Source organism: Monodelphis domestica, chromosome 2 (assembly GCF_027887165.1).
Source record: "Monodelphis domestica isolate mMonDom1 chromosome 2, mMonDom1.pri, whole genome shotgun sequence".
NCBI classification, from domain to species: Eukaryota; Metazoa; Chordata; class Mammalia; order Didelphimorphia; family Didelphidae; genus Monodelphis; species Monodelphis domestica.
In genome coordinates, this window is record NC_077228.1 from 108,275,993 (window position 1) to 108,849,450 (window position 573,458).

At 41.3% G+C, this 573,458-nt stretch overlaps 5 protein-coding genes, 2 long non-coding RNA genes, 3 other non-coding genes and 1 pseudogene across 27 annotated transcripts in view; 5 read left to right on the forward strand and 6 right to left on the reverse strand.

Moving 5' to 3' along the window:
* GOLT1A (golgi transport 1A) overlaps nucleotides 1–13,921 on the reverse strand; it is a 24,333-nt gene extending 10,412 nt beyond the window's left edge. The window contains exons 1-3 of the mRNA XM_007481212.2: nucleotides 13,826–13,921; nucleotides 9,694–9,785; nucleotides 4,093–4,271 (exon numbers count right to left, since the gene is read on the reverse strand). Of these exons, the coding sequence (XP_007481274.2) occupies nucleotides 4,093–4,271; nucleotides 9,694–9,785; nucleotides 13,826–13,850 (296 nt within the window). The 5' untranslated portion in view covers nucleotides 13,851–13,921. The remainder of the gene's footprint in view (nucleotides 1–4,092; nucleotides 4,272–9,693; nucleotides 9,786–13,825) is intronic.
* A 12,342-nt stretch (nucleotides 13,922–26,263) lies between these two features.
* PLEKHA6 (pleckstrin homology domain containing A6) lies at nucleotides 26,264–269,734 on the reverse strand. Of its 11 annotated transcripts, XM_056815776.1 has the most exons (29): nucleotides 269,176–269,734; nucleotides 261,453–261,529; nucleotides 247,068–247,125; nucleotides 85,749–85,829; nucleotides 83,231–83,345; nucleotides 81,282–81,386; nucleotides 80,545–80,617; nucleotides 76,734–76,834; nucleotides 72,268–72,470; nucleotides 70,464–71,003; nucleotides 65,723–66,239; nucleotides 65,114–65,200; nucleotides 63,636–63,689; nucleotides 57,955–58,035; nucleotides 56,836–56,904; nucleotides 53,718–53,798; nucleotides 52,850–52,999; nucleotides 50,789–50,884; nucleotides 48,442–48,553; nucleotides 47,698–47,837; nucleotides 46,339–46,488; nucleotides 44,981–45,110; nucleotides 44,151–44,257; nucleotides 42,932–43,108; nucleotides 41,807–41,974; nucleotides 41,584–41,717; nucleotides 40,256–40,401; nucleotides 30,951–31,074; nucleotides 30,223–30,247 (listed from the first exon to the last, which is right to left on the reverse strand). In XM_056815776.1, the coding sequence occupies exons 1-28, from the start codon at nucleotides 269,256–269,258 to the stop codon at nucleotides 30,959–30,961; spliced, it is 3,951 nt and encodes a 1,316-aa protein (XP_056671754.1). In that variant the 5' UTR covers nucleotides 269,259–269,734; the 3' UTR covers nucleotides 30,223–30,247; nucleotides 30,951–30,958. The 11 variants fall into 11 exon arrangements, with proteins under 11 accessions (XP_056671759.1, XP_056671763.1, XP_056671762.1 ...); XM_056815779.1 differs by lacking the exons at nucleotides 30,223–30,247; nucleotides 30,951–31,074; nucleotides 247,068–247,125; nucleotides 261,453–261,529; nucleotides 269,176–269,734 and adding exons at nucleotides 31,106–37,276; nucleotides 129,604–129,985 and having other exon boundaries at nucleotides 72,268–72,410; XM_056815777.1 differs by lacking the exons at nucleotides 30,223–30,247; nucleotides 30,951–31,074; nucleotides 247,068–247,125; nucleotides 261,453–261,529; nucleotides 269,176–269,734 and adding exons at nucleotides 31,106–37,276; nucleotides 129,604–129,907.
* On the forward strand, nucleotides 139,591–151,079 carry LOC103099402 (uncharacterized). Its single transcript, XR_001627844.2, has 3 exons — nucleotides 139,591–139,635; nucleotides 145,332–145,380; nucleotides 148,901–151,079. It is a non-coding gene; the product is annotated as an uncharacterized LOC103099402 (long non-coding RNA).
* LOC100013555 (thymidine kinase, cytosolic-like) lies at nucleotides 251,816–252,582 on the forward strand (annotated as a pseudogene).
* A 53,417-nt stretch (nucleotides 269,735–323,151) lies between the features above and the next one.
* On the reverse strand, nucleotides 323,152–333,283 carry PPP1R15B (protein phosphatase 1 regulatory subunit 15B). Its single transcript, XM_016430097.2, has 2 exons — nucleotides 330,325–333,283; nucleotides 323,152–325,911 (listed from the first exon to the last, which is right to left on the reverse strand). The coding sequence occupies exons 1-2, from the start codon at nucleotides 332,839–332,841 to the stop codon at nucleotides 325,699–325,701; spliced, it is 2,730 nt and encodes a 909-aa protein (XP_016285583.1). The 5' UTR covers nucleotides 332,842–333,283; the 3' UTR covers nucleotides 323,152–325,698.
* An 8,031-nt stretch (nucleotides 333,284–341,314) lies between these two features.
* On the reverse strand, nucleotides 341,315–396,798 carry PIK3C2B (phosphatidylinositol-4-phosphate 3-kinase catalytic subunit type 2 beta). 2 transcript variants are annotated; one of them, XM_007481223.3, is made up of 32 exons: nucleotides 395,866–396,798; nucleotides 392,354–392,454; nucleotides 390,419–390,573; nucleotides 387,721–387,841; nucleotides 382,270–382,381; nucleotides 382,035–382,114; nucleotides 381,354–381,417; nucleotides 378,734–378,880; nucleotides 377,428–377,461; nucleotides 376,633–376,828; nucleotides 374,782–374,904; nucleotides 370,858–371,025; nucleotides 370,231–370,342; nucleotides 368,362–368,504; nucleotides 366,672–366,860; nucleotides 363,716–363,809; nucleotides 363,089–363,183; nucleotides 361,671–361,851; nucleotides 360,453–360,560; nucleotides 357,760–357,852; nucleotides 355,989–356,118; nucleotides 355,260–355,396; nucleotides 350,949–351,118; nucleotides 350,053–350,209; nucleotides 349,504–349,613; nucleotides 348,386–348,587; nucleotides 347,814–347,938; nucleotides 347,055–347,172; nucleotides 346,263–346,344; nucleotides 345,635–345,741; nucleotides 343,700–343,828; nucleotides 341,315–343,443 (listed from the first exon to the last, which is right to left on the reverse strand). In XM_007481223.3, exons 1-32 carry the CDS (start codon nucleotides 396,796–396,798, stop codon nucleotides 343,255–343,257), a joined length of 4,905 nt encoding a protein of 1,634 aa, XP_007481285.1. In that variant the 3' UTR covers nucleotides 341,315–343,254. The 2 variants fall into 2 exon arrangements, with proteins under 2 accessions (XP_007481285.1, XP_007481286.2); XM_007481224.3 differs by lacking the exon at nucleotides 395,866–396,798 and adding an exon at nucleotides 394,144–394,473.
* On the reverse strand, nucleotides 346,343–346,413 carry MIR12319 (microRNA mir-12319). The gene has a single exon (NR_162852.1). It is a non-coding gene; the product is annotated as a microRNA mir-12319 (primary transcript).
* Nucleotides 370,455–374,016, forward strand: LOC103101720 (uncharacterized). The gene is made up of 3 exons (XR_461560.3): nucleotides 370,455–370,544; nucleotides 371,141–371,354; nucleotides 372,266–374,016. It is a non-coding gene; the product is annotated as an uncharacterized LOC103101720 (long non-coding RNA).
* A 53,043-nt stretch (nucleotides 396,799–449,841) lies between the features above and the next one.
* Nucleotides 449,842–449,914, forward strand: TRNAK-UUU (transfer RNA lysine (anticodon UUU)). The gene has a single exon. It is a non-coding gene; the product is annotated as a tRNA-Lys (tRNA).
* Nucleotides 449,915–450,163: 249 nt separating this feature from the next.
* On the reverse strand, nucleotides 450,164–450,236 carry TRNAK-UUU (transfer RNA lysine (anticodon UUU)). Its single transcript has one exon. It is a non-coding gene; the product is annotated as a tRNA-Lys (tRNA).
* A 25,768-nt stretch (nucleotides 450,237–476,004) lies between these two features.
* Nucleotides 476,005–527,939, forward strand: MDM4 (MDM4 regulator of p53). Of its 7 annotated transcripts, XM_001371138.4 has the most exons (11): nucleotides 476,009–476,188; nucleotides 489,975–490,082; nucleotides 492,993–493,067; nucleotides 504,809–504,942; nucleotides 506,245–506,294; nucleotides 509,687–509,754; nucleotides 510,514–510,613; nucleotides 513,876–514,036; nucleotides 514,894–515,040; nucleotides 519,041–519,121; nucleotides 521,892–527,939. In XM_001371138.4, the coding sequence occupies exons 2-11, from the start codon at nucleotides 490,005–490,007 to the stop codon at nucleotides 522,462–522,464; spliced, it is 1,467 nt and encodes a 488-aa protein (XP_001371175.1). In that variant the 5' UTR covers nucleotides 476,009–476,188; nucleotides 489,975–490,004; the 3' UTR covers nucleotides 522,465–527,939. The 7 variants fall into 7 exon arrangements, 3 of the variants coding, with proteins under 3 accessions (XP_007481288.1, XP_001371175.1, XP_007481287.1); XM_007481225.2 differs by lacking the exon at nucleotides 519,041–519,121; XR_461563.2 differs by lacking the exons at nucleotides 513,876–514,036; nucleotides 514,894–515,040 and having other exon boundaries at nucleotides 476,005–476,188; nucleotides 521,892–521,959.
* The last annotated feature ends 45,519 nt before the right edge of the window (nucleotides 527,940–573,458 follow it).

The window sequence follows — 573,458 nt, forward strand, 5'->3', positions numbered from 1 at the left end:
CTAGGTCCGTTCTTCTCTCACATCATCCTCTGCTACCAGTGGTCTTTGCTATCAATCATCTCTTCTTTCAGTGTTCCATCTTTTCCTTTGCAAACTGCCCTTACACTGTATAGGATATTTATGCTTATCTTTGTTGAAAGGAAGAGTGTAAATCCAGTGATGTGGTGGTGGCTGTGGTGATGCTAGTGGTGATTTGGGTCCCTTTCTACACAAAGAGGATGTGTGGTAGCTTGGGGGCTGGCTTAGGTCTCCAATAGGATTTACAGCTGGAAGAGTTCTTATGAGAGCATAGGATTACTAGATCCAAACTTTAAGGTTCATTAAAGCTGGAGGATACCTTCAAGACCACTTAGCCCCCCTTTTAAAGAAGAAGGAGAATACAGCTTGCTGGTGTTAAATGATTTGCCCAGGGTCACTCGGGTAAAAAGCAGCAGAGGGGAATTAGAGGCCAGGTTCTCTCTTCTGCATTACTCTTCCTCTCACTGTAGACCTAATCTCAAACAGCAACAGACATACTGGTTCCCATGGAAACTTAACCCAGGGGAAAAGGGAAAGAAGGGCATCCATTGCTATAAGCTCCCTAATGTCTATTAGGCTTGGCATAGGAGGTGTTGGGCTTTCATTTTCACATCAGCACTGAGGGATTAGGGCTCTCACAAGGATCTGGGAGTTCATAGTCCCATCTCAGTAGGGATGACTCGGGATTCTAGAGGTGATGACTTTCCCTACCCCTTCTTCCCCTACTTCCTCAAGCAAACCTTCTTTCTGTTCCAGATAGGATATTTTTCTTCCCATCCTACAATCCTTAGAAATCATTCCATCCAATCCACCAATTTTACAGATAAGACAACCGCTGCTTACTGCCTGCAACTGATGGACAAGTCACTTAAACTCTCTAGGCTTCAGTTTCCTTATCTGTAAGATGAAGGGCTGAGGTTAGATGACTTCTAAGATCTCTTACAGCTCAAAAACTTGACCCTCTGAGGGACCAAAGTCCAATTCACTGATATATTTTATGTAAACTCTACATTCTCCTCATTTCAGGAGAAAAATTAGTGTATTTTCCTTTCTTGAGGCCTATAACATCTCTCCTATTCAAGATTTTTCTAAGATCAGTGGCTGTAGATTAGCAACCACATTCTCTCTGTCTGTCTCTATCTCTGTCTCTATCTCTGTGTCTCTATCTCTGTGTCTCTATCTCTGTGTCTCTGTCTCTGTCTCTGTCTCTGTCTCTGTCTCTTTCTCTCTCTCTCTCTCTCTAAAACCCTTACCTTCTATCTTAGTATCAATTCTAATCTAGGCAAAGGGGATTAAGTGTCTTGTCCAGGGTCACACAGCTAGGAAGTGTCTGAGGTTAGATTTAAACCTAGGTTCTCCTAACTCCAGGCCTAGGGCTCTATCCACTGTATCACTTAGCCACCCTTTTGGTGTAGGTTTTTCTTTATTTTTAAACCCTTACCTTCAATCTTAAGAGTTGATACAAAATATTGTTTCCAAGGCAGAAGAGTGGCAAGGGCTAAGCAATTGGTGTTAAGTGACTTACCCAGGGTCACACAACTAGGACATGTCTAAGGCCAGATTTAAACTCAGGTTCTCCTGACTCTAGGCCTGGCACTCTGTGCTACCTAACTGCTGAATCAATTTCTTTGAGCATCTGTGGATATAGTTTGTCTATGCCCAGTGATTGATCTCATTGAGAACAGCTGGATGTTGAGTAGTCATCAACTCACTTATCCTAGGTTTCCATTCCTTACTAGCCATTTTTGTTCTATTCTTACCAGGCCAATGATTATTCTCATTGGCAGGGGATACAGAGAAAGAAATGAAATAAATAAGTCAGTTCTCTTATCATCAGCCATAATTATCAACCATCAACCTCTCTAAGAAGTGGTTCTATCCCTTTTTGTTCCTCTATGCTCCCTTTGACCAATTCTGTTGGTTTTGAATAAGGTCTAAATTCTCACCCCCAGATTCCTACCATGAGTCCCAATCTGCTAACTCTCACTGAAATCCATAGGTTAAAAAGAAGGAAGGAAGGAAGGAAGGAAGGAAGGAAGGAAGGAAGGAAGGAAGGAAGGAAGGAAGGAAGGAAGGAAGGAAGGAAGGAAGGAAGGAAGGAAGGAAGGAAGGAAGGAAGGAAGGAAGGAAGGAAGAGAGAGAGAGAAAGAGAAAAAGAAAGGAAGGAAAAAAATAAAGAAAAAAAGACTTCCCATTTTTTCTCATTTCTCATCTGGGAGAGTAGGGTCTTCTTATGTTGTTAATACAGGACTGGGCTCACATTGGGTGCTTAAATGGCCAGTCCGTTGAATGGAAGCAAGTGTCTAACAGTAGAAAGAGAGCCAAGGACTGGAAGTCAGATGAACTGGCATCTAGTTCTGGCTCTGCCTGTAACTAGCTGTGTGACTCTCAGTAACCCACATCATCTCTCTCAGTTGTAAAATGAACATTCTAATCCCTGCCTTGCCTATCTCACAGAGTATTTAGGTGAAGGGAGGGGCAGAGTCAATACTAGTTATTGTAACAATTCAGAGCTGTTATTTAGAGAACTTTAAAGTTTTCAAAGCAGTGAACATATGTGATCTCATTTCATTCTTTTGAACAATCCCTTAGGGTTGGTTTTAAGTAATAAAAGTTTATTGTCCCTTTTTTACAGTCAAGAAATTGAGGCTCCTGATACACAGCTAGTGTGAGAGATAGAGTTTGAATCTGGAGGTTGTCATGACTCAATTATCATCACCTTTATGCTGATGATCCCCAGATCTATAACCGAGCCCAGGTCTCTCTCCTGAGTTCTAGTCCCATATCCACTGCCATCTCACACCCTACATGACTAAACTGGAACTCAATCTCCCCTCTTCTCAACTTCCCTGTTACTGTTGTGGAACATCCTCCTTCTAGGCATCCAGGCTCACTGTTTCAATATAATTTTTTCATTTACTCCACATGTCAGTCACCAAGCAGCTCAAGAGACAACAAGCAAAAACTTATACACATGAGGCAGTTCAGTAGGACAGTGGATAAAGTGCCAGCCATAAAGTTGGGAGGACCTGGGTTCAAATTTGACCTTAGACACTCCCAAGCTAAGTGACTGTGGGTAAGTCACTTCATCCTGATTGCCTAGCTCTTACCCTTCTGTCTAAGAGTTACTACTAAGACACAAAAGTAGGGTTTAAAAAAAACTTATCCTGGCAACACAAATACAAATACAAAGGAGGCTAATTTCATAGGCTTTCTGTAGAGGGTGGGATTGAATTTTGACTTGAAGAAGATCAAGGAAGCCAGAAAAGATGGAGATGAAGAATGGAAGCATTTTAGGCAAGGGAAACAAGAAGGAAAAATGATCAGAGGTAGAAGACCAAGTGTCTTGTACAAGGAACAGCAAGGAGGCCAGTATTGTTGGATTATGAAAAGTAAAAAGAGGGGCAGCTAGGTGACTGAGTAGATAGAGAATCAGGCTCAGAGACAGGAGGCCTTGGGTTCAAATGTGGCCTCAGATGCTTCCTAGCTATGTGACCCAGGGTAAGTCACTTAATCCTGATTGCCTAGGTCTTACTGTTCTTTTGCCTTAGAACCAATACTCAGTATCAATTCTAAAATAGAAGAGGAGAGGTTGTTTTGTTTTGTTTTTTAAAGAGTAAAATTGGAAAGGTAGGGTTGGGGCAGGTTGTGAAGGACTTTAGAAGCCAGACAGAGGATGTGATATTTGATCCTGGAGGAATAAAGAGCTGCAAGGTACCTGGCATGTTATACTTGGTAAATGTTGACCAACCAACTCTGAGTTCAACACTAGCCTTTGCATTAGACTCTCTGTTTTGGTTTGATACAATGAGATAATTATATTAAATGCTTGCCTATCTCACAGGGCTACTAGGTGAAGGAAGGACAACAACTCTCTCTCTCTCTCTCTCTCTCTCTCTCTCTCTCTCTCTCTCTCTCTCTCTCTCTCTCTCTCTCTCTCTCTCTCTCTCTCTCTCTCTCTCTCTCTCTCTCTCCCCCCCCTCTCTCTCTCTGCTTTTTCCTGCCTGTTTCTCTCTTTCTCTGTCCCTCTGTTATATCTCTGTCTCTCATTCCTGCCAGAGGAAGTCCACTCACCTGAAGAGGGCAAAAGAGCCATAGAACTCCAGGGTCATCCCCAAAATGGGCCAGCGCAAGATGACAATTATTACACCTCCCAGGAAGAAGGTTGAGCCCTTCAGTTTTTGTCGTTGGAAGAAGAACCAAAAAGTCTTTTTCAAGCCAATGATGATGGTGAGGCCACATAGGAACAGTATCTGTGGAGAAGAGAGAAGAGAGTCTGGGAATGGGTCTGTGAGACTGAGGTTTGAGGATAAGGGTCTTGGCTCACAGATTAGACATCAGGGAGGACTTTTTACCTTTTCAGGGGCAAAGGGAAGGAATACTGGAAGGACTGACTCAGGCATATGGCAAAATCCTAAAAATCTTTAGGAAGAGGAAAACTCAGTTGGGCTGGGCCAGGTTGAAGGAAAGACCTTTAAAAAAGGGAAATGCTCTAGATGGCTTCTGAAAAGTCAATACTTAATAATGTATTTTTGGTTTTCTGCAGTGTTATTCTTCCAAAGCAGTTTCCCAGGTAAAATTTAATTGCTCGTCATACTCTCCCTAGGAGACAGAGAGAGGAGTTTCTACTCATTTTGCTGAAGAGATAGTTGAGACTCAGAAAAGTTTAATGGCTTTGCTAAAAATTACACAGGAGGCAAGTAACTGAACTGGGTTGAGAGGAGGCAAGTAACTGAACTGGGTTGAAAAGTCAGGTCAGACTCTTAATCCAAGGATGACTAGCTGGACTTGGATTCAGAAAGACATGATGATTGTCATATTTTACCTTGAATGATTCCAAGGTGTGAGATTGTAGGCAAGTCACTTAATCTCTCTAAGCTATATGACTGAGTCATATAGCTATTTAGAGGCTTGGAGTATGACTGAATAAGGTCTCCAGTTTTCATAATGGAAAATCTGGTGAATTGTTATCTTTTAAGTGAAAAATGAGTCACTGAGTACAAGGAAGCTGTGATTTAACTACTGAAAGATAAAGGAGAGACAATCTAGGAGGATGTAACTAATAAGAAAAGAATCTGGCAAGTGAAAATTAAAGAAAAAGTTAAGAGGGGCACCTAGGTGGTGTGGAGAGTCAGGTTTGAAGTTGGGAGGACCTGGGTTCAGATCTGGTCTTGGACATTTCCTAGCTGTGTGACCCCAGGCAAGCCATTTAACCCCAATTGCCTACCCCTTTCCATCTTAGAGTTGATACAAGACAGAAGATAGAGTTTTTAAAAATAAGAAAAAATGTGGGAAAGCAAAAGTAGCTCTGTCAGAGCTAGGTATGAACAAGAATAGATATAGTAAACAGTTCAGCTACATAATTATCGTTTTCTTGAAAAGAAGCCTTATTGAATAAAGGCTTGATTTTGGAGATTGTTCTTCAACATCCCCTAGAGTTTCAGAAGGCTGACCTTCCCATAAGCCCCTGTTATCATTTGCTGACCCTCTCTGGATTGAGAGAAGCAGAAAGGGTGAAGAAGCTTTGTAGCTGCAAAAATTCCCAGAGATGCTGAAGCTTAATTGAACTATGCAGAATCCCAGTGAGTGAAGAGCCAGCTAGTTTGGTTCGCCTTTCCAAGACAGTCAATTTCAACTATTTGCTGTGAGCTCTTTTCTAGTTAGATTACACATCATTCTGATGAGTGAATGATTAGCTGGGCTGAACTGAATAGTCCACAGATGATGAATTTTGAAGTTCTCTAGCTTAAAGGAAAAACTGTCCAAACTAAGAGATCTACTTTCTTAACATCCTTTCAAAGGTGATTCTAATTTGAAAGAACTTGTTAAGGATACATTAGTTCAAAAGAGGAAATGAGGACCAGCAGACAAGAAGTTAGAGTTAGCAGAGTAGCAGTAATGTGTGATTTAGATGTTCCTAAATGAATTAATGACATCAAAGCTTAAAGTCCAGAGTTTCGAGTTATCTCTAGTACATGGATTTTCCTTCCTCGTGTTCCTCCCTGCCACGTTGCTATAAATGTGTGTCAGTTCTCTCCCACAGATACTGAGTACATTTGTGGAATAACATGAACTGAATTTATGTATGTTATGACATATTTAATTTTTCCTGCATTAGACTTACTCTATGATTACTGGTAGCACCACTATTATTTCTTTCCCTTATTGCTAAGTAAATGGTAATATTTAGGATTTAAGAGTCATTATTGTGAGTGACTTATTTGTGTAAAGGGAAATGACTCAGAAAGGGTTCAAGAAATAAAGTTATGGGTAGGAGAAAAGCATTCTTCCTCAACAGGCTTGCCTCCAAAGAGAATTTGAGAGTAATATAAGTGATGGAACTTCTCTGAGAACCTAGACCTGTCCATTTTAGAGCAGATTGGAATGAGAGAAAGTATCCTTCCATATGACCAGGCCAGAGGTGATAGGCGCTACCGGGTGAATGGAGAGATCTCTCATGAATACCCGTGGGTGAAACACTTTTGAAACGTTAAAGCCTTCTATAAACTTTAGTTATTATTAATAGTGAAACACTATTGTGGGAAAAGCTTAAACTTAGAATCAGGAGACCTGCCTTCTAATCTTGGCTTTCACGTTTATTAGCTGGTGACGTTGGACCAATTACTTTCATCTTTCTGAGTGTCAATTGCTTCATATGTGAAGCAAGAATAAGAAATTTTCCCCTCTCTATATCATACTTTTGTTGTAAGAAGAGTGGTTTGTAAAGTAGTAATCACAATGGAAACCTGAGTCAAAGTATATTTATTAGTGGGGACCATGTTAATAACTATCTCTAAGCTCTCTTGGGAAAGAGGAACCAGACCCTCCAGTGAGTGAAAATTGCAGTGAAGCAGATTCTGACTCTCTTTAAGCTTTTACACAACCCAATAATTAGTACTATCCTGAAAGTAGAATGGGCTGCCTTAAGAGGCATGGGGTTCCCCATCCTGCTCTATCATGAAGTAACTAGATGTCATGCAAGGAATAGAGTGTTGGACCTGGACTCTGAAAGACCCATGTTCAAATATGAACTTGGGCTCTTCCTGGCTTGTGTCCCTGGGCAAGTAATACAATGTCTATCTGCCTCAGTTTCCTAAGTCTGTGAAATAACAGCTCCCACTTCCCAGAGGTGTTGTGAGGATAAAATGTATAACATTCTTAGTAAATATGAAAGCTCTATATAAATACTAGCAATTACTATCATTAGGAATCTTCAAGTGGAAGTTGGATGACCCCTTGTGGAGGATGTTATAGAGATTTCCTGCTCAGGCACAGGTTGAACTAAATCACCTCTGACATCCTTTCCCGTCCGGAGGTTCTAAAATTCTATTATTTGCCTCTACTCCTAGCTGCTCCTGTCCTTACCACCTTCTGGATCCTAACCTCAGCCCTTGCTGCCTAACAAGTTATTTCCTTGGGCAGGCTTAGGGGAAGTCAGGACCTACTGTGCTCAAAATCACTGGGCCTTAGGGTCATATCTATGGACACTGCTCTCCTTGAGAATAGCCCATGGCCACGGGGACAATAATCCCTGAAGACTAATCTTCAGTCTCTCTGCGGCCAGTGAGTCCTGGAAGTCGCCAGAGCCATGAAGAAGTTAAACTGCTTTGCCCAGGATAGCACAACTTGTAGATGTTAGAAGGAGAATGCCAATCCAGGTTTTACTGACTCCATATCCAGCACCATAGCCACTAAGCCAACTGCCTCAGTGAATCAGGATAACCAGCAGTCTGGCATTTGAAAGAATAGTGTGGGGTTTTCAAGTTTCCATATGATCCCCATATCAACCTCGTGAGGTAGGTACTAGAAATATACTTATTTCACAGGCAAGGAAATAATAATAAAATAGTAAATACTGAAACAATAATAAGTAGCATTTATATAGCACTTCAAGGTTTGCAAAGCACATTCCATTTGTGAACTCATTTGATTCTTTCAACAATTCTGTGAGGTAGGTGCTACTATAATCCCCATTTTGCAGATGAGGAAACTAAGGCATGGAGAGGCTAAGTGATACATTCAAGGTCTCATAGCTAATAAGTATCTGAGGTGGGATATGAACCTTGACTACTATTCCATGTTGCCTCAATAAAGAGGAAGACATTTGACCCTGGGCTGGAAGTCTCAGGTTCTGATTCTGTCAAGAGTACCACATGTTGGGTTGTTTTTTAACTTTAGAATTGATACTAAGTATTTGTTCCAAGGCAAAGGAGCATTAAGGGCTATACAGTTAAGGAAATACTTAACTAGGAAGTGTCTGTGGTCAAATTTGAACCCAGGATCTATTGTATCTAGGCTTGGCTCTCTATCTACTGAACCATCTAGCTGCCCCAAGAGTACCACTTTTATTCCAGTCTCCCAGTTGCACAACCTAGACATCATCCAGAAGTGTGCCTGAAACCAATTTTAACCAAACTGATTAGAAGACTTACAGTGAGCATTTACAACTTGTAAATGGGCAAAAGCTACAAATTGGGACTTGATACATTCTCTTATTGATTGTTTAAACTTAAAAAAGTGGTAGAGAAAATATTAATAATGCAGGTTCAATTTAAAAGTGTGTTGTAGGTATTGAGTTGCTTTTTGGAACATCTGGTTGTTAAACATTTACCATCATATCCCTGAAGCACCCTTACTTCCTTCCAGTCTCCCACTCACTACATAATATTAATTCTATTTCCTTATTATCCCTTGGATCCACACCCTTCTCTACATTCACAACACACCTTGAGTCTAGACTATCAACAAACATCTCCATATTGATCTTCCTCTACTCACAGTTTCTGATTTCCAATCCATCTGGCACACAGCTGCCAAATTCATCTCCCTAAATGATCATGTTTTCATCTCTCTTACACCCCCAAATTCTAGTTATTTTCTATTGCTTCTAGAACCAAAATATACTCCCTACCTGGCAAAACTCTTTACATTCTAATTCCAAACTGTATTTCCAGTCTGGTTTCATAGAATTCCCCCTCACGCACTCTACATTTCAGCCAGCCTGGTTTATTTGCTAGGTTTCCTATAGGCAGCATTCTATGCTTTAGATCAGTCTGTTCTCTATTCCTCCTCATTGTAGTTGTTCTGTCCAACTTTTCACAACCCCATTTAGGGTTAAGAAAGATCTTGGAGTGGTTTGCTATTTCCTACTCCACCTCATTTTACAGATGAGGAAAATGAGGCAAACTGAGGATAGATGACTTGCCTAGGACCACACAGCTAGTAAATATATGTCCTTCCTCCCTTCTATCTTATGGAAATCCTTGCTTCCCTTTCAAGGTTCAGCTCAAATGCTACCCTCTTCAAGAGGTCTTTTCTCATTCCCCTAATTGTTAGTGCCCCTATTTACCCAATAGCTTTGTACTTGGTTTGTGTCTATGAAACACTTATCCATGGGACCAAGTTCATTCCCCTAGTAGAATGTGAGATCCCAGGACAGGGTTTGCCTTGATTTTGTAGGTGTAATCCCTCTGCCAGACTCAGAGGCTGAAGCACAGAATATACTGAATATGCACTTGCCCACTGATTAGTTGATAGATATCTCTCAGATAGTAGCAACAGACTAGGAGGATCTCTTTATAGACACTATTTTGGTTCTTGGAAAGGAAATGGGGATAGATGGGAAGGGGTTTTCTTGGGAGGATTGGGCAGGGAGTGTGGGGAAGGGTGACTCACATTTCCAAAGGCCAGGAGCACTGGGTCAAAGTATAAGAGGATCCCAAGGAGGATGAAGAAAATGCCAAAGCCCACGATCCCCAGGCCAAACTCTGCAAACAAGAATGTGACAGATGGAAAGATCTGGTCAGGGCAAGCAAAACACCCAGCTCTAGGAGTCCGGGACCCCAGGTACAGTGCCCAGGGGGTTGAATCACTAGCTAGGCTCCCCCCCCCAGACCCTAACAGGGCAAAAGGTTCAAAGGAGGGCATCCTCTTCCTATTAAAAGATTTGAAAGTTTCATCCCTTCATGCATTACCTTCAAGGAGGCCCTGTGCTTTTGCTTTAACATCTACAAGTTGATTTATCTTAACATTGAAGCTGATTTAGGTGTAACCCAGGTCTCAAAGCCCCCACTTGTTTGGTGGAGAGTGATGAGGGATAAGCTCAGTGTGTGAGGAATAAACCAATGGGCTAGAGTGGGATAAAACCTCAGGATCTTTCTTTTCTCAGGATATGTATATATGTGTGTGTGTGTATGTATGTATGTATATATGCATATATTCATTTATTAAGTCATATTAAGAATTAAGTGTGTTGGGGACAGCTGTGTAGCTCAGTAGATTGAGAGCCAGGTCTAGAGACTTGAGGTCCTGGGTTCAAACCTGACCTCAGACATTTCCTAGCTGTGTGACCCTGAGCAAGTCACTTAACCCTATTGCCTAGCCCTTACCACTATTCTGCCTTGGAACCAATATATAGTATTGATTCTAAAGCAGAAGGTAAGGGTTTAAAAAAATCCCTTGTGGTTCACTCTATGTCTTCTCTTTGATAGCATCCTAGCCTTTATCCTAGCTTTGCAAGATAGGCTCCCCCTGGACAAATGCCTATTATTGCCCTTCTAGGGGATGCCTGATCAAACACTGAATGAAGAGTTAAGATAATGCCAATCATGTCCATTAATGACAGTTCTCATATTCATGAACCTTCCACTGACTGCTGCTCTCCACAAAAAAAAAAAAAAGACTCTGGTGGAGGGTTGGGAGGAATTCTGGGTGGGAGATGAAAGGAGGGTCCTCAGGATGCTCAAGAGGCTCAGAGTTTGCTGGGAGAGAAATGAGAAAGGAAGCAGAAGGACCTCAGGCTCATTTATCTACTTCAGGCTTGGTGGTCATCCTTTCTGTGTCAGAAGTCCTTTAGTTATCAAGAGGCTAAATCCAAACTATAAAGTATCCAAGGGAATGTTGGTATTGAATTCACATTGGCTCCTAATGCCTTCAGCTTCAGATTACATTCATCTACTCCAAGAGTTCTTTTAAAAAGAAAAAAAAAACTTTATCTTCTGTCTTAGAATCAATACTAGAAGTAAGGAATAGGCAAGTGAAATCAAGTGACTTGCCCAGGACCACACAGCAACTAAGTGTCTGAGGTCAGATTTGAACCCAGACCCTCCTACTTCCAGACCTGGTGCTTGATCAGGAGCTGCTACTTATCTGCCCTCCCAAGAGTTCTTAATCTGAGGACCATGAACATTTAGTTTTTAAAACATTTTGATAACCTCATTTCAATAGGATTGGTTTTCTTCATAATCTTTTGTATTAAAAACATTATTCTGAAAAAGGGTTCATTGGCTTCTCCATACAGCCCAAGTGGTTGTTGTTCAAATGTTTTTTTCAGTCATGTCTGATTCTTTGTGACCCCATTTGGGGTTTTCTTGGCAAAGATATTAGAGTAGTTTGCCATTTCCTTCTACTGCTCATTTTACAACTGAGGACATATAAGGCCAATAGGGTTAAATGACTTACCCAAGGTCATGCAGCTAATAAGTATCTGAGGCCAAAAGGGGTCCAGGACACAAAAAAAGGTTAAGGATCCCTGTCTTACTGTCTATATCTTGAATGTATGTAGTTATTGACCTGTTGTCTAACCTCATTTTCAAGTGTGTGCTCCTTATGGGGAAGGACTGGTATTTTCTTTCTCTGTATTCCTTGTGCTTTGCACTGTGCCCAGCATACAGTAAGCATTGAATAAATGTTTACATTTATTTTTAAACTCTTACCTTCTGATGGAGGCCTAGCAGTACCAGATCTTAAACTGTACTATAAATCAGTGGCCAAAACAGTGTGGTATTGGCTAAGATATAGAAGGATGTATCAATGGAATAGACTAGGGATAAATGTCCTCAGCAAGATAGTGTATAATAAACCCAAAGATCCCAGATTTTGGGACAAGAACCCACTATTTGACTAAAATTTCTGGGAAAATTAGAAAACAGTATAGGAGAGACTATGTTTAAATCAATGTCCCACACCCTACACAAAGATAAATTCAGAATGGATAAATGACTTAAATATAAAAGGGGAAATTATAAGTAAATTAAGTAAACAATGGTATACCTGTCAGATCTAGGAGAAATCAAGCTATTCCCCAATTGATAAATGGTCAAGGGACAGAATAGGCAGTTTTCAGATAAAGAAATCAAAACTATCAATAAGTACATGAAAAAGTGTTCTAAATCTCTCATAATTAGAGAAATGCAAGTCAAACAATGCTGAGGTACCACCTTGTACCTAGCAGATTGGCTAATGTGGCAAAAAAGAAAAATAATAAATTTTGAAGGGGTTGTGGCAAAATTGGGAGAATTGAGGCATTGCTGATAGAGCTGTGAATTGATCCAACCATTCTGGAAGGCAATTTGGAACTATGTGCAAAGGACTTTAAAAGAATGTATACCCTTTGATCCAGCAATACTATTGCTGGATTTTTCCCCTAAAGAGGTAATCATGAAAAATGTTTATACAAAAATATCCATAGCTGCTCTCTTAATGGTGGCAAAAACATTGGAAAATGGGGGGGGGGGTATTCCTCAATTGGGGGAATAGCTGAACAAATTGTGGTATCTGGTGGTGATGGAATACTATTGTGCTGTAAGGAATAATGAACTGGAGGATTTCTATATGAACTGGAAGAACCTCAATGAACTGATGCAGAGTGAAATGAGTAGAACCAAGAGAACATTATACACAGAAAGTGAAGCATTTTGGAACAAGACAATGTAATGGACTTTGCTAATAACAAGATAATCCCAAGGGACTGATGAGAAAAAATGCTATCCACATCAAGAGAAAGAACTGTGGGAGTAGAAACACAGAAGAAAAACAAATGACCAATCATTATTTATATATGTGTGTGTGTGTGTGTGTGTGTGTGTGTGTGTGTGTGTGTGTGTGTGTATGACTGAGGGGTTTGGTTTTAAAAGATTGCTCTATTGCAAAAATTAATAATATGGAAATAGATATAAGTGATAATATTTGTATAACCCACTGGAAAGTGCTTATTAGGTCCAGGGGGGGGGGAGAGGGAAGAGGGGAGGGAAAGAAAATGAAATATGTAAACATGGGGGAAAAAATTTAATTTTAAAGAAAAGAAAACATCTTACCTTCTGTCTTAGAGTCAATACTAAATATTGGTTCTAAGGTAAGAGTGGTAAGAGCCAGGCAGTGGGGAGTTAAGTGACTTGTCTAGGGTCACACAACTAGGAAGTGTCTGAAGTCAGATTTGAGCCCAGGACTTCCCATCTCTGGGCTTGACTCTGAATCCACTGAGCCACCTAACTGCCCCACTTAATGAATGTTTATTGACATACTGACTGACTCTACTTCAACATTTTTTCACTGCACTCCGCCATTTCTGTTTTTGTATGATTGAATGGAAGAATGTATTTGAATGTATTGAAGAATCTTTTTCACATCCCTTCCTGCCCCATCCCACACTCTCTCAGGTCCTTCACTGCCAAGCATTCAAGGATGAGCTTTGTTTGTTCTGGCCCCTTGGTACCAGCCCAGGGATTGCTGGGGGTCATAAGTCTAAGCTAAGGGAAGGATGATGAGGACCCTTTTTCCCTCTGAAGGCATAAACACCGCACCCAGCCCAGGTCACTGAAGCCTCCCAAATGCCAACACAGCAGCTTCTTGCCTCCAGCTCCAGAGGTCAGAGTGATAGTTTGCCCCAGATAAAGCAATCCTGGATCCATTGCTTTGGAGATGGAAGGAGTGAGGAAGGGCCTCAGTCTCTGTTCATCAACCCAAAGCTTCTCTCCCTCAGCCCCACCTACCCCTTTCCCCTGCCTCTAGCATCTTGTTCTTTACTCACTCTGCCATTCCGAGATGGAGATCATGGCTACAGCCTATGGGGGAGCCCTTGGAGTCAGTCACCCTGGGAGCCAGTGGGTGGTATGAAGTCTAGAGCAGTTGTTGGAAGAATGAACCTTGGCAATGTTGTGAAATCTCTTCCTGAATAAATCATTAACTTCCCAGGCTGGAGAAGGCTACTTAAAGACACAGTCTCTCTCCTCCAGCCTCTTCCCAAAGAGATCTTTCCATGGATAACCCACTCCTACCCTATCCCCATGGGCCATGCCTCAGGACACATTCTTTGAGAAGGTTTTGCTGGGTCTTCCAATATTTCAGCATGAGAGGAACAACTGAGTTTAGCAAAGAACAGCTAGGTGAGCAGTGGCTAGAGCACAGGGCCTAGAGTAAAAAAAAAAAAAGATCTGAGTTCAAATCTTACTGGCTGTGTGAATCAAGCCCTTTGCCTCAGTTTCCTCATTTGTAAAATGAGCTGAAGAAAGAATTGGCCTAGAGACTGGAGGTCCTAGGTTCAAATCTGGCCTCAGAGACTTCCCAGCTGTGTGACCCTGGGCAAGTCACTTAACCCCCATTGCCTAGCCCTTACCACTCTTCTGCCTTGGAACCAATACACAGTATTGACTCCAAGATGGAAGGGAAGGAAAGAAGGAAAGAAGGAAAGAAAAAGAAAGAAAGAAAGAAAAAGAAAGAAAGAAAAAGAAAGAAAGAAAGAAAGAAAGAAAGAAAGAAAGAAAGAAAGAAAGAAAGAAAGAAAGAAAGAAAGAAAGAAAGAAAGAAAGAAAGAAAGAAAGAAAGAAAGAAAGAAAGAAAGAAAGAAAGAAAGAAAGAAAGAAAGAAAGAAAGAAAGAAAGAAAGAAAGAAAGAAAGAAAGAAAGAAAGAAAGAAAGAAAGAAAGAAGGAAAGAAAGAATTGGCAAACCACTTTTGTATCTCTGTAAAGAAAACCCTAAATGGGAGTAGGGCTAGACTGAAAAGACCGAACAACAACAAAGTAAAGAACAATCAGTTCAAATAAGAAGCAAGCAACCACCTTCTTGGGCCCCCACACGCCCTTGTATCAGCCCCCACAACAGGGATCCAGGGTCTCTGTCCTGCCCTGTTGATAATTTTTCTCAGCTACTAAAATGACTATCGATACCTCTGCCAGGACCTGCTTGGATCAACCAGTGCCCAGCTGACAGAAAACAACATTCAAGCTCCTAGTCCCAGATGAACTTCTCTCTGTTTCTGTCTCTCTTTCTCTCTGTCTCTCCTTAATAATATTCTATTTTTTCCTATTACATATAAAAATAATTTATCATTCATTTTTTAAAGTCTTGAGTTCCAAATTCTCTGTCTTCTTCTCACCCTCCCTCTCTCCTTGTCCCCTACTCAAAGAAGGAGGGAACATCCTTCACTGCCTCTGTCCTCTCCACCTCACTCATATTAACCATTCCTCATTTTCTCCCAAGTCTCATGCACTTGACTCCTTCAAGGGTCTATGACGTCCCTGACGTGGGTGCAGATCCCAACCTCTTCATATGTTGTAAGATGGTGCTCTCAATTTCTTGTGGCCTTAAACATTCATCAGTCTCCTATAGACAAGTATCTCCACATTTCCCTAGACTGATCCTGATCCACTTATAACTAGCCTGTCCACTGACCCACACAGGATGTTTTTCTGGCTAGGCAGGAACCACCAGAGTTTGGGTTTTGCTGACATAGACTTCAAAAGGTCAATATTATCTCTCTGAGCAATCCAGTGCAGGGTAGAAAGCAATCCTTGGCCCATAAACCTAGGAACACTTTGAGGAAGTTCAAAGGGGCATATGTGGTATGATGGAAAATGCTATTTTTAGGGTCAAATAATTAACTTAATGTATAGAAAGCCAGACCTGGAGTTGAAAGGTCCTGGGTTCAAATTTGACTTCAGACACTTTCTACCTTTGTGATCCTGGGCACATCACTTAACCCCATTGTCTAGCCCTTACCTCTCTTCTATCTTGTAACCAATCCATTTTGAGAAAGAAGATAAGGTGGTAGTGGTGATGGTGGTGGTGGTTGATAGTCAGAAGACCTAAGTTCAAATCCTGACTCTGCCATTAAATACCTATTTTAGAGATGTATAATCATGGTCAAGTCTGTCTGAGTCTCAGTTCTATAAAATGAGAGTGTTGGTTTAAATGACCTCTGAGATCCCTTCCAGAAGCTATGTTTCTGGGAATTTGATAAGAGCAGCAGGAGAAAGAGAGAAAAATGAGGTCTTCGAAATTTTTTGGAAGTCTTACATTCCTAGTCCTTCCCCTTATATTCTGACCCTGGGTGTAGCAGAGAGTAGCAGTAGATCCCACTCCCAACCCAGTATTGACCACCCCTTCTCTGGTGGCACTCTCTCAAGCTTGTATGCCATTGCCAAATGTTACCACTACCCTCCATTTCTGCTTTAGCTTTTGTGAAAAGAGGATGATCCCTACAGGACCTGGTGAATGACCTCTGGTAGAAGGTAGATGATAGATAGATAGATAGATAGACAGACAGACAGACAGACAGACAGACAGACAGACAGATAGATAGATAGATGGATAGATAGATAGAGCATTTATTAGATACTTACTACGTGCCAGACACTATGCACAGGGAATACAAATACGAACAATAAAGACAATCTCCATCCTACAGAAGTAAGCATTGGAATAAAGGAAGACAACACATAAAAAAAGAACTGGAAAGGGGGAAATGGAAGAAGGGGGAAAAGGGAGGGAAGGTTGATGGAGAAGAGTTGAGAAAGTCCTGAGAATCAGGAATAGAGCTTGAGGGTAGTAAGCACAGGTACTTCATGAAATGGTGATCCAAACCTATCAGAAGAAAGGGCTCCAGGGGCAGAGACATTCCTAGGGTAAGAAGGTAATAAGAGCCGGAAATATTCAGAGATTCGGGAGTGCAGTCTTTACTCATGGGATAAGCCTGATCAATCACTATATCTATTTCTTAATCATAAATGACATTTATACAGCAATTTGAAGTTTATAAAGTAGTGCATTGCTTATATTTAATCTTATTTGACACTCAGTATAATTCTGTGAGATAGGATAAAAGTATTATTTCCATTTCACAAAAGAAGAAACTGAGGCACCTGGGTTCAAATCTCGTCTCAAATACTTTCTAAGTATATGACTCTGGGCCAGTCACTTAATCTGTTTCCTTAGCCCTTGTCCTGTCTTGGAGTTCCTACTAAGGCAGAAAGAGGAAGAGGAGGAGGAGGAGGAGAGAGAGAGAGAAAGACAGAGACAGAGACAGAGACAGAGAGAGAAGCTAAGGTTACAGAAGGAAGAAGATTAGACAAAATCATAGAACTAGAACTCTGACCCCAAATCAGAAATTTAGTGATCCTTCTCCTCCTACACCATATGATGTTCCCCACAGGCATGGGAAGAGGCACTTAGGGGGTGAGATGGTTTCTAAGTTCTTATATACTTCCTATTTGTCAGTTTTGCGAAGTACAGGTGTCCCTTCCACATGGAGTTAGAGGCATGGTGTCCCCTCACTGTAGAAAATCTACCTAAAATTCTTTGGCCTTCCCTTCATACCAGAGGAGTTCTGAATTTTTTCTTTTTCTTTCAGGGAGTGTTTACAGTAAAAGAAATTGTGTATACAGTATTAAAAGATAAAAATATGTATGTATTACACAATATTTTTGCATTTCTGGGTTTTTTAACTTTTTCTGTGTCATCTGTTGACCTTTGTGTGTCCTCTGGCTTCTGCAAAACTCCCCCCAAATTCCCATTTAATTTCTTATGCTGACCCTCGATATATTGAAACAACAATGGAAGGGACATCTGTGTGATTCCATTCTTTTCTCTGAGGCTTACTAGGAGGGGGGTAGATTTGATAAAGACCGAGGACTGTTTAGTTTGGGGAGTTGGGCTGGAAATATTCAATAACACTGGTTGAATTTGAATTTGAATCCTTCAGGGGCAGACATCTTCCCCAGAGCAGGCTTGGACTGTCCCCAGAAAACCAAGTCCCTCAGCTGAGTGTCTACACTAAGCAGAATTTAGAAGTTAGTGGTCTGCCCCCATCCTGCCCCCACTCCAAAGAGTGAGAGGAGAGTCCAAAGTGGCAAAGATTTTAGGCATCACTTCATCCACCCCTCTCATCTTATAAATGTGAAAAAACCATCACTTTGTAGCCCCCAAAGTGGGACAATCTTAGGAATCCCCAACACTTCCACTAAGAGAATCATCAGTTTCCAATTATAACAGTGGATGAGTCATTTAGCTATTCTAAACCTTCATTCTTCCTCTGCAAATATCAACAAATTAGACCTAGGATCTTCCAAGTCTTCAAACAAGTATTTTACTAATTTTTAACTGAGTATTTTACTAAGTTTCCACTCTGCACTCAGTCCTGTGTGGAGATATAGAATTTAATTGTGAAGCATGGTCCCTGCCCTCTACGAACTCCAATTCCATGGCTGTACGGCATGGGATCCCCCATTCATCTCTCTCCAGAGCAAAACCACCTGCTAGGAATAGTAGAATGTCTCAGAGCTGGATGTGTATTCGTGTATTCTCATTTCTCCTCCCTCCCCCTCCCCCCCAGACATTAGCTGGTCAGGTTGGACCTTGGACACAGTGATATCTAGTGTACAAGAAAACCTTTTCATTCCACATTCCTTCTTTTTCCCTAATCCCCACCTCTTCTTCTTTAAAAAATAAACAATAAAAAACCTCTTACCTTGTCTTAGAATTGAAATTAAATATTAATTCTAAGCCAGGAGAGAGGTAAGGACTGGGCAACTGGGGTTAAGTGACTTGCCCAGGGTCACACAGCTAGAGAATGTCTGAGGTCAGATTTAAACTCAGGACCTCCTGCCTCTGGCCTGTTTCACATTCCATTGAGCCACCTAACTGCCCCTCTTTCCACCTCTTCTTATCTAGGTTCTCATACAGTGACTGACCCTCAGACCTTCTGGAAGGGTCAGAATTCTAGCTGGTAATTCACCTGAAGAAGTTTCTCATGTGATCTTGTATAAATTGATCACTCTTCTGGAAAGCTATCCCTTAGCAAGACACCTCAGTTTATATTTTACTACTCACAACAGCATCTATATATATCCCCACCCCTGCAAAAGGGTTGTTTTCTTTTTTTTAAGTGTTAAATTTTTTTTATTTAAATTTATTTATTTGTTTGTTTGTCATATTACAATACCCAGGTAACCCCCTCTTTCTCCCTCCCTCATTAGAGAAGGCATCACTTGAGAAAAAGATTGCCTGTATATGTAAAACTATATCTTGGGGGCAGCTGTATAGTTAAGGGACTTGTGGGTCAGGTTCAGAGATGGGAGGTCTTGGGTTCAAATGTGACCTCAGACACTTTCTAGCTGTATGATCCTAGGCAAATCACTCAACCCCCATTGCCTAGTCCTTACTACTCTTCTGTCTTAGAATTGGTAGTAAAGCAGAAAGTTAGATGGCTCAATAGATTGAGACCTAGATCTAGAGACAGGAGGTCCTGGGTTCAAATCTAGCCTCAGACATTTCCTAGCTGGGCAAGTCACTTAACCCCCATTGCCTAGCCCTCATTATCATAGATTCTCACCTCTCAGGGATATTTTGGGAGATTTCTTACTTTAAAAAAATAAATTAGGGGCATCTGGGTAGCTCAGTGGATTGAGAGCCAGGCCAAGAGATGGGAGGTCCTGGGCTCAAATCTGGCCTCAGACACTTCCCAGTTGTGTGACCCTGAGCAAGTCATTTAGCCGCCATTGCCTAGTCCTTACTGCTCTTCTGCCTTGGAACCAATACATAGTATTGATTCTAAGATGGAAGGCAAGGGTTTTAATAAACAAACGAATGAATGAATTAATTAATTAATTAATGAACAAATAAATAAATGGCAGCTGAGTGACTCAGTGGACTGAGAGCCAAGCCTAGAGATGAGAGGTTCTGGGTTCAAATGTGACCTCAGACACATCCTAGCTGTGTGACCCTAGACAAGTCACTTAACCCCCATTGCCTAGCCCTTGCCATTCTTCTGCCTTGGAACCAATGCATAAAGAGAAGGGAAGTAGTTTTTTAAAATAATGATAATAATAATCCTTATTTGTCTATTTATTTTTAAAACCTCATACTGCATAGTGATTCCAATGTGCCCAAGGTCACACAGCTAGAAAGTGCCTGAAGGCAGATTTGATTTGGATTTCTTACTTCTTTGACTTGTTGCTACCACCCAAATAACCAAGGAACTTCTGAATCTGACATATTCATCACCTCCATTCTCCCCAATCATTAGTTCTCCTTAGAAGAATATAGGCTCAAAAAGTTCAAACACAAATCAGTATACATAGAAATTAAGAAAAACAAGACTGAAAAGATCAGAGATTAGAGAGGTAAAGCTATCTTATCCAAATCTTTTTTTTTTTACTTTTAGTTTCTATCTTAGAGTGAATACTAAGTATTGGTTCCAAGGCAGAAAAGTGGTGAGGGCAAGACAAGGGAGGTTAAGTGACTTGCCCAAGGTCACATATCTAGGACGTATATTAGATCAGATTTGAACATAGTATCTCTCTCATCTCCAAACCTAGTTTTTATCCACTGAGCCACCTAGCTTCCCCCAATCTCTTATTTTGCAAATGAGGAAACTGAGGCCAGGGACTTAATATTAACCACCAGTGAGGAGCCTACCTATCAAGGGTCTGAACAACCTTGGCCACTTACAGTGCTGGATGTCTTCCACTGGACCTGGAATTGCTCCTCCATGTTGGTGTTTCTTTGTCTCTCTGCTTAGCATGGTTCTTTTTTTCCCCTCTCTCTATTTTTTATTGGCATGTAAAACACACTTTCAAATTGGTCATTGTTTTAAGAGCAAAGTCATATATAACCAAAACCCACAAATAAAACCAAAGATACACTGAAGTGAAAGATGACTCCACAGTTCCTTCTCTGGAGGTGGAGAGCATTCCCTGTCAGTCTTTCAGGATTGTCCCAGATCAGTGCACTGCTGAGAATAGCAGAGTTTTCACAGATAATCATTATCCAATATTGCTGTTAATGTATACAGTGTTCTCCTGGTTCTGCTTTTTTTCTCTGTATCAATTCCTGCAGATCTTTCCAGCTTTTTCTGAAATCATCCTGCTTAGCATTTCTTCCAACACATACCACAATTTGTTCAGCCACTCCCCAACTGAAGGGCATCCCCACGTTTTCCAACTCTTTAAGCAGGACTCTTCTTGAAGCTCACGCCTGCATTATCTCTCAAAAATGCTGCTTTTCTGCTGTTACAGGATGGATTTGGATTTTCTCCCTGCTGCCCTTACCTCCTGCGGTGCCCCTTAACTTCCAGAAGATGGCACCAGTTGTTGCTCCCAGTGACAGTCCTTTCACCAACTGCACTGTCAAGTCTGCAGTTCTCCTGTGCTCCCAGCAGATGGCTGTTATTCCTTTTCTCAGGGTACTGGTTCTCAATTTCCAAAATCCTTGACCAAGGACAGCTCAAAAACACAATTCCATATACCTCTATTTCTAGAGCCTTCTTTCATGCTACGGTTCTTATTGTTCTGAGAATTACACATCCACAAGATCTCCCACTGACTAGTGGAAGCTTCTCCCCTTACAGCCTGTGGAGCCGGTCATTGCTCCATGTTTGTTCAACATGACATCATGGTTTATATCTTCTTTCTCCTAGCTCCTGGGTTGTCTGCCTGCCAAAAACATCAGTAGAAAGAAAATATTTCATAGTTGGGTTGATTAAATCAAAGGATTAGATCATAGATCTAATTTCTTAAATGCTTTTTACTTTATTCTGAATTATGGACTCATTTGCAGCTACTTAAATAGATTCTCCCTATGAAGACTTAGGGAGAATCTATTTAAGTAGCTGAAAATATCTGCTAAGAACACCAATTTGCTTAATGATAAAAGGTCAACTGACAAGTATATGAAATGAACATTGGATTGAAAAAAAGCCCTTACCTCACTTGAAAAGACAAATGGGAACTTTTCCACAAGAGAGCCAATGGAGCGGATGAATGTTCTTGAATTAAAAGGGAGGATCCTAATGAAATTATTAGTTTTCACAGATTTTTCTAGAACAGGCTAGAGCTCAGCAGTCTTCCCCTTTGTTGCCAGTAATTTCCCACTGATGCTATAGCCCACAAATGTGGTACATTTGGTATCTGGTGATAGAGCTTTCACATAAGCCCCAGTGCCAAAATATTGGTTTGGCATTGGCATTTGCTCTGTCAAAGCCAATTCTGATTTATTTTGACCAGTCAGCATTGTTCTCCTTCATAAAATCATTCAAAACTAAAGACAGCATCTAACTTGCTTCCTTATGCAACAATTTGAAAAATATGCCCTCTCCAATTGTATTTCACAAATATCACAGAACATCAAAGATTTATAATCCAAGTTAATCAAACAATCAATAAGCACTTATTAAGTTCCTACTATATGTCAGACACTGTGCTAAGCACTAGGGACACAAAAAGAAACAAAAGACAGTTCTTATCCTCAACTAGCTTACAATGTAACATTAGATAAAGCATGTAAACAAAAAGATACAAAGCAAGCAATATACAGTATAAATAGGAAATAATTAGCAGAGGGAAGATACCAGAATTAAGAGGGGTTGGGGAATGCTTCCTGTAAACAATGGAATTGTAATTGAGACTTAAAAGGAAACAAATGAGATCAAGAGTAAAATAGAGCAGAGGTGTTCCAGGCATGAAAGACCATTGGAACAAATACAATCTTACCTTCAGAAAGAAAGAAAAAATCTTAATTTAACACATCTCTACTTGTTTACACACAGAGTAATTTGTATGTTGTCTCTTTCTTTAAACTGTCTGCTCCTGGAGAGTGGGGATTGCTTTTTGCCTTTCTTATACCCTTAGCACGGTACCTAACATATAGAAAGAGCTAAAAATATACTTTTTGACCAGTTTATTGATTGGATGATTCAAACAGTATTTTTGTTGTCATTTAAAAATATTTTTATCAATGTTTTATTATCTCTTCAGTTTTAAATTCTCTCTTCTCCTTCTTCTTTCCCCTTCACCATTCATTGAGAAGACAAGAAAAAACAAAACTATTACAACCTCATTTTATACAACTCAGGTATACACAATTGTCAATTGAAAAAAATAAAAGCAGAAAAATACATAAAATCAAACATTTTAATTATGTGCTAAAGCCCTGCCATTTCCCCAAGTTGGTAAAGCCTTGAAGCAATTCTCCCTGTAGTGTTCATTCTCACACTGGGACACAGTAGTGTGAGTCTTTACATTATTTTGCTCCATATATTAGCTCCTGGATCAATCTTTGGCTCCAGTTCTTGCTTGTCTATGTCCATCAGCGCAGTGCTTCCCTTTGGTTTCATCAACACTATTGAATTATTAATAATGGTAGAGTAGTGATGCTGGTAGCCTTGACAAGCCTAAGAAAAGTTATAGTGTCTGGGTTGTGTTTATATAAGAAATGCATGTTAAATAATGGAGTTTGCTATTATTCATGATGTCTTGGATCGTATTGGTTAAATAAAATGAAGTCCTACTATATGTATAGTCACAAACAGTATTTATTAAGTGCCTACTATGCAAAGCATTTGTGTTAGGGATATAAAGACCACACACACACACACACACACACACACACACATACACACACACACACACACACACACACACAAGCTCAGTTCTTCCCCTCAGGAAACTTACCTTCTACTAGAAATGTTTAAGTACATATAGAATCAGAGTGAGCAAAGAGTGGATGATATCAGGAGAGATCAGAAAAGACTTCCTGAAAGTGGAGGCACAGAAGCTTGAACCTTAAAAGAAGCTGGGGATTTTTAGAGGCAAAAGCAGCAATGTTTAACTGGATCTCTGGGGGGAAATATATTCATAATATACTTTTTAGTTTAATCTGATTATTAACATTTTCTCTATCACTTTCTTAAGTAAACAATCAATCAACAAAACAATGAATTGAAATCTGATTTATAGCATTAGCCAATTTCCATTGAATCTCTTGAATATTCTTATTATCAGCTATGTTCTTTACAATCTAAGTAATTTCTCCTATTCTGTGCCAGAAAGCAATTGATTCTTTACAAGACTTCTCTCCCCAGTGGCTTCACCATTTATTTCCTTGCTGGAAATACTAACTTTTTTTAACCATTTGAAGCTTCTCTGTCTTGGCTATCAGAGTATTCCAGCCTTAGTATACATTATTTTCCTTCATACACTCTCTGGTCCAGCCAAAATGACCTTTATCGTGCACATGCTGCTTTTGCACAAGAGCATTTATTAAGCACTTCCTATCTGCCAGGTATTGTGCTAAGTTCTAGAGATACAACTGGAAGCAAAAAGAAACACATAATAAATAATAATTGTCAGGCATCTCTTGCCTTTGCATTATCACACTTGCCTTTTCACTCATCATTCTTTCTGATTTCAGTCTTTCTCCAATCCATTGTCCCTGGAGCTGCCAATTTGCCAATTCCCTTCTTTAGGAATTAGCCCTGCCACCCTCTCCTGCTCAAGAAGCAAGCAGTCCACTATTGTCTTTAGGATAAAGCATAAACTCATTTGTTTAGCTTTTGAAACCCTTTGCAATCTGTCTCTAATGTTTTCCCAAAACAATTCATTTCTAGGACACACTCACCATTTCAGACAATCTGTCCTACTTGCTCTTCCCAAAAGATATTCCATTTCCCATTTTTATGCCTTTGCACAGGCTGTGCCCCCTGCCTGGAATACACTCCCTCCATAACTCTGTCACTTGGCATTCTGGGCATTAAGGCTCTGTTTAAATATTATCTTCTGCAGAACTCCTTTCCTGATCTCTGCAGTTAAATACTCAAATTGTCCCCAATTTACTTTATATTTATTTCCTATATATCTTGTTTTTACTTACTTGGTTATGTGTTCTATCAGTTAATTATCATTTGTCAGTCAAATAACATTTATTGTGCCCCTACTATGTGCCAGGTATTGGGCTACATACTGGGGACACAAGGAAAGGCAAAAGAACCCCTGTTCTCAAGGAGTTTATAATCTAAGGGACTGTAAAACATAAGCTCCTTAAAGGAAGGGCAGCATTTCACTTCGGACTTTCTGTTTCCAATACATAGCATAGTGCCTTGTACATAGTACACACATGTGCTTTTTTTAAAACCTTATCTTCTGTCTTAGAATCAATACCATATGTTGATTCTATTTGTTCTGTTGATTGTATCTATTGATTCTAAGGAAGAAGAGCAATAAGGGTTAGGCGATTGCAGTTAAATGACTTGCCCAGGGTCACTCAGGAAGTGTCTGAGGTCATATTTGAACCCAGGACTTCCCATCTCTGGGCCTGGTGTTCTATCCATTGAGTGACCTAGCTGCCCCTGTGTTTGATGACTGATTTCCAAATCTGTATTTCTAGATCCAATCTCTCTGACGAACTCTAGTCTTACATCGTGTACTGCTTGCTAGACATCTGCATTAGTATACACCAGCTGTATCTCAAACTTAATTTACTGTGCCCAAAAAGAGAACTCATCATCTCCCTGGCCCCTAAGTCCACTCCTCCTCCAAATTTCCCTGTTTCAGTGGAAGGCATCATTATCCTTCCAGGAACTCGAGTTTGCTTCATAGTCATTCTTGACTCATCCTTCTCCAACCCTATCTCATCCACTTAGTTGCTTCTGAGTATTCTTTTGTATCTGTCCTCTTCTCTCCAATCACACAGACTTTACCTGAATTAATTATATATAACCTTTTTTAAAAAAAACCCTACCTTCTGTCCTAGTAACAACTCTAAAACAGAAGGGCAAGGGGTAGGCAATTGGGGTTAAGTGACTTGGCCAAGGTCCCCCAGTTAGGAAGTTTTCTGAGGTCATATTTGAACCCAGGACCTCCCATCTCTGGGCCTGACTCTCAATCCACTGAGCCACCCAGTTCAGTTCTATTTCAATGAGCAGATGATACCACTGGTGAAGGGGTCAAAGAATCTGAGTTTGAGTCCCACCTCTGACACTTACTGTGTAACTGAGTAACTCTCCCAACCTCCCTGGCTCTTGGGATCCTCATCTGTTAAATGAGGATGTTGGCCTAGAAGACCTCCTAGGTTCTTTCTGGCTATCATCAAGTAGAAGACTTCCAACTTTCTCTGGGGTTCAAGACTGTCTTGTTTTGACTCACTTCTGAGCCCATCACTACTCTTCTAGTTAGGGAAATCACACCCTCAAAGGCCTTCCTCTTCTCTATCATTCCACCACTTCTGTCTCCAGGTCCAATGAGTTCCCCTACTAGACTGTAAGCTCTTATCTAAACTGTATCTCTCTTCCCCATTGCCTAAGCACTCTGCTCTGGTTACCACAAATGCTTAACAAATAGTTGTTGAAGGAATGAATGTTTGCTGAATGATTGCCCTGGCCCTCTCCCCACCAGCACAGAGTTGGAGACACACCATATGTACAAACCATTCATTTTATTTCCTGTTTTGGTTTTATACAAACTTATATTTATACAAATGCAGCTCTCTTTGAGAGCTGGGGCTGCTCTAGTAGTCGCTATATCTAAAAAGAATGACTGCTGAAAGGAGGAAGCAAATGATCACCCATTTCAGGGAGGCAGGATCTCTCCCTTGCTGGGTAAGAAAGATGCTATGAGGATGCTACAGCTTCTTGGAGGACACTCAACTTCAAATCTTCTCCTAAGGTCACTTTGATATCAAATAAAGACACCAACATCACAGGTTTCCTCGTTAGGTTTATTGTCTAACTCTAGCAAGATTAAATTGTCCCCAGAATGTGCATAAGTAGATATAATTCTCTCCTGTGGGGTTTTCTTGGTTACAAGAGTGACCAGGTGGAAGGTGTTACAGAAAGACAAGGGAATCAATCCCATCTCAACCAACAGTCATTTCTTCTTCCCCTCCCCACCCCCTTCCCCCAACAAGAACAGGGCTCTGAGTAAGCCCTGAGTAAGGAGAGAGAGTCCACATAGCCAAATATTGTTAAAGTGACCTTTGCAATAGGGCAATCCCAGATACAAACCACGGATGGAGGGAATTATTGACTGGGTCAACCTTAGGTTATTATTAATCAGGGATTTCCCCTGCATGGATAACACCATTGGGACTTCCTCCAGCCCATAGCTTTTTGAGATGAGAGTAGGTGGGATCAAGCTGGGCACTAAGCCCCCCATCTCACCTCCTGGGAAATAAAGTTCATGCTGGGATGGGTAAGTAGAGAAGCAAGCACCAAAGCGTCTCTTGAGATGGGAGGTCAAGTTCTAAACCCCTGCTGAGAATCATGTGCCATTCCATCTTATGTGCCTTGACACAAGATTACAGAGACCTCCTGATTGTCTATACCCTCCCCACAAAATTGCTCTTTGCCTGCTTATTTCATTTCATGGCAAGAGAGCAGCTAGGGTTGTTGCATTGTTTTCAGGACAGAGAATACACTTCAATGAATGGGTTGGGTCTGGGTCCTCTTGACAAGGCCATGAATGGGCCACACGGTCCCTTGGAATCTTCCTTGGCACATGACCTTATTTGGCAGCCTGGATACCAGACTGATGGTACTAATTCCAAGGGTGGTTGAAGGGACAAGGGATAGGACCCTGAGAGAGGGAACACAGCTGGAGATGCCTTACATACATATGGGGGGGGGGGGGGGGGAGATAATTGGATTAAAAAAAAAACAAGAAAATCCAAACAGCTCTCAATTCTCTGTGCTAATAGGGGAACAGTTAGCATCAGTGATTCCCAAATCACTTTTGTTTGGTTTTGGAAGACATCACTTCATGGTCCAACAGTAGATTTCTTCTTGCTTCTGTTGAGCAGAGGCTGGTTGGGAAGAATTGGTCAAGATTCACAGATAAACTCATCAGCACTCAGATGAGAGGAAATTAGCCAGGATATCAAGTTGTCTGGGGACCTTCAAGAGAAATTCCATAGCAAATCAAGATTTCCCCAGCAACTTTTTGAACAGGGTTTTGGCCTTTTCTGGATTGGAAAATGGTAGACAATCCATAAGTAGGGAGAGCTTTTGTGTGTGTGTGAATGGCAGTGGCAGTGGCACTGAGCCTCCTACTCCCAGTCACCCCAGGAACTGGCAACTACATCAACCCAGACATTCTACATTTTGAAAATAGATTTGCCTTTAACAAAAGCATAAAATAGATCTATCTTAAAAGTCCTTTTTTTTTCTTCTTCATTTTTGGATAAAAAGAGAACTAGTGGGTTGGGGTAGAGGAATTCACTTGATGGGTTGTGATCTGATACAGTAAAGAGGGTAAGGGAAAGGGAAGAATAGTTAAGGTCAGGGGCTCTGGAAATGGATAAGACATCCAAACAAATATATATTATCTAGAATATGTATAATTTCCATAAAACATATATTAAGGCATGTAGAGCAACATAAAGAACCAGCTTTATGAAATAATAGGTGAGAAAGAGGTGGGAGAGGTGCAAACTTGTTACTTCCTGGTATTTTACATGTATTTCTTTGAAAAAGTCCTTTTTTTTTTAAGAGGGGGTGATGGGGCAGGAAGAGAAGACAGATAAATTCCAGGAAGGGTTGACAGTCCCTGGAAATCAGTTCAAAGTGGGAGGAGATAGGCTTCTTCATTGGGAGCTTAAATGGGACAAGAGGAGAGCAAGACGCTAAAGAGAAGGATCTTTGGGCATCTTCCTCTTTCTCCCAAACAGGAAGGACAGACTAGGGATGCTTCAACTGTGCCTAGAACAGGATGCAGAGGTGAGATTCAAAATACATGATGAAATTTGATACAAGTTGTTGTCATCTTTGAGCAATGAGATGTATATCTGAGGGTGCCTTTTGGAAGGGTGGTAGCTTGTCATTTGAGGAATTATATTTATTTCTATGGGCATAGCAACTATCCTAGCTAGTAAAGAGGAGAAACAGTTGGGGTGAGGATGAGAGGATGCCAAACAATTGCTCTTTTCAGCTTCCCTTAAGCTTAAACTACCAGGGTATTGGGGTGGGTGGGAGTGATCTACTTTGCATTAGAGTGCCTCTTTGACTAGTAGTTATGGCAAAAAAATATGGCATCTAGAGACCAGGCTTACTCTTCTCCTTCTCTAGCTGCATCTATTTTATGTCATTGAGTAGAAGAGAGTAAGATCACTTGATCTCTATACATTCTCCCTCTCTGTGTTGGAGGTGCCAGAAAAGTCCTCCTATTAGAATTCCAGTGTCACCTGACACTGACTGGGAATCCTCTAGAAGAATGGAGTACATGATGGATTAGACCTTTGGATTTTGTACTCTGCTGGAAACTAAGGGATGGGGACCACCAAACTGGCTGAGGTTTCCCCCATTTTATTTTTTTATCAGCTGCCACTCCTAGTGGGGCATATTCAAACCCCAGGACATCCTTCCATCCCTCCATCCATCCATCCATCATCCAGAGGAGCTTCCCAGGTTCTCATCCAAGATCTCCCAATTTGAATCAGAGCTATGAGACTGAAGCAGCCCTGCCCTACTGTGTCTTCCTTAGGCTAGCCTGTGGGAAAGGGGGTGCCCAGAAGAGAACTCTTGGGAGCCATGAGATTTCCAGAAATGCCCCTCTGGCATTGCTCTCATTATTGAATGGTAGTTTCACTTGGAGAAAATAACTTTTGAGCTTCTTTCCTAACCCCCTCCTCCTCCACAAATGAATGTTGCTGGGGAAGCCTCCCCAACCACTCTCCTCTGCCTCCCCATCCCTTCACCCTCCTCGACTTGTCCTTGGACACTACACAGACCAGCTGGTTTCCTAATCACTGCACCCCACCACCTGTACACCACCACTGAGCACTGTGACTAACATTCACATCCTTGCTTGCATCCTTCTCTTGACCCATTACACTTGTCTTTGGCACCGTCAAGATGACCAGTCCTTCTTCTGTCCCCAGAGGGCATCCACGAGCCAAGATTGGTTAAAGCTGAAGGTTTAAATCGAGAGCTAATTGGGGCTAATAGTGGAGGGCGGCTGGGAATTCTGCCCTTGGTGCCAGGGTTAGAGGCTAAGCAGGTCTTCTGAGGGGCTTGGGGAGGAGATATGTCCATCTCTTTCAGCTCCTGGCCCATATTCTCCCCTCCACAGCAGTCACCAGGTGTGGGGCTCCTATCCATTCAAATGCCAGGTGGGGAGGGGCGCCTCATGCCAGTCCCAGGCCCTGGGCCTGTGACCCTCACGGAGCAGAATAACCAGACCATCTCTCCAGAAGGGGCCATGATCCAAGAGGCCGTGGGGGTGCATGTGTCTTGAGGTATCTGTGCTCCTCTCAGCAGCCAAAGCCACCCCAGGCCTGGCTCCCCACAGCAGTCCTGTGGGGAGTGCAGTGGAGGTGAGATAAGGAGCCTGGACCCCAGGTGTGGCAGACGAGGGCTTCAGAAGGTGGCTCTGTGGAACTTCACAGCATTGGCCTCAGCCAGGGCTTGCACTAGAGAGAGAGAGACAGAGAAAGGAAGAGAGAGAGAGAGAGAGAGACAGACAGACAGAGACAGAGAGACAGAGAGAGACAGAGAGAGATGGCATGAGCATGGGTGGCTGGCTATTCTGAATGCAGGGGGCCACTCAGAATAGTTTGCTCTAAAGAATATTAGGACTTTGCTTCTATCTAGGGAGTGAGTCTGCTGGGCAGTGGGAGAGGTGCCCCTAAGATGTCTTGGCAATAAGGATTCCTCCTCACATCAGATGAGTAGTCAGGATGATCATTTTTCCATTTGGCCCACATTAACGCCTAACGGCAGCCCGTGCCAGATTTCTCTCTCGGGGACGGGGTTGGGGTCTGGGAGGGAAACTTTGGAGGGTGATGCCCAGGAAGATGCTACTTCCCCAGTGATTGGCAGATGAAGGTAAGTTCACATCCCCCATCTGCCCCAAGATCCAGGTGCTCTCCAAAGGATCCAAAGGACCCAAAGTCTCGCGGGGCTTTGAGGAGCCCAAGAAGGGGCACCCTGAGATCCAGGCCCAGGCCCAGCCACTGCATTGAGGTGCTTTGGGAAGGCTCAAGCAGATGGATGGACCAGAGCAGAGCAGCGAGGGGAGGGAAGCAATCTCTAAATGGAGGGAAAGAGCCAGCTCCGGGGATGGGGCAGGAAATCTCTCTGGGGCAGATCAAATACAGTAGAAAAGATGCTTACGTCACAGCTCAGACCCGCATAGAATGGCTGTTGTCGGTGCCCCGCGGGGGATCAGACGAGAGGGGGTTGGCTGGTGGAGTCGGGGAAGCAGGGGAGGTGGGAGGGCTTGGGGTGGCACATTGAGCTGGAAACAGAAATGAACAGGCTTGTGAATGGGAGGGAAAGAGGGGATGGGGAGGGGGGATGAGGGCACCAGGAACAAGGCCCCTTCCAAGAAGGGGAGAGGATGAGGGTGTCGAGGCAAGCGGGGAAAGCGGGGCTTGCAGCTGGTGAACCAGCCCAAGCACAGGCAAAGCTCCCCTCACTCGGAAGGGCAAGGCTGGTGTTGCTCAGTGGTTTGGGCAAGTCAATGAGGGCCTGGGAGTCAGGAGACCTGAGGTCCAATCTCGCTGCAGTGGCAGCTTGATGTGTGACCTTGGGTAGGTCATCTGCTCTCTTTGTGCCATCATTCACTCATCTGTGAAATGAGGATGGGCAGTTACAGATAGGTTGTGATCCAAATGAATGGAGGGAATACTCCTTCCCATATTCATGAGATCACAGATCCACTGGACTAATGGAGCAAATCAGGGAGTTCTGTTCCCCCTGCCTTAAAGGGCTTTTCTGGGGATACAATGAGATAGGTAACCTATGTAGAGGCTTTTCAATGATGCATTTTACAAATGAAAAGTCAAACTAATAATGATTGCAATTATATCACATAATATTTGCAATTATTATATTATATCCAAAACAGAGTGAAATTTCACTAATTAGAACCTTTTGTTTCTACCCTCTTCACCCCCAAGAAGAGGGTCTAAGTCAAGTGGACCTCAATTAGTAGAAAAGCTGAATTAGTCTAGATCAATTTTAAAAAACCATTTTCAATTTGAGTACCTTTGGAAGCTGATAATTCAGTGTCATCTTAAAAATTCACTTGAAATATCTCAAGTGAGTTTCTTTTGTGTCTTGGAAATAATTCAAGTATAGACTCATTGTGGAAATTAGTCTATACTTGAATTTTTTTGGGGGGCAGGGGTACAATATGTACCTGCTTGAATGAGCTTTTGAGATCAGAGATTATAAACTATGTTTTATCTAAATTCTGTGTCTCATCGAGTTTATTAACATTCAATAAATATTAGTAGGATGTAATTTGTGCTTATATGCTATTAGTTTACATGAAAAAGACAATGCACTCTTTAAAGAGTTGGACTCAAGACCTTTAAGGGTCTTTCCAACTTTGCCTGCCTTAAAACAACAACAACAACAACAACAAACAACCCTTATCTTCTGTCTTAGAATCAAAGTATCAGTACCAAGGCAGAAGAGAGGGGTAAGGGCTAGGCAACTGGGGTTGTGACTTGCCCAGGGTCACATAGCTAGGAGGTCTCTTGAGGCCAGATATGAACCTAGGACTTCTAGGCTTGGTGCTCTATTCATTGAGTCACCCAGCTTGCCCCCTTTGCCTGACTCTGTAATGGTATATAGCAAATTCTTTGTAAATATATTCCTTATAGTCTTTAGTCAACTAATGAATCTATTTCTGCCTCCTTTTCAGACATTGTATATACCCAGCACAACCTTCTTACTGAATGAAGCCCAAATTAGTGAGGTTTCACTGTATTATTTGGCTAGAGCAGCAAAAAGGACAAAGGGGAGCAGGGTGGAGTTTGAAGCACTTTCCAGGTTCTTATTCAGCCTCAATGAACCAGAGGGATTCAGGAAGAAGTTAAGGACAGGTAGATGCCCCTGGTTCAGAGGGGGTCAGGACTTCTGCAGGATCCCACAGGATATTATTCTCCTGAAGAGGAATTCTGGGTGTCTTGCGTCTTGATCGTAGCTCTTCCCCATTAGACCTCCCTTCCCCTTCTTGCTCTCTGTTTGGCAGTTAGGAAAGGTGGGCTTAAGAAAGGGTGGGTTTTGGTTTTGCTTTATGGCTGTAGCCATAAAGCTACGTATGTAGACATGTGGTTAGCATTTAGCACTGGTGAGTACGTTGGGAGTACTGGGACACTCATCCATCTTGTACTCACATTGCCCTGAGTCCCTGAGCAACAATATAGGCAACCCTCAAATGCACACAGGAATTCACTCCTTCTATCTGCCTTCACATTCCCTACAGCGTGTAGACATATGGTGGTACATCCACCTCTGGACAATCCACAAGCACTGTACATGCTCACACAAACTCTGACACAGGAATACCTCTGAACATTTTCTGTGCTTTCCCTCCCACCCAAACCTCTGTTGTTAGCACTCTCCCTCACAAAAATCAGTTTATGTTGCTTTCTATTTACAGATCATTGTGCATATAGCATCTTCCCACAAAAACATAAGCTTCTTGAGGACAGGAATATTTATCATTTCTTCGTACACCCAAAGGACCTTACAAATGTTGTTCAGTCAGTTCAGTTGTGTCTGCCTCTTTGTGACCCCGTTTGGAGTTTTCTTGGCAAAGATACTAGAATGGTTTTGCCATTTCCTTCTCCCACTCATTTTACAGATGAGAAAACAGAGGCAATCGCCATTAAGTGACTTGTCCAGGGTCACTCAGCTAGTAAGTGTCTGAAGCCAGATTTGAATCCAGATTTTCCTGACTCCAGGCTTGGTGCTTTATCCACTGGACCACTTGGCTGCCCCATCTTGCAAATATTAGGTAATTAATAAATCTTTGCTGAATCAATTTATACCATCCAGGAGTCATTCACCCAGGAAGTTAAACTAGCTGGGATACAACTGAGAATAGGAAAAGCCAGAAAGATCTACATGCAACCAGAACCAGTGCTAGGAAGTCTGTGTTCCCTTTTTTCTTTTTCTCTTTCTTACTTTCTAACCTTTTATCTTACCTTTCTTACGTTTTATCTTACAATATCGGTTCCAAGGCAGAAGAGCTAGAAGAATTAAGTGACTTGCCCAAGGTCACATAGTTAAGTATCTGAGACCAAATTTGAACCCAGGTCCTTCTGATTCTAGGCCTGGTGCCACTTAACTGCCCTAGAAGTCCATGTTCTCAAGCAAATATTAAGTCTCAGCTAGGTGGTTCAATTTTTAGGAGTGTGATCTGCAACTTCTAATAAAAGGTTATGGGGAGCAACCGGGTGGATCAGTGGATTGACAGCCAGAACTAGAGATGGAAGGTTCTAGGTTCAAATCCAGCCTCAGACACTTCCTAGCTATGTGATCCTGGGCAAGTCATTTAACTACAGTTAACTAGCCCTTACCACCCTTCTGCCTAAGAACTGATAATTAATATTGATTCTGATGAAAGGAAAGGGTTTTTAAAAATCATAATAATAAAGTGCATGCCCTCAATGCAAGGACTCATCCAGCATCTTCCATATAGCTGAGGTTCATTAAATGCTTGCTGAATCGGATCAGATTTACTGATAGGGAGCCCTTTCCTCAGAGCCTTATTTACTTACTCTTACTTATTTACTTACTCTTTCTTCCTACACATCTCCAACTCCAACAAGTTTGTTACAATCTTAGAAAGTAGGTGACTACGTGATAGATGCTGAGAATTTAGGAAGGAGGGAGATGGGCCATCAAGGCAGGAATGCAGAGCAGCAAGAAGACACAGCTCACCAAAGAATGAAACAACAAAATTAGCAGCAGGAAAGGGAACTAAAATCATAGCATTAAAAACGTGTTTGCTCCCAGGGGCCTTTTGGGGCAAACATACATACCTCAGGGGCTCATTGGAATATCATTACGAAATAGTGATCCTGGGTTAAGTAAAGGGTAAATAAAGCCTATTGGCATCCCCTGTTTAATGAGGGAAGGAAATTTATATATAAAGCTCAGTAGTTAGAGAGCCAGCCCTGGAGATGGGAGGTCCAGGGTTCAAATCTAGCCTTAGATACTTCCTAGCTGTGTAACCCTGGGCAAGTCACTTAACCCCAATTGCCTAATACTTGCTGCTTTTCTACCTTGGAACTTAGTATGGCTTCTAAGACAGTAGGAATAAAAAGTAAGAAAAGCAACAGCTCTGTATCTCCCTGGCTGCCCACATTGCTGTTAGCTCTTCTGGTCCATAAGAGCATCTCCTCCTACTTCCACTCAAGACACTCAAGGATCCCTACATGCCCTTGGAGGCATGTAGGTGACTCAGTGAATTGATTGCTGGACCTGGAGTCAGAAAGACCTATGTTCCAACATTTGGGAATGACACTCAACCTCTGCCATCAGTTTCTTCAGCTGTAAAATGGGTATCCTTCTTGCACCCACCACCACAGGAAAATGAGATATTTATAAAATTACCTTGACACAGCAATTGGAACAGAGAAGATGCTTAATAAATACATATTTCCTTGCCGTCTCCTCTTAACACAGGCAGGTGAGGAGATTTGTTCTCTGCATTGGCTAGGATGGAGCCTGGCATACAGTAGGCTCACCAAAAATGATTGTTGATTGCTCCATTCAGGGGAGAGGCTTTAGCTGCCTGGAAAACAGGCTTAAGGAGAATCCGTGCTTCTCTGGCGAGGCCAGGTAAAGGGGACCTTGTTGTCCAACGCTGTCACAGTCACCCATGCGCACACACAGCACACAACGCTCTCTCAAGCCATGGGGGTGTCTTATAGTACTATCATGAGGCGTTCTTGTGAAATGAAGCTAGTGGGGACCCCTTTGTGTGAGGGATGCCTTTAAGCATGGCAGTGATGGTGTCTTCAGTCGCCTCCAATTCTTTATGACCCCATTTGGGGCTTTATCCACCAAAAAGCAGTAGTTTGCCATTTCCTTCTCCTGCTCATTTAACAGATAAAGAAACTGAGACAAGCAGGGATAAATGGCTTTCGCAGGGACACGCAGCTAGTAAGTGTCTGAGGCTAGATTTGAACTCAGGAAGATTCTTCCTGACTCCAGGCCTGGTATTCTACCCACTGTGCTTCCCAGCTTGCCCTCATTGAACATCTTTTGTTATTGTTCAGACTTTTCAGTCATGTCTTATTCATGGTGACTCCATTTGGAGTTTTCTTGGCAAAGATACTAAAGTGGTCTGCCATTTCCTTCTCCAACTCATTTGACAGATGAGGAAACTGAGGCTAACAGGATTAAATGACTTGCCCAAGGTCACCCTGTTATTACATGTTTGAGGCTAGATTTGAACTCAAAGAGTGGCATCCAACACTTTATCCACTGAGCCACCTGGCTGCCCAGTGTAAGCTTACTTAGCGCTATTATAGTAATAGTCTGTGCATTCATGCTGGGCAGAAGTTCTGCTCAAAAGGCATGTATTTGGGGGGAAGGAGAATTGGTTTTTTTATGTGATTGTATCTTACTTCCAAAAGAAATTGGGTCATGGGCTCACAGGGTCACAGAACTTTGAGCCAGGGCTTTAGCAATCACCTGGTTCAAGCCCCTCAGTATGACAGATGAGGAAACTGAATCTCAGACAGGAAAGTAACTTGGCCCCAAGGTGAATGAGTAGCAGGGCAGAGCTTCAAACCACCGTCTTCTAATACCAAGTCCAATGTTCTTTCTTGCATAAAGTCTGTCTTTCTGTGTGTCTGTCTCTCTCACACATACACACACGCACACCGAGCACTCACACAGAGACCATGTACTTTCACAAGCTGTGCCTCCACTCTATGCCTCCACCTCTAACACACATGTTGGTGGGTCCTGCCGTGCCTCTGGTGCCGCCGTGTGGGTTTCTGGGCCACAGAGCCGGGGAGCCGAAGCAGCAGGGACAGGGAGCTGAGGTTGGGGTTTGGCAGCGCCATTCTTTAAATATTTGGGGTTTGGGCAGGACCCAGGTGGCCGTTTGCTCCGAGCGCACGGGCGGAAACCTAAGCCTGTGTGTGTATAGGGGGAATCTGATAGGCCGGTTCAGGTTTTGTTTTCATGGAACCTCTGGCTGGAGGCCTATGGCAGAGAAAGCCAGGGCCCTGGGGCCGGGCTGGGGAAAGGTTTTTCAGCAAAGAGTTTTGTTTTTATTCCTTCTGAAACAGGAAGTTGCCTTTTGCCCAGAGCACGGAATTTGACCTTTGGAGGTTCAAGTTCAGTTTGTGAAGGAAATGTTGGCACGTCTTGCTGGGGCTTTCGTGCCCAAACCAGTTTAGCAGTCTCATGCCCTGTAGCCCTGATTCTGGAAGATGCCTTCTCCCCGACACCCCCAACCCCCCAAGTCTTGTTCCATCCTTCCCATCAACCTACCCCCTCCCCAATGTGTCCATAGCCAATGGACAACTCTCCTGTTCTAGGATCTCTTCAGGGAAGATGATTTATCGATAGCAGGAGAAGCACCCTATGGAGGGTCAGAAGACCAGGGTTCAAATTCTGGCTTTCACATAAATGTATGACCTGAACGATGGAGTTGAAGTTCCTGGCCTTATTCTTCTCATCTAACAAATGGAAGAAACTTTAAACTTATTATTGGACTAAAACAAATTTTTTTTTTAAATGAGGGGGGGGGGGGCAGCTGGGTGGCTCAGTGGATTGAGAGCCAGGCCTAGAGACGGGAGGTCCCAGGTTCAAATCCGGCCTCAGACACTTCCCAGCTGTGTGACCCTGGGCAAGTCACTTGACCCCCATTGCCTAGCCCTTGCCACTCTTCTGCCTTGGAGCCAATACACAGTATTGACTCCAAGACGGAAGGTAAGGGTTTAAAAAAAATTTTTTTTTTTAAATGAGAGAGGGGGAAACTGGGTGGCTCAGTGGATGGAGAGCCAGGTCCAGAGATGGGAGGTCCTAGGTTCAAATCTGACCTCAGACCCTTCCTAGCTGTGGGACCCTGGACAAATTGCCTAACTCCCACTGCCTACCCCTTACCACTCTTCTGTCTTGGAACCAACATACAGTATTGATTCTATTGCAAAAGGTTTTTTTTTTAAATGGAAGAAACATTTCTTGTGCTACCCAGCTATTGCAGATAATAGTTGGGAAGTAAGAGCCTTTTCGTCTACTGCAAAGCATGGTATTAATGAACTATCATTATTATTTCATAGCTGGAGCCTATTGTATTCATCGCCTTGAATGCTGAAGTTCTTCTCCTAGGCTAAAATTCCACTTGCTGCAGCCTAAGAGTAGTAATTTTTGAGAAGAACCATGTTTGTGATGATTAGGAATAAGAAAGATTTGTACTTGAGCAGCTAGGTGGGATAGTGGTTAGAGTGCTAGGTCTGGAGTCAGGAAGACTCATCTTTGTGAGTTCGATTCTGGCCTCAGATACTTACTAGCTGGGTGATCTTGGGTAAGTCACTTAGCCCTATCTGTCTCCATTTTTAAAAAATGAATAGTATTTATTTCTAACTATAAGTAATTGTGGCACTTCTTTCTATGGAATGCTGAGCCTTCACCCAAGCCACTTCTGGAGCCAAATACCCAACATTCCATTGGCTGTGCCCCAGCCAAAACATGGATGCCACCAGACACGCTCCATGGAATGGCCAATCCATCATCTATTCCTACTGTCACGGGTTATGTGTTCCTTAAGGGTAACCTGCTTCTTTTTCGTCTCTGTCCAAAAGGTCCCCCAGGCCAAGAACAATGTGGGTGTCACCAGTCTCTAGTCTAAACTGTTATAAACTGCTCTTACAAGTCTCCCCAATTTCTAGGTTCAAACTGCCATCGTCATCTTTTCAGCTCACGTGGACCCTCCTTCCCCTGCATCCATTGAAGAACTCGAAGCTTTCCAGCCCAGTGGTCTCCTCCATCTCATCTCCTGCTACTTCCTATGCTTCACCTCTGGGTAGTCCCTTCACTGACCCTCCTTCCTTCCTTTTAATAAGATCTTCCTTGCTCTTCCCATACCTCTTGTCCCTTCCATCCATTAAGGTTTCGAAAGCCCACCCCCATCTCTCCCCACTCCCTAGACCTTCCAAGCTAGGACAGTTCCCATTCGCTGCTAACTCAATCACAGTCTACTCATCTGTCTCTACCTCCTTGTGTCCGTGTACAATCAATTCCCAATTATCCATATTCTTCCCAGAAAACAGGAAAGCATTAAACTCTCCCCAGTAGCCTGGGCTGGGAGACAAGGCTGCGGTGGCTTTGCTCTCCCTCCTTAGATAATTTTGCCATGCTTTCTGTTTACTCTTGCTGCTGGCCTGTTGCCTGCTGCCCAGCGGAAGCTGGAAGAGAAAGACTTTTGATATTCCCTCCCCACATCCAGGATCAGCTATCAGGAGAGGCCTTTTAAACACAGCCAGCAAATTACTTCCCTTGACCCGAATTATAAGTGGAAAAAAAGATAAGAGGGCCTGCTAGGAGCCGCTGGAGTTCATGTCCAGAATGGAGGGAATCAAGAGGGCAGTTTTGGTGTCCCATGATTTCCCAGATCAGACACTGCCATCAGAAGATGTACTCAGTGAAATACATCCCCCACACAAATCAGGACAGTGTCTGATGATCTGTTTTAGAGTTTGGGCATTATCTGTGCTCGGGGCCTCCCACCTGGTGAACATGAATAACTGGGAGTTAGATGGGTTTGAATATAAGGAGGTCTATACTGGCATATTCAGCAAAAATACAGTCGACAGAGTTATAACCAGGAAGGAAGCAAGTACCCAAAACCATGCCAGGGACACATTCTGCCCTCAGTTTTTTGGTTGTGTTGTCCTTTTTTGACGAGGAATTGGGGGGGGGGGCGCAAGTCAGACGGTGTTTCATGGGGAAATGTCACTATTGGAGAGGCTGATGAAGGAGCTCACTCCATCCCATTATTGGGGAGCTTCCCATTGTAAATATTTATATTTTCTAACTAGTTGCTAAGGTGCTGAAGTGCTAGCTCTTCTGAATTTAGCTGTTGGGCAAAGTAACTCCACTCTAGCTGGGGCTCTCCTTGCATCACCCCTCTGTGTGTATGTGTTCCCTAAGTTTGTCTCTTCCATGAGGCTTAGGAGTTTCCCAAGGACAGAGAACTCCATTAAACTGGATGTTCTCTGAGGGCAAGGCCAAGCTCCACACTTCCTAGGGGGTGAGGCTGGCACTTGCACCAAGTGTACAGGCTGTGTGGCTGTAAGAAAGATGGCAGATGAGCCATGGAGCCCATGGTGGAAGATACCCAAAGAGAACATGGAGCGGCCTCTAGTGCTCTTTGCCCAAACTTGTCTGCCAATGTTACTGCTGGACCTGCTGGCCTCCCCATCCCTCTTTCAGACCTCCAGGGACCTGTGCATGCCACAAGCCTGTGGGGAGGGGGGGCTATATACTTAACCATCCACATGGAGACTGATGCTGATAAGGAGGAAGACCTTCTCCCTTATAGGTTATAGGGGAGATTCTTCCCCTGTGGCCACACCTCTTTGCCCAAGCCCAACCCAAGCTCCAGGCCAGTTTGGATGGACCATCTCATGCCTGAAGCAGTGCCCACCCCTTCTCACCAGATAGCATGCGGCCCCTTCGGGAAGCCTCAGTCGCCAGGGTGCAAGAGATTTCAATCCTCTTCTCCTGCTCCTGAAGTTGACTCTCAGGGTCCTGTGGTGTATCCACTGAGTCACCCTCGCCCACGGGCACCACGTTCTGCATACTGGGGAAGCACAGATACACAGCCGTGGAAGGCCAGGTGATGCAGGGGCCCTTAAGGTAGCTGTGTTTACATTTGTTTAAGCTTGGTTCTATGGGTTTCGGGGAGTGAGGGGTTCTTTTGTTTTTAAACCCTTATCTTCCATCTGAGGATCAATACTAAGTATTAGTTCCAAGGCAGAAAGGTTGGTAAAGGATAGGCAATTGGGATTAAGTGACTTGTCCAGGGTCACACAGCTAGGAAGTAACAGAGGCCACATTTGAATCCAAGACCTATTATCTTGGGCTTTATGGGGTTCATAAAATTATTTTAGAGGCATCTAGGAGGCTCAGTGGATAGACAGCCAGACCTGGAAGTGAGAGGTCCTGGGTTCAAATTTGACCTCAGATACTTCTTAAGTGACCCTAGTCAAGTCACTTAACCCCTAATGCCTAGCCCTTTATGCTCTTCTATTTAGAATTGATTGATTCAAATACAGAAGGTAAATGCTTTAAAAAAATATTAATTTAGGAAGTGTTCCAATATAATTGGTCTCCTTTGCCATCCTATTTCACGTTTTGCATTTAAAAACATTATTTTGAGAAGAGGTTCATAGGCTTCACTTGACTGCTAAAAGGGTCCAAGACACCACAAGGGTCTGGGGTAGAGGTTCCTTTGGTAGGAAAGTCTGGAGGGTAATAATCAGTCAAATGGAACCTTTATTTAGCCCCTACTACTGTGCTGGGAATACTAAACTGAGGCCGACCCTGTCTTCAGGGAGTCTCCATTCTACTGGAGGCAAGCTATCCATCAAGACATACAGACCAGGTGTGTTCCCCCAGCACCACTATCTGTGTGAAACCAGGTTCAAATGAACCATGGCTATCTGAAGGAGAGAAAGAACTCCACCACAGGGTGGTGGGAGGGATATAGGTGTAAGAAGGGGATGTAGGTCAGGCCAGTGGTTTTGTCTTGGAGATGGTGTGGGAAGATTACAGACACAGCCCCCATGTGAGCTCCTAGGTCTCTCTCTGTTGTAGTACCAGCTGGCAGAAACTAGAAACTTCTCTTCTACCAGCTACTACCTAGTCCCAGACCTGGGCAGACACAGAGCCCAAAGGCACTAAGGACACCCAGAACAGGCTGAGGGTGAGGAAGGGGAGACAATAAGGGATGCCGCCTCCCCCCAACCTCAAGCCCAGTCACCTGGATTTGGCAATCAGGGTTTTGATCCTTTCCACCTTTTTCTGTTTCTCCTTCATCTCCTCTGGGCTCAGGGGTGTTTCCGGCTCCAGCTCAATGTACCGTTCAGGGATGAAGACTTTGTCAGGCGTTGAGAGCTGTGGGTATCAGGATGCAGTGATTACAGGCTGCTCCCTGCCCCATGCCATGAGGTGGGAAGGCAGAGTGCCAGGGCTTTGCTCCTCACCTCCTTGGTGATGTCCACATTATAGTGCTGGGGCTCCAGCTCCATTTTTCGCAGTCGGGCAATCTCTTCCTGGGGTGTCTCATAGGCCTGCCCACCGGGCTCCTCTGCCCGAAGTGCTGCCTCCAAGTTGGAGATGTCCACCTCATGGATACTGCGGTGACGGCGCACCTGGGAGCCAGCACAGCCATGGCCACTTGGGGCCTGTGTCCCCCATGCCCTGCCCTTCCCCTGTCATCAACCAGGTATGACTGTCCTTGTCATCCTGGTAAGGACCTTTCCTCTTGGTTACTAGACTCTAAACTCCCCTTTGATGCCCTCTTCCAAAACCTTCCATAATCTGGCCCCATCCTACCTACACCAATCACTTCTCTCACTTTTTCCCACTATCTTCTGAAATAGGCAGGCTGGATTCTCATAGTCCCCAAAAAAAGGCCCTACTAGTGATCTTGGACAAACCACTTAACCACCGTGGGCCTCAGTTTCCTCATCTGGAAAATATCAGAGCTGGACTAGATGCCCTCTAAGGTCCCTTCTAGCTCTGGAATTAGGTTGCTCTGATCCCTTTCTGGCTCTGAAAGTTCCCCTGACTAGGATATAGTCTTCTCCTCTCCTGTCTGTTTGAATCCTATGCATCCTTGGAGACCCAGCTCAAGTCCTCTTGCCTCCAAAAGCCTTCCTTGGTAACTTCAGCCAACACTGGCCTCCCTTCTCCCTTACTGGCCCTAAGACTTACTATATAATTTTGGTCCTTGATTCTATTTTGCCTCATATCAAACTCTAAATGTCTCACATGAGTGGCCTTTCTTCCCAAATAGATTATAAGCTTCCTGAGGGTAGAAGCCATGACTTCTATTTCTTTATTCTCCTTAATTAATGCCCAGTATGGTAGTGGTGCCTTATATCTAGCAGGTCCCTCACAAAGGCATATTGGATTGAATTGAACTACCTTAAAAGTGGTCCTTCCAGGCACCCCAGCAAGGCCTCTCCCAGTCACCCCAGTAAGGAGCTTCCCACCCTTTTCCCAACAATGCCCACTGGCCATGCCCAGGGAACAGAGGAGTCTCACAGCCCCCTGTGCCCCCTGTGCCCGTGCCTGTGCCCATGGGGTGGCTGGGGAAGTTTTACCACTTTGTAGGAGGGTCGGGCAGTGGGGTCAGGGGATGGGCCAGCTGGGAGTTGTAGGCTCCGCCTCTTCTCCTTCATGGAGCTGTTCTGATGCCGCCTCATGCGGTCGATCTGTTCCTCCACACTCATCTTGGCCTTCACCTCGTTGGGAAACACTGCACTCTTGGGACGCTCCTGCTGGGAGGGGGTGGGGTGGGTGTGTGTGTGTGGAGGGGAGGGGGAGGTTCTGGATCACTCCCTTAGTTCCCTCACCCACCCTTGGCTACACCTGGTTCCTGCCTTGACTCAAAAGTCACTTCCTTCAAAGAGCCTTCCTGGATTGATTTCGCCAATCACTGTTTTATTCTGCATCCCTATGTTTGCATCAAGTTCACCGGCACTCTGGAAAAATTCTCCAAAAACTTTTCTACATCTTTTTAGAATGCCAGCGTTGGAAGAGACCTCCAAGACTACCAAGTCTGCCAACAGGAGGAATTGCCTCTATGTGCCCCTAGACAAGAGGTCCATCCAGCCATTACTTGGACAGCTCCAGTGACTAACAGGGAAAGTCTATCACCTCTATCTTTCTTGTCTCCATCTTTAGACTGGGAGCTCCTTGAGGGCAGTGATGGAGAGCCCCATTCCCCAAAGACTGTGAGCTCCCCAAGGATGAGGATAAAGTGCAATAGGTGGAAACAACAGAGGTGGAACTTCCCAAACGTTAGATTTGCCCAAAAGTGAAATGGGTAGCCTCAGGAGGTAGTATGTTCTCTCCTGTCCCCTTCAAGGACAGACTGGCTGTTCATTTGGCAGGAATGAGGCAAAGTGGAGCCTGTGTCAGGCATGACCTCTGAGGTCTCTGCAACTCTGAGAGTCTGTAACTATCTCCTCAATCAGATTGGAAGCTCCTTGAAGGAAGGGACTATGTTTCCTTTCTCTTATTCTCCCCTTCCAGCACCTAACACACTGTAGGAGGAGTTTAATAGGTGACACTGACACACAGCTCTCTGGTGTTAGCTGAGCATGGAACAGTGAAAAGGCAACTGGACTCGCAGTCAGAGGACCAGGGTTCAAATCCTAGCTTGGCCTTCTGGGCTTCAGTTTCCTTTCTGTCAAATGAGGTGGCTGGGCTCCATGATCTCTTAGGCCCCTTCCAGCTCCATATCCTTGGTCCTATGATTCTTGAGTTCTGCTTTCCCTCCTCCTGTCCCACCCTATGTCTGCCAAGTCAGATACTTACCCGGGAGACGGGCCCATTGAGAAGCCCACTGGCACTCCTTCTCACCACCGTTGATGGTGCTACCTCCTCATCAGTGGGTGACTTGGTCCGAGGGGGCACAATGCCAACTGAGAGGAATTAGAAGGGGGGTGTTCAAAGAAGATGGTTAGCTTGATGAGGGAGCTAAGGGGAGATGGATATGATGCAGACTATGATGAAGACAAAAGACGAGGGACTCAACAACATCCTTAGATTTTTTTCATAGCCCCAAGAGCCAGGAGAGGCCAATTGTATCAAACTCAAATAGATACAGCTACATGTTGACTTAGAAAATCACAAATTAGCATTATCTATGTTGTATTTTTACTTGTTTTGTTAAATATTTCCTAATTACATTTTTAAAAAATCCTTACCTTCTGTCTTAGAATCAAAGTATCAATTCTAAAGCAGAAGAGCAATAAGGGCTGGATAACTGGGGTTAAGTGATTTGCTCAGGGTCATATAGCTAGGAAGTATCTGAGGTCACATTTGAACCCATCTCTAAGTTTGGTTCTCTGTCCACTGAACCACCTGGCTGTTCCACCCCATTACATTTTAATCTTATTCTCCTGCAAATGGCTATGATACCTCTAGGATAGACTCTACCATATCATACTTAAAGTCATAGCATACTATACCACACATCACACTACTACCAAAGGAGGACAGAGAGGTCCAAAAGATTCAAATCTGCCAAAGATAAAGATTAAATCCAGGAATCTCAACTCTCAAACAATCCGTCTTAACAAAATGCTTGCTCCTCTTAAAGCAGGGGGAGAGGGGTCCCAGGGAATGATATAGATGGGACATACCTTTATTGAGAGCTGCCTGCTTATCAGCCTCCAGTTCTTGTCTGGTGGGCATGAGGCTGATATCCCTGGAGACATCCAAAGCTGACGTCTGCTGGGTTTCTTTCTTGCCCTGCTCATAGCTTCCCTTTGGCTAAGGAGAGATGACAGAAGAGCTTAGAGGAGAGTGGGTTAGTGCTAGGGCGAAGATCCTACATTTCTCAGTATCTCCTGGCATCCCACCTGGGTCCAAGGAGAGGAACATAGATCACTAGGATATCTTGGGGCATAGTGGGGGACTCTGGCTTTTGGGGAATATCTTAGCCGATAGCAGGCAGGTACCTCAACCTGCCCAGGCACCCTGCCCAGTGCTGTAGAAAGATACAGTTGACACTGTTTATGGTTTTACAGGGAGAGGCTGGCTGAGAAGGGATGTGTACCCAAAGATGACAGGAGGAAGGAATTTTCAGGATTCTCTCTTCACTTGAGTCAACATGGGCCAACGGACATAGTCAACAGGATTCCAGGTGAGCAGGATACTTTCAGCTTATGGATACAGAACACAGACTCACAGAACTCTTTATGGGCTCATAGGACCACAGATTTAGAGCTGGGAAAGGATCTTAGAGGTCACCTAGTTCAATTCCTTTGTTTCACAATGGAAAAAACTGAGACCCAGAGAGATTAGATAATCTGTCTAAGGTGACACGGGTAGTATTTGGCAGAATTGAGACTAGAATTTAGGTGTTTTAATCACAAGCCCATTTTATTATTTTACCTCTCCAAAGCCTTTTCAGATCTCTGAGTGGGATTTAAGGCAAGAAAAAAAGAGTCAGAAGGGGTAAGGATAAAGAAGAATACTTAAGTGTTTATTGCCTGGAAAGAGATTATGCCTGGGGAAGAGGCCAGACAAATCCTCATCAGGAAGAATAAAAAGGAGATTAAGAGAGAGGCAAGGAATGGTAATCAAGGCTGTCTAGTAATGGGATAAAAATAGGATGGGAGCTCTGAAAGGACCTGGTGTCCTTTCTCCACTGGCTGTCTACTCTGGGTTAAAATCCAACATTCTTGGCTACCCTTGAGCTGGGGGTGGGGAGTGGGGTACCCATGTGTCATTCTGTTCAGAAGACAAAGGGGAAAGAGAGCCCTGGGTACTTTTCTGACCTGTTCCTCCCTTACCCCAGGGAGGAATGCACCCAGATCCAGCTGGGCAGGGAGCCCAAAAGAAATGAAGCTGTTGGAAAGTTAGAATTAGAATAAAAAGGAGGGGGAAAGTGATTCCTCTCCCTATTGCCTTGTCCACCCTCACCGTGATTTCTCTCCCCACCATTTGCACCCCCTTCCCTTTCCCTTACCCACCAGGGAGTGCAGAGAGTGGGTACCTGGCCCCTGGCTGTCTCGCCACTTCGGTGCCAGGAGGGAGAGTTGGGGTGCGGCCAGAAGCGGCTCTCACTAGGGAGCGGAGGGACTGTTGGAGGAGACTCCAGGGGGACATACGCTTTGGGGAGGGGAGGCCGAGGAGGGCCAGGTTCCTGAGGCAGAGAGGAAGCCAGAGTGTTATGAGCAAGGGCAGCAGCTGAGAAGAGGACAGAAGAGAATATTAGTGGAACCACGGAACCACAGAATGTTAAATATAAAAGGAACCTTTGACACCAAATAGTTCCACCTCCACGTTTTACCATAAGGAAGCTGAGGCCCAGAGAGGTTAGTCGCTTGTCTAAAGTCACAAAGTAAGTATGTGGAAGAGCTGAGACTAAGACCCAAGTCTCCTGACTCTTGGGTGACTACTCACTTTCCATGACACCACAGTGCCTCTCATTAGATGAGAGAGCTGATGTCCGAGCAGAAGACCAGACCATCATCCCCTTTTGATGAGTCAGTTTCACCTCTGTCCTGGAATACTAACAAAGCATCTAGTCTAAAATTCTCTCTCTGGCATTCAAGACCCTCTTCATCCCATTCAGTCTTTCCTCTCATGACTCCTCTACAAAATAATAATAATAATGGCCAATATTTATATTGCACTTTGCAAGGGTTTCATTTATTTTTTTAAACCCTTACCTTCCATCTTGGAATCAATACTATGTATTGGTTCCAAGGCAGAAGAATGGTAAGGGCTAGGCAATGGGGATTAAATGACTTGCCCAGGGTAGCACAACTAGGAAGTATCTGAGGTCAAATTTGAACCCAGGTCCTCCCTATTAGAGGCCTGATGCTCTAGCCATTGTGCTACCTAGCTGCCACTCTCTAATTGCTTCTTACACTTAAATTTTCACTTTTCAATTACTCTAAGGGGGCTTTAGTTGCATACCTCCATGGTGACTACTAGAGCATCAAGGAAGGAAACAGGAGTTGAATAAATATTTGCTGACTAAGCTCATCACATCCTTCCAGGAGCTCTGGACCTAGGTTCTGGTTTAATGGTACTAGCATGCTTTGCTTCTGCCATGGGTGCTCAGGAGTACTGCAGAGCTCAAAGCCATCAGGAAAATGCTCTTCCAATAGGAAGGGATCTGAGTGATGGATGGAGGGTGAAGAAAGGTGAAGGTGAACTATGGAGGAAAGAATCCAGGACAGCATAGGTGGGGGCAAAGGGAATGTGGGGTGGGTGCAGAGAAACATTAAGGAGATTTAAAGAACTACATCTAAATGCTTATGAGATTGAATGGATAATTTATGCAGTCTGAAGACCTCCTCCCCTCCCCACAATACTGGGAATCCAATCCATGTCTTTTTCTTACCTCATGAGGCCCAGGTTTAGTGGGAGATCCCTGGGAGCCAGACACCATAGAGAATGGGCTTAGGGGGCTGGTGAGGCTGGCTGAGCTGAGAGGGCTTGCAGGGCTATTGGAGCTGAAGGTGGCAGAAGGGCCAAGCCCACCTTGGGAGAAGAGAGAGGAGAGAGGTAAGAATTGGAGTAGGTAAGACTGGCTGCTGTTGCAAAGAGGTATGTGGGCTCAAAGCTAGTGCTTGGAATATTTAAAGGGATAAGATTGCACACCTCTCCTAAAGAATAAATTGAGAATACTAGGGAAGATCAGGACAGTGAGCCAGAATCGCAAAGGGAACACTGCTGTCCTAGGGATGACTTAAAGGAAAAACAAACAAACAAACAAACAAAAAAAAACTAGCCCAGGATTCCATTGGAATGGGGTAAGAAATGAACCAGAAGGGGAAACTTGTTGCATTTTCTCAGGGGGAAGAAAGAGAATTGGAGCCCTCAAGCAGCTTGCTTAGAGATATGGCTATCTGGGAGCATCCTTTGCCTGTTTGGGGGACATTGTTCAACTGTGGATAAAAGAAGGCGGCTCCAGGGCCCTTAGAAAACACTGAACCTGAATGCATCCTGAACAACTAAAGAATCAGGAGGCACCATGAAGACAATGCTCAAGCTGAAGGATGCTAGGGTTAGGGTTACGCTCGTGGTACATGGGTCTGTGGAGGTTTAAGCCCCCAGAGAGGCAGCAGAGGGGATGAGCACCCACCTCGATGCTTGGCCGTGTCAGTGCCCCGGGACGGGTTGTTCTTCCGAAGGCCCTCCATCACATCCTGGATCCTCCAGATCTCCTTTTGGATTTGCCGGTTAAGGACCTCATTCTGCAAGAGGCATGGGCACAAAGACAGAGCAGCTAGCTCTGAGTCTTCCCTTATCCAACATTCCCAGTCCTTCCTGAGCTCTCCAGCCCCATTGTGGTGGAGTCACTCCTCCTTGGTTTCAGATTCCTTTATCATTCCCTTCTCCATTCATTCCCTAGGTCTTAGCAGACAGAAGCCCAGGATCAAATATGACATCCTCTATCTTTAGCTAATATTTCCATTTCTTCATACTTCCCAGTTTTCTTACATTTTACTCCTTTCTCCACACTCCATGGGCCAATTATACTGGCATTCTAGTGTTTCCTTGATCTTCTGACTCCATATCTGGTTATTCCCCAGGCCTAGCTATTCCTATAGTGCCTCATCACTTCCCTGGCTTCAAAACTCTTACTCTTCAAAAAAGCTTTCTTAATATACCACCCCACTCCCCCAAGAGCAAGTGCCTTCTCCCAGAGAGATTTACTCAATTTGTTGTATAATTTTTGTGATCTCATTTGATGTTTTCTGGGTCAGGATACTGGAGTGATTTGCCATTTCTTTCTCCATCTCATTTTACTGATGAGGAAACTGAGGTCAACAAGGTTTAAGTGACTTGCCCAGGGTCACATAGTTTATAAGTGACTGAGGCTGGCTTTGAACTCAGGTCTTCTTGACTCACAGCTGGACTCTCTATTCACTGTGCCACATAGCTGCCTGCCTTGCATTGCAGTAAACTTTAATAAATACTTGGTGACTGACTGACTCTCAAGGTGGAGGAAGCGATGGATGTGACTCTTGGCTGAACAGGACTCCTTCCCGTAGGCAGGCTCCTCCTCCCTTAGCATCTTCTACAAAGGAGCCTCCCTTGGAGCACACTGATGAGTGGGGAGTGAGTCATTTTACAGATGAGAAAACTGAGGGTCAATAGAGGAGAAGCAACTTGCCCAGGATCACATTAATAAGCAACTAAGGCCAAATTTGAACTTAGGTCTTTTTGACTTGAGATTCAACAGCTTGTCCACTGTGCTACCATCTGCTTCCAAACTAATCTAATAATTTATAGCATGCTTTAAGGTTTATACAGGACTTCTTTCACAATAGCCCTATGAAGTAGGTAGTGCCAATATGATTATGCCCAGATGAAGAAACTGACATCAAACAACTCAGTCAAGGTGACGTCGTTCTAAGAGTCCAAAGCAGGAGCATTAAATCGCAAGCCCTCCTCCCTCCCTCTTCCCCCTCTGCCTCACTGCCTTCCTATGGAAGAGTTACAGCTGGACTAAAGGGCTGCTGGCCAAGCCAGCATTTAAATATCTCAATGAATTAAGTAGCTCGCTGAATGTTTCGATGTCTCATGAATTAGATGCAGTGGTGGCTTATAGGTTGTTGGGTTTATTCTTTATTTTTAGTGTTTACAGAGTGCCTCACTGTGGCATTCTGTGCCTGCAGTTCTGGGAAGATCATAGCTCACTGGTGCCATAATTGACCAGCTCCAGAGTCGGGGTGGAGATTAGGACCAGGACAACCAAGGCAAGCAAAGGGAGGTGTGGAGGGACCGAGGCAGGCTGTACACCCGAGAGGCACAGTTTGTTAGAGAGTGAGAGATGTGGTTTGCAAAGCTAGCTAAAGAGAGAGCAGGCCTTTGTGCAAGATAGACAGAGCCTGGCCCACCAAGTGACCCAATCCCAGCGGTCACCATGTTCATCCCCCTGCCTCCAAGCCAGCCAACAAAGAAACCAGATGGATGTCTCTCCTATTCTTAAATTCTTCAAGAATTCCTTCCATTACCTTCCTGAGCTTTAAAAGCCTTGAAGTCAGAAAGTCTTAGTTCTAACCTTAATTCCTAGACCTTCATCCTCTACCTGGTACAGAGATGGAAATCTGGTCATCTTTTCTTAAAAACCCTTACTTTCTGTCTTAATAACAACTCAAAGACAGAAGGGCAAGGGCTAGGCAACTAGGGTTAAGTGACTCGACCAGGGTCACACAATTAGGAAGCATCTGAGGTCACATGTAAACCCAGGTCCTCCCCATTCCTCTATCCACAGTGCCATCTAGCTGCCCTGAATTGGTCACCTTGAAGGACCATCCAGACTGGAAATGTGCTAGCATCCTCCCCCTCAGCCTTCTCTTTTTGTCTCTTCTTTAACCTCCAGGTCTCAAAGGCAAACAGGAAAGCAGACAAAGTCTCTTTCGCCCCCTGGCCAGACATCCCTCCCTCCCAGCATCCCTTGCCTATCCTAGGGCCCTGCTCACCTGGATGTCCAAATTGAGCTGCTCCCACAGGTCATCATGCAGGGCAGAGACCTCCCCCTCTAGAGTTTCGTACTCTATCGTGCTGTTAGTCAAAGCCTGTAGCAAGTGGGGAGGGGAAGATAGCTGAGAAAGCCTTGGTCACCAAGAAGCTCCCCCCACCCTGTCCTGGACAGCAGGAGCCAGAGGCCAAGATGGCGAGCTGCAAGGATTTCCCTGGTTGAGTGCTGAGATGCCTCTGCCAGGCATGGAAAGTCCTTGGAGGTAAGTGGAGAGCAAAAAGGAAAGGAGCCCTGGAACAGAAACCCTAGTGCTGGTTAAATCATAAGAGGCCTTTCTCCTTTCTCTGTGGAGCCCCCCCCCCCCATACAGCCTCCAGCAATAGAACCAGCCCAGAAATCACCCCTCCACCCACAGGATGTTTGTTGGAAATGAGAGCTGAAAAATGAAAATACATTAAAAATCTCCTTCAGCCCAAGTGTGGGGGTGGTCAGGAAAAGGTTAAGTCTGTGCCCTCCCCTACCCCATGCCTGATCATTCCAGCTGGCTAGAAAGCAAAGAAACTTGGGCAGGGAGAAGGCTACGAAGAGGAGGGTCTTTTAGGAAATTGTGCCCCAGCCTGGAAGAGGCTCGATTCCCTGCGGTCATAGAGTCCTCCAAAGTGGGGGGATAGGGGAGGAACCTCAGCACTCATCAATGCCAACCCCTTTATTTAACAGATGAAGACACTGAGGACTGGACAGGGGAAAACAGGAGAATTTGAGGCAAACAGAAAGTCACAGGGCTGAAATCTTACCACTCCAAATTTCATGCTTTCCCCATCATGTCTCTTTTCATAAGTTTGTTATTGTTCAGTTGTTTTTTAGTCATGTCATACTCTTTTTCCCTCTTCTTAAACCCATATCTTTTGTCTTAATATAATTTTTTTAACCCTTACCTTCTATCTTAGAATCAATGCTATGTATTGGTTCCAAGGCAGAAGAGCAGCAAGGGCTAGGCAAAGGTGATTGAGTGACTTGCCCAGAGTCACCCAGCTGGGAAGGGTCTGCATCCAGATTTGAACCCAGGACCTCCTAGCTCTAGGCCTGGCTCTCAGTCCACTGAACTACCCAACTGACCCCCTTAATAGTAATTCTAAGGCAGAAGAGAGGCAAGGGGTAGTGACTTGCCCATGGTTACACAGTTAGGAAGAGTCTGAGGCCAAATTTGAACCCAATTCTTCCCAAATCCAGGCCTGGCACTCTATCCACTTGTCCTCTTGTCCTATTCTTCATTACTCCAATTAGAGTTTTTCTTGGCAGAGATACTGTAGTGGTTTGTCATTTCCTTCTACAGCTCATATTAATAGATGATGAAGCTGACGCAATCAGCATTAAGTGGCTTGCTCAGGGTCACACAGCTAGTATCTAAGGCCAGATTTGAACTCAAGAAATGAGTCTTCCTAACTCCAGGGCCAGCACTCTATCTGCTTTACCATCAAGCTGTCCTTCATAAGATCACAGATGATTAATTTAGAGTGGCGAGGCGCCTCAGAGGCCATCTAGTCTGAGCCCTTCATTTTATGGGTTGTAGAATTGAGGCTGAGGAAGGCCATTTATCCAAGATCCCACAGACCAGTGACAGAGCCAGGGTTCCCATGATTTCTTAGTCCCTGAGTTGTCAGGCTCCTAGATAATTCTTCCTACATCTCTCATTGGAGATGGCCACCTTGCCCATATTGGGCAAGATTGGCGGAGCGGCAGCTTCTCTCCTATGCACTCTGGTCTCCATTGGATAAGGATGGACATTGCCAGTAAGAGTTAAAAGAGCCAGAGAAATAATGTCCTTGTTCCCTTACTCCTCCTCTTCACCTCAGTGGAGTCCCAATGTCCATCTGATTAACTGTCTATAAGAAGGGCTGCCCAGACCAATATGCTTAGTATTTATCTACAAAGCTACCATTTACCACTGGCCAGAAAGTGATGGATGCCCTGTTCATCAGTCCCTGCCAGGGACAGGTAGGTTTCCTAAAAGGCAGATTTTCTGGGGACCAACATGGCCAAATGTTCCCCCTCCCCCAGTTACCGTAGTGGCCTGGGACAACTCTACACGAATGTTGATGAGCTGGTTCTGCAAGGACTCCTTTTTATGCAACAGCTTCTCTGGATAGGTGGGCTGACTCCCAAACATCTCCATCTCCTGGTGGGTGCCCATCAAGGCACTCTCCAGGCTCTCCTGTGGACAGGGCAAGGAAGGATGATGAGAACTGTTTGGATTTCCTCAGAGGACAATGAAGCATGTATGGTCTGGTTTCATGGAAATTTTTTTTAATATGTTTTTCAAAACTCTTACCTTCTACCTTAGTATCATTTCTAAGACAGAAGAGTCGTAATGGCTAGGCAACTGGAGTTAAGTGACTTACCCTGGGTCACAAATTTAGGAAATATCTTGAGTCCAGATTTGAACCCAGAAAAAATAATAAATTAATTTTAAAAATAAAGATTTGAACCCAGATCCTCTCAAATCCAGGCCTGGTAATCTTTCCATTGTGCTACCTAGTTTACCTATTTCATAGGGATCTGACCAGCTTACTCAGGGTAAGTTTTATATCTATATGCTTTTCCCCAGGCAGCAGATGAGGGTTCAATTAAAGGTATAATAGAAACATTCATTCTGCTGTTCTGGAGAGGGAGAGGGAGAGGGAGAGGGAGAGGGAGAGGGAGAGGGAGAGAGAAATGATAGAGAGATAGACAGACAGACAGACAGATAGATAGATAGATAGATAGATAGATAGATAGATAGATAGATAGATAGATAGATAGACAGATAGATAGATAGACAGACAGACAGACAGACAGAGATGGTGTCCCAGATTTCCTTTCATTGGACCTTTGTCCAACAGTCACCTTCCTGAACCATGCCATCTAGCTTGGGACACCTTCAGGATCCTCACCTTCTCTGCCCGGAGCTGCTGTACAAGCCGATCCTGTTCTCTCACCACCTTGTTCTGCTCACAGAGTTTGCCCAGAAGCTTCTGAGGTCCAGAAAAAAAAAAGAGAGGGAGAAAAAAAAGAGGAAGATGAAGAACTGCAATGGGCCTGAGGAGCTGAGTTGACTGGGCTCCTTCACCAGATACTACCACCCTGAGGTGTTCTACCATGTCCTTCAACACCCTTGGATCTTCTAGAACTCTAAGGTAATAGAGAAATAGAGGGATGGGTCCTTCATTTTCCAAGGGACATTGCCCAAGATCCCATCCATATACCACCACCCTAAGGAGCTCTAAGATCCCATGGGAAAGGGAGCATATACATGTTTCTTGAGTGAGTCAACTAACAACCAAGGAACTGAGAATTTACTATGCCCTGCACTTTCTTCTCCTTTTCCTTGTTTCTCAATTTGAAGTGACTGGTATAGTAAAAAGAGACACTGGAACTGAATCAGAAGTCTTGGGTTCAAGACCTACTTTTGCCCTTTACTAGCCTACTTAATTTCTTTGATCCTTGGTTTCTTCATCTGTAAAATGGGAATAACAATACTTGTACCCCTCTGGATAGCATAGTGGAGAAGATACAGAGCTAGCCTGGGAGTCAAGAAGGCTTGGATTCAGATCCTGTCTCATATTAGCTCTCAATGCTGCTGCGCTCCCCCTACCCCAATGCAATTCTCATTACAGATGAGTTGCTAATCTCTATTGGCAAAGAGGGGTTTTCTACACCAGGAATTTCCCTCAACTAATGAAATTAGAGGTCCAGGCTTCTCTCCCTCTGACTGCCTTACTCTCGTGAATGTCATCAAAGTAAACTACAACTAAAAAGTACTTGTAAACATGAGATACTATAATTACTGAGTCCTAAGATCTTTTGGGATCCAAAAAGAGCAAATAGTCCTAAGGCAGAAAAGTGGCTCAGTAGAGAACAGGAGGTCCTGGGTTCAAAACTGACCTCAGACACTTCCTATATGTGTGACCCTGGGCAAGTCACTTATCCCCAATTGCCTTGCCCTTACTGCTCTTCTGCCCTGGAACTGATACTTAGTATTGATTCTAAGACAGAAATAAGGTAAGGGTTTAAAAAAAAAAAGTAAATAGAGCACTGAATTTAGATGGGGCTTTCTCCGTTCCTCCATTCCTTCAACAATAACTCATGTACATTCATTCAGGGATTTAAGGTTTTTAAAGAATTTCCCTCATAATCCTCTATGATCAAAATGATGTGCCTTATTATCTTCATCTTACAAATAAGGAAACTGAGTCTCTGAGCAGTTAAATGCCTTGCTCGGGAATTATACTGCTAGGAAATATCAACAGAACCTAGATCTCCTGATCTGAAGTCTTACCCATGACCCTATATCATGGGATCTGAAGGCTCCGTATCCCAGGTCAACTCCTCTATGGTAGTAGAACATGGTGCTTCTCCTGATTTTGCTAAGTGTAGTCACTGAAAAGTAGGTAGCTTGTGACATGGAGGAACTTACTGAGGCACATTGGGCTAACGGTGGTCCTGTCTCCATCCCTCTTATACTCTTCCCTCTGCTGAAATACCCTACCTGCCTTTTTTTTTTAACCTTCACTTTCTGTCCTCATAACAACTTTGAGACAGAAAAAGTGGTAAGGGATAGGCAAAATGGATTAAGTGACTTGCCAGAATTGCATAGCTCAGAAGTGTCTAAGGCCAAATTTGAAACCAGGTCCTCCCGACTCCAAGCTTTGGTGCTCTATCTACTGAGCCACCCTGTTGCCCCCTCTTTCTTCTTTAAATCCTATTCATCCAGCTCCTTCCACAGGGCTTCTGTTCATTTCAGCTCTTACCTACCTAATCCTTCCTATGATCTTCTACAGCTCTTTTTTTAAACTTCCTATCTTCTGTCTTAGAATTGGTTCTAAAGTATCAGTCCCGAGGCAGAAGCATGGTAAGGGCTAGGTAATTGGGGTTAAATGACCTGCCCATGGCCACACAGCTAGGAAATGTCTGAGGCCACATTTGAACCCAAGACTTCCAAACTCTAGGTATAGCACTTTATTCATTCAGTCACCTAGTTTCCCCTAGAGCTCTTAAAGTGCTGTTCATTTGGCATTTGCTACATATTGAGAAGGGAAAAGAGGGAGAGTAAGCATTTATATAGTACCTACTGTGTGTTGATCACTGTGCTAAATCCTTTTTTTTTACAAATATATAATCAACAACCCTGCAAAGTAGGTGCTGTTATTATCCTCATCTTATATAGGTGAAGAAACTGAGGTAGGCAGAGAGGTTAAGTGACTCATCCATGGTCACACAGTAAGTGCCTAAAGCTGGAATAGAACTCGGGCCTCCCTGATTCCAAGTCTATTGCTCTATCTACTGTATCATTAGCTACTTCTTATATTACAGGCTAATTTATCTTTCCATGGATGTAGATAAATACTAAGCATATAGGTCTTCTCAACTAGGATCAGAAGATATACCTTAGAGACCACCTGGTCCAAAGCCCTCATTTCTATCTGGCCTGACAATCCCAGTTTATAAATAAGGAAACTGAGGTCCTGAGAAATTAACTGACTCATAAGTTAAGTTCCTACAGATAATAAACATCAAAGGTAAGATGTGAACTCAGGTCCTCTGACTCCAGAGTCCATGCTCTTCCCACTGAACCATACTGCCTCCCTTGAAGAATATAATAAGCTCTTTGAAAGCAAGGACTGTAGAATAAGTGACGAACAAATCCTGGCTAATTGATTTCTCCTCTTCCTACTCTCAAACAATACTGAGTCCCATGGTAAGGAAAGAACCATGGACCTCAGGACAACTTATTCTTCCACCCATGTAAGACTCGGTGATGGGGTCCAAGTTTGAGAGGTGTATATACAAACAGAAAAAGGAAGGCAGGAAGAAAAAGTGAGCTATGGGGATGGAGGAGATGAGAGAAGATGGTAGGCTGTCTCTGTGAGAAAAGATGTGAGTCAGATGGATGTAAAACTGATAGGAAGAGAGATGGATGGAGAGAGAACCTCCGTGGAGGAGAGGGCAGATGAGGGACGACAGCAGGAGGAGCCTGGACTGGACAGAGGAAGCAGGGAGAGCTGCTCTTACATCGGTATCTTGCTCGTTTAACTTGTAGGTGTGCAGGCCATCCCGGAACACCTCTGGGTAAGAAGGAACCTGTTGGAGATAAAGCTGGTTACTATGGCAGAGAGAAATAATAAGGCTGGAGGTTGGAGGATGCTGACCTCCCAGCTTTCATCCAGCTGTTGTTCAAGGTCAATTTCCATCAGCATCTTTGGATTCAGTTCCAACATCTGGGCTGGAGCCATACTCTGTTCTATTAGCTAAAGGACTTGGGATATCTCAGCATGTGCCTCAACCCCAACACTGAGATGGAGATACCCCTGCCTCTTGTCTTCTGAAGTCAGGTAGATTGGAGGGATGTCTAGGAGATGCTTGCACCTCTTGGGACCCACCCCGTAATCCCTACACCTTTCCTTTTGAGATCTGCTGCAGTGCTGAGATGGAGAGAATCAGAATGGTGTGACTTTGAATGAATGATTCACTTGAGTGGCAGCAAGAACCTTAAGCTGATTGTTTGGGAAAGGAGGTGCTTCTGTTGAGCTGAGTAATGGCAGCAATGTAGGATGAAAATGTTTGGGAGCCAACTCTACTAGACAGAGAACCATACAGAGCTCAGCCTAGACCCAGAAGTAACAAGGGCTCAGAAGGGATTCTGGGTCCATCAGGTGCCCTATGGCTAGGATATCCCACCTGGTAAGAATACCTTCTCATTCTCCTAGTTTTCCTGGCATTGAGATGGCTCCAAACAGTACCATCCAAACCCTTAGCCCAGTCTACTTCTATGAAGAAGGGGGCAGATTTTTCAAAACAGAAGTTCTGGGCAATGAAAGACAATTTCTGCCCACCCACAGAGGACTGATGATCCCAGGGCAGCATGAAATGTTGACATTGGCCACGTGCTGCATGATTGGGTTTGATGGAGTTGCGAATGGGCTTTGATGTTACCCCATGGAAGTGAAGAGCCCCAGAGACATGATGATATTGAGCAAGGGAAGCTGGACTGAGCACATTTCAATGGAGATGACACTTGGGAAGATGGGAGAGTGGGGCAAATAAAGCCCCTGCTCCTGGATGGGTTGGTTTTACCATGCACAAGCAGCTGAAATGACATTGGCAGTGAGTGCTGCTAGGCAGGGGTCTTACTTGCATGAATAGCTGGGCCCTGGGGGAAGAATTTTCCACCATTCGGTTCACCATACTGATGAGAGTCTCGCTCTCATTCATCTGCAGCAGAGGAAGGAAGGGACAATTCAGACAGACAAGCACACAAGCTCACACACACACATTCTCTCTCTTCCTTCTTGCCAGCTTTTCCAACCTGAGCCACATGATATGACCACAGGCTTAGTTTAGAAAAGGGAAAAGTGGCAAAGCCATCAGCTTTCTCCCTGGGCATCTAAGTAGCCCCTAGTGGGGTTCACCTCAGTTTCTCATCTCTTTGGGTTTTCTCTTCCTGAAACTTGCCTCAGAAGATGATTCACAATTACTATCCAATAAGGACCATAACGAGGAGGTGGGAGGCTACTAGATCTTTGCAGACAAAGTTTAACAAATAGACAAACAACATGACAACAAAAAGCCCAGCCCATTGACATCTTTACCAATCTGACACTCTTCAGGGGCCCCAATTAAATGAACCAAAACCATCTTTCCATTCCTGTTCCTGTTCCCTCAGTTCCCCACTCTGCTCAGTTTGAAGAATCCCAAGAGACACATTCTGCAAGCAAGCAGAGTGGCCAAGGCCTGGTCTTTCTAAATCCCATCAGGTTCACTGCCAAAATGGCTGCCCTCTTGAAATTTTGAACTAAACAAAAAAAAAAGGGAGAGAGAGAGAGAGAGAGAGAGAGAGAGAGAGAGAGAGAGAGAGAGAGAGAGAGAGAGAGAGAGAGAGAGAGAGAGAGAGAGAGAGAGAGAGAGAGAGAGAGAGAGAGAGAGAGAAAGAAAGAGAAAGAGAGAAAGAGTGAAAGAAAGAGAAAAGCCAGAAACCCCAACCCTGTTGGACAGGTAGAACTGCCACAAACAGGTGCCCATAGCTTTCTTTCCCAATCCCACCCCAACCCCCACTGACTGTAGAGTCAAATTAGGTTGCTAAATGCAGTTTCCAGAGCTGGGCTGTTACTGCTACATCCAGGGAAAGCTTGGATGAGGCTGAAGAGCAAACAAGGAGGCTGAACCAAGCAAGCTATGTTAAAGGGACAACAGAGGTTGGATGGAATATGGCTCTGGGCTTTGGAGGGTCATCACATCTGGTCTGCCTTGTCTCAGCCAAGCATGAAGAGACACAAAATAACTCAGAACAGGAGGGAGAATGAGTTTGCAATTAAATGGCATTTAGTTTTTGTTAGGAAGAAGCTGAAGGCAGGCTTCCTTTGATTTTTACCTGCTAGATCTCTAAATTTCAAGGGCCATTGGGGATGTGAAAGGGAAAAACTTGCCAGATTTTTTTTTAACAGCAAGAAAAAAGCATGAGGATGTCCTCTGCACATTTTCAGAGCACAAACATCAGAAAGCAAATAGATTAGGAAATGTCCTTGATTGTGTCCCTTTAACTCAATCATTCCAAGAATAAAAGAGCAAAGACAGAGGAGTTTTATAGGGAGGTTGCGGGGCTGGTGAGGAAAAGGGGAATAGGTCTGGGAGGCAGCTAGGAGGTAAATAGGAGAAGCAGGTTAAGAGACTTTCCCAAGGTCACACAACTGGTTTGTGGAAAAGCTGGCCTTGCAGCCCCAGACCTGACTCCCAATCCAGAGCTTTTTCCATGGAATCATGTAGTCAGGTACTAGTGCTGGAACTGAAATCATAGAGAAATCCTCCGAGAAATTTCTTCCTCTTCTTCACACACACCCTTTGCCTCTAACTCAAAACATGCTTAGTCCCCATTCCAGAGTCCAAAAAAGGCATATCTGCTTTTCAGCTCAGCAGGCAGAAATATGAAGATAATGTTTACATTAGTCTTTTGTTTTGGTTGGTTTTTTACCCTTACTTTCTGTTTTAGTAACAACTCTAAGACAGAAGGGCAAGGACTAAGCAACCAGGGGTTAAATAACTTGCCCAGGATCACACAGCTGGGAAGTGTCCAAGGTCAGATTTGAACCCAGGTTCTCCTGACTCCAGGCCTGGTGTTCTATCCACTTGGCTGCCCTCTGTTTGCACTAGTCTTAAAAACCCTGAAAAAAAGGCTTGAAGCTTTCTTCTCTTCCTACAAGGCCTCTTCCTCAACTCTATCCCTACCCTCTCCTGGCCCAGATGTGTTTTTGGAAATGTGGGGATTGGAAGTGAGGAGCCCTTCTTCAATGCCTCAACCTGGGCAGAATTGAGATTTTCTGACTCTTCTCCCCCAGCAAGATCAAGAAATGAAACAACATGCTTTTATTTAGCACCTACAACATGTCTGATAGTGTATATACACACACATAGATATATGTACAAGGAAAAGATGGAAGGGGGAAGGAACGAAGCTTCCATCTCCTCTCAATGGCAACAAGTACCTTCAGAGAAGGCCATCAATATTTGCTTCTAGGCATCTATCCATCTTACTTCTCCTTCTAACTGATCTCAGTGAGGGAGATGGGTTGGAATAGAAGCAAAAATGCTGGTTTTGGAATGAATGTCAAGAGCCTGAGGAATTCTGGGCTCAGACTCACTATATATGATATTAGACATCTCAGACTCCTTGGATCTCTTTCTCCCTCCTAAAGGGGATCCTCTTTGGCTCTCTCTGTCTTCTAGGGAGGATATAAGGGGCAAATGAAGCAAGAAAAGAGATCATGAGATTTAGACCTGGAAAAAAACATTAGGAATCATCTAGTTCTTTAATTTGGAGTTGAGGAAACTCTGTGGAAGCCATAGAAGTTAAGTGACTTTCACAGTGGCAAAATGTTGATTGAAATCCAGGTCTTCTGACCCGATTCAATATTTCTCTGCAAAAAGATCCTGGCTAACAGTGCCTTGTAAATTAGGTAGATGCTCCAAACACTTTTGTTGATTAATGAAGTTTGGGAAATAACAGTGAATGCAGGCCATTATTCCAAGCAATTATCTCATCTTCAGGGCATGTGAAAAGTCAGTTTTTAAGAAGCATCCAGATTGATGGAATAGCCTTTGTCCTAGCATAGGAAGTGTTACAGGAAGGAGGTGTAACTGATCCTCTCACTGGGTTCCAAAAAGATGGGGCCAAAGGGGAGAAAATTCCAGGTGTCACATTAGAAGGACTTGGGGGTCAGAAGTGGGACTAATGTTCCGTCCTTGCAGAATCTCATGCAGGGTGGGCATCCTGGGCTGGAATCAGAGAATGGAAGCTGGGGGACTCTCTATAAAGGACCCAAAGATTTAGAGCTGGGAAGGTACTAAGCGAAGTCATCTTTCTAAGGATCTACTTTCTTTTTCTTAGGATCAGTAGTTATGACCTGGGATCTTTGGATCCTTTGAGGGAACAAACCTATTTTCATAATACTACTAAGATGTTTCAATTTCTAATACAATAAATACCAAGAGATCTAAACAAAAGCTCTTTGGAGAGAGGTAGAGCACTTGATAACTTTTTTTTTTAAACCCTTACCTTCCATCTTGGAGTCAATACTGTGTATTGGCTCCAAGGCAGAAGAGTGGTAAGGGCTAGGCAATGGGGGTCAAGTGACTTGACCAGGGTCACACAGCTGGGAAGTGTCTGAGGCCAGATTTGAACCTAGGACCTCCCATCTCTAGGCCTGATTCTCAATCCACTGAGCCACCCAGCTGCCCCCTTGATAACTTTTAAGGGCATAAAAAGGCCCCAAGACCAAAAAGTTGGAGCACCACCAATCCCTAGTCTGTAATCCTTATTTTACAAATGAGGAAACAAGCTAGGAAAGAGGAATTCACTTTGCCAAGGCCCAGCTCCCTTTATGAATGTGGAAATAGGAATGTGAGTTCCAAAGGAGCAAGGACTGAGTCTTTTGATTCTCCTTCATCCTCAGAAAGCCTGAAAGACACAGATCAGATCCTCATCTGTGTGTTCTACCATCAACCAGCTCATAACCATTCAAGTCACAGCTGAAGTCCTTTAAATCTCAATGAAAATTCAGCCTTCTTCAAGCAGATTTTCCTGCTCTCCCATAATATTAGTGCCCCAGAGATGATCTCTAATTTATTCTATATCTCATTTGCACATAGTTATTTTCCTGTTTTCTCCCCCATTTGAATGTAAGCTCCTCAAGGGAAGGGATTTGTTTTCATTTTTCTTTACATTTCTGGTACTTGACACAATACTTGGCACATTATAGGCACTTAATGACTTGACAACCCCTTTTAAAAGTTTGTGGGCAATCTTCTTAAGCTGCTATGAGGGAAAATATTCAGCCCCAAATGGCTAGCCTTCTAGGGATGTTCCTCTCTGAATTTAATTAGACCCATCTTTGAAGGACTTTGATGGACTGCTGAGGCCCAGAGAAGTGAAGCAAATGGAAGAACCTCTAGAAGGATCTAACCTGGTTTGCCTGTCCCTGGCATAGCCTTCCAGAAAAGATGGCCATCTCCAAAGACGTCAGAGGAGTGCTTGACTGCATACAAATTGTTTTGTCATTGTGGACCCCCCAAAGGGTCTTGGGATGAGGAGGACCCTAGACCATGGCTTAATAACAACGGGACTAGATAGGTGATTTCTCTAAGTACCTTCCCAGTTCAAAATCTTTGAGTCCTCTAGAGAGAATCCCTTACCCTCCACTCTCTGATCCCAAACACAGGGTTGCCCGCCCTTCATGGGATTCTGCAAGAAGGAAGCATAAGCCCCACTCCTGACCCCAGATCCTTCTAACATATGACACCCCAGCTTTACTGGGCTGGACAAGATGCTCCATGAATACCTGTTAAATTAAGCTGGAGGACAAGAAGAGGTCTTACAACCTTCTTGGCCACAAGAGGCTACAGGGGCACCTTGGGAGGCAGGACCCCTGAGTCTCAAATCTATTTCTGCCAAATTTGGCCTAGAACAAGATGCTTCATTTCACAGGGCCTCAGGGGACATAGTATAGAGTTTTCCCCTCTTGGGATATTTTAAGGACCCGAGATTTAAGTCCATGTGGCCACACCACCCACCAATAGGGACTGAAGCTCCTCTGAATCTTAGGAGATGGCTTTTATGAGTTGCTGCCATCAAAGACATTCATTGTCTAGTGGCTGACATTGTGGCGATGAACTTGGCCAGGCTGGGCTCCTCACTCTGGGTCTTTCCAACTTAGTCAGACCAGCTCTAGCGTGTGCTTTTGGAAAACAGAGATGAGGCACAGCCGAAGGGACATAGCACAGAGATGACCCCCTCTGGCCAACAGAAAAAGGAAATCTTCTGTCACTGTTACTTTGTCTTTGCTGATAGGGCTAGACAGGAAGAAGGAACACCCCAGGGCAGGTTGGGCACATGCCTGGGTCTGAGGTTGTCTCTGCAAGGTCTCAGGCCACAGCTGCTCCCTTCTCTACTTCTGGAAAAATACAAATTACCATCTGCCTTCTGGGGCTGTCTTGGCCTGGGTGTGGTCAAACAGGAGGTGGTGTTCATTATTTATATCATCCTTTATGGCTTTTCTCTCTTGTCCCCACCACCCCCTGCCCTAAAGGGCTGAAGAGGAAGGGCATGGGAACAAGCCAAAAAAAAAAAAAAAGACCAGCCACTTTGTTGTATCCTGGGTATGCCAACAAAGATTATAAAATGGAGGGTGGGGAATGGGGGAAGGGGTGGGGATGGAGTAGGAGGGGACATAGAAGGCAGCAGCTGAGTGAAGGGTGAGGAAGAGCCAGGGGAGGAAGGGGGTGAGGGAAGTAGGATGAAGAGGGACGCACCAGCTCTGGCCTACCTGCTGATCCAAATACTCTAGGTTTCTTTGCAAGTGAAGGTCTAAAAGTTCGTCCTACCAAGAGGCCAAGTGGCCCCCCAACAGCAACACAAACAAACAGGAACAAGACAAAGGAAAACAACAGAAAAGAAGAAGCAAAGCAGTTAGGTGTTAGTTGGGCAAGGGCAATGAATAGCCTCTCTGGGTCCTGAGGGATTCCAGAAGGGGGTTTGCCAAGGGGAAGAAAAAATAAGGATGTTTAAAGGCATTTTTTCAGCAGTTCTCTGTAGGCCACTCCCCACTAGAAGGGAGGCTATCCCTCCCAACAATGCCCTCCTGCCCATCTTCCCAGAGTCAGGACCACCCACGCTGCCCCTTGCCTGATGGATGCCCAGGATGCTCAGACTTGAAGTGAACACACCCTCCCAAGGGCTCCTGGGGTCTTCTGTGAGGGGAAGTGAGCCTGTGAGCCATACAGGAGGAGGAATCTGGGATAATCAAGTAGGTCTGGGGTAGGATGGGATAGGCCCATCCTGGGTAGCCCCTGTTGCCCTCTTGTACAGCCTGTGAGTTCTGCAGATATCATCTTATCTTCCTGGACTCTTCTGAGGAATGTGGGCTCAGAACTGGGTTTCTGGGGGATTTGGGGAAGGAATTCTTTCTGATAGCATAAAGAATGCTGGAGCTTAAAGCTAGGGAAGAAACAAAGAATCCAATCCTATCCTTTCACAGATGGGGACACTCAGATCCACAGGAGTGAAGAGCCCTTACTGAAGGTGACCCTGCTGTCACATAGTGGCAAAGCTGCTCCCCTGGGTAAAACATCTGTTTTATTGGATGGGCAACTGGAAATCTCAGGAGAGAATATTCCAGGGAGGGACAGAACTGGAGTAATGAGAGAGGAACAAAGAGATCCAGATATGAAGAAAGTTCCTCCACCAGCTATGCCCCTAAAGTTCCTCCTTAAGCTAATATTCCCTAAAGTGACATTATACAATAGTGGGCATTTCTGGAGCAGATGTCATAGGGATATAATTCAGAGAGCTGCCATCTTGACAGGGCATGACAGGGATGGCTCATTCCCTTTGTCCAAGGCCAATCTAGCCTTGGCCCTAGGAATGATTTTCTGGGTCTCCCCATCACCAGTGACCCAGGCTATGCCCCCTCTCTTATATCCCAGAGAGCAAATATCAGGGTAAGATGCCTTGGAGTTCAAAATTCCTTCAGGCTTTTTCCCTTACTCATTCACCCAAGGGTCCAAGGAAGGGTAGGTTGTACAGGGGCAGAATGGGACCTCTGTGCCAAGTCATGCTAGGCTCAGATGTGGAGGAGAGCAGAGATGATATCCTGTGGCTGCTTTCTAAGAGACAGATGAGTCCAGGATCAGGCCCAGGCTATGTCTGACCACTGTCCCAACTCATCCTTTAAGGTTAGGGGCAGGTAGGAGGGAAGAAGGGAAAGAGATCTTGGGAAGGGGGTGGTGGCAGGGAGAAACATACCATTTTATCATGGACAGTGGGAGATGGTGGATAGTTGTAAGGAAATATTCCTGCGGGGACAGGCCTCCGGTCACCCAGGTAATCATACTAGAAGACAAAGGAGATGAGGAGGCAAGATCATTATGATGCACACTCCCTCGGCAATATGTCTAATTGAGGACATCCTCCCTACCCTTCTAAGAGCAGAGCCCACGTGGAAGTGGACGCTAGCAATTCTCTCCCTGACAATTGGGGATTAAATCCTGAAAGAATAAGCATCTTCTTCTATCTTTTACCATATAGAGGGCATAACAAAGCATGGTAACTGGACAACCACAAGGGGCAAGGTCCCTGCAGATGAACGTTCAATCGATCAATAAACATTTATTAAGGAGCAGCTAAGTGTCTCAGTGGATTGAGAGCCAGGCCTAGAGACAGAAGGACCTGGGTTCCGATTTGGCCACTGTGCTACCTAGGTGTCCCTCACCAAGCAGTTTCAACATATCCCTGTCCTATCCTATATCTATCTTCACAGATCCCCTCTTTTGTCCCCCCCCCCTTCCTCACGTCTCCCCTATAGGTGTTCTTTAAAGCCCTTAAACAGTTAGGGCTGGAGTCAAAGAGGCTCACCTTGGGGGAGCTGACAGATCTCCTCATCACATAGGCTGCAGGGTCTGTGTAGATGTCCTCACTTCGGGGTGGCAGCCGCTCAAAGCGGGCACTCGGTGACCGAGCAGGGGAGTAGACTCGAGCCCGGCTATAAGATCCTTGACTAGGTGACCGGGGCACGGAGTGGGAACGAGGCTGCAGGGAGAGGCGGCGAAGGGAACCCGAGGCAGCATCCAGTTCATCATAGTAGATGGGTTGACGGGCAGGGCTGGGGATCCAGACTGTGCCATCCTGACGCCCATAGCCAGGGGGTTCCTTCCACTCCCGTAGCTGGTAGGCATTGCTGCCCCCATTTCGGAAGGAATGGCGCTTCTCCTCCAAGGCCCAGGGTGGGCTAATCCGATCATAGGCTGGCATTGAGCAGATACTGTCTGGGCGCACCCCTGGGGGGTAGTACTGGTAATCGTCTGGGTACTGGGGGGAGTAAGGGCCATAATACTCAGGGACTCGTCGGGACACAGGGTAGAATCTAGAAGGGCTGGGGGGAAAAGAGAGGGGATGAAATTAGAAATCCAGTTTCTTGTTGTGGAAAGAGACCTTAGAGATCATCTAATCCAGGAATTCTTGATCTTGAGCCATGGAGCCCCAGGGCTCTGCCTAGTTATTCTAAATAAGGAGTCTTCCAATCCACATGCAAATCCATAAATGTGTTAACAGTGTCTCTACCAAAGGATGCTAAAAGACTGTCTGCCCTTTGATCCAGCCATAGCACTGCTGGATTTGTACCCCAAAGAGATAATAAGGGAAAAGACATGTACAAAAATATTCATAGCTGTGCTCTTTGTGGTGGCCAAAAATTGGAAAATGAGGGGATGCCCTTCAATTGGGGAATGGCTGAACAAATTGTGGTATCTGTTGGTGATGGAATACTATTGTGCTCAAAGGAATAATAAAGTGGAGGAATTCCATGAAGACTGGAACAACCTCCAGGAATTGATGCAGAGTGAGAGGAGAACCAGGAGAACACTGTACACGGAGACGGATACACTGTGGTACAATCGAATGTAATGGACTTATCTACTAGCAGCAATGCAATAATCCAGGACAATCCTGGGGGACTTATGAGAAAAAAACACTATCCACATTCAGAGGAAGAACTGTGGGAGTAGAAACACAGAAGGAAAACAACTGCTTGATTACATGCATCAAGGAGGTTATGATTGGGGATGTAGACTCTAAATGATCACCCTAGTGCAAATATCAATAATAAGGAAATAGGTTTTGATCAAAAACACAAGTAATACCCAGTGAAATTGTGTGTCAGCTATGGGAAGGGGAGGGAGGAATAGAATATGATTCTTGTAACCAAGGAATAATGTTCTAAATTGACTAAATAAATAACTTACAATGAAAAAAAACAGTGTCTCCACATACACATATTATTACATACATGCAGATTAAGGGTAGTAGAATGGAAAGATGGCTGGTCTCAGTTAAGAGAGACCTAGGTTCAAATTCTAGATTTGGCATGAGTTGTGTGACCCAGGGTTAAGCCACTGTCTCCCTGGGTCTCAATTTTCTTGGTTGTAAAATGGAGATAATATCACTTCTACTACCCATCTGCCATACAGAATTGTAAGAAAAAGGACTATGCTAACAGAAAGCACAAAATATATTTCCTTTTGTACTGAACCTATGATTTCATCTGGATGGGGAATTTCCAATGAAAACTCTCTCATTGCCAATACAGCCCAGCTACCTACAGTCAGAGAGTGACCAGGGATCACACAGCTAATACATATCAGAAGTGGGGTTAAAAATATCTGCACCCAGATATTTCTGTCTCCAAGATTAGCTTTCTATCTTCCACACTACAGTTTTCTCCTTATAAAGCCAGTATAAATGAGTTATTCTTCCGTAAATTCCTTAAGAACCTATTTTAGTGTTAATTGATCAACTTCCCTGCTAGAAAATTCTTTCCTGGAACTAACTCAAACTCTCCTTGCTTTGGCAGAAGCCAGTGGCCTTTGAGAAGATCAGCACACTTTAGGAAAGCGACTTTGACCCTATGGAGGAAAGATATTGGAGAGAGGTATATTGGAGGCCCAATTTAGAGACTACCATAATAGTTCAGGTGAGAGATGCTAGACCTCAGTTTGGAAAAAAGGACAACAGATGCTGTGGTTTTAAGGTTGACAAGACATTGATTATTAGATGTGGAGGTGGAAGGATGAGAGAGAGAGAGAAAGAGAAGACTCAAGAAGAGTTCCCAGTTTACAAACTGAGGTAACTAGAAGAATGGTGGTGCTCTCAGCTGAAAGAGGGAAGATTGGAAGAAGGATGAGTTTGGGGCAGGAGAAGATTATGAGCTCATTTAAACTTGACATATTTTTGAAATTGATGATGTGTGACTAGGTTTCCAGAGATTAAGCCTGGGTATAAGGCTTTGGGAATCATCATTGTCCATCTAAAACTCAGAATCACCAGGCCCCAGAGGGTAGTTCTTATTGCCCCAGCCCCAAAATACACCCATCCACATCTGAGAACCCAAGAGAAGAACCAACCAAATTGGCAGGGGGCAGGGGTTGGGGTTGGAGGGAGGAACCTTTTCCCAAAGACCCAGCCTGCCTCTAGTTTAGATCCCACCAAGATCTACTCTTTTTAATGGTGGTGCTCCTAGGCCCACCAGGCTTCTGCTTATGGGGAAGACATGACTACTCACACTGTTTCAATAGCAAGAAGTTACAAACTACCACTCTTCTGATAATATGGGGGATCCCCAGTATCTTTTGCCTGGCTACAGTGTCCTCTAAATCCTTATGGCATTGTCTTTTCCCCTTCTGCTGCTCCCTGAAGACATGGAGTCTCTCTATACACTCTGTGGCTACACTGTCCTTCAATCAGAATGTGAGCTCCTTCAGGAGAGAGATTATCTCAGTTTTCTTTTATATCCCTGGCACAGAGAGTTTGGTCTTTAGCAAGCACATAATGCTTTTGCATTCTGCCATCTTTGAATAGATAATAATTGAACCAGTGAGAACAGCAAGAAGGAGGGTAACTTATCTCTGAAGCATTGGCCAACTCTAAAGTCAGAATCTTATGGACTCTTTGATCCAATCTATTCTCCTCACTTTACAGATGAGGAAATAGAGGATGCAAGAGCTTTGTCACAATTCTCCTATTCCTCCTTCCCTCTACCTACTCCATATCTTCCACAAACAGGAACTAGAGATGAGAAAAAGAAGAATAACTAGCATGAACTAGATCTTAAAAATGTGAAGACGACACTTTATTTGTCTACATCTCATTTGATCCTCATAACAATTCTTGAGGGTGGGGTGCCAAGAAGTATTCTTATTATCCCCATTTTACAGATGGGAACACTAGGGCACACAAAAATTAAGCGACCTGCCTAAGGTCACAGGTCTATTAAGTATCTGAGACTATATTTGAATTCAGGTCTTCCTGACTCCAAGTTGACACTCTGTTTATGATAGTACCTGATTGCCTTTATATCATAACCAACAAAAATATCCAACACCAAGGAGTAATCGCTACCTAGGGCTAGCCTTACATATAGGTGGCATGTAGTATATGACAAAAAGCATGAGATCTACATAAGACTCTGAGTTTAAACTATGGCTCTGCTCTTTGTCATACATGTGTCTCAAATTCATCAACTGTAAAGTTAAAGGGCACACCTAGAAAATCTCTAAGGTTCTTTTTAGCTGTAAATCTCTGATCTTATTTCATGAGCCAGGCAAGGGACTTCTTCCTACTCTTTCCCCAAGCAGAATACCAACACCACACACATCCTCAATTAGCTTGTTACTGCCTAAATTCTGCTGTTCAAACTATACTCCTTTGGCTTCTTTTTAAATGCAAAGATAGCCTCCCCAGAGTATTTCAGACATTCTTCATTTACACCTCAGCATGAATGGAAGCAGATCCCAGGGTTCACACTAGAGTGGAAGTATCTCTAACTGGGGTCTGAGGTCTCCTCTAAGAAGGTCATTCAGATCTACAGGAGGCCAGATCAAGGGCCAAACATGCAGGTGCCTGGGGAGTCACTGATTGGTCTCTCTTTTGCCTGCCCAGAAAAATGGTCCCAAGCAGGGTCAAAGGATCATAGATTTGGAGTTAGAAGGAACTTCTGAAGTCTCTCATTTGACAGATGAGGAAATTAAGGCCAAGAAAAATGTCTTGACTTGTTCAAGGTCATGCAGGTTGCAGCACAAGATCAGAGAATCCTAGGTAAAGAATTGGAAGAATAACTAGTATGATTTAGAGGTTGTATATATAGCATAATCATCCTGCTTTTTTGGAGGTGAAAAAACTGAAGTTCAGGAAAAAAGGTTGTATTGGTAATAAGTTTGGCAGTGCCAGTCCTGGAGAAAAGGGTTTAGAATTAATTTTCCCTTTGGGAGAGACCATCAAGGATAGGAATTGAAATTTTAAAAATAGACTTGAAAAAGTAGAATGGGTCTGGGCTGAGCTGGTGGGGTCCATAAACCTAGTTGACTTAATAACATGGCCCAGTTCCCAAGAAGACACTAGTGAAAGAGTGGGGGGCAACTAGGTGGCTCAGTGTATTGAGGACTATGCCTAGAGATGGGAGGTTCTGGGTTCAAATCCTACTTAGTACTGAGTCTAAATCAGAAGATAAGGGTTTTGTAGTGTTTTTTTTTTGTTTTTTTTTTTTAAGAAAGAAGATACTAGTGGACACCCAGAGGACCCTTTCCCCACTCCATTCAGGCCTTACCTCCTGAGATCCTCAGGTGGAGGCACTCCCCGACGTAGGTTTACCCATTGCTGCAGCTGGTTCATGGAACTTTTGCGTTGAGCAATCTTGTCTGGATTGGTTCGGGGTGGGAAGCTCCGACGGTGCCCAATGCTCTCTCCATCTTGAGGTGGAAAAGCAGTGCTGCCCGGCCTGCTTGGTGAACTATATTGCCAGCCATTAGGTTGGGCCGCTCGCTCCCCACCAGTAGGCACTCGTGGGGCTTCTTGGTAGGGGCTACCTGGCTCCAGTGCTGGTTCTGGTCCAGCCGGGACACCATTGGCTTTCACCAAAGGTTCTTTCTTGACTTCTGGCTGCTCCAGCTTCCGTTCTGTCTTTTCACAGCCTCGGCCATCTCCTTCCCCTCTCGTCTTAGACTCGGGCTCCGGTTTGGGGTTGCTGTTTCGGGGTTGATGGTGATGATGGTGGTGTTTGCTAGGTGGGATATTCTCTGAGTCCGGCTTCTCAAGGCTGCGGGAGGCTGAAGGAGTCCCTGTCAGTAGATCCAGCCCCTTTCCAGTGCTAATATAAGATTAGAAAAGAAAGAGGAAAGATAAGGAAGAAGAGCTCAACAAAAACAGAAAAGACCAAAGAAGTGGGATTTAGACTTTTTAGAGTCTGCCTCACACTTTCATTGTTCCAGCTACATAGGCTAATATAAATAGGAGCCTTTGCCCAGCTCTCTATCCCAGATGTTCTTTACCTTTTTAACATATCTCATGGACCCCTTCAGTAGCCTGGGAGAAGCCTAAGGGCCTCTTCTCAGGTTAACATTTTTAAAATATTTAATATTTTAAAAGAATTAAACATTTTAATTTATTACTTATTGTATTCTGTGTTCTATAATATTTGTTATTAAAATAATTATAATATTTAACATTTTAAACAATTAAAAGAAATGCTAAATATTAAAGATTAGTGGAAATAAAGATGAAGTGTCTTGTTTTCATCCAAGATCCTCTGAAATCTGCCCATGGACCTCAGGTTAAGAACATCTGCTCTAGCATACAGCTTGGTTATTCCCATAGTTCTCCTTCTCCTCTCCTCTCTGCAAACCCACATTCCTCCCATCCTTCAAAACATAGCTAAAAAACCTCTGCCTCCACATTATACCAAATAGCACACCACTGCTTGTCATATTCAACATGGCTCCAGACAGCATTTTTTTCCTTGATAGTGTGTTCCTCTGTAAGTGGCTCAAAGTCTGCTAGTCTCTTAGACTGGAATCTCCCTGAGGGTGATGGCTATGTCTGTCTCCCCCATTAACCCCAGAAGAAACTAGCATTTCCCCATCAGACTAGGAGCTCCTCAAATTGGCAGCTATTTCCTCTATCAGACTGGAATCTCCCTGAGGCTACATAAACAAGTAACATATAGGAAAAATAGGAATAACCGGCAGAGAAAAGGCACCAGAATTAAGAGGTGTTAAGTAGAGTGAGTCAGAAGGACCTGGGTTCAAATGTGACAGACATTTTCTAGCTTTGTCACCCTGAGCAAGTCACTGAACTTCAATTGTCTAGATCTTCTGCCTTAGAACTAATATTGATGTGCTATCCACTGTACTACCTGATGGATCACCTCTCATGAGGCAGGTTTTCCCCTGTCAATGCTAGCTCAAAAGCAGTAGAGGTAGGCAGATGGGTGAAATGACCTCTGCAGACCTCCCTGGCAGTAGTCCTGGGGAGGTCAGGAGGTTGAAAATGAGGACGATCCTGAGGGTCCTTCCTTGACATCTTTCCACCAACCCTCTTTCCTTCCCAATCCAGGGTTTAACAGTGGTACTTACCTGTGGCGAACAGCTTGAGGGGCCGACCTCTGAGCTGGGGGAATCTGTACCCGGGCTGCCTCTCCCATGGCCTGGATCCAGGACTCCTGCTCCTCAGGGCTCTCAGCACTGAAGAAGTAGGTGCGGACCCCGGCATGCTCAGCCTGCAGGGAGAGGCAGTTCGTGGGATCGGCCCTGGCCTCTCCTGCCCAGCACACCGTCACCTGCAAAGAGGAGAGACCACAGCCCACCAAGCAGGCAGGCAAAGGAGTTATTCCCTGGCCATTCTTCTCCTTGGGGTTCAGGACAAATGATGGGGGTCTGAGGTGATGGGAGGAGACACCCACAGCCATCCCAGACACTCTAAGATCCAGGAGCTCACTTTTGGGACATGAACCATCTGCCCACCCCTTCCTAAGGGAACAATAGGAAGTCACGCCACAGGCAGGACAATTAAGCATGCCCACTTCCCCCACTTTCAATTTGATTCCATATTTTACTCTAAGGACCATCACCTTGGGTTTGAGGGAGAGTCTATTGCCTGACAACTGCTAGTCTGTCCCTCACAGACCTAAGAAAATGGCACCATTTCTCCAGTGTCAGGGGGATTAGAGTGAAGGGAAGATGGTCTCTATCACCACAGGCATGCAAGGTGGCATGCACTGTTAAAAGGGTGGGTCATACTACCTAGTCGGTGGCCACAGGCGGGCACAGCGGGCGGGAACCCGGAGGAGAGCTCCTGTCCAAAGGAGGGGGATCCTCACGCGTTGAGAAGGAGGAGAGATAGAGAACAGGTCAACCAACCACCAGAGGGGAGGAGAGGAGAAATAGCAGAAAGGTGGCTTTAGAGAAGGAGCAAGGGGTAGGGAAGGGATGGGCAAAGAAGGGTGGTCAACCAACCACCAGAAAGGAGGAAAAGAGAACTAGTAGTGGAAGTGGAGATAGAGAAAGAGTGAGGAGGGCAGGGAAGGCGGCAGAAGGGCAGAGGAGAGGTAGTTAACCATGACCCTATTTTCTTTTAGGGTGGCACAAATCTCCTAGAGGCTGTGCCCATTAGTGCTCACCAACAGGCCTGCTGGATGGAGGAGTCCGAATCTAGGGTGTCAGAGGCAGAGAGGTGGCACAGTGGATAGAGAGAGCCAAGTCTAGAGACAGGAGGTCCTACATTTAAATCTGGCCTTAGAAATTCCTAGCTGTGTGACCTTGCGCAAGCCAGTGCCTAGACCTTAACAATCTGTAATCTTGGAACCAATATTCAGTATTGATTCTAAGACAGAAGGTAAGGGTTTAAAAATATAGCTAAAGAGGAAAGAGTAGGGAACAGTGAAAAAACACTGGGCTTGGAGTCTGAAGACTTCTCATTTTTTCCTTCTCAAAACATCTCTGAGCTAGGAGGATCATCAGAAACAACTAGTCTAATCCATTTGCTACCTGAGTGACTTTGGACAAGTCACTTCAATTAAATTCAAATTAAATATTGATTAGGCACCTACTACATGTGGGTACTTTTCTCTGGGCCACAGTTTCTTCATCTGCAAAATGAGGAGATTAAACTAGATAATCTCTAAGGTCATTCCTAGCTTTAACATTCTATAAATCGAATTGCTTGCCTTCTCAGTAGGTGGGAGAGGGGTTAGAGAGAAGAGAATTTGGAACATAAAATTTAAAAAAAAAGTTAAAACTAAATATATTTTTAAATTCTATGATTTAGAGTGGGACCTGGGGGTGTGGGGAAAATTAGATCAGAGTTAGAATAAGGGTTCTTTATTTGGGGTTTGTGAACTGGTTTCTACAAAAAACCTTTCAATATCTACATATTAGTTTCCTTTGTAATCTTATATATTTTATTTTACACATTTAAAAATATATTCACTAGCTATGTGATCTGAACAAGTCACTTAACCCCAATTGCCTAGCCCTTATCTCTCTTCTATTATGGATTCTAAAACAAAGGTGAGGATTTTTTTTTTACGCTATTATTCAGAGAAGGATTTCATAAGTTTCACCAGACTACCAAAAGGATCTAGGACCCTCCAAAAAGATAAAGAACTCTTATCTAAAAAGATGCCAAAGACTGTAGGGATTTTGGGGGGGAGGAAACTTAGGGCAGTTGACTGAAAAAAAAAAAAACCTTTCCAAATGTAAAGAGATGCCATCTTTTATAGACTTTTTTTTTTTAATGGACTTTTGTCCAAAGGCCATCTCAGCTCCCAGGGTTTGCTCCATAGGCCTGGAAGAGGTTAACCCACTTGGCATTGGACTGGGCAAGAGCAGACCCTGACTCTGCATTATTAAGGATCCAAGAGTTCCCTTGGTGGCCACTGCTGGACAAGCCTCCTCTCTGTCTCTGTTCTTCTCCCCTCCCTGGGGAAGGGTCACTGAATAGGCATAAACAGGACCCTTTGTGGGCCACTGAGCAGAGCTCTCTCTGCGTTGGGTTTTAAAGAGGCTCTGTGTTGGTCGGGGGGAAGGGAAGAGAAGAGATGAAATCGTCCGGGGCTTATGGAATCAGTCTGTCAGTCACTCAATATTTCTCAAATGCCTGCTGTCTCCAGCTAATTCCACTAGGTCTATATGTGGGTGTGCGTACCCGAACAGGTCTGGTGGGGAGCATAAGACAGTCTGCTTGAGAGTATATACAAGTGTGTATGTGGGTGTGGGTGTCTGTGTGTATCAGGACTGTTTGTTTTGGGTTAAACAGCACGTTCCCATTTCCCCAGCCAGATCCAGGGCTCCCTGGAGTGAGGGTTCTATTAATTGTTCCCTCTATTCACACCTGACACACATATGCACACACGCACACACACACACACACACACACACACACACACACACACACACACTCACTCACCCAGGAGACCAGAAACTAATTATGTGCTATTAGATAATTTTCTCCCTTCCTGCCTAGTGTATGCCTACAGAGCCCCCATTCCTTTCTGCATCCAAATGGTCACTAATTCAAGGACAAGTAGAATCTTGGAGAGCCCAGGCACTGGACATCTCTCCCTGGGACGTGCCACTATCTCCACGGAAGGTTCTGGCTATCAAAACTTAGCACTATAGTTTTGGTTCCTTCACATTCTATGGAGAGTCAATGATCAGAGAAGTCTCCTAGTTGAATCAGGGATACCTGAGAGGCAAGAGAGGAAGCTGTAAAGTAGCTCAGGGGAACAAGGACTGTTCAGCTAAAGTCTCTCTGTTATAATGAATTTCTCCTCCCACTTTCACCCAAAAATGGACCAGAGGAATTGGGGTTGAGAGACCAGGGGACTACTTTGTGAACTTAGGCAAGCCTCCGTTTCCCCAACTGTAGAATGAGGAGGCTGAACTAGCATCAAGACTAAGGTCTCTTCCAGTGCCAATCTGTGAATCTATGAACGAGGGATTGGTCCTGTTCTGCCTGACTTTAAAAGGAGAGTTAGGAGCAGTAGATAGAAGTTACCAAGAAGCAGATTACAATTCATAAAACTTCTACTTGAAGTTATCTAACAGTGGAATGGGGATGCCTCAGAAAGAGAGTGAGTTCCTCATCCCTGGAGGTGTGCAAGTAAAGGCTTGTTCTAGAGAGAGGAGATACCTAGCTAGATATGGGCTGGACTGGTTCTAGCTCTGTGATTCTGGAGGGCCTGAGACTTAGAAGGGGAGTTCAGAACACCATAAGCTTCATGATGTCTCCTAGCAACCCACAACGCAAATGCTAGAAGGGCATCCTCTGGCACTGGAGAGTCAAATGTTGACCCTGGGAGGCTGGGTCCCGACACTGTCCTGGCACAAAAGTATGCTTTAGTTTGGTTGTTCCTCTCCTTGCCTGGTACACAGCTGGAGTCCGAGAGGCTGGGCTTAAGATCGCCCACAAACACCACCAGGAATACTAAGAAGGACTTAAATACATGCCAGGGTAAGAAGACTTCACATAGCTGGGTCAGAAAATCTCCCAGGACCGTCCGTCCCCCAGGTCACTGCACAGGTCCTCCTCTAATGGACCTCTGGGAAATCTGAAGGTTTGTTGATGTATCCCAAGCTGAAAACAGTCCTGAGAGGAGTCCCTCCAAGAGGACAGCCCTCCCTGAGAAGGTGAAACCTCTGCCACAACTTCTCCCGAGCCCTGAAATTCTTCCCCCGTGCTCTGAGTCAGTGCAACAGAGCCTTCCTCGACCATGACTAGGGAAGCAGCGAGAAGCAGCAGCATCTCATTCTAGGATACCCAAAGCAAGGGTCTGGGAGTGGCCAGGACCTGGGTTGAAATCCCAGCTCTGCATGACCTCCGGCTTTCCTTTCCTCCTCAATAAAATGAGGCAGAGGGGCTGGCAGGTCTAAGAGTCTTTCCAGCTGGAGAATCTGTGATCCTGTTTCCAAAAGGAGAGTTTCCTTCTGAGTGTGACCCTCCTCCTCGCCCCACCACCTGGAAGAACACCTGATTGGAAGAGCTAGGAAGAGGGCAGGAGGTCGGAAAGATGGCCTCTGCCCGGCCAGGGTGGCCCACTGACCTTAAAGGTATGTTTTCGGCTGATGTTATCCGAGGGCTGCACCGCCCCTACCCGGAAGCTCAGGAGTGGGATGCTTCCCAGGATGTTCTCCTCCTTCTCATCTGGAAGAGAAAGAAGGGTTGACAGAGGGAAGGTGAGGCAAGGTTGGGGAGGGGAGAGCCCAGGCTGCTCACAGGGGCCGAAGCAGCTCCACTTAGTGTGGCCTCCCACCTCCCAGCTCCCAGCACCGCCTCCTGGCTCTTTCTCTCTTCCCATTGGGGATCCTGTTCACAATGTCCACTGTTGAATTATTCATCCTGGCTCACAGAGAAGCCCTTCGGATTAGCCAGCCTAGACCCCAGCTGCCAGCCAGAGGTAAGGCTGGATAAGCCAACTGGGGGCAGGGCAGGGGAAAGGCAGGGCCAGACCCACTGTGCTAAAGAGGGGCGGCAGCTTAACTCTTTCCCACCGCTGAGATGAGACTCCAGATTCGATTTTTAAAATTGGGGCCCTCTGCGGGTTATTGGCGACTGGTCCAAAGGCTTCAAGGCTTTAATATAGAAGGACTGAGCTATCACAAAATACACACCTTCAGGCTATGGACAGGGGCATTTTCTTAAAACAAAAACACATATATGGATAAAACAGCCCTATTAAAACAAAAGCAATCTCAGTTGTCACCCTCTGTCCACCCAGGCTCACCTGGCCTCTCCCTAGGCCCAGTTGGCCTCTTTCCCATCCTACTACTTTCCCTTTTAATCCTCTGGCTTGGAAACACTTGGAGCCCTTTTCAATTTCAGGCTCCAGGCAAAATAGCACAACTTTGAAGGGTTAGAGTCAGCATTAACCTCTAGCACCAGTTAGCATCCCACTAACCCTTCAAAGCTGTTTTGTTTTTCTGCCCTGGAGCCTTGAACCCCGGGGCTGGTCCTCTTTCCTCTTTTCATGCCTGTCTTTCATCTCACAAAGCAATTGGTCTTAACCTCGGTCTGCACCTCTTCTTTCTCATCTGTGAGAAGAAAGAGTTAAATGAGATGATCTCCAAGTCCCTAGGCTCCAAAGTTGGCTTTCTCAGGAAGTGGCCAGAGGTGTTCACCCTCAAAGCAGGGTTCTCCCAAGAATCTCAGCCCCCTTTTCTCTCTGAAGACTTTTGGGGGGTTCCTCATTGGCCCGGGGAGCCTACTATCTGGTTTTACACACTTGGGAGACTAGTCACATCTTGGCAGACCATTCACACCCTAGACCCTGTTGAAATAAACTTCCTCAGGATAGATTCCACCTACCACCCCTCCCTGAGCTGAGCTGTAGTATTGGGGGGGGGGTAGCTGGAAGAGGGTAGGGGTGTCATGGGGTACAAAGTTTGTTTGCCAAGGTTAAAGATTTACTGGAGAGCACCCAGGAGAACCCAGGAAAAACAGAAAGATGGGTGTCCAGCATCCTTGTGGGAGGAATAATGGCCTTTCTAGTTGCAGAGAGACTTTGCTCTGGGATTGTCCCAAGTCTATGCCTTATTCCTCTGAATTTCATATTCCAGAGGCTACAATTCCTTCATTTTGTTCCCTTCTTTGGAGGGAAGTATATAACGAAAGCAAAAAGCAACCCAGTCGATACTGCCGAGAGACACATGGCAAAACCAGGGTGATCTGGGCAAGGGTGACTTTGATCACTTGGGAACAGTGGTAGGATTCGAGCCAAGTCCTTTAACAAGCTCACTGCCCAAGGTCATTGGACACGGATCCCGTGTAATGCTGGGCTTCTCAAGGGTATGGACCATTACTGAAAATTAAATTATACCTTCTAAAATAAGACAATCCATCTTATATGATTTAATACAAATTTATATGTAATATATTAATAAATTTTACAATATATGGAATAGCATTATTGTATATGTATTTTGTTCTGAATGACCACTTCCTAAGCAAAATATCCAAAAAGTTTACTGAAATGTACCTGATAGTTGATATAAGATCTGATGGAAGGCAAGACTTTAGAGATAATTAACATACTTTTCATTTTCCCTAACTGTCCACCTAAAGGTATATATTTATTCTAGTTTAGGAAAAGAGTCAGAGGTTCATGGGTCCCAGGAAAGAATTACTTCCTATTCTTAATTTTTTATTTATTATTTATTTATTTTATATATTATATATTATTATTTATTTATTTATTAAAAAAATATATTTGTTCTCCCATTTCTCTCCATCTCCACTCCCCCAGCCATTTCCTGCTTGTAAATTTAAAATATGAAAATTTGCCAAGATTGCAATAGTATAATTATCTAAATGCCTTCATATTGGGGGACACAATATCCCTGCTTTAGAAGAAACTAAAAATTAAAGCAAATTATAACTTCTATCATACAGAGTAATTTCCCTCTGAGATAATCTCCCATCCACAATGGAAATAGCTTGGGGCTGAAAGGTGGTAGAGCGGATAGAGCCCTAGGTCTGGAGTTGGGAGGCCTGGGTTCAAAGTTGACCTCATGCTTCCTAGATATGTGACCCTGGGCAGGTCATTTAACCCCAATTGCCTACCAGTGTTGGTGAACCTTTTAGAGAGCACGTGTCCAAACTGCACCTTCAAGCTGCCTGTGAGCCCCCTGTATTATTCCAGAGTGGAGGAAGGAAGGGCTCGAATTGGGCTGCTGGGCAGAGGGGCATGTGAAAATTGTCCCCAAGTACAGTGGACAAGGGGAACAGATCAGCCTCCTCCAGCACGCTAGGGCATATGTGCCATACCTTCACCAACATAGGCCTAGCCCTTACCACTCTTTTGCATTAGTACCAATTCTAAAACAGTAGGTAAGGGTTGAAAAAAAAACCCAAAACAATATAAATATCTTTTATATGCATAGTAATTTACATAAGGTATTCCTTATTAGAATGGGAGCTCCTAGAAGGCAGACAGTTTTTGTTTCTCTTCTGCCTTTCTTTGCATCTTTGCATGTACCTGGCATAAAGCCTGGCACATGCTGTTATTTCTTTCACTAGTCTCCAACTCTTCATGACCCCATTTGGGGTTTTCATAGCAAAGATACAGCTTCTTCAGCTCATTTGACAGATGAGAAAACTGAGGCTGACAGAGGAGGAGTGATTTGCCCAGGTTACCCAGCTAGTAAATGGCTGAGGCCAGATTTGAACTCCTAAAGAGGAGTCTTCTTGACTCCAGCCCCAGGCACATAGTAGATGCTTAATAAATGTTTGTTGACTGATTCTGGGATGGTTAGGGATTCTCATTCCCACTCCAAATTGTATATTCTGATTTGCTTACCAGTGTGGGAGTTATGTGAATCCACACACACACACACACACACTCCAAATGTAAACTCCCATAGGACAAGAATTGCTTCATTTGAGGTTTTATATCCATACCACATGCCCTTCTTAAATAAATGCCAGCTGACTTAGGTTGGAGAGTTGCTGTGGGGAGTTTTGACAATTAACAACCCCAGTCCCCAGAGCTGGTGAGATGCTGTGCTTTCTCTAGAAGGAAGGATACAGCCAGGCAGGACCTTCTGGAAATCTACACCTCAGGTACCCTGAGCTCCTCTCTGAAGCCTTAGCTATGGAACCTTCCAATGGATTCAGTTCCTTTTCTTTCTTTGTTCTTTTGCTCTTTCTCCCTTCCCTCCCCTCCCCTGATCCAGTCAATAAACAGTTTAAGTGCCTACTATGTGTAAGGACCTGTGCTAGTAAGGACTGAACCAGACTGTGTGTGGTGTATGCCTGCACGCTGGCAAGGTGGGGCTGGACAGAAGAAGTGTGGGAGGCTAGTGTGGGGCTGTCCCTTCTCTGGGGGTGGGGATGGTGGGGAAGGGAGGCAAACTCACCTTTGTAATAGAAGAGGCATCGATCCACCAGGACAAACCAACGTTTATTCCACTGTTTCACCCCAGAGCTGGCCTGAAAGACACATGGAGAAACAGATGGCTGTCAACAGGGTATGGGGAGAAAACATGGAGGAAGGGAGATACGAACGAGATCTGGAATCTAGTCTTGTTCTGACACTAACATGCTATGAGACCTTTGGGGGAAACCACTGAACCTCTCAGGGCCTCAGAATACAAGAAACAATATTTCTCAGGTAACTCAGAGGATAAATGAGAAAGCAGATAGCTCAGTCAGTCAATCATCAAAGAAAGGCTCTCAAGGAGCTCATAGTCCAATAGGGGACATAACAGGAAAACAAGAAGGGGAAAACAAATTGCATATATTCCCAACAGAGAGAAGGCACTGGAATTAAGCAAATGGGATCATCTAGTAGAGGGTCACTTACCTATTAGGTGAGACTGGAAAGAAACTAGGGAAGCCAAGAGGCTGAAATGAGAGGGGGAAGAGGGAATTCCAGGCATGGGGGAAGCCAGTGCAAACATGAGGAGACTAGAGAGAGAGTGCCTTATTATTCAATTATATCATTGTCCCTGGGAGCAAACAAGAATGCTATGTGAAACCATGTAGAGGGAGATGAAGATGGGACTCAGAACAGAGCCCTGGGGGGCATCCACAGTTTCTTCATAGATACAAGGAGGATAGAATGGCATTTCAGATAGCATGTGAGGAAAAGTACCTGTTTGAAGAGCCAACCACTTTTTGTGACAGCAGCATTGGGGTTTCGCTTCATGGAATTGGATCGTTTGCCAAAGGCTATAGCTTTGCGGGAAGTACGAGGTGCCTGGGGAAGAAGAATCAGAGAAGGGGTCAATTTTGCTCCCCACACCCCTTACCTCCTTACCAGGTCTTCTAGGATGGCTGCCTCTATTCAGAAATTCAGAAGTACTAGACAGTCTCTCTCTCTGTCTCTCACCCCTCCCCCTCCCTCTCCCTTCTTTCCCTTTTCTCCTCTCTTTCCTTTTCTCCCCCTCTCCCTCACTCTTCCCCCACCTCTCCCACTTTCTTCCTCCCTTCCTCCTTCCCTCCCTTTTCTCATCCTTCCTCCCCTTCTCTCCTCTCCCCTCTCTTTCCTTTTCTCCCCTTCTTCCTTCCCCTATCTCTCTCCTTTCTGCCACTGAACAGCTTTGACTTTGAACAAATCACTTAGCACCTTTCCTTAAAAGCCCAGGAAGGTTCTCTGTCATGTACTTGGGGGGCAAGCTGTGCTTCAGCTTTAATTATTTTGGTTGTTGAAGTGGTAGGAACTGCCTGTACCTGTTTCATAGTTCCTTCTTAGTAGAGAAAGAAAACACCTTAGATAGCAAGTGATTTGCATAGTAATTTGGGCAGAACACTAACCTCCTCCTCACCCCACCTCCCCAGCCATCAGAATGGTTTTCAATTGGTTGAACAAGCCTGGAGAACAAGCTCAATGCAGGGGGCCTTGGGAGAAGAATCCTGCCCTCCACCACCCTCACCTTCCCCTCCAAAGAAGCCTGGGGGCACTGTGTAAGGAAAGATACCATTCTTGTCTCAGGGCCAGGAGAAAGCTGATGCTCCAGGCAGAAGGAATCCTAATGAGCCAGGCTCCCAGGGAACTGAATAAGTAGCTAGACTGAATCACTAAAGAAGTTAAGGGCCACCTAGGCTGGGAGCAGAGAGACTTTTTATATTCATATTTCTAACGATCTTCTCCTAGTAGGCTATTTCTGAATTTAGGGATTTTCTTCTCTGTAAAGAGGCCCTAAAAATGTACTCTTTGTGTGTGTGTGTGTGTGTGTGTGTGTGTGTGTGTGTGTGTGTGTGTGTGTGTGTGTGTGTAGAGTATAACCCCTGGTGTAAGAAAGGAGAGAGTAAGGGCATGCTTGAGCCAGGCATTAAGAGATGAGGGCAATAACAAAAGAAGGGGATGGGGCACAGCAGGTAAACCCCAAGAATTCATGAAGGATTCAGAAAGTTTCAGGAAGTCTGATGTCTAAGGCAGGGATTAGAAATCAAAACCAATTTAAAAAATAGCAAAGGGGAGGATTCTAGGGGAGGAATACAAAGTTCTCTTGGAATGATTTAATAGAGGAAATGCTCTTTCAGTGAAAAGAACACTGAACTTGGGAATGTCAAACCTTAGAGTGACAGGACCTGAATTTGAATCCTAGGTTTGCTACTATGTGGCCTGGATAAGTCATCTAACCTTCCTGAGCCTTAGTTTCTTTATCTGTAAAATGGGAAAGTTTACTAGATGAACTTTAAGGTCCCATCCAGTTATGGATACTCTGATTCTTTAAGATACTGGGATCCCTGGAAAGCCCACTGTAATACAAAGCCCTGGACTGAAAACTTTGTAGGGCCTCAGTTTTATCACCCTTAAAATGGAGACAAGAATAGTTGTGAGGTTATTATCAGGATTAAAGGAACCAATAGAAAGAAGTGCTTAGCAAATTTTGTTTTCTTTTAAAACTACATAAAATCCAGAACTTTTAGGGATTTGGGAACACTGCAAGGAGTTTTCAGTTAAGGGAGGTAGGAGAAGGCCTTCTGGATTCTTCTGATGGCTCAGGGCTGTGGTTAACTGTCTCATTAGATTGATTAGTTTCCTATACTTAACTATGGTCTCCCCAGACTTTGGGATTCTCTGGGGGAAAGACTTACCCTGACATTGGGCCGTTCAGAGGGAACCTCAGACACCATGTTGTTGTTGACTGTGTCACTAGAGGTGGTTGTCGAACGCTTTCCACCAGTTTTACTGGACATGTCCGAGGCAGATCTGAGCCCCAAGTCAGACAGGAAGAGAAGAGGGAAATTTGTCATTATGATTAATCATTTTTTATGATTATGAGCAATCATTTTTTTCCAGCTTCTTCCTTTTCCTATTTCCTTGTCCTCTAATTCCTGACCCTTTACTAGAAAATTGGTACTTTTACTCTCCCCCAACTTCTTCGCAGAGGTAGGGATGGGTATAGAACATCTTACATAAAATCCCTCCAAATTGTATGTGTTGGTTAGTTTTGCCAAACTATCTTTTCCTCTTTTTTTTTTTAATACGTTAGCTTCAATTTACAGGGCACTATACTCAGGGAATGAGAGGGAAAGTTGGGAAATATAGGTGAATAAAAAACAAGATATCAACACAGTCTTATCCTTTAAAAAAAATAAAAGTAATACCTGTCATATCTATGGGAAAGGACAGATTTTAAGACCAAGCAAGAGATAGAAAATATTACAAAACATAAAATGGATAATTGTTATTACATTAAATTAAAAAAGTTTTATATTAACAAAATCAATGCAACCAAAATTACAAGGGAAGCAACAAATTGAGAAAAATCTTTATTAAAAAAAAACTCTGAAAAAGGTCTAATTACTCAAATTTATAAGCAGCTAAATCAATTGTACGAAAAACCAAGCCATTCCCCAATTGATAAATGGGTGAGAATAGCCAATTTTCAGATAAAGAAATCAAAACTATCAATAAGCACATGGAAAGGTGTTCTACATCTCTTATAATTGGGGAAATGCAAATCAAAACAACTCTGAGGTACCATCTCACACCTGCAGATTGACTAATATGTCAGCAAAGGAAAGTAATAACTGTTGGAGGGGATGTGACAAAATTGGGAAAATTGAGGCATTGCTGGTGGAGCTGTGAATTGATCCAACCATTCTGAAAGGCAATTTGGAACTATGCCAAAGGGCTTTAAAAGAGTGCCTGCCCCTTGATCCAGTGATAGCACTGCTGGGGTTGTACCCCCAAAAAGATAATAAGGAAAAAGACTTATACAAAAATATTTATAGCCACACTCTTTGTGGTGGCAAAAAAATTGGAAAATGAGGGGATGCCCTTCGATTGGGGAATGGCTGAACAAATTGTGGTATCTATTGGTGATAGAATACTATTGTGCTAAAAGGAATAATGAGCTGGAGGAATTCCATGTGAACTGGAAGGACCTCCAGGAATTGATGCAAAGTGAAAGGAGCAGAACCAGGAGAACATTATAACATTATACACAGAGACTGATACGTTGTGGCACAATCAAATGTAATGGACTTCTCTACTAGCAGCAATGCAATGATCCAGAACAATTCTGAGAGATTTATGAGAAAGCTATCTGTGTCCAGAGAAAGGACTATAGGAGTAGAAACACAGAAGAAAAACAACTGCTTGATCACATGCGGTGATGGGGATAAGATTGGGGATGTAGACTCTAGATGATCACCCTAGTGCGAATGTTAATAATATGGAAATAGGTCTTGATCAATGACACATGTAAAACCCAGTGGAATTGCTCGTTGGGTATGGGAGGGGGATGAGAGGAGGGGAGGGAAATTAATTAAATAAATAAACTAAAAAAATAAAAGTAAAATCAGTGCTTCCTAGTGATCAAGGGATCACATCATTGGGGGATGACTATTCTGTGGAATTCTGTTCTTTTCTGAAAAACCAGCAGCTGCTTCTATTGGCTCAGGCCCACAAGTTGCTTCAGGGCATGCAAAGAAATTTTAAAAGCTCCCCATACTTTCTCCCCTCTAGTCTAAAAAGTCTGGATAAATAATGAGAAATGTGTCTTTTAATTGTCTATAATTTCTACCTGATTTTCCTGTTTGAGTTCTTAGTTTGGAGAACCATTCAAAAATGGGAAGGAATAATGAGGACTCAGTTCTCATTACTAGGACAACGGAGTTCTGAAAGAGCTCCTCATCCCTGCCAAACTTGATCTTAGCCTGAATTGATCAAGAAATGATCTCTCTCTGATTACATACTGAACCCCTTTCTGGTCCCACAAAACTCCCATCATACTTCCCTCAAGAAGGGCCCAAACTATCAGAGCTAAATCCAAAGGATACGTCCCACAACATTTTACTGAACAAATATTAAATGCTTACTGTCTACTGATCTCTGTGCTGGGCACTGAGGGGGATGCCATAATAAATAAGGCACAGTTCTTGCCCTTATGGGGCTTTCAATCTAGTCAGCTAGCTTGATCTTTAGAAGCCTTGGGAAAAGTGTTGGTGTCAAGCTAGTGATGTTCCCCCAATATTCCTATATTTAGGAGCACCCTAAATACCTCTCTTCCCTTCCCTCTCTGATGCACAGACAATGGACATTAAAGGGAAAAGGCATAGATGTAATCCACAGATTAACAGGCAGCAGAAGAGAGGGCAAGCTTACTTTCTCAAGTCAAATCTTTTGTTTTCTTCCGGGATTTGGCCGGTCACTGGGTGCAGAAATGTGTTCCGTCTTTCATTGTGGCTGTAGGTGTAAGAGAGATAGACATATATGAAGGTGAAAGGGTTCAGGAGAAAGGGTGAATAATATCCAAGCAAATATAGAAGATGGAACACAAGACTGGTGATAGGTTGGCAGGACAAGAGCTTCTCCCCTGTCTCAACTGAAAGGCAGTATGGCATAATGGATAGATCAATCACCAAATCTGCTGTCAGTAAGGCTTAGGTTCAAATCCTCAGATAGTTAACTTGCTTTGTGACCCTGAGCAAGTCATTTAAACTCTCTGTGCCCTAATTTCCTCACCTAAAATAAATGGATTGTACTTAAGAGTTTCTAAGACCCTTTCCAACTCTAAATCTATGATCCTATGACCTCCTGATGGAGTGAGCAGGTAAGCTGGGGTCTAGGTAAAACCCTGAGCACTTCCAGCACTAGCAACAATTCCTGAATCCCCAGAAGTCAAGGGAAGCTTCCCTATGTCAACACTGGCCTTTGGCTGACAGCCCTGATGATGGGGCTAAAACACATACTTGACCTCTACTTAAGAAATATTGGGAGAGAAGGGGTGATGCAGAATTGTTTCTAAAAGCCAATCTAATACAAAGTATATCTAAAGATGATGCTGAATGTCAGGATACCAGACTTCTGTTTCCAGGGACAATCCCTGCCAACATGATGCCTCAAAGTGGGGAGAGGGGAGGGCACTCAATATGCATTTAATGATGAATGAATAAACAAACTTCCTATCTTGTACTCCTCCTCTACTATGCCTCAGTCTCCCCTTCTTTAAGTGGAGTGTGGGATCCTCTAATTCCCTTTTTAGTACTGAGCAGGGACTCATTCATATCCCAAATCCAAAGCTCATTACAAAAAAAAATGGAAATAAAAATCTCCCTGACCAAGGACTGCTCAGTGAGGCCTGAAACTCTGGGAATTGTCAAGCTCTGAGGTAGAATGATGGCATAACAGACAGATCTAATTAAGGGATGCTGTGGATGGGGAGGCAATAGGGATGTTGGAGGGAGAGGCTGCCAGGAAGGAGACAGGAGAGGTGATTAACTAGGCACTGGGTCTTTGCAGAGACAGATGGGATGGCAACATCGCAGTTGCTATTCTGAGAGGCCCCTATCTGGGCTCCCCTGACCAAATAAAAATGTCACAAATGGATCTGCCTGAAAGTGAGGGACTGTTGGGTACCAAGTAAAGGTGGAGGGGAGAGGGGTCAGGAAATTCATCCAGAGATGAGGGCTTGGGCCATCCTGTATAATGTATGCCTCTGAGCAGCCTAGTCAGACAGGGCAGTATCCAAACCATTCTAGAATAGGAAGACAGTCTGACTTGGCTGCTCAGTAGACTCTTGGTCCCATTCCCCTCCTATTATTTCTCTCTACTTGTACCCATTTAAAGGTACCCACCGTTTTTCTTAACAAGCTATGGAACAATCAACTGGAGATAACTGAACAAAATATGGTCCATAGATGTAATGAAAAATTACTTTAATATAAGAAATGACAGATAGGATGCTATAGGTAGAGGATACTGGAAAGAGATATGAGCTCATATAAAGTGAAGTCGGCAGAACCAGGAAAACCATATACACAATAGCTACAACATGTTAATAGAAAGAACAGCAATACAAAAGAAATGTAAAATTATAATGGCCAACCTTGGTCTCAAAGAAAACAGCTGAAATAAGAGGCACCTCCTATGTGATTCTTTGCAAAGGTTGAGGACAATGGGCATGGAACACTGCATTTCACATCAGGCATTTCCCAACATGCTAATTTTACTGAACTATTTTATTCCCTTTATGTTATTGCTTATTATAAGAACAAACTCTCTGAGAGGAGGAAAAGGGTACATTCGGAAATGTTGGTAAAAACAAAAACTACTAATAAAAATTATGGTTTTTAAAAAGCTACATAGCAATTAGTCCCAGAAGAGAACATGATCGTAGGAACATAGATTAACAGCTGGAAGGGACCTCAGAGGCCAAGTACCAAGCAGTTCAACCCCCTCTTTTCACAGATGAGGAAACTGAGAACTAGGTGGGTCAAGACCCAAGGTCACACATGTAGTAAGCATTAGAGGCATTAAACTCAGATCCTCTGATTAAAGCACTTCTTGTACCAGTATCTTCAGGAAAATGATATACACAAAAGTATCGAAGAGTAGTATACTAACTTTGCCAAGATCCAACCCATCCCATCCCAACCTCACAGACCTCAGTTTAGTCCTCAATGGGCTCTGGGTGATCTGTAATTTCTACTTCAATTCACCTATCTTTAAGGAGCCAAAGCTGAGCTCAACTTAAAGATATAGTGGTGAGTAAGTGGAAAGGAGGGTGTTGACATAGATCAAAGAATTTAAAAGAAATATAAGAATTCACTGAGGGGACAACATAACCAGCCTGACCTAACTGGCCAAACTGGGGAACTTGCCAACCAGAAGGCCAGATCTGGTCAACACCTACTGACAAGAAAACGGGGTATAGTCTGGTGGTTCATAATTGATTTTAGGGGTCCCCCATTCCTTGAGCCCTCCATTCTAGTATCCAGCCAGGGGTCTTTCCTAAACTCTATCAACACAGGGTGCCTATAGTCTAAACATCTTTCAGGAACCCTTTGTCTCAAGAACCACCCCACTTCTTGTTTCCCCTCCCCTAAAAAAGGGAGTTCATGAATAGTAGCAGCTCTCTGGAAACCAAGCTTTCTGTCATTTGCAGCACAAAGGAGTACCTTGAAGTCAGTTTCCTTCCTCCCCAAATTATCCCCCAGCCCCTCCAGCTCTGCATATTCCTTGTAGGGACACACACACACACACACACACACACACATCTCCACCTTTTCTGAGCATTTCAGGGAAGGAACATTCTCTTCCTCTCCCTGACTTTCCCACCCTCCAACTTTCCCAAGTAATGTCCTCTCACTTGTCCCAGCTACACCAATTCTAGATGAAGTTTCTCCTTCACAAGCACTGCAATGCAGCAACCATTGACCTAACTGCTGTTCTCTTCCCGTCTTCATCCCATAAAGGCTCCCCCCACCCCCCTTTTCTAGGACCCAAATGGCCTGAGTCAGCCCAGCCTCCTTCAGCTTTACTCCGCAGGCTCGCCCCCACAGAAAGTGCAGGGAGGGGGATAGGGCAAGCCCTACCTGACTCTCCGATCAGCCCGAAACTTCAGCATCTTCCTGGACAGCTCCGTACCCAAGCCGGCAGTGTTAGTTTCACTGGCCCCCTGAGCCTACCATCCCTCCGGGAGGTAAGTCCTCTGGTCACTCTCCCCCGTCCACGGTCGCATCCCAGGACCTCGAGAAGACCACATGGATCCTGCTGACTGTGCCCCACCTTCCCAGCTCCCACCTCTTGTTGGGGAGCAGGGTGGGATGCTTGGCCGGGGTGGAGAAGAGGGGGCGCCCAAGGGTGTTCTACTGGGCCTGCTGCTTTCTCAGCATTCTGTTCGAATGCCTGAAGGTTCTCAGAGGCATGCAGAAGACACACCAAGAGATAAGAGGATATAACCATCCCAGTTCAGGTCCCCAAGGAGAAAATGCTGAAGTAGACACACACACATACACGAGCACACGCACACACACATAGAGCAGGTGTATAACTTCCAGGCGGCTGGACCTCGATGAGCTAATGCCACTGAGAGAGGCAGGAGGGCGGCGGGGATAGAGGCTGCATTCCAGCCTGCATGGCAAAGACTCCTGCCAGCTCTGTAACTGCAGGAAAAAGTCGCCCTCTCCACCTCTTCTACCTTGGCCAGGACCGTGGTGCCCCATTAGGCAGAAAAAAACAAGTGCGCTTCTTTGCTGCCTGGGAGGATCCTGGAGCCACGGGGGTTAAAGGATCTCGAGGTTTATTTGCCACCGCCGCCGCTGCTGCTGCTGCCGCCGCCACTGCTGTTGTTGCCTGTACCCGCCCTGGGAGATGGGATTGATTGAATAAGTCTCCCCCAACCCCCTCTCCCTTCTCCTGCCCAGCCAGTCTATGGCAACAGGGGCTTGCTTAATGAATGAAGACGTAGCTGTAATCATCTCCTCGATGGCACGTTCCCTTTGGAAACTACACCAGGTTGCTCTTCCCAGGAGCTGATGATTATAGAACTAATGGGAGGCCGTACCACCAGGCTTACAGCCCAGGAATAGGGATGGCGAGTGGAGGTTCGGAGTTGTTGGAAAGGAGGGTAAATGGAAATGAAGCTTCCTCCCGGAGCTCCTGGGGGAAGAGGGTAGCCAAAAGGAGAAGCTTGGAGAGGTGGCCTAAAGCTTTTTCTTGAAAATTCTCCCAGATGCAAGTTGTCAATTTCTGTCTGGGACTGAAACCTACATAGAAGCCAGCAAGTTCACTCAAAGTCGTTTATTCCCCCAAATTCTCAGTAGTCTGAGAATGATTCTATTTCCACTGCATTGGCTTGGCATCTCCCAGGTCCTTGGGACCAAATGCCTAAATGTCTTCTCTTCCCCTGCCTCCAGGAAGGGCTGAGCCCAGCTCTACCCAACTAACAAGCATCTCCCTGGTTCTTCATGATCAGGTATGGGCCCATATAAATCTCAGCAAGTTCTTCCTGATACCAAATTTAGATCCATTTTAACTCAATGGCAGTCCCCCCTACTCCTCAGGGGTGATGGACAACAGTAGCTCCTGCTAGATCTTTTTTCAACAACACCAGCATTCTGTTGACATCCCAGGCAGTTGTCAGGGTAGTCTGTGATGTCATGGCAGACACCAAGGGAGAGTTGATAAGGCTTCTTTGAAGATGGAATGAGGTCAGAGAACTTAACAATCCAGCAATAAATGGAAAGCAAAAGCCTGAATTCTCCTTTTGCCATAGAATGAGGTAGCCTGGTCTCATTTCTACAGAGCTCAGCCTTTAAATTTAGCATTTAAATCGCCAAGTTGGATCACTTCCCAAAGCTTGTTGATTCATTCAGCTGTCAGAGGGTGGGAGTTTTACCTTTGATAACTCCTATCTTGAGATGAAACAGTATTATATATGTGTTTTATGTGAGATGTTGACCTAACCCTAATTTCTGCCTGACTTCTTCCAGTTGTTCCAGAAGTTTTTGTCAAATACAGGGTCCTTAACTCAGAAATTTCTGGGTTGGGTTTATTGAACACTATGCTACGGTGTTTGACTATTTCTGTGTATGGGAATTCATAATTAAGCATAATAATATATCTCATTTATATAGGACCTATCATGCACCAGGAACTGTGCTGAGGGTTTTACAAATATCTCATTTGTGGAGCAGTGGTGACTCAGAGGATAGAGAGTCAGACCGAAAGACAGGAGGTGCTGGGTTCAAATATAGCCTTAGATTAATTCCTAGCCATGTGACCCTGGGCAAGTCACATAAGCCCAGTTGTCTAACTCTTAAAGCTTTTTTGCCTTGGAACCAAAAGCTATCATCGATTCTAAGAAAGAAGGTAAGGGTTTAAAAAAAAATTAAACATAATATGTCACTTGATCCTAAAAACAACTCTGTAAAGAGGCTGGATTTGAACTCAGCTCTTCCTTACTCTAGTCCCAACACCCTATCCACTATGCCACTTGGAACTCAAACAGAAAGAATGGATGGGAAGTTCTAACATAGCCTCAGTTTACCATTATTAAATGGACACACAGTCCCTCAGTAAGCTTCTGTCATATACTATCTGTGTGACATTGAGCAAGTACTTAAATTTCCTGGGTCTTAGTTTCCACCTCTATAAAATGAAGGATTTGAGCTTCAGAGGTCCTAACTAGATTTTTGATCCCATGCCAGTTATTTTGTTTTTGCTCTGAGGCCCTCTTATGTTCTTCTTTCACCAAATGCTTGAGAGAGAAGAGAATAGGGTGAGGAAACTCCACTGACTGGTACAAGCACCAGTATGCCCCTTAAGAATCCTCTTTCCTAACTGTGTGATCCTGGGCAAGTCATTTAACCCCCATTGCCTAACCCTTACTGCTCTTCTGCCTTAGAACCAATACATAACAGCACTGATTCTAAGACAGAAGGTAAGGATTTAATTTTTTTTTTCATTAAAAAAAAATCCTCTGTCTTTCCTTTCCACAAATGCTTTATCATCCAGGAAGAGCTGCACAGAGCCTACTTGAAAGCCCTGGGTCTTCCAGCACTGACAACCCCCTGCACTCAGAACTAGGCATCTTCTAACCGAAGATATTCCTTTTCTCTACTCGCCTTGCTTACTCCAAAAATGAATTGCTTGGAGGCAGCTAGGTGGCTCAGTGGATTAAGAGTCAGCTAGAGGAAGATCCTGGGTTCAGGTCTGACCTCATATACTTCTGAGCTGTGTGACCCTGGGCAAATTACTTAACCCCCATTGCCTAAGTCTTCACTGCCATATTACCTTGGAATCAACACACAGTATTGATTCTAAGACAGAAGTAAGGGTATTTTTTAAAAAGTGAATTGCTTCCTTTCTATAAGAGCAACTCTGTTTCTTCTACCTCACCCCAACACAAAGCTTCCTTGCCTGGTTCCTCCCCACCCCGAATATATAGCTTGGCTTTGCTCTATTTTCATTAGGAAGAAAGAAAATTAAACTCATCTGCTCAGAAGGGGGAGGAGCTTGGGGTGGCACATGAGGAAAATTATTTCTCTTCCTCTAGAACAGAAAATATCCTCTTTTCAAGGCAAAGAGGCCTCCCACAGCCTTTGGTTAAGGTATGAAAGTTAAATTACCTCTTTAGTGGCTCAGCACAGGTACAGAGGGGAAGAAGGGGAAAAAATCTCAGGGGTCTTCCTTATTAGCTATCTTTTCTCATTTGGGCCCAGGAGCCCTAGAATTAAATCATCAGTCATGATGGCTTATCCAGAGCTAAATACAATTTAACTCAACTGATATCTATTAAACAATAAATACACTTTATATAACCATAGCTAACATTTATATGGAACTTTAAGGTTTGCAACGAACTTTACAAATATTGCCTTATTTTTAACCTCATAACCACCCTGGGAGCCAGGCGCTAATATTATCCTGATTAGGGCAGAGATCAATCGCCTTGTCCAGGTCTGGTTCCCTATCCATTGTGTTACCTCTAAATGCCTACTATGTTCCTGGCCCTCAAGAGACAAAGATGAAAACTGCATCCCTCCTGCTCAAGAAACTTAAAGAGATGAAATATGTACACAGAGAAGCAGCTGTTGTTCACTGATTAAGAGCACCAGGCCTAGAGTCAGGAAGATATGAATTCAAATTCAGCTTCAGATATTTAAGAGTCTTCAAGGATAGCAAGGTAGCTCAGTGGATAGAGCGCAAGGCCTGGAGACAGAAAGTTCTGGGTTCAAATGTGACTTTGAGTTTAATATGTCTTAAGATGACCATATTGTTCTTTCCAAATATTCCACCTCTCCTAGAAAGGCAGGTTCAATGGATAAGGCACTGGACTTGGAGTTAGGAAGACCTGAGTTCAAATCTAGCCTCAGATACTTATTGTGTGACCCTGAGCAAGTCAATTTTTCTTAGTTTCCTCAACTGTAAAATGGGGATACTCACAATACCTGCCTCACAGAATTATTGTAAGAATCAAATGAGATGATATTTGTAAATCACTTAGCACATAGTAGTTACTAAATAAATGCTATTATTATTGTTGTTATTATTATTATTATGAATTTTTCTCCTATGCAGAAGCAATCCAACATAGTAAAATAAATCTAACCCAGAAACTACTGGGTTTGACTTAAAAAAAAAACCTGCTGGGACAACTAGAAAGAAGTCTGGCAGAAATTTGGTTTAACTCAACATCTCACATATAATAATACATATACACCACTATGAACCAAAAGAAGCTCCAAGTGGAATGGAGTTAAGTCAACGAGTATTAATTAAGCAATACTATGTGACAGGCACTGTGCCAAGCACTGAAGATACAAAGCAAGGCAAGATACAGTCCCTACCCTTGAGGTCACATTCTAATGAAGGAGATAACATGCAAACAATCAAGCACAAACAAAGGTAAATTTTGTAAAATGCAAAATTATAAAGTCTGTTAATACAAAGTAAATCTGGGGTGATCTCAAAGGGCAGGTACCAGCCTTTGGGAATGCTGCCTTTCAGAGGCAGAATTTGAGCTGAACCTTTAAAGAAGTTAGGGTAAGACAGGAATAAAGATGAGGAGGGAGAACATCCCCTCAGATCTGGGAGACAGTCGGTGAAAAGGCAACAAAATCAAGAGATAAGAGGGTCATGTGTATGAAGGATCGTAGAGTGCATGGAGGACAGTAAGTAGTAAGAACATTGAAAGGTTGGAAGGAATCGTAGGTTTGGGTAGGGTTCTAAAAGCCAAAGGATAGGGGTAGCACAATGGAGAGGGAACCAGATCTTGAGTCAGAAAGACCTGGGTTCAGATTTGGTCTCAGATACTTCCTAGCTATATAACCTTGGACAAGTCACTTACCTCCAATTTCCTGGCCCTTACCATTCTTATGTCTTAGAATCAATACTTAGTTTCTATTCTAAAATGAAAGGTAAGATTTGGGGGGGGGGGGTTAAGGCAAAGGATGTTATATTTGATCCTAGAAATAATGGGGAGCCATTGAAGTTCACTGGGCAGGTGAGTGACATGGACAGACCAAATTTTAGGAAAATCCCTTTGGCAGCTGATTAGAGAAGGCATTGGAGTGAGCAAAAATCCAAAGCAGGAGACCAACCAGAAGACTGTTGCAATAGTCCATCACAAGGTGATATGGCTCTGCACTAGGGTGGCAGCTATTTCAGAAGCAAAAAAGGAACATCTACTAGAGATATTGCAAAGGCAGAAATGAGAGAACTTGGCAACAGATTGGATATGTGGAGGAAATAAGAATAAGAAGCTGGAACGTAAGGCTAGATTGCAAGCTAAAGTGCCTAGAAGAATAGTTTTGCCCTTAGCAGAAATGGAAAAAGTTGGAGGGGAGGGAAGATGTTTTATTTTGAACATGTTAAATTTCAGATAGGACTTTTAGTCTGAGATATACAAAAAGCAGTTGGTGATGCAAAACTAGAATTCTGAAGACAGATTAGATCTGGATAGGTAGATATGGGAATCATCTGTGTGAAGATAAGTGGGAACTGATGAGATCACTGATAGAGATAATATAGAGGGAGAAGAAAAGAGGGCTTAACACAGAACCTTGGGGGATGCATCCAGTTAATGAATGTGTCCAGAATGCAGATCCAGCAAAACAATCTAGGCAAGAGCTAGAAGACAGGCAGGAAGAAATCCAGGAGAGAATAATGTCACAAAGCCCAAAGAGGAGATAGTAACAAGAAGAAAAGGGTGACCAATGATGTCAAAAAATCTTAAATATAAGTCCAGAAGGATGAGGACTGAGAAAAGGTCATTAGATTAGACCATTCATGACCTAAATATAAATAGTCATATCATAAATTATAGGAGAAACTTTCAAAACTGTGGATAAGGAAAATATTCTCAACTAAATAAGGGATAAAGATAAAAAATAAAAAGGTAAAACAGTCAATTTTAATTACAGGATTGCCTGGGGAAACAGAATTAGACATCAGGGAGAATTGCCCAATGGTGAGACACAAAACAGGCAAAAGGTGAAGGTGGGATCAACTCAGTTACTGCTTCTCCTTCTACCTCTTTTCAAAGGCTCCAAAGGGTATAAAAGCACATAAAAGATTCTACAGGCATGCATAAATGCATCCTTGAACATCTAAGGATGGCAGAAGGGTGAACTCAAAGTCAAATGGTAAAATAAGTGGAAATCTCTCTTTGAGGCTCCCCACCTGGCCTTCAAGAAGCCTCCTTACCTCTTCTGACTTCTAACACCCCAGCCTTCCAAATCTTAGATTAACCCATTTCCTCTTTCCCAAAGAGCCTGATCATTCACTGACCTAGTAGTAGTTATCCTCTCAGGATACATGCCTTTTTATAAACTCTCTCCTAGTAAGAATGGACAGAGAAGCTACGGAGCTCAAAAAATATCTGACCAGGAGTCCCCTCTACAACATCCGCAATAAGTAGTCAATTTCTTATGTGGGCCAGGTAGGTAATATGGTGAATAGAATCCTGGGCCTGAAGTCAAGGAGACCTGAATTCAAATCTGACCTTAGCTTATTTAGCTGTGTATTCATAAGCATATGATTTAATCTCTTATTTAGCTGTGTATTCATAAGCATATGATTTAATCTCTGTTTGCCTCAGTTTCTTCAGGGTTTTTGGTAAAGACCAAATGGGATAATAATAATAAAGCATTTAGAAGAGTACCTAGCATACTAAATGATATACATATATATATGAACATATATATGTGTTTTTTTAAACTCTAACCTTCTGTCTTAGAATTGATACTGTTTGATTCCAAGACAGAAGAGTGGTAAGGGCTAGGCAATTGGGTTTAAATTATTTGCCCAGGGTCACATAACTAGGAAGAGTCTGAAGTCAGTTTTGAACCCAGGATCTCCCATCTCCAGGCCTGGCTTTCTATCCACTAAATCACTATATATATGTTAGCTACTACTTCCACTACTACTAGGGCAGTTATGTGGTATAGGGAATTGAGTCTTGAACCTGGAGTCAGGAAGCCCTGAATTCAAATGCAGCCTCAGAACGTACTAACTGTATGACTCTGAGCAAGTCATTTAACCCTGTTTGCCTCAGTTTCCTCATCTGTAAAATGAGCTGGAAAAGGAAATGGTAAACTACTCTAGTAATCCTGCCAAGAAAATGTTGAATGGGATCACCTAGAGTCAGACACAACTGAAAAGAGTGAACAACAACACTATCACACCACTGCTGCTACTACCAGTAATACTTATGGATCTCTAACTGTTGGAAAGTTTTTCCTTACATCAAAACAAAATCTTTCTCCTATCAATATCTACATAACCCTTAGTTCTTATTTCTAGGGTCATGACGACTCTCCTCACATGGCATGGCTTCCAATGCTCATTGACCATTTCCGGATGAGATCCAGTAGTCAACACCCTTCTTAAAACATGGAACTTCACTAACAACTCAACACAGATGAGCACAGTGAATGATCAATCTTTTCATTATGAATGTAATAATTTTCTTAAAGCACATATTTTCATATAAAAGCTCTCCAGGAAGGAAAAGCCTTGTTTAAGCTCTGAGGAAATAACTATCTCATTTCAGGAGCCCCGACAAGATTGTCTTTCTCTTTAGCCTGCCTTCTTCTCCCTACTTGTAAGGTTGTCTCTAGATGGCAGCCCAATCCATTTAGGGATACCTGTCATTCTTGGGTTTTTCTGTACACTAAAACCAACCTCTCTGCAACATCTACCTGGTTTTGCCTTCTTGGGTCAAGCAAAGTAAACCTGATCTCTCACAAATACTTAAACCCAGAAATCATATCCCCTCCCTCTTAGTCCCTCCCTCCATTATTTTTTTTCTTCTCCAGGCTAAACACTCTCAATTTCTTCTACTCATCCTTATAGAGCATAGTTTCCATAGTTTCTAACTCCATCCCAGTCACCCTCCCTCTGGATGAGATCCAATTTATCAATATTCTTTTCTTTTTTCCTAGCCTTTACCTTCTGCCTTAAAATCTGTACTAAGTCTTATTTCCAATGTAGAAGAGCAGTAAGGGCTAGACAATTGGAGTCAAGAGACTTGCCCAGGATCACACAGCTAGAAAATGTCTGATGCCATATTTGAACCCAGGACCTCTTGTCTCCAGTCCTGGCTCTTTATGCACTGAGTCATCTAGATATCCCCAATATCCTTCTTAATATATAGTGGCCAAAACTCAGGACAAATCGAAATCATCTTCTACCAGCTGCCAAGGCAGTACAGTCATCCCTCGCTATATCGTGGTTCATTTTTGTAGCTTCACAGTATCTCAGATTTTTTTTTATTTATATCTAATTCTGTATCCGAGTTTTTGCTATACTTTGGAACCAACCACAGCACTGTGTTCCGAATCCTGAGTGCTGATTGGCTCAAGGTTTAAAAGAGTGTGGGAAAGGTTAATAAGAGTGTGGAAAAGGTTTATAGAAGAGTGGGAAGGGTTTATAAAACCTTAAAATATATGTGAATAATAAAATAAAGATAACACCACTACTTTGTGGATTTTCACCTATCACGAGGATCTCTGAAACTCCCGAAATAGGCAAGGGATCACCGTATTCCTAAACTGTAGGTATGGCCATGTCAACTCATCTATTCAATAAACACCAGTAAACAACCCTATTGTCTCTCAAGGCAAGTACAAACTTCTCTGTTTGGCCTTTAAAGCCATTCTTGACCTGGCTCTAATCTTCCTTTTCAGACTTATTCTACATTGCTCACATGTTCCACAGTCTAGCCATTCTCTACTCCAGACCACTTTCTATTCCTTCCACACAACATACCGTTTCCTATAGCTATGCCTTTCCACACTGGGGGGAGGGATAAAGGGAGGGGGGGAGGGAGGGAGGGAGGGAGGGAGACAGAGACAGAGAGGGAGAGAAAGAGAGACAGAGATAAAAAGTTCTGTACAAATAAGCATCTAGGTGGCAGTAAGAGAGAGTTCTGGGACTGAAGTTAAGAAGACCTCAGTTCAAATCTAACCTCAGATCCTTATTAGCTTCATGACTCTGGACAAGCCACTAAATCTCTACTTAGTTTCTTAATTGTAAAACAATACCTACCACCCAAGATCAGTGTGATGATTAAATGAGATGATTTTTGTAAAGCACTTAACACAATGCTTGGAACAGGGTAGGTACTTAATAAATGTTTCCTTCCTTCCTTCCCTCTCTCCCTCTTTCCTTCCTTTCCTCCCTCTTTCCTTTCCTTTCCTTCCTCCCTACCTCTCCCCTTCCTTTCTATATATTTACATGTGCATATCTTATTTCCCCTGAAAAAAACATAAGTTCTTACTGGGCAGGAACTGTTATATTTGGGGCTTTAGAACCCCAGTTCCTAGCACAATGCCTTTCACATAGCAGGTTCTTAATACAGGCCTGCTGATTGATTGAGGGTGGTTCTGGGCAGAGGGAATTTGGACAAGAGTGATCTCCCAAGCTCTTAAAATAGCTAACTCAAAACAGGTCTCCCTTTTTTCTTTTAACTTTCCAAGTTCAGACAAATGTCTCCTTCTCTGGTTTCAACCTCTACAGTTTAAGGTCACAGACACTGGCAGCCCCAAAGTCAGCGACAGTCCTCATTACCAAGATAATAACCATTGAGATAACAGGTGTATATACATGATTAGCCCCTGTCTTTCCAGGAAATTGTCACTGCCTAGGATTTCTGGTGCCAAACACAAGGTCAAAAGTGGCACAGAATAACAGAATTTCAGAGAGAAAAGGGACCTCAATGGTCATCTAGTTTAACTGTTACTTGAAAAAAAAATCTCTACAATATACCCAACAATTGGTCATCTAGCCTTTGCTGGAAACTTCAAGTGAGGAAGAACCCATTATCTACCACCTGAAATATTCTACAGCTCCAATTGTTGGAAACTTTTCTCTCAAATAAAGCCTCAATTTGCCTCTTTGCAATTGGTTCAAATTGCTCATAGTTCTGCTGTCTGGAGCCAAGCAGAGCAATTAACCTCTCTTCCACAGGGTAGCTCTTTCAGTACCTGAAGATAACTAATATTCTCCCCCCACCCGACCCCTTGCAAGTCTCCTAGTTAGACATCCCAAATTCCTTCAATCAATCTTTGTATGACAAGAATAAAAAAAGCTAATCATCATCCTGAGGGTCAACAAGATGATTCAGTGGATAAAACACCAGGTCTGGAGTTGAGGGGTGGGATGGGACCTGGGCTCAAATGTGCCTCAGATAGTTCCTAACTGTGTGACCCTGGGCAAGTCAATTAACCCCAATTGCCTAGACTTAGAAATGACTCTAAGACAGAAGATAAAGGTTTTGGTTTTGGTTTTATTAAGGAGCTATTCACCATTCTCATTATCCTTCTGGAGATGCTCCTCAACTTATCCATATCTCTCCCAAAAGAGGGTGACCAGAATTGAACACAATCCTGCATATGTAGTCTTACCTTCACTTTCTTGGAAATTCCTTTGGGAGGTAATATGATGTGGTGGAGAGTTAGTCTAAGAGTCAAGTCCATCTCTCACACACTGGCTATGTGGCCCTGGGTTAGTCACAACTCTGTTCCTCTATGATTTTTTAAAATTCTTACCTTCAGTCTTAAAGTAATAGTTAGTTCTAAGTCAGAAGAGCAGCAAGGGCTAGTTAAGTGACTTTCCCAGGGTCACACAGCTTAGGAAGAACCTGTGGTCAGATCTGAACAAAGATCATCTCTACTCCAGGCCTGTCACTTTACCTACTTGCCCCCATCTTTTGCTCGTGAAGTTACTTTTCTTTTTTTTTTTTTTAAGTGTAAGCTTTTACATTTTGGGTCCAGAGCAGTGATTTCATGGATATAGTGAACTCCCCAGTAGGGGAATCATCTTCAACAATGTGGCTGCAATGTACTGTTCCTTTAAGGTTTGTTGCTTAGTTAAGTCTTCTCAGACTTCTAAGTTATAGTTACTTTGAGCAGTAGTTACTTTCTAGCCAAGTTCTGAGACATTTGTTAGGTAAGGAAGCTTTTAATGTCAACAAGCACAGTAATCTAGAGAGATACAGACACCAGAACTGTTGTGTGATTTCGGAACAAATACAATTTATCTGATTATAAAGAAAATATGAGGATGTGGTTACTAATTGTAAACTAAGGTGGGGTTGTTTGTGGAGAGGACCTAGAATCTAAACCCAGGAAGATAAGAGAAGTGAAAGGGCAGATTTTAGAACCATGATCATCTAAGTTTGAAACTAAAAGTGATAGACACTACAGTTAATGCTGGTAAGTCTCACGGAGTAGAGGCCATGTTGCCTCTCATTTTACTTTTTTTTTTAAACCCTTACCTTCCATCTTAAAGTCAATACTGAGTATTGGCTCCAAGGCAGAAGAGTGGTAAGAACTAGGCAATGGGGGTTAAGTGACTTGCCCAGGGTCACACAGCTGGGAAGTGTCTGAGTCCAGATTTGAACCCAGGACTTCCCATGTCTACACCTGGCTCTCAATCTACTGAGCCACCTAGCTGCTCATACATTTTACATTTATGCATGTGATATTTCAAATTGTTTCAACTTAATCCTAGAATTCTAGCTCATTAAGGTCTTTTTGAAGTCTAATTTCGTCAATGATATCTTTTACCTATTTTGTGTCATCTGTAAATTTAATAAATGTAAAGTACATACTTTTATCCAAATCATTGATAAAACTGTTAGGAAGCAGAACTTCCTAAGACCCTCTAGAAGAGACTTTTTTCCAAACGGGCATTGAACCATTAAGAACTACTCTTTGGATTCAGCTCTGAACCCACTGAACTGTACTGTTATCAATGGACAATCTCTAAGGGCCCCTGACCCCTAATTCTATGATTCTATGATTTGACTCCAAATGAAACCATATATGTAGACACACACATAGAGGGTCTGACCCGAACAGCTAACAGCAGATACTTTTGTGCTTGGCTTGGTCTAGATCCCATGAAAAGATGATGATGAATGATCCCATGGGGATGGGTACAAAGAAATTAAGTGAACTGAGGAAGAAAAACTTTTCCTCCCCTAACAGCCTGTCCCTCCATTCCATTCCCAACCTTGGGGGTCTAATTTTTCCCCAGCTGTTTTCTTTCTATAGTTACTAAAAAATTTGCTGATGAATTCATTCTCTTTGGGACTTTTGGATCTAAGGATAGTTTTGGCTCTTGAGATCACACAGTTCATTATATCTGGACAGGAGTCAGAGGTGGGTGGTGACCAGAGCTACCCCTGCTTCCTCTTATTTCAGTCACTGGCAAATTCCAATTATCGACCCTATCCATTCCCCAAAAAGGATTTCTGTTGGTGAGGGAGAGGAGTTGTTGGGAGGGGGCGGGGGAATTGGAGACATATATCCTTACTCCTCTCTGCTTGTTTGTTCACATCATTATGTTCCCTTTTTCAGCAGTCTTATCTGTCTCTACATTCCCTCCCAATTAAAACTCAATTCCGTTTACATTTCTACATCCAACATCCTGGGCAGACTGACTCCTAAAACTCCTCCGGTCACTCCAAGCAGAAAACCCAAGCCAACCTCCCACTCTCCAAAAATCCTTCTGTTCTCCCAGATGCTATTTCCACACCCCAGAAGTTGCTACATGAGGGCAATCACTGCATATGTTGTCCCATACACACTGGGTGCTGGATGTTTGAGGGAGGGAGCAAGAATGAGTCCCTTGGGATAAGATGGTCTTCTCTTTCCAATGTGCTACCTAAAAGCCAAAATGAATGGGGGCTAGAAGAGGAGGCCCAGCCCATTTCCTGCCCAAGGCCATTTGTGTGGCTTCCACCCAGTTTTGTTCTTGGCTCTCTCATCTTCTCTCTGCTTCCTTTCCTTTCCTCCCTCACTCCACCCCACTCTATCTCCATCTCCTAAGCCAAGAGTTATTTCTAGCTCAGTTAGGGTGGAATAACTTCTACTAAGAAGGCTGGACATACATCTCCAAGACCAGGTTATATGGCTGAGTTTCCAAAGGTGTCAGGTCACTGCTATCCCCTTATCATACCTCAATGGTGGGGAGAGGGGCAGAGAACTAAAAGGATGTCTTTCCCTACAGACTTCTAGCCATGTGTCCCTGTTGCCTTTAGGGGATAGTACCACCAGAGCTCATCCATTCCTCTGTTGCTTTAAAATAGTAAAACCCTTGCCAGACCATAAAATGATTTAATATAAAGAGAGGTGAGATTCAAAAGATTCTGTTTATATTCTCTGTCTAGTGTCCTACCCCTTCTTCTCCTTGGAGTTCATGACCAAAGTATAAAGATGCTATTTGGAAGGGCTACTGCCTAGGGGGCTCCAAGGAGAATGAAAGCCTAGATTAGCCATGCACTCTCATCATCATCCAACTTCCCTCCCCATTTTTCTCTGCATCTTCTGCCTGAAATGTGCCTCAGATCTGCTTGGTTCCTTATGATGTAAGGTCTCCAGGAATGAATCTTAGAGACCATTTTTCTAGGGATCTTTCTAGCTCAAAATCTATTAATCTGTGTTGTTCAGCCATTTCAGTCATGTCTGACTCTTCATGACCCTATTTGGGGTTTTCTTGGCAAAGATATAATGGAGTAGTTGTCATTTCCTTCTCCAGCTCTTTTTATAGATGAGGAAACTGAGGCAAACAGAGTTAAGTGACTTGTCCAGGGTCATATAGCTAGGAAGTGTCTGAGGTCAGATTTTAACTTCAGAAATATGCCATCTTTCTGACTCCAGGTCCAGGACTCTATCCACTGTACCACCTAGCTACCCCATAAATCTATAATCATGGAGAACCAAGCAGATCTGGGAGGGGATCTCTCTCTTCATATCACAAATTGGTACATGTTCACCCAAATAGGTTTGTCCTATTTACTAGAAAGGACCTGAACCCAATACATGATCTCTTGCAGTCTCCTGCAGCTTCTATGACCTCAGAGGAAGCAGGACAGACAGTTAACATTCTTGACCCTTATACTTCTTATACTGGTATCTCTTACTCTCTTCTTTGCTATGAGGGCAAGTAAATAAACAGTCCCAATCTCTTAGCTTTAGTTTTTCCTGCTTCCAACATCTTCCTGAGCCATCTCCTGCTAAAGAGCTGGTCCCAGTTCCTCTCCATCCTCCATTGCCTCAGTTTCCCTCTCCCAATGGTTATAGACATAGACAGGGTCCGTCAGCTGCAGAGGGCAATGTTTGAGTGACCCACCTTGAATATCCAACTCTGGTTTAAAGCCCAAATCCTTGCTTTCCAAAGAGTGAGGCAACCCAGCTGTCAACTTCCAGATTCTATGAAAGGCCATTAAAACAAACTCTTTCCATTCCTTTAGTCAACAGATTTGATAATCATGTCCTAGAGACAGAAGCAACCCCACCCTATCCAGAGAAAAGGAATTCTGCTGAGTAAGTGTTTGGAACATAACAAAGCTAGCATTGGCTGACCTTCCTTCCATTTTCTTCTTCAACAAGAAAGCAAAACTCTTGATTGCCAAGCCTCCTCCTCACCAGGTACAAGCAGCTCTCTGCCTCAATTTCTTCATATGAACAGATTTCAAATAACACTCTTTTTGCAACTCTCAACTATAATACATAATATGAAACAATGGGTGAGTGCATTGTCTGTGTTGGGGTCTATCCCACCAACTATACTAGAATCTCCTTGAACCAAAGACCAGGTTTTTGCTAAATTCTGTATGTCACCTAGCACCGAGGAGAGTACTCTGCACAGGGTAGGCACCTAATACATTTTTTTGCTTTGCATATGAATGCTGAGACCAACAATACCCATTATAGTTCCAGTAGTAACAATGGCACTAAATAAATGGAGCCTTGCCCATGCAGAGGGCAGAATGCCCTCACCCATCTGTTCAAGCAGCCATGTAGAAAAGGGAAAAGATATGTTCTCAAGAAGCTTAGAGCAAAAGGAAGGGGGTGGGGTGGAATAACATGATAGATTCACATAGCCCTAGTCTAGGGGAAAGAATTCTATATTTAGTTCAAATCCAGACTCTATGTGAACTTGTACACGTCCTCTTTGGGCCTCAATTTCCCCAACTGTACCATGGAAGGAGGGGAGTTAATGATTCAGGATCTTTAAGTTCTTCTTGGGATAGAACATCACACTCATGAGAAAAGCTAACCCCCTTTCTGGAATCCCAGAAAGCTCACTGGGATTCTGTATCTTTATTGTGAGGCTAATCCCAAGGCAATATGATGGGTTAAAGTATATATAAATGTCTTGATGTTCTGAGTTTCCCCTGTAAGCAGTGGGTACATGTGTGCTATGTTGGAGAGGGCTTGAATGTATCATTTTGGGTAGCAACTCGGTTTTTTACTTCCCCATAACACTCATAGCCCACGACCTAGAATCTTTCCCTTAGTGGATGCTTAATACATATTTGTAGATTGATGGCTTATTATAGATAGAAGGGGTGGAGAAGTTCTTGCCATATATGGCACATGTACGCATACACTGGTTCCCTCGGCTTCACAGGCATCTCACTGAGAGATTGGACAGACAGTTTCCATGGCCTCTGAGCCCCTCCTCTCCTGCTCCCCCGCCCAGCCAGGCAGCCAGGACCCTGATAAGACACTACAAAGGGGAGGCTTTGTCTGGGGAAAAGGAGGCCTCGCTTCTCTGCAGCAGCCCAGCAGGTGGGTTTGGGGGAGGGGGAAAATAAGGTGTCAAGACAAAGCTCTCATTCTAGAGCTCCCACCCTCCCTGCTTCTCTCTGCAAAAGGTCTGAGGGGAGGGAGAGGCCTGGATACCTATGACCGTTCCCATTTCTTTTTTTTTTTAAACCCTTACCTTCCATCTTAGAATCAATACTAGGTATTGGTTCCAAGGTTCCCTTACCATAGAATGGTAAGGGCTAGACAATGGGGGTTAAATGACTTGTCCAGGGCCACACAGCTAGGAAATGTTTGAGACCAGATTTGAATTTAGGACTTCTCTCTCTAGGCCTGACACTCAATCCATGTTGCTGTCCCCAACCACCCCCATTTTAATCCCAAAATACAAATCTTGGTTCTTTTACCTACTGACAGTATTTCCTTGAACAAGTCATTTGGCTCAATATCCAGGTCTTAGTTTCTTCCTCTATAAAATGAGAGTTTAGATTAAATGACCCAAATTTCTTTCCAGCTCTGTGTCTACTGTCAACATGGAATGCTCTGATATTTTCCCTATCCCACCTGGAAAAGAGATCTGCTCCAACCTGCCTTATGAGCTAGGAATAGGGGAAACAGGTTAGCCACAGATGGGACAGTGGGAAATTTTAAATCTCTCCTGACAAGAAAGAGGTTGCTGAAGATTCCCAGGTAGTCAAAGAAGCTTCTCTGCCAAGGGCTTGGAAGAGCAGGAACTACCACCCTCCCATTTTATTAGCTAAGAGGCCCCTTTGGGAAGAGATGAAGGGATGGGGCCAGATAATCCCTGCCTGTGGGTAGGTTACAGGCTAAAGAGTCTAATAAAAAGAGTCCCAATTTGCTCTATGACTTTGGGCCTTGGCTCTTCCATCTGTACCATGGGTATACACTCCCTCTAGTCCTATCTAAACTGCCAAGGATGGAAAGTAGGGTCCAAAAGAAACAGGAGTTGTAGCAAGATTCTAATCGTCTTAATAAATATGTCTTTTGGGTGTGCATCACTGTCAGCTGTAACTGATCAAGGATGATGGATTTTTAGAGCTGAGAGGACCCTGGGAGAGCTCAGAAGGCCCCTTCATTGTGCAGAGGGGGTAACAGGTCCAAGGAAAGAAAAGTGACTTGCCTAGGATCACCCAAGTAGTAAGTGTCAGAGGCATTATTCCAGCCTAGATTATTTGATTGCTAAACCAGGACTTCTCTCCTCTTTACCATTCTGGACTGCAGCCTGATTTTCATTATCAGCCCAATAAAAAACAAAGGAGGATGGAAAATTTTCAGCCTCAAAAGGTCTAATTGAAATTATTTTGCATAATCAACAGGTCTGGGATTTATCATTATTACCATTCATTGCACTATCAGGTTGTCACTATCAATGCCCAAAAGAAAGCAGGTCCAGGGCAGACCTGGAGGAAGGTAATAGAGGCAAATGAAATGGGAGCTCAGATAGAAGAGGCAAGGAATCGAGTGGAAGCAGTTGAGAGACACAGGAGACAAGTTTTTCCCTCATTTCCTCCTTGGATTACTATTAAATTCTAAATGTTGGTAGATGGGAGGAATGAGAAAGTGTATTCTTCCCAGCTCTTAAAGGGGATGAGAAGGGAGAAAAATTCAATGAAATGCAACATAACAGGATTTATTAAGTGCTTACCATGTACAAGGCCAGGCAGCTAGGTGGCACAGTGGATAGAGTGCTAGGCCCAGAGGGTATAAATCCAATCTTAGACATTTACTAGCTGTGTGACCCTGAGCAAATCACTTAATCTCTGTTTGCCACTGGAGAAGGAAATGATAGACGTCAGTATCTTTGCCAAGAAAATGCCAAATGGGGTCACAGAGTCAGACACAACTGAACAAGAAGTACAAGCAACCTATTAGATTCTGGGGCTACCAAGACCAAAATTGTCAACAGTCCCTGCCCTCAAGGAATCTACCTTCCACTGGTGCATATGACATGGCAGGATGGGGATCAGTTAAGGCTTCTCATAGGTGTCGCAGTGGATAGAGTCCTGGGCTTGGAGTCAGGAAGACCAGTAATTCAAATACAGCCTCAGAAACTTTCTAGCTGTGTGACCTTGGGCAAGTCACTCAACCTCTATTTGCCTCAGTTTCCTGCCTTCCATAGCTGTTTTGAGAATCAAACAAGATGATAATTTTCAAGTTCTAAGTATAGTGTCCAGCACATAGTAAATGCCAAATAAATATTAGCTGTTATTACTATTAGGGGGAGGCAACTGATATGAGCCTCCAAGGATTTAAAAAAAATTAAACCCTTACTGTCTGTCTTAGAAGTCATATTAAATATCAATTTCAAGGCAGAAAAGTATAATATAGGTTAAACAGTTGGGATTAAATGACTTGCCCAGGGTCACACAGCTAGGAAGTATCTGAAGTCATATTTGAACCCGAAACCTCCCATCTCCAAGTCTGGCACTCTATCCAATGAACTACCTCGCTGCCCCACCTTGAAGATGCTTAAGAGATGGAGCTGAGGCATAGAGGACTGCCCATGGAAGACAGTACAAGAATGTATCAATGCTGCCCCCAGGGGCAACAGGGGTCATTGCTTCCTTCTTCACCAGCCCTTCCTCCCCTGGGCTGATCATGAGAAAACAGCCTGTCCCTAAACAAACAGCATGTGACCCAAGAGGGCACAGGCTGCCCAGAGTGCCCATGGGTGGTTCTGGCCAGTGGGAGGAAGAAATGAAGAAAGAAGAAAAAGGGGGAAAGAAATCTCCCAAGCCGAGCAAAGGACAACGCTTATGCAACAAAAGCAATATATCCTCCCCAGGCACTCGGACAGGAAGGCAGTGGTAGGGTAGCCCCTGCCCCAGCCTGGCAAGACCAAGATGGAGCAGGGGGGGTGTGGCACTCCCACTGTGGCTGGCCAACGAGGCTCTTCCCACAGCCTCCTGCTAGGCAGTTGCCAGGGGGTAAATAGACTTTAAGCCCTGGCCAATGACAGGCTCGCTGACAGGTGAGACAGCCTCCAGCTGCTGCAGCCACTGTCCATCTCAGGGTGGCTGGCTCTTGCCCCAGTGTGTGGAGAAGAATAGACCTCTTGGCAAGGCCTGGGGGAGGTGCCAACCAATCACAATGGGTTTGTGAGCCTGTTCCCACTCCAGGGCCATTCCCCAACCCACCCACCCCCCACCAGCATAAGCTTCTACCCTGACACAATGACCTGTAAAGGGAGTGGGTGAGAAGGGAAGTTAAGCCAGGAGACAGGCCAAACCAGTGAGGAGATAGGATGGGTGATAGCAACCTGTCCCTCCCTCCCCCAAGGTTCCCTGAAAGGCTCATCTCTCCACAGGATCACATATCAATGGCACTTCCTTCCCAGAGGAGGGACAGAGGGGCAAATGGATTCCAGCCAAGAGAAGAACAAGCCTACTCTTCTGCTCCCCCACTGCTCAATGTTGTATCACCGGGACCTTGTGCTGAATGAACCAGCTCTGAATGCTCCCCACAAAGAAAAATAAAGCTGCCCCCATTGTCCCTGGGGCAGCTTAGATCAGTCAATGTGTAAGTCTTATTAGAAGGGTCCTGGAGCTAGGAAGCGGGGGTTCTACACTCTCCCCAGATTCAGGCAAGTCTCTCCATGGCAAATTCCTGGGCTCTTGGGCCACCTGTCCCACAAAGAGAAAGGGCAACCGACAGCAGCTTTCCTAAAGTCACTTGAATTACACACACACACACACAACCTTGCCCTAACCTCAGAGGCTTAACTCCAGCTAAGCCCTTCATATCTGGGGGGCCAATGCCACTGTCACCCATCAAGATGCCCTTCTAGCTACCCCTATCCCAAGCCTATCCTCTTCCTCTCTGGAGACAATGGCTGAGAAGGGGATTAGGAAGACGGCTCCAGTTTCCTATGCAGTGCGACCACACAGACCATTGTCTGTTTTAGGACAGAAGTCTGGGGCTCCAGCCACCCCTCTGCCTACAGTACATGCCAGCAATGGCATCTCTTCTCTTAACTTCATGTTAAAAATAGGGATGATGCCCAAAGCTGAGGATTTGTGTCCCGTTATAATAAAAGAAAAACCTGTCACACATATTAGCATTGTCATGTCTACACCACCCCCTGTACTCCTGAACAGCGAGCATGCATGCATGCACGCGCGCGTGCGAGCACACACACACACACACACACACACACACACACACACACACACACACAAACAACAGTAGACAGGAGATACTCACTCAGTGCCTCTTAGGAGTCCCTTCTCTGCCTCCTCTTACCCTGACTTCACTCCAGAAACAGAGAAAAGGTTTTCCTTTTAATACTCACCAGGTCCCTGGTGGGTAGCAATCATTAACAGCCACACATGCTGGCTGACGGGCCTTAATGCTTTAACCCTTTGAATGCTGTCAGGGTGGCTTAGTTTCAGCCACTGGGCAGCCCTTTGCTCCCAGAACCGCCAGGCATAGGTGGCTCCCTCCTTGATGCCATCGACCTGAGTAATTCTGCTACCTCCCATGTGGAGAGGGAGAGTCTTCTAGTCCCACCCAGGTCTCCCCACAGGATTGGAGAAGAGATGCAACCTAAGGCAGCCAGCCTGGCGCTGTGCCCAATTGGGTGAGCCCACATTATGAAATATTTGCCCAGAGGGCCAATGAAAGAGAAAAGATCTGGGAAGGGGATAGTTTTATTTATGGAAAGGGGAGGCAGACATTGTCACAGCATCACTGAGTCTGACTAGATGGAGGCGCAAAGAAGGAGAGTCCCTGGGGAGATGACCATTCATCTTCCTCTTAACCTTTATCTCCATCCCTACCCTCCTTCCTGGAGTGGCATGATAATCCCTTCCTTCTAGACTTCCTCACTGCCTAACTCAAATGACTTCTGCTAGATTCAGCATCAAAGCTGCCTCATTCTCCACCTCTGGGATCTCCCTGTCCCAGCCAAGAGTCTGACGAACACAGTTGAAGCCATGTAAATCCGGAATGGAGAGACCACTTATACACACACATCATTTGCATAAGTCTGCAGAAGCAATTAGACCCCAAGTAAGCTTCATTATGTGTAAAATATAGGAGACATCACTTTAAACCTTTTTTCAAAGAGACAGATGGAGGGTGGGCAAGGACTGGGCAGAGTCAAACACCCCCACCCTTTAAAAATAGGCAATGAATTTTGGGGAAGTCTAAATGAAGGCAAGAACTATCTACAGGCATGATGAATGCAAATATATTTAGATTTATTCAAATGAATCAAGTATGGTTTTCCCAGAGCAAGTCATTTCCATTAAGATTTGAGGGACAACCAAAGCTCCCATGTTGAATCAGAGCATCTTCCCAGGAGTTAAAGATAGTAATTCCTCTTTCCTCATCTCTGCTACTGTAGTCTATGCTATGCTAAATTACCATTTCTCCCCCTTCAGCACCCCAATGCTGTCACATATATGAGGTATGGAACCCACATCAACCATTCTTTTATGGCCCCTGGTTCCGGTTCATGTATAACAGTTTAACCAGAGGGGCAAGAGCAGAATCAGGTTGTGTGGGATGGCTTTATCTTATCTCTCTGGACTTCTTCCCAGACCTCAAGCTAACTCTCTTTTTCTTTTTTTCCTAAAACCCTTATGTTCCATCTTAGAATCAATACTGTGTATTGGTTCCAAGGCAGAAGAGCTAGGCAATGGGGGTAAGTGACTTGCCCAGGGTCACACAGCTTGGAAGTGTCTGAGGTCAGATTTGAACCTGGGACTTCCTGGCTCTGGGCCTGGCTCCATCCACTGAACCACCCATCTGCCCCTACCTCTGTTCTTTTAAGAGGACTGCACCCAATTCCTACCTGGTCATTTTGACCCCAAAGGTGATCTTTAGGGCATCTTGAAGAACCTGGAGAAGAGGGGACTATTTTTTTTTTTTTAGGACGGAGCAGGGTAGAAGGATCTGAATGAATTCAGTTCTCTTCTGCCTCTCCTCCCCTTACTAATAGCTTACAACTAGAACCTGGTATCAGCCTATTACAAAAAGAGAAGTTAGATTCTACATGCTACTTTGCAATGAGTCCCACTCTGCATGAAAATGCATAGCAGTTCTCTTCACCTCATCTCAGCCCCCAAAGGCTTGTTCCTTTCTTAATGCTTCTAGCACCCATACTGTGTGTTACTTTGAGTTAAAAGACTCTGCTGGGTTCTACCAAGAGGCCCAACTGTCATGCCTCACCCCTGATAGAAGAGTGGAAGGGCTGATGGACCTGTTGGTTTTGCTGGACTTTCCCCAAGTGGCAAACTTGGGGGTAACCATAGTGATGACTCGAATACATACGTTTCAGATACCCTGTTGCTGTTCCATCATTCCGTTGTGTCCCATACTTTGTGACCCCATGAAGCTCAGCAAGCCAGGTCCTTCTCTCTTCTACCATCTCCTAATGCCTGTTCAAGCTTATATTGGTTGTTTCCATGATTTTATCTATCCATCTCATCCTCTTCCATCTCCTTCTCCTTTATCAACTTTAATTTCAGAGATAGGAAGCATTGGACTCCAATGGAAATAACACTTCCTCTGGAATCTGAGGACCTGGATTCAAATCCCATTTCTGGTGCTTATGACCTATGTGACCTTAGAAAGGTCAGCTAACTTCTCTGGGCCTTAATTTCTTCATCTGTAAAATGGCAGGACTGAACTAGCTGGCCTCAGAGATTCCTTCCAGCTCTAAATCTCTGATCCTAAAAGCTGTAGGGGCTATAAGTAAGTTTATATTTAACTCATGAGTTTAGATCAGATAAAGTAACTGCTTTTAAGATGATCCCTCCTTGAAGCTACTTCCTTCCATCTCTCTTCCCCCTCCCCCATGTGTATTCTGGCTACTCTTCTAAGGTCAGAGAATATTCTGCATTAGGCTGAGGCTTCTGGAAAATATCCATTAGCCAAGCCAAGAAAGGGTAGGGGGTGGGAGTAGGGAAAATAGAGAAAGAGATGGTTGAACAAAGGGAAAGATCTAAGGTTAGAGAAATATAACCAAAGGAATGATAGGAAAGATAGTGGCAGAACTATTGAGGAAAAGGGCTTCCAAAAGCCTAATTGGGTCATTCACTTTGATGGAAGCACACATTCAGAAGGAAAAATCCCCCAAAACCCAAATCCCAAAGCAGGAAGTTTGGTGGGTGCGGCAGCAGCTGGATGCTGTTAGTGAGCTCCTGAACATGGACCCAACTCAACGTGACCCGTCTTGCCCTGCCCCCTTCTTTTCTCCCCCAACCCCAGTGTAAGAGTAGTACATGGCTGGGAGCCTGGCCACACTCACCCCTGCCTACAGGACAAGGAAGGGGCAGAAAGGGAACTTGCCCTGGAGCGTGGGGAAGCTCTGGAGATGATCCAAGGAGAGGAAGAGGGAGACACACACAGACACAAACAGACTTGTCAAGCCTGGTCTATCTCCCTCTAGTCTAGCCCTATTCAGCTTCTCTCCACCTCCACTCTCTCCCTGGCAGCCAGAGAACGCATGGTTCTAAAATATTGTTCAGGGAAAAAGTGTTAGCCTACTGGTGATGTTTCCCCCATAAAAGCACAATTTTCCTCACCTTCCTTCAGGACACTTTCTCGGGCTCCAAGGAAGATGGCTGACAATTTTTCCCAATGGACAATTCATCTGATTTGTCTGCCTCTCCCTACAAAGTGCTCTGACTATTCCCGGGATCATGGATGTGGCCCCAGATGAGCACCTCAGAGGTCATCTAGTCCAACCCCCTCATTTTACTGGGGGGCCCAGGGAAGTTAAATGGTTTATCCAAGGTCAACCAGGTAGTTGGGGACAACTAGGTGACTTGGTAGATAGAGCACCACCGTGACTGGAGTGAGGAAGACCCGAGTTCAAATCCAGACTCAATTTCTTACTAACTGTTCGTATGACTGAGAAAATCACTTAATCTACTTTGCCTACCCCTTAAAATTCTTTCTGCCTTGGAACCAATATACAGTACTGGTTCTAAGATGTAAGGTAAGGGTATGCATGTATACATATATACATACTTATATTTGGGAAATAATTAACATGTATTTGGGAAATATCTAACAAAATAAAGTAAAATACAATAGAACATAAATATTGTTAATATATGGTTTTCTGAAGAGAATATGAAGTCCATAGGGATTCTTATGTATGGTTTTAGTGGCCTCCATTTTGATTTAAGTTTGATATCATAGTACAGTGGAAAGGGCCATAGCCTTGAAGGTAGGAAGCCCTGAATTCAAATCCTGATTCTGACACTTAGCCATGTGACCCTGGGCAAGTCACTTAATCTGTGTTTGTCTCAGTTTCCTCATCTGTAAAATGAAGATAATAAATCACCTACTCTCACAAGTTGGTAGTAAAGAGAATATATGCAATGCAATTGTTAGTTCTTTTTAGCTTTAAAGAAGAAACTCTGACTTGGAGAGGAAAGAGTGGAAACAGCAAGCCTTCTTAGGAAGCAACTGCAATAAATCTGCAAGAATTGGTAACAGAGAAAGCCACTATATAAAGTCTGATCTGTCATCTGGAGGTCTCCACCCCGTGTTCTGAGGCTCAGGGAAGGACCACACCCAGGAAAAGGAAAACAAACCAAAGAAGGGAATCCAGAGGGGCCAAGAAGGATCAGGGAGGGTGCCAGGGCAAATAGATACTGGGAGTCAGGGTGATAACCCATTCTTCTTCAGACAACCAGCCACCAGACAGACCACCCTGCCTAGACCTCAGTTCTTCTAAGTTAAGAGCAGGGAGGCAAACCTGCAGGTCTTGTCAGGGCAATTTTATACCTATAAATATACATTCTAAAAGCTAATAGTTCTGTGTATACATGTATTAAAGAATATATAGATAATATACATATATATGTACACAAGTAATGGAGAAATGGAATGTAGTTGCATAGCATGGGGTTAAGGGGGGAGGGAGGGAAAGCAGAGGGACTGTATTTTTTTTAAAAAGTGCTTTTGGATAGAGCCAGGACTTGAGTACGGATGTCCTGGATTCAAATATGACCTCAGATACCTCCAAGCTATGTGACCCTGAGCAAATCACTTAACCCCCAGTGCCTAGCCCTTAACAATCTGCCTTGGAACCAATACCTGTGATCCTAAGTGATCCTAAGACAGAAGATAAGAATTTAAAGAAATGTAATGGGAAAGTATGTATGTTAATATACAAATGTATGTTTCTATGCCTCTTCATGTCAGTAAACTCCTGGATGTATACTGGTATTCACACACACACACACACACAGACTGACCTCAGTATTTCTCCTTCTCTTCTAATTCCTGCCCTCTTGGCTACCAGGCTACTTTCTAGAGCTAGATGGAGGAGAGTTTGATTCTCTTCTCATCTCAGGGCAGTAGGTGCTCTGCCAGGTCCTCTAGGGTCCTGGTGCCCTCCCACTCCTGTCTTAACCCAAAGAGAATTGCTGAGTCTCAGATTCAGCCCTTCAGGCCCATCAAACAGCCAGAAGGGGGTACATGAAACTCGGGCTCCCCCCCACTCCAGACCAGAGTTTGACCTTCTCTAGAGGATAGCTACAGATGTGTGTATGTGCTGTACAGGAATAGACTAAATCTAAGGCCTAGGACTTCTCTTCCTGATACTCCCTGATCCATTTTCTCTTTCTCTCTCTGTCTCTCTCTCTCTGACTCTGTCTCTGTCTCTCTGTCTCTGTCTCTGTCTCTCTGTCTCTCTGTCTCTCTGTCTCTGTCTCTGTCTCTCTCTCTCTCTCCCTGCTTCCCTCCCCACCTACCTAATTACCTAATTCTGGGAGAAAGCAATGGGATTGGAGGGAGGCTCTGGAGATTTGATCTCACCCTCACCTCCCCAACTGCACCTCTACAAATCTTCCCTTCTCTCACCTCCCACCCCTGAGTCAGTACCTCCCTCCTGTCTGCCTCCCACCCCCAGCTGCAGAACTAGCCCTATTCCTCCAAGGGGTACTATTATGGCTCTTCAGGAGAATGGGATGGGAAGGGAATGGTGGGAGAGCAGAAAGAGAGAAGGGTAAGCAGAGATCAGCACTGTGTAAAGAACAAAAGAGATTCTTAAAAGAAAAAGCAAGTCTATAGATGGATAAAAGAAAACCTGAATTATTCTCTGTGCTCCCAAGAATATTAGAGAGGCCAGATGGGGTCCATGCCCTCTAAGGATTGTCAAGTTTTCTTAACCTTTCGATGCCTGGCTGACTTTAGAATAAGGGCATATCTTACTGATGTGAATGCTAAATGTATCTTTCTCCTATCTAAATATTCTTAGTGCTTCGACAAGGGGAAACTTCCTTTACTCAGCAAACATTTAGAGGGTACCTCCTACAAACCGAGTATTGGGCTAGGTACCACGGGGGCTGCAGAAAAGATAGTTGTTCACTTCACTTCCACTTGACTTCTTTTAAGACTCAACTTAAATCCAGAGGAGCTAGGTGGTTCAGCAGGTGGAATTGACAGGGCCTGGGTTCAAACCTGACCTCAGATACTTCTTAGCTGTGTGACCCTGGCAAGTCATGTAATAATCCCAATTGCCTAGACCTTACCACTTTTCTGCCTTAGAGCCAATAGATAATATTAACACTAAGACAGAAGGTAAAGGGTTAAAAAAAAGACAACTCAAATCTTATTTTCTATAAGAGATCTCTCTTAATCATCCTTGTTCTCCTCTCAGCCCACCCCAGGGCCTTCCCTTGGAGAACACCTTCCATCCACTCTATCTATATTTAGAATGTCCAAAGCTGTTTGCATGTTTTCTATTCCATTCAAATAGGAACCCTTGTGAACAGGGACCATGCTGTTGCTTTACTTGTGTCCCCAGAACTTAGAACAATGATTGGCACAGAGTAAGCATTTAATAAATGCCTGTTGACTGACCAATGTCCCCAAGGAGCTAATAGCATAAGGTGGCAATGGGAGGGACAAAGGGTTTTTGCCTATCTCTCTGAGTTCACTTGGGGTAGATTTGTTCTGTTCTTAAACTAAGGCTAGAAGGAAAGCAAAACCATCAAAGTCCCCCTCTTTGGTGCTTAGTTATCCAGTTGTGGTTTATAGACTATGCTGACCCTTTACTTTAGTTCTTCCTCACACTGTCCATGGGTGGGCCAAGATAATAAGAAGCCCCCAAAACCCAAACCCTTCTCTTTTGCCAAGCACAAACCATTCTGGTCAAAGGTTTGCTGCCAAAGGTGATAAAATGAGGTTAGGGGGCTGGTTCTTTATAACTTTCATTTTTCAGGCTTCTCCAAGACCTATCAGCTAGGGCAATAAGGAGATATTGGTACAGTTATAATTGGTACAGTTCAGCCCTACCCAATGGAGATGGAAAGAGGGCATGGAAGGACCAGATCTTCCTCCCAACTCCCCATCCCTAAATCCCCAAGGTTTCTTAAGCCATCTACCTTTGCTCACAGACAGATCATGGTCAAGTGATCTTGGTCTTGTGTCATTTGATTCCAATTGATCTTGGTCAAATGAGGTTTGCTATTGAGAAAGACCAGTCTAGAGAGCTGGACCAGCTAGTATCACCCAAGGTAGTCAAGCACACCTCTCCTCTTTGAAGGTTTACTTGGGAAGAAGGAAAGTTGAGGTCAGTAAATGACCCCAAAGACTCCCAGTTGAAACATCTTTTGAAGCTGATTTAAAATATAATACAAGAGAATGGGAAGGAATCTCTTAGCTATCAAATATTGAACACTAGAACAAGAGAGAAAGAAAGTAAGAGAGACAAGGTCACGGAGAGAGAGACAGAGACAGACAGAGATAAAGAGAGACAGTCAGAGAGAGACAGAGAGAAAGACAGAGATAGACACACAGAGAGAGATTAAAGAATACCTTCTTCTAGAGAGCATTGAGGACAAGAGGAACTTCTGACCTGGATTAGGGGCATTATTTCCTAGAAGCAGAAGGAGGAATGATGACTTCCAGAGATCCCAATCCTATGTTTAATCTTAGGAGAGAAATGGGGGAATTATGGGATGTGGATTCAAATCTTGCCTACTCCATAACTGATCTTGGACAAACCACTTCTCTTAAGAGTCAATTCTTTCAATGTACAGTTCAGGGTTTTTTCCCCTGGGGTCTATGAACCTTAAAAAAAATTGTTTTTACCATTCTATTTGTGTCCCTGGTTTTCTTTGTAATCCTATGAATTTTATGCACTTGAAAACATTATTTTAAGACAGGGTCCATAGGCTCCACCCAATTGCCAAAAGGGACCATGATACAAAAATTGTTAAAATCTATTGATGAAGGATGGTCTCCTAGCCCTAATATTTTAAGATTCTATTTATCAGTTAAATCAGAGATAAGGAAGGCAGCAAAGGATGCTGAATAGAGTTATTCTAGTTTGGACATAGCAAAGGGGTACAAAGAGATAGAGCCCTGGATTGGGAACCAGAAAAAAACCTGAGTTCAGATATGACCTCAGACATTGCCTAGCTGTATGACCTTGGGTAAATCACTTCACCTCTGTCTACCTCAATTTCCTCATCTCTAAAATGGAATTAATAAAAACACCTTCTACCTAGGGTTATTGTGAAGATAAAATCAAATCATATTTGTAAAGCACTCTACAAACTTTAAAGAGCTATATGAATACTAGCTATTATGATGATCAGTTTAGAAACCAGACCCTCAAAGAGGGATACATTTGTATGAACTAGGATCCTCAAGAAAATCAGGAACAAGAGGGAAATTCAGGTACTGATCAGCTTATGAGAAAGCCTGGGATGTCTGAAGCAATGGAGATGAGGGAGGAAACAGGCAGAGAAAGGAAGGAATGGGGAAGACAGTGCAGTATGGGGATGAATTTGCAAATCCTTGGGGGGAAAGCTGGCTGAGAGAAGCTAAAAGTTGACAGGGTTCTGGGAGGCACACCCAGGAGATAGGAATAGCCACATGTCAGAAAAGCTCTTGCCTTCCTTTCCCTGAATTATTCAACGTAAACACTGGTCCCTCAATATCTGAATATCTCACTAAAATCAAGGGATCCCATCCTCTCTTGTTCACTTTAAGAAAACATGTCCAACCACTCTCAGTTCTGAGGGTTAGCAATTCCTTACAAAGGAAGCCATGTTAGCTCCATCTCTTATCTCTCATTGGCCAAAGCAGATGCTTTTTGTTCCTATAACAACAGACCTTCAGCCCAGATCCCTTTTTTGATGGGCAATATCCCCAGTGAAGGATACAGCCCTGACCTGGACCTTTCTCTCTCAATAGAGTTGGCACTAGCCTTAGATAGCACTGCCTGGAAATTTCTTCTCACCCTCAAGGGAATGTCAGAGAAACAGAGATTCTTTTCAGCCTATTGCCTGGAGGTTAGGGTTCAAATCCTGCTTGACCTAGAGATGACCCTATAATGACATCATATGAAAGCCCTGCAAGCTAAAGGAAAGGGGTGGTATCTCTATCACTACCCAAACAATGGACCAGTATCCATCTCCCCTGTGCGCTATTAACAGCACATCACGTGTCTCTGGAAGATTGAATTAACACCTCATTTCCAGGCCATCCAGTGAAGACCAGCAGAGACCCCCTAATAGGATTTCCTTCTATCGGGCTAAACATTTTCATCCTTACACGGGGGCTACAATCCTTCCAGAAAGCACTTACCTCTCTGACATGGTGTGTGCCCACCCCAGCCACTAATGCACCTGACAGCAGAGAGGAGAAGGGGCAAACCAAAATCTCAGAAGATGGGAGAAGCAATCTGCATCATCGGGCCATATTAGACAGTCACTGTTCTGACAGCTGCTGTCAATAAACCCAACTTGACCCACATCATTTCTCAGGCCTCCTGGCCCCACACCAAACCAGCTGGAGGTTTTCTCTTAAACCACAAAATGAACTGCAATAGCTTTCCTATTCCTGAGTCTAGCTTGTTGGGATCACAGAAGTGATTTGGGGAAACATTTCCAAACTAGAATGAGGAATCTCTTTCCAGCTCCATAGTGAGGAGAGAGCAGCTCAGATCCATCTTTCCTAAAAGGATCATTCTACCTCCTCCCTGCTAACATCCTTTTTTCCCCAAAACCCAGAGCAAAAAAGACTGAAGCTAGGAAAAATCAGATGCCTACTATCCTTTGTTTCCCCTTCAATTTGCATCGACTCCCCATGACCCCCATCCCAGGGGGATGAGAGCTCTGAAGCCTGCAAAGTTAATGATGTCATCAGATCTTTCAAGAAGCTTACCTCATCCCTGGGCTGGAGTGAGAGTCCCTGGGGAGATGTAACCCTGAATCAGCTTCCCCAGAGGAAGGCCAGCTTGATGAGGATGAAAATGGTCTGAGCCCAGATCATCATTGTAAATGGTGCCTGCTTTTCTGAGCTTGGCTGTGTGGCCTGAGCCGGCAGCTGGGCTGCAGTGGTTAGCCGGTGGGAAGGGTTCTGGTACAGACATGCCCTCCAGATTCCACACATGCCTCCCTCCCCTTTCCCTTATAGGGCCACTGCCCCAGACCTCCCAACAGTTCTCTACATCTTCCTCCAGCCCAGAATTTTGGTTGAGGCCACTCCAATTCCTGGGGTTTTCTCCTACCTCTGGTCTAATTTCCCACATGCCTGGGGAGGCAGAAAAGAGAGGTAAGGAGAGATGAGGGACAGCTGGTGTGCCCAAGAATGTATGGAGACAGGACATTCTGGGGGAAGAACTCAGCATATCTAGGCTGCACAGGAATGGGTTTGGTATGCTTCTTGTGGTGCTGTTTCATGGCCCCAGGACACTAAAAATATGTAATCTCAGCCCCAGTCCAAATGCCAGTGAGGTCAAATGTTTGTACCTTTCAGATTATCTTTAGACACATCTGGGGTCCTTCCATGATGCCACTGACACCTGAAGCCTTTCCTGACTGACCCTGGGTCTGCTATCTGAGATTACATACCTTCTCCCTGTCATCTTAACCCAAGGACAGTCTTCCAGTGCTTCCATCCATTAGCCTACCCTCTTCCGGAAAGGTTCACCAGACGCGATGTGCTTAACTGAGCTTATCCATTAAAGTATTTGTCTCTGGGAGTCTGGAGTCAGAGTGGCAGCCATGGTTGGAGACCTCCGAGCCACTGCTTTAACTAATAGAATCATAGCTCAAATCTTGTTTTCCAGAATTTAGAGATGGTGATAATGGTGGCATTGTTGAAATTCCCAGTCATGCCCTTAGAGCTATCTCTCTATATTCAGCAACAAGCATGATTAAGCAGCTCATTCTCTTTCTGATTTCTTCAACTCAAGCAACAGCTCCTCAGGGAAGCTGTTCGAAGGAAATGAGATCAAATCAAATAATATTTGTAAAAGTGCCCAGCACAGTGCCGGACACATGGTAGGGACTTTAAAAAATGCTTGTTCCTTTCTGCCTCCAATGACGTCTATAAACCTTACACTGTAGAAACAGAGTGCCCAAGTGGGAAGAACTCTGGATCCGGGCCGTGGAAGTTCAGAAACAGAGTGAACCCATAAGTCAAAGGATCTATCAAATCCTAGCTTTGCTACACTGCAAAGTCATCTGAGTGACCTTAACCAAGTCATTTCATTTCAATGGAACTCATTACTCATCTGGAAGGTGAAGGAACTAGATGAGATGTTCTCCAAGGTCCCTTCCAAATTGAAATCCTGTAGTCCTATAAAATCCCACATCCATCATACATCTGTCACATGACTTTGAAACACAACAACAGAGTTGTACATAAATATGTGAATTAATTGCTAATCTTTTTTATTTAACTCTTACCTTCCATCTTAGAAGCAATACTATGTATTGAATATTCCAAGACAGAAGAGCAGTTAGGGCTAGGCAACTGGGGTTAAGTGATTTATCCAGGGTTACTAGGAAGTGTCTGAGGCCAGATTTGAACACAAGACCTCTAATCTCCAGGCCTGGCTCTCTATCCATTAAGCCAGCTAGCTGTGTCCTTTAATTACTCTTCTTTTGGTAGGGGGCTGGACCTGTAATTTAATTTGTGTGGAGAAATCTCAGGAAAGAAAACTCCATCTACCAAAGCAAATGGGTGACTGCTTCACAATTTGTTATCTCAGAGAGTTGCCTGGATTATTGAAAGGTCAAATAACTTGCCCAGAGTCATGGGCAGAACTTGAACTCAGGTCTTACTGTCTGAAATGCTAGCTTCTGATCCACTATCACCTGTTGCCTCTTATTATTCTTCCCTGATTCCCCATGGTGGCCATGCCTCTCCCATTCCAGGTTCTCCACAAAGCTTTACTCAGACCTTTGAATTTCTCTCACTCTTTTATATCAAAGTCATTTGTATCCAGGTCTCTTCCCTATATTCCTTGAGGCTAGCGGCCATGTCGTATCTGTCTTTGTGGGCTGAGGGCCAAGTGCTGCGCCTCACCCAAGAGAGGGTCTGGACCCCATGATACCATTGATATAGGGGGACTCCCAGACTGGGAAATTGTTCCCCTGTTGTTTGGTGTCTTATCTGGAGGCACTGAATAAATGATTGTTGGATGGAGGACTTCAATGCCTCAGCACAGATATACCCAATGATAAACCATTGTCTGACACCCCCAGGTTCCACCATACTCCTGTCACTTCTTTTTTTCCTAGACCCTTACCTTCCAACTTTGAATCAATATTATAGAATCAATACTCCTATTGGGTCTAAGGCAGAAGAGTGGTAAGGGCCATTGGGGTTAAGGGACTTGCCCTAGATCACACAACCAGGAAGTATCTAAGGTCAGATTTGAACCCAGGACCTCTCATCCACTGAGCCCCCCCCCCATCACTTCTAGTCAGCATCAGAGATGTGGAGGTCCTTCATCATTTCTACATCACAGTAGCTTGGTGATCACAAAAGGGTCATAGATGTTATAGGGAGGACTGGGGACTCTGTCAGGTACTTTGGATGGGGTTCTCATCTCTGACATCACAGGCACTGGAAAGTCAAGGACTAGCTAATGTGAGAAACAACATGGAAGCTTTTAGGGATAGCTGATTCCAGGTCTGGATAGGAAGGGGCTGGGAGGAGGAAGCATGCTTAGAGAAAAGATAGCCTATGCCTGGAAGACTTGGGGAAAGACCTAGTGGTCATAGAGGACCCCCAAACAAATGTGTCTTTTGATCACCTCAGTGTTTTTGGTCTCTAAATCTGTGATCTTAAGACCTATGGAGATTAAATGACTTGCTCAAGGTCATATAGCCAATAGATTTTAGGGCCAGAGATGAACCTAGATCTCTCCTGATGTCTTTCTCCTCCAGCACACACAAACTCATGGAATTACATTTTATCACTGGAAGAGACCTTTTCAACCCTTTCCAAAAAGTAATCTCTACTATAATATACATGACCAGTGGTCATTCCACACATGCTTTAATACTTCCAGTGACAGGAAACTCACTACCTCCTCAGGCAACCTATTCCATTCTCCCTGATAACAAAGCTAACTGTAGGGGCAGCTAGTTGGCTCAGCAGATTGAAAGCCAGACCTGGAGAGGGGAGAATTTTAGTTCAAATCTCAGATACTTCCTAGCTGTATGACCCTGGGAAAGTTACTTAATCCCAACTGTCTAGCCCTTCCCACTCGTCTGCCTTGGAATCAATATATACTATTGAATAAAACAGAAGGTAAGGGTTTAAAAAAAAGAAAAACTAAATATGCTTATTTTTAGCCTCTATTATCATTGGTTATTCCTTTGGAGAATTCTGAGATTACATTTGCATTTATGGCTTCATTTTCAAGTTGCTGATTCACATTGAGTTTACAATCCACTAAAACCCTCAGATCTTCTTCAGACAAATTATTGTCTAGCCATTTTGTACTGAAGTATATTTGTAGAACCATAGCACAACTTTACACCTACTGCTATTAAATTTTATAACATTTGATTCAGTTCAAAGTTCCAATCCGCAAAGACCTTTTTGGATCCTGATTGCCATTCAGGGTGTTAGCTAGTCCTCCCAGCTTTGTCACTTGTAAATTTAAAATGTGTGTTGTCCAGTATCTGCTTTCATCCAGATCACTGATGAGGGTTAAATGACTTGCCCAGGGTCACATAGCTAGGAAGTGTCTGTGGCCAGATTTGAATCTAGGACCTCCCATCTCTAGGTCCGGTTCTCAACCCACTGAGCTACCCAGTTGCCCCCAAAGAAGCTTCTTAAGAGAGAAACATACATGGCTCCAGACTCGCTGTGAAAATTTTCTCTTTGGAAATGACTCTAGGTAAAAGAAAGCCCCTCATGAGATTCTCTCAGGAGAAAGACAGACATGTAGGAGAAGCTGGCTCTTCAACATGTCCCTGATTCCTAACTTGTCTCTATAAAGACTTTGGAGTAGAAGTTGGGAGACAGCTAGGCGACTCAGTGGATAGAGAGCCAGGACTAGAGTTGGGAGGTCCTGAGTTCAACTCTGGTCTAAGACACTTCCTAGCTGTATGGCCCTGGGCAAGTCACTTAACTCCCATTGCCTAGCACTTACCCCTCTTCTTTCTGTCTTGAAACCAACACATAGTATTGGTTCTAAGAGAGAAGGTAAGGAGTTTTATTTTTAAAAGATAAAAAAAATTGGGGGGGGGGGGGTGGAATTTTCCCCTGAATGAGATTGCAGCTTCTCTCAGTTGAGCAAGATCTCACTTTACTTGAATCTAAAGAGCTCTTTTACTCCGTATATTTTCTGTTATATTCTAACCATTATAATTTAGCCATTTTCTTTTTACAATTTGCTTGGATAAATGGATTTACTCACAATTCACTAATTGTGATGGTCTTTTGTGTAACTAGAATTTGATGAAAATGACTCAAAACTGTAGGTATAAGTTTGAGACAACCCACCTCCCCTTAAGAGACAGTGAACAGGAAAATATCCCTAAACTAGTAATATTTAGGGGAGCAAGTAGTATGGTGACCCCTTTTCAAAGAGAACTTAACAGCTAGCCTTATGGTCCTTTCTCTAGATATCTTCAAGGAAAGAATAAGAGTTGCTGTCCTCAGCTTCTTCATCTTTAAAATGAACTGTAGAAGGAAGTAGCAAACCACTCTAGTATCTTTGCCAAGAAAACACCAAATAAGGTCACAAAGTGTTGGGTACAACTGAAATAACTTAACATAATTTAAAATTTTAGAGCACTATGTAAATGATAATAATAATTATTATTATCCTTATCATTGAAAGGGAACATTCTCATTTACAGATGGGAAATCCAAGACCCAGAGTAATAACATGACCCACTCTGCAGTCACGTAGGAAATTACTGATAGAATAAGTATTAACACCCCAAACTTGATCTCCATACCAGGATTCTCCAACAACCTCAACCCCTAGTGATTTGTTTAAAAAATTCCAGGTTTGTGTATGTGTGTATATGTGTTCATTCCACCCAGCTGTCCACATCTACTTCCTAGGGATTTCTAAATATTAATCAATTGACTCGTATTGAAACCTCAATCTGAATTTTCTCTCCCTAGATTCATCTTCTACCCTCTCTCCTCTGGGAGTTGGTATCTATAGACTCAACAAAACACCAGCAGGCTCAGTTTCTATGAGGAGAATTATGTGTATGTCATTTCCCTCCTCCCTTTCCAATCTGATTTGCCTCCTAAGATTGCTGGGAAAGCAGATGGTGTTATAATGAGCTGGTAGAGGTCATCTGCCCCGGAGCAGGAAAGGAAGGGCAAATCCTGCAGAGAGAACAACCAGGATTCCATGTGGCTCTGCTGGTCAGTTGCTTGCTTCTTGCAAGGTCAGTGTGGAATGACCTCTCTATTCATATCACTGGGCCACCCTGTTAGCCAGTCCAGTTTCCTTCTCCCTAGAGAAGGGGAGAGGTCCCAGGTTCCAAGGAGTGATGGGCTAGGGGAGGCTGGAGTGGCAAGGGAAACCATATACAGATCACAGGGTCAGGAAGGAAGATTTAAGCATAGGAAACATCATGCTTAAAAACCATCTTTCATATTTGCCCTTAAGATTAAATACAATGGCATGAAGCAGGAAAGTCTGAAGTTCAACATAAGGATGAATTTCCCCACCTTGAAAGTTGCTTCACATGAGGGACAGTGACTGGGACAAGTTGTAGAAATACCTGAAGGAATACTCTCTAAAGATTCTGAAGCTCTCTGACCTTCTTGGAAATAGCTCTGCCTGATGGCAGGAATACCATTCTATTCTATTATTATAGAAGTACTCTATAACTGTTCTGCACTCTTTATGGCCAAGCTTGGAGATTAGGTAAGAGTCATACATTTAGAAAATGTAGGGGACCTGAGCTGGATCAACTCATCTTTGGATAAAGGTTGAGGAGGGATGAAAATCAGCAAATGCAAAACTTTCTTTGTGGAAGCTGAGCCTAGGACTTGAAGCCACAGCTATGTGGGGCTTCCTCAGCAGAACTAGGTGGAATTATAGACAGTTTACAGACTCCACTTCCCCTAGAGCAGATTTTTCAGAGTGAATCATGGAGTGAGAGCAGCCCAGGCTTCACTATGGCTCATTTGGTCAGCTCTAGGGCATCCTGATATGGTGGAATAAACACTGGCTTTGAAGTCAGAAGACTTGAGCCACATTGCACTTTGGTTTCTACAACTATGTGACTTTGGCCAAGTCATTTCATTTTTTTAAACCTTTACCTTCTGTTTTGGTATCAATTCCAAGGCATAGGAACAGCAAGGGCTAGACAATTGGGGTAAAGTGACTTGCCCAAGGTCACATAGCTAGGAAGCATTTAGTGCCAGATATGAACCCAGGTCCTCCTGACTCCAGCCCTGGTATTTTATCCACTGTGCTACCTAGCTATCCCAAGTCACTTAATCTTGGAGGAACTTCTGTAAAATGAGGTAATTGAACTAGATGGCTTCTATAACCCCATCTAGCTCTAGAGCTATGATCTTAAATTTATCTTGCCAAAATGACAACCAAAGAGAAACTGGGCATACTGGAGATATGACCATGCCCTGAGTGTAGGCAATAGAAACAGTTGGAGATAATCCTGGGGCTGAGGGGCTTTTAATTGTGTTCAAAATTTTCTTCTGAATCTCTGTTTTCATCTGAAAACTATCAGACAGTACTAAAATGAGGACTAAATGGCAAGGATGGACATTAACATGGGATCAGGTCAAGAATATGGTTCTGTGGCAAATTCAGAAATGACTAAAGTCCAATATCTCAAGAAAGTGTTTGTGTGTTAAGGAAGAGGGGAGATCTAGCCTATCTTGACTGGTTTTCAGGAATATGTTGGATGGGAATTTCTTAAGTGGTATTGTCTGTCCAGTCCCCACTGGTCCATCAATACTACCCAGCTCCATCTTTATCACACTTTCCACCCTGAAAAAAATCCTGAGCTCTTGGTCATCCTGTGACAGAAAGACAAAAGAGGGACTTCGTGGGCAACTCTGAACCATCATGGTGGTGTGCAGAGACAGTCAGGGTTATGCTGTGGATAGAGCTATAGGTATGGATTCAAGATAGATCCAAGTTCAAATCTAGCTTCAGACACTAGCTGTGTTGACCCTAGGCAAATCATTTAAATTCTGATTGCCCAAGTTTCTCCATACATAAAATGGGGGTCATAATAGCATCTACCTCTCAGAGTTGTTGTAAGGATAAAAATGAGATATTTGTAAAGTACTTAGCATAGTGCCTGGCACATAGTAGGTGCTAGCTAATAATGTTAGTTATTATTACTAGTGGAAAGAACAAAGAATTTGGCCTTAGAAAGCCTGCATTCATAGTCTAGCTTCGCTTCATATTAGCTATGTGCCTTTGGGTAGGTTATCTGCCCTTTCTGAGACTCAGTTTCTTCATCAGTAAAATGAGAGGGTTGAATTAGATGAATTCTCACATGCCTTCCCTCTCCAACAGCCTGAGTCTAGTTTGTAATCAAGTCAACAAACATTTATTAAGTATCTGGTATAGAAAAGACCCTGTGGTACAGTATCTGGCAAGAAATTAAAAAAAAAAATCTGCCTTCCAGGAGCTTACAATCTAACAAGAGTGGAGAGGAATACAATACTTGATATTTTAATGATTCTCTAATATCATCAATGTGATTAGTCCTCCATAGGTACAGATGGGAACTCCTCATGTGATTCTTGTCCATGCCATCTCCACAAAGGATCTACCCAACATGCCAGGCCTGGGGTTTTCTTTTTCTTTCTTCCTTTTTTTTAACCCTTACTTTCCATCTTAGAACCAATATGTATTGGCTCTAAGGCAGAAAAGTGGTAAGGGCTAGGCAATTAGAGTTAAGGGATTTGCCCAGGGTCTAGGAAGTTCCTGAGGTCAGATTTGAACCCAGATCCTACCTGTCTCCAGCCATGGCTATCTACTGAGCCTCCTAGCTGTTATAGGCTGTGGTGGTTTTTTTTTCTTGTCTTTTTTCCCTTTTTCATTTCATTTCAGTTTTCTTTTTCTTTTTTTCATTTTTTAAAATTCTGTGAGTACCAGTGCAACACTGATCTGATACAACATTAGGTGCCAAAGCAACCTAGTAAAATTTGAGGAGAGATTACTTTCCCCTGGGGAATAAGAGAAGGCTTCATAGAGGAGGCAGAATCTGAGTTTGGCCTTAAAGGAGGGAAAGGATTGCAATAGATCAGAAGGGCAACTATTTAATTTTATTATCTATCAAAGGTCTGTGCAGATGTCTCATAAAAATATGAATCATTCACATAGTAAGCATCCAGACTGCAAAGCCTATGTGGCACAGGGGATAGAGCATTCAGTCTAGAGTCATAAAGACCTGGGTTCAAATCTGCCAGTAAAAGGGGAAATGGGGACTATCCTATTTACCTACTGCCCAAGGTTATTGGTAAGATCAAATAAGATAATATCTTTAAAACACTCACCATAGTACCTGACACACAATAGATGCTTTCATTGCTTTTCAGTCCTTTTGGTCATGTTCCATTCTTTGTGACCCCATTTGGGGTTTTCTTGGCAGATATACTGGAGCGATTTGCCATTTCCTTCTCCATCTCATTTTACAGAGGAGGAAACTGAGGCAGAAAGGGAGCAGTGACTTGCTGGGGGTCACATAGCTAGTAAGTCTCTGAGGCCAGATTTGAAGTTTGGCACTCTATCCACCTAGGCACCCCTATAAATACTTTGTTCCCTTAATCCATTCCTTTCCCCTGCCCCCTTTGAATGCTCACTCTGGTATTAGACCACAACAAGGGATGTGTTGGCAAAGGTTTAATAACTAATTCTCAGAAAATAAAAGCAGGGCGTATTTTAAAAGTTTAATCTGAATCTAGGAAATCAACCAAACAATAAATCAAGACCTAATTTGTAGATTTTGCCAATTTTGGGGATGTAAATGCTCGCCCTGAAAATTTAACTATCAACCCTCAGTTTGTACTGGCCCCAGCATACCTCTACCAGGTATAGCCTGAGGATACTTTTTGAGCTGAATTAATAGTCAGGTTATGTCTAAGGGATCATGGGAAGTACCCTAGAAATCATCTAGTCTAACCCTTTCATTTGAAAGAGGAGGAAACAGTTTAAGTGGCATGCCCATTGATAGCAGGAAGATTCAAACCCAGGTCTTCTGACTTCAAATTCAGTATTCTTCACACCTTATCAAGCAATCTCTTTTTGCTTTCTGCTTTGAGATCACTGGTTGCCAGAGGTTTTGGATAAGTGGGTGGCCTGTATCAAGTTTTAGGGCTCATTCTGCCCCCTCTCTTCCTTCCCCTCGTTGGTCATCACAGGAGACCATGACCACCCCAACTCCAAAAATGTGCTTTTCAAAAGGGCTGGAAAGCCCTTTGCTGAACCCTATCCAAGCCAGTCCACCCACCACCCCCAGTCTGATCCAGTCCACAAAGCCTACCCCTTCCCAATAAGGTCTCCACAGTTAGGCTGGGACATCTACCCACTACCACTGGCATCGATGTACCGCATGGCTCACCTGCAAGGCCTCAGACCCTTGCTCCTTGGCACTGGGTACCACCCACACATGATCCCTGACAGGAACACTCCAAATGCAGCCAGCCCTCCCCACCCACTCCCTCTGCCCAAATCAATCTCTTTTTGATCTTAGAAGAGGCTGACTTTTCTGCCCCCATCACTTTCAACTTGGAGCAGAGGAGCCCCACATACTCTGTCCCTCAGAGTTGCTGTTTCTGTTTATAGACCAGTTCTATGTCCAAACATTAATATGAATAAATGATTGTTGACTGACTCACTGACAGACTGACCCCCCCAAAAATCCTCCATATCACAGCAGCAAAGCCAACACCCCCAAGGCCACCTTTCCACCCCACTCCAAAAAAAAGGGCATCATTCCTAAGCTTCTCACAGAGACCAGGGGAGGTGCTAGGAGCATTTAACCTCTGGATGACTGTCTCTACCCCCAGGACACCTATCTTCAAAGCTTCCTACTTTATGCTCCCCCTCCCAATCTCCCTCTCCAGCATTTTGGTTCATCTGGAGTCAAGACTGCATTAGAAAGGTCAGCTTTCCCCTTTAGTAACCTGGGAGCCAGGAGTAGAAGGGGAGGGAGTGCTGTGCTTAGATTAGTAGAGAATGGGCACGAGGAGGGTGACTGATATGAAAATGGCCCCCCAGAAGGCTGCTTTCCCTTCTTTGGGCCCCCCTCTACCACCACAGGAGGGAGGGAGGAGGCTAGGATGGAATCCCCTAACCCAAATCATGGGCTATCCCCACTGCCCCTTTTTTCTCTCTGCCTAGCCCAAGCGGGCTCCCCCCCATATCCCACCAGTCAGGGGCCCATGGGAGCCAAGCACCTGGATTTTACCTTTTCATCAGCAGAGCCTAGGAGCCAGCAGGGAGAGATGCTAGTGAGGAAAGGGGCAGAGGAAGAGGCAGGGACACCCCATCTGCTGCTGCTGCTGCCACTGCCGCGGTTGGGGGGAGAGAGCCCAGCAGTGTCCATAGAAGGAGAGGAGGAAACGGAGGACCCAGGAATCCACAGCTTCACTGGCTCCTGCCGGGGAAGCACCCAGGAAAGCACTCTCTCTCTCCCTTCACCAGCGCCAGCTGACAGAGCAGAGGAAAGGCTGCTGGAGAAGCTGGGACTGAAATCTGAAACTGCAGGTTAGCGGAGTCCTATATAAACACACTCACACCCCCAGCTCCGCATGGCTCCCCAGCCCAGCCCAGCCAGCCCAGCCCCAGCACACTCGCCTCCTCTCCCCACCCCATCCTGCTCCCTTGGTAACATCCGACAGACAGCCCTCTAGCTGCTGTTTTCACAGGAACTCAATGGATTGAAAGCTTGGAAAGAGACCTGCCAGGAGCCCACCCACCCACCCAACAGTTCCTTTTTAGTGGAGAGGACTGAAGGGGCTGCAAGAAGCCTCACAAAATAAGCTTCTCCAGAACCTCTCCCATACAGAGGAAGGAAGACAACAGTCTCTGCTGGGAAGAAGCTCCCATTCTAAGGAGGATTATTAGATTTCCATGTGGAATGAACCTTTAGAGGCTCTCCTGCCCAACCCACTCATTTTATACATGAAGAAACCATGGCCTAGACAGTTTCATTAAGCCATCTGTCCAAAGACTTGACCAAACAAGACATAGAAAACATTACGAAAAATGAAATAAATATGCTGATTACATTAAATGAAGAAAGTTCTGTACAAACAAAACCAATGCAACCAAAATTAGAAGGGAAATAAAAAACTGGGGAAAAAATGTTATAGAAAGTGTCCCCAACAAAGGCCTTACTTCTCAAATATATATAGAAAACGGAGCCAAATTATAAAAATAGAAAGCATTGCCCAATTGATAAATGGTCAAAAGACAGGCAATTTGCAAATGGAGAAGTTAAAACTTTCTATAGCTGTATAAAGAAATGCTCCCAATCACTAATTGATTAGAGAAATGCAAGTTAAAACAATTCTGAGTTTTATTTTTATTTATAATTTATTATAAATATTATTATTTGTTTATTTAAACATACATCCTTATATTATACACATAATATAAATTAAAACAACAGTTAGGTAGCTTTGTGGATTAAGAACCAGGTCCAGGCATGAAAGGTCCTGGGTTCAAATTTGGTCTCAGATAGTTCCTAACTGTATGATCTTAATTACCATAGTCTAGCCCTAACTGTTCTTCTGTCTTGGAATCAATACACAATATTGATTGTAAAATGGAAGGTAAGGATGTTTCCTAAACAACTCTGAGATACTAAAGTCACACATAGATAAGAAGTGCTAGAGATGACATTTGAACCTAAGCCAATGCACTTTCCTTTCTTTTTTTTTTCTGTTTTAGTAACAATTCTAAGACAGAGGGGCAAGGGCTAGGCAATGGAAGTTAAGTGATTTGCCCAGACTCACACAGCTGGGAAGTGGTCTGAAGTCACATTTGAACCCAAGTCCTCTTGATTCCAGGCCTGGTTCTCCATCCACGGTGCCACCTAGCTGATCCAACCAGTACTTTTCCCATGATACCACACTTTGCTACCCCAGCCTCTGCCCTTATTCCAAAGAACAGGGTTAGTATTAGTCTGGATCCCAGGAAAATGGTGCTATGAATAATATGCCTCCATGAGTAATTGCCCCTCCCCATAACTTTAGAGTCCATTGGCAAATGCATTTGACTGTTGGAGATGGAGTCCAAGTAGGAGTAATCTACAAGTCTTCCTGATAGATGACTTCTTCCCTTTCTGCATTTAGCTACAAAACTCTGGCTATTTTCCTTCCCTTTCCACCCACTGCATAAAAACATGGATTGGTAGAGCTAGAAGTTAACAATGGAAATCATCCAGAAGCAGCTGCAATAAAGTGCTAAGAGCCACTGGTCTTAGCTCCCCAACTTACTAACTGGGTGGCTGTGGGTAAGGGAGGGAGGGGAGGAGGGAGAGAGAAGGAGGAAGAGATGTATATGTGTGTGGATTGATAGCTCGATAGATGTATTTATGTATTCAGGAGGACTTTGTTTTATACAACTAATATGTTCCAAGACGTTCATATAAGCTGAAAATCTCACATAACAGCAAACCCCATTATTTAATAAGTATTTCTTATAGGACCATTCCTAGGCACTTTACGACTTTTCTTGGGCTTATCGGAGCTAGCAGCATCACTACAGTTGGTTGTACTTGGGGCCTTTGTTAATACCTAAATAGCGTTAATGAAACAAAGAAACACTACTCGGACATGGACACAACTTGTTACAAGCAGAACTCTGGACAAAGACTGATGCCAGAGCTAATGTTTGGTGCAAAACAATGTAATGACTCACACTAACACTTCTCAGAGCAAGAATGAGTGTGATTGGGGAAACTACTGAGACTTTTCTTGGGAAAATGGGGCAGATTTAGTGCATAATTAAATTTTTATTTTACATATTTTCTGCCTTTTTTTTTGATTGCTCATTATGTATACCTGAATTTGCATGTACTGAGTTCACATAAAATGAGGCTCTGCCATATGCCATATTTTTGTTTATATTCAGTGGTTTCAGTCAAGTCTGACTCTTTGTGAATTCCTTTGGAGTTTTATTGCTAAGGATATTGGAGTGGTTTACCATTTCCTTCTCCAGCTCATTGTATAGATTAGGACACAGAGACAAATGGGCTTAAATTAAATGACTTGCCTAAGGTCACACAGCTAGTACCTTTTCTGAGGCAGGATGTGAACTCCGGTTAGCTAACTAGGTAGGTAGATAGAAAGCTAGACAGACAGACAGACAGATGGATATATAGGCAGACAGACAGACAGAGATGGATAGATAGGCAGATAGACAGGCAGACAGACAGACAGACAGATGGATATATAGGCAGACACACAGACAGAAATAGATAGATAGGCAGATAGACAGACAGACAGACAAACAGATAGCAGATAGATAGACAGAGACAGATATGTAGATATTGATAAGGAGAAACACGATATGAATGTAAACTATTATTATCTAGTCCAACCCTATCATTTGACAGATAAGAAAAGTGAGGGCCAGAAGAAGAAATGATTTGTTCAAACATCAGCTAGTTAGCAGGAGAGCCCAGTCTAGTTCCCAGGTCAGCCTGCCTCTGGGAGCATTGTTCTTTCCATTACGGCTCATACATTTACTCCTTGAATATAGTATCAGTCTGTTACTGGGCCCTCCCAATTGTAAAGCCATGTTTCTGTCCTGTTACCTTGTTTACATGTCTCAGACGGTCAACGCTAAGGAAGTAGAGACTCTGATTGAGTCAGTCACCTTTAGCATACATGCAACATTCACTCCTGTGCTGAAAAAGCACTTAATGTCATACACTGAGGTCAATAATTAACAAGACTTACTCGTGGCTTCAACTATTACAGGTATGAAGATGGAATCGGAAATCCGTATCTCCAGATGTGTCTTCTTCCCCAAGGTCTAGCTCTCAGTGTCTACTCATCTGGCCTATTTGCTCTTCCTCATACGTAAGAATTCATCTCCTGTCTTGGCATCTTTACACCTATTGTCCCCCGGTGCCTGGAATGCTCTCCCTTCTCACCTCTGACTCAGAATCTCTGACTTCCTTCAAGACTTGCTTCTCAGTCTCTTCCTCCCCCTTATAGATGCTAGTGACTCTCTCTAAGGTTACCTTGTATATACTATATCTTTTTAGGTACATGTTATATCTGTTCCATTAGGATGTAAGTTCCCAGAAGGCAAGGACTGTCTTTTCCTTTTTTTTTTAATCCTCAGTGCTTGACTGATCACTTTAAACTCAGCATATCTAGAACTCAAATCCTTATCTCTCTTTTACTCCCCCACTCCCACCAAGGTAACTGACTCCCCCCTCCCTTTGACTTCTTCATTTCAATGAAAGTACCATCATTCTGCCAGTTACCCAGGCTTGATTCTGAATTCGTTTTAACATTTTCCTCTCTTTTTTTACCCTTGTTGGGGCACTATGTCCCTTCTGGGCTTTCTGCAAAGGAAATCTGTCCATTTCTATTGCCCTGTCTTAGTTAATGCTTTATTACCTTAGATCTGGATCGTTGGTCATTCACCAGTTTGCACCTACCCCAATCAATACCTCCCTCACTCTGGATTCATATTCCTAAAATACTTTTATTATGTCACACACACACAAGCTCCAAAACCTTCAGTGGGTCGATATTACCAACTGGATAGAGATCCAATCTTGTTTTATTGAGAAGGTAGGGTACTACCACACTGCAGAAGACCTGTAATATCAGGCAAAAAAAAAAATCCTCACTCTCCATGACCACTCTCATTCCCAAGGAAGCTGGACTCACTTATTGGTCCTTGCACAATATGTTCTTTGCATCCTCTGTAGCTTTACTTCTGTTACTTCCTGAGCCCTGTAATGCCCTCCTTGATCCTCCCTATCTATATTTTCCTTAAAAGGAATTCTTTAAAAAAAGAATTTAAATTTTTAAAAATTAAAATTAATGAGTCACAAAAAATGTGAATTTAGGCTTCATGTGAGGGAAATTAATAATAAAAAATAATTATGGTAATGTTGTTTATATGGCACTTTAAGGTTTACAAAGAACTTCACAAAACCCCAAAGTCTTAGTGCAATATTAAGCTATTAAAACCTATCTCATTCTAGAAATGCAAATCAAAACAACACTGAGGTACCACCTCATCATACCTAGCAGATCGGCTAATATGACAGCAAAGGAAAGTAATAAATGTTGGAAGGGATGTGGCAAAATGGGGATACTAATATATTGCTGGTAGAGTTGTGAATTGATCCAACCATTCTGGATGGCAATTTAGAACTATGCCCAAGGAACTTTAAAAGACTGCCTGCCCTTTGACCCAGCCATACCACTGCTGGGTTTGTACCTCAAAGAGATAATAAGGAAAAAGACTTGTACAAGAAGATTTATAGCCGCACTCTTTGTGGTGGCAAAAAAAAAAATTTGGAAAATGAAGGGATGCCCTTCAATCAGGGAATGACTGAACAAATTGTGATATATGTTGGTGATAGAATACTATTGTACTCAAAGGAATAATGAACTGGAGGAATTCCATGTGAACTGGAATGACCTCCAGGAATTGATGCAGAGTGAGAGGAGCAGAACCAGGAGAACATTGTACACAGACTGATACACTGTGGCACAATCAAATGTAATGGACTTCTCTACTAGCAGCAATGCAATGATCCAGGACAATTCTGAGGGACGGATGAGAAAGAACACTATCCACATCCAGAGAAAGGACTATGGGAGCAGAAACACAGAAGAAAAACATTTGCTTGATCACATGGGTTGATGGAGATATGATTGGGGATGTAGACTCTAAGGGATCACCCTAGTGCAAATATCAATAATAGGGAAATAGGTCTTGATCAATGACACATGTAAAACCCAGTGAAATTGCTTATTGGCTATAGGAAGGGGGAGGGAGAAGGGGAGGGAAAGAACATGAATCTTGTAACCATAGGAAAATCATCTAAATTAATTAATTAAATAGAAATTTTTAAAAAACTATCTCATTCTAGCCTCAGTACCCTGGGAAGTAGATGCTATTATTATTCCTGTTTTACAGATAAAAAAAAAACTGAGGCAGGCAGAGTAACCTATGACTTTCTCAGGATAACGCAGACAGCTGAAGCTGAATTTGAACTAAGTTCTTCCAAACTCCAGGGTCAATATTTTAACCACTGAACTACCTAGATGCCTGGAGAAAAGTTCCTAACAATTCCAAAAGTAGAATGGGCTGCCCCAGTAGGTAGTAGATGTAGTAGGGTAGTAAGCTGGTCCCTCCTCACTTGAAGTCTTTCAAGAAAAGCTGGATGACCATGAGTGAGGTATGTTGTAGAGCAAATTCATTTTCAAAAATGGGTTGAATTGGCCACAGAGGTCTCTTTCCATTCTAATATTCTATGATCCATTCATAACTCCTTTAGAACTCTTCTTTGTTAGTGTTCATTTGTTTCAGTCATGAATGACACTTCGTGAAACACCATTTGGGGTTTTCTTGACAAAAATATTGGAGTGGTTTGCCAATTCCTTCTCAAGTTCATTTTATAGAAGAAGAAACTGAGGCCAACAGGATTAAGTGATTTGCCCAGGGTCATACAGCTGGAAGTGTCTGAGGTCAGATTTGAACTCAGGAAGAGGAGTCTTCCTGACTTCTACTCTATCCATTGCATCACCTAGCTTTCCTTAGAGCTCTTCTAGTACATTATAAAATATAAAATATAGAAATAACTGCCCCTGGAGTCAGAGGATTTGGATTCAAATCCTCCCTTTGATATTTACTACCTGTATGAGCTTAGAAAAGTCATTTTACTGTCATGGGCTTCAGTTTCATCATCTATAAAATGTGAAAGCTGTACTAGATGATCTCTAAAGTTCCTTCCAGCTTTAGACCTATGGCCTCATGATGTTTTGGCTATACCAGTAATTCACTGAGCATTTAACATGTATTTTCTTAGAAGACTTAGTTAACCTGTCCCTATATTGTCTTCTTAATTGTAGCTAATGTGTTTTGCATTCCTAAGAATTTCCCTTTAAAATAACCCACATTCATATAATACTTTAAAGTTTATCAATTGCTTTTCTTACTTGAAAGTAGGTTGTACAATTACTATTGTGCCCATTTTGCATATGAGGAATCCAGCTCAGAAAAGCAAAGAGATTTGCCTACAGTCCATAGCTAATAAACATCAAGGCTCTTATTTGAACCCAAGCCTCCTTCCATTAAGCCCAGAATTCTTTACATCACATCTTGCTGTATTTTGTACTTAGTACATGGTCTTACAGACAGGACCAATAGCTTCTGGCCACTCACTAAGCATACGTCTGCCCTAGGCAGAGCAAGTAAAACAGACACAGATCCTCATCATAAGGGATCATGCAACTTACAGTGAAGGTGAGCTATGCAAAATAGCAACCAGGTACACTCCACTCACAGTGATGTTCTCCTGCCTGGAGTCCTTTGGAAAGGGTCAGTTAATGCCAGAGGATTGTGAGGAAAGAGGTGAGGGTTAAAGTTGGGCCTTGATCCAAACAAAAGGGGCTAGAGAACTCTAGGGACTCCGACCTCACATTTACTCCCTCTTTCCAGCAAATACTCCATTCTTTGCTGTGGGATGCCATTGGTCCTAGAACAGAAGAATTGGAAGGACCCTTAAAAGTCATTGAGTCTAATTATACAAAGCAGGAGTCCTCAAATCCATCCTTCCCTAGCAGTCCTCCAACCTTGATTTGAACACTTCCCAGTGGTAGCAAACTTATGGCTTCCTAAGACATCCCATTTCATCATGGGCAGCTCTGATTGCTATTGAGCCAAAATCTATTCCTCTCTGGCTTCTACCTGTAGGTCCTAGTTTGGATAAGCAGCAAAGAAGTCATAAGACTAGTCCAACATAAGGAGAAGGTGGCCAAAGTCCTTCTCTGATGTCTTGTCATGATGTAAAGGTGACCTTAGATTCTCCAAAGCTATACCAGAGGACCACACTCTGCCAGGCTATCATGGAAAGACATCAAAGTATGGTCCCTGTGACAAGCTACAAGGACCAGACTAGTTAAGGGTAAAGAGCTACCATATCACTATTATCACCACAACTTGTTTTTAAATCTTTTCTTTGTGAAGACTCTATAGTTCAATTCCTTAATATCTTGGTAGACTGTCTTTATGTGCTCTTGCAGCCAAAAATAAAACATAATTTTATAAATTATAAATTCATAATAAATATGAAATAAAATAATTTGGTTCTGATTTTTAAATTTAAGTTATCATCTTTAATGAAATTGCTTTGGAAACAATATACGTTTCCATGACACCAACAAAACAGTTTTCCGAGCCACAGTTGCTGGCCACCAAGCAATGAATTTTTAAAAATCCAAGGGGTTAAGTGACTTGCCCAAGGGTCATACAGCTGTGCCTGAGGCCAGATTTGAACCAGACTTCCCATCTCCAGGCATGGTTCTCTATCCACTGAGCCACCCAGCTGCTAACTTTTTTTTTTTAGCCATAGTAGCTTATGCTAAAAGACAAGCAGGTTATTAACTGCATTGATGGAAGTTTCAATTTTTAAAAAATTTTATTTGATCAATAATAATAATAATAGTTAACAATTACATAGCACTTACTATGTGCCAGGCACTACTGGCCTCAGTTCCTCTGTTTCCCTCTCAGCTTTTCTATATCTATAACATCTCACACATCTGACCCCTTCTCTCCACCACCTCAGTATAGGTCTTCTATCACTCCTCACCTAAGTTATTACAATAACTTCCTACTTGTTCACTCCTCCTCACACCTCACCCTACCTTCAGTCCATCCTCTGAGTTGTTTCCAAAATGATCTTCTTTAACTGAGGAACTGACCATGTCATTTCCCTTCTCAAGGAATTTCTGTGGCTCCTATTTCCTCTAGGATCAAATATAAACTGGGTTTTAAAGTCCTTTACCATCTGGTTCCAATCTCTCTCTTCAATTTCACATATATTGTTCTTCTTTTCAAATTCTATGAATCAACCAAAGTGACCTCTCTATTCCTTATATACAACACTCCACTCCCCACCCCCATGGTTTTGAACCATCCATTCTCCATGCATTTTCTTCTCACTTCTTCTTCAAAGAATACCTTACTTTCTTCAAGACACAGTTCAAGCATTACCTTCTCTTTGAGGCTTTAAAAAAATCTTCACCTTCTGTCTTAGTATCAGTTCTTCAATAAATACTTATTGATTGACTATCAAAGATCATATAGGAAGTATATAGTAGAACAGGGACTTGAACTAGGCTTCTCTACTCTAAATCCAGCACTCATCCCATGGCTTCCTGTTATAGAGAACTCCCCAAATCCTTAAATTCAGCAGATGCCTAGCAACCTCTGCTTGCCTCTAATAAAACCCAGGCTCTAAAGAGCTCCTTAGAGGGAAGGATTCTGTCCCAATAGAACGAGGGTTGGACCTCCAGGTTGGAGAATTGTTTCCGGTTTAGCTATTAGGTTTGTGTCAAGATACAGAGGTAAGTAAGTATATTCCTCCACCAACTGCCACTTCTTTCTCACACAGTTCCCAGCCCCAGTTAGTTTCTCAACATTGGGGTAGGGTTCTGGTGGGAAGCAGAGAGTTCAGAGACCTAGAAAAAACCCAATTGATTTGGCTCCTCCTAGGAAGCTTTAACACAGCTCTAGAAATAGTTACATTCCTGATCTCATTCACTTCACTGACCCCCTCAGCAGTAGAAATGATTCCCATATGACCACATTTTACAGATGAGGAAACTGAGGCCCAAGAAAGTTAAATGATTTTCTCAAGATGCCCACAGAAATTTGGTAGTGGGGACAGCTAGGTGGCTCAATCTATAGAGAGCCAGGCTTGGAGATGGGAGTTCAGGATTCAAATCTGGCCTCAAATACTTCCTAGCTGTGTTACCTTGGGCAAGTCACTTAACCCTAACTATCTAGCTCTTATGGCCCTTTTGCCTTGGAACAGATACTTAGTATCAATTTTAAGAGAGAAGATAAGGGTTTAAAACAAGAAAAAGAAAGAAAGTTGGGAGTGGAGGTGGAAACAGAACCCAGGCTTCATTGTCTCAAGAGTTCCTGGTCCTTTAAACTCTGATCTGGTGAAATAAGTATGGCTTAATATTTGTGACAAGCACATGCTTCTGGCAGGATCAACCAAGTAGGGTCCCTAGTAGCACTGGGGGGAAGAATCTGCCACATTTTTATTATAGCTTGGGGTGGGGGGTGCAAAACCCTGAGGCAGCTTGGCTCTCATTGGCTAGAGAGTCAGCCTCAAAGCCAAGACCTGAATCCTTATTGGCTGAGTAATGCTCTGCCAATCATTTAAACTCTCAATCTTCTAAGCAACTCAAAACTGCAGAGAAGCTGCTGACCTGCACTGGTAGGAGTTTCCTCATTTGGGAGTTCCCTATACCGCCAAACCACAGGTCCCAACCCTATCGCTATCCCTGGGGAAAGAGGGCAAGGGGAGTCACCTGCGCGCCTCTCCCCCTTCCCCCCACCTCTTAAACCTAATCCAAAAACGTTCTGCTATCCCTCCCCAAAGGAGAGAATGATTTGTTCTTAATGTTTTCTGGGCTTAAGTGAGCCACTGCCCAGAGAGTTGTCCTCCAAGCTATCGTCAGGGAGTGCACGGAAGCTACTCCCCCCCACCCCTTTATCAGCCATCTGGCCAGCTGATGTGGTCATTAGCAGAGAGCACCGTGTAGGTGCCTAATTAATCGGCCACTAGCGACATGGAAACCTGTTCAAGCGCCCGACACACCTCATCCACCCAGGGATCCGCTTACAGGCAGGTCCCTCCCCCCAGCTTCCTGGAAAGGTCTCTATTGTTTGCGGAGGAGCAGAGGGAAGCAGCCGCTTCTGCCCGGCTCCTTATCTCCTGGCACTCATTTTTCCTAGCCTGTCAGTGGGGCATCAGAAAGGTGGGAATGGGAGCCGAGGAGCGCCCAGAAGAGAATGAGCTCTCTTCTAAAGAGGCGGGGGGGGGGGGGGGTCCTCTTACCTGGACTCCCTAGGGAAGCAAGCACTATGGTCTGGTGTCGTGCCATTCTGGGCTCAGTGCATTGGGAGAAAAGTGCCCACCACTGGACTGCCAAGAAGATGACAGAAGTGGGGGGGCCCGCGGCGGCCAAGTGGGCTCATCTGTGTTCTCCCTGCTTCTGCCTATGGTCTCCCATTCCTCTTTCCTACACTGTACACTCCCTCACCTGTTTTGTTTCACCCTTTAAATAGAATGTTCCACTCGCCCTCGGAAGTCGGGGTGGGAGGAATTCACAGCTCTGGAGAAGCAGGCTTCGAGGAGCGGCGGACTCTTTGGGATCTTTCCACGCACTCTTGTCTATGATAGGTGGAAGACAGTGGACCAAAGAGAGTGCCAGGAGGCAGTCTCTGAGGGATAGGGAAGGTGCTCATTCGGGATCGCCCCCCCACACACACCTGAGAGAGAGCCTGCTCAGAGGGGAAGGAGGGGAGGAAGGACTCCAGCCAGTAGCTCACCTGTCAGCCCATGCTCTCCGATGTCAGAGGCTGAGGCCAGGCCAGGACTAGGGTTGAGAAACAGTTGAGGCCCCCTTCGAAAGTTATTCCTTGAGATTCTGTTTTGTTCTTCTTTCTCAGCCTAGTTAGGACCTTTGATCTCACAAGCTTTGAGCTGTTTACCGGTCCAGAACCTGGGAGATGGGAATGGGACCAGACTGAAGAGATAGTGTCCATTTTGCAAAGGGGTAAACCCAGAGGGGAGGGAAGACCGCATTTTAGGGCGAAGACAAGAGTCAGTGCCTGTCGTTGGCACTTCTCAACAATGTGATCCAAACCTTTCCTAAAACACGTATTCATGGGACTGGACTTGGTGATATCAGGCAGCCAGCTGACACTAGTGCTGGACTTTTCGCCATCATGTGCCTGGCAGTCCTGCCAGTCTGGCATGGCACACTGGTATATACTCTTTCTTTCCACCAACATCAATACAGATCTGTGGGTTCTTATGGGTAGGAATAGGAGACTGATCTCTCCCTTCAAAGGTCAAGCATTGTCCAGTCCTTCTGCATCTACTGGGATTCAGATCAGGTGGAAACAGATTGTGATTACAACAGTACACCATTAGGTTAGATCCCAGGAAGTATTTATAATGAATGATCAAGAGAAATTCTGGAATCGACTTTGGATTTGAAAAAAAATTCTATTCCATCAGAGAGAGTAAGGACAGGGATTTGAACTCCCTCAAAAGTACATAGCCAGTAAGTATATAAAGCAGAACTTGAACCTAGGTCCTTCTGTTTCCAGGTCCAATGCCAAATCTACCAGACCACACTGCTTCTTCATGTCCCAGATTCCATTTATGGCTTCCATCAATATATTCAAGCCTTATAGTGTCTCATGGCTAGAATGTTTGAGAAATGCTAGTTTCAGTGTAGTCCTCCTGGATCCTGTTTTCATTATATCACTCTCTATGTCAAAAATCTTCACCAGCTTCCCACAGCCTAATGGATAAAGTTTTCCTTCTTAACCTGGCATTCAAAGCTCTCTAATTTAACCTCACTTCAACTTCCCAACTTTAGCTCCCATTATTTTCAAAAATGAACCCTCTACTTCAACCAGGATCTCTAAAAATAGCATGGTATAAGGAACAGAGTGCAGGGAGACTCAGAGTCAGAGGTCATATTTGAATTCAGGTCTTTCTGATTCTAAAGCGTCACCTCACCTACCTCCCATCTCCTTCAGAAATGTCCAATCATTCTTCTCCCTTTCTTGACTTCCACCTGCCTATCTTCAGGCTTCTTGCCTGTTGCCTACCCCATTCTTAAAAATTCCTCCTCCCTTTCAAAGTTAAACTTCTAGAAACAAAGTCATCTGTACTAATGGCCTCTGTTTCCTTGCCTCCCTCCTACTCACCTCTCAAACCCTGGCAATCTGACTTCCCATGCAATGAAACTCCTCTCTCCAAGGTAGTTGTTCTCTTAGCTTCTAAATCTCATGGCCTAACCTTGGTTCTACAAATAAATTAGGAAGTGCACCTCTCCTTTAGTCAGAGAGATGGGGGACTAGGGGTGTGAAATATTGCATAAACTGTAAGATGTGGCCAACATGTGGGTTGGTTTTGCTTAATTGTTGGGGGGGTTTTTTTTATCACAAGGAAAGGCTCCCTGTGGAGGAGGACAAGGAAGAGAAATACATTCAGAAATGCTGATGTAAAAACAAAAAAGCCTCTTCTTTGTCTTCATCTACTCAGACAGCTTCAGCTTGACACTAGAGAACAACGTCCCCTCTCTTGACTTCCATAGCATTGCTTTCTCCCTGGTTCTCTTCCTACCTCTCTGAACACATTTCTCCTTAGTGTCCTTTGCTCAGTTATCATCCATCATCTAACTTTGAGGGACTGGAAGGGCTTTTTTCCTGGGTCTCCTCTCTTTGTATTTTCTTGGTGACTTCAGCATTCTTCTGGGTTCAATAACCTCAAAGATGGCTCCCAGATCAATATACCCAGTTCTAATCTCTCCTGACCTACCATCCTGCATTATCAACTATGATGATAGCCATTTTCACCTGAGCATCCTATAAGTATCTTCAATATATCCAAAATGGAACTTACTGTTTTTCCCTTTAATTCACCCATCCTTCAAATTTTCCTATTTCTCTTAGTGATACCAACTTCTTCCTGCCACCTGGGTTTAAAGTCTGGAGATTATCATCCTTGACTCTTCTTTCTCTCTCACCTCCTATATCCAAATAATTGCCAACTCTTGCCCATTCTGCCTCCAAAATGTTTCTCAACTCTCCAAAACTCAACTTTATATCAGGCCCTCACAGCTAACTCTTCTGTACTTGTATCAAAATAGCCTCCTAACTCATGCCCCTGCTTCGACTTTGTCTTTTTTTTTAAAGCCCTTACCTTCTTAGTAACAATTCTAAGACAGAAGGGCAAGGACCAAGCAAGCAGGTTAAGTGACTTGCCTAGGGTCACACAGCTAGGAAGTATCTGAGGTCACATTTGAACTCAGAACCTCTGGATTCCAGGCCTGGTATTCTATCTACTAAGCCACCTAGCTGCCCTGAGATAGTTAAAGTAGAAAGAAATCCTTACTTGATCTCCTTCCTTGTGAGTGAGCTCTCCCTCCTCAAATTATCCTCTATTTGCTTATCTGTTTGCATGTTTCATCTCCCAGGAGAATGAAAGCCCCTTGAGGACAAGGTCTGTTTTTCTTTCTGTCTTTGGATCCCTAGTGATTAACACAGTGCCTAGCTGGTAGGATATGCTTAATAAAAGTTGAATTAAGTTTAATTCAAGCAACCTTAAATGGTTAAGAGCTGAATGGACCTTTAAAAATCATTTAGTTCAATTTCATTTTACAGAAAAGGAAAATTAATTTCAAAGAGGTCTCTTCCTTCAAGAAGAATAGGGAAGATAAGGTATACAATTATCTGCAAAGGCAGTACTTGTTTTGTTTTGAAGCCCTTGCTTTATGTCCTAGTAACACTTCTAAGATAGAAGGGCAGGAGCTAGGCAAATGGGGTTAGTTAACTTGCCCAGGGTCATGAAGCTTAGGCACTTTAACTCTATGGTCTACCTCAATAGCACAGAGGGAAGAGAATGTGTTGTTAAAGGAGCACTGAATTCAGATTCTGAAAACTTGAGAATACTGAGTTTCCTACTTACTAGCAGAGTGATCCTGGAAAAGTCATTTTACCTCATCTTAACTCCTTCATCTATAAAATTAAGATAATACTTCTCTCAGCTGCTAGTGCCTCCTCCCCCTTTGAGATTACCTTCCTCTTCTGCATGTAGCTAGTTGTGATTTACCCACTATCTTTCCCATTTTTTACATGTTGTCTTTTCCATTAGAATGTAATCCCCTAGAAGGCAGGGACCGTGTTTTTGCCTTTCTTTGCATTCCTAGTATTTAGCCCAGTGCCTAGCTCATGGTAAGAACTTAAGAAATGATTGTTGGGAGGCAGTTAGGTGGCTCAGTGGATAGAGAGCTAGTCCTAGAGGTCCTGGGTTCAAATCTTACCTCGGGTACTCCCTAGCCATGTGATACTAGGCAAGTCACTTAACCCCAATTACTTAGCTCTTATTTCTCTTCTGCCTTGGGACTGATACTTAGTATTGATTGTAAGACAAAAGGTAAGGGAAAGAGAAAAAAGAAAGACAGAGAGAGAGGAAAGAAGAAAGAAAGGAAGGAGGAAAAGAAGGAGGGAAGGAAGGAAGGAAGGAAGGAAGGAAGGAAGGAAGGAAGGAAGGAAGGAAGGAAGGAAGGAAGGAAGGAAGGAAGGAAGGAAGGAAGGAAGGGAGGAAGAAATGATTGTTGTCTTGAGTTAACTTGATCTAAAGAAATATAAGTTATTATTATTCCTCATAGCATATATCATACTGACTTACATACAGTAGGTGTTCAATAAATATTTGATTGACTTATTGATGGACAAGATGATATTTCAAGTCCTCGCTTCCAGCCCAGAGTCTATGATCCTTTAGGAGTTGCATCTTTGAAGACTATTTTCCTCATTTGTTGGACCATTAAAGAAAATGTTTGCAAGGACTCCAGAGGCAAGGCCTTGTCTGATCCACTAAAAGACTGGCTCGCCTGATCCCAAACATGAAGGGCAACAGTTGCTATGTTCAGAGGCAAGGCAATAATTGTTCTATCCTTGAAAGAAACCTGAGCCAGGTTTGAGGGGGTAGTTGGCCCCACGAGTCTCTGGGACAACACTCATTCACACAGGAGAGGGATCTGGAAAGCTATGTTGTTGATGGATAGGAGCTTAGTTGTACCCAATCCTCCCCAGCCGGCTCCATGCTTCTAAATGCCAGGATAGAAGAGCAGAGGATCAGGAGAAAGTGGATTCCATGTTTGAGGTCATCCCAGCCAAACCCCCACCCTCCAGTCAAAACTGTACCTAACCCAACCCGAGTCAGACAGAGGGGAGCTTCTCCTCTTCTGAGACTCCATAACCTTCCTTAGTCACAGTTCCCCAGTATTTCCCAGTGCTTCCACCTGGCAAATTCTATCAGTTTTGTAAACTCAATCCTTCCCATTGTGATTTTTAACCCACTTTCTTTTGTTCTACCCTTGACAGGGAGTCCAGTATGAAAAGAAAACCCAGAGGAAAAAGAATGAGACATGAGGTAAGTGTAAAAGATATTGGCCTCTTCCTTACTCCTTTCCCCCATTCAATTCAATTCAACAAGAATTTATTAAGTCTCTACTGTTTGTAAGGTGCTGAAGGAAGTTTAGACTTCCAGGTTTCTATCAGTGGGTAAATCAGGTTAAGTCCAGTGATGAACCTTAAATGGTCAAAGTAGCTTTGACACCTAGCTGCCTCAATCAGCTCTGCTGAGACAGAATCACAAAAGTGATCACATGATACTGTGAGAGGAATCCAGGATAGGGAGGTCTGGGTTTTAGTTGTGGCTTGGGGCAAGGTGATTAAACCTCTCTGGACCTCAGTTTTCTCATCTGTATAATGGGGAAAGTAATATTTGACCTGCAGAGAAACACAGGGATTTTTGTTGAATTGTTTACTGTGAATACTTCACTTTCAATGCTTCTCTTCTAACTGGTGTCTCCTTAGTCAAGAAGCTAATTCATAGTAGAAACAGAATAAAAACATATGATTGATCACATGGTTTGATGGAGATATGATTGGGGATGTAGACTCTAAACAATCACTCTAGTGCAAATATCAACAATATAGAAATAGGTCTTGATCAATGACACATGTAAAATCCAGTGGAATTGCTTGTTGGTTATGGGGGAAGGTAGGAGAAGGGGAAAGAACATGAATCATGGAACCATGGGAAAATATTCTAAATTAATTTCTTAAATAAAATTTTTCAATCTAAAAAAATAAAGAAGCGATTTCATGAGTCATCCCAACCATGATCACTTCATTCCTAGTTTAAATCACTCTCTAGACTTTTCTGCTTTTTTATCCTTATCTTTTGTCTTAGAATCAATATCATGTATTGGTTCCAAGGCAGAAGAACAGTAAGGACAAGGAGAAAGGGGTTAAGGGACTTGCCCAGGATCATACAGCTAGGAAGTGTCTGAGGTCACATTTGAATCCAGGACTTCCCATCTGTAGGTCAGACTCTCTATCTACTAAATCACTAAATTGTCCCTACTTTTCCACTTTCTTACAGGGGCTTGGTTTTCCTTTCAACTCCATGCCCTTTATGAATGAACTTCCTCCACAAGAATGTAAGCTCCTTGAGGCCAGGAACTTTCTTTTTGCTTGTATTTATATCCCCAGTATTTGACACAGTAGCTATCATATGCTTAATAACTGATTTAAGTTTAAAAGTTGGGAAGGCATTTTAGAAAAATAAAAAGCACGATATACATAAAATAATAAAAAGTAAAACAAGCAAAACCAAGAGAAGGGTGTATACAGTAATAGAAATATTATTCAAAGAGTAACTGTGAAATGGCCAAGGTATCTGAGTAATATGAACATTCAAATCAACTAAGAAGGACATATGAAGGAAGATGCTATCTATTTCTAGAGAACTAATAGAAGTATGCATAGAATGGTTAGCTCTTACTGCTCTCTCTCTCTCTCTCTCTCTCTAAATATATATATATATATATATATATATATATATATATATCTGGAAATCTCAAATGGATGGAGGGAAGGAAACATCTCAGAACAGAAAATGTAGAAAAAATTTAAGAAAATCAAATTTAGAAAAAGAATTTTTAAAAGCATGATATAAACATAGTAATAATAAAAACATAATGCTAGTAAACAGTAGATCAAAAATGGGGCTTACCTCAGCTCTAAACTGGGTCCCTTATTGAAATATCCTTCACCACAGTTGAGTCTGGGGAGGGATAAGATAAGGTCTAGCAGAGTCTCATAGTTGGGCCTCCTCCTTAGAAGTTATCAGCAGAACCATCCCAAGATCAGAAGCTACTAGTCCAGATCCTAACCTTTGACACCCCCAGTGAAGCCTTTAACCCCCCTCTATAATTCTCTCAGTATTTGAGCAGAGGATTCAAAGAACCCTAGAGCTGGGAAGGACTATGATAATACATCTCATCCATTCCTCATACTCCAGACAAATCCCAACCATTCCTAACAAATGCAACTCTACATTGCTTTGATAGGATAGATCTTCTTCTCTTGGCTCCTTGGAGAAAGGTCTCTCTTTGTCCAGTTTGCACTCCTGCCCTGGAGCTAATCTTTCTTGATCAACAACTGAGTGATTTTAAGCTTTCTTAGTCTATTATATGTAGTCTGTCCCAGACCAGACTACACCAGTCTTCTCTATACCTCTTATCCAATCATCTACATAGGTCACCTTGCCATCTGAACTGCTGTAACTATCTCTTGCTCTGGTCAGAGTAATAAAATCAATAATATTATTACTTTTGGAAAGGTCATATCCATGGGCTGTCCTATAGACAGGGGTTTGCTGGTAAATATTCAAGAATCAGTTCTCTTTAAAAAAATGCACATAGGACCATTTTGGCAAACCTCTGAGGTGCCTGATGGAGTATGCTGGAGGGGACTGCTCCCCTCCTCCTCTCTACAAACCTGAGGACATTTCTCACACAACCCAGCCCTCTGCTCAGTAGTTCAATAGAAGGGCTTCCTCCCTCTCTTGTCTGGAGTAAGGCAAGGTGGGGCTCACATGCGATATGAGGGTTGCAGTTTGGGCACTTGGTCTCTAAAAAGTTCACCAGCACTGACATAGGGCATACTTACACATTTAATCTGCATTGTTAACATTTTCTCTATTGTTTCCTTAAATCCAAATAATCAACAAAACAATAAATTAAACCCTGATTTGGTTTACTGATTTCTGAGATATAAATGCTCCCTCTGAAAATTTTAACAATGAGGTCTTCTCCAGCACCACCCTCCCTTGCTTTCAATCAATCCAATATCCCCTTGATTCCTCAGACTCAGGCAAAATCCTTTCCTTGACCACACCATTCTCCTTTATTCATAATCTCCACCTTTTCAAAAATATGTTCCTTGAGGGTAAGAGCTATCTCCCTTTTAATTTTTGTATTCTCAGTTCTTAGCAGTGAACAGCCCTTAATAAATGCTTTTCTAAATCATTCATTCATTCATTTATTCATCTTAGTTCTGCATCAGTAAGGAATTCTGAGAACAGTTTTCCTTTACAAAGACCATGTGTTGGGTTTCAAATAAACCCATTTTACAGACTATCTGCACATCTAGCTGCAGAAAGAGTGGCACCAGCATGGGTGGGAGACAAATACAAAAGTGGAAGATTAAATCGAGAGTGTTCTGCTCCAGTTCCCCTTCAAAACCTGCCTTCTATGCAGGAGAGTTAAGTTTATGAGTGGGACAGCCTCACCACTAATAATGCTTCAACTTCAAGCTGGGAGTCATTTTCTATCCACCAGCAGGGTATTGTAAGAAATGACAGATTTAGTTTTCTGTCAATGTTAGTTCAGAGGGCAGAACCCCTAGACTATTATAAAAGCTCTAATAGATTTCTATCCCAGTAATAGATTGTTATAATCTATTTTTACGTTTTAACGACAAGATTAATCAGAGCAATTAAAACAGTAATAATGAATAGAGGACAATAGCTTTTTATTACCTTTTCTCCTAAAAGTTCAAAGTCCTTCCATGTCTCTTACCACACTTAATCTTCCCATTAGGCCAGAAGGATCATCAGGAGAATGGGAAAGTCTCTCCAATATCCTACTTGGGGGTTCTGAGGCTCAAAAAGATTTTATGATGTGCCTAATGTTCACAAAGTGATATGAAGACACCAGACCCCACTGGAGAAGGATAAGAAGATCTCAGAGAAGCAGGAGAGAAGGAAGTTTAAAAAATATGTGCCAGAAGTTCCCCATACCCTGACTTTCAGGACTCAGTCTATTCCTACCTCAACAACTGACTGTTTTCCCCCTAAGACAATGCATTTAATTCACACTCAGCACAAGCCAAACCCAGCTGGTGACTGTCTTGACAGGAAGAAAGAGAGAGAAAAATAAACAATGGAATAGACCAGATGTAATTGTTCATTCTTGGAGCCACCCACAGTCCCCATCAAGCTACAGAAGATTTCCCAACAGAAAGCAAGAATAAGATCTAATCAAAAGCATAAATGCTGCTACATACCCAAATAATTCATGTTGGACAAAGTTTTGTTCCTGCTCTTTGACCTCTGATGGGTCTTGAATGAACTCATTTTACAGAATGCTATCGAGAAGTATTCATTGTTTACAAGGCATATCAGAGTGAGAATTTTTAGTCCTTGCTTTCCTGGTCCCATTCTGAGCCTAGTGAGAATTTCCCAAATGGGATGGCCTCAAGGAGAATGAAGTAAAAGAGAGATAAGGAAGATGGCAACCAGAAGGGGACCACATGGGGGTGGGAGTAGGGTATGGCTGGGGTCATCTCTGGAGAACAAATAAGTACCTGCTGACTATGGACCATTTCATAGGAATGTTTTCATTGTTTGAGTTGAGCTAGCCATGGCAAATGACTCTCCCTCTATATTGGCTCTAACTGAGGCAAGTGGAAACAGGCTAGCCCTCCAGGGACTGCCCTGAGGAATAAATAGACTTGTGGCAGGGTGGAGTTACCTCTGACAAACTGGCTGGACAAATCCATAAAATTTTGACTGACTAATTTGGAGGGATTTAAGTCCTTACTCCCTTTCCTTTCCCTTCTTCCCTCAAAAGTACACAAAGAACAATTTCTGCCCTAAATCTCTTGAGATTATGTTCTATTTTCCCTATAGTTATCCAAATTCATAATGTAGGGTTGCTGTGCAAATAATGAAACCCTGAACCAGTGTTTCTACTATAAACAGAAATAAGCAGGAAGACTTCTCCCCTCCACCAATAACCTTTCACCACCAGAGTCAAAAACATCAACCCAAGACAGAATAAGTAAGGCCTGGGTAGAATGAACCAATATAATACAAATGACAATACTGCCTAAATTAATTTTCCTCTTCGTGCCATACCAATCAAACTATCTAAGATTTACTTTGTAGAACTAGAAAAAAAAAACAACCAAATGTATTCAAAGGAACAAAAGGTCAAAGATGTCAAGGGAATCAATGAAACTAAATGGGAAGGAAAGGGACCTAGTAGTTATAGATCTCAAATTATACTACAAAGCTGTAATTGTCAAAAACAGTTTGTTACTGGGTAAGAAATAGAAAAGTTGATCAGTGGAACAGATTAGCTACACGATATACAGAGCAAATGAATATGTAATCTAGTGTTTGACAAACCCAAAGATTCCAGCTATTGGGGCAAGAACTCGCTGCTCAACAAAACTGTTGGGAAAACTGAAGAGAAGTCTGATAGAAACTAGGTATAGACCAATATCTCACACTGTACACTAAGATAAATTCAAATTGGGTATAGAGGGTGACATCATAAACAAATTAGTAGAGCATGAAAGAAATTGCATATCAGATCCATGGATAAGAGAATTCATGAACCAAACAAGAGATAAAGAGATACATAAGAGGTCAAATGAATCATTTTGATTACATAATGTTAAAAAAGAGTTATACAATAAAAATAATGCAGCTAAAAGTAGAAGAAAAGCAAGAAATATGGAGAGGGGAAATATTTGCAGCCAATGTCTCTGATAAAGGTCTCATTTCTAAGATATATAGGGAACTGAGTCAAATTGACAAGAATAAGAGTCACTGGCTAATTGATAAGTTACCAAAGGATAAGAATTTATTTTTTTAGTGGGAAGAATCCAAAAATATTCTAAATTCCTAATAATTGTAGTAATGCAAATTAAAACAACTCTAAGATACCATCTCATACTAATCAGTATATATATAATAACAAAAAAAGAAAATTACGAATATCAGAGGGGTTATGGGAAAATAGGTACACTAATGTACTACTAGTAAAGTTGTGAACTACTCCAAACATTCTGGAAAGTATTTTGGAAATATGTCCAAAAAGCTATTAAGTTAGGCATACCCTTTGACTCAGCAATATCACTCAAGGAGATCAAAGAAAGAAGAAAAGAACCCATATCTACAAAGAAATTTATACCTCTTTTTGTTGTGGCAAAGAACTGTAAATTGAGAGGGTGCCCATCAAGTGGAAAAATGACTGAACAAGTTATAATATATAGGAATGTGATAGAACACTATTGTGCTTTAAGAAATTATGAAGGGGCAACTATAAGAGGATTCAGAACAGAAAATAAAATAAAATTTATACATTTTTTAAATTATAGAATGAGCAAAGAAATAGATGAGCTCCCCAGGATCCCTGTTGTTTGCTCCTCTGATTAGAAATATAACTCTGGAGCAGACCTGAGAGCTATCTCCTGTCTGGGTGGTAGAGGCACATAATCTTTAAGGGGGTAGGAAGTTCAGTGTCTATAGGAAGGAAAGAAGAAATATGGAATCTTTTAAGGAAGTAAGTTCCTTTATGAATTTTATGGAGTTTCTTTCTAGCCCTAGTTTCTCTCTGAGCTTCAGCCCCAATATATCTAACTGGATATCTTTTAATGCTGGTGCCTTCCTTCTGTGATTAGGGCCAATTTATCCTGGTATCTATATTCTTTGTATATAATTATTTGCATGTAGTTTCTTCCATGAGACAGTGAGATCCTTGAGGACAAGGGCTATGTTTGTGATTTTTGTCGTTTTTATCTCTGATGCTTAGCCAAGTGTCTGGTACACTATAGTCACCTATTAAACGCTTTTTGACTTGACTTGTTGATTTGTAGGCATCTCAACTCAACATGCTCAAAATGGAATTCACTATTATCTTCCCAACCAGCCCGTCTTTTGAATCTCCCTATCACTACCATCAAGTCACAGAAGCTCATGACCTCAGTGTCATCCTTGACTCCTTTCTCTCCCCCACCCCACTTATTGTATCCTCACTCCCAGAACCACCACCTGGCTCAGGCTCTCATCACTTTCTGAACTACTGCAGTAGTTTCTCTATCTCAACTCTCTCCTGACTCCAAGTCACCCAACACACAGATACCAGTTACTTTCCCTAAAGCTAGATCTAACCATTTCACCAACTCCTGTACTTGAATGATTCTGTATTGCCTTGAGGAATAGAGGGGGGGCCTACCTGATCCTGATTACATAGGAATCTGTGGACAAAACACAAAAAGATCTGCCATCAGCCAGGAAGCTACTGGATTGACCAGACAGGAGCCTGGGCTTTGTAAAATAATCAAATGAGCTCTGTCCACAGTGATTTGATTTGGGTCCAGGTTAGGTGCAAGGGGAGTGTTCTCAATTTGGGCCCAGGCAGGAACAACACACTGGAATGCCCAGTTCTTGCCCCAGGGAATATGGCAGATGGAGCTTTATCTGGAGAATAAATAGTTTAACTAGTTTAGGGGACACAAAGCCTGGGTCGACAGTTTAATTTTGCATTAGTGATTTTAATTACCTGTAGTCCTATTCATAATATTTCATCAACTATTCTTCTCCTTTATAAATAAGGCAGTTAGAAAAAGATTCTGGGGCCTTGGTGGTATGCAGAGAAGAGATAAGACTGAATTTGGACTCAAGAGAAACCTTAATTCATACATGGTCCTGGCTCTGACACTTACTGGTCCTGTGACCCTCAGCAAGTCACTGATGGTCATTGTCTGAGCTTGAGTTACTTCATCTGTAAAATGGGGGTGGTGGCAATTATATTACCTATATCATGAGGTTGTTGTGAGTAAAACACATGTACCCTAAGGCTCAATATAACTATGAAGTATGGGGGTAACTAAATGGCTCAGTGGATAGAGAGCCAGGCCTGGAAACAGGAGGTCTTGGGTTCAAATTTGTGTGACCCTGGGCAAATATCTTGTAAGACTCTAGTTGTCTAGCTCTTGCCACAATTCTGCCTTGGAACTGATATTTAGTATTGATTCTGAGACAGACAGTGAAGGTGTTGTTTTTTTTTTTAAGTGAATTATGAGTTGACAGAAAAGGAGATGGAGAAGAGGGGATGACTGATAGAGTGATAACAGTCAGGGTTTGTGGCAGCAGCAGAAGACAAGGACAAGGTAGTTATCAATGATAATAGATGTGCAGAAGATTTTATAGTAAGATCTAACTCCCTTATTTTACAGGAAAGGAAACTGAGGTCCTGGGAGGTGATGGGATAAGTCTCAAATGTGTTGGAGGACACTGGCTCAGACATCACGAAGGTCAAGAGCCTGCCTGAATCTAGGTATCAGAGGCATTGTTGTTCAGTTGTTTCAGGTATGTCTGACTCTCGGTGATCCCAGTTGGGGTGTCTTGGCAAAGATATCAGGGTGGTTTACCATTTCATTCTCCAGCTCATTTTAAAGATGAGGAAACTGAGACAAGTAGGGTCAAGTGACTTGCCCAGGGTCACACAACTAATAAGTGTCTGAGGCCAGATTCTTCATTGAGGCATAGAAATTCATAAAGGAAGAAGTCTTAGACCAAAGAGAAGGGGTCTCCTCATTCTCTCTCCCCCATCTCCTTACCATGGAAGTGGAGAAGTGCTTGATAAAGATGAAGGCTTTATAATTGTGTTATTATCACATCATTTTGTTCATCACTTCTAAGAAGGAATTGAAGCCTAGATACAGTCAGCGGGGCCCACAGCCTGCCCTAGAGGTGTTAAAGCACTCTTGGACAGGTTCCGCTTAGAATAGACTCACCATTCACAGAGAAAATGAGGTATCTGAGATACTAGCTATGCACCCCTGGAGAGGTTGGAAGACTCCTTGCCGACTTTCATCCTGGAAACCAATCAGCAACCTCTCAATTTGGCCTTTCCTCTGGAATTTCCTCCAGGCGGGGGCTCTTGATGCTGTACCAAAGATGGAATGACCTCCCCAAAGCAGACTGGGCACTTCCCCAGAAGTCCAGGTCATTCCTTCCCCGGGAAGGTGTGATCAAGGCAGGTCCCCTCCTCCCCTCCACATATACATGGATCACTTCCCATGGAATGAATCAATGAGTACTCATTATGCAAGGCCCTGCCTATGTTGAATGCCCCTTGGAACCTGGGATAATCAAGAGAAACACATTCCATCAAAACTCTGGGGCTAAACTGTTTGCCCAAAGAACCTGGAATGATGACTTTACACTCTGTAAATCCTGTCTGATCTCTTCTGAAAAGAAACACCAGGCTTGGCATATGCCAGGCAGCTGGAGGGGAGGCACTCAGCAATGGGGCTGGAAAATGTTTCCATGGCTCCGGAGGCTCAGAGGAGGAAAGCCCAGAGCCTAGTCACTCTGGGTCCTAAGTGGGTAAGGCCATTGTTGCAATGCTGAGAAAGGACAGTGTTGGTCAGGGGCCAAGGTTAATACTCTGGCTGCTGGAAAGACCAGTAAAGGAAGCAGGAAGAAACCAGGCAATGAATGACAGGGTGGTCTGAGAGCTGGAGCACCAGATCCGATGAGAAGACTTGGGTTCTCATGTTGGGTTATAGGTATGCTGTCTGAACTGCAGAAAGCCACCTAATTACTCTGTGCCTCAGTTTCTTCATGTGCTAACTGATGTTTATAAAGTGATTTAAGGTATGCAGTGCACTCTCCATACATACTCTCCTCTAAATTTCTTTCCCCATTATTCTTCAGCAGCCTTTTTAACCTGGGGGATCCTTCCACATGGGGCCCCTTCTTCTGAGTAGCTATTCCCCCCTACCCCTGAAAATCTCCATTTTAAGGAAGGATCCCCAGACCATATAGGTTTACTCTTTCATCTCTCTCTCTCTAGATCCCCATTCTTGACTCTCCATACTCTTTTTAGCTCCTTTTATGAGTATCTTTTCACATTAAAATGTAAGCTACTTGAGGGCAGGAATTGAATTCTTTTTGCTTCTACATATATTCCCAATGCTTAGGGCAGTACCTGACATATAAGTGCTTAAGAAATACCAGTTAACTTGACATACAGCATCTGTACAATGGGTAGACCTCTTTCTGCCTTGAATGTCTCCATATGAATGGAGGAAAAAAAGGGCAAACACAAGTCAGGAAATGGCTGCTGGAGAGAGGCTCCCAAAAAGAAAGGGAGTGGGGGAGAGGACATCAGAGGAAGGCCTGAACTCCAATGAGATCTGAGTGACTGCAGTCTACCCATCTCTACTCTGCCTCCTCTGGTTCAGAGTTTTGAGTCATCAGGTTGGAAAAACTGAATTAAGCTTCACATTAAAGATGGAAGAGAATTCTGGAAGCTACAGCTGGGAAAAATAAGGTTTTATTGTTTGTTTTCTTTTGCTGTTGTTTTGACTGTAGCAGGACAGACTCCCCTGACATTAGGACATAAGAGACATAGAACCTATTATCCAAACGGCAGCTAGGTGACTCAGTGGATTGAGAGTCAGGTCTAGAGATGAGAAGTCCTGGGTTCAAAACCTAGTCTCAGCCACTTTCTAGCTGTGTGACCCTGGACAAGTCACTTAATCCCAATTGCCTTGCTCTTACAGCTCTTTTACCTTGGCACCAATATACAGTATTTATTCTAAAATGGAAAGTAAGAGTTTAAAAAAAAAAAACCTATTATCCAAGAAGATGATCAAATCTACAGGCATTTCTTGAACACTGGGAGGTTTGCTTTTCTGAACAATTTTTTAAAACAAGGAAAATGTCCTTTCCAAGTAGTTAGGCTGATCTTTATCCTTACCTTCCAGTCTTCTAGCCATCAATTATACAGACCTTGTCATATCTGTCTACCTGTCATCTTCTGAAGCCACACCCTACCTTCTCCCACCAGAATGATGGTTTCCAAAACTTTCGTGAGTTCAGCAGATCAGCCATCTCCTCTCTTCCAGGGAGCAGAACATGGCCTCACAGGCTAGCCCCTGTACCTGCTCTCTCCCAGGAAAACAGTTGGGATTAGGAGTGGGAGAGGGAGGAAGCAACGCCCTTTCTAATAAAGGGATAGGAAGTAATGTAGGCTAGTTATCTGGTCAGTCTAACTGCGCCTTAGTCCCTTAACCAACTCTTTCTTTTTGGTAGCAGCAAAGGATGATAGGATGGAAAGTGTACGTGACTTGGAATCAGGAGCCCACAGTTCCTATCAGATATTGTGCCTGACATTGTGTGACACTGGGCAAATTACTTGGCCTTGATGTAAAATGGGGATAATAATACTTTGACTATCAACTTCATAGGTGGAGAGAAAAGTGCTTTAGAAATCTTAAAGCCTGAAAATATCCAGAAATTGTAAGGGAAAGGAAATGTAGATTAACCCTTCACTGAGTGGCACAATACTGATTTCTTGATCGAGCCCACCCCCAACCCACCCACTCCTCAGCCACTCCCCTCATCTCTTCATGCCACATACTACTGCCAAAACAACAATTAGCCTCTGCCATAAGGTTTTGCTCAATAAATGTTTGTTCTCTTGAATTATACAATATGGAAATACTTAAATTAAGTGGCATCAAGAAAGAAGGAAACAAGCATTTCTTATACACATACTATGTGCCGTGCAACAAATATATTTATATATATAAAGTATTAATATATATTTTTAAACCCTGACCTGTGTTAGAATCAATACTAAATATTGGTTCCAAGACAAAAGAATGAAAAGGTCCAGGCAATTGGAGCAGCTAGGGCATGTTTGAGGTCACATTTGAACTCAAGACCTCCTGTATCCAGGCCTAGCTCCCTATCCACTGAGCTGTATCCTCTGCACTTAACAAATGTTAACTCATTTGAATCTCACAAGAACCCTGGGAGGTAGGGGATATTATTATCCTCATTTTACAGATAAGAAAAATGAGACAAACAGAGGGAAATAACTAGCCCAGAGTCACACAGCTAGTAAATATCAGAGGTTGGATTTGAACTAAGGTCTTGCTCTCTCTAAACCTAGTTCTCTATCCATTGTGCCATCTAGCTGCCTCTAGTCAGAAATATTACAATAGTATACTCCTACTAGAATTATATATATTTATATATATACATGTATACAAGCATACATATATGTTTTTGTTGTTCAGTCATTAAGTTGTGTTCATCTCTTTGTATGGAATTTTCTTAGCAAAGATAGTGGAGTGGTTTGCCATTTCCTAATCTAGTGAATTAAGGCCAAAAAAAAAAGCGCTAAATGGCTTGCCCTGGGTCACAGAGCTAGAAGTATCTGGGGCCAGATTTGAGCCCAGGACCTCCCTTCTCCAGGCCTAACTCTCAATCCACTGAGCCATCTAGTTGCCCTTCTCCACATATTGGTATCTGCTTTCCAGGGTAATGGCTACGAAAATAGTCGTGGTGGTAGAATCAACACTTGAGAAGGAAAGAGTTACCCCACCAGGAAGAAAAGAGCCTACTCGGCACCCATCAGGCTGTATTTAGTTAAAGTAAAGCATAAAAGAGCTAATAAGCAGCCATGCCCCAAATGTCCCAATGAGGCTTGTGCGCTAGCCTCTCAGAACTGATTTGGATCACTTTGTGAGTCTTTCTTGCTTAGCATTCCCCTTCTGTGGGAGATTAAAACTACTAATTCCATTCTTGAATCATTTATGGACTTTGGAAACCTTTTTTTATTTCCCCAAATGTCAACCTTTCCCTTTCCTGCTGAGGAGGACCCCTAAGAATAGAATCCCAAACCAAATTGTGCCTCCAATCTATAAGGGGAGAGGTTTGAAGCCTCTAGTTCCCCCATGGAGAAGGGCAATTTCAGATCAATTAATCCAGGTTAAACCAAGACAGCAGGTAAAAGACAGAAATTGGCTACAGTCACCAGTCCCTTTGGCCTCAATCTGGTGGTGTCTGGCTAGCTAAAGTCATGTGTATATGTACGTGTATACATGCATCTATGTGTACATAAGTGTGTATACACATAAATATACATGTGTATACATGTGTAATGATATAGACATACACACCCACCCATCTGTATGTATGTATATACACACGTATATAAACTCATATATAAATATGTCAGTCTCTACCTCAAACTATATATCTATCCTCAGTCCAAAATATGAGACTCTTTCCTTATGGGTGGAGATAATGGTCCTTGGAGAGGTGGGTGGAACAGAGTTGGGAAGATCAAGAGTGCTCCAGCCTTTTTCAGCTTTCTTTAGTCTTTGAGTCTCTTCAGGTCTCTTTGGACTCTGAGTATTTCTGGCTTCCAGCTTTGAGAGAGGAGATGGAAGATGCCAGCTCTACTTCTGGTTACTGAAGAAAAAGACTCTGGGAAGAAGCCAACATGAGAGAAGCTGACCACCTCCATTGTGCCCCTATCCTCAGCTTGCTACACTAGAGACTTTGGGAGACTTTTCCTTGGGTGAGATAAAAAACATTTTCTTGGTTGAGTCATTACCTTACTCCCAAATGGGAGAGCTCCTTCACTCTTTATTGTTTGGTATATATTCTCCCAAGAACCTTTTCTCTCATTTCTGTTTTGCTACCAGTTTGGATAAATGGGTTTTTTTTTTCCCATTGCTATGTTTGCTCATTATAAAACTGGTATTAGGTAGGAAGAAGCCAAGCCTTGGATATAAAGATTGAAGCCTTGCTTCCCCTTAAAAATGAACAGCGATAAGATATTAGATAGATAGATGGCCTCTGAAATCCCTTCTAACTCAAGATCAATAATCCCATTTAATTTTCAAAAATAACAGAGTAAAGCTCTTAACATGTTCAGAAAACACAAATACAAAAAAGAATTGGGGACTCAAATAGACCAATAACATTGAATTATTTAAATCTTTTTTAATAACACTAGGATAAAAATAAAATAAAATAACACTAGGCTTTATAAAACAATGGTAAGGATTATGGGTCACAGGATCATAGACATAAAGTTGGGAAGGGCATCAGAGATCACCTGGTCCTCTCCCTTATTTTACAAATGGGAAAGTGGAGGTTGCCAAAGTTGTGAAGTCCAGAATCACAAAGCAAGTGGAAGAGTCAAGATTTGAACCCATGTCTAACTCTGTATCCACTACTTTATCTTGCCCATCTGTTCTCTCTGCCTCTTTCTGATTTCTGTACATGCTTTTCTAAAGTTCTATTGCTTTTTTGGAAAAAAGAACCAAGTCTGATTTTAATGGTCCCCATTGTGTGGAGGTATCTCTGGGTGGTCAAAGGCTATGCTACTTGAAATACCAGCTTTGGCAAGTTCTATCAAGAGGCTTCAAGTATGGGCTGGTGACTGACAATTTGACTGCCATTGAAGGACCAGCCCATCTCTGTGAAGAAATTCCTAGATGGTTTGGCTGTCAAATCTTTCAATTACAGCAGCTTCTGAAGACCATCTCCTGAGAAGAGAGACAGAGGGCTGTGGCAATGCAAAGAATTCCCACACTGACAAAATGGCGAGTATGAAGGGTAGTAAAATGCATATGTATGTGTGTCAATGTAAAATATACATTTATGTATACATACATATGCATGTATATATAAATATATCTATACATCTGTATATATACAGACTCTCTATTAACTTGTAAATCTCCAGCCAAATGTTTCTTCTCCCCACACAGACACACATAGACACACACATTTTAGAGTTTAACAAAATGGAGGCCCAGGAATTGAAATTATTTGCCTGAAGTCACACAGCTAACAGGCATCAGAGGTGGGATTTGATCATAGCTTCATAGAATTGAAGATCTAAAACTAGAAAGAAACCCTCAAAAGCCTTGTTGTCAAATCCAGTCTTACAAGTGAGGAAATCAAGGCCAAAAATAGTTAAGTGATTTGCCCAGTCATACAGCTAGAATGTGTGAGAAGTAGGATTTCAGTCCATATCTTTCCATTATGCCACATAGCTTCCAAGTAAAGTGAATTACAATTTCCCCAAATTCTCTCTTTAATATACCTCTATATTCTGCCTCACTTAAATCCAATTCATGTACTAGCCAAGACATTAGCTATGATGTCATTAGTTCCCTTTGAAAACAAAGGACAAACATTGGCTCCCAATTGCCTATCATATCAAATTCAAACTCCTCTGTTGAGCCTTCCTAGCCATTTTACCTTCTTGATGAACATTTTCAATGTTTCACACTCCTCATTCACCTTATTTCTTTTTTATTTCTTTCTCAGTCCCTAATTTCTTAGACAGGCCATTCCTTCTGTATGGAATGTCATCTCTTCATATCCCCTTCCTCCTCACACTTTATCAGTACCTTTAGTTGCTTCTGCCCTTCTTCTTGGAGAGCTAGAGGGTGGGACAAAGAAACCTCCCATAGCCTCATTTTATACAGGGTTCAGAATCCTAACCATCTCTAAATTTCCCACCAACCACTCTGATTGGTTTTGACTCCACCATCCTCATCACCATCGTTCATCCTCACTGGGTACTCTCAGACACTACTTCCTTTTGTGTACCATCTTCTCTGATTGGATTGTAAACTCTTTGCGGGTAGGGGCTCTCTTTCTTTTCCTTATTTGTAACTCCAGCAGGGAGAGTGACACATGATAGGCACTCATTGTATCACATCCCCTCCTATCTGCTATTTCATATCTATTTCTTCCTTCAAAATCCACATCTGAACAATATTACCTCTAAGAAGCTTCCTTGATGAACCCTACCCAGTCAACTTTGCTCAGTACTTTCTTTCTACATCCCCTTTCTACATCTACAGTACTTTCTATATCCCCATTCCTTCTGCTACAATTAAGTTGAACTCATTTAGATGTTTCCTTTTATAAAATAACTTAATTGTTTTCACATGTGTTTATTCTATCTTGTCCATTAGATAGGGAGCTTCTCCAAGGACCATCTCTTCCATCTTCAGTATTAACATCCGCATTAATCATCATAGCACCTGACATTTGGCTAGAGTTCTTAACCTTTAAAAGCATCCATTATTTCATTCAATCTCCATAACATCCCTTTGAGGGAAGCAAGGCAGGTACTGTAATTTCATGTGACTGATCAGAATCCTGGTGCCCACAAAGGTTATTGATCTTGTCCAAAATAATAGATGCCCATATCAAATGGCTCTTGGAACTCAGGACGGCAAAAAAAAAAAAAAACAAGCAAACCATATTGAATTAGAAGTCTGAATCATGACACTGAATACCACACAAATAGACTACAATCAGGATCTAAGTTGGAAGGGATATAAGAGATTATTATCTAAGTCCAAACACTTCTTTCTATGAAGGAGGAAACTGAGGCACACAAATGTTGAATCACAACAAAAATATCATAACTGGTATAATACCTCTTCATCCAATATTATCTATACATACCAGACTAATCAGAATCATAGAATTTTAAAAGGGGAAGGAATCTAGTGATGAGAAGTAATGTAAAATAGTGGGAAAACATAGAACTTTTGAGTCACAAATTCTGGGTTCAAGACCCCGTTTCAAACTACTCAAAAGTTAATGTTCAAAGGCAGCTAGGTGGCTCAGTAGCCTGGAGTCAGGAGGATCTGGGTTCAAATCTGGCTTCAAATACTTTCTAGCTGTGTGACCCTGGACAAATCACTTACCCCCGTCTGTTTGCCTAGCCCTTGCCCTTTTGCCTTAAAGTTATTAAGACAGAAATAAGGATTAAAAAAAAAAAAAGCTGGTATTCAGGCAACATTATGGACTGACAAGATTAGAGGAATCAACTAATTAATGAACAATTAATTAATATGTAATACAGTGCCTGACATGGAGAAGGTATTTCATAAATGCTTTTTGACTGAAGCATTTATTACATGCCTAGCATTTACTAGATACTATGTTAAGGGCTTGGGATACAAAGGAGCTTACAACGTACTGAGGAAGATAACATGTATATTTACAAATATATTGCAAATAAATACAAATGAATCCAGACCCAAGAGTTGAGGGAAAGGAGGCTGAAGAACCAGAAGAGTGTCTTATAAAGCATCTCTGAAGCTTATAGAGGCAATATGGTGCATTGGGGAAAGCATTAGATAGAAAAGACAGAAAACTTGAATTTGCAGCCTGATTTTGTGATTTAGTGGTTTGTTTGTTTTTTTAAACCCTTACCTTCTATCTTAGTATCAATTCTAAGACAAAAGAGCAGCTAGGGTTAGGCAAATGAAATTAAGTGTCTTGTCCAGCGTTACACAGCTAGGAACTGTCTGAGGCCATATTTGAACCCAGGTCCCCCTTACTACAGATCTGATGGCCCCATTATTTACTCCTTATGCAACCTTGGGCAAGTCATTTAATCTCTCTTACGCAAGTAGACAGCAGGCTGGCACGAGGGTTGAACTTGGAGTTAAAAAGACCTGAGTTTGAATCTTTTCTCAGACACTAACTGGCTGTAAGTGCCTAAGTGAGCCATTTGGTCTCTCTGGATCTCAATTTTCCTCACCTATAAAATGGAGATAATAATAGTATTTACCTCACAAGATCGTTGTGACAACCAAATGAGCTAATGTATAAAAAGCACTTTGCAAACCTTAAGGTACTGTATAACTGTTGAGAGATGAGATGAGCTCTAGTTCAAATGAGAGAGCTCTAGTTCAAAGATGTAACAACAGCAGTAATAACTCTCTCATTGAAAAGGCAAGGACAACAATACTTGTACCACTGACATAATGAAAGTAATATAAGGAAGCTCTTTGTGAACTATAACGTGAATATTCTGTGATTTCATTAGCTTGAAGAACTCTCCATTTGGGGACTCATTCCACCGGGACATATCTTAACCAATTTATAGTCAATAAGTCCTAGGAAGGAGGTAGAAGCAGAAAGAGATTCAGTGACTTGCTAGCTAGACTGGATTGAAACCCAGTTCTTCCTGATTCTCAGCCCAAAATTTTATCCATTACACACACCACACTGCAAACTATAGAATACTACACAAATAAATATGAATTATTATTTACAACTTGAAACTTTAATAGCTTTCTACAGGAGAACAGAAATATTCATTGCTCAACCATTTCAGTCATATCTGAATCTTCATGATTCTTGGTAAAGATATTGGGTTGCTCTGCCATTTCCTTCTCCAGCTCATTTTACAGATGAGGAAACTGAGACAAACAGGGTTAACTGACTTGGCCAGGCTCACACAGCTAGTAAGAGTCTGAAGACAGATTTGAACTCAGATCTTCTTAACTACAAGCCCAGCTCTCTATCTACTGTGCCATCTAGCTACCCTTAGGGTAGAATATAGGAGGGCATAATTAGCCAAACCCTGTTCAGATAGCTGTTTCCCTGGGACTCCTGGCTATTCTTATCTAGCCTGTAAACTCCTTTTTGGTCTCACTAACTGAATGTTCTGAAGGCTATTGAATGAGTTATTAAGACACAGACATGACCCAGACATGAAGTTCCCCATGGACTATGGTTTGGATGAGTCAACAGCAGTCATAGCAAGCTTGATAATCTAGGCAATGAGTATATATCCCAGTTATGAAAGGGTTTTATAGCCTCCTATTCCCCCCCCCTCCTATCTCTACCCGGTTGGGGGGGGGGTATGCCTCAAAGGCATCTTGTGCCCTTATTGGTTCTGGTGCCAGAGTAGGGTTCTTTAGAGCAGGATCTGGGGGATATTTCCACCATGCCCTAACCAAAGCCATAGGGAAAGAGGCAGAATAACAAAGAAAATGTTAATGATAAGGGACATAGACAGGATGGAAAGAAACTCTGATGAGGATAAAGGAAGTAAGATTGAGAGGACACAGCCTTTACAGGGTTAGGGTGGGATGGGGAGAGGCCACTAGAATGTTTCTCAATCTCTACTATTTGTTTAAGCCCTATCTCAGCAAGAGAAATCCAGTGAGAAGGGGAAGAAGAAGAAGAGCTAGGCAGGAAGAGAATGGGAACATTCTTCCCTGGGGCTCAGCAAGGGCTATAAGGGGGGACACACCTATTTTACAGTGGAAAGAATATTGGTTCTGAAGTCATAATAGCTAGGTTCAAATCTCCTCAGGTGTTTATTACCTTTATGACCTTGGGTAAGTCACTTTAACTCCCACTGTAAAACAAGAATTAGACTAAATGGCCTCTGAATATAATGAATAAAATTAAATTAGAATAAATGGTCTCTGAGATCCCCTCTAATTTGAGGTCAGTGATCCTGGGACCTACTACTTGGGATTGAAAGGGAGCTAAAGGAAAGCAATGAGGGTTAGTAGATAGTGTCAGAATCACTGAGGCCAGATGTTATATGGCTTAGAGAACTGGATTGCCAGTTAGCTCTGCCCTTGAAATACTGTGTGATCTTGGTTAGTTATTCAGCTCCTATGGTCCTTATTTTCTCCATCTATCAAATGGGGATAAAAGCCTTTCCAACATCTCTCCTCTGGATCTATGTAAAATCAAAGACAAGAAAGTTGCTTTAAGTCAACTAGAAGAAGGTTACAAAATGTAAGGTCTAATTAGTACTTTCTCAGCAGGCAAGTGCCATTATGTCCTTGGTTCTCTTCCAAAAAAGAAGTACAAACCATAACATCTTCACTGACACACACACCCCCTGCCATATTCCTCAGTTGCTCTGACTCCTGATCAGACAACTCCATGTCTCTTATGGGAAGAGAAAAGGAGACTCATCTACTCAAGTCTCTGATCTACTCATTGTTGGGTGGAGAGATGCCCTGGTAGTATTTAACTAGGTGGCATTCTCTGCCCACTGGCTATTCTGATACCTCTGAGACCCTCTCACCCCCCCCCACCCCATAAAGCAGAGAGAAACAGTCACTTTATTTCATGTAACAGAAAAGCAAACTGGGTTTGAAGGGCAGGCAAAGGGAAAACTGCCCCCAGGGACTTAGAGAACACCAGGGCTCTGCTTTGCCAGAGAACGTGACTAGTATAAAATGAGATCTCTGCCCTCCAGAATGCTGAAAACCTTAGAAAGCACAGTCAGAGAAGTAAAATATGGAGATCCAAGTCTCAGGTCAGCCCCTGGCATGCTACAGGACTTTAATCTCATCCCTTGGTCTTTTCAGACTTTGTTTTATAACTCTTCATAGTGAGGATTGATTTCCCTTCTCTACCCTATCAAAGCACTTGTGAATATCAGGAAGAAATGACAAATCCTTAATTCGGTATCTAAATCAACTTAGGACCCTAGTCCACAGCAAAGACCTTGGCTACTCTGGCTTTATTTAAATGATTCCAAATCTACAAGGAGCAAACCAAACAGTCCTCAGGTTCTTGGCTCTCCCAAAAGTCAATTCATTCTGAAGCTGAGTCTCTCTGAAGCAAGGGAATGAGACTGGTCTTTTCCCAAGTCATCCTGCCAACTGGGCCCTGAGCATCTTTCAAAGAGGACTGAGCATAAAAGAAGGCAGAGCCCCCAATCTGATTGAAAAGAGTAAGTCACCTGACCCACCATGCCTCCCCATCTCAGAACCCAGAACAGCTCTCACAATCCAGGGCAGCCAAGCATGCTTCCTTTGGCTTGAATCCACTTAATTTCCCCCTGAGCTGCTTTGCCCAGTAAGCTGCTGAGTTCCCAATGTGCCCAGTCCTGCTGTGGCTGACTTCTTTCAGAGCCCTGGGCAGCATACATTGATAGCCCTCTCAGAATATAGTCTTGACCCATGTCCTTGAGCCTGGGGGGCTTGAGGAGACCTTGTTCTGGCTCTAGACAGAGACCTTCCTCATCTCTGCGCCAGAGGGAAAGAATGGAGCCAACATTTTTGCCTCTTACCTCTGCTGAGGGAAAATTAATGCTCCATTCATTTATACATTCATTCAACAAATATTTATAGACGACTAATGGGCAAAGTACTAAGCTGGCCCTGTGGAGGATACAAAGAGCAGGAGGAGGACATGATCTTTGACCCTGTGGATTAGAGTCTAGTTAACTATAGTGTAAGACTGAAAGGCTAAGGGCCAATGGAGAGGCACCAAGCAAGTGCTCTAGCCTTTCAAGAAAAGAAAGAGCAAATATTTACTGAGTAACCACTAAGTACAAGGTTTTAGGAGGGATACATGGGAAATAAAACCCCTTATATTTCTAAAGTCCTTAAAATTTTCAAAGTGTTATCACAAAGTGTAGGTAGGGAGCAGAGCAGGTACTAGGATTTACAAGAGATAGTCAATGGCCTCTAAGAACTGAAAGACAGGAAACATGGAGGCCTGAAATGTATAGAGAAGTCTCAAATCTAATTTTAACCAAAAATCACATCCTCTCCTGCCTCTCCTCCCAGTCTCTCTTCTTACCTGCCCATGGGAAAGCACAAATGAGTTGTGAGGAAGGGAATCAGGCAAGAAGCCATGGACTTGTATAATCCAGTATAGCAGAAGCTATGGCCACCCACCCTCCCGATAGAGAATTTAGAGTTGGTTCCACCTCACTAAAGTCACAGCAAACCCCCTTTGATGTATCAGTTTTATCCTCAAGATACAAAGATTCTTTAAGGAACATGGCTCAACTGCCAGCAAAAGAGGTAGCTCAGAGGAAGGGAGGATAGGTAGATGATGAATGAATGAAACAGGAACACTCCCTCATACACAGACCTCTCCCTCTGATGGCTTCTCAACATGTAAGGAATCTGAGTCTTCCCAGCTTCCAATGCTTTGCTTTCTTTTCTACTTAAGAACAGCAGACCCTGTCATCACCCTTGTCTCTACTAATTCTGGATACCCCTTATTAGTCAAACAAGATCCCTGCCCTTAAGGAGCTCAGATTCTAGTGAGGAGACAGCATGCAAATAAGTAACCGTACATTCAAGATGAGGCCTGGTTGTGTCTGGTTGTGCAACAATACCCTGTGTGTGTGTGTGTGTGTGTGTGTGTGTGTGTGTGTGTGTGTGTGAGAAATTATAGCAAGAAGGTAAGATTAGAGAGTCACATAAAGCCCCTGCCAACCTTTCCTCTTTCTCCATGGCTTCTCTCCTCTAGGGTAGGAGTTCTTAGCCTGTGATCTGGGAATTTGAATGGGAAAAAAAAAGTCATTTATTTTCCACTAACCTCTAACTGAAATTTAGCATTTCCTCCAATTATTTAATAACATGATTCTGAGAAGGGTTATTATCCTGAATAGGCTTCACCAGACTGCCAGAAGAGTCCATAGCACTTCTCCCTGCCTTAAAAAAATGAATACCTGCTCAAAGACTTCTGATCTGTCCCTTGAAATCCCTGGCTCTGCTTAGCAGACCTAGGATAAAGTATTTCCCAAATAGAAGCACTCAGAGTCCCATGCTTTACTATAGATGCTGAGCAGGCCTCCTCCTCTGCAGAGGCAGGTTGTTGGGCCTAATTGCCTAATTGCTGATTCTCATCTCTGATCTGCAGAAACAGATGGGACCAGCAGCTGGGCCAGGCCCCAAGATACCTCAGGCTCCCAAGGACCAGAGTCCACCTGGCTCTGTGGATCAGAGACTTCATGGAGCCTCCTCAAGGGCACAGGCTGTCTAGAGTATCCAGGATGGAAAAATTGAAGAAAATGAACTCAAAGCCAGTTCTAGCCCCACTCTTAAGAAAGCCAGCACTGGTTTAGGGGAAAGAACAGATGTCAAAAAATGAAGACACTCAGTGCCCTGTCCTATTTCTCTCTTCTTTGCTAAACCTAAAATTCCCCCTACAACCTTAAACAAGTCCTTATCTTTTCTGAACAATATATCACCATCTATAAAATGCCCTTAGACAGGGGTGAGAAGCAAGGAGGTTATGAAGGAGGCTTGCTGGAACCCTATATTGACTAGGGCGCACGGCCTTTTTCCTTGCACCAGCCAACTGGCTCTGTGGTTCCCCAACAACAGTAAAGTAAACCATTCCAGGTTTTCCCTGACTATTCCAGGTCAGGGCCAAGGAAGAAAGGGGATGGGCAAGCCTGGGTGGGAGCCAGTCTGGCTAAATGCAGATGTACTAGGAAGGACACTACTTGTCCTGGCCATATATATTTGGCAGGCCAATCAGATTTAACTGCTCTTTGCCTCCCTAGTGAGTAGTATCATTTCTTGCTTCTAAGTATTTGCAAACACTGTTCCCTATGCCTAGAATGTTCTCCCTCCCTTATTTCACTTTGCCCATTCAATTACTGTTGATTGCTATTGGCGAATTGTTTTTAGTCCTGCCCAGCTCTTTGTGACCCTATTGGGGGTTTTCTTGAATGAGATTGCAGTGGTTGGCCATTTCCTTCTCCAGTTGAATTATTACACATTGTAACACTCATCTAAAATGCCATCTCCTTCATGAAGTCTTCCCTGATCATATTACAGCTCCTGTCTCCTATGCCCTATGGGATTCTTGACTTCCTTCAATGCTCAGCCTAGGTGTCACCTCCTAAAAGGAAACTAACTATCTGGAATCCCCGGGCCAGTTGATAGTAGCCTCCTCCCAGAAATCCCATTGCATCAAATTACTCTAAGGGAGCTCTCAGTCTAATGGGGAAGACAACATGCAATCAGCTAGGAACGATCAAGTTAGATACAAGAGGATTAGTTTATCTGCTGTGTTACTCTGGGCAAGTCACTTAATTAACCCTGTTTGCCTCCATTTCTTCATCTATAAAACAAACTGGAGAAAGAAATGGCAAACTACTGCAGTATTTTAATTTTCTGTGAATATATTACTTTCCTCCAACAAAATGGAAGCTTCTTGATGGGAGATATTTCATTTTTGTGCACCTAGCCCAGGATACTTGTTGAATGAATGAATAGCCCCAATTAGATATCTTTTTATCCCACCAACTTACTATAGTACATCTTCTCTGTCACTCTACTGCACTTATCATGAAATAGATGATTTAGCATATTTTAAGCATTATAATCATGTGGATGTGCCCTCTTCCTGGGCCATGCTAGAAGCTCCCTCCATAAGGTCAAGGACTCAAATCTAACATTTTGTCTACCTCAGGGTTCAACACAGTGTTCTTTACACTTAATACAAATGTGAACTTAACTGATTCTCCAAAAATAAGTAGAAAGACATTATCCATATATCTGGGGGGGATGGCAGGAGAAGAGAGGCAGAACACCTGGATCTGTGATTTCACCAGGGTAAGGAACTCCCCACGTGGAGACTCTCCATTGATGCAGATAAACTTTTTGTTGTTGTTCAGTCATTTCAGTCACCTCGGGCTCTCTGTGACTCCTTTTGGGGGTTTCTTGGCAAAGATACTGGAGTAGTTTACCATTTCCTTCTCCAGCTCATTTTATAGATGAGGAAACTAAAGCAAACAGGGTTAAGTGACTTTCCCAGAGTCACACAGCAGATAAACTAATCATCTTTATATAGCTTGACTGGACCTAGTTCATTATATGTTGTCTTCCCCATTAGACTGTGAGCAAGGCCAATCTTTTTATCTTTCTTTATCTCCCTCAGCACAATACATGGTACATAGCAAGCACTTAAGGTTTATTGACTGATTGATCATTTACTCCATCTTGTAGTGTTTGCCTCCCATCAACAGGGATAATTAAAAATTGACTAGACTGATATTCCAGGAGGCAGCTCAAGGTTAGGTCCAGAAAGGAACAGAACTGGACTAGAAGTGCCCCATTCCCTGGTGGGCTTAGAAGCCCCTACCAATATGCATGAGAGAGAGGAGGGGGCACCCACCTGGAAAAAACAGCTCCTCCAGAATAATAAGGCTCTTTGACTCCAGGATGAAAGGAATAAGTCCCAATTATATCAAGTTGTAATTGGACAATTAGATCCTGGTAATTATCACTATGTAGACATAAGGAGGAGGGGAAGAGGGAAATGATTTCACCAGGGCAGGTGAGGCAAATAGTCAGAAACTTGTCCTCTCTCTTCCCACTGAAAGATTTTACGCACACACACACACACACACACACACACACACACACACACACACACACACACAAGTGCAGGGTCCCCCTAAAGCCATTGAGTATGAATGAGCTCAACTGAGAGTTTGGTTCTCAGGAGAAGCTGGGATGAAAATCAGAAATATTTGTAACCTGTGAACAGAGGCCTATTAGACCTTTGGTGTAATGTATCCAGGTAGACTAGAGATAGCTGGTAGTGAAGAGGATAGAGCACTTGACCTAGAGTCAGAAAGATCTGACTTCTAATCCAGCCTCAGACACTTAGTACCTGTGTGACCCTGGGCAAAGCATGTAACTGCTATCAGCCTCAGTTTCTTCAGCTGCAAAATGGGGATTATAATAGCATCTATTTCACAGGGATGTTGGGAAGAATCAAATGAATGGCATTAAACTTAGGAGGTAGCTGGGTGGATCAATGAGTAGAGAGTCAGGCCTAGAGGCAAGTGGTCTTGGGTCCAAATCTGGCCTCAGATGTGTCCTGCTTGTGTGACCCTGCACAAGTCACTTAACCCCCATTGCCTAGCCCTTACCACTCTTTTGTCTTGGAACCAGTATTTATTCTAAGATGAAAGGTAAGGGTTAAAAAAAATCAGCACTTCTGTTTGTACAAAAATATTTATAGCTGTGCTTTTTATGGTGGCAAAAAATTGGAAAATGGGAGGGGGTCCCTCAATTGGGGCATGGCTGAACAAATTGTGGTATCTGTTGGTGATAGAATACTATTGTGCTATAAGGAATGATGAACTGCTTGATTTCTATATGAACTGGAAAGACTTCCATGAACTGATGCAGAATGAATGGAACAGAACCAGGAGAACATTATATACAGAGACAGATACACTATGGCACAATAGAATATAATGGACTTCTTTACTAGCAGCAATGCAATGATCCAGGACAATTCCAAAGGACTTATGAGAAAGAATGCTATCCACATCCAGAGAAAGGAGTAGAAACGCAGAAGAAAACATATGATTTATCACTTGTTTATATGGATATGTGATTTGGGGTTTGGGTTTTAAAAGATTACTCTATTACAAAAATGAATAATATAGAAATGGGTTCTGAATGATCATACATGTATAACCCAGTGAAATTGCTTGTCAACTCTGGGAGCAGGAGGGAAGAAGGGAAGGAAACAAGAATCATGTAACCATGGAGAAAAGTTTTTAAAAGCTTAATTTTTTTAAATTAAAAAAGCAATAAATTCAGTGCCTGACCCATAATAGGTACCATTTTTATAAGTACGTATCCCTTCCATTTCCCATAGCATCTGTACCTACAATGAAAGAACCTTGGAAATTAAGTCAAGGGGACCCTAGTTCTTCTACTTAATAAGGATGGGACTTGAGGCAAGTCACTTCTCCTGTCTAGGTCTCAGACTTCTCATCTGTAAAATGGAAGGGGAAAAAGATTATACAAAATTAGAGATTTTTAACCTTTTTTTGTATCAAAGCCCCTTTGGCAGCTAGATAAAGGCTATGGAATCATCCTCAGAAAACTATTAAAAAAAATAATACTGTGTATTGGTTCCAAGGCTGAAGACTGGTAAGGCTATTGGGGGTTAAGTGACTTGCCCGGGGTCACACAGCTAGGAAATAGCTGAGATCAGATTTTATCCCAGGACCTCCCACCTCTCTATTCACAGATCCATTTTGTTGTCCCAGGACACTATTTTTCAATACATAAAATAAAATAGATGAAGCTAAAAAAGAAATCAAAAGTTAGTGAAAATAAAGATACAATTTTTAACTTTCCTATCCAATTCCACAGACCTCCTGAAATGAATCCCGGGTTTAAAAAAAAAAAACAACAGTCTAGATAGATGTCTCAGATCTCTGCCAACTCTAAATCCTCTGTTCCTTTACTATGACAAATATCAATTTGCCCCATGCTTATATGAGAGTAAGTAGGCAGTTATTTCGGCGGTGATTAAGTTGGAAGGGATGGTAAGAATAGCCCACATTGACCAGGAAGCTTCCTGATTGACTGAGAGTGAGCCTTTAATTTTTCATTCTAAGGCCCAATTGGTGGTGAGTATTCTGGGGAGAAAATTGCCATTTTCTGGGGATCAAACATGGAAAGATGTTCAGGAGCTCTGATAGGCAGCTTTCCTCCTGTTTAAAAAAAAAATCCCCAGGAGGCTTAAACACATTTGTGGTCTAGAGTATGTTGTAAAGGGCAAAGGAGGAAAAGAGCAATTGGATATCTCGGTATGGCGGCAGCAGGACCTGGGAGGGATCTGACAGCACCATCATTATGCTAGCAGAATTTGGGGTTTAGGTGCATCAAACCAGAGAAGGCAGTTTTTATTGGCTTGATTGAAAGATTTCAGGGTAAAGAAATCTCCAAGCCTAAGGCAAGGTTTCTCTGGGTCAGTTCAGAGAAGGAGCTGTTCCTTCCCTCTTCCAAGCCTCTGGCTAAAGCAGTCCTTTATAAGACCACATGGAGTTTCTAGTGTCTAACTCTCTCAGAGGTTCTCAAGCTCTCAATTTGTAGCAATGAGAATACATAATGCATATCAGGCATTTACATTCCGAATCATAACTGTAGCAAAATTATAGTTTTGAAGTAGCCACCAAAATCATTTTTTGGTTTGGGGTCCCTGCAACATGAGGAACTGTATTGTGGGGTCATGGCATTAGAAAGGTTGAGAACCACTGCATGAAGAGTAATGGGGATAAAGTGTATTAAATTTACCTGGAATAAAAATAGAGAGAATTTATATATTGCTTTAAGATTTGCAAAGTAAGAGGACAGCTTGGTGGCACCAAGTCTGGAGTAAGGAGGTCCTGGGTTCAATTGTGGCCTCATATACTTCCTAGCTGGGTGACCTTGGGCAAGTCACTTAACCCCCATTGCCCAGCTCTTACCATTCTTCTGCCTTAGAACCAGTACACAGTCTTGATTCTAAAACAGAAGGGAAGGGTTTAAAAAAAAATCTGCAAAGTAACATGTGTATATCTAATATGTATATATATATGAATCCATGTATATGTATCCATATGCCAACATGTATATACACATGTGTATATACACATATATTAGACATGTATACATATTGAATATATACACATATATAAAATCTCACTTAATCGTCACAATAAACCTCCATTTTTCAGATGAGAAACTGAGTCTGAGAGTGACCAAATGACTTGCCTGAGGTCACACATTAAATGTGTATGAAGCAGAAACTAAATTCAAGTTTTCCTGCCTCCAGGTCCATCACTCTATCCACCATCAAATATTCATACTGTGGGGATCTGAGTCAGAATAGAGGGAGTTAAGGTCTTGGTGGCAACGGTGACTTGTTTCTTTATTGAGAGACCACAACAAGGCTACCTAGCCCCTTCCCCTGGAACAATAAACTGACAGACTCATATGTCCTATCTTATATGTTGATCTCTAGATTACCAAGGGGTGGTAGGCAAAATAAACATTATAGTATCCTCATTTGACAGATAAGAAAACTGAGGCAAAGAGAGATCAAATAGTTTGGCACAGTAGAAAGAGCACTGAGCATGAAGCTGGGAGGATCTGAATTCAAATTTGACCTCAGACACTAGCTGTGTAACCTCTGCCTCTGTTTCCTCATTTGTAAAATGGGAATAATAACAGCATCTCCCTCCCAGGGTTGTTGTGAGGATCCAATGAGATAATCATTGTAAAGCACTTAGCACAGTCCTCATCACACAGTAAGTCTTATATAAATGTTAGCTATTATCATTAGTATTACTATTATCATGCAGATAACAATAGGCAGGTCTAGTCTAGAACCCAAATCCTAAACTTCACTGTTCATCTTTCCTTCCTTCCTTCCCACTTCCTTCTTTCCTTCCTTCCCTCCTTCCTTCTTTCTTTTTTTCCTTCCTTCCTCCCTCCTTCTTCCTTCCACCCTCTCTTTTTTCTTTCTCCCTTACCTTCTGTCTTGGAATCAATATTGTAAGGGCTAGGCAATTAAGGTTAACTGACTTGCCTGGGATCATATAACTAGGAAGTCTCAGGTCACATTTGAACCAGGGACCTCCCAGCTCTAAGTTGGGTGGGCTCTACTGAGCCCCATCATCTTTCTTTCCAACATCCTGCTTCCCAGTAAAGGCTGCCCCCCCAGGCAGACAGATATCGGATCTGGCATTTGACATATCAGGGATATGGAAAAGAGCAGCTAATTTCTAAGAAGCTGTTTCCAGATCTAGGAACCCTGTGGCTCTTCTGCCTCAATAGGCAAAGAGAGATGGAAGCAAGACTACCAAAGGTGTTAGAACATCTAGTAGAAACGCCTCAGTTCCCTGCCGAGGGACTCACACAGAATCCAGCTCCACCCTGGGCAAACAGCTCCAGTCACTCTGGCACCTCACCCCATTGCTTCCTGGTGCTCCTGTTCATGGAGCCTTATGGGAGAGGAGAGTAGCCCAGGCAGAGTGCCAGGGGGAAGAAAGGGCTCAGAAGGAGGGGACAATGCAGTGGGGTAAGAAAGAAAGAGCTAGAGAGACTTGGGAAAGGTTAATGGGGAAGGGGAGAAAAATGTGCAGGTTTGAAGAGACAGTAGAAGAGAACAAAGAGAGGAGAATGATGTGGTGAAAGAAGAGGGGGGGAAAGGGAGAGGAAGAAATCAAAGAGATAGTAGAAATTAAGGAGAAAGAGACAAAAAATCAAGGAGGAAAAGAGAAATCAAGAAGGAAGAAAGAAAATCAAGTAGGAAAAGATAAATCAAGGAAAATGAGAAATCAAGGAGGAAGAGAAAGAAATCAAAGAGGAAAAGACAGAAATCAAGGAAGAAAAGGCAGAAGTTAAGGAAGAAAAGAGAAATCCGGGAGGAAGAGTCTGTCCAAGGGAAGGGAAGAAGTTGGGATTATCTAGAGAGGAAGCGTGCCCACAAGCTTGATGGCATTGCAAGGCCAGCAACACATGAGTGTCATCAACTCATAAGGCAATAAGGTCCCCTTTCTTTCATTCTTCCCCCTACAACTGTTTCCAAGCCTCCAGGGATCCCCAGACCCTCAGACTGAGTGGGCTTTTGAGAGTACATCCTTACCTGGCAGGATGGAGTAGAGACACCACTGGTAGCTTTACAAATACACTTCACTCTCACCTTAATCCCTTCCCTCAGCCCTGTAGCCTGCCTGCTTCAGGAAAAGAAACAAGTGTAATAATCCACCTGCCTGCCCAGGGATGGTGTGCCCAGGAGCTGCCAGGGTGGGGCTTGACTTTGGCACCAAACAACCAATGAGAGAAGCCAAGAATATTTGAGCCCAAGGCCAGCCCTCTTGGGAGTCTGATGTTGGAGAAGGAGGGTTAATGCTCTGTTTAAAAGTCCCAAGAGCTTTTTTTTTTTTTTGCTTTTTATGCCCATGCCAGGCAGGCCCTTTTGCCCCAGAAACTCTAATCTGCTTCTGCTTCCTAGGACCAATAGTACTCAAGGTTATTCCTGAGCCAGCTATCTATCTATACGTTGGGGGCAACAATAGAAGGAAAATGCCTTGAAATTTTTTAAGTGCTACAAAAATGTGAGTTATTATGGAATGGTACAATGGATAAATTGTTGCATCTGGAGTCTGAGGATCTGGGTTCAAAGCCCAGTTCTATTACTTGCTACATGTATCACCTTAGACAAGTAACTTAGTCTCCCTGGGCTTCAATTCCCTAATCTGTAAAATGGGGCAGGGGGCTACTTTCAACAGCCCTTCTGCCTCTAAATCTATCCTTCTATTGAGAGAAGAGTTAGACTGGCTGCCATGAGATCCCATCTAGCTCTCAGAGACAAAGAAAATGGGAGCTGAGTTGAAATATGAAATGGGGGCTTGCTGAGAACAAGATAAAGGGAGGTGCTGTGTAACAAGATCTTAAAACCTGAGTACTAGTCTCTATCCCAAAGTAAGGCATAAGGGGCAATTAGGCAGCACAATGGATAGAAAGCCAGATCTGGAGATGGAAGGTCCTAGGTTCAAATCTGACCTCAGACACTTCCTAGCTGTGTGACCCTGGAAAAGTCACTTAACACCCATTACCTCGCCCTTACTGCTCTTCTGCCTTACAATTGATACTTAGAATTAATTCTATGATGATAAGGGTTTAAAAAAAAAAGCTTAAAAAATAAAGAACCCTGACTTAGAAGCCAGAAGACTTGGGTTCAAATCCACCACCACCACCGTGAAGTTTACAATCTTTCTGGTCTTTGGGCCAGGTGTTTAATCTCTCTTGGCCTCATCTTATCTATAAAATGAAAAGGTTGACAAGAATAGTTTCTGATGGGAATGACTTCTGGGACCTATGAATAAATAGAATCAATTCAACTATCCCTCTCTGCCTCACTAGCAGGATGGGCCCATCTGTGGAAGTAGAAAAGCTTTGAGTTCTCTGGGAGAAAAAAAAAAAGAAAGCACCACCCCCATAAACCCAGAGAGGTCATTACAGTAAATAGGGGCTATGGGCCACACCTAGGAGAGGTTTCTGTTAAGCTCTGAAGTGCAAGGATATGTGAGCCACACACCAACTCAAAGAATGAACCGCACCAGCCCCCAGGACCTGGGCACCAGGCCCAGGACAGCCAGAGGTCTCCCCAACTTCCTCCCCCTCAATCATCTAACACGAGAGGAAAATTCAAACCGGCTGCATAAACAGAAGCAGGCTCAGGGTCAGAGTGGGGCCTGTGGGGAAGGAAGGTCTGGCTCTGGGACCAGCCATTTGTGGATCCACTCTAGTTTCTCTAACCCCCCAGGCTCAGCCAGTCTAAGAGAGACAAGGGCTGCCATGCCACATTCCCTACCTCCCACCCAGCCTTGCAGGCCCCAACTCCCCCACTCCTTTTCCTTCCCTTCCCTGTCTCCCAGAAGAAACTGGCACGAAAGAAGTCCCAGGAATCTGAGCTGGAAGTCAGCTTGGAAACCACTGAGCCTGGCCTTTTCATGTTATAGAAGAGGAAGCTGAGGCCCCAAGATGCGAAACATGTTTGTACGAGGTCCCAAAGGTAGTAAGGAGCCGGGATGAGTGTTGGACTCAAGTCCTCTGGAGTATTCATTTCTTGGGTTTCATTTTTTTTTTTATGATTTCTCCATGGAAATGGAGATTTGATACCTGACCAACCTCTAAGCACTCCACAGCACCTGCTTCACCCTCCTCCTTGACCTTTGGAAAGACTGATTCTCATTTTCTATTCTCCAGGGAAAATCTTCACATGCTCATCTTCACATTTGCTGAGATGATTTTACCAGGGTCCGGCCATTGTGGATGCTACAGCCTCTTGGAGACACAGCTGAGAGTTGGGTGAAAGATGGATACCAAAAGTGGCTGGGAATCCCTTATAAAAGCTTAGCCAGTCCTCACTCCGGAGGTGCCAGCCCTCTCTGAGAAGCCAGGTGGCACCATAGTGCACAGAACACTCACACCAGAGGTGCCAGTCTTCCCTAAATGCCCCATAGGCTCTGCTAGAATTGCTGCTCCCTCCAGGTCCCAAGACCATGTCCTGGGTGATGTAATCCACTCGGTTTGGAGCCACCCCCCCAAGGCTCTGGACATGCCTTCTGGATCTTTGAGTTGGTCAATGCAAATGCACAGCACTCCCTAGATCCAGCTGGTCCCATTTCCCAGACCATGCTTCACATCCCACCCAGTTGGCCATCTCCTCATCATCCAACATGCCACCACAGCAGTGCCTTCTATCGCAGGTTCTACATCATGCTTTAGAAATAGTCATCAAAATTAATACAATGCAGGGGCATCTGGGCAGCTCAGTGGGCTGAGAGCAAAGCCTAGAGATGGAAGGTCCTGGGTTCAAATATGACCTCCAATACGTCCTAATTGTGTGACCCTGGGCAAGTCACTTAAACCCCATTGCCTAGCCCTTACCACTCTTCTGCCTTGGAACCAATCATAGTATTGATTCTAAAGCAGGAGGTAAGGGTGCTTCCAGAAAAGAGTATTATCACATGACAAATGCCTGACCTTCCCAAACCAAAACATCCTTCCTTGGCTTTTTATATTTGTACCTGTAATGCTTGAAGGTGCATAGGGGTAGGAACTGGTCCTGAGATTTCATTTACTAAAGGGAACTCCCAGATGAGGAAACTTCCTCTAACAAAAATCAGGTTGGCACCTTCCTCTGCAACTTATCATTCTAGATAACTTTCTAGGGCACTGAGACAGCCAGGTTGGGTCAAAAGTGAGATCTGAACCAACTCCTTCTTGGGTTCAAGACCACTAAACCACTCTGTCTCTTCTGGTACATGACTGGTGTCTAATAAATGCTTTTCATTAGTCATCTCCATTTTATAGATGAGGAAATTGAGATTCAGTTAATTAAAAAGGCTTTGTATTGATTAGATATTGGAATGGGAAAGAGTAAGTTTAAGAGAGAAAGAAAACTCAAAGAGAGCCCTGAGAATTCTAACCTGGACAAGTAGTAGCATTGTGATGCCACCAACAGAAACAGAGAAATTGGGAGGAATGGTAAATGAAGGGGAGAATTTCAGTTTGAAATTCCATTTGAAGGGTTAGTGAGACATCTTGGAAAGATGTCCAGCAAACAAGGAAAGCTGGGACTTTAAACTCAAGGGAGAAATTGAACTAAATGTATTGGATTGGGTGGCAGCTAGGTGGCACATTGGATAGAGTGCCAGGTCTGGAGTCAGGAAGACTCATCTTCCTGAATTCAAATCTGGCCTCAGGTGTTTGACCCTGAGCAAGTCACTTAACCCTGTTTGCCTCAGTTCCTTATCTGTAAAGTGAGCTAGGTAAGGAAATAGTAAACTATTCCAGTGTCTTTACCAAGAAAACTCCAAATGAATCACAAAGAATCAGACTTGACTGAAAAACAACTGAACAACAAAAATACTGGATTGATGGTGTAAAGACCCCACGAGAGTCAGCAGGATATATTCAAAAAACTTGGAATTTAGAAAACTTTGGTTCAAGTCCCAATTTTAGTACTTACTAACTGGGAAAAACAGCCTGAATCTCAGTTTCACTGTCTGTACAATGGTGCTGATCATTAGACTTTAGAGCAGTTTAAATTGAAATGGGAGTTGAAACCATGAGAGTGGATAAGGTTACAAGAAAGAAAAGACACAGAAAGTTTGGTTTTGAATCCATGGGCCTTGCACATGCTTAAAATGCTTTAAAGTTTCTTTTAAAATGAACATAGAATAAAAAAGCGTCATTGGAATAAACATTTTTTTCTTCTTTTTGTCTTTGTATCCCCCACTACCTGCCATAGTATCTGGTATAGAATAAATACTAATAAGTAATATAATACAGGAAAAGTACTAATGATACAATAATATAGTAAATATGAATAAATCATATAATGCATATTAACATATAATAAATACTAATAATTAATACAATATATACTAATATAATTCATTCTCAAATATAGCAATTATAATAAATAATATCATATGGAATATATACTAATAATATCATACAGTAAAAAGGAATTATTAATTCCTTTTCTAGTTTAATGGGGGGCCTGGAGGCCCTCTTACCATAGAGATGTTTAGGGATTTACCAGCCCACAGTGACAGGAAGGAGAAACCATGGAGAAAGGAAGGTGGAACCATAGAGACAGGAAGTAAGGTAAGGAGAAGGTTATAAAAGGGGCCAAGCATGAGTTGGTTGGCCTGCCAGTTGCTGACAATTAGGTCTGGCAGTTGCAGGGAACTTGGCTGCTGGGTGTGAATTGGTCCTTGGGGGTTGGTTGCTGGTGGTGTGAATTGGTGATTAGTTGGTGTTTAGTTGCTGGAATATAAAGGCAGGCCTGGCCTTATTGAGAGGGCTTTTGGCTTTAGCCTTTAGAGGGTTTTTTGCTTTTTGGGGTTTTGGGCTTTTGGTGTGAGCTATTAGGTGTTTTCCCTTCCTTGAACTTTTTGGAAGGTAGCTGGTTTTTGTTGACAGACCTAATTGGGGTTGGATTAAACACTGATTGGGTTGGTTTTGATTGGGGGGGGGGGATTGGAACTTTGTGGGGTGGTTGTTATTAGCAGTAGTTATAGGCAGTTTTAGGTAGTAATTATAAGTAGTTATAGACTAGTTAGGTATTAGGTAATTTCTTTCTTTACCTCTTTCCTATATTTTCCTCCTTTACTATATTAATTTTAGTATATTCTTTTACTATCTCTAATTTAATTAAACTAAATTATTAATTATTAAAAGTTGCTAGAAGTTTTCTTTTCTCTGGCTTAAAGGGATAATATTAATTTACAACTCTACTATATTCTCATTAAAACCTTAAGTTATTAAAAGCTACTCTCTTACTTTGTCAAAATCCCTATTTTAACCCTTACAATACTAATTATACACAATTATATACAATTATATACATTAGATATACTAATACTATATATAAGATATTCTAATAATAAAATACTCATAATATATACTAAGATACAATAAATGCTAATGATATGATAATATAATAAATGCTAACAAATAATATAATACATACTAATAAATTAAATACTTCTAATTTAAAACAATAATACACATAAATAATATAATACAATAAAAGCTAACAGTATAATATATGAACATAATACATACAAATAAATAATACATATGAATGCAATAAATGTTAATATATAATCAATACTAATAAATAATATGGCATTCATATATAATAAACTGATGGTATAATAATACAATGAATACTTATAAATAATAAATTATCTAATAAATACTAAGCTAGAAGGAATCTTATAAGTCATCTAGATTAAACTTAATCTTAGAGATAAGGAATCGTGAGTCCCAGAGATGTAAAATCAGTACCCAGGGTCACACAGGCAGTAAGTGTCATAGCTGGGATTTGAACCTGGGTCCTTTGACTCCAAATCTAATAATAATACTTTCATTACACAATATTTTGTTGTTTTGTTGACTAGAGTCATTCAGTCGTTCCCAACTCTTCATGATTCATTGGACCACACTGTTTGTGGGATTTTCTTAGCAGAGATACTGCAGAAAGGCAGGTAGAGGTTAAGTGACTTGTCCAGAGTCATATACTGCTAATAAGTGGCTGAGGCTTGATTTGAACTCAGGCCTTCCTAATTCCAGGTCCAGTGTTCTATCCCCTAAACCACCTACTTGCCATCATCATCATCATAACTTTTATATAGGTTTTCAAAGTCTGTGTAATATATATAAAAGTGCAGAGCACTTGGCATATATTCTTTCATTTGAGTCTCACAACAAATCTCTGTCTGGGATATCTTATTATTATTCCCACATTACAGATGAGAAAACTGAGGCAGAGAAGAGTTAAGTGACTTGCCCTGAGTCACACAGCTAGTAAGTGTCTGAGGTCAGATTTGAACTCACTTGTCTTCCAAGGGCAGTGTTCTCTGCAGAGATTGCTGGCTTCTTGAAAGGCTGAAGACAAAGATGTTTGGAAAACACCCACCACCTTGAAGGCAGGAGGAAGAATCAGAATTAGTATCCTGAACCTAGCTATGGTTAAGGAGCCTGAGGACTTGGGTTTGCATTACACTTCTTTAAAACACTGCCTCAGTGACCTTGAGCAAATCACTGACCCTTCTGGCCTTCGTTTTCTGATCTGTAAGAAACCAAGAAAATTCAGAATAAGGATTCTAGATTAAATGACATCTGGCTACCTTCCAAACTCTGCTTGCCTCAGTTTCCTCAACTGTAAAATGAGGATTATAATAATACTTCCTTCACAGGGTTGCTCCAAGAATCAAATGAGATATTAGCACAATACCTGACATTTAGAAGTCACTTAATTAATACTCATTTTTTAAAAATCTATGCTCAAAATAAAGAAATAAAAACTCTCTCAGTGGCCCTCTGGGGAAAAAAATGTCAGAATCCCTGATAATGGAGGGAGGGGGAGGAAAATGAAAACAACCTAGAGGTAACAAAAGTAAAAGCATTGAAGACTGTAACAGATAAGAAAATTCACTGTTAAGAGGAGAGATGGGAAGACAGACATACTAATTCAGTGCAGGTGGAGCAGTGAATTGGTTCAATTCTTCTGGAAAACAATTAAGAATTATGCAAGAAAAGTTACTAAACTTTGACCCAGAAATTCCATTATTGGGGCTCCATCCCAAGGAAGTTATTGACAGAAAAAGTCCCATAGAGACAAAAATGTTCATAGCAACATTATTTATAACAAAAGAACTGGAAACAAACCCTACACCCAATGACTGGGGAGGTGGTTTAAGAAATTATGGCATATGCATGCAGTGGAATATTACTGCTCCTTCAGGAATGACAAATATGAAGAATTCAGAAAAACATGGAGAGGCGACTTGGGTGAAATGCTACAGATGAAGAGAATAGAACCAAAGAACCATACACATAGCGACAAGGCAATGTAAACAGGGGCAACAAAACTCTTCAAATGCCAAGGTCAGTGTTAGGAGCATCTGTCTGTCTATGTTAAAGGAGACATCCCTTCTTGCTGTTTACAATGGACTAGCTATTTTGTTTTATTTTTTCCTTCAGGGAATGCTTTGTAAGGGGGTTTGTTTGAAAGTGTTTGTTATGTCCTAACAAAATCCAATTTTTTTCCTTTAAATTATCAGTCCTATATTCTTCTGATCCTTTGAACTGGTAAAGGTATGGGAGAAATATCAAAAAGGTGAGAAGTAAGAGCAGTGCTTCTCTAGGCAAAAAAGAAGATTATTCAGACACTCCAAGGCAGTGACCAACAATTTCAAATGCTGTAGGAAGGAATGGAGCATGGTGGGAATCAAGAAGACTCATCTTACTAGCTGTGTGACCCTGGACAAGTCACATAACCCTGTTTACATCAGTTTCCTCATCTGTCAAATGAGCTGGAAAAGGTAATGACAAGCCACTCCAGTATCTTTGCCAGGAAAACCCCAATGGGGTCATCAGGAACTGGAAACTCCTGAACAATAAAAAGGTCAAAGAGGATGAGAACTGAGGAGAAGTCATAGCCCTAATTAATATCACCTATTTGTTTGAAAAATGTAACATGGTAGAAAGAGTCAGGAAGATCTGGGTTCAAATCTTGCCTCACACACATATTGGCCACAATAGGCCAAGTCATTTAACTTCCCTTGTTTTCAGTCAGTAAAATGAGGAAGGTTGGTCTATGTGGCCTGTGAGATCCCTTTTGACTCTTTGTCTATGCTTCTATGTGCCTAGACTTAACCTCTCAGTGCCTGAGATAATTCTCTAAGATTGTAAGTTGCAGGACAGTGAGGTGGTTCAGTAAATAGAGCTCCACATCTGAAGTTGGGAGGACCTGGGTTCAAATATGACCTCAAACACTTAGATGTGTGACAATGGGCAAATCACTTAGCCCCCACTGCCCATCCTTTATGCTCTTCTGCCTTGGAACCAATACTTAGTATCAATTCTAGGATAGAAGGTAAGAGTTAAAAAAAAACACAATATCTTTGTCAGGTAGGTCATACAAAGATTTTTTTCATTTTTTATTTTTATTTAGAATATTTTCCACATGATTCATAATTCCCCCCATTCTCTCCTCCCCCCCCCCCCAAAGCCAACAAGCAATTCCACTGGGTTATACGTGTATCATTGTTCAAAACATATTTCTATGTTATTCATATTTGCAGTAGAGTGATCCTTTAACCTCAAAACCCTAATCATATCCCTATTGTACTATGTGATCAAGCATATATTTTTCTAATGCATTTCTGGCTCCATAGTTCCTTTCTCTGGATGTGGATAGTATTCTTTCTCATAAGCCCTTCAGAATTGTCCTGGATCATTGCATTGCTGCTAGTAGAGAAGTTCATTACATTCGATGGTGCCACAGTATATAAGTCTCTATGTATAATGTTCTCCTGGTTTTGCTCCTTTCACTCTGCATCAGTTACTGGAGATTGTTCCAGTTCACATGGAATTCCTCTAGCGCATTATTCCTTTGAGCCCAATAGTATTCCATCACCATCATATGCCACAATTTATTCAGCCATTCCCCAATTGATGGACACCTCCTTATTTTCCAATTTTTTATCACCACAAAGAGTGTGGCTATAAATATTTTTGTAGAAGTTTTTTTCTTATTATCTCTTTGGGATACAAACCCAGTAGTGTTCTGGCTGGGTCAAAGGGTAGGCTGTCTTTTGGTGTCCTTTGGCCATAGTTCCAAATTGCCCTCCATGGTTGGACCAATTCATGACTCCATCTGCAGTGTATTAGAGTCCCAATTTTGTCACATCCCCTCCAACATTTATCACTTTCCTTTGCTATCATATTGGCCAATCTGCTAGGCATGAGGTGGTATCTCAGAGTTGTTTTAATTTACATTTCTATAATCAGGAGGGATTTAGAACATTTTTATGTGCTTATTGATAGTTTTGATTCCATCATGTGAAAACTCACTATTCATGTCCCTTGACCATTTGTCGATTGGGGAAGGGTTTGATTTTTTGTAAATTTGACTTAGTTCCTTATATATTTGGGAAAATTAAAATGTTCTCCCAGTTTGTTGCTTTCCTTCTAATTTTGGTTGCATTGGTTTTGTTTGTACAAAAACTTTTTAAATTGATATAATCAGTCATTTATTTTACATTATGCAGTGTTCTCTATCTCTTGCTTGGTCTTAAATTCCTTTCTTTCTCACAGACATACTAATCTATGTTCACCTAATTTATTTATGATTTCACTCTTTATATTTAATTCATTTACTCATTTTGAATTTATCTTGGTATAGGGTGTAAGATGTTGATCTAAACCTAAATTTCCCCATACTGTTCTCCAATTTTCCCTGCAGTTTTTGTCAAATAGTGAGTTCTTTTCCCAAAAGCTGGGGTCTTTGGGTTTATCAAATACTAGCTTACTGAGGTGATTTACCCCTAGTCTATTCCATTGATTTACCCTTCTGTCTCTTAGTCAGTACCATATTGTTTTGGATCATACAATTATTTTTAAATTTTTTTTTATTATTAAAACCCTTACCTTCCATCTTTGAGTCAATACTGTGTATTGGCTCCAAGGCAGAAGAGTGGTAAGGGCTAGGCAATGGGGGTCAAGTGACTTGCCCAGGGTCACACAGCTGGGAAGTGTCTGAGGTCAGATTTGAACCTAGGACCTCCCGTCTCTATTTTTAAATTTTTTTAAATATTTTTCCATGTTTCCATATTTTGTTTTCCTTCCCTCCCCTTTTCCCTTCCTCCTCCTGGTTCCAATAAGCACTTCTAGTGGATTATACAAATGTTATAACTTATACCTATTTTCATAGTATTCATTTTTGCATTAAAGCAATCTTTTAAAACCAAAACCCCAAATCACATATCCATATAAAAGAATGATAAATGATTTGTTTTCCTTCAGTGTTTCTACTCCCACAGTTCTTTCTCTCAATATGGATAGCATTCTTTCTCATCAATCCCTTGGGATTGTCTTGTAATGGCAAAGTCCATTACATTGTATTGCTCGACAATGTTTCACTTTTGGTGTATAATGTTCTCTTGGTTCTGCTCATTTAACTTTGCATCAGTTCCTGGAGGTTCTTCCAGTTCATATAGAAATTCCTTACAGCACAGTAGTCATACAAATATTATTATCCCAGTTTTACAGATGGAGAAATTGAAGCATGGCAAGTTTTTCTTGCTCAAATTTATAAAGCTAGCATATGCATCTCAGAACTGAGTCAAACAGTCATAGATTCAAGCTGAAAGTAATCCTTTAGAGTTTCAATATTGTCTAATCCTACCCATGAGGAAACTGAAATCCAGTAAAATTTTGAGTTGCCCAAGGTCACACAGGCAGGATAGATATGAGGCAGAATCTGAACCCAGGTCTTCCCAATTCTTCCTGCTACACCACAGAAACCTAGAAGATCCCAGATGTGCCACAACAGATCTTGAATTCCAACTCAAGTCTTTTGACTCCAAATCCAGAGTCATTTTCCATATGACATGCTAATTCAAGATAAGATCTCTTGACTGAAAGAGCTTTATTATTTCCAACTGTAAGAAAATTGAAGGAATTGAGGGGATAAGGGCAACAAGTAGTTAATTGTGGGAATTGAATCAGTCATGCTGACTCCATCTTGTGACTCAACCCTGGAGTTAGTGTAGTTCCTTTTCTATTCAATTAATGACCTGGTCCAAATTCTGTCTTGTGAGAAAAGTTTATTTAATTGTTGGAATTGGGAGAAAACCTTATTGCATATTTGAACCTAGTCCTGGGTGGCTGGGAAACTGGACCACATGTACTACATAGATATCTGTAGTTCAGAGACCCTTAACCAAGGAACTAGGTTATATTGAACAGAAACACAGTCAGATCCAAATATATATATATATATATATATATAAGGAGTTTTCTCATAATTGTTCATTTCCAGCAACCCATATGTCTTATCTGAAAATTGGCCTCAAATTGATCAATCAGTTACTGTGTCCATGTTTCCTTTGATTGTTTACAGAGACTTGGAGAGGAGTGGGATAGCTTGTTTCTTGAATTCAGGGAATTATTCCTGTTCATTCTCCCCCTCCCAACTTAGAAAGTCCTTAAACTTTTATCCAGTTAGAAATCAGATTGCCAAATCTCATAATGTTTCCTTTTAATTAACTAGTCTTTTTTATTCAGTTTTTTACTATATAAAAATCTGTCTCCCCCTGTATTCAGGGTCCATCCCTAAGTTGAGCCTGGTCCTGATTTGTTAGGCAATTGGTATGCATTGCTTAATAAATCTATATGCTCAGGAGATCAAATCTTTGTTTCCTCAGCCATTTCACCTTTTGCTTGTTAAATAATGTGCCTCTCTCAGGGTTAATTGGGACCTGTGGTTGTAAGCAGGGGGTTGGTGCAATCAGAACTAAAGACTTAGAAATCAAAGGCCTCTAAGGATAAGCCTTGAATTACTAGATCACCAGGAGTTGCCAAGGACTTGGACCGCTGCTGCTCTATTGTCCTCCTGCTTTGTTGCTCATCCAAAATGTGGCTAAATGCACAGGCTTCCCTATTGATCACTAGGGAAAACTTCTAAGCTGGGTTAGGTCATTTCTCTATAGAGTTTGTATAGACCAGACTCTGGGAAGAGAGAGACAGAATAAAATACAACCCAGTAGTTGGACAAGTGCTTTACACTCCATTTTGTCCAGAGTGATTATATATGGGAAGCCAAACTAAGGGTGAACCATTCCTTCCCCAAAGGCAAATAAAAGTATTGTTATTCAGTTGTTTTTTGGTCTCATCCAACTTGTCATTACCCCATTTAGGGTTTTCTTGGCAAAAGTACTGGAGTGTTTTGCCATTTTCTTCTCCATTTTATAGATGAGGAAACTGAGGCAATACAGGGTGAAGTGGCTTGTCCAGGGTCACACAGGTAGTAAATATCTGAGGCCAGATTTGAACTCAGGAAGAAGAGTCTTCCTGACTCCACGCACTGTGCTTTATACAATATACTACCTAGCTGCCCAAATAGATATAATTCAGCCAACTGATGGCAAGTCCAGGTATCTAGAACCAATACCCAGAAGAACCCAACAACTAAACTCCCTAATCAGTTGAGAATTATAGGTTTTAGGTGTTGGAAGAGACCTTTGAAATCACCTAATTCAACCTATTCATATTACAGGAGAAGCTGAGTCACAGAGGGAGGCAGTTACTTGTTTAGGGACAAACAGAGATCAAAAGATATTATAGTTTGGTGCTAGAAGGACCCTTAGAAGTCATCTAGTCCAACCCTCTCGTTTTATAGAAATGATGTGGAAACTGAGACTCAACAAGATTAAGGAATTTGCCCATGATTATATAGGTAGTTAGGGGCAAAGTTGGGATTTGAACCCAAGTCCTATAAATCTAATTCTGCCACTCTTTCCATTGTAACATAAGACATAGAACCCAGAAGTGCTCCAGAACCTTTAGCCAAAGATTTTAAGTGTAGAAAAGGAGGAAATTCATGATGGATAACAGACTCTCAGTCTTACCCCAGTATAGATTCTTATCTCTTTTCTAACCTGCATGCCTTTCCTACTTTCTAAAGAAATTAATTGAAAAACCTGGCTTCGTAATCAATCAGTTAATCAATGTACATTTATTAAGCTCCTGTGTGTTAGGAACTGAAGATGCTAAGACAAAAGTCCTCAAAGATATTAATCTTTTTAATCATTTCACATTCTTTAATTAAAATGTTTTCAATGAACAGAAATTGATCTCTCTCCTACCTGCTCCATCATTGAAAAACAAAAATAAAAACAAAATCTTTGCAACAAATGTTGTCAAGCAAAACAAATTCCAATACTTTTTGTAACATCCAAAAAAATTTTTTAAGATTACAGTCCATCAAATAATATATATTTATAAGTTTATATAAAATAAATATAAAGTAATTGGGGTGAAGGATCTAGCACTTTAGATCAGGAAATGTTTCATGTAGAAGGTAGTTCTTCTGCTTTGGAGCCAACTCTTAGTATTGCTTCTAAGATGGAAGATAAGGGTTTAAAAAAAGAAAGAAAAGTATATAGAGAGTGATGCTTTGAAAAGAGGGGATGGATAAATATGTCAATCTAGGTGAAATGGATGAATATTTACAAAAATATAAATTGCCTAGATTAACAGAAGAGGAAATAGAATACTTAAATAATCCCATATCAGAAAAATAAATTGAACAAGCCATCAAGGAACTCCCTAAGAAAAAAACCCCAGGACCAGGTGGATTCACCAGTGAATTCTATCAAACATTAAAAAAAAATGAATCCCAATACTATACAAATTATTTGACAAAATAAGCAAAGAAGGAGTTCTACGAAATTCCTTTTGTGATCCAAATACTGTACTGATTCCAAAGCCAGGCAGGTCAAAAACAGAGAAAGCAAACTATAGTCCAATCTCCTTAATGAACACAGATGCAAAAATTTTAAATAAAATACTGGCAAAAAAATTTTCAGCAAGTTATCACAAGGATTATCCACTATGCCTACATGGGATTTATGCCAGGAATGCAAGGATGGTTCAATATCAGGAAAACCACCCACATTAATTGACCATATCAATAAGCAAACCAACAAAAATCACATGATTATCTCAATCAATGCAGAAAAAACCTTTAACAAAATACAACACTGATTCCTATTGAAAACACTAGGAAGTATAGGAATAGAAGGGCCTTTCCTGAAAATAATAAACAGTATCTATCTTAAACCATCAGCAAGCATCATTTGCAATGGGGGCAAGTTAGAAGCTTTCCCAATAAGATCAGAATTGGAGCATAGATGCCCATTATCACCACTACTATTTAATATTGTACGAGAAATGCTAGCAGTAGCAATTAGAGAAGAAAAAAGAAATTGAAGAGATTCAAGTAGGAGGTGAGGGAGCTAAACTATTTCTTTGCAGATGATATGATGGTCTACTTAAATAACCCAAGAAAATAAACTAAAAGGCTAGTGGAAATAATTAACAACTTTAGTAAAGTTGCAGGGCACAAGATAAACCCACACAAATCATCAGTATTTCTATATATTTCCAACAAAACTCCATGGCAGGAATTAGAAAGAGAAATTCCAATTAAAATCACTCTAGACAACATAAAATATTTAGGAATCTATCAGCCAAGACAAACATGGGAATTATATGATCATAACTACAAAACACATGTCATGCAAAGAAAGAGGGAATGGGAGCTGTGAGGTAGCACAGTGGCTAGAGCACCAGGCATGGAGTCCAGACAGCTTAGATTTAAATCTGGCCTCAGACACTTCCTAGCTGTGTGACCCTGGGCAATTCATATAACTAGGATTGCCTAGCCCTGGCCACTCTTCTGTCTCAGAATTGATACTAAGATAGGGGGTAAGGGTTTAAATAAGAGTGAACAAAGCATGTGGTTCCATCTGACCCTTGGTACTGTATGCAAAAGGGTTGAATCTAAAAGGTTGGACTAAATATATTAGTCAAAACCCTTTAACACAGACATTCTAGGGAGGGAGCAATGCAAGCTGGGAGCCAGGGCTCTAATATATCACTTCTGGGAATGGACCATAAGAGACAGCCTTGACAAGATCAGAACCTCTTGGAAACAGACTCTTTTCTCAGCTTTCCTGAGGTTAATCATCTGTCCCTGTAATACTCGTTCCAACCATGGCTAAGAGAGAATAGGAGTCAGGGAGGCCCAGGAAGAGAATGTTTAGCTTGGGACTCAGCCCATCTGGATGGTCAAACTCAATAAATCTTCAGCCACCCAGACAGGTCCCTTGAACCTAGTGCCCTGTTTTCTTTCCCAAAAGAGGGTGGATCTAGAGAAAACCCCTCTTAAAAGGGCTCAGTGTCAGGGGAACGGACATCAGGGAGAACCTGAAGAAGCACCCCTCTCACTTCACCCAAAGCCAGATGAGTGAGGTCACATCAGGTAACTGGTTCCCTGCCTTGGGCTTCCTGCTTTTTTACAAAGCAACTGGACTAAGTGAACTGGAGATGTTTGGGGAAAGCCAGGCAGCCCCCCACTCTGGGGCTTGCGGTGCCAGAGACAGGACATCAGGCTTTCCTAGCAGAGACAAAGGTGACCCCAGCAGAAGCAGATGCACAAAGAGACATGTCATTTCCACCTCCCCTTCTCATTTCATGATGATGGACTCAGTTCCCTGGAATGCAGAAAGAATGCCAAGTGATCAAGGGCAGGACAAAGAATGGGGTAGGAACTGGAGAGGGACAGAAATAACTTCTCTGGCTTTAAAATCACAGAAAATCAGAATTTGAAGGAGTGTTGGAGATCATTTAGTCCCACTCTCTCATTTTCCAGATGAGATCAACTGAGGTTCAGAGAAGTAAATCAACTAAGGCAAAGTCACACAGCTAATTAGTGGCAGTAACCAACTCTCAACTCCCCATCACATGGCTTTTTCCTCCTCTATTGTATCCTGGATTTGTTGTTTTTCTTCAGTCATTTCAGTTGTGTCCAACTCTTCATGACCTATTTTGAGATTTTCCCAGCAGAGACACTGGATCAGGTTGCCATTCCCTTCTCTATATTATTCAACAGATAAGGAAACTGAGGCAAATACTTGGTCAGAGTTACCCAGCTAGCAGAGTCTGAAGCATATTTGAGCTCAGAAAGACAAGTCTTTCTGACTCTAGTGCCACATAGTTGTCCTATCCTAGGTCTCACTACCATATTAACCTTTCTTTAAAAATAAAGTAAAAAACACTTTCATCATAGAGCTCCCCCTTCCCCTTCTTCCCTACTCCCCTTCCATTGCTTAAAAACTTTGAATGGCTACTCACAGGATAAAATCCAAATATCTTGGTCTGGCTCTTGGGCATCTTCACATTGACCAAACCCCAGTTAGTCAGTCAATTCTCTCTCTCACTACCCCCAACACTAACTTTGTGTTCTGCTACTGATTTAACAACATATGGAAATATGAGACCACTGATGGGGAGCTGGAGGAGACCTCAAGGGCCATCAAGCCTCCAGTAGTGGAACAAATAATAGCTATGAGAACTCAGGGAAAGCAAAGATTCATTACATTGGCAAGGTAATCCTGGAAGGTTTCATGGAAGAGGTGGGGATGGATATGGACAATGGAAATCTATGATAGAGGTTCATGCTTTGGGAAGGCATATCCAGGTCCTGGCTGTGTGTTCTCAGAAAAGGAAGAGCAAAGGAAATAAGAGTAGGAAGGAACCTTAGAAGTCATCTATCTACATGATGACAATGAGTTATATTAATGAGATCAAAGGTGTGATGGATGGTAGGTATATTATATAACCTTAAGGCCTATGTAAATATCCTTTTTTAATCCTTACTTTCTCTCCTATTAAAAACACTGAGACTGATGGGCAAGGGCTGGGTTACGTGACTTATCCAGGGTCACATAGCTAGGAAGTGTCTGAAGATAGATTTAAACTCAGGTCCTTCCAATTCCAGGAATAGCTCTCTATCCACTGAGTCATCTACCTACTCCTAAATGTCCATTTGTTTTTAAACCTTTACCTTCCATCTTAGAATCAATACTGTGTATTGGTTCCAAGGCAGAAGAGTAGAAAGGGCTAGGCAATGGAAGTTAAAGTGACTTGCCCAAGTTCACACATCTAGGAAGTGTCTGAATCCAGATTTAAACCCAGGACCTCCTGTCCTGGGCCTGGATCTCAGACCACTGAGCCACCCAGTTGACCCCAATGTCCATTCTTAATAGAGCTAAGAGGTAGCCAGATGCAATAGAGATCTGACATCAGATCCAGGAAGCCCTGAATTCAAGACCTACCTCTTACACACTGGCACTATGAACCTTCCAGAACTTAGAAAGACCTGAGTTCAATTTTGGACTTAGACATTTGCCAGCTGTGTGACTCGGCATAAGTCAATTAACCTCTATCTGCCTTTTCTTTCTTTGAAAAAAAAAATTTTAAATGAGAAGTAATTTAACTTCTCAGAGCTCTAGACCAATGATATCCAACTGAAATAGAAAAGGGTATCAGTAATAATCCATGAGAATCCCTGATGGGCCACATATTGACTTAGTTTTAAAATGCAACATTATCTTTTAAAAAGTCATTGTTATATTTGATTGCTTTATTATCTTTTTATTTATATCTTTTTATATTTTTATTTATTTTGCTAAATATTTCCCAATTACATTTTAATCTGTTTCAAGCATATGGCTGGTGTGTTTGACACCTTTGCTCAAGACAAGTTTCTAAAACTATATAAGTTTCAGAGGAGGTGCTAACCTGCACTGGAAGAAAGAATTTCCTCACCTTGGAGTTCCTGAGTTCCAACCACGTCTAGTCTCCTCTCATTTTATTAAATGTCCAACAAACTCAATGCAGTTAATAATAGTCAAGACTAGAATCCAGGTGTCTCTCTCGGGTATGTGGATTTGTATGTTGGGGTGCATGCAATGGGTTGCCACATATGTGCATCAATCCACACAGTTGCCTAATGTTACTTTCTCCCTATTGTAGAGAACTTAACAAAGGACAAACATCCCAGGCTCTGCCCAGGAACAAGATGACAAATGCTAGCCATCATGAGGAAAAAACCAAACCCAATCCTTATCTCAGCAGGCGCCATGCTGGCGGTGACAGATGAGAGCTGGGGCTAGACTGAGCTCCCTGTAAGACCCTTTGACAAAGCAAGCCTGGTGGGAGGCTTTCTGTTTTACATGCCAGTGATCCACAGGCCTCTTCTGCAGGGCCAGAAAAGTGAGGAGAAACTGGGAGGATTCAGAAGCAGCTCATCTCTTTTGGGCCTCCCAAGCTTCTCAGGCTGGAGAAATTAATGAGAATTCTTCCCCTCTTCCTCTCTTTGAAGTGGGCAACTCAGCACCATAGTTCAGTAGCCAGGCAAAGAATGGGGGAACTGGAGAGAACTTCATACAAAACCAATCTTAGGGGGATATTAGAAGGAAGGGGACAGGAGACGCAGGGACTTTGGGCTTGGCCAAACCCTTCCTTTCCCAGCCAGATGTGTTGAGATAGGAAAGGTTCAGGAAGGAAAAGGAGGAGGAGGAGGAGCAGGGAAGAAATAAAGCCAATTGGCCATCAGAATTAATTTACAAAGAAATACCCAAAAGTGGTTTTGTGGGAGGCAAATAGGGTTAAGTGACTTGGCCAGGGTCACAGAACTAATGAGTGTATGAGTCCTCATTTGAACTCAGGTCTTCCTGACTCCTGGCCTGGTGTTTTTTCCACTGCACTACCTACCTGCCCTAGGGCTCTATATAAATGTCTGTTATTATTGTTATTATTTCAAACATTTATTAAGTATATTAGATGTACCAGAAATCCTGCTAAGCCTTGGAGAGATGTAGAATGATAAAATCTCAGCTGAAAAGAACTGCAAAAATCATAAAATCAAATATCTTATGTAAATCATGAATCCCTCCTCTAGTAAACCCAAAAGGTATATATCTATGCTCTATCTAGGGGCCAGCTATGTGGTGCAGTAGAGTACTGAACTGGAATTAGGAGAATTTGAGTTCAAATCTAGCCTCAGATCCTTACTAACTGTATGCCCTTGAGTAAGTCTCTTAACCCTGTTTGCCTCCACTGCCTCATCTATAAAATAAGCTGGAGAAGGAAACGGCCAACCATTCCAGTATCTTTGCCAAGAAAACCCCAAACAGGGTCACCAAGAGTCGAACATAATTGTACAGCAAAAGGCTCTATCCAAAATACTCCCAGGATGAGGGAACTGGCTATGTTGAGAGGCAGAAGCAGCCCATCCCACCCTGAGATCACATCTTTTGGGAGAAAATTCTTACTATCAGTCAAGCTAAAATGGGCTTCTCTGTGGTTTCCATCTATGAGTCCTAATTCTACTCTCTGGAAGTAAAATAGATTAGGTCTAATCCCTCTTCTCTATAATAGCTGTTCCATACTGGAAGGTAGAACTCACAGAGATCCCCAGTATCCCATCCAAATCTTCTCTCCTTGGGGTTCAACATCCCCACTTCCTTCGATTATTCCTCCTATGACAGATTTCAGGTTTCTTCACCATCTCCCTGCCTTACTCTAAACAGTCTCTGGCTGGTCAATATCCCTCCTACGAGGCAATCCCCAGAATTGGACACAACAGTACTAATGTGTTCATCCCAAGACAAAGCGCAGCAGGCCCTCCTTTGTTCTGCACCCTGGGCTTCTAATGAATGCAGTCTAAGACTGGATTCCTATTTTACACAAAGAGTAAGAGCGGAGCACTGCCTTTTGAGTTCCTTTAAAGCCTAGAAGGGAAGATAAGACAAATACCCAAATAACTATAAGACAAAAAGATATATCAGAGTATTAAAATTTAGTATTATCAAAGAACAGTGCTAAAATATTGTGTGCTTCTTTGTAAATTTAGAGAATGGAGCTCACTTTTGCTTTAAGAGGATCAAAGAAGGCTTCCAGGAGATAGTAGCTCCTGAACTGCGCTTCAGAGACAAAGATGGATATGTTAGGAGCTAAGATCCCTGCCATGGAGGCTGGGCTAGCTTTTCCCTAAAAAGGCAAGACTTAACTAATACTAAGGACTAAGAATCAAGCTGTGGACAGGGGATTCAAGATATAAGAGGCCAGCCCACAAGGAGTGGGTACCTTTAAACTTTCTAGCTGTTCCCATATTGAGTGGTCAATATGCCCTTCTGACCACTTTCCAGCTAGAGCCAAGGAAGATCTTATCCACCTTAACTGGGCTGTGTCCTTGATGAAAATCGTTTCCATGCTATTGGTCAGTAAACGTTCTTTTTTATTCAATGTAGAATGGTCTTTGGATGTTTCATTTTGTTCCAGTCCCTTGCCTGACCCTAAAATATTGGATGTTAACAAGATTTTTCTTTTTCAATTTTTTAAAAACCTTACCTTCTGTCTTAGAATGAATACTCAAGTATTGGTTCCAAGGCCAGAAGAGCAGTAAGGACTGGGCAACTGGGTTTAAGTGACTCTCCCAGGATCACACAACTAGAAAGTATCTGAGCTCAAATTTTGAACCCAGGACCTCCCATTTATAGGCCTGGGTCTCAATCCACTGAGCCATCTAGCTGCCCCTAATAACAGAATTTTGTTTTGTTTTCTTTTGTTTTCTGACAGAGGAGAAAGAAGGAAGGAAAATTAGCTAAGACTAGCTCTGATAATACTCAAAAGATACCAGCCTGTTGGCAATTTTATTTTATTTGTGATTGACTTCTTAAAAATATTTCTTTTTTTTTTAATCCATTGGCAATTTTGATCTGTGAATCTCCTCCCTGACCTGGAGAGTGCTAAAGGTATGTGCAGGAGCCTGGATGGGGTGGAATGATGGGGGAGGGAGGAGACAGGAGACCAAAATGATCAAGTCCCCCAATCTTCCAGCCCCAATCTGTGTCCTCAGCACTCAACAAGACATAGGGTCAAAGTAGCCTACCCTGGATTGTTAGCACAAGGAAAAAGCCAACCAAAGGAAGAAGGAGGCTATTTACCGAAAGGTGCCTATAATCGCCAGCCCTGTGACTCAGAAGATTGAAAAGCTGGAAATGGCCCAAATGCCCAGAATTAGATTAACAGCTAAACAAAACACAGCAGATGAACAATTTTCCCTACAAGATACCTATGAAAAATAACAACAACATGAACTCTGCTCAGCAAATGTTCATCCTATTGCATTGCTGGGCAGGATGGCAGAAGGCACTAGAAACAAAACGGTGCAAAAAGCAGCAGATCAGACAACATAGGCACATCTATTTAAAAACATCTCTAACTGCTGGAGCAAAAAGATGGTGAGAATTATGGAGTCATAAAAATAACAGAGTCTCCTTTTAATTGACTTCTTCGGAGGTAAAGATGATTAAGCATGAAATGAAAACAATAATGACCCAGACACCCCCTTGAACCCACAAGAGTCCTGAACTCAAGCAACTGCAGGGAGGCAGCATCCCCCAGGATCCTAATATAATCTGTCATGCCCTGGGGAATGCAGGCGAGATCCCCAGGGAGGGCAAAAAGAATGAAGGGGTTCCCTGCTGGGGGTAAAGGGACCCAGATGAAGATGGTGGGGAGTGGGGAAAGAGGGGGGAACAACATCCACCCAGCAGGGAGAAGGATGTTAGGAAACAAACCCACAGTGTTTGCTGACATGGTAGAGGGGGGAGATAGAGTAACACAAAAGCCACCCATTATCCTGTAATTATTGTCTCTCTTCTGCCTGCAATTAACGCCTGTCTGAGAGGCGGCTGTTGGGGTAAATAATGTTCGCAGGCATTAGAGTCAATCAGCCAGCTGAAGCACCAATAAATGTGCCCACTGCAGAGAGGCTCTTTGGGTCCCAGCTGGCAGCTAAGAGTCAGGGCCAGGACAGACAAATCCCTGGAATTTCCAGAAGACACTGGCCCTCCAAGGACCACTGAGCTCCCTCCTTTATCAGACCAACAGTCTTGCCCAGAATAAGGGGAACTGGGAAATGGGTGAGGATGCAGGATGGAAAATAGCGGTTTCTCTTTTCGATGCCAAAGGACAGTGGGTAAATATGTGTGAACATATATACACAGAGATATATACATATACACATATAAATGTCTATATACACAGACACACATACATATATGCCAATATCTCTATGGAGAAAAAAGGGGGAAATCCTTTGGGATCGTGGGCAAGGGCAGCCCCTTGTGTTGAGGGAGGATTAAGAGAAGAGAATTGAGTGGGAGGAGTGATGATGCCCTGAGAGTCCTGCCAGCCTTAGCAATGTGGGAAAGAAAGAAACTGCAGGATCCAGGAGGGTAGGAGGTGAACCCCAGCAAGAGGCACATCCAGGAGAAATAGAAACAGCAAGTGCAGGGGCTGGTCAGGCTCTGGGATTGATTGTTTTTCTCCAGCAGCAGATCCCAGTTTTGAGAGAGGAGCCAGTGCCAGAGATAGCAAAAATAACTGTTTCCCCCCTGCCCCAACAAGAGGAAGAAAGGCTGGTAAACAGCCAGTAGGAAACATCCAAACCCCTTTCCCCACGAAAGGGGGAAAAGAGAAAGTGTATGACAGTCTGTAAATCCAAATTCACCCTTGGTGATTGGCATGGAAGCCAATCAGACCCTGTCAGTCCTGAGTGCAGACTATAGGAAGTAGAATCCAGCTTGCATATCAAGTGATTCTGGAATACTCTAGGACAGAAGGGAACCAAAGAGACTTTCAGATCAGGGACATCAAATAATATTTTAAAGCTAGAAAATATTTTAGAGAGATTGCATTTGTGTTGGGGGTTTTTTTAATTTTATAAATGAGAAAAATATGATCTACCTAGATAAAGTGACTTGTCCCAAGATCACCTTTGGATATTATTCATCACCAGTCAGGACTACAACCCAGATCTCCTGGCTCCCCAATCTGCTGTTCTTCCCACTTTATCACACTATTGTTATTTGTAATTTTATTGGCGTATTTTGTTTTGTTTGATTGGTTTTTAAAACCTTACCACCCATTCTGAGGCTTGGCTTTCTATCCACTGCCCCTATATTTTGTTTTTATTCCTGAATATAGCTGTCCCTTCTCCCCTACCTCACAAGTCAAACCATTTACCAAAGGAAAAAAGAAAAAAAAGTAGAAAAGAAAGCAGTCCTGTCAACTTTCCCAGCTTCCTTTATATTCCTTCTTTTATATAAAGCTTTCCTTTCCCCAATTGCTCTTAATTCTAATGCCTTTCCTCTGTTAATTCTTTTCCATTTTTCCTGTAAGTAACTCACTTCCAATATATTTGTTTGCATGTTGTCTCCTTCATTAGAGTGTCAGCTTCATGAGGGCAGGAACTGTCTTTTGCCTTTTTTTTTCAAAATTCTCAGCATTTGAGTATAGTCCTGGCACCCAATAGTTGCTCAATAAATGTTTTTTGATTGAATTATTATATACTCTGCATATATGTATATATTCATCCTATATGTAGCATGTGTTACATATATGTGTGTATATATTCAATGAAACCAAGAAAATAAATTTTAAAAAAAGAAAGAAAGCAATTTCACAAAAGTAACCAACACATTAAACAAATCTGATGGTGCATAGCCCTCCACCTCTGCAAAGAAGTGGGGTAGGTTTGGGGCAGCCAGACAGCACAGTAGATAGAGCACCATGCCTAGAGTCAGATGAACCTGGGTTCAAATCTGGCCTCAGACACTTCCTAGTTATGTGACCCCGAGCAAGTCACCTGACTCTTGTGACTCAGAGTTGTTACTAAGATAAAGTAAGGGTTTAAAAATAAAAACAATTTTTAAAACAAATACATTTGGTTTCATTTTTTGTTCTTTCTATTCACAACACACTCTTCTTACTAGGTTGCCCTGATATGGAACAATTGACCAGGGTCAGATTGAACCCCTCCATAAAAGGAACAGAGCCTGTGAACAGAGGCTGGAGTTCTGTTCCTAGATTCAGTGTGGCTTATCCTTAAAGGTCAGGAGCAATTTTCTTTTTTGTCTTTCTGACCCTAGCAGTTAGCATAGCACCTGGCACATAGTAGGTACTGAATAATGCTTATTGATTGATGGGTCAGAGAAAAATCTCTAATGTAGGATTCTAGAAGGGTTCTTAAAGGGCCACCAGTTAAACTCTCTCATTATATACATGAGACTCAGAGAAATTTAATTGACTTCATCAAGGTCATATAGGTATGAAATGTCAGCCTGGATTCAAGTCACAGGTCCTTTGGCTATAAATCTAGTTTTCTTTCCATGAAGCATGTTTATAAAATTTGTAGATGACACAAAACTGGGAGGAATGCGAGATAACAAAATCAAGATCAGAAGAGATCTCAGCAAGTTGAGGTAGAACCAACAAGCTGAAGTTTAATAGGGGGTGGGGATCTAAAGTCTCGTATTTATGTAAGCAAATAAACTGAAAGGCCTGGTAGCATTGGTTCTGGTGGGTCAGGCTTGGATTTTGGAAAACCTGGGATCAAGTTCTGCCTCTGACAAATACTATGTAACAGTGGGCAAGCTTCTTAATTTCTATGGGCCTTGAGCAACTCTCTAAGCTTCTAAGAAGAGAATTTCCATAGCAAGAGTCCAAGACACAGTAAAATCACAGGTTAGAATAGATAGGTAAATAGGTGGATGGATGGATGGATGGATGGATGGATGGATGGATGGATGGATGGATGGATGGATGGATGGTTGGATGGATGGATGGTTGGATGGATGGATGGATGGATGGATGGATGGATAGAAAGATGGATGGATAGATATAGACAAGTAAAACAAATGAAAGTTTCAGATCTCAAAGGGACCTAAGAGGTAATTTAGTTCAACTTCTTTGTTTGATTAAGGAAGAAAACAAGGCCTGAGGTATTTAAGTGATTTACCCAAGGACAGAGAGGTAATAAGTAATAGTAGCTCAAGTGAGAAAGAGCTAGAAGATTTTAGTTGGCCTCAACTAAATATGACCTTGGGGCAGCTAGATGACACAGGGGATAGATCACAGGGCCTGGAGTCAGGAAGATGAGTCTTTCTGAGTTCAAATCCAGCATTAGACACTTACTCATTGTGTGACCTGGTTTGCCTCAGCTTCCATCTATAAAATGAGCTGGAAAAGGAAATGGCAAACCACTCCAGCATCTTTCCCAAGGAAACTCCAAAAGAGACCACAAAGAGTCAGATATGACTTAAAAATAACTCTACAACAAAATATGAGCTTATGATGTGGGATGGCAACTAAAAAAAGACAATGAAAAAAAATTTTAATCCATATCTTCTGTCTTGGAATCAATACTGTATATTGATTCCAAGGCAGAAGAGTGGTAAGGGCTAGGCAATGAGGGTTAAGTAACTTGCCCAAGATAACATAACTAGGAAGTGACTAAGTTCAGATTTGAACCCAGGACTTGTCTCCAGGCCTGGCTCTCGATCTGCTGAGCCACTCCCCCAAAATTTTAGTGTCATAATGTCCAGACAGACCAAGGAAAGTGGTAGTCTCACTAGAATGTAGACTAATCCAATCACATCTGAAATGCAGTGCTCAATTTTGAGCATCATATTTTAACATTTTATCCTGGACTAACTGAAGTGTATCCAGAGAAGGGAGACCAGGATGAGAAAACCATGGCATGTATGGAAAACGTGCAGAAACTGAAGATATTTGTTTAGCTTGGGGAAGAGAAGAGTTAAGCAGGGGCCAGGAAGCTGCCTTTAAATATCTGCAGGGTTGAGCCATGTAAAAAGGGAGCCCACTCATTCTGTATTGCTCCAGAAAGCAGACATCAGTGAAACCTTACAGTGAATCAGCTCAGTTATGAAAGAACTGTTGGTTGGACTATGACAGATTAATACCTCACAGATTTATGAGCTCCGACTGACCACTTGGCAGTAGATTTGGACAAGCCAAGTCAACAACTTGCCAACATGGGGCTAAGAGTCAGGGCTATAAGGGAAGAGAAAAAGAGCCCCTGCCTTCAAGAAGCTCCCAAGCTAATGATTCGCTAGAGAGGAGATTCGGTTTTATTGGGATGGGGGAGGTCCTTTTGACTTTGATGTCTTCTAGGGTTCCACCCAAGCCTTTCAAGTCCCTTCTGTCTCATTCTCTTTGGAAAACACATGGAGCAGAATGTTTCCAGAGAGCCAAGTTTGGCCTAGACTTGCCTGCTGATCTGGGCGTGGGTGATCAGGAGAAAGTGACATCGATGCCCAGACCAAAACTTGGCTGTCATGCCTCTAAACTGAGCCAAAAAAGGAATTGTGGGGAATATGGAAATAAGCTTCTATCACCATCTTCCCCCTCCCCTCCCCACCTCCATTGACCCAGTACTTTCCCAAAACCTTAACCAGTTTCTGAGAGAGTCAAAGTAGAACCTCCCCTGCTTTCTTTAGATTGATATCTCTGCCTGTCAAAGATATATTAAAAATATATAGGAGAGAACCACAGAAAAGTTGCAGAACCATGTGGAGGATCAGGTCCATTCTCCTGCTCCAGGGAAGACTGGCAAGCAAGTCCTCTCCATGTTCATTCAAAGGGAAAAGCCTGAGCCCTAGAAGGGTAGCTCTCACCCACAGCAGAGCCCCAGATGGGTGGATTACCCCACTTTCAGGGGGTTGTGCTTGGGAAACAGCCTTAGACCAATCCACCAGGCAAGGAGCAAACCTCTGTGAAGTCCCTGTGCCAGACATTGAGAGAGACAAAGGCCCAGAAGGTGTAGACCCTCTTCCTAAGAGGCTGATCATCCAGATGGAAAGGCATACAGAAATGAAAATATGGCAGGGCTTCTTCTCTTTCTAGCTCCTCACCTGCAGCCTCAGCTTACACAGGAAGGAGCAAAAGAAGCTTGGTTCAGATACCTTCCAATGGATTCTGGCAGTATCAGGTGAGATTTACTCTAACCTGGTGCCAATTCTCCAGAGGTCCTAGCCAATGGCCAGAGGAGACATTCCCAGCATTAAGCATGGTGTTCCAGATGTGATCTGAACAGGATCACAGATTTAAAGCTGAAAGGAATCTTGGAGTCCAACCCATGCTGAGGTCTACAGCAGCAAAGGGAACTGCTGAAGGTCACACAAGTAGATAATAGCAGAGCCAAAACTGAGCCAGGATGGATCCTCCAATTCCAAAACCAGTTTTCCTTCCACTCCAAGACAGACTGTGATGACCACCCTCCTGGTCTGGTACCCAATGCTCTATGAATACAGCCTAAGATTACATTATCTTCTTTAATAACCACATCATTTTATTGGGCCAATTATATCTTCTTCCACAGTTCTTTTTTTAAATATTTTATAGATGACTTTTATCTTTATAAAAGTCATTTCTTTGGGGATGGTTGTAAAAATCCAACCCCAACCTATAGATTGAACTCTTCCTATTTACTAAGAAAAAATCCCTAATATCATTTTCTACACATGATATATACATATATAGACTTATTCACACATATACATATATTCAACACTGCCCAGTTAAGACCTTCTTCTGTTAGAAAAGGGCACTTTATTATCTGTACTCTAGAACATCACTGGTTTTTCAGTTAATCTGATTTTGGCTACCTTTGGAGTAATCTGTTCATTTATATTCTTACTACCCATTGTGTATTGGAAAGTATCACTGCGTATATATTGCTCCTTTGGTTCTGTTAATTTAGTTCCACATCAGTTCATACACTTCTTCCCATGTTTTTCTGAACTTTTTATATTCATCATCTCATCTTACACAATAATATTCTATTACATCCATATGCTACTGTTTCTTCATTCATTCAACAATTTTGGGGCACCCACTCTGTTTCCAATTCTTTGTTATCTCAAAGAGTGCTTCTCTCCAAGTCCCCCACACCTGGCTCCCTTCAGTTTGGCCTCCCAGATTATCTGATAAAAGATCTTTGATTGGTTTTAAGACTTGAAAAAGAATAGTCAGTCTCTGACATCTTCATCTCATCTTGGGCCACCTTTCTTGGTTCCAATTCTCCTCCAAACCACTGAGGACCATCCCAATAGAGTCCTGAACAGATCATAGAAATCTATCTGTGCCAATACACCCTCTCCTACCAAAGATTTATAGATTTCTGGGTTCCCAAATGTTTTCTGTGTCATCTGCTGACCTTCGCATGTCATCTGTGGCTTCCAAGAAACTCCCAAAAAAAAAATCCCAATTAATTTCTCATGTCCCATGAAGCATAAAGTCCTACCCTGGCAACACACAGAGGATTCAGGACACCAACTCTCTTGAGGGGCAATAGTAATCCATCAATGGGCATTTATTTAAGTGCCTACTATGATCCTGACACTGTGCTAGGTCACAGAGATACAAATACTAAGAGGATAAAACAAGAAGCAATGGAGAAAGTGGTCTCACTGTCATCTTCACTCTAGCTTCCTCCCCGTGTGCATACACAAATCACAGACATAAGCAAGTGCCAGCAATTTCTTGGAAGAGAACAGAAAGAAATGGATGACCAGGACAGCAAAGTGGCTTAATAGATAGAGTGCCAGGTGTAGAGATGGGAGATCCTGGGTTCAAATCTGGCCTCAGACACTAGCTGTGTGAGCCTGGACAAGTAACTTAATTCTATTTCCCTCAGTTTCTTCATCTGTAAAATGAGCTTGAAAAGGAAATAGCAAACTACATCAACATCTCTGCCAATAAAATCCCTAGTGGGGTCATGAAGAGTTGGACACAACTGAAAAATGCCTGAACAATAATCTCTGTTAAAAATAATAGTCTTGGGGGCATTAAAGTGGCTTCAATGCAAAGAAAGCCAGGCCTAGCAACAAGAGGTTCTGGGTTCAAATGTGACCCTGGGCAAGTCACTTAACCCCCATTGCCTAATCCTCACCTCTCTTTTGCCTTAGAACCAATACTCAGTGCTGATTCTAAGATGGAAGGTAAAGGTTTAAAAAAAGAAAAAGAAAAAGAAAAAGAACAGAACAGAAATGGATGATCATGAGTCAGTTATATTGTAGATGGTATTTCTGTTGAGGACCAGATGGCCTCTGAGTTTTCTTTTCTACTCTGAAATTTCTGAGATTTTGAGTTGAGGAATTAGAGAAGAGACAGAATAGGGTTAATCTCACTCTCTTGACTGTCTCCAAAGGAAGGCCTAGGTTTGAATGTATAAATGAAAAAAACTTTTTTTTTTAATTTTTTGTTTTTGAAAAGAAACCAAACATTTACTAAGCATTCACTCGGTGCCAGGTTGGGTCCTGAATGTTGAAGATACAAATCTAAAAGCAAGCAAGCAAGCTCCTGTCCCTCTGGAGCCTACATTCTAATAGGAGACAGTGGATTGATTTTTCTGTACCAACAAAAAAAAATTTTTTTTAACTCAGAGTTAGGTGCTGAGTCCTGCAGAGGTTTCTTGACCTTCTCCCATCCCTACACACATCCAAACCCTTGTAGATCATTTATGAGCCTGTGAGTCCAAACATCGATGTTCTTCACACCCCTATTTTCTCCTCCTCCTCCCCCCTTTGGCAGTCCTCATCCAAGAGACCTCTCTCTGCACTGTCTGGAGCTCTCTCGGTTGGTCCTGGAAGCAGCTGGCAGTCCCTCCTCTAACCCCACTCCCCACCAGATCCTCCAGGGGAAAAGAGACATTTACCACCTGCCTAGAACCTAGAATCTAGTGACCTGGGAATAGGGGGCCAGCTGGGCAACACTGAGCCCCTTTGAATGAGCCATAATTATGTGGAGTCACTTTCACAAAGGAAGAATCAAATGAGTCATATCTTCCCCTCTCACCCCCCCTTCTCTCTCTGTCTGTCTGTCTGTCTGTCTGTCTCTCCCTCCCTCCCTCCCTCTCTCTGTCTGTCTGTCTGTCTGTCTGTCTGTCTCTGTCTCTCTCTCACACACACACACATACACACAGTCTCTTTCTCTCTCTGTCTCTCTGTCTCTTTCTCTTTGTGTCTCTCTCTGTCTCTATTTCTCTATATCCCTCTGTCTCTGTCTCCCTCTCTCTGTCTATGTATCTCTCTCTGTCTCTCTCTCTCACTTCCTCTCTTTCTCTTCCTCTGTCTCTCTCTCTGTCTATCTCTCTCCATTCTGCCCCCTCCTCAGCTGAAATCTACTACCTATATATCCCAACAAGGTGGGAGTGGGTTGAGGGGATTGAGGAGGGGGGAATAAAAGGATTATAGACAGAAAAAAGGGAATTCAATGTGTTCATGAGATCATGTCTTACTGTGTGACCTTATGCAAACAGATCAGCCTCTCTGGGTCTGGGTTTCTTCATCTGTTTAAAAAAAAAAAAAGCACCCTAGACAAAGTAGTGTAAATTGGTTAGGGTGATATGATAGAGACAAGAGACGTGGATCCTAGTCCTAACATTTAACTAGTTGTGTGGCCATGGACAGGTTCCTTTACTTTTTGAGCCTCAGTTTCTTCATAGATAAAATAAGGATAATAAGTTGCACCTCACAGAGTTGTGGGAAAAGACCTTTGTAAACCTTGGCTGAATGGAATGGGTCTGAACCTATGGATTCTTTAGTAAAGACAACTCTCAGTGAGGAAACTCCCTCTCCCAACACAGAATGGCAAAAGTTCTGTAATATTTGGTCTGAAAGAGTTGCTTCTCAGGTGACTAACTCAGTCATACAACTGGCATGTGTTAGAGGCAGTACTTAAAGTCAAGTCTTCCAAACTCAAAGGCCAGCTTCCCAGAGTGTTGTTGTTCCTCCTTCATTTTTCAGTGAGGACCAGTGACATCATGGGGTGATGTCTTGACTTGTGCATGAATTGGACTGAAGTGAGGCAGAGATACTCTAAGTCTTCAGCCTCACTCTCTCTTCCAGTGCCATCCAAGTCCAGTGGCAAGACACAAGTCAAGATGCCTGGTGATGGCCCAAGGTGCATTGGATGCCTGTGGCAACTTCGATATCTGACCAAGCTCTAAGTACTCCACAGCACTGCTTCAGTTGCTTTCCTGGCCACTGGAATGAATTGTTCTCATGTACCCATTCCCCAAGGAGTCTTCAGATGCTTGGGATAGACATCCTTGCTAACTGACCTATGGATTTGAGACCTGTTGGTTATCCTCAACCTGGTTTGGCCCATATGCTGAGATGGTTATTCCAGGGTGCAGCCACTGTGAATGCCACAGGTAAGAGTTGAGTTACAAGGAGACACCTGAAAAAAGGTTCAATGGGCCCTCACGCCAGAGGTGCTAGTCTTCCCGGAACCTCCTATATAGCTTATATACTATTATGATGATGATGATGATGATGATGATGGAGGTGATGTTATGGATCAAAGCTCACCCGCTTCCTCACTTCTAAACTGACCTCATCTGTCCTCACTTCTCACTCATCATTTCCCTTTTTCCTAACATTAACCTTCCCTAAAAGAAAAACACCATCTTCCATGCCTCTGCTCTCCTGGAAAGACTTTGTGATATAGTAGAGCACTGGATTAATAATTAGAGGTCCTTAGTTCAAATCCCAGCTCTGCTTCTCATTAGATGTGTGACCCTGGTAAAGTCATTTAATTCTTTATACCTCATCTATTAAAATGAGGAACTGGAGCTGAAGTCCCTTCCAGCCCTAAATCTATGGCTCTATCCCATCACTATAAAAATATAGTCAATAATTCTTTGATCAGATTGCTGGCTCAATACATCCAGATATACTATACAATTAAATTATCTTTCTCTTGTTATTAGGTGGGAGCTTTATACATGTTTATATATAATATATAACTTACATATATGGAAAAATCTATATTATTATGTTGTAAGATGGTTATTGCCTTTTTTAGTTCTTTAGATGGGCTTTTCATTAAGCACTTCCCGGAGGGAAACAGAGTCATTTCCTTGTAGCTAGGAAATATTTAATTGGACCCCAGGGGTTTTGATTCACCCAGCTCTACCAATGGGCAAAGAGCCAGAGGCACCCTGAAGCTAAAAGCTGGGGACAAGTCAGCAAAGATGTCAGTTCTGAAGGAGAACAGGAGAAGAAATGGTGGGTTGGAGGCACAGACAGGGAAGGGTGGTCTTGGATCCTCTCAAGTCAACAGTTTAGCTCCCCAAGCAGAGAGTAGAAAAGGGGATAAAGAGCCACCCTCAGAGTCAGGAAGGCTTGGACTCACATCCCACCTCTACTGCATCCTGGCTGGGGAAGCTGAGGCCATTAACTTAACCTCTCAGTGTCCCCAGTCAACTCTCTAAGGAAGGGAAGAAGCAAACAAGCTACATTCCAAATGTGTCCAACAGGGTGCTAAGTACCTGGAGGAGATGCACATATAAGCAAAATGAACCTGAAATACTTCCTAGCTATGTGACCCTGGGTAAGTCACTTAACCCCCATTTTAAAAAACCATTTGAATAAATATTTTATTAAGTACCTACTATAAATAAAACATTATTCTGGATATCTACGTTTTCCAAAGTATTATGCTGTTTCTTTTTTAACCCTTACTTTCTGTCCTAGAGACAATTCAAAGATAGAACAAGGGCTAGGCAAACAGAGTTAAGTCACTTGCCCGCTATCACACAGCTAGGAAGTATCTGAAGTCACACTTGAACCCAAGTTCTCCCAAATCCAGGCTTTCCCACTATTCTGTGGCAGGTAGTTTGAGATTACAAACTTAAGAGTGTAAGCTCCTTGAGGGCAGGGTCTGATTCATTTTTATCATATTATCCTCATTGCCTGGTATATAGTAGGCACTTCAAACAAAAATATAAATATTTTTAAAATGGAGGCTCCAAGAAGAATTCTCCAATGGAATAAAGATGGACAAGCCCCAAAGAAAGCTATTCCAGGGTAAATAACCACAGAAATGGTAGACTATTCCAGCAAGGAAGTCCCAGGCACTGAGGGAAGCTTCAGGATAAGTCAGCAGTAAAGACAGCATGATTTTGAAGTCCAGAAAATAAGGAATGGGTCCAAGAAGAGAATAACCACACACACAAGACTGTAAATTCCAGAACTGGTGGCAATCTGCACTGGGAGAAGGAATTTCCCATCACAGGTCTAGGCCAAATAAATAAGCAAAGCTTCACATTCCCAAGACTTATCATGACACAGGTTGCTGCAGCTTAGATGGAAATGAGCCACTTTAGCCCCAGAAAGTTGGTATCTATGATCAGATTAGGAACATCTTGGAGAGAGATTCTGTGCTCTCTGCCTTATTCTAGTTTATCTTTTCCCCTATTTGAGGAAGAAAAACTAGATTAACTTTAGCTGACACTTTTCCAGTGCTATGAGATTGGTCGGTACAGTATTTTCATTTGATTCTCATTATTGACCACATTAGACTGTAAGCTCCTTGAGGGCAGGGAATGACTATCTTCTGCTTCTCTCTGTATCCCCTGAATTTAGTACAGGGCCTGGCATATAGTATTAACTTAATAAATATTTATTGATATATTAACTGATTGATTACCATTCTGTGAGGTAGGTAATGCAAATATTATAGTCCTATTTTATATCTAAAGAAACTGAGGCTTAGGTTTTCACAGAGTCATAGATTTAGAGCTGGAAGGATCCTTAGAGACCATTAAGTCCATCTGTCCTCAATTTATAGAAAAGGGCATTGAAGCCCACAGAGATTAAGTAATTTGTCCTGAGTCACACAGCTATTCCTGAAGTTACACAATTTGCCCAAAGGCACACACCCAAGAAGTGCTGGGACTAGCATCTAAATTTAGATTTTTAAGAATTTAAGTCTGGGATAGTTTTATTTTGGGGCAGCTAGGTAGCACAGTGGATAGAGCACTGAGTCTGAAGTTAGGAAGACTCATCTCCCTGAGTTCAAATCTGACCTCAGATACTTACTAGTTGTGTGACCCTGGACAAGTCATTTAACCCTGTTTGCCTCAGTTTCCTCATCTGTAAAATGAGCTGGAGAAGGAAATGGCCAACCAGTCCAGGATCTTTGCCAAGAAAACCCCAAATAGGGTTGCAAGACACAACTGAAATGACTCAACAACAACAACAATGTGCACAGCATTGTATTATTACTTGGCTGAGATGCATTATCATCAGTGAAGCAATCTTTCATGGTGCAATAACAAGAGCCATTATGTAGCAGCAGGTTTTCAAGCCCCATATTGGAATAATAAATCTGTGAATAGGCAGCAACCCCCCCCATCTGAAGGGAAGCATCTATTGGCTATAAAATACTGCACCCAACTCTTCCCAGTGCAAAGGACAAAATCTATGGCAAGTTTTGGAAAGGGAAGGAGCCACTTGAGATGCCTACTGGTCAGAGATAGGGAAGCAGGCATAGGGAGGTTAAAAATCAGAGGACAAGACTTTGATAATAGAATATGAGACAAAAGTGATCTTAAAAAAAATGTCGAGAGAGCTAGGTGGCTCAGTGGATAGAGAGCCAGGCCTAGAGGTTCTGTGTTCAAATCTAGCTTCATACACTTCCTAGATGTGTGACCCTGGGCAAGTCACTTGACCCATATTGCCTAGCCTGTCTTGGGAGCAATAACAGTATTGATTCTAGAAATGTAAGGGCTTTAAAAAAAAAGACAATCTAGTCAAACTCTTTTCATTTTACAGGTAAGGAAACTGAGGCACAGAAAAATGGGATGTACTCAAGGTCACACATGGAATAAGAAGCAAAATGAGATTCTTCAACTACAAACCCAATGTCATCCTCTGCTTTTGTCCTTTGTTCCCCATCTAGGGAACATCTTCAGTTTTATTCATCTCTACAATGGGGTTTTATTCTAATGCAGACTTTAGTACTACCTACCTCACCAGTTTATTATGAAGGAATTGCTTTACAAACCTTATAGAACTATCTGGCTCTCAGATTCTAGTATTAATTTATTCATCCTTCCAACTCACTGTGTGTCTCAAGAGAAATACCTTAAAGGCCCATGATGTACTGGGGTGGAAGATAATAATAGGGGCTTTTTATCTGATCATAGCCTTTCATCTTTATCTTTCCCTAAGCCTTTTGACCCTTAACCCTGGCATGACTGAACAACAACAAAGTCTCCCAGGCCCACCATCTCAGTGTCTTCCCTGACGCTGTTCCCACACGCCTCTCACATATCCAATCTGTTGTCAAGCCTAGCTCTCTCTTCCTTCTCTCCACATTATACTGCCTCCACCCTAAATGCAAGCCCTCAGCACCTCGTGCCTCAACTATTGCAATTGCTTTTTGGGTACTCTTCCTGTCTTCAGCCTCTCTCCACTCCAATTTATTCTTCACTCAACAGCCAAAATGATTTCCTAAAGCATAAATTCTTAGTGGCTCCCTAATACCAAAGATCAAATAGCAAACCCTCTTTGTGAGATACTTGGATACAAATTCTATTAACAAAAAAAATGTTTAAAAACATTTTCAATCCAATTTGAATCTATTTTAAAGATTTGGCCACAAACTGGCCCCTTCCTACCCTTCTAGTCTTCTTACACTTGATTCTCACCCACGGATGCCAACTACACTGAGCCCATTTGGGGTTCTCCAACCTGGCACTCACTCCATCTCCTATAACCTTTTCACCGCTTTCCTTCTGTGACTGGAATTTTCTCCTTCCTCTGTCTTCTTCAAACCCCAGCTCAAATGTCACCTTCTACAAGAGGCCTTTCCTGGCCCCAGTGGCCAAGAGCCATTTCTACTCTCCTCTCTTCCTCCAAAGGGAATGGCCATGACCATACTTCCCAGTGCCCCTCCCCATGATAATATTCATATATAATTAAGCATCGGTTGCTTAGGGGACTAAGATTTAAGGTTTCTAAAACAGGAGCTTCTCCCAAGGGCCTGATGCCTTCAGGCAAAGCCCTAGGATCTCTATACATAATCTACAGTGTGCCAATTCCTGCTCTTCTTCCTCTACCATCCCCCCAAACAACCAGAAAAACCTGTTCTGATGGGTGAGCCTCAAGACACACACACACACACACACACACACACACACACACACACACACACACACACGATGTGAATACACTTAATGCTTAGTTTCTATTCCAGAAAATTCCCTTCTCACTCACACCTGCTGATTATTTTTAGAGCTAAGTTGGGCACCCAGGTCTGTCCCCAACACATGGCTTTAGGTGGCTTTGGACAAGTCATTCAGCATCTCAGATCTCAATGTAGAGACAATGCTCTGCTCTTCCCTCTGATGAATACATTAACTCATCTTTTACTCAACCTGCAATTATTTGGAGTTTATCCTTTGCATAATATAATTGGATGATGTTCAGACACAAAGTCCGTGTAGTGAGGTGTGAAGAAGGCAGGTTAGTATCATGGGGGAAAAAAAGGCAGATTTGATAGGAAAGCCCTGGGTTTGAATCTCAGTTGATTTGCTAGCTGATTTATGGACTTTAGCTGAGACATTTCTCTACTCCTTCTACCTGCTTCCACATTCAGTTTCCTCGTCTGCAAAACTGAAGAGGTGAGGCCACATGATCTCTAAAGTCCCTTTCAGATCTCAATTAATAAGCATTTATTAAATATCTATTATGTGGAGAAGTTAGGTGGCTCAATGGATAGAGTACTAGGCTTGGAATGAGAAGACCTGGGTTCAAATCTGATCTCAGGTACTTTCTAGCTGTGTGACCCTGGGTAAGTCACTTGGTCCCAGTTGCCTAGAGCCCTTGCCTCTCTTCTGTCTTATCAATTCTAAGATGAAGAAGCAGTAAGGGTTTAAAAAGAAAAAAATCTACTACTGTATGTACTAACCACTATACTAGGCCCTGAGGATACAAAGGCAAAAGTGAAGATATCTCTGCCCTTGGGGAGTTTTCATTCCATGACTGTCATCCTTGACTTTAAGGAGTTAGAAGGGGCTTTAGTGGTCATCAACTTTGACTCTTCATTTTACAGATGAAGAAAATGAGACCCAATGAGGTTGTGACTTGTCTAAAGTAATACAGCTGGTGAGGTATGAGGTGTGTGGGATTTGAACCCAGGTCTTCTTGCTTTCATGTCTGCTGCCCTATCCACCACCCATGCTGGGTATTACTTTATAAGCACCTTCCCAACTGAACTGAAATGGCAAACTCTCAGAAGGCAGTGAGTGGGCAGCTTTCTCCTTCTCTTGAATATCTCTTCCATCTGTCCCATTTGCCTTCTACTACCTAGCACTGGGTACAACGTGGGCCAGGGCTTCCGTTGTCTGAAAATAAAACGCCCAAAGATTGGTCAACAAAGTGTTGTCATTTTTATTAAGTCTGAAATGCTCCATCCTGGACCATGCACTCAAACCCCAGCCAATCCCCTTTGACCACAAATGGAATGAGATAGAATTAGAAGAAGCCCAAATGAATTCTTCTCTACCTGTCTCCCTGGCTCTCCAAGTCCCTGAAGAAGGAAGGGAAAGGAGGGGAGGCAGGGGGTGCTCAGAACATCAGGGCTTGCTTCTCTGTCCTCCCCCTCCTTTCAATGCTCTCCTTCCCCTCCCTAATCCCTCCATCGTTCTTCTAATTCTAAAGCTGATTCCCCTAGCTGACCCCCCCAACATCTTCTCTTTGGTTACCATAGCAACCCAGCTGGGTGGCTGCCAGTTACTATGGCAACCCAGCACGGGCCGCCAGGCTGCCTTGCTTAAGGAAGGTCAGGGGACCAGGCCCGCTACTGAGCAGCTGGGAAGTTGCCGGCAGGGTTGGCCCAGCCTGGGGGTCTACATGAATAAGAGAACCAAATTCCCTGCTGTCAGCAGACCACCTCTTCAGACACTAGTTTCCTGTGAGACAGATCCTCCAAGTCTGGTCCAGAGAAAAGAGAAGCAAGCAGCCGACTCTCCCCACTTCTCTCTGCCCATCCTGCTCTCTCGGTGCTGCTCATGAACATCTGTCCTCTAGGAAACCTTTCTGGACAAAGGAACAACCAATCTGTACCATCTCTAATCCTTGTGGACCTCTTCACTCTCCTGTTTCCTCCTAAGCATCTATGCTTTCTTGTGCTTTAAAAAAAAATACAATTCATACTGGACTTGTAGTTTCAAAGATCTGGATTCAAATCCCACCTCTGATGCTTCACACTAGTTGGGTGACCACCCTAACTCTCAGTTTCCGCATCTGGAAAATGGGGATAATAGTACCTATAGTTTTTTGTCATTGAGTTGCTTCAGTCATTTCTGATTCTTCATGACTCCATCTCAGAGTTTTCTTGGCACAGATACTGGAGTGGTTTTCCATTCCTTCTCCAGTTCATTTTACAGATAAGGAAACTAAGGTTAAGTGACTTATCCAGCATTACCCAGTTAGGAAATGCCTGAGTCCAGGTTTGAACTCCTGAAGATGAGTCTTCCTGATTGCAAGGCCAGTGCTCTATCCCACTGTGCCACCTAGCTGTCTAGTACCTACAGTACCATACCTCAAAGGGCTGTTAGGAGGACCATAGGGTCACAGACATAGAGTCTTAGAGGTAAAGAAACAGATTTTGACCCAATGTAGGGAAAATTAAACTTTTAACAATTAGGGTCGTCCACAAGTGAAAAGGAATGCCTCTAGAGACTCAGTCAGAGACAGAAACATCGCTGCAGGCTGCATGATCATTGGTCAGGGATATTAGAGAGGGGATTCTTAGTCAAGGCAGTGAGAGAGCACAGTGGATAGACTTCCTGACCTGGAGGCAAGAGGACTTGAGTTCAAATTTGGATTCACACACCAGCTGTATCGCCCTAGAAAGGTCACTTCACCCTATTTGCCTCTGTTTCCTTAGCCATAAAATGAACTAGAGAAGGAAATGGCAAACCACTCCAGTTTCTTTGCCAAGAAAACCACAAACTGGACACAACTGAAACAATGGACCAAGTTTGGATAAGAGGACCTTTGAGGTCCCTGCCAATTCTATGATCCCCTAATCCCCTTAAGCCCCCCAAACCAAATTCTCCATCTCTTTCACCCTACAATGCATAGCACCCCATCTTTGGTTGTCCCCATGCCTGGAAAACACATTCTCTTTACCTCCAGCTTTTGGAATTCCTTGTTTCCTTCCAAGCTCATCCCAAGCAACACCTAAATAGGCTTTTTCAGATCTCCCAGGAGTTGCTGCCTTCCTCAAAAAATAACCCGTCTTATATTTATTTCTTGCATATCTGTGTGTGCAGTCTCCCCTATAGAACATAAGTCCTATGGGGGCTTTATTTGGTCTTGCTATCCCCCAGCACCTGGCCTGGTGCCTATATGCCTACTATACAGTCAATACTTAATCTGTTAATATCAACATCAATGGCTTGGTTGCTTGATTGATTGCCCCTAGTTAGAGCCTCATAAACCAAGAGTGAGATTGAAGCAGAGGAAGACAATCCCCTGAGGCTTCCTTTGTCCACCTCCATCACTTGGCAGAGTTGCCTGGTCCCCAGAGGCCCCAGGTTACCCCTTCCCAGCTGGCTTCCCTTGGACCCTGCCTCCAGGACTCTCCAGCTCTTGTCCCTCATTCCCTCCCACCCGCACCCCCTACCCCATTTTAGCCCCTATTAAGAATATGTTCTCAGGGGGCAGAGGGAAGGAAGGCGAACATTTTAAGCCAGGGAGGCCAGCCAGTGAAAAGGCAGAGTCTGACAATGGTGTGTGGTGCAGAAGGAGCAATTAGATGGCCAGGGCTGCTGAATTGTGGAGTGTGGGGAGAGAAGGAAAGCATAAAAAAGACTGGAAAGGTAGAAAGGGGTCAGGTGGGGAAGGCTCTTTAAAGGCCAAACAGGAATTTATATTTGTTCTTGGAGGTAATAGTGAGCTATTGGAGTTTACTGCATTGACTTAGCACTCAATGTGTTTTTTTTAACTTTTACCTTCTGTTTTAGTATCACTTCTTTTTTTTTTTAACCTTTACCTTCTGTCTCAGAATCAATACTGTGCACTGGTTTCAAGGCGGAAGAGCAGTAAGGGCTAGGCAATGGAGGTTAAGTGACTTTCCCAGGGTCACACAGCTTGGAAGTGTCTGAGGCCAGATTTGAATCCAGGACCTCCCAACTCCAGGCCTAGTTCTTTATCCACCTAGCTGCCCCTATTCTAAACTTTTCCATTTTCATCTATGGGTGAAAATTGATCAACTCATCGACAAGTATTTATAGCCCCTAGGGAACTAAGTGGTGAAGTGAATAGAGCACTAGCCCTGTAGCCTGAAAAACCTTCCTTCAAATCCAGCTCCAATACCTGGGGCAAGCCACTTAATCTATACTTGCCTCTGTTTCTCCATCTGTGAAATGGGGATAATAATAGCACCTACCTCTCCAGATTGTTGTGAGGATAAAATAAAATATCTTTAAAGCATCTATCTAAATTAGAGTTATTATTATCATGATCATAATTATCATTAGAATCACTGTGGTAGGCACTGGGCATAAAAATACAAAGAACAAAATAATTGCTACTTGAGAGGAGCACACGTTTCATTGGGAGAGAAAGCAAATACCTAGATAATAATCTACAGAAGAAATAAAAAGAGAATGCTCCATATGAGGTCGTTCGGGAGGAAGCATGCTGCCAACTGATGGAGATGAGGGAAGGCTGTATGTGACTCTTGAGTTGCATCCTAAAGGAAGAGAGAGATTCAATAATGGAGAGGCAAAGAGGAGCCATATATCAGGCAGGGGGCACAACCAGAGAAAAGGGACAGACTTGGGAGACAAGGAGTCACAGAGATGGGCCAGAAGGAGGTCTGGTTTGATTGGATCACACAGGGCAGCAGTTGGATTCATAGACCATGAAAACGAAGATAATTTGCCACCAGGTTATATGAGGGCTGAAAAGCTAAGCTTGAGAGTTTCTATTTGGTTTTAGAGGCATAGGGAAGTCACTGTAGTTTATTGAGTATGGGAGTATCATTGTCAGCTCTGTACTTCAGCAGCAGAATAGAATCACAGCTAAGTGACCCAATAGATAGACTGCTGGGACTGGAGTCAGGAAGATGTGAGTTCAAATCTGACTCAAATACTTAGTAGCTGGGTAACCCTGGGCAAGTCACTTAATCCTGTTAGCCTCAGTTTCCTCATCTGCCAAATGAGACAGAAAAACAGCAAACCTCTCCAGCATCTTTGCCAAGAAAACCCCAAATGGGGTTGCCAAGAATCAGACACAACTGAAAATAACTAAGCAACATCTTTAAGCAGCATGGTAGCACAGTGAATAGAGTACCAGGCCTAAAGTCAGGAAGACTCACTTTTCTGAATTCAAACCAACCTCAGACACTTCCTAGCTGCATGACCCTGGGTGAGTCACTTCACCCTGTTTGCTTCAGTTTCCTCATCTATAAGACAAGCCCAAGAAGGAAAGGGCAAAGCATCCAGGCATCTTTGCCAAGAAAATGCCAAATGGAGTCAGGAAAAGTCAAACACAACTGAACACCAGAGCAGTTTACATAGAATGAACTGGAGGAAAGGAAAGGAGGCTGTTACAGTAAAGTAGGTGAGAGACAATGAGGACCTGAACTAAGGAAAGGAGGCTGTTACAGTAAACTGGTGAGAGATGATGAGGACCTGAACTATGGGGATACCTGCATAATTGAAGAGGAATTAGACAGGAGAGATGTGAGGGAAAGTAGAAACAAGATTTGGGAACTCACTGGATATGTGCCAGCACCGGGGCTCAAAGCCAAGTCTTCTGAATCAGAAATCAGTGCTGTCCCACCACACCTTCTGTAGGTGCTTCCCTTAGTGGAGCTAATCTGGAATTCAAACTGACCCTGGACAAGCTCTCCAACCCTAGCCAAGGGTCTGCCGATACCAAGTAAAATCAGAAAATCAACCCCGCTGCCATAAAGTTAGGAAATACTAAGCTAACTGCAAAGCAAATTAAGAAGAAGAATTAATAATAATGGCTATATATATGTACCTAAAAATATATAGATATGAATGTATATATAGCACGTTAAGATGTACATTCAGTCATTTTTCAGTCATGTCCAACCCTTCAGACCCCATTTGGGGTTTTCTTGGCAAATAAACTAGATTGGTTTGCCATTTCCTTCTCCAGCTCCATGAGGAAAAATGAGGCAAAAAGGATTAAGGGACTTGCTCAGGATCACACAGCTGGTAAGTGTCTGAGGCTAGATTTGAACTCAGAAGCATAAGTCTTCCTGACTCTGGGCTATCTTAAGTAAAGCTAACACCTGTACTAAGGCTTTTGGGACACCCTGGGTTATAATCAGAGCTGCCTGGGACACTGATAGAAAAGAAAGTTGCCTGCTCAAAAATATAACTTCTTCACTCCCATCATTAGTCACTCCTTTAAAAATTGACCCTCATATTCAGAGACTGTTTTACAGTTTTCAATTCACTTTCAAGTACATTATTTCAGGGGTTCCTCACATCTACCTTGGGAGGCAGACAGGACAGGTATTATAGGAAAGTTTAAATAATGCAGATTCAACTAAAAAAAAACTTTACCTTCTTTCTTAGAATTGGTTCTAAGGCAAAAGAGCAGTTAAGTGACTTGCCCAAGGTCACACACCTAGGCAGTATATGAGCTCAGATTTGAACAAACCACTGAACCACCTAACCAGGAAGATTAAACTTTAAAGTATGCCCTCTATTCATCTCCCATACCCGCCTCCCAAAAAGCCAATTGTTAAACTTTTACCAGTCCTCTGATGGTTACAAAGAAGTTAAATGACTTGCTACAGTCATATGGCAAGTAGGTAGCAGAGGTAGGACTCAATCTTTCTGACCATGGTTTCTTTCCATGTTACCACATTGCTTCTCAGTACATTAACCCAGATTAATGTATAAGATCAGCAGCCACCTTGGAATAAGGAGAGTAAAACCACAAAGGAATGGAACATGGGACTGAGTCTTGAAAGGGGGTGGAGGGGGGAGTTCTAGAGAATATTTAATTTTGCCAGGGATGAGCAGACTAGGGTGTAGCAATCATGGTGGGGAGCTCTGAATGGTGGAAGGATAACATGCCCTACTGGGCTCTGTGGTAGTAAAAACAACAACAACAACAACAGCAACAACAACAACAGCAACAACTCAAACGTTTATACTTAATATGCTCTAAGTATTGCACTAAGCACTTCACAATCATTTGATTCTCACAACAACTTTGGGAGGTAGGTGCTCTTATCCCTATTTTACAATGAGGAAACTGAGGCAGAGAAAGGCTAAGGCTTGGTCAGAGTCACACAGCTAGCAAATATCTAAAGGTTGGAAACCTAAGTGATCAGGTAAGAACTGGGAAATGGAACAAGAACTGCTGAGCAGTTTTGTGGAACACTTTTTAGTTATTCCTGTTTAGTTGGTACTTTTCCATAGAAGACCCCTTTGTTTAAAAAAAAAAAACAGTTTTAATTTATTGAGACAGTCAAGTGGCACAATGGATAGAGCACTGAATCAGGAGTCAGGAAGACTCTTCTTTCTGAGTTCAAATCTGCCCTCAGATACTTACCAACTGAATGGCCCTGGGCAAGTCACTTAATCCTATTTGCCTCAATTTCCTTATCTATAAAATGAGCTGGAGAAGGAAATGGAAAACTATTCTGCTATCTTTGCCAAGGAAACCCCAAGTGGGGTCACAGAGTCAGACAACAATAAACAAGGTTGACCCTATTCATAAGCTTTCCCCTGTATTCTTTTCTCTTTAGATTTCTATTAAATATTTTTAAATCTTTTTCAGAAGATTTTTATAAAGATCATTTCATCCATCTCCCTAATTCAAGGCAGAATCACCCCAATACTCAATCTTGGAAAACCTCTAGAGAGAAAAATTCTACAACCTTCTTTTTTTTTTTAAACCCTTACCTTCTGTCTTAGAATCAATACTGTGCATTGGTTCCAAGGCAGAAGAGTGTTAAGGGTTAGGCAATGGAGGTTAAGTGACTTGCCCAAGGTCACACAGCTAGGAAGAGTATGAGGCTAGATTTGAACCTAGGACCGCCCATCTCTAAGCCTGACTCTCAATCCCCTGAGCCACTCAGCTGCCCCCCACAACAGTCTTTTATTAGAAGTTTCAGAGCTTCACACCCCTAAAAATTGAGGAGTGTTTCTTATCATCTAACCTCAGTCTCTCCTGCTGCAGCCTCAACTAGTTTCCTGTTTTGTTTCCCCAAAGAGAAGGGCCAGGATAAATTTTTAATAGATTTCCACCTCCTCCCCGTTCTCACTCTCCTCCAGGCGCCAAAGCTGAATGGTTCACCTGGAACAGTCAATCAGAGGGATGGGCTCTCTCCCTTGAAGGAAAAGGAGCCATACTATGGGGAACAGAGAGGCTGGCTTCTCAGCTGGCAGCCTCACTTTCACACATGAGCATCTTTTGTAATTATTTCATTCACACTGAGAGGGATGGATCCAACTCAATAAGCCAGACAGACTCACAGAGAAAACCAGAGCTCGCTCCATCGTCTTACAATTGGAGAGAAGAGAAAGCAGAACCTGGCAGCAAAGCCCCTATTGTCTTGCACTCGAGTAATAACCAGCCAGGATTAATTACACCTCAGTAATAACTCGCTTATCACATCTCTGCTGACTGGAAAGCCCGGGACTTTTAGTAATTCATGTTCACAGTTGAGCATTACGTGCTATTGGGATGAGACAGAGAAATCAGCTCAAGACACACATTTAGCTCAGAGATACTGGCTGGAGGGATTGAAGTGCCCTGCCCTTCCCCCCATGCCCAATTGGCTATAATCTGGCAGGGCTTGTGCCAAGGGCCTTCCACTGTATTTCAGTGGTACCTCCTCATTTGCTCTCCAATGGTATCAGCTCTTCTGTGGTTACTGAAATGCTCTTGCCTCTGGGATGGCACACAGCAGCTCTAATGATTATGTAACACAAAGTAGAAATTCTCCTCTTTCTTCCCTCCTCCCTTTACCTATCTGAGATGTCTCAAAGCCTCTAGGAACAGAAGCTCTGCCACCAAACCTTATAGCCTTGGGATTTCTATAACATGTACCAATCCCAAATTTTATACAGCGTATCTGTCATACATGCATGGTGGCCCACAAGGGAAAGGCTCCTTAAAGCTGCCAATGACCCCCAGAGTCTTGCCTGCTAGCCACATGTCAGTCAAATTCCCCACCCCCACATCAACCAGACCATTCCCTCCCTAGCATCACCCCTTCCATTGACAATGAGGGTAAAGAGAGTCACTGGGGATTTAGGAAGACCTGGCAAGCCCTATGACCATGTCCCTCTTATGGCATGGAATCTAGACCTTCCTTGCCTTCTCCCTTTTGTTCTACCAAAGCTCACCTTGCTATCCTTTAATCCTGTGGGAGGGGGGTTCCTTTCCCCCTACTTCTATAAGCTTTTTTCTTGCTTTCTCCAGGTCTCCTGATCCCTGGATAGAAAGCCCCTAGCAGCCTCTCCTCCCCACTATCCCCACTCTCTTTTTTCCCTTTTCTTTCCCTATTTGGCTCCTATTTCTTCCAAATGCCTTCTATCACCTTATAACCCTCCTTCACCTCCAGCCTTCCCACCCAGTGTCCCCCAAAGGCTCCAGCCAGAACATCCATGACTTCATCATCTCCTTACTCAGTTCCCCAGGCGTGAGGTGTCAGTTGTCCAGGGCCTTCAAGGGCCACCTCCAGCCCCCAAGGCTCAGGACAGATCGGAAGGGATTCAAGAGACCTGGGTCCTAGCATTAACAACTCTGGGGAAAGATATCCCTCCCTCCAATGCTGGAGAGGATCACCTCAGGCTATTCCTGAGATGGTCTCTGGGCAATGGGCCCAGCCCAAATAAGATGGGCACCTGAGTCAATTGAGGACCCAGGAATCTCACAGCCTGATAGCCGCCTCCACCTCAGAGCTTTCTATATTTATCTTTTCTTCCCCCAGGGGGCTATAATTAGCATCTCCAGCCTCCATGATCCCCAAGAAAAGCTGCCAGGGATGAGAGCCCAGCAAAGTGGCAAGTACTGCAGTGCAAACAGTCCAGCTTTCTATGCCAGAGAGCTGCCAACCCAACTCTGAGAGCACCCTCGCTCGCCCCCCTCCCCTCCACACCACCTCTTCCTTGATGCATCAAAACAGCCTGGAACTCACCGGTTTCTGAGGTGGAAGCCCGCGCTGAATGAATCTCTCGAGCTCTCCAAGCATCCCAGTCTCCCCTCCCCCAAGCTCGCTCCAGCTCCAGCCGGGGTCCTCCCCACCCCCACCCGCCGCCCTTAGGGTCCCCCCCTCCCCCGACGAGCAGAGCTTAGCCTCAGAGGGCTGCCCAATCAGTCATCTCGGGATCCCGGCGGGGCCCTGGCGCGGGGAGAGGATGCTGTTGTGGCTGCTGCAGGCTCCAGCATCTTTCCCAGGCTGAGGCAGCTGGGCATGCTCCTGGGCCCCCAGCGGGGATTTCAGAGCCACGTGATTCTCCCTCCCAGAGCTGTCACTTAGGATCAGGAGTAAATAGTCCCCCGAAAATGGTTAACTCTGTCCAACCCGGCCTCCAGCCGATTACCCACCCGCGCTGTCCACGGCGACAATGGGGTGGATCAGCTCAGTTTCCCCAGCAGCCCCCATCAGAGGAAATTCTGCCCTCTGACTGGCACTGAGGTCAAGAAAATAAAAATAATAATGTTGCCAAGCATTTACATAGGCCCTACTATGTACGTGCCCTGCACTGTGAGAAGCACTTCTCTCTTCCCAGGGTGAGAAGGCTGCAGGAAGGGCCCTCACCACCCACAGGCACCTAAGGGCTCTAAAGTTGAAGGGAGGTGTCATTGTCTCCATTTTACAGATGAGGAAACTGAAGCAGATAGAAATGAAATTATTTGCCCAGGGTGAGAGGGAATGGTGGAATACCCTGCATTTTTGCATTTTCTCATGAGAGAGGGCAGGAATCTAAAAGCTGCCTCATTGTCTAGCATCATGGTAATGGACCCAGCCTTATCTAGCGTAGTCATACATCCCTGCCACTGCCCACCTCAAATAAGGTCAACTCATCAGAAGCCAGCCAAGCTCAGTACCACACATCAGAATCCCTAGTGAATATCCCCAAGGGCTCTACTGCCCCCATATTCAGAAGGCAGCAAGGTACAATGGAAAGACTGGTTCTGCCATTTTCTCTCTGTGAAATCTGAAGAGAGTTAACTCTTCAGGCCCCAGTTTCTTGTGTATAAAAAGGCAGGGTTGGATTAGATGATCTCTAAAGTCCATTCAGCTCCAAGTCTATAGTCCTGTGTTTCCTAAATCCTTACAAGACTTAATCATCTAAAGGAAAATGTTGGCTTCACTTCATGACTCAGTTTATCAGAAATATAAGAGTTCCTGATAAAACTTCTAGGTAAACTGATTAAGCTTGTCTCAATCAGAGTTGTCAAACATGCAGTTCACAACACTTCTGTATACAGCCCAACCAGTATAAAATATGCGGGAAATATTTAACAAAATAAATTAAAATGCAATCGAACACAGATAACATTACATTTTTAAGCAGTCGATGTGCACCCTCAGGGATATGGATTGAATGTTTCTCTTGAGTTTAACACTCCTTGGTCCCCAGCAGGGATTTCAGAGCCACATGATTCTTCCTCCCTAGGCTTTAAACAAATTGAATTGGAGATGGGGGATGGACCAGAAGATCTCTTGGGTTCACTTCTGAGTCTGGGAGCTGCAAATTGTGAAAGCACCTTCAAAATTATAATTATAATATAACTTGTATTTATGCAATGCTTTATATCTATTTTCTCATTTGATCTATAAGATAGCCCTATGAAAGAGACAGGGTAAATATTATTATCTCCATTTTATAGATGAAGAAACTGAGGAAGCTGAGATTTTTTTTTCCAAAAATCATACAGGAAGCCCCAGGGTTCAACTCACATCTCCTGTCTCTAATTACAGAGCTCTTCCCAGGAATATGAAGGGCCCTCATCACCTATAGGCACCTAAAGATTATTTAAACTTTTACTTAAAGTCAAAATCTCCAAAACTTCACTACCAAGATCTAGCTATGGCACAAAGAAGGGCTCTGGTTAGCCTTGGTGCAGGAGATGCACAATGAGGAGAGGAGGCAGGGAGAAAAAAAGAACAGAATTTGGAACCTAAGGATCTAGGTGAAAATCTCTGCCCTGCTATGTCTATCCAAATGACTTTGAATGATTTATTTAACTTTTCAGGACCTGTTTCTTCATCTGCAAGATGAAGGAGATGGACTCAGTGATTTCTCAGGTCCTTTCCCATTCTAAATCCTATGATTCCTTTTCCTTACAAAGAACAATTCCAGGAGTAAGGAACTATAGAGAGGATCCTTAAAAAGGAAAAGAATAGCTAGGTGGTACAGTAGATAGAGCACTGGGCTTGGAATCTGGAAGACTCTTCTCCATGAGTTCATATCCAGCCTCAGACACTTTCTGACTGGGTGATTCCTGGGCAAGTCATTTAACCCTGTTTGCCTCAGTTCCTCATCTGTAAAATGAGCTGAAGAAAATGGCGACCCACTCCATTATCTTTGCCAAGAAAACTCCAAATGGGGTCATGAAGAGGTGGACAGGACTGAAAAACAACTGAGCTGAACCCTCCTGGCACTATAGCAGGCTTGATGCTGGTGGGCCTTGGATAGAGGGCAGCATATGCTGGAAACCCCACCGAATTGCAGGCATGCAGTGAGATGGCCCTCCAAGTCCAGCCCTCAGTCCTTAGTCCAGTGGAGATTCCAGCCTGGAGTCTCCCCAGCCTGCCCCAGAAGGGCACTACACTGAAGGAAAAGAGGAATCCCAGACACCAGAGAGAACCAATTAAACACAACCTGCCTGCCCTGTGTCCTCCAGGAGCTGGCGAGTACATCTTAGGCAAGCTCTCCAGAGAGTGCCGGTGGAGCATCCGCAAAGTCACATCCACAAAGATGGGCATCTACAGAGGAATAAAGTGAGGACAAGTCCGAAACCAAATCACCCTCTAGGGATAGTGCTAGAGGTACAGGAGCAGATCCAAAGTCCCAGAATCTCCCAGACTTGAACACAAGCAGCTTAAGAAGACCTGACAGATGGCCCTGCTGAGAGGGTTTCCTCTCTGGCAGACAAGGGATAAGGATTCTGAACAAGTTGCTGAGCTCTACAGGAGAAAGCACAGCCATACTTGTTCATACTTCTGGGGAATTTGGTTTATATCTGAAGCATGAGAAGGAAGCCAGAGTGCAGAGTAGGGGTAGGAGGTCTTAGGCCTTCATTGGGAGACAAAGAGGTCATGAAAGTTGCTGGGGAACAATAAAGCCATGCAGCTGGAGCTCTAGACAAGAAGGTGTATGGCTTAATAGAAAAAAAAGCAGATTTGGGATACAAGGTTGTCCTTCTGACTGCTTCTTTGTGACCTCATCTGGGATTTTCTTGGCAGAGATACTAGAGCAGTCTGCCATTTTCTTTTCTACTCATTTTACAGATAAGGAAACTGAGGCAAACAGGGTTAAGTGACTTGCCAGATTGGAATTCAGGAAAAGTGCAATTCCAAATGCAGTGTTCTATCTATTTCACCACCTAGTTGCCCTGGATATGAGGACTTAGGCACAAATCCTGAGTTTGTTTCTTATTCCCTGTGTAAATTTAGATAAGTCATTTCCCCTCAGTTTTGTCATCTGTAAAAAATGAAGACCATGAGACCAGATAATGCTTAAAGGTTTTTGTAGCCCAAGCAAAATGAACTGACCACATTCTTTTTCTATTACAGACTCCCATACGACTAAAGATGATCTATACAGCCAGTCCAGGCAGGGAAATCTTGGAAAGAAAGAGGCTGGTAAGTGAATTGGTGACCCAACATTGCTTTAATCATATCACACCCACTACAAACATTTCTTTAGCACCCCCAGTGCCCACAGCACAAAGATCAAGCTCCTAAACTTGATATACAAGCGTCAGGTTCATCTTGAATCCAACCTAACTTTCAGACTTAATTTCCACTCTCCCCACCTCCAATGATTCCTTTCTGCACTATCCTCCCAAGTCCATGCTGAATTCCAAACTCCATATTGTTAGCCATATTCTTTCTGTTCCCACCATCCTCACACCTGAAATATCTTCCATCCATTTATCTTTCTTGCTTGTTTTCATTCCTCCCTCCCTCCCTCATCCCTCCTTCTTTCCTTTCCTTCTTCCTTCTTTCCCTCCTTCCTTCCTTTTTTCTTTCTTTCTTTCTTTCTTTCCTTTCCTTTCTTTTTGTTTTTTTCTTCCTTCCATCCTTTCTTTTCTCTCTCTTAAATAAAAACCTCTTACCTTCTGTTTTAGAATTGATACTAAGTATAAGTTCCAAGGCAGAAAAGCAATAAGGGCTGGGCAATTGGGGTTAAGTGACTTTCCCAGAGTCACATAGCTAGGAAGTATTTGGACCAGATTTGAACTCAGGACTTTTCATTTCTAGGCCTAGCTCTCTATTCACTGAGCCACCTAGCTGTCCCTCACCCTTCTTCTATCCATACAAATTTTGCCCATCCTTAAAGCTTCAGCCCAAGTCCCATGTTCTCCAGCAAGACCTCCTGATCACCCAAAATGGCTTAATTCTTAGAACAGAAAAAAAAATTAAGATAGGGTTTCCCTGTGTCACCCAGGCTTCAAACTCATTATTAATCACAGGCCTGACTGGCACAGAATCTTTTGACCTGGTCCATTTTAGACCTGGGCATGTTCACCCCTCCTTATACAGTATGGTAGCCCCCTCCATCCTGAGGGTTACCATACTGGTGCTGTACTTGGTATGGGCGATGGATTGGCTTATCCTGCAACAAATCAGAATTTGAAGCTCAAGAGACCACCTGTGACAGTCTACTCAATAGCAGAGGGGACAAGATGTGGTACACCACCACACTAAGCTCAGAACTCGAAGTTTTGGGTGACAGGAAGCTAGAAGTAATAATAACTAACCTTTTGTATGACAGGATCGAGTCATAAAAGATGCCTGAAATGATAAACCAAATCTAATACCTTGAAATTGAATAGGTAATAATAATAACTAATATTTATATAGTGTCTACTATATGCCAGGAATTGTGCTAAGTGCTTTACAATCATTTGAGTCTAACAACAAACCTGAGAAGTAGGTATTATTACTATCTTCATTTTACAGATAAGGAAACTGAGGCAAATAAAGGCTAAGTACCTTGCCCAAGGTTACACAATAATAAGTGTCTGAAGCCATTTTGACCTCAGACCTTCCTGATTCGCCAACCACCTAATTGCCTTTGATTTTTTAAACCCTTACTTTCCCTCTTAGAATTAATACTGTATATTTGTTTCAAGGTAGAAGAGTGGTAAGAGCTAAGTAATGGGGGTTATGTGACTTGCCCAGGGTCACACAGCAAGTGTCTGAGGCCATATTTAAACCCAGGACTTCTCATTTCTAGGCCTGGCTCTCAATTCACTGAACCACTTAACTACCCCCTGCCTTTGATTTTTAAAAGGAAATTTTCATAGGAAAGAAACCAATATACAAGTATTTACTAAGGACCTACTATGTTCTAGGCACTGTACTAGTCACTGGGCATACAAGTACAATGAATGAAAATGAATCCCTATACCCATGGAACTAAAATCCAACAACATTCCAAAAGGCCAGTTGTCTATTTGAAAAAGGCAGGGGCATTTTAGTGGACTGCACTGGGTTGACAAGGCTGCCACTGAAATAGCTATATATATAGTCCTTTTTTTTTTTTAACACCCTTCCCTTCTGTCTTCAAACTGATATCATTTCTAAGGTAGAAGAGTGTTAAGGGTTAGGCAATGGGGGTTAAGTGACTTGCACAAGGTCACACAGCTAAGAAGTGTCTGAGGTCAAATTTGAACCCAAGACACCCTGTCTCTTAACCTGGCTCTCAATCCATTGAGTCACCTAACTGCCTCCTAATCAGTCTTGAACTGCATTAATAGAGGCACAGATTCCAGGAAAAATGAATGTGAGTCCTGCTCATCCCTGATCCTTGTTGGACCACATCTGGTATATCCCATTTAGTTCTAGGTGCTATCTTTGGGGAACATATTGACAAGTTAGAAGATGCCCATTAAAAGGCCACCAAGATGGCTGAAGGATAGAGTACACCGAAGGAAAATTGGCTGAAGGAACTGAGGATAAAGAAAACGAGATTATAGCTCTCTTCAAATATTTTGAAGACTTGAAGCATTTAGATACTTCAAGTATTTAGAGTCATCTATAAGAGGAATGAGATTTCTTAGAATGAGGAACAATGGGTAGAATTTGAAAGAAGGCAGATATTCAGATCAATGAGAAAACAATTTAGAGCTGTCCAGTAGCAGAGTACTACCTTCAGCAGGGAGTAAGTTATTCATCTCTGGAAGTGTTCCATGGAAGATGACCAGTTGTCAGGGACATTGTAGAGGGGAAAGTGTTTAATAAAACATAAAGAACTATATGAACATGTTAATGTTATTGTCTTCATAATTAATCTTTCTCAATAGGATTCAGATAAGAATGGTACTGGAATGAGTTACTATAACTCATAATTATTTTTTTTTTAAACCCTAACCTTCCATCTTGGAATCAATATTGTGTATTGGTTCCAAGGCAGAAGAGTGGTAAGGGCTAGGCAATGGGGGTTGTGACTTGCCCAGGGTCACACAGCTGGTAAGTGTCTGAGGCCAGATTTGAACCCAGGGCCTCCCATCTCTAGGCCTGGCTCTCAATCCACTGAGCTACTCAGCTGCCCCCTATAACTCATAATTATAACTGGCACTTACTATGGATCAAATATTATGTAAGCTCTTTACAGATATTATCTAATTTGATCCTCACAACAATCCTGGTAGGCAGGAACAATTATTATTCCCATTTTAGAGTTTGAGGGAACTGAGGCAAGAGGAGTTTAAATTATTTGCCACAGCTAAAAAGTATCAGACTAGATTTGATCAGGAAAACTCTGGGTTCATCCTGATCTTATTCTTTTATATTTAATATTCTGTACAGGTTAATAAAATAATTGCTTTTTGTAATTAAATAAAAGTATTGAGATGCCAGCTCACCTTCTGTAAGCTCAGCTGAAGCATCCTTATGATATCTCTGGTTAGAAGCAAGATGATGGGGGTGGCTGGTGAACTACATACTGTCACCACACGATTTTGATTTTTTTTTCTGCTAAGTCTTTATATTTTGAAACCATTTTATTCCATGTGACTTGGAAATTATGAGAATTTGGCATAGTGACATCTGTTCATCATGTCAGCCTTATTTGTTTACTGATCAATGTTATATCTGAGCAACAGTGGACAATACTCGTGTCTACAATAATGGTCTCAATCCCAAATAGTTTATTTGTTGAATAGCCAATGGTATTTTGAAGTCTATATTTATGGATTTATGAATTTGTCCTCTGTTTATTTATGAAAGAGGGTGCATTTCTGCTGGATAATCATAGGTACCAGGTTGTACCTTGGCAGGTATTTGCAAGGCCCTTTATTTGTGTAGCTTGAAGTGATATGTTGCTTAGCAGCCACCATTTCTTTGCCTCATCTACATCGATCAATAAGTCAGGGCTCCTTAAAGATAATCTGTCTATAATGTCTAGTGGTAATGCTCTAGTTATTGTTATTATTTCAGGGATGGATTGGGCTAAGTGGCCTCTGAGGTCTCTTCTCTTCCTGAGATACTAAATCTGTCTCTGATTCTGTGAGCTGGAGGTGTTTATCCTGGATAAAAGATGAGTGAGAGAAGACTTACTGTCTTCAGGTATCTTAATGGGTTGTCATATGGAAGAATTAGATTGGTTTCACTTGGCCTCAGAGGGCAGAACTGGGATGAGCAGGTGAAAGTCTCAAAGAAATAGACTTTGATTTGATGTAAAGAAAAACTTCTTTATCGACAGTTAGGTAGTGCAATGGATAGGGCACTGGGCCAAGAGTCAGGAAAACTGATCTTCCTAAATTCAAATCTGGCCTCAAACATATTCTTGTTGGCCTCAGTTTCTTCATCTATAAAATGAGCTGGAGAAGAAAATGGCAAACCACTCTAGTATCCTTGCCAGGAAAACTCCAAATGAGTTCACAAAAAGTTGGACATGATGGAAAACAACTGAACAAAAAAAGGAAAAATTTCCTGAAAAATAGATCTATCCAAAAAATAAAGTGGCTTCTCAGGGAAGGAATGTGTTTTCCCTCACTAGACAAGAAAGTCTAGGTGTCACTGGTCAGGCATGTTAGAGAGGGGATTTTTGTTCAGGTATGGACATGATGGCCATGTCCAGATTAGACCAGATGCCCACCTAAGAGAGCCTATAAATTTATTGGGCACATATTTTCGTATTTTTTAATTAATTTATTTATTTTTACATGGTTACATGACTCGTATTCTTTTCCCTCCCCCTTTCCCACCCTTCTCCTGTAACCAACAAGCAATTCCACTGGGTTTTACATGTGTCATTGATCAAGACCCATTTCCATATTATTGATATTTGCACTAGGGTTATCGTTTCGGTTCTGCATCCCCAATCATATCCCCATTGAATCAAGTGATCAAACAGTTCTTTTTCTTCTGTGTTTCTGTTCCCACAGTTCTTCCTCTGGATGTGGATAGTGTTCTTTCTCATAAGTCCCTCAGAATTGTCCTGGGTCATTGCATTGCTGCTAATAAAGAAGCCTTTTGATTGTGCCACAGTGTATCAGTCTGTGTACAATGTTCTCCTGGATCTGCATCACTTCCTGGAGGTCTTTCCAGTTCACATGGAGTTCCTCTAGTTCATTATTCCTTTGAGCACAATAATATTCCATCACCAACAGATACCAGAATTTGCTCGGTCATTCCCCAATTGATGGACATCCTCTCAATTTCCAGTTTTTTGCCACCACAAAGAGCACAGCTATGAATATTTTTGTACACATATTTTCCTTAGTATCTCTTTGGAGTGCAAACACTGCAGGGGTGTGGCTGGATCAAAGCACAGTCATTTAAAGCCCTTTGGGCATAATTCCAAATGGGCATATATTTTCTGTACCCCTAACTTCATAATATTTGGAATACTTGGACATCTTTTCATGAATGTACGTCTATACACTTCTGGAGTTTTAAGGTGGGAGAGTACCTTCAAGGTCTTTTTTTTTATCCCCATTTCACAGTAATCTCCTCAAAATTTGTTGTAAGCAGCTTGAGTAAAGGGAAAGTATCTTGTTTATCTTTGTATTCCCCTAGAAACTATACTCTGCAATTAGCTTATGCCTAATAAATACATAATTATTGACTAAAGACAGAGAGCAGACATATATGAAGAAGCCACAATGATGAATCCTTTAAACATAGTTTGGTTTCTTTAGTTCTAGCTGCACTGAGAAAGGTAGGGGTATAACTATCAAGTCTGATCTTTAGGCTAAGTATCACAGAAGATATCCCAAATCAATTATTTTTAAAGTCCTTACTTTCCATCTTAGAATCAATACTATATATTGATTCCAAGGCAGAAGGGCAGTAATGACTAGGCATTGAGTGATTAAGTGACCTAATTAGGATCACACAGCTAGGAAGTATCTGAGGGCAGATCTGAACCCAGGACATCCCATTTCTAGACCTGGCTCGCAATTCACTGAGCCACCCAGCTGCCTCCTCAAATCAATTTTTTAAGGCAAATTTAGTCAAGGGAGGAAACTCAAGGAGAAGCCTTAGACCTTAGGACACAAAGTAAAGTGGAGACAGGGACACTAGAGTCAGGGAGACAGAAACTCAAATACAGGAATACAAGAGGTCACTACTAAGGAGACTACTACTAAGAGAAGAGAGCTGGGCAGAACCCAGGAGGAAGGAGTAATCTAGAATGGGAGTATGGCGGGAGGGGGAAGGAAAGAGGACATTTGGTAGTGCTGCCAATGTCATCTATATTTTGGCATCCTGGGGCAAAGTCTTGACTACTCCACCCTAGTTATGCCTCTTAGAAAAGGAAACAAGTCAGGCAGTAAAATAATTCAGGTCATCTTCACTGCCAATACCAACCCTATCCCTGGGAGTTAGGAGCTGGAAAGAGCACAAGGAAAAAAAAAAGAAGAAGAAACATTAGAGATACATTCCATGATCACAGAATAAAAAAAAAGCAGAGCGGGGAACCTGCTTTACCATTGAACAGAGGGATAATCTCTTTCAAGGGACTCTCCTCTAGAACTCTTGGACCTGAGAGAGAGGCCAGCAAGCATCCTCCAAGCCAAGCCATGCATTGGGAACTGTATCAATATAATGCAATTCAACAGATGTTAATTAAGTATTTACTACCTGCAGAATGTATGCTCCCTGAAGGCAGAAATTGTTTTTGACATTCTTTGTACTCTTAGAGTTGAATCCATGTCCATAACAAGAGCTTTAAAAAAAATGCTGAACTGAACTAACCCTAATCTAAATTCACTGTGTGCAAGGGACAAGGGGAGGGGCAAAGTTTAGATAAGACAAAGGTTCTGGCCTTGAAGAGCTTACAGTCTAGCAGGAAGGGGGCAGCTAGGTGGCCTGGAGTTTAATGAGCTGGAGAAGGAAATGGCAAACCCCTCCAGGATCTTTGCCAAGAAAAGCCCAAATGCAGTCACAAAGATTCTAATAATACTGAAACTCAACAACGGAGGAGGAGAAGACACAAACATCAGTAGACAGAATATGACATGATAAGTATATTAGAGAAACAATGGGTAATGAAACATTTTTTTTCCTTCTAGTAAGTAAAATCTATATATGTAATTAGTATGTTTGCTAAAGTAGGTGAGATCAGGAAGATGCAAGACCGATGGTGGGAAAAAAAGGCAGAAGAAATCCAGCGCTTTGCTGATATGAAAAACTACAAACAATTTTTCAGTGCCCTCAAAACTGTCTATGGGCCATTAAAACCCACCACCACTCCCTTGCTATCCTCTGACAGTGACACTCTCATAAAAGATAAACAAGGCATCAGCAACAGGTGGAAAGAACACTTCAGTCAGCTTCTCAACCGACCCTCTTCAGTCGACCAAAGCGCCCTTGACCAGATCCTCCAAAACCGCACCATTGAACAACTTGACGTCCCTCCTTCAATAGAGGAAGTCCAAAAAGCCATTAAACAAATGAGTGCAGGCAAGGCACCCAGTAAAGATGGGATCCCAACCAAGGTGTACAGGGCCTTAAATGGAAAGGCACTCCAGGCATTCCACATAGTGCTGACCAGCATATGGGAAGAGGAAGACATGTCCCCAGAACTCAGAGATGCCTCCATCGTAGCCCTATACAAGAACAAAGGCTCACGAGCAGCCTGTGACAACTACAGAGGCATCTCACTACTCTCCACTGCTGGAAAGATCCTTGCCCGTGTTATACTCAACAGACTCCTGTCATCTGTTTCAGAGCAGAACCTGCCTGAATCACAATGTGGCTTCAGACCAGAGCGCAGCACTATGGACATGGTCTTCACAGTGAGGCAAATGCAGGAAAAATACCTTGAGCAGAACCAGAGTCTCTACATTGTCTTCATAGACCTGACAAAGGCGTTCGACACAGTGAACAGGGATGCATTGTGGGTGATCCTCAGCAAGCTCGGTTGCCCAGCAAAATTCGTCAAACTGATCCAGCTCTTTCATGTCGACATGACAGTGGAAGTCCTATCTGGTGGAGAGACTTCTGATCGCTTCAACATCTCCAATGGTGTGAAACAAGGCTGTGTCCTCGCTCCGGTACTATTCAATCTATACTTCACCCAAGTATTACGACATGCTGTGATGGATCTAGACCTGGGTGTCTACATCAAATACCGACTGGATGGCTCACTATTCGACCTTCGCCTCCTGACTGCAAAAACAAAGACAACAGAGAGACTCATCCTGGAAGCTCTCTTCGCAGATGACTGTGCTCTCATGGCCCACCAAGAAAATCATCTCCAAGCCATTGTGGACAGGTTCTCCACCGCAACAAAACTGTTTGGCCTATCAGCCTCAGCAAAACAGAAGTGCTGTTTCAACCCGCACCAGGGAGGCCAACAAACCAGCCGTGCATTACAATCGATGGCACGCAGCTTTCTAACATCAACACTTTCAAGTACCTGGGCAGCACCATCGCCAACAACGGGTCCCTAGACCACGAGATCAATGCCAGGATCCAAAAGGCCAGCCAGGCACTCGGGCGGCTGCACTGCAAAGTCCTCCAACACAGCGGTGTAAGCACTGCGACGAAGCTCAAAGTGTACAACGCAGTGGTCCTCAGCTCGCTCCTGTACGGTTGTGAGACATGGACACTGTACTGGAAGCACATGAAACAGCTGGAGCAATTCCACCAATGCTCTCTCTGGTCAATCATGAGGATCCGATGGCAGGACCGAATCACCAACCAGGAAGTCCTCGACAGAGCCAACTCCACCAGCATCAAAGTCATAGTCTGTAACCCAGCTACGATGGTCTGGACACGTCATCTGCATGGACCCACAGTGAATACCAAGGCAGGTATTCTATGGTGAACTGTCAGCTGGACTCAGGAAACAAGGCCGACCAAAGAAAAGATTCAAGGATCAGCTAAAGTCAAACTTGAAGTGGGCTGGCATTGCACCAAAGTAACTAGAACTCGCTGCCTCTGTCAGAAGCAGCTGGCGAGCCCACATTCACCAGGCTGCCACCACCTTTGAAGATGAGTGACGTCGATGTCTTGCCGCTGCGCGTGAACACCGACACAGGCCACAGCTGCACCTCCTGTAACAACTGGCGTCCCAGGCCCCATGTGCCACAGACTCTGCGCCTCAGCCTTTGGACTCCAAAGCCACATGAGGGTACACCGTAGATGAAACTGCACAAAGACAATAGTCATTCTCGATCACCGAGAGACTACCACTAGTACTATTCTGGAGGGATCCCTCTCTGGAAGTATAGCAGAATATTCATCACATGCCAAGAGTCAGAGTCTTAGAGATAGAGCCCACATCATGCTTGAATCTCTTCTATAACTTCACTGATGTGAAGTCATCAAATTTCTACTTGAATACTTACAGAAACAAGGAACTCAGTCTCTCTCAAGACAGTCCATTTTATACATGTACAAAAATATTCATAGCTGCACTCTTTATGGTGGCAAAAAATTGGAAAATGAGAGGATATCCTTCAATTGGGGAATGGCTGAACAAATTGTGGTATATGAGGGTTATGGAATACTATTGTGCTCAAAGGAATAATAAACGGGGGGAATTCCATGTGAACTGGAATGACCTCCAGGAAGTGATGCAGCGTGAAAGGAGCAGAACCAGGAGAACATTGTCAATGTGGTATCTAGAAGTCGCCAGTTTATTTAGTTGGGAGGTAGGAACCCCAGGTTTTGACCTTGTCACAGGAGAGTTTTCTCCCTGAGGGAAGGTCCTACTTCACTGGTCTCAGGCTAACAATATACCTTGAGTTATAGCGCAGTACGTAGCATGTCAGTCTCATAAGCTGAAGGTCCCGAGTTCAATCCTTGAAAGGGGGATGTGGTACAATGGTATGACAAGGTCAAAACCTGGGGTTTCTACCTCCCAACTAAATAAACTGGACACTTCTAAATTCCACATTGACAACATTGTACACAGAGACAGATACACTGTGGTACAATGGAATATAAAGGACTTCTCTACTAGCAGCCATGCAATGATCCAGGACAATGCAGAAGAATTTATGAAAAAGAGCACTATCCACATCCAGAGAAAGAACTGAGGGAACAGAAACATAAAAGAAAAACATATGATCGATCACATGGTATAATGGGGATATGATTAGGAATTTGGACTTTAAATGATCACTCTATTGCAAATATTAATAATATGGAAATAGGTTTTGAACAATGATACATGTATAACCCAGTGCAATTGCTTGTCAGATCAGGGAGGGAGGAAGGAAGAGGGGAGGGAGCGAACATGGATCATGTAACCATGGAAAAATATTCTAAACTAATAAATTAATTTGAAAAATTATTAATTAAAGTTTTTTTAAAAGTCCATTTCATTGATGACTCTAATTGTTAGAAAATTCTCTTTATCAGATTAAACTACCCCAAAAATTATTTCAAAGAATTAGAAAAAATAATAATGAAATTCATCCAGAAGAACAAAAGGCCAAGAATATCAAGGGAATTAATGGGGCAAAAAATTTGAAGGAAGGAGGCCTAGATCTCAAATTATACTACAAAATGGTAATCATCAAAATAATCTGGTGCTGGGGGCAGCAAGGTGACTCAGTGGATTGAGAGCCAGGCCTAGAGACAAAAGGTCCTGGGTTCAAATCTAGATTCAGACATTTTCCAGCTGTGTGACCCTGGACAAGTCACTTAACCCCACCTTGCCTAGCCCTTACCACTTTTCTGCCTTAAAACCAATACACAGTATTGATTCTAAAATGGAAGGTAAGGGTTTAAAAATAATAATAATAATCTGGTGCTGGTTAAGAAATAGAACAGTGGATCAATGGAATAGATTATGTCATATTTAATAAATACAAAGATCCAAACTTTTGAGGAAAGAACTCAGTATTGACAAAAACTGCTGGGAAAACTGGAAACAGTATGGCAGAAACTAGGCATAGACCAACATCTCACATCATACACCAGGGGAAAGTAAAAATGGATACTTGATCTAGAAATAAAGGGTGACACTATAAACAAATTAGGGGAACAGGAAAACCTGTCAGACTTATAGAAAAGGGAAGAATTTATTACTAACAGATTAGAATGAAGGGAAATCTGTCTCATTGTAATGTCCATCCACTGACTTCTGGTTCTGACTTTGAAGCCAAGTGGAATAAATCCAGTCCATCATTCCTAAAATATAACTTCATATATTTAAAGTCATTAGTCCTGAAGGCAAGATCTCAGAAAGGATAGGAATTACACAGTGCCAGCAGCTAGAATGGGAAGTAAAAGAAGCCCAACAAAGTAAAAACTGAAGGTTCAAATCCTATCTTTGACAATATGTGTGTGTGACCTCAGGAAACTTTCCTACTTAACCTACCTGGGCCTCGGTTTCCTCATCTTATAAAATGTGGGAAATTGAACTAGGCAACCTCTGAGATCTCTTCCAGATTTCAATGTGTGATCCTATGTATAACTCCCATGTTATGGGACAACCTGACCTTCTCCTTCAACCCTATTTCTAATTAGGCTTAGTAGAATCCAAGACAGATAATGAACAGAAATATATAATTACAAAAGCCATCCATAAACAAATAAGTGTCCAGAGGATATTAATAATTTTCAAAAGAAAAATTATAAACTGTTAATCCTGTGGGAAAATGTGCCAGATCCCTAGTAGCAAGGAAAATGCAAATCAAAACATTAGAAATTTCATCTCACATTCAGCAATTGGACAAAGATGGGGTTGCAGAAAGCACATTAATGCACTATTGTTGGTAGAGCTGTGGGTTGGTACAATCATTCTGGAAAGTAATTTAGAATTATGCAAAGAAAATTACTAAAATGTCCATCCCATTTGAAACAGATTCCACCACTAGCTCTGTGTCCCAAGGAAGTCAATGACAACAAGGCCCCATCAAACCAAAATATTCATTGTGGTTGTCTTTCAATCATTTCCAACTTGGTGACCCTATTTGGGATTTTCTCAGCAAAGACACTGGAATGATTTGCCATTTCCCTCTCCAGCTCATTTTATAGATGAGAAAACTGAGACAAACAGGATTAAGTGATTTGGTCAAGTTCACACAATTATTAAGTGTCTGAGACTGGGTTTGAAATTAGGTCTTCCTGACTCCAAACCTGGTATTCTATCCACTGTGCCACCTGGCTGAACCCCACCACCAATGAAAAAATACAGCAAATAAGCAATATTTAACAAAACAAACAAAAAGTGATAGGAAGTATCATATTCAAAATATTCATAGCAGTATATTTTAGAGTAACAAAGAACTGAAAACAAAGTATAAATTCATCTGTTGGGGAATAAATGACTAACCCTAAATATAAGAGAATATTATAGTGCTGTAGGAAAATGATAAGCATGATGAATACAGAGAAGCATGGAAAGACTTATATGAACTAATAAAAAAGGAAGTAACCCAAACCAAGAAGCAATATATATAATGACCACAATGATATAAATGGAAAAAACAACAAAGTGGTTGAAACTGAATGCTGCAGGGGCAGCTAGGTGGTGCAGTAGATAGTACAGTAGATAGAGAGCCAGATCTGGAGTAGGGAGGACTTAGATTCAAATATAGCCACAGATACTTCTAAGCTGTGTAACCGTGGGCAAGTCATTTAACCTCATTTGCCTAACCCTTACCCTTCTATCTTAGAGCTATTACCAAGACAAAAAGTAAGATTTTTTTTTTAAAGAAAGAAGAAAATGAATGTTGCAAAATTATACCAACCATGTTTGATCTCAAAGAAGAAGGCACTCTTCTCCTGCCCCAGAGCCTCCCCAGCCCCTTATTTGAAGAGTATAGGTATGGAAGGCTGCATATAATATTAGACTTTGGGTATATGATGGTTAGTTTTTCTGACCTGATTCTTTTCTCCTTTTTGAGTCTCTGTTATAAACACTATCATGCAAGTGGGTTTAGGGAATAGGAAGGAATATATTGGGAAGTGGATGTAAAAACAGATTGTTTTTTTTTTAATTTCCTATGCCTTCCAGTGTTTTTTTTTATATTTTCTTTTTTCCAATTACATGCAAAAACAAATTTTGACATTTGTCTTCTAAAAGGTTGAGTTCCAAATTCTCTTCCTCCTTCTTATTCTTTCCTCTCCTTGAGGATACAAAAAGAGGGAAAAGACAGCCCCTGCCCTCAAGAGGCTCATAATCTAATAGGAGAGACAATGAGCAAATAAATATATACAAAGCAATCTATATTCAGGATAAATAGGAAATAATTAAAAGAGGGAAGGCACTGGAATTAAGAGGAGTAGGGGAAGGCTTCTTCGGTGGGACTTAAAAGAAGCTGAAGAGGTCATCAGTTGGAGCAGAAGTGGGAGGCAGCCTGAGAAAATGCCCAGAGTGGAAATATGGAGTCTCTTTTATTGAAAAGTCAAGAGGCCAGAGTCATTGGAACCATTTTTCAACATAGTCTATGTTCCAAAAGAATCTAAGCTTGGGGCAGCATTTGTCTTAGAATCTATCACCTAGTATAATGGTCTATATACAGTTGATGCTTTATTAAGCACTAATTAATGCTTGTTGAATTGAATTCTGTTTTACCCTTACCCTAAGTCTTCCTACAGTAACTCCTCCCTCTGAATTCCTATGACCTTTAACATATGCTGCTTTGAATCTTTTTTATATGTACTAATATTTTTTCCCTAGCTTAATCAAAAGCTCACTAAGACAAGAACTAGCACTTTTTTAAAAACCCTTATCTCCTGTCTTAGAATCAATACTAAGTTTTGATTCCAAGGCAAAAGAGAGGTAAGGACTAGGCAACTGAGATTAAGTGACTTGCCCAGGGTCACACATTTAGGAAGTGTCAGAGGTTAGATATGAACCCAGGATTTCCCATCTCTAGGTCTGGCTTTCTAGCCACTAAACTACTGAGCTGCTCCTATTTAACACTTTTTTGTCGATCCAATACCAGTGTTGGCCATAGAATACATCATTTAGTTACCCATTTAGGCAGAGGTCGGGTTCTTCCTGGGTCTAGCTGAAACCAATTCAATATTCTTTTTTATTCTGAACTTCACTAATATACACATGTAAACAAACAAAAGAACATTTCCACAAACAAAGAGAAAAAGAGAATTACTAGTGAAACCATAAATCTCTATTACATAGAGCTTGTTTTCAAATGTATATAATAAATAGAACATGCTACTTTCAAAGCTGTCCTGCTTGTCTGTGCCTCCTCTTGAAATTCTTTCTCTTCTGTGCATTTAAAAAAGTTTCAATGACCCTCTTTTTTTCCTTTCCTCCTTTTTTCTGTCATCATTCTCCCTAGCTTGCCTCTTCCTTCTAAATGAAAAAAAGAAAAACATAGCAAATAAGCAAAGTCTAACAAAACAAACCTACACAAATGTCATATCCCAAAATGGCCCTCTCATTCTGCACCATCTGTCAGGAGGCATGTAGCATTCTATATCACTGATCCTCAGAAAGCCTCAGGTTGGTAATTGCCTGAATGGGAATTAAGCCTTTAAAGTTGTTTTTCTTTACAGTTGCCATAGTCATTGTATAACTTGTTCTCCTACTCCTGCTAACTTCACTCTGTATCAGGTCGTAAAAGTTTTCCCAGGTTTCTCTGTTACTGAGTCCTTTATATACCCTAACCTTATTCATTATTTGAATGTACCATAATTTATTCATTCATTCCCTAATTGATGAGTACCCCTTTGTTTCCAATTCTTTGCTACAACCTGTTATGAATATTTATAGGCATATAGATCCTTTCCCTCTTTCTTTGATCTCTTTGGGATGTAGGCCTGATTGTGGTGTTGACTGATAAAAGGATATGCATAGTTTAGTAATATTTTGGGCATGGTTCCAAATTGCTTCCCAGAATGGTTGGATCAATTCTCAGCTCCATCAACAATGCATGAGCATACCTGATTTCTGAAGACTCTCCAATATTTGTCTTTTTCTTTTTTTTAGCTTTGTCAATCTAATAGATATAAGGTAAACATTCAGAGCTGCTTTAATTTCACTTCTTTAATAGTATGCATCAGTCCCAAGACAGAAGAATGGCAAGGGCTAGGTAATGGAGGTTAAGTGATTTGTCCATGGTCACACAGCTAGGAAGTGTCTGAACCTAGATTTGAACACAACATTTATTCTAAGATGGAAGGTAAGAGTTAAAAACAAAAAAGCTATGTAAGTGATAGCCATTTCCCAATAGATAAATAACCAAAGTTATGAACAGGCAGTTTTCAAAGGAAGATATTTAAATTTTCAACAGCTATTTTTAAAAAGTTCCAAACATTCACAATCTAAGACAGAAGGTAAGGGTTTAAAAAAAAAAAGACAAACCTTATACTTAGAACAGTAGTAGACGCTATATAAAAGTTTATTCCCTCCTTTTCCTTTTCCCTTTACTCAAACAGTTAAGATATTTTCAACTATATCCTCAACAAACATTTATTAAAGACACTCCAACGTGCTAAGGGGAGACACAAAGATTAAAAAAGATCCTGATCCCAGCCCTTGGTGATCTTATTAATCTAACAGAAAAATCTGCAAATATTTATAATACAAGTTATACTATGATAAGTGCATTGGAGAAGACAAAGGGAACCATTTGAGAAGTCTAAGAAGGGAGAGCTCACTTCTATATCAGAGGGATCTGGGAAGGTTCCAGAAAGAAGAAGCACCTAATCTGAGCATCTAAGAGAAGACTAAGCCCTTCCCTTCCCAGAGGGGTGGATGGCACACCCATTCTAGTGCACACCCTACTGGCATTGCTGCTCAGGGTCAAAGGGAAGGCAATAAAGATGGGCAACACTAAGGAACAGACAGAGAGAGGAGAGGACTAGGAAGAGAGACTGTTCTTGAGAAAGTTGAGTTACTTCTGGAAGCCCTCGAAGCAGGGCGGTGATCAGGAAGCTGGGTGGGACTACATTGGAGATAGAAGAGGCACCCAGGGCCAAGTTGGCATGGAAGACAGATGGCACCTGGCAAAGAGCCTCCACTTCTAGCTCTGGGAAGGGTAGCAATGGTCCCAAACTCAGAACCCTAGGTTTCAGGGGTATGAATCTTTGGGGAGTAGTCCTGTTGCCCTTCTTCTATCTCTGATAAGTGTAAAGAACTAGGAGAGAACAGGGCACTCCCTGGGTACAGAGCAGACCAGCTCCCTTGGTAAAGCCCTTGCTTAAATAAAGCTGGAAGGATACAGGTTAGACCAAAGAGAGAATTTTGTGTCTCTCAGGAGGGGCAGATATCAGATCAGGCAAAGGACAGAACTGGTGGCATCTCCTTCCCCAGAGATCTTTAGACACTGAAGAGAATGCCATTATGTTAAGAAGTACTTAGCACATAGTAAACACTACATAAAAGCTTTTCTCTCCTTTTTCTTTTCCCTTTACCCAAACAATTGGGAGATTCTCAACTATGTCCTCAACAAACATTTATTAAAAACACTACAATGGGCTAGGGAGAGACTCAAGGATAAAAAAGATCTGATCCCAGCCTTTGAGAAGTTTATTATTCTAAAATTTACATGCAAATATCATATATATATGAATAATATATAAATGAATACATGAATAATATGTATATAATATAATATTTATAATACAAGTTGCACTATGATAAGTGAATTAGAAAAGACAAAGGGAGTAGCATGTTAAAAATGACCCTGGGGACAAATGGTTAAAGGACATGAATAGGTAGTTTTCATACATTGAAATAAAAACTATCAATAAGCACATGAAAAAGTGTTCTAAATCCCTCCTGATTAGAGAAATGCAAATTAAAGCAACTCTGATATACCACCTTACACCTAGCAGACTGGCAGAAAAGGAAAATGATAAATGTTGAAAGGGATGTGGCAAAATTGGGATACTAATGCATTGCTGGTGGAGTTGTGAATTGGTCTAACCATTCTGGAGGGCAATTTGGAATCATGCCTAAAGGGCTTTAAAAGACTGTCTGCCCTTTGATCCAGCCATACCACTGCTGAGTTTGCACCCCAAAGAGATAAGGAAAAAGATTTAAACAAAAATATTCATTGCTGTGCTCTTTGTGGTAGCAAAAAAAAAATTGGAAAATGAGGGGATGTCTCTCGATTGGGGAATTACTGAATAAAAAAATTGTGGTATCTGATGGTGATGGAATACTATTGTACTGAATGTAATAATAGAGGAATTCTATATGAACTGAAAAGACCCCCAGGAATTGATGCAGAGTGAGAGGAAGAGAACATTGTACACAGAGACTGATACACTGTGGCACAATTGAATAGAACAGACTTTTCTACTAACAGCAATACAATGAACCCAGGACAATTCTGAGGGCTTTGTGAGAAAGAACGCTATCCACATCCAGAGAAAGAACCATGGGAGTAGAAACACATAAGAAAAACATGATCAATTACATAGTTCAATAGGGATATGATTGTTTTGATATTAACAGATCACTCTATTGCAAATATGAATAACATGTAAATAGGTTTTGAACAATGATACATATATAATATAACCCAGTTGAACTGCTTGTCAACTGTGGGAGGGGATGGAGGGAAGAGAGCGGGAATCATGAATCATGTAGCCATAGAAAAATATTCAAAATTTAAAAATAAAATAAAAGAATGACTCTGGGGGACAGCTGGATAACTCAGTGGATTGAGAGCCAGGCCTAGAGACAGGAGGTCCTAGGTTCAAATCTGACCTCAGGCACTTCCCTGACCTTGGACAAGTCACTTAACCCCCATTGCCTAGCCCTTACCACTCTTCTGCCTTGGAGCCAATACACAGTACTAATTCTAAGATGGAAGGTAAGGAAGAAAGAGGAGGAGGAGGAGGAGGAGAAAGAAAGAAGAATGACTCTGATAGGGGGCTAGGCAGCTCAATGGATAGAGAGCCAGACCTGGAGATGGAAGGTCCTGGATTCAGATTTGACCTCAGACACTTCCTAGCTATGTGTCCCTGGGTAAGTCACTGGACCCCTATTGCCTATCCTTTACTGAACTTTCCTGCCTTGGAACTGATACTTAATATTGATTCCAAGACAGAAAGGAAGGGTTTGTTAATTTTTTAAAAGAGTAATCCCCCTAAAAAGTGGACCAAGAATGACTCTGACCACCTAGACTTAAGAGGGGACCAGCCAACCTAGAAGCAACTAAGAATGGGTAAAGACTTCCCAATTTCAGCGTGTCCTTTTGGTGCCCTCCTGTGGTGAATACTTATAAATACAGTGTGGAGATCACAACCCTTTAATCCTTTCAACTAACATCTGGGATTTCAAGCCAGAAGGCCCTTTAATGGCCATCTAGCTAAACTTCTTGCCTTGCAGACAAAGAAATCATAGCCCAGAGAGGCTAATTGGGCCCAGGTTATATGGTCCCTTTATATCAAATCCCTTTTCCTTTCTGCTATAGCAAACTGCTTCTCACCAGAGATCCTAAAATGCTAGGGCTCATAGGGACCTTAGAGCTCATCTCATCACATTCTTTCGTTTCACACTGAAGAAATGGAGGAGACAAAGAAGAAATTCCTTGCCCAAGGTCCCCTAAATAGTGAGTGGCAGAGCTAGGACTCAAGTCTCCAGTATCCTAAAGAAATTGCATTCCAGGCATAAGGTGGAAAGGTGAGAATGGGAAGTACAAGCAGAAGTGGGCTGGAGCCAATTCAAAGCAGTTGTCCAGAGGGGCAAAGTCAAGATGACAGCTTAGAAGCAGCAAAAGTCAATTCCTTTGTGAAAACTCTTCCAGCCAATCAAAAACAAAGTGCCTCAAGGGGGACAGAAAACCAAATCCAACAATAGAACACAGCTACCCTCCTGCTCGATTCAACTCCATTCAAAGATAGGAAGAGAAGGCTGAATTCTTGGGTTTAAGGAAAAGAAAGAAGGAAGGTCCCAGGGTCTCTCCCCCCCTATGGCCCTGAGCCTGGGGGGTGGGGGGAGGGGGGAGAGATCTTAGGTTGAGGGCTCCAACCCAGTCTGAATGCCTTGCTACCATAGCTACAGGAGAAAGCTGGAGGAGAGAAGCAGAGAGGAGGGCAGCCTGGTCATGGCCTTCAGCCACCACTCCTCCATCTTGGGCCTCTGCCTCTGGAAGTTTGGGACTCAGGACACATTCAGCAATACAGATCAGTTCGACTGGCTTAATCCACTCTATCAATAGGGCAGAGAAGAAGCTTCCAGAGGGCAGAAAGGCTCAATCTCAAAATAGAAAGGCAAACTCAACAAGACTGAGCCACAGATCTCTCCTACTCCATCCAACCTGAAAGGTAATGAGATAAAGTTGAATTCTCCCTTATAAGGGAAAGATCCAATACCCCTCCCCCACCTATTTCACTGAGATCCAAGGTAGGAATCTGGCTGCTGGCAGAGAAGAGTAGAGAGGAGGCCCAGGAGACCTTCAGCCTCCACACCTTCACTTTTACCTTCAGTCTCTGCTGGCTGTGGGGAAAGATATGGCTTCAGGGCACATTAATACTATTGATCAACTCCATCAGCCTAATCCAATTAATCAGCAGAGCACCAAAGAAGCCCCTTCAGGGTAGAAAAACCCAAACTCACAGATCCAGCAAATAAACAGAGGAACAAGAATATAGCCAATAAGGAGGGGGATAGAAGGAAAAATTATGAGTAAACAATAGAAAAAGAAATTACAATAGACAGCCTCTATCCAGGTAATGAGCAAAGAGCAAATGAACAGAGGAAGATCAAGGAACACCAAGCAAAAACTCAGGAACTCAAAACACAATTCAAAAAACAATTAAGAGAGGCTGAAGAAAATTGGGGAAAAAAATTAAAAAGCAAAATAGGTCATCTGGAAACATAGACACATGAACTAAAACAAGAAAATAGTGTTTTAAAGGCCAGAATTGACCAGCTCAAAAATGAGGCAAAGAAAGCAAAAGATAAAAATAATGACCTACAAAGAAAAATAGATCAAAAGGAAAAGGAGGATCAAAAAGTCAGTGATTAAATTCAGTCTTTAAAAATGAGAATGGAACAAAGCAGTTGTCCAGACCATTATTAAATTTGTGTGGTGGGGGAAAGGGGACCCAGGTGGCTCAGTGGATTTAGACAGTGGCTCAGGCCTGTGGATGGAAAGTCTTGGCTTCAAATTTGGTCTCAGACACTTCCTAGCTATGTGACCCTGGACAAGTCACTTAACCCCCACTGCCTAGTCCTTATTGCTCTTCTGCCTTGGAAGGAATAAACAATATTGATTCTAAGACAAGAAAATCCTAGAAAAGAGAACACAAAGTCAGATGCAACTGTAACAAGCGAATAACAACAATATTGATAGTGTTTAGGACATGCAATAGTCCAGCAAAAAGTGGTAACACTCCACTGTGTTTCATCATATTTTAGAATATTTCATCATCAAAGCTATCACCAGTTTCTAGTTGACAACAGAGTGAAATTCAAATTCCTCTGACTAATGGCCAAGGCGCTCCACTACTTTGCCCTAACCTCTCTTTACGTTCTTATCTCTCACCATGCCCCAACAATGCACCTGCTGCATGCATCAACTAAGCTAGTCTGCCTTACTGTTCCCTAAATGTTCCAGGAAGCCTCCCAACTCTACATCTTAGTTCAAACTTCTCCTTTTGACAGAAATGCTCCTCCCTTGAATTCAATTCGAGTGGGTAGAACATTGGGCTTGGAATTAGGAAGACTCATCTTCCTGAGGTCAAATGTTGCCTCAGGCACTTACTAGCTATGTGACCCTGGGCAAGTCACTTAACCTGTTTACCTCAGTTTCCTCATCTGTAAAATGAGCTGGAGAAGGAAATGGTAACCACTCTGGTATTTCTGCCAAAAAAAAAAAAAGTATTCCAGTTGGGGTCACAAAGAGTCTGACATGACTGAAATGACTGAATAACAACAATTATTAAGTGCCTACTGTGTGCCAGGCACTCTGTGAGATGCTGAGGATATAATCAGGACCAGAAAAGCCCTGCTATTAAGGAGCTCACAAAGGAAATACAACATGAACACAGATTAACCATGCCAGCATCTGAACAAATGAAAGCAAAGTAACTTCCAGATAGCCAAAAGGACCCATGACCATGTATCTGGGATGAGAGATCACATCCCACTTGTTCTGCCCTCTCTAATATCCAAGTATTTGCATAATCTTCCACTAGGCCCAGCCTCCCCATCTATCTTCCCTTGTCCAAATCTCTGCCATCCTTCTGGAACCAGCTAAGGTGCTCCCTCTTCCAAGAAGGCCTTCCTTCCTCTTTCTCACTTCCTTGCCCCTCCTCTCCCTCCCTCCCTCTGTCTCTCTCCCTCTCCCTCTCTTCCTCCCTCCCTCCCTCTCTCTTTCTCTTTCTCTCTCTCTCTCTCTCTCCCTCTCCCCCCCTCCTCCTCTCCTCTCCTCTCTGTCTCTCTCTCTCTCTCTGTCTCTCTCTGTCTCTCTCTCTCTCTGTCTCTCTCTCTGTCTCTCTCTCACTTTCCTAGAGACCTTTGGTCCTTTCTTTGGCTCCCAAAATGCTCTACTTTGCATTATATTTATCTGTGCACGTGTCTTATTCTCCTTACATTCTGTAAGCTTCTTGAGAGCAGGGAATATGCTTTTTTTTTTTTAATTTTTGTAGAAGGTCATTCTTGGGCTGTGCTTCCAAAGAAACCAGAGCTTCCAAGAGACAAAGGTAAAAAGAAGATACTTGCAGACAAGGGGACAACTTATTAAAAAAAAAAAACCTGGAGGAGAGAAATGGAAACATAGAGGGAAAGCTAACAAGCAAACTCTCTCCAAACCTCAGTCATCCTTGCAGTCCAGCTCGAATCCTTTCCGATATCCTATAACATTTATTGTCTAAACCTCTCGAAATCACAGAATGTCAGAGCTTGAAAGAACCTTGGGGATTATCTAGTACAAACTTCTCATTTTACAAAGGAGGAAACTGAGGCCTAGGAAATTCAGCTTTCTGTCCTCCCATTTAGCTTTATCCAGCACTTAAAATATTTATAAATGTATATGTGCATGAATATACTTGTATATTTACATATACATAGGTGCATATTCAGCATAACAATATATTGTTGTTTAACCCTTTCAATCCTGTCTGACTCTTGGGGTTTTCTTGACAAAGATACTGGAGTGATTTGCCATTTCCTTCTCCAGCTCATTTCACAGATGAAGAAACTGAAGACAGCAGGGGAAGTGACTTGCCCAAGGTCACATGCCAGATTTGATGTCAGAAAGATGAATCTTTCTGATTCAGATCTGCACTCTATCTACTTTGTCACCTAGTTGCATAATGATACATACCCCATGTGTAAACACATATGTGCATACTATGTAGATATTACATGTATGTCCATATGTTATACATATCTGTACATGGGCCTGTATATATGCAGTATGGGTGTGGGTGTGTATTTCTCTCTCTCCCTCTCTCTCTTTCTCATTTTCCTAGAGACCTTTAGTCCTTTCTTTGGCTCCCAAAATATGTATATATTTCTATGTTTTTTTGTTTTAAACAGTACCTTCTCTAATCCCAAGGAATTCTACCTTTTATTTCCAGAGCCTCACTGTAGGGCCAGTCTATAAGCCTCATTCTCAGCTCCTGGAGAGGAAACAAGGACTAGCTTGGCCCCAGAATAGCCCCAGAATCCCTGAGGGCCTCATCCTGGAAAGGAGCCAAGTACCCACAGTAGAGGGGCTGGGCATTTGGCCCTTCTCCAGCTAACCCCACCCAACCTACTGGTTCTTTGGCTGCCCGTCCTCTTCCTCTCTTGCACTGAATTTCCAGTTGTCTATTTCCGCCCTCTGGACCTTTGGTCAGGTCATGCATCTGAGGCACCTTCCCTCTTCCCACCTTTCACACCTGCCTGCCTCCTCCACAGAATAGGATCTGATGATGACAAACCATTTTCCTTCCCAGCCTTCCAAATACACCAATACATCGGAAGTCCAGTTGTAGGCATCCTGCTCATTCCTATTCCCCAGGCCCTTTGTGCTTGAAAGATCTTGGGCCCTCCATCATTTCTGTACGTCAGGAAACCTTAGAGGCACGAGATGGTAAAATGAGGAAGGAAATCATTGGACTTACTTGATGAAGAATATTGCTCCTTCCGGGGTGAAACCCATCTCCCAGCCCTTAGGCAAATCTGAAAGGATAAAAAGCCACACAGTCAGAATGATACAGTGTCAACATCACTAACATTCATGTAATAACACTTCAAAGTTTGCAAAGCACTTTTAAAATCTTATTTCATTTCATCCTCGACAACTCTAGAAGATAGGTGCTATTACTATTCCCATTTTACAGTTGAGGAAACTGAGGCATAGGTTAATAATAACAGCTAACATTTATATAGAGCTTACTATGTGCCAGGAACTATACTAAGTGCATCACAATTATTATCTCATGTGATCCTCACAGCAACCCTGGGAAATAGGTGCTGTCACTATCCCCATTTTACAGATGAGGAAACTGAGGCAAACAGAGGTTAAATGACTTGTCCAGAGTCACACAGTTAGTAAGTATCTGAGGCTGGATTTTAATTCCAGGTCTGATACAGAATTTATGTCTCCTGACCTAAACCCAATTACACATGGTCTAATTCAACCCAGGCAAACACAAGTTAGTTCTCTGTGGTTTGAGGCAGTATCATGTATGTGGGGGTGGGGGTTAGGGTGAGTGGGGGGGGTGTGGGTGAGTGTGTAGGAGGGTACCGGGGAGAAGGAAGATGAGGAAGAGTTCCTGGAAAACTGAAACCAATGGATAGCCTCAAACTAAACAATTTATTTCAACAATCTCTCTCATCCAACATGCTAACTAGAGTCAAGAATAAGTAGCAACCCAGATCACCATGAAGGGTGTAGGGGTTTAAATAATGGTTATTGATTGACTGATTGACCCTTTCCCTTCTGGCTAAAGAGACAATCAAATATGAGGGACCTGAGACACTAAAGAAATCTATGGGACTGAGTGAGGGTAGGGGCCTTCAGGAAGTCAGAATGGCTCCCAAGAGTAGGATGGTCAGCTTGGACACCCTAGGCCAGCTCCATGGTCCATGAGGAGTATTGTGGTATGGCAGGAGGGCAATAGCATTTGGAATCCAAAAACCTGAGTGCAGAATGACTGGGTGGCTCAGTAGATAGAGAGACAGGCATGGAGATGAGAAGTCCTAGGTTCAAATTTGACCTCAGACACTTCCTAGCTGTGTGACCCTGGGAAAGTTACTTAACCCCCATTTCTAGCCCTTATTGTTTTTCTGCCTTGGAACCAATTAATCATGATTCTAAAATAGAAAATTAAAAAGATCTATCTGTGAGTCTCAGATGACTTTTACCAGGTATTCAATTAAATCAATTATTTTATTTAAACCCTTACCTTCCATCTTAGAATTAATGCTATGCATTGACTCCAAGGCAAAAGAGTGATATGGGCTAGGCAATAACGATTAAGTGACTTGCCCAGGGTCACACAGTTAGGTAGTCTCTGAGGCCAGATTTGAACCAGAACTTCCTGTCTCTAGATCTGGCTCTATCCACTGAGCCTCAGCCTTCTTTCCCAGACAAGGCAGTGGGGGCAGCAATAAGGGAACTGAATTGCAGCCAGTCAGACCTTGAGTTCAAATCCTTTGCAGTCTTGGGCAAGCTCCTTCATCTTTCTGGGACTCAGTCTCCTCCTTTGTAAAAGGCAAGAGGATTGGAAAGATGATCTCTCAAAGGCTCCTTCTACCTCTGAGTCCTATGAGATGGCCTTGATGCCCTCTAAATCAAACAATAATTAATCACATCTCCTATGTGTGAGGCATGGTACTAGGTACTGGGATATAAATGAAAAATAACCCATTGCCTGCACTCAAGGAGCTTACATTTTACTCAAGTGGGATGTGTTGTACACACAGACATGTGTGATCCAAGGTAGAGGATGATGGAGGCAAAGGAAAGATTCAGACAAAATGCTTCTGGTAAATATGAGGGGAAAGTAGGTTATGGGGTAGAAGGTTGAGAGAAAGCTTTGTGGAAGAGACAAAATGAATAAACATTTATTGAGCATCTTCTGTGTTCCTGCAAAATGCTTTACAAATATTTTCTCACCTGGTCTTTGAAGGATGGAAAGGATTTTGACAAGAGTAAAGTATGGGGAGAGCTTTCCAGGCCTGATGGCCAGCTTTTACAAATACAGGAAAGTCAGAGAGCATAGAATGAGATCAGGAAGTATAAGTAGTCTATAGAGCAAGGTCAGCAAACTTTTTCCATAAAGAGACATATAGTAAATATTTTGGGCTACATGGGCCAAAAGACGAAGTTGAAGCTAGTACCAAGGTACTTACAAAACAAGAGAGAAACCAAATTTCCACAAAATTTTTATTGACAAAAATCAAAATATAATAATGATTAGTACAACATGTTTGTAATATAGGTCTACTAATGAGAAGAATAAAATTCCTTTTGGTTGATAATATTTCTTTTAATTGGGGTTCAAAGTTAGTATTTCCTATCATCAAAACCTATTTCAAATGTTCATGATGATCTAAGATGAGTTTTTACATATTTTCTCCTTGAAAATGTCTTTTTACTCAGATAATAATGAGCATGTTTTTTGTTTGTTTCTGCATTTTAAAACATGTTTGTTAAAGTTCACATTGAAGCAAAAGCATTTTGTCTTTTAATAACTTGTTTCAAACTAAGATTTATTTCTCTCAATTTTATCTATTTTAATTGAACATATTCATCACTTGGAAGATATTCATAAATTCTATTAGATTCTTCTGTTGATATTTTTAACTGGTCACCACATTGCAGATTAATCACACCCAAAGGTTAGGTAGAAGCTCCTCAATTGCACAGTTAAATGAATTATGAAATGTAGATATTTCCTTTTCACTTCTATCAAGGTCTAAAAAATGCTGGTGGAACTGTAGTTTGAGCTCAGAAAATATATCTGCTACAATTTTGTGTGGGAATGGAGATTATGCTTCATGTTTTAACTTTTGATATCACAGGAAGAGTAAGCCTGATATTTCTTGTGATTCTAAGTTAGTTGTGATTAAAATGATTTTTATCACATCATAAGTTTTGCCTTGGAATAGGCAATTCATTCTTTAGTTTGTTCATTAAGAAACAGTAACAAGAGGGCAGCTAGGTGATTTAGTGAATTGAGAGCCAGGCCTAGTGACAGGAGGTCCTGGGTTCAAATTTGGACTCAGACACTTCCTAGCTGTATGACCCTGGGCAAGTCACTAAAACTATTATCTGCTTCAACTATAAAATAGGGATCATAACAGTGATGGAGGTGGGCAGTGGGTGGTAATGGGCAGTGATAGAAACAGAACCCTCATATTCTGAAAGCTTGTATTCTTTACCAGTTAACACTAACTAAACATATATATACCTGCTGCTCAGGCTTTATTTTCCTCCCTTTCCTATCATAATATTAAAGTTAATCATTTCTCTGAATTTCACTGTTTGTGATAAGGTGACACACTACTACTTTTCCAGGCTCCCATCCAGTTAGTCCCAACTCACACTCTATTGTCCCATATATTTAATCAGTTGCAAAATCTTGAGATTTTTATCTTTATATTTTTAATTCATCCCCTTCTCTGCTCTCATGGCCACCACCATAATTCCTAGGACCATAGAGTCAGAGCTAGATAGGACCTCAGAGTCTATCCAGATCAAACTTCTTATTTTATTGCCACAAAAGTAACAGGTTTTGGAGCTGGGACTTGAAACTTAGATTCTCTTACACACTCAAGAACTAGTGGTCATTCCATTGTACTACATTACTTCTCCATTCAGAGGAGATTTCAATTTATTTATTTATAAATAAAAATAAAATAAAATGGCACAATTTGGTAACAGATTTGGACATGTGAGAAGAATAAAAGTGATTACAGGGGGATGGTACTGTTATAAGCCTGGGTGACTAAGAAGACACTGGTGCCCTTGACAATAATAGGAAAAAACAGGAGGGTTTCAGGAAAAAAGACAATAAGTTCTATTTTGAACAAGATAAGTTTAAATTATCCCAATGGGTAATGGACTTCTCTACTAGCAGCAATGAAATGATCCAGGATAATTCTGAGGGACTTATGAGAAAGGATGCTATCCACCTCCAGAGAAAGAACTGTGGGAGCAGAAATACAAAAGAAAAACATATGATTGGTCACATGTGTTAATGGGGATATGATTGGGGTTATAAACCCTAAATGATCACCCTAGTGCAAATATCAATAATATGGAAATAGGTCTTGACCAAAGACACATGTAAAACCCAGTGAAATTGTGTGTCAGATATGGGAGGGGATTGGTGGAAGGGAAGGGAAAGAACATGATTTTTGTATTCCTGGGAAAATGCTCTAAATTAAGCAATTAAATAAAATTTAAAAAATAATGAACAAAATAAATAAATTAGCCCAATGGTCTCCTCCCAATTAATTCTTCAGTGTCTATAGATCTCTAATACCTGGTTCTGCCTTATGAGTGACAAAGGTTCATGGCACCAAATACTTGGAAAGGGAAGGGAAGGAAATAAAGAAATATTCTTTATCCACCTGCAAAATTACTTCTATTAAGAGGGATTTTTTTTTAATCCTTGCCTTCTGCCTCAGAATTGATGGATTCTGAGACAGAAGAACAGCAAGGGCTAGGCAATTACAATTAAGTGACTTGCCTATACCTGAGGCTAGATTTGTACCCAGGGCATCTTGGCTACAAGCCTGGCTTTACTCTTGTACCTTGCTACCTCTCAAAAGGTCTTTTTCTAAAATATCAGAATCCGACGCAAGAGCAGCTGAACTGACTTAGGTGCACTACTTCTCTACATGCTCCAGACTTAGGATGAGCTGCATTAACCTGCCCACCATGCTACCCGGCTCCTCCAGCAAATTCCGAGGGCAAATCCAGGTGATCCTGGGGCCTATGTTCTCCGGGGAAAGCACAGAGCTCATGCGTAGAGTCCAACAATTCCAGATTGCCCAGTACAAGTGCCTCGTGATCAAGTATGCCAAAGATACTCGATAGAGCAAAAATTTCTCCACACATGATTGGAACACTATGGAAATACTGTCAGCCTGCTTGCTTCGGGATGTGGTACACAATGCCCTGGCTGTGACTGTCATTGGTATTGATGAGGGACAGTTTTTCCCAGATATTATGGAATTCAGTGAGACCATGGCAAATGCTGGGAAGACAATAATTGTAGCTGCCCTGGATGGGACCTTTCAGAGGAAGGCATTTGGGAATATCCTAAACTTGGTGCCACTGGCAGAGAGTGTGTTGAAACTAACAACAGTGTGCATGGAGTGCTTCTGGGAAGTTGCTTATACCAAGAGACTAGGAACTGAGAAAGAGGTTGAGGAAATGGAGTGCTTCTGGGAAGTTGCTTATACCAAGAGACTAGGAACTGAGAAAGAGGTTGAGGAAATTGGTGGGGCTGACAAATATCACTCTGTGTGTTGACTCTGCTATTTCAAGAAAGTCTCAGGACATTCTACTGGGCTGGAGAACAAAGAGAACTGCCCCAGAGTAGGAAGCCAGGAGATGCCACAAGCTATCAGAAACCCTTTCCTACTCAACAGATTCTACAGTGTAGTTCAAGCAACTGAGGCAATAGGGTTGTTCCTGGGACTGGCTTTGACCTAGGGAGATAAATTCAAGCAGAGAGAGAAAGAGAGAGAGAGAGAGTGTGTGTGTGTCACTTGGACCTTGTTATTATCTCCCCGATAACCCTCAGAAAGACCTCAGGAATTGGGGAATAGGAAAGAATAGTGCTTTATATCTTGGAGGAAAAAAAAAACCTTTTGAACCCAAGTCTTATACAACTTGATTCCATCCTTCCCATTCTTGCCAGTCTATCTCCTCTGCCCCTAAATTTTCTGCTTGGTCTACAAGAATTGCCAGTAAAATCCCTCACCTTCCTTTATTCAGCCTGTGTTTCCAAGTAAAGTCTTTGTTATTCCCCTGAGTTGCCTCAGCACAGTCAGAGTTATGCTTAGGCAGGCAGCTAAGTCAGAGCATTATGGGTTTTTCTGATTCCTCTGGCTTGAGTGATGACATAACTCTAGGACAGAGGACATTAACTTCTCCATCTGTGGTATCTATCTCGACTTTCTGTTCTTGTTAGAAAACTCATATATGATAAAAAAAATTTTTTTTTGCTTTTTCTTAATTCTACCAAACCAAAAACTTTTTTTCTTGCCCTGCCTTTGCAAGGGGGGTGGGGTGGAGGTGGGGGGCTATAAAAGCACCAACTGGCTTCCAGCAGCTCCTCCAAACTTAGGAGCTTTAGTTTCCTAAGAATATGAGTCAGAAGGCAGACCCTGGCCTTTGCCTAGGCTCTGGTTAGCTTGATATGTCTCAACTTAAAATGATGGCCTTTTTGGATGGGGGTGGGGAAGGGGAGTAATGGAGGGGATTGGAAAATTGTACTATAAAAGATGAGGGAAACTGAAACTGGCCTTTAGATTCTGTTCTATCTAGCCTTCTGGGTTTTCCCCTTTGTATGAGGGAGTCCTGGCCTTCCCCTCACACACTGAGACAAAATTGGTTTCTAGAATGAGCTGGGGGTGGGGGATTTCTTCTCCCAACCATTCTCACTTCTAATTAATACTACAGCACCTCCTTCTGAGAGACTTACTGACTTATTTTGTTGAGAGAATTCCTCAGCACTGGTCATTTAAGAGCCTAATAGGACCAAGATCTATGAAGCCAGATTCTGTTTGTGGAACATATTTGCTATTTATCAGGAAGAGACCACAACAGCCTGCTTACCCTAAGAAAACAGTGTTAGCACTATTGACCTATTAAAGCAGAGCAAAGAATGGACTTCATTTGGGTGAGAAGTAAATATTGGGCTATTTGGGCTTTGAATCTATCACAGCCATCCATTCATTCAACAGAAATTAAGATATGGTCTTCATCTTCAATGAATTTATACTCCATTGAGATAAAACATGGATACAAATAAATGAAGAAGCAGAATGTGGTAAGTGGATAAAGTGTAAAGGAGAAAAAAGCCTTTCCTTTGTATAAATGAAACTCTGTTACCCTAAAAAAGAACTACATTTCCTGGGAGCCCACTGACTTCCTGTTGTTATGTACTTCCTGAAGACAGGGGATATTAGGCAAGGATGTGGAGGGTCCCTCCTCTTTACTTCCTGTCCTGAGCTTGGTGGTGGTAAGACAGGCATTTGAACTGGATAATCAGCCATGGGCACATGGTCTTAATTTTGTATCCTTTTTATTCCTTGATTTGTAATGAGCATTAATAAATCTCCTAAAATATATTTTATATTTGAGATCTAATTTTTATTTTTATACCTTTTTTGAATGGGCCACTAGGCTAAGAATTTTGGACTTTAGTTTTCAATGTGAAACCACTGAAAGTGTTTGACAGGGAGTGACAAAACCAAAACCACACAAGGAAAATTAATGTGGCAGTCAGGATGAATTTGAGAAAGTAAAAATTCAGGAGCAATTAAAAGTATTAAGTTAGTACAGGTGAAGTAATGAGGGACTGAAATGGGATGGCAGAAGTTAGAAATGTGAGTGAAAAAATTCTGAGGTAGAATAAGCAACATTTAGTAACTAGTGAGGAGGAAGAATCAGATTGGTGGTGAACTGGACTGAAGGGGAAAATTGGTACCATTAATAGTGAAAAGGCAGAAGTGAACGTGGGCAGAAACATCCCAAGAAATACACAAAGGACATTCAGAGCCTGGGCCTTGAAGTTAAGCAATAGTGATTTTGGAATTGTTTGAGGATTGTTTATAATTGATTTGAGGTGGGTGAAGTTGGCAAATGAATGTAAAGAAAAGACTTGGGGAAACAAATTTAAAGGGCAACAGGGAAAAGAAACAAATCAGAAAGCAGAACTTTAAGAGTCAAGCACAAACTATACCTCTATGTCACAAAGAGGTGATGGAAAGCAAATGTGGAGCTTCAGACAAGTCAAGGGGTTCTATGTTCTTGGAACATCGAAGAGGTATGGTAATGAGCGAGGAAGGGTCACTGGGGTTCTTCCAACTTTAATTCAAGTTCCTCATTTCTGTCTAAGTACTCTGATCCAGTAATCTTCCTGTTCCTTGCACACAAAACTGCCCTCCTATCTCTGGGTATTTTCATTAGTTGTCCCTAATGTCTAAGAATTCTTTCCCCATTTCTGCCTCCTAACTCCACTAGCTTCCTTTAAGTCCTAGTTAAAGTCTCCCTTTTTGAAAAAAGCCTTTTTCAGTCTTCCTTAATCTTAGTGCCTTCCCTCTTGAGACTACTTTCTACTTTATCCTGTATATAATTATGTTTATATAGCAAAAAAAAAGTGAAATAAAATAAAATATCAGAATCCTTTTTTAATTTTAAAAAACCTACTTTCTTTATAGTCTCAAAGAAGAGTTATGAGCAGGGTTCTAAAAGGTATCATTCCTTGGTTTCACATCCCTTCAGCTTTCTTTAATAGGTTTGTACATGTTTAATTTGATAATTTGTTTGTGTGTCTGTTGCCTATCTTTTTTATCTTTATGCAAAGAGATGTCATGCTTATCAAATATGCTGATTACGCAAACCAGGGAGGGAAAGCTAACCATGCTTGATGAAAGAATAAAGATCCAACATGATCTCCACAGATTAGAATAGGCCAAACCTCATACAATAAAGGGGCAGCAAGGTGGAGCAGTGGTGAAAGTGCTGGGCCCGGAGTCAGGAAGATTTTTCCTGGGTTCAAATCTGGCTTCAGACATTTACAAGCTATGTAAGTGACTCTGGGCAAGACACTTCACCCTACTTGCCTCAGTTTCCTCATCTCTAAAAGGAGCTGGAGAAGGAAATAGCCAACTACTCTAGTATCTTAGCTAAGAAAACCCCAAATGAGATCTTGAAGAGTCAGACACCACTGAAACAACTGAACAGTAATAGTGGTAGTCTCTCGGTGACGGAGAATGACGATTGTCTTTGTGCATTATCATCTATTGATGTACCCTCATGTGGCTTTGGAGTCCAAAGACTGAGGTGCGGAGTTTGTGGCACATGGGGCATGGGACGCCAGTTGTTATGGGAGGTGCGGTTGTGGCCTGGTGTCGGCGTTCACGCGCAGCGGCAAGACGTCGACGTCACTCATCTTCAAAGGTGGCGGCGGCATGGTGAATGTGGGTTCGCCAGCTGCTTCTGTCAGAGGCAGCGAGTTCTAGTTGCTTTGGTGTCATGCCAGCCCACTTCAAGTTGGACTTTAGCTGATCCTTGAATCTTCACTTTGGTCGGCCTTGTTTCCTGAGTCCAGCTGACAGTTCACCATAGAATACCTGTCTTGGTATTCACTGTGGGTCCATGCGGATGACGTGTCCAGACCATCGTGGCTGGGTTTGGAGGACCATGACTTTGATGCTGGTGGAGTTGGCTCTGTCGAGGACTTCCTGATTGGTGATTCGGTCCTGCCATCGGATCCTCATGATTGACCGGAGGGAGCATTGGTGGAATTGCTCCAGCTGTTTCATGTGCTTCCGGTACAGTGTCCATGTCTCGCAACCATACAGGAGCGGCTGAGGACCACTGCGTTGTACACTTTAAGCTTCGTTGCAGTGCTTACACCGCTGTGTTGGAGGACTTTGCAGCACAGCCGCCCGAGTGCCTGGCTGGCCTTTTGGATCCTGGCATTAATCTCATGGTCTAGGGACCCATAGTTGGCGATGGTGCTGCCCAGGTACTTGAGAGTGTTGACGTTAGAAAGCTGCGTGCCATCAATTGTAATGCATGGTTGGTTGGTTGGCCTCCCTGGTGCAGGTTGGAACAGCACTTCTGTTTTGCTGAGGCTGATAGTCAGGCCAAACAGTTTTGTTGCAGTGGAGAACCTGTCCACAATGGCTTGGAGATGATTTTCTTGGTGGGCCATGAGAGCACAGTCATCTGCGAAGAGAGCTTCCAGGATGAGTCTCTCTGTTGTCTTTGTTTTTGCAGTCAGGTGGCAAAGGTCGAATAGTGAGCCATCCAGTCGGTATTTGATGTAGAGGCCCAGGTCTAGATCCATCACAGCATGTCATAATACTTGGGTGAAAAATAGGTTGAATAGTACCGGAGCGAGGACACAGCCTTGTTTCATGCCATTGGAGATGTTGAAGCGATCAGAAGTCTCTCCACCAGATAGGACTTCCACTGTCATGTCGACATGAAAGAGCTGGATCAGTTTGACGAATTTTGCTGGGCAACTGAGCTTGCTGAGGATCACCCACAATGCGTCCCTGTTCACTGTGTCGAACACCTTTGTCAGGTCTATGAAGACAATGTGGAGACAGGTTCTGCTCAAGGCATTTTTCCTGCATTTGCCTCACCGTGAAGACCATGTCGATGGTGCTGCGCTCTGGTCTGAAGCCACATTGTGATTCAGGCAGGTTCTGCTCTGAAACAGATGACAGGAGTCTGTTGAGTATAACATGGGCGAGGATCTTTCCAGCAGTGGAGAGTAGTGAGATGCCTCTGTAGTTGTCACAGGCTGCTCGTGAGCCTTTGTTCTTGTATAGGGCTACGATGGAGGCATCTCTGAGTTCTGGGGGCATGTCTTCCTCTTCCCATATGCTGGTCAGCACTATATGGAATGCCTGGAGTGCCTTTCCATTTAAGGCCTTGTACACCTTGGTTGGGATCCCGTCTTTACTGGGTGCCTTGCCTGCACTCATTTGTTTAATGGCTTTTTGGACTTCCTCTATGGAAGGAGGGACATCAAGTTGTTCAATGGAGTGGTTTTGGGGGATCTGGTCAAGGGCGCTTTGGTCGACTGAAGAGGGTCGGTTGAGAAGCTGACTGAAGTGTTCTTTCCACCTGTTGCTGATGACTTGTTTATCTTTTATGAGAGTGTCACTGTCAGAGGATAGCAAGGGAGTGGTGGTGGGTTTTAATGGCCCATAGACAGTCTTGAGGGCATTGAAAAATAGTTTGTAGTTTTTCATATCAGCAAACCGCTGGATTTCTTCTGCCTTTTTTCCCACCATCAGTCTTGCATCTTCCTGATCTCACGCTGTACCGTGGCTTGGAGAGACTTGAATCTGTCCTTTTTAGGAGCAGAGTTTGGGTTATTTTGCCACTCCATAAAGGCTTTGTTCTTCTTGCTCAATAGGTCTTCAATAGCAGTGTTGTTCTCGTCGAACCAGTCCTGGTGGTTGCGTTGTTTTGGGCCTAGGACTGCCTTTGATGTTTCCTTCACTGTGTCTCTGAACTGGTTCCATTTCTCGGTTGAGCTTCCAGTGAGTGGTCCCTTGGCAGACAGCTTGTTGTCCAGGCAGGACTGGAATGTTTGTAAATAAGATGGATCTCTAAGATGACTCACGTTGTAAAATGCACAAACTGTCTGGGCACGTTTTGGATGGCGAGGCGCAATGTACATTTGAAGAGTCGCTCTAACCAATCGGTGGTCTGTCCAGCATTCAGCTCCTCTCATGGCTCTGGTGATCTTTACATCCTGGATGTCTCGCCGGCGTACAATGATGTAGTCAATGAGATGCCACTGTTTTGATCTTGGGTGCATCCACGTTGTTTTATATTTGTTCGCCATTCTGAACACAGTGTTCATGATGGTGAGTTCGAACTCTGAGCATTTGCTGAGTAGCAGTAGGCGGTTGTTGTTCATTTTGCCCACGCTGTGTTTGCTGAGCACTCCTTTCCATCTTTCATGGTCCTGGCCAACGTGGGCATTGAAGTCTCCCAGTAGTATCAGCTTGTCATTTGTGGGCACTGAGTGCAGGATGGCACTCAGGTCAGAGTAGAACTGCTCGATGGTCTCCTCTATGCTGGTCAGTGTTGGGGCATATGCGCTGATGATTGTGGCATACCGGTCTTTGCTGAGAGACAAACGGATCTTCATGAGCCTTTCGCTGATGCCCACAGGCAAGTCTGGCAGCTGTTTGAGCAAACTGGTCTTGATGGCCAGGCCAACACCGTGGATTCTGTCTTCATTTGAGGCTCTACCTTTCCAGAAGAAGGTGTATCCAGTGGTGGGTTCGCTGAGTGATCCCTCTTCTGGTAAGTGTGTTTTGCTTAAGGCTGTGATGTCGATGTTATATCGTGCCAGTTCTTTACCAATTAGAGCTGTTCTCTCAGGTCTTGGGGTATTCTCTCTATCAAGTAATGTCCTGATATTCCATGCTCCTAGTAAGAGTTTCTTTGTATTTTTTTCTTTGATTTCGACCACTTAAAGGGGATGACCCGCCAGCCGCGGTGTGCTGACCGGGTGTTTGTAGGGCAGGCAATGTTTGGGACACCTTTTCTAGTCCACTCCCTTGATTAGGGTGAGCAGTGCTGTCCTAGAGAGGGCTGCTCAGTCTCCCAGGATGCTGCCGAATGTCCATGCTGCCCACAGGGCCAAGTGACCACTGGTCCATGGGCCGCCTACATGCAGGATCTTGACTACACCTGCCAGTGGTCACCTCTACCTGTTGCGTTGTCACTCCCCCATCGCCACAGGTCTTGAAGAGGGTGGACGGGGTTAGGATAGATGAGTGTGCACAAAGATACTTGTGCGTGAATGAGATTTAAGTGGAAAAGCCAATGCACAGAGACAGTCCCACTCGGCGTTGGAAGCCTGGGTCCAGTGGCACGAAAAATTGTTACGTCTGGAGACTTCTTCAGCTGCATTGGATGGCTGTGTTGTCCTTTGTGCTCCAACACGCCCTGAGCACTCCACAGTGCTTTGCTGCGTCGCCCTCTCAGCCGTTGAACCTTCTTATTGGTTTCTTCCATCTGTTCCGCCGAAGCAGTCTTCACATGCTGGGTGAGCAAAGCCCTGGTTCACCAGGGGTCGACGACCCGATGTCAACCCTCACAAGGTTTGGCTGGCCTGTTGAAGCCGTTGCCCGGGGTGTGACCACTGCCACATGCTAGCAGCTATTGGGAGCCACAAGTGAGAGCTGGTGTCAGGTGGGGTCAGAGGCTGGAGAGCTGCCCTAGGAGGGCACAACAAGCCCTCCATACCAGAGATACTACCCCTCCCTGAGCACCCCATACTGTTAATGAACAGTAACAAAAGGTAAAATTTCCTAATGAATAGAGCTATCCCAAATTGGAATTGAAAGGGAATAAATTCATAAGAGCTTAAATCAGGTCTTAAAGACCATGTATATCTATATAGACATATAGAGATATATATCCCACCTCCTCCATTTTACAGATAAACCCTAAACCCAGAGAAGTAATGCAACTTCTCTAAGATCACACTGGTAGTAAGAAAATAGAGTCAGAATTTTAATCTAGTTCCTTGAACACCAAACCTATCACTCTCCCTGCTATTCCATGTATATTAGAGATATTGCAGATTGGATTCTTGTTCTGCTTTGGGTTCAATTGGCCTAGATCAATAGTTCTCAACATATAGTCCTGAAATAAAAATTATTTTCATAATAATATTAATTTTTAATTAACTGATAACATGTTAAAATAGTATAATATATAATATAATATACTATATTATGTATTATAATTAAAATTATATAATAACAAGCTAAGTCTAATTTATTTCTAATAAGGTAAATATCAATAGCTAGAAACCACAAAAACAAAAGCTCTTGGAGGGTAGAGCTATGCTCAATTTTTAAAAAAATCCTTACCTTCTGTCCTAGAATCAACACTAAGTATTGTTCCAAATCAGAAGAGCAGTGAGGGCTAGACAACTGGGGTTGAGTAACTTGCCCAGGGTCACACAGCTAGAAAATGTCTGAGTCTAAATTTGAACACAGGACCTCCTGTCTCAGGCCTGTCTCTCAAGCCAGGTAGCCTTGGTAGCCTTAATTTTTAAAAGGATAAAGAGGTCCCAAGATTAAATAATTGTGAGGTCCCTGCCAACTCCAAATTTCTGTGATTCTTTGCTTCTACTTCCTAATGCACCCCATTCCCCATTTTCCTTTCAGAAAAGGAGCTCCATGATGACAAGGACTTAGTGTCTCCTTTAGACTGGAAACATCCTGAAAATAGGAATTATTTCTTTCTTTGTCTGGATTTTTTATTCCCAGTTCAAAACTGCATAATTCACTCCCTAGGATAAATAGCTGGGGAAGGAAATGAGAATGGATAAAATAACAATAACTAGTATTTTTAGAGAGCTCTACAGTTTTCAAGGTATTTTACATATATTATCACATTTGAGCCTTATCAAGTCATGTAAGGTAAATTCTACAAGTATGATGATCTCCATTTTATAGATGATGAAGCCAGGGCTCAGGAAGACTAAGAGGTTTGTCCAAAGCTGTACAGCGAGTGATAAATACAGGATTTGAACCCAGATCTTTCCCAATTCCTAGTGCAACAATTCTTTTCACTACAAACAGGTGAAATCTCTGTGATTGAAGCATGTTGCTGTGTCCAAGGATGGATGACGTGGAAGATCCTCCAGGGATAAGAGGAGTCCTAGGCAAAATCAGAGTTCCTGTGGTCTTCTTTTAGGCTATTATTACTGATAATGTTAAGGGACAAATGGTGAAGGGGTAAATCCAGACTTGTTCCTTACCTGTGCTCGAGGCTTGCCCGCTCTGGATAGGAGATTCTGTGCCTGGATGCACCCAGCTGGTTGATTGTTTCTCATCACTGCAAAGAATTTAAAAAAATAATAATAATCAGACTTAAAAGATGGGGATCTTTCCAATTCTTCCTTGCACTCTGCTCCCCAATTTCCACTAACCCTCCAGTCATGTCACCATGAACCAAATTATCTGCCATTTAAATCCTCTCACAACCTGGTCTATCCACACTTACTACACATATGTTACTTCCCTACTTGTTTTCTCCCCTCTGCTCAAACTGGCCACCTTGCTATTCCTCACTGGCAAACCCATCTCCTGTCCCCATGCCTGCTGGAAAATACCACTTCCCCTGGAAATCTGAGCATCCTCCATGTCTTTCAAAGCCCCAGCTCAAGCCCTGCTTTCTGAGACCTCTACGTGGGAGCCTCCTACCTGCTAGGACTCCCTCTCTATACCTTGTATTTGTGATACATACATGTGTATAGAGAGCTTATGTTGAGGGGAAGTACACAGCCCATCACTATGAGACACACACACATGTGAGGACACACAAGAGCCAGACAGTACAGTCTCCATCCTATAGAGATGGAGAGACGTCCAGACACAGACCTCACAGCTGTATGTGTCTCCCCATAGAGATATGCAGAAGTCATCCATGTCTATATCACATGTGTGCATTGATAGGAGGGACGGGACATAAACTCCTCAAGGGCAAGGGCTGTTTCTTTTTTTATTGTATCCCCAGGAGCTGGCATAGAAGCGCTTCATGAATGACTGTGCATTAATTGACTGAAAAGTCATGTACCGTTTGGCATATCTTGGTCTCCCCACATGCTTTCCCTCTTGCCTAAAATTAGCATACGATAAAAATACCCAAAAAGGTATACAATAGATTGTATTGTGTGTGCTATAACATATATAATACATATAATAATACCATATTATATACAATATAATACAATATTATCAATGTGTAGATACTTGAATGAGTATATATTATATATACATATTATATACAGAGAGGAGAAATATTGGGTATCTATTAGTGATCTATCAGTTGCTAGATAGACCTGGATTGTATATATGATATATAGTAAGTAACAAAAATAACACATATATGTAGTGTTATATGTGTGTATATATAAATACAGTATATACTTATAACTATTTTATGTGTTTATATTAAGACAGTATATATTTAATCAGTGAATAGAGTTGTGGGCCTGAATTGTGTGTGTATATATGTATATATGTGGAAAGAGAGAGAGAAAGAGGGAGAGAGAGACAGAGAGAGAGAGAGAGACAGAGAGAGAGAGAGAGAGAGAGAGAGAGAGAGAGCACACTCTGGGACTGAAAAGACCAATGTTCTCTCTCTCTCTCTCTCTCTCTCTCTTTCTCTCTCTCTCTCTCAATCTCTCTCTCCCCCCTTCTTTTCTCCCTCTCTCCCACCCTCCCTCTTTCTCTCTTCTCTCTTTCCCTCTTCAAACTGCCTTCCCACTTCTCTCTCCTCTTTTCTTCTCTCTCTCTCTCCTCTCTCTCCTTCCTTTCCTCTATCTCCCTTTCTCTCTCCTCTCTCATTCTCTCTCTCACTATATATACACAAACATATATAATAGAATATACTTATATTTGCTACTTTGCATGTGCAATATTGTTCATATGTGTGTGCATCCATTATCTATGGAGCATATGCTTCTATATGTACATGTGTATATTGAAGGGCAGTTAGGCCATGCGGTGGATGGAGCACTAGGCCTGGTTTATATAAATAATATAGACAGTATCTTCTTTTATCACTGCATTGTCATGGAGGATGGGCTTGTTTAGCTCAATGAAACTGTGAGCAATGTTGTGCAAGATTACCCAAGACAGAGAAGTCTTAGTGGAGAGTTCTGGAGAAGGAAATGACAAATCCCTCCAGTATCTTTGCCAAGAAAACTATGGACAGTCACAAAGAGTGGGCCATGACTGAATGCCTCAACAAAAACAACAACAAAATCTATGGTACTGTATACAAGTATGTATATACAATGTACATAAATAGCATGTACCTGCATATATGTGTGCCTATATTTCTATTGAGGCAGTTAGATCACACAGTGGATAGAACTTTGGGGCAGAAATCAAGAAGCCCCGAGTTCAAATTTGACCTCAAACACTAGCTATGGGCCCCTGAGTAAATAATTTAAACCTATCTACCTTGGTTTCCCCATCTGTGAAAATAATAATAGCATCTACCTCCCACAAATGACATCTACTTGCAAAGCTCTTTGCAAACCTTATGAGTGCTACCAAAAAAGGTTGGCTATTAAGAAGTTGTCTCCCCAGATAGAATGTTAGTTACTGGAGGAAAAGGACTATTATTTCATTTTATCACTGTGTATTCTCAGCACCCAATACAAGACCTGGCATATATCAAGTCTTAAAATTACTAGTCAGTTAATTAATTGACTAATGGAACCAGCCTCGAGTCTTCTGAATGAATGAAGAGGTGGCCACTTTGACGATTCTTCTGAGAGGCTCTGATATCGAGACCCAGAAGCAACTTCCCTCTGACTTACTAAAGCCACCTCCACAACAATGATCCAGATTTCAACCACGTAAAAACATTTTAATCCATCTTGGTGAAGATCCAGTCCCGGTGTGTGGGAAATGCCCAGGTGTTTAGGTCTAAGGAAGGGCCCTTTGAGAGGTCAGATAATCCTCCTTCTCGCCTTAAGACTAACTTAGCCAACTGCTCTCCCACACCCATCACTGGGAAGTCTTCTGTGTTTAAATACCTTCTACAAAAGAAAATATCCCAGCAGATTTGAAATTGTATCTAATGGACAGGATAGCAAGTGGCTGCTCTTCAGCTTCCGGGGCTATTGCAATACACTTCTGCCTTGGAACCAATACATAATATTCATCCTAAGGCAGAAGGTATGGGTTTAAAAAAATTTTTTTTTAATTTTATTAATAAAAATTTAAAAAAAAATTTAAGCCCTTACCTTCTGCCTTAGAATCAATACAAGTATCTGTAGCAGCAAGGGTTAGGCAGATGGGGTTAAGTGATTTGCCCAGGGTCACACAGCTAGGAAGTATCCAGGGTCAGATTTAAACCCAGATCCTCCCAACTCCAGGACTTGTTCTATCCATTTAACCACCTAACTACTCTAAACAGGCCTTTTATTTTTTTAACCCTCATTTTCTGTCCTAGTAACAGCTCTAAGACAGAAGAACAAAAGGTAGGCATATGGGATTAACAGACTTGCCCAGAGTCACACAACTAGGAAATGACTGAGGCCAGATCTGGTGCTCTATCCACTGAGCCACCTAGCTGCCTCTCTGGTTTTTCAAAGCCCTTCATAATCTTTCTTATTCCTTCCTCCCTTAATACACTTTTCAATCCAGTGACTCTGGCCTCCCTGCTGTTCCTTGCACAAGATTCTACATCTCCTTCTTTTAGCATCTTCACTGACTTTCTCCCATGCCTGGGATCTTTCTCCCTCATCTCTGCCTCTGAGCCTTCCTGGCTTCCTTCAGGCTTCAGCTGAAGTCCCTAGAGAAAGCAGCCTTTCCCAGCCCTCCTTAATCTCATTGCCTGGAACCAGCTGTGCCAGGAGCTCTAGAGCTGATCGTTAAATTTTCAGTGTGAGTTTTAACACCTTGGAAATTGGCAAACTCTACACATCAGGGCTTGAAGTAGTGTTTAGTGTCATGGGTGAAGTTTTATTCACTCAGTTGTTAAACATGTGCCAGCACACTGCTAGTACCTTCCACTGAGACTACACCCAATTTATCTTGTATATCAGAGATGTCAAACACAATGCTGTAACACTCCCAAATGCTTCAAACAAGATCAAAATGTAATTGGGAAGGAACAGCTAAGTGGCTCAGTGGATGGAGAGCCAGGTCCACAGATGGGAGGTCCTGGGTTCAAATTTGATCTCAGGCACTTCTGAGCTGGGTGATCATGGCAAGTCACTTCAACCCCATTGCCTAGCCCTTACTGCTCTTCTACCTTGGAACCAATACACAATATGTTATTTTTTTTAATTAATAAATAATTACCACTTGATTGGTTGATCTCTAATGCCTTTGTGAGTTAAAAAAGAAGAGCAGCTCTTCAGACTCCTAAGTGTAAGGAGTGGCAGTGCTTGTGATCAACCAAACAACAGGAACCCAGAGCCCTAAGCCTCCCTGTGTCCACTCCTAAGGCAGAGCCTGTGAGGAGCCTTTTTTTTTTAAACCCTTATCTTCAGTCTTAGAATCAATTCTATGTATTGGTTCCAAGGCAGAAGAGCAGGAAGGGCTAGGCAATGGGAGTTAAGTGTCTTGCCCAGGGTCACACAGCTGGGAAGTGTCTGAGGCCACATTTGAACCCAGGACCTCCCATCTCTAGGCCTGGCTCTCAATCCACTGAGCCCACCAGTTGCTCCCTGTGAGGAGTCTTAAAAAGAGGAGGGCAGGGCTAGGTGAGGAATATACTGATTAGATACCTAAGAACATCTCTGAATCAGTGTGAAGACAACCTTGACCAGTCCACTGGGAAGAAACCTGGAAAGAACCTTTAAATCCCTGGTCTTGGCTATGGTCCCAAGAGGAGGAAAGGGAGAAGAGTCTCAAAAAGCTGGGCATGGGCTCTGAATTGAGATAGTTCAAAAAGATACCCAGAATGGAGGGGTGAAGTATGATTAATTACAAGTTCATTGGTACTTAAAGACTCATCATTCAAGGAGCAACTAGTTGACTCAGTGGACAGAGAAACAGGCCTGGAGACAGAAGGTCCTGGGTTCAAGTCTAACACTTTCTAGCTGTGGGACCCTAGGCAAGTCCTAATTGCCTAGCCCTTGCTACCCTTCTGCCTTGGAACCAGGAGATATGGATTTAAAGAAATAAGAAAACTCGAATTTATAGAATGCTTTAGAAATTTCTTGCCAATCATTTAATTAGTGACCTCAGAAGCTAGCCCAAGGCCAAGGACTTCAATATAATTCATTTCAAAGATGACATAATAATAGGATTAATAGAGATGCTGGTGATAATGATAGCAGTAGAAGAAGTAAAGTTCAAGGCTCAGCCCAGTAGGGCCCCACCCTAACCTTCCTCATCTTATCTCCTTACTATGAGCTCCAGCCTGACTAGGCTACTTCCTGCCTAGTTGAATAGTTTAGCTGAATTGTGCTTCCCTCCCCCTCATTTTTTTTTCATTCTTCTGTTCCTGAGGCCAGACACCGTATCTTCGGAACATTTATTTCCCCGGGTCCAGATCAGTGCTCTGCACAGAGAATTATTTAATGTTTGCTAAAGGAACAAATGAATGAATGAATGAAATGTAGAAACTGAAGAACACTGAGTCAAACCATTCATTACCATGGTGACTGTTGAGAACATTCCTTATAGAGGAAAGAGTGACAGCCTAGGATTTAGAAACCCAGGACTCTAGTCCTGAATTCTTAAGTAGTGAGTGATGTGACCTTGGGTAAGTAACTTTATCTCCATGAAGGTATTCAGATTCGTAGTGTTAGGGCAATCCAGGGGATAGAACACCAAACCGAAACAGTATCTCTCTCTCCTCTCTTATCTCTCTCTGTATCTCTCTCTCCATCTCTGTCTCTGTCTCTGTCTCTGTCTCTCTCTCTCTCTCTCTCTCTCTCTCTCTCTCTCTCTCTCTCTCTCTCTCTCTCTCTCTCGCTCTCATTTTTTTTACTTTCTCTGTCTCACTTTTTCTCTTCCTTTCTTTCTCTTTTCCTCTTACTCTCTTATTTTCTCTCTCCTCCCTCCCTTTATCTTTCTTTTTCTCTCTTACTTTCTCTATTTTTCTCTCACTTTCTTTTTCTCACTCACTTTCTCTCTCACTTTTCTCTCACTCTCAGTTTCTCTTTTTCTCTCATTTTCTCTCCTGTTCTTTCAATCACTTTCTCTCTTTTTCTAATCCTTTTTTCTCTCCTTTTCTCTCTTATTTTCTCTCACTTTCCTCTCTTCTTTCCCTTTGTCTCTTTCTCTCTCTTACTTTTTCTTTTTCTGTCTCTTACTTTCTCTCATTCTCTCTCTTCCTCCCCTCTATCTCTCTCCTTCTGTCTCTTTCTAGTTCTTACTTAAAGTGACATACTGTTTAGATGTCAAGTATATCTCCCTAAGCTACAGTCTCTCCACCTTCACAATGGGAGGCTTGGATTAGATGATCCCTAAAATCACCTCTTGTGATACCAGACACCCAAGATGTTACAAATTCACATGAATTAAAAAAGTAAAATGCTGTGTTGGCAATAATACCTCCACCTTTACTTATTATCAAAAATACTCCCATACATTATAGGGGTATCTTACTCTCCTCCTCACCCTATAAGGACAACAAAGGGAGGAGGGGAGTATTGATTAGCTGCATTTTCTTAGGAGACAGAACTGAAAGGAAAGTGTATTGGCCTGGACTTTGGAGGACCAAGGGCTTTAGGCTAAGTTGTTCCTCCTCTAGGCCTTTAATTCTTCCTCTGTGGACCGAGGGAAAGGGCCCTCTTTGTCATGTCCATCTAAATACCTTTTAGTAGGTGAATGAGTGAATGAATGAGTCTTGACAGGACTTTGAACCATTGGGGAAAAGGCGGGAACACATGCAAACAAATACTGTGATAATCTCTATAATTCTCTGGGAGTCTCTGGGTCACTCCGATATCTTTACCCCTATCTTCCAACTGAAACAATTAAAACTGGGAGGGGAGTTGGGGGGGTGGGGGAGAGCCTTGCTTTCTTAGTACCAGTTCCAAGGCAGAAGAGCAGTAAGGGGTAAGCAATTGGGGTCAAGTGACTTTCTCAGGGTCACACAGCTAGGAAGTATCTAAGGGAAAATTTGAACCCAGGACCTCCCATCTTTAGACCTGGCTTTCCAACCACTAAACTACCCAGCTGCCCCAGGAAGGTGTAGAGAATGGGTTGGGAATGTTTTTTGTTTTTTGTTTTCAATAACCTTACAATCTTTATTCCACACACAATACAATGATAACACTGTACTCTGAAATGTAGAAGTGCTATTTTTGTCCATGAAGAAAGAAAGAAAGGAAGAAAGGAAGAAAGAAAGGAAGAAAGGAAGAAAGGAAGAAAGGAAGAAAGGAAGAAAGGAAGAAAGGAAGAAAGGAAGAAAGGAAGAAAGGAAGAAAGGAAGAAAGGAAGAAAGAAAGAAAGAAAGAAAGAAAGAAAGAAAGAAAGAAAGAAAGAAAGAAAGAAAGAAAGAAAGAAAGAAAGAAAGAAAGAAAGAAAGAAAGAAAGAAAGAAAGGAAGGAAGGAAGGAAGGAAGGAAGGAAGGAAGGAAGGAAGGAAGGAAGGAAGAAAGAAAGAAAGAAAGAAAGAAAGAAAGAAAGAAAGAAAGAAAGAAAGAAAGAAAGAAAGAAAGAAAGAAAGAAAGAAAGAAAGAAAGAAAGAAAGAAAGGAAGGAAGGAAGGAAGGAAGGAAGGAAGGAAGGAAGGAAGGAAGGAAGGAAGGAAGGAAGGAAGGAAGGAAGAAAGAAAGAAAGAAAGAAAGAAAGAAAGAAAGAAAGAAAGAAAGAAAGAAAGAAAGAAAGAAAGAAAGAAAGAAAGAAAGAAAGAAAGAAAGAAAAGAAAGAAAGAAAGAAAGAAAGAAAGAAAGGAAGGAAGGAAGGAAGGAAGGAAGGAAGGAAGGAAGGAAGGAAGGAAGGAAGGAAGGAAGAAAGGAAGGAAGGAAGGAAGGAAGAAAGGAAGAAAGAAAGAAACATACTTGATGAAGAAGATTCTGCCACCACAGTCGACTCCATACGTCCAGCAGCCTGGCAAGTCCAGCCAATCAATCTCATCAGCCATGTCAACCCTCAATAATCCTTTCCTCCTCAGGCAATAAACTTGCTGTGGTCTCCTTTCCTCCTGGGATTCTCTCTATCCAGCAGCCTCGGCTTTCCACCTCCTCCCAGGAAGATGATATAGTGAAGTGAGCCCAGCCTGGCGGTAAGTTCCGATCCACCTCCTGAATCCCCCAGGCCCCAGATGGGTGGGGGTGAGCCTGGTCTCTCACCCTAGGAGTGCTGGCTGCAAGCAGACTAGGAGGCAACAGAGGCCAGCTCAGCATCCAGGCCCCCGAGTCTCAGAAGCCACAGCAGACACCACCTGCCTTCTCCAGGAGTCTGAGTCCATTGCTTTCCTTCAGACTGCCTCCTTAACTTTAATTACCGACAATTAGTTTGGGGTGAGTAATTATGACGTTTATCTCTGCCTATACTGTTACCCGGAGCAGATATCCCTCGGCACACCGATGCTCTCCAGCTTCTCGGGTCTGGCTCATAGGATGAAGGGCAGAAGTCCTCTGAGGATTCCAAACAGAAAGGAACCGTCTGTTGTGTATGGGAGATGGGTGTTGCCTTGTCAAAGTTACCCAGTGGGCCAACCCTTAAATTTACAGGTGCCTCCGAGAAAGGAAGGCGGAGTCAAGTCAACACCTAGAAGCAACAGGCAGACTGAACACCCCAACAGCCTGGCTGATCTCCCGTGTTGGGGTGCAGGGGGAACCAGTTTGACTGAAAGAGACCTGAATCACAGGGTGTGAAAAACATGTCCGGTCAATGACGGAAGTGGGGAATGTGGTCAAAGGCTGGTTCATCTTGGTGGGAGGTCAGGTGAAGATCAAAGATTAAATAAGAGATGGGGACAAAGGGGTCCCCCCACATCCACCCCTTCTCCGTAAGAGATCACTGACCAACCAAGTAAACTCACCACTTTGCTTCCAAACATTCTCTCTGGGAAGTCTGCCATGACTAAGCAGAATCAGAGCAATCATAACTCATAACTCACTCTGATATCCCACTTTAAAGTTTGCAAAGCACATTCCTCACAAAATCCTGTGAGGCAGGTCATGTGGGGATTATGATGGTATTAAATGGATAAGGAAACTGAGGCTCAGGCATGGTAAGTGATTTGTCTTTGCCATGTGAACAGCTATCAGGTTTGGTGTTAGGATTTGCCTGGCCAAGTGTAGTGTTCTTTCCATTCAAATATAGTTAAGAGATTTTACTACATTATGAGATTTTTATTAATTATTATCTGAGATTTTTACCTACATCAATCACCACCAATAGTCCTCTTTCCCCATTTAATACCCTCATTTGACCCAAGGAGGGGAAATAAAGGAGGGAGAGGGAGAGAAAAAGCTAGAAAATCTAGTTTATGAGTGTTATGATGTATATTTAACCATTATTTCTCTTTTTAGTGTCTTTCTCAGAAAATGGGGACTATTCTTCCCGTCTCCTGGCACAATGGACAATTTAGAAGGACAGCGGTCTATGTGCACATGGGGTATCCATACAGAAAATGTGAAAGTGGTCAGAAAAGGAGTTGGGCAGTCAGTGAGCAAGGAGAAGGGATAGTTGAGGGAGAGTCATGGTACTGCCCTAAACCTGTGGATCATAAAAGGGTCTGGAGAAAGTCTTAGCACTTAAAGTAGGTCATCTGTGGTTATCTCTAGGAGAACCCAAACAAGAATTACATGGAACGAGAAGGCTTAGATAGCATATAATCTATACCAATAGAGGGAATGCTTATACCAATAAGATAACAGATCCACAAAAGTAAAACTTTTGACACTGATGTTGTCCTTGTTTTTGAAGATGACCAATGACATCATGGTGTGATGTCTTGGCTTGTGCATGAATTGGATTGAAGTGAGATAGAGCTGTACAAAGTCATCACTCTCACCCTCTCTTCCAGGGTCATCCAAGTCCAGTGGCAAGACAAAAGTCAGGATGACTGGTGATGGCCCAGGATGCAGGGGCTGCCCTTGGTGTCTTCCTTGTCTGACCAAGCTCTAAGTGTTCCACAGCAATTGCTTCATAAACTTTAGAACAAATTGTTCCATTTTGCCAGGGGAAATCTTCACACGCTTGGGGGAGACATCCTTCTAATTCACTAACAAGTTGGAAGCCTGTCATTTCCCCTCAGCCTGGTTTAGCCTTCCTGCCACAGCAGTTTTACCAGAGTGTGGCCACTGCACAGGGTACAGCTTCTTGGGGACCCAAGAGAGAGTGGGATGAAAGGTGGACACTGAAGATGGATGAGAAGTCCTGAAAAGGGCTCAGCAATCCCTGACACCAGAGGTGCTAATCCTCCCTGAACACCCCTCAAACTACAAGTTTTGAAATATGATGATATTCATGGAAACCAGATAGAGTTCTGCTTTGTCTGGGTCTGGGTCAAAGCTAAGGTACTTTAACTGAAAGTGAAGAGCTCTCATTCATTGCTTCTATTTGTTGGACCTAAAAGTAGGATAAGCAGGATTAGATGAAAGGAGAAGAACCCAATGATCATAGACTTGATTTGAACCTAACAATAAGTAACTGAGTTTTGTATTGTTATTGATTAAAGTTCAACATTAAGGTGATACATAAATGTTACACAAGTCAACATATTTTCAATTTTATATACCCAAAATTTTAAAAAATAGTGATTCTAACAGTTTTATGACTAAAAGTACTACGGAGAACTAACCTCAATTCTGATCATAACCCATTTCCTGAATGTCATTTAGGGGTGAGATTTTACAAGTTGATGCCAAACATAACCCAAAAGAAATTTGAGGAAGCATAGGAAGTCGGAATGGCAAGTGTTCTTATTTCATTCACTTAAGAGAATAACTCAATTTCAGTCTCTTTCCATTTTCCTTAGCACAATGGGAGAACTAAACATTCCCCTGTCCCATGGTGCAGAAGAGAAATATGGATCTAATTGAACTCTCTGCCTCCAGTCTCTATTCTTTTGACCTATACTCTACACAGCCATCAAATTGATATTGCTAAAGTACATCTCTAACCAAATCATTCTCTCTCTCTTTTTTTTTAACTCTTACCTTCCATCTTGGAATCAATACTGTGTATTGTGTAAGGGCTAGGCAGTGGGGGTCAAGTGACTTGCCCAGGGTCACACAGCTGGGAAGTGTCTGAGGCCACATTTGAACCCAGGACCTCCCATCTCTAGGCCTGGCTCTCAATCCATTGAGCTACTCAGCTGCCCACCCACCCACCCCAGTCAGTCTCTTGATGCAGAAGCTAGCATGTTTCCCCACTGCTCCTGAGATTAAATGTAAACTTTTTATTGTCATTTAAAATCTTTCACAATCTAGCTCCAACTTATCTTTTTCTATTTTAAAAAAACCTTTACCTTCTGTCTTAGAATCAATACATGCTATCGATTCCAAGACATAAGGGAAGTAAGGGTTAGGCAATCAGAGTTGAGAAGAATCCAATGGTCCTAGACCTGATTTTAACAATAAGCCACTGAGTTATGTATTATTGGAGTTGAAAGTTCAACATGAGCTGATTATGTAAATGTTACATTTGAGTCAACATGTTTTCAATATTATATGCCCAAGATGGGGGGAAAATAGTGATTTTTGCCTTGAGTAGGGCCATATGACTAGAAAGTAAATGAAGTCTGGACCTGAAGTCTGAAATTCTGGAGCACCCATCTCCAGATCTGGCTCTCTAACCATTGAACACCTTTTCAGATTGACTTCATATCCCAGCAACACACTTTATGCTCCATCCAAATTTGTCTATTTGTCTTTGCTTGGACACAACATTCCATCTCTTAGCTTCATGTTTTTCTCTTGCCTAATATGTTCTTCCTTCCCTTATCAACTAGAATCTCTGTTTCCCTTTGAGGCTTAGCTCAGGCACTTACCTTCTACCAGAAGCTTTTTCTGATTTCCTGGTCATAAATGTTCCATACCACCATTCCAGCAATCACTTTGACCTCATTTCATACATAAATCTCATATGTATGACCATATGAGTGCAATAAGTAGAGAAACCCCCTCTAAACTGTAAAGCCTTGAGTTGAATACCTGTCATTGGCACATAGTATTAGTAAGATTCTGAGCAAGTCCTTCAACCTCTCAGGGTTCTAGGCAACTCTTGGAGACTTTCCATTTATGAAAATGCATGCCTGCATTGATAGAGGAAGCTTCCTTCCTCTGCTGGAATGAATTCATGGGTTCAGTCCCTGTTCCTATATTTTGTACCTATCCAGCAGTGTGTGCTGTTTTATTTTGGAGAATCAAAGCTCCTTGCAGGCAGGTGTCCCCAAATTTTCCTTTTTTGGTCTTTTCATCTTTAGGACCTAGCATAATGCCAAGCAAGTGTTTTAATAAATGCTTTCTGAATTGAGGAAAGACTGGATGGATTATAAACTTTTTGATTCTAGGAATGGAGTCATTTTTCCTCATTGTAGCTTTAGCACCCAGCACAGTACCTTCACACAGCAGACTTAATAAATACTTTGTATTAAATTGAACAGAAAAGAGATGTAGTTTCTTTCCTCCTCAGAACTTAAAGAATCCTTTCTGCCTGAGTGTAACCAGAAGCAATACTTGTGGGGGAAAACAAAGGGATCTTTAAGACCTTTTGCTCCACAACTGGGAAAACTTAGAAAGTAAGGGGAATAGATTCCTCTTTTTCCCATCAGGAGGGAGAGAGCACACTTGTGTAACACCTGTGAGACTTGTTCTGCTGATAAGGCATGGAACAAATGGGATAGGCTACACTACTGAGGACCTAAACCATCCTGTGTCTCTGCCAAGATGCCCCTAGGGAAAATACCAGCAGCCAACAAGATCCCAGATTAACCTGAGCAACCAGTAAGGGCTGTCTCTTGGGAAGGAATTGAGAAATGAAATGATTTGTATTTTTAAAAATGTATTTGCTTTTATCTCTAAGAGGTTTTCTTCAGAAGGCCTGCATTGCCTTTTTTTTTAAATCTCAGTTCAATCTCAGCTCTTGATAGACAAAGCACCCTGCCAGGTGTTTATGGCTGCTGGGAAATATTGGGATGAGAGAAGACCAGTTGTTTAGAGACAGAGACAATAGGGCAGAGAAAAGCTTGTTTCAAAATACATTAATAACAATACTCTCGAGCATCTTTTAGATACTTTCTCTCCATTTTCACATTTTCTTAAAAAAAAAGGATGAAAATGGCTTCAAGGTCAGCTACCACACTGACAAGAAATTATTTAACTTGAAGGCCAAGACTAAAAATGGAGAGACAGTTGGTGCTCGACTTTATTTGCAGATGATCATGAACTCAGTGCAGCCTCTGAGGCTGAGATGTCACTGGGTCTGGATCTATTCCTTGCCACTTGTGCTAATGTTAATCCGACAATCAAACATCAAGAAAAGAGGTTCTCCACAAGCCAGTACTGCATCTTCCATCTATGGAACCATTGACCACAGCAAATGGAGAAATTCTGAATGCTGTGGATGAGTTCACTTACCTTGGCAGTGACTTTCCAGGGATGTTCACATAGATGATAAGATTGATTCAGGAATTGCCAGAGTTTGCTCAGTGTTTGAGACGCTCCAAAGGAAAGTGTGGGAGAGAAGACGTATTAGATTGCCTACCAAACTGAAGGTCTACAGAGCCGTTGTGCCGATGCCATTGTTGTATGTCTGTGAAACCTGGGCATTCTACCAGCAGCATGCTGGAAAACTGAATTGAATTGCTTCTTCATTATCAGTCATTATCATCAATAATAATATTAATAAATCTGGGCTGACACTATGTTTCACCTAACCAATGCTTCCTAATTCTTTAACTCTCAAAGGTCTTCTATTAGAGTAACCAGATTTAGTGAAAAGAAACCATGGGCAATTGAAGTATGGAGATTTCTTTCAGCTAAAACCATGTTGTTGCTTACATACAAAATGGTTTCTTTACTTAGCAAAAAGTATTTCTAAAAAAACATTTATTAACTAACTCTCTGATTGATGGACTGGTCGTTGAATTTCTCTAAGAATCAATTCCCTCAGGGATTTGGCCTAGGTGGCTCAGTATATTGAGAACTAGGCCAAGAGACAGGAGGTCCTGGGTTCAAATGTGGCCTCAGACACTTCCTAGCTGGGTGACCCTGGGCAAGCCACTTAACCCCAATTGTCTAGTTCTTATGGATTTTCTGCCTTGGAATCAATATTTGGTATTAATTCTAAGACGGAAGGTAAGTGTTTTTAAAAAATCAAATTTTCCTCATCTATAAGGTAGGAATAACAGGCAATGTAGTACAGGGAATAAACAGCGGGACTAAATATCCCCATAGCATCTCAGATTCAACATATCCAAGAGGATTCATTAAACTGTCCTCCAAACCCAGTCTTCTGCTTTGCTTTCCTAGTTTTCCCTATTGCAATGGAACAATGCTTTGTGAGATTCTCAGAAGAGAAGAAGGACCTCACCTGACTGTTATCTCTGCCTCCATTCTCCACCTTTTGAACCCATCCTTTACACAGCCACAAAATCACTACTCCTAAAACACAATCTTGCTGCTTTAGAGAATACAAAAAGTCCTCAGTCTAATATTTAAAGCTCTTCATAATATGACTCCATTAACCTTTTTGTTTTTAACCATAACCTTCTGTCTTAAAATCAATTCTAAAACATTGATTCTAATGCAGGATTGCAGTTCAGGGCCAGGCAATTAGTGTTAAGTGACTTGCCCAGGGTCACAAAACTAGAAAGTATCTGGGGCCATATTTGACTCCAGGACCTCCTGGCTTCTGACCTGGCTCTCTAGTCACTGAGCCACCTAGCTCCCCCTCCATCACTCTTTACTAATTTTATTTCCTATTATCTCTTGGATACCTTCTCTTCTCTAGGTTTTCACTAAGGAGGAGAACCAGGATAGAGCAGTCATAAAAACCTAGAGAGGAACCTACCTTCATAACATTTCTCATATGTTCCCATCTTTCTACTTTCTACTTTCTACACCCTAATACAGACCTTCATGACCTCTTAGCCTACATCATCGTATTGTCGTTCAGTCATGTCTAATTCTTACATCTTTCTAACCTTATTTCACCTTATATCTTACATTTTACATCTTTACGTGCTGTCTTTTGCCATCACCTGGCCTCCAGGATATTTCCTTTCATGTCTCCATGCCTTTGAAAAAGAGGTCACCTCCTTTCCAGCACTGGGTACTCTTTCTTTCATACCACTGGTCTTGATGAAACGATGAGAATATCCTTGCCCCCTGCTGCCACCTCCAGACTCTTCCTCTCCCATCACATAGCTACCTCTCCTTCTTTGAGGTTCACAAATATATCACTTAGTCTAGAACCTGGTACTTGTTATCTATTGACCCTCAGTCCATTCTCTTTTTTTCTTCAATGAATTAAGTGCTTGGTTTACAGTTTTTCTTTCCAACCCAATATCTGTCTTCATACTAGTTAATATATATTGAAATTTCCTCAAATGCCCTAACTTCCCATTTCCTCTGCCTACTCAGTTCCCACAACCATATTCCACATTTCAGCTACACACAAAGATGGTTACACCCTTTCTACCTCCATGTTTATGAATGCCAAAATTCTTTTATCTATCATAAACTTTTGTCATTCCCTCTGCCTTACCATCCCTAACCCCGATCTTTATCTTCACTGTGATTTTCTATCCTTCTACTCCTCATTTCTTTCCCCAAGTATCACCCCTTTCATTGGCTACACTATTCGTGCTTCCCTATCGCAATTCTTTCATGAAACGGTTCACCTCCATACTATCATCTCCTGGATAACTTCTGTTCTCTAGGCTTTCACAAAAGAGGAAAACCAAGACAGAGCAATGTCATAAAAACCAGAAGAGGAACCTACTTTCATAGCACATCTCATATACATTCCCTTCTCTCTATTGACACAGTCATTACCCTAATATGGACCCTCATGACCTCTTCATCTAGACTATTTGTTATGTTGTTCATTCGTGTCCAATTCTTTGTGACCCCAGTTTGGGTTTTTCTTAGCAAAGATACTGGTACAGTTTGTCATTTCCTTCTCTAGTTCATTTTACATGTGAGGAAACTGAGGCAAACAGGGTTAAGTTTCTTGCCTAGGGTCACCCAGCTAGGAACTGTTTGAGGCCAGATTGGAACCCTGGGAAAATGAGTCTTTCTGACTCCAAGCCATTCACTCTATCCACTGTGTCACCTACTAAGAGTCTTCACTAATCTCTTCCTAATAGTCTCTTCCTATTCCTCCCCATCCTCGTGGAAGGTGGGATTTGAGCTCAGTCTTGAAGGAAGTCAGGAAGTGGGGGCAGAAGGGAGCAGGTGGGGGACAGACAGAGCAAACACTTCCTTCAAGACCCTGCTCAAATCCTACCTACCACTAGAGGCTTCCTGAGATTATCTTCCATTGCACTGCATTTTTCCTGTATGCACACAATCATATTTTTTCACCCCCACTAGTATGTGAGCTCCTGAGAGTAGAGACAGCAATTTTGCCTTTCTTTATATCACCAATGCTTAGAACAGTGTCTAGCCCATCATAAGAACTTAATGCTTGTGTGCTAAGTAATGGTACTTCCTTCTTACTTCCATGCCATCAAATCTCTAAGAGGAGATGCAGCCTCTTCCAGGAAGTCCTTCCTAATCTTTTTTTTTTTAACATTGTCTTCTATTGAAATTAGTTGGTATTGTCTGCTTATGTCAATAATCTGTATTTATTTATGGGCTTATCTTTCATCCTCTCAATAGAATGTAGGAGCCATAAGGTCAAGGATTATTCTGTTTTTATTTGGGTATCTTCAGCATCTAGTAGAGTGTCTTTCACATTATGAGACTTTAATAAATATTAGTAGAGTTTGAGGTGAATTGGAAATTCAACCTACTGATCCAAACCTAGGTCTTGCATTGGATAGAGCAGTGTTCCTAGAGTCAAGGAGATCTGAATTCAAATATGACCTCAGACACTTATTAGCTGGGTGACCCTGGGAAAGTCACTTAACCCTATTTGCCTCAGTTTCCTCATCTGTAAAATGAACTGGAGAAGGAAATGGCAAAGCACTAAAGTGTCTTCCCCCAAAAACCCCAAATGGTGTCACAAAAAGTCAGACAACCAAAATGACTGAACAATAAAAGTGGAGTTGAAGTGATTTCAAAAGATCAACCTAACCATCCACACTTAAAAAACATAGTAGATGAATAGAAAATCCAGAAGTAGATAGGAAGAAGGAAAAGATATTGTGAAGATTGGATTTGGCTATCTCCTGATTATAACAATGAAGGTACTTAGCTCTTCCTTGACAGTGAATATAAAATTCTAATCCCCTGTGTATCTTTGGGTTTTAATTCCCAAAGTGTTAACTCAGTATTTAAAAGTAGATCTACCCATTTTAACTACAAAAAGGTGTTAACTAACCACAAAAAGGTGTTAACTGACTACAAAAGGTGTGACACATTTCATATATTGAATGGGCAGTCAAGGAGAGGAGCATCTGCTGTGATTGGTAGATGTAAATTTTAGGGGAGGTGACACAAGAGAAAAAGGTCTTTAAATGGAGGAAACAGAGACACAGGAAGAATGGATAGATGAATCGATAGATCAATATAGATTCAGTCACTCAGAGTTGGACTGGAATCAAGATCAGTCACTTGGGCTGGAGTGAAGAAGAGTCACTCGGAGGAGAAACTGGAAGACAGACACTCAGACTTGGAGTGAAGACTCTTGGCTGTGGAACTGGACCCCTGGAGGAGTTCCTGCAGGAGACCTCAGATTGCTTTCCTTTTAGATGGTCACCGTGGTGAGTGTAAAGGCTGACTTAGTTTCCTTGCCTTTCTGGAGGTGTGAGCCTCTGAGAAAGGCCTATCATCTTGAGACTCCTTTTCCCTGATTAGGGCCTTAGAATTTCTACCTGGATCAAAGGAAGCTAGAGCTTTCTCTCTCTCTCTCATTCTCTCTCTCTTTCTCCTCCCCCCCTTTTCTCACTTCCTTAATATCTTCCCTCTATTGTAAATAAACTACCATAAATTCCATTTTACTTGAGTAATTCATTTTGGGATTTAGAAATTAAATCCCTGGCGACCACCAATTTTAATGTCCAAACACATAAATTTAACAATATGGATTACATTTGAGAAAGGAGCAGCATTTTCCCCTTTTTTTAAATTATGGATAGCAGGTTCCTTTTTTATTTTTGATTTTTTTTCCAGTTACTTTTAGAAACATTTTTTTGAGGGGGCAGCTAGGTGGCTCAGTCGATTGAGAACCAGGCCCAGAGATGGGAGGTCCTGAGTTCAAAGCTGGCCTCAGACACTTCCTAACTGTGTGACCCTGGGCAAGTCACTTGACCCCCATTGCCTAGCCCTTACCAATCTTCTGCCTTAGAACCAATGCACAGTATTGATTCTAAGATTTATTTTTAAAAAAAGAAAAGAAACATTTTTTGACAATCGTTTTCTGACATTTTAGGAGTCATTTTTCTCCTGCCTCTTTCCCCCACTTCCCCAAGGTAGTTCATAGTCTGATATAGGTTATACCAGTGCTTTCATGCAATACATATTTCCATATTGCTCATGTTGTGACAAAAGACACATATCACATATACAATTAAAACTCATGAAGGAAATGAAGTGAAAGATGGCATGCAATCAGCTTGTAACAGTTCTGTTTTGGGCTATGGATGGCATTTTTCATCATGGGTCCCTTGTGGATATCTTAGGACCTTGCTTTGCTGGTAATAGACCTTCACAGTTGATCATCGCATAATATTTCTGTGACTGTATACATTCTTCTCCTGGTTTAGGAGCAGCATTTTTCAAACAGACCAAGTTACTTGATCCTCAAAAACAGCCATCTTTTCAACATCAATATTCTACTGGTCAATGCTATTCTGTGTGTGTGTGTGTGTGTGTGTGTGTGAGTGAGTGAGTGTGTGTATGAGTGAGTGTGTATATCAGTGAATCATGAAACATCAGGATCGCCAAAGACTGAAAATTATATGTAAGCTAAAGGGCAAGGGAAAATTGTAAAGTGTCTTGTGCATAGTTAGTACCTAATCAAAGTTAGTAAAATTGGGGAGGGAGCAGTTAGGTGGCTCAGTGAATTGAGAGACAGGTCTAGAGACAGGTCCTGGGTTCAAATTTATCCTCAGATACTTCCTAGCTCTTTGCCTCTGGGCAATGCACTTAACTCCTATTGCCTAGTCCTTACGAGTCTCCTACCTTAGAAACTAATACCTAGTATTGGTTTTATGATAGAAAGGAAGAATTTAAAAATATATTTTTTTGAAGTTAGCAGATTTTCACTCAATTGAATCAAATAAATGGGTGTAAGTAGGTAACCAGACTCTGCTGCTTACTATCCATGAACCCTTCAGCATGTGGCTAAATCTCCCTAACTTTGTGTCTTCATCCAAAACAACAGAGATTTTTGGTCACAACAAGGGTTCATTACCTGAGGTCCTCGAACTTAAAAATACATTTTGATAACTATGTTTCAATATAACTGGCATCCTTTGTAATTCTGCATATTTCATTTTATACATTTAAAATTGTACTCTGAGTATTTGTGGGAGGGGTCCAGATCAGTCATCCTTCATTCTCCAGAGTTAGCCTCTATTCCTCAGCTGCCTCCTTATTCCACTACTGCAGGCTATTTTTCTCACTCTTCCTAGAACCTCCATTTTGAGGAAGTGCCCCAAATCAGCTATCCTTCATTCTCAGATTTATATACCATGTCCCTATCAGGGTACCTGCCTCCCCCACTCCCCTTTTTGGGCTTCCCTTTTATGAGTATCTTCCTCCGTTAGAATGTAAGTTCCTTCTTGAGCACATAGTTTGATGGGGATATGATTAGGGATGTAGACTCTAAGCAATCACCCTAGTGCAAATATCAATAATATGGAAATAGGTCTTGATCAATGGCACATGTAAAACCCAGTGAAATTGCTCATTGGCTATGGGAGGGGCCTGGGAGGAGGGGAGGGAAAGAACATGATTCTTGTAACCATGGAAAAATATCCTAAATTAAATAAATAAATAAATAAATAATAACAACAACAAAAATGTAAGCTCCTTGAGGACAGAGACTGTTTCATCAGATATATAGATCCAGTGCTTAAAACAATGCCTGGCACATAACCAAATAAATGCTCATTGATAGACTGAGAAGACAGGCTTCATCAGATTGCCAAAGGATGTCCATGACAACAAAAAAAAGTTAAGAACCCTGGACTGGATACCTTATGTAAAAGTCTCCTAATTTAGGATCTACACATCAAGTCTCATCTTCTGGTCCACTCTCTCCATACGACCACCAAAGTGGTATTCCTGAAGCTCAAGTCTAATCATGTCATTTTCCTCCTTAGTAAACTCCAGTGGTTCCCTGATGACTCCAGGATCGATACAAGCTCCTCTATTTGGCATTTAAACCTTTTCACCACCTTGCTGCCCCCTCACATTACTCCACTTTTGAATCCCAAGTTGCCTTTGGTTTCCAGCTTAAGCATCACCTCCTACATCAGGCTTTTCCAGACTCTCCCAACTGCTAGCCACCTCCTGCCCATCTTGTGTTCCTTTCCTCCATATTTTGTCCATATTTAGATTTTTATATGTTCTTCCCTGACCCACCCACCCAATAGCAAATAAGCTTTTTGAAGCTTATTTGGTCTTCTCCATTTTTATGTTTGTATTTCCATGGCTTACCACAGTACCTGACCCATAGGAAGCACTGAATAAATGTTTATTCACTGATTATTTGATTGATAGGAAAGACTTAATAAATAGTTGTTGAATTGGAGAGAGTACCTAGATGGCTGAGAACAAGGGGCTCATTTCCTTTTATAGTGGTACTTTTAGACACTAGCCAGAGCACAAGAAAACTTGTCTCCACAATCAATGAGGGAGGCTTACTTGACCTTTCCCTCCCATTAGAATATAGGTTCCTTGAAGGCAAAAGACAAGGTCTTACTCATCTTCACATTGCCTAATGCATGGCTGAGTATGTTTTTTTCAGACATGTAGGGCTCTTTCTGATTCTTGGGAAAGATCCTGGAGAGATTTGTCATTTCTTTCTCCAGCTCATTTTACAGATGAGAAAACCCAGCTAGTACATCTGAGTTCAGATTTGAACTCAGGACAGTGAGTCTTCCTGACTTCAGGCCCAGTAGGTCATTCTAGCCACTCTGACCACCTATCTGCCACTACTTAATTCAGTACCTGTCCCTAGTAGACAGCTCAGTAGCTGTTGCTGATTTCAAATGAACAGGCCCATAAAGCCCCTGGTGTTTCATTCCATCAGATTAATCCAAACTAGAGAACGGTTTCAGGAATAATAGTAATGGTCATTGAGTATAGCTGCCTAATATTTGTTCAGCACCTGTGAATCAAGCCACCATGGCTGTTTTTCTAGTAGGTACTAGCTAACAGTAAGAAAGGAGCAAAGGTTAGCTCTGTTAGAGTAGGGATAAATGGTTTGGTTTGGTTTTACTTTGGAGTTTATTTAAAGGATAAGAACTATTAAGAATATTCCTTCTCTTCACTGGCATCCCTTGGCATCCCCTGGTTTTTCATATACTCAGTTTAATTCAAGCACCACTTTCTAAATAAGACTGCCTCCCCCAACTGCTTCTGCCTTCCCACCCACCTACCACCATAACAAGGTGATCTCTGAGTTTCAACTATGACTCATCCATAGCTAAGGAAATCTTCTACAGTACTCACTCATTCAACGTGAAGTTTGATGGAGCTGCTGATAGATCAGTGATAAACTGAGGATCTCTGACAAGGAACTACCAGCTGATTCACTTTTATTTCCACTGGAGTTCCAAAGACAGGCAGAGCTCTTAGCATGCTGTGGATGGAAAATAATATTTTGCCAAGCTTCACTTGATTCACTGGGATATAAAATATGAGTCTTAATGTTGCTGTGACCCAGCCCTTTGGGGAGTTTGTTTGTTTTTTATTTAAACCTTTATCTTCCACCTTAGAATCAATGCTATGATTGGTTCCAAGGTAGGAGAGTAGTAAGGACTAGGCACTAGAGATTAAGGTTAAGTGACTTGCCTAGGATCACATAGCTAGGAAGTATCAGAGGCCAGATTTGAACCCAGGAACTCTTGTTTGTTCGGGGGTCATTTTGTAGAGGTTGGAAGTACTTACTGGACAAGATTTGGAAAGTTATTGATTGCTCTGGATAAAATCCAAACAAAAGTAAAGACTCCTAAAAATTACTGACTTTAAAATGATTGGTTTTATACTTATCCTGCCTAACTGACCATTCCCTTCTTAAAAGATGTAAACTGGATTGTCTTAAAAGAATTCATCAGTGTGAGGCACAATGGCAAAAATCCTTCGAGATGTGGTACTCCTTTTGAGAAGGAGGAAAGAAGGAATAAAAGCACTTATATTGTGCATACTATGTGCCAGGCACTATGCTAAGTGCTTTATGAATATTATTTCATTTGATATCCACAACAACCTTATTATTATCCTTATTTTATAACTGAAGAAATTGAGACAGAGGTAAAGTGACTTGTCCAGAGTCACAAAGCTAGGAAATGAATCTTCTCAATTCTAAGTCCTTACATTCTATTCACTGTGCCACCTAGCAGCCCCTAGTGGCAGGACAATTAAAAGATTCTTCAAATAAGACTACCCCATTGTAAAAAATTGGAAATTAAAGGAATGTCCCTCAGTTGGGGAATGGCTGAACAAATTGTGGTATATGGTGATGGAATAATTTTGTGCTATAAGGAATGATGAACAGGGTGATTTCTGAAAAAGCTGGAAATACTGGCATGAACTGATACAGAGTAAAATAAGCAGATCCAGGAGAACACTGTACACAGTAATATCAATATTGTACTGTGGTCAACTATGAAAGACTTAGCTATTCTCAGCAATACAATGATCCAGGACAATTCTGAGGGACTTATGAAAAAGAATGTTGTCCACCTCTAGAGAAAGAACTGGTGGAATTAGAATGCAGGTGAAAACATGATTTATCACTTCTTTATTTGGTAGGTTTGGTTTTATAAGATTATTCACTTACAAAAATGAAAAACATGGATTTTTTTTAAAAAACAAGACTATCCCAGGCCAAGTATTGATTCCAGAGGGAAATGACTCTCAAGCTAAGCACAAATCAACCCTGATTATCTGACTGTACTGTGAGAGCAGCTTCTCCAGGATTCTGGTCTTTTTGTGAGTATACCCAGTGGAGCATGAAAGGTTGGTGGACTAAGTCAAAGTGTCCTTCATGTGATAAACCAGCAGCCCAAAACACAGACCTGTACTTAATGCTGGAAAAAGTGGCTTTGCCATGGTCTGTGGTGCTTTCTTCTAAGTTGTTGTTTAGTTGTGTCCAAAACTTTGTCACCTGGACTTCCAGGTAAAATGGTTCCAGAGCAGAAGTAAGGCTTTTCCTCTCCTCTCCACCAACTGATATAAAGTATCTCAAAAGGACAAAACCATAATCAGAGGAGCAAAGGGGCTCCACTGTAGGGTGCAGCATTAGAGGTAGGTAGCGTTTGGGCATTTCCATGCTAAAGTGGGACAAAATAACTCCCACCAAAATGCAAGCTCATCACCCCTCCCCCACTCCAGAATCCAAGTGAGACCTGAGCAACCTCTAGGTTCTCAGGCTGTATACAGCAGACACCACTGCCAAGACTCAAAAAATAGCCTCGGCTAAAACCTCTCTGGAGCTCAATACAAAGATTTCCCACCTTCCTCTCTCATACTTCTGACCATGAAGGAACAAAGCAATGCCCACCAACACCCAAGAGTTACAATCCCCAACTACAAAAAAAAAAAAAAACCTTGACCCAAGATCATTTTTAAGCAGAAAAACTCCAGACTACAGAGGAGACAGCAGAAGATAACAAACAAGTAAACATATCCAAATCTTCACCCCAAAATGGAAATTGGTCACAAGCTCTTGAGAAGCTCAGATTTGAGATTATAAACCAAATTAGAAAGCTAGAAGAAACTTGGCAAGAAACGTGGGAAATAGTTCAAAAAGAAAATAACAGTTTAAAAGACAGAAACTCACACTTGGAAAAATAAGCCCAGAAATCAAATGAAATGATAAGCAAATTGGAAGCCAGAATTAAGCAACTGGAAGTCATAAAAATCAGGATAGTCCAAACCAAAAAGGAAAATCAAAAGATAGCTGAAAGCCAGTCTTTAAAGAACAGAATTGGGCAGGTAGAAGCTAATGATCTCACAAGACAGCAAGAATTAATAAATCGAAGTAAAAAAAATGACAAAATAGAAGAAAACATGAAAAATATCACTGAGAAGATGATTGACCTGGAAAACCAGTCTAGAAGAGACAGTCTGAGAATCATAGGTCTACCTAAAAATTTAGAAACAAACAGAAACCTTGACATCATTCTACAAGAAATCATTCAAGAAAATTTCCTTGATGTTCTTCAATAAGAGGGCAAAATAGACATTGAAAGAATTCATAGATCACCCTCTACAGTAAATCCTCAAAAGACAATGCCCAGGAATGTAACTGCTAAATTTAAGAGTTTCCAAGCTAAGGAGAAAATATTACAAGAAGCCAAAAAGAGACAATTCAGATATCAAGGAGCACCAATCAGGATTATACAGGATCTGGCAGCCTCCACACAAAAGGACCACAGGGCTTGGAATACAATATTCAGAAAGGCAAGAGAATTGGGTCTACAACCAAAGATCATCTAGTCATCAAAACCAACTATATACATCCAGGGGAAAGTATGGGCATTTAACAAAATAGAAGATTTCCAAGTATTTGTAAAGAAAAAGACCAGAACTAAATGGAAAAATTGATGTCCAAATACAAAAATCAAGAGAAACATGAAAAGGTAAAGAAGAAAGAGAAGGGGGGATTTTTTCCCTTTTTTTAAGGGCTTCAATAAGGTCAAATTCTTTATATTCCTATATGGAAAAATGTTAATTGTAACTGTTAAAAATTGTATTCACTATTATAGTAGTTAGAAGAATTATTCACAGGTAGAGGTTGGAGTACTAAGTGGTTTAAGATGATATGCAAAAAAAAAAAAGAAAGAAAGAAAAGGGGGAATAGAAGATGGCACCAAGAGAAACTTGAAGGAATAAGAAAAATAGGATAATCTATACCACATGGGAGGGAGAGGGGAAAATATGATTATAACAAGAAAAGGAAGAGAGTGCTAATAGGTAATGCTTAAATCTTACTCTCAGTGGAATTGATTCTGAAAGGGAAGAGCATCTAGATCCATTGGGAATCTATCAAATTCTATCTTACCCTTGTAAACCTTAAAATTTCTTAGACTTATAAATGTTGGAAATTTCACCATTGGGAAATTTCATACTTGAAAAATTTCCTATTGATAGTGGGTCTTGGCTATTGGAATGTGAACCCCATTGGCATGGGAGGTTCCTCCTCCTCCCTTCTTAAGAGTACTTTAGGACAGAAACCTTTTGCTGAACAATGGAAAGGACTTTGACCTATGCTTAAGCACAGAACAGGAATTTCTTTGAGTCATGATTGATTTTAGAATTGATACAATAGAGATACTTTGAATGACAGAATCAGGTCTTGGAAAATACAATTTCCACCCCACTCAGTCCTAACAGGATTTAGGAAGGGCTGCAGCATAGATCAAAATTTAATTATTTGAGAATATGACCTCCAACAGACATGTACAAAGCCACAGACCTCTGGGCGGTCCTGGGTTAAGCTAGAGCCACCATTGGCACAGGGAAAATAATGGACAGTGATTGGTAGATGTGAGAACTGAGGGGAGGGAACTTGGATGGTTTTCTTAAAGATAGAGGGGTCTGAAGCTGGAGGGTTGGGAGAGTTTTGGCTCTGGGTGTTTGGAGAGGTGCTCTGAGAAGCTTGCTCTGAAGGAAGCTGAAGGTGGGGGCCCCGGAGACTGTTTCTCCATTTTGGTCACGTGAGTAATAGGGACTGATCTCTTTTCTTTGCCTCAGCTATCTAAGGGCTTGGGCCTTTTGGCCCAGCCTAAACAGAAGGGGTATTTAAGCCCTATTCCCTTCTCTCCCCTTTCTCTCTCCCTCTCTCTCTCTATCTCTAATTCCTTTCTTCCTCCTGTTTGTAATTAAACTCTATAAAAGGTTGACGGCTGACTTGAGTTTTCATTTAGGAATTACATAGCTGAATTCCTTGGCGACCTTAATTTAATATATATCAGTCTTTTAAAGTGATTTCCTTGTCACACCCTTCAGGAAAGTTGAGAGGGAAAAACCAAGGGGAAGAGTGGGGCAGGGAATACAAAAAAGGAGGGAAAGAAAGGAGAGGAGGAAATTTAATAGACCCTAAAGAAAAATAAGAGGGGAATAAAAATGGAGGAAGTGGAAAGGGAAGTAAAACAAGGGTGGGGATTAAGTGGACTGATTAAAAGCAAAACATTGGTGTAGTAGGAAATAGTGAAAGAAGAAAGGGCAGGACTAGGAGAGGAAATCAAAATGATGGGAAATACACAGAGGGTAATCATAACTCTGAATGTGAATGGGATGAACTCACCCATAAAATGGAAGCAAATAGCAGAGTGGATCAGAAACCAAAACCCCACCATATGTTGTCTACAAGAAACACACATGAGGCGGATAGACACACACAGGGTAAAGGTAAAAGGCTAGAGCAAAATCTATTGGGCATCAACTGAGAAAAAAGAAGGCAGGAGTCTCAATCATGATATCTGAGAAAACCAAAGTAAAAATAGATCTGATTAAAAGAGATAGGAAAGGTAATTGCATCCTGATAAAAGGCAATATAGAAAATGAGGAAATATCAGTACTCAAAACTTTGTCACCTCATTTGATGTCTTCTTGGCAAATAATTGGAGTGGTTTGATATTCCCTTCTCCAGTTCATTTGACAGATGAGAAAATTGAGACAAACAGGGTGAAGTGACTGGCTCAGGGCTACACAGTTCCTAAGTTTGTCCAAGGCTAGATGTGAAATCTCTCCCTGATTCTAGGCCCAGTACTCAATCCTCTGAGCCACCTGGATCTTTATTCTAAAAGGAGAAACCAATGATAGGGAAGGCTTGAATCTCTCCTTCCTCTCTGCAGGAGTTCCTAGAGCTGTAGACCCTAAAGCTGTTTTTCAGATTTAGCTGAGCTGAAGATTTCAAAATGATCCTCCAATAAGTGATTAAACTACTTCATTCTAAAGTGTAAGAAAGCAAATTAATTATAGTGGTTTCAAGAGGTTTTAATGAAGAAATGAAAATATGTTTTGTTAAACAAGTAGTCAAATAATCTTAAAGAGGAATATTGTTTTTGTGAATTTTGAATTACAGAATTCTAAATCATCTGTAAAAATATTTTAATTATGGCTCTAATATATATTATATTTCCATATGAATAACATGCTATAACAACAAAAATATGTTATTTTAGCAATATACTGGCAAATATATCCAGTTATTATTATGCACCATGGTCTGTGCTAAGTTCAAGGAATACAATACAAGTAGAATGAAAGACAGTGTCTGCTCTCAAAGAACTTACATTCTAATGGGAAGACAACATCTTTTTAAAAAGAAACTTGAAAAAAGATTGGGGGTAAGGGACCGGGAAGTTGAGACAAAGATATTGGGCACAGGGGTATGAAAGAGAAAGTCCAAAGGTCAGTCTGAAAAAAATGAGATATGGTTGGTCTTTGCATCTTACTTAAAGGCACATTCTGGGAAGAGTCATCCAATCAAAAGGAAAAGCTACAGAGGCAGAGAGTATTCCCAATAATTTGTGAAATTCCAAGACTGGAGGAAGCTTTCAGGGTAAAGAACTTAGGCATTGTAGAGAGGAAAGGACCAAACATTTACTAACCACTTATTATATTCCAGGCACTGTGCCAAGTGCTTTACAAATATCTTCTTTCATCCTTAAAACAGCATGAGTTATTCTCCCCATTTTCAGAAGAAAAAATTAAAGTAGAGAGGTAAAGTGACTTGCTTAGGGTCACACAACTACTAAGTGTCTAAGTTTAGATTTAAACTCAGATCTTCCTAACTCAAGGTTCAATACGCTATCCTGGCTACTGACAACCTTGTTTTATGAAAATATCAAGTGCCCAATGATCTCACCCTAGATAGGATTAGCAGATATAATCTTAAGTACTCTAAACTCTAAAGTATATATATAAGACCCCAAGTTCTTCAGTTCAATGGAAATTCCCATTTCTGGTGATTTTCCCAGAGACATTATTCCCAGAGACTCAGAGCTTAGCTCAGTTGTGTTACTGGTATGTGCCCAACTCTATGTGGTGGCCATAAGAGCACTGTCTCTCTTATCCTAATGAAAAAGCTTGTTTTTTTGTAACTGCTTCCATCTCTGTTTTTCCAGGTTAACACTACTTAGAGGAGATAGAGAATACAGCCTCTTGAGGAATGAAGCATAGAGTAGGTGCTTAATAAATGCTGTTGGCAGGGGCAGCTGGGTAGCTCAGTGGATTGAGAGCCAGGCCTAGAGATAGGACATCCTAGGGTCAAATTTGAGCTCAGACACTTTCCAGCTGTGTGACTCTGGGCAAGTCACTTGACCCCCATTGCCTAGCCCTTAGGGTTCTTCTGCCTTGGAGCCAATACACAGTATTGATTCTAATATGGAAGGCAAGGGTTTTAAATAAATAGATGCTGGTGGATTGATTAGTTGTTGGGTTTTTTTTTTTAATAAGACTGTAGTGCTAGCAATATCCTCTAAAACAGATGGGAAATCTGTCCAGAAAACTGGGTTTTAAGGAAGTCTGGGGTTTCCTTCTAATGTATGGAATCAAATTTAATCTAAATCCAAGTCAAAGTAAGGCCAGAGCAAGAATGTGAGAAAGGAGCTACTGGTGCTAATAGGAGGGCTGAGGTTGGGATAGGCTCTGTCTGAGCAGGAAACAGCCTGTATTTTTCTGTAACAAAGGGTGGAGACCAAGGTTTGTGAACCGTTGGAGGAGATTACCACCTCAGTTAATGATCCCTTATCACCTGGTAGAAGTTAGCCTAGAAAATGTTTCCTCCTCTTTCTTTTACATATTGCCATACTTTATAATTCCATCTACCCTTAACTTTTCTCGGGAAAAACCAGAGGCTTTTCCTGAGTTTGGACCAAGAAACCAGGATCAGTCATCTTCCCTAAATAGTGATGGGCATCCCGATGATGGAGAAAGAGAAGATAAAGCAGAAGTGGAGAGTGATACTCTGGCCTTCCCAGTTCATGGCTGGCTTTCTCTACCTCTTCAAGCCTTTGGTGTCCTGGCTTAGGAAACATTCTATCTATTAGAACCATAAAAGCTTTCCTTTGCCCCTGGCTTGGGCAGGTGCCCTTCAAAAAGTCCAGGGTTAGGGTCAGCTAAGTGGCTCAGTGGATAAAAAGTCAAGTCTAGAGTTAGGAAGACCTAGGTTTAAATTTGAATCAAGAATGCCCTATTTACAGACTCCTCTAGGAGGTTTGGAGGATTATGAAGAGTATCTGTCCCAAAACTATGATGGAGTTGAAATGTTTTTATATTTGCAACTAGGACAGAGCATCAGACTCAAAAGCCCTCATCCTAATCCAAGCTATTACTAACCCAGTGATCTTGATTTAAATCCTGATTTAACTTTAATATTATCCCACCACCTCAGTGGGCCTCAGTTTCTTTGTCTAAATATAAAGGTGGTTGAGGACAGGTAGAAAGGATAGAGGGTTGGGCCAAGAGTCGGGAAGACTCACCCTTCCTTTCAAATCTGTTCAAATCTGCCCTCAGATATTTACTAGACATGACTGAAAAATGACTGGATGGAACTGAAAGGGAATCTAATCAACTTTAATGGACCTTTGTTTCAAAGACACCAACCAGGGAGGGAGACTTGTTCTCTTAACACCTTGCCAAGATTGGAAACTCTTGATTGGTTTCAAATGAGTGGCTCAGAATCAAGAGCGATGGACTTTGATCTTTTATGGTCCACAAAAATTTGAATTATAAGACAGCTTGTGAAATGCTTTCTCTCAGTTGGGGTTCCAGAATTGAATGTAATAACTGAGAAAGGATGATTGAAGCAGCTTCTTTCCCTTCACTCCCAGAAGTAGAAAACAAGATGTTATGAGAGAATTTATAAGAGATTGTGGTATGTGGTTGCCCAGCTGACCTCAGATTTCTGGACCCTATGTTTTTTGCCACTTTTTGCACCTGCTTTCTTTCTTGAGCATAAAAGACTTGTGTTCATAAGAATAGACTTCCCATTCCTGCCATCAGAGGAGCAGCCATCTGAGTCTGAAGGACTTGTCACATTATGAGTTAACAAAAAATCTGGTCCTTACCAGCTCCAATTTAGCCACAATTGCTCTGACAGGACAAGCCTGCATAAAACCCTCTTAAAGTGCATTTACTTTGGGATAACACGAAGTCTACTTAGTGTAATGGGATATTTGAATTATTTGTTTTTATATTTGTTGATTGGTTTCTGAGTCTTTTGTGTTACTCATTTTCTGCAGTGATTTAAATAAAGTCTGAATGCCTTGTTGGAAACTCTGTTACCTATTTTTGGGAAAATCTAGACACAAGTCATATATATATCAGCTTTATTTGAGCAGTTTCCCTGGAATAAATTCCTGGACTGGGGGCATAAGCCCAAGAGATAATGATCCCTTTGGGTTGGGCTGAAAGGATCAAATCTACTCCACAAGAACCCAAAGTCCTTTTAGGCCCTATAGGGCCAGCAACAGAGTTCATCCTTTGCCATGCTGCACCCTGGCATTAGGACCAGCAGCCCAAAGCAATCAATAGCTTCCTCACTGACCTTCTGTTAGCTATTACTGTATCATGCCATCATTATGTTACTCAAGAGTGTTACAGCTTTAGATAAGTACCTTCACAAGAAGGAATAAGTAAATGAGTGATCTAAGTCTCTCTCTCTCTCTCTCTCTCTCTCTCTCTCTCTCTCTCTCTCTCTCTCTCTCTCTCTCCCCCCCTCTCTTTCTCCCTCTCTCTCTCTCTCTTCTTTCTCTGTCTCTCTCATTCTCTCTCTCTCTCTCTCTCTCTCTCTCTCTCTCTCTCTCTCTCTCTCTCTCTCTCTCTCTTCTTTCTCTGTCTCTCTCTCAGTCTCTGTCTCTGTCTCTCTCTGTCTCTCCTCTCTGTCTCTGTCTCAATGTGTGTGTGTGTGTGTCTCTCTCTCTCTCTTGCCCTTTTCTGTCCCTCTCTCCTCTTTTCCTCTCTCTTTACACACACACACACACACACACACACACACACACACACACACACACACACAATCTCTCTCATTGCCTTACTTGGAGTAGCAGAAAAGTAGAATATCTACTACCCAGGCAAATGGATCCAGGAAGATAGAAAAGTTAAGCAAAGGTAAAATGATAGAGGCTGGACTTGGAATCAAGAAGAACTGAGTTCAAATATGACTTCAGACTTTTACTAGCTGTGAGACCCTAGGCAAGTCACTTAATCTCTATTAGCCTCTTTTTACTCATCTATAAAATGAGATTTTAATAGTGCCTATTTCCTAGGGTTGCTGGGAATATAAAATGAGATAATATTTGTAAAGTGCTTTGTAGACCTTAAAGTGCTATTTATGAATACTAGCTTACTTTGTACTAAGCCCTGGGAATATAAAAAGGAAAAAAACTGAGGCAGTGCCTGCTCCCAAGGAATTTACACTCTAATTATAAGAGATGAGGTACAGTTAGTTAGGTGGCTCAGTGAACAGACTGCGAAGCCTGGAGTCTGAAGATTCTGGGTTCAAATTCTACCTTAAACACTTCCTGTGTCACCCTAGGCAAGTCACTTAACCCCCCTTGCCTATCCCTTCTTCTTCTCTTCTGCCAAAGACAACTCATATAAGAAAATTCTGTTTCATCAAGGATGATAGAACCCAGAAGGTCTGAGGTTATAACAGCATAGGAAATAGCAAGGTCCATGAGTCCTTAAGGGGTGATATAGCATGTCACACACAGTGCTGGAAATCTACAGGATGTGTTTTCTGGGTGGGAGACAGTAAACATTAGGAAAGATAAGAACATTGTTCCACTACAGAAACAGAGTACCCCTATTCCTCACAAAATACACAGTGGCAATGAGAGGTAATATATTGTACAGGAAACAGTATCAGGAGACCAGATTGCTACTACCAGCTGGGTGCCCCTTGGGTAAGTCACTTAACATCAATTCAACAAATTATTAAGCTTTTATTAAATGGAAGCATTGTGTTAGATTCCAGAAGTGACACAAGCATAAGGAATATAAATAATACACAGTCCCTATCTTCAACAAGCTTACATTCTGGGGGTGGGAATGAGATTTGCATACAACATACACAATAATTGTACTTTGTACCCCCTGATAGAATGGAAGCTCCTTGGGAAGAAAGACTTTCATTTTTGTCTTTTTATCTCCAGCATCTGGCACAAAAGTCCTTAATAAATGTTTAATGATTGACAAGAGAAGGAATAAACCAGGTGCTGTAAGACTTTCAAGGAAGGAAAGATCATTTTTTAATTTGGAGAAAGAATTGGGATGGTAATTGGAAAGGGCTTCATGGGGGAGGTTAAGTCATCTGAGTTGGGCTTTGAAGGATCAATAGGATTTTAACAGGAGAATATGGAAGGGATAGCTTCATCCTTCTTGACCTCTAAGTAGCATTCCTACTGGATACCTTCTCCTCCTGAATATACTCTACACTCTGGGTTTTTACAGCATGGTTCTCTTCTAATTCTCCTCTTACATTTGGGAAGACTTTCCTTTGCTAGATTATTATCACATCTCAACCCTACTCTGGGATATTGTGAATCTTAAAACTGCTCAGACTGTACCTTAAAAGATTTGGTTAAGCTATTCCCCATTTTTAACAATGGAGGTAATTGATCAGGAATGTACTGAGAACTTTAAAATTACTCCACCCTGCTCAGACAGTGCCTTAGGGGAAGATAAAGTTGCAAACTCCTGATGGAACAATGAAAAGTCCCCAACTCATACTTATAGTGAAGCAAAAACCCTAAACTAGGTGGCCTATTTTTAGATCTAATACAAAAGGGTGCTAAGTACCTATAAAGGTTAAATTAATCACTAAAAGGTCAAGCAACTTACAAAAGGCAAGCTTAACAAAAGATGTGTGAAGTACTCAGAAGATATAATCTACCCAGAGAAGGTGAGAACTAAAGAGTGGTGAGAACTAAGAATGGGCAGTCGTGGGAAAAATATTTCTACTGTGATTGGTAGATGTGAAAATTTAGGGGAGGTGACATAAGAGAAAATTTCTTTAAAGGGAGAATTCAGTTCAGTTTGGTTTTTAGTTCAGTTTGGAAACTGAATTGGAGGAGTTCAGGAATTCAGAGCTGGGTCTCTGAACTCAGTTCAGGAGTTGAGGATTTCAGTGAAGGACTAGAGCTTGCTTGGGGGACGATCTTGTGGTGAGTGATAAAGACTGACTAGTCTCCCTTAAGGCTCAGGCCTAGGCCCTTTCTACTATTTTCTCTTTTCTCTCTCTCTCTCTCTCTTCCCTTAATTCCTTCATTTGTATTAATTAAAATCTCCATAAAACCCAGCTGACTTGGGTATTTTCATATTTGGGAATTTTCCCATGATGACCACTTATTTTTAATATAAATCAAGACACTAAAAATTATCTTTACAGTTTGGCCAAAACCTTTACAGTTTTGGCAATTCACAGTTTTGAAACCCACATTTTCACAGTTACAATATTTCCCAAGACAATGTGTCAGGCGTACTTCTCTCCAGCACCTTCTCTCTTTAGGATATCATCAGTCTCCAGGGATTCCATTATTATATCAATGCAAATGATTCCTAGATCTATATATCCTGCCCAAGTCTCTCATTTGAGTTTCAGTCATGCATCACCAAATGTATAGTGGACATTGTAAGGGTAATTTTAGGGTTGTGACTTAATCTAAATTAATTTGGTCAACCGAGAAAATCTCAAATAAAATATCCAACTCAGTTTGGAAATTTATGATGATTTTAATTAATATGGAGGGAAGGAATTAAGGAGAAGAGAGAGAGAAAGAGGATATAGGATTTCTCCTGCCTGGCCTTTGCCAGGGGGAATTCAAAGACCTCTGCCACGAGGTCTTTGAAGAAGATTAGAGGCTTTCCTAAGAGGATAGTGTTTGGGAGGTAAAGGATGTAACCACAAAAATGTGGGTTTCCAAGACTGTGAATTGCCAAAACTGTAAAGGTTTTGGCCAAACTGTAAAGATAATTTTTAGTGTCTTGATTTAAATAAAAAATAAGTGGTCACCATGGGAAAATTCCCAAATATGAAAATACCCAAGTCAGATGAGTTTTATGGAGATTTTAATTAATATAAATGAAGGAATTAAAGGAAGAGAGAGAGAGAGAGAGAGAGAGAGAGAGAGAGAGAGAGAGAGAAAGAGAGAGAGAGAGAGAGAGAGAGAGAGAGAGAGAGAGAGAGAGAGAGAGAGAGAGAGAGAGAGAGAGAGAAAGAGAGAGAGAGAGAGAGAGAGAGAGAAAAAGAAAATAGTAGAAAGGGCCTAGGCCATTTGGCCTAGGCCTGAGCCTTAAGGGAGACTAGTCAGTCTTTATCACTCACCACAAGATCGTCCCAAGCAAGCTCTAGTCCTTCTAGTCCTTCTAGCCACCTCTACTCGGAAAAAGCCCGGAGAGAGGAAGTGACGTGAAATATATAGACAGTTTTTACAACACTTTCCTACATCTCACATGTACCAATGGTAGCTTAAGCTTGACTTAGGACAGCCTAGGGGTCTGTCAGTTGTTTCTTATTTGTCATTTGCTAGCACATGTCTGTCATAGGCCATCCTCCTAAATACTTAATCCTTAAGTATGTGTGTAGAAATAATTCCTGTTTTTGTTAGACTAAGTAGGGTGGAGTAATCTAAAGTTGACAACATTTTGACCTGGATGATCCATAGGCATATTGACTTCTATAAACAAAGCAAAACTCATTATCTTTCTCCCAAAATTCAACTCTTTTCTGAACTTCTTTATTGAAGATTGTGTGAAGTAAAATACATCATCCTGTGGCACCCCAATGATAAGATATAGGTGTCTCATAATAACGTCATTTCTAAACACCTGATGCTGAAGTCTCCATGCCAAAACCAACATAATATCACCATGAAAGGGCAGATGGCATGATGTTTGGAAGCCATTGGCCAAGGAAAGGGAGATGGAGCCAACAGGTTTTTTAAGAAAAGGCAGGAAAACCAGTAGCACTCTCTGAACTTCTATACCTGTCATGGGACTGGCATTTTCTATCTGTGCTACAAGCCTTCACAGCATGGCCTTAGCCAGTCAAATGGAGAATCAGATCTAGAAAGGTTTACTTCTTTAGCTTACTCTCTCTCCCTCTCTTCTCTCTTTTTTTTTTACTAATAAATAAAATCCATTTTTATTTATTACAAAGTATCTCTCTCCTTCCAGTCACCTAAGTTCAAAAATCTCAGTGATGCTCATCTCTTTATACCACATATACAATGAGATGACCAATCTTGTCAGTTCTAGCATTTGATTCCTTTTCTCGCACCTTACCCAGCTACTCTCCTTATTTTGGTAACTTTGGAGACATAAGATTCAGTTTCATGAAGAGGTCAGTAGCCAGACTGAAAAGGGTTAAGGAATGAATGGGAAGAAAGGAAATTAGAGGCAACTTTGGAAAGTTTTCCCAAAAAAGTTTGAGAAAGGACAGAGAGAAATAGAACTATAACTTGAGGAGATGGTAGGATCTAATAAGGGTTTTTAGGGATGGAAGAGCCTGGACACATTTGAAGGCAATAGAAAAGTAGCCACTAGCTGAAAAGGCTAAAGATTCCAGAGAGAATGGGAATGACCGAGGATGCAATTTTCTGGAGAAAATAGAGGGGATGAGATCCAGTACACTTACAGAGGAATTGGAATTGGCAAGATGGAACACCTCATTGCTAAAGTCTGGGGTAAAAGAGATAATAGAAGATGAGTTCAAACAATTTGGAGATGAAGATAATGGGGGAATAGGGAGCTCATGTCAAATGTTCATAATTTCCTCAGTAAAATAAAAGGCACTGTCCTTAGCTGAGAGGAGTACAGAAGTGTGGGAAGTTCGAAGAGAAAAGAGCTTTGGAATAGCTTCTGTGGGGAATGGAATGGGGAATCAGTTAGGAAGGAATATTAAACCTGCTACATACAATAAGAGCTCAATTTTAGTTGAATAATATGAATTCGTCATGTATTCAGTAAGCATTTCTTCAAGTTGTGTTCAGAAGTGTCCCAAGTAAGAGCAGAGGAAGCAGATAGTCAAAGTAATTCAGACCTGAGGTTTTGCAAGGGATGAGTGTTGATAGGAAAAGGAAACAAGGGCTTCAAGAACAGAAACAATGTAGAGTTGAAATGGTTGACTATTGAGTTGAGAAGGCAGAATGAGGAAAATGAAGTCTGAGCAAGGGTAATGAATGACTTGAGAAAGTATTGGGGGATAGAAAGATTCAGTGTATGAATGGGGACAAAGAATAGCTGCTTTAAGGAGGGTAAAACGGATTATGGTCACAAGAGAAAATGGCAGAGATTCAAATTAGAGAAATCGAAGATTTGTTAGTAATGATGATTTATCTGCCCATCGGAATAGGTGGCTGAGTTCAAATAAAGGAGTACGATATGGGATTTATAGCATAGTTGAGTGCCCAGCCTAGAATCAAGAAGACTAATTTTTTTTTTAAACCCTTACCTTCCATCTTGGAGTCAATACTGTGTATTACTTCCAAGGCAGAAGAGCCATAAGGGCTAGGTAATGTAAAGTGACTTGCCCAGGGTCACACAGATGGGAAGTATCTGAGGCCAGATTTGAACCTAGGACCTCCCATCTCTAGGCCTGGCTCTCAATCCACTGAGCTACCCAGCTGCCCCCTAAGAAGACTAATCTTTAGTTCAAATCTGGGCTCAGATACTTACTAGCTATGTGACCTTGAGCAGGTCACTTAACCCTGTTGGCCTCAGTATTCTCATCTGCAAAATAAGCTAGAAAAAGAAATAGCAAACTACTCCAGTATCTCTGCCAAGAAAACTCCAAATAAAGTCCCAGAATCAAACACAACTAAAAATGACTGAACAGCAACAACATCATGGGATTTAAAATGTCTGAAGAGTTGAGAGGTTAGAATGGAAGGGAGTATAAAGGTAGGGAAAGAAGATTATAAACTAGGATTCTTCCTTGAGAAAGGAAAAGTTTGGAGGTCAATATACTATAGCTGTCACAATTTGGAATCGATAGAAAGTTTTAAGTCAACTTCAAAGAAAAAAAGATTGATGAGTGATGGAGATCAAGGAGTTTTCTGACTCCCCTCCAAGACCAGAAGAAGTATGGAAACAAAAGATGCAGATAATGCTTAAGAATTGAGGGTTGCCATGTCACAAGAGGGGATAAAGAGGTCCCAAAAAGAGCTAGTAGATGGAAGGAGTATGAGAGAGATCTGGGACAAAAGGGAGTTTGTTCACTGTGGAACAGAATTTGAGAGGAAAGGCAAGCAAAGTTGAAGTGAGACATTGCTGGGAAGATGTTGATGATAATGAGGATTAGAAAACTGAAGGTGAGAATTGGGGTAGTTTGTACCTATAAGGCTGATACTTTTTTTTTTTTGGTAATTGATTAATACAGGGATAGAGAGAAATAGATGCCACAGTGGTAAGTAGTGGGTGGCAGATGAGTGGTAGAGGTCATAGTATCCAAGGTGTATTGTGGAAAGCACTGAGCTAGGCCTGGGTCTAGGTTTGCAATTACTCCTTCTCCAGGGTGGCTGGTAGAGAGGATGGGGCCCAGCCTACAGAGAGCACTGGTTATCCAGGCCTAAATCTGGATTAATTAAGCGATTACTACGTGCAAAGAACTGTGCTAAGGCTGAGGGAGTTACAAAAATGGTAGCAGAGATTGTCTTTGCCCTTATAAAGTCCACAGTCTAGTAGAAAATGAAAGGATTAGATTACGAGGTCTCTTCCTCCTCTAACATGAAGAGGCAGATTGAAAGGCATCATATACTTCTTGTTCCTAAGTGACTTGGAGAATAGATGCAAAAGGGAATGAGTGAGGGAATCTGAGGCTACATAGACTACCCTCTAAGGAAAATATACTTGAGGTAAAGGGACCAGACAGGCTACTTTAGAGTATCACCATATTTGGATTATATTTGTGGCAGCTTAGTATAGTCCAAAGAATACTGAATTTGGAATAAGAGGACCTGGGTTTGCATCACCTAGCATCTCAGGCATGATTTCCTCTCCTCCTTTGTAAAATGAGAGGGTTGGACTTCACTGTCTCTAAGGCCTCTCCCATCTATCTAATCCTATAGGAACCAATCAGAACCAGGAATGGCAACTCTGAGCATGCTCTGTAGGATAGCCCCTGTAGGCCAATTCAACCTCACTGGACTAAAAATCCTCTTAACTTGGGAAATTAACTTTCTAATATGCACCTGCTTCCACCCTGCTAGTTCAATAGAAGAGACTTTCGTCATGTAATTCAATCTTTCTTAAGGGATAAAACTTCCTGACTCCCAGGCAATTTGAGCTATTAACTTTACCACCTCAGCTCCGGAGCTATCCACTAGCCTAGGGACTGGGAGGGGTCCTGGTCTCACTTGGAAGTTCAGAAAATATAATCATAATTAATCAAAAAGAACTTCCTAGTCTGGCAGAACTAAAAAAGGAAGGGTCGCCACTCCCTACTCTGACCTTCAAAGTAAATGTAGAGGGAGCAATGAAGAAATATAGTAATAATACCACAGAAAATTGCCTCCATTCTTGCAGTCCATGCAAATAACATATGAACCCTATGAGGGCCCTCTTTACTTTGCTCACCAAACAGTGGCACCTGGAAGACCCCCTTACTCATAATTATTTCAGTTCATTTCATTTGACCAAAACTTCCATCTCTTCAGTATGCCACCTCTGCTGATAGCTATGTCTGCAATGTAAAAAAGAAGCAAACATCAAAATAAAACTCCAATCCACAGGAATAAAAAAAAATGAAAAAACATAAGATTAATCAAATAAGATAAGGATCCAACTGGAAAGACCAAAGAGCATAAACCAAAAGAAAATCATTGTCATCAACACTTAACATTTCACCCATGGACTCTTAAGTCAAAGTCCTTGGGTCCTTTTCATTTCACCTTTATTTCAACAGAAATCTCTTCCTTTGTTCAAATAAAACCCTAGTTTTCCCATAAGGAACATGGTGCCTCTGGGTGAGTGCCATAAGAAGCAGTCATTAAGGGCGGGGTGGCTTCCTGAACTTGCTCTTGCTCAGTGATAATCATTGGGGAACTGGCTGTACAGAATACCTTCAGAGGTGTTAACACCTGACTACTGTTATCAGCATCCACAGGAACCCAAGCATTGTAAATAGCACTACCTGGTGGAGACAGGGAAATGATGTTACATGATTCAAAATATGACATCCATGGTATTAAAGGACTTGAAATCAGGAGTTTGGTTGGATTTCCATCTCTGACAATTTGCTGCGCCAATAAGTCTCAGCTTCAAGTTCTTCTTCAGGTGTAATAATACTTGCATTATCAACCACCTCATTGGGTTTCTGTGAAGAAAGTACTAATAGGTCAGAGAGTTTCTTTAATTTTTTTTTAATTTAAAGATATTTTATTTTCCCATTTACATGTAATAATAATTTCAACATATGTTTTTCAAAATTATGAGATCTAAACTGCCTCCTTCCTCCCCTTCCCTCTCCCCCACTCAAAGAGGATAAATAATTTTATCTGGGCCACACATGTATTGTCATGCAAAACACACTTCCATATTGGTCATTGTTGTAGAGCACACTCATACAAAACCAAAACCCCCAAATAAAACCACAAATACACTGATGTGAAAGATAGTATGCTTTGATCCTCATTCTTCCAACTCCAATAGTTCAGGATTGTCCCAGATCATTGCATTGCTGAGAGTAGCCAAAGTTTTCACAGTTGATCATAGTACAATATTGCTGTTACTGTGTACAATGTTCTCCCGGTTCTACTTATTTTGCTCTACAATTCATGTAGATATTTCAGCTTTTTCTGAAATCATCCTGCTTATCGATTGTTACAGCACAATAGTATTCCATCACCAACATGTAGCACAAATTGTTCAACCATTCCCTAATTGATGAATATCCCCTCAATTTCTAATTCTTACGCGCCACAAAAAGAACTGTTATAAATATTTTTGTACGAGTAGATCGTTTCCCCTTTTATATTTCTTTGGAATATAGAACCAGTCATGGCATTACAGGATCAAAGAGTATACACAGTTTTATAACCCTTTAGGCATAGTTCCAAATAGCCCTCCAGAATAGTTGGAACAGTTCACAAATCCACCAACAACTTTAGAATCCCAATTCTGCCACATTCCCTGCAACATTATCATTTTCCTTTACTGTCATATTGGTCAATCTGATAGTTGTGAAGTGATATCTCAGCATTGTTTTAATGTTCATTTCTCTAATCAAGAATGATTTAGAACACTTTTTCATATGGTTATTGATAGCTTTGATTTCTTTATCCGAAAATTGCTTATTCATATCCTTTGACTATTTGTCAACTGGGGAATGGCTTATATTCTTATAAATTTGACTTAGTTCTCTAATAGGTTTGAGAAATTAGACCTCTATCAGAGAAGTTTATTATACATTTTCCCCCATTTTGTTGTTTCCCTTCTGGTCTTGGTTACATCGGTTTTGTTGTTTTATATTAATCATTTTACATATTATTTTGTTATCTGTCTCTTGTTTGAACATAAATTCTTCCCTTCTCCATAGATCTGATAGGTAAACTATTCTATATTTCCCCTGATATACTTATGAGATCACTTTTTATAACTAGATCATATGCCCATTTTAATCTTATTTTGGTATAGGGCAGTGAAAGAGATAGAGTGCTCAAACTGCAACCCTCACGCCACATGTGAGCCTCCTACCTTACAAGAGAGAGAAGAAGTGCTCCCATCGGGCTGCTGGGCAGAGGGATGGGTGAAGTGAAAAATGTCCTCAGGTGTAGTGGAGGATGAAGGGGAGCATGTACATTTGTCATAGGTTTACCAACACAGGTATAGGGAGTGAGATATTGGTCTATATCTAGTTTCTGCCATACTGTTTTCCAAATTTCCCAGCAGTTTTTGTTAAATACTGAGTTCTTATCCCAAAAATGGGTTTCTTTGAGTTTATCAAACACTAGGTTGCTAAGATCATTTCTTTTGTGTATATTGGGTATCTATCTATTCCACTGATCTACCATTCTATTTCTTAGCCAGTACCAGATTGTTTTGGTGATTACTGATTTATAGTAAAGTTTGAAATCTGGTACTGCTGGGCCACCTTCCTTCACAGTTTAAGAAATCAACTCCTTGATATTCTTAATCTTTTGTTCTTCCAGATGAATCTTGTTATTGTCTTTTCTAGTTTTATACAATAATTATTTGGTAGTTTGATTGGTATGACTCTGAATAAGTAAATTTAGGTAGGTTGTTTTTATTATTTTTTGTTTTTATTGTTTTTATTATATTAACTTAGCCTACCTATGAGCAATTAATATTTTTCTAATTGTTTAGACTTGACTTTATTTGTGGGAATGGTGTTTTGTAACTGTGTTCATATAATTCCAGGGTTTGCCTTGGTAAGTAGATTCCCAGGAATTTTATATTTTCTAGAGTTATTTCATTTTTTTTAAACTCTTACCTTCTGTCTTGGAATCAATATTGTGTATTAGTTGCAAGGCAGAAGAGTGCTAAGAGCTAAGCAATGGGGGTTAAGTGACTTGCCCAGGGTCACACAGCTGGGAAGTGTCTGAGGCCAGATTTGCACCTAGGACCTCCCATCTCTAGGTCTGGCTCTCAGTCCACTGAACTACCCAGCTGCCCCCTCTAGAGTTATTTTTAATGGAATTTCTCTTTCAATCTTTTGCTGCTGAACTTTGTTGGTAATATATAGAAATGCTAATGATTTCTATGGATTTATTTTGCATCTTGGAACTTTACTAAGGTTACTAATTATTTCAACTAGATTTTTAGTTGATTCTCTAGAATTCTCTAAGTATACCCACATATCATCTGCAAAGAGTGATAGTTTAGTTTCCTCATTGCCTACTTTAATTCTCTCAATTTCTTTTTCTTTTCTTATTTCTACTACAATATTAAACAATAGTGGTGGTAATGGGCATCCTTGCTTCACTCCTGGTTTTATTGGGAAAGCTCTTACTTATCCCCAATGCAAATGATATTTGCTAATGGTTTTAAGTAAATACTACTTATCATTTTAAAGAATGGCCCATTTATTCTGATGCTTTCTAGTGTTTTTAATAGGAATGTTGTATTTAATAGTTCATTAATTTAGTGTATTTAATTGGGTGCTGTGTTTTGTCAAAGGCTTTTTCCATGTTTATTGAGGTAACCATGTGATTTCTGTTAGTTTTTTATTGATATGATCAATTTTTTTCATAAAACCAACTCCTAGTCTTATTTATTAGTTTGATGGTTCTTTTACTTCCAATTTTATTAATTTCTCCTTTAATTTTTAGAAGTTCCAATTTTATTTTTAATTGGGGATTTCTAATTTGTTCTTTTTCCATTTTTTTTGGTTGCTTAACCAATTCATTGACCTGCTTTTCCTCTCTTTTATTTATGTAAGCAATTAGAGATATGCATTTCCCCCAAAGTACTGGCTTGGTTGTATCCTATAAATTTTGATATGTTGTCTCATTGTCGTTCTCATTAATGAAATTATTGTTTCTATATTTTTTCTTTGGCCCATCCCTTTTCCAATTAATTGTTTGTCTTTCCATGGAGCCTTGATTATAATTTTTATTGAGATATGATCTAAAAAGGATGCATTTATTATTTCTGCTTTTCTGCATTTGGTAATGAAGTTTTTATGCCTTACTACATGGTCAATTTTTGTGTATGTGCCATATACTGCTGAAAAGAACACATTACTTTCTATTTTCATTAAATTTTCTTTAGAGACCTATTAGTTCTAACTTTTCTAAAATTTCATTTACTTCCTTTTCTTCTTTCTTCTTTATTTTTTTGGTTTGATTTATCTAGATTTGAAGGGAGAACATTGAAGTCCCTCAGAAAATTTTTCTTTCTTTTCTTTCTGAAATTCATTTAATTTCTCCTTTAAAAATGTTAAGGCTATACCATTAGGTGCATGTGTTGAGTATAGATATTACTTCATTGTCAGTAGTACCTTTTAGCAAGATGTAATATACTTCCTTATTTCTTTAAATAAGATCAATTTTTGCTTTAGCTTTGTCTGAAATCATGATTACTATCCCTGCTTTTTTTTTACTTCAGACAATGTACAATGAATTCTGCTCTAGCCTCTTACCTTTACTCTGTGTGTGTCTCCCTAACACAGGTATGTTCTTTTAAACAACATATCCTAATAGATTCTGTTTTTAAATACATTCTGCTATTCACTTTTATTGGTGAGTTCAAACCATTCACATTCATGGATTACTGTGTATTCCCTTCCATCTTCTTTTCCCCTTTTGATCCTACTCTTTCTCTCATGTCACTCTGTCCCTCTTCACAAATGTTTTGCTTTTAATCACTGCCCCCTATTTCCCTTTTCCTTCTATTAACTACCCTCCCTATCCTATTTCCCTCCCACAGGATTCTATACCAAATGAGTATAGTTGTTTTCCCTCTCTGAGCCAGTTACAATGAGAGTAAGGTTTAAGCATTACCCATCACCAATCCTCCCAGCCTCCCCATCCACTGTAATAGCTTTTCATACCTCTTTAAGTGAGATAATTTGCCCCATTCCACCTCTCGCCTTTCCTCTCAGTGCAACTGTGAGGAACAGGCCTTGACAAGATGGTGGACTATTCTCATAAGCCCATATAATGAAATAAAAAGAAAAGAAAAAAGAAATTGGGTTAAGTTTCATGTTCCTAGCTTAAGCTCCTTTTATCCACATCCACATCAGCAGAATATGATGGGGAAATACATCATAGGTTAGTCCTTTAAAAGACTATCAGGTAAAGTTGCTTTACTTCAGTTGTTTAAAACCCATGTGAATTGGGGCTGTTAATTGCATTCAAATCAGCTGGGTCTCTTGACTAAAATGAGGGGAGGACCGATTCACATTAGGGACTAGGATAGAAGGGAGCCTACTTGTTCCCCCTCCTTGTACTTGCTTGCTGGCTATGACACTGGCTTATGAATGCCCATTCTTGAGAATATGAAATAAAATAACCTTTGCCACATTAATATGAAGTTCAATATTCTTTTTGAGTAGGTGGTCATTCATCTCAGCAATCTTTTGAGAATTACAAATGTCATCTTCCTACATTGGAATACATATGACTTTGTCTTACTGAACCCCTTAAATTTTCTATTCTTTTTAGGCTTCTCTGGGGTCTTCTGTTTGAACATTGAATTTTCTATTTAGCTCTGGTCTTTTCATCAAGAATACTTGGAAACCTATTTTATTTTTTATTTGTTTACATTTTGCTTATTTTTACCCAAAAAAGAATATATTCAGTTTTCCTGAGTAGATGATTCTAGACTAGAAACCTAGATCCTTTGCCTTCCAGAATATCATATTTCAAGACTTCTGATCCTTTAATGTGGAGGCTGCTAAGTCCTTTGTAATCCTAAGTGTAGCTCCATGGTATTTGAATTATTTTGTTTTGGTTGCTTACAGTATTTTCTCCTTGACTGGAGGGGGAGGGGTGAGGGAGGCGGCAAGCTCTAAAATTTAGCTATAATATTCCAGGGAGTTGTGATTTGAAGATTTCTTTCTGGAGATGATCTTTGGATTCTTTTCATTTATATTTTGCTCTCTTTTTCAAGAATATCTGAACATCAACAACATGGAAATATGTTCTAATCAAGGATATATGTAAAACCCAGTGGAATTGTGAGTTGGCTATGGGAAGGGGTTGGGGAGGGGAGGGAAAGAATATTATTCTTGTAACCAAGGAATACTGTTCTAAATTGACTAATTAAATAAAATATTTTTTAAAAGAATATCAGGGCCATTTTCTTTAATAATTTCTTATATTCTGATGTTAAGGTCTTTCTTTTCTTTTTTCTTTTTCTTTCTTTCTTTCTTTTTTTAACCATGGCTTTTGGGTAGTTCAATAATTCTCAAATTGTCTCTCCTGGATCTATTTTCCAAGTTTTGTTTTTGTGTTTTGTTGTTGTTGTTGTTTTTAACCCCTACCTTCTGTCTTGGAGCCAATACACAGTATTGACTCCAAGACAGAAGAGTGGTAAGGTCTAGGCAATGGGGGTCAAGTGACTTGCCCAGGGTCACACAGCTAGGAAGTGTCTGAAGCCAGATTTGAAACTAGGACCTCCTGTCTCTAGGCCTGGCTCTCAATCCACTGAGCTACCCAGCTGCCCCCCAAGTTAGTTGTTTTTTCAATGAGATTATTTCATGGGGTTTTTCCCATTCTTTTAATTTTGTTTTATTGTTTCTTAATATCTCATTAAGTCTTTAGCTTCTAGTTGCTGGATTTAAATTTTTAAGAAATTATTTTCTTCCACTTGCTTTTGAACCTCTTTTATTATTTGGCCAATTCTGCTATTATTTTCTTCTTATATTGCTTTTATTTCTCTTCCCCATTTTCCCTCTGCCTCTCTTAATTGATTTTAAAAATCCTTTTTGAGCTCCTCCAGAGCTTGAAACCAATTCATATGTTTTTTCCAATTCATATTTTTTTCTTTAAAGTTTTGCATGATTTTGCTTTGCTTTCACTGTCCCCTTCTGTGTCTGTACCTTGCTCTTCTTTATTCCATAAAAACTTTCTATAGTTAGGTGTTTTTTTTTCCTTTATGTTTGTGTACAAGTCTAGCAAGACCTAGCAGAACTAAAGCAAGAGTCAAATAAGGAGTTTAAAATGATGTTTCTAAAACCAAATGAGAGGAGTAGAGGAAAGATTGGGGAAAGAGGCAAGAGATGGGGAAGATATTAAAAGAGAAATAACAGTTTGGAAAAAATTACTGAAGAGGTACTATTTACTGATGAAAATAACTCCTTAAAATTTAGAAGTAGTGAAATGAAAGCTGACTCCATGATGCATGGGGAACAGGGAAGGAGGCAAAAAAAATGGAAAAACTGGAAGAAAATGTGAAATCTCATAAGGAAAAAATAACGAAGGAAATTGATTGTAAAAAGAAAACTTAAGAATGATTGGATTACCTGAAATCAATGAAGCAAAAAAGGGGGCTTGATACATTTTTTTTAAGTCATACACCAATCATCTCATTAAGGAAAAATCTAAAATGAAAGCTTCCAGGAATATTATAATAAAAATTCAGAGTTTCTAAATCAAGGATAAAACATCACAAGCTACCAGAAAGAAAGAATTCAAGTACCAAGGAGTCACAAGAAAGCTTCATAGGAAGTAAAACAGTTAATTATGATTACATAAAATTAAAGTTTTTTGTACAACAAAACCAATATAGCTAAAAGTGGGGTGGGGGGGTGAGCAGGAATCTTTGTGGCAAGGCTCTCAGTTAAAATCCTCATTTCTAGAATAAATAGGGAACTGAGTCAAATTTACCCCCAAAAAAAGAGCCATTCCCTCAATTGATAAATGGTCAAAGAATATAAATAGGCAATTTTCACAATAAGAAATCCAAGCACCAATAATCATATAAAAATTCTTCAAAATGTTAATAATTAGAGAAATACAAATTAAAACAACTCTGAGGTACTACTTCATACCTACCAGATTGACTAAAATGATTTTTTTTAAATGCTAGAGAGACTGAGAGGAAAACAAATAGACTAATACTGTTGGTGGAGATGTGAACTAGTACAACCACTCTGGAAAGCAATTTGCAACTACATCCAAAAAACTAATACTATGCATACCCTTTGACCCAGACATACAACTACTTGGACTAAATCTCTAAGAGATCAAATCCACAAGTACAAAAATATATCAGCCCTTTTTGGTGTTGGCAAAGAATTGGAAACTGAGAGATGCTCATTTTTAAAGTTCAAATAAAAACTCCTAGTTCTTAGTTTCCATAGAGTTTATTAATATTTACTTGAAACAGAGGGCATAGAGATAGAAGGGAATTTAAGCCTTTTTCTAATCTAATGCCACATGTCTCTCCACATGGCTATCTCTCTCAGCCACACCTCCACCACCACTGTCCAAGGAAGAGAGCTCAAGTACTTCCTGGAACCCTTCTTTTATTTCTTTCCTGTTATGCCCGATTCTTTTCCAGGATATTATCCCCAGGAAATTTCACCTGTGATCTCTATTTGGGGTGTTCTCAGGGGACATCCAGTCATGTGAAGTAGTGCATGCAGCACAGAAACACAGGTCAGAGGATCCCAGTAGGGGATACTAGGGAGCTACCTGGGAAGATTTGATTGAATGGATGCAAAGTAAAGTGAGTAGAATCCAGAGAATAATTTATATAATATAAACAATATTATGAAGATAATCAACTCTGAAACACTTACTATAACTGATTAATTTTATGACCAACAATTCTAAAGGAATCATGATGAAACACTTCTAGAGAGTTGATGGCCTTCAGAGTAGAAACCCATGCATATTTTCTTATCTTTCCTACTTTTTATTTTGGACATGGTTTTTAGAGAGCCAAGCCTTCGATCTCTCAAGGTTCAGGTTCCTCTGTCTAGGTGTGGCAGTCAGTCAAATAAGTGGTGAGAGACACTGTATGCTCAATCCTGTGTTTAGACATCACACAGTTCTGCCATGCACAGGATTTGTGTTTATTTTATAGGTTCAGTGAGTACATACTTTTCCAGCACACAATCATTTCTCAACATAAATTTTTCCATAGAACCTAACAACAGATGTGAAGCCTGAGGAGATAGTCAATGAAACATTGTTGCTATAACAGAAATAGATGAATGACATAAACAGGGTGATCTGGAGGTTAGTTCCCCCTGACCTATGGTATGACCAGCTAGGAGAATCATTGCTGCTTTTGATCAGCTTTCACAATCAATCACAATTACTTAAGAGATGGGTAACAAAACATTTCATGGCTAGATATGGGGTTAGAGGGTAACTTAAAGCAGACCAGAATTGGAATTTTCCTCAGTTTCCAAGTTGAATTTTTCTTGTGTTTGATTCAAGTACCTGGCAAAGTTGCTTGGTTATGGTAAACATAACAAACCAGTGAAGTGTGTCTGTAACTTGTGTTTCAGAGGAATGATTGATGTATCTGTCATACTTGGCCTGCAATGGGTGTGGGGCCTCTGAATGTACCTCTGCAAAGAGAAAGAAAGGAGGGGTAATGGATTTTAATTCTGTGAATATAATATTTTTGTTGTACTATTCTAAGAGAGTTAAAGTGGGACATATATGTGTTAACCCTATAAGCTCTCATATTATTTCTCCTGTATTGGGGAGAGAGCAATAATCATAACAATTCCATTAGTAAGGGAAGTTAGAGAAGTCATACAGAGGGGGTTCTGTGGGAACATTATTTTCTGGGGGCTGCTTTGCAGTCTCCATTTCCCCAGACTGCGACTGTCAGATAGCAGGAGTAAGATCAATTCCCACAATGGTTAATGGAGGAATTTGTTTTGCATGATTATACATATATGTAATGGATTTTGTTTTTCTTGTCTTTTCACTGAGTGGAGGCATAGAAAGGGGAGAGAGAGAGATTTTGGAAATAAAATGAAATTGGATTTTTAAAAAAACCTTAAAGGGAGGGGGGGGTTGTAAAAGGGACTCTGAGACCCAAAAGTTCTGAGAACCACTATTACAGAAAGAAAAATTATTGTTATCTGACTTTCCTGTTACTAGCACTAGCCCTAGGGTGTGAGGATTAGATTAAATTACATTACACATTTATTAAACTTTTACTACATGACAGGCAATATACTAAATGTCAGATATAAATACAAGAAAACAAGATGGTCTTTACTCCCAAGAAGTTTATAAGGCAACACATAGCACTTTTGGACAGTTCTGGTCATCTGAATGGTCTTTGCTTATAAAGAACTAAAACAAAACTAAAATATCCATCCATTCTGGAATTACACAGAATGTCCGCCCCTCCAACATTCCAATCCTTAAAATATTTGAAGTCAATTAGAGTCTCACACACACACACACACACACACACACACACACACACACACACACACACACACCTTTACCAAACCAAATATTCCCAAATCCTTCAGCAAAAATTCCATCTATAAGATCCAGACAGGTGCAGTTTGTACACACTTAGGAGTTCCACTAAGACTTATGGCAAATGGGCCCTCACTCACTGGATCTCTAGAGTTTCGTTCTCCATTGACTTTTTTACAGACCTGGTTTCCCCCTCTCATCCCAGGTGAGATAAAGTAGTCAGTTGGTGGTAAAACAGTGATGTAATTCCAAATGCTTACTCAGTAATCTCTAAACCCCTCCCTGATGACTCCCATTCATTGTATCAAAGGATTTCTTTCTCAACTAAATAGACAACATTCCTGCCATTGAAACAATTAAGATGACTTCATCCAGTCTTGCTAGATGGAATCTACAAAGTATTTACATAGGGGGAAGAGCAGAGGAGAAATTAGCTTAATTTACTGGGTTATATACTATAGTATCAAGCAGCCCCTGTGTTTATGTCGTAATTGACTCCTGCAATCATTAATCCCCCCTGGATCAAATCCAGAGAGAGAAAAATAAACCATTTGATCTATGTGTTTTGTATTGACCACAAAGCAGTAAGCTAAATTCGTAATGGCAGAATTGTAATTACTAGGTATGATGTAGGAGGAAGAAAGATTCCAGACAACTAATGGAGCAGTGATACATTGTAGGCAGAAGAGAAAGAAAACTCTGATATTAAGAAACAAAGTGTTTAATTTTAAAAATATAGAAAACAAAAAAAAATTCAGAGACTACAAACACATGGCAATTTTGTTACTACTTTGTCATATTAAATATATACTTCTTCAAACCCTGTATAGCTCAATTTTATCTATAATCCTCTTTTTTGTTCTTTGTATAATGAAATATTTTTGCTAACTGATGATTAAGTGTGTAATAAAATAAATATTTGGTCATCTTTGAAAAGAACAATAATAAATGAATAGGTATGTGGTCGTTGGGAGGCCACTCTAAAAGCAATATTCCTTAATAAGAACCTGCTTCATCATATCAGATGGGCAAATAAAAATACCAACTCACATGAGTTTAGTTGACCCAATGAATTAAACTGAGAGGACCTTAGAAACTACAAAATGCAAAAGGTCACACACACACACACACACACACACACACACACACATACACACACACACACAATTTATAGATGAGAAACAAAGGACCAGAAAATCTAAGAGGCTTTGTCCAAGGTCACAGAGTAGCCAGCCACACTCATATAGCACTTTGGTTTATATTTAAGTACTTGATGTATATTATTATCTCATTTGGTTGTAACAACTAACTCTGTGAGAAAGGCTCAATAATGGGATATTGCCTTTGAAAAGAATGTTATCTCCTTGAGTTTCATTTTTATCAGTGTCCCCAGCTCCTGGCACAAGGCACACAGTTTAATAAACACTTATTGATTGGGTGGCAGATCTTACAGATAAGGAAACTAAGGCTCAGAAAAGTTGTAATAAAGGCCCAGACTAGAACCCCACCTCAGCTCTTTCAACTCCACATTTAGTGAATTTTCCACTAATGGAGTCCTTTTAAGGGGAGCCTAAGTGGCTCAATGGATAGAGAACCAGGCTTGAAAACAGGAGGTCTTGGGTTCAAATTTGATCTGATACTTCCTAGCTGCATGACCCTGAGCAAGTCACTTAAATGCCTAGCCCTTAAGGCTTATCTACCTTAGAACCCATACTTACTATCCATTCTAAGACAGAAGATAAGGATGTTTAAAAAAAAATTTTTTTTTGAGCCCTTAATAGGCTTGGAACTGTAGAAGATACCCTGAGTACAGGGTAGCCAAATTTCAGTCAATCAGAAGCTAGCCTAGAACACAAATATGATGTGATCCATTAAAAAAAACTACCTAAATAATAAATGCCTAAATTTGCCACCAGGTGGCAATGGATATTGGAGTACTCCATCCACTCTTTTTTTTTTTTAAACAAAAAGAGAAATTTATTAATTTAGAAAGTAATGTTGAGAATGGCCAGGAGGATAGCAAGGTGGGACAGCAAGATGGGGAGCAGTTCCTAGGAGGACAGTATGAATGGAAAGGCTGTTCCCCATGGGGACAGCATGGGTGGAAAGGCTGTCCCCCAGACAACATCAGTTCTGGGGTTTTTATACTCTTTAGATGCTATGACCTGGAGTGGATGTGACCTTAGTCCCTCAGGCATTCAGTGGGGTGGGGTGGTCATCTGACTGGGGTCTGCCTGGAGGCATAAAGATTCATCTCTTTGTCCATCTTAAATCTAGAGGACTATCAAAGAGGATAAACATCTCAGGACCCTAGGGGGGTCATTGGGTGTTTCTAGGTTTAGTCACAAGGATGCAAGGGAGTAAGGGAGTTTCTCTGATAATAGCTAGCCTGGGTTTCTGGGGGTACAGTGCCCATGTCATCTCCCCCATCTCCTATTATGTAAGGGGAAAGGGACGATGGTCTCAGTCTTCTGTAACTTCTTCACAGCTGAGAAAGGACGTAGGGTTTTCCCTGCCTAACGTTAGGAGAGAGAGGTATTGACTGTAGACCGTGTCCAGAGCATCAGGCTGGGATGGTTATGGTGGCATCTGGCATCTGGGTGACTCCCATGAGTGCTTTTACCCTAGAAGCAACTAGAGAGATGACAAGGTTACAAATACAAGGTCCACATATCCCACAGGGGAGTAGCCAAAACTTGAGTGGTTGCTAATCTCCTTAAAGCCTAAGGTCTTGAATATACCTCAGAGGCACTGAGACCTTGGGCTAGAAGCCTGGGGTTCTCTCCACTTTGGGGGTGCTTCATACAGACCCAACAGTTAGAGGGACCCACTTTGGCTACTGCTTCCCCAAGCTGAATAAGAGAATTATATGTCCAACTGGCTGGGAATGCATGATTTAAAACATAGGAGAAGACCCAAAATTTAAGGAAAGAAATAGTTATGGTCAGGTCGTTAAGAGCTAAAGCAAAAGGGATTGAAGATAACAGGGAAGGAAAGGCTGTGGGCACAGGGTCTTAGGGACATGTCCTCGGTGAATGCCTGGGTCCTAGGTAGCTGGGAATCTGCTTGGAGATGTGAAGGATGTCCAGCGACTTCTTCCCCTGATAGGCAGACAGGTCACAAGGGGGAGAGTCAGCCCCTGAGAAGCTGTGTCTTCGTGGATGATCTGGGGTACAGGAGTAGCTTTCAGGAGAGCCAAAAATGTTGGGCACCAAAAATGTTATGAGGTTCAGATGTGTACCCCTGGGGTTCGAGAAGGATACCTTTTGCAAGAATGCAAGACTCCAAAGCTTAACTTAAAAACAAAAAGAGAAATTTATTAATTTAGAAAGTAATGTTGAGAATAGCCAGGGGGATAGCAAGGTGGGACAGCAAGATGGGGAGCAGTTCCTAGGAGGAAAGTATGAATGGAAAGGCTGTTCCCCATGAGGACAGCATGGGTGGAAAGACTGTCCCCCACTCCATCCACTCTTGAACACACAGAATGTCCATTGCTTTACCACGACAATCCTTAAAATATTTAAAGACAATTCTGACAATTTTACTGCTACCTCTTCTCTCTCTCTCTCTCTCTCTCTCTCTCTCTCTCTCTCTCTCTCTCTCTCTCTTTCTCTGGGACATAGACACAATAGTCATATTATAGCATCCAAGGATATGCATTGTTTTATATAACCCTTTGGGCATAGTTCCAAATTGCCCTTCAGAATGGTTGGACCAGTGCATAGCTCCACCAGCAGGGCACTAGTGTCCCAATTCTGTCATATCCCCTCCAACATTTATCATTTTCCTTTACTGTCATATTTTTTTTGGCCAATCTGATAGGTGCAAGGTTTTAATTTGCATTTCTCTATAATCAAGGGATTTACAACATTTTCTTCCTGTGATTATTGATAACTTTGATTTTGTCATATGAAAACTGCTTATTCACATCCTCTGACTTTGTCAATTGACAATTTGACTTTGTCAAAATAACATAGTCTTATGCATTTGATTTAGTTCTTTATATATATGAAAAATGAGATCTTTATCAGAGAAATGTTATAAAAAAATTTTCCCATTTGTTGTTTCTCTTCTAATCATGACTACATTGGTTTTGTTTAACATTTAAAACCTTTTTAATTTGGGGACTGCCAGGTGGCTCAGTGGATTGAGAGCCAGGCCTAGAGATGGGAGGTCCTCGGTTCAAATTTGACCTCAGACACTTCTAGCTGTGTGACCCTGGGCAAGTTGCTTAACCCCCACTGTCTAGCCCTTACTAGTCTTCTGCCTTAGAACCAATACACAATATTAATACTAAGATGGAAGATAAGGGTTAAAAAAAAAACTTTTTAATTTACTATAATCAAAATTATTCATTTTACATCTTGTAATGTTCTCTATCTCATTTGATCATAAATTCTTTCTTTCTCCATAGATCTGATAGGTAAACTATTCTATATTCCCCTAATTTACTTATGGTATCACTCTTTATAATTACCCATTTTGACTTGGTATAGGATGTGGGATATTGATCTACACCTAATTTTTGCCATACTGTTTTCCAATTTTCCCAGTAATTTTTGTCAAAGTGAATTCTTATTCCAAAATTTGGACTCTTTGGGCTTATCAAACACTAGATTGCTGAGGTCACCTACCCCTAATCTATTCTACTGATCTATTCTTCTATTTCTTAGCCAGTACCAGATCATTTTGATGATTTATTGCTTTTGTAAGAGTAAATTTAGGGTTGAGACTGAATATAAATTTAATTGGTTGCCAAGGATTTAGTTCAAATCCCAAATAAAATAATGAAGTCAGTTTGGAAATTTTATGGTGGTTTAATTAATATAGAGGGAAGGAATTAAGAAGAAGAGAGAGGAAAAAGGGTATAGGATTTCTCCAGCCTAGCCTGAGCCAAGGGGAGTTCAGAGACCTTCCAGCCACAAGGCCTCCTCCAAGATGAGGGGCCTCCTAGGAGGATGGCGTTTTTAGGGAAACTAAGGAAGGAAAAAGAATCAACCTAAACTCCGAGAGAGCTCAGTGAAGATGCTTCAACTAAACTAGGCTACTAAGCTTCTCCCAGTATTGTATCAAGGACGTTCACCACCAAACCCGGACAATGCTGCAGTAACACCAAGATGCCAAGATGCTCAGCACACTGCCACCAGCCACCTCTCTGCCACCAGAGCCAGAGCCACCTCTCCACAAAAAGAGAGCCTGGAGAGAGGAAGTGATGCGAAATATATAGACTGTTTTTTACATCACTTCCTGCATCTCACATGTACCAATGGTAGCTTAAGCTTGACTTAGGACAGCCCAGGGGGCCTGTCAGTTGTTTCTGATTTGTCATTTGCTAGCACATGCCTGTCATAAACCATCCTTATTAACACTTAATCCTTAAGTAGGGGTGTAGACATTCTTGTTAAACTAAGCAAGGTGGAGTAAATCTAAAATTCACACTTTATAGTACAGTTTAAGATCTGGTACTACTAAACCATCATCCTTCACATTTTATTTCATTAGTTCCCTTGAAGTTCTTGACCTTTTGTTTTTCCAGAGGATTTTGTTGTTATATTTTCTAGTTCTACAAAATAATTTTTGGTAGAGTGGTATGCACTGAATAGGTAAATTAATTTAGGTAGGATTGTCATTTGTATTATATTAGCTCAGTCTACCCAGGAGCAACTAATAGTTTTCCAGTTGTTTAGATCTAACTTTATTTGTATGAAGTATTTTGTAATTGTATTCATATAATTCCCACATTTGTCTTGGCAAATAGATTCCCAAGTATTTTATATTGTCTAGAGTGATTTTAAATGAAATTTCTCTAACTCTTGTTGTTGGACTTTGCTGAAAATATATAGAAATGCTCATGATTTGTGTGGGTTTATTTTGTATCCTGCAACTTTGCTGAAATTATTATTTCAACTAGTTTTTTAGTTGATTCTCTAGAATCCCAAGTATACTGTCATATCATCCTCAAAGAGTGATAGTTTAGTTTCCTCTTTGCCTACTTTACTTCAATTTCATTTTCTTCTCATTGCTAAAGCTAACAATTCCAGTACAATATCAAATAGTAGTGATAATGGGCATCCTTGTTTCACTCCTGACCTTATTGGGAAGGCTTCTTACTTATCCCCATTACAGATGATACTTGCTGATGGTTTTAGATAGATACTACTTATTATTTTGAGGAAAGGCCCTTTTATTCCTACGCTATCTCGTGTGTTTAATAGGAATGGGCATCGTGTTTTGTCCAAGGCTTTTTTTCATCTATGAAGATAATCGTAATTTCTGTTCAACTTGGATTTTTAAAAAATTATTTCCATATTTCTTCCATATTTATAATACAATTAACTGGCAGCATAGAAAATTTCTCCCATAATCACAAAATATTAACTTAAAAGTTCCTTTCCAGGAAAAATGGCCTTCTACTTCTGCATTATCCTTCAGCTTTATCTCAACTGCTATTTTTTTGATCTTTCGGGATTCTGATTGCTTCATCCAGTGCTATCCTGTCCAGCTCTGCAGATTATACAGATTATCATTGCATCTATGCCTTTATTCAGGTCACTGGTGAAAATGTTTGATAAATACAGATGCAGGGAGTACTCCACTGGAGACCTGCCAAGTTCACATCAAACCATTAACTCCTACTCTTTGACTCTTTCCCTTGAACCAGTTCTGAATCCATTTAATTGTACTGCTATCTATCTAGTCTAGCTTTCCTTCATTTCCAGAGTAGCCTGATTCTGCCTTAGAATTTTGCTAAAATATAGGTAAACTAAAATGGAGCATTTATTAAGCATCATACAATGCTCACTCTCTATTATTATCCTGACCACTTCAGTCCAGTAACTTTGTTGAAAAAAGGAAATGAGGCTGATCTGGCATTCCTGTTCTTGAAACTGGTTCTTTGTATAAAAGATATATAATGTAAATCCTTTTCTAGATGTACTCTTATCTCTTTAAGGGGCAGCTAGTTGGTGCAGTGCATAGAACACTGGGTCTGGAGTCAGGAAGACCTGAGTTCTAATCTATACATACTCTGACCCACTACCCCAGAACCAAGCCAGCTACCTCAGCCTTCAGGGTTTCCCTGTCCCTCATCTTAAGCCTCAGGATTTCTGATACTCTGCTTATAGAAGCATGGCATACTTTTGTGCTGGTTATTACCTTATTGCCTGCTTTTACATTCATTTTCTGTAAATATCTTTTTAAAAAATCTAAATTAGAGGAACTAGTTGTGGCAGAAATAGATCCCTTAAACTGTACAAGACCTGACTGATTGGTTCAGACACTTCTTTCTCCAGCAGATGCTCAACAAGCTTCAGATCATGTTAGCCCAGATAATTGGCTGAATTGATGATTATGAGCACGTGCACGGATAATCTGGAGAAAAACATCTCTGACCTTATGACTCAAGCAGAGATGGAAGAGATCAAAGGGGAAAACAAAATACCTGTCATACAGAATAGTTTAAAGGTGTTGTTAAGTCATTTAGGGTGAATTCTGGAAAATATTTTTAACATAAGCCAAGAGATGAAAGAACAACTTTCCAATTAACTACTGTGCACAAACATTTTTTTTAAATTATCATAAAGTTTATAATCTTAGCTTATGCAGTTTAATTAGGTTCCAGGGTGTTTTAGTTTTTGATTCCTTATATGTGGGAGCTTCAACTATAAAACATAAAATGTGTAAACATTAGTATACTGAAATTCTGACTACTCTTGGTTAAAATTTTCAAAATTTTTAGTATATTTGTCATTTGTTGTACTTTTTGTACGTACTTTTTTCATTTTAATAATGTATGCCCTTTTTTAGTTTAATGACAAATTGCTATGATTTTTTGGATTGTTTCACAGAAAAACCTGTTAAGACTTATGTGAACTGATACAAAGTAAAATGAGCAGAATTATAAAAACATTGGACACAGTATCAGCAATACTTTAGTGATAAGCAACTATGAAAGACTTTAACTACTCTAATCAATACAGTGTTCCATGACAATTCCAAAGGAGGCATGGGGGAAAATGCACCTCCAGATAGAGATTGAAACACATTTTTTACTTCCTTTTTTCTTCCCTTTTTTTGCAACATGACTTCCACGGAAATGTTTTCATTGTCTCAAGTGTATAATGAGTAACACATTGCTTAACTGCTCAATGGGTAAGAAAGGACTGGAGAGAGAGGGAGACAACTTTTAGCTGAAAGTAAAAAATTTTTAATGATTTAAAGCTAAAGAAAATGCATTGCATTACTGGTTGGATTTTTGTGTGGCATAATACTGCAGTCATTAGTAATAACATCAAAAATCCCCACTGTAAAAACTTGAGGGGTTTTCAACCCAAGAGTATTGAGCTGAATATAAGTACATATAATAGGGACAAACATATTAAAAGGTTGGGGTGGCTAAATGGATTGAGAGCTGGAGATGAGAAGTCCTGAGTTCAAATTTTAATTCAGACACTTACTAGTTGTATGTCCCTAAACAAGTCACTTAACCCCCATTGCCTAGTCTTTACCACTCTTCTGCCTTGAAACCAATTCTTATTATCAATTCTAAGACAGAAAGTAAAGGGGTGTGTGTGTGTGTGTATATATATATACATATATATATATATATATATATATATGTATGTATGTATAGGGTTACACTTGGGTCTAAAACAATGGCCTTACAAGATGGTAGAAATGATTAAACACCAGTTTGGTAGCCAAGCAAGGAAAGATCTTGGGTTCTAGTAAGAAAAGCTTAGCTTCTAGGAATAAGGGAAAGATGACATTGACTCATAAGCCTTTCACCATCACAGTAATCTACTATCATCAGACTACATCCTGCTCTGACTGACTGTTTAGAGAAGGCACTGATAAACTACAGCTTGTCAGCAGGAGGGCAACCAGGATTGTTTGAAGCTTTTGACTCTCTATGTTCTAAAGAACACCTGTTAGCTTGGAGAAGAGAGGAGAAATATGATCACTTTGTTTAAGTATTCATATTTGAAGGGCTATATGAAAGAAGCAGCTAGAAGTACAATAGAAAGGAGTGCTGGGCATCAGCCATTTACTGAATAAACCATTTTAACTGTTTGCCTCAGTTTCTCCAAAACAAAAAAGGAAATAATAGCACCTACCTCATAAGGTTATAATGATCAAGTGAGATATTTGTACAAGTGCCAACAATATAGTTGGAGTGTAGAAATGCTTATTCCCTTCCCTCTATTAATTGTTCTGTTTGGTCTCCAGAGAGCAGAAACCAGGGGCAAATTTCAAAGTTCATTTAAGAGAATGCCCAGAAACCTGGTATCAAAAAAACTCCCTAACAATAAGAAATATCCATTAAATGAAATAGATGGTCTCATAGTTAGAAGGTGGGGGAAGGAAGTGTCCATGCACACTGGTACACTGTGGGTAGAGTTGTGAATTAGCACAACCATTCTGAAAAGAAATTCGGACTTTTGCAAATTGAGTAAAAACCCTTTGTCAAGAGATTCCATTAGTGGGCTTGTACCCCAAGAAGAGGGTCACAAGTTTTTAATATGTTTTCAATGTATTAACTAGATAAGCTTTTATTTTTGTTTTTTTTTTAAATATTATTTCCTATAAAGGATATACAGCTCTCTGGAACAGTAAGAAAGGATACTGGGGGAAATCATATTGATATGAAAATATCAATCAAAACTTTCTTTTAAAAATGTGATCATTTGAAAGTAATGAATGCTGGAGGGGATGTGGCAAAGTTGGGACGTTAATGCATTGCTGATGGAGTTGTGAATTGATCCAACCATTCTGGAGGGCAATTTGGAACTATGCCCAAAGGGCAATAAAAGACTGTCTGCCCTTTGATCCAGCCATAGCACTGCTGGGTTTGTACCCCAAAGAGATAATAAGGAAAGACTTGTACAAGAATATTCATAGCTGCACTCTTTGTGGTGGCAAAAAATTGGAAAATGAGGGGATGCCCTTCAATTGGGGAATGGCTGAACAAATTATGGTATATGTTGGTGATGGAATACTATTGTCTAAAAGGAACAATAAAGTGGAGTGATTCCATGTGAACTGGAATGACCTCCAGGAAGTGATGCAGAGCAAAAGGAGCAGAACCAGGAAAACATTGTAGACTGATACACTGTGGTATAATCGAATGTAATGGACATCTCCATTAGTGGCAATGCAGTGACCCTGAACAACTCGAAGGGATCTACAAGAAAGAACGTTATTCATAGTCAGAGAAAGAACTGTGGGAGTTCCTTGAATACATGGGTCGTGGGGATATGGTTAGGGATGTAGACTCTAAATGAACATCCTAGTGCAAACACCAACATGGAAATAGGTTCTGATCAAGGACACAGTGAAATTGCGCATGGGCTACAGAAAGGCTTAGGGGAGGGGAGGGAGGGGAAAGAATATGATTCTTGTAACCAAGGAATAATGTTCTAAATTGACCAAATACATTTTTTTTTTAAATGTGTTCGTTTGACCTCAACAAGAAATGGGTTCAGGGATAGCCAGGCAGTCAGTCCAGTGTAGAGGGCCAGGCCTGGAAACAAGACAGTCCTAGGTTCAAATTTGACTTCAGACACTTAATAGATATGTGACTCTGGGCAAGTCATGTAACCCCAACTGCCTAACCCTTACCACACTTCTACCTTGGAAGCAAGGTTTAGAATCAATTCTAAGACAGAAGGTAAAAGTTTTTTGTTGTTTTTTTTTTTTAAAGAAAGTAATGGGTTTCCTCACTGGGAGGCTTCAGAGGTTGGATCACCATTTGTCATTTGTGAGGATTCTTTTTGGCCTTAGATGCAACCTAGATCCATTCCAACTGAGATTTTGTGACATACAACCTTGGTACTATTCATAATTTTATAAGGGAATCTATGGAAAGAGAAATGTTTGAAATGGGCACATATTTCCCTTACCCTACTAATTCCAATTCAGGTCTAACCTAACCTCAAGTCAGTTTGCCTAAGATGCCATCTTGATTAAAATAATTTTTTAAAAACAGATTCTATTTATTCAACAATATGAATATGAAACCTTCATTTAAGTCCAATGCTCATTGTAGCCTGGAAGTCCCCTAGGTTCCCAAAGACTATTCCATCGGAGGTCAAGTTTCGTTAAGTTCTACCAAGACAGAAAGACTAATTTTAGACTAATTGAGTCTGATAAATGAATGGGTGACAAGATGTTCAAATGACAAAGCTCAGATATGCTAATCACTAGTAGATTGGCCACTATAAGGTGATTTTTTTTCCCCTTAGATGTACCCAACTAACATGAAGATGCTATGATCTGTGCCTATGAAATTAAGCATCAGGCACTTAGTATGAGACTAACACTGAAAATACAAATACAAGCAAAGTCTTTAATTTTCTCAGCTTTAAAATGATAGAATTAGATTATACAAGCTCCCTGTTAGCTCTAATATCCTCTTTATCTGCTCCTCAAGAAGCCTACATTCTAACAAATTACATGTAAAAGGGTTAGATAAAAAGCAGGGGCAATAGGGAGGGAGAGGTGGAAAAGTCTGTCAAGTCAAGAGCAGAGGCAAATTAGAAATTACATGGTTGGTGAGGATACATCCTCAAATGGAGGTTTCTAGGGTTCTCACAATTGGAAAAAGTCTGGGGTGACAATCTCCTGCTTAAAAAGGTAGCAGAGGTAGAGATGAAAGTCTCAAGTCTAGACATCTGCTTTCCTAAGAATTCTCCCTGATACTCCCTGACACCTGGGGAATATCTCTGCAAATGAGATAAATTCTGGTTTCAAAACTGTAAGCTTCAGCACGATGAGGTAATTCTTGGGTTGTACAGGTCTTCCGATCAGGGTCCCAGTGTGTCTCTTTCTCCCAGGTGAAATTCACATTTCTGAACTGGAGAGTTGATGAACAAGCTACCAATTTGAAATGAGTAGTACCCAAACTGGTAATATAAGATCTTGAAATAAGGATGGAATGATCTTACAGTTGATTCACTATAACCTGATTAACATAGTGAGGATAGATTATAAGCTTTATTAGAAATAATTCTGCAAGTGAGTTCCTGTACAACTTGGCATGTTTTTCTAAGCAAATAGGAGATGGGAAGAGAAAGTTGGGAAGAAATACTTTGAAGCTCAATTTCCCTTAATTTTCATCAGCATTCTACTTTATTTTAATGAGATGTCTATTAATTTGAAGACTTCAAAACTCTCAGATATGAGACTAGATGAATTTTATCACAAGTAAAAGAAAACCTACTACAGAATAGCTAAAATCAGTTACGATAGGCATATAATATATAACATATATATAGGCAGAAGATATAGTCAGAGGATCTAAACTCAGATCCAGCTTTGTGACTTTTAGGGAAGGTATTTAACCTCTAAAGACTTCAATTTCCTAAAAAGATGGAATTGGACCAGATTCTACAAAGCTATAATCTTTCATGATACATTCTTCATTACCTAAAGAGGCCTATCATTTTCTATATATTCTATCTTTTTTTTTATTCTGTCCCTTCCTCTTGGTAGAACTCTATTTTATTAAGCTACATCTCCTAGAAAACATTCTACTAAATAAAAAAAATCCCATAATATATCCAACTTAAATATAAAATTACTTCAATACTCATGTTTTTTTCATTGTGCAATTCCAAATGGAGTTACAAATTTCACATAGACCAAAGAATTCATCACCTATTAATTAACCTCCAGGTAATTAAAACTTTGTTCACTTTATAAGGTTAGTACTTGAATAAGACTTTTTAGTTTGGGAGGAGCTTGAGCTCTACTGGCAGAGCTTAGAGAATTCAGACCACCTCCATATCACAAGGCATCAAGAATATGAAATACATTAAGATTAATTAGAGATGGAACAATCTTAAGAAATTATTACAAACCATTTAATAGATGTAAATATTTTTATTACAATTTACAGATTAGTTTTGAACAGTTTATACACAGAAATATAATTTTAGTTATAAAACCCCAACAAACATTTACATCAGTCTGGGTTTGTAAAAGTAAATCTAGAGGTTTGCCAGTCTCCTCTAACTTTTACTTTGCAAAATTATATAAAAATAAAATCTGATAATTAGTTACACAGTTTTGATTTAAAGTTGAAAATGAAGAGGCGCTCTTTATAGTATTTCAACACTCAGAAACAAGCACATCTCTGTACAAAGTCTCCCACATACTACACTGTCGTTTAAAGCACCATTACAATTTTAAAGTTTTTATAAGCTAGAAAAAGTTCCACCAAATTTACACTATGGCTAGAATGAAATTGACAGGACTCTTGATTTTTTTTCAAACTCAAACTCAGTTCCCTCTCCTCACAAACCTCAAGCCCAATACTTTCTTAAAAGAGAGGTTTGGGGAGGAAATCCTAACAGAAAAGTTTATACACACAATTGTAGTGGATTTCCCTGCCCACTCCTCTAAATCCGGGGCAGAGAGGTTGAACATAAAAAGGGCCCAAATGAATATTGTTCTACAATCCAAGCAAAGTAATGTTCCATAGCCTCCATGTTCACAATAATTACACATTACACAAAGATTTCATTTGTACCAATTAATCCTGTGAAGACATTATGCTTTCAATTCAAAAAGAATTTCTATGTATTAAAAAATGTGAATAGGGCAAATGATGCATATTTTTCTAAGTAATAAAATGCTATTTGTAATTTTAAGATAGCTTATATTTCATAGGTATTATTTTAGCAGATCATACAAGGTATGGTCAGTACTTTAGAAAAAACACTCATCTGTGTTCTGTTCACAAAGTTTACCCTAGTTTATTCTTTCCAAATTTTAATGGAGGCCTATTTTGAAAGAAAAAAAAACTTTCTTCAATACTAAAATTTGAAGTATCTTTATGGTAATGTGCTTGGTGTGGATTTTTAGAGCAAACTAGACATAAATGGAATAGTAACCAGATAGAGGATAAGCTGAGGTAGTAAACCTTTGAGACTTTGTCTAATCCACTAGTTCCTAATCTAAAGAATTCTCTCCCACATGTAATCAAGTTTGATATGGAGATCTTTTCTCCTACCCATGTCTTCCATTAACTATAAGAGGAGTAAAAATTGAGACTGTCCTTTAAATATTCAGTTAACGTTCCCTCGACAAAACAAATGCACACACTCAAAGAACAAACAGAAACAAGCTCAATCACTGCACAAGCATAGAAATACAGATAACCTTTGGACTAAGGTATTACTTACATTGTCTAGTTGTTAGTCTACAGTACTTTCCTTTCTCAAAAGGAATCAGGCCGTACCAATTTATTTGCCACTTCTTTGACACAAACTTGGAGAGTGACTGAAGTCTATATATATTCCAACATTGGGATTTTGGAAATTTCAAAACTGCCAGTTTCCAAATTCACAGTGTTACCCTGACAAGTTTTCAAAGTGACAGTGCTGAGGCATGATATTAATAACACTGGTTTTTTTTCTTTTAAGAAGATAAGCAATCAAACCAAATCGCTCCATGAACTCTTTCACCCTCTGCCCAGCAAAATTCAGCCAGGTTTAAGTTTAAAAAATAAAGCAAGCTTGTGCAATGGTACTTATTATGCTTTTTAGAGATTTTGGAAGTTAAAATTTTATGCCAATCAATTTTTTCCTTTAAAAAAATTAAAATCTAATATAGTGAGGAAACGTATGAAAAATGTAAAGAACCTTCTTTAAAGAGACTGGATTTGCATTGCAGACTCTAATTTTCATATGTGAAAAGTTACAATTCATGGGTAAAGATAGAGCTTTCCAAAAGTAGATTAACAATATTGTCTGTAATAAAATTTCAATTTGCCACTTATATCTCCTTTAACAAAATACAAATCATGAGACAATTTTTTTTTAATTTAGCAGTAGTATAAGCAAGACTGATTTCTTAGCCTTAAGGCAAGAGGGCAATATTTAAGCAGGTAGGAAAAACTATAACAGAATATACAAGAGCCTATTTTCTTTTTGTTGGAGTGAAAAAATAAAGTATAAAGAGCACAAAGACTTTAAACAGGCATATATACTTTAAATTAGAACTGAAAATGGGCTTTGAACCCTTATAAATATTGTTTCCCTTCAAAGTTTAAAAAGTGCAAAATTACAACTTAATAGGTCCCCTCTTCTTCACCCCCCCAAAAAAAATCAAAACACATTCAACTTACATAATATAATTAATTTCAAGAAAGTAAGAATTTTTTAAAAGTCACACACCCCACACGCCTATCCTTCATTAAGAGGTCTTATTTCAACAAAACCAGACACACACTTCAAAGGAGGTTTTTGTTGCACACAGGTAACATTGAGTTGTGGGCACTGCATCCAAATTTCATTCTTTCAGAAATTAAAGAACAGCTGCCAACTTCTACTTTTAAAAGGAAGACACCTCTTATGTTAAGAGGTAGTGTTATTAGTGGGGCAAGAGGACTATCATCTTCCAATCACTAGAAAACATTAAATCTTTTGTAGTATGTTTCCTGGAGTTTGTTAAAAATTTTCTGTCTGTGCTCAAATGTCAAGCAGTATCCAATAGCATCTTCTGTTTCTTGAATTCGTTTCTGGAACCGACATCCATCCCTGGCTAATTCTTCCCAGGGTCCTTTTCGATCTTCATCGCTACTTATGTAATACTCAGTAACTTCTTCAAGAAAGGTTACCTACACAGACAAAATTATTTATTTTAAAATTCAAACTAAACATGTAAGCACTTTTGATACTCTATGAACACAGTTATCAAGTCAATATTGTAGTTAGTCCTATTCTATGCTATGATACTACAATCATCATATTCAAACTGACCTCCCTCACAGGTTTATAAAAGTATGAGGGAATCTCATAGGGTCTCAGCTTACCCACTGGAATAATCTCTACCAAACGCAAATTGGCACATTCTCTGTAATCCTGGTAACTTGCCTTGAAAAGTAAGGGAGTTGAACAACTTGCTCAGGATCACAAAGGCTACCTGGCACAAAAGTGGGCCTTGAACTTAGGTCTTCTTGGCTCTGAGGCCCTCTCTAAAACACTACCAGGCTGGCATGGAAGAAATTAGAAAATCCTGGCTGAACAATATCTAGACAAAGACTGGAATTTTTTTTAAAAATGTGGATGTCTTATGTTTTATTTAGCTTTCATAGATAACATCAGTCCAAATGGGATTCCTAAATTTCCAAACTTAATCTCTGGGGATTTGTTCCCAGTTTTCGTAGGAAACACATAAAATATCTTTTGCCGATGACAATATTTTTCTAAATTATATATTGTAAAAAGTAAGCATTCATTTGCCTGGAATGTTAGGAGTTTTAAGCTGACTCAAAGGTTTTTGTAATTTTTTTTAGTGTATTGATTAAAACTATGTTTTTAAAAAGTAACATACATATGAGAGATCAGAATAAAGTTTTGGAGCAATATGGTTAAATATTAATTAGGTTTAATTTTCCTCAGTTACTTAGGTTCATTAATAATTTTTATAAAATAAAAATAAAATTTTGTGAAAATACTCTTAAAACTTAAAAATATATCAGTGCCTTTTAGTAAAGCTTCATTTACCAATGTAAAACTGACACCTAAAAACAACTTAATAAAAATGTAGAAGAGCATTATTTATGATACAGCAAAAAAAAGAACATGGGAAATGGAGTCAGAAGCCACAGATTTAAATCCTGTCACTGCTACCTAATACTACATGACTGGTTCTGTTTCCTCAACAGTAGAAATGAAGTAAATTGAATCTTCTTAAAGACCCTCCTCCCAACTCTAAATCCTATGAAAACTCCTATGTAAAACAGAACCAATAACAATAACAAAGTAACATCCGTATAGTGCTTTTAAGATAGAAATACAAACAATCCCCATTTTTCTCTAAAATAATTACTTTTCAACTAATTTTTTTGTTGTTCAGTCATGTCCAACTCTGAGACCCATGGCATAATGTCTCTGGGGTTTTCTTCCCAAAGATAACAGTGGTTTGCCATAGGCCTAGGAGGCAACTAAGTGGCTCAGTGGATAGAGTACTGGACAACCCTGGGGGCAAACAACTTAACTTCTGATTGCCTGACAAAAAGGATCCACTGGATCAATTGGAGACAAAGGCAAAACTACTCTAGGATCTTTGCCAAAAAAACCCCAAATGAGGTCAGGAAGAGCTCCACATGATTGAACAACAACAACAATCTCCAGGGGATTACAGAAAACAGAAGTTAAGTGACTTGGCCAGGATCACATGGCTGGAAAGTGTCAGAGGCTGAATTTTAACTCTAACTTTTAGGACTCAAGCTGTAAAATTATAATGACTAAGCCTGGCTCCAAATAAAAGATATTAAAAGACACCTTCCTCTCATTCCTTTGCAGAAAGAGAGGGGTTCACTCCCATGGAATAATGCATAAAGTCATGATTTTTTTAGATGTCAATTGGTTCTTCTTAACCTTTTACTTTAATACTCTTTTTTATTCTTTGTTGTAAAAGATGACTCTTGTAGGAGGTAAGGGAGACATGGGGTGATATAGCTAATGCAAAAAGACAAAAGATATCAACAAAATTCTATTAAAAAGATATGTTGGTACAATGTTCTACTACTTAAAATTCTATTCACTGTATAGGCAAATGAAACTTTGAATAACAGCTAAATTATTTAATGTGCTCAAAGTAGACATATGGGGACAAAATTATAATCAAGCTGAATTTAAAAATAATCACTGAATTTGAAAATAAATACAAAATTATTTGTAAATTTTTTACTTCATAAAGAGTAAAATATTATTGGATAAGCAATAGAATCCCAGGTCCTTTATAAATGCTTTAATATAGTGCTTTTATAGTGCTATATTATATATATTATGTATTATAGTACTATATTATAATATAGCCTTTATACTGCTATAATATAGCACTCTACTTAAGATATCAAACTCCAATATGTAAATATCTGCCTTAAAGCACCTTCAATAGTTACATCAGCCAATCCCATTGTGGCTCACCACTTTCATTCCTTTTACATCAGGCCAAAGAATGCCCCTGAGTATAATTACCAGGTATTGTAATATAATACTAGATATTGCATCCAGGTCATTATTCATTTCTTGGGTCACTGGGAAGAATGTTACAAAGGCCTTTCAAACTAAATCTCTTACTTTTAAGACCTGTGCAACCCTGGGCAAATCACTGGGCTTCAATCTGTTCATCAGTAAAATATAGAGGGGTTCCTTTTCTACAGAATTACAACAGAGAGAGGGTTCAAGATACCTTAATAAATGTGTGTGTGTGTGTGTGTGTGTGTGTGTGTATACAGCATAAGAGTTATAATGACTCAAGCACCTCTCTCCTTATCATTACCCACCCCCTCCACTACCAAAGAGTGACAAAAAACAAATATGGACAATAATTCATTCACTGAACCAAGTGCAAAGTTCACAACTTTTGAAACTAAAGGATTTTTTTTTCTCTATCAAGGAATTTGAGAGTTGAAAGGAATGTTCTTTAAGGATCTCCCAAAACCAATCACTTCAATTTACAAATGAAGAAACCAGAGACTTAGAATTAACTAACTTAATTAAGATCATGCTGCTAATAAGTTATACGACTGGGACAAAAGCAGTTTCTCATCAAATTCTGTGAATTAATTTCACCAGATTAAGTAAATACTTAACATTTTAATATTATTTGTGGTATTTTGAGAAAATGTCTCTCAAATATCCCAGAAAAATGAAGGCCTAATGATAGGGGTTAAATTTCCTGAACCAAGAATTTACTGTACACTCTAGAAACTCCAAGATGGAGTAGAAAGAGACCAAAACCCTTATATGGTCAAAGGAGATCATTGAAGAGCCTCAGGCCCAGTCCCTTCTCTTCCTGGGGAAAAAAAAAGGTGGGGAAATACTGGTTTTAGTGATCAAAGCAATTTGAAAATTTCAGATTAAGGAGGGCGGCTGGGTAGTGGATTGAGAGTCAGGCCTAGAGACAGGAGGTCCTAGGTTCAAATCTAGCCTCAGACACTTCCCAGCTGTGTGACCCTGGGCAAGTCACTTAACCCCCATTGCCTAGCCCTTACCACTCTTCTGCCTTGGAGCCAGTACACAGTATTGACTCCAAGATGGAAGGTAAGGGTTTAAAAAAAAAAATTTTTAAGATAAGCTCACCAAAAACAAAAAAACCAGAGTTTTGTTATTAATTAGCAGAAATCAGAAGTCTTTGCCTTTAGAGATAACAGAATCAAAGAAGGATATCCAGGGAGACAGGACTACTTGTTTTTTTTCTAATGAGGTGGTAAAATAATGTACTTTTAGGAACTAGTTTGGTAGTAAAAGTCTCACCACAGGTCCAGGAGGAAGAAATAATTCAAGATATTTACAAACAAATAACTATAATCGGCTTTTATGTATTGGCTATTATTGGCATGCCACACTATTTCTAACATTTCATATTTAAAGCAACTAATTTAATCAAAACCAAGTTTTTACACATTAGCAACTGTGGTAGGAAAACAATTATTTTTACACTTAAAAATGTCAAATACACACACAATAATCCAGTCTTACACTTTATTACCACCATCCTTAAACTTCTGAAAACAAATGTGAAAATAAAAATTTACAAAAGATGTCCCATATAGTAAAATAGTATACCCATTTCACTAAAACAGCATTTTTCCAAATCAATTTGGTTCACACAATATAAATTCATAATACCTGGAAAAATGATATTTTTGTAAACAAGTGTCATTTAATGCTCTTGTACCCTGCAAACAATGAAAAAATGAAAATCCAGAAAACAGGAAGTGCCTCATGAGTTCAGTAAGGAATTTCCACTTAATTGTACTAAACTGACCTTATTGAACCTGGATTGTGAACTTCGGATAGAAAATATTATTTCTATGTGTAATTATGTTGTAGTTTATAATAATGGGTAAGCCACATACAAAAATGGCACTTTGTTATTAATTTATGTCACATTAGGCTATTTTCTTTGGAATAAAAATAATTACCTAACCATGAGAAAAAACATAAATGGGCCATTAGCTATTTCTTAACCCAAAAGTTAGAAAAACACTCCCTAAGGGAATAATGAGGAAACGTACCTTTTTTCTTCTGGTAGCTGTGTGTTTTTCTCCAGAAAGAATCCCATACTGGACAAAGTCAGTGATTCCAGTCTCTGGACTCCCTAACAGCTGTACCTTACAACTAAGTAAGGCATGACCCCGTGAGATGGCTGAAGACTCAGTTCGTATATTTGAGTCACATTCGTCTTTCCCTTTTTTCCCTGCTGTCTGAAAAGGTGCTTTAAAATTAAAAGGATTGTAGGGGTCATCGGAGTTACTGAAAGAGTTCCAGAGTTTTAAGTTCTCTGCTTCATCTGCACTAGATTCCCAATCATCCTCTTCTCCAGAGCAATGATCAGGAGAACGAGGTGGGCTTTCAGTCCAAGAATCCTCTCCATCAGACTTTTCAGGAGAGTCATCCTCTGAATTGTAATGGTCTCCACTAATAGTTGTAGCAGCAGTTTGAATTGTCGCTGTAAAGTTTTGAGGGTTGTAAGGATCTATACTGTAGAAAGAGTTCCAAAGGAGGAGGCCTTCAGAATGCCGTTTACCAGAGTCTGATTCTGAAAGAGAACCATCACTATCAAAACCATCATCTTCAACCTCTTCATCCCAATCCTCACCCTCAGACTCAGTACTTGTCTCCTGGTCACTAGATGCACCTCCCAAAATATAATCTATCAATTTGTTACTACATGCAGGTCTTGCATAAATAGGAAGGTCATCTTCTGTATCTGAGCTGTCAACCACATTCTGCTGAATACCCACGATGTTTCTCTCTAATGATGGATTACAAGTTGTCCAGTTGTCTGTAGAGTCCTGTTTTGCCAAAAGTGAGGGAATCTCTGTAATCAACAACCCAATCTTTTTCTCAGCAGTTGGATCCTCTGAGCCCTCTACAAGAGCCTCTGAGCCGGGAACACACTGTCCCAAACTCTCACTACAACATCCAGATTTCAAAGCTTGGCTCAGGTCAATGCGAAGCAGGTTGTGCTCCTCTTCCAGGCTGTGATAGCCGTGATCCTGGTCAGGAGTGGGCAGTGCTTGACCCTTGCTGGCCTGCTGCAAAAATTCCAGACGTTTCATTCGAAGGTGGTGGATTTCTGGCAGACCCTCTTTAGAGAGGGGTGACTTGTGTGGAAAGCCCTGCCAGGTAGATCCAGAACTCTCTGCATTCAGTGGCTGGGGCTGGTGACTCTGGTCAGCAGCCAAAAAGCAGCTTTCTAGAGTTAGTGTCTGTAAGTCGCCCCTCTCTGAACTCTCAAAACTTTTTTGACAGGTGAGCTCTACGTGAGACAGGCAGTTCAGCCCGGCAGGGTTCAGCACATAGGAGACCACATTGAAATTGTTGAAAGGCTCAAGGTTTAGAGCCCCATTAGCCGTAGAACAAAGTTCCTTGTCCGGGAACAGATGGGCCTGGAGGCTGCTTTGCACCAGCTCGGCTCCCCACAACTGCTGCTGCAAGAGGAGAGAGTGCGTTGCTGGGTCCAAAGGCCCTCCTTTGCCCTCAAGTTCCAGTCCTAGATCAGAGGAGCCGCACTGCCAATGGATGCCCTCCTCCAACCATTTCAGGGGGGCGGCAGTGGGGTCGTCCGGGGGGCAGTCAAAGCTGGCAGCCTTCTGGGTGACGGGAACAGCGGTGGGGTCATCTCCTCGGCCTCTCAAGACCCTCTTCCCTGAGGCCAGCTCCAGCCAGCGGCTTGGGATCATGCCCCCCAGCAGCTGACCCCACAGCAGCAGCTTCTGCAGCAGGCCGGGCAGAGGCGCCAGGAACTGCGAAAGCAACGCAAGCCAGGCTCTGGCCTGGCGCCCTGGGTCCGCGCTCTTCTCGCCGGCAGAGGGGGCAGAGCACGGGGCACATGCAGCTGACTGCGCCCGGTGAGGACGCACGAAAAAGGGCAGTCGGAACCAGGAGACCGCAGCAGACGCGGGCTGCTCTCGGGGCCCACGCTGGGCTCCAGGCTCCATGGCCTCGACGGGGCGATCACTCAGGGGCGCGGGGAGGGGACAGGGCACGACTTGAGCGACGCTCACACAGCCTCTGCAGGGCTGAGCGGCAGGGCCGCTGCTCCAGGCCGACGATGATGCTCCGCGGCCCGGCAGGGGCGCCATGGGGGAAAGCGGCGGTGACGGCGGCGGTCCGAGGGCCAAAGTCCGGCAGGATGAGCGCAGGCGGCGGCTGGGGAGGCGGAGTCCATGGCGAAGGGGAGAACAGGGAGCCCCTGATGGGCTGGGACAAAGCTGCCTCAGGCAGGCGAAAGACCCGCCACCATAAAGAGGACCCCGCCGGCGGTGGCTTCTTCCAGACAGGCCGAGGAGCCGCCCTAAAGCGGCGGCAACAGAAGGCGGCAGTGACAGAGAACCCGGAAGACGACAGGCGCCCAGGCGGAGAGAGAACCAAAATGGCCGCAGGACCGGCGTCGAGACGGGACAGCCCGCAGCGAACTGGGACTGAGCACGACAGGGCGCGCCAGCCGCACGTCGTCGCCTCTTGGCCGCACGCCGACGAACGTCAGCCGCTAGCACACGGGTGGGAGGGGCTTTTCTCGCCTTCATCCGGGCCTCCTCGCGCTGGTCCCACCCCTTCCCGCCTCCAATCCTCTCCTCTTCCTTCTTCCCAGAGTTAGACCCACCCCCCGGCGTCCATCTGGCTGGTGCGCTGGGGTTGCATCAGCCGGGCTGGGAGCATGCGCGCGTGCGCAGTAGGTGCTCCCCGGTCTCCAAGGAGACCAGCCCTCCCGTCCTCGAGGCTGATGACACGCGGTAGGAGGTGGTGCAATCAGGGAGAAGCCCAAAGCTTTTAGTATACTACAGCAGGAGTGTGAAAGCCACTCAGGGAGGGTTACAGTATCGCTGCAGGGGGCTTGTGACCTTTGACTCGAAAGATGATGCATTTGCTAAACATGCAGGCACTTGGACGAGTAAGCCTCTTCTGGTAATAGAGGAAAAAATTCTGAACCCAGGCATGAGTCACATGCTCCCACAGCTTTGGAAGTCCTGAAATGATGCATGTGTGCCTGGGCTAGCCCTTTTCACAGAAGGGGAAACTGAGGTCACAGTGAAAAGAAAGGTCACAGAGGATGGGGGAAATTTCCTGCCTGTCCCCAGAGCTCTCAATTTTACTCTCCTGTGCCCTCCCCCTTACTCGTGCAGGTACCAGTCATTTCATTTTTGTTTAGCTGCCAAGCCAGGTGTTCTGAGTGCCCAGACAGGTTCCCAGACCTAAAATAAATCCAAAGGGGGAAAGACCTCATTTAAGTTGTTTGGAGCTGATTTTAGCTGCTGAATTAATATTCACCTTATATTCAAGAGGTTTTGTTTTCCCCCTTGTTAACTTTGGGGAAAAAACACAGAACTGTTACACAGTCAAAAAAAAACCAAGTCTTTCATTAGGAGAGGGATAGTGTTCAATATTTAGGCCTCCACACAGAATCAAGCCCCCAAACCCGAAGGCTCTGGCACTGGCAAACAGTATCCATGGGAGAAATCACCTTGCTAGATGGGAGCTCCAGAGCACCATAGAATTTGGGGAACTTCTATACCTCCTGGGGAACTGGGGACTGGGAAGTATGATTGATGGGCTTTACAAGTGGCTACAAAGAAATAAGTACAAGACAGGATATCAGGGAGAGGCTGATGCTTTACAAGGGACACAAAAGGGAAAGATCCAACCAAGGGCTGGGCTACCTTGGTAAAGGACTTTGACATAAAGGGAGAAACTATTAGTACAAAAAGGGTACTTAACGTCTGATTAAATCTGCTAGCCCCACCTAACTGGGACTACCCAACTTTAAATTGTTAGTCAGAAAGTTGAGCCAGGGATCTCCTGGGAGAAACTTCTCATGTGACAAGGTCAAACTTGGGATTTCTAGATTTCAAGTTGACACCCTAAAGTTTAGGATTAAAGAAAGGTGTTGGTTACTGGAAAACAGGGTTGGATGCCAGCTCCCTCTTCTTAATATGATTAATTGAAGAAATAATGATGAATGGTTTCAGAGAAGTAAAGAATAAAGCATGCCTTCCAACTCCTAGCAGCATAGGAGGCCAAAACAAAACTATATATACATATGTATATGTATATATATACACACACACATAGTCACATGACAAATTTGTTCATTTGTTTACCTCTTGTTACAAGGAAGGGTTATTGTGAAAGAGGAGTCATCAGGAAGGACAACTAATGCAAAAAGAATGTTAAAACATTTTTATGTTTAAATATAACTTAAATAATTTTATATTTTAAATAATAAACTTTTTTAAACCCTTACCTTGGAATTATTATTAAGTATCCTGTTCCAAGACAGAAGAATGGTAAGGACCAGGCAGTTGGGGTTAAGTAACTTGCTCAGGGTCACACACCTAGAAAGTATGAATTTACATTTGAACCCAAGATCTCTGGTCTCTAGGCTTAGCTCTCAATCCACTGAGCTGCCTAGTTGCCCCAACTTTTTTTTTTTTTAATGAAAGCTAATGATTGAGCCTCAAAGGTAGAAAGGCTATGGAGCTGGGAGTGGGTTCATATTCTACTCCACTCATTCTCTGGAGAAGAAAATGATGTTAGCAGAGGTAAGTGACTTGGCTGAGGTTCTTATCTAGTCTTAGAAAGAACCACAAGTGGCACCTCTAGAAGCATCTTGTTTATCCCTTGTGATGGTGCCTAAGGGCAAGGAAATTAAATAGAACAAAATAGTAATCTGTTGAGATAATTTGTTGATATCATAGCACCTTCCCAGCAACCAGAACTCAGATTCTTTTTCTGATTGTCATTCAAGCAAAGCCTTTTTTCCACTCATGTAATAATAATCTCATGTGCTGCCATTTCCCCAAACTAATCACTACAGATAATAGTCCACATTAGATAGACTCATTCTGGATGTGATATGGCTATAAATTACTCAGAGGGAGCAGCTGGACAGCTCAGAGGATTGAGAGTCAAGCCTAGAGGTCCTGGGTTCAAATCTAGCCTCAGACCCTTCATAACTGTGTGACCTTGGGCAAGTCGTTTAACTCCCATTATCTAAGACTTTATCGCTCTTCTGCCTTTGAGACCCATACTTACTATCAATTCTAAGACAGGAGGTATAGGTTTCTAAAATAAATAAACTCTGAGGTCAGAGACAACTCATTTGGGATAGAATGAATAATAGATTTGTAGCCAGAGGACTTCAGTTCAATTCTACCTACAATTCATACACAAAACTTTACTGCTTTTGTGCCTCCATTCCCCCATCTGTAAATTGAGAAGTTTGGACTAGTATAGCTCTAAGTTCCTTTCCAAGTCTTAATTTATGATCCTAAAATGGTTATAAGACTTACCTAAATCAGGAAGATGGGCCTCAATGATGTTCAAGGTCCATTTCAACTTAAAAACAAGTACCTTCATGACAACAAACATGAAAGAAAAAGTGTCAACACACCAACAGCATACCTCTTTCAACCTATCAGTTGTAGGGTAGGGGCAGAGTAGCCATGTACGTAATGATAAGGAGGGAGGGGACCACAGATATATCCAGAGAGACGAGAAACTGCCTTTGCCTAGGCAAAATGAGCAACAGAAAGGCATTGGGTCAGAAAGCTGTTAATGACTTAGTGAATTATGATGGTCTTAGTAATTTTGCCGAGACTCTGTGTGAGGTGGAAGAGGGTTAAGGAAAGAAACAGGCAAGATGTTTGCTGCCTAAAGCATTCATAAAAAGGCTATTATATAAAGGAACCTTCCCCAAAACACTTCCTCTCCTACACTACAACTGATAGGTTGAAAAAAGTATGTTGTTGGTGTGCTAACACTTTTTTTGTCATGTTTGTTTTAGTGAAGACACTTGTTTTATAGACTCACACCTACGCACAGTTGATTATCATATGATAATCTTTCCTTCCTTGTATATAAAAATGGCTACTTACAGCTTTGTGTCAGAATGAACATTACCAACCACCACAAATTTTATTCACAAATTTTTTGCATGTCCCTGCAAATGCAGCATCCCTCAGACAAATACAAAGCGAGACAGAGAGGAAAGACAAAAGAGGATCCATTCCTTTGGCTTTCCTTGTCTGACTTCTTTTAGACCCCAGGGAAAGTTTTCACAGATGGTGAGAAGACCAAGTTTTGTGAGGCAGTTTCTACAGGGTAGAAAACAGAAGAGTGATTTTGGTTTCCTTTTTTTTCCTCCGAGCAAAGAAAGGCATCTCCTTAACAAAGTCAGGGAACAAAAAGTACCAAGCACTCCACCACAGAGCAAAACTCATCATTCAAGCGAAGGCACCTTCCCTTGTTCACAATGTACCTTCTCAGTCTAAAAAGAATTATTGATTTTTCAAAGTCAAGCCAATCTTTGCTTCTGACCTCAACAACATAAAAGTTACCTTTAGATTATTCAAGGTCTGGCTTATATGAATCTTAAAAATTCTCACTTACTTCATAAGATTTGGTTAAGACCATTCACCATTTAAACAATGAAGGTACTTGATCAGGAATGTGAGAACTCTACTTCACCCATACTTAAGCATACTTTAGGGGAAGATAAAGTTGTAAACTCCTTACTGAACAATGAAAAGTACTTAACTCATACTTATAGTGAGGCAAAATCCCTTAAGCTAAGTCTATTTTTAGATCTAATACAAAAAGGTGCTAAGTACCTATAAAGGTCAGGCAACTTGCAAACTTGCAAGGGGCAAAGAGGTGTGAACTCAGAAGTTTTAGTCTACCCAGAGAAGTTGAGAACTAAAGAAGGTGTGAATTAAGAATGGTCAGTCCTTTGGAAAAAACATCTACTGTGATTGGTAGATGTGAGAACTTAGGGGAGGTGACATAGGAGAAAATTCTCTTTAAAAGATCAAAAGAGGTCTCTGGGAGATTCAGCTTGCCAGCGCTGCCTTAAAGGGCTTGGTGGCTGAACTTAGTTCAGCTTGCCGAAGCTGAACTGGTGGGTCTCTCTGAACACTAGAATCTTGCTTGGGACAAATCTTGTGGCGAGCGGATAAAAGACTGACTGATCTCTCTCTTAAAGCTTAAAAGCCTAGGCTGGCCTATCTCTTTTCTCATTGTTTCCTCTTACTCTTTCTCTTTCATTAATTCCTTATTTGTATTAATTAAAATCTCCATAAAAACCCAGCTGACTTGGGTATATTTCATATTTGGGAATTTTTCCCTGGTGACCACTATATTTTTGATTTGAAACCATATTTACGCGGTCACAATTTATGAAAGCCACTCTTTTAAATGCTACACTTACAATGATGGTGCTCTTTCCCATGGAGGAGAATAGACATATGTGAAAAATAGTGGGGTTCAAGGTGAAGGAGGATGGGAAGGAAGGTAACTCCTTTATACAGAAGATATGTGTGTATATGTGGTGTGTGCATTCTGTATAAAAAGGAGTTAACCTGTATAACCTCTAGAGGAGTTTTTGTATATGTGTATATATAAGAGAGTTAATATATAACCTATAAAGGAATTATATATATAATATAAATATATGTATAAATGTTATATATAGTAACATAATATGTAATATTGATATATATTTCTGTAATAAAAATATATGTATATAATATAAATATATGTATACATAAATATATGTTTGTAATATAAACATACACCTTCGAAGATTCCTTTTCCAAGCTTGATTGTATCCTGTCAGTATAGTTTGAACACTCCCATTTCCCTGCAGCTATGGTAATGTCAATCATCTATTCCTGCCTTTGGATCTCCCCAAATGGTATATAGGTTCCCAAAATTCTTTCGTTCCTTGTAATTGTCCAATCTAGCCGAGTTGGCGTTCCCAGGGGTCAGTGACCAGAACAACCAGAGTTCACTCCTCAGACTCTGCATAGGTATGTGGCATGCAGCTCTATGTGGAGGCCTAACTTAGCACTGTACCCCTTTCCTTAATTAAAGAGTGGTTTTCTGACTATTTAATAATTCTGTGCTTTTTCTCAGTTAACAAAATCATATAAAGGAATTAATTTATACAACCTATAAAGAAGTTTTATATTCTGTAATACTGTATGTACTTTATAGGCATATTGATAGTGTTAATAAATCATAGATTTAGAGCTAAAACTAGAAGGTAACTTAGACCTTATCTAATCCAACCCCTTCATTTTACAGATAAGGAAACTGAGGCCCAACTAGATTGAGTCACTTAGCAGATAGATGTCAAGAGTAGTTAAAATGTATCCCCACTAGAATGGGAGAGCAAAGATTGCCTTTTCTATTTGTATTACCAGCTTTTAGCACAGTTCTTTGCATGTAGTAAGTGGGTGATCAAGGCTTCATTCATTCATTCTGTGAAGTCACTCTATGGCAGAACTGGAGTTGGAACTCACAAGCTCTAACTTCAAGTCTACCATCTTCTTTCCACCAAATATCCTGCCTTTGTTGTATCCTTGTTAATCCTCTTCTTCATTCTCCTCCACTCCTCATTTGCTTGGTCCATATCTGTCACATTCAATAGAAAGAAGTGGCCTACAAATTCTCTTTACATGGATTATTACCACAGGGATTCATGCACCCTTTTAGGAAGCATGGTTTGCACTTTTGAAGTTCCAAACTCCAGAGCAGTGGTGACACCTTAAGGCCAATGGCACATCCTGCAGCTAGTTAATTTTTGCTATTGATCTCATAGAAAAACCCCAAGGAAACCCCATCAAATCTCCTGCCCTCAACTTGGATTTGATTCACTGCTGGAAAATGTACAAAATTTGTAAATCCCCATCTTGTTTTGGTCATTATCATCATCACAACTAATGTGAGGGAAAGGGATTATTTTTACTCCTTCCTCTTTTTGTTTTTGTCCAATTGTTTTTCAGTTGTGTCTGACTTTGTGACTTCATATAGGGTTTTCTTGGCAGATACTGCAGTGGTTTGCCATTTCTTTTTCCAACTCACTTTACCGATAAGGAAACTGAAGCAGAGTTAAGGAATTTGCCCAGGGAAACAAGCTAGTAAGTGAGGATTGATTTGAACTCAGGTCTTCCTGACTCCAGGTCTGGTACTTGCACCCCCTAGCTTCCTCTTGATATTATCCTTAAAAGGTCTACCACCAGGGGGCAGCTGGGTAGCTCAGTGTGTTGAGAGCTAGGCCTAGAGACGGGAGGTCCTAGGTTCAAATGTGACCTCAGACACTTCCCAGCTGTGTGACCCTGGGCAAGTCACTTGACCCCCATTGCCTAGCCCTTACCACTCTTCTGCCTTGGAGCCAATACACAGTATTGACCAATACACAGTATTGACTCCAAGACGGAAGGTAAGGGTTTAAAAAAAAAAAAGGTCTACCACCATCCTTCTCACCCTCCTCCCAACAATGACTATTTTATTTTTGTTTAAACCCTTACTTAATAACAACTCAAAAGGACAAGGGCTAGGTAATTAAGGTTAAATGACTTGCCCCAGGTCACACAGTTTAGGAAGTATCTGAGGCCAGATTTAAATCTGCCTCCTCTGGACTCTAGGCCTGGTTCTCTATCCACTGTGCTATCTGGCTTCCCCACAATTACTTTCTATTACCTTTGATTATACTTGGTATTTACTTATGTATATGGGTGATAGCTCCCTCCAGAACATTAAGATCCTTGAAAGCAAACTCTACATTTTTGGACTAAATTGTGTACAGATTTGAAATCTGGAGACCTACGATTGAATTTTAGTTCTGCCACTTACTAGCTAAATGACCCTTGACAAGTCACTTACTCCAAGGCATTGTTCTCTCTTTGGAGTTAAAAGGTAGGATCTCTTCAACTCTAAATCCTATCAAGTGTTTTATTCCCAATTGGACCTAACAGTGTTCTCTTTCTCTGCTAGCAGGGGAAGTTTAGGGCAGAGATGATGCCATATTTGGGAAATGGAAAAGAAGAGACATCTTAAGGATCTCTGTCTTTAAATATTTAAAGACCTTTCATGAAAGAGAGGGCAGAACTAGGAAAAATGAATGGGAACTGACATGGGTTAAAGTTTAGGCTTTCATATAAGGAAAGATATCCTAACAATTAGAGATGTTAGTGAGGTGCCTTGGAAGACGGTGAGTCCATTATCACTAAAGATCTTCAAGCAGAAGGTGGTTGACCACTTGGTTGGGATGTGGTAGAGATGATCACGTCCAGATTGGAGTAGATGACCTTGGAGGCTCCTTCTGAAAGGCTGGGGTGTTACTAAACTTCCTTGCAAAGGCAAGGATGTCAATATAGAGACTGACCCAATATTCCACATTACCTTCTATTTAATGCTTCAGTATAGCAAAAGACTAGCAGCTGTTGTAGGGGAACTAACCAAGCCAAGAACATGAGTCTTATTATAAGGCTGGCCTTTTCATGGGGAATTCTTTGGCTATGGTGACCTACAAAAAAGATTACACAGTGGGTAGTAAAAGATTCAATAAGGGTTTAGATAAATTTCTGTTTAATAAGAGCCTGAAATTTTATGGGACCCTAGGATCTGTAGTTTAAGAAGACAATCTCTCAGCATTACAAATTTCAGGATACCAATCATTACTAAAAATGTATAATGGGGTGTATGATAATTGGCTCAGTGAATAGAGAAGAAGGGCCTGGATTCAATTTGGCCTCAGACACTTCCTAGGCATACATGACCCTAGAGCCTAGTTGCCTGGCTCTTACCAGTCTTCTGCCCTAGAACCAATATTTATCAATTCTAGTATCAATTCTAAGACAGAAGGTAAGGTTTTGCTTTTTTTTTTTTTAATGTATAATGGGTTGGATCCATAATGGAAACCAGGATTGCCTCTCAAAACACACTTGCATTTTCCAATTGTCTTCATAAAGGATAACTGCATATTCCCAGAAATCCCTTGATACCAGTATATTTGATGGAATCTTGAGCTGGATAATGCATGGTTCTGAACAAATAGGACAATTTTCATATGCATAACTGAAGCACTATTAGCCAAAGGCTAATAGTGAGTTAGCCCCAAGCTAGAGTGGATTCTCTTAAAACTCTAATGAGATGTTTGGTCTACATCAGATGTTTTGAACCCAAAACTCTCAGCATCTCAGCCTTGAAAACTAGCAATTCTGTTCCTTGAATGTAATTTATTAAAAAATACAGTTTCAAAGAAAGTGAGAAACACATGGGGCCATGGGGAAGTGGGTACAGTACAGAAGCCTCTTTTTACTGAGGCTGGTGGGGATACAAAATAAAATAAGCATCAAACAATGGCCTTAAGACAATCCTGGTCCATTCATCTGTGAAGGCGCCATGTGCAAAAGTTTAACAATAAGAGCCCAGCTTCCTTCTCTGCTCTTTTTAATATAAAAGAAAAATAGAGACTTTGGGGCTAATGTTGTTGTATCCAACGGGAGCCATTCTCTCCAGTCTTTGGGAGAGTACACACACAAGGCATTATGGATCAGGGGGTTTCTGATCCTAGAAGATGGAGCAGTGAAGGTCTTAGTTAGGAAAACGAAGACAACTGGAGGAGTGGCTTCTGATATTTTCTTTTCACTTTCCATCATAGAGCTAAAGGAAGAATCAGTTTGATTTAACTATCCTATTTTAGTTTTTAAGATAAATTTCAAAGTCTCTTCTTTTCCATAGAAGATCCTGAAAAATAAATCCCCAGAGGTAGCCAGAGGTGGAAGGCTAAGGACTACATGAAAACTTTTCCCCCCTTTCAACTCCCAAACTGGATTATAGGGGGATGATCCCACACCTTCCACTCCAATTCCTTCTCAGCTAACCCAAGAAAAGCAGTAGAAGATATAAGCAGCAATTTAAGTCCTTCTAACAGCTCCATCTCATTTCATTCCAGTTAAAGACATCCCTCAAGCTCCAGACTGGTCAGATGGGTAGGATTGTAAAGAGAAAGAAACCATTATATAAAAAGAGTAACAACCAAATAAGAAAGGAAATTAGTTCATGGGAAAGATATGAAAAGTGATGGGGAATGCTTCTCAGAAATTTCCTGAAAGGCAGACAAGCTTATTTATTACCTCTCTGCCCTAGGATCCATCTGGCTTAAGGTCCAGATCGTTCAGGTAAATGCTGCTTGGTTTCAAGATCCAGTACAGCATTTTCTCCCACCAGAAGAACTACAAAGGGGTAGGTGAAAGCAAATCCCTGGTAGCCTCCTGAAGAGGCTCCTGAAGGGTGGTAAGGGGAAAGGGTGGAAGACAAGGGTGATCAGATCAGATCCTACTGAAGTGAAGGAGTGAGGTGAATCACTCCCCCAGAAGAGCATGGTCCCCTGAGCACAGGTCACCCCTGGCAGGACCCCAGAAATGGAAGGCCCTTCCTTACACATGTACAAATTATATAGCTCTCCTTTGGAAGCAAAATCTCTAACAGGCACAGAGGAGCAGGTATCTGTCCTAACACATGCTCCCCTACCTCTCCCTCTCTCCCCTAGCCTGCCCCCAGAGGGGAGGAGGACTCTAAGAGGGGTCGTCTCCCTGTCCCCTCCCTGTCCCCCACAAAAAAAAAATTCCTATGGATAGACAAAAAAAAAAAAACTAGGGAAAAGTCCAATAAGAACCTTATCAATGATACAAAAGAATACCATACATTCTTCCCACCCCCACCCCAATTCTCTGAGGCATATGCCAATTCTCATCATGCCTCCCCCTGTCCAGTTAGGACAAAATTACTATTTCATTTTTTAAAAATAAAAATTAAGATATCCACCTCCCCTCTTAAAAAAGTTTCCCCAAACAATGTCCCCACCCTGCCCCCACCCCACCCCTAACCAGTCATTGTTCCCTTGACACAAGGTAAACTTAAAACTCTGTTGCACCCTTGAAGCCATGATGGAATTGTCCATCACAACTTGAGTTCAATCTGAGGATGGAGGGATGGGGAAAGATTGCTCTCTCTCCCTCCCATCATTAGAGGTTAGATCCACCTGGATAGGAGATAAGATGCCCCTAGGGCCTTGACTTCGCCCATTTTCAAGAAAAGAAAGTGACTTGGTTCCACCATCATCCTGATGGCCCTGGGTCATGGCTCTGCTGGGCTCACACAATGCCATGGCTTCGGGATCCTAGTTCAAACCAGCCCATTTTCTCCTGAGTCAGGTCCAGCTCCCGAAGACGGATGTGAACTTCCCCAAGGAGGATGTTTTCCCAGAATCCTTGCTCACTCAGGACACTCAACTGCAAGTCCCGCTGCTGTAGGTCTCCTTTAGGGATCCCATCATATACCAGCTACAAAGGCAGGAAAGTGAAGAGAAAAAGGTAAAAATAAAACAGTAAAAAAGAGAACTTTGAGAGCTCAGAGGATACTTGGGGGACAAAGTAAGAGAAGAAGACTATGGCTTTTTACCTACAGTACACAAGGATACAGATAAGTTATTTCTTCCAGCTCATCTCCTTCAAAATCCATAGGAGCCTCCTTCAAACAACTTAGGGACAGCCTATCCTCTGCTTTGACAGCACTGTTTCTACTAGATTCCCTACATACCATCTCATTGTAGGTTGGGTTGCAGGTTTTCCGGGCCACTTTAGTTTTCCTCTTGGTGGTTTTCTGGGGGTCAGGGAGAAGATAAATCTTCACATAGGGGTCAGGGTCATTTCCATCCTGGAGCAGTTGCTGCAGATAAGACGCAAAGTGTGATAGATAGCTCTCCTCACTTATCAAATCTTATCTCCCATATACCAACCATCTCCTCTACCCAGACAAGTCTGTTAGCAACATGCTTATTTCCATACTTGTGTTTCTATTTATGCTTTTATGGTTCTCATCATCTGGAATATATCTTTCTATAAATCTTTCCCTAACTATAGTCCTATTTTGATGCCTCTTTGTGGCCCTGGATTCCAAAACTCAGGCTCTGGCAGGTCCTACCAAAGTGGAAGGGTTTTGAATTCAGACCTTGTGACAGGTAATGTATCCGTTGTCCAAGGACCAGTGTAGTGAAGCTTGTAGAAGTCCCTCACCAGAAGGCTGGTCACCAGGTGATTAATTTTTTGGTTGTAGCAACTCATAAAGACCACAGACTAGATCAGTGGTCTTCAAACATTTTTGTTTTCATATTCCTCTGAGTAAAATTTTTGAGCATTTGTCCCCAGCATATGTGTACTTATTTATAAATTATGTCTTCACTACTAAATGAATAATTAATTATATCTTATATAATTTATAATTTGCTATTGTTTAATCATTTCAGTTGTGTCTAATTTTTCATAACCCCAATTTGACTTTTTCTTGGCAAAAATATTGGAGTAGTTTGCCATTTTCTTCTCCAGCTTATTTTACAGATGAGAAAATTGAAACAAATCAAGTTAAGTGACTTGCCCAGGGTCACAATACCAGTAAGTGTCTGAGGCCAGATTTAAAATCAGGAAGAAAAGTCTTCCTGGGGGGCAGCTGGGTGGCTCAGTGGATTGAGAGTGAGGCCTAGAGACAGGAGGTCCTAGGTTCAAATCTGGTCTCAGACACTTCCCAGCTGTGTGACCCTGGGCAAGTCACTTGACCCCCATTGCCTAGCCCTTATGGCTCTTCTGCCTTGGAGTCAATACACGGTATTGACTTCAAGACAGAAGGTAAGGGTTTAAAAAAAGAAAAAGAAAAGTCTTCCTGATTCCAAGCCCACTGTACCACCTACCTGCTCTTATTTAAAATTACACAAAGAGATATTTCAAAGGGATGAGATAAAGATAAAATATTTGATTCCTGGGTCAATAGGGAACCAGTGGAATTTATTGAGTAGAGAAAAGACATAATGAAATCCACATTATGAGAAAATCCCTTTGGTAGCCATGTGGAGGGTAAGTTGGAAAGGAAAAAGACTGGAGACCAATTAAAAGGCTATTTTAAGAGTCTAGGTGAGGGGTGATGAACGACAGGACCCAGGAGAGGAACTGTGTAAATGGAGACAAGAGTAAAGATTTAAAAGATATGGAAGCAAAACTGACAAAATTTGGCAACTGATTAGATATTTATGGTGAAGAAAAATGAGGAGCTGAAGATGACACAGAGGAGAAATAGCTAGACAACTTGGTGGATAGAGAGTCAGGCCAAAAAGTAGGAGGTCCTGACCTCAGACCCTTCCTAGCTGGTCACTTAACCCCCACTGCCCAGGCCTTACTAATCTTCTGCCTTGGAACCAATATACAGTATTGATGCCAAGACAGACAATAAGGGTTTATTAAAAAAAAAAAGACCTAATGCAAGTGATGACTTCCTTCTGGTTTCCTAGCCTAAAATTTGGACATAGCATGGTTTATATTTCTCTCTGGGTTCCCCACATGCCTAGAACTATGGTACTTGGTCAATACTGGACTTGATATAGAGGTCATTGATATAACAAAAGGAAGAAAGAATCGAGGAAAGGGTGAAGCAAGTCAGCGTAAACACCAGAAAAAATAAAGATCATTAGCCCAGATGAGCACTTACCAGGCCCCGGATATGCATCACCATGATGAACAACTTATCATTTTTATAGGAGATGGATAACTTCACCTCTCCCCCTACCTTCCCCACTGGCCGGGCCCACGTGCCATCTACAAAAACCAAAAGGAAAAGAAAAGGTAGTATGAGTTCTAGTTGCTTCCCTGCGATATGATTGATTCTGCCTTCACCACAATTTCTCATGGTCTGATATCAGGGAATGAGAATGCTGGCCCCGATTCCATTAGGAATCTCCTAGCTGAGCGAAGTCTCTGTGCTATCATGGAAGGTAGTACGAAAGAATGGGAAAGGCACCAGACTGGAAGAACAAGAACCTGGGCTACTGAGTGCCTGCATTTCTGGGCCTCAGTTGCCCCCTCTGGCACTAGACGGTCCTAGAAATAGGATGCATAAGGAAATGGAGATGAGCTATCACTGCCCCAAACAGTCATCCGTGGGAAGGGTCTGCCCCAAAGCATTCTGCAGCAGTAGGATAAGGTATAGTGGGCAAGACTATAGAGAACAGGAGACTGAGCATGGGGGCTACAGATAAAGTAGGGACAGAAAAGACCCTGAAAAGCTAGAAGGGAGACTCTGGAGAAGGGGCAGCAGGGGGGTGGAGCAGATACTGTACCTGAGGATTTGGGAGCTGGGCTAATGCCAGCAGCCTTGTCATCCCTGGGCAGGGGGTGGAAGAAGGTGTACACCAGGTCACACTGGGAGGAAAGCAGAAGCCAGAATCATTCAAGTTCAAGGCAGGTTAGTTCTAGCTCTTCCTCTTCCCAGCCCTTTTCTGGCTCTTTTATTCCTCACCTGAAATCTTGAAGTCCTGAAGTCCAGACCCCTCCCACCAACTGCTATCTCCATCCTACCTAATCTGACTCTGGTGTATGACGTTCAGTTTTCTGCCCCAACTGGACAAACCTGCTCACCCACCCTTGTCTCTGCAGCCTCAGACTTAAATTAAGTTATTCTTCCCCCTCCCACAACCCAACACATGCTCATGGAAGGTGGTCTGCTCTTGCTCTCTCCTTCCTTAAACGACCAGCCCCAAACTCTTCTCTCTTCCAGGAAACTTTCCATGACTCTGATCACCCTAAGGAACACATGTTTATTCCTAGAGCTGATTTGGCTTCTGTTTCTATCATATGCATTGATATCTTTGGCCCCTGTTAAGCTGGAAGTTTCCCAGAAAGAAGGCATTTAATATTTATCTTCTCCTTCCTCTTTATCCCTCTACAAAGCAGAGCCAGCTTTACACAGAGTGGGTGTTTATTGCAGGCCACTAATGATTAAAAGGAAAAATCCAAAGATCAAAGAGACTTTCAGGGTGCCTTGACAGAAGTATGGCCACGTCCCTTTAGATCTCTGCCCAAACCATACATCTCCCTCACCCCAGCCCGATCCTACAAATGGGAAGGCCAACCTCTGCCACCTCTGGCGAGAAGTGGATCAGGTGCCAGATATAGCTGTTCAGTAGCTCCTTCCTCCGTTCAGCCACAGCCTCGCCTCTGGAGCGGCCAATCACAAATCTGCTGGGAAAGCTGGGGTGGTAATGAGGGATGTCCATGGGATAGGGAAGGAAGAGATGACAAACAAAGGAAAGAGTTATTCTTCAAGTATCAAAATCTGGCAACATTCCTTTTTATTGGAGCCATACTTCTCTTCCAGGTCTCCCCTTACCCTGAAAACCTTTCCCTTTTCACAGAATCGGACAGCTAGAAGCGATAGACATCCAATAGACATCCACTTCAGGAGGTAAATCCCATCCGAAGTCAAGTAGCTCTTTTGTCTCCAGAAGCTTCTCCCAGCATATCACACCCTCCTTCCAAGGATCGAACTTGGGACCCTTCAGCTTGCGAGACTGATGTGCTACCTACTGTGCCAAATCTGAAGTGGATGTCTATTGTCTGGTGAAGAGGACCTTCCCTCAGGGGGAAACCTCTCCTGTGACAAGGTCAAAAGCTGGGGTTTCTACCCTCAAACTAAATAAACTGGGGATTTCTATATTTCCATGTTGACAGAAGCAATACCTAGTATTGATTCTAAGACAGAAAATAAGAGCTTAAAAAAAATCTAACACCCCTCTTCCAAGGAGTGGTCCTGTGTCTGCTCTAAGCCTCATTCCCTCCACCATCAGCTCCATAGACACAAGGTGCATTAACAAAGGGCAATGACAAGATACCTGGGCAGATGGAAGGAAGGGAAGAGAAGGCGTAGCTTGTTGTGTAGCTCCTGGAACTCCTCAAACGTCCTCTGGATGTAGATGGCTTCATGGGCGTTCTCCCGCATTACCTTCACCACATAAATCTGCAAAGCCCCAGAGGCTTAGTTTGGATCCTCCCCACTTAATGCATCCAAGGGATTTCTGTCTATTTGGGGGAGTAGGGCTAGGAATAGGAGTAGAAGAATTCTCACCCTCCAAGAAAGTTTTAGAGATACTCCTTAAACCGAGACCCAGTGGAAATGGAAAGAAATGGAAAGAAATTCATTCAATGGAAATTCAAATGGAAAGAAAATATCAGGTCACCAAATGGCAAATAATAAGTGATGTTTTCTTGGTCACATAAGATAGATACTTGAGCTAAAAGGAAAGGTCATTGGGTTTCTTACTTCCAGGCAAGTCATGTGTGCATAGAAGAGGAAAGGGTACTGACACTTCTCTAACATTTATCCCATTAAGGTCCCTCTGAGGCCAGGGAGAGGACTATCCCCCAAAACAAGGATCCATAGAGAATGGAGCAGTAGGATACTCACATAGCCCTTATGAGGATGGAAAACCTTCTCATGGCGACAGAGGAAGACATCACTGATGCGGCCAGAGCTTTTGAGGGTGTAAGTACGGGGGGCAAAAGAGAGCGTCAGCCGGTCATCAGAGCCTGTGAACTTCATCTGTGCCAAGTTGTGGATGAAGAAATTGAGCTTTGTGGCTACACTGCCCAGGCTGGACTCTATTAACCTGTAGGATAAAGGCAAGAAAATTAGAGGAGATGACCCTGATGGAGCCCTCCATGTCTACTCTGCATAGATTGCCTTTCCTCATGGCATAGCCCTTCGTTGGCAATTCTCATGTATTTGCAAATAATTTTAGTTTCTGGTCTTAGTTTTGGTCCAGATCTTTGATCTCATTTGGATGAGGAACTCTTGGTGAGGAAATTCCTTCTACCAGCACAGACCATCAACTTAACTGCATCTTAAAGAAATGCTTGGGCCACTGAGAGATTAAGTGATCAACCCAGGGTCATGGAGTCACTATGTGTTAGGCAGGACTTGAATTCAGTCTAGCTTTCTCTACCACGACACAGTGATTTTCATGTTATTTTGTGTTATAGTTATTAGTGAATAACTTTCATAAATTTAATGAGGATAGTGTCTTCACCTACCCCTAGTAGCACATTCTGCATATGGTAAACCCTTGATAAATTCTTATGGAAGAACATGGATCAGTGCAAATTTTGGAATCATAGGCAGCACAAGAAAGGACCTTAGAAATTATCTGATTCAACACCCCTTCCCCTCTCCCATTTTACAAACTGAGACTAAGAGAAGAAATCTATCCCTATGGATTTCAGTGCAAAAAAAAATTCAAAACAAGTCCTATCGATGGTCTATTCTTTTCATATATATTTATATATATTTATGTACATATAAAATTATACCTTCCAACAAATTCAGAAGGGAAAACTGAGACCTATACATGTACTACCTAACTTGTCCCTCATCAATCACATAACAGTTCAAGAGCAGAATTGTGCCTAGAATTACAGCCTGAATCTTTCTGTACACTAGTAATTGGACTGTGTTGTCTTTAGTTCCCAGCTTCTGGCCCTGCTCCATTAAGTACAGCAAACCCCCTGCAGTACCCAGGACGTTACCTAGTGAAGTAGGTGGTGGCATTGGCCTCTGTATCCTGGGGCCTCAAGGCATCATACACATACTTGAGGTCCTCGAGGTCTGAAAGTTCAGGGATCCCACAAGACAGCATCTGGGGAAGAGGAAAGGAAAAATTGTACGTATAACTTTTGTGACTTCCAAGGCAACCTTTTCCTACATAGACCCCTTGACCATCCTGGGGGATAATGGCAGGGGGAATTGAGTGTTTCCCAACCAGCCTGAGGGCCCAAGAGGCTGAGCTAAGACAAGGTGTCCAGAGAACTGAGGATTCAACGAGCATGTACGAATGGCCTATTATATGCCAGGCACTGTCCTAGACTGGGGACGCAAAGATAAAAAGCAAGAGTCCCCGTCTTTAATTTGCTTATATTCTACTGAGGAATAGTAACAGTAACTGATATTTATAAAGCAACTGAAGGCATATTTTAAATTAGATCAGACACCCCACTGAAAATCAGGGAGGGAAAGAGGTAGGAGGGTAATTTCAAGCTGTAGGGAAAGGGGGAGTAGAGGAGAATGAGTCCTCTCACCAGGCCCAGAAGGTTGAGGAAGAGATGGGTATGTTTTCGAATGAGGTTGTAGGCTTGGCAGCAAAGGTCCACAAAGTCATGGAAGCGGCTGGACGGTTTGTCACCCCCATTGATGACATACGCCATATCCGAGGTAAAAACGAAGGGGGCGCGGTCCCTGAGCCAAGAGAAATATACAAATAGAAGCAAAGTTAAAATGTTAGACAAATTCTAGCCTCCTGAACCTATAAATTAATTCATATTGACCTACCTGCTGGCAGAACTGAATTTATTTCAACTAGGCAAATGGAAAATCTCCAAATCTTTTTTTTTTTTGGTCCTATGATGTTATCAGTATAGGGAATCTCTAGGTAGTAACGTCCCCTACTAATGCAGATCAGTACCTAATCCGAAATCTATGGTCCCAGAGATTTATTTGCCGCACCAAAAGAATGAATGTATTTGGATCTCAATTCCTCTTCTTCTTCTTTTTAATAAGTCATGTCCAGGTCTCACTACTGATTGGCATGGGAGATTTTTTTATCCTTACTTTCTGTCTTAGAATTGATACTAAATATTGGTTCCAAAGCAGAAGAAAGGCAATGGGGGTTAAATAACTTGCTTAAATAAATAAATAAAAATAAATAAATAACATCTAGGAAGGGTCTGAGGCCAGATATGAACCCATGTCCTTTTATTTTTTTTTGGAATCAAGATTGTGTATTGGTTCCAAGGCAGAAGAAGTAAAGCTCTTGTGCATCGCAAGGAGCATTATGAAGTGAACCCCATGTCTTCCCTAGTCTAACAGATTTGAGGTCCAGCCATCTGTTTCCCAGCCCTGAAAACCCTTCACCTGATCTTCATGTCCTTCTCACACAGACACAGACATACCCACTTTTCTCTGGAGGCCCCCTTACCGCTTGATGTTGCCAAACATCTGCGCATGGCCCAGGAAGCGACCGAAATCAATGTGGAACATGTGGCCCGTGGTCTTGAGCATGATGTTGTCATTGTGCCGGTCACAGATGCCCAGGACGTAGGTGGCCACACAGCAGCCCGCGCAAGAGTAGATGAAATTCTCCACAGCCTAAGGTGAGAAGGAGAACATGGAACTGGCCAAAGGGGCAACAACAAAGGGTTCCTAGATTTGTCCTGCCTGAGTGGTTTTACACGAGAGGAAGCAACATGATGCTCTATGTCTGACACCACTGATGCTTGATCATGTTTTTACTTTTAAACTCTTACCTTCTGTATTAGAATCAATACCGAGTTCCAAGTTCCAAGGCAGAAGAGCAGGAAAGGCTGGGCAACTGGGGTTAAGTGATTTGCTCAGCATCAAATAACTAGGAAGTGTCTAAGGCCTGATTTGAACCCAGGACCTTCCATCTCTAGGCCTAGCTGCCCGCTGATTGTGTGCTTTCTTACATCCACTTCTGTATCATACTTGTTTGCATGATAGGACCTTAGTACTAAGATGGTGGTTCATGAATGTTCTACCCACCATTGACCCCATGGCAGATCCATGTTCAAAGATCTCATTCATTTGGAGCCTTGAAAAATCCATGGCCATTCAGTAATACAAGTAACTGGAAATCAGGAAGGAGTTTCCTTTTGAGGCCAAAACATCCTTGAGTGCCTTAGCAGGGTGCCTGGCACATAGGAGGAGCTCATATACTTATAGAATTGCAATGAACAGAATTAAATATTCACATGGCATTTAGCTAAGTCTTAAGCTGATTGAAATAATTCAGCTAAGGTATGAACTCATAGAGTGGGTGTTTAAGAAGCTTAACACAAATTTCTGATGGAATTTAATTGGAGCAGGGAAGGGGGAAATCTTTTGAGCAGGAAGCCCTTTGCCCATCTCCAACCCTATTTTCCCCATGGAATGAAATATATATAACTAGCACTGCAACCACATACCCACCATTCACTCCTCCCCTCACTCAGCAAAACCAAGCTATTTGGTTTTGTTTCATTTTGTTTGAGCAGCAGTTGGCACAATAAATCAGGAATGTAAAAAAACCTATTCTTCCAGTTCTCTAACTAAGCACAGTCAGGTCCCCATTTCCAGCCCTCTATTTCTTTTTCTTTTTCTTTTTTTTTTAAACTCTTACCTTCCATCTTGGAATCAATATTGTGTATTGGTTCCAAGGCAGAAGAGTGGTAAGGGTTAGGCCATGGGGGTTCAAGTGACAGCTGAGAAGTATCACAGGCCAGATTTGAACCCAGGACCTCCTTTCTCTAGGCCTGGCTCTCAACCCACTGAGCCACCTAGCTCCCCCCTCTATTTCTTCATCAATAAAAGTAGATGCATCCAAATGATATCAAAGATCTCTTCCAAATAGGCAATCCAGGAAAGAGTACTGAATCTGAGGGTACCTAGATGGTGTAGTGAATATAGAACTGGCCTTAGAATCAGGAGGACTTAACTCCATGTGTTCAAATTTGACCTTAGATGCTTACTAACTGTGTGACCCTGGGCATGTCACTGAACTCTGTGTGCTTCCATTTCCTCTGAGCTGGAGAAGGAAACGGCAAACCACTCCAATGTCTTTGCCACGAAAACTCCAAATGGGGGCCAAACATGAAATAACTCGACAACAACAAAAACAGGGATGATCCTTCTACTTGCCTCACAGTTGTTATGAGGAACACATGAGATAACACATATAAGGTGTTTTGCAAACCTTCAAGTGCTATGTAAATAAGCTCTAAATAATAAATAGTGCCAAAACAATAATGTGCTAAATAATAAAATAGCTAATATTTATAAAGTGGTTTAAGAATTACAAGAAGAAAGAAGGAAATAATTTTTTTTTAATAAAACAGGGAAGGCTTGCTCAGAGTTAGTTTCTACAGGGAGAGAGGTTAGAAGGTAGGAGAACATTTCAGATAAAGGAAACCAAGAGAATAAAGACACAGTGACAGATGAATTCAAAATTTCTAGAATGGCAACTAGCCCAATTTGATTGACCCTTAGAATGGAGGGAATAGGAAATAAGGCCAGAAATGGATACTAGAGTTAGATTGTAGAGAAAAGGCAATGGATAAGCACCAGGGTATGCAATATAATTAAAACTAGAAGGAATTTTAAGGTCATTTAGTCAAACCTTCTCATTTTAGAGATGAGGAAACTGAGGCCCAGAGAGGTAAACAGACAACCAAAGTCATATAGGTAGAGGAGCAGCTGGGTGTCAGTGTATAGAGCATCAGGCCTAGAGTTAGGAGGATCTGGGTTCATTTCCTAGCGGTGTGACCCTGGGCAAGTCAGTTATCTAGTCCTTGCCACTCTTCTGCCTTGGAACCAATGCTTAGTATTTGATTCTAAAATGGAAATTAAGAATTAAAAAAATAGTCACATAAGTAGTATCAGGGGTGACATTTGAATCTGGGCACATGAATCCAAATGTATTATTACTTCCACTGTACCACAGTACTTCCCAGGTTTTATTCTGTTGTAATGCATTGAGTATTTTTTGACTAATTATGTACAAATAAATCTCTTTGTTTATAGACTGTGGAGATGGTTTTTGAGGAAACTAGTAAATGCTATCAGAGTTCTGTTGTAGGAATGTTAATTGGCCAATAGTTTATCAGATGATCTAGAAGAGGGAGACACTGAAGGTAGAGGAACAAATTAAGGGGCAGCTGCAGAAGTCAAGGCCAGTCATAAAAGTCTGGACTAGGGTGGTGACAGCAGAAATAGCAAAGAGAAAGACATTGTGGAGGAAGACAGAACAGGATGACAACTAAATGAACATGGGGATCAGAGGAAAGGGAAGCATAGACCTATACTGTTGCTGCTGCTTCTTTTTTTAAAACCCTTACCTTTCCTCTTAGAATTGATACTCTGTTTTAGCTCTAAGGCAAAAAAAAGGAATAAGAGATAGTCAATAGAGGTTAAGTGACTTGCCCAGGATCATAGAGCTAGGAGTGTCTGAAGCCATATTTGAACCCTGGACCTCTTGTCCTTGGGCCTGATTCTCAATCTATCAAATCATCTAGCTGTCCCTTCTGCTTATTTTTGTATCTAAAACTTGTAGTAACATGGTGACAGATGTGAATCTTAAAATTTCTCAGACTTGTGAATCTTAAAAATTTTCAGACTCTACCTTAGAACATTTTTGGTTAAGGCTGCTATCCCTTTATTTTTCAATGAAGGGACTTTGGTCAGGAAGGTGGGAACTCTAACATTACTCCACCCATACTTAGGCATACTTTAGGGGAAGATAAAGTTGTAAACTCCTTACTGAACAATGAAAAGTACTCAACCCATACTTAAAGTGAAGCAAGAACTCTTAAGCTAGGTCTATTTTTAGATCTAATACAAAGGGGTGCTAAGTACCTATGAAAATCAAATTAATCAGGCAACTTGCAAAGGACAAGATTAGTTTACTCAGGTGTGAATTACTCAAAAGTTTTAGTCTACTCAGGTGTGAATTAAGAATGATGTCAGTCCTTTGGAAAACATCTACTGTGACTGGTAGATATAAAAACTTAGAGGTGACATAGGAGAAAATTCTCTTTAAAAGGAGGTCAGAAGGCCTCTGAAAGTTAATTCAGCTTTGGAGCTGAATTGGAGGCTGGTCTCTCTCTCGGTGGCTGAACTTAGTTCAGCTACCTGAGCTATACTGAAGGGTCTCTCTGAACACTAGAGTTTTGCTTGGAAGGATCTTGTGGCAAGTTGATAAAAGACTGACTGATCTCTCTCTTAAGGCTTAAGCCTAGGCTGGCCTAGCCCTTTTCTCATTATTTCCTCTTATTCTCTCTCCTTTTTCTTTAATTCCTTTATTTGTATTAATTAAACTCTCCATAAAACCCAGCTGACTTGGGTATATTTAATATTTGGGGAATTTTCCCATGGCGACTACTTTATTTTTAATATAAAATCAAGACACTAAAAATTATCTTTACAGTTTTGGCAATTTAAAGTCTTGAAACCATATTTTCGCAGTCACAGTTTATGTCAAATACTCTTTTATCTGTAACACAGATCTCTCAGGAACACCCCTTGTCCCTGTTCATTGTACCGTAGACCTTTGGAGTTGAAGGGACCTCAGAAGCCATCTAATCACACCAGCTCATTTTACGAATGAAGACGCTTAAACCGTAAAGGGTTGAATTGTCTTGGCAAAAAGTTATATCAGTAATCAATAAGAGATGGGATTTGATTCCAAGTCTGGTGCTCTTTTCACTATATCATGCTTTCTCTCCCATGCTCCTACCTTCTCATACTCATCTTCCCCAGGGTTGTGCTTCTGCAGCCAGTCAGCCAAGGGCCGGTCCTTGAAGGAACCCGTCACCCCATGTTCCACTTGGATCTTACGTAAGGTTTCAGCATTGGGGATCATCTCCACCATTCCTGTGACAGAAAGGATCCAGATCATTCATAGAACTGGGGCTCCAGGATTTGTATGGAAAGAGCCAGCCTGATCCCTGTGTCCCTGACTTTTTGGGTTTTTTTAAACCCTTACCTTCTATCTTAGAATCAATTCTATCTATTGTTTCCAAGGCAAAAAAGCAGTAAGGGTTAGGCAATGGGATTTAAATGACTTGCCCAGGGTCACCCAGCTAGGAAGTGTCTGAGCCTAGATTTGAACCCAGGATCTCCCATATATCCAAGCCTGGCACTCAATCCACCAAATTACTAAATGCCCCATCATCGATTTTTCAATTAGAATCCTTTCCTGGCTCAAGGGCACCTGAGGACAGGGCTAGCTACAATGTTAGGAACTGGAGTCAAAGATAATCTTGGAAAGAGTTCAGTCTCCAAGCCCCCACCATATGCCATCTTTTTGTGTCACTCTGAGGGCTCTCCCAGTAGATATCAATCCTTAAAATGGGACTTGGGCACCCTATGAACACTCATTGTTGGAGAAGAGCAGGAGGTACTCAGAGGGGAAGGGTCCTCACTTCCTACTGTTGGCTCATCTATCCCTGGGCACCAGACTGACCTCTGCCTCGGCCGGTAGAGAAACATCGGAAGATGACCATACGCATGTCCAGTCCTTCTTGGATCCAGATCTTGTTCATGATTCGGATCATCTGCAGGGTTAGCATGTCCTGACGCAGATCATCCCCACACTGTGAGAAGGAGAGGGGTGGTGACCCCATGTGGTCAGAGCAGGGCACAATGGAACCTTCCTCATGGACACTGGCACCCCCCTCCACCAGTGGCACCAATCTTAAAGGTCTATTCCCCTAGCTCTCGTCTGACACCTCTCACTTTTGCCTCATTCATCAGACATCAGCTTACAGAGCTAAAAATTATGTATTTTTTTTTCTCTGTGTTATATCCTCCACTCTAGCCCTGCCATCTTCTAAATCCTTCTTTCCCCCCTTTTTGTTCTGGAAGGGGTGGAACTCAATCTGTGATTTCATTATGATAGGGAACTCCCAATGAGGAAACACTCTGCCAACACAAATCAGTTTGTGTTCTGCAACATAAATAACTTGTCCATAGTCACAAAGTCTATAATAGAACAAATAAGAGTCTGAGGCAACATTTGAACTCAGGTCTTCCAGATTCACAGCTAGCTCTCTATCCATTCTACTACACTGCCTCTCAATCCTATTTAGTCTTATTCATTCTTGAATCCACCTCAAGGCCCAGTTCAGTCCACAGTGTATGCCTTTCCTTCGGAAGCCCTATGACTGCAGGCAGCTAAGTGGCCTGATAGGTAGATCTCTGAGCTCAGAATCAGGATGACTTGAATTCAAATCCAGCCTCATATTGGATTTCTAGCTGTGTGACACTGGGCAAGTCTCTTCATCTCTGTCTGTCTCAGTTTCCTCAATTATAATTTGGAAACAATAATAGTACTCACCTCAATGAATTGTGATCAAATGAGAATTTTGTAAAGTGTTTAACATAGTAGCCCTTAATAAATACATATTCCCTTCTCCCTCTTCCCCATGACACTTGTTAGGACCAATCATTTGACATTTAGGGTATTGACTATACTTATATCCTTGGTTATATTTACACACACACACACACACACACACACACACACACACACACACACACACACACACATTGTCTCTCCAATTGGTCTGTAAGTTTTTTGAGGGCAAGAACTGCTGGTCATATTCCTCTCAGAAATAAGGTGCCTGGGAAATGTCTCAATGCATCCAGGTATACATCCCCCAATGACACCTACTGGTTCTGCTTTGTACAGGGGAATAGATGCAAGGGAAATGAGATTAAAGAAAAGGAAATGGATTGAGGATGAAAGTCGTGTACCTTGGCTAGAGGAGCAGAGGGGATTGTGGAATTAGAAAAGGCAGTTTCCCATTTTCCCTATTTACAAAGTCAATCAGGAATATGTCTGGATCCTTGGAGAGCCCCTGGTGTGCCCCACAGCTGGAGGTTGGTTTCTGGAGCTGGTTATTGGGGGCTATGATGTGTCTCACACCAAGGTGAATGCTTTTTTTTTTTTAAACCCTTACCTTCCGTCTTGGAGTCAATACTGTGTATTGGCTCCAAGGCAGAACAGTGGTAAGGGCTAGGCAATGGGGGTCAAGTGACTTGCCCAGGGTCACACAGCTGGGAAGTGGCTGAAGCCAGATTTGAACCTAGGACCTCCCATCTCTAGGACTGGTTCTCAATCCACTGTGCTACCCAGCTGCCCCCCCAAGGTGAATGCTTTTAAGAGGAACCTTGGCCCCTTAACTCCTAATGAACTCTTCTTTCCTGACCCAATCCTAAAATGGTGCTCTCACCTTGAAAATGACTCGGATGTTCTCACCCAATGGATCCACATTCTGGAAAGAGAGCTTGAGGGGGACAGCATTAGAGTTGAAATAGGAACAATCCTGACACAGGGAAGGAAACAGAAAACAGAGTTAGGATTATTTTAGAGGAGAGAATAACTCTCCCTTCCCATTTCTGACAAGAAATATCATCCATCTCTCCTTCTTGAACCCTTCTCTTCTCCTTCCCCAATTCAAATCCTCCTATCAGGGTTGCTTTCAAACTCTTCCTCAAATTCATCCTTCCTTTCCATTCCAACTGCTACCTTCCTGGTTGAAGCCCTCTCACTTCCCACCTGAACTAATGCCTTAGGCTCCTAACTGGCCTCCCTGCCTCCAATGTCCCTACCTTCAGTCAATACCACATGCTACCACCAGATTAATTTTCTTAAAATATAATTTTGCTCTTGTTATCATTCACTTACTCAAAATCTTTTAATGGCATTTCATGTCTTCCAAATAAAGTCCAAGCTCCTTAGCTTGGCGTTCAAAGACAACAACAATCTGCCCTATGCAATCTACTTTTCCAGCCTCTAATGACTAGTCCCCTGATCTGAACCCTTTTCACCTGTTGAACTGGATAACTGCTCTGAGGCAGCTTTGAAGTGTAGTGGCTAGAGTTGCAAATGAACTGGGAGGCAGGAAGATTCTGACATCTAGAAGATATGTGGCCACAGGCAAGATCACAACTTCTTAGGGCCTCAGTTTCCTCACCTTTAAAATGGAGATAATAATAATACCTACCTACAAACTAAGGAACTTGGTCTTTATTTGGAAGACATGAGGTGCCACTGAAAGGTTTTGAGTAAGATCAAAAATTTTGAGGATAGAATGAAATAACATGTATGAAGCACTTTGCAAGCCTTAAAGTGGTATTGTTGTGGGAAAATACACCCAAGTTTGTAGCAGAATCTTGCCCAAGAATGAGAAGCTCAAAACTCTGTACAATCTAGGAGTAAGAACGAATTTTATTTAAAGAGGTTTTTAAAATGGTTTTAATAGCCTACAATGGTGAAATGGCCTAGGGGCTAATAGAATAGCCTCAGGGCTGGTGGAGTAGCCTAAGGGGTAGTTCAACGTTTGCATATTTATTGAAGGTCTGGGGGGCTGGTCACCTCCCATTCCAGGAAAATCTCCACTTAATTCCAGAATAGGCCCCCACCTGGCCTTCTGGGGCATTGCAGGCAGAAAACCCTGGAAGATGTGATAGGGAAGGTGGCTCCAGGTGATGTGCTTTGGGTCTGACCCATCATCAAAGGTGAACTTTGAGGACACCAAAAAGGGAATAAGGAGTGTGTGCAGGTTTGGGGGATTTCCCTGGACTGCCCGAGCCCTTAGTGCACATGTCTCATGTCTCTACCCAATGCCCCAGCTGAGAGGTCTTGCTACCCTCCTGGAATGCCCTCATCAAAGATGGGAACATAGGGAGAAGATAGTACAGTAGACCACTTTAGGCAATTAATACTGCCTGACAGTTTAGAACTAAGGTACATACAGAACAATATAAGTCATTAATAATACACGACAGCACAAAACTGGTGTGTGGGACAGAATAGGACAGAACCACTATAAGTATTAGTAATATAGATTTTCCAATTTATGTTCAATGCCGAAACTACAGATTTTGCAATTCACACTTCACTAGCACTAATTGGTGAAAAATGCAAGATTTCAGAACATGAAGGTCCTGCTTCTATCACTGCTTGTTGCCCGCCTCCATCAGTATATAATTGCTATCATCATCATCATCATCATCATTGTTATGATTCCTCACTACTACCAACACACATTTTATACTTTCCCACTTCCATGACGCCTCTGCTTATCCCATCCCTCCTCCCAGGATGTCTTCTGCCTCTCCTGAAATTCTTCCTCATCCTTCAAAATCTATCTTGAAAGCCATCTCTTTGAGAAAGCTTCCTTTGCTTTCTCTGGCCAGAAGTGATCTTTCCCTTCCCTAAACTCCTATAGCCCTCAGCACTACTTTTCTGGCCCTGAATTAGAACAAAAGCACCGCGCCTGGCATCTGTCTTCCAGGCTGTAAGCTATTTAAGGGCAGGCCCTTAATCTTACATGTGTATATCTTTGAAACACAAACCAGACCCTGGGCAAAGTCAGTGCTCCACATTTGTTTCCTGAATGGCCAGTGAGGAAGCGAAAGCAGAGACCCAGGGCCAGGCATCATCCCTGCCTATTTGCTTTGACTCTGGTCCATCCAACCAGAGTTCCTGGATCCTTTGAGATGCTCAGCTAGCTAGGACCCTAGCCCAGGCCATCTGTCAGGCAGAACCTAGAGCACATGTATGGGGTTGCAAAGGTATAGCAAAGCCACTATTAATCTTTTCTCATTTCTTCCAAGAACTAGGTAAATAAGGAGTCCCGCCCCTGAAATATGGGGCAACTAGGTGGCACAGTGGATATAGTGCTGGGCCTGGAATCAGGAAGACTCACCTTCCTGAGTTCAAATCTGGCCTCAGATACTTACTAGCTATGTGACCCTATTTGCCTCAGTTTCCTCATCTGTAAAATGAACTGGAGGAGGAATAGCAAACCACTCTAATATCTTTGCCAAGAAAACCCCAAATGGAATCATGAAGAGCCAGAAACAACTGAAAACAGATGAACACCCCTGAATCCACTAGTCCCACTGTAACCCTACTCACTCGTGGCACAATGCCCTTCACCAGAAGGCTGGGGCTCAGAGGCAGCCGGCAAGAGCCATTGATTTTAAAAAACTTCCTCACTTCCTCCAGTCCTGTTCGAAGGATCCCCTAGTGGAAAGAGAAAAAGAGAATGAAGGGGCAGCAAGAGAAAATACATCAAACTTCCCAAGGTAAGTTGTGCTTTAGGATAATTAGGGGTGATAATGCTAAACATTCTGATGTGTCTGAGGAAACTGTGGGGATAGCTGGGTGGCTCAGTGGATTGAAAGCCAGAACCAGAAACAGGAGGTCCTGGGTTCAAATCTGACCTCAGATACTTCTCAGCTGTATGACCCTGGAAGTCACTTGACCCCCATTGCCAAGCCCTTACCACTCTTCTGCCTTAGAACCAATGCACAGTAATGATTCTAAGATGAAAGGTAAGGGTTAAAAAAAGAAGAAGAAGAAGAAGGGAGAGAAATATGGAGAAGGAGAAAGACTTTCCACAACTCTCCAGAGATAGTTTATTGGTGCCCACAGAGCACTGGGCAATAAGACCCTAGAGAAAGTGGAACCTCCATCCAAGCAAGTCTGTAAGAACGGAAAACACCTCCCTTCTCATCCCATCCTCCAAATCTGAAAGCCCTCACATGCAAGGATAATTGAAGGAGATATTTAAAAACACAGGAGGTGGGGGGAGGCAGTGACACAAACATGATCTTCCAGTAATTAGAGGGTTGTCACTTGGGTATTCATTTGGTTCCCAGAGGGCAGAACTAGGAGCAGTGGGAAGAATTTGTAGATTTCGGTTTAATATAAGGAAATAATGGCAATTGTCCAAACGTGCAATGAGATATTTTCCATCTCTGGAGGATTTCAGTGGAAGCCAAGAAATCACTTGTGTGTAAAGAGAACCTCTTCCTCCTAGGGTCATGAACCTTCTACTCATCCAAGCAAGCCCTAGAGGGAAGGGGTTCCCTTTACACACTAGACAGAGTCAGAGGTGGAGAAGATGGATTCCTTTTCTGAAACAAGCCCAACCACATGGTCCCTGAGATTCTTGATGGTCCTTCATAAGATGCTATGAGTCTAGGAAATGTAGTTCTAGCCTGAAAGGGGGGCTCGAGAGGCCTACAGTTCATGATCAATGGGAGCACCACTAGGCCCTGGATAGCAGGTGATTGTGGCTAAACTGGGGCAGAGGTGAAAAGGCTAGAGAGGCAGTCTTTACCCACATACCTGCCGAGCTGATGGGGTTGCTTCTCGGACCTGCTGGGCCAGCTTAGCCAGGGTGTTGACAAGCCAGCATTGCCTATTGAATTCCTCCCGAAGCCCCTTCCCACAGCAGCACAGCAGAGCTGCCAGCAGGTACTGGTATCGAATGCTGAACTGGGAGTCTTTCAGACCATCTTTCAGCAACCTGCAGGGGAAAAATGGCAGCACATGAAAAACTTGCCTCTAGCTTCCTTAAGTATCTGCCCCTCATTTACTAACCAATTTAATCCAATAAATATTTATTAAGCACCTACTATGTGCTAGGTATTGTGCTAAGTGCTGGGAACACAATTAATAAAAAAGGAAAGACATTTTATGTCCTCAAAGAGCTTATAATTTAAAAGGGGAAATGTTATTCTAAAGGGAGAGGCATGTTATCTCCACCTTCAACATATATATTATACACACACTTTATTTTCATGATATTTGTGAGGAGGAGAAGGGGCAGACATGCCTTTTCATCACACAGATGGGGAACTTCTGGTGGTGATACAGACAAGCATATCACCTGTAACCTCTTCTTAGAGGATTGACTGGGGCACTAAGAAATGAAATGACTTGCCCATGGTCACCCAGCTAGTCTGTGTCAGAGAAAGGATTTGAACCTGACTCTTAAGGTTGACCCTCTATTCCCTTTGCCAGGCTATAATACAGAGGTATGTGCCCAGGCAAAAAGTTTGCTTCATGATTACCCAGATCTCAAAGCATCCATTCTCTCTTTTGTTGCCATCTACCACCTCTAGAGAGCAAGAATGGTTGTTTTCCCCATGTTACAAGGAGGGGAAACTGATACCAGAGATGGTAAGCGACTTTTCAAGACCTCTAGCCCAGTCAATAAAAAAACTGAGTTCCAGAAGCTACTTCTTCTGACTCTCAGTCTATGCATGCTTAGAACTACACATAGAATGTGTAATTATGTATAGAATTACATACAGAATGAGAATCATAGAATCTTAGAACAGGAAGGAACCCTAGAAATTCTGTATGACTATCCCTTCATTTTCTTCCTTCCTTCCTTCCTTCCTTCCTTCCTTCCTCTCTTTTTCATTCTTTCTTTCTTTCTTTCTTTCTTTCTTTCTTTCTTTCTTTCTTTCTTTCTTTCTCTCTTTCTCTCTTTCCTTAGCAACAACTCTTAAGGCAAAAGGGCAAGGGCTAGTCAATTAGGGTTAAGTGACTTGCCCAGGGACACACAGCTAGGAAGTATCTGAGGTCAAATTTGAACCCAGGACCACCTGACTCCAGGCCTGGCATTCTATCCACCCTGCTACCTAGCTGTCCCTAACCCCCTCATTTTCCTTGGGAAAAACTGAGACCCAAAGAGGTCATGTGTGTGCACACCCAGAGAAACATCTGCCTCCCACCCATCTGCATTGTGCTTTTACCAGAAGAAATAGTGAGTGACTCTCAGGTCACAGACGGCTCGTTTCAGGAGGAAGCGCACCAGAGGGCTATCAAGATAGCACTCATACTTAAGGGCCTGTTCCAGGGAAAGAAAAAGAAAAGAGAGAGGGAGCACTAGAATGAGGTTTTGTTAACTTCCCACCACTGTCTACACCACCCACCCCATTCCCAATGTACTCAGTAGGGTCCAAACCATAGGATATGGGGAAACATAATTTGATTTGTCTCACTTGTCCTTCTTGAAGCACATCCTTCACACTGGGGTCAAAGAGTCCTAGATTCAGGGCTGCAAGGGGCCTTGTAGGTCCCTTTGAGTTCTAACTCCCTTATTTGAACTCCTAACTCATACAATTGGAAAAACTGAAACCCCAAGAGGCTAAGGGATTGCTCAGGGTTACACAGTTAGTAAATGAAAGATACAGAATCCAAACCCAGGTTCTTTCACTCCAGATCCACAGAACCATAATGCTACAGGGCTTAGTCAATATCACTTTCCCCAGTTTCAGGGACTCAACAAGAGATCTGTGTGCCCAGCTTGAGTAAGGATGGGAAGGAAAGAAAGGGCGAAGAGGCCTCCGTTGGCCATCCAAACATTTTCCCCTACTCACCTGCACCAGCTGGGGCAGGTAATCCAGGAGCTCTGCGTCGGAGATTGAGTCTATCCATTGCACAGCCATACGGCGCACTTCTTGATCTGGGAAACTACAAAACAGAGCCCCAATATTTAACTGGGACAGCTCAGTCCTTGGTTTTGCCTTGAAAGACCAGCCATGCCCATGCCCATGCCCAACCTTGGTTGAACTGGGACTATAAACAGTGGAGAGTCCAGGCTTTGGAGAGCAAAAGAACTTGAATATCTCCTCCAGGACACTTCAAGTGGGAAAATGATGTAAAAACCTGCATCCCACCTTCCTACCTTAGAAAGTGAGAGCTAGGAGGAATCTTAGAGGTCATCTAGTCCAGCCCCCGCTTTACAAAGAAGAAACTGAGGCCTAGAAAGATTAAGGGACTTGCCTAATATCATGTGGTAGTTAAACATCAGAGCTGGGACTAGAAATCAGGTCTCCTGACTCTTAACCCAGGTCTCATTTTTACATACACCAAGCTGCCTTCCCCCTAATCAGAGAAGGTCTTGGGTACTGGAGGAACAGGCAGCCACACGCCTGAAAGTCTGCTTAACATGGAAAAGCCCTCTCTCCCCACTTTACCTGAAAATACCCTCCATGTAAGAATGCCTAAATGTTCACTAACCTCTTTAACTCAGTTATAATGAGGCTACGACCAGTGGGGAGCATGCTCCCTCCCCCAAATATGGAGAAGACAATAGTCCCCATACTTCCAAATTCTCCACCAGTCTACATACTTCCAGGCTCCCTTACTGGGCATGCTCTTATCACCACAGCATCTCTCCCAAGGCTACATCCCTGACCCCTAAGGGGGCTTAAACAGATGTCTCTGAAGGACACCTTTCAACACTCTGCCTTCACAATCAGATTGTTCTCCTATTATCTTCAGTCCCCTCCCTCTGCCCCAATCCCATTGTCCTCTGCCCACCCACCCCAGGTGAAAGAATTCTTAGTTCTGACTCCAATTTAGATTGTCATTGCTGGGTCCTAGAATTATCTTTGAAAACATAAATACCCTAAAAGAAACAATTTATATGAATAATTCAGAGAAACATGGGAAGACTGGAGTAGAACCCAGAAAACAACATATACAATGATTATGACAATGAAAATAGACAAAATAAAAACAAAACCAAATGTACAAATAGAGTAACCAAGCTCAGCCCTAAAGATGAGAGGAGAAAATACACCTGCCTCCCTTCTTTGTAGAATGGGAGAACAAATATTTTGCATCTATTCAGAGACTGAGTTGATCTTGTACTTGGCTTTGTTTAAATGTTATTTTTTTTCTTTTTTATTCTTTATTACAAAGAATGGCAAGGAAGTAGAGCTATATCTGGAAATGATAGTGATGTCAAAGCATGATATCAATAAGAACATTTTCAGATACAAATATCTGAGGATATAATTATATGGCATAATCATAACTATACAAATCATTTCACCTCTCTGGGGCAATTCCCTCATCTGTGAGATTCATTCCATGGACTCTCTGATATCTCAGGTCCCTTTCAGATGGATAATCTACTCACCCTGCATTTTAATTTTATGGAGATGATGAGATACAAGAGAACATAAGCTCCTTGAGGGCAGGAACTGGTTCAGTTTTATATCCTCAGGCTCTGACACCTCATAGATATTTAATAAATGCTTATTATATGAATGAAAGAGGGCACAGATGGTCTACTCCAAATCTGCAGCTGGCACATAGCTGAGAGGGAAAACTACCACTCAGGATGACAGATTGCTATGAAATCTGAACAGGCTAGAACACTGAGCTAACGCTAAAATGAAATTTAATAAGGATAGACATCATATCTCACATTTTTGTTAAAAATTTATCTTCACAAATACAAGATGGGGGAACAAGCAGTTTGTCTCAAAAAGATGAGGGTTTGGATGAATTTAAGACCTATAAGTGCTAATAGCATCTCATATTGCAGCCCCAACACAATTTTGAGATGTATTAAGATAGTCATAGTTTCCATGTATGTGAAGATTTTGCACAAAAACAGGGACAAATTCAGGTTTTGTCTTTGTATCCCTAATACCTAGCACAGGAGTGAGCACACAGCAGGCTCACTGGTTGGATAAAGAGGAGATAACCCAGCTGTACTACCCCAGTGAGATCACATTTGGAATATTATGTTCAGTTCTAGCAATCAGATTTTAGCAGACACTGATAGGTGAGAGTGCAACCAAAGGAGGTGAAGGGCCTCCGGGTTATCTCATCTCAAAGTCAAGGTTATCAGAACTGAAGGAACTAGTGATTTTTAGGCTGGAAAATGACTTGGGAGAGATAGGACGTCTATCTCTAAGATTTCATGTGGAAGAAAGATCCCACTTGTTTTGGTTAGTCCTAGAGGGCAGAAGGAGTAGTATTGGGTAGAAGTTAAAAACAAGCAAATTGAGGCTTGCTATAAAGGAAACTTCCTAAGAATTAAAGCTTAAGAGAAATGGACTGCCTTAGAAGAGACAGACTCCTTCCTCATGGTTGGTCTTCAAGCAAAAGCTAGATGTCCATTTGTTGACTATGGGAATTTTTTTTTTTGCATATGGGTTAAACTGGATGGTAACTAAGATCCCTTCCACCACTGAAATTCTGTGATTCTATAGTTATCAGATGTTAGCAAGCCTATAACTTCAAAAGGTTCTGACAACAAAACCAGGAACAGATAAGTTAGAAGAGGAGAGGGATAATTCTATAGTATGGAGTATTTGCTAATGTAGACCAGCTTGGAGGAAGAAATATACAGCATAAAAAGGAGCTGAAAGGCTAAAAGAGGCTCCTAAGATAAAGAAAGAATGAACTTCATCTGCTTTAGAATTGTTCCCAGAACTAGCCTTGCCCCTAACCCAGTCCAGAGAGGCAGCATCCTGGAGGCCCTAGGATCTGGAAGGATATCCAATTGGGGGAGGTAGTGCAGGTCAGACTCACGTGGCATGCAGGAGTCCCAGGGCATCCTGATGGTTCATGTGGGTCCATTGCTTGAGAAGGGCATAGATGTCAGGCAGGCAAGCCCACTCCCAGCTGGGGGCACTGGCGAGCACTAGGGGCAGGGAGCTCACCTCTGAGTGGCAATAGTAGCGCTTCTCCCACACCCTCTTCCGGTCAGCATCCGTGAGCCTATAGTAGGTAGGGCAGGGCAATAAGAGGGCTGAGTACCCTGGAGGGATGAAGATTTATCCAAGAAATTTTTCTCTTATTTTTCATATGATTTCAGAACACATTAACTTTAATCTTATTCCCATTACAACTCAGAGCAATTTGAGAAGTCGGTGCTAAGCTCCAAGCATCAAAGACACAGCCAAAGGAACCAAAGGCCAGATTCCTTCCTCCTTGGGTCGTTCCTTGGAAAACACCCTTTCTCATTAAGGAATATCGCTCCCCTTGCAACCGCCAGAGGGCAGCAGCCACCCCCTCGAGCTGTATGTGTATGGGTATGGATATACAAGGCTATTTATTTAATGGGATGGTCAGCTTCCGGAACCATTTCTCTCTCCCTCTGGATAGGCTGACATCAGGTGTCTAATGGAGGAAATGAAAACTGCCTGAGCTAATGAAGTGAGGACACAGCTGCTTCAGGGCTGAGAAGGAGGGGGAAGGAGTAGGGTCTGCAGCCACCCTCTACTCAAGCTAGGCTGAGAAACCAGGGAGACCAGGCTGGAGCAAGCTTCTCCCAATGATGCTAGGAAAGAAGCATCATTGCTTCTTTCGAGAGGTCCTGGGTTCAAATGTGGTCTCAGACACTTCCCAGCTGTGTGACCCTGGTTAAGTCACTTAATTCCCATTGCCTAGTCCTTGCGGTTCTTCTGCCTTGGAGCCAATACACAGTAAGGATTCTAAAGTGGAAGGTAAGTCTTTAAAAAAAAAAGTAAGACTCTTTTAAATCTTTTTTTTTTTAAGTTAAGTTAAAAAAAAGAAGCAACATCTTTCTGAGAGGAAGATCAAAGACAGTAGAGTCTAGATCTTATTTGTTCCTACAACATGGTCTCTCTTTCCTTCTCCTACCCCATCTCATCCTATAGTGAGAAAAGATGACTGAAACTAGCCTCAATTCTTTTGTTCCAGCCCCAAATCCTTTGGGGATGATATAACCCACAGAAATGTAAGAGTGGTGATGTCTCTGTGTATTTGGAGGAGAGGGGAGCGGAGAGAAACCGCTCTCCTGAGTATAAAGCAAGGGGTGGTAATGCCACATCTCTGATGGGAGTCCACTTTGAAGCCCACCTAATTGACTAGATTCCTTCCTTGAGGAAAGTATACCAGTCTGAGAGAATGATGGGCCAATGGCAAAGGGAGGAGATGGACACTCCTTCAGTCTAACTTTCTCTCCCAGTCTTCTCTGCTCTTCTTAGAGCTATACACAAAGATGAAATTGGAGGAGTCTTTTCTCCTCTGAAACCCCCTCTCCCACTCAAAGTAGTCCCTCCCAGCCCCCACCCCCTCAATTCAATTCCACAGGGGTCTGAGGCACCCTTCTCCATTCTCTCTGGAACATACCTAAGCAGGAAGGCTAGAACCTGGAGCTGGCGTGGAATGTGGGAGGAGGCTGGGTTGGTAACATGGACAAGGCTCAGTGCCTGGCTTGGCAGTGGCAGATGGGGTCAGATGTCAGGGGCCTCACCAGTACAACGACTCCTTCTGCATGATGTCCTTGAGCCTTTGCTGGTCTTCTCCTCCAAGGCTTCTAAACTCGTACTGAGGGCTGAACTCTGCTCCAGGAGGGCTGGTGAACTTAATGTCAAAGGCTGAGGTGGGGAAGTCAATCTGGAGGATTGGGATGATGAAGGGAGGGAAGGGATCAGAGAGATCATAATTAAGAGGAGTGTGAACTAGGGAACAGGGATTTAGCCAGACTTGGGTACCCTGACTTCTCACTTTCCTCTCTGATTCCTACCCCCCCCCCCTTAATCAAACCCTTACCTTCTGTCTCAGTATCATTATTAAGGCAGAAGAGAGGTAAGGGTTAGGTAATCAGGGTTAAGGGACTCCGACTCCCAAGGTTCAAATTTGAACCCAGGTCCTTCTGAATCCAGACACTGTGCTACCCAACTGCTCCCTCTATTATTGCTTGTACTACCTATCTTCCCTGGCTTCCTGTAAGCCCCAGCTAAGATCTTGCCTTCTACACAAAGGCTTTCCTGATCCCCCTTAATTCTAGTGCCTTCCTCCCACTGAATATCTCCAATTTATCTTGTATAGAGCCTCTCTCTCTGTAATTGATTGCATGTTGTCTGGCCCATTAGAGCTCCTTATGACAGGGATTGCCTTTTACCTTTCTCCCCAATGCTCAGCAGAGTGCCTGGCACATAGGAGGTGCTTAATAAATATTTACTATCTATCGTAATGCCTTACAAATAGATAATCAATATTTGGCAAAGGAATGAAGAACTGAATGAATTTATGCTTCAGAGAGGATAGGTGCTCACCTGAGTCTTGGGGACTGAGCCTAGTCCTTCTGCCCTCAAAGAATACCTCGATCCCTCTAAATCATCTGAGTGAATAGGGTGGGAGCAGGAAAATGTTCCCACATTGCTCCTTCGAGGTAGAATGTGGATTTAGGGCAGTTCTTGGAACCAAGCAAGCATTTATTAAGTGCTTGTTACGTGTATCAAAGGCTGTGCTGAATACTGAGAATACCACAAAAGGCAAAACAGTTGTTGATGCCCTTTAGAACTTATATTTTAATGGGAGAAACAACTATGAATAACTATACATGTGCAAATTATATACAATGTCACAATCTATCATGGGTAGCTGGGGTGGCTCAGTGCATTGAGAGCCAGTCTAGAGGCAGGAGATCCTGGGTTCAAATCTGGCCTCAGATACTTCCCAGCTGTGTGACTCTGGGCAAGTCACTTGACACCCATTGCCTAGCCCTTACTACTCAAAGTACAGTATTGATTCTAAGATGGAAAGTAAGAATTAAAAAAAAAAGTAATCTATTGAGTGGGGGAGCAGCTACTAGGTGGCAGTAACTCAGTGGCTAGAAAGCCATGTTTATAGACAGGAAGGTCCTAGGTTCAAATCTGATCTCAGATGCTCCCTGGACAAGTCACTTTAAAAAAAGTTAAAACCCCCACTGACTAGCCTTTACCACTTTTCTGTCTTGGCATCAATATATAGTATTGATTCTAAGATGAAAGATAAGGATTTTTTTTTAAATGTAATCTCTTCATGGGGAGTGGGGGTGGAAGGGTAGTAGGAAAGACTCAACATAAAAAGCCCTAAGAAACTGAGTAGGAATCAGATTGTTTCTAGGGAGTCTTGAACACCAGCTTCTAAAGACCTTCATATCAGAATCAACCTCCAAAAGGATAGAACTGACTCTATCGGCTTCCTTTTCTCCCCACTTTTCCTGCCTGGTTACCTACTGTTCTGCCCCCTATTCCTCCATTACCCTGTCCTGTTTTTCCAAGAATATCAGCTTGATAGGGCAGAAGCAGGACCCCCAATATGAGAGCTGCCTCAGGGAGATCCATGCTAAACTCACCTGAAGGATGACACTATCAGGTTGGTGGAAGTTAGGTGCACTCCAGCGGGCACTGGGATTGTCCTGAGTTGCTGGCCACAAACCCAGAAGCTTCCGGCCACAGGTCAGCACCCTAAGTAGATTTAATGGTGATGGGGTGAGCCAGTGAAAGAGATTGGGCCAGGCAAACCTACGTGTCATATAGACCCTACGCATCATCTCCTTTCTACCCCCTTTGAACTACTACCACCCCACCAGAGACACCTTTCTCTCTGCTCTCCAACAAATCATGGACTTTTCTTCCATCACTCCAGAAAATTAATCTCTCCTATAAGGTCTTTGACTAAATTAACCTAGGTCTGATTACCTGAATAGTTCTAGCATTCCTTCCTTTTCCTCCAAAATATGTATCTAATACTCTACCCACTGTGTTTGTTTAGTGTCTAGCTCCCATTGTCTTGTTTCTCCTCTTAGATCTCCCCCCCCCCAAAAAAAAGTCTTGGGTGATGCTCTACAGAAGCAGGGAGGGAAAGAGAAGGTAAGGTCAGCAAAGAATTTCAGAGGACTCCATAGCTAGTTCCAGCTCCAAACAACCCAAGGCTAGCTAGCCTCAATTCTACTGCCTCTGGTCTAATGGGGCACACGTACTGTCTAAAGTTGAAGAGAGGGGTAGTGACCCAGCCCAAGGCTTCAGGGACCCGTCGTTGCTTATTGGCCTCAGAAGAACTGCCAGGAGGTGGGATGGGCACAGCATAGAGAGTGGCGCTCAGCAATGTCTCCCGGGGCAACCGGTTGATCTGAACAGGGAAGCAGATCCTAGAAAGAGGGAAAATCCAGCTCAGGGAGTGATGCTACACACAGGCTTTATTTTCTCCCGTAAAGCATCCAAAGAATAATTTTGGAAACCTTCTGTTTGTTTCTACTCTTTAAGGATGGAGATAAGAGCTGTCTGGGAGAAACCATCCCCTAGAATTGGCAGAATCCCCAAAATATTAAGAGAAAATGCAGAATTTCCCTCGAACCAAAGTATGTTCTTCTTAAACTCCAAAACAATGGGAGAGATGGGGTGAGAATCCCACCAACTTTTAGAATGCCAGCTATGAACCAATGAGGCTTCAACAATCTGGTCCTCATCAAGTCTTAGGGTGAGCATGCATCTCTTTTGGTAGGACTTCCACCCTTCTTTCAAGATTCCTCGGTAATGCCACCAAGAACCCCAATCAAGTAGTACCACATTCTCCTTCTCCATTTTGGATCGCTTCCTTATTCTCCACTACTAATAGGAACTAGGAAGAAGCACTATGTCCTTTATTCCCAAAGGCTCACAGCTCACCAGAACCTCCCAGTTCCTTGTCCTCATGTCCCCCCAATTCTTTTTAGCCACATCTTCCCATATGCTAAATTCTGAAAGCCAAAGAACCTTTTCTAAGATCCTAGGTTGCTTCTCCAGCCCCACACCTGGGGATGGGAACAAAAGACAGACAGACAGACTGACTTGTGTGTACAGCCATCAGTTGTACCTCCCCCCTCCCCCAGCTCAAGGTGAGGAGTAGGGTGGGGAGAAAGACCTACCTACTTTACTTTCCAAGTGTCTCTGTGCCAAGGCAAAGTCCACACTGTCACAACCTCCCGGCCTTGAGCCAAGCTGATTCATAGCCAGGGGGCATTGGTAGAATCACCCCTTAGCTAACAGTTACATGGCAAATGGCCTTTGCCCAAAGCCAGCACTGTAGGGAAGCCCCACTCCCCTATCTTCTCCCGGGAGACCTCCATGTGGAATAGGGATCCGCTCCCTCCAGGGACGGTGGACAACACCACTGTCCTGGCTCCCTTTACCCAAGGGGGCCTGTAGGCTATAATTAGTCCCCTCTCCACCAGCCAGGGAACATGCCAGCCTGGGGCTTGGCTGGGAGCAGCAATGCCCGGCTGCTGGGACTATTTTGAGAGTTGCTTGATCCCCTATTTTGGCTCCGGAGGCAGGGTCAGGTGATGGAGCATCAAAGGAAACCAAAGACTCATCTGACTCGTCTCCCCCAACTCTCTCTCTCCTCACCAGGGCCCGGTTCCTATGCTTCTTCCGGTGTAATAGAGAAGGGATGTCGATCGAGCCTGGCTCATGCCCAGGGACCCGCCACCAGAAACATCCCATTTCTCTCTTTCTGGTCCCCCAGCCTGGTAGGAGCACCATAGTGATGACCATCGGGGCGGATGGAGCCCCAAACTACCCCCCCTGGGGTCCCCGTCTAATCTGGCCTACTCTATCCTCTGCCTTTTTAGCACAGTACAAAGGCCATCTCTGCAAGGAAGACATCCCTGATGATACCCCACTCCTATCATCCTAGAAAAACCTGGCTATCTCGAAATATCTGTCGTTAGTTCTATTTACAAGTTCCCTGAACGGTGAGGATTGGGTTCAGCCATCTAAAGCCCCAAGTACCTGACTCAGAACTCACACCCATGGAGCACTTCGAGCCTTTAATCAATATTTGTTTAATGAAATAGACTGGGAAGAATGAGGGGGGGACTTGCAGCAAACTAGGGAGGATTAGCCTCATTGTGGTTCTCTTGGAGTGAGGGAGAGCACAGACATCTCACCCAAACCCAGACACCGGAAGCCACTGACTCAGGAACAAATCTTCTCTGTGAATCCTCTTTACCTCAGTGTATTGACCTAAGCAAAGCACTCTGAAACCTTAAAGAACTTCTATAAACAGGAACTATCACCACTAAGAGGGATAACCAGTCCCAGCTAGGTCCTGGCTTAGTGAGTACACCAAGAGCCAGGTCTAGAGATAGGAGGTCCTGGGTTCAATTCTGGCCTCAGGCACTTCCTAGCTGTGTGGCCCTGGGCAAGTCACTTAATTCCCATTGCCTAGCCCTTACCATACTTCTGCCTTGGAACCAATACACAGTATCTATTCTAAAATAGAAGGTAAGGGTTTAAAAAAAAAAACAGGATAACCAGGGGGAAAAAAGCTTACTGCCTAGCTGAAAATCATAATAAATCTACCTTATATTTGCACAATTCTGTTTCAAAGTGATGTCATAAGGAAACAGTGAGGTATCACAGTGAATGAGAGTCAGGCCTGGAATCAGGAGGACCTGGGTTCAAATTTGACCTCAGATACTTCCTAGCTCAGTGACCTTGGGCAAGTCATTTAACTCAACTACCTAACCCTTGCCACTCCTTTTCTTAGAACTGATACTAGGACAGAGGGTAAGTGTTTTAAAAACAAAACAAAGCGATGTCATATATACAATCTCCTTTGATTCTCACAACCACTAGTGAGAGAGGCAGACCAATATTATCCCTGTTTTACAGATGAGGAAACTGAGGCTTGGAAAGTTATAGAGAATTGCCTCACAGTCACAGCCAGTGGAGTGGCAGAGCATGGACTTGAAAGATCTTCTGCATATTAGAAAAATCAAATTCTGAGTCTGATGCTAGTGATATAGCCAGGGGCAGGTCACTTTACCTCTTTTATCCTTAGTTTCCTTATCTATAAAATGGAAATAATAAAACATAGGCTACTAGCCTCATGGCATCAAATCAGATCAAATAAGAAATACAAAGTAGCTTGTAAATCTTCAAGAGCTGAGCAAATATCAGCTGCTATTATTGTTATCAGGGCAGCTGGGTGGCACAGTGGAGAGAGGGGATGGGCCTTGTACAGTCGGAAAACCCCAGGACTATGTTCCCCAGAATTCCTATTGTATCTCCCAGGCTTCCTTTCCCTGAGTCCTCACGTTTGCGTTGTTACATTATTGGTTATAAGTTTCTGTAACTCCCCTCTCTTTCTCTTCTTTATCAAGACCATGTCTCCCTTTTGACTCTAGTTTTTATTTTAATGAATCTTGTAAATATAATACTTGAGTTATTATATATTCATTTTAATTCTCACAGCCTGGAGTTAAGACACTGTGACCTCAGATAAGTCACCCTGTTTGCCTCAGTTTCCTCATCTGTAAAATCAGTCGAAGAAGGAAATGGCAAACCATATGAGTCTCGTTGCCAAGAAATCCCCAAATGGGATCATTGAGAGTCGGTCATGACTGAATGGCAACAAATTATTGTCATTATTCTACCAACCCCAGTGGGTTCTTAAGTTGGAATCTATGGGTTTTTTTCCCTTATATTTTGATTACAGTATGTCAATATAATTGGGCTTCCTTTTCAATTCTATGTATTATGCATTTAGAAATATTATTATATATTATTATTATTACATATATTATTGTGTAGGAAAAGGTTAAGAACCCCCCCAAAACTATCTGGGCAGAACAGTCTTCTCAACACTCCTATCCCTCCCCCAGACCAGCAAGATATTGTTCAAAGGGATGCCCATCCCTGCCCCCTCCTTGAGGGCTATGAGAACGCTGAAAGGCTGGGAGTCCAGCAGAGGTTAGTCCAGAATGAGCCCAGGGGCCCTAGTTTTTAAGGGTGTATCAGAACCGGGGCCCTGAACACTCCTTGGGCCCCCACAATGGACTGACACAATAGATACTGCCTGGCTCAAACCCTGAGCCGGTCCTGTGAGCCTGGGGCCGATGGGGAGGTAGAGGGTGGCTTACTGTTGATCCCAAATGATGAGATGGAAGAGATACTTGTAGAAATGAGCCTTTCGGGTCTGCAGGGGGCTACAGAGCTCCTTGCCACCGTGGCTGAGGGAGCAGGAGAGATAGAAGTCTTCATAGCTACAAAAGGACAGAGAGAACAGATGAGGGCCCCAAGCTCCCGCTCGGTGACTTCCCCACCAGCATCTTCTTTGGCTTCCTGTGGGAATGACTACAAAAACAAAGGCCCCCAGGCCTCCCTGCTATTTCAGAAGTCACTCTCTGGCCTTAAACACCTCTCAGACCCCAAGGGGAAAGGCTGCAAACCCCCAGGGAGCAAGGAGAGAGAATCAGGATGGCCGATCTGGGAGAAGCGCCCGCAGCCTCTGACTTCGCCTCCGCTTCAGGCTGGAGTTCGGGGCCCCCCCAAGTTCTCTTCTTTCATTCTGGCCCAGCAAGCCAGGGCTCAGGCCTCAATTTCTAAGTCTGCTCTTTCTCCATTCCCCCAAACTAAGCAGGCATGCCTGCCGGGGAGGGGGAGGGCCGAGAGGAAGAGCGACATATGCCGCCATGAATGCCAACACATGGGGGTCCCTGTGGCTCATGACAGGTGCCTAGTGACAGGAGAGGTCAGAGAAGGCCCCGATTTCCCAGGCTGCCTCCTTTGTTCCCAGCCAATCGCCCAGAGGAATACATTAAGTATGGAACAAAGGGAAGGGCTAGGGGTGGGGAGGAAGGGGAGGAGTCCCCTGACTACCACACCGCCTAGTACACCCCCCACCCCCATCTCCTCGGGTCCCCCCACTCTGCCACCCTGGCTCCAGAAGAGGAATGGAGGATTACCAACCGTGTAGCCCCCTCCTCCCACCCACCCCCACCGGCCCAGAGACCCCAGACAAAGGGTCATCTCCCACCTCCCCTCCCCCTTGCCCATTGTGTGTCTGCTGGGAAGTAGAGCCATTGGCCATGGGGCATGCACTCTATCTGGGAACCGGCCATCTGTCACCGTCTCCCCCTAGGCCCACAAATGGGAGGGGGCTGGGATGCCTGCACAGACTAGAGAGAAAGGGGATCGCAGGGTCTGGGCTCCTTTTCCTGACTCAGCCGCACCAGTTCCGCTCTGGCCATCTTTTTCCTGTTCCCTTAGGAGTTCCCAGGCCACTCCAGGTGGCCTCCGGGGTCCAAAAGTTCTCCGTAATTCCAACAATTCACACATACGGAGCATTTGGTGATTTATAGAACACTGAATTTGGAGTCAGAGGATCTGAGTTAGAATCCCACCCCTGCTTCTTAACTATGTCAGGTCTCCCTTTCTTCCTATGTAAAATGGGGAGGTTAGATGAGAAGTTTTTCCAGTTCTCCATTTATGATTCTAAGAGATAAAATATCCCGCCTTGTCCTCATTTTACAGAGGAACTGGGGACCCAAAGAGTTAAAAAAAAAAGTTTTAAAAAAAGAGTTTATGTGATTTTCTCCTTGGTGTCTGAGAGTGAGGATGGACACCGGATCCCCAGTTCCTCTGTAAATCTCTTCCCAACGCCCCATGCAGTCTGTGGGAGACCTTTCAGCCCACCTTCAGACAGGAGAAGCTGAGAAGACATGGCTCAGTGGTTCCTTTTCTATGCAGAACAATCCAAGCCACCTCCACAGGACCACAGAACTCAGGTTGGAAGAGACCTCAGAAGCTAGTTATTCAAAGCCCCATGTAAAAACAAATGAAGAAATCGAGGTCTAGGACGGCTTGTCCGAGGACATACAGGGAGGAAGTATTAGAGCTTGGATTTCCTGGGTCCTCTGATTCCAGACTTCCTGTTCTGCTCCTTACACCGCCTGGCCTCCTCTTTGAAGGTGCCCAGCCCCGAGCCTCACCTGGTAGCCCAGGTGATGGGAATCCTGTGAGTGGCATAAACTGTGAAGGCCAGGGGCCCAGAAAGGAGGCAGGCCTCCTGGACCAGCTCATGCTTCTGGTTCCCAGACACTACCGTCTGAAAGTCAGCATTGAACGTATTGCAGTAGAGTTCCACCAGGTCCAAGATGGCAGCAGTCAACGCCTCAACTACCTTCTCTGTGAAAGGGGAGAAAAGAAATTAGTCTGGGCCCCCCCTCCCCCCCTCCACACACATACCCCAGGGGCCTCGTTCCCATGACAGCAGGCAGGATGGGATGTTCTAGGAAACCCAGAGGACCGGGTATGGGTTGGATTTGTGCATGTATAAGTAGGGAGGGGAGAGGTAGTAAATTCTTCCTGAATCCTGCCTAAAGCACATTAGAATGCTGGAGAGGAATGCTAAAATGGAAACTTGGGGTGGGGGCAGGTTCTAAGCCAAGCCATGCTGCCCAGGAAACAGCCATCATCTCCCAAGTGTGAGTTTTCCCATCTGGAACCCAGGCAATAAACGATTCAGCCTCACCATCCTCTACCCCACCCCATCAATACCTCCCAGGAATACCACAAGGAATAATGAGTAAAAATTATGAGGAAAGAGTTTATGGAGAAAAATGTGCTGACCAGCTGTGCTCGGATTTCATACTGGAAAATATGTATACACCAGCATGAACACACACACATGCAATATTGAAATAAACTAGGGGGAAAAGGCAATCTAGGTAAGGGTGATTTCCCCTAAGAGGCAGATGGAAAGAACTGGTAGCCAGCTACATTACCTCGGTTTTCCCTGACAGCCAAGACACTTGGATCCTGTTGGGGAAAGAGAGAAGGCTCATTTTAGGGCCATGGCCTTTTCTGCCACGGCTGAGAGGCAAACCACCCTTCCCCGGCATCCCTAGTTGCCGCCAGATGTGAGCATTTGAAGAGCAGTGCTTGCTCAGGAAGAAGAAAAAAACAGTCTGTCGAGATTTAAGAGATAGACAGGTAACACTTGGTGTTGAGGGGGGAGTCAGGGAGGGGAGTGTATCTTTCAAGAATGACTGTCAAAGCAGCTGGGTAGCTCAGTGGATGGAGAGCCAGGCCTAGAGATGGGAGGTCCTGGGTTCAAATCTGAACTCAGACACTTCCCAGCTGGGTGACCCTGGGCAAGTCACTTAACCGCCATTGCCTAGCCCTTACCACTCTTCTGCTTTGGAGTCAATACACAGTATTGATTCTAAGATGGAAGGTAAGGGTTTAAAAAAAGAAAAAAGAACGATTGTCAACGTTCCAAAAAGAATGGAAGGTATACTCGGGCCCCATGGTCCTCATAGTTTTTGATTCAGACAAAAATGTCTGAAAAGCAAGCTGGCCAAGGCCCACAGAGTGAGAAATATCCCTGTCCCTGACTGAAGGGATCAGAGTTTACTATACAAGGTGGAACATACACAGTAAAAGTATGAGAAGAAGGATAGGAGGGGAAATGAGTAAATAAATCATTGGAAGAGTTGTGGGAGTTTTCCTCTCATTTCTTTTTTTTCTTTTTTTCTTTTTTTTTTAAACCCTTACCTTCCATCTTAGAATCAATACTGTGGATTGGTTCCAAGACAGAAGAGAGGTAAGGGCTAGGCAATGGGGGTTAAGTGACTTGTCCAGGGTCACATAACTAGGAAGTGTCTGAGACTAGATTTGAACCCAGGACCTCCCATCTCTAGGCTTGGCTCTCAATCCACTGAGTCACCCAGCTGTCCCCTCCTCTCTTATTTCTAAAGGGCCAGAGAGTGAGAGGAGTCTTTAAGTATAAGTACAAAACTGTAAAGCATCCCTTTCTTCAAGAACAGGCTTTGCTTCCTGCCCCAACTGCAGGAACCCTACTCAAACGCTGCCAGGCAATGCCCAACTCTCTAGCAAATGAAGGATTTGATAGCAACCCAACAGAGGGTGGGCAGTCCTGTTCTCACCCTCCAACAAGAACAGCAGTTTGCTGCCCCTCAAGAGTTCCTGGGACGTGGAAATGAAGTATTTGAGTGGGAAGAGGTACTTTTGGAGGAAGAGTTTCCCCAGCTCCCAGCAACCCTTCTGCCCCCATTTCTATCCCTTTACCTTCTGAATTTTGGGTTGCATTCGAGAGGGACAAGGAGGCAGCTGGTTGAGGGCATTGGTGATCTCGGGAGACTCCACATCGGCTAGGGCATTGCAGATGGCTTTGACAGACTGGACCACCCTGTCAGCTTTCAGTGGGAAATCCCCCTGCAAGAGGTGACACAGGGAAGCTGGCAGATATGAGGGCCAAACAATTCCCTTTTCTGCCCCACTCTTTGCGCCCCCCCCCCCATTCCTTTGGTTTCAAGGAGAGGCTGACTTGAGAAGGAGGCAGGCAACTTTCAGGACATCAGGAGATGTTAGTGGAACCTGCAAGTCACTTTCACACATCATTCAGCCAAGTAAATCCTCTTCAGCCCAGTGCTTTGGAATTTCCCATGCCTACTTTCCCTAAACCCACTTCAGGGCCACTCTACCCAACATTTCTTAGCTCAGAGAATGCAACTGTCAGGTTATAGCAAGTAAATGCACTGAGGGTCTTCCCCCCGGCTCTTTGAGGTGGCAGATTTCCAGAGAAATCAGACAAGAAGGAATTGGATCAGCTTTCCAAAGCCCTTCAAAGCTTTATAATAATCTCACATTTATGTAAATACCCTTTTAAGCTTTACACAGTGTTTTCAATCAGTCAAACCAAAAGTGTCTACTCAAGGACAAGTATCACACTAAATCCTGAGGATAGAGACAAAAGTGAAATGGTTTCTGCACTCAAGGAGCTTACATTCAAACAGAGAAGATAATAAGTGTACACATCTGTGTGTATTGATGAAGTACATGTGTGAATATATGTGGGGGGCATATAAAATATATGTGTATATGTATGTATCTCCATCAGTAATATGCATGTCTGTAGAGCTATTGCATCTACATATCTATGGGTATGCATATATTATGTATACCCAAGACACATATATATAAAGGAAAGGCAGAAGGAAGGCATACATATATTATTTATTGTTTTTGCTGTTCAATCATTTCAGTTGTATCTGATGCTCCATGGCTCCATTTGGGTTTTCTTGCCAAAATCCCAGAGTGGTTTGCTCATTTCCTTCTCCAGCTCTTTTTACAGATGAGGAAACTGAGGCCAACAGGGTGACGTGACTTTCCCAGGGTCATTCAGCTAGTAAGTTTCTGGAACTCAGGAAGATGAGTCTTTCTGACTCTAGGGTCAGCACTCTTATCTACTGTGGCACCTCACTGCCCCATATATAATCAGTGTATATGTATGTGCATGGATATGGATATGTACACAATACATATATATATATAAGAGAAGGGAAGAGAGGGTCATATGTACATTTATTCATATCTATTCATAAGTATATATGTATAATGCATATAATTTTTAAAATATGTGAAATGCACACAGGACAGTTTTGGAAGGGAGAGCACTAATAGTTATGGGGCTCAGAAAAGACTTTAAGTAGAAGATGGTATGTATTATCCTTTATTTTACATATGCAGAAACTGAGGCACAAAGAAGGTATGTGATTGCCTGATAGGTTCACATATATCATTGAGAATCAGGACTGGGATTGGAAGCCAAGTCTCTTGACAGCAAAAGTAACTCAATTGCTTCTCCAATTTCATCCAACTCTCCCTGTACCAGACACAAGTGAGTTGCTCCTTGAAGTCACTGGCCTCATGGACAAGGCAAACACATTCTGTGGTTAGTTCACAGGTTTCCTTAGTGCTTTCCCCATTGAGATCAGGGGTGCAAATATTATTATCCCATTAATTTTCTGAAAATATGAGGTCAAACTAAATTATGACTAATATAATAGCTGGGGCAGCCATTGTGATACAGTGGGTAGAGTGTTAAACTTGGCATAGTAAAGATCTGGGTTTAAATCCTGCCTCAGTTTCCTCCTGTGTAAAATGGGCATAATAATGGAACCAGCTCACAGGGTTTCTAGGAGGATCACATGAGATAATTAATGCAAATTGCTTTGTAAATCTTAAAGTACTATGTAAATGTAGTTATTATTATTTCTCTGAATGCAAGATAAATGTGCAAATCTTAAAGCACTGTATAAATTCTAGCTATTGATGTTTTTATATGTCTAAGCAACCCTTTCGTTTTTATAGATTAAAAAAATAAGGGATAGGCATGATTGCTTAATGACTAAAAGAGAAAACAATGTCATTTCTTTAAGGCTACTACTGTTACAGAGTGTTACCACTGAGGATTGAAATTCTAGACAGGCCACAGAATTCTGGTTTTGTCCATTCCAAATGTAAAGAAATTCCCCAAATCTGAACTGAGGAGTATCTATCCCATTCTGGTCCCCCCAGAAGGATAACTCCAGATCCTTAGGAATCTGGAACCCTGGAGCATTTAAATGACCTAGGAGCCAGACTGACTGGGAAAGGGAGATGTTCCCCTAGCCCTGTGTCTGTAAACATAGCTGGAGGGGGCTGCTCCCTTTCCCTCTCTACCCTGCCTGAGGACATTTTTCACATCACCACCCCTCTGCCCAGCAGCCCAATGGAAGCACTTCCTCCCTCCTGTGTTTGGGGTAAGAAAGCAGCTCATATGTGGTGTGAGGGTGTGGTTTGGGTACTTGTCCTCTAAAAGGTTCACCATCACTGCCCTAGCCCCATCCAGAATCTACAGACATACCTCAGCCAGCAGGAAAGCATCCACTTCGTTATGGAAGGTGTCAAAGAGAAGACTCAGGGCCTGCCTGGGGAATGGGGGCAGGAAGGAAGGAAAGGAATAATAAACATCAGGGCAGACATGGTCTACGGAAGGATCTATTCCTTCCTAACCCCAATGGAGACCTACAATTCCCAGGACCAAGGAAGGTGGGAGGAGGGTAGGCTGGGAGAGTTTGGATCACACAATTCCCAAATTCTTCTGGCTTTTGAAGTTTCCCCTCACCTCCCCTGGGTGCCATGAAGACAAAAGGAAGACGTACCACCTCTCTACTCTCCAACCCCATTAATCAGCTGGGGAGGGGAATAGCAAAGCAAAAGAAACCAGTGGGTAGAGACACTAGAGAGGAAGAGGTGTGGGAGGAAGAGAAGACATAGGGAGTGAGTGCTAGATGTCATAAATTGGGGGGGGGGGAGATTACTTCCCCCACAATCCAATTCAACACTAAAAGTAGAGCTTACTCCAGTTTGGAGAGAGTTGACCAAAAGACTACATGAGCTACAAGGAGAAGGACCAGTGCATATCTATCTCCTCCTACACCTCCCACGGGGCTTAGTCCGTGTGCTGAGTGGTGAAGCAGAGGATCTTAAGCTGTTCCATCTTCTCCCATATGCCAGCTCTTCTCAGGAGTCCATCCTCTCTCACCTGCTGATGGTCTGTTTGACTGGCCTCTCTTGAAGGTGGATGTAGTGGTTCAAGGTGGAAGGGCTCTGGTCGTCGTTCATCTGAGTAGGACAGACAGGGTCCCCATCTTTAGGCAGTAACCCTACTCCATTCTCCCTCCCCATGAGCCTCCATGAATCCTTCACCCCAACACGCAACTTTGCACTCTCATCCAACGGCTCTCCCAGCCCCAGAGCCCACCCAATTGCCCACTCACAGTCCGTGCCAGGTCGGTCCGAACATCCTTGCGCTTCATCAGCTGTAGGCGGATGTCGGTGTCAAACTTGCGACATTGCTGAATGTACTCATGGCTGCCCAAGGGATGTTTGCTGGTGAGATGCAAGGAAGGAAGGAGAAGGGAACAATAGTAAACTCCTTATAAATATTATCTTATTTGATCCTCATAACAACCCGAGGAAGGGTGGAGTAAGGGCTATGATGATCCCCTCTTTAATTAGGGAAACTGAGGCATACAGCAGTTAAGTGATTTGTCCAAGATCACACACACATTGTCTGTGGCTGTATTTGAAACAGGTCTTCCTAAACTCCAGGCCCAGCATTTTATCTACCCAGCAATCTAACTGTCTCATTACCTTCAATAAAAGCATGGGGCACATTCTCTCAGCAAAGAGACCTCATTGGCATAGGGAACTATATACCCTAGCCTTGGAAAAAGAAAAAAGAGCCCAAGAAAGGGAGCTTCTGGTCCCTGGAAAAATGTCATAGCAGCTGGGGACAAAGGGAAATAGGAATCTTTCCTTCAAAGTTAATTGAGCAAGCAATCATTAAACTCCTACTAAGTACTACCCACCATGATAGGCACTAAGAAAACAAAGATAAAGGATTGAGAGCCAGGCCTGGAGTTGGACCTGGATTCATATCTGAACTTAAATACTTCCTACCTTTCTGGCACTAAGCAAGTCACTTAACCACAATTACTTTGCCCTTGCCTCTCTTCTGGTTCAAATCTGGCCTTAGACACTCCCTAGATGTGTGACCCTGGGAAAATCACTTAAAACCAATTGTCTAACTCTTGCCACTCTTCTGGTTAAAATCTGACTTCAGATACTTCCTTGCTTTATGACCCTGGAAAAGTCACTTAATTCTAACTGCTTACCCCTTACCACTCTTCTGCCTTGGAATTAAAGCTTGTATCAATTCTACGACAGCAGGTAAAGATTGAAAGAAAGAAAAAAAAACCAAAGACCAAAGCAGTTTTGCCTTGGAATTAATGCTTGTATCAATTCTAAGACAGAAGGCAAAGATTTAAAGAAAGAAAACAAAGACCAAAGCAGTTTTTTCTGGAGGAACTTAAATTCTGAGGTAGGAAGAGGGGCACACAAATACACAGAGAAGTCAATAGGAAAATATATAAAAGTAATTTTGGTTAAGGAAGAGGGCTAATCTCTGAGATCCAGGTCTTTCTAGCTAAATATAAACATTCACTTGATTCTCACGGTCCTGCTAAATAGCACTGGCGTCTTGGTTGGTACAACACTGCAGTGCCATTTCCTAGGCGTTTATTATCTGCATTTTTAGCCTTTGTTCATTCATTCATCAGGACAGAAATAGGAAGAGAGCAGAGTGAGTCTGGTGGTTCCCTGAGCCCTATGGTGCTTAGCAGGGCAGAGAGGAGACTGTTAGGGAAGACCAGAGACTGATGGGGGTCTCACTGTTCAGCACAATGCCCCCAAGCTCCACAAAGTCACAGGCTTCACAGTCTAACTACTGCAAACAGCCCCAGAGCTGTGGGGCCAAATAAAGCAAGACCACTAAGTTACTAGCTTGTCCTCTCTGCCCTAAACCATATGCCAGTCAAAAGTATGTTGCTCTCTAGGGGATCCTGACCAATTCATGACTAATGGAGCAAGTACAGCAGACTTCCTCCCAAGCTCCCACCTCCATCTCTTTCCTGCTATGCATACAGTAGCCTCCTCCCTCTCTTAACCCTCCCCTCCAGTGAGGGAGGTGATAGCCCTGGTTTGCTTGAGCAGCTGGGACTCTGAAGGGTGCCAGGGAAATCAGGCTCTGACCCCTCCCTCCTCACCACACCCCTTTCCTGCCTCCCTCCCTTCTGGGAGAAGGAGGTGATAAGTCAATGGCAGACTAGAGAGGAAGATGGAGGGAAGGGGAGGTAGCAAGAAATAACCTTCCCTTCAGCCTAATCCTCAACCCAGCAGATTAGGTCTGGGCTGTATTTCAACAGCTGGATAAACAGAAGGTGGAAAAGGATTTTCTTCCTCAACATATCTGGAAACTGCAACTAAAGGTGGGGGTGGGGAAGGGCCTGGGGAGGTTGGGGGGGAGAGGGTCCTTATATGAGGTAGAGGAACAGCATGGGTAGGTCCAAGCTCAGAAGCCAGCCTAGACCTAGCCAGGACCTTGAAATTCACTCTGTCCAAAACTGATTGAGATCTTGGAAGCTCCTGAGTCCCAGAGGCAGTTACTCCAGGATCCTCCATGATTAACCTAGAGCCAAAGCAAGGTGGGGAGGCAGGCTGTGACCAGCAGGGAGGGAGTGTCCTAGGAGGAAGGAAGGAAGGAAAGGGGGGGAGGAGAGGGAGGTGGGGAGCAGAAAACCCAGCCCTCCTCCCCCACTGCCCTGCTCCAAGTTCTTATCTTGGAGTTCCTTGCATCCCGGAAGGCAGCTGCTAAGGAGGGGGTGAGGCTAAGACTCAGCAGGGCTACTTGAGGACTGGTTCTTTGGTCCACTCCCCATTTTCCCCCATGCCCCATTTTCCCCAGTAGACCAGCCAAACACCCACAATCCCTGGAAGAAATTCTTCTCATAAAGAGGGAACCGAAAAGAACCAGAGGCAGCTCCCTAGGTAATGTTCTGTCCAGTGACCTGGCAGGCATCCTGAACAAATGTTCAACCTACTTGGTAGTCATTGTTTCACTCCAGACCTAATATCTCAGCTAAGAAGACAGAAAAATGGTAGCAGGAGAGGCCACCATGGGGAAGAGAGCTGGGAGCAGCTTAGACGTTGATTCCATTCAATCCAGATCTTCTTGGCAGAAGGTCAAGAACCTGACTACCTTCCTTGTACCTACCCATTCCTTCTTTCTGGGCTGATTCCATCCTCTTGGCCCCTAGGGTTGAAGGAGGGGTAGCTCCTTCCCTTGGGAGTGGCAGCCTCTCTGGTGCCTTCCCAGGAGAGAATGGAAGTACTAATCTCCTTTCAAGTTTCTCCAATTTAAAAACACCTGATACTTCTGACCCCTTTTAATATCCCCTTCACTTTCAGGATAAAAACAAGAGCTCCCGGGGAGGCAAAGTAAGGTGGTAGTCCCATCCTGGTGACCCATCCTGGATGCCAGCCACAAGAACAATCTATGCCGTCTCTAGCTCTTTTAATGAGAATTAGAGAGGAAGGTAAGTGGGGTGACTTCAGGTCCTCAGAAAAGTAGGAGAGGAACTTCATTTTATCTCTCTGAGAATGCTACCTGGTCCCAAATCTTGCTTCTCTTGAAATCTGCCAGTCCTGAATAATAGAATATAAACATGGAACTGCTTACAAGAGAAAGTAGTCCTGGAGGAAAGGGCAGATTTGTATGAACTCCCCAAACTTCTCATCTCCCCTCTCCCCACCATATACTTTCCTCTGTCCTCCTTGCTTTCTTTCCTTTTTTAATTTTAAACTCTTACCTTCCAGCTTAGAATCAATACTGTAGACTGGTTCCAAGGCCAAAGAGTGGTAACTGCTATGCAATGGGGATTGAGTAATTTGCCCAGAGTCACACAACTAGAAAGTGTCTAGGGTCAGATTTGAACCCAGGATCTTTCACCTCTGAAATCACTGAGCCATCTAACTATCCCCTATCCTTGTTTCTTAGTGCCCTTCCTCAACTTATTGTGCATATATCTTGTTTGTACAGAGCTGTTTATATATTGTCTCCCCCAATAGAGTAAGATCTCCTTGAGTCCAATGACTCTTTTTTGCCTTTCTTCCTATCTCCAGCACCTACCACAGTGCCTGCCACATGGTAGATATTTAATAAATGCTAGCTGACAGACTAACTCCCCTCCCCAGCCCCAATCTGCCTCCTTGATCAGTGCCTGGCACAAGGTAAGTATTTAATAAATCATTGCTGAGTGACTGATTGCCCTCCATAGTTTCCCTGCTTCCTGGCCAAGAAAAACCGAAGCCCCTAGAGGAGCAGGGAATGGAATCATTTCATTAGATCCAAATCAGATTTTCTAGGCTAGAGAGGCCGCTTTGGAAAGTATATAAAATTGTCTAATCAATATCAAATTGCTTGTTTTCTAAAGGCATGGGAAAGGGGGATGGAGAGAATTTGGAACTCAAAAACATTTTTAAACCCTTATTTTCTGTCTTAGAATTAATACTAATCATTGATTCCAAGGCAGAAGAGCAATAAAGACTAGGAAAATTGGCCCAGGGACACACCGCTAAGAAGCACCCGAGGCCAGTTTTGAACCCAGGACTTCCCATCTCCAGGCCTGGCTCTCTTTCCACTGAGTCACTTAGCTGCCTCAAAGCCCAAATTCTAAAAAGAAAATGAATTCTAAAAATTGTTTTTCATGTAACTGGGAATTATTTAATGAAAATGAAGTGAATGGTAAACCCCAGTGATGAGATTACCCCCATTTACATCATGATATTTGTTGTTCTGTCATTTTTCAGTCATGTTCTACAATTCATGTCCCATTTTTCTTGGCAAAGATATCAGAGTAAATTATTGCCATTTCCTTCTCCTGCTCATTTTACAGATGAGGAAATGAAGGCAAACAGGTTTAAGAGACTTGCTCAGTTTCACACAGCTAGAAGGTATCTCAGACAGAATTTGAACTCATGAAGATGAGTCTTCATGATTCCAAGCCCAGGGCTCTATCCACTGAACCACATGATGATAATGAGAATAAAAATAACAACCAGCACTTCTATAGAGCGTTAAGGTTCGCAGAGCTCTTTATGTGTTATAGCTAATTCTTAACAATCCTAGGAGGTTGGTGCTATTAATACCCCTGTTTTACAGAGAAAGAAACTGAGGCTCAGAGAGAGAACACTACTTTTCTAGGGTCACACAGCTAATAAGAGTCTGAAGCAAGAGTTGAACACATATCTTTCTGACTCTGAGTCCAACACTTTATCACTTAGCTATAGATGGAAAGAGGAAGTTTTGAGGGGAGTAAACAGGGAGGTATAATAACATAAAAGAAGAGAAGTTTCTCCCCCTTTTCCACATGGATGCTTAGACCCAATCTCCCAGGAGCCCTTGGCCTCAATCCTGGCTGTAAAGACTCCACAGCCAATTCAGGGCAGGGAGTCTCTCATCCCCAAATAAGAGATGTTGCCACACCCATTGCTTCTCTATTTCCATGGGTTTGGGAACATGCAGCCTAATCTTTGCCCAACCCAGGCTTCCAGTTCCTTCAGATTTAGCCAACACATCCAGCCAGCCCTGTCTGAGGCCAGAGATCCTGCAGGCAGTGAGACGTGGCTCAAAGGGCCGATGGAATGGGGAAGCCCTCAATGCAGTGCCTCAACACAGTAGGCACTTAATAAATGCTTATCAGCTAAAGCCAGCTGTCAGTCCTAACTCAACCCAACTACTTTCTGCCACCCAGGTCTCCCCATGCACCCACACCCACATTCCCCAGACCCCTTCCTCAGCCTTGCAGGACTCCAGATAAATCACTCACTTCTGAAGGAATTCCTCCAGTCCACACAGCTTGAGCACAAAGTCACCCACATCCACGCCCCTTAATTCATCGTGTGTATAGCACAGTGTCTGGTAGATGAGTAAGTCCACCGTGGAGGAGCCTACAGAATGGAGGAGGAGAGAAGAGGGTCAGACAGGTCTCCAGATTTCTGCCCTGCCAATTTTATCCACTCCGACCTTCCCAGATGGAATCACCCTCATAGGCCACCACTCCCTTCAATGTACCAGCTTCCACTATTTGAATGTAAGCTTCTTGAGGGCAGGGGTATCTTTCTTTGGGGCTGGTCTGGGAGGATTCTTGGAGAGGTTTCAGCTCTGTCTCCCATATCTTTCTTTTTTGTATTGGTATCCTATGTATCTTGGACAAGTCCCTTAACTTCCCTGGGCCTCAGTTTCTTCATCTGTAAAATGAGGGGGTTGGATTAAATGGCCTCTGGGGTCCCCCATTCCTCTCAGTCTAAGATTCCTTGTTCTAGAGTGAGTCTCCTGGGATTTTTTGGACCCTCTTTTCTTTTTAATTAATAGTAAAGGCTGGCATTTACATTTATTTAGTAAATTAGGCTTACATAGGAAACACTGACGTCAATACTTTTTCATTCATTCCTTCATTCCAACCTAGTTTCCTCCAGGTAACTGTTTATAACCAAGAAAAGAGGAAGCCAAACAGTTTGGTTCTGGAGCTTATAGATTTTTGCCACTAGGAGGGACCTTCGAGATCATCTACACCAACCCCTTGATTAAACAGATGGGAAAACTGCTCACAGTAGTGAATGAGATGCTTTGCCTAAGGTTGAACAGTGAAGATGCCCATCAACTGTGAATGACTGGACCAGTCGTGGTATATGACTGTGAGGGAATACTACTGTGCAATAAGAAATGACAAGTAAAATGGTTTCAGAAAAACCTGGGCACACCTACATGAACTGATTTAAAGTAAAATGAGCAGAACCAAGAGAACACTGTACACAGTGACAGCAACATTGTAACTCAGCTGGGAAAGACTTTGCTACTCTCAGCAATACAATGATACAGGATAGTTCCAAAGGACCCATGATGAAAAATGCAATCCCCTTCCAGAGACAGAACTGATGAGCTAACTCTAAGCGCATACTGCAGCATCATATTTTCACTTGATTTTTTTTCAACATGACTAATATGGAAATATGTTTTGCTTGATTTCATGTGTATGACTGATATCACATTGCTTGCCTTCTCAGTGGGTGAGGGAGGGAATGGAAGTAGGGAGAGAATTTGGAACTCTCGTTTTTTAATGGATATTAAAATACATAAATAATATTTTTAAATTAAATTTGAAGAATGTAAATGCAAAAACAAGCCAATTAATTAATTTGTGGCATTAAAAAAAAGTTTGCATAGCAAAGTTGTGGGAGAGTTGGAACCAGAACCCAGTTGTCCTGATTTAAAGGTCAAAGTTCCTTTCTCTGTAACTGCTGCTTTCCTGATCCTATCAATTCATAGACTTCAGAGCTAGAAGGAATCTTAGAGAACCTTTCAACTCATCGATTCATAGAATTCAGAGCTGGAAGGAATCTTAGAGACTGTCTAGTCCAGCCTGGTTATTTTATAGAAAAAGAAATTGAGGATTGTAGCAAACGAATGATTTGCACAAAGTTACCCAGCTAAGTTAGAAGCTAGGCTCGAACTTGAACTGCTATCCTAATGCTCTAGCTCCCTACTGAGGGACCAGCCTGTACAGACCTATCAGGGAACAACAAAATGAACTCAAATTTGACCCATACTTACTACCTTTGTGGACCTTAGACAAATCCCTTAACTTCCTTGTGCCTCAATTTCTTCATCTGCAAAATGAGGAGGTTGGACTAAAGGGGGCCTTTGAGTTCCATGATGTCTCTTAATCTAAGATTCTTTGTTCTAGAGTGAGTCACCTGGGATTCTTTGGATTCTCTCTTTTTTTTTAATTAAATCTATTTTCGAGAATTTGACTCTTATTCTTTCAATCCCACCCAATTCAGGAAGGAGGGGGGAACCGTCTTACAAACATGCATAACTGTGGGTAGGGAGGTAGGAGTGGGTAGGCTCAAGTAGATTGAGAGCCAGGCCCAGAGACTGGAGGTCCTGGGTTCAAAGCTGACCTCAGATTCTTCTTAGCTATGTGACCCTGGGCAAGTCACTTAACCACCATTGCCCTACCCTTACCACTCCTCCACCTTGGAACCAATCCACAGTATTGATTCCAAAATGGAAGGTGAAGGTTTTAAAAAACAAAACAAAAGCATGCATAGTCAATAAGTCAAAAGAAATTCCCTCATTAGGAAGTTTCAATCTACCTCTCTTTCAGGAAGTGGGCAGCATATTTCATCATGAGTCCTCTGGAATTGTGATTGATTTTTAGAACCTCTTTTTCCACCCAAACAAAATGCCCCAATGAAACAAGACCAAAGCAAAGCCAAGCCAAGGAGAAATAGGTGAGAGGGAAGAGGAGCTTTAGGCATCTGGTCTAGGATCCTCACCCTCCAGTGTCTCGTGTTTCCTTTCTTCTCTCTTCCCTTCCCCTCCTCCTTCCACTAGCCATCTCATCCTAAGTAGCTTCTGGTCCTTGTCCCTATGCCCCCCACTTCGAGGTTCCTAAAATCACTAGGACTTGCCAAAACTGTCTGACACCCTACCTGGAGGTCATAGCCATCTAATTGACTTACAGTCACAGGTAAAGGTGAGTGGCTCTCGTAAGCCTTCACACACCACGGTCACCTTCAGGCTCACCCCAGCACCAAGGTGCTCTGGACTCAGGTTGACAGCACTCCAGACATAGCCAGTGAGAGAATAGTCCTGGATGTCAGAGCCAGACCGAAGGCTGGGGACAAGAGGGAAAAGGAAGTACCTTGCTCTGTAATCATATCTCAGGACATAGAGGGGGGACACAGGAGGAGGGTGTCCCCTCCCCCCCCACACACACACAAAATAACACCCACCAATCCTCAGCATGACTACCAGAACCCTAGATGGGGAGAACCTACTAGGCACTCACATTCTCAGGTTGCCTAAGCCAGAGGGTTTCAAATTGCTTTGCAGGAACTCCCAAAGATTTATGGGGAGAAAAGAAATATATATATATATATATTCATATATATATATATATATATATATATATATGAATACAACCATAAAAAAGGATAAAGACTACCTAAACCCGTGATTTCACTGATACAGGGTGGGGAAACTCCCTCAACATAGGAAAGCACCTTCTCTGAAGCTTACAGTCTTAGAGAGTTGCTTAGAACATTGTGATATGAAGTACTTTGCCCAGGGTCCCACAGTTACTATATGTATCAGAGATAGGATTTGAACTCATATCTTTCTGACTCAGAGGTCAGCACTCAGTCCACTAAACTGATTTTCACAGAAGAGAAGTAAATCTATCTACATATAAGCCATTGTTCTTTGTGAAGTCACTGGCTTTCTTCAAGATTCTATTTCTCTTGGGGCAGCTAGGTGGCTTAGGGGAAAGATGGCTAAGTCTAGAGAAGGAGAACCTGGATTCAAATCTGACTTCAGATACTTCCTAGCTGTGTGACCCTGGGCAAGTCACATTCTTCCACCTTGGAACCAAAATACAGTATGATACACTGTAAATAAGGGTTAAAAGGAAAAAAAAAGATTGTTTCTCCCCAGCTGCTGGTGCTTTCCTGCCTTGTAAGAGCACCTTCCATCTAGCTTTGGTTTATCTTCTCTGCATTAATTTATGGATGTATATGTCAACTCTTTGAAGACAGGGACTAGTTTTTGTCTCTGTTTCCCTCGCACCTGGCACAATGCCTGGCCCATGAGAAGTCCTTGATAAGTGTTTATTGATTGATAGATTATTAGAGGTTTAATTTTTCTATATTACTGGAGGATTTACTGGCTGGCTCCAATGTTATTCTCATCTTCTACTCCATAGTGCTGCATTTGTCCCCTAGTGCCATCAGAGATAATGCCAGAAATCAAGCACACTACTCCAGGGCCTTCATTCAAGGTTCCATTCATGTGTGACTATTGCCTTTTTTTAACTCTTTTTTTTAAACCCTTACCTCCTGTCTGTCTTAGAATCCATATATTCTAAAGCAGAAGAGCAGCAAGGGTTAAGCAACTGGAGTTAAGTGACTTGTCCAGAGTTACATAGCTAGGAAGTATCCAAGGCCAGATTTGAACCCAGGATCTCATGGCTCCAGGATTGACATTCTATCTACTGTGCTACCTAGCTGCCCCTATTACTTTTTTTTTTTAACCTCTATCTTTGTAGAATCAATACTATGTATTGGTTTCATGGCAGAAGAGCTGGAAGGGGTAGGAGTGACTGACTTGCCCAGGGTCACACAGCTAGGAAATATCTGAGACTAGATTTGAACTCATCTCTAGGCCTGGTTCTCAAATCATTGAGCCATCTATCTGCCTCCCCCACCCCAATCCCACCCCCACCATTATCTTTTAATATAAAAGAGTTTCTGCAATCTCAGTCTGAAATACCTATTCAAGAGAAGATTCTGCCTCTATGGACTGGAGTCTCAGAGAAGACCTTGATACAGATGGCCTACCCATCCCCCCCCCCACCCCCACCAAACCTCCCATCCCTGACCCCATCCGTGTGTTCTTACATATCCAGCATGTGGCAAAAGGCAGCTACTTCCTCATCCCTTTCTTCAGAGACTTCAAATAGCTCATAGCCATTGGCAGTAGATCTGGGCCGGGAGCTCACCTGGGGGAAAGATCACCTGGCATTTAATAGGCTTTCATCCTTAGGTTATTTCTCTCCCTTTATTCCCCCTCCACTTCCATTCTGGGGTCTTCTCTCCCATATGGGCCCCAAAAAGTCAAACAGACACAGTGTTGGCCCAGATCATATTACAGAATAAACTAAATCTGAAGATAATGGATATAAGCTCTAGGAAGGTAGAATGAGGCAGGATGTCTGCCCAGTGTGGGTTCAGAAATGGCAAACTTAGATCATAGCATTTATATAGCCTTTTTGGAATCACAAATCATTTTGTGTTTTCTTATTTGATTCCCACAGCAAGCCTGTAAGGTAGTGCTATTATTATTCCCATTTTACAGATGAGGAAACAGGCTGAAAGAGGATAAGTAATTTGCTTAGAGTCACAGAGTGACTCTGAGGCAAAATCTGAATTTAGATCTCCTTAAGTCCTTGTCCAGGCTTTTCTCAACTGTGTTACCTGGCCAGCCTCTGCCTGGATGATTCCCAGGATCCCCCAGATTCCCATGACCCCGGGCTGCCAGGTTGGCTTCCTGAGTGATGTCACTAGGAGGCATTTGCTATGGTTAGGTAGAAGCTGGACAGAGCATTCATTTGACCACTTGGTGATCCCAGGACAAATGAGCCCCAACCCTCAGGCAACTAGATATCCACCCAAACATACTTTGGAGCTGCCTGACCCTAGATAAAAGCCAGCGGTAGGCAGAATAGTCATTTATAAATACAGTGCCCAGACCTAGAGCCCATGGATCACTGACTCAGACACACACATGCTTTTTTTTTTTTTAAGTAGATGCTATTTGGGGAAGAAAGCAAAAAACAGCTGTCCAGGCCTGAAGTGAACCAAGTAGAAACTTCTGGCTCCTCTCCAGCTCCTTCATCTTCTGGTTCCAAAGCTCTCTCACCTCAGCTAGGCTTTTCCCTCCTTCCTGCTTCCACCCCAAGAATTGTGAGGGGGGCAGGGAAAAGAGAAAGGAAGGGGTTAGAGACCTGGAGCCTATCCCCCCACTACATAGCTGTCACTAGACTTGGGGAGAGAGGAGATGCAAGTTGTTTATAGTACAGCCCTAGGACAGAAGATGGGGTGAGGGGAGGAGGCAGTGCTGATTGAGGGTGATGTGTAAGAGGGCACCCTTCCAGAAGGCTGTGCCTTGGGACAAAGGCTTCAGGTCACAGTCACAGTGGAACAAGCCTCCATCGAGGACAGCAGTCTGCTCAAAGGGAGCATTCTTTGATGCCTCATCTTTGTGCCACTTCCCCTGACATCAGACATTCTCACCACCTTTCCCTTCTACTTCCCCTCAGAGAGATGAGTGGTTGTAGAATCAGCAGGAGTTCCTGATTCTAATACCCAGGTCACTTCCTCCAGGAGATCTCATTTCTCTTGTTAGCTCTACTCCCCAAGCAGAGGGAGAAGGGGGAAGCAACAGCAGGAACCCTTGGTGTGCCAGGCCCCAGCTCTGCCAACTTCATGCATGTGTCCTAGTCAAAACAATAGCCCCACTGTCAGCAATTAGCCCACAGAATAGCACCAGAGAGAAAGGAAGGGAGGGAGGGAAGGAGGGAGGGAAGGAGAGAAAGCAAGAGAACAGAACGGCTGCTGAAGGCCATTTTCATGCCCTTTCAGAACCACTCACTGGCACCAAAGCAAAACAACAACAAAAACCCACTTACGTTAGCTAGGCTGCCAGACCCTGGTGGCATCACCCACCGCTGACTGGGGCAGCCTATGAGACGGAGGCTGGTAGCAGGGGCACCCGGCTGACATTTGGAACCAGCCATTCCTACCACTGGCTCTACTGGCCCAGGACAGGAACAGTGCCCCCGGCTGGAAGCCCGATGGAACCTGGGAGGTGGAACTGGCCGAGGGTCTTTAGCAGCCCCATTTCCATCAGGCTTAGCCCCTGAACTGGTTGGAGGCAGGGAAGATGGAGGCTGCATTCCACCCTGCCCCAGGCAAGAGCTGGCAGCTCTACCCTAGGCTCTTCAAGGAGACTAGAGCTCTCCCCTTCAGCTCCGGTGACACTGGAGCCAGGGGCGGAGGGAGAGAGGGAGGGAGGTAGGAGGTAGCTTGCTCTTGCCAGGACGGCCTGAGCCGACAAGCAGACCCGGTTCACCCAGCTGGGGAAGCTGGATCCAGGAGCTGAAATCTCCCAGCCCCTAAAAATAGCGGGAACAGCCACACCTCTCTGATCAGGGGGCTTTAAAAAGCTCCTGGGCCTGGTGCTGAGCAGAGGCACTTTGACTTTTCTGGGGGCGTCCTTTGAAGGAGGGCGGGAGGGTGGTTTCATAATAAGATTTGGTATGGCGCCTGATTGCCCAGATACAGAAGGATAAGTCATCCAGTGTCCCCCAACAAGGAGTACAATTCTTTTCTTAAACAAGGTAAAATTGAGGAAAAGAATAAGAGAGAAAATTAGGTTATTGGCAATTTTGTCATCCATAGGGGTCTCCTAGATTCCCAAGGGGGTCAAAAACTGATAGGTAGGATAGGGGTAATTACCAAAAACATCATATCATGACAGATTTTGTGGCCTAAGTCCTTCTGGTGGACAGATGGGAAGCCCCCAGACTTTGGAATCATAATTTATATGATTGGGTATCAGATCTCTACCTACCTGTAGAGATGCCCCCAGCCACTTTTGTCTGGAATCAGAAACCAGCCTGCTCTGAACACAACAAAAATTTGCTATGCTATTATCTAGAAAAGGGATAATGAAGATGAGGGTGCCTTCTTAGGGGAATTATCTTCATAATCATAGCTAACATTTATATAGAACTTTAGTAGTGACAAAGGGCTTCTGATCTGAATCTCCCCAAAAAATCCTGTGGGGAAATGTCATTACTACCCCATTCTAAAGAAGATAAAACAGAGGCCCAAAGAAGGTAAGTGACTTGCCTAGAGTTACCTACCTAGTAAATGTCTGAGGCCAGATTTAAACCTATCTCTAGACCTGGCTCTCCATCCACTTAGCCACTCAGCTGCCCCCTACGTATTATTTTTATTGATAAGGAAACAGGTGAAATTATTTGCTAAAGTTACACACCTAGTTTGGAACTAGGACCCATGGATGGCTCATCTTTAACTCCATTTTGGTCAAGATGTTCCTAGCTCTGCCCTAGGAAGGGTGTTGAGATTGTATTCTGCTCTTTTCTATCTTTTTCCAGCTATGCCAACATCCCCAACCCCATGTCAACCCACTCATATTTAATCCTTCAATTCATAGAGTCCAGTCTAAACAAGTTAGGATGGAGGAAGAAGAGTGGAATATGAAACCAGAATCTGCAAAAGCTTAAGAACAGGGATATTCTAAGGAAGAGAAGAGAGTAAGGAAGGGAGAAAAGGAGATGGCTAGAAGAGGAAGGAAGAAGGAAAAGTATGGGGGAGATCCTCACCGGATCAACAGAAATCCGACGGTTTTTGCTGGGTGCCACATTCTTTCGGTTGGCATAACGGTAGGCATAAGTGCGGGGGGGAACTTGAGGGGGCATGGTCTTGCTCCGAGCTACAGGCTTCCCAGGGGTGTCCTTGCCAAATCCCAGGAGCCCTTGGCCCTCTTTCCATCCCCTCTTGGGATCTTGAAGCAACTCAGTGTCATAGGTAGACTTCAGGTTGAGGCGAGTTATCGCATCATTGATGCCATCATAGTCCACAGACCCCAGGAGATTTCCCTGGCCCCTGCCTCCAGGTTCTTCCTCCTCTAGGATTCGTCGACCCAGTAGCTTGCTAGGGGGTTGCTGGTTTGAGGAAAAAGTGTTTATGTCATTGGGTTCAGAAGGCTTAGGAGAAAGGGTATAAGTTTTGCTGGGAGGCTGGGGAGGAGCATCCCAGATGGAGACCCGAGGGGGTATTGGGGGTGGGGACAGCTTCTTGGGGGAGCTGTTCCTGTCCTCTTGCCCTGGAGGTGGAGAGACTCCTCCATCTGAACCATCAAAAATATAGAGATAATCTCCAGAGAGGGGGCCCTTCAGCCAAGGATCTGGTCCTGGCTGGGGGCCCTCAGAGGTAGAATGGTTAGGGGCTCCATCCTGTGGGGAGAAGGAGTTGTAGTTGAGGGTGGGATCAGAGCCAGAGAGGCCTCGAAGAAGCTTAAGGTCATTCCTTCCACCTGCTGGCTTGCCATAGAAGTCCAAGACAGGCCCATCCCAGCTGATAAGAGAGGAGTCCGTGTTCTGCTTGACCTTCCGGTTCTCCTCTTTATCATGCCGCAGTCGGGACAGAGCATCATACTCCATCTGGAGAGCCTCAGCCATTGCCAGCTCCTTTCGGCTGATACCCACAGACTCCAGGGATTTCCAATGCTCTCCATCTCCCTGGGTTGAAGACATGGTGGAGCTAGATGGAGAACAGGTAAGTAGGTCTGTTACTTCCTGCCAACGTCAGGGCTTAAGCATTGTGGCATGGTGCCCAGGCACCTGTCAGGAGGGAAACACAAAGACTCTGATCAGTCATAAGGAAGCTTTTTATAATGACTTAGCTTCACATTAATTGCTACATGAAGAGAACTTAATATATCCAATCTCTGTTCTCAGCATTCAAGCCTAAACCAATTGGGGAAAGAGATTTTTGGTTCTCCATTCCAATCATGTAAACACATAGACGCATAGCAGCTAGAAGGCATAATGGACTGGCACTGGATTTCAAGGAAGATCTGAGTTCAAATCCTGCCTGAGATACATGTTAGTTGTATGACCCTGAGTAACTCATTGAACTACTTTCCTTAACTGTAAAATGGAGATAATACTAGTTCCAACCTTCCAGAGATATTGTGGGAATCAAATGAAATTGTTTGTAAAGCACTTTGTAAACCTCAAAGGGATATACAAAGGTTAGTTATTATTATTATTATATACTCAAAGAAGAAATAACTCCTACTCTCTACTCAGAGAGCAGCCTATAAAGATGAGGAATGCTCCCTCCAGAAAAGTTAACTTGGATTCACTCACCAAATCTAAAAATATTAGACCTGGGGAGGAGTTTTATGAAAATTAAAGTGTAATACAATCTTACTTTTTTGGGGGAGCTCCAAATTCTCTCCCTCCTTCCCACCTTCCCTCTATCACTTCTACCCATCCCTCCCTGAGATGGCAAGCAATTAATATAGCAACATTTTAAATTATAGTATGGGGGGGTGTATATATGGGACTGGAAAAAAAATGTTAGTCCTGTCTTCTAGCACTTGTCCTAGAAAGTTATTCTTAGGATTATAGATGCCTTTGGTTGAAATGGACCTCATAGATTATCTAATCACAGTAGAGTTCAGGAAAACACAGGCTCCAACCTGCCACTCACTAGAATTCAGGAGAAAGGAAATTCCCTGAGACCAGGAAAAATTTCCCTAACACCTAAGGCAGTGCCTTGCATACAGTAGGAGCTTAATAAGCACTAATTGCATTTCACTGTAATGCTTTACCCAACAAGTAATAAGCATCCAAAATGTGTTACTCCTCTCACCTCCCACCCATGGACCTGGTATATGTCTGAAACATAGATTCAGGAAGGTTTCGGTAAATCTATGGCTGAGAGCTCTATTGGCTCCATAAGGAGTTACTAGTTGGAAGCTCAGGATACCCAAGACACCCTTAACCTAGGAAAATCCTAGTGTAGTGGAGTAGAAGGAACATAAACAGATTTCAAATCAGAAGAGTTGGATTCAGGTGCCTGCTCTGACACATACTAAAAGTGTGACCTTGGACAAGTCAGCTTGAGCTTTCTCAGTTTCAGTTTCTTAATTGGTAAAATGAGGATAATAATACTCACATTATCTACCTCTCCAAGTTATGAAAGAAGAGCTTTACAAACCTTCAAGTTCTATCTATATAAATGGTACTTAAGGTTGACATGAAGAGCAACCACATCCTCCCACAACCCGTGCCCTGATGCCTCAGTGAAAATAAGCTGCTATTAATGGGTAGCATTTATTTGGTTCTTGTTATATAGAAGCTTCTTGGTAAGGGGCAACAAGGTAGCACAGTGGAGAGATAATTGGGAGGAATTGGGTTTAAATCTGACATCAGACACTTCCCAACTGTGTGACCCTGAGCAAAACCCTAATTGCCAGGCCCTTGTAGTTCTTCAGTCTTAGAACTGATATACAGAAGGCAAGGGAGAAGGAAGAAGGAAGAAGGAAGGAGGAAGAAGAAGAAGAAGAAGAAGAAGAAGAAGAAGAAGAAGAAGAAGAAGAAGAAGAAGAAGAAGAAGAAGAAGAAGAAGAAGAAGAAGAAGAAGAAGAAGAAGAAGAAGAAGAAGAAGAAGAAGAAGAAGAAGAAGAAGAAGAAGAAGAAGAAGAAGAAGAAGAAGAAGAAGAAGAAGAAGAAGAAGAAGAAGAAGAAGAAGAAGAAGAAGAAGAAGAAGAAGAAGAAGAAGAAGAAGAAGAAGAAGAAGAAGAAGAAGAAGAAGAAGAAAGAAGAAGGAGAAGGAGAAGAAGAAAGAGAAGGAGAAGGAGAAGAAGAAGAAGGAGGAGGAGGAGGAGGAGGAGGAGGAGGAGGAGGAGGAAGAGGAAGAAGAAACAGTAGCAGCAGCATGGTATAAGTATATATATGACTTAGAAGAATCAGGATGCTTGAATTTAAACCCCTGCATCAGTGAGATTTTCATCTGTAAAAATGAAAAGATTGGACTAGATGATCTCCATGTCATTTAAATTGTTTCCAGTTTTTTTTTTTATCTATGATGCTATGATATATATTACATATAATATATGCATATAATATAACTTCTTCACTTGAACTCTGAGGTAGAGTGGTTAGGGGATCCACCTCATGGGATAAAATGGGAAGTAGAAATTATGTTATCTATTTTTTAAAAACCCTTATCTTAAGTCTTAGAATCTATATTAAGTCCACCAACTTTAGTCTTACTTTCCACTCTTCAATGTTGACTCTATTTGTCAACCAGTTCAGCAAGATACCACCCTTCATCTTGAATCCACTGTCCCTTGCCCAATATTAATTTACATTCCTTTTTTTTTTAACCCTTCCCTTCCATCATAGAATCAATAATATATATTGATTCTAAGACAGAAGAGCAGTAAGGGCTAGGCCATGGGGGTTAAGTGACTTGCCCAGGATCACACAGTTAGAGAGTGTCTGAGGCCAAATTTCCTGTCTCAATCCAAAGAGCCACGCAGATACTTATTCATTTACATTCTGCTAACCTTTGATCCTGGGCTTATCTCCACTATTTCTCCCAGCATTCTCTACTCCTAAGACTAAGGATTACTAGAAAGATTCATAGAACTGTACAGATCAGGCCTACTACAAATTCAGGTTATTTACCTCATCTGGGACCTCATCAGTTACACAGTAATTATTTAATTCATCTTTGATTAACTCCCTATGATTCCCCACCAAAGCTACCCCAAGGCTTTTCCTCTCTCAAGCACTCAGCTCCACCTTCACCTCACTCTGTCTTACCAGATGACTGCATCTCCTATTTTGCTGAGGAGATTGATGCTGTCCATCATCAGCTCACTCAGCTCCCCCCTGGGATGACCTCAAGGAGAAGGTCCAAACCTTCATGCCCTTAATCCCATTCCCTCTTAGCTCCTTAGGAATCTCCCCTAATAATCGATCCCTCTCCCTGATTTTTACACAATAGACAATAACTTTTTTTTTTTAACCCTTACCTTCCGTCTTGGAGTCAATACTGAGTATTCTGCTTCTCCCAAAGTCTACATTGGGTTCATCCCATCTGAGAACCTTGGAATAAGCTTAGCCACTCTCTAATGTAAGGATTTCCAGGGTAGGAAGTAAAGCCAGGAAAACAGTCTAAATCCCGATGTTCCTCATTCCCATTGAGGAAATGAAAGGGCTTCAGTTAGCACTCGACAACTGTCCGTCATAATTATTAGGCACTGAGATGAGTCAGTCAGTCTACAAGTATTTATATAGCATGTACCCTGTGCCAGGCACTGTGCTAAATAAATACAAAATACATTCTCTTAAAAATAGCTGAGCAAAAGCCTTCAATGGTGTGATGATAGCACAAGTTACTTTAGACATTTGTAGTTTACCGAAAGGAAGGATGTGGGTTCCAACCTCAGTAGAATGGAACCTGTGAAGTCCACTGTATTCAACCTATATTATTGTGTGATTAAAGTTGGGGGGGGGGGATATGCTGGTGTACAGCTAGGTGGTTCCATGGATAGAATGCCAGGCCTAGAGATAGGAGGTCCCAGGTTCAAATCTGTCCTCAGACACTTTCTGGTTGTGTGAACCTGAGCAAGTCCCAACCCCCATTGTCTAGCCCTTATAGTTCTTCTGCTTTGGAACCAATAGAAGTACTGATTCTAAGACAGATGGTAAAGGTTTAAAAAACAAATATTTAAAGTACTGTGAGGATGTCAGTATTTCAAGATGGCCTTTAGATAGGAGCCCGATGGGAGACGCCAAAGGGAAAACAGTTCTGATACCTAGAAATTAATATTGAATACTGAGCCCTGGAAAGAACTCACTCCACAGTCCTAAATGAGCCCAGTCATTTAAAACCAAGTGCCATTAGCTAAGGTTAGGCCAAGATCTTTAGCTAACGAGGAAGCTTCATCTGCTTGATGAACCAGATTTACTTCAAAGACTCCTGCCCCATTCCTTGAAATGATCTTGTAAATGTTTTTACTTATATCAGCAAATCCTGCTTCCTTGGGTAGATTTTAAGTTCTTTGAAGGAAGGGACCATTGTTATTTTTTTACTTTGTCTTCCTAGTTCCTAGTGACAACAGAGGCTGGCCCATAGAAGGCTCCTCAATCAATGCTTTCTTTATTTTTCTTTTAATTAACTCTTACCTTCTGTCTTGGAATCAATACTGTGTATTGGTTCCAAGGTAGAAGAGTGGTGAGGGCTATGCAAAGGGGGTCAAGTGACTTGCCCAGGGTCCCACAGCTGGGAAGTATCTGAGGTCACATTTGAACCCAGGACCTCCCATCTCTAAGCCTAGCTCTTGATCCACTGAGCTATCCAGCTGCCCCAATAAATGCTTTCTTGATTGACTGAGAGAGGATCCGATGGTATTCAGTGGAAGAATTCTCTTCCTCCTATGCCTTGATAAGGGAAGAGTTGTATGCCATTCTTAGTTAGCAAAAAAGACTCCCAATCAAGGGATTTTGCCATTCTCTACTTCAGTTTCCTCACCTAAAGAACAGGACAATAATACTTGTATGACAGTAGAGCTGGATGGGAGGGAAGTGCTTTGCAAACTTTGAGGAACATGTCGCATAAAGACGAAATTCATTAAACTTTCTTAACCTTGATCAGTTCTCAATTAAATTAAGGGAGAGGGGAACTGTTGATACTTGGATAAAGAGATTTGGAGTGGGGAAGGAGAGTAGGAACTTTCAACTTTTTTCTTGAGAATCAGGTATGGTGTGGCAACAAGAAAAAAAATTGTTGGTAAAGGACGTTTAGATCCAGCTGCAGAACCTGCTCCCAGTTCTGCCAGGGCTGTTTGTTTATAATCTCCCTTTTTGTGTGTTGGGGGAGGGGAGAGGGGAAGGTTCTTAAGCACAGGTTAGGGTTTCATCTGGTTGGGATAGTTTTAATTAAATACAGAGAGCTAGAGAAGATAACCTCTTAAGCTCCCTTCCTACATGACTTAGATACAAAAGATCAAATCATAAACAAATTGGAGGAGCAAGGAACAAAGTACCTTTTGAAACTGTAGGAGGAAGGGACATTGGCACAACTAGGTAGTACAATGGATAGAGTACCAGGCCTAGAGTCAGGAAGTCCTAGATTCAAATTTGGTCTCAGAAATTTCCTAGCTGTGTGATCCTGTGTGAACTCTAATTGTCTAGGTTTTTCATTCTTTTGCCTTGGAACTGATATTTAGTATTAATTCTAAGACAGAAGGTAAGGAAAGAAAGGAAAGAAGGAAAGAAGGAAAGAAGGAAGGAAGGAAGGAAGGAAGGAAGGAAGGAAGGAAGGAAGGAAGGAAGGAAGGAAGGAAGGAAGGAAGGAAGGAAGGAAGGAAGGAAGGAAGGAAGGAAGGAAGGAAGAGGAGAGAGGAACGGAAGAAGGGAGGAAGGAAGAAAAGAAGTTGTGGATAGAGGAGTAGTCATGACCCAATAAGGGCTAGAGAGGGTCACAGGAGATAAACTGGATGGTTTGACTAGATATTTTTAAATGGTTTTTGTACAAACAAAATCAATGCAATTGAAGCTAAAAGTGGAAACAATTGACTGGGGGGGGGGGGATCTTTGCAGCAGATTTCTCTGACAAAGGTCTGATATTCAAGTTATAAAAGGAATTAGTTCAAATACATGAGACCATAAAGCATTTCCCAATAGATAAATGACCAAAGATATGAATAGGCAGTTATAAAAGGAAGAAGTCCAGGCTATCAATAACCATAATGGGTTTCAAATCAAGAGTCATTCCTGCTTTGGGATAATAGAATCCCATTCCATCCATCCCCTCCCTATAGAGAATTCTGGAGCAAAGAGTTCAGGAATATCTGGTCTTATTCCAATGCCCACCCTTCTATAGTCACAGAATTAAGAGTAAGCACAGTCAGTACAAACCACATTAACAACTCTGGTCTAAATCTAATCACAGCTTCATCATCAACTCTAGGTCATACTTGGGGGCATGCAGGCGGTGAGGAAAGCCCCAAGAAAACCTCAGATCCACACAAACACTCAGAAACAATCTCAGTCACCACAAATAATAGAAGGAGACTCAGGGCCAATTCTGAAGGTGATAATAATCTCTGAACTGCTTTCTTCTTGTGGACACTCAGACTACTCAGCTTCCCAGCCGGATTCTCTCCTCACCATTTCTAGGCCAGGCTGATCCATATTAGTAATAGTCCTGGGGGCAGCTGGGTAGTTCAGTGGATTGAGAGCCAGGCCTAGAGATGGGAGGTCCTAGGTTCAAATTTGACCTCAGACACTTTCCAGCTGTGTGACCCTGGGCAAGTCACTTGACCCCCATTGCCTAGCCCTTAGGGTTCTTCTGCCTTGGAGCCAATACACAGTATTGATTCTAAGACAGAAGGCAGGGGGAAAAGAAAAGAAGAGAAGAGAAGAGAAGAGAAGAGAAGAGAAGAGAAGAGAAGAGAAGAGAAGAGAAGAGAAGAGAAGAGAAGAGAAGAGAAGAGAAGAGAAGAGAAGAGAAGAGAAGAGAAGAGAAGAGAAGAGAAGAGAAGAGAAGAGAAGAGAAGAGAAGAGAAGAGAAGAGAAGAGAAGAGAAGAGAAGAGAAGAGAAGAGAAGAGAAGAGAAAAGTAGTCCTGATGCTGTGGTCTGGGAATGCTAGTGCTGCCACTTCATTCAGCTGTGACTAAAAATGCCTCCTCCCTCCTTCCCTTCCCCACACAGCATCCCCAAATGCCATAGGAGCATTATTACCAAGAAATCTCCAAATTCTGCCCTTCCAGGTCTCCATTCTCCCTACAATACAGATAAAGGAAGCATATTCTGTGATCTTGTCCCACATACCCTTCCCCAACTCTGCAACCAGGATGAGGTTGAAGGGATATGGGGAGAATCCATGGAGAAGCAAGCAAGCAGAGAAGCAAGAGAACCAGACTCTCTTCCTTGAGCTTCTTCCCAGCCTGGAATCCAAATGGAAGAGAGACAAGTCTATCCCACTCTAACCAATATCCCCCTGACTCTGGGCCAGGCCAACAGAACCACAGCAGCCACAGGGCTCTAAGCCCAACCAAATGACAGATCTCCTGCCCTTGGGCCACACCAGAAGCTGCTCCTCAGCCAAGTCTTCTCTGAGTTGGAGAGAGAAGTGTGGAAAGAAGGTAAATGGAGTGGCTAGACAATGGGGAGGGTTGCATAGACGGCAGAATGGAAACACCAGGAAAACTAACCTGTAAAGTTGGAAAAGGAAAAAATGGCACTGGTCCCTTCCAAGAGCTTAACCCCATAAGTGCGCTCTCTCTGTCTCTCTCTCTCTGTGTTTCTGTCTCTCCCTCTCTCTGTCTGTCTCTTTCCCCTGCCTCTCTTCTCTGTCTCTCTCTTTGTCTCTCTCTCTCTCTCTCTCTCTCTCTCTCTCTCTCTCTCTCTCTCTCTCTCTCTCTCTCTCTCTTCTCTCTCTGTCTCTCTCTCTCTGTCTCTCTCTCTCTCAATGAAATGCTGTAGGAATTAGTCTCATGTTCCTCAGGATACCTCAATGGCCCCTCACCATCCAGGGTTCTCTCTAGACCTTGGATTGGGAGACAAGAGACACATTCCTCTATCCCCCCAGAGGGCAAAGGGTTACACCTGTAGGGAATGGGGAGCCCACAATTAAGTGTCAGAAGGGCAGGGTTTGAGGGCCAGGCCACAGCCAGAGAGGACTGGTCTTCTGTTGTAACATTAACTAGGATGCAGACCTCAGTTAGCAAGTTTCTGTGAAAAAATGGCAGAAGGTGAGGGGAAGACGAGAAAGCATGGTTGGGAACAGAAACTTAAAAAAAAACCTAACACCTTTCCTTCCGTCTTAGAATAAATACTAAATATTGATTGTACTTTGGAATCTTCAGATCAATTAGATACCTAGTATAGATTCTAAAACAGAAGCGTGGCAAGGGCTAGGCAAATAGGGTTAAGTGTCTTGCCCAGGGTCACACAGCTAGGAATGTTGATTTGAACCCAGGACCTTCCATCTCTAGTCCTGGCTATCAATCCACTGAGCCATCTAGCTGCCCCTGGGTATAGAAATCTTGAAGCTATTTTAAATCTTGTCCTTCCAGGTCAGAAAGGCCATGGGGCCCAGCAGCAGTGAGAATGGAGGGCCCAAGTGTGGCTGAAAGCAGAGATCCCAGGAGGACTATTGTTTATCAGATTGATGCCCAATAAAAAGAGGAAAAAAAGAATAAAATGGAGGAAGCCCCCCCCCCAAAAAAATCAGGCTCCACAGTTAGAATACAGCCAGCTCCAATAAGCTGAGGGCAGGTTCATGGCTGAGCAGGCTGATGCCAAGATCTGTATACAACCAGGCACCAATCTCAGCCTACGCAGCAGCTAGCACTTAAGAGTGGAGTGAAAGAAAGGAGGTAGGAGAGGGGAGAGGTACACCATGGTACCGAGTACCGGGTGGTGGAAGGGACAGAGTGGGTACACCCATAGAGTGCTATCTGCTCTGTATGGCTGATATCAGTGCCAACGTCCTTGTGCCAGGGAAAGAAGGAGTCCTCAAATAACCCTCCCAGTATTATGTGATCCTATCAGAGAAACATCATGATGGATAGGAATATTCAAAATCAAAGATCAAACTAATCTGGGTTCAAGTTCTGGTGGTATAATGCTGGGTAAGTCACTGAACTTCTCTGAAACTCAGGATCATCACCAAAAATTGGCACAGTAACACTACAGGTTGTTATAAGGAAAATGCTTTGTAAACCTTAAAATTCTATGGAACATCCTAGATGTGTGACTCTAGGCAAGTCACTTAACCCCATCTGTCCAGTCTTTGCTGCTCTTCTGTCTTAGAACTGATTGTAAGAGGACAGCTGGCAGCTCAGTGGATCAAGAGCCAGGCTTAGAGATGGGAGGTCCTGGGTTTAAATCTGACCTCAGACACGTCCTAGCTGTGTGACCCTGGGCAAGTCACTTAACCCCCTTTGCCTAGCCCTTATCACGCTTCTGCCTTGGAACTACTACTCAGTAAAAATTCTAAGACAGAACTTCAGGAAGGGAGAGAGAAGAGGGGAGGGAGAAAACATGAATCATGTAATCTTGGAAAACTTAGGTGTAATTTTGTCACTGGAATAAAACAAAGGGAAAAAAAGAATGGAAAAAAAATTTTTAATTGTAAGACAGAAGAGAAGAGTTTTTAAAAATGAGAAACAAAAACTCTTTCTGGAACATAGAGTTGTTATTATCATCATCAGGGATGGAAGAGATTGAAGAGGTGCCAAACTTAGAATCATCCTCCTTCCCAGTGCAAGACCCAAGTTTAGTCTGGGTCTTTTCCACCAACCAGCTAAAGACAGAATGGGAATTCCCTCCACACTCAGGGCAAGATGTAGACTGCTGGGGGTTTCAGACTATCTGAAAAGGGATAGAAAAAGGGAAGAAAGGGAAGATCACAGAATGCGGCAAGACCCCTAGGCTTCAGGGATTTTGTCCCTCTGTTGATTTTTCAATTGATTTTTTTCCTTAAACTCCTACTTTCTGTCTTAATACCAACTCAAATTCAGAAGGGCAAGGGCTAGACAATGGAGGTTAAGTGACTTGCCCAGGGTCACACAGCTAGGAAGTATCTGAGGTCAGATTTGAACCCAGGTCCTTCTGACTCCAAACCTGGCTCTTTATCCTTGGTGCCATCTCTTTACCCCATGTCCTAATAAATTTAAAAAATCATTGATGTGAATGAAGTAGTTTCCTAGGCTTGCTTAGGACAGGATGCCCTTCATATTCCTTAAAAACTTTATTCTTCTCAGACTTCATGCAAGCTGAGGGTAATGTCAAGGTCTCAGAGACCATATAAGGACCCTTGAGGAGAATCTGAGATTCTCCTCTCCCTGCTCAGAGCCTGATGGACCCACAAGATCTATAAGTAAGGAACCACTCTCCCCCCTCCACTATAACCTGCATCATCTCTTCCACTTTCCATTCAGCATCTTGTACCTGATCACAACAAACCAGGCACCAACAAGTGCAAGTGCCTGAGCAGAAAATAAAACACCTCTCCCTGGCTACAGATTCCCTCAACTGGAAAAGAACACCAAACATTAGCACCAGACCTGATTAATAAATAATCGCTCGCATTTATATAGTGCTTTAAGCTTTACAAAGCACTTTACATACATTGTCTGTATCATTTGATCTCCATAACAACCCTGGGAGGTAGAGTGTTATTATTGTCCCCATTTTATAGATTAGGAAATTGAGTCTGATGAAGACTAAGTGACTTGCCCAGAACCACACAGCTTGTATCTGAGGCCAAATTTGAACTTAAAGCTTCCTGAATCTGTTATTCATACTCTAACCACTGTATCACCTCACTGCCTTGAAAATCAATACAGATCCATCAATGGTAATTGATTTTAAATTAGAGGTCCCTAGAATTGGGGGTTGTGCAAGTCATGGGGCTAGCTCTCTCAATGTTAATCATGTACTCTATTAAAATGTCTACCTTGGGAGCAGCTGGGTGGCTCAGTAGATTGGGAGTCAGGCCTAGAGATGGGAGGTCCTGGGTTCAAATCTGACCTCAGACACTTCCCAGTTGTGTGACCCTGGGCAAGTCACTTGACCCCCATTGCCTAGCCCTTACCACTCTTCTGCCTTGGAGCCAATACACAGTATTGACTCTAAGACAGAAGGTAAGGGTTTAAACAAAAAAAATGACAGCACCTACCTTGAAGGGTTGTTTTGAGGATCAAATTAGGTATTTGTAAAGTGCTTAGCACAGTGGCTGGAACATGGTATGTGTCTACAGATAACTAAATAGATACACAGACACAGACTCATACAGATAAATGCTTATTCTCTTTATTCCTTCTTTAGGTTTGAGCAAAGCACTGTATCTTCTCTCTTTCCCACTCCGCCCCACCCTCTACCTTTTCTCATCTTTTTCTTCCTCTTTCTTACTTCTCTCTATTACATCTCTGTTTCTCTCCCTTCCTTCCCATGATTCCCCCAAGAAGTCACAGAATGGGGAGAAGGAGGCCAGGCATATCCTCTGTGGGCATGAAAAATAATTGGTCTTTATACTGTCCTCTTCCATATCCATTCAGTGATCCATTTCACACTTCCTCCCCCTTTGCTTCTCTTCCTCATTCTAAAGTAGCCCCTGGACTTTCCTAGTAGGAGCTGCTCTCCATTCCTTTGTCCATGTGTTCTCTTCTTCTCTAATCTCTCCACATCTTATCATGTCCCCTATTCTTCTGAACTAGAACTAAAACTAAATGCAATGACCAATTTTAGCTCCAGAGGACAAGTGAGAAAACACGGGTGTGGGAGACTATGGGGGCAGAGTATCATATACACTATTAAGTATGGTCACCGTGTCTACTGGTTTTACTGAACTTTGTTGTAAGAGGGAGTGTAAGAGCATGGTATATTGGGAAGTGATTGGTGTAAAGAAAAAAATTGTTTAATAAAATAAAATGTACCCTAGTTAGTTTTTACAGTGGTCTAATACGGATCTTCCCAATACTGGTCTTAAAAATCTTGTCCATAAGCATCATCCATGTATACTTTCTTTTCTCAGGTCATCTCTGGATTCTCTTTGTGACCCAGTGGAACCCACCAAAATCTCCCCCAGAGATATAACTGGGGATGCAGACTCTAAACGATCACCTTGGTACAATTATCAATAATATGGAAATAGGTCTTGATCAATGACTCAAGTAAAACCCAGTGGAATTGAATGTCTGCTATTGGGGGTGGGGGTGGGGGGACACGAATCATGTAACCATGGAAAAATACTCTAAATTAACTAATTAAATAAAATTTTTCAATTAAAAAAAATCTCCCCCAGAATTCTCTTTTTCTAAATCCGTTACCATTTGCCAACCTATATAGTTCTGTTATCTGTATGTACAACCTGAATTAGTAAAACCCTGGGTGGTTAGGCCATCCCTGCCTTTTAGACTCTGGAATGTAAAGGACTAGTTAGTTCTCAGGAGCAGGAGGCAAGAGGAGGGGAGTGGGTAGAAATGGAAAGCTTCTCTTCTGGCCAGTGCTTTTGATCTGAGGGCCAGGACCAGATTGCTGAATGGAACCACTGGCAAAGACGAGAAGTCTTGGCAGGAAGTCGAAAGTTATAAACCTGGGCTGTCTCCCAGGACCCAATGCAGCTACGTCAGGTTTTTGTCTGACCCAGCATTCCCCGTGTTCAGAACCCATTCCCTGCTTTGCACTCTCTGGTGTCAAGCCTACAGTTTCTTCCAGAGGCATGGGCCTTGTAACTCAAGACCTGACCTGCTTCCCACATCCCTACCTTCTTGGGCCCTAAGAGGGCAGAAGGAAAGGCAGTCAGAGGAGAGAAACCACCAGTGAGGAAGGTGGTGACCATCATGGTCTGTCAATCTTCGAGCCTGGTGATTTAGTGGCTGTCTTCTCCAAAGGACACCTTTTGAACCACTGTCCTTTCTCCCCTCAAACCCCACCAAAAATATAGAAATTCTAGACTCACAAAGAAGACTGTAAATCACATGAGGGATGAGACCTCTGAATGAAGCTCCTCATGAAGTTCCAAGGCTCAATGGTGAAATGAGCATGAAAAGATAGAAGCCTTTCTCTCCATCTCCATCCAATCCTCTTTGCCTCTAACCTTTCACTGGGCTTGACAATTCCAAGCCTCCAGATTTCCTGCCTCTCCTTTCCTCTACCACTCTTATCATCTTCTCAAATCAAATTTTCCTAGCTCCTGCTCACACTTTTCTCAAAAATCCAGCTCCCCAGGGCCAGGAGTAAGGTGATCTCTCCTTCATGGGTTTCACAAGAATGACGAGATGGTCCTGGTAGCTGCCATGTCTATTCATTCTGCCTAAGGACTCACCAGATGGAAAAATTAAGAGAGGGCATCAAAATCAGTGTGTCAGCTCAAGTCTTATATCTCGGGATTCCTCATAGGGCTGAAATCTCAAGCTAGCCCATTTCTTCCTTCAGGGAGGAGGACACTGACTAAGGAAGACATAAACTCAACATGGTTACCACCCTGTCCCTTGGTAGAATTTGAGAGAGGGAGGAAAGGGGGGAGGAAAGAGAAAGAGAAAAAAAGACAATAGAAAGGAAAGAGCCCTTTAAAGGGGGCTTACTATGTGCTAGGGACTGTGCTAATCACTTTACAATATCTCATCTGGACTTCACAACCACTCATCAAGGCAGATATTATTATTATCCCCTTTTTACCACTGAGGAAACTTTAAGGAGGCAGATGGAGATTAAATCACTTGTCAAGAGTTATACAACTAGTAAATGTGTAAAGTTTGAACCCAAGACTTCCTGATTCTAGAACCAGTATTCTGTTATCATCTAGCTACCTCTGCTGAGGGAAAAAAAAATGAGCTAGACAAGAGGAGAGAAAGAAAGAGAGGGGAAGTAAGGGAGCAAGAGGAGAATAAAGGGAGGGAAGAGGAGAATAAAGGGGGGGGGAGAGGTATGAGAAGAGAAGGAAAGAGAAAGAGAGAGGGGCAAGAAGAAAAAGAGAGGAAATAAAAAAGAAAATAAAGGAATAAGAAGAGAGGCAAGAGAGGAGGAGAGAAAGGACAGAGAGAAAGAAAAGGAGAAAAAGAGAGAATATGGAAATAGAAAACAGAAAGCGGGAAGGAGGGAGAGAAAGGGAGAAAGAAAAAGAGAGAGAGAAACAGAGAGAAGGAGGGAGAAAGAGACACAGAGAGAGAGAGAGAGAGAGAGAGAGAGAGAGAGAGAGAGAGAGAGAGAGAGAGAGAGAGAGAAACAGAGGGAGGGAGAAAGAGACAGAGGGAAAAAGAGAGAGGGGGGAGACAGAGGCATAAAGAAAAAGGAGAGATAGAGGGGGAGAGGGAGAGAGGAAATATAGAACCACCAATATCAATTTTCTGTTGGGTAGAGGACCCTGAAAAGTGTCAATAAAAATATCACCAAGAAACAAGCCAGTATTTTGTCTGGGATCAACTCCTGGCTGCCCACCTCTAACTCACTAAATTCTAATAATCCATTGGATAATTATGCCATGCTTCCTCTCTTTTAAAGACTTGTTCTCCTCACAGAGAAGATATCCTCCCACCATGGATCATGGACAGGCAGAGGGCCAAGGAGATGAATCAAGGAGGCCCTAGTGAGGCTCCTGGTCTCAGCTCTTGCTGCTCAGTTCCAATATGGTGACAGGGCCAGTAGGATCTGGCTCTCTCAGAGCAGGACTGAAGGATAGCACCCTCCCCCCCATCTCTTTCTCTTCTTCCCTCCTCCCCATCTCTCCACCCCCCAGCACAGATGGATAGGAGCCCTGGGGTGAGAAGGGCCTGGGGAATTGGTCCCCAAATGATCCTCTCCCAGCAGGCAGGGCAGCAAGTGAGAGGGAGGGGCCAGCAGTCACCCCATATGGTGGTAATAAAGTAGTGGGAAGGGCGGGGAGGGTCTGGGTGCTCAGGGGGATGGAGCCAGCGGGCCGGGGACAGGCTGTGTGGAAGCCAGGCCACCTGCTCCGCTGTAAGGAGGGGCCAAGGAACCCAAGCAGAAAATGGCTGAGCCATCCATCCGTGGGAACACTCTGTGGGCCAGAGCCCTGCCCCCACTCCCTGCTCCCAGGCTGGGACAGAAGCACCCCGGGACTTTATTCCCTGGGCCTCTCTCTTCCCAAGGCTGGAGAGTCCCCTGGGGAAGCATACGCACACAGTGGCCCAGTCCGACTTTTCACCGACTCTCCCAGGCAGTGCGGAGGCCACATTCCTGGGGACACAGGCAGACACAAGTACAGCACGGAGCCAGGAAGGGCCCCTGCCTCTGTGAGGAGGAAGGCACAAGGGAATGGGCCTCCAACCCTTCCCCCGAGGCGAGCTGGAGAGGGGGCAGCCCCAAAAGGGAAGGCCTGCTCCCTTGGCTCTGTAACTCCTTTGCAGCAGCATCCTGGGAGTCCTGCCAAAGGAAGGGGTAGGGAAGCGAAGATAGAGGCCAGACAGACAGGAGGCTGGCCTCTCTACGCATGGCACAGGCTAGGCAAAACCCTAAAGTCCCAAGAGTTGACTTCCCAAGGCCTTACTCCTGCTCTCTGGGCCCCCTTCCCCTAAAAGACTGTCAGAACTAGAAGGAACTTTACAAGGTTACCATTTTAGCCAACTCCCTTATTTTACAGCTGAGGAAACTAGAGCCCTGGGAACGAGCCTGGTCCAGCATCTAGTCAGTCAGCAAGTCAGTCAATGGACATTTTTTTTTAAATCCTTACCTTCTGTCTTGGTATCCCAAACTAAGGATGGATTCTGAGACAGAAGAGCGGTGAGGGCTAGGCAATCAATCAGGATTAGTGAAGTGATTTGCCTAGGATCACACATCTGAGACAAGATCTGAACTAATACACATCTAATAAGCACCCACACTATGCCAGGCTCTAGGTTAGGCATGGGGCTGCAAAAAGCAGTGTTTGGCACATAGTAGGTGCTAATAAATGTTTGTTAAATTGAAATAATGTACCCTTTGGGATCTCAAGCATTTACAGAGCGATGTCAAGTTTCCGAAGGATTTTACCTGTGAGGAAGCTGAGGCCCAGAAAGAAGAGACTCAACCAAGGCCAAGGGGCAAGTTTGCTGGCAGAAGTAGAAATAATAGTATAGACAACATATTACCTCTTCCAGATGAGGTGTTTCCATTTTAATTCAAATTAACTAACTAATTTAATTTATGCACTTAATTAAATTAATTAAATAATGATTAAAATAAATTAGATTTAGTTAATTAACTAATTAATTTAAAAGAGGGAAATATTTGATCCAAAGGAATCAATCTCTAATGGTGAGAATTTCAGGTGTCATCCAGGGAGGCAGTGAGGAGGGGGCAGCTTCTGGGGGCTGCTTTAAGAGCCATCTTGCCAGTAAATGTTGACCCAGGCTAGCCAGATCTAGGACAGTGCCCAGTATGACAGCTCCAGGGGGCAGAAGAGAGACCCTGTAGTCTCCTCAAGGCCTCGATTTTCCTTCCTAGACCACTCCCTAGCTGCAGGCCAGATCTTGGGTTCAGGGAGCTTCGCAGGAATGTTTGGGGAGGGTGGGGACAAGAGGATTCATGACTCAGGCACTCACAGGCTCCAGAGTCCCTTTGAGTTAAGAGTTCCTGCTGTGATTTGGGGTCCTGGCCTTGGGGCTATTCTTAGCCGGGCTGGCTGCCTTGCTTGCACCCCTGCACCAAATCGCACAGCGGCCCAAGAAGGAGCTTCCACTTTTCCTGCCCCCCTGTCGGAAAGGATATCCTGCCCTCCGGTCAGTTCAGGACAGGCTGCCAAATCCAGGGATGTCCAAAGAATCTGCTCTCATTCCTGGCCGGGGAGCTCAGCATAACTCTAAGCCCTCCACCCTACCTCCAAGGACAGAGAGGATCCGGGCCCTTCCCAAGCCCTCCATGGGGTCACACCAAACTCCGAGTGTTCCCAAACATGGCGGGAGGGCCAGGAGGTGGCAGGCTGAGCAATTCCCCCGAAGGATCTCAGTGGAGGTCGCTGGGATAGAGCAAAGGGCGTTGGGCTTGGACACCCTACCTGGGTTTGATCTGGTTCTGCCATCTCAGGCAAGTCACTTTTCCTTAGTTTTCCATCTGAAAAATGAAAGATTTGGCTAAATGGCCTTTGCTCCAGTTCAACTATTCATGGAGCCTCCATCTTCAAATCCTTTCTCTCAAGGACATCTCTAATTCCATTGTCCTCACCTCCCCTTACAGCTTGCTTCATGCTCAGTTGAAAAACAAGCAAACGGATTCACTGTCCCCTACATGTAAGCTGGCTTTCTCCTAGGCTCCCCATAAATCAGGGCCCACGCAGAGAACACCCTGACCCTTTCCTCCAGCTTCCAGTCTCAAACTAAGCATTGTCTTCTCCAGGAAACCTTCCTTGAGTAACCCCACCTGACCAGTACCTTGATTTTTTTATTGGTGTCTCCTCAATACTTATATGTTGGGGGGGCAGCTAGGAGCTTCAGTGGATTGAGAGTCAGGCTCAGAGACGTGAAGTCCTGGGTTCAAATCACTTCCTAGCTTGTGACACTGGGCAGGTGACTGAACCCCCATTGTCCAGCCCTTACCACTCTTCTTCCTTGGAACAGATACACAGTATTGATCCTAAGACAGAAGGTAAGGAAGAGTTTTTAAAAAATACTTATATGTTTTAAGTTCTTGCTGCAAAAAAATCCGTGCTGATACTGATCTCTGGGAATAAGGATCACAGATTAGGTATTTGGGTTGATCTCTGGTATAATTAAATTCATAAATTCAAATTTAAATTTATTTAATTTATATGATATATAAATTATATATAAATTAATTAATTTAAATTAAATTAAATAAAAATACGAATGAAAAAACATAAAGGATGTTTTTAGGGGCATCTAGGTAGCTCAATGGATATATTGTGACAGGCCTGGAGTCAGGAAGTAAGGAAGACTCCTTTTCCTGAGTTCAAATCTGACGCCAGTTACTGTGTGACCCTGGGTAAGTCACTTTATCCTATTTGTCTCAGTTTCCTCAACTGTAAAATGAACTGGAGAAACAAATGGCAACCCCCTCCAGTTCTTTGCCGAAAAAAAACCCAAACGGGGTCACCAAGAGATAGTCATAGCTGAGCAAGCAGATCAGTTAAAGATTTGAAGCTGAAGGGGATCTGAGAAACCATTTATTCTACTGCCTCCCCCATTTTGATCATGAGGATACTGAGGGTCAGAGTGTTTAATTGAACTCTCCAGGATCACATAGGTAGCAAGTGTCAGATCTGAGCCAAGTCTTCTGGGCTCCAAGGCCCATACACTATTCACTGCTTCAAGTCTGCCTCTACATTTGGTATAATGACTTTCTTTCCTCTGCATGTCAATGTTCAAATGGAAATTCCCATGGCTGCTCCCTCCATTTATCTCCTTCTCCTTCCAAGATAGGGAAGTGTTTTAAAAAATATGGTGGCCAGGGGACTTTGTTTCCCAGCATTCTTTACTCTTCCTGGGGTCCCCTGGTCTTGCATCCCTGTGTTGCGCCCTTGTGTGGGTTTGTTTATAAATTTGCTGAAACCCACGCTGCCGGGGTTTGGGGCTTTTGTCTCTGACTCTGCTCTGCTCACTCAGCTGAAGGAACCCCTTTCTGTCTCCTCTCACTCTGTTGTTATTAAATCCTATAAATTTAAATTCTTGGAGTATTCATTCATTTTTAGTCTTACAGAAGTCTCCGCCCAGGGGATATTCCCTCTTCCTGAGGACAAGAGCATCAAGCTGAGAGAGCCTTCCTATGAGGCAAGACCCAGATTCAGAGAGGCAGTGCAGTGAGTAGAGAGAGCACCGGGCTTCCAATCAGGAAGACTCATCTTTACTATTATTTCTACTTCTGCCACCCAACTTGCTACCTGAGTTCAAATCCAGCTCAGAGACTTACTAGCTGAGTGACTCTGGACAAGTCATTGAACATTACTTGCCTCAGTTTCCTCATCTATAAAATAAGCTGGAGAATGAAATGGCCAGCCACTCTGGGAACTTGGCCGAGAAAACCTCAAATGGGATCAACTCAACCACAAAAAGGTTCTTCTTGGTTTGATTCATAACGTTCTCTCCCCTTTGGGGTTGGCAACCAGTGGGGCATGGACTAGAAATGCCAGTTAGCATGTGTGTGTGAGATAGTTTAAGTGTGGAAGCGTGACTGTGTTTACAGTCACAAACAAGATAACTGGTAGGAACCCCTGGGGAAAAAAAGTAATATTAAACTAGTACCTTCCTAGGAGTGTGCCATCTAGCACAACTCCACCTACAAGATCAAGGACATCTTAGCTCCTCTTTGGGGAAGACCCTGCAGAAAGAGGGAATTACCATTGCCATCATTGCAACTCTTGCTCAAAGTCATACAGTGCTTTGCTCAGGGGTTTTGGTTGTGTTTTGTTTTTTTAAACTCTTACCTTCTGTCTCAATATCAAGTCTAAGGTCTAAGAAGAGTAACAAGGGCTAGGCAACTGGGGGGAAGTGACTTACCCAAGGTTACAAAGCCAGGAAGTATCTGAGATCAGATTTGAACCCAGGTCCTCCTCACTCCAGCCCTGATACTCAATCCACTGTGCTACCTAGCTGCCTTTCTGCTCAGGGTCTACAAAGTGTTTTCCTCATCATGCAGAGAAGTAGGTCAGTCAGTCAATAAACATTTACTAAGCACTTACTAGTTCAAATCTGGTCTCACACTCTTACTAGCTCTATGACCCTGTGGGCAAGTCACTTAACCCCATTTGCCTCACTTTCCTCATCTGTAAAATGAGCTAGAAAAGGAAACATCGAACTACTCCAGTATCTTGGCCAAGAAAACCCTAACTGGAGTCAAGAAGCACTGAACATGACTGAAATGACCTAACCACAAAGCACCTACTATGCACCAGGCACTGGGCTAAACACTAAAGTAGAAAATGAAAGCTTCTCTTCATCTGCACGCCCTTGCCAGTCATCTTCCCACAGTACAACTGGAAATACCTCACTCTCCTCACCATGAGACTAAGGCTTGGAGCCAAGACTTGAGCCTGTCCTCTTTGCTCCAAATCTAGTTTTTCTTTCAAAATACCATTATGTCTCCAGAACTGAAAGGGAGTTCTGGAAAACCTCTTGCTTCACAGTGTTAAAGCTGGAAGGAACGATTCTAGATTCAGAAGCAGAAGGTTCCTCAGATCATCTAGTCCAGCTTTTTAGTGGAGGGCCATGGAATCACACAACTAGTAAAGGGAAAAACCAGAAATAGAACCCAAGGCAACCAACTTCCAGGTCTGTCTCCTTTCCAGGCAGGACTAAAACTAACTCCCCACCCCCTATTTTTTTAAACTCCTATCTTCCATCTTAGAACCAATACTATGTTTTGGTTCCAAGGCAGAAGAGTGGTAAGGGCTAGTCAATGGGGGTTAAGTGACTTATCCAGGGTCACCCACCCAGCTAGGAAGTATCTGAGATCAGATTTGACCCCAGGACCTCCTGTCTCTAGGTCTGGCTCTCAACCCACTGAGCTACCCAGCTGCCTCCCTATTCTCAAAGATCTCCTGAGATCATACTTCAACAACCTTAGTAGTAACTGTGTAGTGAAAATATAGAATTGGTAATCAGAAAACCAGCGTTCTTGTTGATGAACTAAGGCTATATTTTTTAAACCCTTAGTTTCTATTTTAGTATTAATTCTAAAGCAGCAGAACCTCAAGGGCTAGACAATTGGAGTTAAGGGACTTGCCCAGAGTCCTACAGCTAGAAAGTATCTGAGGTACACATTCGAACCCAGGATAGAGCTTGGAGCTCTATCCATTGTGCCACCTAGTTACCTTTGATGTAAGGCTATTTCTGAAATTTAGTAGCTAACTAACTGACCATGGGCCAATCATCTCCTCTCTCTAGGCTTTAGTTTCTTCATCCATGAAACAGGAATAACATCACAAAGATCAGAAGGAGAGGAGACATACAGGCATACGTATAGGTGTAAGTACACACACATAGAGTACCATAATATATGTTTTGTACATTACATATATAATATATATAAATGTCTCCCATATATATGTATATATTTTGTGAACTACAAAGCATGCTTTAAATGTCAGTTATTATTATTCTGCTCTTAATAGTTCTTAAATTAGTCACCTGTTTAACACGCCCACTGCCACTAACCTAATTTAAGCCCTCTCTGACTCTTGCTTAAGCTATGGTAATGGCTTCTTACAGGTCTCCTTGCCCAGCCTACACACCAGGCTGCCAGAAGAGTCTTCCTAAAGCACAGCTTCAAACGCGCCACTCCCTTGCTCAATAACTTTGTTTTAACAAATAAATATGTTTCTTATATATAAATTTGTTTAGAATTTAGTCCCAGTGTCAGTCTGGCATTTAAGCTCCTCTACCACCTGACTGCAATCTACCACTCCAATTTCATCTCCTACCATTCCCCTTATGTTACAACCAAATTGAATTATTTGTCCACCTGAAAAAATACTATTTTACCACCTACTTGCCTTTGTTTATGGGTTCCCTCTACTTGAAATGCCCTTCACTGCTCATCTTCATCTGGGAAAAACCTATTCATCCTCATAGGATTAAGGCCTGAAAAATGACTTTAGTAATCTAATGGTCCATTTCCTTATTTTACAGGTAGGGAAACTGAGACCCAGAAAGATTAAGTCAGCTGGCTGATCCAACCTCCTCACTGCTGCAGAGTCAAGATGAGAACCCAGATCTGATTCTACAACTAGTATGCTTTCTATTACATCATCCTTGAACCTGAGCTCAATGTCACCATCTCCATGAAGCCCTCCCTGATCTCTCTTAGATATGATCTCCCTTATTTAGGGAGCTAGGTGGTATAGCAGGTAGAGTCCAGGGCCAGATCTGGAGCCAGGAAGAACTGAGTTCAAAACTGGATTCAAAAACTTTCTAGTTGTGTTCCTCTAGGCAAGTCATTTAACCTCTATTTGCCTCAGTTTTCTCATCTGTATAATAGAGATGATACTGATACCCACCTTTCAGGGTTGTGAGAACCAAATAAGATAATACTTGTAAAGCTCTTTGCACAGTGCCCAGCACATAGTAAGGTCTATATAAATATTTATTATTATTGTTATTATTTATGAGTCAATAGGATCTTTTGTTTTATTCCTTTCCTGTGGCACTTGGACATTCTGCCCTACAAAAGTGATTGGTTCACATCTCCTTTATATTATAGGCATCTTGAGGGTAGAACTAATCATGCCCCACCACACTTGGCACAAAGAAAGAGTTCAAATATTTAATGGTTCAGTAAATAGTAACCCTTATTATTAGGAAGTCCTTCCCCGTGTCTAGCTCAAATCTTGTAATACTATAATTTATTTTACTTTTAAACTCTTACCTTCTACCTTAGGTGCAGTAATATGTATCAGTTAAGCCAGAACAGTAAAAGCTAGGCAATGGGGGTTAAGTGACTTGCCCAAGGTAACATAGCTAAGAAATATCTAAAGTCACATTTGAAATCAGGACCTCTCCTCTTCAGGCCTGGCTCTCTATCCACTGAACCACCTATCTGCCCCTATAATACAATAATTTAAATGTTGGATAGCTTTCCTGAATTATTTTTTAAAAAATTTTAGACCCTTACCTTCCATCTTAGAATCAATACCATGTATTGGTTCCAAGGCAGAAAAGTGGTAAGGGCTAGACAATGGGGATCAAGTGACTTGCCCAGGGTCACACAGCTAGGAAGTATCTGAGGCCACATTTGAACCCAGGAACCCCTATCTCTGGGCCTGGTTCTCAATCCAGTGAGCCACCCAGCTGCCCCTATTTTTAATATTTTTTTAAAAATTCTTTGTTAAAAGAAATTGCTTTCAGAGAAGAGAATCAGTGGGTAATAGACAAAAGATATCAATAAAATTTATTTTTTTTAATACAAGCCCAAATTGCTGTTTAGGCCAGTTTCCATTTCAAACACGGCCCCTTGAAACTCAGTTGTCTTTAAATGCAACACCAGCCACAGATCAGCCAAAGAAACAGTATAATATGATGGAAAGAACATGGTGCCTTTCATAATCTGCCCTGTAGTTGTGTGACTCTAAGCAAGTTACACCACTTTTTTGGGCCTCAGATCCCTATAAAATGGAAGTGGGGATGAACTGGCTTCTGAGCCACCCAGACATTTAGCACAGTGCCTAACACATAGTAGGCACTTAATAAATATTTATTGGCAGGCTACTGATTGATCGATTCCCCCCATATGGTCTCTGTGTCAGTTAAAGAACCTGGATTACCACCCCTTCCTCTCTAGATCCAGATTCCCTGAAGCCAATGTGGACTATGATGTGGGGTTCACTCCCTTCCCCTGCCAATTTCATCCATGCCTATCCCTCGCTTAGTCCTTGCAGTATCTGGGGTCCCAAACATAGCCAGTATGCAGAGGAATTTACCTTTCTCCTAAGGCTACTACGGTAGGGATAGTAGGATAGAAAAGGAAAAGTCTTGATGAGAGATGACTCCACCAATTAAAGCCCACCATCTTCCCAATCCCAGGAGTCCCAGCTCACTAATCACAGTGAAATACAAAGAAGCCACGTGTGCTGATCTGAGGGGCTCCTGTGGAGAGAGGGTCATAGGAATAACACAGGAGTGGGGAAGCTTGTAGGTGACCTACAACTATCCAACTAGGTCAGGTTCAAAGAGGTCAGGGGTTCGAGAATGGGCAACGAATCAACAAATGCTATAGAATAGAAGACCAACGACAGCCCTATCTATAATTATCAAAGAGGAACAGGAGTTCCTGTTAGTACAAAAAAGACTTTGTTAAGAAGGTGAATTCTGAGCCACGCTATAAGGAAGCAACGGGGCATGGATTCATGGAAGAACAAGGCCATGAGGAGTGACAAAGTTAAAGAATTGTCCCTAAAGTGGTAAATGATCCAGGTCTCCCTTTAAACTAATGAGGGAAGGTGAAGGAGCTGGATCACCATGGACCAGAGGGAGATAACCTTTCTGGGTCTCAGTTATCCCACCTGTAAAATAAGGAGATACACCATTAATTGACTAAGTTCATTTTCAGTTCTTATTCCTATGAGGATGGATAGGTTTTTACCAGGTGAAGATAAGCAGTGAAGGGCATTTCAGGCATTAACGAAGACTTGGAGACAGACAAATGCTTGGAGCCCCCGAACTAGACCTTGCTTCTTCCCCAATATGGTTATTAGATGTGTGATCTCCTCTCCCTGCTTTGCTAATCCCCTATTCGTACAAACATGTTTGCCTCGGTTTTCCCATCTGTAAAATGAGCTGGAGAATGAAATAGTCAACCATTCCAGTATCTCTGCTCAGAAAACCCCATATGGAGTCACAAAGAGTCAGATACAACTGAAATGACTGAACAACAATACACAAGACACCCCTCTAAGATTTATTGCTTTCTCAGTTACCCGAGTCCACTAGACTTGAGATCTGGGTTTCAATCCTGCCTCAGACACTTACTGTATGACCCTGGGCAAGTCATTTAGCTTCTTTTGTCATGAGTTTTCCCATTGATAAAATGGGAATAATAATAGAACCTCAACTCTCACGGGGTTATGAGGATCAGTAACATGTAATAATATATATGTACATATGTATGTCAGCTATTATTTTTATTTGAGGAAAGCAGATCTCCATTTCTAGTTTCTAGAAGGTGAAAACATTTTGCAGGTACTTAGAGACCCAAGTTACCAGGTCCCAGTCCCTGACCTTATCAACCTAGACAGTCCTAAAGATTTGTACCATTCATTAGCCAACACATCGTCCAAGCCACCCTCAATTGCTCAGGCTCCCAGGCAATAGGGGATGTAGAAATAATCCCCAAACCTCATTTTGGGATTCCAATCCACTACTCCCCAATCAAATCTCTTACCCAAGCTGCTCAGAACATGTAAAATGATTTGATTTTAATTTCTCCTCCTCTTCATGTATCTCAGGGTGGGGAAGCCACAGACCTCATTGATTCACCCACAGTCTCATCTGTTCCTGAATAATAGACAATTAGTCATTTTAGGATGTCTACTCAGGACTGTGATGCTGGGTAAAAGATAAATCAACTTTAGGAGGTATAGTTTCTAACCCTGAGTTTACCCCCATTTAATACAAACTACTTCAGAATCCTTACTTTCCTTCCAGGCTTCTTACTGGGGCCACTTCCCCCTTGAGGCATTCCCTGATATCCCCAGTGGTTAGCATTTTCCCCTTCCTCAAATTACTTAATGATTGTTTATCTGGGTACATCATATAAGCATCTTGATAGCAGAAAGCATTTTGATCTTGTTTTCCCAGAATTTAACAAAGACAATACATGTAGTAGGCATTCAATAATCCAAAAGACAACTATTAATTGCCAACTAAATCCCAGGTACTATACTAAGCACTAAGGATTCAATTAATTTCTTTTTTTAAAGTGGGCATACTTAATAAATATTTGTTGAACTGGTTGAGTTCTTGAATCTGAGTGGGTAACAACAGCCCAAGCCCTACATGGTATGGTGGCTATGGTGATAGACTTCAAGTCAGGAAGACTTGACAAATCCTGCTTCAGACCCTGTACTATCTATAAGTTAAGTTTCTCAAACTCTGTTAGCCTCCATATCCTCATCTATAAAATGAGGATGATAATTAAAGCACTTACCTCACAGGGTTATTGGGAGGATGACATGAAATGAAAATTGTTAAGTAATTTCTAAATTCTAAAGCACTAGATAAATGCCATTTATTGGGAAAAAAATTACTATTACCCTGTTCTCTCTGTTTCTTTCGTAGGCTTGCTATCATTCTCATTCTCTGGCTCAATTGTCAACCCAACACTATTCTGTCAGCAGGATCCCTCAGTTGTCCAGAGGACAGTGTCAGTCCTTCTGATGTTTTTTCACTCTCCAGTTATTTGCCTCCAGCTTCCATTAAAAAGTCAATTTTCTCCCAAGACTTCCACTCTGACAGTCCCAGACAATTAGGAAGAGAAATGGCCAAAAGAGTGGCCCTCTGGGTATAGAGTCACCTCTTTCCATTTGCCCACCCTAGCTGTCAGGAAAAGAAGGCACCAGGCTTTTCTACAATATAACATCTACCTCTGTTGCACATTCAATGACCCACTAGCTCTGGATGCCAGCCCCACTCTTCCCCTTTCCCTCCATCTCAAAGTCCTTGCCCCAAGTCCTCCATAGAATTCCTAGAATCTTAGATTCTGATTTGGAAGGAACTTTAGGGGTCACTGGGAATATACTGTAAGACTCAGAATGAGCCATGCCACTGGCAGACCCCAGGCTGGCAAAAACCAAAGGGGCTGAGTAAGGGAGCGAAGGGTAGAAAACAAGGTTCTGATCAGTTCTCTCCTACTCCCTGCTTTCCTTCTGGAATCCATTTTTTCTCAACGGTCCTCTACAGGACCATTGCACTGCAGGTTTCTCGTGGGAGCCCTTGTCTGCATCAGAGATCTGCAAAGCCCTGCCAAAGAGAGGCGACTTCATTGAATAGACCAAAGGTATGTACATGTGGGTGTGTGCCCACCTACACGAAGTTCTCACTTTCTTTCCCGCCAAGGCAAATGGAAGACTCCATCTAGGTCATAGCAAAGACCAGCCACAGCCACAGGTGATGAACTCCCATTCACAGGAGTATGCCAGAGGTATAGCTTTGTCCTGAAAAGCCCTTCTAGACTTCAGTAGAATTAGAAGCTACCCTTGGCTTTTAGAGATTATTCCCAGAAGAGGTATAATATGGACAAATACCCATCTGGAAATGTGTAGAGGTCCTTGGGCAGAGGCTCAATGAGACACATACACTCAGCAGCAGCACCACCACCACCACCACCAGCACCAAGAGTCAGGAAAATCAATCTTAGGCTCACCTAAGGGCCAAAGGAAAACCAATGACAGCTTCAGTTTTAGACTCCAGACCAGAAAGAATCCAGAGCTGCAGTCTCCAGACTTTGGCTGCCCAGCAAAGCTATAAAATTTGCCTTCATTTAATTTTTCCATGAATATTACCAAGAATGGGAAGGCCAGGTTCCAGAGGGGCTAAATATTTGGAAGGTTTGGTACCTCTTCATCTCTACTTTGTGGTCATTGGCTAGAGGTGTGTGTGGTGGGAAAGAAGGGAGAGATCTGGGGCCCAGCTACCATTTTCAGGCCTGTTTCTCCTTCTGTCACCCCAAGATCTGACAGAGCCACAAGGCAAAACCTTGGTCAAGGGCTAGTGCAGGGTGAAAATTCAATGCAGATTCCAAGAGCTAGCTTAGCCACCTCCTAGCTGGTCAGGGAATTTAAGGAGGGCAGGAAACAGGGGGTCTGAGTGGCAGCAGGGCCCCAATTCTGGAGCTCCCACTTGAAAAATCTCCTGACATGAAAGAAATAGCCTTGAGTGCATAACTCCCAGGCAGAGTTGGGGGAAAAGAAAACAGTCCAGTCAGAGACAATAGAGATTCCATCCCAGGCAGGGCTGGTGGGGATGAGGAGGGGAATGAAATGAAAGCCCCAAAGGGGGAGGCGGAAGAAAGGGGGGGGGAGAAGGAATGAAAGGAGGAAGGTTTCCTCCCAGCAATGGAGCTCCCCAACCTGGCACCCCGACTGTGTTTGCACAAACTAACCGTGATGCCTTTGGTAACTAACTCTTCCCACATCCAGGGATCTTGCCAAGCCCCCCGCCTCCCCACCCCACCCCACTTCAGCCACGCTCTTCTACTGCTGGCTCTCCACTGCGGTTCCTCCCAAGCACCCAAACCACTGGGAGAAGCTGGAAGGAAGAAGAGCCCAGCCTGGGCGTGAGCCAAGGGGGCCACTTTCCCATCCAGCCTAGCAACTCAAGCTTATTAGGGCTTTCTGGCTCTCCTTCCACTTGCGCTCTAGCTCTTCTTCCTCTAACTGGAAGGGTGCTGCTGCAGCGCCCTTATAAGGCAGAAGCCAGTTTTCACCCTCCCCACCCCACTAAAAAAAAGTAATAAAAATTCTTGCCCTTTCCAGACTGGACACCGACTTTTCCCCCACTGGGACAGAAAGCAGCCATCCCTTGCGACAGATTTTACTGTTTGTTTCTCATCTTATACGCAAACAAAACCTAAAGGTCTGAGTGAGTTCAGGTCTCCCAGCCGTTTAGAGTCAAGGATGGGGGCTCTGGGGCCAGAGGAGTGCTCTTCCCCCACATCCCCACCCTTCCCCCACCACCTCCTCTAGCAGGACTGGGAGCATGCTCTCCCTACAACCTGCTCGGCCAGCGCAGGTCATCCTCTCCTTTCTCCTCCCCACAGCATCCAAAGCAGGGACTGCAGTCCAGGAACCTTCCTCATTCCTCCCATTGTTACACCTCCATGTTGGGAAGAGCCCCTGACCTGGTCAGTGCTCCCTACGCTCGTCATTCTCAGACTCGGGCAGCTGGCCCAGGCTTACCTGGGTTGACTCCGCTGCCAGATCGCTCAGGTTCCCGACTGCCTGGTGCGTGTGGCTGGTGGTGTCTCGCTGGGGCTCCGCGGCTGTCTCCGCTCTCTCTCCGCAAGCTGTTTCGTGCACAATCCTCAAGGTGTTTCTAGCCCCAAGCCGCCCTCCCCTCTTTCCCTTCTCCACCCCACAGTGCCCATAAAACAACATTCAAAGGCGACGAGTCCCTGATGTAGTGGGAGACGCTGCCAAGGGCGAAGTGCTGGGCTTGCATGCAGAGAGAGAGAGAGAGAGAGAGAGAGAGAGAGAGAGAGAGAGAGAGAGAGAGAGAGAGAGAGAGAAGACGGAGACTGAGAGAGAGAGAGAGAGAGAGAGAGAGAGAGAGAGAGAAAGAAAGAGAGAGACTGAGAGACTGAGAGACTGAGAGACTGAGAGAGAGACAGAAAGAGAGACTGAGAGAGAGAGACAGAGAGAGAAGGGAGGAAGGGAGGGAGGAAGGGAGGGAGACAGACCCAGAGAGGAGCTCAAGCTTGCTTGCTAGCAGAGTACAACAACCATGGGTAGGACAATAGCAAAAGGAGGAAAAAGGGAATGAGCCATCTCCCGGAAACCAGGGGCACTGCACCAGCAAGTCCAGCCTCGATCTCTCGGAGACCCTTGACAGGCTCCCAGTCTCCGGTCCAGAGCCAAGGAGCTGAGCCCAAAGAGAGCTGGGGGGAGGAGCCCGGATCCCACCGCTCTGACCTCTCTCCACCCTCTCCTCCCGGGACTTCCCATCCAGCCAAGGAGAGGAGGAGGGGAGGAGAGGGAGAGAAGAGAACCAGGATGAGATCCTGCTACTGATACGGAGGCAGAAAGCCCAAAATTTCCACCAACTTTTCCCTCCCAGAACTCCACTTGTTTGGGGTCATCCTAAAGCAAAAAATTCTTTAGGCATGGACAGAAAGGTAGTACTGTTGGGGTGTCCCTATTAAGGAGGGGGGGTGATGCTATCGTGCCTCCCCTTCAGGATTTCCAAGCACTTTTCATTGTTCATCTTCTTTCCCTACCTAATACTTCTGCCATAGGAAAGAGAGGTCCAAGGACTGGAAGAGAAGACAAAACATCTGGACAGAGGGGAATTCCCAACAAACACAATGGAAGAAGGAAAGGAGAATCCCCAATAGAAATAAAGTCCAAGGAACCATTGTCTTTTCCTATACTGTATGTCAACATATTTCATCTTATCTATATATTTTTAGTTTTGTCTTTATTTTAATTCACAAATTTACACACGTTTTCCAAATTTGTGATTCATGTTTCTCCCCCTTCTTCCCTCCCCTCTCCCATCACTGACAAGCAATTCAATCTGAGTTGTACTGGTTATCACTCAAAACATATTTCCATATTACTCATTTTTGTAAGTGAATAATCTTATAAAATCAAAACCCCAAATCTTAAACCCAAATAAATAAGTGATAAATCATATGTTTTCATCTGCTTTCTGATTCCACCAGTTCTTTCTCTAGAAGTGGACAGCATTCTTTTTCATAAGTCCCTCAGAATTTTCCTGAATCATTGTATTGCTGTCAGCAGCAAAGTCTATCACATCTGATCGTTCCATGATATTTGTTACTATGTCCAGTGTTCTCCTGGTTCTGCTTGTTTCACTCTGCATCAGTTCATGTAGGTCTTTCCAGCTCTTTCAGAAATCATCCTGTTCATCATTCCTTATAGCACAATAGTATTCCATCACTATCATATACAGAATTTGTTCAGTCATGCCCCAGTTGAGGTACATCTTTTTATTAGCTTTATTAACTATTTTTTGAGGAAAGTAAAGTCTTTAAGGAATGTATTATCTTAGATATTCATGTGCACAGCTATGCAGGTTTGCTATTCTTTCTCATACTATTCTCAGATAGATTTAAAATATCATTTTTATTTCCCCAAAGACCCCACACACACTTTCTCAGTTTTTCCATTTCCCTTATGCTACCTCCAGTGGCCCAAAGAGTTCCATGGCCCTGTGTTCCTGGCCTTCCCCTTCTTCTTGGTTCATCAATTTACCAATTATTTACTGAGTATCTGTTATGTATAAGACATAGGTTCTGGAGAGAAAAAACGTAAATGAAACAGGGTCCCTACTCTCCAAGGGGCCCATGCTTTAATTTGGAGGAGGGACAAACATTGTTAATTATTTAATTATTGTACAGTTGTGTCCAACTCTTCATGACTCCATTTGGGATTTTCTTGGCAAAGAACTAGAGTAATTTGTCATTTCCTTCTCCAGATCATTTTACAGGTGAGGAAACTGAGTCAAACAGTTAAAAGTGACTTGCCTAGGATTACACAGCTAGTAAGTTCTGAGATTTTATTTGAATTCAAGAAGAGTCTTCCTGACTCCAGGTCCTGCATTCTATCCCCTAAGCCATCTAACCACCTTTCATTAATTAGAATATAAGTTTAAAATGAGCTGTGTACATAGGGCCATATTAAGGATAAGTGTGAGAGATTCGAAAGGGAGGAATGGAAAAATCACTGCTTTCTGGAAGATCAGAGAAAAAGGGCTTCATGAAGTAAGTGGCACCTTAACTAGGCCTATAGAGAAAAAGAAAATGTCAGTGGGCAGAGGTGAGGTCAAGGGGAAATCCATTTCTGTCATGACAAAATACATGTACAAATTCCTAGAGTTGGGAGAGGTGGAATGAGATCACAGAACAGAAGGAATTTAAGGAACACAATCTTCATAGAATTAAAATCAAGGGTCAACCAACAGCTAATATCATCTGCAATGGGGATAAACTAGATGCATTCCCAATAAGATCAGGAGTGAAACAAGGATGCCCATTATCACCTCTACTATTTGACATTGTACTAGAAACACTAGCAATAGCAATTAGAGAAGATAAAGAAATTGAAGGTATCAGAATAGGCAAGGAGGAGACCAAGTTATCACTCTTTGCGGATGACATGATGGTCTACTTAAAGAATCCTAGAGATTCAACCAAAAAGCTAATTGAAATAATCAACAACTTTAGCAAAGTTGCAGGATACAAAATAAACCCACATAAATCATCAGCTTTTCTATATATCTCCAACACAGCTCAGCAGCAAGAACTAGAAAGAGAAATCCCATTCAAAATCACCTTAGACAAAATAAAATACCTAGGAATCTATCTCCCAAGACAAACACAGGAACTATATGAACACAACTACAAAACACTCGCCACACAACTAAAACTAGACTTGAACAATTGGAAAAACATTAACTGCTCATGGATAGGACGAGCCAATATAATAAAAATGACCATCCTACCCAAACTTATTTATCTATTTAGTGCCATACCCATTGAACTACCAAAATACTTCTTCACTGATTTAGAAAAAACCATAACAAAGTTCATTTGGAAGAACAAAAGATCAAGGATATCCAGGGAAATAATGAAAAAAAACACATATGATGGGGGCCTTGCAGTCCCAGACCTCAAACTATATTACAAAGCAGCAGTCATCAAAACAATTTGGTACTGGCTAAGAAACAGAAAGGAAGATCAGTGGAATAGACTGGGGGAAAACGACCTCAGCAAGACAGTATACGATAAACCCAAAGATCCCAGCTTTTGGGACAAAAATCCACTATTTGATAAAAACTGCTGGGAAAATTGGAAGACAGTGTGGGAGAGACTAGGAATAGATCAACACCTCACACCCTACACCAAGATAAATTCAAAATGGGTGAGTGACTTAAACATAAAGAAGGAAACCATAAGTAAATTGGGTAAACACAGAATAGTATACATGTCAGACCTTTGGGAGGGGAAAGGCTTTAAAACCAAGCAAGATATAGAAAGAATCACAAAATGTAAAATAAATAATTTTGACTACATCAAACTAAAAAGCTTTTGTACAAACAAAACCAATATAACTAAAATCAGAAGGGAAACAACAAATTGGGAAAAAATCTTCATAGAAACCTCTGACAAAGGTTTAATTACTCATATTTATAATGAGCTAAATCAATTGTACAAAAAATCAAGCCATTCTCCAATTGATAAATGGGCAAGGGAAATGGATAGGCAGTTCTCAGATAAAGAAATCAAAACTATTAACAAGCACATGAAGAAGTGTTCTACATCTCTTATAATCAGAGAGATGCAAATCAAAACAACTCTGAGGTATCACCTCACACCTAGCAGATTGGCTAACATAACAGCAAAGGAAAGTAATGAATGCTGGAGGGGATGTGGCAAAGTAGGGACATTAATTCATTGCTGGTGGAGTTGTGAACTGATCCAACCATTCTGGAGGGCAATTTGGAACTATGCCCAAAGGGCGACAAAAGAATATCTACCCTTTGACCCAGCCATAGCACTGCTGGGTCTATACCCCAAAGAGATAATGGACACAAAGACTTGTACAAAAATATTCATAGCTGCGCTCTTTGTGGTGGCCCAAAACTGGAAAACGAGGGGATGCCCATCAATTGGGGAATGGCTGAACAAACTGTGGTATATGTTGGTGATGGAATACTATTGTGCTCAAAGGAATAATAAAGTGGAGAAGTTCCATGGAGACTGGAACAACCTCCAGGAAGTGATGCAGAGCGAGAGGAGCAGAACCAGGAGAACATTGTACACAGAGACTAATACACTGTGGTATAATCGAACGTAATGGACTTCTCCATTAGGGGCGGTGTAATGTCCCTGAACAACTTTCAGGGATCCAGGAGAAAAAAAAACACCATTCATAAGCAAAGGATAAACTATGGGAGTGGAAACACCGAGAAAAAGCAACTGCCTGAATACAGAGGTTGAGGGGACATGACAGAGGATAGACTTTAAATGAACACTCTAATGCAAATACTATCAACAAAGCAATGGGTTCAAATCAAGAAAACATCTAATGCCCAGTGGACTTACGCGTCGGCTATGGGGGGTGGGGGGGAGGAAAAGAAAATGATCTATGTCTTTAACGAATAATGCTTGGAAATGATCAAATAAAATATATTTAAAAAAAAAAATCAAGGGTCACCCCAAAGGGCAATGGAGAGGAGCCTGGTTTTTGTGCTTCAACATATCACCAACCAACAATCACTCAAGAAAAGCAGTGTAAAGGTCATTGGAGAGTTGTATGACTGGAAAAGAAAATAAGACTGTCGTGTGACAAAAGTGAAAGACAGTCTTTAAAAAAAAAATCTTTACCTTCTGTCTTAGAATCAATACTGTGTCTTGGTTGGAAGACAGAAGAGATAAGGGCTAGGCAATGGGGATGAAGCCACTCACCACCATGCTCTTAAGAAAGATGGTATAATGAATATAATCAAAGTCAAAAATACTTCAGTTCATATCTTGCCTTGGACTCCAAGCAGTGGGACACTGGAATAGCTGTCTCCCTCAGTTTCCTCCTCTGTAACATGGAAACAGTAATTTCACTCTGTAGGATTGTTATAAGGATACATAAGGATAAATGAGATAATGAAATAATAGGTATAAAGAGGTTTATAAACTTAAACCAGTAAACATTAGTTGTTTTCATTATGCATTCTGTTTAGATAGTTGGACCTAGAGTCAGGAAGATCTGAGTTCCAATTTGGCCTCAGACACTTATTATATTATAATATTATTATAAAGTATAATTTTGAGCAAGTCTCTTAATCCCTGCCTCAGTTTCCTCAATTGTAAAATAGGTGTTATAATAGCACCTGCCTCCCAGGGTGGCTGTGAGGATCAACGAAGATAATAATTGTAAAGCTCTTAGCACAATGTCTGGTAATTATTATTATTACTAGCTGTGTTACCCTGGGCAAGTCACTTAATTTCTGCTTCAGTGTCCTCTAATATAAAATAGGGATCATAACAGCACCTACCCCAAACGGTAGCTGCGATGATCAAATGAGATGAGAATTGTAAACATTTTAGCATAGTGGCTAGTGCATAGCAAATCTTTAATAAATACCTTTTGCCTTCCTTCCTTCCTTTTCTTCCTCATTGGTATTCACCCAATGTCAAGAGAACTATAGAAAAGCTGCTAAGATGTTGATTACCATGGGAAGAATTTATAGGAAGACTTGGACACATGTTGCACAATTCAAGAGGATGTTTCTGGGTAGTGATCTGCATCTGGAGAAAGAGTGCCAGCATCAATGACTTCACAGAATACTGAAGAAGTGTGGAAAAGGGCTCGATGGAACCAAACCAGGAGAAGCCCTAAATGCCAGAATAAGGGCACTGGGTTTTATGCTGTAGGCTATGGGGAGCCACAAAGGGTTCTTTCATTCAGATTTCAGTGTTAGGAGATTACTTTGGCCAGGATGGAGTGGAGACGGGAGAGAAAGGAAGAAGGAGGAAGACTAATTAAAATAAATGTATTTTTATTTTATTATTATAAAATTTATTTTATGTTATTTATGCTATTATAATAGTATAGGAGTAAGGAGGGTATGGACTAGGGTGGTAACAGAGGGAGTAGGAGGCAGGTTACTGAGTTGGGGCATATTTCCCACATGCTATTGGCAGGGCTTGACCACTAATTGGATGGGAAGTGGGAAAGAGACTGTGAGGGAAAGTGATGAGTTTAAGATGGCTCTGAGGTTTTAAACCTAAGGAGCTAAGATGGCATAGACAGAAATGGGAGGGGGAGAAGTGATTCAGAAGAGTAGAAGGTTTTAGGAGAGAAGTGATGAATACAGAGTCCAGAGAAGGACTGAACATAATACTACCAGCTGGGAGTCAGGCCTGGCTCTCAAACCCTGGAGCCACCCAGCTGCCCCCAAAATAAGGGTTTAAAAAATAAGAGTGGGTAAACTAGAGGGACTGGGGAAAACGTCATATAAAAGGTAAATTCAAGTCTTGAAGAAAGCCAGAGAATCTAATAGGTAGAAATGAAGATGAGGGGCAGCTGGGTAGCTCAGTGGATTGAGAGGCAGGCCCATAAAGGGGAGGTCCTGGGTTCAAATATGACCTCAGACACTTCCAAGCTGTGTGACCCTGGGCAAGTCACTTAACCCCCTTTGCCTAGCTCTTACCACTCTTCTGCCTTGGAACCGATGTTCAGTATTGATTCCAAGATGGAAGGTAAGGGTTAAAAAAAATGAAGATGGCCAGAATTCCAAGTATGGGGGGATAGCTGGTACAAAGGCATGGAAGTAGGGGATGAGAGAGAGAAGATTTGTTCAAGGAACTACAACTATGGCCAGGTAAAGCCAAGGCCAGTAGCCTTGGAGGGAACAAAGACAGTCTTCTAAGCCCTCTCTGTGAAAAATTAGTCCACAGGGAAGCATCTTTTCAGTAAAGAAATGGTATCGTAGATATAGATAGAGCTATCAAAAAGACCTCAGTTTAAATCCTGCCTAAGATTTGCTTCCTTATCTCTGAAATGAGGACTATAATCTACTTCCCAAGATAGTGGTGAGGATTAAATGAGTCAGCTTCTATAGGTGTTTTGCAAACCTTAAAGCTCTATAGAAATACTGGCTATATAATGATGAATAAGTGCCACTAAAATCAATAATTACTTATTCTTCCTCTATGTGCATAGACATTTTTTTTCACTCTAGATGCTCACTTCACTCCTGGATTTTTCATCCTGGAAGTAGCTTCCACTCCTGAGGTCTGGTTCCTCTGATTGCCTGGTTCCTCAAGAATCTCCATTTTAAAGAGAATACCTTGTTTTCTTTCCTCTCCAGTCTTTACTCCTGAGTCTCCAGTCTTTACCAGGGTCTAGGGGCTCTGCTATGTCCCTACCTTCATCTATTCCCTCTCCTTTTCAGCTTCCATTTAGTTGTTGTCTTGAGGGGAGAGGGCTATCTTTCTTCTTGTATGTTTATTCCCAGCTCTTCCCACAAGGCTAGGCACATAGTAAATGCTTATTGACTTGGCTAAAGGAATACAGTGAGCTAGCATGATACTTTGAAGAGATCACAGAACGAAGGGGAGTTTTGTTTTGTTTCATTTTTAGGGATAAGGAAGAGAGACCTTTTGTGGAAAGAAGGAAGGAACCAAGAGAGAGAGACTGATGATAATAGAGAAATTGGGAGTGACCCCTAAACAAGATAACAGATAAGAGAACCAAAAAGGAACCAAGACACAAATGGAAGGATTAATCATGGCAAGAAGAGGTTTACTTCATCCTATGAGCCTGGAGAAAAAGAGACATGAACATGAGAAGACAGAGAGGTTTGAAAGAAGGAAGTTCACAACTAATGGCTTTACTTGTAAAGAAGGAAAGAAGGTTATCTGCCAAGGGAGATAGATGGGAGATTATTGGGGGGATTTGAGGACAAAGGAGGATTAGAATACCTCCTGAGGGAAATGTCATAGGGAGTGAATCAGAAATTAATAAATGGGGTGACTAGAAATTGGAAGAATCTAATTAAAGCCCAAGAGTCATGAATTCCCAGTGGGCATAGTTAGCATGCTTGTGTGACTTCCTTCAAGGAAGGAAAACTGTAATTTGGGAATAAATAATAGCAAAATAATAATATTAATACCTAGCATTTATATAAACCTTTAAAGATTACAAAGCCCTTTACAAATATTATTTTATTTTGTCCTCACAACAACCCTGTCAGATAGTTGCTATTATTTTTTTTGCACTTTCCAGATGAGAAAACTGAGGCAAACAGAGGTTAGGTGATTTGCCCAGGGAGACACAGATGGGAAGTATCTGACACTGGATTTGAACTGTCTTCCAAACTTTAGGCCCACTGCTCTAATGATTATGTTCCTGAAGACAGAGAATATGTTTGGTGGGGATGATCCAGGACTGTGGATTATTAGCAGGACCAAAGCAAGGGAATTAAGGGAATCAGAGGTGGAGACAGGACTCTTTGAAATAGTTTACCATTTGGTTTTCACTATGAAGAGAGGTAAGAAAAGCTAGATTATGGATGAAGGGCTGGGAGAACAGTGTGGGCCTGAGTGACCAGAGATCATCATGAGGGCAAAGAGCTAATTTTAGGAAGAGTGAGGTTGTGGGAGAGGTGGAAAGACAGGATGTTAACATCCTTCAGGGTCCTAACCCAAAGAAGTAACTAACGTGGGAATTTCAGGCACCCAGGCAGCATTGCAGGAAATATTGTTGGTTAGGTAGATTTTTCCTGGTGTTCCTCAAATCTAATGGCGTAGAAGGCAACCTACTCTGCCTATGTCTCTTGGTAACTGCCCCAAGCCTTTGAATCACAAAGAGGCAGCAAGGAAAAGCATCTAGTCCAGAGAGAGGTATTGGGGAAGAATGGAAGGCCTGAGGCCATGAAGTCCAAGACCCTCATTTTACAAAGGAGAAACTCCAGACAAATGGATTCACCCAACTCCACATAAATAGTAATTAGCAAAGCCAGGGTTCAAATCCAAGTCTTCTGACTCCAAATCTAGAGGTCTTTCCCAATCTCTCTTTATTTTATTTTTATTTTTTTTTAAACCGTATGTTCCATCTTAGAATCAATGTGGTGTATTGGTTCTAAGGAAGAAGACTGATAAAAGCTAGGCAATAGGGATTAAGTGACTTGCCCAGGGTCACCCAGCTAGGAAGTATCTGAGGCCAGATTTGAAGCCAGGTCCTCCACTTTCCAGGCCTGGCTCTCTATCCATTGAGTCCCCAAACTGCTTCCATCCTCCATTAAATTATAAACTCCTTGAAGGCAGTGACAGTCTTTTGCCTGGCACATAGTAGGTGCTTAATAAGCATTTATTAACTGACTTTCTGTTTCTGTTACTTAGGTGACCTTAGACAAGTTACCGACCTCTCTCTCTCTGCCCTTTATTTTTTTCACCTATAAAATTAGTATTTGAAAAAACTATATTACCAACCTCTCAAGAGTTATTGTGAAGAAAATACTGTTCTAAAGAAAGCTCTTTCTACATCTATTTATCTATCTCTATCTGTCTGTCTTTCTATCTATCTATCCGTCTATCTATCTATCTGTCTGTCTATCTATCTATCTATCTATCTATCTATGTCTGAGGCCATGAAGTCCAAGACCCTCATTTTACAAAGGAGAAACTCCAGAAACTCTATGTCTCTCTATCTATTCATCCATCCATCTGTTGGACCATCCATCCATCTGTCCATCTATGCATCCATCCATATATCTACCTATCTATCAATCCATCCACATCTATTTATCTCTCTGTCTTTCTGTTTGTTTGTCTGTCTGTCTATACATTTATCCATCTTTCCCTCTCTCTCTCTCTCTCTCTGTTTCTCTCTCTCTCTCTAGCTGTCTGTCTATCTATCTAAACCCTTATCTTCTGTCTTAGTATCAATTCTAAAAACAGAAGAGAAGCAAGGGCTAGGGAATCAGGGTGAAGGGACTTGCCCAAGGTCACCTATCTAAGGAGTAGCTGGGGTCATATTTGAACCCATGTCCTCCACTATACTACCTAGCTGCCCTGAAAAGAATATTAAAAGCTATTATAAGCCCTCCCAGGAAGAGGGATGAATTGGAAGTCACTGAATCTAGGCTAGAATTCTGGTCTTGATACTTACTACCTATCTAACTTGGAGGAAGTTTCTTAAACCTCTCTTGACCTCAGTTTCCTCATTTGTAAAATGAAGAGGTTCTGCTAGTTATGATTCTGGGAATCTCCATTTTACAGGATTCTGAATCTTTTTTAGTTGAACCTGCCCTCTAGTGGTAAACTGACACGCAGACACCTGTGTGTGTGAAGAGAATCCTGCAGGACCTCATGGGTAGAATTCAGTTTAGTTGAGCTCCACATTTACCAAGTGACTGAGACAAAGCTCCAGCAGACGTGAATTGCAGCTTGGGTCCGTTTTCGTAGAGAACGACACCAATGAAGGTAACTATAACACAAAATGACAAGGGCTGAGTGTTCCTGGGAGACGCACAGCAGAGGGAGGTCTTGAGGGGGATGAAGGGCGCTCCAGAGGGGAAGCCTTCCCTGAAAGAGGGAACGTTGAGATGAGGCCGACTTTGGGTTGGGTGTTAATTCTACATGCCCAAAAAAGTAAGAGAATTGTCCAAGTGCAGAGCCAAGGCAGGGAAGGGAAGGGAAGGAAGGGAAACGCAGAGGAGTTTTTGTTTATTTGTTTGCTTGTTTCTTTTTCTGAAAATAGAGAACATTATTGTTAGTTCATAGAATAAATGGAGAGAAGTCTATGAAATCATTGTTGAGCGGGTAGAGCACTTCCAAACCCTGTAGATCCTTGAGGTTCGGGCAAAGGAATGCAAACTTTCTCTGCAAAGGATAGGATTTGCCTTTATTTTTATATTGAGCATCCCACGCCCAATTGTCTACCATCTAATTGGCAACAAAAATGAGGCTGTCAGATCAAAGATTTTTGGGCTGAAGAATGACATCATCATATATATGGTAAGAAAGATTAGTTTTTATCAGTGATAGAAAGAATCGACTGCTGTTACAGGATTCTTTTTTTAAACCCTTACCTTCTGTCTTAGAATTGAGAATGAGTATCGGTTCCAAGGCAGAAGAATGGTAAGGGATGGGAAATTGGGATTAAGTGATTTTCCCAGGATCACATAGCTAGGAAGTGTCTAAATCCAAATTTGAACCCAGGACCTTCTGTCTTTAGTCCTGGCTTTCTATCCACTGAGTTACCTAGCTGCCTCTACCTATATCATTCTGTCCTCCCTCTCCATATCTTCCTTCCTGAATGCTCTGAGAATCTCTACCTTCCTGAAAATTCGATGGTATCAAGGATATCAGTGCAGAGCTTGGGTAGCTGTGGTTCTTGAGGAGCAGGGCTTTTAGCACCTACAGAGACAGTTGCAAGGTCATGTCTCCCCAAAGGCTATTCCCCTCCTGGATGAGAGGTATAGATAAGACAGGGCTGGTATTCCCTGGGCTTCCCTTATTAAAGTCTAAGGAGAGGTAGTGGTTGGCCCACCTAGTACACATTATCTTTAATCTCCCCTGAAGTTTGGAGAAATGTTTTGTACCATTTCTTCTTAGTATGCCTCAGTAAATAAATACACATTTTTAAAGTTAATTAAGCCTCCCCGGCTAATTGATATAAACCAATGATCAATGGGGGAAAAACACTCTCAATTCACCTCAGCCTAGAACACTGAGGGAATTAGCCTTGTTCTGGGGTTTAATTTATTGGTCATTTGAGTGGAAGTTGAGAACATTTGCTACTTATCTATCACAGTTTTAGGCAAATAATAGTTCTTCAATAAGTATTGGGCTCTTGACTAAGTTCTCTAATTCTATTGCTATTGATTAGCTCTGCATCCCAAGGAATCCTATGATCAAGGAATCCTCTGCCTCTAGGCAGAACTGCATATAAATCTCTTTTCCTTACTTAAATATCTTCAAGTAGGGGGTAGCTGGGTGACTCAGTGGATAGAAAGCCAGGCCTGGAGATGGGAGGTGTTAGGTTCAAATCAGGCCCTAGATAAAGTCAAATAAAATCTAGAATAAATGACTGACTGACTAAGTAATAAGTAAATATTGGGTGGCAAAGAATTTGAAAAAGAAGGGGCCTAGTTGTGTGATCCTGAGCAAGTCACTTGACCCCTTACCACTCTTCTGCCTTGGAATCAATACACAATATTGATTTCTAAGATGAAAGGTAAGGGTTAAAAATTTTTTTTCAATGAAAAACTTTCAAGTTGACATTATCTGTTAAAAATTTCCCACATTGACAATCAAAACATTTTTTCTCATTTCTAACTTAAATATATTCTGTTGCAATATTCCTCCAGTGTGCATTATGTGAAAAAAAATGCCTATAATCTGGTAGTCCAAAAAGCACAATAGTTTAGGGAAAAATAATTCCTCCAACCAAGCCTGATTATTTCATGGTTCATTGTGTACAAGGGCCTCAAATTTCATGCCTGTGACTGTTCCCCTTCCAAATCAAAAGCAAGTCTAAGCTCAATTTTCTTCTTCTCCATGAAGCCTTTCCTGATCCCTACAACACTGGTACTCTCCCTGCCCCAAATATCTTGAATTTGTTTTGCATTTGTTTTGTGTATATTTATATTCTGTAAACACATACAATACAGTGTCTCACAAATAGAAGAGCATAGATTACTTGGAGAATTCCCAATCTGACAACATCTGCTTGGAAAACTAGAAAGCTGTTCAGAAGAATTTTAGACCAATATCTTAACCCATATAATAAGCTCAAAATCAACAAATAATATAAATATAAAAAGGTCATGCCATAAAAAAAATTAGAAGAAAATCAGCTTCAAATACCTTTTAAACCTATAGCCAGAGGGAGAGTTCTTAGCCAACTGAAAAAGAAGCAATCACAGAAGAGAAGATGAACAATTGTGATTTCATGAAGTTGAAAATTTTTCATATTAATAAAATGCAATTAGGAAAAGATGTGAAAAAATATATGCACCAGCTATCTGTGATCAGGATTACTATTCAACTTTCATAAAAGGTTCTAACATAAATATATAAGACAAATATATTCCCCAACGGATAAGCACCAGACCTTCTTCCAACCCAGCCCCCAGCTCCTACCTTAACCACCATAACTGAGAGAAGAAATCCTTGTACAGAGGGGTCCACTTTCCTCACCACCACCACCAAAAAATGTTGACCAAATGCCACCAACTAGCAACTAGGCACGAGGGCCCTTGGGAGTAGCAATTCCCTCTTCCCAGACTGGTCCTACTTCTTTTTCTTTTTAAACCCTTATCTTCCGTCTTGGAGTCAATACTGTGCTTTGGTTCCAAGGCAGAAGAGTGGTAAGGGCTAGGCAATGGAGGTCAAGTGACTTGCCCAGGGTCACACAGCTGGGAAGTGTCTAAGGACAGATTTGAACCCAAGACCTCCCATCTCTAGGCCTGGCTCTCAATCCATGGTCCTACTTCTAACTCAACTCCCAGTCATCTTCTGAGGAACCAGTCAACCTCCTCAATTGCCAACCAACTACCAATCACAGAGCAGGCAGCCCAGTCTATCTGAAGCAGTGGGGAGCCTTTGGGGAATGAGGCAAGTCAAACTACCACCACCATCTTGACCAACTTCTCCCTTCAGACTTTGATGGAGATGACCCAGCTCCTGGAACCTAAGAGCCTTGAAATTGCTTAGTCACACCACTAGGAAATATCTCAGGCCAAATTTGAATCCAGGGACTTCCCATCTCCAGGCTTGGCTCTTTATCCACTAAGCCACCTAGTTGCCCTCTACTTGAAGATTTTTAAGTAAGGAATAGATGGCCCTCAGCCATCCCTGGGAAGTAATCCCTGCGGAATGCAGCCTGGCAATTGTTCTATAGATGATACAGTCACATCTGTTGAAGACCCAGTAAAGAAAACTCATGGCACTATCAAATGGTTCAACAACCAAAACTGATATGATTTTATCAGTGGAAATGATCTTAAAGAAAAGGCATTTATATCTGCTTTGCCATGGATCCTTTCCAACTGACTTGCATCTGAAACCTTCCATTTATGTTGCCTCCTCCACTAAAATAAGAACTCCTTGAAAGCAGCCACTCTTCCTTTCCTACCTGAATCACCAGTGCTAGGCACAGAGCTCTGCACACAGTACATATTAATAAGTATTCATTCATTCATCCATAAATGGTCAAAGGATTTGAACAAAGGTAGCAAAAGAATAAAAAAGTCATATAAAAGATGGTTCTAAATCACTAATAACAAGAAAAATACACATTTTAACCCACACTCAACAACTTGACTAAAATGAGAGAAATGGGGATTATTAGTGTTGAAAGGACTATGGAAAAGACAAGTACATTAATACATCATCCAACTATTTTAGAAAGCAATTTGCAATCGTGCTGGAAAGTGACTAAATTATCTATATCTCTAGCCCCAAAGAAGCTAAAGAAAGAAGGAAAGTTCTGACATACTACAAAATATTCATTGCAGTACAGAATATTATTGTTCCCTAAGAAAGATGAGGTTGGCACAGCTAGGAGGCTCAGTGATAGAGAACCAGACCTACCAATAGAAGCTCCTTTAGTGATACCTTCATTGCTTGGTCCCCCAAAACCAAGATGTCCTTTACCGCCAGGGCTCTTCCCCAAATGAACCCCAACGTGAGCCATGAAAGCATCCATCTGGTTCCTACTACACCAAATGTTAGGAGAGGGTTGGACTCAAGTAGCCTTTAGCTCAGGTTTGAGTCTGGTATGAAATGATGCATTTGCAAATCATCAAATAATTAACAGAAATATTACTTAGATCTAGTGGCAAGATTATGCAACAAGGACTCAGTGGCGTTTAGTTCCTATAGACGTAACCCACTTTGTCTCCATATTAAAATATGTCTGGTCGGCAGGCAGAGTACAGTGGCTTGTATAGTCTTCAGACACCCAAGAAGTTGGAGGGGTTCCAAAGGCACCTTAGTGGGATTTTGTATGCCAGTAGGTGACCAGGAAGCTGCATCAGGGTAGGCAGGAACCAATCCATTCTCAGGGACTGCATTATTGCCTTTTAAGGACATCTAATTCCAGCTGTGAGGAAGTAAGACATTAGAGCTGGGAACCCCAGTCCTACTTCAACATGTAAGGAAAGTATCTTGGTGAAAAAGGCTGGAGTATTCATAGATATTTTTCAATTAAATGGTGTAGTGGATAGAGAGCTGGGCGTGGAGTCTAGAAAATCTGGGTTCAAATTCATCATCAGATATTTATTAGTTGTGTGATCACTTCATTACTGTCTACCTCAGTTTCCTTAACTGTAGAAATGAGGATAAAAAATAACACTTACCTTTCAGAGTTATTGTGAGGATCAAATAAGATAATATTTGTAAAGCACTTAGCACAGTGCCTGGTTCATAGTAGGCCAGTTACATATAAATGTTGTTATTATTATTAAAAGGTTCCAGGCAACTAGCTGCAGATTGAAAAAGAGGCTCTGAAATATTAAAAAATGTCCTTAAAGGACCTTTAAAAAAATTTAAAAGATGGCTCAGTGGATTGAGAGCCAGGCATAGAGATGGCCTTAGACACTTCCTAGCTGTGTGACCTTGGGCAAGTCACTTAATCCCATTGCCTCCTAGCCCTTACCACTCCTCTACCTCAAGACCAATACACAGTATTGGCTCGAAGATGGAAGGTAAGGGTTTTTAAAATAATAAAATAAAATAAAAGTTACCAATAATTAAAAAAATAAAAGATATGAGCAATATCATATAGCACCGAGGCAATTTGAAATGTCATCTCATCTGGAACCTCTTTTCTTCTGATGCTGCTGTTTGCTATTTCCCCAAAGTGCTGCTGATGTCTATGACTGGGCTGTATGTGGTTGAGTAGTTGCTGATGCCTTCTCAGACCTCTGAAGGAGAGGCAGAAGCATAAACTATTTTTTTTCTTTTTTTTTTTAAATAATATATTTTATTTGATCATTTCCAAGCATTATTCGTTAAAGACATAGATCATTTTCTTTTCCTCCCCCCCCCCCCCACCCCCCATAGCCCACGCATAAGTCCACTGGGCATTAGATGTTTTCTTGATTTGAACCCATTGCTTTGTTGATAGTATTTGCATTAGAGTGTTCATTTAGAGTCTATCCTCTGTCATGTCCCCTCAACCTCTGTATTCAGGCAGTTGCTTTTTCTCGGTGTTTCCACTCCCATAGTTTATCCTTTGCTTATGAATGGTGTTTTTTTCTCCTGGATCCCTGTAAGTTGTTCAGGGACATTACACCGCCACTAATGGAGAAGTCCATTACGTTCGATTATACCACAGTGTATTAGTCTCTGTGTACAATGTTCTCCTGGTTCTGCTCCTCTCGCTCTGCATCACTTCCTGGAGGTTGTTCCAGTCTCCATGGAACTTCTCCACTTTATTATTCCTTTTAGCACAATAGTACTCCATCACCAACATATACCACAGTTTGTTCAGCCATTCCCCAATTGATGGGCATCCCCTCGTTTTCCAGTTTTGGGCCACCACAAAGAGCGCAGCTATGAATATTTTTGTACAAGTCTTTGTGTCCATTATCTCTTTGGGGTACAGACCCAGCAGTGCTATGGCTGGGTCAAAGGGTAGATATTCTTTTAGCACCCTTTGGGCATAGTTCCAAATTGCCCTCCAGAATGGTTGGATCAGTTCACAGCTCCACCAGCAATGAATTAATGTCCCTGTTTTGCCACATCCCCTCCAGCATTCATTACTTTCCTTTGCTGTTATGTTAGCCAATCTGCTAGGTGTGAGGTGATACCTTAGAGTTGTTTTGATTTGCATCTCTCTGATTATAAGAGATGTAGAACACTTCTTCATGTGCTTGTTAATAGTTTTGATTTCTTTATCTGAGAACTGCCTATCCATTTCCCTTGCCCATTTATCAATTGGAGAATGGCTTGATTTTTTGTACAATTGATTTAGCTCATTATAAATATGAGTAATTAAACCTTTGTCAGAGGTTTCTATGAAGATTTTTTCCCAATTTGTTGTTTCCCTTCTGATTTTAGTTATATTGGTTTTGTTTGTACAAAAGCTTTTTAGTTTGATGTAGTCAAAATTATTTATTTTACATTTTGTGATTCTTTCTATATCTTGCTTGGTTTTAAAGCCTTTCCCCTCCCAAAGGTCTGACATGTATACTATTCTGTGTTTACCCAATTTACTTATGGTTTCCTTCTTTATGTTTAAGTCACTCACCCATTTTGAATTTATCTTGGTGTAGGGTGTGAGGTGTTGATCTATTCCTAGTCTCTCCCACACTGTCTTCCAATTTTCCCAGCAGTTTTTATCGAATAGTGGATTTTTGTCCCAAAAGCTGGGATCTTTGGGTTTATCGTATACTGTCTTGCTGAGGTCGCTTTCCCCCAGTCTATTCCACTGATCTTCCTTTCTGTTTCTTAGCCAGTACCAGATTGTTTTGATGACTGCTGCTTTGTAATATAGTTTTAGGTCAGGGACTGCAAGGCCCCCATCATATGTGTTTTTTTTCATTATTTCCCTGGATATCCTTGATCTTTTGTTCTTCCAAATGAACTTTGTTATGTTTTTTTCTAAATCAGTGAAGAAGTATTTTGGTAGTTCAATGGGTATGGCACTAAATAGATAAATAAGTTTGGGTAGGATGGTCATTTTTATTATATTGGCTCGTCCTATCCATGAGCAGTTAATGTTTTTCCATTTGTTCAAGTCTAGTTTTAGTTGTGTGGCGAGTGTTTTGTAGTTGTGTTCATATAGTTCCTGTGTTTGTCTTGGGAGGTAGATTCCTAGGTATTTTATTTTGTCTAAGGTGATTTTGAATGGGATTTCTCTTTCTAGTTCTTGCTGCTGAGCTGTGTTGGAGATATATAGAAAAGCTGATGATTTATGTGGGTTTATTTTGTATCCTGCAACTTTGCTAAAGTTGTTGATTATTTCAATTAGCTTTTTGGTTGAATCTCTAGGATTCTTTAAGTAGACCATAGAAGCATAAACTATTATCTTTTCTACTTTTTTAGAAATGTCCCCTCTTTGAAATATTTTAAAAATCTATCCCTCAAAAATAATAGAACTAAAATTATGTCACTTCCAACATGGAATTCTCTTTATGACTTCATCTTTTAAAATGTTTGTGTTATTTCCAAATAGTGTATACTGAGGCAATAGCATCCTGGCATCCTGATACCATGATTGTCACCTACAAAATTGATTACTGTAAAACCCTAGCAGATCTTTGCCATTTCCTGCCCTTGTTCTCTTTCCTGTTTTTTAGATAATCTGATCTGGCTTAATTTTGTAGTTTTGTTTTCTCAGCCTCTTTTTCCTTACTTTTGTGAGTTCATATATAATGATTTTGCATATGTAGATATAGATATAATAAACATAGTAGGCACTTAATATTTCTTGAATTGAATCTTCGGGATGGAAGCCTGTGGTTTCCATGAAACTACCTTCAACTTGTTGGAGTAGAATGTTGATATCAATAAGGATCTGAGTACCAAAATCATTTGTCTGGTAGTATTGCCATGTACGTAAGCATTAGTGACAGGATGTAGAAGATTGCAACTTCAGGCCCTAGAGCAATGAAAATCAAGATCATTGCCCCACTTAAGCACTCTGGCTAAATTGCAGTCTCTTTTCTGGACCTCCTGGCCATATTCTAACAGATGTGGACCAGCAAGCAGAAGTATGATGAATCTTGGTCCTCCATTGTCCACCATAAATGCTTATCGAAAGACTTTTGTTGTTCTCTCTGTCTCTGTCTCTCTTTCTCACTCTCTTTCTCTAATCAAACAGTATTATGTGATAATTACTCACTAAAAGAAATTAGATTACCATGGGTTTGTGTATTTTTATCTTTTGGGGGAAGGGTACTTGATACTTGAGTCATGATTTAAAAACTGGAATGGTGAAGGTAATTAACTATTTAAAGAAATTAAAGGCAAATGCCCTCAAAGTTCTACAGTTCATCTTTAAGACTTTGATTAAATATTTAAAAAATTAATCACTTCAAATATTACATAATGTATTATTATATGGAATTACTCGTATGTGTGAAGGCTACTTTGTTCTATAAAAAGAGCTAATTATATCAATCCAGAAAATGGAGGAGAAGGAGGGGAAATTATAGTATTGCTTACAGGTAAATTATGTAATAGAAAATTTTTTCTGTTTTCATAACTTGCTCCTTTCTTTAAAAATAAAAAAGAGAACTGGAAAAGCCATAAAGGTCCTCTCCTCCCTCTTACTGCCCCCAACATAGAAGTAAATGAAAGCTTTTTATAGTCTCTCCAGGAGTTGAATGAGACTGGTGTTGGTACTTGGGGGAACTTTTACCTGTACACCAACTTAAGACTTATTAAAATAAAAGCATACACATTAAAGAGGGGGAAAGACACATATGTGTGTGTGTGTGTAGAGGGAAAGAGAGAGAGAGAGAGAAAGAGAAAGAGTAGCATGGGGATGGACCAGAGAAAGGCCTCCTGCAGAATATAAGATCTGATATGAACTGGTTTTGTTCTAGACTTTGAGACAGCAATCTTCTGCATCCTGTTAGCAATGCTTAACATGCCAATACCAACAGACAAAATGATCTTGGCACACAGATCCTTACGGATGTCAACATCCTACTCCACCAATGAGTTGAAGGTAGTTTCATGGAAACCACAGGATTCCATATCTAAGTTTCAAATCAATAAACATTTTTTAAGTGTCTACTGTGTTTCAGAGTCTGGAAGGAAACCAGAGCATCCACTAATTATCTCTTTGTTAGTTTTTATTTTTAAATGATACATTTTTAAAAGTATGATGCTTAAGGTACTCTGAAGTCTGTTTTTCACATATTGTTGCAGTTTAATTTCATATTACCCCTCTTTGTGCACCTCTCTACCAGCCCTCCAGCTGTTCACATCACATAGCCTTCCATTGACTCCCTCTGTTCAATGTCTCTGCAAAGATGATCCATCATACCTAGAATTCACTTCCATTTTACCTCCACTTCTTAGAATGGCTAGTTTCATTCAAGGAAGTCTTTCCTGTCTGCTTGTACTGGATCCTTCCTCTAATGAGCATATATTTAGTTCTTGTAAGCGTGTAACAAGGGGCTGGCCATGAGAGCCCATTTCTTATTAGCACATGCAGATTTTGGAGCAATTGCAAGTATTTTATGACTGTTTCCTGTTCATTTACTATGTGAGGAAGAAAAGGACCTCCTCAAATGGCTACAGAGCCAGAATTGAGCATTCATACAAAAGACTCCAATGGGTTAATCAGTGATATAGGAGAGATACTAAATGTAACTGGTGAAAGAACATACCACAATGAAGATTCCATGCAAGAGCATTAGAAAAGAAACCCTTAGGGAAACCCCTACAATCCTGTTCTGAGGGATCTGACTCATCAGTTTGAGAGAGAATTGGGTAAAGGTCAGAGTCTATAAGGCAACATGTAAGGTCTTGTCTTGGATGGATATCAAGCCCTTCATATTTACATAAATCCCTGGAGAGATTTTCCCCCTAGGACTTTCATTACTGATTTCCCTAGTCTTCAGAATCCACTAAAGAAGATTTATCACATTTCTTTTCTTTCTTTCATTTTAGATTGTAATTATAAGATGATTTTTGCATAGTTAAAGTTTAAAGGAAAGGAGAGAGGAAATAAGCATTTTTTAAAAACAAAATTTAATTTTTCCCCAATTACATGTAAAAACAATTTTTAACTTTAAAAAAATCTTGAGTTCCAAATTCTCTTTTCCTATTTTCCCTCCTTCTCTCCATCCCTTCCTCCCCCCTTCCCTGAGACGATAAACAAATGGATATAGATTTTACAGGTACAATCATGTAAATCCTTTTTCTATATTAGTCATTTTGTGAAAGAGATCTCAAACTAAAAAGAACAATAACAACAAGGAAGGAAGGGGAAGGTGAAAGGAAAGGGAGAGAGGGATGAACAAAAGGCGGAATGAACACATGAACAAATGAACTGAAATATAGTATGTTTTGGTCTGACTTCAGACACCATCAGTTCTTTCTCTGGAGGGAGAAGGCATTTTTCATCATGAGTCTCTGGGATTATTTTTTTCTTTCTTTTTTTTAAATAATATTTTATTTGGTCATTTCCAAGCATTATTCATTAAAGACAAAGATCATTTTCTTTTCCTCCCCCCACCCCCCATAGCCGACTCGTGATTCCACTGGGTGTCACATGTGTTCTTGATTCGAACCCATTTCCATGTTGTTAATATTTGCATTAGTTTCGTTTAGAGTCTCTCCTCTGTCATGTCCCCTCAACCGCTGTAGTGTCCCCTCAACCGCTGTAGTCAGGAAGTTGCTTTTCCTCGGTGTTTCTACTCCCACAGTTTGTCCTCTGCTTATGCATAGTGTTTTTTTCTCCTAGATCCCTGCTCTCTGGGATTATCTTGAATCACTGTATTGCTGAGAATAATTGAGTCATTCACAGTTGTTTGTCAAAAAATATTGCTGTCACTATATACAATGTTTTTCTGGTTCTATTTACTTCACTTTGCATCATGCATCAGTTCATGTAGTCTTTCCAATCATCCTTCACCTCATTTCTTATAACCCAATAGTAGGGAATAAGCATTTATTAAACACCTAATATGTGTCAGGCGCAATGCTAAGTGCTTTATAAATATTATCTCATTTGATATTTAAGCAATGATATCTGCTGTATTACTGAATTCTTTACAAATATTGATCTTGAGGCTAATATAAAAATACCCTCTTCAGAATGCTTTCTTTAGGAATAGAACTGAATATACAGCAGAAAACCAGTTCAGAAGGTGATATAAGCAGCTTATTTTTCTTGCTTCCTTGTTAAATTTAACATGCAAATTGATAATACATGTATAACCCAGAACAAATTGCTTATCATCTCTGGGAAGGGGAAGGGAAAGAAGGGAAGGAAACTATCTGGATCTTAAACATTTATGGATAATTGTTATTACATGTAATTAGGAAAATAAAATATCTTCTTAAAAACGAAACATGCAGTTTCAAAAACTACTGCTAGTAGAAGTGCACCATTTCTTATATCACCCTCTCTTTTTGTCATTATTCCTTTGTATAATGAAATATTTATGTTTATTGATTATCATTAAATTCACAATAAAAAAATAATAGTTAGAAGATGCTACACTTAGTGAGCTCTAAGCAACATTATAAAAACGAAATGAGTCATGTCTTAACAGACAGGAAACTGCAGGGCAGCAGCTACAGTCATACAGATCTGAAAGTTTCAGTCATTTCATTATTAGCTGTCTGTGGGCAGTCAGATCATTTCCTGGATAAGACCGAAGTGTAAAAAAAGAGAGAGAGAGAGAGAGAAAGCAAAGAATAAAGATGATAAAATGTGTGGTTATAGCAGTAGATTATAGCATCAGCCTGACTTCTTTAAGAGCCTGAAAAACAATTTGGAACCATGCTATAAAATTTTTGTATTTTATCCTAGAGACAATAGCTGCCATTGAAGATGGGAGTGGGAGTGAAGTATAGATCTGAGTTTAGAAATATCAGTTTGCCAGCTGTGAGAAGATTAGAGAGAGATCTGTAGCCTGGAGACCAATTTTAGAGACCAATGCAATAGTCCAGGCAAGAAATGAAGAAGTTTGGAGGAAATAGAGTGAGTTCCATTTTGAATGAGTTGAGTGTCAGATGCCTACTGGACATCCAGGTGGAAATGTGCAAAAGCAGCTGGTCATGTTAAATTTATATTTTCATATAGTCTAGAGGCTTTGTGATTTTTGGTTCTCTACACTACTCGGCTATAATCACTTTAGAAATGGAAAGGGGTCAGGGTGGAAATGAACACATATAACTGAGGGCCATTTTGTATTTAATTTATGGCTTAAAAAATCATCACCTTATGGTCAGCCTTTAGTAATTAACTAAATTTTTATTATCATGCAAAACTCACTTCCGCACTGGTCACTGATGTATGTTCTCATCTGAAACCCAAACCCAAAATAAAACTGTAAATGCACTGATGTGAAAAATAGTCTGCTTTGATCTGCATTTATCCAGCTCCAACTGTTCTTTTCTCTGAAGGTGGATAGCATTTCCCACCATAAGTCCTTCAGGATGGTCCCAGATCATTGCGTTGCTGAGAGTAGCCAAGATTTCATAGATAATCATCCTCCAATATTGCTGTTATTGTGTACAGTGTTCTCCAGGCTCTGCTTATTTCCCTCTGCATCAGTTCATACAGATCTTTCCAGTTTTTTTCTGAAGTCATCTTGCTGATCATTTCTTAGAGCACAACAGTATTCCATCACCAACATGTACCACCATTTGTTCAGCCATTCCCCAATGGATGGGCATCCTTTCAAGTTCCAATTCTTTGCCAAATATTTAATTAAATTAAATTAAATTTGTAAAGATAAAATTAAAGTAGTAGTTGAAACACCACATCAGATAATAAGTACTCAGTAGTTCATACTAGCCCATCTCTACCTTCTAAAGATCTCTAATCTTCTGGCAGAGCCTCTGAGCATAGGGTTACCTCCATGCCAGCATGAATCATTAAGGTAGGACTTTTCCTCCCTGTCCTACTGTCTATATTCAAATACTCCTTCCATTTGAAGTTTGATAAGTAAGACATCCTCCTGAGTTTAAATATGCCCTCAGTCACTTATTGGCAATGGAGCCCAGGCAAGTTATTTAATCCTTGTTTGCCTCAGTTTCCTCATCTGTCAAATGAGCTGGAGAAGGAAATGGCAAACCACTCCAGTATCTCTGCCAAGAAAACTCCCAAGGAAGTTGAACAAAAACAAGAGCTGAATAAAAACAAAAATGACTTTCCTTGTTGATCCTTCTAATTAGTTCTAAAGCCTGTAAGGTCAATCAGTCAACAAGCATGTATTAAGCACCTCCTATGTGCCAGGCTCTGCACTAAGTATGGGGATTAAAAAAAAAATTTTTTTTAAGTCAAAAGGGACTAAAAAGAAAGACATCATGCAAACTACATACATTGGAGGCAATGCACTAGCATTACAGAACTCGGGCAGCTGCTAAATGACCTCTTTTCCTCACTGTCAGGGGGGTTGGCTAGATACCAACAGGAAATCCTGAAAAATGAAAACTTGTTTTTAGTATATTGGCCCTATTTTGCTTTTTTTTTTTTCCCAGAAAATCCTCTGTGCGTCCACCTCTGAATGATTATTTTTTCGTTTATTCCTTAAATATAGAGGGATTTGCCTTCAAGAGGGTAGAAGGAATTGGGGAGAAAGCAAGATGCAAACCTATGTCTCAGTTCAGCCCTGGGAATGTTCATCTTTGTGCATATTTTTCTTTCATTTTCTGCCATCGCTTTGAAGTCAAGGAGTTTGGTTTCAAATGCATTTATTGGCTGCTGACCAAAAAAATATGAATGGAGAATAAGAATAAGGAGGGAAGGAGAAGCTTAGAGTTCAATTAAATTTTTCTTTAAAAGGATAAAAGAAAAGAGCTCTGTTAGTTCTTGTTCTCTGCTTTATTATAGAAATATATTTTAGAAATGAAGATTTAGAGATAATTCTTAAAGAACCATTTGTCCATTAGGAATATAACAAGTAGGCTCCGGAAGCATAAGCTTTCAGAGCGCCCGGATAGCTCAGTCGGTAGAGCATCAGACTTTTAATCTGAGGGTCCAGGGTTCAAGTCCCTGTTCGGGCGTTGCGTTTTTTGCTTTTCTGGAACTTCTATTGATAATCACACAACTAATAGAAAAGATGTTCCAAATTTTGAGCTACCATGGAAGAAATCCTCTGGGAACTTTAGAGAATTGCCACCGTGTTACACCATCACGAGGAACGGCAGAATTTTGCATGGAGCATCGTAAACATGTACTCAAGTAAGTAGTTCTACTTCTCAAATTGCTTAATTTGAATAAAACGGAGACAGTTTAAAAAAAATAAAATGCAACGCCCGAACAGGGACTTGAACCCTGGACCCTCAGATTAAAAGTCTGATGCTCTACCGACTGAGCTATCCGGGCTCCTTGTGGAGAAGGGAGGCACTACCCTTTCTATAGAAAGCGGGAAGGTCGGTTTTTTTTTTTTTTTGCGTGTGTGTTTATGTATTTTTTCATTCCCCTGGATTTTGCAGCCCTTCCGCAAACAGTACGGAAAGGAATTAAAAGAGTGTAGGGACCCAGACGGAAGACGCTCGCCCCTCTCCCTTCGACCCCAGCCTAGAAGTTCATGCAGATTCCAGTGTTTTTAATTCCTCATTTGCCTACTTGGTCCTAGCATCTGTCAGGCAAACCACGTGTCCCGATTTTTGCTTCAGAAAACAGGGCCGGGCGGAGCTTAGGCTGGGGCCGCCACATAGAACCGCGCACAGCGGTTACGCCTGCGCGAGGTTGAGCCTGTAAGAGGCTGTAGAAGGCGGGGGAGGGGAGGATTGAGAGAGAGAGAGGAATGGGGGAAGGGAGACGGGGAGGAATGGAGAAAAGGCAAGGAAGGAATAAGGGAAGGGGAGAGGAAAGGGAAGAAAGGAGTAGGGAAGGGGAGAAAAGGAGGGAAGAGAGAGAAGGAATGAAGGAAAGGGAGAGGAGGAAGATGGGGAAAAGGAAGGGAAGAAGTGGAGAGAGGAGGAGAGGAGCAAGGAAGAAGAGGAGGAGGAAAAGGAATGAAGGAGAAGAGGGAAGGAGAGGATTGGGAAGGAAATGAAGGGGAGGGGAGGAAGGAGCGGAAGGAAGGGGGAAGGGGAGAGGAGGAAGATGAGGGGGAAAGGAAGGGAAGAGGTGAAGGGATGAGGAGGAATGGGGAAAAAGAAGAGGAAGGAATGGAGGGGGAGAGGGAGGAAGGAGAGGATTGGAAGGTAAAGGGAATGAAGAGGAGGGGAGGAAGGAGGTAAAGAAAAGAAGGGGGAGGAGGAGGAGGAAGATGGGGAAAAGAAGGGAAAGAGTGGGAAGAGAAGAAGGAGAAAAAGAGAAGAAGGAATGGAGGGTGGGAGGAAAAAGAGAAGATGAGGGGGAGGGGAAGAAGGAGGGAAAGAAGAGAGGGAAGAGGAGGAGAAAGGGGAAGGGGAGCAAGGAGAAGAAGGAATGTAAATAGAAGAGAGGAGGAAAAGGGAAGGAGCAAATGAAAGGATTGACTGTAGAGGCTGTCAGCTGGGTTTCAGTAACCCCAAGTTTATCCCATCCCTTGGGTTGAATAACCTTGGGTCCAAAACCAAAAACATACCCCAGTATAAAGGTTGCAGTCAGTTTGAACTGAACCCCATTTTGACCAAAAATTAAAAAATGGTTAGGGTCAGAGTTAGGCAACTTTTGCCAATCATGTGCACATCTATAGTCCCCAAACTCCCAGGTACCTGTTGCTAAGGCCATGAGCCCCTTATTAAAGATTGGTTCATGGTCCCCAAATACACAATTCCCCAGTTCATTGTTCAAGAGTTTTCACTTACCCCAACAACCTTCTAAGCAGAGTCTAGGTTGGAGCTCAATGTGTTCCTGTTGGCACCACACTTCTGGAATCTGCTGGCTGGTGGACATGGGCAGCCATAACTTTGAATCTCCGTGGGACCCCCATTTCTGTCAACTTGGGAAAACACAGAACCACTAAAGTAGTCATCAAATCAAATCTTTAATCAGGAAAATCCTTAATATTCAGCTGCCATACAGAGCCAAGTGCTAAATACCAAAGTCAAAACTCTGAGGCTCTGGGGACAGTGTCTCTGAGAGAATCACCACCAAGCCAGGATTATCAGGGAGAGGCTGATGCTTTACAATGGATGCTAAAGAAAGAGTCCAGCCAAGAATTGGGCTACCTAGGAGAGGCCATTGACACAATGGGAGACACTTCTAAGATGAAAAGGGTACTTAACATTTGATTATATCTAGTAGTCCCACCTAAACAGGGATCTTTAAGTACTTTAAAATTTATTATTTAGTCCAACAACAGGGAAATGGGTTCGAGTCAAGAACACATGTGATAACCAGTGGAATCATGCGTCGGCTATGGGAGAGGGAAAGGGGGGGGGGGGGGGAGGAAAAGAAAATGATCTTTGTTTCCAGTGAATAATGTATGAAAACGACCAAATAAAATAATGTTTAAAAATTTAAAAAATAAAATAAGTATTGCTATTAAAAAAATTATTATTTAGCCAGAGGAGAGGTCAGTCTGAGACTTCCCTCAAGGCAAATTCCCAAGAGATAGGGGTTAACTTGGGGTTCCTGAAACCTAGTTGACAAGGTGAAGGGAGCTACAACTGAAAAAACTAAAAAAAGTATGGTGAGTTGAAGCTCTTCCCAAAACAGGAGGAGGGACCAGTTTGTGTGTCAGCAAATATTGATTAAACACCTACCACATGCTAGGTCCTAAGAGCTGGGGATACCAAGGGAGGTCAAAGAAAGCCCCTACTCAGTCTATTTAGGAGAGCAGCAGCCCCCCCCCCCCCCCCCCCCCCCCAGTATCAACTTTATTTCTGGAAACATCAAGTTTGCTCCATCCCTTGAAAACTTGCCTAAGGGGAAGTCCCAGACTGACCTAGTCTCTGACTAAATAATTTAATTATTATTAAATTAAATTAAATTTATTTTAAAAATAACTAAATAAAAAACTTTTTTTAATTGACTTAATTAGTTAATTTAGAGTATTTTTCCATGGTTACAAGATTAATGTTCTTTCCCTCCCCTCCCCCTAATCCCCTCCTGTAGCTCACACTCAATTCCACTGGTTTTTACTTGTGTCCTTGATCAAGACCTATTTCCATATTTAAATAATAAACTTTAAAATACATAATGATCCCAGTTTAGGTGGAACTAGTAGATATAATCAAATGTTAAGTACCTTTTTTTGTCTTAGAAGTTTCTCCCATTCTATCAGAAACCTCTTCCAGATAGCCCAGTCCCTGGCTAAAACCATCCTTTTGTATCCATTGTAGTTTAGACCACTCCCTGATACCCCAGCCTCTGCTTGTGTAAAGGAAACCCCTTTCTCCCAGGATGTGAACTTTCTGCTCAACCAAGCCAGCTCACTGGCAGCCTAGAACTAGGGGTTACTATCCAGGTCAAAGAGACTTTGATTGGTTTCTGAGATGTGATAGATCAGCACAGAGGAAAAGGAAGTGATGTGGAGAAGGAGGATATAGGGATGAGACTGTAGAGGAGGGGGGTTCTCTCTAGAGGTTGGTGGCTAAGATGGAAGACACTCTTGTGGGCCAGTAAGATTAGGGTGGTAGGCTAGGAAATATTTTTTTTTATTTCCTTCCCTCCTTATTTCTTTCTTAGACTATATTTATATTAAAATTATATTGTTAAAAGCTACTATCATCCTCAAGACTTACAGGTTAATCATTTTATAAATGGTGACCACAATAATCTTTTTTTAAAAACTAATATTTATAAACCAATTTCTAAATATTATATTTAGCATATTACATTTGGTATATTAACTTTTCAGTATTACATGCTACAGCCTCTTTCCAAGCCTGTTTGTAACTAGTCAGTGTATATTCTATCATTCTTTGGAAAATCATCTTTGGCAGTGAGTTTTCCCAGAGACACTGTCTCCAGAACCCCCAGAGTTTTGGCTCTGTGTGGTATCTAGCGTTTGGCTGTGTGGCGGCCGATTATTAAGGACTTGTCCTGATTAGAGATTTTGTTTTTATGACTACTTTAGTGGTTCTGTGTTTTTCCCAGTTGACACCAGCAGGTAGGATCAGCTAGAAGGGAAGGCCATCTGCCCTGCAGAACCGTAACGGCCTCTTACCATCAGGTTTCAGCATGTGGCACAAAACTCTAGAGCTGGCAGCTGGAAGACTAGGGTCCTAGGTCCCCTGCTTCAAGGATGCTCTCAGGTGCCAGCTCCTACAGGGAGCCTTTCCAGATCTCCTATAGCTATTAGTAGTTTCTCTCCTAATTCAAATGGTGTTTTATTTCCGTATCAGCCCCTGTGTCTGCCGGGTCTCAGGCATTGTGCCAAGGGCCTGCCAGGATAGAAAGAGGAAGGACACAAGTTTCGAGCTCAGTCTGATGAAGGAGACACGTAAACAGCTCTGTACAACATCTCTTCTCATCAGCTGCACTTGCTGTGACCAGAGGGTGGTGAGTGAACTTCCCTTTCCTGATTGTCTGACTTTGTGAACCAGCGCTGGGTCTGGGGAGCCTGGGTATCACCCCTACACCCCATTTCTGTGGGGACCCTCTGAGCTCAGGCCTGAGGGCAGGGGTGCTGAGTCTAAGCCTCTCCTGAGAGGTGAGCATCCAGACATTTTTCTGCTTTTTAATCCCCATCCCCACTCCAGTGCCGTGAGGGCAAATTACTACTATATAAGTGTGTGTACGTAGGGATGTGTTTGTGTCTATGGGAATATATATGGGTATATACATACATACACGTGTAAAAGGCTTAGGTTTGGTCTCAAGTGTATATAACCTCTCCAAAAGGGGGTAATAGGTAGGGACAGGCATGTTTTCCCTACACACAAAAGAAATGCTAAGGCAAACTTATAAAGACTCAACGTGCTCTTGGACAGAATAGCTGAAAAAAATGAGACTCAGTCGCTTGATTTACTTTTAGTGTTACATTCTCTTGGCAGGCTGATTTCTGAAATTCATTGGAACATAAAGCAGCTTGGAGGACTACTGATGAGGCAGCCATTCTACGTGTCATCTTGTCTCTGCAACCGTCCAAAAACCGCCCAGCAGTCTGTGTCTTCTGAAAAAAACAGTCTGGCTTGGATCCATACTCGTGTTTGTCGTCATCTACAAGAGCATTGGTTGATCAGTTACCATTAAAATGACCCAAGACCCTCCCAAACCTGTTGAACTCATAGGACGGCCTAGACACATTCATCTCTAGAGACTCATTCACTTTAGATCAGGAAAGAACAAGCACAAGAGAGGGGATCCCAAATCCAGGCTCAGGCTTGCTAGGCAGGGCATGCACTTTCTATGACTAGTGGACTGCAGTGGGGGAAACAGCTGGAAATAATGCTCACATCATCCATAACCAGAAGGAAGAGAGCCTGAGCCTGGAGGTCACTTCTTTTTAAATGTCTACAGTCATCAACTTTTCCTGTTTATTGTTCAATAAAATCCTTGTCATCCTTCCTTGTCATTTCAAAGAGCCACATCTCCACAACACTGAACCAGGTCCCTCTGATTGACAGGAATCAGAAAGGTTGCCTTTGGATTTGGCCTATTAAACCCCATTCCATAGTTGTAAAGCACATTTTCCCCCAATTTATTTTATTTTGCAACTAACAATCATTTATTTTCTCTTCCTTCAACCATCCCCCTATTTTTTTTTAAAACTCTTACTTTTTTTACTTTTTTAAACTTTTTAAAAAAACATCTTGGAACCAATTGGTTCCAAGGTGGAAGAATGGTAAGGGCTAGACAATGGGGGTCAAGTGACTTGTCCAGGGTCACACAGCTGGACAGTGTCTGAGGCCAGATTTGAACCTAGGACCTCCCATCTCTAGGCCTGGCTCTCAATCCACTGAGTCACTCAACTGCCCCCATCATCCCCCCATTTAAAAGAAAACAAAAACAAAGCTTTTATAATTAATATAAAAACCTTTGTAACAAACTAAATATAAAGTAAAGCAAATTCCAACATTGGCTATATCCAAAATATATGTCTTATTCTACAACCTGAATCTATTACCTCTCTGTCAGGAGGTAGGAGATCTGTTTCTTGAGTCTTCTGAAACTGTAGATGATCATTACTCTGCTTGGAGGTCTTGAATTTTTTTTTTAACAACAATAATAAAACTTCTTGTTTCCATACCCCACCCCACCCTCAGTGAAATAGAAGAGGAAAAAAAAACCTCTCCTGTAACAAATATGCATAGTAAAGCAAAATAAATTCTCTCAGTGATTGTACCCAAAAAATATATCCAGATCTGTACCCTAAGTCCATCACCCCTGTCAGGAGGTGGTAAATAATAGATGTTTCATCTTGAGTCCTCTGCATCTCTGCAGATGACTAACCTCACCCATTCTGTTCTGATTCTGATTAATTTCAATTTCAGAGGATAACATGTTGTGATTGTCCTAAAAATATATATTCTCAGTTTTACATTCTTTGACTGTTGCATTGAACTGAACTTATAGGTGACACAAAGTTGGGGATGTGTTTATAATTATAGAATCAGAAATTAAAACTATTCCTATAAACTGAGGCAATGAGGCAAAACCAGTGATTCAACATGCAAGTATTAGATGCGAGCTGTGTGCAAAGCAATGAATTGGGGCTTAGGGCAGACTTAAAGATAAATATCTCTAGTCTTTTATTTTCACTACCTGCTCCTATCCTATGCTTCTGGAATTCTTTCCCTCTTTATCTCAGCCTCCTGGCTTCCTTCAAGTCCCAGGCAAAATCCCACCTTCTGTAAGAAGTCCTTTCTAATTTCCCTTAAGCTAATATCTTCTCCCTATTGATTACCTCCCATTTATCCTGTATATATCTTGTTTGTTCGTGGGTCTGCATGTTGTCTTCCCCATCAGAACTTCTGTAGAGCTGGGATTGTCTTTTGTCTTTCTTTGTCATCTCGATGCTTAGCACAGGGCCTGGGACATAGTAGGGCCTAAAAAAAGTGTTTTGACTGACAGTGTCCCATTTTATATCCTCATAGAGGCTGCGATTTAGGCAAGGGGTCATTTTTGGTCCTTTGCTCTCTATGGTCTCCATCCATTCACACATACACACCATCCCATAAGCCAGCGTCAATTCCTGTCAATTCTATCTCTATAGCATCTCCAATATAAGTTTCAGGTGCTCATCACCTCTCATTTGGATTAGTATAACAACCTCCTACCTGGTTTCTTTCTCTGGTGCTCCCAATCTGTACCCTATCCAGTCCATCTTTCACAAAACTTCTAAAATTATCTTTCCAAAGTACAAGTCGGACCACATCACGCAGCTTTCTACTTCCCATCATATAAAATAAAAACCTTGACCTGATCACCAGAGGACCACTGGAGGACCATTTCAATATCTTCTCAGACTTACTCCTTTTCATGCCTTTTACATTCAAAACTAAACTATCAGACATTTTTCAACCATGTGTTCTGCATGAATTCAGCTGGGCCATCTGTCTTTTCTACCTGAAATGGACTTTCTTCTCATCTCTCCTCCAGAATTCTTTTGTCCTTCAGGGCTCTACACACATGATCCTTATTCCATGAAGCTCCCCTGATGCCCACAGCTCAAAAATTGTTCTCTCCCTCCTCACATTTTCCCAGTGTTTTGTCTGGATCTTGTATTTGCCTCCATCACACACTATCTTGTATCCTACTATGTACTTGTTGTGTCTCCTTTCCAACCCCCATTCCCCCAGGAGAAGGTGGTCTTCTTAAAGGCATGGACTCTGTCATTGAGAGACAATGAATGTTGGCCTTGGATTTAGATGAGTCTTACTCATCACTTATACTATTACTAGCTATGTAACAAAAATAAAGTCACTTCACAGTTCTGGGACCCATAAGTAAGACATGGAAAATAACTGGTCCTTCTGAGGCCCCCCAAAAGATGGACAATTGTTGGTTCTTTTGTTCATACTAAATATTTGCTGAATTGAATTGACTCTACAAATACTGGCAAAGATAATACTAAAGCCAACATGGCAAAATTTATTTTTATAAGTATAAAGGAGAAGGTGGGAAGCTAGGGGCTCATTGGATAGAAAGCCAGGCCTAGAAAAGGGAGGTCCTGGGTTCAAATCTAAACTCTGATACTTCCTAGTTGTGTGCCCCTGGGCAAGTCACTTAACCCCCATGACCTAGCCCTTACTGTTCTTCTACCTTGGAACTCAGAATTAATTCTAAGACAAAAGATAAAGGTGAAAAAAAAAAGTATAATGGAGAATCCTTTTCATGGGAACAAGGAAAATGTCCAAGAGGGGGCAGAAGGAATCATCAGGGTAGATTTATGGAAGAGGGATGATTTGAACTGTCTCTTGAAGGAGGATAGGAATTCAGTACTTAGAGGTGAAGAAACAAACGAGAAGCATCCAGAAGTTAAAGAGGTGAGAGATTGAAGGAAAAAGAAATTCCAAGAGACACAATCCTTTTGCATGAGATACAATCAAATCTGGGCATCAAGAAAATTAATCCAAGAGCTTTGGGAAGGGTGGGAATGATAGAATTAACCCTAGGTAGAAAGAATAAAATAAAAGTACTTTATATGAATAATCTTATTTGAAGTCACTTCTAAAGCTTCCTGAGGGGAGAGAAGCTTTAAGGTAGGAAGATAGAGGAAGGATAGAAGTATTGGATATCATGAGGGGAATGGCAGAGCCAAATTATAGATATGAGGTGGCAGGAATGAGTCAGAAATGCAGGCCTTATTAATTATCAATGAGCCACAGCAATACTCCGATCAGTGGACTACTCAGAAGGCTTGTACCCGTCCAAAGATCCAAACTTAATACCACACAGGTCGGAGGGATGATAGAGAAAAGAAAGTGCATGGCCAAAGGCCAGGTCCCAGGTGAGAGAGATAGATGAGGATTAAAGCTTGGCCTCTGGCCAAGCTCCAGCAAGGACAGACATCAGTGGGAGCTGAGATCCAAGTGAGGAAGAGAGGGAAGAGAGGAAGAGAGAGAGAGGTGGAGCCTGCTGCGGCTTTATTTAATCTCTTTGATATGCAAATATACACAACACATAGGGATGATTATTACTGGTTAATGACAAGGTATAGGTGTGGTTTCTCTTAACCAGGTGAGCACAAAGAAACCTGTTTTCCCTAACCTGGGGGAAGCTGGGCTCAAGGGTCAGAGGCTTTCCCAGTCAAGCACAAGACTGAGCATGCTCAAGACTGAGCATGCTCTCTTCTAAGACAATCTGTACATACTAACTGTTTCCCTTGCCCATAGCTAGGTGTGGACTGCTACAACTTCTTCACAAAGTGCATAGAATCCTGGGTCTGAAGTCAAGAAGAGATGAATTCAAATCTGTACATAGATTTTTATAGCTAAATGATCCTGGGCAAGTCACTTAATCTCTGGGTGTCCCAGTTTCCTCATTTGTAAAATATTTTTTGTGTGATTATTATGAGAAAGAAATGAGATGATATTTGGACAGCGCTTAGCACGGTGACTGGCACATAGTAGGTGCTACATAAGAGCATTCCTTCCTTCTTAGCACGGATGATTAAATGAGATCAGGTTAAAAACAGAGACTGATCCTGTGTAACAAAATTGACAAAATGCAGTTTATGACTACAGTTGACGGTGAATCAAAAGGAATCAGGTATTGATGTGCTGGAGCTCATAGTCCAGCTGGAATGCTGCCTTGATTGGAGCTATCTGTTGTTTCTGCTTCAGGGCATTGAATTTCAAAAGGGATGTTCATGAACCAGCTAGAGATGTGATACAAGGAACAGTTAAAGAGTCAGAATTATTTAGCCTAATTAGGGAGCATTCCCAGGAGGAGGAGAGCTACATAGTCAGGGCAGGAAGATAGCCATGCTCAGATACTTACTAACGTGAGGAAGAGAAGTTAGATTCAGTCTGTATGACTTTATTTTTACTTATTTATTTCAAAACCCTTACCTTCCATCTTAGAATCAATACTGGATTGGTTCCAAGATAAAAGAACAGTAAAGGCTAGGCAATGGGGGGGCAGGGAGCAGGTAAGTGACTTACCAAATCTGGACCAGTGGTTAGAGATGACAGGGAGGTATATTGTGGTTCACTATCAGAAAGAACTTTTGAAAAAGCCAACATGTCCCCAAAAAGGAATGAGCTGTCATAAGCTAATGAACTCTCGGTTACTGCAAATATTCAAGAGACCACATGAGCATTTGTCAGGGCTCAGAGGCTCCTAAGATTTAGAGCTAGAGAGGACCTTAGAAATTATTAGTTTTGGAGGTAGGATTCCTGTGAATGCTTGAACTAAATTAAATGTTTCTTTTTAAGAATTATTCATTTTTTAACCTCCTTTTCTTTTTAAATTGAGTTTCAAATTATCTCCCCTCCCCACTGAGAAGGCAAGCAATGTGATATCAATTATAAATGTGAAATCATGCAAAGCATTTTCATATTAGCCATATTTCAAAAAACAAAAATAAAGAAAGTAAGAAAATTACACTTCGATTTGCACTTAGAGTTAATTAGTTCTCTCTCTGGAGGTAGAGAGCATTTTTTTCATCATGAGTGCTTTGGAATTGTCTTGGATCATTGTTTTAATCAGAGTAACCAAGGCTTCCGCAGTTGATCATCATTACAACATTGTATTCCTGGGCACAATGATCTTCCAGTTCTTCTCACTTCACTTTGTATCAGTAAAATAAATGGTTCTTAAGGTCCTTTCCATATCTAAGATTTTTGTAACCCAGAACTCTAGGCTATTTTCATAAGAGTCTCCTCATTAGTAGAGGATGATTACTCCAAGTCTACCAGGGAGGCCAAGTCAGCTAACCAATCATCATTAATTAAGAGAGTCTTATGCAAAGGAATGAGCCCCAGTTATATTTTTATTATTCAGATCCCATGAGACCTCAATTTTCCCGGTACTCCTTTCTTGTTTGTTTGATGTTGTTTTGCCTTGGTTTTTTCCTTTCTTTTCCAATTCTCTTTTTTTCAGCTAACAAGGATTTAAATTTTCTCCTTCCAACCTCCCAACTATCCCATCGAAAAAAGAAAAAGAAAACCCAAACCCTTTAACAAATATAAATTATTAAACAAAAACAAATTTCTCGCATTGGCCCTGTCTGAAATGTATGTTTCTCTTTGCCACTCTATCAGAGGTAGATAGAATGCTTGTTCACTTTTCCTCCAGAATTGTAGTTGGTCATTGCATTTGATCAGAGTTCATAAGTGCCTGGCACATAATAAATGCTTAATAACTGTTTGTTGATTTGAATTAAATCTTTCAAAGTTAGTTGTCATTACTATGTTGTTATTAAAGGTACAGTAGTAGGAAGCAATGCTGTGAGTTTTCCACAGACTTCTCACAAGTCTAGAAAATGCACCAGATTGAATTTTTTTTTTAATCTTTCCTTCTGTCTTAGAATCAATACTCTACATTGGCTCCAAGACAGAAGAGCAGTAAAGGCTAGGCAATAGGGGTTGTGACTTGCCCAGGATCACACAGCTAGGAAGTATCTGAGGCCAAATTCAAACCCAAGCCTCCCCTCTCTCAATTTACTGAGCTACCTAGCTCTCCTTAGACTAAATCTCTATGGGAAAACCAAGAAAAAGTCACAATGAATCCTTTGTCTTGCCTCACTTGGCACAGAAAGACAAACAAGGATATTGGAGAAACACTAGGGATTGGTATCAGGCCAAAAGTCCAGTGAGCAAGGAATACTTTGGTGCCCAGGGAGAAGTTATAAGCAGGGCAAGAAGAGACCCTCAAAATCAAATTCCAGAGGTAGCGACAGGGGTCAACTGGTAGTGCCAAATCAAGCCAGTGCCATGTTGAGCATCCAGGACAGAATGAGAAGTGGGTTGCTTGGGAGGAAGGCCCTGGATATTGTACTGAGAAAGGAGGAAGCTCAGAAGCCGGCAGTAGCAGCAGTGAAGAGCCACAATCAGACTTTTCCCTGGACCAGACTACATGGGGAGTACTGAAAACCTGCAGGCTCCCCACTCTGTTCCTGAGATCCTGGAATATTCCTAGGCAGTTAGGTGGCATAATTCAATACCTGAAGAAAGTAGTAACAGGATCACCCAGACCTTCAATTCAGAAGTGCCACAAAGACTAACTCTGACGAAGACCAAAGTCAAGAAGTAGGCTAAAAGAATGTGCAAACCCCTCCATAATAAGCCCTTATGGTATCAGGGACACTCAAGACAAATGCTGAAAAGAATGACTCTAAAACAACTACAAACATTGCCTCAGAGAAAAACACAGCTCAGGCACAAACTCAATTAGAATTTTTAGAAGAGATGAAATGAGTTTAAAAAAAAAGTTACATACATTTTTTCAGTTAATTAATTAATTTAGAATATTTTTCCATGGTAACATGATTCATGTTCTTTCTCTCCCCTCTTTCCTCCCCCCTCCCTGAGCTGATGAGCAATTCCACTAAGTTATATATGTATCATTGTAGAACATATTTTTATTGATTTGAAATTTTTTATTTGATTAATGAATTTAGAATATTTTTTCATGGTTATAAGAATCATGTTCTTTTCCTCCCTTCTTCCCACCCCCCTCCCATAGCCAACATGCAATTCCACTGGGTTTTATATGTGTCATAGATCAAGACCCATTTCCATATTATTAATATTTTCAGTAGGATGATTGCTTAGAGTCTACATTCCCAGTCATATCCCCTTGGACCCATGTGATCAAAGAGTTGTTTTTCTACTTCCACAGTTCTTTCTCTGGATTAGAACACATTTTTTAAAAATGGAATGAGAGCAATTTGAAGAAAAATTAGAGGAGGAGACTTATTGCATCAGGGCTCATTCGGCCCAAACCAGGTGGACCTAATCCCATTAGGAGCCCTCAGAGCCCAGGCAAGCCACGACCCCTCCCCCCTTAGAGAGCAGGGTCTTCTGAAAAAACAGAAACCAAGAAGCGAAGTCAAGATGGCAGCCTAGAAGGAGCATAGACGTGGCAGCCTGGCCAGAGCTTTGGAGATCCTCCATATCTGCTCCAGCCGTCCAGGAAGTTTAAAACTCAGAGTAAACCCAGCCCAACTAAGCTGAACTTAATCCCATCAAAAGTCTCCAGAACACAGGGAAACCCAGGCTCCCCATCCATCCATCCTCATCGACTGCTGGACTTTAAGCCAATCAAAAGCCTCCAGAGGACAGGAAAGCTCAAACCCCCAACAACCATCCCCCAGAGATTACACCAAGAGATCCTCTGTTAAAGCTCCAAGAGGGGAGACTGATAGGAGTCCCCAAAAAACAAAAAAAATGAGAGGAACAAGAGCACAGACAAATACGGGGAGGAAAGAAGGGGTGAATTTGAACAAACAACAGAAACAGAAGAAAGAAACTACAATAGACAGCTACTACTCACCAAATGGAACAGAGGGGGAGAGATCAGCAAACGATAAACCAGAAATCCCAGCGAATTGGATACAGGCTGTGGAAGAACTCAAAACACAACTAAGAGAGGCTGAAGACAATTGGGAAAAGAACTTAAAAATTAAGATAAGTCATCTGGAAACAGAGGCACTTGAACTAAAACAAGAAAATAGGGTCCTGAAAGCCAAAATCATCCAGCTGGAAAATGAGGCAAAGGAGATGAAAGATGAGGCAAAGGAGATGAAAGACAAGATGAAGAGGATGAAAAACGATCTTCAAAGAATATCAGACCAGAAGGAAAAAGACGACCAAAAAGCCAAAGATGAAATCCAATCTTTAGGAACCAGAGTAAAACAACTAGAATCAAATGACCTCACAAGGCAGCAGGACACTATAAAACAAAACAAAAAGAATGAAAAAATTGAGGAAAATGTGAAGCATCTCATTCACAAAACAGACGATTTAGAAAATCGTTCAAGAAGAGACAATTTAAGAATAATTGGACTACCAGAAGACCACGACAAAAGAAAAAGCCTGGACATAATACTAGAGGAAATTATCCAGGAAAACTGTCCCGAGATCCTAGAACAAGAGGGGAAAGTGGAGATTGAAAGAATCCACAGATCACCCCCTGTATTTAATCCCCAATTGACAACACCAAGAAATGTTATAGCCAAATTCAAAAACAATCAGATAAAAGAACAGGTATTACAAGCTGCCAAGAAGAAGCCATTCAGATACCTTGGAAACATGGTGAGGATAACACAGGATCTGTCTGCATCCACACTGAAGGACCGAAAGGCATGGAATACGATATTCCGGAAAGCAAGGGAACTAGGCCTACAGCCAAGAATAAAATACCCATCAAAACTGACTATATTCTTACAGGGGAAAGTATGGTCATTTAACACAACAGAAGAGTTCCAAGCATTCATAAATAAAAGACCAGACCTGAACAGAAAATTTGAAGTCCAACCACAGAACTCAAGAGAATCATCAAAAGGTAATTAAAAAAGAGGGGAAAAACAACAACAACAACAACAAAATTTTAAGAGACTCAATAAGTTTAAATGATATGTATCCTTATAAGAAAAGAGGTCTTTGGCAACTCTTAAAAACTGTTGCTATCACTTAAGCAGCTAGAAGAACTACACTCAGAGGGAACAGTGACAAACTGTATAGGATGAAAGGACAAGACATAAATGTATATAGATATATGTATGCATAAATACATATACATGTGTATGTATATATATATATATATATACATGACTAAAGCTAAAAAAGAAAAGAGGTTATGACTAAAAGAAATGGGAAAAGAAACAAATGGGGGTAAATTTATATGTCACAAAGAAGCTCATGGCGGGAGGGGGGAGAACATTGATACACTGGAAGGGTAAAGAGGTTGGAGATAGGAAATACTCAACTCTTACGTACTTTGAAACTGACCCAAAGAGGGAAGAACAATCCAATCCATTGGGGAAGAGAATAGATTTGCGCCCTATAGGGAGTAGAAGGTTAAAAAACAGACTGGTGGGGAGGGAAGCAGTACAAGGGAGGGAGAGGGTGGGGGGGAAATTTTAAAAAGACTACAGGGGAAAATAAGGGAGGGAATAAGAAAGGAGGGGGGTAGAAAGGGAAGTACAAGGGGGACTGATTTAAAGTAAATCACTGGACTAAAAGGTAGAGCTGAAGAAGAAAGGTTAGAATTAGGGAAGGATATCAAAATGCCAGGGAATCCACAAGTGACAGTCATAACGTTGAACATGAATGGGATGAACTCACCCATAAAACATAGACGAATAGAAGAATGGATTAGAATCCAAAACCCTACCATATGTTGTCTCCAAGAAACACACATGAGGCGGGTAGACACCCACAAGGTCAGAATTAAAGGATGGATAAGACCTTCTGGGCCTCAACTAACAGAAAGAAGGCAGGAGTGGTAATCATGATATCTGATAAAGCCAAAGCAAAAATAGACCTGATCAAAAAGGATAGGGAAGGTAATTATATTTTGTTAAAAGGGACTTTAGATAATGAGGAAATATCACTAATCAACATGTATGCACCAAATAATATAGCACCCAAATTTCTAATGGAGAAACTAGGAGAATTGAAGGAAGAAATAGACAGTAAAATCATATTAGTGGGAGACTTGAACCAACTGTTATCAAATTTAGATAAATCAAATAAAAAATAAATAAGAAAGAGGTAAAAGAAGTGAATGAAATCTTAGAAAAATTAGATTTAATAGACATATGGAGAAAAATAAATAGAGATAAAAAGGAATACACCTTCTTCTCAGTACCACATGGCACATTCACAAAGATTGACCATATATTAGATCACAGAAACATGGCACACAAATGCAGAAAAGCAGAAATAATAAATGCAGCCTTTTCAGACCACAAGGCAATAAAAATAATGATCAGTAATGGTACATGGAAAACTAAATCAAAAACTAATTGGAAACTAAACAATATGATACTCCAAAATCATTTAGCTAGAGAAGAAATCATAGAAACAATTAATAATTTCATCGAGGAAAATGACAATGGCGAGACATCCTTTCAAACCTTTTGGGATGCAGCCAAAGCGGTAATCAGAGGTAAATTCATATCCCTGAGTGCATATATTAACAAACCAGGGAGAGCAGAGATCAAACAATTGGAAATGCAAATAAAAAAACTCGAAAGTGATCAAATTAAAACCCCCCAGCAGAAAACCAAACTAGAAATCCTAAAAATTAAGGGAGAAATTAATAAAATCGAAAGCGATAGAACTATTGATTTAATAAATAAGACAAGAAGCTGGTACTTTGAAAAAACAAACAAAATAGACAAAGTACTGGTCAATCTAATTAAAAAAAGGAAGGAAGAAAAGCAAATTAACAGCATCAAAGATGAAAAGGGGGACATCACCTCAGATGAAGAAGAAATTAAGGCAATCATTAAAAATTACTTTGCCCAATTATATGGCAATAAATACACCAATTTAAGTGATATGGATGAATATATACAAAAATACAAACTGCCTAGACTAACAGAAGAAGAAATAGAATTCTTAAATAATCCCATATCAGAAAATTGAAGAAAAATTAGAAAAGAAATGAGAGCTATGGAAGAATTGGAAAGGGAATTAACAGTTTGGTTGAAGAGGTACAAAACCTTGCCCAAGCAAAAAAGTGAAATTTTTAATGAACCAAATGAAAGGAAATGACTCCATGAGGCAACAAGAAATATTTTTAAAAAGTCAAAAGGATGCAAAGAAAAAAAAGAGAAGAAAATATAAGGTATCTTATAGAATAAATATCTGACCTGGAAGACAGAGGAGAGAAAATTTGAGAATTATTATTGAAAATATTGAGAACTACATGTAAGCCACAATTAAAAAAAAGAAAAAGAGAATACACACCACATTTCAAGAAATCCTAAAAGAAAATTGATCAGATTTCTTAGAACCAGAGGGAAAGATAGAAATAGACAGAATCTACTGGTCACTTCTTAAAAATGACACTACAATGAACAATCCCAGGAACATTATAGCCAAAGCTTAAAATTTTCAAATTAAAAAAGAAATACTGCAAGTAGCCCAGAACAAAAAGTCCTGAGGAACCACAGTCAGGAACACATATGATTTAGCAACCACTACTATAAAGAAGCTAAGTCTAGACTTTATGAATTGTGAAAGTCTGGGGTATGGAATACCCTCTAGAGTATTCTACTTAATAGAACTAGACATTGAACTCAAATCCTGTCTCAACCACTTAATAACTCTGTGACCCTGGATAAGTCAATTAATCCTGGTTGCCTCAGTTTCTTCATCAGTAAAAGGTGATGGAAAAGAAAATGGCAAACCACTCTAGTATCTCTCTGCCAAGAAAACCCCAAATGGGGTGATAAAGAGTTGTCACAAGACAATTGAAAAATAAACCCCAAAATGGAGATAATAATAGTACCTGCACCACAGGGATATTATGGGGATCAAATGAAATAATAAATGTGAGACTGCTTTACAAACAAAGTGCTATGTAAATGCTATCTCTTATTAGTGACCCTGAGTTCTGTCTCATGGCAGGGGGCTAGGGATCTAGGTCTAGATGATTAGATCAGTATCTGAAGGAATACAGAGACTCATTAGAGTCATTTGTCCCATCTATGGGCATTACACCAACAAAAATCACAATCTCAGTGCTTAGGAGTTTACATTCTGGGTGGGGGTGGAGACAGGGAACAAAATGTACACAAATAGGTATGTGCCAAAGAAATCTCAAGTGATTTGCAAGAAAGGCACTCACATCTAGAGGAATCAGGCCCCTTCTTGGAGGTGGAACTTAAGAAGCAGTTGTAGATAGGCAAAGGCACAAAATGGCAGAAGGAATGTTGTGTCCTGGAAACAGCTAGGAGGCCAGTTTGGCTGGAATAAAGCTTGCATGAGGAAGAATAATGTGAAAACAATCTGGAAAGAGAGAGTGGAGCACAGATTGTGAAGCATTTTAAATGCCAGAGAGAGTAGCTTGCCTTTTATCCCAGACAATTGGGAGACACCGAAGCTCCTCTGCAAGGGGATGGCATGGTCAGACTTGTGCTTTACAAATAATAATTTTGCAGTTGTGCAGAGGATGGATTAGAGGGGGCGAGACTGGAGGTAATACATCTGAGTGCTTACATACTACCCCCTCCCTGTCTATTTTTTTTTCCTGGGGACAGAAACATGAGCCATATTTTTACATTCTTAGAGGAAAACAAGGGTGATTTGTAAGCATCAAAGGAGGTTTGTAAGCATCAAGGAGCTCCTCAGACTGAACCTGATCTGTGAGTCTAGTGTTTGGGTTCTGAACCTTGCTTTAAAGATATATGTTAAGAACTTCTAAATAGTGCTGATAGATATTGGCATACTTTAAGGAACCAATGCTGCCATTCCCCAAATTTTCTGTCCTTAAAAAAAAAAAAGGACATATTTTGTTTTAATACATTTCCCAATAAATGGCCAATTAATTCCTTTTACAAAGTAATTTCTGGGCACAGCTAGAGCATGAGACCTGGAGCCAGGAGCACCTGGGTTCAATTCTAACCTCAGATATAATACATTCTAGCTGTGTGACCCTAGGCAAGTCAATTAATTCCACTTGTCTAGCCCAGCCCTTTGGATTAAAAAAAAAAAAAAGGAACCCTTGAAAATATTGAATTGAATCAAAACAGCTTACTAGGGTGATTCTTATGTCCCTTAATACTTTTGTAGATCACCGATTGTGAATAGACAGGAGAGGTGAATACTCTGTTTGAATCCCAACATTGTCCATTATATTTGACTGGAGGGTTTTTAACTTTTTGGTGTTGCTTTTAGTTATATGTTATAGTGACTGGTATATTCTTTTGCTCTGTTTTCTCTCCCTATTACCTTATACAAATTATTCTAAGATAATTTTTCTGATTTGGCTCTATTGCTGCCCTTTACTTGAGAGAGTAAGTCATGTCACTAGAGGTTGCAGAATTTAGCTGACATAACAATTTGAATTCAGGTAATTAGTTAATGATAAGGGAATTTCTGGCTAATTCACTTTATTTTTTCATCTTTCAGAATATTTTTATTTTTTTTACTTTTTTTTTGGCTAATTCACTTTAGAAGAACATTTCAATTAATTAGCTCCAGGGTTAATGGTTGTGGTAAGTCTGCAAATTCCAGCTTTATCTCTAGTGTTTACTGATCAGTTTATAATTTTACCTGATATAGACCTTTCCCTCCTGCTATCTGTTCTTGGATGTGTAAATCTTTATCTTCCCCTTCTATTGTCTGTAAAATTCCATTTTATCTTTCCTGATTTATAACTGTAAGGTTGCTGAACCTGCTGCTGAGGGGCCCATTGGTTATCTATACTATGAGTCTATAGTAAACTGCTTATTAAAATTGTGTTAATAATATGATTGGCAGCAGTACCTGTCAATTATTCTATGGACAATTTTTATGTCATAATTTTTCCAAGTTTCTCTGAATCCTTATATTTGTTATTCCTTATATCCCAGTTTTATTCTGTTACATTCATATGATTTAGTTGTTTGGCCATTCCGTAGTCATTACATCTCCATTTTCCAAACAACCAGTCCTAAATTGCTGCCCTTTCCACCTTACATTGACAGTTCTGGTTATAGATAGATAGCTCATCTCCTTCCCCGTACCTTTTCCTCTTTTGACCACATAATAGCTTGTTAAGCTTTGATCTCTTTAGTCACCAAAATGGTCTCCTAAATAGAGCCTTAACACCAGGACAATATCAACAAAGTCTTTTTTCTTACCAGACCTAGTCCATCCAAAAAAAAAAAGTCTTCCTTATACTGATGAACTTTGGCTGTTATAGCAAATTTGAACAGTAACTTTAAGGTCAATGGAAAAACCACATGGTGGGAGTAGGGAGACTACCCCAACAATGACGTGCATGAGAATTAGGGTAAGAGACTACAAACACCCAAGACATGGATGAGCCAGTTATATGTGAAGGATGAGAGACAATAGATGGACATCATGAGTGCTAGATACTATCAAGATATTAAAAGAAACAGAAAGAATGACAGGAATAGCGGGGGAATTTTGCTGATATAAAAACAAAAGTTGTTAGTAAAACTTTATTTAAAAAAAAAGAAGCAAAAAGACACCCATTAATTGGGAAAGACCCTTTAAATAGGAATTACAGAGAGACATGAACAAGAATCACATTACAAGAAGGCCTGGAATGGTTAAGGTCTGCAATGTTGGGGGCATGATTAGTGAGATCAAGAAATTATGGAAGAATTTAAGAAGTGTCATTTGTGAGAAATCATCATTTTTCCTCAGTGGGTTGGTAGTGGGAATGTCAAACTTTGATCAGTTTACTGAAATGCAATAAATTCTATTTTAAAGAGTTTTAATAGGACCTTCCCTTCCTAGATACAGCTTGAGAGAGAGAATGATCCAGTCTGGTAGTTGTAAAGAAGTAGCCTGCTCCATTACAAAAGTCAATGGAAAAGAGACTACTCTCACCCAGGTGGTAGGGAAATACAGAATGACTTTTCCCAGAAGTAGCACCCTATACCTTCCACATAAGTGCCTCCATCTAAAGAGATCTGAGCATTTGCTTGGGCTTGGAGTCAGGACAATCTGAGTTCAAATCCCATCTCTTTTTTAGCTATGAGACCCTAGTCTAAATCTACTATTCTGTGGGCATCCTCTGATCCCTCCCCATGGCATAAAACTGACTCCCAGTTCTCAAAGGCAGAGAGCCATAGGTACAAAGGCCCAGCCCAAAAAGCTAAGTTCAAAGAGTCTGATTCATCCCACTGTTTTTCATCCATAGTAATTCAATTATTCAGGAAAAGCTTGCAAAATTATAGGTCTTTTAAAAGCATATAGTGAATTAACCCTGATTGCCTAGCCCTTGCCCATCTGTCTTAGAGTTGTCACTAGGACAGAAAGTAAGGATTAAATGAAAAAAAAAAGGTGTTAATCATAATAGATTGGAGTCCACAGTTAGGAAAACCCCTAACATTCAGAATTGTGGTTTCCTTTCTTAACTTAAAATTTGTGGTTTTCTATGTAACTCCTGTCATCTATAATTTTATAGTTACAATAATATATTACACACTATAATAATATAATTCAATATAATTGAATAAAAATGGGAATATAGGAAATACTTAGGTAAAAGAGATGAGTAGAGTTTATTATAATGTTGATTACTAGATAAACATGCAGAATGGGAACCTGAGGAAAGACCTTTTGGAAATTCCTCCAGTCTTTGAAAAGGATGAATAAAATCAGTAGCTTCTGTCCAAGACCTTTGCCCAGAGATGTCTACAGGGGCCCAATACCTACTTCAGGCTTTCCCTACTGTCACAATTTTTTTTCAGTTTCTTCTTTTGTTTGTGCCCTATGCTGCAGATTATTTCCAGCATGGTTAATTTAGTCTTGGTAAAACTGGGGATGCTCTCTCTCAAAATTGTTTAGTTCATGCAGTCCCCCATCCTTCCTCTCCATGTGCTCTATTGAAAGCCCTTTAAAAGAATCCTGAGTTAAGACTCAAGTTCACCCTCAAGCTCAGAGATCATGATGGTCTAAATTGCTTTCAGGGCTGAAGAGGGATATTTGTCTCTCTGAATTATAAGATCCAAGATGCCAGTAGGTTTTTATGCAAATTAATGAGCTAGGCTAGCAGAAGGTATGAAGAGTACAGTGCTTCACCTTAGAGGGTATGTACAGAATGGTTGCCTTCCTTTGATGAATTCACAGTCCAGTAAGGTTATAAGAAAAAAACCAGGTGATTTTGACACAAAAATTACATGATAATTGAATTAGAGGACTGCAAAACAAAGTGCTATAGTAAGATCCAATGGGGAATATTGGTGGGATTCTGGGAAGGCAGTTGTAGAGTAATAGGGAAAAAAAAGTTGGAATTGGAGTCCAAAGACTTGGGATTGAATCTCAACTCTCACATGTACTGTTTATTTATTTGCCATGTACTATTTATATAACCTCCCATAAATCATTTATTACTGGACCTCAATTTCTTCCTTGGTAAAATGAGGATAGGTTGTATCAAATTATTCCTGTTTCCTTTTCTCAACAGGAAATTATTAAGCACCAATTTTTTTCTTTCTTTTTCTAAAAACAAAATTGCTTTATATTGGTCTTGTCTGAAGATGTCTGCATTCTGCACTTATGTCTATCACTTCACCAAGAGATAGGCGATAGACTTCATCACAGCCTCCTGGAGTCATGGTTCATCATTGTATTGACCAGAATTCTTAAATCTTTCAAAATTGTTTTTATTTACCATATTATGCTCAGTATGTAAGAAATACATGTGGTTAGACATGTTATAAATATAATTTATTTTCCTACAATTTCTAAAATTCTAAAGAATTAGCTTTGAGTGGTGCAGAGATAGATATGTGTTCTGGGATTTGGCCCACCATTGCTCCAAGGGAGAAAGTGATTTCCATTTTTGTGGGGAAGAGGACAACAGTGGTGGTTGGACATTCTGTCCTTCAAGAGCCTATCCCTAGAGAGGTCTTTCAGAAATAATTACCACCTATAGGACAGATATTCAAGGGTAATTGAAGCATCAAAATACCTTGAGGGAGATACAGGAAGTGACATGTGCCAGGTTTGGGGCATTCTTTCAACCTCTTGGGAGAGGTATACCAATTAGCAAAGAGTGGAGGAAGAGAGAGAGGTACAGAGAAAGGGGATCAGTCAGTTAAAGGAGAAAAGGGGAATATTTGGAATGAAAGTGACAGGATTTATTATCAGAATAAGAAAATGAGGGCAAATTCAAGAGCAGGGAAATAAGAAGAGACCAACTAGCTTTACAATCATAAAAGCAGTACTTTTAGACAAAACAGCATCTCATATCCCAGGTAGAAAAGTGGGTTTTACAATAATGGATGATACTCTTTACCCATTTTTGCATAGTGTTTGGGAATTTTCTAACATTAGGTCCCTCTGGGAAGTTGGGGGATTTCTACATTGAAAATCCTTCAAGATATAATGAAATGATTTGGCTCCTATTTTTTCTCTATGCAGGCAAGTCAAAATACCATTATCTTTTTCATTACCAAGACCTTTCTTCCAAATGGAGGTGACCCTGATGGAGATAACTCAAGGTCCTGAATCCAGAAAGCTTGGGATAGCAGTATATTTCAGATCACTGTTCCTACTTCCAGCTTGGGCCCCATAACCATGAATGTGAGGAGCAATCACTGTGGAAAAAGGGACTACCTTCTTCATCAATATTAATATCAACTTCTAGGAGTGGTAGAGTTCCTCTGCCTACTGATTCTGCTTCTAGCCCATCTCTTAAGATCATCATCCTGGGAGAGGCAACCTGACAAATGGTTGTGGTTCCTACAGCCCTGTCTCCTAAGAAGCCACAGCAACTAAATATGATGATTACTACTAATAACAGCTAACATTTATATAGCATCAGACACTTTATAGTCCTCATCTTGATTTAATCTTCACAACAGCCCTTTAAGGTAGACGTTATTATCTCTGTTTTACAGATGAGAAAAATAAGGCAAATAGAGGTTGTGATTTGCCCAAGATCCCTCAGTTAGTAAGCATCAATCTACTACTCCACTTAAAGACTAAAGAAAGAAAATTTTCATTACCAGAGGCCTTGGGACAGTCAAATAGTTTAACATCATAAACAGGTATCATTTACCAGGGGAAATTGCATTAAAGATCTTTTACTTTTTGCTTTGTCACTATACCTTCCCACATGGGAAACCTTCCCTTGACTTACTTTTGAGACCTCAATTGGTGAAGTGTTCTTTGTTAGAATGAGAATTTCTTAATCTTGTTTTTCTGTTTATATCCCAGGCTTTGGTACATTGCTAAGGAAAACTTAGGTTTTCCTTATTCCCAGTGCTCTATCTACTGTGCAACATGACTACCTTTTATGGTGCAATAATATTCCATTACATTTATTTACCATAATTTGTTCAGTCATTCAGTATTTAATGGTCACCTGCATTGTTTGCAAAAAAAAAAAATTTTTTTTTTACTTATGGGTGCTTTCCTCCTGTCTTTTGGGCACAGTTCCAAAATTCATAGCTCTATCAACAATGCATTAATGAGCCTATCTTCTAGTTTTGGGTTTTTTTTTTTTTGCCACATTCCACTTCCTTTCCCCATATCCAATTTTATTTTATTTTACTTCCAACTTCTCTCCCTCCCTAACCTCCTTTCCAATCTGAGAAGGCATGAAATAAAAAGCCCATTAGGAATATGAAAACATGCAAAACAAGTTTCTTAATTTGTCATCTCAAAAAACAGTACTTCTAATAGCTATTCTTTTCTATTTTTGTTAGTTTTGCTATCTTATAGGTTAAAAGTAGAATCTCAGAGTTGTTTTAATTTGCAACTTTTATTATTGGTGACTTGGAATATCTTTTCACATTGTTGGTAGTTTAGACTTCTTCAGAACTACCTGCTTATATTTGTCAACATGGAAATCTAGAAATCCCCAGTTTATTTATTTTGAGGGTAGAAACCCCAGCTTTTGACCTTGTCACAGCAGAGGTTTCCCTCTGAGGGAAGGTCCCACTTCACCGGACAATAGACATCCACTTCAGCTTTGGCCCAGTAGGTAGTGCGTTGGTAGCAAGCTGAAGGTCTTGAGTTCTATCCTCAGAAGGAGGGTATAATATACTGGGAAAGGCTCCTGGAGACAAAAGAGCTACTTGACTTTGGATGGGGTCTACCTCCCCATCTGTATTGTCTGGTGAAGTGGGACCTTCCCTCAGGAGGAAACCTCTCCTGTGACAAGGTCAAAACCTGGGATTCCTACCTCCCAACTAAATAAACTGGGGATTTCTAGATTTCCATGTTGACATATTCTTTGACAAATTTCTTCTTCAGGAATAGCTTTTTCATTTTCTACATATTGTGGATACCAAGCCTTTATTAAAGAAACTTCCTGCAAATATCTTTTCCTGGGTAACTGTTTCCATTCTAAGCTCAAGGGGTTTTGTTTGTGCAAAGACGATAATTTTAGGCAATAAAAACTCTATTTGATCACCTTTGCCATCTGACTGCTGTTTGGCCAATAATTTTTCTCTATCCATAGCTGTGAAAAAGTATCTCCGTTATAATCTATCTTTTGAAACTATTATTATATCTAGTGTTGACTTGGAAAAACACAGAACCACTAAAATGGTCAGAAAAAACAAATCTTTAATCAGGTAAGAGGCAAGTTCCTAATATTTGACTGCTACACAGACTGAAGCCCTAAAAACCACACAGAACCAAAGCTCCGGGACTTTGGGAACAATGTCTCTGGAAGAATGCATCACCAAATATAATTCTCCAAAGTGCAGAACTTGGGGTCTTATATACCTTTTGGGGAACAAAAGAAGGGAAGTAAGATTGATTATTTTTAAATTAGCAAAAGGAAATGATGAGTATCAGAGCTTAACAGGAAGGGGCTAATGCTTTGAAATGGTTACAAAAAGAGGTTTCCTGCTAGGAGCTGGACTACAGGGGAGGGGTCTCTGAGTGTGGGAGAAACTCCTAAAACTTGATTACATATTAATCTTATCTAAACTGGGATCTTTAAGGTCTTTTACACAGTTGAAGATAAGGTTAGTCTGAGACTTCTCCCAAAGCAAATTCCTAAGGGACAGGGGCAAACTTTGGGGTTTTAAAAACCAATTTGACACTAGATTATATATCCATGTTGAGTTTATATGTGCCAGATATCACATAATTTCTGCAATTTTCCTAAGCAGGTTTTGTTGAATAGAGAAGTTCAATTGTTTCTGGATGTGTAATTAATGTTTCATAGATAGTTATCTTTCATCCTTCCTTTCCTCATTCCATCCTCCTTTCTTCCTTTCTTTTCTCCCTTCTTCTGTTTCTCTTTTTCTCCTTCCCTTTCTTTCCAAATCAGTACCAAATAATTATGACTATTGTTTTGTAGCATATAGTTAGTGATCTGGTCCTGCTGGGGTCCCCATCCCATCTCCTTCCCACTTTTTTCATGATTTCCTTGACCTTCTTGACCAGTTATAATTTTATTTTAGTTATATAAAAGTATTCTCTGTATTTGATCTGCTTTCATGTCTGTATACCCGGCTCCTAGTACAGTGTCTGACGTAAAGTAGACACTTAGTAAATGTTTGACCCATTGAAGTGAATGGAATTGAATTAACTTTGCCCGCTAGGTGAACAGAGGAGGGCCGAGCTCGGAGGACTTTGGCTCTACTCTATGGTAGGGACAGGCAGTAAGACTACAAGAGAGCGGTCATTCTAGCAGCTGCCGCAGATCTACTCTATGACCTCTGACTTCCTCCTGGAGAGGAAGCCCTGCAAAAGCCATGTTTGGAGGGGGAAGAGAGGAAGTGGCGTCCTCTTCCCTCGCCCAGGCAAGATGGGGTGGAGGACACTGGGCCTCTAACTGAGCCCCTGACGCCCAGGTGGGGCAGGGGCTAGTCCTGTTGGGGCAACTGCCCATGGAGCTTCCACTGGGTGAGTGACGCCTTAAGGCTCTCTCGGGTCCCCGCTGGTGAAAACGAAGGGAGGGCAAGGCGGCGGTTGTGGTAGGGCGAAGCGGAGGGGGAGGGGAGGAACGATCTTGGTGGAGCTGGGAGGCGGCGCAGGCGCATTGAGGCCGGAAGGGGGGCGGGAGCACGGGCGGGGCCGGCGCAGGCGCAGGGAGAGGAGGGCGGAAGTATGGGCGGGCTGGCTGGTTTAGGGTAGATCCTTTTGAAGTTGGGCGGAGAAATAGTCCTAGCTGGTTGACTGAGTATTGTAGAATTTAGGTGCTGGTGTGCGAATTGGGAAGGAGGGAAATAAACATTTATTAAGCGCCTTCTATGAGCCAGGCACTGTGCAAAGTGTTTTACAATTATCTCGTTTGATCCTCACAGCAACCCGAGGAGGTAGGTACCATTATCACCCCTATTTTATAATTAAGGAAACTGAGGCAGTGGCTAAGCCCAGAATCACGCAGTAAGTGGCTGACAGGATTTGAACCCGGGTCTTTATGACTCCAGGCCCAGTATTCAGTACCCTACCCACTATGCCATATAGCTGGGAGAAAATATACTATGTACATTTAAATGCTTTGTATTGAGAGGTAATCCTAGAGAACTGGCACAGAGGACAGGAAAGGGTGGGCCTCTTTCAGAAGATGGGGGTTTGATATGAGTTTTGAAGGAAGCCACAAGGTAAAGATGAGGGAGAGAATGTCAGGCTTGGGTTTCAGCCAGTGTAAAGGCACGGAGGTGACAGAAAACTGGGTGGCTGTGGGTATCTTTGGATTTGTGAGTCTGGGTGCAAATGTAAACTCTTGTCACTCATTAGTTATTCAATTCTAAGCTAATTTATTCTGCTATTCAAAGTAAACCACTCCTATCCTCAAAGGAGCTTTCAATCTAGTTATGAAACAAAGTAAGGAACCAGGAACAGCCTTTTCCTGGAAGATGGAAGGGACTTGAGCTGGTTCTCAAAGGAAACCAGGGATCCCAAGAGTTGGAAGTTCAGGAGGGAAAGTATTTAAGGCATGTGGAATATTCATTGCAAAGGAATAGAGATGGAAGATATCTGTCCAAGTCCCCAATCTAGCATTACTCCCATTCTTTAGTCTCCTAAACTTGTACTGCCCAAATTAGCTGGTGGAAGGTGCACAAATGAGCTGATTGGGAACACTGCTGATTTATTTTCTAATCTCATCTGGATCTTCACAGTGGTGAGGCTCTCCTTGTTCTATTTAACCTAATTAATTCCCTTCTCAAGGAAATTTTAGAAATCCTTCTTGTCTCAAACCTCCTTTACTTTTCAGTTCTTTGTTATATGTTTAGTGGAGGATCTCTTTTCTAAGAAAATAAAAACCTGTCCTATCGAACTGCCTATATGTCTTTAGAACAGCTTTACGTCATCTCCAACCTCATTTCCTCTAGTCACTAAGGATGAAGTGACTTGTTTCCTTGCTAAGCCATTCTTCTTGTGACCTTGGATTCCCTTCCCTTTCTTCCTCCCCTTTCTGTAAAACAGAATTGCACTAGAGACTACTATCATTTCAAGCTATTGTATTTTCTCTCCCTCTCTCCTTTCCCCTTCCTTTCTCCCTTTCTTTCCCTTTCTCTCCTTCCTCCTCCCTCTTTTTATATCTATACATACATACATACATATGTATATATAATATACATATATATTATATATACACACATATACACACTTCTTTTTTCAGCTAAACTAGGAGAAATTGCCCTTTTCCCTCCCCTTCAACCCTTTACAACCTTGTTTCCAACCTCATCTCTTAATGGAAGATTGCTTTTTAAGATTTCCAGTGGTTTCTCAGTTGCTAGATTCCCATTCCTCTTTCTCCTGAAACTCTTTACTGCACTTGACACTGTTCAACATATTCTCCCTTGTCTCTGGGTTTTCTTGACACTATTCTCCTTTTTCTCCCTCCTAACTGAACATTCATCAGTTTAATTTTGCTGATAGAATCTGTCCTCTTTCTCTTTCTCTACACTCTCTACATTGGTGATATTTTCAGCTTTCAGGGATTAAATTATCTCTGCAGATAATGCCCAACCCTTTTTTTCTCATCTAAGATGTAGTTTCACATTACCAGTTACCTATTGGACATTTCAAACTGGATTTCTCATAGACATCTCCAATTCAGCATGCCAAAAAGCCTCCCCAAATCTTTCCTCAACAAACTTCACTATTTTTTTTTTAGTAAACCCTTACCTTTTGTCTTAGAATCAATGTTGTATATTGATTCTAAGACAGAAGACCAGTTAAGGGCTAGGCAGTGGGGGTCAAGTGAATTGCCCCGGCTAGGAAGTGTTTGAGGCCATGTTTGAATCTAGGACATCGAATCTCTAGGGCTGGCTCTCAATCCACTGAACTACCCAGCTGCCCCAGTACCCTTATCCTTGCAGTTTCCTGCGTTTATAAGCTTGGGAGTATCTTTTTTAACATTTTTCTGTTTAAAAATTTAAATTTAAAAATTTGAGCATTTTCTATAGTTCTTATCTCTCCCTCTCCAGTTGAACTAAAAAGTATAAACCACCCTCACACAAAACCCTTCATAATTAGTATGTGTAAAGTGAATTCCTGCATTGACTATGTACAAAAATATATCTATCTCCTTCATCTTGACTTCATCATCCCCTTTCTTTCAGGAGAGGGGGAGCATGATCCATCTTTAGTACTCCCTGGATGTGGTTTGTCATTGCATTACTCAAAGTTCTCAAGCCTTTCAGAGTTGTTTTTCTTTATGATGTTTGGTTTTTTTTTTTAAACCCTTATCTTCAGTCTTAGAATCAATACTAAATATTGGTTTCAAGGCAAAAGGGTGGTAAGGGCTAGGCAATTGGGTTTAAATGACTTGTCCAGCATCACACAACTAAGGAAATGTTTGGGTTCATATTTGAACTCAGCACTTCCTGTCTCTAGGCCTGGCTATCTCTCCACTGAACAATGTAGTTGCCCTTGTTTGAATCTTTATAAATTTTTCTTCTGCAGTTCTGCTGCTCACTTTACTTTGCATTAGTTCCTATAGGGCTTCCCAATTTTCTCTGTGAAGTTTTCCATTTCCTTATTTTTTTAAAAATCCTGACTTATCTTAGTGTTAATTCTAAGATAGAAGAGTGGCAAGGGCTAGGCAATTGAGGTTAACTGACTTGCCCAGGTTCACACAGCTAGGAAGTATCTGAAGCTAGATTTGAACCCAGGTCTCTCACTCTAGTGCTCTATCCATTGTGCTACTTAGCTGCTTCCTTTCAATCATTTTCTTATGGTGCAATGGTATTCTCTTACATTCTTATACCATAATGTGTTTTGTCAGTCTCAAAAAAGATGGGCATCTCTTTAGTTTTCAGTTTTTTATTTCTAGAAGAAATACTATTAATATTTTTTCCATGAATCCTTCCCCTTTTTCTTTGACCTCTTCACTTCTAGTCATAATATCAGTAGTTCAAAGTGGAAGTATATAGTTCCAAATTGCTTTTCAAAATGGCTTGACCAATTCATGGCTCCACTAACATTATGACATTAGTGATACTTTTTCCTGAAACTCAGCAATTGTCATTTTTTCATTTTTTTTGTTCTCTTTGCCAATCTGTGAAGTGAAATTTCAGAGTTGTTTTACTTTGTATTTGTCTAATGGTAATTTGTAACATTTTTTCCTATGGTTGGGTATAGCTTTGATTTCTTAACTTTGAAAACTGTCTGTTTCTAGCTTTGTCCATTTATAATTTGAGCAATGGTGTTCTTTTAAAAATGTGGATCTGTTCTTTATATATCTCAGATATAAGACCTTTATGAAAGAAACTTGTTGCAAAGATTTTTTTCCAAGTTAAATTCTTTCCTTTTAATTTTAACTTCATTGATGTTTGTGGAAAATCTTAATTTTATAAAATCAAATTAGCCATTTTGTCTTTGTGATCTTTTTTTATCCCGTTTAGATGGAAACTCCTCCCTGTCCATAAATAGGAGAGAGTAATTTCTTCCTTGCCCCTCAAAAAGGTCTAGGATGATGCTTTTTAGAAGTCATTACATGGCACAGGAGAGCACTAACCAGCGTTCAAATGCGACTTCAGCTCTTTAACCTTAGGCAAGTCACATTATGTCTGTCTGCCTGTTTCCTTTATGGTAAGATAGGAATAACAGAAGGACCTACTTCATGGCATCATTATGAAGATTACATGAGAAAATATGTATAAAATTTAACACAGTGCCTAGCATACAGTAGGTGTATAATAAGTGCTTATTCTATCCATGCTTTTATGTCTAAGTCATGTGTCTATTTAGAGCTTATCTTGGTATGGTCTTGTGAGGTATTGTGCAGACTGATTGTTTTCTTATTTTCCCAGTGGTTTTGTGTGTGTGTGTGTGTGTGTGTGTGTGTTTTTAAGTAAGAGACCCTTGCCTTTGGTAGCAATCTTATATCTCTGTAAAGTAAATCAACTGTGTTCTGAATGAGGTACTTTCTTCGTCTTGTAGTAATAATTTACATTGGTTTTAATTTCCAGATAAAATTATAGTTGACATCAATGCCATTTTTGTTGTGTTTCCCTTTTTGATTCCCAGTATCTTGTTAAAAACAGGTTTACATTTTCTTATATGTCACCACCTTCTTTTTATTAATATTTTGATCTTGGTTCTGATGAGTTGTTAGTCTGTATACAGATTGTTAATTCAAATAACCCCCATTCATCTTCCTTCCTGTGAAAATGTATTCATTGCCATTCTTTGTGTTATTTGATACTTCCCATTATAAAGGTTAAATTTAATGCATGGCTGCAGCTTATTTACCAAAATAGAGGGGAAACAATAAAGTAGAGAAATATGAAAGAGGTTAGAGAAAATACCTATACTAGTCCTCAGCCAGGAGGGCCTGGTAGTAGTGAGTAATCATGTGGCTTCCTCCAAGATGGAAGCTAGTCTATTAGGAAACTAGGAAGAGAGTCAGCCTTTTCACTCACCCAACCAAGTATTCCAGGAGTCAGAGTTTAAGTTGAAGTCAGGAGCCACATTGCAGTCTCCAATAAGGTACCTCGAAGACAATCTCCAGGAGACACTTCTACAAGACACAACTTCACCAGATAACCAGCCCAAGGATTTTTGTGGCTTTTATGGTGGTTTCCTATCCCCGCCCCTCTTCACAGGTGCCAGTCACAGTTTCCAAAATTGGATTCACACGGTTTTTTGATTGTGTGAAATCTTTAAAGAATTAAAAAGTTTCTGGCTGTTTGAGTTAGAAAAAAGAGTGGAGCTCTTCCAAGTATTTTGCTGGCTTCTTACCTCTAAAGGTGTTAACTCTTCCTAGGAGTAAGAGTTTGTGGACTTCCCTTACTTTTAGAGTTAAGTATGGGTGTATTCTTTTTTGTTGTTGATTAATTCAAAAGTAGACAAAGGAAAGTTAATCCTGTCTTCAGTCTAGTGTGTTACCAAGTAAGGGTACTTAAGTTATTGTTTTTCCAAAGTGTTAATTCTAACTAGGGAAAGAGAACCAAGAATTTCCTTTCACACCCATGCCTACTGCCTAGCAAGTCTTTATTTTAAAGAAAGTTTTTATAATATAGAGGCTTAAAACATCAATAAAATCGCCTACAACAAGTCTTTGGCTTTTCTCCTTTCTTTGTTCTGTGCCATATTTTCCCATCTATTTCTATCATCACCATTTCCCACCTTTGCATTGAAGTCATCAAGAATTGATTCTAAGGTGGAAGTTAGGGTTTAAAAAAAAAGATATTACTTATGTTCATTGATCATTTTCTCTACCACTTTATCTTTAGTAATAGATTTTGGTGAATAGGCTGCAGTTATTTTCATGATGATCTGTTTTTTGTAGATGCTTATAATTAATGCTGTAATACACGTTGACCAAATGTCTGATGAATAATACTATATTTCTTGTAATTTTATAAAAGCAATTTTTACCAAATTCTTTTTTGCTACTCCTTTGAGCTTCTCTTCCATTTACCAACTTTTTTTATTCTGATTTCATTTATATGACAGTATTGTCAATATTGATTTGATTTAGCTTCACCTATATTGTGTCCACTTGTTGGTTACTAGGGAAGAATCTCACCAGTAATCAATCAGACTAAAGACTGGTGTCCTAGAAACTGGGTTTTTCTTTGTTCTTTTTCTCATCACTTTGCTACCCTCCCTCTTATTGTCACCATATGTATGTCAAGATCATTCAAGAGGAATGAAGATGTAGCAATAGAAATCACTGTGTTCGGTCACTCACTGATAAATGTCAGGTAAGGCCTAAAATAGATATGTATTAGCTAATATATTCACAGTGATGAAAGAGAAAGTAAGAGTTCGTGTTGAGGAATTCCCTGTAGATGGTGAGGTCTTCCAGATATTCTTATTTATGAGTGACATTGTTGATTGCATCAAGCCCCAGTATATTGAAGAACCTTCTAGAAGAGATTTGTGAATTATCAAAGGAGTTTGACTAGTGTAGACATTCAAGAAAGACCAAATGGATGAAGAATGTCTATTGCCCAGATTTCCGCATGTATCTGAACAGATACCCTATATAGAGCTTGTCCATCTTTGTATTTCTGGAGCAGAAGACAGATGGATGCTGAATGGGGCCCGGAGTTGAAAAGGAGAAAAAGACAGGCCGGGTTGCTTTCCAGATACCACAAAGCACTTTTACAGACTCCTCAGTTTCCAACAACTGCTGGGGCCCTCTTTGCAATCCAAATGTTTTTACCAGTATCCCTGGAACATCATTATCTTTGAAGAATGGAAAGTGAGGGTCACACAGGACAGTGATGGTACATGATGGGTGTGAGGCTGTAAATAAAACAAGAATAGAAATGAAAGATCATCAACAAACTGACTGCAAGGAGATGGGCTAGCCAAATGTTAGAGGACATACACATACAATGTTTGGGAGAGCATTGATAAGAGTTGCCTAGTAGGGGCAGACATGGATGGTTTGCAATTTACACTGTTGAAGAGAATTCCTCCATTTAAGTATTTGAGCACATCTAGCTTGATTAGCTCCACCACTCACTAAACTCATATCTCTATCGCCTCTATATTAAATTTTCTGTTTGGCATTTAATGCTCTTGACACAGCTTTCCTACAGCCTCATTATTATATGTGAACTTCCCTTCTGCACTTCACAGTTCAGCCAAACTGGCCTTTTTTCTGTTTCTTATATATAGCATTTCATCTTCTGTCTTGTGTATTTTATTTATTTATTTTTTTGTATTGGCTTTCTTCAATGCCTGGAACTTACTGTCTCCTGTGCCTCATGGAATCCCTTGCTTTCTTCAAGATTCAGCTAAAGTACATCACATTACTACACAAAGTGTTCCCCATCCCCCTGACGGTGTACAGTAGTCTTTGCTATATCTCGGTTCACTTACTGTGGCTTCACTGTATTGTGGCTTTTAAAAAATATATCTAATTCTGTTATCATGGAGTTTTCGCTATATCACAGGATTTTGCAAATTAATACTATACACAATAGAAATGCAGTGTGCCACTACTGCTTGTGCAAAGATGACCAACCACAGCACTGTGTTCTGTATCCTGGGTGCTGATTGGCTCAGTGACTCTACGTAGCATCAGTCTGTTTGCTCTCTAGCTACTTGAAGGATTTTCACCTATCACAGGAGTCTGTGGAACGGAACTTCCCGGATAGGTGAGGGATCACTGTACTCCTTCCTAACTACCTTGTATTTATTTTCCATATAGTCTTGTGCATACTGTATGTGTTTGTGTTATTTCCCCTAGGAGAATGTAAATTTTCTGAGAGCAGATTATTTTCCTTTTTTGTCCTTGTATTTCTAGTGCTTAACAATGCCTAGACCATGTGAGTGCTTAATAAATACTTGTTGCCTAATTAATAGTTCTAGTTTATTTTTTAAAAATTGAAAATGAAAATCTACAAGATTTAAAAACTGTATCTCTTCCTGTAGCTGCTAGTGGGTATATGGAAAGGTCAGTGTTTGGTACAGATCTGAATGGACAATAGAATGATTGGAAAAGTAGGATGGGGCCAGTTTGTAAAGAGCCAATAAAAAAGATATAAAGAGGATTTTACATTTGGACCTATAAGTAATAAGGTGGTATTAGAGTTTATTGGGGAGGGGATGATTTGGGTCAGAACTGTGCTTTAGGAAAGTTGCTTTGGAGATATCTTTACCACTTATATGTCACCTATGTATTATAAAGATCGCATGATCACATATTTAGAGCTGGAAGGGTTATTAAAATCCAACCTCATTTTATAAATGAGGAAACTGGCTTAGAGAGTTGACTTGATTATGATCTCTTAGCTAGTAAGTGTAATAGGTGGATTTTGAACCCAATTTCCAAATCTAGCATGCTGTTCTATGCCATGCATCTGCTGTATAGGGATCAGGTTTTCCCTCTGGAAGGAAGGCTTGATTTTTTTTTTCTTTTATTGTGTGTTGTAAAAGACTTTTGAAAGCACCAAGAAGGTGGCAACCTGGAGGATTTTGTAAAGTATGTTTAAATTGTATCCCATTGTGTTTAGAATTGTTCAAGAATGTTAATTTCCCAGTTATTTGAGAATTGTGCAACATTTATTTTTCTTAGCGAGAAAGCTGTCTAGAATTTGGGTTTGTAGTCTTGACCAAAATTATTCCAAATGATTTGCAGAGCATAGTAAATATTTTAATTGGAGGGAAAATGTTAGAGGATGGGGGCTCTAACCTCACTTGAATTAGTGTAATCATAGAATGCCTCAGGTAATTATTTGAAATAAAGCATATAAAGGTCATTAACTTTATAATTGGAAGTCATTACTACTTTTGTAGAAAGACAAATTTTAAGAATGCTTTTTTGCATTATGCCCAAAGGGCTTTAAAAGATTTCATGCCCTTTGATCCAGCCATACCACTACTGTGTATTGGTTCCTAGGCAGAAGAGCTTTTTAAGGGGTAGGGCATGGGGGTTAAAATGACTTGCCCAGGGTCACACTAGAAGTGTCTGAGGTCAGATTTGAACCTAGGACCTCCTATCTCTGGCCTGACTCTCAATCCCCTGAGCCACCCAGCTACCCCTGACATTTATTATTAAAACAATTACAAAAAAAATTTTTTTTTTAAATGGATGATGCTTTTACCAAAAGAAAAAAGTAACTGAGAACAACTATGGGTCCAGGTTTGTACTTTCTCAGTTTCTTGGAATCTTTATGAGAAAGGACACATCCAAGGTAGCCTTAAAGAACATATAAGGTAATAGGCTTTTGCAGATGCTTTTTTTTACAGCAAATTATATCTTGTGGAGGTATCTAGAAAATCTAAAATCTAGCTGTTTTGGTTTATTAACTTTTTTTGTATTTTTGAAATTTATATATTTTCCCCTACTTACATGTTAAAACAAATTTTTAATATGTATATTTTTAATTTTGAGCCTCAAATTCTCTCCTTTAATATTTATTCTAAGGAATAGGACCCAAATGTTTTGACTATTTGATGCTTTTTCCTATTAATGAGATGACCCCTGGCACCTTTATATCATTCACCATTCAGATTTTGGGCTTAGCTGGGTGAGACCTCAACTGTGTTTTCTTCCTGTCACTACCATTTTTCTCTTTTTTTCCTCCTTTTTTACCTTGCTCCCTAGAAAATAGCACATGGCTTAAATTTTTCTTTTAAGTATTTATTACTTGATACTCTGGAGACCTATATATAGGTCAAAGAGGGGGTAGGACCATTACTGACCAAAGACTGAGGGGACTTGGGAGTGGTTTACTAGATTCAGGTCAATTCAAGCAATTTTGATACATGCCAGCTATCAATGCTAGGGGCTGGAGTTGCACAGATAAAAAGGAAACAAACCCTGCTCAGCTCAAGCTTCCAGTTGGAGACCTTGCCTCATTCCTCTAGATATTTGTGTTTTACCCACCTTCATCAAAATTACCTTTGTATTTACTTATCTATATGATGGACTAGAATATTCCAATAGAATGCCATTTATTACCCTTTCATTTGGACTTACTGATGAGAGATTTTGAGAATGTAGAAGTGATAAGACTTTGCAACAGATTAGTTATGGAGTAGGTGATTGAGCAAAGTGAGAAGACAAGGATGATAAAACATTTTTTTAGCCTAAATGAATGGGAAGATTAGTGCACTTGATAGAAATAGAAAAGTTAGGAATGAGGGAAAGATGAGTTCATTTTGGGCTTTATTTTGCAGTTAGAGATGTTCAATAGGAAGTTGGAATGGAAGTCAGGAGAAAGAGAAGTTTATTTGAGTATTAACTGCATAAGAGATGATCATTGAATCCCTGATAGCAGCACCAAGTAAAATAGTATAGTAGAGGGGGAAAAAAGGGTCAGTGACAAAGCTGTAGGGGATAAAGATCTAAAGATCAAAGGAGACAGAGAAATGGTCACACAGATAGGAGAAGAACCAGGAGAGAGAATAGCCAGAAGAATGTAATCGGAGTTTTGAAGAAGGATGAGGATTTAGAAAAGGCCCTTGGTTTGGAAATTAAGACATTGCTAGTTATTTTGGAGTTTCTGTTGAATCATGAAGTCAGAAGAAAGATTGTAAAGAGTTAGGAATGTAGGATTTAAATTAATGTCCAATACGCCAAGTATTACATTTTATAAAGTTTATTAATAATCCTTTTATTATTATATATTATATATTAAGATATATAATATATGTTATATATGTATATATATTATATATATATTAATAACAATCTAATTATCTAACAAAATTAAGACCATGTGAGCAATAGTCTTGGCTTTCATCTCACACCACCTCCACCAAACCTATCAGATCAAGAGAGTGAGAGGCAGGGATACACAAAATTTATAATCTTCCTTACGTTAGTAGGTAAGGTGAGGAGAGTGGGGTCCTGGGAATCGTAATTTTTAGGGTAACAGATTCTCATTACACAGGAAGAGGGTGAGAAGAAAGTGGAGACACTTATAGATAGAATGACTTTTCTCAAGAAGTTTAGCCACAAAAAAAGTCCAGAGAGACTTGGGAAGACATCAGGGATGGAAAGATCCTTTGAGATTTTTTTGGGGGGGAGATTTGGGAGATGCAGGCATATCATATTCTTGGGTAATAGGGAAGGAGTCAGTATTTAGGGAGAAATTGAAGATAAGCAAGAGAGTAGGGATGATATATGTGTAGATTATTTCTTAACAAAGATTTTGTAGAGAAAGTAGCAATATTTTTTTGGTAGTAACAAGGTCTATCACTTTTTTCTAGCATTTGGTATATTCTGCTATCTTTCAGATGTCTTTGGACTAGATCCCTAAATATCTTTGATACAAACTGCCTTTGATATGTACCTCCATTGTTAGTTTATCTTAAGCAAAACCCTGTTGGGTCTAGATTTAACCCCACTTTTTGTGATTAAGTTCCTCCTCCCAGGCTTGGACTCTTCACTCTATCACATTACTGAACTCTGAACTCCAGTGAAGTGCCAGATTTTGTAAATTCTTTTCTTGACTGGTCATATTTTCTTCCCTTATGCTGCTACCTCCCTAATTCAGACCCATATAATTTCTTGCCTCCTAATTGTTAATCTTCCTTCTTATCACTTTCTCCATCTGTCCTACTTGATTACCTAAGAGTCTTCAGTGGTTCTCATTTGCCTCTGGTATTCTGGATGCACTGTATTTCACATTAATCTCTCTTCCTAGTTTATGGAAGTATTTCACATTAATTTACCTTTCATGGTCCAGCCATATTGATCCCCAGACTCATATTCTGTGTCTTGCAATCCTTTGCACTAGTGTGATATGATTCTTACTCACCTCTGCTTCAGTTCCCACCTCTTTTGCAAAGTTTTTCCCTACCTCTATTACTTAGTAGTGTTCTCTACGTAATTTATATTTATTTTCTTATTTGTGGCTGTTATAATATTTATGACAATTAATTTGTGTTTCTTATCTGAAGTTAAAAGTGCATTCTTTACATAAAAATCTTTGCTTTCACCATTTTATACAGTACTCCTGAAGAAAATTTTAGTGATCATTATATTTTGCATATAGTTGGTGTTAAGTGTAATTCATAAATAGCTGTTTTCAATACTAGCCAATTTTTTATTTTTCAGTGATAGATTTTCCAGCCTTTTAAAAGATTTTCCCTGTTGACTTAAAATATATCCTTGGATTAGTACCTTTATTGTAACCGCGAAAATATGGGTTTTCAAGACTGTGAATTGCCAAAACTGTAAAGGTTTCGGCCAAACTGTAGATAATTTTTAGTATCTTGATTTAAATTAAAAAAAAAAAAGTGGTCACCATGGGAAAATTCCCAGATATGAAAATACCCAAGTCAGTTGGGTTTTATGGAGATTTTAATTAATATAAATGAAGGAATTAAAGGAAGAGAGAGAAAAAGAAAATAGTAGAAAGGGCCTAGGCCAAATGTCCTTTTTCACTTACCACAAGATGGTCCCAAGCAAGCTCTAGTGCTTCACTGAAGTCCTCAACTCCTGAACTGAGTTCAGAGACCCTCTGAACTCCACCTGACCTCCTTCAATTCAGCTTCCAAACCGAACTAAAAAACTAACTGAACTGAATTCTCCTTTTAAAGAAATTTTCTCTTGTGTCACCTCCCCTAAATTTTCACATCTACCAATCATAGTAGACGCTTTTTCCCAGGACTGCCCATTCTTAGTTCTCACCTTCTCTGGGTAGACTAAAACTTCAAACCTTTTGTTAAGCTTGCCTTTTGTAAGTTGCTTGACCTTTTAGTGATTAATTTAACCTTTATAGGTACTTAGCACCCTTTTAAATTAGATCTAAAACTAGACCACCCAGCTTAGGGTTTTTGCTTCACTATAAGTATGTTGGGGACTTTTCATTGTTCAATCAGGAGTTTACAACTTTATCTTCCCCCAAAGCACTGTCTGAGCAGAGTGGAGTAATTTTAAAGTTCTCAATACATTCCTGATCAAGTACCTCCATTGTTAAAAATGGGGAATAGCTTAATCAAATCTTCTGAAGTAGAGTCTGAGCAGTTTTTAAGATTCACATTGTCAGACAGTGAACCTAAGTTAAACTTATTAAGGTAAAACTTCATATTCCTAAGGTAGAGCATTTTATTTCTATAAAAATAAAAAAAATTGGAATTAGTGAAAATTAGCAAAAATGAAACATCTCTAGATTGGTTCATGCTGTTTTTCTTCATGGAAAACCAAGAACTGACAGTACTTTAGTCTTGGTTGACTCATTTATGTTGTGACCTTTGCTGTGGCTTGATTTAACATTGTTCTTAAAGGTTGACTAAGCTGTTACTAACTATCTTGACTCACATTCCCATGACCTGGTTAAAGAACTTGTCCTAACTTGTCTCAGGAGGTTTCTCTTTAAGTACTACTGAAATGCTAGCTAGCATCTTTAAAACAACTTCCACCAAAAGACTCTGGAGTTTAGAGAGGAAGAGCCCCCAAAAAAGAAAAGGGAGAATTTCAGGGAAGAATGAATGATTTGTGACTTGAACTTGAAGGTAAAATAACTTTGTTTTAAAATGTTTTGTGGAGGTTGGACTATATGAACCTGTTTTTTTTGCTTCAGGTAAAATCATCTGAGGGAGGGCTATCAGTGATTGCTCCTAGGCATTCACTTGTAGACATGTGCTTCTGAAAGTCAGAGAGCATAAAATATACCAAGTACTTATATTGAAATTGAATTTATTTTAGAATGATGGTGGGTGTTAGCCTTTTGTTATATCTTGAAAAACAGATGTAATTAATCTCTTTTTGAATTTATGAAGTCTAAAGTGCTTTACAGAACTTTCTTTCTCTTTTTTATAGTTTAGCCTATAGATTGCAACTTCTGCCAAAATGTCATTGTCTCCTACTTCTACACATTGTTCAGCATCTGAAAATGCTTGCAAGATTTCACCAGGACAAGTCAATCAGGTATTTTTGTTTCTCTCTTTAAAAGAAAACACTCAGCTCAAGTGTGGGAACTGAACTAAGGGCTTATTTAATTTTTAGACATTAGCATTTTCTAAAGATGTGTTTGGTAAATACATCTTTTGGAGGTTGTGACTCATTTTTCTAGGCTCTTAAAATCTCAAATTGGCTATTCAGTGAAAATATCTTAAATACTGAACAAAATAATTTGAAATTTAATGCATTTCTGAGTGTGAGGATTATGTGAATATGGTAAGATAGTCTTTTTCGGATTATTCAGAAATTGGTTGTCCAGCATTTTTTATATCCCTTCTGTAGTTTAGGTTTCAACTCCTTTTTTGTTCATTACTATTTCTATTCAGTAGTCAGATCTTAGTGAAAATTTTAAGTGGTTAGAAGGACATTTAATCATTCTTTTAATTAATTAATTAATTTTAATTTATTTTTTTAAAAAATCCTTACTTTCCGTCTTGGAGTCAATACTGTGTGTATTGGCTCCAAGGCAGAAGAGTGGTAAGGGCTAGGCAATGGGGGTTAAGTGACTTGCCCAGGGTCACACAGCTGGAAAGTGTCTGAGGCCAGATCTGAACCTAGGACCTCCCTTCTCTAGGCCTGACTCTCAATCCACTGAGCTACCCAGCTACCTCCCTTAATCATTCTTTTTAATTTGGTAAAGTTTATTTGAAAACTAATGGATTTTATTATTAGGGCTATGTCTTCATATTCTGCTTCAAGAAATTTAAATTCAAAGGCACAGAAGTACATTTAGGGTTTTATTGATCAGTAATTCCGTCAGACTATTTACCACCTAGCTTGGACCAATTAAACACATGAAAACTTATGGGCGTTTTTTATTTCACAATTTGAATCTGGCATTTAAGGACATTATGGTAGTAATCAAACTTATTTATTTATTTTAAGTGTAGTTACTTTTGCTTTTTCATCTAAGAATACATTTCCCAGTGGCAAAAAGGACTGGAGGAAGAAGAGAAGTAATGTACTCCATGACTTTGTTACAGCTACCAGTAACTATATTTGTTCATCCATTAAAAAAAAAAGATAAGGCAAAGAAAACATGAAGCAAATTGGGGAAAGAGGCCAAATAGGAGATTCTAGGAAAACTCTTAATACTACTGTTGGGAACTAATGGTAGAAACTATACAATTTCTACTTCTTCCTGTCCTGGAGTTTTATAGTGCCTGATCATGGCATACTTAGAAAATTAGTGAGCTCTCAGGGTGTATTGTGCAGATGTGAAAGCTTTTTTAAAAAAGAGAAAAATTTCAAAAGTATTTTGGTTCAATATCTTTTGCTGATCTAATGAAATTATAGGAAATTTGGACATTTTGGATTAGCAAATACTGATGGAAAACACTGGAAAGCGATTCCAACTATGAGCACTCATTGCCCAATCTGAAGTAGTACAATGTAGGTAGTGTAGGCAACTTGGTGTAGTGAAAAGAAGACTGGATTTAGAATCTAAAAGAACATGACTGCAATTGAAGTGATTGTTTTCTCAGCCTTACTTTATTTGTAAATGTCATGTTTTATACTGTCAGTTTCATAGTGTTACTATGAAGATTAAATGATGTCAAGGATATAAATATATGCTATATATACTATGTAATGAACGGTTATACTATGTGTTACTAAACTGTTATTAAACCAGAATTATATTCTGTGGATCAACCAAAATAGCCTGTCTCAGTATTTTTAATATTTAGCTCAGTTTGGAAAATGTTTTGTGTCTAATATAGAAAATTGATTATTTACTTTTCATATCTGTGATTTATTTGTTATTGGAAACTTCTTAAAACTAATTTCAATTATACCTTCTTTGAAATTGAGTCTTAGAGATGTGTCTGAGAAGTTAAGACCTTGCCCATGGTCCCCCAGCTAGTATGTATATATCAGAGGCAGGCCTTGAACCTCTGGTTTCCCAAGTCTGAGATTGGTTTTCTCTCCCTTCATAACTTACTTCTTTCATTCCTTCATTTAAGTCTATAATTGGCAGTTCTTTTCTTCATGGGAAGATTATTTAAGAGACCAATCAAAAAACATTTTAATTGATTAATTTAGAATATTTTTCCATGGTTACATGATTCTTGTTCTTTCCCTCCCCTTCTCCCTTCCCTGTCCCGTAGCCATCAAGCAATTCCACTGGGTTTTACATACATTAATCAAGACCTATTTCCATATTATTGCTATTTGTAATAGAGCAATCATTTAGAGTTTACATTCCCAATCATATCCCCATCGAACCATGTGATCAAGCAAATGTTTTTCTTCTGTTTCTGCTCCCACAGTTCTTTCTCTGGATGTGGGATAGTGTTCTTTAAGAGACCAATTTCTTAGGATTATTAATGCATAAAATGTGCTTAAATGATGAAAGTTATTTTTAATAGATGGATATTAAAACCAAATGTTATATTTTAGAAACATAAATTTCTGAAGGGAAAATATTCAGACTACTGTATTTTGTGCTCCTCAGGGCAATGAATAAATACTATTTTTTGCTAATATAATCTAATATAATCTAGGGGCAATAAGTCTAGGGGCAAGAATTAACCACCAAAGGGCAAAGGGGTGATGCAGTAGATATGTAGCACTAGGCCTGGAGTCAGTAGGATCTGGTTCTTCAACCTGGTGTTGGACATTTTCTAGTTGTGTGACCCTTGGCAAGTCCACTTAACCCTTAATGCCTAGCCCTTGCTACTCTTCTGTCTTAGAATTGATACTAAGCAGGAAGGTAAGGATTTTTAAAAAGAGAGAAAAAACAAAAGCATATTTATAAGAAATATCACCAGTGTTTTGTAGGCATTTAGAGAGCCTCATATTTATGTATGCCTTTCGGAATCTACATGAAATGCCAGTTAAGATGTAAATAGCAGATTATATTTGTGTCTATATTAGGTACGACCAAAACTGCCATTGCTGAAGATTTTGCAGGCTGCAGGTGCACACGGTGAAATGTTCACAATGAAAGAGGTAAGCAGCTAGACGTTTTACATATTAACTTATAGAGAATAATAGAAGTCAGATTATTCTCTTAACACATTTCAAAGATAGTTCAACAGTAGAAGTAAGGAAATAAATTAATGTAAAATTATTTTAGCTCACTGTATGTGCATTTAAATAATCTAGATTACTGTGTAACAGATTTGTAGGATACATCATGGGAAAGGGAGAGGATTTAAATTCAATTCTACTTTTGAGATATTGGAGTAGCAACTTCTGTCTTTTAAACACTTAACTTCAAGTTGTACTTGATTATAAATTTTTTTCTCTAGAGTTCTTTTTGAAGTGTGTTGTCAGCTAAATGTAAGATACAGTGTGAATTCATTTATTTTAAGATTAAAATGCAAAGTGTGTACAAGATTAAAAAATGACACTGCCACTGATTTACAGGGTATCCTGCCAGCCAGGAATTAAATGCAGTAGTTTTTCATTATAAATGTGTCAGATATTCCTGCAGAACCCTGTGACTTATTTTAAACACTTATGCATTTAAATAACTTATTTAGCTTCTAAAATTTCTTTTTTGCAAAAACAAATTGAATACTTTTAAGTGGTTGAGGGCTTAGTGTTAAAATGTTAATCAGTGTTAGCAGCCCACAAATAGCATAGTAAAGATCTTCCATTGAATGGGAAAAAAATTACGTGTCTGTCTAATTTACTGAAACATTTGTTTTGACACAGCAAACAGTGCCAAACAAATACAGAGCACATTCTTGGAGAAAGTTAATTTATTTAGGGTTAATCTAGAGGAGGCATGTGTCATTTAACTTTGACAGGATGCTCTTTAATATTACTGACTTTTATTTGCCCAAAGTTTTGTTGCTTCTTTGTTGTCCTCATTATGTATGCTATCCTTTTCTAGTTTTTTTAGTTGCATATGCAGATGCTCTTTATCTTATTGATGTAAGCATTTAGAGATATCAATTTATCCTTAAGTAACTGCTTTGGCTGCATCCTCAAAATTTTGGTATGTCATCTTCTTGTCATACTCTTTAATGAAATTGTTGATTGTTTCTATGATTTGTTCTTTGACCCATTCATCCTTTAAGATAAGGTGATTTATTTTCAATGAATTTTTAGCCTTTTTTTACAGCTCTTTGTTGAGTATAATTTTTTTGTAGCTTTATGGCCTGAAAAGGATGCATTTACTATTTCTGATTTTCTACATTTAGTTGTGAGGTTTTTATATCCTGTTATATGTTCTATTTTTGTGAAGGTGCCATGTAGTGTTGAGAAAAGGGTCTATTCCTTTCTTTTCCCATTCAATTTTCTCCAGTGCGCTGGTCAAATCTAACTTATCTAAATTTCTATTCACTTCATTAATTTTTCTTTTCTTTTTTTTTCTCTTTTGGTATGGTTAGCTAATTCTGAGGGGGAAGGTTGATGTCCTAATAAAGTTTTATTGTCTATTCTTGTAACTTATTGTGTATACTGTTCTTTTGGTTCTCTTATATTCATTTAATGCAACTTTATGTATGTCTTTCCAGGTTCCTCTGAATTCTTCATTATTTCTCATGATGCAATAATACTTAATTTTGTTCACATTCCTTAGTTTGTAAAGCATTTCTGAGTTTTGGGCCATATACTTTGTTGCTCAATTATAAATTATTTATATATAATAATTAAATTAAATTAAAAATAAATAATTTACTATTGTGATCATATTTGTACATTGGGGTCTTTTTTTCCCCTGTAACTTAACTTCCTTATGATAATCTCCATGGAGAAATCTTTTGAAGAGTATAGTAACTTTTCTTGCATAATTCCAAATTGTTTTGCATAAAGATTGAATCCGTTAAAAGATAGCTCTATGAACTGTCAGATTAGAAACACAAAAGAAAAACAACTGCTTGATCACATGGGTCGAGAGAATATGATTAAGGATATAGACTCTAAACAATCACCTAGTGCAAATATCAATAATATGGAAATAGGTCTTGATCAACAACACATGTAAAACCCAGTGGAATTGAGCGTCAGCTACGGGAGGGGGTGGAGGGAAGGAAGGGGAAGAACATGATTCTTGTAACCATGGAAAAGATATTCTAAATTAACAAATTAACCCCCCCCCCAAAAAAAAAATTATAGGCAGGTCATCAAAATTAAGGCAAATAATAGAAAAAATAAACATCAAGTTTTATATTAGAAAGGTGATCTTCCCTTGAATACTTTAGCACAGTGCCTGACACTTAAGTGTTTAATAAATGTTTATAGAGTGATTGAGCTTGTGAATCTGCTTAAACTATGAAAGTTATTTGTCTACTATGATCCCCAATTTAGCTCCTCACAAAAACCCTGAGATGTAGGTGTAAAATCCCCATTTTACAGATGAGGAGCTAAGGCAGACAGAAATCATGACTCGTCCAGTGCCCTGAATATAAGGACAATACCATTTAAAAAAACAAATGACAATATCAATTAAAAAAAAAAAAGCTCTATGACCAATGAATGAACAAGCATGATTTTTAATATTGAGTTTTCTTGTCTTTTAGCATCTTTGCTAACTTGATAGTTGGGGGAGTGGGATGGGGAATAATGCTGTTTTTGTATATTTATTTTAATAGAGATTTTGAATATTTTTGAGTGATTGTTTTTCAAATGAAATAAAAATTGTTCCCATCTTTGGATGAGGGAGTGACTCTTAGTCATACATTTGTGTTGTACTCTATAGTTTTTAGATATCAGAGTTTTATCGTTTTTTAAATGCAATTTTCCCTAAGTTTGTATCTTTTTTCCTATTCTAGTTGGATTGGTTTTTATTTTTTACAGAACCTTTAAAAATTCATGTAATTAAGAGCATCAGTTTTTTGTTTTTTGATATATTCTAATCTATTAGATTTTTTTTATAAATTTGATTAATTTTTTTCCTAGTGGAAGAATAGAAATAGTGGGGAATCTCCATTCTTAGAAAATAAAAATGAGTAGAGAAAAAGCTTTCTATTTTCCATAGTTTTTTTTTTTAATTTTTATTTGGTCATTTCCAAACATTATTCATTGGAAACAAAGATCATTTTCTTTTCTTTTCCATAGGTTTTAAAAAATATATTTTACATATTTATGCTATCTATCCATTTGGAATTTGTCATGATAGAAGTTATAAAATACTGAACTAAAATTACTTTGATTAGACTACTTTAAAAAATGTTTAATTAATTGATTTAAAATATTTTTCCATGATTCCATGATTCAGGTTCTTTCTCTCCCCTCCTCCCAGCCCCCTCCAGTAGCCAACGGGCAGTTCCACTGGGTTTTTACATGTGTCATTGATCAAGACTTATTTCCATATTATTAATATTTGCACTATGGTGATCGTTTAGAGTCTACATCCCCAATCATATCCCCATCTACCCATGTGATCAAGCAGTTAGTTGTTTTTCTTCTGTGTTTCTACTCCCACAGTTCTTTCTCTGGATGTGGATAGTGTTCTTTCTCATAAGTCCCTCAGAATTGGCTGGATCATTGCTTTGCTGCTAGTAGAGAAGTCCATCACATTTGATTGTACCACAGTGTATCCGTCTCTGTGTACATTGTTCTGGTTCTGTTCCTATCACTCTGCATTAGTTCCTGGAGGTCGTTCTAGTTTACATGGAATTCCTCCAGTTCATTATTTCTTTGAGCACAATAGTATTCCATCACCAATAGATACTACAATTTGTTCAGCCATTCCCCAATTGAAGGGCATCCCCTTATTTTCCAATTTTTTGCTGCCACGAAGAGCATGGCTTTAAATATTTTTGTACAAGTCTTTTTCCTTATCTCTTTGGGGTGCAAACCCAGCAGTGGTATGGCTGGATCAAAGGGCAGGCAGTTTTTTAAAGCCCTTTGGGCATAGTTCCAGATTGGTTAGGCTACTTTTTTACATTAAAAAAATTTTTTTTTTCAGTGAACAAGAGTTTATTTTCTCTCCCACTCCTCATCTCCCAACTCACCTCCACACCATTGAAAAAAAGAAAAACAAAATCTTTGCAATACACAGTCAGATAAAGCACATTTTTGCATTGGCCATGCCTTTTTTTTTACTTTTTAAACATTATTTTATTTGGTTATTTACAAACATTATTCATTGGAAACAATGATCATTATCTTTTCCTCCCCTCCCCCCCCCCCCCACTTCTCCCATAGTCGGCGCACAATTCCACTGGGTTTCACATGTGTTCTTGGTTCGAACCCATTTCCATGTTGTTGGTATTTGCTCTAGAGTGTTCATTTTGAGTCTCTCCTCAGTCATTTCCTCTCAGCCCCTGTAGTCAAGCAGTTGCTTTTCATCATTGTTTTTACTCCCACAGTTTATCCTCTGCTTGTGGATGGTGTTTTTTAGATCCCTGCAGATTGTTCAGAGACATTGCATTGTCCCTAGTGGAGGAGTCCATTACCTTCGATTGTACCACAGTCTATCAGTCTCTGTGTACAATGTTTTCCTGGTTCTGCGCTTTTCACTCTGCATCACTTCCTGGAGGTTGTTTCAGTCTCCGTGGAATTCCTCCACTTTATTATTCCTTTTAGCACAATAGTATTCTATCACCAACATATACCACAATTTGTTCAGCCATTTCCCAATTGAAGGGCATCCCCTCATTTTCCAATTTTTGGCCACCACAAAGAGCGCAGCTATGAATATTCTTGTACAAGTCTTTTTCCTTATTATCTCTTTGGGGTACAGCATTGGCCATGTCTTAAAAAATAGATGTCTTATCTTCACCTTGAGTCAATCACCTTTCGTTAGGAGGTGAATAGTATGCTTTATCATAGGCCCTTTGGAATAATGGTAATTTTCTTGGTCTTTGGAGTTCTTTTTTGGTATAGTATTATTGTTCTCCTTGATTTGTTCACTTTATTCTGTATATGTCTTCCCAAGTTTCATTGAAATATCTGTTTATAATTTCTTAAGGCACAATGGTATTCCATTACATTCATATGCCATCGTTTATATAGTCATTCCTCAAGTTCCTAGTTTGTTTCTATGTCCAAAAAAAAAGCTGCTATAAATATTTTATACATATAGAACCTTTTCTTTCTTTGATATATTTGGGGTAAAGGCCTCATAGTGCTGTTGTTAGGTCCAAGAGAACATATGCTCAGTTTTAATGGCTTTTGGGGCATAGTTCCAAGTTGCTTTCCAAAATGGCTGAACCATTTCCCAGTTCTGCTAAGAGTACATTCATGTACTATGTGTTTAGCTTCTTTATAATTTTCCCAGTAGTTATTATATAGGCATCTAGGTGGTATAATGGAGACCTGAGTTTAAATTTTGCCTCAAACAGCTCTATCATTCTAGGCAAGTAATTTAACCTCTCTGTGCCTCAGTTTCCTCATCTGTACCATGGAGGTAATAATCACTTGCTTCCCAGGGTTATTGTGAGGATCAAATGAGTTTACATATGAAAAGTACTTTTACAAACCTTAAAGTACAATGTTTATATGTGCTAGCTATTATTGTTATTAATCTTTCCTAATAAAGAGCATCTTCTCAAGTAGTTTCTATTCTTGAATTCATCAAAATCTAAGTGCATTTGTTAGTAGGTCTTATTTTATTTAGTCCAATCCATAGATCTACTTTTTAATTTTTTGTCTAATGGCAGATAATTTTGTTAATTGCTGCCTTTGTGAATGTAAGATGAAATCAGGTAGTTTTAGACCTCTTACCTTCCTACTTTTTTCATTATATCTATGGATATTCTTAATTTTTTGTTCTTCCAAATAATTAAAAATTTTTTGGTCTTATTCCTTTGGTAATTTCATTAGCACTAAATTTATAGAGTAATTTGGATGGTGTTGTGATTTTTACTCTGCCAGCATGTCTAATGTGTTTGCATTTTAAAGACTGCTCAGTTCTGGGTTTCTTAAATGAAATACTTGGGAATCATTTCTGTGATAATCTCTCTCCTCCTTCTACCTCCAGACTTAAGCTCAACACTTCAATATAATTTTTCTGTGTACAAGGCATTTTTCCCCTTACATTTCCATTTTTCCTTTCTTGTTCCTAATAGGTAGTTTTACGTATTTTTGACCAGAATTCCTTGATATATGTAGAGTTCTTTTTTATATCACTTGGAATATCTTGCCCTTGGGATTAACACTTAACCTTTCTTTGATGATGGTCTATAGATTATATTGATTATTGATCTCTTTTTCTCCTCTCCTAATATTATAACTCCATGTACCCCCTGTTAGGATAAGAATTTATTTAGGTTATTCTGTCTAGTTAGAAGCAAGGGGATAGCTCAGAAGTGCAAACATCCTTACTTCTGAGATGAAACCCTTGCTTCTAACTAGACAGAATAACCTAAATAAATTCTTATCCTAACACCCCAAAACTGAAGGTATTTATAATTTAATTTAATGTAATATAATAATAATATAATATTTAATATAATTACCTTTCAAAAGGACTAGATAAAATATGCTTTTTTATACCATTTCCCAAATTATAACTTGATTGTGTCTTTGAGAATCTAAACATCATAGTAGCCTTGTTGGTCTATTAAAGTCTCATGTATATTTGAAAGACTTTAGTTGAAAGTTCTTTACCAGATACAACAGTAAGGAGAATCCAAATTCTTTATAATTATAATGATAATGTTTTGACCCAGAGAACAGCTGAGAAAAGATCTCTCCCTTCATTTCAGAAGTGGGGAACTATGGGCATGGATTATTTCAGGAGTGGGGGACTATTGAATATACTGCAGACATTTGTGTTAGCTTGGCTAAGCCATTTTTTTTTAAAATTTTTGTTATTAAGGAATGGTTTAGTTGGAAGAGTTAAGAGGAGCAGCTAGGTGGTTCAGCGCATAGAGAGCCATGCCTAGAGATGAGAAGCCCTGGGTTCAAATGTGGCCTCAGACATTTCCAGGCTATGTGATTCTGGGCAAGTCACTTAACCCATTTGCTTAGCCCTTACCACTCTTCTGCCTTGGAACTAATATAGTTAATTAGAACTGTATTCCAAGAAGAATGTGATTTAAAAATAAAAGATATCAGTTAAAAAAAAAGGAAAGTAAAAAAACACTATATTAGCCCAATTTCTCAACCTTTGGTTTGAGCACAAGTGTTGCTTTAAAGCATATAATTATTCTTTTTTGGGTTAAATGATTTTGTGGGCATCATCCACCCCACATAAGTTATATGCATGAATAAATATTGTAATGGAGTTGAGTAGAAATCAAAGTTAACAGTGTTAAGTGTAAAGAAATCTTTTGATCTTTATTAATAAATTTGTAACTTCTGGGTTGGGACCCACCATCTTTTCCTGTTTGCAGTCTGAGCCTTAATGGGAAAATTTAAAGGGGACAAGTTTGGTTGAAGGTTGCTGAGAAGATCCTGTTATTTTTAATCAGCAAGTTAAGTAGCAAGTATCTATTAAACTCTTGCTGTGGGCCAGGCATTGTGCTAGTCATTGGGTATATGAAATATGCTTTTTTCCAAGGAGAATACATTCTGTTTGGTGAAGAAACACCAAAGAAGTATTACTGATGGCCATACCTGGCCAGATTAATTAATATTAGCATGCCAACACTTACTGGTTTCCAGGAATCGCCTGTTAATGCATGTAAAGGTGACTGTTTTGAGACAAAATAAGATAGTTAAGAGTTCTGGATTATGCCTGTATATTTCTGGTCTAGTTCCAGTTCTATCATCAGCTTAATCTTATTAAAATCATAACTGGCATTTATATGCTGCTTTAAAGTTTGCAAAATGTTTTAGATTGTTGTTTAGTTGTCTTTCAGTCATGTCCGACTCTCTGTGAGCCCATTTGGGGTTTTCTGGGCAAAGGTACTAGGGTAGTTTGACATTTCTTCTTCAGCTCATTTGATAGATAAAGAAATGGAGGAGGCAAACGGGGTGAAGTAACTCAGCTAGGGTCACACAGGTAGGAATTGCTTGAGGCCAGATTTGAACTCGGAAAGATGTCTTCCTGATTTGGGGCCTAGCACTCTTTCCACTGCATCGCTGAGTTTGAGCCTCACAGCAAACAATACTGAGAAATATTACAGGTGGTATTATGGACATTTCTGAATGAGCTGCATACAAGAGATAAAGTAACCTGTTTCTGGTCATATAGCTGGTCTCTGCAATGCTGGATGATCCCTAAGGTGTGTGTGACTCCAGAGGTTCATACTACCTTTTCTGGGGCAAGTGAGTACATTGCTTTGGACCTCAGTACCTCATCTTTGCAATAAGGCCAACACTGCTCTAGGACTGTTATTAGAATTAAGTAAAGCAATTGACAAAATATTTTGAAAAGTATAAATTCTTGTAACAATATTATTAGACAACCCTGCTCTGTATTCTGGGCAGGTTCTCTTCCTCAGAGTTTGGCACGTGTGGTTAGGCTTTGTCATTGGGGCTTCTTCCTTTAGTCATTCCTTTGGTCATTTGGCCTTTTTCCCTTTTCCTTGCCCAGGCTACTTATTAACTGTTTATATTAGTACTGGGGCATGGAAAAAGGCACTTACTAGCATTACTTATCCAATGTAATGAGAATAGCTTTAAGGGAATTGTTTGTGCAGAAGTCCAACATAATAATGAGGTAGTTATTGACAATACCCTTAGGCTCGGCTAAGTAAGTTGGAGAGGTGTGTGGGCATAAATGATTTATAATACCTCGTTTACTTAATTTTATGATTGAACTGTGATAGGAGGACATAAACGGGCTCAATTAATGAAGCAATGCTGGGTTTTGTTTTTTGTTTTTAATTTTTTTGTGTAATAACTGAGCAAATTGCTTAATTTTTGGTTGTTTTAATTTTGTTACTGATTTATCAACTTAATTTATAGAATAAAGCAGCACCAACCTAAAATGAGTAGTGTATAGAATATGTTTCACATTAAAATTTTAAGTATTTTATTTATGCTCTTTTTAAAAAGAATTGCTTTCACTAACCAGTGGCTCTTCTTTGTACCAAAAAAAATTCAGGCAAATAAAATGAATCAATACATTGACCATGTCAGACAATGTAAACCTCATTCAGTAAGAGGCATACTTTGTCATTTCTGTCAAGTCAATATTGTTTTTTAATTGTTTTTTTTATGACTTTTTTTAAGTCTTTACCTTCCATCTCACTATCAATACTGTGTATTAGTTTCAAGGCAGAAGAGCATTAGGGCTAGGCAATTGGGGTTAAGTGATTTGCCCAGGGTCACAAAGCTAGGAAGCGTCTGAGGCCACATTTGAACCTAAGACTTCTTGTTTCTAGGCCTGGTGCTCTATTCATTGAGTCATTTAGCTGCCCTTGTGACAACTTTTTGATGTATGTGTGAATTTTCCTTCCATTTTTTTTTACTAGGTAAAATGCTGCAAAATAGAATTTTTAAGTAATTGGATGCTGAACTCTAGTATGTTCATTTGCTAATGTGTTTTTTTTATTGAAAGGAATGCTGTTTTTTAAGGAAGGTGATTCCTTTATAATAATCTCCATGTGTTTTGAGATACATTTTAGACTGAAGTTGAGAAAACCTTCTGAGTAAGGTTTCCTTGTATATTTTATTTGGAATTTATATACACAATTTCCTTGTATCTATATATTTTGGTTTGACTGAGGTAAATTATAGGCTTATCAGTTCCAAGAAAAAAAGATGTATAAGATTCTAATCCTCAAACTTCTTAAAGACTATAATGTTTCCTTTTTAAAAATTTTATTGCAGCTATTGTATAGTGAGAGTGCTGGATGATCCCTAATATTCTGTCTAGGGTTCTGTGATTCTAGTTTACTAAAATAAGTTGACTTGCCTATAGAAAAAATTCCATGCTAGCCATTTTTGGCATAAGACCACTAGAAACAATTTTTATTCATTTAGACTAAAATTCTAAATATAGAGGATGGAGAGGTTCAAATATGGGCAAAGTTCCCTATGCCTCTGTTAGAAATTTGGAAATTTCTACTACTGGACATTTTGGGGTGTGCAGATGGAAAATTTGCCACACTGGAGCTACATTCTTTTAAATTACATCCTCATTTTAGGATGCTTTAGTAGATGCTTAGTAGATAAATTTGGCTGAGACCCATGCTGTGGGGCTCTTTTTTCAGAGCTTGTGCTTTTGGTAAAAGTGCTTCAAGTGTGAGTCTGTCTTTCTTTGCTCTGTTCACTTGACTGAAAGAACCTTTTTTTTTCCCTTTCCCCTCTCTTAATGATTATTATTATGATTTTATTAATTTTTTGTATTAAAACCCTTACCTTCTGTCTTAGAAGGTACTGATTCCAAGGCAGAAGAGTAGTAAGGGCTAGGCAATGGGTGTTAAGTGACTTACCCAGGGTTACACAGTTAGGAAGTGTCTGAGGTCAGATTTGAATCCAGGACCTCCCATCTCTGGATCTGGCTCTCAATCTATTGAGCTACCCAGCTGCCCCCTCTTTTAATTATCATTATTATAATTTTAAATTATTATAATTTAAAAATAGCAAATAAAATTCCATACTTGGAGGTTAAGCAAAAGTTGAAAATTTGGGCAAAAAGCCCCAGAACTTTAAGTAACTTAATATGTTGGTGAATAGTTTTCCCAAAAATTTTCAACCTCTTTGGCTACTCTTTCTGAGATAGGACTTCTTGGTCTGGGTTTCTTAAAATATTTTGAAAGCTTTATTTCAATGAAATTAGTTTATTTTGTAACCCTCTGCATTTTATACATTTAAGACTGTTATTTTGAGAAGAGGGTCATTGGTTTCACTAGTCTGCCAAAGGGAAATGCAAAAGAAATGTGAAGAACCCTTCTCTGAGGAGTATTCTCATTTATACCTGTTCAGAAAGAGATACTTCCTTCTCTTGACTGAATTGCCATTTTATAAACTCATTTCAGGAAGTGGGGATTAGAAACTAGTTAGGTCTTCGGTAAGATAAAAAAAGACATCAAAAGATTTCACTTTAGGGCTTTGTTTCAGAGGCTTCAGATTAGAATACCCAGAAGAGTGTTTTCTTACTCTTTCTAAAGGAGAGTGTATATCTGGAGGGACCCTTGTGTGTTTCCACTTTTGTTCCTCTGTTATACATAGGGTAGTGATTTGTTTACATTGTATTGTGATAAGTTGGTTTTTGATTTTTTAGCTTTTCATAGTGGAATGATACAGTTCTTAAGTTCAATTTAATTCAACAAGTAAACCAATAAGCAAATGTTTGTCTAGAACCTACTTTGTGCCAGGCCACAAAAGAATCTCTCTCCCAAGGAATTTATGCTGTAATAGAGGAGAAAAGAGGCACATTCATAGGCTATACAGAGCAGGTACCAGATGACCTGGAGGGAGAAGGCACTAGCCACTGACAGGACAGGGAAGGCCCCTTGTAGAAGATGCCAAAGGAGCTTAGGCTTGATTCCAAGACATGGAGGTGAGGAAGAAGAACTTTACAGGCCAGGGGGTCATCATTGTGAAGGCAGAGAGCAGTGTGGAAGAAGCAGCAGAGTACATGGAGAGGAGTTAGGTATGATATGGTTGGAAAGAGAGACTGGTGCCAGCACATGAAGGGACTTAAATATCTCTTAAGCCACCACTGAATGCAAAGTACTATACTATGTACTGGGCATACAAAGACAAAAATGAAACTGGCCTGGTCCTCATGGAGCTCTCCTTACCAACCATGTCCTTAATATATTCATTCATATATATATATATATATATAAATATATATGTGTGCATGTGTACAAAAATATATAGATAAATAAATGAAGGTTGCATTATAGGTAGTAGCTGAACAAATGTTTTACTGTTTTATTCCCATGTAGGTCATGCATTATCTAGGCCAGTATATAATGGTGAAGCAGCTTTATGATCAGCAAGAACAGCACATGGTATATTGTGGTGGAGATCTTCTAGGGGAGCTGCTAGGACTTCAGAGCTTCTCTGTGAAAGATCCAAGGTAAGAAGATTCTAGATTTGAATCTTAGCATTTGCCCACAACTTTATGTGGTATATGGTTCTGTGTCCACAAGTCAAAAGTAGTTCAGAAGTCCACACTCTTCTCACTGTGTAGTAACATCTGTCCCTTATGAATCCATCTTACTTTAAAACTAAAATGGGGATTTGCTTAATTAAAAATTGTTTTAGGGGGCAGCTGGGTAACTCAGTGGATTGAGAGCCAGTCCCACAGATGAGAGGTCCTGGGTTCAAATTTGACCTTAGACACTTCCTAGCTGTGTGACCCTTGGCAGGTCACTTGATCCCCCTCTCCCCCCATTGCCTAGCCCTTACCCCTCTTCTGCCTTGGAACCAATACCCAATATTGATCCTAAGGAAGAAGAGTGATAAGACTTAGGCAATTGGGGTTAAGTGACTGGCCCAGGGTCATACAGCTAGAAAGTGCCAGGACAAATCTGAACCTAGGACCACCTCCTGTCTCCAGGCCTGAGTCACTATCTGCTCTTGTTTAATTACAATTTAAAACTAGAAGGCAAGAACTGATTCTTCCATGAAATTATCTTTTTTTAGGTTGGCAGGCTATAAGAATAGGACCTACTAGTTTTTGTCTTCCTAATTCCTAAGAAAACACCAATTATTGGGAAGTTTCCCCATCACTTAAAAAGGAATAATAAGGCAGTTTTTCCTATTTCTTTATAGGGAGGAAAACAAAGATTTTTTTCCCTTTTTTTAATTAAAAAATTTTTATTTAATTAATTTAGAATATTTTTTCGATGGTTACAAGATTTATGTCCCCTCCCCCCCCCCCCCCCCCCCCCGCCCCCAGCCAACGAGCAATTCCTGGGTTTTACATGTGTCATTGATCAAGACTTATTTCCATATTATTAATATTTGCACTATGGCGATCTTTTAGAGTCTGCATCCCCAATCATATTCCCATTGACCCATATGATCAAGCAGTTGTTTTTCTTCTGTGTTTCTGCTCCCACAGTTCTTTCTCTGGATGTGGATAGTGTTCTTTCTCATAAGTCCCTCAGAATTGTTCTGGATCATCACATTGCTGCTAGTAGAGAAGTTCATTACATTCGATTGTACCACAGTATATCAGTCTCTTTGTATAATGTTCTCCTGGTTCTGTTCCTTTCACTCTGCATCAGTTACTAGAGGTTGTTCCAGAAACAATATTTTAAAATAATTAAAAAAAAAACCAACACAAAACTTTGAGAGTTCTTAGAAGAACTATAGAAATCTGAGTAGTAGGATTTTTTTTCTGTTTTTAATTTTTTCCTTTCTTTCTTACCAGCCCTCTTTATGACATGTTAAGAAAAAACCTGGTTACTGCAACTGTTACAGGTATGTCCACTCTCTTTTGTCAAAAAAGTATATAGTACAATGCTGATTTGATTAGGGCAAGTAATAGAAAAGGAGAATTATGGATGAAATAAAATTCTGTCTTTGGGAATGATTGGAAGGGACATTTTACTTTGGAAAATGTTATTGCCATGTATTCAAGCGCCAGTTTGTTTTGTTTAACCTTTTTTCTTGATTATGCTGTATTTATTCCTGCAATGTAGTTGGTTAAAGTACTTTACAGGAAATTGCTTTTGTGTATATATGTGTGTGTGTTTTGACTACATTTGTCAAGAATATGGCAAGGTCTTAGGGTTGAGTGAGTGAGTCAGATGTAACTAAGAACTGAGTCCATGTATTTTGTCTTTTCTAGGAATATCATATTTATAAGACATTTTGTGCACTCTCTACTCCCACTCTGTCCCAGATTAGGAAAGTCTGAAGTTTTGAAACTTTGTCCTTTTAAGAAATCTAGTACAGATGTATTAATCCCTGAAAATTTGTCTATTTTGATAACTTATATAAATAAGCAAATTGGTGGTCTTCCATTCCTAATAATTGTGTTCTCTTAGGAATAAGGGAAAACACATGGAACTCTTTCAAATCAAAATGTGTGAATTTTAATTCTGATATTCTCTAGATAAACTTTGTCTCACTGAGACATTTCTCGAAGTTCAAGAAGGCCTTATAAATGAAATGGCGCCTTTATTGAAATTTAATTACTTATGCAGTAGTTAAACTTCTCTAGATGCAGAATCTAAATTTCTTTGAGCACTAAAGGAATGAAATACATTAAGAGGGAAACAGCAATAAATTATAGATATTCCAGCAGGAATTCTGGAAATCAATACTTTTTGTCTATTAATTGAATTATAACAACATAGGATTCCTTTATCTGTTTCACTATATTTTTCCATCTCTATTTAAACACTGATGTATGTATGTTTGATTTATACATATATGACATATGTAGAATATCATATATCTGGATATGTATGGCATAAAACGATTTATACATATATCCATATATAATACCTATCTCTGTGTTTAAAGTCTCTATATTTCTTTACTTCATTTGTTATTTCATACTAATTTTGCAGTAGTTAGTCTGAAGCAAATGCTATCAATACATTTTATAATCTTGTCTTCCGGTGGTAGAATTTGTCACCAAATGTTTTTGTGATTGCTCCTCTAATTGCAGTTGCCCTTTTGTGAATGAACATTTCTTTGACTATTTCTGTTGACTTAGATGGAGTGAATATTACATTTCCCATTAGTAAAGAAAATGAAAGGAAACCTTTCTCTTCCTTCCTTTACCTTAACAACTCTTATTAAACAAATTTTATCTCCTGGGATGTGCCTTTTGTTTGATTGAAGGGATTTGTTATTTTTTTTTAAACCCTTACCTTCTGTCTTGGAATCAATACTGTGCATTGGTTCCAAGGCAGAAGAGTGGTAAGGGCTAGGCAACTAGGGTTAAGTGACATGCCCAGGGTCACACAGCTAGGAAGTGGCTAAGGTCATATTTGAACCTAGGACCTCACATCTCTAGTCCTGGGTCTCAGTCCACTGAGCCACCCAACTGCCCCTAGAATGTTATTGTTTAAAGAAGGTTGTTCCATAAAATATCCTCTTTGTGTTTGAGTAGGATAATAAAAGGAAACAAGTATAGATTTTGGCCTTTATTTTATGCCTCTACTTTTTGCATATTAGTTTTCTTAGAGGTGATTTCGACTTTGTTTTGTTCTGTCAATTGCTTCAACAGAAAGAAATATTTTGAGAGGCAGCTATGTAGCACAGTGGATAAAGGCTCTAGGCCTGGATTTGGGAGAACTTGGATTCAAAGTCTGGCCTCAGATACTTTCTAATACTATATATACCCTAGGCAAGTCACTTAACCCTAATTTCCTAGCCCTTGCTGCTACTCTTCTTAGAACTGATACTAAGTCAGAAAGTAAGAGTTTCAGAAGAAAGAAAGAAATATTCTGGACCTCCACATTATAGAATTCTATAACCAGTTCTACACCTGCATGATATCCAAAATTGAATTTTTTGTTAAAGGACAGCATAATTAGCAAAGCTTTTTTCAGAAGTAATAGTCATGTATTTTGACCTCTTCTTCTGTCTTTAAGGAAAGACAAAACATGTCTCCTTATCAAAAAAATTAGATTTATGGCAGGTATTCTGTCAGCTGAGTTAAGATGAAAGGATCTTTAGTTTTTCTTTGGCAGACCTTAAATAAATAAGGTTGTCAATAATTGTTCATGAATGGAAGTATTTGAGAGGATGTATTTGACCAAGCAAGTCAAGAACCATTCTCATTGTAACTCAGGTCCAAATAAATGTGTGTGTGTTTGTGTGTGTGTGTGTGTATGCACACACACAACAAGTAGTGCTGAGTGGTATCTGCTTAGAATCATAAGTAGAGCTGGGAGTGGTCACAGAGACCATTTAGTTCAGCCCCATTTTACAGATGAGGAAACTGAGGACCTGGGAAGTGAAATGACTTGACTATAGCAAAAAAAAGTACTAAGCATTCAAGATGAAATCTCATCCTAGGGCCTTTGACTTCAGAACCATTGTTTACCTTGTTGCTTATTTTGCACAGGTTTTATTTCCTTCTCCTTTTGGGCTTACAAAATTTCTTAGGATTGGAATACATTTCTCCTTTGGAATAATTTAGTCCCCAAACAGTAGTCTCACTAAAGTTATCATCATTTATTTCTTGATAAAATCTTTCCTCTCCTTACTTTACTTTTTCTTGAGCATACATAGTGACCAGGAAAATTAATACTTGTTTTAGGCACCTATAATCTTATATCAAGTCCAGAGGCCCTATCTAATGTAGTTGTCAGATGAGCCATCTGACACTTAGTGTTGTTGATTCTGGATTGGATAAGTATGCTTATTTTTAATGAAGTAGAGAGATTTCTTATTTTCAAATTTCTTGTAGACTTAAAAGTTTTGGCAGTTGGGAAAAAAAAGGTGAAACTACATGTGAAGAAACTAAAGAGTTTTCTATCACATCTGAATGAGTTCTATTTCTGATTTTAACTACATTTTCAAAATTTCTTGGAGAAATTTGGAAACTTATTGTGGAAGAAACTTGTAGCCATCTTGTTTAAGTAAAGGAACTTTTTTCATCTCCTCTTCCTTCCCTTCTCTCCCTTTCCCCAAATGATACCTTGTCACTTTATTTTTAACCAGACCTTTTTTGATATAGCTTCTTTGTCTTTGATTCCTCTCTCTGCTAAGGAGAGCATTTTCCAGTCATGGAGATCTACACTTGTAGGGGCCAAATCTGGCTCCTGGTTTGCTTGCTGAGGCCCTTTTTGTGTGGAAAGAATGGTTATTACCAGGGAAGGTTTTTTCCTTTTGTTTTACTCACCGTCTAGATGCTGCACAGACTCTCGCTCTCGCACAGGATCAGAGTATGGATATTCCAAGCCAAGATCAACTGAAGGTAAACTCACCAGCTGGTGAATTCTTTTGTTGTACAGAGTGGCCCCTTCTCTGTACCTCTGGATCTTGGACTCCCAAAACCTTTCCTACTTGTAGTCAAACTTGACATGAAAAGTTCTTGGGAGTCTGTAGACCAAGGACAGAGTGAACCTTCTCTGTTCTACCCATAACAGAGTTCCAGTCTCTGAGTCTTTCTTGGGATGTAGCACTTCTTATCTTCACTCTTTCCAGTTTACACTTTCTTTGAGTTTGTGTGTGTGTGTGTATGCGCATGTGTTTTGAGCAAACTGCTTTATTGGAATGGAAAGTTTATATGCAAGTAAGTACCAATCAGAAAGTTCCTTGTAGCTTCCCCAAACCTACAGAAACTGTTACCATAATCTTGATTTTATGTTCAGTGAACCAATCTACTGTTACCATAATCTTGATTTTATGTTCAATGAACCAATATCCTAGAGGATGCTTCCTTTATTTTAGTAGTAGGCCAGATGCTGACTGGTTGTTCAAAATGAAACTTCTTGGCCTCTTGTTCAGCTGAGATTTTCCTCAGGTTTGGGACTTCCCAGCTCTGCTCATGGTGGGGTTAGGGAAGATAAACTGACTTTCTGCATTTAATGAGTGTTGTTTACTCCAGTGTTCACTATCTTGTGCATAACCCATTGTGTTGCACTTTTACTGGTGACTCAGAATGGAACTGCTACATCCCCTTGGCCTGATCTAGTCTACCATACTCATGGAGTGATTTTCTCCTTCCATTTAGCAAGGTACAGAGGGAAGTTCTAGCTCCAGGAATGGAACTGAAGAAGGTGATGATCCTGCTTTGTCTACCTCACAGCGCAAATGCAGAAATCCAAAAGAAGGTAAATATTGAACTAAAACAATTGCTATTCTTGTTTTAGGCAATAAAAATGACCCTCCTCCAGTGCTTCTGGTCTGATTCTAGGCTTTGGAAGACTGTGTTAGCAGAACATCAATTCTGGCAGGTACTGCCAAACTAAGAACATTTGGAACATGTGACTTTTGACAGACTGTGTCTTTGGTACAGAGGCTGACATAGATGAGTCTTGAAGAACTTATTACCAGTTTGGCAATAAGGTGGAATTTTTCAACCATAACAATTCCTGAAGACCATCTGCTAAGTCATACAGTGGTTGTAATTTGCTCCCTTCATTGAAGGATTTACCTGTGTTGATGACATCTTGAATTCTTGCATCATTCAAGTAGAAGTACTAAAGTAATTATATTATAGTTATTTACTGTAATGAGTTAATAATAGTTTAGAAGATCTCATCTTTAAATTTCTAAGGGCTTTATTAATTTAGTCTTCCTAGCATACTTGAGAAGAAGGGATATGCCATATTGCTTCCTTGTTATTCTCTGAAACAACTTTCTTTTAAAGTCTAGATCCAGTTGCATTTTTCAAAAGGTTAAAATGTTCCTTAGCAGTCTGTTTTCACATTGATTTTTGTTAAGACTTTGGGATGACAGGAGAAGAAAGTCTCCCACTTATCCATGAGTCACCAAGTGAATTTTCCCTCTCCATGTGGCCCAAGATGCTACAGTCATTTCATTTCTGTTCAGAATTTTCAGTTTGACTTGCCTGATAGAGGGGAAAATTGTTTTTCAGGGAAATTAAAGTTTATAGGGCTTAATAAGAATTAAGACTAAGATTTCCATTTCTCTGATCTTTGGTTACAATCAATTTCTTTACCATAACATTGTATATATGGTTAGAAAAACTCAGATTGAATTAACTAGGATATAGGAAAACAAATAGAATCTCTATTATGTTAAAAAAAATCTTTCAGAGTCATGATTTTATATACAAAGATTTACAGAATCATAAATATACATGGAACATATTTTATAGCATACATGGTTCCTAGTCCAGGTACTTCACCTCATAAATATATTTGGAGGAAATGACAATATAAATTCAAATAGTGCATCTGTCATTAAATAATGTCACCAAAATATTAAAGACCTTTCTGAAGGATATTTTCAATGTTCATCAGGCTCAGAAATTTTTTTTCCCTTTGTACAGATTAGATAGAAATATAAACTGAATTGTGTGTGATCCTTAAAATCTTTAAGCCCTATCAAGAGTTTTTGGAGTTGAGTTTTAAATGAGTAGTCTTAAAACAGTTTTATTTTTTATGTAGCTCCTTTATGATGCAAAAAAAAAAACTTGAACTGCTTATGGTATACAGAAACTTAATTTTTCATCTGCTTACATTCTTCTAAATAGTAGGGGCGAATGGCCTGATAATTGAGACAAGTTTGAAGCTCAAGAGAAAAGAATAGTTTTTGTGAAATTTTGAGTATATTAGGAAGATGGCTAATAAAGTGTAGTCCTAGTGGTTGCCTTTGACGGTATACTTGTCTTTGTTATTAGAAATCTCTTAAGAAGCAATCAAACTCAAAGAGGCATTTCTAGGCCTTATATAATATATTTTACTATAACATATAAACCTCATATAATACCTTAAAATAATACCTTAAATTATTTTTTATAGTACCTTAAAAATGTTTTTAAACCCTTACCTTCCATCTTAGAATCAATATTATATATTGGTTCTAAGGCAGAAGAAGGGCTAGACAGTGGGGGTTAAATGACTTGCCCCTGGCTCTCAATTTACTGAGCTACCTAGCTGCTCCCAACCAATGATGCTTCTTAATTAACATCCAGTGACCAACAGAATTTTCAAATTCTCACATTTATGTAAGTTCACAATACACAAATTGAACTTTATATTCTGAAAGAAATCTTCATTCCAAAAAACCACCTATGTTACCTTTATTGTACAGCACCCGACTCTCTTTCTTCTCCTGCCCTTCAGCTTGGTATTCCATGGCCTACCACCCCACTCCATCCCTCCAAAACAAAAACTGAAAAAGATACCTCCAAATGATAGCAGAATGGAAAAGTGTAGGAATCTCCATCTCACATATGATCAAGGACTTGGCTTGAGACTTTGGGCACTTAGAGAGGAGACCTTTGCCCTACTCGGCCCCCCTCTGTCTGTCTTCTGTCCCTCTGCACTCAGGCACGGTCTGTCTCCAGCCATTACATGTCACCCATCTTCTCCTGTGTCTGTGTCTGGCTCCCCTTCTTTCTCTTGATTCTACCATGGGGCTGGCCTGGCTCCTGCTTGTTCCTCATCTTGCTCTCTCTCTTCTGTCCCCCAGCCCGTGTGCCAGTCTTCTCTCTCTAAGGGCATATGATCCTCTTTCCACCCTTCCTTCCTTCTTCCCTCTCTTTCTCATGTCCATTTCCATTACATAAAAATTACTTTGCAGAGAGGTCTGATTTCTTTGATAAGGACTTATTTAATGGGGTACCAAATGGTTCATTAATAATAGTAATTTATGTTTATGTGGTATTTCAGAATTACAAAGCACTTCCATATATAGAATATATTAATGAATATAACAAATTATTGTATTGTATTGTATTAATATATAATCTTATTTAATCTCACAATAATTATGTCAGGTAGTTTATATAAGTAGTTTTATCCTCAAGAATTTTTATCTTAATTTGTTTAAAAAAATAAAAGATCAGAGAGGTTTGATTTCCCCAACGTCCCTGATTAATAAGTAGAGGCAAGACTTCAATTCAAGTATCCTAACATCTGAATAAGTCAGATATACCCTCTCCTATGCCATGTTTTTTCTCCACAAAGGTAATGCTAGGATTGCAAGTGATAGCTTAAGGCTAGGGCATTGGCATGGGCAAAGAAAAAATGAGCATTGGAAAGAGAATTTTGTTTTATCTTTTTTTTTTTCCTAGGGGAGTACAGCAGGTAGAAGAGGGGGAAAGTGGAGAAAGGAAAAGGGGGTTAGGAACATTGAGTACTGTAAATTACCTACCTCTGACTTGGAGATTAGAACCTTGACCAGAGAGCTGGAAACACAACAATGCATTCTTTGCTGTATTACTAAATTACTGAAGACTTGGAGCAGATTTTTTATGACTATCTCATCTGAATAATCGAAAGAATCATTCCTGTTCTTTACCACCTCATACAGAAGTTGTGGAGATTATAAAAGAATTGTAGGTGCTTTAATTTCATGTAACTAAAAGATATATTCATTGACATTCCCATTTGGCTTCTATAGATGAAGACCTGATAGAAAATTTAGTTCCCAACAAGTCACCTAGGCTGGACCTCATGTTTGAGGAATGGGATGTAGCTGGCTTGCCTTGGTGGTTCTTGGGAAACTTGAGAAACAATTACACACCTAGAAGTAATGGCTCAACCGACTTACAAACAAATCAGGTAAATTGCCTATCAAATTTGAGGGGGGTTGTGATTTTTTTTTGTAATTTCAGAGCAGTTTTTTGTTTAAGTGAGAGAATTAAATTTGTTTCTATCTTGCTTTTGATAGTTTTTGTTTTTGTTTTGAAAGTACAATGGTCTAAATATATTGACACATTAACCTTTTTAGCATGAGTTTAGCATAAAGGGCTTCTCAGAGGAAGACTAAGACATAGATTGATGCAGAAATGACATACTCCACAGAGAAAGCTAGACATCTAATTTGGTTTTGGTAATTAGGTTATTTGTACTCATCTTTGTGTCTTCAAAGAGTCCAGAGAGTGCCAGGGCAAAGGGCTCTGTTAAGCCACCTTCATTATTTTAATTCCTGATATTTCATCAATAAACTTAACATTAATGGGATTAAAGTACCAAAATAAATTAATAGAATGGTTTCCATCTTTTTGCAGTGCCATTTTTTGGGGGGGAATTTTGTTAAGTCAAACAAATCTTTGTGAACCCGCAGCCTTATAAAATCTTCAAAATATTATGGTAGTCTCAGTGGAATAAGCTCAGTGGAATACTTCTAAAGGACACTGAATTACACAAGTGCTCATCAATGTGAAAATTTATTACCACTGTTACTATAGAGAATTTATTGCCCTTATCCTTTGGACATTTCTTTTGGCTAATAGAAAATACCTAGCAAGTGGTTAATAAATATTGGTTGAATTAATAGTCATCAAGGAAAGCCAGGTCTTCCTTAAGCGGGAGAAATTGTATTGTAGTTCTAGTTAGGTGGCATCAACCTCACTGATGGATTTCTGACTTCATACCCCTTCTTATTTTTATCCACTTTCTGCCTTCTTTTTCTTTAGGATATAGATACTGCTATTGTTTCAGACACTACGGATGACTTGTGGTTCTTGAACGAGTCTAATTCAGAGCAGTTAAATGTTGCTGTAAAAGTTGAAGCTACTGATACAGAACAAGCAAGTGAAGGAGGGAAAGAGGGTGACAAAAAGGTTTGTCTTAGAAAACTGTTCAGTTAATCACATGGGTGCACATTTTGTAAATAATATCCCTCAAATTATGGACCATGTCTTTCTTAAGTCACTCTGCATCTCCGGTGCCTAGCAGGTTCCTTTCACATAGTAGATCCTCAGCAAATTGTTATTGAGGTACTCTCACTTTCATTACATAGCTTTCCTTTTTATCATCTTTTAAGAATAAGCTTTTTGAAAACTTCATAAATTACTCATTTTCATTTTACTATATAATCTTCTCAAGCAGGACATTGATTCTGAGAAAGCATCAACTCACTTGCCTTTGCTTACCTATTCTATTCTATAATTTTCCTTCTGGAAACCTTTTCAAATCATACTACAGAACATGGTCAGGAGGCAGAGTAGATTTTATGTAATAATAGGTGTTTTTTGGCACCAGAAAAATTTATTAAACAGCCACAAGGAAATATCCTTGAAAAAAACAAGCTTAGCCCCCAGTTATCTCAGAAGAAAAAGGCCAGCGAAAATCATGCCTCAAATAAATTTAATGTATGTAACTCTTCTTTTATGTATTTCCTTTAAAAAATGATTTTCACAAGAATTCATTTCATGAAGATAGACTTTTGTGTAGATCTTTGTATTCTTAGCCACCTAAAATGGAAAGCTGCAAAAAGACATAGAGGTTGTTAGAGAGAATTAACATTGGTAAATGTGGATCAAATGCAGATTTTGACTGTTTTATGTGTTGTTTAGGAAAAGTATTCCTAACATTGATATTCATAGCTCTGAACTCTGAATTGGATTTATTCTATTTACTGTACTATAAACGAGAACTGTTATTTTTCAGTTTTACTTTATTTTAATTTTTTTTTTTCAGTTTTAGAAGAAATGTTTTTTGGTAGGGTCACATTTTAAGGAGAAAAATATAATTTTGTGCCTGCATGTTTTTTCTTTCATCTTAAAATGACCATCAACAAGAACAATCAAAAGCATAAAAAATAGAAAGTACATTTTTATATGTGTGTATATACTATATGTTTTAACAAAGTAAACTCAAACAAGTTAAACATTTATATCCCCCTTTAAATTTGAAAGTTCATTAGCTTTGATTCTGTTTTGTTTATGTAGTTGGAGAACATGTATGTGATGTTTGGGTTCTGGAGTATAATGAAAAGTTCTGAATTTAGAGTTAAGAAGACTGATTTTTTGTGACCTTGAAATTCCTTTATTCTTTTATAACCTATAATATCTCTCCATATGCCTTTTCTTTCTTAAACCTGCTGAATCTTCACTTCCCTCTCTTTCTAGTCTTAATTAACTAGTTCACCTTCACACTTTGCTTCCTTGAATTCTTGATTTCCTTGTTCCATTGTCACTTATGTCTTGCTAGACCCAATTTGAAATTATTTGTCACCATCTATCACCTTTCATTCCTAATGCACTACTGAATGGACCTAGAGGAAGGCAAACTGTGCTGCCTTGGGTACACTACAAATTGCTTATTTAATTACAACTGGATTGTAAAGTAGTAAGTCAATCCTTTTACTTCTTCCATTGATTCCCTATCCTACTTTCCACAGCAGCTATTTTCCCTTCTGTCATCAAACCAGGCCACCACTCAGTTGAGTGTATTCTTCATACTTTACTGAGAAAATTGAAGTTATTCATCTTGAATTCTTTCCCCCCTTCTTATCTCTAAAATCCTTGATATAATTCTCAATCTCTTTTTAAACTCTAGTCTCTGTTGAAGAGAGATAGCTTTTCTTTTCACCTTTGAGGCAAATAAGTCTATTTACAATGTATTCATGGTCCTCTCTGTTGGTCTTCTCCAACAGATTACTCTCATAATCATCCCCTCTCTTCCTATTCTTTAGTTTTTCCCTTTTGTGATTCTTTCCCTGCTGCCAATAAACATATCAAAGTCCTCCTACATTCTTAAAAAAAAAAAAGCTCAAAACCTCATTAGTTCACTACAACCATCCCTCTCACATGATCATTTTATGGATTTATTTCCTTCTGCAATGTAATTCTTAGAAAAAGCCATGCTCACTTGTTGTATTTGCTACTTTTCTTGCTCACTTAATTTCTCAACTCCTTTCATTCTGCCTTTTTACCTCATTACTTATCTGAAACTGTTTTTTCCAAAGTTACTAATGATCTCTTTTGGATGTGGCAAAGGAATTGCCTTATCTGGTGGTCTGTCCTCAGTCCTCATTCTTGAACTCTTGGCAGCATTTAGTATTTCTGGCTATTGGTCTCCTCCCAGAAACTCTCCCCTTTCTAGGTTTTGTAACATTCTCTCCTGATTCCTCCCTTTTCTCTGCTTCTTCTCCTTGGCCTGCTTGTCATCTCTACCTTATCCTTCTAACTGGATGTTCCTTAAGTCCCTGTCCTGGGTCCCTTCTTTTCTGTCTCTTTATTCTCACTTCATAAACTCTTCTTCACTTTTTCGCTTGCCATGATTTGTCATCATCCCCATACAAATGACTCCCAGGTCTGTATACCCAGTACTTGTTTTTCTCTTGAGTTCTAGATGCCAAAAGGACATTTCAAACTGGATGAAAAATAGTCGTCTCAAACGCAGTATGTCCAAAATAGTCATAACTCCCCCCCCCCCTCCCCCGTGCCCCCAATCTATCTTCTGTATACTGAAGTGATTTTCCTTAATGGTGTTCCTGAGCTGGTTACTTTTCTACTCATTGAACTCTAGTGGCTCCTTTGTATCTCTAAGGTAAAATAGAGGCTCCTTACTTTGTTACTGATAGTCTTGCAACTTTCCTTTCCAACTTTATTACACATTACACCTCTTATTCTCTCGTACAGCCAAACTAATGGTTTTTATTATTCCTCATTCATTACTTTCCCAGCTCTTTTTTTGGTGTCTTTGCATGGGCTGCACTCTGTATGTCTAATATACTCTCTGACTGTGGCCTGTTAGAATCTGAATTTTCTTAAAAACTCCATTTAAGGATTTCCTTTTGCCTGATTTTCTCAGCTCCTGGTGCCTCCTTCCAAATGACTGTGTTTTTATTTTTTACATGTTTATATAGCATATTAATCTACCTTATTGCCCAGTAGAATGCATGTTCCTCAAGGCCACAGATAGTTTCACTTGTATTTTAGCACAATTCTTGGAACTTGGATGCTTATTTGGTACTTGTTGATTGATTGACTGAGTGATTGATGGAGTCCAGGCACAGTTCTGTTATTTACGACTTGTATGATCTTGGGCAGGTCACCCCATTGCTCTTGGTTTCGGTTTCCTAATTTTTGTAAAATAGAAGTTGGACTGGGTAACCCTAGATTGTATCTGGCTCTAAATCTAGATTTGAATGATAATAGTTCAAATTTATAGAATTCTTTAAAATTTGTAAAGCTCTTTACATATGTTATTGCATTTGCTCTTCACAGTAGCCCTGGGATGTAGGTCCTGTTATTATCTCCACTTTACAGATAAGGAAACTGAGCTTGTGGGAGGTTATATAGTTTACCTAGGGTCACAGCTAATTAATATATAAGGCCAGGATTCTGACCACCTTAGCCATCTGCCTCTCCTCTCTCTTCATTCTCCTTGGCTGACTCATCATCCCTATCCTTTCCTACTTGTGGATGTTTCTTAAGACTCTTTTCTGGGTATATCTAAAAAGTGAGCTGCTTTAGTTTTTTGATTCTTTTAATTTCTTGTAAATACTTCCCCAGAAGTTCAAAATAAAGACATTATTGTCCCTTTTTTTGAGAAATTACAGGTCATCTGTTAGTGAACAGTAGGATTCTTCATGTTCTATAAAGGGACAGATTTTTGCTGCCATCCATCTTGGGTGCCAGCAGAATATCTGGGTCCTACTCAAGTGCTGATAATCCAACAGGGTGTTCATATTCTTATCTTAGAATCTTATCCAAACTGTTCCCTTGGTAGTGCTAGTGACAAAAACAGTATGTGTAATTTAGAAGTCGTTCTGTTCTGTGCCACAAGCTAATAACTGCATATTTTGCTAATGAGGTTTTTTTTCATTCCCAGTTGATTGAAGTTAGGATTTTTGATGACCTTGAGGACTCTCAGTGCTTAAGTGATGACACAGATACAGAAATTAACTCTGAGGTAGGACATTTTTTATGAAACCATCGTCTTGTGTAGTCGGTATTATCAAAGGATATTGTTTCAGCAATTGGTTTTGTTTGAAGAATATATACTAGTACTGTCTTTTCTTTCCTGCCTGAATGCTTCTTCAAAGAATTAAGAGGTACTAGTACTTTAAATATTGTCGGAGACTTGTGTTGATCTTTGTGAAATAAGGGAATGCATTTGATTCCATCATTGCTGTACCTAGTTGTGTAAATGGCTCATTGGTGCTACTGTTATTATTTCTTATTTTTCTGAGGTCATCTTAGATATGATACAGTGTCTAAGATATTTCAAGACTAATAGAGAGCCTTTTATCCTATATACTGTCTTTGTGTAACTCTGGGGAAAGACTTGTTTATCATATTGTCACTGGGCCTTAGAACTTGCCTTAGAACAAACATCACTTAAAATATTGTCTTCTAATGAGTAGAAGTAGAAACAATTAGAATGACTAAGAGGATTTTAAAAAATACTAAGTATGTAGATTAATAATGAAAACCATTAATGAAATTTTGGGCTGAAATCCTTGGCATTATATAAATCCTGTGGGTGATTTTCATCATTTCTACATAGCCCAGGATCATATTTAAGTTTCGTATCTCCCTTTTCTAAATCTTGTTTAGATAATTTCTTGCTCTAGATACCTTTTACTTCTGAAGTTGGGGGAGGAGAGCAGGACTGAGGAGAAAGAAAAATTAGATTCCATAGTACAATAAGACCCTATATTCTTTAGGAGGATATGTCCAAGACCTACCATGGATGGCTGAACCTGCATATATAAGCCAATGCTATGTAAGCACTCTCTCTCTCCTTGCTCCTGCCTCTTGGCTAGGCAATACCTTCCCCTCACCCCAAAACAAAACAGGAAATCATGAAAGGTGCTTCATGGTCCACTCTTCATGGTTATCAATGGATCACTGAAATTAAGAAAGCAAAACTCCAAATGGGGGTGGAGAGGAGAGGTCCTATTATACACTCCAGTTTGCTCTTCTATTTTCAGTTTACATGGACAGTGAAAGAGAGTCAGAAGACAAATTAATAAATTCAGGATGTTTGAGATTGCCTGGGAATTTTACTTATCTCATTGGCCCAATGACTGTTAACATACAGCATTAGCAGTTGGCCATATTTAGGGGAGAAATGTGAAATATTTCAGCCTTTTGTTATAAGAGTTGCTGACCGCTTTTTATAAACTTATCATGTCTGTTTGTATCCTAGTTAGACTTCTCTCTTGGGTCCAAATCACTTAAGTTAGTGATTAGAAGAAATGTTTTCTTTGAGCATCTAAAATTTGGCAGATTCTCCCCTTATTGAGGAATTAATGTCTTTGTTTAGAATTTTGTAGCTCACTCTAATTTAAGCATAAAGCTTCTAAAATTTGTGTAGTTTCTTTGAGAGTTACTACAAGATATAGAGTGTCCCAAAAGACACAGTACAGTTTTAAAACTAGTAAGTCTTAACTTTTGGAGATTGTATAATAAAAACTCCTAGAGTCTTATAAACTGGCAGAGCATTCTGATTTAATAAATGGAATTGCTTTTACCTTTAAATAACTCGATTGTGGTTCTTTAGTAATATTTGGTTTTGGCTAGGGAATAATCAAGGTAGCTTCTGTGAAATATTTGACTATGTCAGTGCAAAAAAAAATCACATTATAGTATATTAAATACTTTTTACTTGCTGTAGTTGCTCTTAAGAAAGACATTTTAAATAAGTCAACCAGCATTTCCTGATTGCATTATGAAGGAAAGAGTAGAAATATAAAACTAGCATACAAAGAAACAAGCCTTAAGTGCAAGAATCATTCAATATAGAGACTACCTATCTATCAATGCTATTAAAGGAAACATGCAACATAAATGGATTTTATCATCATCATCATCATAGCTAACATTTATATATTGCTTACTATGTGCCAGGCACTATGCTAAATGCTTCATAATATCTCATTTGTATCTTACAACAGCTCTATTATTATCTCCATTTCATAGATAGGGAAATAGAAGTTAAGTGCTCAGTCACACAGCTAGTAAGTGTCTGAGGGTGGATTTGAACTCAGGCTTTCCTGATTCCTGGCCTAGAACTCTATCTACTACACCACTGGCAAGTATTTGGCAAACCTGGATGTTAGTATCAGCTTTTTTCCTCTCATTGTCTTTTTTAAAGAGATGTTTACTAGGAAAGCAGTTTGAATCCTCTTCTACCTTTGTCTCAGGAAGTGTTGATTGGAGAAGATAATACAAAATGGAAAGAAGGAATGAGTAGTACACTGTTATCTACAATTCATTCGTACTAAATTACTAAGGTAGCTTTCTTAAGAAAAGCCTTAGTATACCTTAATTTGAAGATTGACAATGCTATCAGGCAATGTCCCTTATTCAAGTTCAACTTTGATACATTATCCTGGTAGAAAAGTGATCTCTCTGTGTTCCTGAAGACTGTGCAGAGTGGAAGCTTCAGCAGGTCCTGCCAAGCTAAATCGTTTTTAAATTTGGGCCTGCAGATATTCGTCTCCTTAGGACTGACTTCCTTATGTTGAGAGACTCGTTACCTAAAGGTAGACCACTATGAGGTGATGGATTTTTCTGCCCGTAGTGACCCATGAAAATAATAACTATGAGATCTCTCTTAAATAATGTGGGATATTGCCCAACCAGCCTAGAGAACTTGCATGTTTTCTGCTTGTTTACTTTTACACAGAATTATACTCAAATGGTTATTAACCTGAAATCTGTTGATTCTATAGGATGAATGGCAGTGCACCAAATGCAAGAAGTTTAATTCTCCAAGCAAAAGGTACTGTTTCCGATGTTGGGCATTGAGAAAAGATTGGTATTCAGATTGCCCTAAGCTGTCGCATTCTCTTTCTGTGTCCAATATCACTGCCATGCCAACAAAGAAAGATGATCAAGGAATTGATGTTCCTGATTGCCGAAGAACCATCTCTGATCCACTTGTCCGACCCAAAGAAGCATATAAGATAGAAGAAAAGCCCAAACTAATGGACCCTTGCAGCTCAGTGGAATTTTTGGATTTGGCCCAGAGTTCTGAAAGCCAGGAGACTGTTTCGAGCTTAGGGGAACAGTCAGACAACCTTTATGAACAGAAAACAGATGCAATGGCTATGGAAGATTACAAAAATCTCTTTAAGCCATGCAAACTGTGTGAGAAGAGGCCACGGGATGGGAACATTATACATGGAAGGACTGCTCACTTAGTGGTTTGTTTTCGCTGTGCCAAAAGATTGAAGAAGACTCAGGCTCCATGTCCCATTTGTAAGAAATCAATTCAGATGGTCATCAAAATCTTTGTGGCATAGTTTTTTAGCCCACTGAGTTTTATAGACCTGATAAACAGCTATATCAAGATTCTAACAACAGTTAGTGGCGACTCACCTCTAGTAAGAGTGTGGTTTCAGTGTACCCCTCTTATTTGTGCACCATTTCTGGTAAACTCACCTGGAGTTTGAGCACAAAATCTGTAGGCCTAGATAACTTCTGAAGATTCCCTTTTGAAGACCTATTAAAATGGAATAACAGCTTTTTCAGAAATTACTCACCTGAATGAAAAAAATATAGAATAGCTGCCCTCCTTTCCTTCACAGGTTGAAGTAGATACAGAGGGATTTGAGAGGGAGAAGAGACCATTGATCCACATATGAGTATTTTTTTCTGAATTGTTAGAGATTTCAAGTTCCAGGAAAACTTATTGATGGTAATAGAATCTCTAATATCAAAGATGACTAAGCTGGCAATTTGAAAATAGAAATGTTAATCTTAAGATCATTCCCTCAGCTTATTGCAGTCTGGTGGATCTCTTCACTTTGTAGTCTGATTGCTGGCTTCTAAGAAGGACAAGGCCTCAAGCAAAGCAGAGTAGCCACTGATGTGTCTTTTTGCATTGTTCCTTAGACTGAACTGTTCTGTTTACTGAGCCATCACACGTTAAATGCTAGGCCGCCCAAGAACCCTTGGGTTTAGTACACAAAACTGCATTCCCTGAAGAGACATTGTCAGAGGCATAGAATAAATGATCTCAATCTTGAACAGGACCAACTCTCACTTTTCATATTAAAAAAAAGTGAAGTTCAGAGATATTGTCATTTTTTAAAGTCAAAGAGTTAAGACCAGGATATCCTGGATTCTAAGAAATAGGAATGTTTAAATTGCTTTTGCTCATAAAAACACCAAATTTTATTGAAACATTTTGAAGATTATCACTATTCAAAGGTTGCCATAAGACAAGTGATAAATTTCGGTCTTTAACAATAATTACCTAAACATTTTGCTATTGGACCATATTGTGACTATTCTGAAACTTGAGGAATATTTAACCTCTTTTATTTTCTCTGAAAATGTGCCAGCATTTTAGTCTACTGTTTTTCCTCTTCCATTTTGCTATATGAAAAGATTGCTTTTGAGAGTGGTTAATAAGGTATATGATAGAGATCTACATGATTTGTACTAAGTTCATTATATAACAAATTCAGTTTTGAAGACGTCAACCACCTCTTATATATCAGATACTTTTCTAGGTGCTATGTAAGGACTCAAATTCCTGTTCACAAAGAAAATTTATAATTTTTTACACAGTGCAAATATATATATAGATATAGTTATATAGATATCTGCAAATTTAATATTTCAGTTCTGTACAACTTTCCTAAAGCTTTCCTCAGCTTGTCTTTCTTTTACTTTTGTTTTTCATTTATCCCATCCATGCCAAGTATTTGTCCTTGGAAGATAATAAGGGCTTCATTAGAACCCAGCCTGATTGCCATTCCACAAGAACTTTTGGATCCTTTTTGAGGACCCACCACTAGCCTCTGTTTTGGATTGCTTTCTTCACTGCTAGTATACCAAGTCATGCTGTGGGCCCCATGAGGTGGAACTGAAGCAGTACCTAGGCTCTTCCTGGAGTCTAGAGAGGGAAAGGAAAGTCTGTATCTCTGCCAACCTCTTTCTACCTCCAACTTCCCTTGCTTTGAAAAGCATATGCTCACAGGTTCATAAAACAATAGCTAGAAGAAACAACAGGCTGTGTATTCCAAGCTGATCATTTTACCGATTGGGATCGATTCTACTCGTGTGAAAAGTCTTTAAAAGTATATGTTGGGGTAGTTAAGTGGCTCAGTGTGTAGAGATGGGAGATACTGGGCCCAAATCTGGCCTCAAACACTTTCTAGTTCTGTCTTTGTATGTGTTTGGTGTTTCATAACAACATTTCTGTTTTTGTTTTAAAAAACAGGTGGGTTAAAGTAAAGACTTTGAAAGTTAAACAGCAAATTCCCAGCTTACGTTTGAAGAGGTTTCTTAGCTGTATTAACTTCATACTGTACTTAGTATGTGTAAGAATTTTATATAAGTATTTAAGACTTATTCTAGTCTTTCATACTTTAATAAGCGTCAGATTGCCAAGTATAGGTATTGGTATTACTATTTCTTAGTAAAGTATTTAAAGTTTTTCATAAATTTCTCTTAAGTTTAAAAGACTTGAGAAATTACTCCCTCCCCACCTCATATTTCCTAAGAAATTAACCTTTGACTCCTAGCAGCTAAGACAATGGCCAACTAATAACAGATTTTTGTTTTGGATGCATTTTTTTTCTGTATGTTTGTGTTTCAGCACATTCCTTTGCATTTGTACATAGTTGTTGTGTGTGTCATAGTTTTTTTTTGTGTGTGTGTGTGTGTTTTGAGGGAAGTATTCTGAATTCATAATGATGAATTTTTTATTAGTTTTAGATTGTATCATTATTTTAGTCACTCCTAGTAACTACAATATTGGCTTCTTGGTTAGAGTCATTTATATGAAGCTAGTGCACCTTAGTTCATGGACTATAAGAGCATTTTTGGATGGCATTCATTGTTGCCAGGCTTTGTAGTTCAGAACAAACAACTAGCTGATTTTTCTTCTATTGAGCTCTAGGAAGTTATAGAAAGAGCTCATGGTTTTGATGCTGTGAATTTTTGTTATTTGTTTGTTACCTTTTCAAATTGTTTAGACCCTCTTGTAATACTAAGAGCTGTTCATATAAGTGAGAAACCTTGACTTAGAAATTTACCAAGAGAATAATAATAATATTAAACTATATATGAAGAATTGCAGAACAGGAACTGGTTACATGAACTCTTTGTACCCTATGCCTAGAGAACCTGATGAAATATTATTCCCATTGCCAAAGGGGAAATATGATGTTTCACAAATGTCTTATCATTTCATTGCCTCTAAAGATGCTACCAGCATGTGTTACTGGAATTTTCCAGAAGTACTTTTGATTAGAAGTTTGTTTAATGCAGGTCAGAGAATGAAAGGAAAGCAAGATTTTTGTCTGGAGATTTATGGGCAAGGGGAGTCCAGGAGGGAGGTGGTAGGCATCTTATTGAGGACTCATTTTTCACGAGTGCTTTTTATACTCCTTTCATACTTTGAGCCTACTTGTTTTTTGTAGTCATTACTATGCTCCTTGTATTAGAGCTTCCAGAAAGTGACATACTAATAATATGTTCTTTTGCTCTGAGAGAAGCATTATTGAGATGACTCTCTTTAATTAGGTCTTTTTAAGGAAACCAGCACATTAAGGTCTTACTTGTATATTTATATGTAGAGGTAGGTTTCTTCTGCAAAAGCAAGAGGCTTTTTAAGGGGCTGTAAAATGTCAAACAGTAAAATAATTTTTGAAAGGCATATTAATGTATATTTCAGGGTTATCTGAAGTCCAAAATGCTATCGCCATTGCTGCTTATGTTTTGCCCAGTAATTTCTTGCCTCTTGGGTGTCTAGCTAGGTGTCTAGTCCCATCATTCCAATCCTCATTCTGGGTAGACTACATAAAAGGCAATGCACACAAGTACAACATTTCTACTTTAGAGCAGCTATTTAATTCTTCATAGTCAGCCTTTTCTGGGAAGTGAGCACTACTGGTGTTAGATCAGGATTCCCTTAGTCATTGCATATTTGTTTTTTCATTTTCTGTTTCTAACTAGTTTGAGGCCATTGGATTTTAGGTTAGTGCTTCTATACTTGAAACCAATATGCACATGTCCCTCCTAAACAACCTTACTAGTTAGTATTTAGCAATTAATTTTTGGAATATTGCTGTTAATATCTTGGGGATAAATATGGATGGGGTTTATTGTGAGGATAGGAAAGATTGTGATAGCAAATTTCCAGTGGAGTAATTAGAGGCTCCCTGGGCTTCTGGACTTAAAGAAGACCTCCAGCCAGCCCATGTGACTGAGCACTATGAAACAAGGTTTGTCCTTCTAGGGTGAGCCTCTTGTCCTGTTGTTGGCCACTTAGGTTAGCTTCCTTTTCGGTAAAAACCAAAGTTTCTCCTTTACTTAGTTCCTTTAACATGCCACTGAAAGTTTGGGGGATTTGAAAAATCCCTTCAGATGAAGTGCCTAAACACTAGCATGCTTTCTCTTAGTCTTTGGGATTAGTGAGGACACAAGGCAGGGGGAAGTCGGATACTAAAGGACCGAGCAGGCAGGCAGGGTGGGTCTTAGTAGAGATGAGGACCCTTTGAAGCAACAGATTTTACTTCAGTGTGGAATACTCAGAGCTCTGCCAGAGAGGCATGGGGAAGATTGAGTGTCAAGAGCCCCCTCTGGAAGGTTTAAAAATCCCTATGACTTCAATGCTCTTTTTTTTATGATGAACTTAACACAAAGATTTTAGTACCTATAACAGTAAATAGTGGCTGTATGCAAAGCCGTAAATTTGTTTTGGGTGCGATTTTTATATAGCTTACATTTCACACTGAAGTAACTAACAAAAGTTATAAGTGTTACATTAGGTTGTTTCTGAACCTATTTTTGTTTTCTATTTATTTTGAAATTTTTATTCTCGTATGTATATAAGCCCTTTTGACAAGTAAGTATGGTCAAACAAAGCAGTTTATCATGTTGGTCATATCTGAAAATGTCTCTTTTGTCCTGCACCTTTAGGCCTTTCTGTCAGGATTGAGAAGTCAGAAGGTTCTGTCCTGCCTCCACCACTAAGTTGTTGTTTGACCTTGGGCAAGTCACAACCATTGAACCTCAATTTCCTCATCTGTATATGAGGAGAATAATCCCTATCTTGCCTACCTCAAGGGTTGTTTTGAGGATCAAGTGCTGTAAAGCTGTAAAGCTGTAAAGCTTTTCAGTGATGACATATACAAATACTCTGCTACATAAAGTATAAGTAATTGGTAGTGAAGGTGGTATGACCCTGTTGTCAGACAGATGGAGCTCTTGGGCAGATGTTCCAAGTACTCACCCTCAGACATCAGGTCACTAGACTCGTGAGTCTCCTGTCCAAGCAGCTCTCACCAGTTCTCTGTGTACAGTAGGTACAGAGGACCAAGTTGTTTTGTCAGGTTAATGGCCTTTCTATGTAGCTTTAGGTAGTACTTTCCAGCCTGTAACTGCCATGCCATCAAACGGGAACTCACAAATTCTTGTTCTCTGCACTCGCAAAAGTTCTCGTAGTCTGCATTTGTATAGTTGGTACAAAAGTCACTGCCAGCATGCCAGTAAGCATGCAGTTTAAGTTAAATTTTTGCACAAGTGCTTAAGGGAGTATTTTTATTTTAGGGTTTGGCAGAAAGCATTGCTAGCAATTTCTTGACAAGTATAATGACGTGTTCCTATATTAAAAAAATGTATTTTTGTTCTTAACATAGTTTTCTTAAGAGGCTTTAATTCTACAGCACCTATGTATATTTGGTATTTGCAATATTTAATGCTTTTGAATAAATACTGATGCTGTATTTTGCTTGTCCATAATAAATAGATGTTTAATTTTGTCTGTGATGTCATTATTGGAAAGATAAGTACTTCCACCTGTATGAATGAAATTTCAGTTCCAGGTAATGACAGTTTTGCTTAAGAAAATCATCAATTTTAGCAGAAAAATCCATAAAAGATTGGTAGTAGGAATGTTGTGTTTTGTATCATTTGAGTTTTCTAGTATTATGGAAAGCAAACTCAGGAGTTCAGAGTGGGGCTCTTCTCTACTTTTTTTCTCTTATTTCTTCTCACTCCCCATATCCCTATAATTCAAGACGATTAGAGATCACCAAAATGCAAGTCTTTGCCTCTGGACCATAAAGTTAGAGCTAGAAAGAGACCTTAAAAGCCATTGAGTAGTGCATCCCCTCCCAAAGTGCCATTTTGAAAATTAGGAAGCTGAGGCACAGTGAGGTCTTATGAGTTTACCTGGGATCACTCTACTACTAAATATCTGAGCTAAAATTTAATCCCCCATCATCCTGATTATCTGATCCAGTTCCCTATCCACCACTATACTCTGCTGCCTTTAACCAAGTAACCAAGCTTCAGCTTTGCTCACCAATTTATTTTTCCAAAGGTCATTCACTCTTAGAGCTGATTTTCTTATATACAAACCGTGGGGAGGAGGTTTCACAACTAGTCATCCTTTACACAAACATCATGGACCTCCTTCCTGTGAGGCACCAGACTTCTATTGTAACTTTCACAGTTTCTCATATGTTCGTTTTAACCTGAATTTCTTTTCCCCTTTGAGGATGGAGCTGATCAGTTGTGGTGAGTATCTTCTTGGAGACAGACACTTCTGTAAGCCCTTTAATGACTTCATGCTATTTATCAGCGTTCTCCAAATAGAGTTCACTTAACCTTAGAAATGGCACTGAAGGCCAGAGGACAGACATTCATTGATGGAGTTTCAGAGTGGGAGAAGCTGAAAAGATCTTTGGGCTGTTTACCAGGCTGACTGGATTGAAGAAACTTCCCCCAAGCCAACACTGCCTCTCTGGGGGAATTCACTTTTGTCTCTGGCAAATCCAAATCCTGGCTCAAATCTAAGGAACTCATGTTCTTCCACCAGAGGGCACCAATGGCCCAGTTCATCGAGCCACATCTGGGGAAGAGATAGTTAACCAAATCTGAAGAGGTAGTACATTTAACCAGCCCAGGATTATTTATGTGTAACACTTCTCAGGTTCTTGTCTGCATTTAAATGTTCTTATTCCCTTTGCTTTGAAGAGTCTCATTTGTGTTTGAGAGATTTCCTTATTACTCAAGTCCACTTATTTCTCCATCTCTAGGCAACTTTACAATAGGTTTTAAAAATGAAAAACCTGTGCTATCCCCCCTGGCTTATGCAGATGAGCAATACTGTTCTACAGTTTCTTTTGTTTCCCCTCACACACACATTCTCCTTCCCTCCTTGCCAACACAGTAGGTAGAGGAAAACTATTTCAGTTAGAGTTTGCTGTCACTGCAAACTCTTAAACCTTGTCTCATGAGATTGGTTTTTTGGGGAATCTGTCATACTGATTGGTAGATACCTTCTTATTCTTTGGGAAAGAATCCATTTTCCTATCTGGAAGTGGACAAATGTTCTTAACCTGGCATTTTTGTGAGTGGATTTTCAGGGACTAGAAACTTGTGTTTTTAAAAAGTACTTCACCATTTCAACATCATCTTTGGTAATTTCTTATATTTACTGTTATGCATTTAAAAACGTTTGGAGAGACTTCAGATTACCAAAAGAGTTCACAAAAGAAAAGAACTGATCAGCACAAGTACTTCTAAACGGTCATGTAATACTTTTATGCAAATGTCATTCGTCTTTGTTTTCTCCTATAACTTCTTTCCATAAATATTTTTTAAATGAATGTTAATGCTGCATGGATGGTATGTGTGTATATAGTGCCTTCTGATCATTTCCTCTTACCTTCTGAGGAAAGAAAGGTAGTTCATTCCAATATTTTGTACTCTGCAGTGGTGGTCAAGCCAAGAGAAAAGTGCAAGGAGTTTTAGTTCACTAGCTTGCACCCACAAATGCACATGCCTGTAATAAACACCTTGTAGAAATTAATCCAGAAAAGGGCTTATCCATTGAATTGGTACCATTCCAGCTGTCCTACCAATCCCAAAACTAGACCTTATCACCTTTTTGTCTGGAGTACTGCAGTAGCCTTCTAAAGAGTCTCCCTGACTCCTGGGTCTCCTGTTTCTAATCCATTATCCATACAACTGTCAAATATTTCTAAAGCAGCTGTCTGAGCACTCCCCTGTTTGAAGAGCTTCAGGGGCTCCCAGTTGTCTTTAAGATAAAATACAAATTCCCTTATTTCCAACCTGTCTTCTTAGACATTAGACTACTATTGATCACATATTAAATATTCTTGCCAAATTAGCCTACTTGATCCTTGGATGCAATGTTAAATTCCCTGTTTCTATTCACATAGACTTTCCCCCCTAGTTCCCTGCTATATTTAAGACTACTTAATTGCCCCCTCTCAGAGGCCTTCCATGATTTCACCAGTCATCAATTCTCACACTACCCACATTAATATTTTGTTTGGTATATGTTTTGTATTGGCATATTTCTGTATACTGTTCTTTTAATGCCGAGTTTCGCTCCTTGTGAGCAAGAACTGTTTTCATTTTTGTGTTTCTAGCACCTAGCAGTTCCTGGTACATTTAATTGAATCTCTGGGATAAGCTTTCAAGCGTAGAATAAAAGACAGTAGAATAGGAACTGGTTTCATTGGTATAGAGAATTATAGGTGAGAAAACTCCTGCCAAAACTATTGGTCACCTTTGCAAGTCATGTTTTCCTAGAGCATTGAGAGAAGAGGTTAGATGACACATGGCCACATAGACATTACAGGTCAGAGGTGGCACTTAGACCCAGCTTTCCTGGCTTCGGAGGCAGGGGTTTTTATATTAGGGCATACTACATCTCAAATGAATGTCGCCTTAGGAAAATGAGAGAAGAGTGAGAAATGACCTTCACAAACTTTTACTAGTTTGCTTATTTATATTTTTGGAAAATGAAACATAAAGTATCACTAGATAGACCCATAGATATCTAATAAAAAAAAGGTCATTAAAAAAAATGTAAGCCTCCCCCCCTCTAATCTTCAGTCTCTTCCTATCTGTGGCTTCTTCCCTGAGGTCTGCAAGGATGATTTTATCTCCATCCTTAACCCTCCTATTGTCCCAGGAGGTATCCTCACGTGTCCACCCTTCTCAGCTAAAAAGCTGCCTGCCCTCCTTGTCTCCACTTATCCTCTCACTCTTCTAGCAAACCTCCCCAGTCAATACAGAGCATTCCCCAGGCCATTTGGCAGCCCTAGTTGGCCAGAGCCAGGTCACAGCCCTGAAGGTCAGAAGTTGATTCTTGAATTCAGGCCTCTAGACCAGCTCTATTATGCCTGGCTATAAGAAGCACTTAATATGCACATGATAAACACTTGGTTGCCTTGGGATGCAGTGAGCTACCCATCTCTGAAAGCTCAAAAGGGCAACTAGGTGGTTCATTGGATGGAGTCAGGGGAACCTGGGTTCAAATTTGACCTCAGACACTTCTTCGCTATGACCCTGGACAAGTCACAACCCCAGTGCCTAGCTTTTGAAGCCAAAGTAATGGTTTAAAAGAAAAGAGAATTTAAGGAGTGACTTCTGTGGTGGCTATTGCACAGGTGCTCCCCACACTGGATGGGAATTTGGGTTGGCTCTCTAAGGCCTTGAGAGTCTATGAAGGTAGAATTGGGGAAAGAGCCCTGGCCTCTTTGGCCCTTCCGTAGGACAACCAGAGCAGATCTCTGGTATTCCTTCCCCAACTCAAGGCTTACATTTCAGCCCAGATGCATAGAAATGGGAGAACGAAGATGGCACAACTGCCTTTCCCAGGAGGCCCCTTGCCTTGTTCTGGCTCCTGGCAGTTGACAAAATCTAGCTGAGTTTAGTCTGTTAACAGCCAGTGGGGACGCTGCCTCTAACTCCAGAGCTAAACAACTAATTTTCCAGCCCAGCTGTTCAGCCACACTGATTTAAGTTGAAATGCATTCTTTGGAAACCTTTGAGGAGCTCTCAGGCAATCTCCCACCGAACTCCACCCCTTTCAAAATCCCAGCTGAAGCTGGGCATGCTGGGAGATGGCAGATTAATGGAGAGTGTGCCAGAGACACTCCTCAGATGGCCAGTCCAGCTCACCTTAGCCTTCAGAGCTTTCTGAGAGGCCCCTGCCTGGGCCTGGGGAAGTGGGAATGTATTTGCATCTAATCTACCTGCACCCCATGGGATTTAGTATTTTCAGATCCCTTTAGTTCTCTGGACTGGGAAAGTGCTGCAACTTTAAAAATAGTGCCTTTGATCTCCTGCTTATGGCAGTGGGATTGTCAAATGTGGGGGAGGTGAGCAGGGCTTTGCAAACCAACCCTTTGATGTGGAAGAGCTGAAAAAATTGAGCTGAAAAATTTGCTGCAAATGTTAAACATTAACATGTCTGGAAAGAGGCAAAAGAAAGCAGAGCTGTTCACTGTCCTTCCCTCCTCCGTTGCATATTCAGCCTTTGGCTTCGGTGGCTTTGTACTCCTATTTTGGATGCCAACACGGGGAGCTTGGGAAGAGCTCTGTGCTGGCCTTGGAAACAGTTGGTTCCCCCCCCAAAAGAAAAAATCCTGTTCCTACCCTTTTTAAGCAGTTGTCAGCAATCCCATCAGGCCAACTGGAGGCTGCAGGCTGTGGAGTGGAAAGATGGCCAGCCTGCAAGGCTGCAGATTTGGTTGGTGCTCCAGACCTTAGTGTGACCTTAGAGTGGTCAGCTCACCTCCAAGAGTCTGCTCCTTCCTAAATGAGCAGGGTGGGATCAGTGAGGTCACATGACTGGCTGGGGGCTTGTGCAGGAAGGAAGGGCCTCTCCCTTCCAGGGCAGGTGCCCCACGCCTTCCTGGCCGCTCAGTGAGTGATGGATGGCTAAGTCAGAACAGGGTGCGCATGCTTCAGGCCTGGGTGAGGGAGGACGATGGTGCAGCCTGCCTCTCTCCACGGTGACTGTGGTTTCCTGTTTGTATCTGGGATGGGATCCACTGAGTTCAGATCTTGTGACCATCGAAGGGCCGAGGGTCTCCAGAGGCCAGGCAGTCATGCTAGAGTTGGCCTGGTGTAGGGGGAAGCCAGCCCTGAAGAGGGACCTACTGGACTACCCGAGGCAGCAGACAGGCTGTCCTGCAAGCTCCTGAATGACTCATCCGCCCATTATGCCGACCTGAAGTTAACTTGGCCAGGAGGTGTGCTGGCTCATTGATGTGGAGGAGAGATTGGAGACATATTAACTGGCGATTGATGGGGAGGGCAGTCGATCAGATGGAGGTTTGTGAGCAATAGTGCCAGAAAGACACTTCCCACAAAAAGAAATCTCAGGGACCTTGCTGGGGAGGAGTAGCTGGCCAGCCCCTGGGGAGCCAGGCTGCCATGGTGAGGGCACCAGGAGGGCTTAAAGCCTGTGTCCTACAAAGGGCCTCACTGGATTCTTATCAAACTATAGATCACTGTACGATTCCTGTCCTGACCTTGTCTGGGATTAAATTTGAAGGCTGCCTTGAATAAATAAATAAATGAAAAGGCATTTATTAAATGCTTACCATGTTCTGAGTGCTATACTCACCCACTAGGAAAACAAATGGGAGACATTCTACCAGCCAGCAGCCTACATGCTAGCAGGAGAAGGTGATGAGCGAGGTAGGGTGGGAAATCTCGAGGATGGGGGATGGAGAAATATAGCCAAGGGAGGTGCCTGTAGTTAAACAGGTAGGAATGATCAGGCCTGGATTCAGAGGCTGACTCCCAGGCCCTATCAGGTTAGTCATTAAGCTATTATGAAGCACCGCCTATGTACCTGGCACAGTGCTAAAGCACTGGGATACAAAGAGGGGTAAAGAACACCCCAGACAAAGAATCTGCCTTCCAGGAGGTCCTGTTCTAGGAAGGGAGACAACAGGCAAAAAACTGTGCACTCAAGATAGGTCTAGTGCAATGGGAAGTCATCTTAAACGGAAAGCTACAGGGAAGGGCAAAGGGTTACCAGGGAGAACCAAGGGATGTGAGGAAGCTTGAGGGAATCCAAGAAAGTCAGGAGGCAGAGGTGAGGAGGTGGCGCTTTGCAGGCAGAGGGAAGTCAGTGAAACCCCAAAATGTGTGTATGTGCATACACATATGTGTTTATATGAGTTTTTAAACAAATGGAGGAGGTTGCAACAGCTGGAACTAAACCAGAGAGAGGGACAATGTGTTATTCTCTTTTATGAGGAATTTTCAAGCCTATGGGGGCAACTAGGTGGCTCAGAGAATAGAGCACCAGACCTAGAAACAGGAAGTCTTAGTTTCCAATGTGACCTCAGACACTTCCTAGCTTTGTGACCCTGGGCAAGTCACTCAACTCCAATTGTTTAGCCCTTACTGCTCTTTTGCCACAAATACTTAATAAAGATTTTGACAGAAGATAAGTTAAAAAAACCAAACTGTACTAACAGATGCATGGAGGCAGGGGCCTGGGTAGAATTGCCCTTAAGCTGAAAGCAACTCTTGAAATGTCATTGGAGAAGGCAACTAGGTGGTTCAGTGGATTAAGATCCAGGCCTAGGGACTGAAAGTCTAGGGTTCAAATGTGGTCTCAAACACTTCTTAGCTGTGTGACTTTGGGCAAGTCACTTAGCTCCCATTGCTTAAAGCTCTTCTGCCATGGAACCAATACACAGTATTGAACCCAAGACATGGTAAGAGTATTAAGGGGAAAAAAAGGCATGTCATTGGACAAAGCATGACGCAGGGGGATCCAGGAGTCAGAGAACAAAGACTCTGCTTTGAACGATAGTATTTTCTTCATTGCTACAGATTATTTGTTGGCAACACCTTTCCCACACTCTAATCTTTTCTGACCTTTTTGTTACCATGATTGTTTTTGTTTAATCAACTTTATATTAGAAGAAAAGGGAACCTAACAACTAGAGATGCTCTTATATGCCAAATCTCTTTCCTGGCTGCTGGCTCCCCTGGGCTCCTGTGTTCTATGTGAGTACTCTATAGGGGCTGCTTTGATCTGCCTCAGATGCTCCCAAAGGGCTAGTCACTGGCACAGTTTAAATATTTACCACCAAGCTGGTCCCCACACACCCCTGTAGGCCCATTCCTTTAATTAAAGATTCAATGTGAGGGTGGTGCTTTGCTAGGCAGGGAGGGAGAGGCAGCACTGAGAGCTTGGTCCCTTTAGGGGAACTGGGCTTTGATTTTTCTCTTTTTCTCCCCCTTCTCAAGAGTTTTGAAATCCCTGTTCTTTCAGAGTACACATTGAAAACTGATTTAAAAGAAAAAGGTCTGAGCTCCAAACAAGCTTTGTGACCTTGGGCAAGTCACTTTCCCTCCTCATTCTTACTGTCTTCATTTGCAAAGTGGGGAAATAAGATCAGAAACTAAAAACTAGAAGGGATCTTGAAGGTCATTAAGTCTAACTCTTTCCTTTCATAGATGAGGAAATTGAAGCTCAGAGAAGTTACCTTGCCCAAGGTCACACTATCTTAGACAAAATTTAAACCCAGGTCTTCCTGATGTTATGCCCAGTTCTTTGTCCATTACATGCACTTTTGTGAGAAATCACTTTACAAAGTACAATGTAAGTGTAAGATATTTTTTTTATTCTTTCAAATTAGGAAAGAACCATATGATCACAAGTACTGTTTGGAAGGGACCTCAGAGGCAATCTAGGAAACCTGTCCTTGAATGAAAATCTCTTCTACAATATACTTTACAAATGGTCATCTGCCTTTTGCCTAAGGACCTTCATCTTTTGCCTGAAGACCTCCATCGAAGGAAATTCACACCTTTTAAGGCAACCCATTCTGCTTTTTGGCTCCAATTATTAAGAAGCTTTTCCTTCCATCCCTTCTCCTCAGCTTCAAGGATCATAGATTTAGAGTTAGAAGGGACCTTAAAGACCATCTAGTCCAACTGCCTCATTTTACAAATGAGGAACTGATCTGTAGAAAGAATAGTTGACTAGGGCAGCTGAAGGATTAGATTTACAAGAACATGAAGGCAGTAGGAAGTAGAAGAGCAGATATTTGAAACTCGAACATTAGAACCCATGGTTCTAAATCATGCTATACCTGTGACCTCTGGGCTAATTTCTTAGGATTCCTTTAGTACCTGAGCCTTACAATCAATACTTATTAAATGCCTACTATGTACCATGCACTGTGCTAGGCACTAAAGGAACAGTTTAAGCTTGTTTGGAGTTATGGTGATTGAGTTTTTAGTACAAATTAGTTGTTTCCTTGGCCAAGTCACTTGCTTTTCTGGGCTTCAATTTTTAGCACAGTGCCTGGCACATAGCAGCTGCTGAACTGAAATTTGTTAATTTGTCAGCTTGATTCAGACTTCCATTTCATTTTTTGCAAAATGAGGGTAATAATACCTGCTCTCCTGACCTCCCAGGGCTAATGGGAGAACAAATCAAGACTGTAAATGAGAAATCACATTGAAAATGTTAAATATGCAGACAGTTCTGAGGTATCATTTCACACCTACTAGACTGGCCATTATGACAGTAAAGGAAAATGATAAATGTTAAAGGGGATGTGGCAAAATTGGGACACTAATACATTGTTGGTAGAGTTGTAAACTAATCCAACTATTCTGGAGGACAATTTGGAACCATGGCCAAACAGCTATAAAATTCTACCCTTTGATCTTGTAAGACCTCTGCTGGATCTGTATGCCAGAGAGATCATAAAACAGGGAAAGAACTTACTTGTACAAAAATATTTCTAGTAGTCCTTTTTGTAGTAGCAAAGAATTAGAAATCAAGGGGGAGTTCTTCAGTTGGAGAATAGCTGAACAAATTGTGGTATTTGATGGTGATGGAATACTATGATGCTTTAAGAAATGATAGGCAAGATAATTTCAGAAAAAGCTGGAAAGATCTGTGGGAACTGATGCAGAGTGAAACAAGCAGAACTGGGAGAAGAACACTGTACACAGTAATAGCAATATTGTACGATAATCAGTTGTGATAGACTTGGCTACTCTCAGCAATACAATGATCTGGGGCAATTCTGAAGAACTTATGCCAAGGAATGCTATCCAATGTTGGGAGTCAGAATGCAGATGAAAGCATGCAATTTTTCACATTAGTTTCTCTTTGTTTTTATTTGGGGATTTTGGTTTCATATGAGTATTCTCTTACAACAATGACCAATATGGAAGTTATGTTTTGCCTGATAATACATATATAACCCAGATCAAATTGCTTACCATCTCCAGGAGGAGGGAAGGAATGGAGGGAGGGAGATAATTCGGATCTTATGATTTCAATAAATATATGTTGAAAATTGATGTTATGTGGAATTGGGAAAATAAAATAGCCAAAAGAATTAAATGTCCCTTGCAAAGGTAGTAGACTATTTCATCAATACATGTGTAGGCATTAATATGGGCCTAAAGTTAACAGTGATTACAGCTGATATTTCTATCTTGCTTCATGCTTTATGAAGCTCTTTTCATCTATCATTGCTTTTCTTCCTCATGACAATCCCACAAAGTAGATAATGTGAATCTTATTAGTACATTTTATAGATGAGAAAACAGATCCAGAGAAATTAAGCATTTTGCCTGAGAGTAGTTACCAACTATTAAATGGCAGAACCAAAATTTGAACTCACTTAAAAATCCAGTGCTCTTTCTATTAAACCACAGTGGATAAAGTGCTGGACCTGGAGCCAGGAGGACTCATCTTCCTGAGTTCAAATCTAGCCTCAGATATTTACTAGCTCTGTGACTCTGAGCAAGTCACTTAACCATGTCTGCCTCAGTTTCCTCATATGGAAAAATTAGTTGGAAAATGAAATGGCAAAGTACTCCAGCATCTTTGCCAAATTGGACTCATGAAGAATTGAACACAACTGAACACAACAATAAACCTCTCAAATTGTCTGTATAACTGAGAGCCTCTCATTTCTTCATTGCCTAAGAGACTCCACATGATCCTTAAAGTCTAATTAGAGCAGAGATTCTTAACCTTTTTGTATGTTATTAGACCCCTGTGGAAATCTGGGGAAGCCAATGGGCCCTTTGGAATAATGTTTTTAAGTGTATAAAATAAAATACATAGAATTACAAAGGAAACCCAAAATTAGTGATGTGCAGCTAATAAAAATGTTAATGATAGCTAGGATCCACACAGTTTAATAGCAAGGATGAAAAATAATTAGTGACAATAATCATCAATAATTAAATAATAATTATTAATCAATATAATAGCTAAGATCTACACTACCCAAAAGTTTTCATTCAGTTCAAAGCTATTAAACCTATTGTTGTAGTTTCTAAATTTAAAAATTTTATAGCTTAAGATTGCACTGACTTTTGGGACACTTGTGTTTTCAGGTTTGCAAAGAATTTATATGTTATAAGTAATTTGATTACATATGTTCAGTCATTTAATCCTCACAACAACCCTGTGATTTAAAACAAACAAATTCTTGGTCCTAGCTTAAGACCTATTGCATTGGAGGAAAGATGTGATCAGAGAATGTAATGGTTCAGGGGACCTAGTGAAGCCATGCAGTCAAAATCTTCCCCAGCCGTTTCATGTTGTTGCTTCATTAGCTCACTTTCTGCTGTCCCACCTGGGAGCTCAGGAAACAATCTCCAAACAGGAGTTCTTGGAGTCACAGCTATTTCCCCTTCAATATCTATTAATGTAAACTACCCAGCAGTGCAGTCTGCAGTTGACTGTTTAAGGTGTGTAAACAATAGTGCTACAGCTTGAGGGACTCACAGGTACAAGCTCTTTCCAGAAAAGGTGAATTACAGGTTCAAAACCAGTATTGTGACATTTAAATAGCTTAACTTGGACTTAAAGCATTGATCTGGTCTGGGTCTAGCTTCTCTAGCCCTGATCCTTCTACCAGTCCAAGGCTCTCTTACCTCTTTGCTCCTTGGCAAAATTGGCCTTCAGATCCAACCCCTGAGTTTCAGGTTGAAAATACCCTCACAGCTGCCCAAATCCAACCTTAGTCACTTAGGAGAATGGAGGATCCCTTTGTTCTCCTTCCACCCAGACATTATCATTTACTGGTTCATATCTGTGAGCTCAGGGCCATTCACATTCAGGGAGGAAGTATTTAAAAAGAAGCCCCATGCCAAGCTAGACTCTCTGCCTCAGTGTCAAGCCCATGCACCTCAGAGTCTTCTGATTGCTAATATCTGGTATTGTTGCTCCTGGGCAGGATTCCTTCCTTGGCCTTCCTACCTGCTCTCCCCTCTGATAATTGTTTCCCTTTCAACTTCTGATTTTCTCTATCCAGGCTCTTCTACTGCTATCCATGGTCCTGAAGTGATGTCCTTACAGACTGCACTCAGTACTTAACCATCTTGTCTTTTTGCTTGTTACTCAGCTCCAAAGTAAATGTCTAAAGACCACTTTTACATTACAATTGTTCTGAAGTTGGCCAGAGTTACACTTAGATGCCATGTGTGCACGAATGAACTCTTTCCCCGGTATTATTGCATAACTTGAAATTATGCAAAGAAATCAATTTATACCCTTTGACCCAGACATTCCACTTCAAGGCATATATCCCAAGGATGTAAATGGAAAAAAGACTTCATACACATCAAAATATGTATATAGGTATAGATACATACACACACACATATATAAAATTTATATGTATGCACATACACACCCACATATATATGCATACAAATTTTATTTTATTTATTCATGGCAGTGTTCTAAAACAGAAGCTGGATTACTACTTGGTCCGAGATGATGTTGGGGGAATTAATGCTTTAGTTAGGAAACGAACTAGATGGGGGAAAGGTAGTGGACTTCATGAGCTTTGAGGGCCTTTCTTAGAATGTAATTCTATTTTTTCATCTTCCAAGGACATATTGGTGAACCCATGATGTGTGCTAGAGGGGGCTGCTCCCATCCCCCTCTCCACATTTGCCTAAGGACATCTCCCACATTGTCCACCCCTCTGCCCAGCAGCCCAAAGGGAGCACTTCCTCCCCTTTCTGGGGTAAGGGGGTGTTTCACATATGGCATGAGGGTTGCAGTTTGGGCACTTAGTTTCTAAAAGGTTTGCCATCACTGTTCTATGGGCTTTTATTCAGTGCACTATTGTGGGCTGCCTTATGAAGTAGTCAAGCTTCTTATCTCTGGAGGTAGAACCATAAACCATTATAGTTGGAAGGGACCTTTTTCAGATTCAGTCTTCCCATTTCATAACTCAGATTTAGATAATCAAAGTGGCTTTTTTGCCCACGATCACATATAGTAGCAGAATCCAGGCTATCTCACTCCATGTTCAGCACTCCCATTCAAGGAGACATTGTATAACACTTTTCAGAGATAATGTAGAACGTATTCCTGCTTAGGACAAGAGTTGTCCTGGGGTGATCTCTGAGGTCTCCTGGCAACTGTTAGATTCTGCAATTCCATGTTCAGAGGAAGACAGAGTGAAGGCGACATTCTCTGTGTTTGAATGAGGTAGTCCCAAGCATGTGTGTCAAATTGAGTGAGTGGACTTTAGAGAGTCTGGCCTTTGCAAGTCCATAAAGACTTTTTATGATAGAAATAACTACCTCTCCTCTATCATAAAGCATGCATCAGAGAACCCAGCCACCTAGGTAAGGAAGCTTCTGTTCCTTTTCTCCATTTTGCCAGGTGCTGGAAGAGTTGACCATTTCTAATGACCACAGGGTTATTGATGTCAGCATATAGTTTCCATGGATTAAAAAAGAGAATATTTGTAAATCCCTGTCACAAAGTAGGCAATTAATATCCTTTTCCTTTTACTGTATTCCTGCTTATCCTTCTCTTTTTCCCTTCCTTTCCACAAGTAGAGTGGGTGAGCCAGAGAAGAAACTGTCATAGGATATTAGTGCTGAAAAGGACCTTAGAGATGCCTTAGTCCAAGGGTTAGTAACCTTTTAATGGAGAAGAGCTTTTTGGGATAATATTCTTAGAATTTAAGATTTTGAAAAGCTTCATTATGCTTGATAGGTATGTATGTGATTGGGATTACAATACAAAATGCTGCCACTCCCTTAGTGCAGGCCTTTTTTTCTCTCAGCACAGTCTCTTGCACTGGGAAGCCTTGAATCCATTCCCTCCCCTACTACTTCCTCCTTTTTCAAAGGTGGGAGCTTTAAAGGCAAATAGAGAAAGGAATTATATTTCCTCCCTACACCCCATAAAGATTCAATGAGAATTGCTGGATAGACTTTTCATTGTGACAATTAAAAATTCTGAGAGACTAACTTCTGGGTAAGAGTATCAAATTATTGATTAGTCTAGCAAAAACTAATACATTAATGATCTACAATTGTCTTGATAACCAAATGCCAGGAAGTCCTCTTGTGCAGGTCTGTAAATACAATTTGGGAGCTCATTATTTAGCCCCTCCTTGGGATATCCCAAGATATCTCTAATTGGTAAATAGCCAACAGGGAGGTGGCCCATCAAATTTTTTAACACCTCCCCAACCCCTAGGTGATGGTGGGAAGTCATGGATCAATAACCCCTTGTCTAAAACTGTTCTTATTTAGTCAGCAAGATGAGCTTCATTATCTTCTCAAGTTCTTGGGAGAGACAATCTTTGGAGTTCCTAAAAATGAAGACAAAGGTCAAAGAGCTGATTAGAATCTCTACTTCAAAACCCAGATACAGAAAGAATTCAGTATATATTAAAAAACAAATCCTCTCATCACAGGCTGACCTATAGTTGAAAAGAGAGACTTGTTGGAAGTGACCCCCCAAAAAAGAGATATTCACATAATCAGTTACCTGAATGAATGACCGAAAGAACATCTAAGTGCTTTTGTTGATGCTGTTCAGTTGTTTCAGTTATCACTCTTCATGACTCCATTTGTGGTTTTCTTGGCAAAAGATACTGGGTAACTGAAACTGGGTAACTCCTCCAACTCTTTTTACAGATGAGGAAACAGATGAATAAAGTTATAGGGTCACATAGCTAGTAATTGTCTGAGGCTGGATTTGAACTCAGATCTTCCTGACTCCAGGCCACTATGCCTTCTAGCTGCCCTATCTAAATGCATACAATGTGCACAATGCCAAATACTCAAGATAGAAACAGAAAATCAAGACAGTGCTTACTCTGAAGGAGCTTACATTCAATTTAGGAGATTAAACACATATAAGAAGGTCCAATGATGGGTCAAATGGTAAAGTCTGGTGATCCTCAATATCACTGATTATAGTTGGTAACCATCTGAGTGTCTCAGCACTGTGAGTGGTCATGTCCTGCCTCAAACGGTAAAGTTTGATAAGTTTAGACCACGACCTTTGGAAATGGGAGAATGAATCTATGGGTTATAGCTCTGGGACAGGAGCAGGGGAATATCCAACTGTGAAGAGGACAAAGGAGAGGGACATTGACAAACTATGGGCTCCTTGCATTTCCTAATATTCTGTGTCCAGGCTTGGTGGGGCCTTACCTGACATAGTATTTTTGTGTGAAGAATGATATTGTAAGACCCGAATTTTAAATGATAGAAGGTACGTGTAGTTCAGAAGCTGCATAGTCCTGGAAGTATGAAAGAACCATGGCAATTGAGACACACAAGTATGTGGTTTCATAGGACAACTATTTAAGGAAGCACTAGAGCTAACTGGTACCAATTAACCAAGAAACAAATTGGAGAAGAAGCCAGCAAAATATCAGCTTAGAAATGGAGTTAAGTAGCAACTTTAAAGACCAAAAGCCTTTCCCAAGGCCACAAAACTAGTAGGCCAGGATTTTAACCCATAGCTAATTCCAAATCGAGTGTTCTTTCCACTTTATACATATTGCCAGGCAGCTTCCTCAGGGCCTCGCATCCCATTTCCTAGACCAAACCTGAACATTATAACAAGGCCTTTTTGAGACAAATATATTTGAACTCAGATTGTCTGATTTCAAATCCAGTTCACTTTGAAATGGATCATGCCATCTCCAAAACCTAGTGAGGAGAGAAAAGTATTGGTAATCTTTCTAATCATTTTTTCTCCCTTTCTCTCCCATCTTTGTTCCCCATAAATACAGCTATGAGCCTAAGCTGATACCATAACAAGGTCTTGAAGGAAATTCTTAAAGTTTTGTTTTTCTTTCCTCTTTTCAAAAAGGGAACCAGATGGTGGTGTTAACTGTGAAGAGCAAGAGATCAGGGTTCTTTTGCCTTTGAATAATCTCGCTATATTAAAGTGAGGAAGAGGGAGAGAAGGGATCACTCTAATCTCAAAGTCCTTCCTTCCTTCCTTCCTTCCTTCCTTCCTTCCTTCCTTCCTTCCTTCCTTCCTTCCTTCCTTCCTTCCTTCCTTCCTTCCTTCCTTCGCTCCCTCCCTCCCTCCCTCCCTTCCTCCCTTCCTCCCTTTCTCTCTCCTTCCCTCCCTCCCTCCTTACCTTATAAATTCTAAGACAGAAGAGTGGCAAGGGCTAGGCAATCAGGGTTAAATAGCTTGTTTAGGGTCTTACTGCTAGGGAGTATCTGAGACCAAATTTGAACCCAGATCCTCCTGACTCTAAGCCTGGCTCTCTATCTTTTGTGTTACCTATTTCCCCCCTCCCATTTTTGTTGAGAAAGTTAAATAATGATGGTCACCATAGATTAAGGACCCCAAATCCCCAAATCACTTGTTTCTCCATTGGCCTCATGTTTCCTAGCAGGGTTCTACATGGAAAGTAAGACCCTATAGCCTTTTTGGGAGGTAGAATGGTGTAGTGGGCTGAGCATTGGTTTGGGACCACAGGTCTTTTTTTTTTTTATTATATGTTGATCTTGGGCAAGTCACTTAACAGCTCTAGGTCACAGCTTTGTCATTTGTAAAATGAAAGAACAGGACTAGTTAGCCTTTAAGATGCAATTCTAAGTCTATGACCCTTAATTTCTTCTAGTAGTGAAAAGAAAACTGAACTGGGTAGGTAGAGTCCAGTATGAGCTGAGGACCCAAGTACTTGCCTCACCTCCATCACTAATTTGCTGCATTTCCTTGAGCAAATGATTTTATCTCTCTATCTCTGGGTTTTTTCCTTTGTAAACTAGGGAGATTGGTTCCTGATATGAGTAAGAAAATAAGAGATATATAAGCACTCCAGTCTTTTCTTTTAAACACATCACACAAAACCCCAACATACTTGAAATTGAACCTTGGGAGATATATTATTCCCCAATAATCATAGCCTGGCCAGAGTTTTAATCATAGGCCCTCTGAAAACCCACAGGTTCATGGCATGCTTTCTGTTAGCATATACTAAAAATCTCAGAGTCCCCCACTTATTTATTTTCCTTTTATCAGAACAACCAGAGGACGTTTACTTAAAATACATAACCAACCTAATATAACCAAAAAAGAAAATGATAAATGTTGGAAGGGATGTGGGAAAAGTGGGACACTAATAATACACTGTTATTGGAACTGTGAACTGATAAAACCATTCTGGAGAGCAATATGGAACCACACTCAAAGAGCCATAGAACTATGCATATCCTTTGACCCAGCAATACCACTACTGAGTCTGTATCTGAAAGAAATCAGAGATAAGGGGAAAAGACCTACTTGCACAAAAATATTTTTAACAGCTTTTTTTTTTTTATAGTGGTAAAGAACTGGAAACTGAATGGGGCAGAGACATTAACTGGGGAATGGTTGTAAAAGTTGTGGTATACAGTTATTATGGAATACTACTGTGTCATAAGTAAGGAGGAACAGGATAAATTCAGAAAAGCCTGGAAAGACTTACATGAACTGATGCAAAGTGAAGCGAGTAGAACCAGGAGAACAGTGTATAAAGTGTCAGAAATGTTGTATGCTTCCTTCCTGTGAGAGACTAAACTATTATCAGCAAAACAAGGGCCCAAGATAACCCCCCAAAACTCATAATAAAACATTCTATCTATAACCAAAGAAGCAACTATTGGAGTCTGATTGCAGATCAAAGCATGCCATCTTTCACTCTATTTCCTTCATGAGTTTTTTTTATTATGTTTATGATATGTGTCTTCTCTCACAGCATGAAGAATATGGAAAAATGTATTGCATGAAAGCACTGGTATAACGTATAATAGACTGTTTACTTCTTCAAGGATAGAGGGAGGGAGAGAGAGAATCTGAATTGTAGAATGTCAGAAAACAATTTTTTAAAATTGTTTCTACATGTAATTGAAAAAAAGATAAAAGAAAAATGCATTGGAAAAAAATGAAATGAATAACCCAGGGTTATATTAAAGTAGGAAAATTCCCAGCCCCCCATTTCCCAAATGACTAACTCCTCCCTCTACCATTTTTTCTGTAGGGGAGTACTCGTCTCCTGCTGCTGCCTCTATATCCCAGCAGGAGCAATAGACAAGTCACTCATGGCCGGGTGTTAGGCCCACCCAAGGCTTTTCACAAGAGAGGGATACAAGCAGTTAATTTATGAAGAGTTCTAGAGCTTGGACCCTGGACTGCTCTGCCTGGGTTCATTTCTCTTCATTTTTGGTTGGACAAGAGAAAGAGCACTGTTCACCACTGACCCCCACACCTCCTGTAGGGCTCTGCTCTGGCCCCCCACCTCTGCCCCTCAGGTTCAGTCTGTACCTCTCCACACAGCATTGCAGGACTTCCTACATGTCACTACGGCTGAGGGGATTAGCCCCTTTTCCATCACAATCAGCTTTCTTGCCTCTAACCCCTGTAGACTGTCATCGATGATAAGTGTGTGTGTGTGTGTGTGTGTGTGTGTATGAATGTGTTTTGGGGGTGGATGGAAAAGGAGAACATGGGGAGAGAGGAGGGGGGAAATAGATGAGTTACCACAAAGGCCCATGAGAGATGGAGTTTCCAGAAGGAACGTATCCATGCCCTTACACCATTAAGCCCCAAAGCATAAAGCGGTGATTACCAGTGTTAGAACCTGCATCTTACGCTTTAGTAGTTTTATGCTTTTTAAAAGAAAGGTCAAGTGCGTTTTTGAGAAGTTTGTGTTAATGTTGTCCAATATTTTTGATCTTAGTATTGTTACCATTTAAAATTGCTTCCCTTTATAAAGTTGTAGTCATTATGTTCATTGCTGGTTTGATTCTGCTTTGTTCTCCTCAGTAGGCACAGTGACAGAATATCTGGAAAAGAACATTTGCTCCACCAAAGTCTTCTGCAAGTTCAAACTATTAAACATCAGAAATGGGTATGGTTTTATTAGTGGAAATAGCATTAAAGAAGATTCATTACCATCTGCTTTGCTGCTATATCCCAAGGGCCATGGGGCCTTTCATTTGACTTGCTGCTGAATCTTCATCTGAGTGTTCTCTCCTCTCTTAGAATGTGAGCACCTTGGAAGCAGAGACTAGCTGGTTTTTCTTTTTGGATCACCATTGCTCAGCATGTGCTTTATACATAGGAAATGCTTAATAAAAACTTTCCTTCCTCCCTTCCTTCCTTCCTTCCTTCCTTCCTTCCTTCCTTCCTTCCTTCCTTCCTTCCTTCCTTCCTTCCTTCCTTCCTTCCTTCCTTCCTTCCTTCCTTCCTTCCTTCCTTCCTTCCTTCCTTCCTTCCTTCCTTCCTTCCTTCCTTCCTTCCTTTCTTCCTTCCTTCCTTCCTTCCTTCCTTCCTTCCTTCCTTCCTTCCTTCCTTCCTTCCCTCCCTCCCTCCCTCCCTCCCTCCCTCCCTTTCTTCCTTCCTCCCTCCCTCCCTCCCTCCCTCCCTTCCTTCCTCCCTTCCTTCCTTCCTTCCTTCCTTCCTTCCTTCCTTCCTTCCTTCCTTCCTTCCTTCCTTCCTTCCTTCCTTCCTTCCTTCCTTCCTTCCTTCCTTCCTTCCTTCCTTCCTTCCTTCCTTCCTTCCTTCCTTTCTTCCTTCCTTCCTTCCTTCCTTCCTTCCTTCCTTCCTTCCTTCCTTCCCTCCCTCCCTCCCTCCCTCCCTCCCTCCCTTTCTTCCTTCCTCCCTCCCTCCCTCCCTCCCTCCCTTCCTTCCTCCCTTCCTTCCTTCCTTCCTTCCTTCCTTCCTTCCTTCCTTCCTTCCTTCCTTCCTTCCTTCCTTCCTTCCTTCCTTCCTTCCTTCCTTCCTTCCTTCCTTCCTTCCTTCCTTCCTTCCTTCCTTCCTTCCTTCCTTCCTTCCTTCCTTCCCTTCCTCCCTCCCTCCCTCCCTCCCTCCCTCCCTCCCTCCCTCCCTCCCTCCCTCCCTCCCTCCCTCCCTTCCTCCCTCCCTTTCTTTCTTCCTTCCTTCCTTCCTCCCTCCCTCCCTTTCTTCTTTCCTTCCTTCCTCTTCCATGGTTTTGCTCAAAATGTCCTCTTCACTACATCTCTATCAGTGGAAATCCCATGTCTTCTACAATATGTTTCCATTTCAAATGTCACTTCCCCTGTGAAGTCTTTCTAAGGCCTCCCAGCCAGAAGTGATTTATCTAACCTCTGAACTCTTATAGCTCTTTGTTCCTCACACACACACACACACACACACACCACACACACACACACACACACACACACACACACATATATAATACAAAAAATGTATTATATATAATATACAAATATATATAATAAAAGAATGTATTATATGTAATACATTCTTTGTATCATAATTATTTGTGTTTGTCTTGTTTTTTCCTGTTCTGTTAGCTGCTCAGGAAGGGGCAAGGGTGGAGTCTAATTCATCTTTGTATTTTCCATCACTGCTGTGCAACATAGTAGATGTTCAATAAAGGTTTATTGAATTGAATTGAATTATTCTTGTCTTATTTCCTAGGCTCTAAGAAGCTTACATCAATAAATCAGGCAGGTTTAGCCTTTAAATGCTCAAGAAATGCAGAGAACTTGGCCATGTTTTCTCTTTCCATCTGGGATTAAGGTGTATAAGGGGATAATGTCTAGGTTTTTTATTTATTTTTGGAAAAAGGAAGCTTCCCTCCCTTGTGACAGTAATTTTATTTTTAAAATTTTTATTTCATTTTATACAACTAAAATTAATTTTTTTCTCTCCCTCCTACCTCTTCCTCATCCCACCTGAAAAACAAATAAACAAAAATCCTTGTAAGAAATATTCATAGGCAAGCAAAGCAAATTCTTGCATTGGCCATATTCCAATGTATTTCTCACCCAGCCACTTGAGCCTATCACATTTCTGTCATCAGGTTTCATCCTTGGTTCTCTTGGGGTGGGGTGGGGGGAGGTGTCGTGTTGATCAGAGTTCTCAAGCCTTTCAAAGGTGTTTGTCTTAATAATGTTCTTGTTGTATAAATTGTTTTCCTGGTTCTGCTTACTTACTTCTGTATCGGTTCATATAACTTTTCCCAATCTTCTTTCAAACTGTCCATTTTGTTATTTCTTATGGTGAAATGAGGGCAGCTATGTGGAAATCACAGAGGCAAATGTAGACTTAAATGTTAAGAAAAACTTAATCCCTAGAGTTCTCCAAATGCAACACTCCTTCTCATTTACTGAGAGCCTTCTTGAAGAGACTGTGATCATTTGTCAAATATGAAAATATAGAGGGGATTCTCCTTTAGGTCTTACCATTTACTTCACTGCATTGCCCTCCAAACTCCTGTCCATTAACCTACCAATGCACTCTAAGGAGCAGTAGGCCTTTCCATCCACTCTGCAATGGAGCCCTCCTATATGTGTTATTTTCTCCAATTAGAATATGTAACCCTTGAAAGTAGGAACTGTAAAGGCAACTGGGTGGCTCAATGGATTAAGAGTCAGGCCTGGGGATGGGAGGTCCTGGGTTCAGATCTGATCTCAGACACTTCCTAGCTGTGTGACCCTGGGCAAGTCACTTTACCCCCTTGATTCTAAGATGGAAGATAAGGGTTTAAAAAAAGAAGAAAGTATAGACTGTCTTCTATTTGTACCTTCCAGGGCTCAGCACAGTGCTTGGCACATAAAGAACTTCCAATAAATACTTTTATATTCATTCAGGTTGAATTAGGTGGATTCTGATATCCCTCCCAACTCTAAGATTTCTGGGCTTTTTTGATCCCTGTCTAGGGCTGGCTTCCTAATTTTAACCCAAAGTGCTAATAGCATTGAATGTGAGGCTGCCTGGTTACATAGGCAGCTAGTTACCACCCGCCCTTCTGGCGTGGGTTTGGGATGCTAAAAGTTTGGGAGGTAGAACCAAGTGCTACCTTGAACTCTATGGAAATAGTCATGGCAGCAGGATTTTTAACCTTTAGTCCACTACTAGGAATACCTAAGGTGAATCGAAGCCAATGCTGCTGGAATTCCACTGGACTATGTAGAGAAGAATGTTGGCATAAATGTGGAGCAGCTAAGTGGCTCAATGGAAAGAGTGCCAGGCCTGGAGATGGAACACCTGGGTTCAAATCTGGCCTCAAACACTTCCTAGCAGAGTGACTGTGGGCAAGTCACTTAACCCCAATTGCTTAGCCCTTTCTTGGAACTGACAGTATTGATTTTAAAACAGAAGGTAAGGATTTTTAAAATGAATGAATGAATGAAGAAACAAATAAATAAATAAATGTGGGGTAGCTAGGTGGCTCAGTGGATAGAAGTCTAGAAGTCAGGAAGATCTAAGGTCAAATCTGGCCTCAGACATTTACTAGTTGTGTGACCCTAGATGAGACACTTAGTCTCTTTTTGCATCAATGCCCTGGAGAAGGAGATGGCAAATCACTGTGTTTGCCAAGAAAACCCCGTTGGTGAGCTCCAGTTCACAGGGCTCTGATGAGTCGGACATGACTGAATGACTGAACAATAACAATGATGGGAATCAGTCATGGTGTTGGGACAATGGAAGAAGGGATGAGCAGGAGCCTGGCAGAGGCTAGAAAGCCCCCACATGTTTAGCTTCTGGTCTTCTCGTGTTTGGGTTGATCCGGGTCAAGCCATATCAATGCTAGTTATTTACCACTGAGCCCACGTATGACACTCACCAGTCTGGGGAACTGTCTGGGTGGTGATGAAGCTGGGAAATCAGACACAGTCTGGCACTGCCAACTCAGTGGAGGGACTATTCAGCGCTTACTTTCAGTTCCTGTGCCTAGAGAAGGTCCCTGCAGGGATCCAGGAGAGTACTCGATTTTTATAACTCGGACAACCTCTCTTCACAATCTGGAGCAAGACTGGTCTGATGATTTCATTTTTTTGGACACGTTGGAACTCTCTCTGCCAAAAGCAGAGCAACTAATACTTTCTTGACTTGTTTTCATGATAATCTCATCCCATAAAAAGTGGAGGAAGGGATGAGTAAAATAGCTTTTCTGTGAATGAGTCTAACCAATAAGGGAAGAACTGATTATAGAAGTAAAAATGATGGCAACCTTGGGGAAAGAGACCACATCATGTTATAATTTGTTGTAGGGAAGGAGAAAAACCGAACATAATTTGACATGCACCTAGATTTTTGGAGAGCAGATTTCAAAAAATTAAGAGGCTTGGTAGGAGAATCCTCTGGGCTAAAATTCTACATGGGAGGTCAGCTGTGAAGAGATGCTCTTAAAAGAATGAAATTCCAAAGATACAAAAAGAAAAAAATCTGAAGAAGAAAAGGTGGAGGTCTCTAAAGGGAGCAATGTGGAAACAATGGAGACCCCTTTGACCAACTTGAACATTTAAAATAGTTTTACAGAAGATTAAAGCAAAGGTAGATGATAAAGGATTAAGAGAAAGACCTGGCCAAGTCCTACAACAATAGTATAATGAACATTAAAGCTCAGAAATGAGCTGATACTGATATGAATATTAATGACAACAAAAAGGTATATTTTATAGAGTTGTTGGATAAAAAAGAATAATCCAAGAGAGGACAGAACTATTGCTGGGGTAGGATGGGAAGCTGATAAATTACAGAGAATATAAGACTACTCAATGCTTATTGTGTTTTCTTTTTTGACTCAAAAGAACAGAAGAAAGATGATTCTCAAGATGGGTAGAGAGAAAATAAGAAGGCAACTCATTTTCTTATGATGAATTCAAGTCATCAGGCCAATATGGATTATACCCCCAAATTCCGAAAGAACTGGTAGGCAGGAGATAATTACAGGTCCATAGTAATTTGTGAAAGATTTTGCAGGATGTAGGAAGGATGCACCTTAGACTGGAGAAGGACAACCACATTAGGGAAACCAGAATATGATTTTTCCAGTTGGGAGGATAGTTTTGTTTGGTATAATAATTTCTGACTGTGCTTCAGTGGATGTCTGTCTTCAGGTGGTGTCCTCATGGACTTTATGTCTGGTTCTCAGATTTGTGGTTTAGGAAACTTTGTTTTGCCATTTTCCTCAGCATGGACCAGACTTTCTTAGGGGGCAGAATCCTGTTACCAAAGCTCAGAGGAGACTAAATGATAAACCAGCTGTCAATGTACCGATTTATGTAAGGATAGGACTCTGTTGAGTAAATCAATCAAATTACCCCTACCCCAACTACACTAAGTGATAAATGGCTACCCCTTAAGAACCATAACCAGGTGGGAATGCATCTCAGTTAAATCAAATCCATCAAAAGCTTTCCACCTAAGTGTGATGAGGCCTTGTGATGAGCCATTGGATCAATTTGAAGTGGAAATTGCAGAGGGAGACTGTTTCTTCAGTCAGTCCATTGTTTTGTTTCTACAAAGAGTGGAATAATTAAAATTTGGATAGATATTAGAGCTTTACTTCTATCTTTGATATCTTGGGCACATATGCCTAGTAATAAGACCACTGGATCAAAGATATTGTTAGTTTATATATATTTTCTTTTATAACTCAAATTTTTCTTCCTACAGCCCCTTCAATACCAATGACTTTTTGTCATCTTTTCCAGTTTGCATGATGTGATGTGAAACCTCAGAATTGTTTCTGAAAAAAAATATTAATGTGCTATTTTTCCCCATTACATGTAAAATTTTCTAACATTCTTTATTTGAGATCTTGAGCCTCTCTCTTTCCTCTCTCCCCTCTTCCCTGCCAGAGACAGCAAGCAACAGTTATTTTAGTGAGCATTACTCTTACGATTAGGAATTTGGAGTAAATTTTCATGTGAACATCTATACATTTTCAATTATTCTTCTGAAAACTGCTTTTATTTCTTGATAATTTATCTATTATGGAATGGCTCTTGCTGATTTCTAATTTATGCCAATTCCTTATATATTTTGGACATTAAAGTTTCATGATATTTGATGCAAATTCTTTTTCTACTCTACAGTTATTTTTATTTTATCTTCACTAATTATATTTGTACAAAATCTATTAATAAAATAAGAAACTATTTTAGGCTTGAGAAATTCAGAATTGAGAAAGCATCTGGTGATCAAGAGAAGAGTCATTTATGGGAAGGAATTGCCTGGGTGGAAGGTGAGGGTAAGGGAACTGATAATTTTCCATCTCAGCTTTATCATGACCCATCACTGGGTATCTTTCCCCTCTGCAATATTAGTTTCTTTTTTTATGTTGCCTCCCTATCAGATTATGAGGTCCTTGAGGGCAGGGGTTGTTAGATCTTTCTTTATATCTCCACTGCTTAGCACAGAGCCTGGCACATAGTAGGCACATAGTCAATGTTTATTGGCTAGCAAACTAATCAATGAAATCACATGTGTAAAGGATTTTACAAACTTTAAAGAGCTATATGAATACTACTACTATTGCTGCTCCTGCTATTATTACTAATACTACTACTTCTATTGTGGCCACTACTGTTTCTACTATGACTACTGCTTCTACTACTACTACTACTACTACTACTACTACTACTACTACTACTACTACTACTACTACTACTACTACTACTACTACTACTACTACTAGGTTCTTTCTCTGTAGAGGTCCTGAAGTTTAGGTAGAATAACCATTTATTGATCCGATGTGGATTATCCCAGGGGTCTTTCAAGGCTACTTCTAATTCTCTGATTCTTGATTTTGTGGTATGTTTCTCACTTAACCAGGTTGGTGTTTGGGCAATAGACATACATTGCCAATCTGAAGACTTTTCATCATGATATTACCTGATAGACCTTATACTTTACTGGTACAACCTTGGAGAACCCAGGAGCACCTCCATGCTAGGATAAGGAATTAGAGGAGGATGTAGGAGGTGCCTAGTATACCAAAGTTTCACTGGAGGTTCAAACGAATGGCTTCCATAGACAAATGAATCAATATGCCTATCACAGCTCCTACCTTTCTTTCTTATTCCCCTATTTCTGTTGAGGAAGCCACCATCTTTCTAATCATGCTGGTTTTCTTTTTTTTTAATTGAAAAATTGTGTTTAATTTAGAATATTTATCTATGGTTACATGATTCATGCTCTTCCCCCCCCCCCCCCCATAGCTGACATGCAATTCCATGGGTTTTACATGTGTCTTTGGTCAAGACCTATTTCCATATTATTTATAATCGAACCAGGGTGATCATTTAGAGTCTATATCCCCAATTATATCCCCATTGACCCATGGGATCAAGCAGTTGTTTTTCTTCTGTGTTTCTGCTCCCACAGTTCTTCCTCTGCATGTAGATAGCATTCTTTCTCATAAGTCCCTCAGAATTGTCCTGGATCACTGCATTGCCACTAATGGAGAAGTCTGTTACATTCGATTGTACCACAGTGTATTAGTCTCTGTGTACAATGTTCTCCTGGTTTTGCTCCTTTCACTCTGCCTCAATTCCTGGAGATTGTTTCAGTTCACATGGAATTCCTCCACTTTATTATTCCTTTGAGCACAATAGTATTCCATCACCAACATATACCACAATTTGTTCAGCCATTCCCCAATTGAAGGGCATCCCCTCATTTTCCAATTTTTGGCCACCACAAAGAGTGCATCCATGAATATTTTTGTACATGTCTTTTTCCTTATTATCTCTTTGGGGTACAAACCCAGCAGTACTATGAATGGATCAAAAGGCAGACCTTGGTTTTCAACTTAGGTCTTAGACTTGAATCTACTCTCTCCCCAATCCTCCATATCCATCCAGTTGCAAGTCTTATTATGAATTCTACCTTCACAGAATCTTATTCATTTGTCTTGTCTCCACTCACATGGCCACCACTCTCAGTTTTCTTGGACTACTGCAACACCATCCCAATTAGATTTCATTTCTCTCTTCACTCTGATCCATCCTCCACACACCTTTCAAAATAATATTTCTAAAGCCTATATCTGTTTGACCATGTCACTCCCCTACTCATAAATCTTCATTGGCTCTCTACTGCTTTTTCTTTTTTTTTTTTAACCCTTTACCTTCTGTTTTAGTATCAACTCTAAGATGATATCAGTCTATTTTAGTATCAATTCTAAGACAGAGAAATAGCAAGGGCTGGACAATGGGAGTTGCCCACACAACTAGGAAGTATCTGAGGCCAGTTTTGAACCCAGGACCTCCAGTGTCCAGGCTCAGCACTCTGTCCTCTGCACCACCTAGATATCCATCTAGTGCATATCAGGCGTCTAATAAGCATTTGTTGGTTGGCAGCCCAGGATGAAGGCTGGGATGGAATAATGTGAAGCATATGGTTAGGAGCCAAGGTGAGAGCTCACATCAAAGGGGATCCATTTCTGCCCCCTGCTAGACTAACTCTATTAAAGGAGGATATGTACATCCCCCTAACCTTCTCCCTAATCCCAAGACAGAAGAAAAAACAGATAATTGGTGGGAAGGGCTCCAAACTCCTGGGAAGAAAAGGTTCAGAAAAGAGATTGTTAGACAAGAGCCATGGGGAATATTCATAATCAGGGACTAGGGCAGAGACAGTCTAAGCCTTAGATAATTGCAAGGACATCAGTAAAAAGATAGGATCACTCATCCCTAGCAGCTCTAGCTTGGCTTATATCCTCCCTCTAGGCGGAAAGAGAAGTGTCTTCAGAGTCAATTATTCAAAGTCCTTTGGAGGTCATCTCCTTTCTCCCCCTCATTCAGAGCTGGGGATAGCTTATGGCGCACAAGCTAGGCTGGCCTCTCTGCTGTTTGAAAACCACTGGCCAAGGGGTACTCCCAGACTCTCCCGGACGCCTTGGAAATGAAGCACACTGAATGTTTCCAGGCTCACTCTGTGAAAGGCTATTACGCTCACTCTGCCTGAGAATTTTGAGCTAGATGTGGTTTTTCTGTAGAGTCTGTGGACATCACAGATGGAATGAAGGGACTCTGGGAAGAGTTTCACCATTCCCTTGGAAATACATGGGTAAACATGTGTAAAAGGAAAATATTAGTGCAAGTCAGACCAGGTTTGAGTCATAGATAGCTCTTCTGTTTATTTGCCTCATGACCCATGTTCATAGAATCAAAGGGGTAGAGCTGGAAGGGCTCCTAAAGGTCAGCTTGTCCAACCCTCTCATGGTGCAGAAAAGGAAGCGGAGGCCCAGAGAGATTAAGTGACTTGCCTTTATTTTTTTATATGTAATGGGTGGGAGAGCCTGACTCTGACCCACACCCCCCAACTCTCAATCCAACAGCATCCAGTCCCAGTAACTTCACCTCTTGGCACATCAGTGCATGAATTTGGGCATCAGTAGATATTACATTTACCTGTACAATGAAGAATTTGGACTAAATCATCTCTGAGGGGCCTTCTCGCTCTAATGCTGTTGGGGTGGTATAGAGGACTTGATCACCAGAGGCCTCTGACCAATTTGGTGAGCTTCCCAGGAGAGGAATCTTGGTGTGGGACTTTCACTATTGTGAAACCTCACACATCTTCCTCTGGGTGGGGGGAGATTCTAAGCCCCTATTCATTAGCAGGAAGGTAAAAGAAGGATTCACCAGAATGTTCTAGAGTTCTCTGTTGACCACCCCAAATGGGTTCCTTTTCAAAGGAGAATCCAGACCACGTGGATGGCAATGAGTCTGGTGGGATTTAGTGTCCTGTAGAAGACTTATTAGAGAGGAAGAATTGCAGTGATTGTTTATGGGTTATGATGAGTCCTTTCTCTGTTTTAGGGATTTTAAGGAAATGGAGGCAGACAGAAGTTAAGTGACTTGACCAGGGTCACACAGCTAGCTCGTGTCTGAGGCTGGATTTCCACTCAGGCGTTCCTGACGCTGCGTGCTGTGCCACCTCGCTGCCTCCATGGGGATAATAATGGTAGTATTTACCTCACAGTTTTGTTGTGGAGATCAATTGTAAAGTGCTTTCCAAACCTTTATGTTAGATATAAATGTCAGGTATTATTATTGTGGTCATTGGAGAGATGAAGTTTAGATGCCAGCTCAGAACAGTAGTTGCAAGAGCCGAGTTCACTAACATCTTAATAGCTCTTGTTGCAGAAGGAAACAGATTGGGCTAAGGCTGGGCTGCCTGGAGCCCGGAGCTGGAGGAATGTCCAGGAGGGAAGCAAAGGAATTTTCAAGGTCACTACAGAATGGCATGAAATACAGGGAAGAGATATTTGGGGTGAAGGAAAAGGGACGAGGAGGCTGCTCGGTGGGCCAGTGAATAGAGCAATGGGCCTGGAGGCACGAAGACCTGAGTTCAAATCTGGCCTCAGACACTTTCTAGCTGTCTAATCCTGGACAAGACACTTAACCCTGTTGGCCTCAGTTTCCTCATCTGTAAAATGAGCTGGAGAAGGAAATGGTAAATTATTCCAGTATCTTTGCCAAGAAAACCCCAAATGGGATCACGTAGAGCCAGAGATGACTGAAATCAATGAACAGCAGCATCAACAGAAGGGGATGAGAGACCAAGGCATGGTTTGGAAACCTGGAGCCTACAGTCAAGGATGAGCACGAGAAGCAAGGATTGGGGGAGGCATGGAGATTCCCAACAGACCTGGCTGTGTGCCAACGTAGGTCCACACAAGTGCCATTTTATTTTATTTCTAAAACCTTACCTTCTGCCTTAGAATTGATACTAAACATTGGTTCCAAGGCAGAAGGGCAGTAAGGGCTGATGAGAGCGATGAGGGTTAAGTGACTTGCCCAGGGTCACCTAGCTAGGAAGCATCTGAGGCCAGAATTGAATTCATGACCTCTTGTCTCCAGGCCTGGCTCTCTATCCAAAGAGCCACCCAGCTGCCCTTAAGGACAATTTTAATTTTGTGTTTGTATGCTTAGTGCCAGGTACATAGTAGGCACTAAATAGATGCTTGTCATTTGATTGTTTTTATTATTTATTCCAGACAAGGTTGAAGCAAGAGAAAGGAATAGCCCATGCACTTGCCCACCAAAATGATCTGGTGTTAGATTTGATGTTTGAATAACTATAGGCTTTGAAAAAGTATCTTCTCCCTTTGATCCAAGTTGTCCAAGTTACCGAGCATTATTTAGCACTCGCTAGGTTGGAGAACTGGGAATATAAATACAAGCAAAAAGAAAGACAATTTTTGCCCTCAAAAAGAGTTTACAATCTAATGGAAGAAGACAATACATACAAGTAGCTCAGGAAGCAGCTAGGTAGTGCAGTGGATAGAATACCAGGACTAGAGTCAGGAGGATTTGGGTTTGAATCTGGCCTCAGACTCTTCCCAGCTGTGTGACCCTGGGAAAGTCACTTGACCCCCATTGCCCAGCCCTTCCTGCTCTTCTGCCTTGGAACCAACACACAGTATTGATTCCAAGACAGATGGTAAGTGTTCAAAAAAAGTAGCTCAAAAGTAAGAAGGGACAGGTGGGGCAAGAAGATACTTCCATGATGGAGGAATCTAGAGACTCAGGACCAGCACCAGGAGAGGACTGAGGAGTGAGCATGAATATCCTGGCTGAGGGAAGATCTTATCAATTGAAGGTGAGGCCACAGGGTTGGAGGAATCTCCATCCACCAAATGGTCCAAAGGGCAGCTGGCCCAGGTTGCCTCTTTCAATGGATTGTGTGGATTTGTGTGTGTGTGTGTGTGTGTGTGTGTGTGTGTGTGTGTGTGTGTTGGTTTTTTGTTCTCTTTGTTTCTTTTCTTTTTTTTTTAAACCCTTACCTTCCATCTTGGAGTCAATACTGTATATTGGCTCCAAGGCAGAAGAGTGGTAAGGCCTAGGCAATGGGGGTTAAGTGACTTGCCCAGGGTCACACAGCTGGGAAGTGTCTGAGGCCAGATTTGAACCAAGGACCTCCCGTCTCTAGGCCTGGTTCTCAATCCACTGAGCTACCCAGCTGCCCCCGTTCTCTTTGGAGAACGTTTCTTAGGAAATTTTTATTTTAGAAAATCTCTAACTATGTGGTGACTGAGCTAAGGGAGAAAAGGATTATTTTATTATTTATTATTTTATTTTTTTCTCTATGTCACAGTCAATAGAAGAAAGAGATCTCTGCATCCCTAGGGACCAGGTGTGGTGGTGTCAGCAACCAGAGCCCAGGAAGAAGCTAGGACAGATTGGGAGTAGGAAAATAGGAGGGAGAAGCCTCATCAGAACTACCTGTAAATGCTGGAGCTCCTTCCTAGCTGGGTCAAAAATTCAATTCAATTCATTAAACAGTTCTTTGGTGCCTACTGTATAAGATGAATTGTGCTACGTGCTGAGGATACAAAACTGAAGCCAGATTAACTTACTGCTTTTAAGGAATTTATTTAAGGCAGAGGAGTACAGTGGAAAGAATGCTGAGTTTGGAGTCAGAAGACCTGGATTTGAATCCCATCTCTGATACATACTTCCTGTGTGACATTAGCTAAACAACTTGGTGTCTCTGGGCTTCACTTCCTTACTTGTAAAATAGGGATGTGGTGGATTAAATGGTTTGTATGTCTCTTCTAGCTCCAGATCTCCAATTCCATGATCCAAGAGGTGAACAGGATAAATATGCATGTTTGCTATAAGGGGAAGGAAAGGGAATAAGCATTTATATAGCACTACTAAGTGCTGGCGACTATACTAAGTATCTTTCAATAATTATCCCATTTGATGCTCAAAATCCTGGGAAGTAGGTGCTATTATTATCCCCATGTTACAGAGTGTAAGAGAGGAATATGCAAAAAGAAGAACTGGCAAAAGAGAGAAATTAGATCCAGTGAAGCAAGAAACAGCCCATGCGGGGGTGGGGGGGTTGGGAGTGGTTGGGTGGGGTGGGAGGTGGGGAGGGAAGAAAGGCAGTGACCCAGAATTCCAGGGAAAAAACAGAGGCTGAGGGGAACTCAGAAACTGCCACTTCAACTGGATTCCTTCAGCTGAGAGCCTGACAAGAAGGACTCAAAGACTGGAGGTTCCCCTTTGGACACCAACGACTTTCCTAGGGATCCCTGGAAGTTTTCTGCTTAACTCAGCTCAACATAGTAGATTGGACTTTGAGAAAAGCCATCTACTGAGGAAATTCTCTCCAAGGATTTTCTCCATCTCTCTCTCCCCGATTGTCCTGAACTTTAGCAATAACCAGATTAGCTCAAGAATAGGGACAACTAGCAGCTGACCAGAAAAGGGGCCAAGGTTTAGAGCCAGGACCCCAAGATTTTGGGGAGGGTCAGTCTGCCAGTCTTTGGGGATTCCTGCCACCCACTTTCCTTATCCAACCCTCTTATTTCCCCCTCCCTGAGTGATTCTCCATTAAAGCATTATTATAAAGATTAGGTCTGCCTACTTTCTGACATCAAAAAAGGGGACTGAAGATTTAGGGAGAATCATCTCTCTCCCTAAAGAGGAGGATAAGCTCAAGAGTGGGGTTGGGGAGTGAAAGTTGGAGTTGGGATATTGGGAAGATCCAGAGGCAGGAAAGTCTATCCTGCCTCTTAACAACAGCTAAGACCAAGAAGGGAGGTAGTGGGTCATTTCTTTAAACCCTCTCCTCCAGTCCTTAATCTCTACCTCCCAAACCAAATCTCTGAAGAAACATACTCTGTCCCTCAGGGAAACAAACTGAGGTTTTCTTCACCAAAGGGAAGAGAGGGGAAGATCAACCTCTTCTCCCCTCTCAGTCTCTCAACCTCTTCTCTCCTTCTCATTCAATTCACCAGTGTGTGTGTGGGGGGGGTTAACCTTCCATAATGGCCCCATATCACAAGATGAAGAAACTTAGGCAAACACGTTACATGACTTGTCCAGGGTCACATAGCTTTGAAGTGTTTGAGGCTGAATTTGAACTCATCTTCTTGATTCCAGGCTTAGTGCTCTAGCCACTGCATTATCTAATGGCAGATGCATAGATCTGGAAAGAATAAAAGTAGAGAAGTCCAATTAGAGTGATTGAAAACAATGGAGAGGGGAAGTATTACTTGTAACTTCAGGGGAGTTGCATACTGGGAGCTAAGATAGTGGAGTAAAGGATGCTTCGTTCCCCTAATCCCTCCATGCACACACACAAAAATAAATTGTCTCAAAACAAAGGATAGCTGGAGGAACACATCCCACCAGGGAAAGAGGAGAGAGCAGCATCTGTGAGACCCAGCAGATCTTGGAGCAGCCCAGTGAGAAGAAGTAAAGAAAGAAGGAAGGAAGCTAAATAAGATGGATTGATATAAAAAAAGGATGGGAAAGGGGAACACATGGGAAGGAGAGAAAAGGAGAGATAGTAGGGGGAAAACTACCTCTCACTGAGAATACATGAATGCCAAATTCAGTGGAGGAAAAGAGGGGGATGGGATGGCTTTGATTGAACCTTACTCTCATTGGAACTAGCTCAAAGTGGGTATAACACCCACACTCAGTCAGCTATAGAAACATATCTTACCTGTAAACCTTGAAATTTCTCAGACTTGTGAATGTTAAAAAATTTCCCCATTGGACTGGGAACATTCCCCATTTTGATGTGAGAACTCGCCAGGATCAGAAATGTGAGGACCTCTACTCCACCCGTACTTAAGACTGCTTTAGGGGAAAAAACTCCTTGCTATGGGAGGACCTCTACTCCACCCGTACTTAAGACTGCTTTAGGGGAGAAAAATCCTTGCTAAACAATGAAAGTACTTGGACCCATGCTTATGATGAGGCAGGGAGTTCTTTGAGCCATGCCTGTTTTTTAGAATTGATACAATGGGATGCTAGGTACCTAAAAGGGCTGGGCAAGTTTTCTCTTAATGAGATTAGTTGACTCAGCTGTGTTTTCTCTGGTTCAGACTTACTAAGGAGATTGGTCGACTTAGCAGGAATTTAGATGGGCAGTCCTTTGGAAAGCATCTACAGTGATTGGTAGATATAGGGACTTAGGGGAGGTGACATGGGAGAAAAACCTCCTTTATAAGAAAAGGAATCTCTTGAGCAAGGGATCCTTGGAGGCTTGGAGAGGCTTGGAGATCCTTGGATACTTGGAGATAGATCCTTTTGGAGGAGGCCCTTTGAAGATCTCTTGAAAGGAAGTCCCTTGGGAGGCTGACTCTGGCTAGAACTCCCTCTGGGAAGATTCTGTTCCCCAGACATCCTTGCTTAAGACAAATCTTATGGTGAGTGATAACTGACTGGTTTCTCTCTTAAGGCTCAGGCCTGGGTTGGCCAGGCCTGCCCTGGCCAACCTATTTTTTCTCATTAATTCCTTTTCTCTCTCCTTCTCCTTTTCTTTAATTCCTCATTGTATTATTAATTAAATTCTCTAAAAAAAACCAGTTGACTTGGGCATATTCACAATTTGGGAATATATTCCCTGGTGACCACCTTATATTTGATTTAAAAACCAAGACACTGTAGTGAAACATTTTCTGCGGTCAAATTTACTCACCCTCTCTTATATCTATCACAATTTATATCTTCCACCATTTTAACTCACTACAGTTTACAACATCAACCATTTTAATTATAACAGTTTAAGACCCCAACTCTTTTAACTGTCACAATTTATGCCATACACTATTTTAATTACAACATACCCTATAGAGAAGTATGGTAGGGAGAATAAGGGGGGAATAGTTAAAAAGAAAGGTGAATGGTGGGGGGAACAGTCATTGAAAAACAAAACATCTGTGAACAGGAAAAGGCAAAAAAGAGAGAGAATAAACAAGAGGAAAATAAGATGGAGAGAAACACAGTAATCATCACTGAATGTGAGTGGAATGAACTCATCCATAAAACAATAGAGGACAGCAGAGTGAATTAAAAACCAGATCCACACAATGTCATTTATAAGAAACACATTTAAAATAGACACACAGAGTAAAAGTAGAGACTGGAACAGAATTTACTATGCCTCATCTATGTAAAATAAAAGCAGGGGTAGCAACCATGATTTCAGACAAAGCAAAAGTAAAAGTTGATCTAATCAAAAGAGTTAAGGAGGGAAATTACATCATGACAAAAGGTACCATAGACAATGAAACAATATCAATATTAAATACATATGCACCAAATGGCATAGCATCCAGATTCCTAAAGGAAGTTATGTGAGGTAAGTAAAATGTTACTAGTGGGGGACTTCAATCTTTCCCTTTCAGAAGTAGATAAATTCAACCAAGAAATAAACAAGAAAGAAGTTAAGTTGATAAATACAACTTTAGAAAAGCTTAATATGATAGATCTGTGGAGAAAAGTGAATGGGAATAGAAAGGAATACCCCTTTTTCTCAGTAGTATATGGCACCTTCACAAAAATCAGTCTCATAATTGGGCATAAAAACCTCACATCCAAATACAGAAAAGCAGAAATATGAAAATACAGACCTTTCAGACAATAATGCAATAAAAATTACACTCAGCAAAGAGTGGCAGAAAGACTAAAATTTAATTGGAAACTAAACAATCTATCCTAAAGAACAAATGGATCAAAGAACAAATCATAGCAACAATCAACAATTTCATTAAAGAAGATAACAATGAGGATACAACAAAATTCATGGGATGCAGCCAAAGCAGTACTCAGAGGGACATTCACATATCTTAATGCTTATATAAATAAATTAGAAAAAGAGCAGATCAATTAACTAGGCGTGCAACTAAAAAAACTAGATAAAGAACAAATTAAAAATTCCCGATTAAACACCAAATGAGAAATCCTGAAAATCAAGGGAGAGGATAATACAATTGAAAGTAAGTGACTTCAGGGAACTTGGGATACTACCAAAGGATATGATATGTTCCTTGAGGAGAGGGAAGGACTTCAATAGTCGTGGGTATGGAGGAGACCATTACAGGTTTGAGGACAGGCACAAGGCATCAAACGGCATGTTGGAATTGGTGTGAGACATCTAGTTTGTATGATAGAGACTTCATGAAGAAAGGAGTGGAAAACTAGGCTATAAGCCTGGAAATGTAGTTTGGTGGCAGACTGGAGGACCATAAATAATATTAGGTGAAGAAGTTTGCTTTTTATTTGATGGGTGGTGGGGAATCTCTGAAATACTTTTGAACTGGAATTGATAGAATCAGAACCATGTATTGGACTTTTCCTTCATGCCCTCATTCCAGCACCTATCTCACACACTTCTGGGCCATCTGGTGGGGGCGGGGAGGCAAAGAATCATTAAATGAGCATCAAAGCAATAACTATAAATATTTTCACTTGGGGCACAAACAGCTGTGATGGGAGGGGGACAGGCAGTGATTCAGAAGAAAGTCTTACCTGGGATGCAGTTATAGACTTCTGTTCCATGGGAAAAACTATTTTGGGGGGTGGGGAGCAAATATCCTTAGAACAACCTTATGGTAATGGGAACCTAGAAGAAGTGACCTTGAGACAGCTGTGAAATGAGTCTCAAGATCGTGCCTACAGGGGACAGCAATAGAGGAAAGAAAGCACACAATACACTAGTATGTTGGTTGCCTGGACCAAAGCCCAAATCACCCTGTGATAGTTGTAGCTTTTTATGAAATCTCAGGATCCCCAGTGGTGAGGGAGTAAAGATCAGGAAACTTTCCATCTGGGTGCTTTTTTGTACTCATGCCTGAAATGCAATCTAAGCTCTTAGAATTCCCAATTTCCTTCAAAATTCACCATCTATGATAGGTTTTTCCTGATTCCCCCAGTGGCTAGTCCTCCCCTCACAATTACCTTGGATCTATTCTTGCTCTGTGTGTGTGTGAGTGTGTATATTCCCATACACCCAAATGTACGCATATATATGTGTGTGTGTGTGTGTCTGTTTGTCTATCTGTCTATCTCTCTGTCTTTCTCTTCATCCTGCCCCTGTTGCCCCTTCTCCTCTCCCCTATCTAGGTTATTTGGGCGCTGAGACTATTTAATTCACGTTTACCGTTGCATCCCGGCACCTAGCAGCATATAACAACAGGTGATTAATAAAAGTCTGTTTGCTTGATTGATTAGAAATTAGAAAGCATCGCTCCTTCATGGTTGGGCATGAAGTCCAAAGACGTTCTCCTTTGCTTTGGCGTTTTGACCAGAGTCCAGAGCGCTGCCTCTTTCAGGAGAGCCACTCCGTCCCCCGCACCCATTCCTCTGCTTCCCAGCAGCTGTCTCTCCTGTCTTGTCAGCTCCAGAGCGACTGTCAGGTCGTTGCATTATTTATCTGCTCGGTAACATTTACTGGGATTTACTGTTTAATAACTGTCACTCCAATATATCTTTTCTTAATCCCTTCAGATCTGTCGCTGTAGCGATTTTAAATATTTATCAACGCTGTTTGTGTGTTCGTTGGTTAGGTTGCAATTTTCTTGTAATTAAAGATTTACAAGACACTGCTCAAGATTTACGGAGGATTGGCAGGGATCAAAGGCGGGGGAGGGGGAAGGAGGAGGAGGGATCTGGTGTCCGAATGAATCAGCGGCGTTCAGTCCTGGGAAAGGGTCCTGCTTCCCTAGGGAAGGTGGGGCCGCTCTCCTACCAAAGTACAAAGTTTCTAACGTTATCAGATCTGTGTTTTTAGCTCTTGTCCTTTTTCCTCTTCCCAGCGGGATGAAACAGCTTGTAACAACAATAACAATAGCTCTCATTTATACAGAACTCTTTCTAAGAGATTCGGTTATTTTTCAGGCTACAGTGGGCTGTGACACCAACCAGGGTCAATGACCTGAAGGACCAGCAAGACTTTGGCTTGAGAAATGCCTACCTATCTCTAGCCCTCAGACTCTTCACAGCTCCATTTAGAGAGGAGTCAATGTCTTTGATTTCATTGAATCATTGTCCCATTGTGCCCCAACCCAAATGTGCCAGAGAAATACCAAGGACTCAAAAGAGATGAAGATAGACTGTAAACTCCAGAAGGGTAGAGAGCACATCTTATTTAAATGTGGTATCTCCCCCAGAATTTACAATATTTTGCAAACAGTAAGAATTCGGTAATTTTTTAAGATTAAACTTTTAAAAGTCTGTACTTAAATACCAAATGCAATGAGAATTCCCAGGTACAAAGGAGAACCAGAGAAAAGGAGTGTATGTAAAACCATGAATCCCTCTAAAGTACAGGTTTCTTTTTCTTTTAAATAAACAATAACTTCAACATGCAACGTTCAAATCTACCTCATTTGTCTAGGTTTTCCTCTTTTCTCTTTTGGGCATTAAAAAATACTTTAGTGCTCAAAATACTTTTCTTCCTTTTGGCAACCTATTGCTAAGTCTCTTCTTTTCCCTCCTTCCTTCACCCTCCCCAACAGAAAAATAAATAAATAAATAAACCTTTTGTAATTATAACAGTGATTTTTCTGGCTTTCAGGGTTCCTTAAGGAAGATTGCTTCCTTCTGCCATTGCCTTGAGCCTCCACCAATTGTCTTCTCCTAATCTTGGGGGTTCAAGCACCCCAGTTCCACTAAACTAAAGCCACTAAAAAAATTACATTGACTTACAAAGGACTATTTATTTCAAAGCTATAGCAAGAACAAACATACAAACACTTCCCCCCAACATGTGAAGAGCATAGTCCTCTCTATAGGATTTCAGTCTCTGGAGACAAAAGGGTGATTAGGTTCACAGGTTAGTTTAGTTCCTAATATATATATTATATATAATATCTTGAATATCAAATAATTTTCTTTTATCAGAGAAATTTGATAAAATGAATTTTTCCTATTCAACCACTTCCTTTATTATCCTAACTGTATTAATGTTGCCTGTGCAGAAGCTCTTTAGTTTTGAGTAATCAAAGGTGTGTGTGGGGTAATTTCCTTTATCTCTTCTTTCTTTAAGAATGCATCTTTGGAGGGCAGTTTCTTCATCTTGTAATATGGGGCCAGACCTATAGATGGGGAGGTCCTGGGTTCAAATTTGAATTCAGACAGTTCCTAGCCATGTGACCCTGGACAGGTCACTTAACCCCCGTTGCCTAGCCATTACTGCTCTCATTCTGCCTTGGAACCAATATAGAATATTGTTTATAAGATAAAAAGTAAGGATTAAAAAAAAAAAAGAATACATCTCTTACCTATACCCACTTAGTAGCTATGAGAACTATATAATCTGTTTCTCTTCTATATTTTTATAATATCATCTTTAATATTAAGGTCACATCTATTTAGGATGTATTGTGTGCAGTATTAGTTTAAGTCTAATTTCTACTAGACTATATTCCTGTTTTCCCTTCAGGTTATTAAAAAATCAAATAGGGAGTTTTTCCCTAGATAATATATTTTCAACTTTATCAAACAGTGGATAATTGAGTCCTATTTTTTTCTGAATCTCCCTTGCCTAGTATGTTCCATTGATCTCTATCCTTGCTTCACTCCTGTATTTGTTGGGAAAAGTTATCTAGTTTATTCCCATTGCATATCATGCATAAAAGAGTACTGTAATTTGTCAAAGCCTTTTTTTTTTTGTACTATTAAGATGATCGTGTGGTTTTGGACGGTTTGGGTTTTTAATGTGATCACAATATGTTGATTATTTTTCTAATTCTGAATCATACTTACATACTTGACACAAATTTCACTTGATCATAATGGATGGTTTCTTTGATAAATTGCTGTAGTTTGATGGGACTTTGTTTAAACATTTTGAATTAAGACTCATTAACAAAATTGACCTATAGTTTTCTTCCTCTATTTTTATCATTCCCTAATTTATGCATCAATACCACATTCATAACAAAAAGGATTCTGAATTTTTGAGAATAATTGCTGAAGTATGGGGACTAACTGTTTTTCAAAAGTTTGATAGAATTCTCCTATAAATCTATCAGGCCCCTGAATTTTTTTCTTTGTTATTTCTTTTATAGCTAGATCTATTTCCTTTTCTGAGATTAGGTTATTTAAGATCTTTATCTGGTCTTCTGATAATTTGGGTATTTTGTATTTTTGAAGACATTCTTCCATTTCTTTTTTTCTCAGTTTTGTTAGCATATAACTGCATGGTATATTCTGAGTATTCTTTTTATTTCTTCTGGTTTTTCAATTTCACCTTGCTCATTTGCTATTTTATTGATTGAGTTTTCTGCTCTCTTCTTTTAACCGGATTAGCTAAGGGTTTATCAATGTTATTGGTCTTTTCAAAGAACCAGTTTTAGTTTTATATATCATTTCTATGGGGTATTTTTTTGTTTCTAATTTTTCTATCTCCTCCCTAATTTTTAATATCTTCTCTTTTGTGCTTATTTTAGCTTTATTTGTTGGTTTTATAATTTTAAAAATGCATATTCAGTTCATTAATCATCTCTTTTTCTGTTTTATTAATGCATGATTATAAGGATATTATTTTCCTTCTGAGTACTGCTTAAGCAGAATCCCAGAAATTTTGGTGTGTTACTTCATCATTATAATTTTCTTTTATATAGCTATACATTGTTTCTATTATTTGTTTTTCAATCCATTCATTATTTAAGATTCCATTGTTAAATCTCTGGGTCTGTATCTTTTGTTTTTTGGTCCCTGAACCAATTTCTATTCTTGTCCAGTATAGTTTGTAAAGGATGTGTTGACTATTTTTGTATTTCTTAATATTTGTTTGTAATATTTTTGGGGCCGTGGCCAATTTTTATAAAAGTTCCATTTGGTATAGAGAAATAAGTATTCTTTTTCTATCTCATTTAGAAGAAACCATAAGTCTTTTTAAAAATTTACAAATATTTTTCCATTTTTTCATGATTCATTTTCTTTCCTTCCCCTTTTCCTTCTCCCGTCCCGGAGCCAATAAGCAATTTCACTGGGTTATACAAATGTTATCATTTGATACCTATTTCCATATTATTCATTTTTGCAATAGAGCAATCTTTTAAAACCAAAACCTCAAATCATAAACCCATATAAACAAGTAATAAGTCATATGTTTTTCTTCTGTGTTTCTACTACCACAGTTCCTTCTCTTGATTGAGATAGCAATCTTTCTCATAAATTCCTCAGGATCGTCCTGGATCACTGCATTGCTACTTGTAGCAAAGTCCATTATATTCAATTGTTCCACAGTGTTTCACTTTCTGTGAACAATGTTCTCCTGGTTCTGCTCATTTCAATTTGCATCAGTTCATGGAGATTCTAACAGTTCATATAGAAATCATCTAGTTTAACATTCCTTACAGCACAATAGTATTTCATCATAATCATATACCACAGAAACCATTAGTCTTTAAACTAGTTTCTCCAGAAATTTGTTCAGTTCCATATTTTCCCTTTTGTTTCTTTTTCTGTCAGACATCCATTTTCCTGGTGGCCCTTCTCCTTATCAAAACCAACTCCTCAATATGTACCTGATTCTCATCCTTTCCTATATTTCCCTCCAGATTATCAATCCCTGCCTACCTCCAATCTTCAGTTTGTGTCTAATCAACTGGTTCCTTCCCTGTAATGTTCAAATATGCCCTAGTTTCTCTCATCTTTAAAAAAGCCTCACACTAGAACTTACCATTCCCTCACTTTATCCTTCTTCTTCCTTTCTCTACCCAAGTTGTAGGAAAAGCTCTTTTTCGTTACTGTCTCAATTTTCTATCTACTCATTCTAAAACCTTGCCATCTTGATTTTTTTAACTTCAATTGAAACTGCTCTCTTCAAAGTTACCAGTGACCTCTTAATTGCTAAATATGATGATCTTTTCCTAGACCTAATCTTTCTTGATCTTTCTGCTGCATTAGACACATTGACCACTGTGTCCTTCAGGATTCTCTTTCTTCTCTTGAAACTGTTCATTCCTGATTCTCCTCCTACCTGCCTGCTCTCTCAGTCTCCTTTGAGGGATCATCATGATACCTCTAAACTTTGAGTGTTCCCCAATGATCTGTCCTAGCTCTCCTATTCTTCTTTCTCTAAGCACTTGTTTTTGGTAATCTCATTAGCTCCCATGGGTTTAATGAGCATTTCTATGTTCCTGAGTTTCAGATATGTACATATATCTAACTCCAGTCTGTCCTGAGCTTAAGTCCTAAATTACTCTCTGCCTATTGGACATTTTTATTTTGAAATGAATATCCCAGAGACATCTTAAACTCAGTAAAAGCATTGTCTTTCTCCCAAAATTTATCCTTCTTCTAAATTCCCCTATTTCTGTTGAAGCCACCACAATTTGTCAATCTTCAGGGTTTGTAACCTTGGCATTATCCTCAACTCCTCATTTTTATGCCCCATACATATCCAATTAGATGGCAAATTTCACCATTTCTACCTCTTTAACATTTCTCAGATCTGACCCCTTTTTTCCTCTCCCCATATGTACCTCCTTAGTTTAGATGCTCATTACCTCTTCTCTGGATTATTCTAGCAGTCCCCCACCCCAAATCGTTCTCCTTGCCTCAATTACCTCCAAGTTTTAGTCAGCCTCTATATTGATGCCAAAGCTATTTCCCTAAAGTTCACACCTGACCACCTAATTCCTCTACTTGATTAAATGCCATTGACTCCATTGTTTCTCTAGGATAAAATTTATAGTCCTGCTTAGCTTTCCAAGCTTTTTACAACCTGCTCCCACTCAGTTTTTCTAACTATCCTCCCAGTACATTATTTCTACTCCTGCACTCAGTGGCCAAGCCAAACTGACCTTCTCTCTCATACATGATACTTGTTTCCTGTATTTTCACCTTGTACTGATCATTTCTAATGCCTAGGATGAACTTCCTCCTAACTTTCATTTCATGGCATTCATCATTTCCCCCCCAAGTTGCAAATCAAGTTTTATCTTTTAAAGAGAACCTTTCTCTCTCCCCTCAATTTGTAGAACTCTTGTTTCCAAATGATTTTATATTTATTCCTTCTAAAATTTCTAAGTTAAATTAAAATTTTAAATTGTATTTATTATTTTTATATTGGTTCCACAACATATTTACTATATATTTGTTATCTCCTCCATTAGAATATAAATTCCTTATAAGGAAGGAATATCTCATTCATTGTACTTGTATCTATAATGTACAGCACAGTATCTGGCTCATAGTGGGTACTTAAAATATCTTTTTGATTGATTGATCTAGAACTTTGAAATTCTATTATCCACTGTAGTTCTCTCTCTCTCTCTCTCTCTCTCTCTCTCTCTCTCTCTCTCTCTCTCTCTCTCTCTCTCTCTCTCTCTGTGTCTCGCTCTCTCTTCTTTATCTTTCTCTACCTATCTACTTTCCCACTTTGTCATTCACAACAAATCCATTCTTGACCAATGAATCTTTGGCCCATTGACTCATTCCAGTTCTTCAAGTCCATTTCCTCCACTTGTTTCACTGGCTTCCACATTCAGCTATGATCATAGGGTTTTCTATTTTAATATTTTCGACAGCCCAAGTGCTTCACTAGTTACTCAACTAGAATCTGTTATCCTGATGACCTTCAGACCAGACCTGTGAATACTCATCCCTCGATAAACCCCAGACAACTGATTTTTCTACTCTGCCATCAAAGCTGCTGAGTGTCAATGGTGAAAAGGTATGAAACAAAGTGGAGTCCACTCACTACCAGTTCATGGTACATATATTCTCATATGGGCTCTTGCTGCTGTTTGACAATGCTTCCCTACTTCATTCCCTCCAGCAGACCATTTCTCCTCTCACCTCAAACAGCTCTCCTCTCTGCCTATAGTTAATCACCTGGACTCCTATCTCACAGAGAGGTTGGAGGCCATTAGATGCTTACTGCATTAACCTTCACCTCTTCCAATTCTCAAAACTACTGGATATCACCATTCTCAAGCTCTTCTTGCCTTTCAGTCATAGAAGAAAAGCTATCCTTGTTGTTTAAGGAGGCTAATTTTGATCTCATTCCCTTCTGACTCATCCAGAATCTTGCTTTTGTAGATATCTCTTTCTCATGCATCATTCCACAAGCATTTATTTTAAGCCTTTACAGTGTGCTGTCACTGTGCTAAGTGCAGAGGATACAAAGATGTGCCCTCAAGGAGTATACATTCTAATATATCTTTGGTTTCTCATCACCTACTGGTTGGTCCCTTCCCATCTGACCATGGGAGATCTCAAGGCTGAAAAAAAATCTTTCCCTTGACAATTCTGTCCTTTCCAACTAAGTGGCTTTCTCCATCTGTCAAAATTCCCACTCTCAAGTTTAGCAGGGAGAGTGCAATGTTCCATAAAAAAATAAAATAAACAAAAACAAGAAGAATTTCAGTGTGAAAAGCAAAGAAGAAAAAGGGCCCAAAGAAACAGAAGGGAATTCTGATCATACTGGGCACAGGAAATGCCACATGGAACAGAAAGGGAAGGGGGGCCATTGAACAGTTGGAGTTACAAAATGCTTTTCCTGAAGAATGGGGGGATCTGTATACCCTGAAGAAGAAGCATGGTATGAGATCCAAGGAATACAATGAGTTCTCTCAGGTGAGAGGTCATTCAGAAGAGGTTAGAGAAAGAAGAGAATTGTAGTGGTAGTTGGTGATTCCCTTCAGAGAGAGGTATGAAAGCAGTTCTTTGTTGGCATGGCCTGCTATTTTCCATGGGACACATATCCAAGACGTAACCACGAACCTCCCCAAATAAGCCAAATCCAATAATTACTATATCCTGTTGTGACTCACATGAGCACAAATGGTACTGACAGACAAGAAAGAAATGTTTGCTAGAGTAAGATTCTGGAGAAGTCAGGAGGGAATCATCATCATCATCATTATTTTAAACCCTTAATTTCTATCTTAGTAACAACTCTAAGACAGAAGGGCAAAGGCCTTCAGGATCAAGTGACTTCCCCAGGGTCACACAGCTAGGAAGTATCTAAGTTCAGATTTGAATCCAATTCCTCCTGATTTCAGGCCTGGTTCTCTACCTACTGTGCCACCTTCCTGCCCTGACAGATGGTCCAGCTAGTATAGATACGATCTAGCCCAACCCATCTCTGAGGAAGACAAGTTTCTGCCTTTGTGGGAAGCAGGAGTATGGCCATTCCCTTCTCTCTTTTTTCTTCAAGGGGGATACTGGACCAGAATTCTATTTCTCCATGGCCCCTAAAATATACATAATCTAGGGGTAAAATATTTCTTTTAGGAGTTTAGAATAAAAGTCACTGATAAAGGGGGAGAGTGACAGCTTACTTTTGGCCATGTTAGCTCCTTCCTATCAAGTGCTGGTTATATAAAAGGAAAACACAAGTAGCAACTTGTTTATCAAGGTGAATAGGAAAAGAGAGGTTGAGGAAGTCATCCAGATGAGAGTAGGTGATAGGATACACAAGAGTAAATGAGCTCTTTGACTCCAGAGGGAGATAAAATCTCATCTCAGACCAAAAAGAGAATGAGCTCACTGAGGAAGTCCACTCTTAATAGTCCCACTTGGCAGATGACTCAAGACTGCAGGAGTCACCCTACCTGAAATAGCTTTGTAGAATAGAAGGGCCTATGTTAGGGCTAAGTAACTCTCCTTTTGGTAACTGTAGAGCAACATACAAAGGTCTCATCTCATCCCAGTGTCCAACCGGAGCCAATAGGATATTAGACTGGTTAAACCACCTCAAAAATTTTGTAGGTAATGGAAGTCAGAGGACATGGCTGAGAGTCTGGCTTTCTTCATTTCTTTGCATTTGGGGGGATTCCCATGAACTATTCAAGGATGTGTGCTTTTTCTCTTGCCTGTCTCTCTTGAACTCTGTTTCTCTTTCCCCAAGTCTTTCCATCAAGGACTCAATGGTCTCTCCTGTCAGAAGTCTCGTCCCTCCCATCCAGCCACATACAGAATGAAGCACCACATGGCTGTCATTCAGGGAACATTAGTGCCACTTGCTTGGCTGGGAGTATTTCACAGAAAAAACCTGGAAAGTATTGCCAAAGATTACAAATTGAAGGCCTTAGGGGCATAGCTAGTGTTTTCATCATTCTAGACCATTGCAAGTAAGGGATCTATTAGAAAAGATACATCTTTGCATTTGAAAAGTCAAAGACTCTGAGATGATTGCCTTTAAGAATGAGATTTTAATTTGTGGAGCACTGTTTAAAATATAATAATGGCAGGCCAGAGGCGTCAAAGTGGGGTCTGGTAAGAAATGTCTTTGTTTGGAATTTTCCACATCTAATCAAAAGGACATCAGAATGAAAAGAAAGTGGGAGGGAGAAAAGGACCTACATGCTTCTACCAGGCTAGCTGTGATGGAGAGGAGTTATAATATGGAATAAATAATGGCAATAAGCAAACACCCAGAAGTTTACAGGAGACAAAATCCAAGAAAGGAGGCCATCGTAGGAGGCCCAAGGACTCAAATGTCTCTCTTTACATATATATGTCAGAGACCAGGAAGGTTTTGTCCTGATTCAAATAAAGCACTTAAGCCAGAAGTTTCATTGCTGGTTGTTATGCATAATGAAAAAGATGTAGTTCCTACCTACTCCATCTAATTTCATCTGCATCTCCATCAAAAAGGAGATTATAGCTCAGGGGACAAGGTTTACCTCTTCCTCCCAGCCTCTATACAACCCCCATGGAATTCTGTCAAGATG

Excerpts from the sequence above, each read along its gene's own strand:
- PLEKHA6 (XM_056815776.1), bottom strand. The coding sequence starts at position 269,258 with ATGGCTGATGAGATTGATTGGCTGGACTTGCCAGGCTGCTGGACGTAT. Across the intron at positions 76,835-80,544 it reads ATGCCTCTTCTATTACAAAG|ATGAGAAGGAGGAGAACATC; the intron begins GTGAGTTTGCCT and ends TTTCTCTTCCAG. Across the intron at positions 71,004-72,267 it reads CCTCAAGCTGTTCGCCACAG|CACTGGAAAGGGGCTGGATC; the intron begins GTAAGTACCACT and ends ATCTTATATTAG.
- PPP1R15B (XM_016430097.2), bottom strand. The coding sequence starts at position 332,841 with ATGAAGGCGAGAAAAGCCCCTCCCACCCGTGTGCTAGCGGCTGACGTT. Across the intron at positions 325,912-330,324 it reads CAGCTACCAGAAGAAAAAAG|GTAACCTTTCTTGAAGAAGT; the intron begins GTACGTTTCCTC and ends TTGTCTGTGTAG.
- PIK3C2B (XM_007481223.3), bottom strand. The coding sequence starts at position 396,798 with ATGTCTTCAACCCAGGGAGATGGAGAGCATTGGAAATCCCTGGAGTCT. Across the intron at positions 382,382-387,720 it reads CTGGAGGAATTCCTTCAGAA|CAAACATCCCTTGGGCAGCC; the intron begins GTGAGTGATTTA and ends GCATCTCACCAG. Across the intron at positions 377,462-378,733 it reads TGCAACCCAAAATTCAGAAG|GATCCAAGTGTCTTGGCTGT; the intron begins GTAAAGGGATAG and ends TTTCCCCAACAG.
- MDM4 (XM_001371138.4), top strand. The coding sequence starts at position 490,005 with ATGTCATTGTCTCCTACTTCTACACATTGTTCAGCATCTGAAAATGCT. Across the intron at positions 509,755-510,513 it reads CAAGCCAAGATCAACTGAAG|CAAGGTACAGAGGGAAGTTC; the intron begins GTAAACTCACCA and ends CCTTCCATTTAG. Across the intron at positions 514,037-514,893 it reads CCGACTTACAAACAAATCAG|GATATAGATACTGCTATTGT; the intron begins GTAAATTGCCTA and ends CTTTTTCTTTAG.